The sequence below is a fragment of the Oenanthe melanoleuca genome, chromosome 4A (assembly GCF_029582105.1).
Source record: "Oenanthe melanoleuca isolate GR-GAL-2019-014 chromosome 4A, OMel1.0, whole genome shotgun sequence".
Classification (NCBI taxonomy): Eukaryota; Metazoa; Chordata; class Aves; order Passeriformes; family Muscicapidae; genus Oenanthe; species Oenanthe melanoleuca.
Window position 1 is genome coordinate 11,277,236 of NC_079338.1, and position 533,681 is coordinate 11,810,916.

At 42.1% G+C, this 533,681-nt stretch overlaps 2 protein-coding genes across 5 annotated transcripts; both read left to right on the forward strand.

Annotated features, from left to right (window-relative positions):
• The first annotated feature begins 48,211 nt into the window (after positions 1–48,211).
• On the forward strand, positions 48,212–415,727 carry IL1RAPL2 (interleukin 1 receptor accessory protein like 2). The gene is made up of 11 exons (XM_056491747.1): positions 48,212–48,466; positions 60,915–61,015; positions 238,280–238,553; positions 253,256–253,442; positions 259,573–259,726; positions 311,539–311,613; positions 387,608–387,737; positions 394,406–394,551; positions 399,648–399,791; positions 403,831–404,001; positions 412,471–415,727. The coding sequence occupies exons 2-11, from the start codon at positions 60,934–60,936 to the stop codon at positions 413,088–413,090; spliced, it is 1,983 nt and encodes a 660-aa protein (XP_056347722.1). The 5' UTR covers positions 48,212–48,466; positions 60,915–60,933; the 3' UTR covers positions 413,091–415,727.
• Positions 415,728–433,785: 18,058 nt separating this feature from the next.
• NRK (Nik related kinase) lies at positions 433,786–531,153 on the forward strand. 4 transcript variants are annotated; one of them, XM_056491318.1, is made up of 31 exons: positions 433,786–434,090; positions 439,057–439,122; positions 462,350–462,406; positions 468,186–468,311; positions 469,084–469,194; positions 470,988–471,078; positions 473,140–473,270; positions 475,682–475,736; positions 477,753–477,831; positions 485,162–485,337; positions 487,056–487,128; positions 487,503–487,698; positions 489,012–489,176; positions 489,914–490,072; positions 493,378–493,515; positions 499,446–499,577; positions 501,907–501,974; positions 503,101–503,216; positions 505,575–505,672; positions 506,027–506,154; positions 509,800–509,893; positions 511,953–512,126; positions 512,605–512,734; positions 513,213–513,371; positions 515,034–515,177; positions 516,376–516,510; positions 518,264–518,364; positions 518,940–519,089; positions 521,975–522,134; positions 526,463–526,602; positions 527,391–531,153. In XM_056491318.1, exons 1-31 carry the CDS (start codon positions 434,049–434,051, stop codon positions 527,472–527,474), a joined length of 3,678 nt encoding a protein of 1,225 aa, XP_056347293.1. In that variant the 5' UTR covers positions 433,786–434,048; the 3' UTR covers positions 527,475–531,153. The 4 variants fall into 4 exon arrangements, with proteins under 4 accessions (XP_056347293.1, XP_056347292.1, XP_056347295.1 ...); XM_056491317.1 differs by having other exon boundaries at positions 433,787–434,090; positions 489,911–490,072; XM_056491320.1 differs by having other exon boundaries at positions 433,787–434,090; positions 489,012–489,077; positions 489,911–490,072.
• The last annotated feature ends 2,528 nt before the right edge of the window (positions 531,154–533,681 follow it).

Consider the following 533,681-nt stretch of genomic DNA (forward strand, 5'->3'; position numbering starts at 1 on the left):
GAAGAACAGGGGCCATGAGAAAACTGGGTGCACACTTGTGATTCTGTGCCAGACTGACCCCTCTAAATGACTGCTAGTGCTGTGAGTATTTTCTCCAGCTTCCTTTGCTCCACATCTGCCTGGAGGTAGGAGTGTCTTGCCCAGTGCAGATTGGTAGCATGAACAGGCCTCTTTGTCAGCAGGGGAAAAGTGACATATTTAGTGATCAAACAAAATTGATGAAAATGTCTAAAGAGCTACTGAAACCTTCTGAACAGGCTCAGACATTTGTTTTCTCAGCAGCTTTTATTGACTGGCCTTATTGTAATGTCTTGCCTGAGCAAATGTAAAAAATATTTCATGATGGTGGTGAGTTAGAGCTTTTTTTTGGCTGAGTTGAGATTTCAATGATAAATTTCATTGCTTTGAAAACATTGCAGTGCAAGAACACACACACTGGTAGTTTTTCTTCTGATTACATGGCTTGCTTTGTGTTAATGTGGGTTTTCTAATCTCATGTAAGCAATTTTAATTGTGGACAACTTGTGCTCCATGGATCTTCATCTTTCCTCAATGAACAGAAGCAATGATGGGAATTGGGCTAAATCACTTGCTACAGCATCTTTTTCTGCTTGATAATAATGCTCCATCAATCATTGCCAAAAAAAAAGCTTATGAGATAGCTGACTACCTTTATGTGCATGTGAAGTTTGTCACCCCTTCATTACCTGGGTTATGTACATAATAGGAATTTGTTAAGTTATTCAACCAGAGAGAGGATTTCATAGCAAGCATAAGGACAGAAATACTGGAGCCCAGAGTGTGTAGGATCAGAATACACCTAAGTGTTATGCCAGTATGTAAGCCATTAATTTGACATTACTTAACACAAAAACTAAAAATGCATTTGATTTATAGAAGAGAAATCTGTGAGTTTGTTCTGAGGAAGAAGGATATTTTATTGAAAAGTCGGAATTTGCATACAAACATTAGGTTGCCTTTGGGGAGGCCAACAACATCTGTACTGTGGTTAGGCTCTAAGGCTGGAAATGTTTTTGGATATAGAATTTTAATCATTAAAAACTGTTAAGTGTGTAATGAGTAATACCTGCTTTTGGAGGATTTTTCACTGACTCTATTATAGAAATACAAACAGTTATGCTTAAATCATAACAAATGAGAAAATAAAGTTTGGAGATGACTGGTTTTTGTACTGTAATGAAGCTGTTGTTGTCTTAATTGATGTTGTCTTAATTGTCTTCAAGTCTATAGCAGAAGCAGAGGAGCTGGGTGGAAAGTAGATTAGTTTCTAACTCTGTTGAAATGATAGTGCAGTTACAGGAAATAGAGATTATTCCCAAAGAAGGATCAAAGGAGGAGACAAGGGAAGCCATCAGGATGCCACCTCTGGAGAGGAGTGTCTGGGAGAGGAGATTAGATTAGGAGTAGAAACAGCCTAACCAGAAGGAACTGCTCAGTACTCTTTCCATTTTTCTCCACTGCTCTTCCTTCCTATGGGAAAGTCTCATGGAAGGGTAAGATGATGCTGAAAGTAGCACTGCTGAGGAAGGAACATAACAAAAAGGAACGAGCAGGGAGTGTGCCCACCCCATGCACCCTGACTGACATATTGTGATGGGACTGGAATGGAGAGATGCCTCACAGCTGCTTCTTCCCTTCTGCTTGGCTCAGAACACCTCGAGCAGTCAGAGGCACTTGTTTCTCTCATCCTACTGTCTGCTTCTGTATTAATTAAATTAGTCCTCCTTGAGCTGAGACTGAGCTACAAAAAGCAGTTTGTAGCCCATAGTTCTAAGTCTTACTGACATGCATATTAATGAGGCCAGATGTTAAAGCTTTTCCTTTCCAACTAAGAAAATCTTTATATTAACTTAGTTTTTTACAAGTCTTTCTTGTAAGATATTTGATGACACTTTGCACATAGAAATGTTCTTGCATCACGAGTCTCTCATTTTATTCTTTCCCTTCTGGGTCTCTTGTTCTGTGGTAGATTAATCAGATTTGGATGGCAGATATTTCAATGTAACCTGAACATAATGATATTGAGCAACCTAACAAACTATCAGTAAATCAAAAAAACCTCAGAGAATGGAATCCCAGAAGAGTAAATGCTGTCCAGCTCAAAAGGAAATCTTGGTCTTCTTGGCTGTTCTTGCCCTGCTCCATAGATGTTCAGTCACTCAGGTGACTCCCTTATTTTCTCTTGTGCCAGAATATTCTATGAGCTCATGTGGAGTTGAAAAATGTTGCATTCAGATTTGTGAGCTTGCAGCATTTTTATCTGTGATCTTTTATGTTAAAGACAAATAGATCTGACAATAATTTAGGCATGTTCTTAGACTTGTTGGAGTAGGCTAGGCAGGGCCTAAGAAGAGTTCCTTGGATATGGAATGATGTAAGAAACAGGAGAAAATCTTTGAAATCAGAGCCACACACTGCAAAGCTAACTCCTGATGAGCTCAGAGAAGAGGTCTGTATTTCATAAATAGACCTAGTCTGCAAGATTTCAATCTCAATTGCTTTGGATTTTCAGGTCTAGTAGAACTGTGGTTTTACTCTGCATGTAATACCTGATTATTCACACATATCACAGGACTTGTCACAACAGCATCATTTTCCTGTAAGAGTTTGATTCTTCATGCCCCTAATCTGGTGAAAAACAACTTCCTTTTTCTACAGGGATGCAGGCATATGCAAAACATAAGTATCAAGTACAATAATAGCTGAAATACTTTTTTTTTACTATTATTCCCATGTGATTTAATGTCTCATAATGAGCATATTTAATCCTTTTTTACAAAAAGTATTTGTATTGCCCCTGTAGAATATATATATTAGTACATTCCCAAAAGAGGCTTAATTACAGGTTTTAAAAGATCAGTACAAAAGGTACATATATAAATATGTCTTTTAAAAAAGAAATTTTTAAATAGTATTAGCACTTAGGTCAATTTAGTGCATAATGTCAAAGGACACTGTGTATTATATAACAAAGTATGTACTTAGGTTACAGAAATATAGAAATAAGTTTTTAATTTGAAATTATGAAATCAATGAACATTAACTGTTTTCCCAGTTTTAGTTAGAGGTGGTAATAGCTTCATTTACATTTTGGGAAATCATTACATTAAAGTCTTCCTTAAGCAAATCTGTTTCTGTGGAGTTGCTAGAGTTTTCTGTTTAAGGGGAGAGAAACAGAATTTATAATGTATGGGAGCTGCTGTTAAAATTTTAAAATCTCTTCTAAAAGGGTGTGGGGTGTCAGCTCTCCCTAGAGGACAGGATGTTTTTCTCTGGAATGGGATGAGTCTATGTAAATGCTTTGATAGATAAGAGCCATCTGTGAAGGTGGTCAAAGAAAGAGTGGAAAGTAGAAAGACTTTGTGGAAGAAGCTTTTTCAATGGTGGGGGAAAGTGCTTCTCTATTTTTGTCAATGTTTTGAAAAATGTCATCAGCTCTCAAGGACTGTCAGCAGGTTTTTGAAGCTGGCACATTGGAGAGTGATAGAAAGGGAGCATTTGGCCTGTTCTTCTCACCTAGAAACCCTGCTCCTCTCGCCAACCTCTGACAGCTGAGATTTTACTTCTTCACAAGCCTTGAGGGAGGGGGAGCAAAACCAGACGTGGAAGGGGATGCTGATGGCTGCCCCTGGCATGGGCTCACGGGCTGGGCAGGGAGGGGCAGCAGCAGGAGCCACCCTGGCTGTTCTGCTGCTCCAGGTCCTGGTGGGCACCAGCCCAGGCAGCAAGGGAGCCCCTCCTGAGACCTCCAGAGCCCCTGGTCTGGGTTACAGCACACGAGGACTTCCATGACATCAGGAGGAAAGACTCCTCTGCAGGCACAGAGGGCAGAATTTGAGGCCTGACAGGGTTAGTGCCATGAGACAACAGAGTAATTAGACCTTTCATATGGGGCAGGCACACAGTGTCTGAGCTGGGAGGGGATGCTCAGAGATTTGGTCACTCTTGAGGCTGAGTTGAGGCTTCCCTAAAGCCAGGACTTGAGTGTGCTAAGCCCAGCTTAGCACATGGCCCAATGTCTTTTGGAGGAAATGTGGATGTGTGAGAGGTGGTGGAGGTCTTTGATCAGCTGAAATCCAGACATAAACTATAGATATTCCTGTTGAAAAGATGGCATGAGTGATGTGCTGGACAAGCATGTGTTATGAATTTGGGTGACTGTTGTTGATTTAAACTGAAGTTCAATCTCATGACTGGGATTTCCACTGAGTACAGCTTTTCAGGAATTTCATTGTGAAACAAGGGAGAATCCAACAAAACATGCGAGGAGAAAATTCTCTTGCTCTAAATTTATTAAGCTAATAAGATGCTGTAGGATGGCTCAAGGGCCCAAAGACAGGGGAGGAAGGAACAAGAACCCAGGTTTAAGCTATAGCCAAGGCAAAGAAAGCATGATAAATGAGGTGAAAGTACAATTGTGTTGCCTTGCCTGCTGCAAGGTGAAAGAATTGCAGAACAAGTTATCCCAGCTGGGGAGGATGAGGAGCAAACAGATTTGTGAGTGAGGTTGTGAGGTATGGAAGCCAAGTTATTTGGTGAAGAAGCAAAAGTTCCTCTCTTGGATTGTTAAAGCCTTTACTGATTGATGACTAGGTGAGAATCTGAACTTTAGAAAGACTTGGGGGAAAGACAAGGTGTTTGTGAATGTATTGCTGCCACTAGGAGATTTTTAACTTCTGAGGTAGGAGGGCTTCAAGGATGTGGCCATAGAGCTGGTTGGGTCCATTTCCATGAAATTATTTTCCTGAGCCCAGATCTGGTTGGGATATTGATGTGCCCTTTTTGCAGGGAAGTAAATGGGATCCTAAGCACTCTCAGGCAGTGTATATTCTTAGGCTCCATGGACATGAATTCTTACTGTTTTGGGCTTTTAATATCAGAGAGAATGAAACTTTTACTGTGGAAGTTATCTTTTCTAGGGGAAGGTCCTGGGTGGGACTGCTCATCAGTTGAGTATAAAAAAAGCCCAAGTCTAAATTTCAGAGTGAAGACAACTGTTCACTAGTAACCTTTTAGAGACATGTCCCAAATTTATGCCTGGCTCCTGATAAAATCAGTGAAGTGGAAAAGTAACCTATGCAGCTGTCCTCAGACTTGTGCCAAGGTTATTGTATTTTGCACATTATTTTTTAAAAAGTCTGTTAAACAAAAGCAGGGCATTTATTCCACTTGTCAATGCTGGATTCTTCTGGGGTGATACAAGTGTGTTTAGCTCTCTGGATATTGAGTTAATCACGTGCTCACTGTCACTCCACTGAAGTAATCAGAAATGAAGTTACCCTTTAATTATGGAAAGAGATGTGCCTTTTCAATGCTTCATTGAGCCTCACATTGCTGACATTGGCCCCTTAGGCAGTTGGGAATGTCTTATTCAGAATGCCTTGGGGAAGGATTCTGGTTATTTTTATAAATACCCTTCCTTTCTCATACTTTTGAAAGACTTCCTTTTACAAAAATACACCTTCTTTGCAAAAAATCACCAAGTGGCACACCAACAAAATTTCCAGCAGTTTCTGGTTTTTAGGAGATGTGGTTAGTATATCAGTGCCTAGGGGAGTGTCACAGGGGAGTGAGGCTGGTGTGCTAATTGCTGACCACATGGAAGACTGAGGGTGATGGCTTGAAAGAATATTAACTGGAGATTGCTGCTTACAGCCATCCAGATTTCCTCTTCTCTGTATCTGGTAATGAGCAATAAAGACTTTCATGCAGCTTTTTTTGTTTGAGCTGATTTGTGCACTGTACCAGGATTAACCTTATCTTCTGCCTTCTTATGGGGTATTGAAGTGTTCAGGTAGTTGCCAGAGTTTTGCTGCCTTGGAGAGTTTGGAGAAGGCTGTTAAATCACAGTGTTACTGCAGAAGAGCTGGAAACAGCGTTGTGGGGATGACATAAGATCTAGGAGAACAGAATTTATGGTATCAGTATGCAACTCCCACCTATGGCCCTGAACAACAGGCTTGTGATCCTGATTCTGGGTAAAGAAGGAGATTCCTTTGTTTGTCTTACAGCAAATCTATGTACTGTGATGGCAGTGGAACCATTTAAAAAGGCTGGGATTTCTATAGAGGTACTTTGCTTTGAATTAAGTTGAATTTAACTGCAGGGAATTTTCAAGCTGGTTAGAGTCAAGCACAGTTTTTCAAGTCTGTTTTTCACTTTAGATATGACAAAATACCTTGGATGGCTCGTGCTTGCCATGTGAGCACTTGAATCTCTATAAAGTCACTGCACATCTTGCCTAAGACATGTGTCAATATTTCATTAAAAAAAGAATAACTACATTAGGAGATTGCCTGATTTTTGTTTCAGAACAATTTTCCAGACTTCAGAATAAAGTCCAGTGTTGATTACAAAGTTAACTAATTTCTACAGAACTGAGTTGGTGCTTGGAAAATGATCCTGACAAACAGATTTGAAACCCTCTTTAGAGCTGAGAAGAAAAAGGATGTGTTTTCAGATTTTTCTTTTCTTCCTAGTTTTTTCTCTCTTTAGATGAGTTAGAAGATATGGTATCTTGCTGTTTTTGTGAAATTGTACAACAAGAAACTTCTGGTTTTCTATTATTTGGAATACTGCAAAGGGAGACAAAATCATTTAGGGTTGAAATTAGTAGTTCAAGCCAAAATAAATTGTTAATTTGTACTGAATGTATATACACAAGCACATTTATATATATGTAAAAATATACACTTTTTAAAAATAAATTGCATCTGGTCTACCTGAAGCATTTTTTTCCTTTTCCCCACTGAACCATTGATCTAAAAATTCCATTATTTACACTTCTCTATTAATAAGGGACATTTATTAGATCCTCAGGTTTGTAATGAAATTACATTATATTAAAATAACTTCTCCTCAGCAATTCCTCTTTTAGGCTTTTCTTTACCAGTTGTCTTATAAATCTGACTTTTTAAATGTAAAGATCCTGTGTTATCAACTTCACCCTGGATAAAAACTTTATTACATAGTTTAGCAAAAACTTAGATTCCAGAAAGTACCTCAGGGCAGCTGTCTGGCTTCCCCTTTAGGCATGTTTGGCTTTTCCTCCCACTCAAATCAGAATGAGGGAAATAATTTCCTCTTCACTTCTGTTTCAGTAACCTTTTCATCAAACATGAGGAATTACATATCTTTGGTCTTCAGATAGTGTTCTGCTTAGGCAATAAGGAGAAAAATGTGGTTCTGCCTTGAAAATTTTGTTACCTTGCTTTCAGATTTTTCACTTTTTTGTATTTGCCTGTCTGTGAATCCTTTGTGACTGGGCATGCACTGTAACAATATTATTTATGTAAAGCACAGGAAAGAGCTGTAGAATAGGAGTTCAAAGGTAGATAGTAATTCAAGATAAATCAGGCATTTATTTTCAGCTGCTATAAAAAAATGAAAATGAAACCCAGTAATTTTGAAAAATAGAATAATATTTATATTTTAGATATTGACTTTGCTTTGTTTTTAAACCTTAAAAATACACATAAATGAACATGGCTATTAGGAAGTGTTTTTTTAAATGTGTGCCTTCCAGTTAGTTTTCTATAAAAAGGATACTTGGGTATTGAGGCATCAGTGGGGAAAAGCAGGTTAAGAGCTCTTGCAGTACCAGAGACCTGTTCAGGCCCTAAGTAAAAGAGCAATCTTTACTTGGCTGCAGCTGGCTGCAGGGTCAGTCAGACTTGAGTGGCTTGAATGGAAACTATATTTATATTTCCTCTCCAACACGCCCTCTGAAAAGGTTTTCCTCCCCTGCTGGGGTCTGTCTGGCCTCCTGCACCATCTGTGCTTGTGGTGAGAAGCCTCCCCTGAGAGTGGCCAGAGGTTGCACATCTCTTGCTGTGCTCCTGTGAGTTTTGCCATTGGCTGATGCTGAGGGGCAATTTGTTTCTCCAAAACAGAGGTAAAATTTCTGCTTAGTAGGAAGGCACTAACAGGGATCCACAGTACCTGGCAATGCCTCACCACCGTGTGTCTTAAATTTGGGCATCTTCTGATACAGCTTAGCACATTACAGAGCAAGGTGACAGCTGAGTACATTCTGTACCTGGATTGTCATCGCTTCTTGCCCCCAAACGAAGGACTTGTGCCTGTGAATCTCAGAGCAATACTGAAATAAGAAATCATTTAGCACTGAGAGTCTCCTGCTGCCTCTGTTTCAGCATTCCTGTCCCAAAAGAAGAGTTATCCAAGAAGTGTGTGATGGTACCATGAAATATTGAATAGGGAGGCAGTATTAATGCTCCACCAGGTAAGGAGCACAGCAAAATGATTAATGAGACCTAGCCTTACCTCTGTCAAAACCAGATCTGTTGGGCTGCACAGTTTCTTCTTCTTTGGAATATTCTGCTCAGCAGCATGTTGCCACACAGAATCATCAGCAAATGAGTAGCAGATGGAGCAGTGACACATTTTATCTTGCAGCAGCAGGGACATTTTATGTGCTATGAGAATTCAGAGAAGTAAGTTTCATGCAAGTAGGTGATGAAAGAAAAGCTGCCGATAGCTTTTCCTTCTCTGCAGAATTGCAGATGGACAAACAGAAAGGAAAGTGGTTTTCTCAAGCAAGGAAGTAACAAAGAATGAAATGTTCAAGAAGTTAAAATTAAACCCTGCTATGGCAAAGATATACAACTCTGCTTCTTGTGCCCAACTGTTACACCATGCCTTTGTTTTTTGTTTCACTGAGTGTTCCTTCCATCAGGCATTTATGAACTGACAGGCAGAGCTGCTGTACTTCGAAAGTCAGATGTTGCTGTTCATGAGCCCATACCCTGGGCTTTGCATAAATATATTCCTCCACTCCTCATTTTATATAACAGATTAACATTGTCAAGGAAAATCTGAAAAGTAATACAAGCTGGGCCTTTTCAGGATTGTTTGGCTTCTGTGCTCTGCTCACATATGCCTTTCTCTCCTCTCAGCTCCATGTACCATAATGTTTACTAGAATACTTAGACTGGAAGTTGCTGACTGTGAATTTGAAGCCTGAGGCTGCATCCTGAAGCTAACTAGACTGCAAGAAAGAGTGAAGCAGACATTAAAAATCCAGGTCTGTGTTTGTCCATATAACATCTAACTAAAATGCAGTCATTGTCTGAGGTTTAACTTATGCTGAGCCTTGCAGTAAGATATCTTTTTTCCTCTAATAACAGACGTGTTGGGGGATGCTTTTGGCTTGGTTTGTGTGGGTAGTGCTTCCCTTCCATTTTCACCCTGACATTCATGCTGCATCCAGGGATCTGGCAGGTATGTTTTTTTCCCAATGGCTGTATTGATCTGTGTGGAGAAAGCATATGCAGTTGGCAGCATGCTGTGTGCCTTGCTGTTTACCAGGCACAAGGCTCATCCATAGCTGTCAATTTGCTGTGCAGTTCTGGTGCATTTGGGCCAATGAACCCCCAAAATATCTCAGCCCTCCCAGGGTCTGTTTATCTTGAGATAGAGCTTGTTCAGATGAAGAGACATCTGACAAGGTCCTGATAACAGCAGGGAATGGGTCACCAAAATCCAACTGTCCCTTTTATTCCTATATCCCAGTCCGTGCTGTGTCTTCTACAATAATTAATATCCTCTTTCAGTGCATGACAAAAGTCATAATTAAATAGTCTATTCTCCTTGCCTACCCTATCCTATGACATCCTTTATGCAAAAGAGGCTGTGATTTATAACAATAGATGTATTGGGAACTATGTGCTGGTGTGCAACCTATGTCATGCTGTGCAGAAGGAGATGCTGGCAGCTGAAGCCAGCCCTGACACTTCCTGAATGTAAAGGTGTGACTGCATTGCATCACCAGAGCCTGTTTGGAGCCTGGGGTGTGAAACATGGTGACTTACCAGGAGGGGACAGAAGGTAGCAGGAGTGGGAGTGCATGTCAGCTCTAAGGCTTCTCAGACAGTGAGGATGCCATGGAGAGAAAGTGCTTTTCTCTCTCCAGCCCAGTGTCACAAATATGGCCAAAGCAAATTCCCAATCCCATTTAGGGCTGAGGATCCTTAGCAATATCTTGATGATATTTGTGTTGATTTAGTCTAGTAAGAAATGGCTGGATTTTATTAAAAGTTCAGTTAAAGCACACAGAATATTGGCCAAAGTACCTACCAGACACACAACGCTGCTTATAACCATGAAACCTCAGAGTCCTGCTACAACTAGGCAGAGTGTAGACAGATGCATTTCAAAAATGCCTGCTCTTAGAAGCAAGTAGCAGAGACTTTGCTAGTGATGGGGTTTTGAGTGCTGGAATCTGATAAATTCTTATAGAAAAAGCTGGTGGAAAGGAAGAGACAGCCCTTTTTATCCAGAGAAGAATGACAAAATGGTAGCACATAGAGCTGTTACATCAGAGTAATGATGGTATGGGGGCAAAAGCTTAAACTTTCCTCTAAATCACCTAGCACATTTTGAGAGGGCATTTCTGAGGTTTTATTCTGACACAAACAGTGTGTGTGATCAGGGAATGTCTCACTCACTCCCATCAGTGGCTGGCCTTTCTGAGAATGATTGATACAGAGCCTCAAAGAGCAGGACAGTATGCCCAGTGTTTCCATAATGCTTTGTAGTGGACTTCATTCCTGCTTTACAGGTGGAGAATGAAAGTATTGAACAGCAAGGTGCTTTTCCTGGTCATCAGCCCAGTGAAGATTGCTGCCCACCCCACTGGCAGCACTGTTGAGCAGTGCCCAGTTCAGTTCTGAGTGCAGGAGATCCTCTCAGGGATCCCCCACTCTGGAATGTGAGGCTGCCCACAATGATCCTCAGTTCTCTGAGCAGACAGGGGCAGGCTCTGGCTGCTGCCAGGAACTCTCCAGCATTAACACACAGAGCCTTGGCCTCTCATCTTTTGGGAGTTACAACCTGGAAGGCCAACCACTGGAAACCCTCCTCTGATCAGTGTCATATATGCAAATATATGACAAAACTCTCACAAAAAAGCTTTCTTCCTTCCCTTTCTTTGTGCAGCCTGCCCCACCGTCTGCTGGGGAAAGAAAAGTTGGCAACTGATTTTAAAAAAATTGAAGAGATCCCTTTCTACTCCTTGTAACTCTCCTTCTGTGCTGTGGTGACTGGAATCCTCTGCAAAACCAAATCCTAACATTGTCATTTGTGTTTCTGGCATAGTGTGGAGGAATGAAGGATCAGCTTTAGCTGAACATTAATCTCAGAGTAGTCTGGTTTAGTGAAAAAAAAAGGCAATTGTACAATTTCTGAAAAGCAAAGGGAGACAGAAAAATGATTCATTTAGCTGCAAATTGCTTTAAAATGCTTGCTCTGGTTTGGAATTTAGTTGCTGTGAAATTTATCAGTGTAAAAATGAGGGACAGAGAGAAAGATGAGGGCACAGAATGCTATTGCAGGACTGTTTTCAGAACTCTCATAATCTTGTATATTTAGAATAAAGTGAAATCTTACTTTGTGATCCAACTGAACTTTTCTCTAAAGGAAGAGGAAGGAATGTTTGCCTTCCAGTGCTGTCTTTGAAATTCAGAGCTTATTAGAATCCTGAATCTATATTCAGTGCAATTTCATTACCAGTTGAGTGAATTTGGATTTTTTATTCAAAGTGATTATTTCCCTTCCTCTAGCATTCAGACATTATTAAATACCCTTTTCTTCCAGAGTCATCAAAATATTAGTGGAGGTTTATGAAGTTTGAACCTGCTGCTCAGCACCAAATTCATTAATGTTTTGGGTTTCTGATAGATGTTAACCAGAAGAAGCTGCATGTTAAAACATCCCCATGGTGATCAACACATGAAAGTATTGAATGGGGAGGAATAACACAGTCTATATGTGCTGTGAATGTGTAACTGAAACAGATAAAACAACTAGGAAATAAAATATTAAACTGCAGCTTGAGAAGATATGTTATAATGTTTGAAGAATATCTAACAATTTAACTTTTAAAAATTATTATAAGGGTTTGGTCTGAATTTTTCTAATAAATATGCAGAGATAATACAAAGTTTAGCATTTCATATACAAGCCTGGAATTAATTTGTACTAAATTCCTCAAATAGAAATAGATTTATTTTGTACTCCAGGCATAGATGCTGATGATTCTTTTGAAATTTCCACAGTTACCAAGAAAAATTGTGTATATTATGAGACAAGTCTAATAGGTCATAGAGTTAGTCAACTAAACCTGCAGGAAACACATTTATTAGGGTTTAATCTGTGCTATCAAATAATCATAGGGAATTTGCTAATTAAACATAAATCATTGTCAGTCATGATCTCTAAAAAGCAATGCATGATCACTGTGCTCTTTCAGTGTTCGTTGCAGTGGAACATAATCTCTAGATATGTGGGGGTTCAAAGTGAAGCTGCTTGGGAGCAGCCTGCACTGTCAGTGCTCAACCCTCTGCTCCCTTTTGGGGGAATTCTCAGCCTGCAGAAAGGCTGGGCCAAAGGCAGCACATGGGACCAGGGGGGCAGTGCTCTGCTGGGGCTGTGGCTGCAGTGGATCCCAGAGGATGCTCCTACACAGCTCAGCTCTTTGGAGATGCTGCAGTGGATAAAAGGGGGATGTTCCTACACAGCTCAGCTCTTTGGAGATCCTGCAGTGGATCCCAGAGGATGTTCCTACACAGCTCAGCTCTTTGGAGATGCTGCAGTGGATCCCAGAGGATGTTCCTACACAGCTCAGCTCTTTGGAGATGCTGCAGTGGATCCCAGAGGATGCTCCTACACAGCTCAGCTCTTTGGAGATCCTGCAGTGGATCCCAGAGGATGTTCCTACACAGCTCAGCTCTTTGGAGATGCTGCAGTGGATCCCAGAGGATGTTCCTACACAGCTCAGCTCTTTGGAGATGCTGCAGTGGATCCCAGAGGATGCTCCTACACAGCTCAGCTCTTTGGAGATCCTTCAGTGAATCAAAGGGGGATGTTCCTACACAGCTCAGCTCCCTGGAGATGCTGCAGTGGATCCCAGAGGGATGTTCCTACACAGCTTAGCTCTCTGGAGATGCTGCAGTGGATCCCAGAGGATGTTCCTACACAGCTCAGCTCTTTGGAGATGCTGCAGTGGATCCTAGAGGATGTTCCTACACAGCTCAGCTCTCTGGAGATGCTGCAGTGGATCCCAGAGGATGTTCCTACACAGCTCAGCTCTCTGGAGATGCTGCAGTGGATCCCAGAGGATGCTCCTACACAGCTCAGCTCTTTGGAGATGCTGCAGTGGATCCTAGAGGATGTTCCTACACAGCTCAGCTCTCTGGAGATGCTGCAGTGGATCCCAGAGGATGTTCCTACACAGCTCAGCTCTCTGGAGATGCTGCAGTGGATCCCAGAGGATGCTCCTACACAGCTCAGCTCTTTGGAGATCCTGCAGTGAATCAAAGGGGGATGTTCCTACACAGCTCAGCTCTTTGGAGATGCTGCAGTGGATCCCAGAGGATGTTCCTACACAGCTCAGCTCTTTGCAGATGCTGCAGTGGATCCCAGAGGGATGTTCCTACACAGCTCAGCTCTCTGGAGATCCTGCAGTGGATCCTAGAGGATGTTCCTACACAGCTCAGCTCTTTGGAGATGCTGCAGTGGATCCCACAAGGATGTTCCTACACAGCTCAGCTCTTTGCAGATGCTGCAGTGGTGTGATGCCTGTCCATGCAGGGATGGGCACCCCATAGCCCACCTGGAATGTGCCCCCAGCAATGACCAAGCACTGTTGGTCACTGTCCCTTGACAGTGTGACAGTGTCACTGGCAGGCTTTTGGTCATCTATTATGGGCTGGGGAAGGGTGCAGTTGTGAACTCTCTGAATACTGAAATACAACCTCTGGAGCCAGGGACTCAGGGCTGGCCTCACTTGCAACCTGTTGCATCTGTTTATCAGCCCTACAGCAGAGCCCCTCACAGGCAGGAGTTTTTGTGCTTCAGGCCTCATTCTGCATTATAAAGTAATTATTTCATTATTGGAAGGCTAGAGTCTCATTTCCATGAGATTTTTTGCTCTAAATAACCAATAATTTTCAACCTGTGTGTTAATGAAGTAATTTATGCCTTAATAAGTGATTTCTTTGGAGGCATACTAAGCTCTGGTCTTCCCTGTACTGCATGCTATAAGGAAGAAGTGATTTAAATTTGAGTATGAAGAAGGGTTTACAAGAGCAAGGAACTGGGCAGCACTAAGCAGTAAGTGGCAGTGTGAGCTAAGGACAAAATGCTTTGACCAGTGTGCCTTTTTTGACAGCCTTATTGGCATGAGTGGGATCCCATTTGACAGCTGTCAAGGGCAGCATAACAGGAAAAAGCCTTGAAATTCTGCTTGGGAACAAGCAGAAATCTTCAAGAGATTCAATATATGAATATCTTGCTGCTGGCCTGTCCTGAAAGATAGAAATTGGCATTCATGTAATGGCATTCAAACAACACCCTGAGTAATGTTTGAGTTCTGTCCCTCAGACATTTTATAAAATCAGAGGACCATAGAATTTTTTAAATAGGGAAAGATCTCTAAGAGTTTAAAGTCCAGCCATTATCACAACACTGCCAAGCCCACCACTAAACCCTGTCTGCAGGTACCACATCTCCACATCCCTTCAATCTCCAGGAATGGTGACTCAATCACTGCTTTGGACAGCCTGCTTCAGTGCTTGACCTACCTTCAGTGATGGATTTTTTTTCAAATATCCAAACTAAACCTCCACGTTTTATAGCTTGAGGCTATTTCCTCTTGTTTTATTTCTTGTTACCTGGGAAGAGAGACCGACCTCCCCCTGGCTGCACCCTTTTGTCAGGGAGTTTTAGAGAGCCATGAAGTCCCCCTGAGTCTCCTTTTTGCCAGGCAGAATACCCCCAGCTCTTTCAGTCTCTCCTCATCAAACCTGTGCTCCAGCCCCTTCCCCAGCTCCATTGCCCTTCTCTGGGCACACTCCAGCCCCTCAATGTCTTTGCTGTAGTGAAAATCCCAATGCTGAACTAGGATCTGAGATGAGCCTGCCCAGTGCCCAGCACTAGGGACAGTCACTGCCCTGCTCCCTCGGTTCACCAGATCCTCCTTCCAGCCCTTCTTGGAGATTTGCCAGCCTCTACCCAAAGCTCCTTGGCTAGCCAGAGTTGCTGGCAATTGAAGGAAAGTGGCTAGGACAGCTCAGCTGGCAGCTCCCTCTACCCATGGGTGGATTCCTCATAAGTCATTCTTCTGATAGCATTTTGATTTCATTCTTGTTTGTTTTAATACACTCTGAATTCAATTCTCAATTGCACTAAAGTATTTTCCCCTTCTTTGACAGCATGTCAGAGGCTACAAAGTATGATCATATTAAGTGCTCTTAGTGCTGTCAGAATGACATGAAATGTCTTAGGTTGAGTGAGGAGAAGGTCTTTTCTTGGGGGCAATTTGGTGCTCAGGATTCCACAGAAATAAAGTCTGTTGAAATAAATGTTTCTTTTCAACAGTGTCTGGATAATAAATATACAGTGTGATCATTTGACTGTGGCTGTAATTCACATTTAATTCTCCCATCAGATCTGGGGAATCAGAGACAGAGACTGAAAAGACTAACATGCAATCTTTCATCTACAATCTTTTCATTGACTAATAGCAGGATTAAAATCAGTCTGTTATTCTTCCTTTCTCTAGTTCCTTCAGTCTTATTAAATCTTTTAGATGGCTTTGTGCAAAAAGAATAGAATCTTTTTTTTGAATAAAAAAGAATGATTCAGAGTTAGAAAGTATAACACCATGTAATGTTGAAAGTAGATGCAGACCCCTGTGTTAGTCTGGTTCCTGGTTCAAAGTTGTGCTTTTACTCCTTCATCTTTCAGAAGAAACTTTTGGTTTAGCATGGTAGGGATGTTATATATTGACATCAGTAGCATGAGCATAACTGAGATGAATTTAATTCTGCTCCTTACACCACTTCTTTCTACAATCTATATTTCACTTGAGAAACTTGATTTGATGTCAGGCAGTGTTGCATGTGGTTAGGGGTTCTGGCATTTTATTACTCCTGCCTAGATGATATTACTAATGTTTCAAGGAGTGCTGTAAGGCATGAAAGCAAGACATAAATCTCTAAAAGTAGCCTAGATGCTGAAAAAAATAAATGCCAACCATTTGAATGTCCTGCAATGATGTTAGAAAATAACTTGACTAATTGGCTGCTAATTCTGCTGATTGAAAATGGGATTAGATTCATATTAGCCTGATGAAATCTAACAAGTAAGTTACTTTCTTGTTCTTGCAGTTGTGCAATGCAGCAAGGGAAATTCAGAAGGAAGAAACACATGCTTAATTTTCTGAGTTTACACTGGGCTATCAGTTGGAGCTGCCAAAAGGCAGATTTCCCATGTTGTAAAACAACTTTTTTTTTAAATTGTATTTTGTGTCAGTTTGAATCTGACTGCTACTAAATATTTTGACACTTCATATGAACTGGATATCCTGGCAAAATATCATTCTGTAAATGCTGAAATATGTCATGGCAAATTTACTCCCCTTGGCCCATGCTGCTTTTGGGCAGAACATGTTTCTCTTTCTCAGCATCAGCACTGCTGACACAAGCTGAGAGACAGGCAGGAGTGGCTGGGGGCTGCTCATGCAGTGCCTGTTCCTTGGGATGTCTGAGCCCTGGCAGGCTCCTGGGTCCCACCAGGCAGGTGCCAGGGCAGTGCCAGTGCTGGCTGAGCCTGCTGCATCTCCTGTGCCTCCCTTCCTCACTCTGCTGCTTCTGCTGGCTCTGCTCTTTGCCTGTTTGTCACTCAGGGCCCTTGTCTGAGACAAGGAGTCCTGGGTTGCTGATTCTAAGCCTGTCCTCTGCCTGCACACTCGGGGTCACCTTGGCTTGCAGTGGCCCCTGGTTTCTGTGGCCAGTCCACACTGAGCAAGTGCCTTTGCACTTCATTGCAGCCTAGGACCACAGAACCTCTTCTTGGGGTTGTTTAAAGTCAATCAAACCTGATTTGAAAAAGGTATTTTTTCATTGATGGAGAGTATTTTAAGTGAATTTTTTTTCTGCAGAATGTTTCTGTCTACATCGTGTGCCATTTCTAGGAGTTGTATTAGATTAGTATTGCTTTCAAACTTACTCTACTTTTGGGAAACTTTCTTTGCCATGGACCTTGTTACTTGAAATCCCATCTCATCTCAGCCTCAGGTTCATCTTCTTTGCTTTGCATTGTTCATTCACTCATTTCCAGTGACATTTTAGGCTCTGTCAAGAATGAAGGGCTGTGGAGCACTTAGTTGTTTTCATTAATGTAGGGACATTACTGCCTTGACCATGCTGGTGACCTGCAGATTTCCATGATGTTATAACTCCATTTATGCCCATTTGTATTGTGCAGTCTGGCCCATTGCAGCTGGAGCTAAAGGGAAGGTTGGAACCCTGCAACTGAGACTGAAATATCTGACAGGCAGTGCTACACTTCACTTTGACTGGTTCAAGTCAGAGGGATTGCTTCCTGAACATGCTTACCCAGCTAACTAAAAAAAAAATAAATACCAAACCAATAGAAAAACCCAGAAAACATCCTAGAGTGATGCCTGATTACTTTTGGCTCATGCAATGTTAATTACTTCAGCTGGTTAATTTGGAATATAAAAATTATTATCTTCAATCTTTGAGAAGAAATATCCTATCAATGACAAAAAGCAGAGAAACTTCACAGGTTGACAGATAGTGGCACATCCACTTGAATTCTCATAAGTTAAATTCTCATGAAGGTTTCCTGTGCCTACCTCAAGCCATGCTTCCAATCCCTAAAAGCCACCACACACCATCAGCTGCCTGACTTGCAGTGCATGCCAGAGGCACTAAAAAAAAATTCATTGAAAGGGATTTATAAGATATCATTGTGCAAATTATTCTGTTTTCCTTTTTCATTTTGTTTTATCTTAGACCATGTTGCCTGACACATTACTAATAGTAAATGCTAATGTTTCACTGATTCTGGCAGTCCTTCCCTTCCCAGGAGGAAACATTGTAATGTTGATAAGGTGACTCAAAATTGCTGTTGATAATTTAAGATTTGAAATCAAAATATTTCATTTACTATAATATGACAACTCATATATTGAAAATGATGGCTTTGTGAGCACTGTAAATTATATTAAACAGGGAATAAATATTTCCAGATAAAAAGGGAGATTTTTTTTCTTTTTTGTTTAGGTTGCTCCACCTGCAGTGATTGCTGTACTCTCTGCCTTGCCCTGAAAGCTAATTTCCCCTGCAGGTTTGGCTGAAAATATTAAAAAATAGTACAAATTGCTATCAACCCAGTCTGCTAGGACATACCAAAACTTTGGCTCAGGTGTGACCTGAAGGTAAGAGTGGGAGGCAGCAGAGCTAAGGATGCTTCAGAGCAGATGGATCTAACTTGCCACTTCCAGCAAAGATAAATACAGCTGCTAAGAAAGGAGAGCACTTAACACTGCTGGACAAAGCTGCCATTAGGTGATAAGATGCAAAGGCCAACAACAGCTATTTTGCTTATGCTACTTAATGAGCTGTACTCAAAATGGCACAGAGAAAAGGGGAAATTAAATGTATTCAACCAAGACAATGCAGCTGATTGCACACTGAATCTTTGATGTGGTGGAAAATGGAGTAGGCTGAAGGATTTCTATTAGTGGGAAGTGGGAAGGTATAGGTGGAAAAGGGATAAGGGGCAAGACCTGAAGACAAAGTGTGTCTTTCTAGCTAGTGTGTGTCTTTCCACAAGAGGGAAAAATAAGTGATTCCAATGTGGAAGAAGTGTGGGTCTGTGACACACTTGGCATTTTACATATGGAAGTGCTATTTCATAGCATTCCATGCCAGATTTGACCTAAGCTTTTTTCCTTTATTATTGGTAAAGTATTTTTAATTTGCCTGCTAGGCTTTAATCCAACTGTAGCACTTTTATAGCTAGATATAGAACACTGATGTGGACAGAAAAGTTCCACTAAAACAATATTTGTTCATGGGATAGTTTGCTGTGTGTAAGGTTAGCCATGCCCTCAGGGAATATTGGGAATCTGGAGCACAGGGGGTCAAACATGGGCATATTGAAATGAGTGAGAAACAGGGCAGGTGATGCACTGGCCTGGGAGCAGGGAAACTCCCCTCTGCTTTTCATCAGTGCTGGAACTCAGCAGCTCATTCCCCTCTGTATTATTGTCCCTCTCTCCTTGTTTTGTCTGTTCACATGGCAAGGGAGTGTTCACTGATGCACAACAAAACCATGACCTTCACTGCTACCACAGTGTGATCCCACTGGTGTAAATAATGCATTCAGTTTATAATAGCCCTACCTACAGCAGTCAGCAAAGACAGGCACTTTTTAAAACCCAAAGAATGCTAAGATACCTCCCTTTGGATGGGAAGCTTTTCAGAACAAGAGACTGATGTGCTTCTGGAGTAGGCTGCCCTTAAAGAGTAAAAGTGGATCCATATGAATTATTTCAGAACCATAATAGGACATTGCAGCTCTGTATCTGCTGCTTTGAACTTGAGCCCAGGGTCATTATATGTGGTTCTGTCATAAAATCTCCACAAAGAATCCCACATGCAGTATTAAATTGAGTAGCAAACCTGTATCATCATTGTTTTACCATGGTGACTTTGCACAGAGAACTGTTGAAACAGAGGTGTCAGTTTTCTTCAAAATTAAAACTAATTCCTTTAGGAGTGTGAGTCTGTATATGCACACACACATATTTATACATACATGTATATTAGTCCAAGGCAGAAATCTCATGGGTCAAGAAATTTAGAGAATAAAACCTTACTCATGTCAACTGGCTCAGCAGTCAAGCTGGGAAATCAACCTGTCTTTCCTAATACTTTCCAGAGCCATGTTTGGTTATTTCTGTGGCAAACTCTTGCAATTGAAGGGAAGGGAAAGGAAAGGAATGGCAATTCCATTTCAAACTTGATTTTCAACAAAAGGTCAAGGGCCATTTTCAGAGTGCCTGCACCTTCAGTGCCTTCAGGAGTTTGTGCTTCAGTCATTGGGCTGGTTCTTCAGCAGCTGGAGATGTAAACATACAGCAATCAATCTTTTAATTTAACTTTATGAGGCTGCATAACTTTGCAATTCAGAGGTAACTTGGCTGCCATTAAAGGGAAACACCAATTTTAAAATATACATTCATTCCAGCAAAAGGCTGGAGGAACTTTTTCATATTTATGGTGCAATAATTGATCTTTTACCACTGTCAAAAGCTGTTAAAGAATTATCATCTTGCTATTTCAGCACCATATGTTCTACACAAGTTTCTCACCATGTGTCTTTCCTGCACTTTAGAGGAGGAACATTTGTTGGACTATTAAAACAGACAATTGTCTCTTCAAACCATGGTGCCTATGTAGATGTGTGGGACTTCATCATAAACCCTCATTTGTATCGTGACCCCTTGAGTCACAGAGAAGTCAGGGGACTCACTGTTGAGTCTTTTAAAAGTAGTGTGGTAATAGCACGTCATCAGAAAAAAGATTGCGTTTGGATTCTCTTTAATATTGGCTACAATAACTTAAGCAGTGCTGTTGTGATGGTTCTGAGCAAAGCAAACACTTTTTTACTGGCAGATTCATTTCATTTATCTTGTATTGTCACTACTTCTGTCTTGATCTTGCATGTTGTTTCCACACTTTCTGGAGTTTTATCTTCCTCTTGCCTTTTATAAAGTGTTGTGTGATGATGGGGGCCCATGGGGCAGTAAAGAACAAGGTTTTCACAGACCACTGAATCCACCTCAAAGAAATCCTTTACTTCTTGTCCTGCTGCATGCAGATTGATACCCAGAGTAAGGGCTAAATATGAAAAATTGCATACTAGGTTAAGTCTTCAGAAGTGTTGTATGTGGGGGTTATTGTCAGTCTATTTCCTCCCCAACATTTGTACACCTGTAGAGCTCAGCCATTAGGCTTAACCAGTCAGAAATCTCCTCCAGGAGAGCTCATGTGTGGCACATCATCTACAGAAGCTCAGTGAGGAGAGAGTTTGTGCTCTGAAGGTCTCAGCCTGGAAATATCTGGAACATTTTTGCCTTCTAAAAAAGTGAGAGAGAAAAGAGTGAGAAAGAAGAAGTTGTGGAGAGAGAAGAAGAGTTAATTAAAATAAATTTCTACTTTTTTTATTGCACAGTGAATTTCTAGAGAAAGAGGGATGGAATGAGTTTCTGTAGTTCATTAAGATCCTGCCTAAAGTGTCAGCCATATTGTAGTCAGTAAAGAGAGGAAAAATCTGAGCATTTGATGAGTCTTATATCTGGTCATAAAATAATAATGCACTTTTTAGAAACCCTAAAGTATTGAAGAGTTACAGGACTACTTCAGTTGTGGCCCTATGGCATACCTACACCTGAGAGTTTGGTCTGTGTGCATTTTTTAAGGACTGTGATTTTGCTTTTGACTATGACTTGTGAACTTTGGGGCAGAAGAAAAATGCCTGTGGATTTTCAGAGCACCCACCACCAGCAAAGTCCTTGGAGCATTTGGACCAAGACACAATTTGTTGGGGCTCTTCATAGACTAAGACCAGAGGAACCTATTAGGGATGGCTAATTGGATTCCTCCCTCAGAGAAAGCTGGGAGTACTCAGTTTCTGTTGCTTTTCATCTGTGTGATTTGGTTTCCTCCCTGTTTCAAGCTCCTGTGAAAAATCCCTGCCATAACATTCCAGAAGGAGGATACTCTGACAACCTTACTCTTGGTTTCTTGCTGTGCTGCAGATATCATTGTGCCTTATTATGAGACAATCTTTGAAGATTGTGGAGCTTTTACAAATCTGCTCATTCTCCACAGGGAAGAAGAGAAGTTCTGATGGGTGGTAGTGTCTGCTCTCGCAGCTCCATCAAATTCAGAACTCTCCTTTTAGGTGAAATTATAGCCCTCCTTCATTCTGCTGATCTTTCATCAGGTTTTCTTCCTCTCCCTAACCTCTCAGTGACCTATTCTCTCAGAGAGCATCTAAGAGCATTTATAGACCTCCTGTAACTCAGCAGAGCCTTTAAAGTCTAGGATGTTAAACTGTGATTTCTTTTCCCTGCTGTTTTTCCTCTTAACCTTTCTGATTTCAGCCCTGTTCTCTGTATGTTGGTTTCCTCTTATGCACAGCCAGCTGCCAGAGACAAGAGACACTTTGGAATCAGCTTGGAAGTAGAAGTTAGTTAGGATAAGCTTCCTGACAACAGTGTGCTGACTGATTTTTCAGTCATGTTTTGCTGTGAGGACTCTTTTGAACTAAATTAGATTAGATTAGATTAGATTAGATTAGATTAGATTAGATTAGATTAGATTAGATTAGATTAGATGAGCCTTGATGGATATCCCAATGCTGTGAGGGATAGAAGTGATGTAACACTACCCAAAACTGTTATGTGTCTATGGTTTTACATTCACCTGTAAATGGTCAGTGATTATTTATATGCAGGAAAAGAAAATTATGTAAAAGCTCTAAGAAAAGGCACAAATAGAAATGCAAACCAGTGTTTGTGGTCTGCTTTCTAACACAACTGGAAAGGTTAGAAAAAGTACAGAAATCTAGGAGGAATTGCAATGACACATGTAAGTAGAGGTAACACCTGACATGAAGACTGATAGGCTTCAAACTGCAGCATCTGTGTGTCTGGCAGAGAGGTGTGGTGCTCTGAGCACAGGGCTGGAGCCAGGACACCTGGCTCTGTACCCAGCTCCTCACTGCAGCCCTAAGGACACTGCTTGTGCTGCTTTTGTCCTCAGAGTCTTGGCTGCTACATCTGCTGGGACTGCTGACCCCTGCACCTGACACAGTGGGGCTTTGCTTCCTCATAAAGGATTCCTGAAGTGCAGTAATGACATCTGATGCTGAAGAAATGCCACCCTTGGGTCACTTTGGTTTGGGGATGAGTCAATCTCTGTAATGCTCTATAGGATCACAGCAAAGCAGTTGGCCCCATCCCTGTTGCTGTGGAAGGAGTTTGGGAAAACAGAATTTTGTCAGGCACCACATTGTGGATCTAATGGCCTGCTTTTGACAAATGAATAGGTCTTTGGATTTCTTACAGATACTTGGATTATTTAGAACCACAACATGATTACGGAGGTCCATCCCTGAGAAGTCAGTGGATGTGTGGTACTTGGTGTGAGGATGGCAGGTTCAGGTCTGAATCCTTGCTGTGATGGACTTCAGGATGAGTTCCCAATGCTCCAAGCAGCATCTTGGATGTTGAACTGTTTCTTGTTTTTCCTAGCAAAAGGCAGAGCCATGGAGCAACTGCTGTGTAGGCACATTGTGTGTGTAGGGGAAATGTAACTCACTCACTCCTGGCTGATGGCTGGGATTCTTTCTTGTCTTTAGGGGCTTGTTTCCCTTTTCACTTTCAGAGAGTGGAGATTGAGGACAAAAAGGACCTGGGAAGACAGAAAACTTACCAGCAAAAATAGTCCAGTAATCATATTTCAGTGAAGGCTGAGCTCGTGATTTGGATTTCTCAGACTTAGTTTGGAATGTGATTGAAATCCTACAGACAAAGCCAGTGTTCCCTTGATCTTGATTTCCTTATGCAGGTCCAACACCTTTTAATGTCACAGGGAGATCTGGAAATCTATGAGAATTGCAGGATTGAGCCTTATGTCAGCACAAGTCCTTTCTGCTAATAATTTAAAATGTCAGGCAGCTGCATATTTATGTAGGTAATGAATCAATGTATGTTTCAATAACATAGTAATTTTACTGAACAATAGCAGTGCCAAGGGGGCATCAGCTCTGTGTCCTTTCATTAGCTTTGTTTCCTCATCAGGCTACACATTTTTTACATTATTGGAGGATTTTTTCCTCCAGAAATGAAGAAATTTTTGACAAATCTGTGAAAGTGCACTGGAATTAGGAGGTACTACACATAAGTCAAAGATCACAGACTTAATTAGCTGGCACTTTTGAATAAGTTAATTGATTCAAAGCCTCATTCATCAGGCAGACCTGGAGAAGGTTTATCCAGTGCAGTTCCCACTGCAGGCACTGCAGACAGGGAGGCACTAAATAAACTCAGCTCCTATGGAAATGACCAAAATACATTTTAACTTCTCACCTGGTCATTGATATTTGGCATTGCTGGCTGAAGCCAGTGACTGCTCACTCAAGGACACAGCAGCACAGAGCAAGGCAGGAGCCAGGCATTTGTGGCATGTGCATTTCCAGGGGTAGAAAAAGGTTTGTGACACTGCCTTGATCAGGGCATTTTTCTAGGTTATAAATTTGAGAGCATGAATCTTTCTAAACTTGCATTTTCTTTATTTTTTTACTAGGTACAAAGATGACTATAGTGGGAAAATGGTTGTGTTGGATTGACTGTTAATCTGAATTATATTAAGCAACAGAGATCAGCATAGGACAGGGAGAGGAATAATAGAGAGTTTGCCCCCCAAATATATTATCTTCTCTAATTAAAGTTTGCTTCTGTTTTTCCTTTGTTTACCTTAGTATGACCATGTCCTAGATGCCTTTACTTTTGCCAAACTTGTAGGAACTCAGTATCTTTTCAAATTACATTTTTTTTCTTCTGAATTTAAATAAAACTGGTCATAAAATTAAATAATTCCTAGGTTTGTGTGGACAGAGACCACAAAGAGTGCCTTCCTCTTCTTAAGAGATGAGACTAGTAAAAAATGTCATGTTTTATTTCCTGCTCTCAATTAATAATGTTGCTCACAAAATAAATCAACTTTCTTTGAAGTATTGTTTTAGAATTTAGAGCACATGGCAAGTGACTCCCTAAGGCAATTGTTTTCTTCTTATAACATCTTAAATACATGTTCCTATGTTTGAACTAAAATGAAGCAGAGAATTTACTCTAGACAAGTTATTAGATGATGTGCATAACATAATTACTATGGAAATTGCTATAACCAATACAGCTAAATATAAAGCTTGTTTCTTGCCTTTGGTAATTTAAATTTTTTTCCCACTAGACTTTATGATTCTGACTTAGAAGAATTAGATTCAGTTGAACAAAAAAACCAAACAACTCCAACACCCCACCCCCAACTTAACTGTATGCAGCTCTTTAAAAAAAAAAAAAAGACAATAAAAAAGATCCTTTTTTTTTCTTAAATGAGCTCTGTCATATTTGTTCAGTTTTGTAATATTTTTCAAAACTGCTAATCCTGTAAAGTCAGTCTGAGTTTAAAAAAACAAACCTGTTCTCCTGTGCCCAAAACATAACATTTAATTAGGAAAAACTAGTGGAAGTTTAAAGAAGTAGAATTTCCCCCACCACCACCCCTTTTTTTCTTCTTTTTCCAGAGTACAAGAGTAGATCCAGTTTCATTCAAAGTCTCTTGAGCCCATGGGATTGTCACTAATAGGGAGTGAAACCAGCACTGGCATTGTATCAGTAACTCTGCAATGAGCAGATTTACATCAGTATTAAATTCCTACTGGTGTCAAACCCAGAGTAATAATTTTCATTTATTCAGTACAGAGTCAAAGGCTTTCTTGGAATTGATGGTGAATTTATTAAGGCTCATAGCTGGCCTTTGTTTTTGCACCTGTATTCTAATTCCTAAAAATCTTGGCTTTGTCTTTTGATTGCAGAAAAGATTTACTTTAAAGGTTGGCAACTGATAAAATCTATTGTAGAGGAGAAAATAATATTCCTATCATTGTTTTGGGGAATAATTGGAGCAAAAAGTTGTCTGCTTTCTGTTGGGGAGCAGCAATCAGATTTATGGCATTTAATTTTGCTCACTGCATCTTTCAGAAATCCTGTTTAAAGCCCTTTCTGTTTAGACATCTGGCTTTGTCTCACTGACTTGATGAGTTTCGATGCTCCATTCATTCATTTCTCCCATAAACAGCTCAGTGTCTCATTTTCCTGCTGTCTCCTATTCATAGGATATCCATCTTTATCTTCAAATTCTACTCCTTCTTACCTTAAATCTCACATGAAAATTAATTTAGGATTGCCCACAATAGGAAAGTAGTAACAATCTTTGTCTTAGCTCTGCCTTTAATTTCCTTCTTTTATTTTGGATTAGATTCTCAACAGAGGAGGTCCAAGAATGGAAATGTTACTGTGTGGGAGAATCAGGAATGGGGGAGAGGGAATGGGGGAGACTTTAAAAGGCACTGTGGGGGTGCAAACACCTGGGCTGGCCCGAGCTGAGCTGCTGCAGGAGATGATGCAGGTAAGGTTAAGGTTACCCAGGTAAGGTTACCCACGTGTCCTGGTTTGGAGGACAGGTGTCTGCCAATTGAGGCAGAAGCTTCTCTTTGAAATGGAGAATGCAAACCCCCTTCCTCCAAATTATTATAATTTTGAAATTAAGGGACTCTCAGGCAAAGAGATGGGAATTAGGAATTACTTCTTTACTAGGAAAATTAAAATAGAAATACAGTATTACAAAGAACAATCCCAACCCTGACAGAGTCAGAATCCAACCTGACACCCTGTCAGTCAGTCAGGGTGTTGGCACAGTCCCATTCAATGGTGGCTGCATCCTCCTGCAGTGGCAGATGTGGTTCAGCTGGAGCAGTGCTCCTGGAGAAGGTGCAGTTTCCTCTGAAGGTGCAGGGATGATGTGGAAAGGTCTGGCTTTCCTCTGGAATCCAGTGGAAAGAAGGTGCCTTGGTGTCCAAAATCTCAGTTTTTATCTGGGTAGGAAAGGCTTGGCTCCTCCCCTGGCTGGAGCATCTCCCAGTGGGATGATGGAATTTTATCAGTCATGCACTGGGACTGAATGGGCCAGCAGCAGATGATATCTCCTGGAGGGAGGATGGGCTGTGGGAAAGATAAAGATGATTGCCCCAGCTGGTTTAAAGATGGCTCATCAGCAGATAATATGTGCCAGGAGATAAGGGTCACTGCCCCACCCAGCTTCAACAGATGGTGACAGAATTCACATTGCTGGTCACATCCTGTATTGCAGCCCAAGACACCAGGTGAGGTTTACCCTGGTGAGGTTACCCAGGAGGGCTGGAGCAGAGGCACAGAAATGCCATCCACTCATCCCCCCTGTGGCACAGTGACTCAGGGAATGAAGTCCCATGGTTTTGCACAGATGTTACTCTAGAGATGAACATTCACCTCCCAACAGATGCTGGACACAAAGCAAAGATCTGTCTGTGGTCTCCACAGGATGTGCTGCTTTAACTGAGCCCTTTGTGCCAAGTCAGACCTGGAAGTCTCCTCCTTTTGATTTTTATTGATGTTAAGTCATGCCCAAGGGGGATGTAAATCACATCAAGAAAAGCTCTGGGCTGAGTTCTTCCGGTGGCCTATCACTGCTAAATGATAAATCTGTTACATAAGCAGGAGAACACTGCAGGACAGAGAATGTTCAATGAAATTTGTACAGATAATCCATAAACACTGTCCTGCTGGGAAGCAGAACAGAAAGCACTGCTGCTTTGGCAGTGAAAGATCTGAGAACAACACACCAAATCCTGTAATTAAATGGCTTTTAGTGTTCCTAAATGTTATGTTTCATCTAGACTTCTTAAACAGAGTTAACTGGAAGCCAGTTAAAAAAGCCTCCTTCTTTCTTACAATGTATCTGTCTGGTACTGACCATAGAGAGTTTATCTATTCACAGAACAGCATGAATCACTCTCCTGTTTAAGAAAAAATTGATTGCTGTTCTAATACTTATTGAACACCTATAACAGATGTTTAAATCTCTACAAGCTTGAGATAATTAAAATAATAAATCTCTCCCCATTTGACAAGACTGCTAGCAGAAATCAAAGACATAAATAATCTAGTGGAGCCTTGAGACATTTTTCTGCCAAATATTGTGATCATGTACTCATGGAAATTTCAAGCCTAATTCTACCATCCTTGTTTAGGCAATGCTCCCATCAGGTCATGAATAGGGCAGTGCTCAGTAAAGATGCCAGAATTGGGGCTCAGGACAGGACAAAAGCAAGGACCTCAAGAGCCTGGCCTTCCCCACAGGATTAATGTCTCAGCACTCAGCTGTCCTTGCCTATATCTTCAAGAACTGGACACAGAACTCTTGTATCCTTTTCTTAGAGTTTGTTTTGCTTCAGTGAATTACTGTAGTAGTATGTGGGCACCTGGATTTGTACTCTGCAGTGCTTGGTTGCCTCACAGGCTGGGAAATGTCAGCTTACACCAGGCCAGGGGCAGAGATGTGAGAAGGGACTCAGCTTCCATCTCCCTCCCTTCCTTTGCAGCAACAAACACACACCTCCTGTTTCATCAGCAAAAGCTCCTGGGGTCTCCAGCCCTCCAGGAGGGGCTGGCACAGCCCCAGGCTGTGGTTCTGTGCAGAAGAATTCAGGACCCACTGAGTCCACACTCCTAAGGCTTGGTGTCCCAGGGCAGGGCAGTTGTGTGTCCTGACCCAAGGCTTTTCATCATTGACTGTTTTGTGACCAATATTTGAATGGTTCTTGAAACACAGACTGAAACCATCTCTTGCTTCTTCCAGCTGAGTACCTGAAGGAGACCCCAAACCAAGGGGTGCTACAAGGATTCTGAGAGTTCTTGATTGTGGTAAGGATGTTGTTGTATCTCCATGCTCTCCACTACTCTGGGAATTAATTTTTCTGAAATGAGTTTCTGAAAATGATCTAGGTGCCAAGGTCAGCAAAAAATACCAATAGGTTATCCTTGGGTAAATCATGGGGGGTGACTCTGACATGGTCTGGGTTTTGTTGGCTGCTGGGGAGCAGCAGTGGAGTTACATGCCATGGTTTATTCCCCAGTGCCATTACCAGAGGGATATCAATCACTGTCATTGCACCAACAAAATCAGTGAATTGTCCTGCTGGGCACTGGCAATGAAAGCACAAATGGGGCAGAACACTGCAAAGGCAGGAGACACTGTTTGGCACACCTGTGTACATGGGGAGGAGTTCCCCTTGCTGCATCTCTACCCAGGGTCTTGGAAGTAGATGGTTTCAAAAATTTTGTGTGAAGCCCATGAAAACAGCAGGGTAATAGAAATTATTCTTCCATCTACCCAACCCCTGATTATTGACCACATATAACAGAGCTGACAAAGGCTGGGAGAAATGGACATCCATAGGGAAAATGAAAAAAATGAAGAGTGATATTCCAAGAGAAACCTATAAAACTGCAACACTGTCTTTTTATAAAAAAGGACTAGAGGTCTGGATTCACATAACAGGACTTGTATGACAGTAACTAGACAAGGAAACCCCAGCATCTAAAGAAGAATCAGTGTTTGTTTTCATCTCATGACAGTGGTAGCTTTGTGATTAGTTGTGGCATTCTCTCGTTCTCAGAGTAATGAGCATGTAAAACTGTGCTTTGTATGTAATTTCTGGGCACCATATCAGCTTCTTAAGATCACTTGAAAGGGAGATCAGTGGGAAGGATGCCACAGCAGTGACTGGAAAATAACTTTCCAAGTCTTCCTTGTTTTCCCTCTCCTTCAACCTTCTCTCACTCCCCCCAGAATCCAGGCTGGCAGAGGAGGCTCAACTTTGTTAAACTCGAGGCAATGCCAGCCTGAGTGGTGTGAGATGCTCACCCCAGAGCCCAATCCCTGGCAGCTTCTCTGTGGTCCTGTGGCTCCTTGATTTCCTGTAGTATTTGTGCTTTCAGGTGCTCTAGTAACACTGCAATTTGGAGTTTGGTTTTTTTCTTTTCCCTTCCACTGTAGCTCTGTTAGCAAAAGAAAGCCACCAGCCTTTTGTTCATCACATTGTTTTTCCTTCCTTGGCAAATATTTATAAGTAAACCAATCAGTCATTGTCAAGGGAACCCTAATGGTATGCTCCTATGTGGATAATTATTACTTCCTTGTCAGCAAAAGGTTATAAAATTTTTTCTTTTGGGAAAATGCAGTAGAGACTTTTTTCCTGGCAGGCAAATATTGTACAAATGTTTTTCTCTGGATAATACAGCTGAAAAGCTCCTTGTAGGATTACCTGACATAAATGCTTCTGTTAGGCCAATTTCTGTGTCACTGAAGCACTGTTGACTCTTTTCCTACAAGGAAAAAGAGCTTTCTACGGTTTCTTCCTACTGGGAAAACATTTCTGAGGCACCTGGTTCTGTCAGAAAAATACAAATAAGAAAACCACCTGTTTTTTTTTCTTTTAGATACATCAGAATTTTTGTTCAGAAAAGCTATTAAATGCATTATTAACTATGTATTCCCAGGGACAGATTCTTGCCTGCTCATCCTTTGGATATCTGCTCATCAGGGATTGCTCACCTAACCAGGTTCTTTGGTGCTGTGAGTACTTATGAGTGAAGCTGAGAGGAATGATTTGCTGCCAAAGCCATGGTTCATCTGACACTGGCTGCACTTCCAGCTGGCTTGGCTGGGTGAACTTCTTCCTTGTCCTGCATTGAGCCATCCCAGGCAAGTTATCTGACAGAAACAGAGAATCACAGAGTTGTTTAGGTTGGAAAAGACCTTAAAGATCATTGAGTATAGCCAGTGAAAGAACCATGCCAAGCTCAGCACCTAATCATGCCCACAGGTGCCACATCTTTCAAATGCCTCCAGGGATGGTGATTCAGCCCCTGCCCTGGTCAGCCTGCTCCAGTGCTTGACCACCCTTTCAGCAATCTTTTTCTGTTATCCAACCTAAATCTCTCCTGGCACAGCTTGAGGCCATTTCCTCCTGTCCTGTTCCTTGTCATTTGGGAGAAGAGCCCAGCCCACACCTGGCTCCAGGGAATTGGGAGTGACAAGGTCTGTCTAGACATGAAGGATCCCTGGATACCTTGAGTCAGGACCAGTGGCAGCCAGGCAAAGAGGGGCCCAGATGCTGGTGAGGGCAGAAGTGCCTGTGCATGGTGGCTGCTGTCTCTGACACTTGTTTCTTGGCCTGGTTTTGTCTAAATTTGTAGAAATTTATTTTAGAAGGTGAGAGGGTTTGTTTTTTTTCCCTTTTAAACTCTTCCCTTTTTTTGCCAATGATGGTGGGGAATGTTTCTGGCATTTCAGCTACTTTTGACTATCAGCTGTCTAAGGAAAGTGCTTGAGAAAAAAGGGCAGACCTTCACTGCTGACATCAATCAAAGTGTGGTGCATGATGTGTGTACAGAGAAAGAGACTGACACACTCTGGAAAATTATTGCTTTTCACCCTCTTAATTACTGCTGCTCTGAGGTCTAGCTGTTCCTCAGCTGCTTTGTGTCCAGGACAGAGCAATATGGTTCTGAGAATTAAGAGGAAATGGAAAATGATTTGTGGTTCAGAAAGGTCTAATTCAGTCTCATTCCTCTGTCAGTCTGTCCCCTCCTGGTGCCCTGCCACACACACAGGTGGGTGGTGGCATCTCTGTGCTCCCAGCAGAGCTGAGCAGCAGGGCTGCTCTGGGGAGATTGCTGCACAGCTGAACTCACCAAACTTCACAGTGACAAAATCTTGGGTGGGACTTGGTGAAAACTGCAGTCAAAGGTGTTCTGCTGCAGCCTCACCTGGTGCTCAGCAAAGCTGGGGGCTGTCCCAGAGGAAGCTTAAAATTTGCTACTTGTTCTCTTTACCGTGGAGAAAGAACAGTGTGATGAAATGAGGCAAATGTTAAAGCCAGAGGAGCTCACCTAGGGCAAAAGTAACACACCCACTAGCTGAGCAATTTCCTGGAAATGCAGGAAAAAACAAAGAGTTGTTTAATGGAATTGGACCCTCATGTAATGAACATATTTCTCTGTCCTCTCATACAATTTTTTGTTAGTTGATTCAGAGAAGGGGAGGAAGTGCTGGAATGGTGATCTTGGAGGTGAACCATGAGCAGGGTGAAGCAGCACAATTAGAGGACATTGGGCTGAGCAGAGCCAGCAGGATTCCTGAGGGTGCTGAGCACATGCAGTGAGGACAATTTATATGCTTGAAAATTAAGTGGAAAAATTAGCCTTTAAAGAAGCAACACACTAGGGAGAGTGAGGAAGGTTGATGGAGTCATGATGCTCTCTTATGATTACAACAAAATAAAATCCCCAGAGGCACTGGTGCTGCAGGGACTGAGAGGCTGTTGAAGAAAATGTTTTTGAGGGAGAATACACTGTTGGTGCAAAACATTAGCATGGCTTTCAGAGTGACCATGAGATCAAAGGGCATCACAAGGACACCTGATGGGCAGAGGGACTGGGAAAAGGACATTGGAATTCTTGTTTGTGGATTCTTGCTTTATCCCCAAAACTTAGAATGAGTATAAACTTATTCCAGACTCTTAAACTCTCCCCATTCTAGGAGCTGTCCCCTCTCTCTGTCTTTCTCACTAGAAATACCTGCCTGCAAACCAGTATGAAATTTGTGTAGGAATCCCCGACAAAATAGCATCTTTCCTGGGTTAACCTCCTCCAGCCAGCAGTGACATCTGAGTAGTTATAAATGAGTAAACCTTAACCTGGAGGAGGGAGAAAATACCTACTAAATTTCAAGCAAATGGGGAATCCAAAGTAAAATATTTTCCCAGGGTTCAAGCCTCTATTCTGTTGATGGGAAATGTCTGTGTGTCACAACAGCCTGGCCCTGACAAGCTGCAGGGTCACATTCCCCTTGCTTGTGTGTGACAACCCCCCTTTTCAGAGCTAAGCAGCCACCTGAAATAAACTTTAAGGTACTTGCAGGTCCTTTCCAATTATTTTTGGAAGAGGCTTTCAGTTCTCACGTATTTCTTTCCAGCAGTAGATGGCAGCAATTTTCTTAGTCCTAATCTGATAAGATCTGTGTGCTAATTACTGTAAATAAGTACATTTCAAGAGGTGAAGTCTTCAGCTGCCCTTTTCAGCAGTCACTATTACCTAAGATACCTTCCCTGCTGTCAGTGCAGTGCTGGGCAAGGGCAGGAGCAGTGTCTGGCAGGGTCTCTGTGCTGGAGAGGCCAGGCTGGTCCCCAGGCTCTCAGACATTGCTGATGGTCCAGCAATGGGCAGATCAGCCCCAGCCATCTCTGGGGTTGTTACTGGGGACAAAAGAGATATGGGAAAATGTGGGCCCACATCCTCACCTTCATCTGGGAGGGGAAGTAAAAAGCTTGGCAAATAATGAAGTGTAAAAATGCTTTAATGATTGGCTAGTTGAAGTCTGAAGAAAATGAAAAAATCAGAGATGGTTTGGCTCAGAAAGAATCAATCTGTGTGTATTGCTCTAAGCTGAATTTTCTTCTTCATACAGGCTGTACATTTATTTCCAGAAAAGGGTCATTAGGAGACTCACTTTTAAATGAAATGTTTGTGATCAGTATAAAGGTTTGCAACAGGAGATAGAAAGTGTTAGAAATTAATTGAGAAACATTATTATATGAAGCTAAAATATGTAAGCATAGAATAATGTTGAAATTAGGGAAGCTTCATCAACTTTGAATGAATAAATGATCTCCAGTGGACAGAGAAAAAACTGATTTTAATGACTGTTTTAAACTAACATTTGGTGAAATAAATGTTTAATGCATTTGTTCTAAACCAGAATTAACTGCAGTGCCATGTCTTCTTCATAGCTCAAGCACTGTTTCTATTCAGCTGTTTCTCTCTCCTTTCCATCTCCCAGTCACAGGAAGCTGGGATTTTTAAAGCTTATTATCCATTTTGAAATGTCTGATAAATATACCCCTTACTAGTGCTTTTGATGATGTGTCTGATAAATTTGGCTGTGTCATGGGAAATGCAAGTACAAGATGAAGAATCTGACAAGTTTATGATGGGGTAATTGTGTTAAAACCATATTAAACCCTGTTCATCCTGAAACACTGTAGGAATTATTGTTACCTGTAGCTTTGCAGTCACCTGTGTTATATTTCTCACTGTGTGTTCAAACCCACCTGCTATTTCATAATTAAAAATATGACTGTGGTATAAAACAGGCAGATGAAGGAGACTGACATGCCCAAAAGCAGAAACAGAGTCAGAAAGGGCTGGGCATGGGGTAAGAGAAACATCCTTGAATAACCCGGGCATTGAAATCATTGGGAACTGCTGATCTATTTAGGAAGCAAGGTAAAACTTTTTCCTTAATCATCAAAGAAAATTTGGTGTAAGATGTGAGCTTGTTGGAACTGGTAAAATCCTTATTTCTTATTCTTGCCTGTACCTTGGGTAAGTGACTAGTTAATATTATACTTTTAATCAAAGACAAATAGTCAAGGTCTGACTACTGTCCTTTAATGCCTCAGGGAGCTCCCCCAGCTGTGTTTCTGCTCTTTTCCTCTGCCTGCTTTTGTGTTTCCCTAAGAATTCCAAGGGCAAGGGTGCTTGTGGGACTGGTGCTCATATACTCTTGAAGATGTTTGTCTACTTTTATGTGCTCCTTTTTGCCCTTGCCCTGTTTTCCCTGCTGAAAAGATCACATAGACACTGAGCAGAGCTGTTGTAGAACCACCTTATGCCTGTTTAGAAACACCCTGCCTTTTCCTGTGCTAACAGGGGCCTTTCCCACTGTCCCCGACAGAAAATGCAGGCAAGCAAACGTGCCTGTGCACTTGCAGACTCTGCAGCACAGAGCAGGGAGGTGAGCAGGAGCAGCCCCTGGCACAGGGCAAAAAGGGCTGGCACAGGAGGAGGGGGTGGGAAGATGCAAAGCTGCAACCCTCTGCCAGGTGGGAGGAGAGGGATGAGCTCAGGCACTGATGTGGCTTCTCCTGGCAGTCACAGCTGAAAGCAGAAAGCTGCAGAGGTTGTGAGCATCAGGTTTTGTGTCCAAGTCAATTAGGTGTTTCAATTTTAAAGTTATAATTGAGATTCAGATCTTCTATCTGCTTGTTGAATCTGATGTTTCTGAAATATTCTCTCCTTGATGACACTGCCAATATAAGCACTTAAATTTTCTGGGAACAGGCCATTTAACTCCTAATACATCCTCCCCAGGGCCTGGATTGGAATGGTTTTGGTCAGTGAAATGCTTCATGCTTTAAGTGATGGCTACCTGTGATCTGGGGTCTGTGCTTGTGTTCTCCATGGCTGCTCCCTGGAGCACTGAGCTTTTCTGTCCCTCCCTACTGCCAGCTCTGGCCTCCTCTGGTGTAGGATGGCATCATTTTTGACCATGTGCAGATGCTGTGAAGGGTTTGTTTGTAGCTTTGTGGCAAATGTTTCACAGGGATCTGTGACAGCAGGGACTAGCTCCCCACCTCCCTTTGCTGAGGATGAAATGAAAGTGTTCTCATCATCAAACACTCACTGAGTGCAGGCTGCATCTGCTGGCAAGTCAAAAGGTGCTGAGTTTGCATTAGACAAGTAAAGTTGCACTAGGAGTTCTCCCTTCTAAGATCCTGCATCCCTCACAATGCAATCCTTTCAGCAAGGACTGCCATGTACTACAAGGCTGTGTAACTGATCACAACAGGACTCTGGCTCAGCTGATGCCTCCAGATACCAGCATGAAATAAATATTAATAACATGGCAGCCTCCCTGTTTACTACATTCCTGTTTCCAGCCTTCTTCTAACTGATCATTTACAGCTGCAGAAATGGATGCAAAATCATCTTCTTTCAAATAAAGCTACGCTGAAAGTGGAAGGGGGCAAAAAAGGGCAACTGAAATAATTGCAGGCATAAGGGGGCTTTGATTTGAGACAATATTAGGCAAGATAAAACCCATTTAGCTCTCAGAGCAGACTAATAAACAAAAGTATGATGGAAAGATGTATAATAATGAATGACACAGAGAAGGTCAGCAGGGCTATTCTCACTGTGTTTGCAGAGTATGAAAGGAATGCCCAATGAAACTCAAAGGTGATAGGCTTGAAATAGATAAATGAGTTATTTTCATTCAGTGCAAAACTTAATCTGTAAATCTCAATTCCACAAGATGCTGTGTTGTTATGAGACACCCTTAAATACAGAACAGGTGAGTTTTTTATCTACCACTCTTATTAGAGCTATTCAGTTCATTTAAAAGGAATTGAACTTCATCTTTTAGCTGGAAATCAGAAGGGGCTGTGTTTCAGGAGCAAGCAATTTTCTTCAAAAATCTTATAAAACATGAACTGAAGACTATATCAAGAACAACATTTAATGTTCAGAACTATATGTTTTACCCTTACTTCTGCTAAGAAGTGCTAGGTAAGGTAAAGGTGGATGAGCCTTGTTGAACCATTTGCTCTGAAATGACTGTGCAGGCTCAGAAATACTGAATTCACAATTGATTTTTATACTTTCCTTGGAATCAGCTATCTTGAGAAAGCAAGCTCCCTGTTTTGTTATGAAATAGCAAGTGCTTTACTCAGAGGAGATTGTGCCTAAATAAACCTGGTTCCTAAATCTTCGTTCTAAGGGTCAAAACCTTTAACATATCTGGTGAATTTTTTCCTGGAGTGTTAGGTGTTTGGTACTAAATTATTTCCAGTCACACCTTGTCTTTGTGGCTGAGAAAATGCAAATAATGATCCAGTTATACTCACTGTAGTTTAACAGTTTATTTAACTTCATCCCATTAATATAATTAAATCTGAGGTGATGATCACTGCACAGCTTTACAAGATTACCTGGGCACTTAATAAGGCAAAAAGTTTGTTTTCTCAGACAGGTTTTGGATCGATGCAGTAAAACAGAATCTTTTCTCTCTCTGGAGATTTCTGATGCAGTCACTGAAATCCATGTTTAAACCAGTAAAGAACTTGGTCCTCTGGCTTATTTTGAGTGAAGAATCAAACTGCAATACTAGTGGAGTGCTTTCTTCTAAAGCTATTATAGAGAGATAAATTTTGGTCAATGACATGTCTTCAGTCCCATAGAGACCTTTGAATGGAAAGGTATTTTTTAAACTGTTTACTTTTTTTTTTTTTTTTTTTTTTTTTTTATTTTTTTTATTTTTTTTTTGGTAAGTTCCACAGGTGCTTAGGAAAAGGACCAGATGAAGAGGAGGAAGATAAAATGTCAGATATCTCAGCCAATCCTTCTCAGTACTGAACATGGGCATATATTGAATATAGAAGGCAGCAGAAATAACTCTGGTGTTTGTTTTACAAACAGCCAGTTTGCACAGGGGAGGAGCCAGGGAGTTCAATGTGCTGGTGTTTTTGGCCATTTAAATTTTCAAATGCAGCTGAACAGTGAATTTTGATAATTGCTCCCACTAACATTCTTATTAAATACAAATTAAGTTATTCAAAAGACTTGGGTTTGCACCTAATTATTAAAATCACTGAATTAGAAACCAGTTTTCACTTGCAGTTTTGAACCTTTTGCTACACATGAGTCATGTCACCCAGAAAAACCATCCCAGAGAGTTTTCATCTAGTCCATCTGGTAGTGCAAATAGTGGAGGGACTGAAAATAACAAGAAAATTGTTTACCTTTCTGAATAGGATATGAAATTACTTTCTTGCCTCTTTATAGCAGCTCAAACATTTACACAAACTTGTTAAGCTGCTTAGAGAGAGGATTATTTGTGCAGGTAATGCTTCTTTCAGTGAGTTAAGCTGCAAGGAAAGCAGATGCTTGACTTAACGAAATTTGGAGAAATTGCCTCAGGGAGAAATTTAAATAAATTAATAGAGAGCTTCTGCTTTCCTTCCTTCTCTGTCTCTATTTTAGACAAGTTGTTCCCTCTCTAAGAAGATGGGTTTCTGCAATACTCACAAGGAAGTTATTTAATTATGTTAAGCTGCACTAGGTAAATGTTATTTACAGATGACTAAAAAACTTTGTATTACACTCATTTGCCAAGAATAACCTCCCTCATTTCACAGCTGGTGGAGAGGTGTTTTAATTGTCATTAAGGTAAGCTGCAGATTGTATTCTCCTGCATTTTTTACCCATTTTGACTGTTATCTTTCTTCATGTTTTTTAATTGCAACCCTGCAGGCACTGTGCACATAATTGAAGTAACCAATCTGTTTTTGTTTATCTGTGTTTTCCATTAATTAGATATGTGCAATCTAAATTTCCTACTGCAAAACATGATGTGACATGCAAAGGGATCAAATCTGCTTTTCCTCACCAGGCTGGACTTCCAGTGTTGGAGGAGATATTTCCAGAGCAGGAGCACAGCAGTGTTTGTAGTCTGGGCTGGACAGCGGGTGCAGGGTGAGCAAGTGGCTCTGGAAAGGACTGGAGGAGGGATCTGAGAGGCTCCTACTTGGGAGTGAGGGTGAGCCTTCGTGTGCTGTGGGAATTTCACCTCATCAGCAGTGCTGATGTGGCTCCTGGATACTTTTCTGTAGTCACATTTCCTTTTTCCTACATTGACACAGCAGCTCAAAACTTCCTTTCATAAATAACCAAGGTGCATCCCCTAACCTGACCCATGGCAGCACAGGTAAGACCTAAAGGTGCTGCTGTTTGTTAGGGCATCTCAGTGGTTCCCAGAGAATTTTATTTAGAAATGGCCCACCTCTGCAGTACTCACATATTTAAAACAGGCTAGTGATCAGCTGTCAGGTTTAACTAAGAACTGAAGAATTTGCCAAGAGTGAAGTTCCTGGGAAGAATTGAAGTGATCTTCATGTAACAGGCAAAGGCAAACTATTTTCAGCCTGCCCACAAATGACCACTAATGAGAGGGAATAGCCTCAGTTCTGGGTGTGCAGAATGGCAGGTACATGGAGAATTCCATAAAGGAATGGGGCAGTAAAAATGAAACTCTAATATAAATCCATAGGCAATCATTAGGGAAAAATCTTTGGAACTAAAAGCAACTTACTGCTGCTTTTTCAGGTTTGTTTGGTGGGTTTTTTTTTTTTTTTTTTTTTTTTTTTTTTTTTTTTTTTTTTGTTATGGATCTACAACATTTTCCTATGTGCTTTGTGAGCTCAGGGTTTGTTGGTTTTTACTCAAAAGGATAAATAAGTGGTTCTTTGAAGCTAATGGCCTCTTTTGCCTGTATATATATATATATATATGCCATAATTCCACCCCACTCCTGTAACAGCCTCCCTGATGTCAGACTGGCCTTGTACACACATTAATGGGTTGTCAGGTACCAACTCCCTGCCCAGCCCACACCTTTTCCCTCTTGCTTTCCCTCTGCTGCTCACTCATTTTTCTTTGCTTGTTGCTTGCCTGCAGTGATGAGTGTGTGCCCTTTTCTTCACTCAGAGTCTGGCAGTAAATCACTTGTCTGCCTTTATTTTTTTCTTTTTACATTCTGGAGCAGCCGCTCTGATTATTTTGAAGCAGAAAAAGGACCCATAAATGGGGAGAATCCCGAAGGTAAGTACTTCAGTGAGGACTTAATGTCAAGGTACAGTACACATAGAAGCTTTTACAGGGACTATTTAAAAACTGTTATCCACTGTATACTTTAATGGCAGGACATAATTCAGACACCTGATTGACTGCCCTTGAACGTTGATTCTTGCTCTATAACTTTTATTTTTCAGAAACCTTGATTTAAGAACTTTTTGAAGGCATCATATATTGCATTCATCACCCTTAGTGGATTACTTCTGCTGCCTTAGCTGCACCAGGTTTGGTGACAGGGGACAATATGGCAGAAGGAAAATTAAGCTCTGTCAGAGGAGCAGTGGAAAAGTCACCCCTGTAAATTGAGGATTGCTTAAGAATTGTCTTCTCTCTTCACTGCAGAAAGTGTTATTTCTATTTTTTTTCCTGGTTCTGATTACTGTAGGAAGGACAGGGTTCAATGATCTCTAATCCCTCCAGAGACCACAACACACTCTGAGTCTCTCTCTCAGGAAAGGGGAAATGACCAGGGTGCCCTCAATAGGAAAAGTATTGACACTCTGGAGCACTCAGTCCAAGGATTTAGGAAGGGCACTGGGATTGAAATGTACTTCAGAAAACTGTCAATCAATCTGTAGCTTTCAAGTTAGGCTGGTGCTTTTGAATGCACGGTGGTGGTGGATTTTACACTGATATTCCTCAGAGCACCTCTAATAGTATGGTGCTTCCTGTGACCCTTTTCCTGCCCCTCTTCCCATTCCCCCCAGATGCACTCTGTGTTTTCCTTGGTGCTAGCAGAGTTGAGTGTTTGACCAGGTCTGTCTTCACCCCTCCAGGGAGGTGTTGTTGGGTTTATTGCCTGGGGTGGGGTGTTTGAGCAGCTCTTGCAGCCTGAGGGCTTTTAATGAACAACCTCTATGTGGCTCTCTAAGTATGCTGAACCCCCAGAATCTCCTAAAAAAGCATGATTTTCACTCATGTTACACCTAATCTGCTTCTACTCTCCCTGTCATGGTCATGAGAGATGCTGACCAGGTTTTCTCCACCAGGATGCAACCTATGCTTCATTTTTCAGTTGTTTTTGTCTTGTTTCTCTCACCCACCATTTCACACTGCTGTTCAACTCTTCTTCCTGTCATTCCCTAGCTCAGCAAGGAGCTCTGTTTACCAGCTCCTGCTCTTTCCTTAAGTCTTGGGTCCTCTCAGAAGGTTTCAGACTGTAGGTTTACACCTCAAAGGGGTTTCTTTGGAGCCTATGGAGTGCTTGAAGTCAATGCTGTGATTCTTCTACTCAGGCTGAGTCTGCCTCTGATCTGTCCACTCCAAGCTGAGGTTATTTGTATTCCAAGACAATGGACATGTCTGCTCTGCTTGGGCAGCTGTACAACTGTGCAACTGTCTCCATTGTTCTCCAAATTGTGGTTTGTTTATTTTGGAAGTACAAGAGGTGGCCCTGGCCCTGGGCAGTTGGATGGAAGCTGCACTCTGCAGGTTTGATGGAGCTGGAGGCTGCAGAGCACGAGCAATATGTGCCTGCATGGAGAGGAGATGTCTCTGTACTTGTCCTCCACTTGGTTTCTGACAGGGAATATTAATCCTCAAAACAGAAACTAAGCAAGTAGTTTCAGCATGCATGTTTTGTTTCCTTTAAGACAGGGTATAGCTGTAATGGGCTTTGTATTTCCAAGCACTGGCATTTTTCCATAGGTAAGAAATACTCAAGTCTGAAGTACATTTAACAGATTCTTACAGAAACTCAAGCCAATTTTAGAAAATTACCATATTATCACAAGCCAAAAGAATTGGCAATCAAAGGTGTTTTTAAAGCCATTAGCTTCAGTTGCATTCACTTGTTTTAGTTTTTTCTCTTAGATAACATGATGTTTTTGAGGAAATGTTATTTCCTCACTGACAGTTTGGAGGGCAGGACTGGCTCATGCATAGTGAGAAAAACCACAACACCACTGTTTAGTCTTTGAGTCTGAAATTAAATCAGACTTTTTTTCCATAAATTGGACTTTATTTCCATAAATGTTTCTCTTTGCAGATGTACTGGGAGAGAGAAATTCAGGGCCTTGAAATGTATGGACAACTAAGGATGACAAAACCTGAAAACAAATGTCCTGAAAAGAACTTATCACCAGGCATTAAAACAGGTAAGGCTGTAAAAAATATATTTTAGCCACCAAAAATGTATTTGGCTACCAATATATTGGACTCTTTTCTTTCCTTATTTTTAAAATCTCATCTTGTTTATAGGACATGCTCACTGATGCTTCAAGAGACATTGAAACATTGAACCAGAATTGAATTCCTGATGAGCTGAGCTGGAGGACCACTTGAACAGGTCATGCTAGAGCAGCCTGCCAGGTGAATGGGTGGATGTGCAGGTGTGCAAGTGCAGAGCATCTCTGTCTTGCCAAATGTATTTCTTGAATGTACCCCTAGAAAAACAAAGCAATGCCTTTGCTGCCAAACACTCTGCTGTGTAAAAGCTCAAGGATCTTTACCCTCACAGTGAAGAGAGGGCTTGAGAAGGGGTTTTGGCACCTGAGCCCCTTTCCATGGGCTCAGAGGGATGTGCTCAGAGGAGCCCAGCCAGGCTCCAGCCCTGCACACCTGGAGCTTGGCAGGGAGCTGGGAGCTGCGCTGGGCTCAGCACGGCTCATTGAACCTGCCTGGCCACCCAGCACTCCTGGCAGCCCTGTGCCTGTGCAGGGCCAGGGAGGAGCCCTGGGAGGCACAAGTGGAGCAGGAAATCCTCCTTTTCCACATGGCAGGCCAGCCTGGTGCTTCTGCTTGAGTCAAAACCCAGTCAATGTTTTGGAAGTGAAAGAATCAGGCTGCAGAATTGAACATTGAACTTTACATTTTAGTAATGGAGCTGGTCAACTTCAAAAAGAAACACCTGTTCATGAAGGGATTGAGGTATGTAGGATTAATACACAATTTATCTCCCTGTGAACAAGGATGTGAAACAACACTTAAAAGTTGATCATTATTATTTTTACCACATACTTCTCTTGCCCTGAAACTCCATTTCATTTTCATCTGAAACAACATTTTTCATCTCCTTTTGTCACATGACCTGGAAAATCCATTATTCAACCTAACATAAGCTATCCTAAATATGTGTAACTTCTGCCCAGAAAAGCAATTTAGGCTTTTGTGCCATCAGTCCAGAGATTCAGACTGTTTGTGGTACTCTTCCTTTCATACTTATGATTTGCTCTGTTCTGCATCCTGAAATATGAAAATCTGGGCAGTACAGAAATGCAAAATAAGACAATTTTTACAACCAAATTTAAAACTTCTGTTGTATGCTACAAACATGAAGTAAAAAAAAAAAAAGTGCTGTATTTATTTCTTCTTTTCTAGAAGAGCACCAGCAAAAAATGAAGAGGGGAAAAGAAAGCTGTAACAGAAAAACATAGCTCAACATCAATATTTCTTGATTTCTAGCTTTCATTTCCTTTTAATTTTTAAACTAGGATTTTCAAACCATCCACTTGGAGAAATTAGCATTTTATGAGAACAAAATGTGATGAGATTATTTCAGGTAACTTACCCCTTTTTTTTTCAGTTTGTGGCATCTAAAACCAACCATGCTTGTCTTCATCTCAGTAATTTTTTGTCATTGAAGTTAAAATATAATCTAAGTTTGCACCAAATGAGCTGTTCCAAGATGAGTTTGCCAAACTCTGTATTGCAGTGGGATTTCTGCAATTATGATTAGATATAAACAAAAATGATCTCTGGAATACCAGTGTATGCAACATCGATTAGCTTCTCTCAGTCCCACAAGAGGTTAGGAGAAGCACAACTTGCATTTTGTTTCTGTATCTTTGTCTCTGCAACCATAGTTGTGCTGGTGAATCAGCACAATGAAAAGGGGATGAAGGGAGGAGAAACAAGGAGCTGATGGAGGACTTTTATATTACTGGGTGCTGATGTGCTTTAGGATGCTGTTGGTACTCACCAGCAGTCTCAGAATTGCTGAATTGATGGTGTAGCTCCATCCCATCCAGAGGACAGAAGTCACCAGTGCAAGAGTTTGTGTGTGTTCATTATTTTTAGTCCTCCCCACATTTTTTTAGTTAATTATTGATTCTCCCACCACAATGTGAAATAAACAGGCAAAGGCAGCATTTGTCTTAGTCTTGCCTGAGAAATTCCCAACGGCAAACAGAAGAGTATTTCCACTAGATATTAGTGGATTTTACATTTCTGCTGCACAAACTATTCTGCATATGAAAAAAGGTTCCCCATTTGAGGAGCTTCCCTAGCAAGCTGTTTGCTGGATTAAGGCAAAGTTAGGATTTGTGTCTGATTTTAATTAATCCCAAACACTGATTCCCTTTCTGCTGTTGGCAAGGCAAGAGAAACAGGTAAATAGTCAATATGTTATATCTTTTTACTCTTTTACATACAGAAATATAATGCCTGCTGCAGGAAGATGTTACTTGTGCAGTAAAGCTGTCCTGTTATTCTTTGGGGAAGGAAATTCTTATTTTCCCATCCATATACCTATGCAGAGCAGTTACTCTTCTTACACTCTGTACATGCAAAATGCTTAATAATTTTATCTTCAGCTTTCAAGCATAAAAGTGAGAAAGTTCCCCTATTCCAAACTTAGCTACTTGTGTATGTTGTTGGTATCAAATAAGATTAGTGCTTGGAAGATACTGCATTCATCTTTCACTTGAAATAACCCAGGAGAATGTCAGATGCAAAATGAATTTTGAAATCTTGGCATTTACTGCTGTTTGATACTCTATGTGTGCAACTTCAGTCAACAGCAGTGAAGGGAATTGGCACTCTATTAATAATCCCTCTTTGCAGAGCTGAATGGGAAATGTGTTACCACTCAGCTCTGTGTTTGTCTCCTGAAAAGTGGTGATCAGAACCATGGCTGCTACCAGCCAGGCAGAATTCTTTCCTTGTCAGTTTATTCCTTCCTGTAGCTAACCCCCATCCAGTGTTACCCAGCTGTTAATGTCCTCCTCATTCCCTTCACAACAGGCACTCCTTGCTTTGGCTTTTGTCCCGTGGAAACACAGCCCTGCCAAGTCCCTCCTGTGATGAGCTCCCTCCCGTGCTCTGCTGCTGCAGATCAGCATCTTCCCTCCCCATGGCTCAGTGCTCCCACCTCTCCCTGCTCCAGGGACGTGGGTGCTGCTGGCAGAGCACAGGGCCCCAGGACACAGAGGGGCTGCAGATGGTGGAGGCAGCCTGGGTGATGCCCTGGAGCCCTGTACCTTTCTCCTGGCTGGGGCAGGCTGGATGCCTGTGCCCACCTGCAATGGGGTTATCATCAGCTTTGCATCACTGCTGAAATTAATGGCTGGGAAGAGTTGTGGTGTTTCCAGAGATAGACCTAGCTTCCAGCCTTATTTTGTCTTGCTTATGGTGGTCACCACAGGGTGTTTTCTGAGCAGGAGCACACACACACACACACACACAGACACACACACACACACACACACACACACACAAAGACTTTTCGTGTGTGCCCACATTTCCCAAAGATCAGACCTGAATCTGTGCTGCAATATACAAAAGACTAGACATAAAGTCAATAAATGTGACTTTACACAGCTATGAATCCTCTCATCCTGTCATCTTCCCATTCAGCCAAGAAAGATGTGGGAATTATGTAGACTCAGAAGCAGAGGTTCATGGCAAGGCTGGGGCTGTCCTGACCATAGGTCTGGAAGTAGCTGTGTTAGTGGAAGGCTCCATAAGGGCAACTCATGTTCCCTAAACTACCTTCTTCCTGCAGGAGGCTGCTCACTGCACCCCAGTGAGCTGCACATATGGAAGCTCTTTAATATCTGCTGTGTAAAGTCAAACCAAACCTTTCCTATTTGACTGCAGAGGAGTAGAGTGCAACACACTAAAGCAGCAGATCCATCAGTCCTTGGGAGGTGAGAAAAGAGCAGCTGGGAGAGCAGCCTCAGCTGGTGGCTGTCAGATGAGGATGTTTGGCTACAATCTAATTGTAATGGATGTTGGTGAGTCCACATATAGATTGATTAAGATTGATCAGGAAAGTCTACCTGACTCTTTCAAAGCTAAGTGAAGTCAGTGGGAAACAATCCTTTTCACAGAATTTTCTGGTATTGAATTAAGCCCCGGAATACTCTGTCATGAAATAATTTGGTTGGCAGAAAAAAATGAGAAATTTAGTAAATCAAGGATTGGAGAACTAAATGGGGTTTGAAATGATGCATTTGGTTGCTGACTCTTTACAGATTTACTGCCTGGCATTGCTCAAGTTCACTGGTATTTTTGGTCATCCCTTTCTAGTATGGACAGATATGGCAGTGGGAATAATTTTTCTCTCTCCCATTTTTTTTTAAGGTCAACTGTCTCTTCTTTCAGTGTGTCTACAACACAGTGCACCTGGGAGGTCTTAGCTGGGGTCCTTGACCTGCTTTACCACACATGAAAAAACAACAACAAAAAAAGAGGTCAGAAACAAAGGGCAAAGCAGGTCTCTTCACTTTAGTGGTACATCAGAAACAAGTGTAAGGCTTGGAGCATGGCAGGCTGTTCCTACAGCTCCTCTGAAGGCTCATCTCTTCTGCTCTGTATTCAACTCCATGAACACCACATTCCTCTTTGCCTTCCTACCTGAAAAGTGACAGCTGTATAGAATACTGTTCTTGTCTGCAAAATTGATTATTTTCCACAATAAGCTGAGAAAACATTAGAATATGGGAAACAAAGTTACTTTTAAAAATAAATTATCCATCAGTGATATGTTCCACTATTTTTTAATGAATAATAAACACATTCATATAGTGACCATAATAATTGGGTTTTTTTGCTTGGTATAAAATGCTGAAGAATGTCTAGTGATACCACTTTCTCTATGCATTTAATGTTCAAGTATAATTCCAAAATATTGTTAAATACAGCTTCACTTAACTGTATATTTCAAAGTTCATGGGGTGTTTTATTTCTATGCTTTAAGTATTTTAATTAAGCTAACCAGTTACTTTAGTAAGTGACTTCATAAATAATTTTAAAAATAGCACTCTTACACTATAGTCATGCCAGGAGAAGTGAGAGTAGCTGAAGTGTCAGAGGTTATGAATTGCAGCAAAGGTATCAGTGTCTTGGTGAAGTCTATGTCACCTGGGAAAGCAAGGCAACATTTGTCTCTTTCAAAATAGATAAAAGAATTATACAGGCATTAAAATGTTTATTGATCTCTGTCACAATCCTGCTCAACAATTATTTTGCTCATTTACTGTATGTAAAAATACCTTGGTGTGCCTGGGTCCTCCTTACATCTGGGACTGGGAAAAGTCACCATCATTGGTTGTTCTTGGCCTTGCAGGTCAACATTGTCTCTTTGAGCCTTTAAAGGATGGTTATACTCAGAGAAATGCCCAAAAATGCTGCTACTTTTGTTGTCCTTGTACAGTATCTAGTTCAGATTTGCTTTGTCTGTAGGTAATAAGACAATGTTTCTAATTGTCAGCTCTGCATATGAGATAAAGACCCAAAAGCAGAGCTGAATGTTTTCTTGACTTTGACATCAATAATTGTGAGATGCTGATGCATAGCTGAGGTGAGCAGTGTGTGACTGAGCAGCATCTGGCTTTTCTCATCTGCTCTGGCTTGAGGGCAGGGTGCTGAGGGACGCTGATCTCACTGTGAAGATCTCCTGAGGAGGATGCTTTCCTGTGGCTGGCTGGTGTTTAGGTTTTGAGCTTCTCACTGCTGTGTTGCAGCCTCTCAATGGTCACGTGCAAGAGTGAGATTGCACACCCTGTGACACAGCATCCACAGCTCAAGCCAAGCAGTGGCACTGTAAAGTCCTAAAGTGCACTTGCAGAAATTTGTCCCATGATTTCTCTGCCTGTATCCCAGTTGCCTGACAAAACTGTGTCCTCCTGTGAATCTGAGCAAAATGCAGTAGATTATAGTCTGCACGGAGCTATTCTAAGATATTTAAAAGTGAATAAAAAGCAGCACAGGGAAACTAAAAATAACACTACCATTCTGTGGAAAGCATGGATGTGCCACGACAGAAGCAGAGTTAGGGAGGAGAAGCTTAGTCTGGTCCAGTTCAAGGCAGTCTGGTTAAATTGATGCTAATGATGGTGCGAAAATGTGCAGCGGGTTTGAAAGCGGCTTCCCCATTCATCGCAGATGCTGCAGCCCCTGGGGCGAGCAGTCCGTCTGTCCGCAGTGAAACCGCTGAGAGGCAGCCCGAGGCCAGGGCAGCACTGCCGGGCGGGGCGGGAGGGCCCGGGTGATGCTCCCTCGGGGAGCCGCAGGCCTGGCTGGTGTGCGCTGGCACCGGCCCCTCATCCATCCATCCATCCATCCATCCATCCATCCATCCATCCATCCATCCATCCATCCATCCATCCATCCATCCATCCATCCATCCATCCGCCAAGTCTTCTGCCGAGACCGGAGCCACGTACGCGGCCGCACCGTCTCTGCCTGCCCGTTCCCCACGGACACGGCTCGGGGGTGTTTTACCGGCCCGTTCCCCACGGACGGGGCTCGGGGTGTTTTACCGGCCCGTTCCCCACGGACGGGGCTCGGGGTGTTTTACCGGCCCGTTCCCCACGGACACGGCTCGGGGGTGTTTTACCGGCCCGTTCCCCACGGACGCGGCTCGGGGTGTTTTACCGGCCCGTTCCCCACGGACGCGGCTCGGGGTGCTTTACCGGCCCGTTCCCCACGGACGGGGCTCGGGGTGTTTTACCGGCCCGTTCCCCACGGACGGGGCTCGGGGTGTTTTACCGGCCCGTTCCCCACGGACGGGGCTCGGGGTGTTTTACCGGCCCGTTCCCCACGGACGCGGCTCGGGGTGTTTTACCGGCCCGTTCCCCACGGACGCGGCTCGGGGTGTTTTACCGGCCGGTTCCCCACGGACACGGCTCGGGGATGTTTTACCGGCCCGTTCCCCACGGACATGGCTCGGGGTGTTTTACCGGCCCGTTCCCCACGGACGGGGCTCGGGGGTGTTTTACCGGCCCGTTCCCCACGGACACGGCTCGGGGGTGTTTTACCGGCCCGTTCCCCACGGACGCGGCTCGGGGTGTTTTACCGGCCCGTTCCCCACGGACACGGCTCGGGGTGCTTTACCCGGTCCCGGGGCCGCGGCGGTGCCGGCCGGGGCTGCAGGGCCGAGGCGCGGCCGCCAGGGGGCGCTGCTGCTCGCGCGGCGGGCGGGCGCACCTGGCGCGCGCGGGGCCGCGGGTCCCGGCCCGCCCCGCGCACACGGACCGGGACCGGGATCGGGACCGGGATCGGGACCGGGACCGGACACGGACCAGAACCGGGACCGCACACAGACGGGATCGGATACGGAGCGCACACACGAGCCGGACCGGGACCGCCCCGCCGCCGCGCTGCCGGCTGCGCTCTCGCAGTGCGTGCGCGGCGGGGGGCGCGCAGCCCGCAGCGATGGAGCCGTAGAGCGGAGCTGCTGTGGAGGTGAGTCCTGCGCGGCGCTTCTCGCCACAGTTCCCTTTTCTATTAAAAGAGGAAAAGAAAAAAAAAAATCCCTCCGAAAAAGAAAAGTTTGTCCCTTCCCGAGCCGCCGCACGGGACGGGGCTGAGCGGCGGGGCTGCCCCGCGGTCCCTCCCGCAGCCCCGGGGCGGAGCGGGGACCCCGCGCTCCCGGGCTCGGAGCTGATGCTCAGGGCCGGATCCGTCCCTGGCGGCGCGACCGCTCCGCCGCTCCCCGCATCGAGCCCTGCTGCTGTTGGGGGCGCTGGGAATGTTTTCTGTCACGAAGGGGAGGTCTCGGTTGGTACCGAGGGTTTCTCAACCTCGCGAACGCGTGTGGGGCTTCCCGGGAAAAGTGTTACTGCCGGCGATTTAAAATAAAAACACCAGAGCAGTTGCTTTTTTGGGATGTTGCAGCGCGATGGAGTCTGTTGAAGTGGTGCCGGTGCTTCGGAGGCTTGGCTGCTCTGAGTTACCGTGGTGGGTGTTGAACAGTGGGACTTGAAACCCCTGTTTGCCTCTGAAAGTTCCGTGACAATAAAGCTGTTCTGGTTTCCTTTGGAGTCTGATGGAAATCTGCTGAAGGGCACCAAAGATTTCTGAACTGGCGTGGATTCAGCGGCTGTTCAGAGAGCCTGTCCCTGGACTGCTGTCTCTGCTAGGATTCAAAGAATCAAAAGTTTCTGGTGGAAAATGCTGTAAGCTGCGGTTTCTCAAAGTTGTAGTAAGGTCTGTGTACTTTTGGCAATTCTGTGCCTGTTGGGTTAGCACCCAAACTTGGCTTTGTTCCGCGAGGGAGAACCCGTTGTAGCAGGAGCCAGCACATTGTAGTGCTCCTCAGTGTTTATACTCTCTTGTTTTTATCCTGATTATTTAAAAAACAAAACCAATATTTTAGCATCTGTGTAATGTTTGTGGATGTTACAGTATTACTCCCAGAGTTCTCAGGGAATTGCTGGCGGTGGGGGCAGGCGAGGTGAGCCGCGGGCAGGGGCAGTTTCGCGGTGCTGGGTGAGCGTGTGTGGCTGTCGCGCTCTCGCCCGGGACCGGCGCTCGTTCGCCCTAAACGCTTCCTGCCCGTGCCAAAAAGGGACCTTGATTCTCATCGGGGCTGAACCTCTGCAGCTGCAGGCTGTGGTGTCCGTAAGAGCAGGTGAATGCCTGCCCCGCTGCCCTGCGGAGGCAGGAGCGGGCCAGCCCGGATGGGGACACGGTGCCTGAAAAGCTTCGCTCACGCAGACCCGGGGCAGGAGGTGAGTCTGGGGTGGAAGCTGACAACGAGCGAGCGCTTGCTTTGCGATAGAGGGACTGCAGAGGAGACAGTGGGACACGCAGGGATTTGGGATTTTGGGCTCCCAAGCCAGCGGGGTGTAATGCATGTGCAGGGTGCGTGAGAAGTGGAGAGTTCTGGCAGTTCACCGGGCGCAGGCAGCGGTGCTCGGGAGCGAGTCCGTGATTCACCGGAGGCTGGAACTGGCGATGTGCAGGACGGCTGTCAGAGAAATCACTGAGGATCGCATCCTTCTGAGGAGGCTTCTCTGGGCACAGGAGACCTCTCGCAGTGGGAGGACGGGGCTTGGGCCGTCCCTGCAGAGTGCGGGTGTTGCTAGGCAGCAGCTCGCACCTCCAGCGTGCTCCAGATCCGAGCCTGCCGGGGGAGACCTTCCTCTCCTGAGCTAAAGCTTTCCAAGGGCAGAGAGCACATCTCCCGCGGCTGTGGGTGCAGGAGTGTCACGCACTTCTGGCTTGCTCCTGGGGGTTGGGGAGGGGTGGTCAGGGGGTCGTTAGCTGACACAAGACTTCTTTTACTCACCCACCTACTCGGGCTGCAGGCAAGCACAGGAGAGAGGGATGGATCTTTGATTGTTCCATTTGTAAGGCTTAAGAGTTGTCTACAGAATACTTTTTTTCTTTCACGATACCTGGAAGCTTGTAGGAGGTTTGTCTTCAACTTGTTTGGTGATTGATGCTTTAGCAGTTAAATGGGGGGGAGGGAAAGGGAGGATTTGCTGGGACAAGAGGTGGGATGGAAGGCCAGGTGTGCCACATTAATGCACTTAGCCAGCATGAGTGCATTTTAGTGGATGCCACACAATTGCTGGAGCCTCAGCGCACGAATGGCATCAGCCAGTGTTGTTTGAGCTGCTCTGTATCTTGCAGAGTGATGGAAAACCTTTTAATTTTCAGAGCTGCCAGGCTGGTGGCTGCACTTTGAAGCAGTGCAGTAGCTGAAGCTGTCAGAAACTAGGAGGGGGGGACTGACCACTCTCCAAACAAGTCAGATCAAAAAGGAGCCTGAAAGGGTCAGGAGGGATTCATAGACTGGTATGGTGAAGGTGAGCTCAGCAGAAGGGCTGTTCTTGTGGCACAGATCACTTCTGATCAGACAGGGATTGGTGGTGTGAGAAGAAGGAGAAAGATTCCCAGTTTGATTGAGGCTGGACGCTTTGATCTCAGAAGAATCTGGACTTGGCAGCCTTAAAGCTGGATGGGGCTGCAGAGCAGTGTGGAAGTGGAGGCAGGTAGGAGCACACTTGCTGGTCTCAGGATCTTGTGGGTGTTGTGCTGTGCTGTGCTGCTGCGGGATAAGCTTGACCATGGAGGGTTTAGAGTGGGTTTGTCTGGAGGTGTCAGGCAGCTGCTGGACGCAGTGTATGTGTGAGGAGCCCAGCAGAGATGCAAATAGGCTGCTGGAGAGCAAGGAGGAGGGAATGGGGACAGTATTGAGGCCTATACCCCTTGGGATGCTCTGCCTGCTTGGAGAGGACAGGAGCATCCAGGCTGTCTGGATGGGATGTTCTTGCAAGGGGATTTGGTTGGTTTGCATAGACAGAGTAATTTTTATCCATGACTGTTCTCAGCTGTTTCCTCGGGAGAGAAGAATGAATCCCATAAAGCTATGGAGAACAGTGTCTTCCATGTGGCATTTGGAAGGGAGAGGCTGTTTGAAACTTTCTATGCCTATGATGCCCTTGTGGGACCAGAGGTGGAGAAAAAGTTCCAAGGAGCATGTGCAGCCAGTCATCCCTGCTGGCTGGGGTGGGAAGCTGCCAGGGGTGGCTGGGGAATGTGGCCTTGATCCGTGTGTCAGAGGGAAAAGGCTGAGAAGTTGTACTCACTGTGAGAAGTACAAATAAAGCATTTATAGTGTATGGACTTTTCCTGCTCTCTGAAACATTCAGGCTCAGAGTAATCTCTCACTTCAAACTGAGGCTCAAGCTGAAAATACCAAGGGATGCTAAATTGTGAACAATTGTTAAACAGCCTTAAAGAGCTGTATGGGAAACTGTGTCTGCTCTTCATTTCTAAGCCTTCCTCAAACAATGAGAGTCTGAGCTATTTATCAGGAGCTCTTTTAGTGCTGGAAGGGAAAGTGAACATTTAAAGTGTATCACAATATAAAGAGGCACTTTAAGAGGAATTTGCTTTTCAGGATGTCCAACTGAAAATAAATCTTTCTTTAAACAGCCTTGGAAAGAAAACAGAGAGAAAAGATCTTGCCCTTGCTGAGAATAAGGCAAATCTTTTTGCTAGCTTTGATGGTGAGGGTTTCCTCTGGCATCTGGTACTAGATCCAGGTAAACCCTCTTGGAATTGGAGAACTGAGGGATGTGTTATATTCAGTAACAAAGCTGGTGAGAGACAGAGAGATAGAGTCTGTTAGAAACTTCTGTAGGGGCTTTGGCTAATCTTTTCCACCCCAAAAGCATTACAGAAAGTTCCTTCCAACCCTCTTTCTTTATGTAACAGTTAATTAACAAGGATGTCTTTTTGACAGAGCAATTTCAGAGCACATAAAATATGTATTTTAATTTTATTTTGGCTGCATCAGAGCAAAACTCTGTAATTTTCTAAAATGTGTCAAAGTAGCATTCTATAAGCAGTTTCTCATGGTTCTCAAATTCTGGGGGGGATGTTGTTTCTTTGCTTACTTAATTATATTCTTATTTTCACTCAGCCAAATCTGGCAATATACTTGTTTAAAGTCCAGTCTCTGGTTATGTAAGGGGGAAAACAAAATCCCCATCAAGAATCTGTTTATCACTTTAAGGAACAGAGATGATGCCGAGTTCAGTGAAAGCAACTTGCCTCTGCTGACAGCAAAGTGCCGTGCCTGGCTTCCCTGGGACTGTTTTCTGAGTGGGAAACTGTAGATGAGTGTTTTATGAGGAGCCTGACAGCTGGTATGTCATCTTTCCCTGTTAATTCTGTCTTCTTTGAGCATTATGTATTAGTTAGGAAAGCTTGTGGCCATGGATGAGATCAAGGAATGAATTTCTAAGCACATTGCATGCAGAGCTATTCTCACAGCCTGTTTCATTAATGTGCAGGAGTGAATTTGGACCAGATTTGCCACGAATAGTGCAAATATTGTTATTTTGTTAATATTGCAGAGCTCTGAGTGTATGGAAGAGCAGGGATAATGTCAATAGGGCTGACAGTTCCAGCTGTAGTCTCTCTGCTGTGTGGCTGTGGAAGGAGGCTTGTTTGAAAGGCTCTGTAAAAGCAGGGAACATTTCAGCATGCAGATGGCAGCCCAGTCTAAAATCTAGTTCTGTTTGTGCTGAGCACCTCCGTAATGAGCCTTGAGGAGCTCGAGGGGAACGGGAGAAGTGGTGTGGGGAAAAAGAGGAGGGATGTGCTATCTTTCAGGATGGAGACCTCCCTTTGAACTGTCTCTCTCCATTTTTAATAGCTTTTCTGCAAAAGCTGCTTGGAGAGCAGGGTTAGAATGGCTATGAAAGAAGCAGAGCATCTAATCTTTTGGCTTAATAATGCTCCTGGTGTAGTTAGCTGCTATTGGGACAGATTTCCTTATTGATATAAGAGCAGAGAGCAGTGAGTGAAATTGGTGTGGGTGAGGATGGCCTTTTCTCATCTCTTTTAATCTGAAATGTTTTCTCCTTTTGTAGTTGAGGCTCTGTGGAGAGAGCCTGTGATCTCTGGCAGGGCTGTCTGAAGCACTCAGGTGAGAACAGCCATGACCTGAGCAGTGGTGTTTGTTCTGGGTGTCAGCAGCTGGAGAGCTGGAGTCACATGCAGCCATGGTTTTTCTGGAATTTATGGGCTTTATCAGTGACTCTGACACCTAAGAGTTCTCATCAGCAACTTGCTTGTTTTGCTCAAGAGATCTGAGAAGCAGGGGTAGAGTCCTTTTTTCCTGTGCAGGGCTTCTCCACAGCGCAGGGCAGGCTGGCTGGGTTGGGTCTGAGAGCAGTCTGAGCTTGTCTCAGCACAGAAGAAATCTGCCATCCTGGGACAGTGCTCAGCAGCCTTGCCAGCTTTGAGAGGCATCTGTGGTCACCCATGGCTGGGGCTCCTCTGTCCCCTCACATGGCTGTGATTACTGCTGCACCTTGCTCTGCACTGGGAGCTTCCTGCTCGAACTCCATCAGTTCTAGGACTTAGGCTGGTTCAAGGTGATTCTTAAAATCTCTCCCCTTTCCTCAGTGCTAGTGTACATGTTCAGCTTTCCAAGTGTAGACTGTCTTCACATTTTCTTTCTTTGCCCCAGTGGGCTTTTCTGTAAGCTTTTAAGTACTTCTGCAAGGTGGTGAGAGGCTAAGCCCCACTCTGTAAACCTAAACTCTGAGGGTCTTTACATTTCCTACAGTACTTCATGTTGCCTGAAGTACTGTATTGATTAAACCACAATCTGCAGGAGTAAGTATATGTAGAATATTAATAGCTTCTACTCTAGGGAGAAAAAAAGGCTGTAAATTAATTGATCCATTATGTTGACCTCATAAACCATGAGGGCTTGCAGTACAGCTGTAATCCTCCTCCCACAACATGTATTTCACTTTGAATGTCTGTAAAAGGCCTGAAATTTAAAGCTGTGATACTGGACATGCATATCCATCAATCCTAGGATGTGTAGTTAGACTATTGCCATGTTAAGGCTGAACAATAGTTTTCTCTAGAATCCAGGGTAGTGCTGAATCAGTGCATCACTGATGGTGCAGCTGGCTAAAAACCAGTAGCTAACTTTCCCACTCCTCTGTCATTCTTGCTCCTCCTTACAGTTGCTTTCTGTGTTTCCAAGTGCAGGAGCTGCTGCAATGAGGGGTGAGTACAATTCAGGGATTTGAAATCTGGTTTGAAGATAAAATGAACTTGAATTCTGTGTGAGTTGCTTAGGGAATCGAGGTCAGTGTGTGGTGTGAGCTGATAGAACTCCCATCTGCTAATCAGTGCTGAGCAGTCCTAGTTCTTCTGGTTTACAAATCTGTTAAAATGGGCTTCTTAGATTTTTATCTAATTTTCTTAATAGCAATTTACATAACTGGGGTTGTATGCTTATCACTTTCTTTAATGTTCTGATGCTATAGATATTGTAATCTTTCTCTATATTTAGAATATTACAGGGGACTTTCCCATTTCCTGCTGTTTTTTTTCCCTTCCATAAATGAATGCTATTTTAGGCACCTATTGTATCAGAAAATTCTTATAAGAAAATGTTCTTGTGTTAATGCTCACAGGGTTTTCTCTACAGGGCAAGCCAGCAGTTTGCTCAGTGTTTAGTCTGATTGCCACTTTACCATAACTAAAATCACTTCTACACGCTGCAGCCAGACATGTTAATGGGGAATTAATGGGGTGTTGGCCATCCACAGAATTTTTCTTTTGTGCTTGGTGCTGAAACACATTTTTTTCTGTTTCTGTGTAAGATTTGTTTTGAGACTTTAAGACACTGCACTTCGTATCTTCTACAGTTCCATTTGGAAGATATTTAACCTTTGAGTGGAAGCATTAAAATGTTTTCAAACAAAACCTGAGAGTTCACACCAAAGGGGTGGTACTGTTTGTTCAGAAATAAATGGTAAGGTTCTGAGTTCATTCTTTTCCATCACAGAAGATCTGTGAGTTTTAGGTTTTTATTCCTTTTCTTTTGCACCCAGACATTCAGCCTTTAGGGGAGTCATTACAGATGAGTATTATAACCTTGTCAGTGTTTAGCTGTGGGTTCCTTTTGCTTTGTCAGGACCAGACCTTGCTTTTTCCTTGTTGTATTACTGTCATGCAGGTGATACACTGCTGAGCCAGTAATGATCCCAGACAGTTTAGACGTTGTTTCTTTGCTGCTGTTTAATTCCAGTCTGTATAACACAAGTACTGTGTTGAGCAGGCACACCATGTTTCCCTCATGCCTTGGCTTTGGAGACAAATTTTAGCACAAAACACTCTGGAATGGGTGTTTCCTCTAAAGAGAAAGGGCTTCAATCACTCCCTTGTGACAATGAGAGAAATGGATACCATGGGATGAAAGTGAAAAAAGTAAAACTGTTTATTAACAAAGCAAGATACCTGCAAGGCACAGGAAAAAAAAAAATAAATTGAACCTTACACATCATCTGCACCTCTCCACGTGGCTGAGAGGCAAAGATGGTGACTGTCCTTTGTTGCTGGAAAGGGAGGAGAAAAGAGCTTACAGGAGCTGGCAACCTGCTGGATTTCAGGTATGAGTCTCCTCCTCACAGCAGCCCAAGTTGGTGGATTTTAATTCCTTTCTCGTGTCGGTTCAGCTCCTCCAGGTGGTCCTGCTGGCTCCCAGGATGGGCCAAAAGGAAAAACAAGCCAAGCCAAAAACAGTTCAAGGGAAAAAAACCCAGCCCAAACCAAAAAGTCACCAAAAGGATTCCCAGTACAGACTGCAGGCTAGAGACAGGGAAGGGAAAAAGACTCTTGGCTTCAAACTAGCAAAAACTAATCTGACCAAAGGAACACTGTAGGGTCCCTGGGCCACGCTGTCCAGAGCCTGGGACAGAGATTCTGAGCAGAGCCCTGAGCTCCCAGGGTCCAGCCCCACAGCCTGGCTCTTCTTTAAGATACAGCAGCCATTTCTGGGCATAAACCAGATGATTAGGGAATGAAGTATTATCATAAAATCACCCTAGGACACCTCATTTTGAAAATTCTGTTTAAATTTCAGCTGAACAAGGAGAATTAGGCAGATGTGAGTTTAGTTAAGGACCCGAGTCCAGTGGAGAGTTAAATCCTGCAAGACAAGTGCTGAATGCACCCTGCCTTGTAGAATTAATGCTCCCTGTGTATTTAGACAACTTAAGTGGCTGGTTATGATGGTGAAGATGCACAATGAATTAGGCAAAATGAAATATTCTTTGATGCTCATTGAGCAGCAGAGCGCTGCATGACCCATAACAAGTGGAGCTGAAGAGACATTATTTGAGCTAGCATGCATCTCTGATCTTGAGTATTTTATCTCTGATCGTGAGTATTTTTGATATTTGAGGTATCAACAAAAAGGGAGTGGGCCCATTGTAGATTGCTTCCAACCAACATATTACATAGGCTGAAAATCTTTTTGGAATAAACAACTCAATGTGATATGTTGGCAAGAGAGAAGACCCGAGAGTGAGTTCATATTAAAATTTAAAGCCTTAAAAAGTGGGATGGGGAAATGGTTTGAAAAGAAGGGAACAGAGCTCACCATCAAGCCTACTGTAAAGACAATGAAAGAATTACTGTTGCCATTTCATCCTTTGTGTGTGGGGTGAAGATGGTAATTTATTTTTGTGAGATATCTGAGCAACAAAACCCGACAATTGGAAATCACTAAAGAGGTGGGTCGCTGTTTTTAATGAGTGCCTTCTGCATCACAGCTTCTGTGGAGGGACTAGAACCTCCAGAGCCTCGTGGTGTGTCAGCAAATCTCAGCCTGTGCACAGACATGTGCCTGAGTGCACAATCACTGCTTTTCTTGATTCCTTTTAAAAAGGAGCACTGCATAAGCAAAGTGTGTGGTGCAAATTAGAGCAAAGCTAAATTATATTTAAAGCATGAACTTGGGAATCTCTGGGCTGGATTTTGTGCAAAATATTAATGCTCTGAGTTTCTTCTAATTTCTAAGTGCCTCGTTCTAACCCTGTCACCTGAAGTTCCTTTGAGTCCCAGAAGCCATAGGAGCTGAAAAGCTGGAAAGACAGCAAGCAGTACATGATGGAAATGGGAACAGAGCAATTTCCAAAGCTCTGTTTTCTGAGGGTTTCAGTGGAAGAAATAAGTTTTTCAGAAGAGATGAAATGTGTTAGGCAGGATAAGGGAGTCAGGATGGTTTTTGTTAGAACACTGCAACCTGGCCCCCTTGTAGTTTTGTGTGGTTACAGGACACTGTGACAGATGCCTGAAGTCAGGTCTGTAGCACAAGTGGGATGAAGAGGGAAGGAGAGACCTTTTCTGGCAGTGCAATGATGAAGAATTAAGTTGTTGCACCTTGCTTCTCCTACATTTCTCCCTCTGATAGCAGCAACCTCCCTTTACTTACCTGGATTCAAATACAACCTGGCAGGTCACAACAAGGCTTGGATTGCTGATTTTTTCACCTCTGTCAATAAGCACTTTGTTCTGTGTCTCTCTTCCCTTCTCTCAGTGATTTTAGGCAAGTTGGCTGTAATTGGTGTTTCAATGTCCTTATTGAGTAAGATGTCTTTGGTCTTTTGGAAATGGTGTGAGCTTGGTTCCTCTCTGATGAGGCATTTCCAGTAGAGTATTACATTCTTGTTACAGCTGTGAGCCCCTACTCACACCTGCTTGGAGTTTGCAGCATCAGAGCAAGCAGCTCCTCAGGGAAATGCTGCTTAGTGCCTGTGAGGGGAAAGTTTTGTCAAAATCAGCTTCTGCTTGCAGGGAAATGGCATTGAACTCTGACTGGTTTATTCTACCTTGTGTCTCTTCAAGGTGGCAGAGTTTTGTTCATGTTCTTCATCAGACCATAAGCATCCACTACACCATTTATTGCATTGCTACATCCATTTATTGCCAGAAGCTAGCACAGGGCTGGTTTGAGTCTAGTCCATCCCACTGCCTGGTAGGTGAGTGAATGGCTCTGAGGAGGGAGCTGGGACCGTCCTCTTGGGAGACATGGTGACAGTCTTGGCACAATCAGCTCTAGAAATCTCCAGAGCAAATTTAGGAACTTAATCTTGAACTAATACAACCTTCCTTTTCTGGCTGCTGGACGTTCTTCTGAGGAAAAGACATTATTTTAAGACACATACATACATACATACATATATATATATAAAATGATACACACTATTTTGTATCTTGTGTTCTTTGCTAACCTGAGTATTTAAATACAGTCATTTCTGGTAGGGCAGTTTGAACAGCCTGATTGTTTGCAGGTTTCTCTCAGGACAGAAACCAGCTGACCCCCTGGTCACACTGATCCCACTTTGGTGGGATGTCTTCCATGGTGGAGGTGACAGCTCAGACTCTGATGTGTGTTTTCATGCCAGCCTCAGTGGAGCTGTGTCAGATATGACAAGCTGAGGCTTTGGGCTTGATTATGAATGACTGGGTGGTGCTGTGATTTCTTGCCCTTTTCCTGCTCTATTTTCCTGATTTGTGCAGGTACAGAGACTGACTGCCTTGCTGAGACCAGGGCTTCAAAAAGTAAAACTCCTATCAATGCTGACAGAACCAAGAATTTTCTGCTCTGCCTAGCATTAATATTGGTTGGCAGAATTTGCTTGGAATTTTTAAACTTATTTAATGCAGCCTAGCTTATTTGGGCTGGAGATGTACAGACCCCCATGAAAAAGGACCTAGGAATTCCCTATTTCAGCTGCAATTACTGAAGGTAGAGAAGTAGAGAAACTAATTTGCAAAGCTATACTTTGAAAACATTCTAGCATAACATCATCGTTACAATTATCTGTCAAAAGATTTAGTTCAATTACTTTTTTTAAACTCTCTTGTCAAGATGGCCTTACTGGTTTCAGGATTGTGTTACTCCAAAGAGAGGTCAAGGAAGAATGAATGCTAATTCTGTCATTAACCACTGGCAGACAGCCTTCAGTTCATATTATTTCTTGAAAATGCCTTAACATTGTTACTGTGATGAATCAATAGCCATAAAGTGCCATAGAATTCAGGGTGGAAGAAAATCCACTGCCTGTTTATAGATTGTAGTACAGTAAGGTAAGAGGAAGAGAACTTCTGTTTTAAGTGGTAATTTTGAAATAATTGAATAGCACACAATTCCTATCGTGTAAAAGATTACATGAGGTTACTTACATTTTCTTCACACAACGATAGGCCAGTAATAAAATTACAAGGGAAGAATATTTGATGTAATAAACTCGAATTAAACTGAATAACAATCAGTGAACAGCAGAACATTGCAACCTCTTGCTGCTTTGCCATGTTGGGTAAATGTGCAGAGCTGGAGGGGTCTGGGCTCCTCCCAGAGTTGGGGTTTGGGACCTCTGAGTGAGCTGGGCAGATGTGTTACAGCATTTATGGGAGGAGTCCATTCCTTTGGCCTCAGTTTTGACTACTGCTGGTAGTTTTGGGCATTTCTTTTCAATTGAAATGTTGTAAAATGTGTGCTGAATCTTTTGGTGCAAATAATAACTCCACAGTGATTTAGGTGACTGCCTGCTTTATCTGATAATGAGGGTCCTGGTCTAAAATCTGCATCTTATACAGAGATGAATTCCTGGAGTTTAAATATATCAGGCCACTTAAAGGTCCATGACTTTAAGCTAAGCATATATTTGAGGACTCTAGCTTATAATTAAGTATCTCTCTTTGAGAGAGATGGGCTTTGATGAATTCAAATTTGTTCTACTTGTTTTTAAGTGCAGAGAAAAAGCCTTAGCTTGCTCTTGCTATCTTTTCTTGGAAGGCCTGGTACTTGTAAATAAAAACAGAATTAGTTCCAATAATTATATAAAATTAGAAATAAAATTCTAAGCTAGATGTCTCCTTTTTCTTTTTTAATGTACATAATATAAAGTAAGTAGTAACTTTCACAGGTGAGACTCCTGAGACCTATGTTCATTGATTTCTGAATTTTGTTCACCTTTCTTTGCCTTATTGTATAAGAGAAATTTCTGGAACAGCATTAACTGTAGGCAATTGTGGGAGCTTTTACAAGGTCACCAGTGGGAAAGTAAGGTTGCTAAGAGAGATTGCATGAGTAACCTACTCTGTGTCTTTTCCTGAAAACACATTTGAATATCATTCAATAGCATGTCAATAATATATCAATATATTCAATATTATTTGAATAATATGAAATTTTTTAATTGTTGGACTCTTTGCATGAGACAAAGGTAATTATGACCATCAGGGTCTTCCCCTTAAATAACATACAAAAATCTGCCAGATTAGACCCATACTACTTCAAATAAACTGTTACATCTTGTGATTTTTTTCTTTGAGAGCGAAATGATATTTTTGAGGTGTCATTTAAAAAGCCCAACCCTTCTGTGTGATAGTAAGAGTAAATTGTTCATATATGGTTTCTTTGAACTGTTCTGTTTTCCTACTCCTACCTAAACTGAGATGATGTTACATTAAGCCATTGCCCTGTAATGGTTCTTTGAGAAATGTTTAACTGTAGCTGCTGCTTTGTTGTAGTGAAAAGCTGTGATTCAGACTTTGTACTATGTTTGCATTTCAGCTGTCACAGAAAGTGAAAGATGAAGCCTCTTGTTTTCTTGGTTCTTGTGATCTGTACTGTAGTCAGCATGAATTTGAAGCTCGTGTCAAAGAGAAATTCTGGTAAGTCACAGAAAATTATATTTACTTTTGGATCTGGACCTCATGCTCATGCAGTCAAGCATTTTAGATGGCTGCATTTTGCTTTGCATATATACTACTTTCTCTGGTCTGCCAAAAAAAAAAAAAAAAACGTAATAACTGGTATGGCTTGCTTAGTAAATGAAAGCTGTTTGAAAGTGTCCTTATATGTTTTTTTGGTTTAAAAAAAAAGAAAAAAAAAAAGAAAAAAAAAGAAAAAAAAAGAAAAAGTTGATTGGGTTGAAACCTCAACTTGGAGGTATTACAGAGGTAATAATTACTTTGGCATTGTGGCATTGTTCTACCATCCAGTCCTTTACTCATGCCAAGGGATTCTAAGTATGGATGGGGTCTGTGGTGTGATTTAGGACTGGATGATATTTTGTATGTTGAAAGGTCATCTTTGAAAATGTTATGCTGGCCAGACATGTGATCATAAGGTTAACTGGGAAGAGCTCTCCTGAGCAGATAATCTGATTATTCTGTCAGTGAAAGAGAGTGGAGTTGGTTCATGTTTACATCTGCTTTTGGAACCTTCTAGTAGTAACAGAGCCCTTCAAAGAAGCATTAGAATCTCTCCTTCCAGGGCAGACAGTTCATCTGGATAATGGTTCATCTCTTCTTGAGCCTACTCTGCAGCTTTGTCCTCTGAACTTTGTATTTCTCAAGTAAGCTGTGAGTTTAGAAGACATTGGGCAGACAAGTAGGTCAGCAGCAGTGCTACACAGTGGTGTCAATTTGTACAGCCTGCTGTGTGTGTGAGGGTAAAGGATGGACTTTCAAACTTTTGATGCCATGTTGTTTTTCCACACTTGTTTGTGTGCTGTCCTTACATGTGTGAGGGCTTCCCCTGACCCTGCTCTCCTCAAGGTCTCCAGTCCTTCCAACACTGCAGGTGCAAACAGAAATTACTGACTTCAGCTGGTGTGGCCTGTGTTAAGAATAATTTTTGCATTTCTTGAGAACAGAGAAGAAAATTATTGGGCCATCTGTTAAAAAGAATTACATGTCACATCCCAGGCTGAGGGGTGTCTCTCTGGGAACTGACAGATGCAGGGCTGAATTCTTTCTGCTGGGCTGGAAAGTGTAAGTGGAGATTACCAAACTGAACTAGTCTTTTGGTGTGGTTATTGTGTCCAGAGCCCAGCTGGGGCTGAGAGCAGTTGTGGATCTTGGGTTTGGCTACAGTGCATCTTGGTCTAAGCTCTGCTAAGGGTGGGGGGTTCCTGTTCTTCAGAAGTGCTGTCACTGCCTGGGTGGGAACCCTGTGGGATCCACAATCAGTGTGGCTGAGCAGCCTCTATTCACTGATGCCAGGCAGCAGCCCCTGCCTGCAAGCACAGCCCTGTGCAGCTCTTCTTGCCAGAAGTACACAACTGTAGAAGTGACATGCTGGTGGTTGTAGCATCGTTCAGCTGTTTACCTTTAATTAGATATATATTTTTAAAATCTGCTTTCTTTGGCTCTGCAGAATGTCTTGTGTTAATAACAGTTGTTGACAGTGTCAATTTAAGTTCAGTACTGGTGGGAAAAATGCTTTAATATGTTAGACTGCTTCTTGCTAAATATAACCCACTAGTGAATAGGTGGTTCTTTTTTAATTTCATTTGATTGTACTGGTATGTGTTGAGAATAAGATGAAGAGGAAAAATTGCACATAAAGTAAAATTATGGTTTCTTTGCAAGTACCTAATCATATAGTTGGCTTTCACCTTCAGTACTCATTCTGGTTGCTGCATGGAGTGAACTATTGATTTCTTTTTTTTTTTTTTTTTTTTTTTTGCTTTTTCTACTACATTGTGTGCAAAATAATTTTCTGTTTCTGTGATAACAGCACTTGGAGTAAAATTAATAACTTGACTCCTATTCCTAAAGGCCTTTAGGTTTGAAGGACTGTTGTTTGATTGCTTGGGGCTTCACTTAATATTGTATGTTGTGAAGGGAGAGATGCTCCAGCAACTTCTGAACTTTAACTGTTTGTACAGTTTTAGTGGAAGATGAGTGGGTGGATGCAGACAGTCAAATGCACAAAGAAACAATGTCAGCATATTTTACATAGGGTGACAGTAGCTGTAACATGCTGAGGATGCAGTTCAGAGTTTTGGGGTTTATTTACTTTTTTTTTCTTACACTGATGTTGGGGAGTGAAAGGGGGAAATTAATGTAATGGTTATTTGTGGGCAGCTGCACTGCAGCGTAAACTTCAGGATGTCTGGAAGCAGGAATAGTGTTTTAGCTGTAGATTAGAGCTGAGGTGGGGGAGTGCTTGAAGGACCCAAAGGATGCTTTGTGGACAGGATCTCTGCAGTCTGGGTGGGTGTTGTAGTCTTGGGTCTTGCTGGCTCTTGGTCCAGGGATGTCTGTGCTGGTGAGCATCCTTAAAAGGGGAAGGGAAATTGTGCAGACAGTTATGTAGAGCAGTGTGAAGCAGTGCATGGAAGGTGCTGACACTGATGATAAAGACAGATTTGGGCTACTAGAACAATAAACCAGGAAAATTGGTGTCTTTGCTGACTTATGTAGACTGGCATTTTTTCTAGGCATTGCATAGAATTATTGCATGCATTATTGCATGAATGGCCAGAAATTGTGTCAAGTACAAGAGCAATTATGAAGTTGAGTGGCATGTGTGTAATATCACATAATGGAATGTATCTTGTTTAAGGGATAGAGAGGATCTAAAGAGAGCTGACTTGAAGAGGAGCAAGGAGAAGGTGAGCTGGTGTTGTCAGGTAATAAAAAGACATCACTGAACCATAGGTAGTTAAAAGGGGGGAAGAATGTTCAGAAGGGCTTTATAGGTGAGATTGGAGTGGACTTAGAGAAGAAAGGTTTGGCTAGGAAAACATCTTCAGAGGCTGGTGCAGAAATTCTCCTTCAAAGTCATGGAATGGGCACCCAAGGGGGGAGAGTTGAGGATGAGAGCTGCAGGCAGTACAGAGGCTGGACAACAGGCAAGAGTCATTAAAGAGAGGTCAGGAGTGGAGGATCTAAGATGTTAAACACAAGGTGATGAAATGGTGCTCCAGCTGCAAGCATAGAACTGTAGTTTGAAGAAACAATCCTCATGGAAGGGAATAGAAAAGCAGAACTGAAAGATTTTTCTCATGTCCTTTACTTGCCCTTTGTTACAGATTTAGGCATCCATATTTCCCATTTGGAAAAGAGAAGCAGGGATGCATATGTCTGCAAATAGATTTAGAGTACCCTGCAAGGCTGCAAAAACGACACAGAAACTTGTAGCAAGACAAATTTGTTTGGCTGCTTCTCACTTGAGATGTGGTGCCAAAATAATTAAAATGGGTGAACTAATTTAATTATGCTCATCAGATTCTTCTTTGCAGGCAGCAACTTCCCAATGCTCCAGAAGAAATCTGTCATGTCTACAGAGTAACGATTCCTGTTTGTGGTGGGGACAGAATAGTTTGCCTCAAGCATCTGTGTGAGTGTAATGTTGACTTAAGTTTCACAGGCATTTCTTCGTATTAGGAAACATTTTTGAAAACTGCAGGTCATCTTTTTTGCTTGTTTAAGAAGTAAAACTGAGCAAACAGCTAATGTGGGGTCTGCAGCTTTGGCAATATCCTAGAAAGGGTATTTTACAGGTGGAGGTTATACAAATGAATTGAAGATGTGGGAGTTGCTAGGTTCCCAGCTGGTAGGTGATTGCCTTTTAATCGGATTAAGTGACTTCTTTTGCCAAAGCCTTTGTATATATAGTGCTTTGAATAATCATAGCAGGGACTATAATACCAATTAAAAATCATTGCATTTTTTAAGCAAAAGATTTTTCAGATTGTTTGACTTACTAGACATAATTCCATTAGTGAATAGTTGATGCCATTTATTGTTTCTCTATTATTTGCTGAGCTGAAATACCCTGTCTGAACATGCTGGAGTTCTGGAGGGCATGCCAGCCTTGTGTGGAGGAGCAGGGGCAGACATCCTCAAGGTCTCTGTGAGGCTGCTGCTTGCAGGACATTTAGGAGCCTTTCTGCAGGTTAACACAGCTTGATTGGCTCAGGCTTGGCACGGTGTGCCAGTGGGGAACAGACACACAGATCTCCTTCTTGCTTGCTCCAGAGACGATTGTTTATTGCAACAAACCAAGCATTTTCATGTTCTAAACCAAAATGAGCAGGCACTGGCTGCCACTGTGGTGTCCCTGTTCATGTGTCCCTTTACCCAGCTCTGATCACAGTGTCCCTGTTCATGTGTCCCTTTACTCTCTGATCACAGGGTCCCTGTTCATGTGTCCCTTTACTCTCTGATCACAGTGTCCCTGTTCATGTGTCCCTTTACTCTCTGATCACACCATGTCCATGTGTCTGAGCCCGTCACTGCCTCACACACAAGGTGACCACACACCAGCCATAGAACCTGTTCTCTGCTCACAGAACCCGTTCTCTGGTTGTAGAACCTGTCTTTCACCTCCCTGTTAGCTGAACCTTTCCCAGAGTGCTTTTTGGTGAGCAGGGATGGACAGAATTCAGCAGGATTTCTTATCTCCCACAGCATGGGTATGTCCCCGAAGCTACAGTCATGTCTTCTCCTCTCCTCTATCAGATGGATTTGCTGTGGGATCCCAGCCTTTCTTCTATTCCTATGTATCTTGGGAGCATCCAAAAGGCAGTCATGCCAGAGTAGCAAGTGTGTCTCTGATCCTCCACCCACCTTGTCACCCTCCACCTGCACCTGACTTTGTCACCAAAGGCTTGGGAGAGAGAGAGGGCTTGGCTTGGCACTGGGCCTTGCTGTGTATGGACATAGCCAAACTGCCTTAAATTCTCATTGATATTGCAGAGCCTTTTAACACATTAATTTAAAACCTGTTGGCTTGATATTTTGTGCCTTTTAAATATCATCAGCTGATGTGTGGTCTGCTAGAGATGTTTCAGAGACCTTCCCTTGTCACTGCTTGTGCCCACGATTTCCGTTTGCTCCCTTCTGTGAAGATTGCTGTGTTGTTGCCTGACCACTTTGGCCATGGAAACTATGCATACATAGAAGTGGAGGTGTTTGTACTTCAGACATGACTCATGGATTTGTGCCTGGAGTGGAATATTTTAAATGAGCTTAACTCTGAAGTCCACTGCTCCTGCTGGAGCGGGCCCAGAGGAGCTGCTGGATGCGTGCTCATACTTGCCATTTGCTTTAGTTTGCATCTGCCTGAAGAGATGACTTCTGACCCTGATGTAAAATTCATGGCCATGAGCCCTCCCTTGTTGAGATATGAGGGATGCAAAAGAGGCTTTTGACTTTTGCTGCCTGCAAATACTGTGCAGACAGAGGAGACGGGAGCTTGGCAGCGCTCATCAGCGCGTGTTGATCTCTTACTTTTCCCAGAAGATGTTAAGTTATTCACAGCTCCAGCAAACAAAGTCAGAATCACTGCTGTTCTAAGCTGGATCAGTGCAGGAAAGCACAGCCTCTGCTGCCCAAGCTGTGTGTGCTCAGGGGCTGGTGGCTGCTCTCCATCTGCTCTGTTGGGCAGCGAGGGCTGGGCTCCTGCACTCAGCCAGGCTCGGGGGCTGCAGCAATCCAGCTGTGAACTCTGCTCCTGCTGCCCCTCTTCACAGCAGCCTCAGCCTTCACTTCTCCAGACAGAAAGCAGCACTGCAGCTGGACACACCTGTCTGGAAAACAGCTGGCAGCGTTTATACATTCTGTGTGCAGGTGGGGAGGGAGGGATGTGTACACAGAAAAACAGGAGAGGAAAGAATCTGCTTGAAGTTAGTCACTTCAACCTGACAAGGTTTAAATTTTGAACTCAGTTAAGCCCTCAAATTTTTAGCTATTGCACACATTTAAAAGGAGTTCATATATAATTTAAGTAATTAAAATATGGAGTTGATACTTAATATTAAAGCTAGATTCCTTCCCAAAAGGGAAACCTTTTGTATTTGAATAAAATAAATGAACAAGTTAAATTGGTTCAAGCTGAAGTAAATCACAAAGGTAGTGTCTTCAGGGGATAGGTAGAAATAAGCAAAGCATGAAAGAAATGCAATTTCTTTACAGGTAAAAATCTGTAATTTTCCACTTGTGCAATGGGTGTCATCTCAACTGTTTGGGTATCTGTTCTATATCTAGATTCAGCATGTAGAAGTTCATTAATAATATCTGAAATGCTAAAATACATGTCATCATGATTGAGATTTTTTTCCCCCTTCTCCAAAATAGGGCTTTTCAAACAAAAAAAACCCTGATTTATCAAGCTGCCTGTGCTTTATTTTCTTTAAGATCCTAATTAGAAATTTTAGGAGAGTTCATTTCAGTATTTGCAGTGTGCTCACCTTGAGGGAGAGTGTCCTAGGTTCGTGTCCTTACTCTGAAACTGACTGTCCCGAGGGAGAAGGAAAGTTCTTCTGGCATGTTTTGTTTTCTGTCTTGTTCATGAAAATATTTTTGAAAGGTTTGTCTTACATAATGTTCAAATGAAAGTATGAATAATACAGCTGCAGACTTACCCAGAGCAGTCTTCAAGCTCAGCATGTTGGCCAGTCCTGGGGTGAATATCTGCTCCCCTGGGACATCTCCTTGTGCTGCAGGGGCTCAGGGTCACCTGGGGGACATGGACCTGCAGGAGCTTTAGGGAATCTGGGGTGTGATGGCTTCACTTTGGGTCAGCTCCTGACCACGAGCAGTTCTGAAGTGTGCTTGAGTTTTTGTAACTCAAATACATGATAAGGCAGGTTTTACACACTGCTGAATGTGTCTGGAGGAACATAAACAAGGTTCCTTAGATTGAATGAGTTATGAATATTAATACATGTTTTCATATCTTTGTCCACTGAATTTAAACTTTTTATTCTTCACTTTCAGAACCTTGCTGCTTGTTTGACTGATGTGCCTTTCAGTTTTGAGTTGCTAGCTCCTGTAGCACAATGTATCAGAAATTTTTAATTTTTTTACTTATTTTCTACTTGTTTTTGCCATGAGTGTAGCTGTCACAGTGTCGAGCAGAGAAATTGTGAGGTAGGAGATGTGGGGATCACTGTGGTGAACAGTGAGAAAAAGGAGAATTAAGATGCATTTGTGGGGGCTTTTATTGGCATTCAAGTTTTTGAAGAAGCTGGTTTTACAGTTAATAAAGGAAGCATTAGACTTTTGCCTTCTCAGAGGGTGCAGAGTTAAGTATTTCAAGTTGTTGACCTGTGGAGGAAGGAAGGGTTTTGGGCAGTGCTTGTATGTAAAAATGTTGATGCATAGACCTGTGTGAGATGGTTGTAAGCTGTTGTAATTCGCTCAAGTAGAAATGATTGCCCATCTATTAGTTGAAAGCAAAATTGATCTGAGCTGCAGTGTCACCTCTAGAGGGTACATTTATCACTTTATTAATCTCTAACCCTTTCAAATCCAATCGATTCTTCCCTACAAGAAGCATGATTAGTACTCATAATACATCCTGATATGCAAACATACAGTGCTCTGCCACTGAAGACAGACTTAGATTCAAGTTCATCTTCAGACCTGAGCACTTTGCTTTTCCAAGAGATGGTTACAGGCTGCCCATGTCCCCCAGCCTCTGCCATCAGTTCCTTCTTGCTTCCCTCACCCTGTGGCTCCTTATTCAGGCAGGAACAGAGACAGCATGAGGGTATTTCTGTTAGCTTGTTTCAAACCTCCTCCACTTTCTGGAGTTACAGAACTGTAGATCTGTTGTGCTGTGTATGACCTGAGGAAACTTACTCACTTTTAAATTTATTTTTTTTTTTAAGGAAGGTAGGTTTTTTGGTTGATGTGCATCTTTCAGAGATCAGGATTGTTTTAAAAAGGTGTCTGCTGAGATTTCTGCATCTGTTATCCCAGATGGAAAATTAAATAGTAACTGAATAAGTAGGAGACTGTATGATCCAGGAGCACTGCTCTGTTTTTTCATAAAGAAACTGGAGGCAGTGGCAGTACCTGCTGCACTTCTCTCCTCAGATGAGTGAATAGCCTAAAACACCTTTGTCCAAGGACACCTCAGTGTATAGTCTAACCAGATGTTCACGTTTATTGAAAGAAATTATGGTTCTTTCATCACACTGTACAAATACACATAAAATTTGAGGGCAAAATTGTTCCACAGATTTTGAAAAAAATTATTTTTTTTTTAGTATTTGAGATTTCTGGTATGTTGAAGATAGAATTGACTTATTATTTATGAAGACTGATGTCAAGCAGAGATTTTTCACAAGACAGCAGGAATTGTTTGTTCTTGGATTTGAGCACTATGATTTTGTTTCACTGGCACTCTTTTTATGCACTCTGTGATCCTTATTTAGATCAATGTGCAGAGCCACTTCATGCTGGCTGATGCTGTCTTACATGTAAAGAAAAAAATGTGTATGGGTAGGCTTAGAAGGGGAGGTGTAATTGATGTCCTTGAGTTATTGGTAAAATGCAGAAATATAATCACATTCTGCAGAATAGAGCTCATCAGAATTTCTTTTTCAGTGACACAATTTCATTTTGAACAATAAATTCCCTGAGAGGGATACATTTAATAATCAGTGGGAAAGTGCTGGAACATGAATCAAAGGCAGGGCTATTCCCAGGCTCTGTACCCCTGGAGCTGAACAGCAGTGGGTCTGTCATCCTTCAAATGGATGTCAGAAGCTGGAAGACCATGAGCACAGAGTGGCCAGGTCTCTACTCTTTGTGGGATTTGCCTGGTCAAATCTCTCAGGTTTACAGCAGAGGAGAAATGAGAACTGAGAAGGTGGGAGCACTTCAGTGGAGCCAGGTGATCCTGCAAGTTTCCTTGGCTTCGTGCTGGAGGTGGATCTGTGGCCATCAGCTCTCTGGCAATCCTCCCTGGTAAAGAACCACCTGTTGTTGCAGGCTCCTTTTGGACAGTGTGTTTTGCTGAGAAAATAAACTGACTTTCAGGTGTTTATAAAAAAATTGTTTGTTCTGGTACTTGTGGTCTAGAAAAGAAAGTTTGAAACTTAAGCCAAGAAAGTAATTTTGAAAAATTGGAGCTCTTGAATGTGTTTTTGTTTCTGTTGTGACCTTGAAAATCTTGCCCTATTATATAAAGCCAGAGAGGTGTGAATAATGGTGTGGATTTAGACATAAGGAAGAAAATTAGGATGTGTATCACTGATGACACACTGGATATAGTATTTCCATTCAAAATGACATCTATAATTTTAGGGAAATCGGGGACTAAAGTGGAAATGCACTTAGGAGTGGAGTTTTTCAGCTTTATTGGAGCAGATTGAAAGCTGAAGCTTTTTGGCTGGCTTCTGATATAGGTCAACATAATTCCTATTCACTGTGACTTTACATCATATTATTTACAGCATTATGATTTTTTCATCTGCATTGGATGATTAAATTTGCTCTTTATCACTCAGTGTTTATTGCAGAGGGTTTTGTTCCAACTCTACAACATCCCTCTGACTTACTTCATGGGAGATAAAACCTAAATCCCACGACCTGGGATGCCTGGATGCAACTGCTGTAGGCTTTACATGGGAGGCAGCTCTATTGAGGAAGAAAGGTTCATTATTAAATCCATTTTAGAAGTGTCAACAAATGAACTGTTCTATTTGCAGTCCTTCATAAAGAGCTGTAATTGATGGCTTGCTCTGAAGGATACAGATCCCATGTGAACAGTTGGTTATTCAGAATGCTCTTGTGTGAAGTCACTTGCAGACTGTGTCACCAACTTGCTTCATGTTGTAGTAAGGAACACTCCTGATGTGCTGTAGTAATTTGTTGTCTTTTGGAAAAATGTAATTTTTTTCCCCCAGAAGTGAAATGTTGGGTAACTTGGTCATGAGAAGTTAGATAATACAAATTCCACAACATGATTGTAGAATGGCTTGGTAATGTCACACACAGTTGAAATGTGACATTAAGTCTCTCATTGGTGTGTAACTATGATCATCCTCAAGAAAGGGAAGTGGTTTGTTTCTGCTGGGGGCTGCTGGGTGAAACTGTCCTCTAGAGTGTTTTCATGGCTACAATTGGCATGCTTTTCAGGTTTATGCAAGACAAGTGCATCCTTTCCTGCACACAGGGTTGTCCTTTCAGAATGATAATGTGTAATATACTTATGAAAATCGGATCTCCTCTAATAGTTTTATTCTACACATGAAAGGTGTGCATTATCAGTGTAGTTACTCAGATAATTTAATGCTCCTTCCATGCTTTACTACAGTGCTTTCCAACAGGGAGCTGTAAAAGGTAATTTTGAGCTCCTTAAACTTTGTATAGATTATTAAGAAATATTTTTTCAGTGGCAGAAGAGGGAATTCTATCTCTGCATAATCTAAAAGCCCCTTAGGACTTACCTTTTAAAATCACATCAAGCAGATAAGGGGAGGGATGGGAGCAGTCAGTCATCTTGGTAAGTGCTGAGAGATTCTTGAGCATCAGCATCCATGGGTGGTGATCCCCAGCTGAGGAGCTGTGCAGCATTTGGTGACTCAGTGTCAGGTGTTCCCAAAAGGCTGGGAGGTGAGAGGGAATGAAACCATCAGTGGTCTTGTGTAAGCATGGTGCAGGCTCCTCCAGTCTGTCCTTTGAGATGTTATTAAAGGTGTCTTAGTGCCCAAACACTTTGGAGGAGGGGAGGTGGCTGAGCTGTCTCCTTCTCAAGTCCTGCTCCCTGGCTCAGCTCACTGGGATGCTGCTCAGGGTGGTCTCAGCAGGTGCATCCCAAGTTTCTGTCCCACACACGGGGTTTGGGCTCTGCTCTAGGGAATTGGACTGGGCTGTGTCATGTTCCATGTTCCTGTCTTTTATTTGCTTCTTTAAGAAACTTTCTTTAGAGTAGGATATGCTCTAATATGCCAGGAGAATTAACCAGAGGAAGTGTCTCTGTAAAGTGAGAGAGGAGCTCATTAATTGCCTAAAAATTAGGCAGTTTCCATCTGAGTAATTGGTGTTGGCTGCCTGGCCAGCCTTCCTCAGTCTAAGAAGTAGCTCATTAGTAGAATACACACAGATGGTACTGTGCTCTGAGGTACCTAAAATACACAGGCAGAGAGCTGTGTTAATAAGGCAAACCTGTCCTTAGCCTCTGTGACTGAGTTTGCTACAAGCAGCAGAGGGAATGGTGTCATTTGGTAAATATTATTAGCTAAATGCATTTCCATAAATTTATTTAGTTTTCACTTTTTAATTTTTTTCTGCAGATAACAGATTATGATAAATACTCAGAGTAATTCACTGCTTCTGGAAAAATTCTACTGCAATAGTAGACTTAGCATAACTGCTTCATTTCTTCAGTAGCTGATTTACCCATGAAATTGCCTAGAGAGGGAGATGGATTCAGAGCCAAATTTTTATTTGGAATATATACACAGATTTTTTGCTCTCTGTTCTTTCTGTATGCAGTTTGTTAACAGTTAATTTGAAATAAGACTTTTTCTTAAGTTGAGTCCCTTCTACAGTGTTAATGGATGACAAATAGGGAACTGCCCTCCCAGGAAGATGGTAAATGCAGAGCCTGGAGGAGTCCCTGGCACAGCTGGGGGATGTGCAGGGGCTGAGCAGGACACTCCTGTTGGTTTGGTCTCCTCCCAAACCCAGGGAGCCCCTGGGGCTGCACAGCCCAGGGGAGGGGACAGCCCTGCTTCCCCTCACCCCAGAGCTCTGGGCTCAGTTTGGAGGTGATGATAATAAGCATGGCTTCATTTCTGAATGGTTGATAATCCTTCTGCTCCTCATCCCCTGGAGAACTGCTCCATCCCTACTCTGGGCAGTCTCTTTTTTTCCAGAACAGGGTCTGATCCCATCTTAAAATTAGTTGACTTGACTTGAGACACTTTCCTCACCCCATCTGCAAATTCCTAAGCATATTGACTTTTGTGTTTAAGAGGCTTTTACCATTAAGACTGGGCTGGGGAAGAAATGGGCTTCCTGGGATAACCATTCCTTCCCAAACAGTCTGACTTTGGTCTCCTATGTAGTTACATTTTGTTTAGAGGTGCTTTTTCCATCAGTGCTTGTGTGTCTTTGTCATGAACTGTGACAAATTCTTTCTGATGAAAGAATTTAATGTTTCCCTTGTTGATGCTCTGCAAGCACTTAGTTGCATTTTCAGAGGATGTAATTTATGTTGCTGCTTTGCTCTGTTTTTCATTTCTCATAGATTGAATGTCTGTTATTGGAATATGTGCTGGTGTTGAAAAGAATGGCTCCACCTCAGCTTGATTATTGCTGTGTGTGTCTGTAAGGTACAGAGCCACTTTGGTAGATCTTTTGGGGTTCGTGTTTGTTTTTGTGGGGTATATTTTAAAAATACTGACTGGCCAGGTAGCTCAGGAACACATTTAATTTGTAAAGAATAATTTAATAGTTGCATGCAAGTATTTTGCTTTATGCTGACCCTCCCTGAGGCAAAGTACTGTTCATTTTAAGTCCTGCTTTAGGCTTAGGTTAAATCCTTGGTAGCATGTGTGGTTTCCACAGCCTGCACTGGAGGGAGTAGACTGTAATGAAACAGGCTATTTTGTGAAACTCAAATATTTGAACCTGAAAACTTTGAAGAAACAATGAAATGTACTTATTGGGCCAGTGGGATTCAGTGTTTCCAAGGTCATTTAAAGGTGAGTTATGCTATTTAGGCTATGACTAAGCATTTAAGGCTATGAGTAGGAATGCAACTTAGAGATGTAGGGAGAGATGGGAGCATGGGATAGATGTCATACAGGGAGAAACTGGAAGGTTTTTGCAAGGATATGTGTAAAACAGTAAGGCTTTGGAAGAGAAACCTGTAACATATTTACTGGATTATAGATTTGGCTTGAATGGAGAAGTGGGGTTTACAAGGACAGGAAACCACTGAGTGACATGATTTCCTAGGAAATTTCAGGAGTTTGGCTGCAGTGGAATTCCATAAGCTGTTCAAAGGTGGCAGTGTATGCAGTTCTGGAAGCAAGAATGGGTTTTAATTGAATATGTTGAAAAAGGAAGAGCAGTATTCATTTTATCTTTCAAATTTCAAGGTAATTTGATAGGGTTTACTAGTAACCCTAGGCTGTGGGGCTTTTCTTCCTGCTGTAAAGCTATTGAGTTTGGTGGAATTAAACTAGAAATTAGAAAACACAACTGTGTAGCAATGTGGTTTCTTTCTTCTTTCTGTGTGCCAAGCTTCTGCTTATTTAGTGTGATTCTGCAAAAACATCCATTGATTTTGGTTATTCAGCAGCTAATTACCTCATAACCCACAGGATCAAGCAGCAGAGCTGCTTATTTAGCCTGTAACAACAATTCTGATGATGGTGCCCAGTTGTGCTGGCACTTGCTGCAGGGAACCTCCCATTCCCTGTCCTGAATGGTGGCAGCAGAAAGGTCCCTCTGGTCAGGGGCTGCTGTGTGTGCAAAGGGACAGCAGCTGCCATTCAAGTGATGAGTACCTGATGGCTGTGCTTATTCTGTAAATAGGAAGCTTTTTTTAAGCTGATTTTTTCCTGTTGGTGTAATTTGATGTGTGCCACAAGTTGCTGAGGTGAGAGCACGAGCTGGAGGAAGCCAAGGTATCAGAGAAGGCTCTGACAGGTCCCTCTCCTGCTTCCACCTCAGGCATTGCAATGGATAAGTGGAGAGAAATGTATAAATGTGCCAGAGTAAATCCCCAGGAAGAATCCTTGCCTTTTCTAGGTAGTACCATGATGAATATCATGCTGCATTACATTCTGTAGGGACCTGGCTCTTCATTAAAATAAAAGTCAAGCATGTCAATATGGTAGCATGTCAAGAGGTGTAGCAGCAGGAATTACCCCAGAATGACACCTTGGCTGTAGTTTGACTAAACAGACAACAAATTGTTTAGTGCAGGCTGAATTCAGACCTGCTGTGCAGATTCTTTCAGTGCATCCACTTGAAAAGCCCTTTAATTCTAATCCACTTGGATACCACATATTGTTTCCAAATACAAAATCTGAATTTTAATTGCAGTTTTGTGGTCCACAAGAGAAAAGTAATACATAACTACTGTTATTTCAAAGACAAATCCTTTGGGAGGATTGCAATTCCTCAAACATCTTTAAGATTCTCAGCAGCAAATCAATACATTTCTCAGCAACAATTATCCTTGGAAACCTTCCAATTAGATATGATATGAAGAAACAAAGCTGTGGTGGTCTCCAGCTGAGCATTGCCTGTGAAACTGCCTTTGCAACTTGAAACCTAAATGAAATTTTAAAACAGAACTTGTCTGTATCAGTAGGCAGCTATCTTTTGTCAAGTACATGTGGGGATAAAATAACCTCTGGGGCTGGAATTGTTGACTCATTTTAACTAAGTTCCCATGAATTGGCATTGTCTCTCTTCTGTCTTTGACTGGAGCTCTTTAGTGTTTCAGCTGTAGGAAGGATGAGCAATACTTTAATAGTGCTAATTGGAGGGCTATAGCCTGTCCTAGAGAGGTCTTTGAATATTGTGATAATGATAAAATGGTAATCTCTCAGGACATCAATTAAGATTATTTATAGACGTTGGGATCCCTTTGTACAGAGGAGCAGAAATACTGAAATTCCTGTCAGGGCTATTTAAAAAAAATTCAGAGGCAAAACTATATTACTGCTATTATTTGTGACTAACTTTTAGTGGGTTTGTGATGATTCAAGGGGCTAAGAGCTACACTGTGGGTCAGGATTGCTTGGTTATTCCACTGTGAGATAGACAGTGCTTGCCTGACTGAATGCACAAATTAACTTCATTCTGCAGGAAAATACATGGGAGTGCCTGGCCATGTCTTACTGGCCATGTCAGCTCTGGCCTGTTCAGTTTGCAGCAGCAAATTTATCTAAAATAGGTATGTTTAGAGACACCTCTAGGAGAAGAGTTTGTTGTGATGGAAGAGCCCAGTGCTGTGCAATGAGTGCTCATGCTTTAGTTTTTGGAGTAGTGTTGTTGGATGTTGCTAAAAGGGCAGCACTGTGTACATCTGCCCAGGTAAGGCAAATTATAAATAGCTAGGAAAAAATTGGTTTTATTTCAAATAAATTCACTGTGCTCAAACATGAGTGTGTGAAGGATGTCTCTGCCAAAAATGCTGTTAAGTCTGCATTGTTAGGAGGAATAAGAATGGAAATATCCAGTGTCTCCCATCATCACTGTGGCTGTGAAGAACCAGGGAAGGCCAATAACAGCTTTTTGCAAGATATATTCTTCAGGACAGTCTTGGAGACAGAGGTTGCAAAATGGTCTTCTAGAAGCTGGGTTCTGGTACCTTCTTCAAGGAGTTTTATGTGAACTAAATGGAATGAAATCACTTTTTAATAAGATGTGAGAAATTCAGGTTCATGCTTTCAGGAATCACAGAAAAATAATTTTCTCTTAATTTCTGTTACAAGTTTTCTTCCTGTGTTTAGTCATCTAGTCTGCCTTTGGTTTCAGCTTTCACAGTTTGACTTCAAGTCCATGTAGTTTGTGCTTCTAGCTGGCTAAATAAAATGTGGCAGCCTCCTACAGATATTAAAGGGCTTCTAAGTCAAAAAGGATTAATGAAGTCTCTGGGTGAGACTGTAAATTATACATACTTTCTTCCACAGTCAGATATTGCTGCTCCCAGGTGCTATTGCAAAACCATCACTGATGCTGTCCCTTGGTCTGTTGACTTTTATGTCCCTCCATGCTGACAACAGTCCTCCAAGCTGCATCTCTAAGCCAGAAAAAAAAGGATCAAAAGCCCATGCCTGTGTTTACTTCAGCTGATTTAAAAACATCAGAGTTGAATTTTCTGGTGGTGCACTGCACTGGAAAAGTGAATGAGAAAATGTTTTCTGCAGGAATCACAGAATGATGACAAAGCACTTGGGGTCTCCTTGGCCTTGGTGGGGTCTCTGACCTGTTACAGCTCAGCAATCCTTTACTCTGCTACCTCAGAAAGGGTTAAAGACTTTTGAGAGCTTTTGAATACTAGAGCAGTTATCTTCCTTGTGAACAGTGAAAGAATGACTATGCATAATCTAATTTTAACTTAATATAGTGTACCTCAGAGATTTTAATGTATAGAATAATGCCAGAAGCATTTAAAGAAGCTTTTCTTTTATTGAACCTGTATTAAAACTGACATCATCAGAGAAAATATATTGATTCAAAGAACTTTTCAAAAGCTCCCTTTTGACTTCTGCATTTGATGATCTAAAAACACATTATCATGATTAATTTGTTATTCTTGTTAAAATCTTAAGCCCTCCTTTCATAAGATTGTGCTGATAGCAAAGCTTCATATGCTGCTGTGATTTCTCTGTGTATTAGTTAAGAGCTACCTAATTAGAAATGTAAAAGTAATTCTCATTTTGTAAACAAATACACTAAAAAACCTCTTAATGGATAATGCAGTTTTGCTATTTAATTTCTGCAGTACAAACAGAGAGAGGACTTTATTGTGAGATCTCTCTAGCAGTACTAATACAGAGATCATTGCTAAACTGATTCTTGAAAGAGGGAATAAATTAGGGTTTCAAAATGGTGATGTGAGTTCCCCTGACCTGTGGGAAACAGAATCAAAGACATTCCAGAGAGACTGTGTGTTTTTCCTGTGTTTTGTACATTTTTGGATGCTCCCTGCACTACTTGTGTTTCTCTCCTATGACATACTTGGTTGTATCTTTTCTTTTTAATTTCTGTAATGAAATTAGGGGTTCCAGTGTTCCTGTCATCTTTTCTGAACCAGAAGGCAAAACATTAGGGAGAAAAGGAGAAAAAAAGTCACAGTGTGACTTCTGAGAAGTGCTGAAGGCCTTCCTACTTTTCAAAGAGCAGTAACTCCCAATTTTTGTTGACTGCAATACATTTTGAAATACCAACCCTTTAAAAAATGTGGCCTTGAGTACCTGTGACTTGCTCTGCAATTGATGAGAGCTGCAGAACCTAAGCAGCACTGAAAATCAAACTTATCAGTCATGCTCACTGGCTTCCTTTGATGGAAACAACAATGTGCCTTGGGGAGTTTAGGGAGCTTTGCTTAAAATTCCAGCACCTAAGTGGAGAGAAGTTTCTGTAGGTTTCTTTGCTTTTGGAGCTGAGGCTGTCCTGTGAGAGCAGGTGCCACAGGCTCACCTGGAAACCCTGAACCCACATGTGCCACCCCTCCTGTGGTGGGATGGGGAGCCTAGAAAGTGAGCCCTGCTTCTAATGCACTGAGATTTATTTACTGATTGCTGTGGCTTACTGTTAACAAGGGGGACAGCAAAGGTCCTGTTTTCTTCTGTGCAAGGAGAATTACCCAGGATGGAAGATCTTAAATTAGCACATTTTACCTCTTCTTTTACTGATCTGTCTTCATTAACCTTCAAACAGTATAAATGCATCTAGGGTATAGGGTTTTGTTAAACTTCAGTAGCTTCTCTGTGCTGGGGGATGCTGATACCTGAGGAATTGCATATTGGAGTAACTAAGTAAAAAAAACCAAAACCCAAACCGTAGAGTGATTTCTTTTAAAGAGTCAATGATATCAGTGCTCAGAATTAGAAGTTTAAACTTTGAATGAGGTGGAGGAAAAAACCCCAGCTAAGTGTGGAGTGTTATATCCTGATAGATATGGCACATGTTGAAGGGCTGGTCCTGTAACAAGTGGAATGTAAGAGCTTTGCACACCTGGAGCTGCCCCTGGCTCGTTCACAGCCTGGTCTCTCTGTGCTGGAATCTCTTGCTCAGGGTTTCCTTGGGCTTCTGCACACACTCACTGAGTTTGGGGGTGCAGGTTAACTTCACTGCAACCACTGAAAAGGTTAATAACTATAAACTGTATTAAAGGTTATAGCTATAAACTATATAAAAGAATGGAGCTGAGGCTCTCTGCAAAAGTGTGTTTGCTTCATGGGTGAGAAGGAAGGAGGAAGAGAAGAAAGTGAGAAGTTTTGACAAAAAAAGACAAAAGCTTCACCAGGACTTGGAAACTGCATAGAAGAGCACTTGTGGAGAGTGGGTTCTTCTTTGATGTGCTGTTCCTCACAGCCTGGCTTAGAACCTTGGGCTGTGTCCTCTCCATGCCTTGGGAGAAGAGGGGAACTTGCTTCTGGGAGCACAGGAGCTTTGGCTGAGCCCAGTGCCAGCCAAGGTAAACAAACAAAAGCAGCTCCCAGGTGGCCTGCAGCCTGGGCTGAGTGCTCCTTTTTTTTCCTCTCCTTGTGGAGAACTGCAGAACAAGGAAAATAAGTAAATTGGGCTCCAGTGGGACTTGTAAAGCACTAGTTCATCCAAACTCTGCCCAGGTGAGAGGCAGAGGAAAAATCTGAGCTGTCTGTGGACTGGAAAGGGGACTTAATCAATGAAGAGCAAAGAGGTACTGAGGAGATTAGAAGGGAAAATGTCAAGCAGTTGAGAAGTATAAAAGTATAAGTATAAAATGGGGCTGGGAAAGCAATTGAATTTTGCCTGACTTTATAGCTTCCATTCAGACCATTTAAATTTTTTTTCTTTTCTCTGCAGAAGCAGGAGCTTGGCTCAGTGTGTTCAAGGCAAAACCTTTAAGCCTTGCTTGTTGGCTGCAGGGGGCATCAGGGCACAATTCCTCCAGCTCAAAGACACTGTAGTGCCTGCAGAGCTTGAGATGCTCAGGAATCCCCACCTGTCTTCATGAGCATCGTTGTATGCCCCCCTCAGGCTGCCAGCAAACACCAATAAAGGGCAGATTCCAATTAAAAATGCACAGGGTCATTGTAATGGAGCTAAAAGGCTCTCTGGGCTGTGCTGCTGTCAGCCTAGAGCCAGCTCATCAGTGAGATGTGCTGAATCAAAAAGCAAAGCCCTGCTGGAGTGCAGCTTTGCTGGGCTTGGCTCTCTGTCGTTTTCAAAGCAAGGCTGGGCTCCTGAAGTTTGAGCTGGCAGCTCTGGGGCCGTGTTCATGCCCTGCCCTTCAGAGGGTCACTGTGCTGGGTGCCAGCTCTGCCTGATCATTGTCCTGCAGTGTGAGCTGGGCACAGCCTGGGCAGGGCATGACAGCACCTGGGAGCAGGAGTGTCCTCATGTCCCTCCAAAGGGCAGAACCTGAGAGCAGAGGAGTCATCACATCCCTCTTAGGGACAGCAGCTGAGAGCAGAGGTGTCCTTGTGTCCCTCCAAAGGGACAGCACCTGGGAACAGAGATGTCCTCAGGTCCCTCTCAGGGACAGCACCTGGGAGCAGAGGTGCTGCTATTGGGCCAGGAGTGTGGCAAAAAGAATACATCAACAATACTTCCTCCATGCAGAAGAGAAGCAGAAAGCCCATTTATTAAAGAAGCAACCCACACTTACATAGAGTAGATCATAGTAGCAAGGACAGGTAATTTCATTGGTGCCAGGCAGGTGACACCCCTGGTAAACATGTTTTCATGAAAACATCACGTCTCTCATGCATCCAGCAGGTGCTTAATCATTGTTATGATTCTTTCTCTTATGTTTTCCTTGAGCAGCCTGAGAAAATCCCAGCTTTTTTTTCTTTCCCTGGCTTTCACCAGTATCCCACACAGAGGTGTCCTCATGTCCCTCTCAGGGGCAGCTCTGCCAAGGATGAGGGACTGCTCTCAAGGTAAAGGGGATTTGCATCAGCAAAGCAAGGATGAGTGCTGGTTCTTTGCCTCAAGCAAGCTTTCCTCGTGTTTGAAGGGTTTGAGCCTGATGCTGGAAGGTCATTTGATTGACTTGCACATTTCTGCAATACCTGAGTGCTTGCTGGATTTCACTGTATAGCTGCTATTTGAGGCAGAAACCAAAACCAAAGTATAATTAATATATAAAAGCCTCTTTTCTTTGCCTCAGGCTTGTTTCTAGTTTGTTTGTTTCAGTACATTTCAATGTGAATTTCTCTTGGTTCGCTGACTCCAAACCAATGGCTGGCATCAAAACATAAAGCCTCACAATCACTTTTGCCTCTTTCATGTGTGACTGCCTCAGAAATGGTGGCTCAGAGCACTGGAAATGTCAGCTACAAGCAGTTCTGGGGACTACAGCTCTCCTTCATGGGGTGGAGTTGTAAAAAAGCCTTGGCAGAGGGATGAGCTGATTCTCCTGGGTGCAGGGGACTGTAGCAGTGACTGCTACTATATTGAAATATGGTTATCTCCTGGACCTGATGGTTTTGCTGTGCATCAGTCTAGTTTATTAAAAAGAGGTGTTTATTCCTTGAGGGTTTTGTGTACTTATATAAAATAAATAGAGGTTTCTTCACACAGGCTTGATTAAAAAGAAAAGTCAGAGAATCAGAGAGTTTATGTGTTTTTTTTTTTTTTTTTAGATATTTCACGTGAGTTCACAGTTGGTTAACCTAAATACATCCCAGTACCTTTAGATGTAAAAGGTCAGTGAGGTTCACTCTGATTTTCTTCTTGACTTGGTTAAATACATTACTGCAGCTTAAGGCCAGCAATCCTAAATAGAAACTCAGGAAATGAGATGGCAACGAGAGTGAATGGGGGATGCTGGTGATTCTGCTTTATGGAAGATGTGGAATCCCAGCAGGGCCAGTCCAAACTCAGGACTTTTGTTTAATAGGAAGCTTTTCACACTTTATATTTAGTTTAATTTTCAGTTCAGAACAAAACCTTACCTTTCCTCTAGTTAGAACAACATAAATCTTTCCAAGTTTTTACAAATGGGAAATATGGTTTTATTTTAAAGACTCGTATTACTAAAGGATTTCTAAATGTGGGATTTCCAAGTGCAGAATTTTTCTTTATGGCTTTTCTTTGTGTGCATTGTTTTTATATTATTTTAAAAAGAGGCCAAACAAACTACAAAATAATTTTTCGAACAAGAGGGAAGACCAAAAGTTAAAATTCTAAATTTAATGTGGAACTGAATAATTCTTTTTAAGAGCCAAAGATTTCCATAAGTAAGAGTCACTTGCAAGCACTTTTCTAAGTAGAATTAAGAAATTGTAATGGGTTGACTCCATCAGCAACTTCTACCAAAATCCATGTAGAAAAAGCCATCTGCCTGGTTTTTGAATTGCAGTCTGTCTGATGATGCTGTGTTTCAGCAGGGATCAGTGTCAGTGTGAGGAAGGGCTCCCAAGGGAAAGTGAAATGTGATATTAAGAATGTCAATATTTCACTTTCTAAACTGAAATTCTTGGTAGTGTTGAGGTAATCCATATGTCTTAATCAGCTCCTGGTGTTTGAGTGGGAGGAAGCTCACACAGTAACTAGTTGAGGAGGAGGAGCAGTTAGTCAAAATAACTGCTTTTCTCCCCGAGGACTTTTGGGTTCTGGAAATATTTAACAGATGAAATAGCAAGAGCAGCTGTCCCGAGGGAATTATCAGCGAGGCATTTGACACCATGGATCGTATAGATTGCTACATGAGTGTTCTGTCTGCAGGGGGCCCTGACAGCAGCAGTGGGTTTGGGGGGTTTTCTGCTGTTGGGTTTCCCACAGCAGCACGGCAGTGTGGGCTGTGCCTCTGCCCGGTGCTTGGAGGGGATTTGGGGATGGGAATCTGGTGGAGCCCAGCCTTTGGGAATGCCACTGAGCTGCAGAGCCAGGGGCAGGGATGCTGTCTGCAGCTGTGCCCCCGGGGGTGTTCGCTGCTGCTGGGACTGCAGGAGGGTGGCACAGCCCTGTGTCTGTTCAGCTGCCTCCCAAGGGCTGGGGCTGGCTGGGAATTCCAGAGTGTCCCAGCAGGTGTGGGGACAGGAGGAGTCCCTGCTGCAGCTCTGCCTTCTCCTAGGGCATGCATGCATCCCATGAATCCCATGCACCCCTGCATCCCGTGCATCCCGTGCATCCCATGAATCCCATGCATCCCAGCATCCCGTGCATCCCAGCATCCCGTGCATCCCATGCATCCCATGCATGCATCCCAGCATCCCGTGCATCCCGTGCATCCCAGCATCCCGTGCATCCCATGCATCCCATGCATGCATCCCAGCATCCCGTGCATCCCGTGCATCCCAGCATCCCGTGCATCCCATGCATCCCATGCATGCATCCCAGCATCCCGTGCATCCCGTGCATCCCAGCATCCCATGCATCCCATGCATCCCATGAATCCCAGCATCCCTTGCATCCCGTGCATCCCATGAATCCCAGAATCCCGTGCATCCCATGAATCCCATGCATCCGTGCATCCCATGAATCCCAGCATCCCGTGCATCCCATGCATCCCAGCATCCCGTGCATCCCGTGCATCCCATGAATCCCGTGTATCCCATGCATCCCGTGTATCCCGTGCATCCCATGCATCCCAGCATCCCATGAATCCCGTGCATCCCGTGCATCCCATGAATCCCATGCATCCCAGCATCCCATGCATCCCAGCATCCCGTGCATCCCATGCATCCCATGCATGCATCCCAGCATCCCGTGCATCCCAGCATCCCATGCATCCCGTGCATCCCATGCATCCCGTGTATCCCATGCATCCCATGAATACCAGCATCCCTTGCATCCCGTGCATCCCGTGTATCCCATGCATTTCATGCATTCCGTGCATCCCATGAATCCCATGCATCCCAGCATCCCGTGCATCCCATGAATCCCAGCATCCCGATGCATCCCATGAATCCCATGCATCCCGTGCATCCCGTGCATCCCAGCATCCCGTGCATCCCGTGCATCCCATAAATCCCAGCATCCCGTGCATCCCATGAATCCCATGCATCCCATGCATCCCGTGCATCCCGTGCATCCCATGCATGCATCCCAGCATCCCATGCATCCCGTGCATCCCATGCATCCCGTGCATCCCGTGCATCCCGTGAATCCCATGCATCCCATGCATCCCATGCATCCCAGCATCCCATGCATCCCAGCATCCCAGCATCCCTTGCATCCCGTGCATCCCGTGCATCCCGTGCATCCCATGCATCCCGTGTATCCCGTGCATCCCTCGCTCCTGCAGCACAGGGTCACTGGCTGCTGCTCTCCTGGGGCAGCTCCACTGCCACAGAGCTTCCCTGCATGCCTGAGAATGGGCTGCTGCCTCAGAATTAATAATTTAACTGATTATGAAGGCACCTTGGCAGGTACCATAGTACCTGTCAAATCTAGCTGCCTGTAAATTTAATTAGTGTGCAAAAACCAGCTTTGGAGTATACCAAAACTTAATTAGTCAGCAACTTCAGGTTGTTAGCACACTCTCCAGGGTAATAATATCCAAAAAAGGGTACATGTAGGCTGTGATAAAATAATTAAAAGTGTATGATCCTCATGGCATGTTTTCTTTAGAGCTCATCTCTGCTGTTTATGAATCAGTATGGAGGGATAAGAACAGCAGCACCTTGGGGCTGAGCTCTGATGTCTTCCCTCAGTGGTGGGGCAGCAGTTAATTAGCAGGTGTGGTGGCTCATGTCTGGTCAAGCACATGCAGAGTTGAGCCTGTTCTAGGGAGCATCCTGTGCCTTTCACCATCACATGTCTGCCTGCTGGTGGGAAACCCACATCTTTACAAAAGTATGGACTAGTAATTAACAATTTGGGAACCGTGGAATGGCTGGGCTAGACCCTTTCTAACTGGGCTGATGGAGAAGCCTGTAATTAATATAATAAGTCTTTTAAATGAGGTAATTTGGGAGAGAGAATAGAAACCCTTCAGGAGCATTATCAACAGCTTGAGTGGTGACTTGCTCCCAACACTTCAGGTGTCATTCTGGGTTACCACAGTGGCTTTGCAGAAGGGACAGTGGCTTCCTGCCTGGGAGGGAAGCAGGTGTGCAGTTTGTCTGCATGGTCCTGCTGTGCAGAGCTTCCATGGGGAGAGGGATGTGTGATTTGCAGCCAGTGTTACTCCAGGGAGGTTTTAACACTGATGGGAAGGCATGGTGTAACAGTGACTCACTGCAGGTTGTTTGAAAGGAAAGGAATGGGATCTAGTAACACTGAGCCTGCCCCATCTGTCACACCCCAGAGATGTACACACTTGTCTTCCTAATGTTCTGCTTCAGTCCTAAGCTGCTCTGAAATGTTTATCCCAATTATTAATTTTATTTTTATTATCCCAAGTATTTTTGTGGGAATAGCCTCTCCTATGAGTGAAGCATGGACTAAAATGAAAGCAACAACATTTTCTTCAAGCATCCCTGGGCCTGACTGTGGTTTGTTGCTAGATGCTTGCCCTCTGAGTACTCATGATCTCTCATTATCCCCATGCACCACGGAGAAAGAAGGAAACAATTAACTTTATGATCCCTGAAAGTGTATGTAAAAGTCAACAGTGTCTAAGAAATGTCTGGAGGCTGAAACCACTTATCCACTTACATTCAAAAAATGAAAGGATTAATAAAACATATTTTGGCTTCTGCATTCCCACTCCACATAGCAAGACAACAAATTCAGTTCCTGTGCCCTGCAGATCTGAGGGGGGAGGTATTTTGGAGGCACATGAGGCTCCCCTGCTGCCAGAGTCAAACACAGGTACTGGAGCCTCCCTAAATAATTGTGGCATTGATCTCACCTGGCCAGACTCTCCCAGGCAGGGCAGAATGGGGATAGTGAGTGAGTGCTCTGCTCTGGTGCTGGGAGGGAAAAACATTGCTGGGTTGTGGAATGATGTCTCCAGCATTGCCTGGAGACCCATTCCAGAGTATGGGATTAGTGGAATTATGTTCTGGAAAGGGACCTGGAACCATAGCAAAGAGCTTCTCTGGGCTGGTGTTTGATGGAGTGGGACCATCTCTCATAGAATAATTAACAGCCCAATGGAGCCTTGTAGAGTTTTCCTTGAAATCCTATATAATCATGGGGCAGTGGATCCACGTGAGCCAGGGTTTGGTTTTTGGAAAGTTGGCACAGGGATAAAACAAGAAGAAACAAGGCTGGGTGCTGTGTGTGTGCCTGCATGCACACATACTTCCCCTGGATTTAATATGTGTCTGTTGAAGTTCATTTCACTTTCTGTAGAACCTGAAAGCTCAAGGCTGATTTTTTTCTGCAAAAGCTCTGTACTACACACACAAGGTTCACTTACACCTCAGCCTGGACCAGCTGAATAAGATGATTTGTTGAATCCTCTGCCCAGTTGTGTTTAGCTCTTGGTTTTTGCTGTGACTGTCTCATGTAACATCCAGCCACCTTAAAGTCTGTGCAAATTTCAGGCTGACTTTGGTAAATCAGGATTTGAGGTGTTTTTTTTCTCACAAGCCTGTGACAAAGTGAAGAATGGCTGACTGGATTCAGTAAACCACCAAATTTCTGAGAGACAGACTGCACACTGCTGAGTGAGCTTAATTTAATGAACTGAGGGATGCCATGTAATCTAGCTGCTTATTATGTTAAGAGGCAGCAGATAATCTAATGATCCACAGGTGGCTATTTTGATTTTACTGTGTGAAGTTAAATATGTGCTTAACTCCACCCCACTGAGCAGTGTTTGTCCCTGTGCTGAAGTGGAGCAGAGGGGCTGGCAGGGAGCTGTGGGTGCCTGCCAGGATGGGGCAGCCTCAGGCTTCCAGGAATCTTTATTTCTCTGACTAGGAGCTCTCACTTTTAGCAAAAAATTCTAGTGATGATGTGCCCAGGAAAACTTACTGAAAGCCAGCAGATATTATTTTTATATTTTTAGGAGCACCTGGTAATTTTCTGCCTTGTTATGCATGTATAGGTGCTCTGGAGAAATGCACGTCATTGGTTATTTATATTTGTAGAATGCTTATGTATTTTAAAAAGTACCTATTCACAGCCTGTAATCAGGCTTTAATCATGGCCTGTAATCACAATCAATAAATTAATAGATTAATTAATAAATTAATGCCAATGAAATATGATTTTTCTATTGATTGTATGTTTATTGATTTTGGTGCCTGGAAGTGCCAGCCTTGTCCTTAGGTTTTTCTTCAGAGAAGCAAGCTGAGTTTTAATGAGATTTGTGCCTGGCACTTAGGAACACCACTCTTCAGTGTACCCTGCTCCCATTTTTGGGATCACTAATGTTGATGTAAAACTGCTTCTGACCTTTAATGTAAAAATCAACTTTACTTTTAATTGCTTTTGGTTCTGTTCAGGCTAACTGTAATAATTTCATTTTTTTGTTTAAAATTTCCATCATACTCGCCATATGGCAAGCATCATTTATACATAAAAGCTGCTTGCTGTTCTACCTTTGGAAATCATCAGGGCCTTCACAGTAAGAGCTTCCTAACCATCTGCTCCCCTCTCTGACCTCGTGTTAATGCAGACATCTGCAGTTGTGACTCCAGGGTTATTAAAGAGAGATGTCCAGTCAAATGCCCTTGTGCCTGGCTTTCCAAAAACCAGCCCTGCAGAAAGCTGCAACAAAAGCCCTTCAATGTGCAGCTGTGGTGGGCAGGCTCCTGTCCCCCACCCCCCTGCAGGTCCTGCTGCACACAGGGGCAGAACAAGTGGATTTGGCTGAGGGGACACAGCCACCCCAATTAGCCATGGCTTCAGATGATGTCCTGTAATCCTCTAATGCCAGCAATGCTCCAGCATCAGACCCCATGCTAATCCATTTTTAGAATGTGCTGCGTGCATAAAGAAGATTATGCCATTTTAAAATGAGCTAATTATTTGTAGTTAATCAGAGCATCCCTCACATTACAGAAGAAAGTGCTGCAGGTTGAAATCCTGTCCTCAGCTGAGGCAGCAGGGCTCTTGCTGGGTTCAGGGATGCAGCATGGGAGTGCTGCAGCTGCCTTGCCCTGCCACTTCAGCAGTGCTGGCTGCCTCACAGCACACCCTGCAAGGCAGCCCTTGGCCTGTTGTGTTCAATTTTGCTTTTTTTCTATCGAAATATTGTGTGCAAACGTTTGTCAATGAGGAGGAAGAGGTGGCTCCTAGTAGTCTGCTATCTTCCAGGGGCTGAAAACAATGGAGCTAATCACAAAATTTAAATGTCTAATGTTTCTAGTGTTCCAAGGCTTGGCACTCTTCTTCTGGGTTGTGTAAATTGCAGATTAAGACAAAACATCAATTTGAACACAAAAGTTTATTAAAAAAAAAAGGAAAAGCTAATTTCATTTTGTGGTTAATGTGCTTTTAATGATTATTTTTTTAAAGGCAAATATTGCTTACTAGAGCTGCTAAATTTTTTATATACATTTTTGGAATTGTATTCAGCTATAATAATGACAATTAGACTTAATGCATTTGTGTTAATACTGGTCTGTTTTCCCTAAAGCAGAATGCTTTTAAGCACATGCAATAATTTTGCTATTGAATAGTAAAAATCTTGGTAAATGATTCAGGTAATATCTTGGTCTAAAACAGATTCTTACACACATCAGTCCTTTTAAATGACACAGCAAGAAAGCTGTTCTAAAATATATCAGTTTAGTGGATTAAATATGGCAGTGAAATGCTGGGATTTCTGCTAAAAGCCCTCTGTTTTTGATGACTCATAAGCATAAAATACATCTTGGTGAGGTGGTGAAGGTCTGGGGGAAGAAACCCTGGGCTGGCAGTACAGCTGTGAAGGATTCTGTTTCCCCAGTCTGTCCCTGTCCCACCTGGGCAGGATGGAGTGTCAGACCTGTGGAAGGAGCAGAAACCCTGGCAGGGCTTCCCTGGAAAATCATCCCTTAGATATGAAATTGCTTACCTAGAATGATTACTAGAAATATTTCTTTGTGATTTAATTGGTCCATTTTTCCATCCCTTAGGTGACTGATCACTTTTTACCTAAAATCCTTAGTAGCTGGTTAGTTTTACAACCCCTTATACCATTGGTTTGTTTCTAAGGCACCCTGACCCTACAAAAGCCCCCTTAGTACTTTACACGTTTGGATTGCTGCCTGAACCCCTTCGTGGAAGAAATAAAGTGTCTGTGGAACCTCTGTGCAGCTTTCTTGGTCTCTTTCTCTGCTGGCCAAGAATTTGTGGCTGAAATGTGCCTGACACACCAGGAGAAGCTGCTCCTTATGGGACATCTCATCTGGGTGTTGTGGCAGCTCAGGGCAAACCCCAAGCCCTAAAAGTCAAGACCCACAGAAAAAGAAATGCATTTGAATTATTTGGTGGTGGTAATAGAGAGCATTCCCCCCCCTCCCCCCAAGTTTCTTTATTTTGCTTTAATAATCAGTCACATGGATTTGATTTCTGAAGTAGATTAATTACTTTATGCAAGCAGTTGGTAAGAAAATCACTGTAGGAAGTTGAACAAATTACCAGCTTGGGTTACCAATGTCTGTTCAGGTCTACAGAGACTGAAAAATGGGTTGAAAATGTGCATGCATTCTCTGAAAAAACATCAGTGATGAAAAGCATCAGAAAAGCTTTTTCATTTTTTATTCTTGGCCACGTTTCATAAATACTTTAATGTGAAGTATTTGGTTTCTGATTACCTCAATGTATGGATTTTTTAGGAAAGTTGGTGATGTTTGTGTTTTTTGAGAGGATGTGGGTAGGAGGGGGTGGCAGATGGGAAAGTCAGGAGAAGGTTAGGATATGCTTTTTAAAGGAAATGCAAATAGAAATGTAATTTAAAAATAAAATTGAAAGGATGAAAGGGTTTCTGAGGGATGTGTTGGCTGAAGTGGGGTGGCTGTGCTCTCAGACAGGGGTGGGGTGCAGCATTTGCTCTGTCCCAGGCCCAGGGCCCTCCTTGGTGGCAGGAAGGAGCTGTGGATGCTGGCTGGCAGCAGCAGGGATGGGAGCTGTGCTGCTCCCAGCCTGGCTGTGGCTGAGAGATCTCCAGGGAGCATCACTGACCTTGGAGTGTGCTGGGAGTGCACAGGACAAAGTCTCTCACACTTTAGGGAACTTGTTTATTGCCTGCTGCTTCTTGTTCCTCAGCCTTAATTTAATTCCTTTCAAATGCCTCTTTTCAAAATCCCTTGAGCAGCTCCGTGTGAATCAGAGGAAATTGCAGCTAAGGTGTTGAGAGATGGTGTCTGTGGGGAGGGCTGTAAGGGAGGGAGCCCTGTGAGCAGGGATGTCTGTGGGGCTTTGCCCCTCTGGGATGCTCTGTGGACCCAGTGCTGCTGCTTCTGGGGAGACTGGATCTTCAGGGACCTCTTTTCCTTTTCCCTTTTCCCTTTTCCTTTTTCCTTTTTCCTTTTTCCTTTTCCCTTTTCCCTTTTCCCTTTTCCCTTCCCTTTCCCTTTTCCCTTTTCCCTTTTCCCTGTCCCTTTCCCTTTCCCTTTTCCTTTTCCCTTTTCCCTTTGCCCTTGTCCCTTTCCCTTTCCCTTTCCCTTTCCCTTTCCCTTCCCCTTCCCCTTCCCCTTCCCCTTCCCCTTCCCCTTTCCCTTTCCCTTTCCCTTTCCCTTTCCCTTTCCCTTTCCCTTTCCCTTTCCCTTATGTTAATTTTGCTGTAGTTGTTTTACTAAAGCTTCTCTCCTGTTGATTTGGACTCGAAATCAGTGCAACCACTGTTTCTGTTTGTAGTGCACAATAGGAGATGAGCAGAGCACGTTTCCAAGATGCTTATACTGCTAAAAGTGTTTGTGAGTGTGAAGATGAGATTGGTGCATGATATTCTCTTACACTGTTCCAATGACCTGCATGTGATTCAGTGGCCAAATCCATCCAAGCCTTTGCTGCTTCTGCTGCAGCTGTTCAGGTGAATGCACTGCAGTTCCTGTATTCCAGCCCCATGGTAAATGACACAGATTTTGCAGATCCCAGTTTTCCTTTAGCTCCTGGGATAAGAAAAGAAGAATTTGCCTAAAGCTGTGAGGTGGCTGAATACAACCTGGTATCTGGGAGTGGGATGGGTGAGTGTTCCCTCCAGGAGCTCCTCAGGGGTTCTGTCAGTCTCCTTCCTCAGCCTCTGGCCTTGCCTGTGCAGAGGGGTGAGCTCCAGAGTTGATCAAGCTCCTGTTCAAGTTTAAGTCTGAAATTACTTGACATAAATTTTTAGCTGCTTGTCTCCATTATTACAATCTCACTGTAAGCCATAATCAGCACTGTTGCCTGTTTCAGGATGACATTTTCAAGTGGTTGTGTCTTTTACATTTTGCTTTTAAGAGCCCTCTTTGTCTCCACCTGCCAGCTTGTTTCTGGATTAGACCCACCCATTAGTACTGAGAAGTAATGCCAGTTTGTGCAGAATTATTTAATCACAGAGTTTCTTTTAAAATGGTTCAATACAGTTTCAGTAGTGGAAGGTGTGTGCTATATCTTGTTACTTTCAGAGTAAACTGCTTAATATTGCCTACCACTGGGTGATGTGACTGCTGGCAGTTTGGTTAAATGAACTGGTTTTCTGCCAGAGGTTCAGCTCCTCTCCTTTCAGCTACTCACCTTAAAACCAAATCCTACAAGAGCTGGAGAGGAAGTTTTTGCAAGGGTGTTTAGTGGCAGGACAAGGGGTCATGGCTTCAAATTGAGACTGTAGGTTTAGGTTAGATTTTAGTAAGAAATTCTTTACTGTGGGGGTTGTGAGCCACTGGAACAAGTTTCCCAGAGAAGCTGTGGGTGCCCCATCTCTGGAAGTGTCCACTTTGGGCAACCTGGACTGGAAGGCCCCATGGCAGGGGTTTAGAATTAGGTGGTTTTTAGGGTAACTTTCAATCCACACTGTTCTGTGCCTCTGTGATTCTGTGTGGTGCTCACTGCACAGCCAGAAAATTCAGGCACAGAGAAGCAGAGACTTGACCATTTCCATTCTGAGGAGGGATTTGGATCATCACATCTACTAAGCAGCAATTGGCTCTGCTAAAGTTTGGGAAAGGAGTTCTGTAGAAGTCCCTTCTGGGTCCATCCTGTGGTGGAAGCTTTGTTTAATCAGTGTGCAGCAGGCTGCAGTGGCATTTTGGGTGTGGCTGATCAGATTTTGACCATGAGGCTGGAGAGACTCACTCCTGGGAGCCCTCCTGAGTGGTTCCTGTTCCCAGGGGTCCCTGAGTGTGCCCGAGTGCACCTTTGTGCACAGTTGCTCCTTTTTCATTAGGTAGTGATTTGATTAGATAAAAATAAAAGTTGCTTGAGCATTCACTTTTGCAGTGATGCATATCAAATTTATGCAGATTCAAATAGGACTAATCTGCATGCAAAATATAAAATGTGATTACTAACCCGTATGCACCTGTACTGAAGTTTAATTGGGTACAAATATGAACAGGAAGAGAGAAACCTAACAAAATGTACAGCTTTGAATTTGGGTATGAATTAATGCAAAGAGATCCTTATAGTGTTAATGATGATTCAGGTGTTTCCGGAGCAAATTAAATCAGTAATTTAAGAACACTTATTCTTTAATTTACATTGACTTTATTTAAAAAAATGCAGTCTTGTTTTCTGCAGACTTTTCACTATTTACTTCCTTTAGCTATATTGTGCTAATGGCATTCAGTTCATGTCCAGGATCACCCTGAAAACACAGACGATTGATTCTGATCATGTGTAAATCAGTTGACAATGGTCGTAGTTCCCTTGACATAAAGGAAACGTTATCAGTGCTAACAGTGCATTGGGAGGTCAGGACTTAAAGTCAGGAGAGCTTTGAAGAACGTGTAATTACTCATTTTCATAATAATTTTGGTGGTGTTCAGTGGTTCGTTCATCTCACACTGCAGCTTATGTTCAAATACAGTATTAGAGCAAATCCCTTGCCTGTGAAGGTCTCCATGGTCCAGGGAGGTTGGATGACAGTGGAAGTGCATTTCAGCTGATGTTTCTTTCTTTCAGGATGCTCTGAGAAGGCTGTTAATGTTCCATGGTTAAGCAGAGGAGAGTGAATTCAGGTTGTAGAAGTGAATGAGTTATGAGAAGAAAAGCTGAGTCAGTTATCACCACTGGCTCAGGGCACAGATCCGAGGGGAGACTCACATCTTCAAAACCAGAACCCATGTAATTTCTGTAATGAAGTGAATGGAAAGTATTTGGACTGGTACCATTCCTGCACTGAAAAGCTGGCGTTTCTTGAGCCAGGTTTTGTCACTCACTGAGGCTGGTACAGGGTACAGTGCTGGGAAAGTAGCCCCTTGCCTGGCTGAGGAGCCCTGGGCAGCCAGGAGCATGGCTTGTGCATGGTGTGGGCACCCTGGTCATTAGAAAGCAATATTACTGTCTGGTACTTTCCTATTCCTAATAATGACTTTCATGTAAAAGTTTTGCTGAGTGGATTTCTTGGGGATCAGGCTCATTTCAATGAGGGAGAGGAAGAGCTATTCTCCCAAGTCAACATTGCACATTGTGAGCACCAGCAGCTGCAGCTGAGCCCTGCTGAGCCCTTTGGGTTAAGAACAGCCCTTGCTAAGAGATTTCTGACACATTTTGATGGAGACCAAATGTAAGTAGTGGGGATGCTTTAAGTAAACTGAGTTGACATCAAATGATCAAAACCACTTAACACTGTGACACAAAGTGACAGCATCACAGAATTTCAGAATTTAAGTTGACACTCTGTCCTGTGCATTAGTGGATACAAGAGCCAGCAGCACCATGGCATGGGATAGTGATGGAGTGTCAGGATTTCCTCTGTGTGGCTGTGGCACTGTGAGGCTGGCCTGTGACCCTGGTGTTCCATACAGAGGAGTGGTTCTGTGTACAAATGAGCAAGGCCATCAAAAGGTGTCTTGAGCAGCAGGCTCCCAGTGGAGCACTGTGTGGGAGAGTGGCTCTGGCTATTTGCTGGAATGGCCACTGTGCTTGCTGAAAGATGTGTGTGATGAGAGAGGGTTTGTGACTGGAGCCTTGCTATGCAAATCTATCCTTGTTTAATAAGAATATCCCCAAATGACTGCATGGGGAGTCATATGTTCAGATTTCTCTTGAAGTTATTCATCCAAGACCTCTCCATTTATACATATTTCCCAGAGGAAACAGCCTCTATTACTTCCTTTAAGCAGTTACCCAGGATATATGCTACCCACAACAGCTGCTGCTTGCAAGAACCTTCATTTTGTTAATATTACCTTTGCCAGAAAATATTCAAAACAGAAAATGAAGTATCTGTAGTGGTGTGTTCAACTCAGCAGGAAGCTGCACTGGTGCCAGAGCAGAGTGAGACAGAATAGTAGAATACCAAATAAATTATTAATGTTTAACATGCAAAAAGAGGAGCTATAGGAAGAAAGAATGTAATGATCTGGCAATGCTTGCAAGCACCTGTGAGTCTTGGGGCTGTACTGAGTTTCCAAGAAATATCCTTATGTTCTAGGCCATTAAGAAGATAGCACAGTGAGGGAGCCACCCAATCCATTTATCCACTGCCAAGCCAAGTGCTGGCTTTACCAAGCCCTGCCACTTCTTGGTTATCAACTGATCAGGCAGATGGGAAAGGGTTTTGTTCTGCACTACCATCTGCAAGGCTTCAGAGTTAATAGTGGACTGAAGACAAGAATAGGTTGTTCCACTGGAAGATCTGATAATTGCTTATCAACAGATGACTAAGTGACTTGAAAGCAGACAAATGAGAATGTGCAAGGGTTGTAGGTGAACAGGCTCTGAGAGGTCAATGCTAAGGGAGTGTTCTTGGGTCTCAGGTTCCTCTGACAGCACTGGCCCTTTCAGAAGGCATTTGCTAGTGTCAGAATGGTATTTGAGAGAGGTTAATGAGCCCTTGAGGAGAATGGAGGAATTTCTTAATGGAAAAGGGGGAGAAAATATACTGATGAGAAAAGGAAGTGAGAAGGCAGTGAGAAAGGCTTGTCATTTCTGTAGTTATTCTGTATTTAGGTGGACTCTGTGCTCTAGTATCTGCGAACAGTCTGTGAGTATAAATGCTCCAGGAAAAGGTTGTGTTTCAAGACAAAATACTCTGATATTCCTGGCTCAAGTGAGATCATGGTGTATATATAGCCAGATCCAGCTTTGGCTGTGTCACTGGCAGTGCCTGGGTGACGTGGCATCATCCGGCAGAGCTCTAGAACTCGCTCTGGCCATGGAGGTGTGGGCGTGGGCAGAACAGTGAATGCATATTTAGAGCTTGACTTTACATTTGGGTAGAGAAAAACTGAGTTTTCCAATTTGGTTTACCTAGGGTTTGGGTTTGCAGGGTGGTGTGGGAGTACCCTGAGCATTTACAAAAGGGAATCCAATGAAGTGCTGGAAAGTCACCATAGAAACATTAATGTGTGGAGAGTATGACAGGATTGTTTCTGTAGATACTTCCTGAGGTTTTAAAGGCTGATACTTTTCAAAAACAGTGGAGTGCATCCAATTACTTGAAATTGGAGGTTTCAGAATATTAGATTTGTGTAGGTGTGTGGAGGGATGGAAATGCTTTTGGAGCAAGTCTTCTGCTGTAGTGGGCAGATAGGTCACAAAATCCTTTCAATTTTATCAATATATCCTGTTCATAAGCAATTGGATCCAGGCTCCAGAACCACTGGGCTCTGCTGACTGGACACCTTCTCATACCCCAAAGGTTTCCATGGTTACATGGAGCAGTGTAAATAGCTTTTCTACCTCCCTGGTTCTTTCCCCTGTTATACTTATGAATCCATTATTTTGCTACCTTCATCTTGTAAAATTGCATCTCAGTTTGCCTGTTTTCCTAGATGATCTTAGCACTTCCTTCAGTGTGAATTTCTCAGTCAGGGGTGACTGGAAGTGTGCAGTTTCCCCATCAGCTTGTCCCATGGATGTGCAAACTCTGGCAGCAGACATGGCCAGGGACCAAGGGTGCGTTTCTTTTTGGCAAAAGCTTCGAGGTGGATTCATTTGAGTTCCTTGTAAAGTGAAATGAATTGTCCTTTACAAGAGGTCAGAATTGTTATTAGTTCACATGTCCAATGCTGTGAGGGAATATTAAACAGTAATTAACCATTACATCTGTTTAAAATTCCCATGCCAGTTCTTCCACAACAAATAACCTCTTGCTCACTGGCACTTTCTGTGGTTAAATGATACTTTGTCTGTCTTGTTTTGGAGGAGTAGAGAGCTCAAAGAGTCCTTGGAGGTCGTTTTTGCTTGACAATTGCTTTGTAAGTGCTGTTGGCTCTGCTCTGTAGGGTTGTCTCACCAGGACATCTGGAAGCTGTGGGACATTCGTGGGGAACAGTTGAGGAGATCAAAGCTTTCAAAAGTTCTTTGATGCAACCAAAAGTTGCTGAGGCAACTGGAAACATGCACAGGACAGTTGGTGAGAACTGGGCTAGGGAGACGCCCATTGAGATTTTGTATCTGACTTGGAATTTCATCCTGTGTTGCTTTTGTTTTGGTTTTTTAAGCTGATCACTGGAGGGTCCTGTAGGACCTTTGTTTGAGGTGTGTTAATTGCTCAAGTCAGTGGCCCTATCTTTGATAGAGCTGGCCACCTTCCAGGAATTTCTTTTATTATTTCACAATGAAAAATGTAAGTTCATAGAAAATTTCTCCAAAAAGCTACTTCTTGTCTTGGACAATCACACTAAATTATCCACCAGCCTCCTGGTTCTTTTCAGAAGTAATGGCTTGACCCAATTACACAGTTAATTCCTCATGATTTTTCTGAGTTTCTTGGATGGTCATTTATTTCCCATCTCATTGAATATCAAAATGACCAGTCCTATAATTTTCTAGTTATTTAGCTCCTGTTGGGTAATGGGAGTTTGTTGAGATTTGGCTTTCAGTACTAAACAGCCACGTTCCAGGGTCTTTTGTAAGTTCTCACAGGAACTGTTTGGTAATGGCTTTTGTGTTGTGCTGGACTGGTGCTAAATGATGCTGCACAGTTAGAAATCTTCATCAGATGCCTTGGTTTTAAGCAATCACTGAACAACATTCTGAAATTTGCTTGCACTGTATTTTTCCTCTTTCCCATTCCCAAATATTGCTAAATTATCTTGGTTATAACTAAATCTTGGTTTTTTTAGTCTTTAAAAATGACTCATTGAGAATTTGCAGCTATAATATCATGTTCTCTTATTCCTAATATTCACTGTAGATTGTATTTTTCTTTCCCAGTACTTGTCAAAACTGGAAGTGGGTGGGTTTTTTTGTGCCTTGATAAATCAGATCATTTCTAATGAATGGCAGTGGGCTCCCACTCTGCATGTCATCTTTGCTGTGAATTTTGAAATGACATGCATGGTTTTAATACAAATGTTGTCTATGCTTTTATTTTAGTGCTATTTTTTAATATAACATTTACAAAAACATTGGCAATCAAAGAACATGTTACCATTTGTGCTAATTTCAGGAGATGATCACAGGGCTATGTAATTAGCATTGATTAAACAAGGAGCTGAATGGAGAGAGGCTACTTGTGAGATGGAAGAGCAGGACATTTTCACTGCCAGACAAGGAACACTTTACAGTATGTTAATGAACCACGACAGCTGAAGAATTCATAAAGGCCAAATCAGAGATGATTGCTTTTGTTCCAAGGCAATAGGTAGGTCACTGGGCATTATAAGATACTTAGAATGGTATCCTCTTGTACTATGGGGAAAGTGAGAGATTTATGTAATGGAAATCCTGTTTCACAGCTCTAATAAGCTTGTTAATAACAATTCAGTGTGTCACGGCACTTAGTAAGGATTTCAGATTTTGAAATGTAGAATGAGGTGAAAGATTCAAGTGGAGAAGGAAGCAGGATGTTGCAGTGAACATTTTTTTGTGCAGCAGTGTGTGCTAGCAGCACCCTTTAAGAGGTTTTCATGGACTGCAATTTGAAGTCCTGTTGCACAGTGTGAAGACAGGGTGGTTCCACTCACATTGTCTCTGAGCCACCTGCCTGCCCTGGAAATGTGCCTGCAGGAGTAGAGAATTTGGAGGTGGGAATTAGGCAGGGCCAGTGTCCTTTTGTCAGTGTGTGACAAGCCGTTGCTTCATGAAATGGCACGTGCTGAAGCTTATCTGAGCTCTCATGGGAAAACCCTTGTGCAAATAACTCAAAAACTTGTGTGCTTCCTCCACCAGTCTGTAAACAGGCTGCTGTGGGTGGGATTTGATAGGTGCAGGCTGTTTTTCTCTCCTTGGCATTCACCCACCTGCAGATTGACGCTACCAAGTGGGAAAGGGGAAGAAATTTAGGGTGTTGAAATCTAGGCATGAGTTTAGTGAGTTCTGCATCCCCTTGCAGTGGAGTTCATGCTATGCAGGGATGTACCTAACTCATTCATGCAGTAGAAATGCCTGAGTCACTGTTTGGGTGAATCTACCCTGATGCAGCAGCCATGAACCCTTTCCAGAACTGTAGTTCATCACCCAAAGGAGCAGAGTGCTTACATCATTCCATGTCCCATCTAATCCTCTTCAGGCTTGACTGTCCCTATAAGTTCTTGGAAGGGCCATTCAATTCTGCCTTTCTGCTCAGACCCAAAATCCCAATGTCAGGGCAATTCCTGAAGTCAGTTTCCTCTCTGGCCATCAGAAGAACTTGTCCATGAGGATCAGTCCTTCTAATGGATGTTGCATCTGGAACTGATCACTTGTATATTCTACACCAGTGTGAAAGTATTACATTTTTACCATTTGGCATTTTCATGGGATGCAGCAGCATCTGCATGAATCTGCACAAAACCTGTCTGCAGAAGGTGCTTCTGTTTCAGCTCTTCACTCAAGTTTTGGATCATATGTATTGCCACAGTTCTGTCCATTCAAATGCTGGTTCAACACTGCAGTGGTGGTTACAGTGCTTTTGCTTGTTGGTCTGTCTGGAACATGATATGACATCTGTGAAACAGGAACCCTCTAATAAATGGAGAACAGCCTGGAGCAAAACCTTGCATGTCTGAACAGCAGCTCCACAGCTGCAGAAGAGAAAGGTTTGGAAGAGAAATGCAAGTCTTTTGGTCTAGGCTTTGTGTCTGATTCGTTTCTCCTAATTAACCCAGCTCTTGGAATCTCACAGCAATTTTGTGTGTCAGAAACCCTTTTCTAGGCTTGTCTACAGAGGGCAAGGGTTGTGGTTTTTTTTGTTAGACCTTGACCTCAGTGATGTAGCATAGCCTTCCTTTGCTCTTGCTTCCAGATCACCTGCTCATTTCTGGACTATGCAATGTATTGCTGGAAGTGAGCACATGTGAGCTTATCCCAGGTTGCTTGTGCATTGTTGTGCTGTATTTTTCTGCCTTGGATGCAATTAAATGAGGAAGTCTCAGGGCTGTGGAGGTTGTGCAGTTTTTGTTCTGTTGCCCATTCCAAGTAGTCTTTTCACTAGACAAAGTCATGCTGGTAAGTAGGTGCCAGCTGTCAGCTTCACCTTTTTCTTTCTTTAGCTCTTCTTTCCTTGTCTTTGTTCCCTTCCTTCTTGAAGGAGTATGATGACACAGGGTTGTTCCCTAATTGCAGAAGAAGCCTAGGTGGGGAATACATTAAAGCATGAACAAACAGGAATCTGCTAGATAAACATTTAATTTTTGCCTGTCTGCTTCAATTTTAAGTCCCAGAGGACCAACTTCCTACTATCACTGAACCTCATTATAGTTTTATCTCTGGTCCTATAATAAAATCAAAAGCATTAAGCAACTGGAGCTGTCCTGGGCTATTTAGGATCGATTCAGGTAACCACTAATTGCAGTTTGCCTCCCAAATGCTGTGCAAGTTGAAGGTCTTTTGCTATATGTTGTGGTCAGATATCTTTTTGAGACAGTGCACAAAGCAAAGTTAATAGCCACCAGGGTTATTTAATATCCTAAATAAGGATACAGAGGAGGAAGTGGAAAGCAATCTGGCAGTGTCTGCTGTAGCTGCTGGCATGGTTTTGTTACAAATTAACTGTATCAGAGTGAATTAGAAAGGAAAAAAAGGGTTGCAAATGTTCATAAGACTTGGACAGTGAATTTAGATTGCCTTGTATATGTGGCTATTTTCATGTTTTCTGTGGGACTAGTTCATGTGGTTTTGATTATTCATTTAAGTTCCATATTATTGTATGGAATTATTATATTATCTTCAGTTTCCTGAGTGCATGATTTATGTATCTAAGGCTATTAAAGCCAAATGTGCAAATTGAAATTCACTGCACATTGATTAAATTGGCTGTGTGCATTACTTAAGTTAAATAAATTACGTATGTTAAAAAATGACTCTAATAGTTAAATTTGCAATTCGAATGACCTATAAACTAAGGATTATTTGCCAACAAAATGTTTGAATAATGTTGAGTAACGAATATATTAGAGAATTTTATGAGTTCATCACAATCAATGAATAAGGCAAAAATCCTTATCAGATAATAGGTAAGTATTTGTTCAGTGGAAAATCAAATTCACAGCAGGTTATTTGGAAAATCCAGCTGAATGTCAAGGACACATGAATGAATGAGGTGTGATGAATGCACCTAATTGCACATAATACTGTTTTAAGAGGGTTGGCTTTCTGCAAATATGTGAAGAAAGATAAAAACTGAATACCATGGCTATGCTGCATCCACAGAAGGTTGTAGTGGTGAGGTTAAAGTCCTCATTGCTTTTTGGCTCCAGAGTACAGCATGATCCAGACTGAATCCTGTCGTGTTGGTGCTCCCCTCTTCTCTGCAAACCTGGTCATGGGCTGGAGACAAAATCGAGTTTGTCTCTCAAGTGTGGTGTGTCAGGGACTGCTTCACCTCCAGTGGGAATGTGGCTCTTCTGGGAGGGCAAAACTGCTGTGTTGAGGCTTTTTAAAAGGAGTTGATAGCTAAGGGACTTGGCCTCATTTTTTTCCTAAAAGTCTGTTTCTATCAAGGTATTTCTATTTTGGGTGCTGCAGTTCAAGTGGAGTATTGGAATGGGTAGGTCTGGCTTTATAAAACTCTTCTCTTATTGTTTGCTCTAGTCCTTTTGAAAACAAAATAGTACCCTAAAACCTGTGGGCAGCTGAGTTTTTAGTGTGATGGTAAAATTATATGACAAACAAATCCAAACAAGCACAGACTTCCCAATCAAGCCAAACTATTTTTTTCCAGTACCAGCTTCCAAATGCCAGCAATCCATCAATATCCAATCTCTCTTCTAGCCTTCTCCAAGAGGAACCCCTGTGTTTTATAAACCTTCCCAACTGTTCATGTATATAGCAATAACACTAATGAAAGGTATAGAGTTTTATATTAATGTATAGACAAAGCTGCTCTTTTTTTTCTTTACAAAAATTTTAAACTATGGGACACAAAAACAGGTACTTTAAGAGATGAAGTGCTCAGAAAAATTAACAACAGATTGTATGGGGATCTTGAAAGGTCACACCAGTAATGATTGTATTAAGAGGAAAAGGGCATGTTAGCAGGAAATGGGCAAAGCTGGATGTCAAATCTTGGATGCTAAAGGATTTCATTTTAGCCTGGTAGAGAAATCTCTGTGCATTACTGAAGATGTGGTGCTCCTTATCACCTTCCATCAGTCCTCATGAATTTCTGGGAAAATGCAAAAAGCAAGGTTACTTCCAGTTGACTGAGGGTTGGAACCTTTGGCATTTCTTTCCTACTTAATGCATGTTCATTTTGAAATTTATTTGGTCACAGTGGGAGACAGGCAAGTATGTTAGTGTCTGTTGTGTGGTGTTGACAAGACACACAAGACAAGTGTGTTGTTGGCCTTTGGTTTGTTGGGTTGGTTGGTCTGTTCCTTTTCTAAAACATCTCTGTATGTTTGTTTATCTTTTCCCACCTGGGAAAAGAAAATGAAAAGGGATTCTGAGCTGTTGCAGTCCTGGATTTTAGGTAGGATTGCCTAAGCAGCCTGGGCTTGTGCCAGGCCAGGAACAAAAGATGCCACAGTTGTGTTTCCCCCTGCTCTTCTCACTAATTGCAATGTTCTTTATTCCACACCATCACAGCCTCTACAAAGAGCATTGTGGCAGGCCTAAAAACTAGTTTATTTGTTGGAATAATACTTGGCAATATTACTGAGTTCTGAGCTCAACAAAGATCAGAGATGTGCATATAGAGAGCAGCAGCTGAAATACACAGTGCAATAAATTATGGGCAGCATTTTTATTTTCCATTTATTTCCATTATTTCTGTCAAGTAAAATTCTTGTGGAAGGAGTGGGTTAAATACTTATTTTTTAAGTTTTCTTTAGAACTATATTTCTGCTGACTCTGCAAATCAGGCATTTCTAAATGCAATTGCAGTCCTCTTACAGTGAAGGGAATTGTATTTCTGTCCTGTGAAGTAGCACATGCCTGGCTCTATTTGTTATCTTTCACCATTATGGAAGTGTACTTGAATAATAGAATCTGCAAATACAGTTTAGGTAAAAGAGAACAAAATATGAATATGAACAGTTCTGAAAAAGCCCTTGTAAAATAAATAGGTTTGACTGCATAGAAAGTGGGGGCCTGATATTATGTGGTGTTGAGCACCCTGAGGCTCAACAGTGCAGTGGCAGTCAGTCCCTCTCAATTTTAAATCATAAAGTGACTTGATAGTCAGCAGCTGGGCTGTGACAGGACTGCCAAAGGACCCTGTTCCCCCTATTGTATTTAAACTGTGCTACCCCAACAGTATGGGTGTGATGTGAAGATTAGGCAGGCTCAGCATTTAAATTTGAAATTAATTTTATTTTTTACATTTAATTAACTATTATAATCCATAAAATGTGCTGTGTAAAACACAAAATGAAAATGAGTAACCATCTGTGGCAATTTAGCACCTCTTCTGTGAATTAAAAAAAAAAAAAAAAAAAAAAAAAAGTGGTGGCTTTGTTTTGAAACATTAGTCTCGAGGTAAAAGGTAAAATCCCAAATCTGATAGGAAAGTGTGATCCTTTGTGCATGTGTCCTAGCTGGGGCTCTTTCTGTAATGTAGGACTGCTTTTACCAAGTTCTTAGGAGAAACCTATTAGTTTTGATGAAACTTTTTACACTAGGAAGTAAATAGATGTGCATGTATTGAGAAGTGCAAATGTGGTCTTTGTCAGAGCCTGCTGGACTCAGTGGAGAAGACTCTCTCTTGTTTTTTTGTTGCTTAGAACATATTCTGCAAAGTGTTCACAATATGGGTATGTCTGAGTTAACAGATGCATGCTTGGGGTGGCTCTTATTCCAGGTTGTTGTAGCACTGCTAGGAATCCATGTGGTGCTCATTAGAGAGAAAACTATTGCAGTTATTTCTGATCATAAGACGTGGGAACCATCCTGGCAGAAAAAGATCTGACTTGTGCTTGTGCTTGTTGGGCTAATTTTATAGCAAATGTTTTTGTTTAACGTAATGTAATTTCAGGTGCTGCAGGTTTTACAGCAGTCTCCAGCCTGATGCTGAATTGTTCACCTCCAGGAAAGTGTGAGAGAAAAGTCTGAGCTGTACAGGAGGTTCAGACTTAGGGGTGAAATGTCAAGACCAGGTCTCAGTGCTGGCAAAGAAATTGTGCTGAGGATGAGCCAAAATGTCCTGCTTGGTGAGCTCTGGGCTTGCTCTGTCAGGTCACCTCTTGTGTGGTGGGGTCAGTACCTTCAAGCCAGGCTCAGGACTTCAGTGCCTGTCTGACACAGAACTCATTGAAATAAACCTTTTCACTGCAGGCAATGGGCTGCCTCTTCTGTTTCTGTGTGCTCTGAAGATGTTATAATCTTTTAAGTCCTGTATCTGATTTAAGGGTAAAGATAAGGGATATTTAGGTCTGTTGGTTTCTATAAAATGCAATTTTACTTTAGTCACTCAGTTAATCTAAGTTGCTTGAGGCTGCTAAGGCTGGTTGGGAAGAGCAGGTAGCTGAAATTGCTGGAAGAACAAAACCCAACTTGATGTGGAAGTTACAGAATTCACTGCACTGTCCAAAAGTGGCACAGTAGTAGTGAAAAATTGCTTTGCATGTTGATGCTTTCTAAGCTCATCTGCTCTGCAAGTGTCCCTCTGTGATGACAGATTTGGGAAAAAAAAAAAGCTTTGCCTTTGGAGAACGTTGTAAGCGGGTGGAATATGTTGGGACCTGGCCCCTGTGAGCAGACAGCAGTGCTGGCACCTTGACTGGGCTGTCACATCCATTAGGGGTGTGTGAGCAGAGCAGTGCAGGAGTCTCTGCAAGCTGGAGCTTGAGAAAAACATTAACATTAATGTCAGCAGGACCAAATCTGCCCACCTATTAACTTGCCTGAGCTGAGAGGCTGAGCTGGATTTAGCTCCAAGGCCCTGTGCCTGTCACTCTGCAGGAGCTGAGTGCCTCTCTCTTGGCTGTCCCAGCCTCCCTCCCAGCACTGCTGGGGAAGTGTGCCCAAGGGCTGCTTGTCCTGTCAGGCTGGGGCCACTTTACATCTCTTGCCTTCCTCCTTTGGGTGTATTTTCTGAATCTGTGGTTGCTGTCTTGCACAGAGATTAACTTCTGTTGTGCTTGGCTCTTCACATGAATATTTCTAGATTTCCCTCCCTTTGCTAGCTCTCATAGATTTTATTTTGTATTTGTTCATCACTGGCAAGATCTTTTGTTTCTTTATTATTAAAAAATACAGATGGGTTTTATTGGAATAAATTAAAAGCAAGTGAACTGCAGTGCTTCTCATAAACATGATTTGTCCAAAGCCAAGCTGAATACTTCATTTTTCTCATCAAAATTAACTGTATTTCTTGACCTAAAGATGTTATAATATTTAAGCTCCTACTTGTGATAAATCCAGCTTCTGGCTGCTTTGCTCACACTATATTCAGAGCAATTATTTATAATTTTTTAGGAAGCCTATTAAAATACTGCTTTGAGAATATTTTTAACCTTACAAGAGATACCCTCTTGTTTTCTGTTCTGCCATGGAGAGGTGTTTCTGTGCCTCTCTTGAGTTGTGCTGGTTTTTGCAGTTCTGCCAGGCTGAGGTGTGAAAACAAGGCAGGAGGATGCTCAGGCAGGGGCAGTGCCAGCAGCTGCTGCTCTGTGTGTCCTGGGCATGGCAGAGCCCTGGGAGCCAGGCTGGCTCTGAGGGACAGGACAAGGCATATGTGTGAGCAGGAGGTGGCTTGGTCCCAGCATCAGCTGGTGTTGACTGCCCCATCCCCCGCAGCAGGAACAGCAAATCTGACTCCTCATGTGTCTCCCACAAGCTGCAACAACCCAGGCTTGATCCACGGGCAGCAAAATTCAATTTTGCCTGCACGACTGGAGACTCGTGTCAGGGCTGATGTGGCAGCTGCTGCCTGCCCTGGTGCTGGTGTGAGCTGGAGAAGGAGGTCTTCTACTAATGCTGCTGAATTCCTACATCTTGTGTAGAACAATCACAGTCAAAAGGGACCTTGCTAGAATGTGTGCAAGACTGCAATCACTTGTCCTCAATCTCTCCCTAAAGTATGCTGTTCCTCCAGTTTAGTTTTCTAGACACTTCCAGAAGAGGGATTGGGCTGAATACTGGGTGGCCAAATGGAAATCAGAGTGCTGTCAGCCACTGGAGCATGTGAAAAGCTTGTTCTCTCTTTTGGCTGTGCTTTAATGGGGTTGCTCTGGGAAAGTGCACATTCAGGCTGTGACTCAGAGTCCTTGAATGGGTTTGTGGTCTGCAGGGATAGGGAGTAGCTCAGGAAGAGACAATTTTCTTTTTCCTCTTGTGTATTTCTTAGAAAAGCATAACAAAACAACAACAACAATTTCCTGTCCTCAGCTGCAGAGTGTGATGAACTCTGGTTGAAATGCCAGCTGTATTCACTTGTGTTTTCCCTCCTGTGCCATCTCTCCAAGCAAACTTTTACAGCTGCTGATTGCACAAAGACAACAGACATAAGCTGATGTGCTGCTGGAGCTGCTGCCTAATGCTGATGGGTATTTTGGTGCTGCAGCCTGTTGAGTGTATGTGATAATTGGTTTCCCTTTTGGTCTTTGAGGACAGAAGATGCAATTAGCATGTCCGGCATATTTTCTTTCATACATTCTCAAAATTGCAATTCTTATTATGAACACTGAGAAGTCTTTAACTTGGGAATTGGTGCTTGCATTGTAAAGTACCTTTGCTTTCTGAGCATCAGAAGTTGTTTGCCCTAGCAGCTGTTCTCTTGGTGTGCTTGAATTCAGTCGTGGAGTCACAAGTGCAAGTACAAAATCCTACTGAAGCACACCACAAACATTAAAGGTACCCTGCAAAGCTCTTGAGACTTGGAACTTACACCAGAGGATAGGTGCCAGCCCTCAATTTGCCTTTCAGGAAAGGCTTGAGGAGCTTGTAGGTGGATGATGGGGAATATTTACATGTTAAACATCAGGTAGGGTTACACAGTGTACTGAAAACAACTTGTGTTGCACTTCCAAGTTTACCAACATCTGATTTCTAGCACCTTGCCTCTTCTGAGCGACAACACAGCCAGCCTACACTGCAATCTGTCCATTTGAAGGCTGCATCTGAGGAGAAAAGAACAAAATGTGAGGGATGTACGGGTTCAGGCTTGCACATATCTGTGTGCAGGTCTGTGACTGTACGAGACATTTTCCTTAGCAGAGAGGACTGGAGGTTTCCTGGGAAGCTGGTAAGATCAAAGCTGTGTGCCCATTTCCCACACATCCTGGATTTGGGAGGACACCCCAAAGCTTGCTCTTTTAGACCTTGGTCACTTCATTAACGTGCCTTTAAAATGACATCATTTAGCAAGAGCCACTTCAGGTTTGCTACAGTTACTGTTCTAATTACAGACAGAAACTGTTGTCGGAGAGAGAACTGTATGGAACCTGTCAAATGCTGACATTTCATGGCAACCATGGGAGCTGGAGATCTGTTTTGTAGGGGTTCCTAAAAATACTCCACAAAAAGTGAGTTTAAGATGTATTACTGCTATATGTTTTTAAAATCTTCTCCGTCAGTGAATTTAATATTTCATTAGAAACTACATGTCCTCTAATAAAATAAAAAAAGTGAAAAGTAGAAATAAAATACAGTGTTTGTGTTCATTTAGCTGTTTTTTTAGAGTTATTACTAGCAAAACAAATTTGGAACAAACACTATTAGGACTTCTCGTCCTCTCTGTAGAGCCCTAAGCCTGGCATATAGCCATTAATTTCCCAACTTTGAAAGGATTTTTATCTAATAAAAAGAGAGATGAGTAAGAGCCTGCACGTCATTGCAGGCACAAAGATGCAATTTTGAGGATGTTATCTGAAGCCCCTTTGATACAGCCTTGGTGCTGTGTGGAGAGGGAGAGGCACTGGGAGCTTTGCTCACTGAGATCCCAGCAGCTCCACCCTGCTGTGCCAGGGAGAGGATGAAGTGGAAGTTGGGGTCTGGCAGTGCTGGCTGGCAGGTTCTGTGCACAGCCCCTGATTGGGCTAACGAGAGCTTGGAATATCAGATGTGCTACTGACAAGGATGGGAAAGAATGAGGGAATGCCCTGGTTTGAAGGACAGGTGTCTGCCAATAGAGGCAGAAGCTTCTCTTTGAAATGGAGAATGTAAACCCCCTCCCTCCAAATTATTATAATTTTGAAATTAAGGGGCACTCAGGCAAAGAGATGGGAATTAGGAATAACAGTTCTTTACTAGGAAAATTAAAATAGAAATGCAGTATTACAAAGAACAATCCCAAAGCACTGCCAGAGTCAGAATCCAACACCCTGTCAGTCAGTCAGGGTGTTGGCACAGTCCCATTCAATGGTGGCTGCATCCTCCTGCAGGGGCAGATGTGGTTCAGCTGGAGCAGTGCTCCTGGAGAAGGTGCAGTTTCCTCTGAAGGTGCAGGGATGATGTGGAAAGGTCTGGTTTTCCTCTGGAATCCAGTGGAAAGAAGGTCCCTTGGTGTCCAAAATCTCAGTTTTTATCTGGGTAGGAAAGGCTTGGCTCCTCCCTTGGCTGGAGCATCTCCCAGTGGGATGATGGAATTTTATCAGTCATGCACTGGGACTGAATGGGCCAGCAGCAGATGATATCTCCTGGAGGGAGAATGGGCTGTGGGAAGATAAAGATGATTGCCCCAGCTGGTTTAAAGATGGCTCATCAGCAGATAATATGTGCCACAGAGGTAAGGAATCACTGCCCCACCTGGTTTAACAGATGGTGAGAGAACACACATTTCTGGCCACATCCTGTACTGCAGCCCAAGACAGGGAGCAAAGGGGAACATTTGCCTAATGCTTAGCAATGCACAACAGGCTGGAGTCAGTCACAGCTGGAGGTTGCTCATCTCTAGGTGCACATGAGGGTTGAAATCTGGCAGCAGTTAGCTGAGCTGGGCCTAAGTGTGCTCAGGAACTGTGGATTGACTCCAAGGGCTGCATTGCACAGGTCCCAGTGAGCTGATCCAGTGAAAATCCAGAGGAAGTGACATGGCTGGGCCCAGGAGGAGGGTGATGGTGATGCTGTGTGCAGGCTGCCTGTTTGGACACCATCTCTGTTTGCTGCTTCTCTTTGCAGTTAGTTTGGCTTGGAAGAAAAGGATTTAAGCAAGGCAGACACTGTGCATCAAATTGTGCTCTGGAGGTGTGTGGTGGTAGGCATGCAGAATCTGGGATTGCCTTGAGCCAGGAGGGGAGAGGATGGATCCCATTAGCTGGCAAAGCCAAGGTGCCTGTTGGGGAGCAGCATTTGGGTCTGAGAGGGTGGCTGGGAGAATCCTTCTCTGCCCTGGAAGATGTTGAGATAGTCAGGAAGAAGAAAACCACTATAATCCAATTTCCTCTATTTAGCAAGAGAAATGCTATTAAATGCAAGAGATGGGTAAAGCAGGGTAAATTATATCAGAAGAGTGGCTGGGGCTGCTGTTGTGCCCTGGATTTTGTGGCTGAGCAGGTTAGATGTGTGGGATGAGTCTCATCCTGCTGGGCACCCTGCAGGTTGTGTTTGTCACTTGGCCATATTCAGCCTAGTCTGGGGCTGGGGATGCAGCATGCTCGTTTTCCACCTGCAAGAAGAACATGTACATCCATGCTGGGCCATTTGTGAGAGGAGATCTCTCTTGCCTTGTGTGTTTTGTCACCTGGGAGCAGTGACATTGTCAGACATCAGTGTGTGCAGTGTGCATGCAGGTGCTTGGTGTTTGATGGCTGCACTCAAGTGTTGGTGCTTTTGAATAATCTCTTCTTGTCTTGAAGGTTTGATGAACCATGGGTCATGCACAGCAGGTGAATTGCCTTCTGCTTTTTGTAGCATCAGTGTTGTTGTTATGAACTGTGCTTCCTTGCCTTGCAGAGTGGTTGTTGCAGTGGCTTCTTCCTGTATCTCAACTACAAAAATTGGTTTGACCTTAGTTTAGTTGGCAGAGGGTTAGAATGTAGGTGAAGAGCTGGAAGGGAAAGGTGGATTGGAGAAACCAATTTTTGGATGAAAAGAAGAGTGGTAACTGCTGGTGCTAGTCTAGCAGTGCTCCAGCTGCATAAAATAGGATAAGGGTGAGAGGTAGATAGCATCTTGTAATCTTCCTTCAAAATTTGTCAGAATGGTGGGATTTAGTATAACAGTTCTTTCCTAATACGAAAGGACTGGGATTATTTATCTTTCATCAAGATTATTACATTGTTCAGACTTTTTCCTCCCCCCACCTTTTTTGTGCCTTAAAAAAAAAATATCTATCTGTGTAGTCTGGAATAGCTTTGAAATGCAGCCAACTGGCAGGCTGTAAACTAACTTAAAGCAGTAATTTTATAAATCTGAAATAGTAGAAATCCTGGGGAAAACTTGTGTTTTGCATGCACATGTTGAGATCTGTGTGTGTGTTTGTCAGAGCACACCTGGCTGTCCTCCAAATCAGGTTTGGTTTCCAGTGAGCTCCCTCTGTCCCCCATCCATTCCCAGCTGTGGGGCTGGCTCAGGGCTGCTGGCACAATGGGCACCACTGGCTTCTGTGGCTTTTCAGCTGGTACTGAGCCTTGTCCTGCCTCTGAGGTGGCTTCTGCCTCTGCACCATCCTCCCTGGCTGATCCCTTATTGCTGAGACCCTCAGCCTTTTCTCCTGGCACTTCAGATGTTGCTTGAAAACATCTCACCCTGTTTATCCTTGAGATGCATCTGAAGATCCTGCCACTTACATATATTCTATAAATTTCTTTGTTCTGACAAGAGCATGGCCTTTAAAGATGCTGTCCATTCTTGCCTTTATTGCAAAGCATCTTTTTTCCTTCTTTCCTTCAGTGTTTCTGAAGTTTTCTGTCTGTACTAATGACTTGACACCCAAACAGGTCAATGTCCTGCTGATTTGTTCTGATATGTGTATTCAGCAGGGACCAGCTTTTTCTAGTGCAGAGGTGTGGGGGGGAGGAAATCCTACAGCTCTTCAGAGGATTCTTGGCAGGTGTAATCACAGGATTTGTGATTCATGTCCAATATCTGTGAGAAGAGCTGACATCTCAGGGCAAGTTGCAGATATTAACAGGGCTGAGTAAAACCTGCTTTTGATGTTTGTGGATTTCTTCCAGCTTGATCAAAAGTGAAGTTGTTAATTCAGTTGATCAAAACTCCAGTCCCTTTCCACACTAGAGTTACTGGGTTAAATGCTGTCTTAATCAGCTCAGATCTTTTCCTTCTGCAAGGTACCACAGAAGTTAGATCAGTAACATTGGTTTGTTGCAGTTAATGCAGAACAGGATGGCACTGCTAGAGGAGTTAGAAAGCTTGAGGTAGTAATTACCTGTAGTCCATCACATTTAATGGTGAAGCCTGGCAGTAGGTTTTTGCATGTGGAAGGTTTTTTCAGGTCTGTGACTACTGTGCTCTGAAATTCTAGCCTTTTCCTGTGCTGGCATGTTGCATTTTCTGTCTGGTTCCTTCTGCTGATACTCACAGTGTGTCTATGCTGGTTGTTCTTTGCCTGAACTTGGAGGGAGCTGCAGGACTGGATCTGGTTCTGTATTACCATTCTTTGTGCTGGAATTAATCTATTCATTTCTGTTTCACTGATTTCTCTGGTTTAGAAATCTTCAGTACCATAAGCAGGTACCTTATGGTTAACATGATGGAAGGGTTTTGGAGTCTCTGTGCATTGCTGAAATTAAAATTACCACGGGGGTCCTTTCTCAGCAGTGTGAGAGTAGCAGGAGCCTTGCCTGCATGGAAGGTAGCAGGATCTGTCCCTGATCATCTGGGATATTCAGCTGCAGTGGTGGCACAAGGTCATGGGAGAGGAAGGGAAAACTTTCATGTGGAAATCACAGAAGCTGCTCAAATGTAGGGGTGTGTTCCTTTTTGGAAGGTTCAGCTTTGGGTGAAGCCAGCTTTTTTTGGCAGAGGAAACAGGGTGAAGGGTCCAGGAGCAGAGCCTGCTCCTGGGATGTCTTTTGCAGACTTACTGAAGCAGAAGAAAAGCCTGAAAAAATATAGGATTGAAGCAGTTCCTGTATCTTATTCAGCAGGAGCTGCAGCAGGAGGCAGCTCAGGGATGCAGGGCAGTGCCTGAGCCCCTCTCAGTGGGGGCTGTGTGGTCTTCCCTGGTGTGCCAGCAGCTGGAGCCTCTCCCTGAACTGCCAGGGCAATGTGTGCCAGAGCAGGGCCATGCTCAGGCTGTTCATTGCACATTAGAATTCTCAAACAAATTGACTATAGCATATTTTTGAAGAAGAAGCAGATAAAACATGCCAGTGCCTATTTACTTTAAAGCTTAAAGTAGGCTGTGATATGACTAATTTTGTTTTTTTTTTTACATTGGTTTAATTTAATTATTTTTTAAGCTATAATGCTGTCAGATGATGCATTATCTGTACCTAGAGGCCTGCTGCTCACTGTGCAGGTTATCTCCACTTTGACAGCTCTGTATCTTCAATGTCAGGTACACTGTTCTTGACCCAGAGCAGATTTACAGATTCTATTATACTTCTATTGAACAGCTCTTAATCTGGGTAGAGGAAAACATGCTGCAGCCAGCATGTTTTATCCCTTGCCTTTAGTGTTAGAGCACTCTTTGGCAGGGTTGGACATTGTATTATGAATAGTCCTCTACCACCTCAGTCTTCAACACTGGAAATCCCCATAATCCTGTAAATGCTTGAGGTAGTGGTTTCTGTCACTCCCAAGCATAAAAACTGAATAAAAACTAGCATGGGCATTAATTGGAGGTCTTTGTCTGTGTAGCCTGGATGTAGTACACAGGACACTTCATGTTGCTTTGTGCCCTTGTGCTGCATTCCTGTGTTACAATCTCCATGTAAAACAAGAGAGTTGTGAGTCTGAAAATAGAAGCTGTCTTCAGCCCCTCATTGTTTTGGCAGCTTTATTTTTGACATCACAGTTTCTTTAGTAATTGAAGATTACATGCATGAAGAAATGTAACTACTCTGTGCATGAAAGATGACATTGGTTTTGTTTGTGTGAATTTGCAGACAGTTACTGCATTATTTAGCCTCTTCTGAGCAGCATAACACAGGATGCTGCCCTTGGCCTGTAAGGAATAGCAATGGCATTGCTCTGTGTATGTAGACCTTGGTGTAATTAGCAATGTTTCTGTTCTCTTCTCGTTTTAAGCAGCACAGAATTATCAGTAAGTAAGCAGGAGCATACCAAATACTCAAGGAATGTTATGAATGTGAATAGTCCCTGGTGGGTTTTTTCTTTTTTTTCCTCACCCTTCTGCCTTTTAACTTTCTTCCAAAAGCTGCTTTAACCTTGTATCTACCTTGAGATTCGTGCTCCTTACTACCTTTTTTTTTTTCCAATTTCTCCCTGCTGTTAGTTCTTTGAATGCCATTGGCTCAATGCTGTGGTTATTCCTATAGCTCAGCAGTTCCACCTTGTTTCAGCTGCTGAAGTCTATCTCTCATCTTGCTCTGCTTTTTGTTCATTAAAGAGAAATAAAAGATGGTGAGTTTGAATCCATCACTGGGAGGTATAGAGTTTGATTTCATTCTGTCTGAGGAGGGAGAGGACTGTGGCTCTTCCTTATGTAGGTCATGAAAATAAATAATCAGCTTACACATGTATCCACATGCTGCCAGGAAGTAATCCTGCTTAGCATCACTTTGTGGGGTTTGGAGTCTTTCTGGATCTTCTAATCCTTAGTGATATTTAAATAACATGTTGTGATCACGGTTTGGCTTAATTCATGGAGAAAATATGTATTTACAGATGTACCAGAATGGAAATACACATGTGCCTAGACACATACACACACAGATGGAATGTATATATTCAGCATGCAGAATAATTGCCATTTGCAGACTCTGGGACATGCTAGGGCAGCTCTCTAGACAGGTGCTCTGGGGTGGCTGTGTGTCCAAGAAAGCAGAGATCCTACAGTGGTGATTTGCCACACTATTTTTAGATGGAAATTTTGTTCTAAAACTAGAAGAACGGCCATGACTGTCCCATTTTTTGCAAATAAAGCTCAGAAAGCATTTGCTAGTTCAGCACTCAGGATGAGACAGGTGCATTGTTTTTTCTCCCCAGTTAGCTGAGTTGCTAGCCAAAGGGGGTCTGCTTGCAGATTCATGGTTTGGAAATAGCTCTGCAGAGCTGCTCAGTGAGTCATGTGCAGAAGGCAACAGAAAACATCTCAAACTACAGAGTCCAACACCTACACAACCTCCTGCTGCCTCCCACCTGCAGAAACCTTTTCTGCAAAGCACTGAACCCCAGGGAGGTCTAGCAGTCCTGAGGGCACCCGTGGCCAGGTCTCTTTCTAGGAGGAGCTTTCTGTGGTTCCTCACCAGAGTCAGAGGGAGTGCTGCTGGCCAGAGTCCCTGCCTTGCTTGCCATCTCCAGTGGTGACCTGTGAATACAAATGCTCCTTCTCCAGCTCCCCTGTGTTTGGAACAATCTGTGTTTCCTCCATCATTGTGGAGTGGATAGAGGATGTGCCACTCTCTACCTTTGGCTTAATACTTCCTGAGGAATTTACTCAGCACGTGTTCCAAGCATGGCTCCAAAGTATCCAATGACTGTTCTGAATTAAGTTGTAGTCCTGTCCTGGCATGCTCCACTGCTCAGGCACACACCAGCAGCTGGAAGCAGTGTGCACTGGGGGTGCTGATTCTGACCCTGATAGAGCTGGTTGGCAGCCTGGTACATTTACTGCTCTATATTGTTCTTTAATGTAACTCCCAGAAAAGGTGATTGAGGGATGGACTTTAATGTAGCAAAGCACACAAATGAGTAAATACATCCACCTCTTAATGGAGCAAATGGAAGTGGTTGAGCTTCAACCCCTGCACCTTTGTACTTTTGTACCTTTGGCTCTGAAGCAGTGTGCAGCAACACTGCTGGGTGCCTTTGGAAGGCATGGCAGGAACAGGAGCAGTGGGAAACCAGGTTGTAACTCATGAACACCAATTTTGGATGAATGGCATGCTTTCCTGATTAGAATCAGGTCCATACTGAATTAAGGGTCTGAAAGAATTAAAAGGTTCAAGAGTTTAGCTAGAAAGATAGAAGCTGTATATATTGATTAAGAGTTTAGCAAGAAGAATAGAACCTGAGTAGAAGGGTTAATTTTTAGCAGATGGAGCTAGTTAGAGCTAAGACAATATATAATTTGCTTGACTTTGTGGTATTTGTAGAAGCAGGATGAGAGGATAGGGCATTTTAAAGACCATAACTGCACCTGGGCCCCAAAACCAGCCAGAACCAGGCTGGGGAGTTTGGACTACGGCCAAGGAACCAGAGACCCTGCCAACAAGGCAAAGGTGAAAAGTTGACCATGAGGAAGATGTCTCTGACTTCATCTTAGAAGACCACTGACCCATTTCAAAGGACTGTGCAAGTGTAAAAGGACTTTGAGCTCATTTTAATACAAAGCAGGGGTAGGCAGGGTTAGCTAATGCATATGTGTAGGCAGATTGGGTAATAATCACAGAATCACAGAATTGCTGGGTTGGAAGAAATCTCCAAGATCATAAAGCCCAACCCACACCCTAACACCTCAACTAAACCATGGTACCAAGTGCCACATCCAGTCTTTTTAAAATGCTTCCTGGGATGGTGACTCCACTACCTCCCCAGCCAAAGCATTCCAATACTTTACTATTTTTTCCATAAAGAACTTCTTCCTAATCTCCAGCCTGTATCTCCAGTGGCTTAGCTTAAGGCTGTGTCCTCTTGTTCTGTCACTTGCTGCCTGGTGAAAGAACCGAGCCCCACCTGGCTACAGCCACCTTTAAGGGAGTTGTAGAGAGTGATAAGGTCACCCCTGAGCCTCCTTTTCTCCAGGCTGAACAACCCCAGCTCCCTCAGCTGTTCCTCACAGGGTTTGTGTTCCAAGCCCCTCACCAGCCTTGTTATCTCCTCTGGATGTGCTCAAACATCTCAACGTCCTTCCTAAACTGAGGGGACAGAACTGGACACGGCACTCAAGGTGCAGCTTCACCAGGGCTGAGTACAGAGCGAGAATGACCTCCCTGCTGCTGCTGGCCACACTATTCCTGATCCAGGCCAGGGGCCATTGGCCTTCTGGGCCACCAGGGCACACTGCTGGCTCATGTTCAGTCAGCTGTCAGTCAGTACCCCCAGGTCCTTCCTGCCTGGGCACTGCCCAGCCACTCTGTCCCCAGCCTGTAGCACTGCAGGGGTTATTGTGGCCAAAATGCAGGACTCAGCACTTGGACTTACTAAACTTCATCCTGTTTAACTCTGCCCATGCATCCAACCATTCCAGGTCTCTCTGCAGAGCCCTCTTACCTTCCAACAGATTGACACATGCTCCCAGCTCAGTGTCGTCTGCAAATTCACTAATGAAGGACTCAGTACCCTCATCCATGTCATCAATAAAAATATTGAACAGGACTGGCCTCAGCACAGACTCCTGGGGGACATAATTATATGAATATGTAAGATTTTTGTGAATAAACTGAGAGCCAGAGCTCTGTGAATTTTGCACAGGTCTTTGGGAGGTTGCTCCCTGTGTGCCTGGAGCTGTCAATAAACCACTTTCTGACTTTCAGAGTTGGGGAGTTCTTTCCATGAATCAATACAATGGTGTAATTATGAATTTGTCCTTTCCTCTGGCATAAGAAATTGCTATTGCAGTAACACCCATTCTATTGTTAACATTAATTGAAGTGCTTGAAGTAAGAAAATACTAGCTGATATTTAAACTAATTATTATCAAATCAAAGTTCCTTAGATAAAAGCACTTAATTAATCTGCATTCTATTTCCTAAGCATCTAGATCAGTATTCAGTAGAGGTAAACAATACTCCTATGATTTCCAATACCAGCTAGCATATCCATTTCTTGAAACATTACTTCAATAAACCAGCATTTCAGGAAGCTGTGTCCTGTAGCCAGAAGCTGTTCTGCTGTGCAGTTGAAGAAGATTATTAATTTAAAGCAAATGTTCAGTTACACACAAAGTCTTTGAAAGCCTCCAAATACTGTTTTGTAAATCAAGGTTTTCCTTTACTTCTGAAGTTGGTTTTTTTTTTTTTTTTTTTTATTAATTGCTATAGATATTGATACTTGGAAGTCCAGATGATTTCTTTGACAAAGAAATCTTTACTGTGCACTTCATGTAAATTGACATTTCTCCTTCTTTTCCTCTTTTTTTCCCCATAAGATTCTTGTGACTCTTGTCTGGCTTTGCACTGAGAAGTATTCAGAGAGGTAACTCATGTCACCATGATAAGCACACTGCAGTCTCTGTCATTTTTCATTGTTGCCTGAAGGACATCTGGGGAGGGAGATGCTGTTAACATGCAGAATCTCTATCCTGAGGAAGTGTGATGATTCAGTGGTTGCCTTATTGAACTGTAATTCAGTCATAAATACAAAGAAATGGTGTTTAAAAGATCTTAAAACTCTGACACATATTGCTGAAAGAGAAGTTGATACTCTTGATTAGGAGTTGATCCTAAAAATCCTTGGTCCTGCAGGTACACTAAGAAATTGTGAATATTTCATTCTCAGCCCTGCAGTTCAAAGTGCATGGTTTGATTTCTGCACCTGCCCAGAAATTCACTGTACTATTTGGAGTAGCTGAAACTTGGAATGTTTCAGGTTATTAACTTGTTTCTTCTACATATGGAGAGATGAAAAAAATCTTTTCACAAGTGCAAGAGAGTTTTGTTGGGATGATTGCAGTGTTTTATGTGGTATCCCAATAATTAAAAGCCACAGTAATTGCATGAATTTAGTTTTGAAAAGAGAGTTAGGTTTCAAGCACTTAAATCCCAGTGATTTCCCAAAGATGAGGGTCTCACCAATGAAATTTTTGATTTTTTGTCACCTTTTCTATGCAGAATTGCTAATGGATTCAGTGCACATATATTGTCACCAGCTTTTAAAACCTATAATTAGGTCTGGTTCAAAACCAAACACATTTTTATTAGATGATTATGATCTTCTAGCAAATAATTATTTAAGAAAGCATAAAAAATGCAACCACTTATTAAAAGAGTGCTGTTGACAATGTAAGCACTTAGTGTGAGTACAGAACTGCTTAGTTTAGTCTGTGTTGAGCCCCTGTCAGGTGGTACCTACTCCTGGTAGTACCTTGTTGGCTTCTCATTTTAATTACTGAAATTTCTATTGAGATTGGTGAATACTGGGGGCAGAGAAGGAAGTAATTTGCATCAGATATTCCTTGTTTTACCGTATTTTGAGGCTTTTTTACTGATCAGTTTTGTTTTTTTGATAAAACAGATATAATTGGCATATTTTATGCTGAAGATGCTCTTAATTTTTGGCTTTTAAAGAAGGTGCTTAAGTGATCAGACTGATACATTTCATGCTAATGAAATTTTAATAGCTAATTAGAAAAAAAATTCGTTGTTAGAATAATTGTTCAGTGTCCTTCAGATCATGTCTGGCAATTTGCAGAACAGTAAAGAAGTTTAAAGGAGTAAGTTACATTTTCAGTGCAAGAATTGGCAGGGTGTAACATTTCCTGAAGAAGAAGTGTTCTCTCTGATGAAAACGATTTCTGATTTTTCTGGGCTCCTATAATTTTTCTGTCATTACTCCTAGACCTGGATCAGAGCAGAATTCTGTGATCCAAATGCTGGAAATTTGAGAGAATTTGGACTGTGATAAATATTTTGCAGCTGACTCACTCTGCTTATGAATGAACTCTGCTAGAAAATCTGGCTCCCACAATTAAGATTTAGAGAGCTAATTGCAAGGCAAAGGGGAATTATAAGCTCCTATTTTTGTGGCAACCAAGATTATTTTAGATCCTGGATCCAAATGGCAGAACATAAGGAAAGTATGGATTCAGATTTGGGCTTACAATGAACTTTTCAGGGCAGAAAGGCCCAAAAGCAGTGATGGAGAGAGCTGATCCCCAAGAGGTGGGAATGGCTGAAATGCCAGACACTGGTGTCAGCCAGGGCAATAATAAACTGTACAAGTGACAGGGAGCCAGGAGCAACAGGGTCACTTAATTTTATGCTGTTCTTCACTGCTCTCCTAAGTAATTAGTAATTATTCATTGGAGTAGTAGCCACAGGCTAGAGCTGAGATCAACTTGTTTCCTTGAGTTTGTACCAGACAGAGGTGATGGGAGAAAAATGTACTCCGTCTCAGTTGTAATTCTGTACGTGGCCACTTCTTAATTGTGTTGATTTTCCTGCACTGCACAGTTGTGTAACACTTCAGGGAGCACTGAAGGATGTGTAGGAGCAGGAAGGCTCCTGCCAGGAGCACAGATGGTTGGAGAACAGGCCACCCTCAGCAGCCACGCTGGGAATTTTGTATTGGTATCTTTTTCTTTTCTTTTCTTTCAAACCACAGTTTTAAACTGGGAGTAATTTAAGCAGAAATAATTGGTTCCCTCCCACTCCTTCCTGGGGTCTGTCTGTGTGTGTGCACTCTAGGCATGTGTGATGGCAGCAAAGCCAAGGGGTGCTGTCTTACAGGAGGGAAGGTCTGGTTTTTCCATGTATCCAGAGAACAGAGAGCAGCTCTGCCCTGAGCAGTGGCACATCAGTGCTAAGTGTAATGGCTGATGAGTAAGTACAATGAAAAGAGATGAATCTTTTCAGAAACTGGACAGACTCCCTCCCTCTCCAAACACTTTATCATGCACAAGGCTTTGGACTGTCGTGGGACAGCATTAAAAATACACAGCTCAAGGTTCCTCCCTATGGGAATTAGAAGGCAAGTTTGCTCTGGCAAGACCTGTGCTGGTCATGGGAAGAAATGGGAGGGAGGGAGAGGCAGTGGGTGTGTTCCTCTGCCAGTGCAGATGGGTGCATGCATTTGGATTGTCACTGCCTCCAGTGCTGACCCACAGAGGGTCTTTCCTAGAGGAAAGGAGTTGTATGTGTTCGTGGAAAGCCAAAGGGGATGTGATTATTGCTTCAAGGGATACAGTTTTTCCCTGTGTGTTGACAGATGTGTTTGTGCAGGTTATTCTTCCATTAGCACTTGGGTAGATGAAGGCAGCAGCACACTGCAGGTTTCCTCATGGAGGTGTTGGTACACAGCTGCTGTGTACATAAAATAACTTGGAATATGTATGATATATTCCTGAGTTAAGATGAAATGTGCTGATGGAAAATATACAGTGAAATATTTTATTTTTGTAGAGTAAACTGTATGTGCACATATGTGTGTATGTATATAAGTTGTGAAGATTTTTTTTATTTTCTTGGTGATGAATGTTTCCACATTGCATTTGTGTTGCTAGACTGAGTAATTAGGAGGTCTGATAATGAGCTGAGAGTCTTGGTTTTTTGTGTTTTATAGCTTTATTCTTGATCTCCAGCCCTTCTGCCTCACACCTGAGGACATGAGTGCTCTGCCCTGCCAGTGTGCTGCTCTGCACAGAAACCTCCTTGGACAGCTAGGGGAAGGCTTTGCCTTTGGATGTTGCCCTGTAGTGAGCTGCTGGTGGGATGGTTTTGTTTGTGAGTTTGGATGCCAGCAGATGGGAATGTCCTGTCCTGATGGCTGAGTGGGCAGTGGTGACTGTCATGTGTGTGCTGGGGAAGGCAGAGGCTGCAGGAGCCACGGGCCACCCTCTGGTGCCTCCATCCTGCAGCCCCCTGAAGGATCAGGAGGTGCCATCAGAGCTGCTGTGTCCCACACAGCCTCTGGAAAGGCTCCCAGTGCTGGTCTGATCAGCAGCTGCAGGAATTGGGGCTGGAGGTGCCCCAGGGTGGTGGAACCTCTGTTCCTCTCCTGGCATCACTTGGCTATTACACAGTGACTCTGAGAATAACTGAGAGTTTCTGGGGGGAGAGCTGGAAGTGCAACGTGTTGTGTTGGAGGGGGCAGAGCAGGGGCAGACAGTCCAGGCAGTGACTTCAGCCATGATGCACCCATTCAGGAGGGAGGACAGGGACCAGGCAGGGGGGAGGGCATTTGCCAACAAATATGCAGACATAACGACACTGTGGCTGGGTTGACAAATTAGTTCTGCATAGCATTCATTCCAGTGCTCTGTGACTTAATTTAAAAAAAAGAAAGCCTCATTGACCCTGGTTGTGGGATACAGAGTTCACAGCCAGCCCCAGGACTGGAGCAGGGCACAATGGTGGCATTGCTGAACTGGGCCTGGAAAATCTTACCATCCTCACAGTCTGGAGGAATTATCTGCAAATAATTTGGAGTTTGCACTTGCACCCTGGAAGTGTTCAAGGCCAGGTTGGATTGGGCTTTGGGCAAACTGGTTTAGTGGAAGGTGGCCCTGCCCCACCAGAGGGATTGGAACTAGATGATCTTTAAAGGTTCCTTCTAACCCAGATCATTCTGTGATTCTCCCCTGGGACTAGGGAATTCAACCAACACATTTTGAAGAGGAGGGAGGTAGAATCTCAGGAGTTGCTGTTCTAGAGAACTAGATGTGAGGGAAGGATATATCCATGCTCTTCCCCTAGTGAAATGTGGAGTGTCTTATTTCAGCTCCCAGAGACTTTGTCACTGCCAGAAGTCCTTCCTGGGCTCCAGGAAGAGACAAAGGGGCATACTGCAGTGGGAATAGGTGAATTTGCATTGCAGGGGAAAAACAAGTATAAAATGCTCCCCCTTTCCTACCTATGTTAGGAGGTTTCCATTTCAGGAAGGAAGTGTGGGTCTGTCCTGTCATATCTGGGGGTGGGAGTACCCAGTGGTGTAATTAATGCTGCACTCCTCTGCTCCACAGTTGTAGACTGTAAACAGAGCTGATCAAATGATTGTGTGGGAGAGGAATTGTTTAAAATAAATTTTAATAAATTATAAATAACGTGTGACTTGCTTCAAGTCTACCTAGCCAGGCAGTATTTCCAAGCTTATGAAACACAGCCTCATGCTCATGTGAGTGACTACCCTGGTGTCTGAATGCATCTCATCCATGTTGAATTTAACTCTTGTGTACAATAATAAGGTCTTATGTTCCAGGCAAAGATCAGGGGTTTATTTCTTGTAGCACTCAGCAGAGGATGGCTCTTATCTAGAATTCTACAAAAACAAAGTTCAATGGCCTTTCTGATTGATTGGATGGGAGGAAAGGAGATTTCAAGTCCTGCTTTGTTTGTCAGAGCCTTGTGGAGTAAAGCAAACTAGTTTAGAGATGGGCTCTATTGCTCCGAGTCACAATAAACTGTTAAAAAGATTCACAAGAAGAAATTAGAAGAGAGAAGAGTCAGAAGTCCTTTTGATGAGGACAGCTCTGCTGGGATTTGTGCTCCCTCCCTGGCTGACCCAGAGCAGAGCTGGGTTTGGGGCTCAGCAGGAAGGGCTGCAGTCAGCACAGCTGGGGTGCACGAACTCCTGTGCTGAAGGTAGGCTGCTGCTCTAGTACTGAGCTTAGGAATCCCATTCCCAGCTGCACAGACATTGCTTTCCTTTTGCTGCCAGACTGCAAATAGTTTTAAAAATGCACAGTTTGGCTAAAATGTCGGGATAGCTGGATTCAGAAAAAATGGGATGTTATTTAGCTATTATGGAAAGGAGCTAAATAGTGTGAGTCAGAAATTTGACTGTGGAAGTCAGACATCTAAAAATCTTTATGTCTCAGCTGTATGCCTCTACATTTCCTTCCAGCAGGAATAACAGCACTTCCCTATCCCCAGGGAAGTTGTGTGGGTAAGTATGCAGTGTGATGGAAGCTGTTTAGATGAGTAGACTTTCCCAGTGTGGATTTCCTTTATACTAACAAAGTCAGTACCAGATAGAGCACAGCACAGCTCACTGATGCTGGGAAAGCCAACAAGTACCTTTTTCATTCCTGTAGATGACAGAACCCCTGCTTATTTTTCTTTATTTAAAAGGTATTTGGGAGGCAGAACAAAGCTCTGCTCTCGCCTCCCAGCAAGTGACCTAAGCCATTTAAACTGAAACATATGACTCTGAGGAAGTATTTTGCAAAAACAGATGCACAGAAAGTCAATTTCCTATTCATATTTTGTTGTGGCAATTGGTACTTTAAAGAGATGGCAGACTTAAATTAGCTGGAAAAGTGACATCTTTAATTAGGAAAGCCTCTCTGCCAGCACATTGAACAGTTGCCAGTTTCTCAGCATTTAGGGACCATTGATTGCCAACAATGGCAGCTAAACTGCTTCTGGGTAGAAACTAATTGAATTTTCTCAAGTTAAAACGAGGATCTGAAGTTAAATCAAGACGAACTCCTTTGCTTGCTCTCATTTTCCTTACTGCTGTGATATTCTCAGCAGTCCAAGGGCTGTGTGATGTTGCTGATGTTGGTGGATGGAGCTGCCTGGGGCACAGCTCTGCAAATCCCTCCAGCCTCAGTAGTCCTGGACTCTGCTGTTGCACTCAAGCACAGATCCATGCCTGCCCTGTTGGTCCTGCCAAGCCTTTCTGCTGGTTGTGTTCTCTTCTGCAGGGCTCTTCCTGGGGCAGGTTGCTTTTACTTAGCCTTGTGCTTTTATTTAGTTGTGCTGGAGCTGTATCCTATTGCCTGAGCATCCCATCCAAGCCAGTGCTGCCTACTGACTTGGGATGGGTAAATAGCCTGTGGGTGACATGCACAAGCTGTGAAACTGGGGTGCAAATTTGTGTGGGACTTGCCAAGTAGACCTTCAGTGGCATGTGGCTGGTGCTGGTCCCAAGTCTCTCCCTTTCCTGTGAAAGCTGAGGGCTGAGCACACCCTGAGGTGAAGCCTCATGCCAGACTGGAAAAGACCTGGGCTCTGAAGGATTGCTGCCTTTCCTGGCTGCAGTGTGGATGCTTTAGCTGTATTTCTGTCCCTTCCCTGGTTATTTCCTCATCTCAGGTGTAGCTGCTCTGAAGCAATTTTAGCATATCCTGCACCTGTAAGCCCAGGAAGATTTATCCTCTCTCAGAGCAGTTCTCTCACTGTTCCTGTAATCATCCAGGCTGAGTTCTGCCACAAGGTCAGTTCTAACCCCATCCCATCCTTCCTCTGTTGCTGCTGTGTGATCTGAGGGATCAGTCCCTGAGCTCTTGTATAAATGCTGCTAAAACCTTTGGCTGCATGGAGAACCTGAGGGAGCTCTGCTGATAATAATGATAAATCTGAAAAGTTTAGGATTATCTGCCCAACTTGTGTGGAAGGGAATGCATAGACCTGAACTGTCTGCCTCAGGCCCATGCTTAGAAGAGGAATTCAGAGATATAATTACATATTTCCCAAAGGGCAACTCAGTTTCTTATTTCCTTTCTTACCTTCATCCTGATTTATCTCCATTTGCCCTCCTTTCCCTTTGCAGGGGTTTTGGAGCACAGTCTCTGCTTGCTTCTTTCATGGTTTGAAATATAACTCTAGCTGGTCTCAGGGGAAGGAGCCTGCTGGAAGATGATCTTGTTCTAACCATATGTGTATTTTTTAAAGCTATTCAGCTCTGGTAGACTGTGTTAGTGCTGTAAGAAAATGATTTGGGTTTTGGCATGTCTCTCATTTAGAATCAAATCAAAACTTAAACTTCAGGTTTTGGCCAAAATTGAAGTTTTTTTTTTTTTTTTTTTTTTCTACCAACCTGTTTTACCCCCAGGTATTTCAATAACTTTGTTTTTCTGTTAAAAAAAAAAAACAAAAAACAAACAAACAACAACAAAAAAAAAAAACCCCAAAAAAACCAGGAAGAATTTGGAGGAAGAACAATTCCTGCCTTGTTCTAAAGCCTTTTCTCCCTGGCAGAATAAAGCACAGGAGAAAGGAAAGGCTTCTTGGAAGCAGCTGCAAGGGAAGGGTTTATTTGGAATTCTCAAAAAAGGCAACTTTGTGAGACATCAGCTGAGTCTCTGGTGGACAATGGCTCCCAGCTGCTGTCTGGATTAGAAATGTGTATTTAAAATGTGCCCTAGAGTTGTGAGTTCTCCATCCACACACCCTGCCTTGTGTCACTATTAAAAAAAAGTTTGTTCAGGGTATCTCCTAATGAATTATGTATATTTGCTTTCTCTGTGAATCTCTTGGAGTGGAAGAGAATTTGAAACAAATTTGAAGATTGCATAGGAGCAATAATTCAATTAAATCTTTTGTTAGAATCCTTTTCTCAGCAGCTCAGGGTATTATCCAGCTTCTCCCATTACCTTCCAGCATTAATCCAGAACAGAAATATTTTGCTTATGAAGTGTTCATTCTTTCAGGTACTTCACAGGTGGTTTATTTCCATGACAAATACAGAGAAAGGAAAGATAATTGCCCCTTTGACAGACCCATTGCAAGGGAGCTGCTCCTTTTGCTTCTGTTTCTAGTGGCAGATGGGAAAAGTATGGAGACTGCTGAAACTATATAATCTCTGGAAATACTAAAGGAGATTTTCTCATCACTGTGTGAAATGGCAGCAAACACTGCCTGTATTTGGAAGTAAAGTTGAAAGGAAGAGACAGCAAGGATGTGATTGTTCACTTAGAGAAGTGTTCTGGGAGTCATCTGCACAGAAAGCAAAAGGGACAAATTGCTGGGAGTGCGTGAGGGCTTTAAATGAAGCCTGTGAAAAGTCTGCTCAGCTGTTACTGGGGAATGGCAGGAACAGATGAGTACCCTGAGGAAATTGAAATTTCCTGTGTTTCTGTCAGCCCAGACACCAGGATGTGGAAGCCACAAGAGTCTGATGCCATGTCCTGCAGTTGCACTGAAGGTGAAGAAGAGGATGGACAAATGGGTGGCTGCTGACATGGGGTCAGACTTGACATTGCTGACACTGAAAAGAGAGAAATTAATGCTATCAAAATGTTAGTATAATAATATATTCATTTATATAATAAAGGTATAAGATATATTTATATAAGATATATTTATATAAAATATCTATTTATATTATATATGAAATAACATATATTTATATACTATTTATAGTAAATACCACTAAAGAAATGAATACTAAGAAAAACATAATGAGGAAGAAATCCTGTAAAATGTTCCTTCAGGGGAATAGAGAGGTCCTGAAGCAGAAGATGGTGATACTCTGAGAGCCCCTACAATAACAAAGCCCTGGCCTGTGACATGGGTCTGAGGAGTTCCCCAGCAAGCAACAGGACTTCAGACTTCTGATTTGAGATTTTACTGTGAAAGAGGGACTCTTTTAACTGCTATAAAGCAGATTTCCAGTAGTCAAAGCAAGCAAAATGGCCACATTTTTGAAATAAATCTGAAAGACTGAGGAGATTAGTTTAACTGAGAAAGGGAAGTGTTTTCTCCCTCTCATAAAAACACAGAGGTTTGTTCAAAGAAGCTGTGAAACCCAGCAAAAAGGAGTAACAAAAAGCTTGTGGTGCACAGATAAAGCCTTCCCTCCTCCTGGCATGGGCTGTGCTTCTCCATTCTTTGATCTGCTTAATTCACTTGGGGTGTGTGGCATAATTCAGATTTCCACAAAGTATTGAAGTGATTTGGTGTAGCCAAAGAGGTTTGGAAATAACACAGAGCATGTAAGAAGTGGTTGGTAAGGGGTGTTTATGATAAATGTTCTTCTGTGCTCTGAAACTTTTGCAGTTCATTGTGTGGGGCCAGTGGGGAAGGGAAAAAAACTAATAAAACTAATAATTGAATGAAACATGAGCAGGGGTTTAAATGTGAAAAAGCTGAGAAGGCACCTGGGGATCTCTGTCCATAGAGCTGTCAAAGTTGGCTGGTGATGAGCTAAAGAGAGATCTTGTTGGTGTTTGCAGCCAAAACTGTTTTCCACAATGATGATGGAGATTTACCCATTTCTTTGCCAGCTGAGTTTTGCTGGCTGTAAATGTAGGATTGGTGCAGGTGTTTAAGAAGCTTGCTCAGATTTGAGGTGGGTAGTGCAAAGACATGACTGGTGTGGCCAGCCCTGTGTCTGTTCAGACCCTGCAGGTCTGTGTGTGATCCTGCCCAGCTGCCCCCTGAACAGTGTGTCTGTGCCCACCTCTGCCCTTTGGAGGGAGAGAAGCTGAGCTTTGCTGCCCTGCTAGGGGTCAGTGTAGCTCATCTCCAGCCTGGCAGCAGCTCTTTCACTGTTGGGACAAGACAGTTTGAACCAGTGAGTTTTTCCTTTTTTCCTGCACATGTGAGAGATGAGTAATCCAATGTCTAGTTGTAAGGGTGCAGGTTTCCATTATCCTGCCCAGTTTGATGCTCCTGTCAGGAACACACCTTGTGGATGCTCTTTTTGCCTCCTAAGGTTTGCTGCTAAGTGTGATGCTTTGTGAGGAGGTTTGCATCTAAGACATGCAAGAACCAGACCCTGTTTCAGTGCAAAGGCTTTTGGTATTTCTAATATTTTTCCTTGGAAAGCTACTGATTTGTATTGCAAGTGTGTTTGTATACTTCTTTAAAGTCTTTATTTTTCTCTACCAAATGGTATTCTTAAATTGTAAATGCAGTTGCCTCATCAAGGGAAGTTCAGCCATAGAAGGTCATAGAACTTACAGTCAAGAGCAAATTTTAATAAGATCCCAAGGTCCCCAATTAATTCTCCTTCTTTTTTATATATATATTCATAAATACTGGGCCACCAATTGCATTGAGTATCCTTTAAAAATAATTAATACTGCAATCCCTTGAGTACTTCCAAGGTAAATAAGTTTTAAAGTTAATCACAGTAATGGTAAAGAGATAGAAACTGCTTTTCTCTGTACTTTTATATAACTATAGGTCCATATAGATAATCAAACATTTCTAGGCAGATCTGGATCAATTTACAGATTACAGCTGAAGCAGGGGTTGAATTGCAGCTGGATGTTGTTGAAATTGTACAAGCTCTCTTCTTGAAATATTTTTTATATTCCAACTTCCTCTCTCTATTTTCCTCTTCCCTATAAAATCTTGTGTTTTCTGCAGGTTTTGAAGACTTCTTTTTCTAATCTGGGTTGCTTTTTTTGTTCTGCTCCTTAAATAGAGATTTGAGAAAATGTGAGAGTATTACTTGACAACCAAATTATGTTGAAATGAGTTGACTTTGTTGCGTGGAGCTGCATCAGCTGGTCTTCTGGCAAAGAACAGTTCAGGATAAAAGAGTAAAAAATGCTTTATATTTAAACTTCTGGGGAAACACTGGACATGGTCTGATTATTATAGGGAAGTTATCTTTAACACTAGTGTTTAATGGAAACACATTCTTTCTGCCATAATTTTAGTTTGGTTCAGGAATGTATTTTTACAGGAACCTTGCATGTCCCCAGTTCCCAGCCTTGGTGTGCTCTGTAGGATGGACTCAGTGCAGGGGCCAGGCTCCTTTCCAGTGGAGACAGATGTGAAGATGGGCTCCCATTATTTGCCTGTTCACCCTGCTCATTCAGGGTGTGGCACCAGATTGGTGCTGGTCTGACTGAAAAGGGCCAGAAGGCATCAGATGTGGGGTTTGGTCCTCAGCACCCTCTGCTCCCCTCCCCAGACCTGCCCTGTCACCCTGCACTGCTTGTGACAAAGCCCAAGCTGCAGATACTTGTTCCATTGAAGTCTTGGGCTTTTACCAGTGGGTTAAAGAGAGAACCAGGGTTTCAGTGTCTGCTGGAAATCCCACCCCAGTGTAGGCAGTGCTCTGCTGAGAGCAGCCTTCTCACCATTGCAGCATCCTTTTGGTTTGGGAAGTAGGAGTCTGGCTGTTAAAAGCAGCTGTTCCAAAGGTTTGAAAAGGTACCTTGTAAAAAAAAAAAAAAAAAAAAAAAAACAAACCAAAACAAAAAACAAAGTGCTGTAAATGTTTAACATCTTAATTACCTGTGTTGTTAATTTGTTCTGTTTCCTGCAAGGTCCAGTTTTGGTTCTTTTTTTTTCTGAAACTTTGATGTGTCTGGCTTTTAAAAGGGTCTTCTTACTCGTATATATGCTGCAACCTAGAAATACACACATGAGAAATTTGTGAATACATGAGCAAGACTGGATTTTTGTATTCTGCTGATCTAATCAAAGCTCATTTTAATAATGGAATTTGTCTTAGATTTTCTAATGGGTCTAAACCTTTAGACTTTTCAATCTGTTCTCCAGTCATTATAGTCAGATTTCTGTATGAATAATGCATAGTTTTGCTTTTAAAATCAGTCTACACAAATCCACTTTATTTTCACTTTTTATTGATTCCAACCTTGGTGGCTTGCATACATCACAAATTTCACAACTTAAAAATGTGTCTATCCCTACAAACGAGTCATTGATCAAAAAAGGTTAATTTGACTGACTCCTTTGAATTTTTCATTTTCTCTCTGTTTTGTTTCTATCTAAGTATTAAAAACAATTTCCATTTAGAAACTTCAGTTTTCAGAAGAGTAGGGTTTCACTTTCTCTGCTAAATGTATTGGCATACAGTGTATTCATTGAAATACAAATTCATAGAAAAAAATCACAAATACAATTCACAGAAATCTGAACCCACTGCAGTACTTTATTACTGTAAGAATGCTCAGGTTATGCTTCCATTCCAAAGAGATTCATCTGTTGCTGACTGCTAATATTTAATTCATCATAAAGTTAAGTACTACAGATTTCTGTTTTACATTGGCAGCAGCCACTTCAGACCAGGTTTTCCCACTCTCCTCGAAGGTGACTGACAAAATCTGCAGAGGAGCTTTGCTGGAGAGATGGAAGATTTGGGTTCATGTTTCCCTTCAGAGTCCTCAGTAGGAGGTGAAGGAGAGTTTCTGCTGTTATTTCAGGAAAGGTGATTTCTGTAAAACATCTGCCTTTCAACAGAGAGTTTGAACTTCTTACATGGAACACAGAATTTTACAGAGGATGTGCCAGTGCAGGAGCAGCCCCTTCCATGGAAAGGAGGGACCTGGTGGGCTCCATTTGGGAGCAGCTGGGCTCCCCTGGAGCAGTGCAGATGCTGCTGTGAGAGGAGACAATGTCCCCTTGCTGCTGCTGCTGCTTTTCACTTGCATTGGCTTAGACACTTTTTTGATCATTTTTTGACTAGAGAGGCATCAATCACATCTGAATTATTTGCTGCCTCAGAGGTTTTATTGTGCAACACCTGTTTTTTTCTAAAGCCAGGCACTGTGTGATCTGACCAAAGCCTGGAGGGAACCACATACTGCCATGCCACTTTTCTGTGCTGCCAAATCTCTTGCAGTGAAGTGCCTTTAAAGCAAGACTGTCAGTATGGTTGGCTGAGTGACAGAAGAGCTGTGCTGACCACTTGTTAGATGCTTGGTTAGTTGTGAAATGCCAAGGGGTTGTTATCCTCACCTGTAAGTTCCTTAACTCAAACATGTGCAGTAAGGACCCTAAGGTGGCTTTAATCCATACACAGATTCTTTCACTAGCAACAGGAGACTGAGCAACATCAAGCAAAGCTCAGGCAGAATTGGAGAAGCACAGTGGGGTGGGGAATGATGCTGTGGTACACAAGTGCTGAAGGGAAGATCAGCTTTCCCACCTCAGTCTCAGTCCATCTGGGGCTAGGACACTGTGATGGATTACCAACATGTTTGCAAGCAACAGGTGTGACAAAAACCTGTTTTCTGTGTGACAGGTTTTGTTTTCCCCATGAAGTGTGTGCTGGTTGGACACTGCTCTCGTGTGGCTCTGGCTGAGATGTCCCCATGCATGTGTTGATCCATGGATGTGCTACTGTGTGAGCAAGGGGTCAGGGAGCTGCTTTCCACAGCCACACAGCCCTGGCACTTCCCTGGCTGTTACTCCTCTCACTGTGCTTGATGCTTGCAGGGCTGGCACTCAGATATGCTCCATGCAGCCTGGGGCACTTTTCCCACTGATGAAGTGGGTGATTTAAACAAGACCAGAAATTGTTCCTGTCCTTCCTGTGGTAGGTTCAGCCTTTATCTTGTTTTTCCCTTAGCAGGTCAGTGGTTTTTTTGGAAACCCAGTAGACTCTCTGTGCTTTGAATGGTCTCAGCCCTCCCAGCTGCTGGGGCCCTGATTTCCTGCCATGTCTGCAGCAAGCTGCCTGCCTGGCACACAGCCTGCTGCCATGTCCTAGCAGTGCAGGCTCTCCCTGCTTCTCAATTTTGTACCCTCCCTGTGAAACAGAAATAGCAATGTGGATGTATTCATTCAAAGCATCAAGGGAAGAGGCCTTTAGCAGCCTGGCTGGCTGTGACATTTACCTTCTCATGTCTGTCAGGATTTTCATTGCTGAAAGGAGGCTTGTGAGCAGCTCCTCTCCAGACTGCTTCTTCAGCACAGGGCTGAAACACTGGGAATGCTGGAAAATAATCTACTGACTTCATTTTACACAGTGAGACAATGTCCTACATATTTGGGACACTTCTGTGGCTTGTTTGTCGTGATTCTTTGTCTCATGTCTTTTGGTCTTGTAATATTGACAAAAGAATTGCTTAACCATCTGATTTCATGTATTTTTTCCTTATGACAGCATTTGAATGAGAAGCTGATGTTTATATTAAGTCCAAAGCAAGGATTTTTTCCTCCCCTGAATTAGGCTATAAGAGCTGAATGTAACTGCGTGCAGACTTCAAAAGACAAAGTTGTCTCAGTACCTGGATTATTTATTTATTTATTTATTTATTTATTTATTTATTTATTTATTTATTTATTTATTTATTAATTCTGGGAAGGTCAGAAAGATGAAAACACAGGGCTGGATTAAAATCTTTGTGTTGTAAGTGAGAATTCATTAACTACTTAAGTGGACTCAGTCTGTAGGGAATGCTGGATTTGGGGCTTTCTAGAGGCTCTCCTGCCTGTGCCCATGTGGGTTGACCAGGACAGGCAGAGCTGGGCTCTCTGGGTGCCAGAGAAGAGATGCAGCTGGAGCACTCGGGGGTTTGTCCCAGCTGAAGGTGCTGGGATCAGGAAGCATGGGAAGTTTGGTGAGGCATGGGGCAGTCTGGGGTTTGGAAATGCCCTATGGTGCAACTTTGTGAAGGATGCTGCCTTATTTCTGTTCAATTTGAATGCAGAGGTGACAAGCACGACTGTAAAACTGGGGGCCAAGACAGAATGACTAGGAGGGTTTATTTACTTTTACTAACATAGAGGAGATTTCTGTGCTGGTTTTGTTTTGCTTGTTTGTTCTGGTTTTAATATGAATCTGCATCATCTCAGCACTTGAGAAGTCAGTGCCTTGGAGATGTGATCAGCAACTGCCTGATGTTTCATTTTCTTTCTGCTCTTCTAGAGACTACATGAATGTGCAACATCATACTTATTTTCTGAGGATAAGATTTCTTATGGTTTCTTCCTGCATATTGCTTCTAGCATTGAACAGGATTCCTAAACTGGAAAAGATATTAAAAAATGAATGTGGCAAAAAAAAAAACCAAATAAAAATAAGGAATAAGGCTTAGCACATAGATTTCATATAATTCTTGTACAAACTTAATTCTTTTCCTTGAGCACTGGAAAGTTTTTTTTCAGAGCAGGGAAACACTGCTAACATTTTATTAGCACCTTTGTTACCCTGGCCTTTTCAATCTAACAGCTGAGTGTAGCTTGGGGGAAGGTGTTACAGCTTATCTTCTACTCTTTTGACACCTTGTGCAAATTAATGACAAAGCCCCACATAATGTGCAAGTGAAAATGAGGTTTTATTGTACTTGAAAACCCTATGCTTAAACTCCAAAATGAAAATTCTCTTTTCTTGAGCCCCATGACCTAACCCCCTCCTCTGAGCAACTGGGGGAAGGTGGGAGAAGAAAAAAGGGAAGGGGGGAAAGAAAAAAATAATTTTGAGTTTTTTTGAGATTGTGACTCATTATTCTTTAGCTCTCTGGAATGCCACGAGACTTTTTTAAGCATCCACTATTTGTCACTTGGCAGAAAGAGGCTGATAGCTTGAGACTTGAATTGTCATTTTATACATAACACACTGACAGATCCATGCAAAAACAAACCTACCAAAATTGCATTTAAAAATGTATAAAGACACCAAATAAACTTAACAGAGAGCTTGCCCACAGTATTTTAAATGCTGTGATAAAAGACAGGAAAGAGGGAGCTGCTGGGGTTGTGCCTCTTACATTTGCACTGATTTTATGTGCCTGGTCCTATTGCTATCTAGTTGCTGACTCCAAAAAGGGAATGGGCTTTTCCTAACATCAGATGGAGGGAGGGAACTTGTGGCTCTTTGGAGGCAGAACAGGGAAGTGCTTGGAAGGGGGAGTGATCTCCCTCACTGAGCAGTGTTGTGTCAGTAATTTGCTGTCAATATGTCTGAATTTGAATATGAATTTGCTTTTGGGCATGCCAGCACTTTTTCTAGTCTGTGTCCACACACAGTTGGAGGACTGGCTTTTAATTGCATGAATGTCAGCTTGGATGTTTGGGCTCTCAGAAAGCTGCTTTCAAAATGATCTTTTTCTAACAGGAGCCAGCCAAGGTATTTTAGCTCAGAAGGAAGAAAGGTTTCCTCAACACTCCTTTCTCAAAGCTGGTGTTGCAATATAGGGCAAGATAAGGGCATTTCTTTGCCCAATGCTTGTATGAAAGTGTCAAAATGGTATTTTGTGTAGCCTACCTGTGCATTTTATTTTTGACCACTATTATAAGAAGCTTTACTTTGTTCTGTAGCTCTCCATGAAGTATCAGAGGCCTTTTTCATGCTCTTACTTGTGCAGATTTTTTCCTCTGTAATTCTCCAAAGTTTTCTTACTTGTTCTGGATGGCTTTTGCGATCATGTGATTGATTTCTTGGGAGTTGAACACTCCCATGAAAGTACTCAATCCACCAAATCTTAAAGTGAGGCTGTGCTTCAGTGGCAGTTAATTGGGAGTTATTTACGTTTTTCTACAGGCAATAGGTACTGTCACTGTTTTCCTTGGAGTAGCATTTAAAAGCTTCAGAGATTGAGTCCCTTCTACACTAAACAACATTTAAATATATTGAAAAAAGAGCTCCAGAAACTTTAGAGGAAAGTTATGTTTTTACCATGAAAAAGCAATCCTAAAAATAAATATTGAATAACTATTTCAGAGGAGCCAGAGAGAAAATTATTGGTCATTCCAACTACTTCTGAAGAATGCATTGCCTTGAATTTGAAGGGGAAGAACTTACCTGACCCTGTTACCAAGGGTGCACCAAACTGAATATTAAAAAAGGGATGCTTTGAAGTGAAGCTGCAGGTACACAGTAGTTGGCTGTATCCACTGACTTGACTTGTTGACCCTGACTGTTGAGATCCCATGGCAACTCTTGGAATATGTATGCATGTATATGAGAGGAATAAACAGAGCTCTCAAATTTCAAGAAGAGAAATCAGTGTATCCCTGCTTTCTCTCTGACCTTGGAAGGTCTTGAATTATTAAAGAGTCTCTTAAAAGTGCAACCTAGTTTCTAAGCCCTGTAACTTTAAAATGGCATAACAATTGTGAAATTTAGTTCTGGAACCATTTAAGCAATTTTTTTTTTTCTCCATTACTTTAATTACAAAAATTGGATGTTTCTATTGCTGTAGAATGTTTTATCATTTTAATTAAAATTGATAATTTTATGTACACTGCAGTGCTATGAATTCAGGATACCAAAAGTTTTAACAATTCCTAGTGCTCTTGCAAAAATACCCTTGAGTAGCTGAAATACTGGGGGAGTTTCTGATAGCTGAGTACCCCCTGAGTTACTCACATGCCAAAGTTCTAGAGGGGTTTAAGTAGTTTTTAAATATCACTGGGGCACAAAGGTATTGTTTGTGCTGCCTATGAGCAGAAAGCAGGCACCACTGGGAGAACTGAGGCTGGTCCAAACTTTGAGCTGCTTAACAAAAACACCTATATTTGGGCAGCTTTGACTTGAGCAGATTTTGAAATAATGGTCTAAGGATGGCACCTCCAACCTCTTCCTTGGGTTAGAAGTTTTCATGCAAGAAAAATTTCCCATGTTTTTATGTGATGCTGTTGGTGATGCCTTGACCTGGATTTTGATACAGTGGAGTGGAATCAGGACTACAGCTGTTTATAGCTTATTATTTTGTTTATTAATGTCCAAGAAGTGGCATGTCTCCCCGGTTCCTAGATTTGGGTTATTTCATGTTCTCTTGTGCTTGAGTGAGTTTTATATGCTGTAGGAGAAACTTGCAATGGAAAATTCATCCAACCCATCCTCACAGGTGTGAACCTGTGCCTGTGTTTCAGCAGGTACCAGAAAATGGCTCTGCTGCAGGAGCCACCTGCAGGCTGTGGGCAAAGCTGAGCCTTGGCTGTGGCACAGCTTTAGGTCTTGCAAAATCTCTTTGAGTTCCATCTAACAGGGAGGCTTTGAATCCTGGGTTATTGTCAATGTTTACAGCAATGTGATTAGAGCCAGACTTGTGCTTTGTGTGTGCTGTAATAGAGATGTTGTTTTCCCACTTTGCTAAATGGCACAAGGCAAAGAAACTTTCTCCTGACCCTGAGGAAGGAGCCTGTGCAAGACCCTCTGCATCAAATACCAATCTCTCCCTGCTGAGCAGGATATTCTGAGGAAAGCAGGAATGTCCAAGGGTGTGCTGAGGAGGAGCAGGGCAGCTCTTTGCCATGCACATGTGGGGTCTATCACTGCATGTTTATTGTGGTTCCACTGGAATAACAGTGCAGGGCAGTATTTGGTGGCTGTTGTGATTTGCTGTGTGTGAACACAGATGCACTTACTGCTCTATAATTCGTGTCCATGCAGAGCTGCTGGGGAAAGGGCAAGGGGTGGAAAGGAGCAATTAATTTTGGCCCTTCAGGAAAGCAACATCCTGTAGATTCTGCTATCATTACATCCAGTTTTTCTCCTTGTGCATTTGTCACAGATCAAGCCCTGCTACCCACTTTTAAATGTAATTACTGGAAATGAGGCACTCTTCACTTCCAGGCTCTTGCACCATGCCAGAGCTATGAAAAGGTTCTATACAGGAATCCATCCTCCATGTCTCAGGACAGAAATACTGCCAAGAAGCATGAACTTCATCTTAATACAACAGAGACATCTTTCAAAGTTAATTTCAGAATGTTCTTTGTTGTCAGAAGTAATTTGGTGGCCTCAAAGGGTTGAAAACCCCATATACTGGATAGTCAAATGCACTTTTGGATATTTGTAATGTGATTTGTGGTAAACAAAACCTGTAAGCAGACAGCTTCCAAACTCCATGCTCTCTTCATCTGGATCTGTAGACTAAAACCAGTGTGGTTTTAATTAGGAGATACAGTTAAAGCTGTTCAGAGATGAAAAATTGAAAATACACCTGCTTGCAAGATGCTTGTGCCTCCTTTTTCTGACACATGTTCATGGGCACAGCCTTGGTGAGCAGGAGCTCCAGCTCTGGCTCTGTCTGTGGGACTTGGGCTTGGTGGAGCTGCAGAGCCCCAGCACTGAGGGCTCAGCCTAAAGGTGCAGGATTCTTCCACTGAAGGATCCCCCTGTATCTCTGCTGATGCTGGGGACCAGGACACGGCTGTCCTTTGTTGGCAGAGATGGAGCTGGAGCAGGCAGCTCCACCACTGGGGTCTGTAATGAAAATTGCAGAGCTGAGGGCTGTGCCATGCAGAGCCCTCCCTGGGCAGGGCTGATGTGTGTGCAGCAGCTCCTGGGAGATGAGAGGCAATGCCATGTGGATCTGGACCTGTCCCTCCTAAAACTTGCACAGTAAGGGGAAATAGTAACAGTTGGTTTCTGCTCTGTGAGAGGAATTAAGCATAATAATGAGCTAGCCTAGACTGGTACCTGCCAGAGTTAGGCAGACTCAAGGCTGGGATAAAAAAAGATTGTCATCTGATTGTTCCATCTGGCTGGGGCTGCTCAGTGTGCCTGCAGCCCCTGTGTCCTGGGGCTGCTGCACTCCTGGCTGTGCAGGGGAGACGTGACCAGGGCCAGGCTCCTGCAGGAGCTCAGATCCCTTCTGGAGCTCACTGAGATGTACAGCCAAACATGCTGATGGAAAACAACCTGAAAATATACACACTGACCAACTGGTGCCTCTCCCTCAACTTGCTGCTCACAAAACTCAGGTGATTTCAGATGCTGGGTGGATTTATAGATGATGTTTTCATCCTGCTTGCCACCAGTTTAAAAACATATTAGAAACAAAATGAAGTGACAGTTATAAAGTATCCAGCATATTAATGCTAAAAGGATATGACCAGAATCCAGTAAGAAAAGAATTTCTGTTTCATATCTAGAAATTAAGCTGTCTGCAATTACTACAAGACCATTTAACCTTTGTCCAGTCTACCTGTCCCTATCTGTTCAGTCAAGCTTCCCTGAACAAATTGGTTTTATAGCAAAAACACAAGAAGGGATTAGCACCGAAGCAGTATTCTGATTATCCTTGAGTGACTAGACCATTGCAAGAGTTAAACCTCATTTGCATCCTTCAGCAGTGAGATGTGGCTGTAGAGAGCTGTGGTATTGCAAACAGCAAGGCTAATGTTGAGGGTGTGAGATATGTCAGCTTTCTGATCTGGCTGGTTAGGCTTATAATTTCCTGCCAGTTTATAACAGCTTCTGGCTGTTTGATTGTAAAGGGAAAGGCACTTTGGGGCTTAGGTAGCAGGGGAATTGACTTACCTGAATGTCTTTCATCTGAACGTGATTTGTTAATTTTAGATTTAAAGACTGTGCTGCTCTTTCATTTATCTGCTTCAGCCTATGGTTTGCTTACTTGTATGTTTTATTTTTAACTGCAAGGTTTTATGTCTACATTAATAAGTCATCCAAAAAGTGTTGTAGCTCTAAATAATCTGCACTTTCCAAGTGGAGTAATTGTCACAGTTTGCACAAATAGAACTGTCTGGTTTTCTACAAGTGACACAAATATAACAGAACATAGTCCAATGGAAGAGACAGTCTTCAGAATAGATTTTCAAGGATTCCTTTTTTGCTTTGCACTGCATTTTTTTGGTGAAACAGGCAAATGACTTCAACTTACAGCCCAACCTGAGTCATTTTTAGTCTCCAACTTCTCCTCTTCATAAGTAGCTTGTTGGATGGACAGTATGGAAGCTGCTAACTAAATTTCAGTTTTTAGGAAGGCCTTTAGTAATATAACTAAGGGTGATAAAAATCCTGTTTAATGGGGAATACGCCTTTGCCATGGGCTTGATCAATAAATTAAATGAATTAATTAAGTTGAGCTGTCAGGACCAAGGTCTGTCATGAATTCAGGCCAGCAGAGTTGGCCATTTATCAGAGGCAAAAGTTTGTCAAGAAAAAGCAGCCTTTAATGGCCTATTCTGGAGTGCATGCAAATGAGCAAATACATAAAAAATCCAACAAGGAGTGTCTGTCATCTGATCACAGGCAATATAAAAGGAGGTAGATATATCTGTGTGAAGTCATTACATTTGCTTATCAAACTTCTTACCGAGAATTTTTGAACTTCAAGTTCCGAGGAGATGAATTGGCTTCTGAGAAAGTCTTTGGTATTTCCATTTTTCACTCTTCACTGAGAAATTCAATTTGTTTTATGTTTTGAGATATATATACACACACAGACAAACATATACCTATATATCTATGAAGTAGTTTAAAATGCAAGCTTATTAAAAAAATAGGAAAGCTTTTATTGCCTTCAGAGCATTTGGAAGAATTATGCTCTGCAGGTAGAATTCAGTGCAGAAGTTGGAGGCAGACCAAAGCATTCCTGTCATTTCAGCACAGGAAGCTTCCAGTGTAATTTGTGCCTGTTTGCTGCCTACAGGAGAGTCCTGGTGAGCCTGGCCTGTGAGGGTCTCACAGCTGGCTGCATGGAGGATGCTGAGGAGTGACCCAAGCTGCCTTTGGGCATCACTGGAGAGGAACAGCCAGCAGAGTTTCAGTGCCCACTTAGAGGGTCAAGAGACAGAGAGCCATAGGTGCTCCATTGGGGAATACTAGGGAGAGTCAGGGAAAAAAGCATTTTGGGTTTTCCCAAGCTACTCAAAGAAAGGAAAGAATTAATCAGAAAGTTTCGCACCTGGTTGTGGACAGGAGGAGTGTGTGGGGAAGGTGATGTTTTGGTAAAAGCATGTTTACAAGAGGTGGTTCCTTCCTTGGACCAATGAGCTTAATTCTGTCCTTGGTTCTGGGAACCAGTCTATAAAGATGTGTCTACTCCTGCAATAAATCACTTCTGCTTTCTGGATGAAGCCTGTGGTGCTGAATTCTTTCACCACTTCCTGGCCCTACAGCAATTCTCCATATCTTTAGTTTTTCCCTGCAGGAAGGTGGTGGCAGTATTTCTGTGGCAGCCATGGGTGTGGTGGCTGGTGGAGGCAGGTGGAGCTGCTGCTGTCTGGCATGGTGTGAGCAGCAGAGCAGCAGCAGATCCTGGCTCCTGCTGCTTTGCCATGGAGCCTTTGGTGCCACGTGCTCCTCTGCGGATGTGGTGGGAGGGAGCTGCTCTGTGCTTCCCAGTGCAGAGAGCCAAGCAATGCATATCATTGCATCCAAGTTGCATCTCTGTTTTGGTACTTCCAGTTTAGCTCTTAAGCCCTGGCCATATGGATGCACTCCTACAGCCACTCTGGAGGCAAGCTGAGAATAAAATGAGCTGTGTGCAAGTGCTGCAAGCCTATGTAAATGAAACCTGCCTGACAAACCAGAAACATGCCTTTTTGATGTATAACAAAAATAAAATTCTATCAAGGCATAGAACTTTATGTGTGTTCAGTTCCTGTTGATTAAATAGTTCTCAGCTCAAAGCAGGAAAGGAGTGAGCCAGGGATGCTGGTACCAGGGCAGTGATTTATCAGGAGATAAGTGTAGATGACAGTGCTAGAAAAATGTGCCCAGCCATGTGGGCAAGGCCAAGGTCTTCTCTGATAGTGGTTTGGAGATGTCATGGTTTGACACTGGCCAAACACCAGGCACCCACAAAAGTCACTCACTCACCCTCCCCTGCCCCAGCTGGGCAGAGGAGAGAAAAAAATGAATGAAGGCTTCATGAGTTGACATAAGGACCAGGGGAAAACACTCCAAGGGCAAAACAGGCTCATCTTAAAGGTGCAAAGTGAATTTATTGCTAACAAAATCAGAGGAGGATAACGAGAAGTAAAATAAGCCTTTAAAACAATTTATTTTCCCTCAGCCTCTCATTCTTTCCCACTGGCAGTGCAGGGAGACAGATCCTGGGGTTTGGTCAGTTTGTCACTGCTCTGGAGAGGAGTCCTTCCCCTGTGGGACCGTGGGGTCCCTCCCACAGCAGACAGCTCTGGGTGAACTTCTCTGTGTGGCTCCACTCTCACTCTCAGTCCTGCCAAAACTGCTGCAGGTGATTCCCCCATGGGCACACAGCCCTCCCAAATCTGCTGTGACATGAGTCTCTCTTTGCACAGGGTGCAGTCCTCAAGGACAGGCTGCTCCTGCCTGGCAGCAAGGGCCCCTCTCTGCACCAGGTCTGCCTCTGGATCTCAGCATCCTCCAGGCATCCACCCACTCCAGCAGGGACACCTTCCCCAGGGCTGTGGGTGGATCTCTGCATCCCCATGGATCCCATGGGCTGTGGGTGGATCTCTGCATCCCCATGGATCCCATGGGCTGTGGGTGGATCTCTGCATCCCCCATGGATCCAGGGGCTGTGGGTGGATCTCTGCATCCCCATGGATCCCCAGGGGCTGTGGGTGGATCTCTGCATCCCCTATGGATCCCAGGGGCTGTGGGTGGATCTCTGCATCCCCATGGATCCCCATGGGCTGTGGGTGGATCTCTGTATCCCCATGGATCCCATGGGCTGCAGGGTCACAGCTGTCTCACCAGTTTTCTCACCAGAGCCTGCAGAGGAATCTCAGCTCTGGCACCTGGAGCACCTCCTGCCCCTCCTTCTGCACTGACCTTGGTGTCCCCATCTTGTTTCCCTCACATGTCCTCACCTCCTCCACTTCTCTGGCTAGAAGCAAAACCTGTGACCTGTCATCACAGAGGTGTTACCAGCCTCTCTAACTGGCCCAGTTTTGGCCAGCAGCACGTTCACTTTCAGAGCCATCAGGGATTGGCTCTGCTGGACATGGTGGAAGCTTCCAGCAGCTTCTCACAGGAGCCACCTCTGTGGCCTCCCCACTAACAAAAACCAGGCTGAGCAAAACAAACACAGGAGGGAAAACCCATCTTTGCAGCAAGGGTGGGAAGGTGCAAGAAGGAGACAGGACTTGCTCTTGCCTTGAGGTTGTTCAGGAAGGCTGGAGAACAGGGTGTGCCTGACCTTGGCTCACTGAAGTACCCCTGGCAAAATGATGAAGATGAGAGGCTGTGACTGGTGATAACTTCTGGATTGCTTCCCCTCCCTACTCTGTGGGGCAATGAGAGTCACTGTCCCATGCTGCAGTCTAGGGTTTTGTCTTGGGACTCGTGAGAAAAGTTGGAAATGTTCCCAAAAGCAGCCATGGTGTGAGCTGGGCTCCTTAGAGGGTAATTTCTTTGTGACACTGGTCTGTGGGGCCTTGATGAACATTTAAAAATGGCCCTGTTACTTCAGCTGTAGGAAAGCCAGGCTTTTTGTACCTTTTTTCCTTAAACTATTATCAGCAGCTGTGAAGTGATGCAATCCATATGCCGTATGGAGCACCTATATATAAAAATCTGACATATGGATGTTGTGAAGTTCTCAGAAGATTCCACATGCTTGAGATCACCCACGTGCTAAAAACATTCTGTTTGGGAATTAGTTGTTGAGATTTATGTTGAATTCCCAATGTGAAACCAGGCAAATTGTGCTGGGAATATTTGTAGCAGGGAGTCAGATCTGAATTATCTTTTTGGTCCCCAGTGGAATACCACAGGTTTTGGGAGAGATGTGTTTGGGTTGAATGTTTTCACAGTGTCTCTGCAGGTAAACTTATATTGGAGCTCTTCACCAATTGGTTCTGAGCTTTTTTCTAGCTCATGGTCCTTCACTGTCATCTCTTGCCTTCCCCTAGCTGGGGACCTCTGTCTCCATGGGCAATATGGGAGGGGTAGGTGAGGTACAACACTGCTGAACACCTGGTTTCTCAATTAAGTCTTCAGGACTTGCAACTCAGATATGTTGTTTTGCTGCATAGAAATTAAGGCAGCCTACTGGCTGCTGTTTCTGTGGGACTTGAAGAAGGTAAGGCATTCCAATGGATCCAGATGTTAGTGAAGCACACAATTTTCAAGAAGCTTCTGCCTTTGCTAACACTGATATTCTGTGCTGCTGTAGCTCATCATGTCAAAATGTTTATCTGGAACTTCTCCATGACTAGTTAGCATGAGTTTGCCAGAGGTTTTTTTTTGGTTTTTTTTTTGGTTTTTTTAAATCTTTTTTTATCCACTGAGATGGGAATCCACCCTTCTGCTGCTGATTTGGCTGGTGCAGCAGGGCTGGCTGCACTAACCTCCCTGGGGAATTTGCCATCAGAGCGTGTGACTGAGTGGCAAGGTGGGCATAAGGCATAGTGGGCACGTTGGCTCCACACAGATGGAGACTGAGGATTGAGTGAGCAAATGGTAAGGAGGAAGGTACACATAAACTGAAAAGACTTTTCAGTTTTACTCACTGTTTAAGAAGCACACAGCAAGTGCTATAAAAATACAGAGGAGTAATATGTAGTTGGTTGATCCTCCCCTGGCCTCAGCAGAGGCAAATGGAATTGGGCCCATTTATCTGCTGGTTTTGGGGCTTGTTCAGAGTGAGTGTGGACATAAACTCTGCTGCTGCACAAGGATCATGATCTAGGGAGGGATTATACCCTTGGACATGCTGTGCCCCCAGATGTTTGTACCAGTCCCTAAGGTTTTCATGCAAGATATCTCAAATTGCTGCTGCCCTCTCTGTTGATTTTGTTCCTGTGGAATGGCAGAGGATTGACAGTGATTTGGATCCTGCTTTCTAAAATGCTTAGTTCAGGGCTTTGGTGATGCAGTGATGTGGAGTAGCAGCAAGCAGCACACTCTGGAGCTTTTTTATTTAGGGGCCCATGTTACAGATGTATGTAAACCACTTTCTTCCCAAAGAGCTGTCAAGGTGGAGTCAATTCCACTACCAATAAATGTTTGTTGTAATGTGTGAAGCAATAGCAGGAGAGTGAGCCTACAGCATGTGCCTGTACATCACTTTAATTTGTAATCAACCTGGAATGATTTGTAGTTCATAGCTGTGTCTGAGTTTTTTGCACGTGCTGTGCCACAGTGGATTCCACTTGCTTAAAATGCTTGTCAGGGAAGAAAAATTTTTCTGGCTTTTATTTGCAATGAAAGCTGTTCCCTAGAGTCATGTCAGCTGCAGAAATCCAGACCCCAGCACTAGTGTCTGCATTAAAAACTGGGCTTTGGGCTCCATTAAAATACTGTGACTGCACATGTCACAAACAGAGACAGGCAGTGCAGTGGCACAGGCACTTGAAAGATCCTGCTTTGAAACCCAGGGGCTTTTGAAGCTGTGGGGCTTTTGAAACTGGGGTTGCAACCCCAGAGAAAAGAAACAGCTATCTCCTTTCTTTGCTTCTTCCAGCCCCTGTCAGCTTCTGGCTTTACATCTTCTCTGAATTTATGCACTTCTCTCATGGTAATCTTGCCCCATATATTAACTGGGGATGGCAGGTAAGGCATAAGGTCAAAGAACTGGAAATGACCTTGTGAAACTGAGACAGTGGAGCCAGAAAGATGGCCCTTCAGTTAAACCTGGCAATAGTAACTGCCAGATTTTTGGGAATGCTTGCAAACTCGTGATTAGACCAAGCAAAATTACATAAAACTTTTGACCTTTGAATATAAACAGGGCTGGAGGACTCTGAGAAGAGGATGGCAGGGCTCCAGTAAGAGAGATGAGTATCATGACAGTTTAGTCCACACTGTGTAGGCAGCAAGGCATTGCTGATGGGTTAATGCATCTTTTTCACATTTAAGAGAAAAGTACATGTCCTCTTCCTTTTTGTACAAAATGTTTCATGTGTTTATAGGTGTGTGTATGCACATCACTCCCATACACAGGTGGGGTCATCCCCTTCATTTCCTCTAAGACAAGGGCTGCCCTGCTCATTCTGTCCAGTTTTTACAGCTGGCACATTCCCATGATGTAGGAGTGCCTTTTATTTCTGTAGCAAGCACAGTGGCCACCACTTGTTTAATACTAAATCTGTTTTCCCTCAATTCCTTCCGGAGGAGGAGGATTGGAGAAGAATGTTTTAGCCAGTTTTGCTGCTCTGTTGTGGTGTGGCAGCAGGTGTATCTGTTATTAGGGGATGCTGGATCCAAGGGAACTTTTGAAGTGGAAGGGTTTAGGGTTAATGGTGAGGTCACAATTCCTGGGGGAAATAATTCATCAGATCAGCTGATGAGAAGTGCTGTCTTCTGTCCTAGCAGGTAAATGTGTGCTCTGCTTTTAAGCATGTGAGTAGTGTTGAACCTGGATTAGAAACTGAGATTGCTTTTTGACAGTGTCAAAATAGAGAGCAATAATAAATCCCAAATAAGAGATTAGGATTTAAAAATGAAGACTCTTACCTCTGCTCTTGTCCTGCTCTTTTTGACTATGGACCAAAAAGAAAAAAGTGCTGAAGGCTGTTCAGATTTTCAGTGCAAAAGCCTAATGCTTTGGTGAGATGCGCAGGAAATAATGGCCAGGGACTTGCAGAAGAGCATTGAGATTTGCATTGATTTTTGAATCCCTGCTTAGTACTGCAGGTCATCCAAGATCTAAACTACAACAAAGGGCATTTCAGAGACAGAAAAGCAGAGATCCCATAGGTGCAGAGTGCACTAATCTGGATGTAGCAAACAGGTTATGGTGTTATGGATTCTTACTGCTTGGTGTGGGACTGTGCATGCTGTTGGGTGTGTGCTCTTAGGCAGAATGAATGATTTTCTCAAAGATTTTCCGAGGTGTTAATCCCAGTAACTGGGTACTGCTGTGTAAGTGCCAATTACCTTCTTGTAGCTCTTTGGCAGCCTGAGAAAGCTGTTCTGCAATTCCCCCCTTCCCACCCTGATGGGGAAAGCAGAGGCTGAGGAGGTTGAGCCCCAGGGCTGCTGTTACATTCCTGCAGCTGGTGCTGATGGATCATTGGAGATGACAGATGGACCCTGCGGCTGCAAAGGGATCTTCTGCACTAGGGACACCCAGGAGGTGAGTGGGAGTCTCTGAAATTCGTGGTTTGAGGATCTTACACAGTGTCATAAAAAGACCCAGGGGCAAAGAAAAGGATGGAAGGCAGTTCTCCCGGGCCATGCTCAGCTGGTTCATAGGGGTGATCTCCTCATTTGTTGGTTCCATTCCCTGCTTCAGCACCAGGTTTTGGTTGTATTTTCTTTCAGCCCCTGAAGAACGTGAAACCAGGCTCATGCAGACAACTCTTTGGTATCTAGACCAGCTATGGGAGCAGAGATATGTCCTATAAGGAAATGTCTTTTTGGGTGTAAATAGTATATAAGGGCCAGCAGAAGCAATCCAGAAAGCAACATGGACTTGGACTTTCTGAAAGTCTGCATCCCTGTTTCAGTTCAGGACACCTCATTTTCAAAAGCATTAAGAATTTCCATACAGCTTTAGACTGTCTCCAGATTCCTACCCACTCAATCTCTAATTAAATTTCCACTTTATGATTAATCCTTCTTTTCAGGGTGAGCTGCAAAATAGTTGAAAAAGTAAGACTTATCTGTCTGCTGCTTTCCTCCTGCCTTTTTAGTTTGCAAATGAATGTAGGGTCATCTTATATCATTCGTCTTCTTAGAACTTTTGCCAGTTTTAATTCTGTAAAATGCAATAGTCATTCCTCATACTTATCTGTAAATTGCATTGAATCTTGTTGCAGTCATATTAGGTGGTAATGATTTATATGCCTTCTAATAATTTATTTGATTATGCCAGCTATGTTCCATTTCTAAAGAATTATCAAGTTAATGCTCTTGCGTAGGGAACAAAGAAATATTTTCCATAGTTCTTACTTTGCCTTTCTGCACTTTGGTACAGAGCTGCATGTTTGGTTTATTAATACAGTGGTGTGTAAGGATCAGGCTGACAATTTATTACAGGTATTGAATGTTGTTAGACCCCAGGTTGCACAGAAGCTGTACCCAGAGGTGGTTTCAGTGTGCTGAGTGTCAGCGCTTGGCTGTTTCTGCCTCCTGCACATCCCCAGATTCTGCAAGTCTCTGATGGGAGTATCTGTGCTGGGAACAGATGGGGCTGATGGCTCTGAGCTCAGTGGGAATGTGAAGGACAAATAACACTGTCAGAAATCTCAGTGTCAAAATGCATTGGGGTTTCCTTTCCTTTTCCTTCTGCCCCAGCAGTTCTGTGCCGAGCATGAGGAGCTCTCTCATCCCCCTCATCAACAAAGGGCAGGGTGCAGGGAAATAGCTAAGCACAGGTTTAACTTTAGGACTGGGATTACTCCCACACATTTCTGAGGCAATTGTTCTCTCAAAAAGAAGTAAACAGGAAATGGGGCTGCTGTGGGGTGGGAGTGGGGAACGGGGGAAAAAGCGCAGTAAGACTAAAGGAAAGTGGTTTTTCTATCTGGTGTGCTTCATACACTGGAAACTTTCAATATTTCCTTTCTTGATGGACTGTCTACCCTGTCTGTTTTCTCTCCCTTTTGGAAGTTTGCGCCCAACTCCTGGATAATATGCTTCCAACACCAGCTGACAAAACACAAAGAAGTAGGAAGAAGTTTCAGCTCTAGGGGAAAACTCTTCTCTCTTCTCCTCATGAAAAAATGATGCAGTTTTTCTTTCCTTTTCCTTGACTTGCATATTTGGAGAAGCACAGAATTGAACAAAGTACTGCAGAAGTGCAAATAATGTCCAACTTTTTTTTTTCCTCGCTAAAATTTCTTTTTGAAAACCAGTAAGTTTCTTTCTGAATTTGTTATTGTAGGAAATTCTAACTTCGTTGGCATAAAGTATAAATTTTTGGCAGTGTTTGAATGCTGCTTTTTTTGTCATTTAAAAGTACTATTCTGCTGAGACATTGCACTTTTGAACAGGATGAAATATGGTTAATTCTTAGGAACAATGCTTGTGATTACTCCAGAAGCCAGATTGTTGCCTTTTCCAGAGTTCCCAGTACAGGCTGGTACTGTGTGTGCATGAGAGAAGTAGTACACCTCAAAGAGACAGAAATGATAGGTGGGGAAACAGGAAGATACTTTACCCAGTGCACAAGCACCTGGAATCATGCAGAAAATCAAACATGAAATTACTTCCTAGCAAGAAATTAAAGCATCCAAGCAATGAAATGAATAATCAAAGAGACATATGATATCCTCTCGCTTTAAACCAGGTTTTTCTTCTCCTAAAGCACGTGAATTTTTTGAGAATTTGAGTCTGTAAACTGCCTTGCTCCCAGCACTGTTCTTGAGTAGATCAGCCTCTGTGACCCATTGAAACTGAGGAGGCAGATCCACAGCCTAGGTCACTGCATCTGCCCCCAGTTACAAAAGTGCACTCTGTGTCTCCTTGCCAAATTTTTTGTTTCTCTTCTCTTTACCATTTCTTGTTATTGCTCTGTATTGCTGTTATGGCATTAATTCTACCATGGGGTGTCACTGGGATTGGGAATGGGCCTCCTTAATGTCTCTGTTCATGTGCTTTTCAATATTATTTGCTTCTTAGCACTAGTGAAGACAGCTGTGTGCAAACAGAACATCTGGGGGCCTGCTGAACTGTAAAACCTCCTGACATTGATGTTTAATTTGCATTGATGTGTTTTCACTTCTACTTTATACCTGCTTGCAGCCTTGCATATCTTTTGGCTCTTTGCTGTTTTACAGATGTCAAGTAGCAGGGAGCTGAAACAGAGGAATAGCCTTAGTTTTCTGCAAAGCTGTGGTGTGTGAATAAGGAATTGTTTCCAAGATTGTTCCTGTGGCTGCTGAGGACTGCTTGTGTTTAAACAGTCACTTGTTGTTTGCTGATACTCTCTTTTCAAGTGTTATTGTTTCATAATGGTCATTTGCACTTGTACAACCTCCTTGTCGAGAGTGTGGTTGATGGTTTGCTAAGAGGCTGATTTCAAGCAGATCTTTTCACAGACATGGTTATTAGGGAATGCAGCAATCTTCTGACAGTTTTTCTACTCTATTAAGCAGCAACATCATCTCTGTGAATAAAAGTGCCTACTTTTACAAGAGTTGGCTTTGGTGTCTTGAGGCCATTTGGGTGTTTACAATCAGTGCTGAAAAGCAGCTGATCCTGCAGGTGCCAGTTCTCTGGCTGTCCCCAGATTATTTTTGGTGTATATCTGCAATTACCACGTGTGGTACCTTCTTTGTCTCCCTGTGCACAGGGGCAGTTCTGTTAAAAAGGCTCAGTAACCCCAACCATTCTATGATTCTATGCATCCCATGGTCTTCTCAGATTTGTGCAAGCAAGGGCTTGGTGCCCTGGGAGCACAGCTGGTTCCCCAGAGCACAGCTGGTTCCCCAGAGCACAGCTGTTCCCTGGGAGCACAGCTGGCTCTCTGCTTCCTTGGCTGCCCAGCAGGCTCTGCTTGGGCCCTTCCAGTGGGTGATTCTCTTTTGCACACAACCTCCTCCTGAACCATTGTCTTTGCCTGTTGACTAAATCCTTATTTTCTTGGGTCTGTAGTGACCCTTTAATGAAGTTAGGACTATTTTTCCCAGAGATGTGAAGTATTTGTTCCCACATATGTTGGCCTTTTGCTTATTCTTGAAGGCATGATGTAGCTAAATTGCTTCACTGTCTGTTTCTGTTCTGTTGTTGATTAATCTGTTTTTCCACTAGGGCTCTGATACGAGAGAAGATTAATATTACAGAGAAGATTCTTGTTTGTTTCAAATATTTTGTTTCCTTTCTCTGCTGGGAATACTAGTATAAACACCAGGCAATCTGAATTTAAATAGGTGAAGTATTAGTCTTGCTGTTCCAGTTGCTTGTCATTACACTTGAGGATAAGGTTACAGCTGATTATACAAAATACCTGAGCTATATGTTTTACATTCTCAATCAGCATATTATAGATGAACTATGAAAATCTGAGATAGCTTTTTGTGATTATTGAGAGAGATTTTCCTTGGAGCATGCAAGACTCTTGAGAGAAACTGAATTGCTTGTCTGTAATTCTGTTATAAGCTTTACTGTTATTTATTTAACATGCAGTTTATTGCTACTGAGTATTTTTCTTATGGTTTGCTGTCAAAAGAGTCAAAACATGCAGAAGGTTGCTCCCAGTTTTGATACCCTCTGTACAGAGGCTTGTTTGTTAGACCAGTCTGAAGCATCCTCCACGAGCCTGACTCATGTACAGGGCAGCAGTGCACTTAAGTGAAGAAAATATAAATTGTTATTGCCTGAGTGGGCCCCTTCAGCTCCCCATTTGACATCATGGGTAATCAGCCAGCCCAAAATGCAAACTGGCTTGGATTTCTCCAGCCCTTGTACTGAGCCCCTTGGGCCATCCCAGACCCAAACTGCCAAATTGCAGCAGATCCCTGGTCCTTGGCTTTGCAGATTTGAGGTTGGGAGCTCAGGCTTGAGTCACTTCTACTGCTCTGGGCTGTCATGTCCCCAGTGTCAGCAGCACTGGTGGATTGGATAGACCTGCTCTTGCCTTGGGGTGTCAGTACCTCCCAGGTGTTCCCCTATAAAGCTGTGTGGGGCAGCCCCAGGGTGCTCCCTTGTTGGGATGGGTGGAAGATTGACAAGAAAGTCTCACAGATATGTATGTTTAGCAGAAAGATCTTTGAATGTAGAATCTGAAGAAGGAATAGAAATGAAAGCAGGTTTTGATATAGCAGAAAAGAATTGCTGAGCCAGTCTTACTGGATAACTAAGAAGGCAAAGGGTATGGGAGTTGGAAAGGTTTTTTATGGCTCAGAGCAAAGGATAAACCCACCTCAAACAGAAGATGTTTTTACCAAGCAAAAAGATTCCACAGGAAAACAAGATTGCCAATGTTGCAAATAGAAAAAAGGTCTCAGAATTTTCCACTGCAGGAAAACCGAAAAACAACTTCTAGCTTAAACAATAACAGACTAATTTTTTTTTAGATTAGAATGTAGTAACATGAATATGGTAATGTTAATAGTTATGATAGGCTACAGGTAATAGTAAAGGTATTGATTGGTTGTTATGTATTCAGATCCTCAGCAAAGAAAAGTATATAATGCATTGTAACCAGAACTAGGGTGGCTTCAGACAAACCTCCAGCTGAGGCTGGCAGCTGTGGGCTGGGCTCCTGTCACCCACTGCCCCTGAATTGCTGCATTGCTGTATCATCTGGATACAATAAACAGCATCTTAAGAGCCAACTGAAGTCCCACAACTCTCCTTTCAGCTCTTACACTCCCTGGCAGAAGAGCAGCACTTCTGGCAGTTCAATGCTTTTTAACAGGATGAGGGAATGTCATGTGCTGGGACTGTGCAGACAAAGGCTGAAAGAGACTTTATATTTGACTGAGAGCCCCATCACTGCTGCAGGCCCTTCAGCTTGGAAACTGGCTGAGCCCACAGCTTGTTCCAGCACCAGGAGGCTGAGCCCTGCCAGGGATGGGGGCTCCTGCAAGCACCTGGATGGTGAGGTGGCTCTTTGGAGACCCAACTCCAGCCCCATCATCTGCAGAAACTGGACTTGACCAGAGATTCTGCTGCATTTTTACAGCCCGTTTCATGTCTTCCTCTTCAGGTCTTCCTTGCAATGATTGCAAATAAAAGTGAAGCCATGCTGATTACCCAGTTGAGATTCAGGTTAAATTCAGTTTCAGAAGAAAAATTAAATAATAAATTCTCTATTTAAATAAAGCAAGGGAAGCACTAATGCAGTAAGCAATAATTTTTGTGATTTTGCTATGGAAGGTTCAGTTTGTCCCTGAGTAGGTGAGATACAGACTGCAATACCAGACAAGAAATAAACATCTTTCTGCAGCAATAAGTGGAAAGTTGCAACTCATTTTTCTTTGCTGGCACCTGCAACAAGGATTGTTTTATGCTTGGCTGTGTTTGTTTGTCTAAACTCACAAGAGTTAGTTTCTCTATGGCTTTAGGGTAGATTCTCATTTTCATTAGCATGGGAGAGCGCTGCTGCTCCTGTCCCTCCCCTCAGTGTTTTAGCAGAGATTTTATGCAACTGGAGATTGCCAGGCAGGATGGGAGAACTGCCTGGGCCAAGGGAGTGTTGTGGGGCAGCAGGACACAGCTTATGCCTCAGTTTATCACCAGGATTCAGAGGCTGGAGAGCCCAGCTGAGAGCTGGTGTAGAGCCCTCAGCTCTGGTCTGGTTGGGTTGTGTTCACCACAGAGCGTTTCCATCCAGCCCACTCAGCTGTGCTCTCTGTTTGTTTTAGTGTTTGCAGAGTCAGCCTCTGGGGCATTAACTCCAGAGGAGATTTCTGCTTACCAAAATGGAAGTAGCCTAGTTTGGGGGTGGGCTGCAATCCCTTCAGAAAACTCATCTTTAATATATTTCCTGTAATCACAATTTAAAAACAAGCACACATTTCCAAAATGTTCTTCAGTTTTTCACCTTGGTAATTCTAACACAGGCATTAATCATCCACCTCTTTTAAGTACAGAGCTCAGTGTATTGCAGTGCAGAACTGTCTTCTCATGCCTGATGAAAAAGATGAGTGGATTTTACAGAGAAATTCTCATTGCTCTGGGGAGCAGTGATCATGCTGAAAAAATGTTCACTGACCTGTGTGACACAGGTGCCATCTGTGTAAGGATTTTGGTGGAGTTAACCCCTGCTGGTTCACTTTTGAACAACCTATCTTACACTGCAAAGCTACAATGCTGGCTTTAATGGTGTTAGAACCTAGCCTGGCTTGGTGATCATTAGATTATCAAGTGTATGCTGGGTTGTGCAGGGTATGACATGCTGGAATTTTGAGGTGCCTGTTTTTTGCCTGCTGTAGTTTGGGGCTTATCCCAGTGAGCCTTAGCACTGGGTATGTTTAGTCCAACTTGTGGTTATGAAATGCAGGTTTCTGCACTAATGGCTTAGCAGTGTATCAAAAAAGATGTCTAAATATTATTCCCCTCCCTCTGGAAGTTATTGGGTGGGTGGGTGGCTGGGTACTAATTCATTTCACATCACTGACACAAATTTTGTGCCGATTTTCCATCCTAAACACTTAATTTTTTATTTTTTTCTTTGACTGAACTGCTATCTTTTCTTCTGATTCTTCTACTGGCTTTTTGGAGGGAAAGAAGGTACTTACTAAATTCTGGTTCATTATTACAGCTATTCAGTCCTAGAGTGTGCCCAGGTAGTGACCCAGTGCCTCGTTCCATCATTTGTGCTGTTTGTTCTTCACTCACTTCACCCCTTCCACCATGATCTGCCTCTCTGAGCCATGGGCTGAGCCCGCAGCAGCAGCAGCAAGCTGGACCTGAACTTTGGCTTTCTGTGCTGGGCTCTGGCACAAGGGCTTGGAAAGGAGAGGTGGTTTCTGATGGGCATGAACTCTGTGGCTCAGCAGGCTGTGGAGGCAAGATCCAAAATCCTGAGGAGGCTGAAGCAGGATTTGTTTTCTGTACCTGATGTGTTGCCACAAGCAAGATCTGTTCTTTGGATTTTAACTTGCTCTGGTCAGCTCTAGCTACAGAGGGGTCAAGCACAGAATACAAAGGTGCCAGAGCACCTTTGTGCTCCTGGGCAGCCTCCCTGTGTTTCAGCTGGAAGCCTCAAGACAAACTTTGTTAAATAGAAACTTCAAGGTAGCAGATTTGTGATGGCAGTGGGGGGAAGGTAGAAGTGATCTTAAATTTAAATAAAAATAATAAATAAAATAAAAATCTTTGAGTGTAGCAAAGCTGTGTACCAGGGTGTTTAAAAATTTAACATGATAACAACAGGCCGGCAGCCTGCAGTATTACAAATGTAAAAATTAAAAAGCCACCATGTTTAATGGAGCTCCCAAAAGTAATGACAAAAATGTAATTACTTCTGATGAGACACATATTCTATTAACTAAAGAATGTGGAAACTTAATCGGCTTGAGTAACCTAGGTAATTTAAAATGAGTTATATTTCTTAAAGCCCAATATGCAAATGAATTGGAGATTATATACAGTTAATATCTGCAGGATAAACAGACAGTAATTTAAGTTGATTATGAACAACCCCAAATCCTTAGAGTGATTATTGCCATGCTGCTGTTTGGGGTCAGTTTAACTCAGGCTTGACATTGAGACCTCAGTTCCCAAAAGCACTTAGCAGTGAGGTGACTGGGCATAAGTGTTTATACAGTTTTTCATCTCTTGTGTGGCCCGAATACATTCACACTTTGACTCTATAGCTACTTAAGTACAGCAGGAACAGTTTATTTTCAGGTTTAACACAATTTAATGGACACAATAATAAAGTCCTTAATTTTCTACTGAATTTCAGACTGTTAATATTGAGAAGACACACATCTTTCAGAGCTACTTATTGAATTTGATGCTAAACTTCAGTCAGGAATAAACTAGGTTGTACAACAGAAACAGAATATTTCCAAATGACCAGTCAACTGCAATGATGGAAACAAAGAATAGTTTTCCATAATTTCTTTGACTAAGGAATCCACAATTTCCCCAAACTTTTCTCCTCTATGTGCATGGTTTAAAAAATCCCAACACCAAAGTGCTGAAAAACACAGAAAAAAAAAGTAAACGAACGACATTATTTTTGGCAGATCTTTTTAAAACCCAGAGAAGTCTGATGAGTGGTAAAGCAGGATCAGACACGCTAAGCAAATTTCAATTGACAAATGTAATTGGAATTGAATTCACTGAAGCTGTGTCTGTAACAGGAATGAACTTGGCCAGACGATTGCACTCCATTTTAATAGAAAATAATGAATATTGATTAAGTCTGAGGCAGGTGTCACTGCACCTTGCAGTGTGTAGAGGTGCAATGGGGTGTGCAGCAGGTGGTCCTGCCTTCCTGCTGTATTGGTCTCATGGTGCTGCTCTGCCTCAGGGCTCAAACCAGGCAAGCTGGGCTTGGTGTGAGTCTGGGGCTGTCTGTGCTGGGGCTCCCTGGAGTTTGGGCTGGGAAATGGACACACTGGGACCAGCTCTGTGTCTGAGGAGGGGGCTCAGTGTTAAAGGCTGGGTTTTGGTCTGAGTGTTAGAAATGGGGGCATTAATGTTTGAGCTGTCTGTATAAATGGGAAGAAATACCTTATGGAAAAACTAGAGTTCTTGTAGCTCGGTAGCTGTTGGACATCCTAACAGAGGTTGACTTTCTAATGGACTTAGGCATTAGTATGAGGAACCTATATGTGTGTGCTATGGAACTGCTGAGCATGGAATATTTATTGTTAGCTGAGCTATAATCAGAGCAATGGAGAGTTTAAAAATAGTATGGCCTGCTGGGAGAAAAAGGTAAAAGTATGTATTAATATATTGTATTTATACCCACAGCATGCTTTTCTTCTAGGAGGTGAGTTTTAATTATAGTACATTACACACATGGAACAGACTTTGGAGATGCCTACATGACTCTGAGGATGAGGGACAGAGTGCCATAGCTGACAGGATGCTTGGGAAGGTATGGGAGAGCCAGCAGCGGCTGTAGGCAAGGAAGGGGCAGTGGGGCCCTGCAAGACATTTCTTGTGCTTTAATGGAGTGGGATTTAAATTTAGAACTCGTATGTGACCCAATGTCAAGTCAGAAATGTGTGGTTGAAAGTGTATAATCAGCTCCAAGTGGCTGCCTTGTAAATCTCAGGAGTGGAAACTGGCCTCAGGCTAGCAGCCGTCTCTGCTGCATCTCTGCTTGAGTGAACTTTAATTTGACTCTTTATCAAGAAAAGCAGTGAGAGAAAGAGGGGAAGAAAGATGAACACAGCATGAGTTGCCCAAAATAGGCTTTGTATGGATAAAGATGATTTTACTGGAGACTTTGCAAAGAGTTCTGCGTGCCCTCAAAGAAAAGCCAAGTCCTGTTACAAAGTGTAGTGGGAGAGAAGGGCAAAGAGGAGCTCAGAGAAATGCTCTAGTTCTGACTTCATTGGGTTGAATGTGTGCACAGCACTTCCAAAAATGAGGTGATGTCAAACTGGAATTCTACAATCTGGGGCCAGTCTGCAAAGCACTCTGTGCAGGGCTTTGTTTGCTTAAGCTGCTGCCAAAACCAAGTCGAGCATCTCTGCCAGCATCCGCAGTGGCACTAATGACCAGCGTGCTGCGAGCATGCAGAGCTGTCCAGGGAAGGAGAAGGGGCATTAAACACTCTGAAATTTTGAACAGCTCCTGGCTAGGGAGTTTTTTTGTGATATTACAATGTGAAGTCTTCATTATGAAAAGAGGTTATCAATGTTGTGAAACTTGGAAAACCTCATCAACTCTGCCTTGATTATTTGTGGGTATATTGTAATCTGCCACGCTTGAGACCAGGAAATATTTTGAGCCAGCAGTTTTTCAGGAGTCTCAAGACAATGTAAAATAAGGAAAACTTTAGTGACAAATGGAAGTTTTATCTCAGGCCAGCTTAGAGTCCTGGGAACCATGTATTTTGGAGTAATGTGCTATTGATTTCAGAAGGAGATGCTTCATTTCATAGGTTCTAAGCATAGATTTATTCAAAGGAAAAAGTTCAGTGTCAGTGAACCAACCAAGATCTCAAAATCAATTTGCTCGTAAATTACTCTAGTTACTTTTTGTAGTTGTGGTCTGAAAATTTAGCTTTTTATCATTTTCATGGGTTTAATGTTTTAAATTCAGCAAACTACAAGTTTTGCACATGTTCATATGTTGACAGCAAACATAAACATTTATATGAAGCAACACTGAAAATCTGTGTTCTTCACACATTGGAAGGTGTCTGACTTAATTCTCTGTTCCCTGAAGGTATATCAAAATAACTTTTTTAAAAGGAATCTGGATATAAATATAGTGATTAGAGAGTATTCACTATATATAGATCTACTAGAAAAACTTCTGTTTCCAATTTTTCCAGGAAAATAAGGGTGACACAATCCCACTATTTCCACACATACAGTTGTCATGGTGTGACTTGGGTTTTGCCAATTTTAATATATTTAATTTCTTTTAGAGACAGGATTTAGGAGTAAAGACAACCCAGGCTGAAAACTTAAAAGGATAATAGAAGAAATTTATTAATAACACGAAAATAATTCAGAATAAGATTTCTAGATTATTTCCTCCTCACCCTCCTTTCATTCCACATTTCTTAACAACAACATACAGAAAACACTTCAGTCAGTTATTTACTTAGATAATATTTTCAGTTCACTCTAGAGAGAAAAGTCCTGTTTTTGCTTTAGGCTTAGAGGGTGTCTTCACCTTCACAGTCTGCATCTACCCGGGACCTACAGAACCATGAATTTTCCTCCCATTTTCACAGTCCTTCCAGAGCTGTGCTATGGGTTATGATGCACACATGGGGTACAACTTTTAAAGGCAGGCTGGTGCAAAAAGCAAAATTCTCTTCATCTCCTTCTCTATCAAATGTCTCTGTCCATATTCCAATCCCAAAACAGAGAGCTCCATTTCCCCGAGGCAAAAAGTCTTCTTCTCAAGCACTCAAACCTCCCTAAGTATATTTCACAGTTTAAATGAATTTTAGTGTAGTCACCATTCCCTTAGCCCACAAAAAGGGTTTTCAGCTACTTATCAGTTGCATCTTTTCAATCTCTTCCCATCAGGAACTTTATCTTCATTCTGCTGATTTCTGTAGACTCCATGCTTTATTTCTTCTCATTCAGGGGAGCTCAGGAGATTAAAAACAGTTAAAATTGTATCCAGATCATGAAGGAGCCGTGTGGGCAGCTGGAGGCCTCTTCCCACAGAACGGGAGGGGGGATAGGAGAGCTGCTGATGGCTCCCTGATCCCCCCCCGGCCATGCCACGTGGAAAGGGGAGCCGAGCTGGCGGCCACCAGGGCCTGGGCAGGGGCTGGGGCTGTGCCAGGGCCCTGCCGGGGCCATGTCAGAGCCCAGGCCTGGGGCCATGCAGGGCCATGCGGTCAGGGACCACGCGGCCGGGCTGGACCCCCACCAAGCCGGGGCCAGGATGCCGGGCTGAACCCCAGGCCGAGCCCGGAGCTGGGCCGGGGCCCCCGGCCAGAGACCACTGCACCTCCGGCGGCCGGAAGCCGAAACAGAGGACAGTTAACTTAATCCAATGTGATTTGTGAAAGTGAAATAGCTTTTTATTGGTTTCCTGAGCTGTCCATCACCAAATCAGCTCTCTGATTGGTGCCAGCAGCTCACAGGGGAAGCTCCCAGCGCCATGCCTTCCCTCAGGTGAATCCACCACTCCTCCCCCCCCCCACTCCATATGCAACCAGCACAACAGTGCTCGTGGCCTAGAACTCAAGCATGAAAATAAACAGAAATTCAAGTCTACTCAGTTTATTAGAGTGTCTCTTGTAATCCTCAAGAATTACAATCTCATCAGTGCTGTAGTCTCTTCCCATGTTTTTTTTTTTTACCTTACATAGTGTATAACTGTTTTTACTTCAAATCATCAAAGTGCTTGAGAAGGCAAAATGTACTGAGACTTTCTAAACAGTAGAAATAGTCTGTCTCCTTACCTTGCCTGGTAATTTCAGTTGAGTCGTGGCATGACCAATGTTGGTAGGAGAAACCTCTGTACTCCAGCCTGCCAGAGTTATAAACCTATACACAAGTTCTGTCATGTCTTTGCTGTGCATTTTCACACTCTTGAGAAGTAAAAGAAAACTGGCACGAAATCAACTATAAACTGCGAAACCCCAAAATATCAGGAAGGAATATGCATGAGTTATTTCTGAAGCATTTGACACCACCTCTTTTGTTAGGGGAAGGGTAGTTGTGAGCTTGTGAGAAGTGCTCTGATGGATGCTGAAGCCTTTCATAAAGCTCTTTGTTCAAAAAGAAATCTTAGCTAATGTAAACTATTGAAAGAAGTGTTTGCAAATAAAGAGAGCTTTAGCTGTCTTCTGATCTCAGAGGCCTTCCTTTCTCTCCAGCCCTGGCTATTTGCAAAATTTTCTTGTATTGAAACTAGGTGAGTGGATACAAAAAGTTTTTTTCCCTATTTGACATTCCTATTGGAGGAGAAAACTATTAAATTCCCTTTATTTTATAGCTAATTAGATCTAGTAATGACCTAGTAATGTTTATTCCTGTATGCTGTCTCTCTTGTAACTATGAAAATTACATAATTGTAGTGGCATCTGTCTGGGAGTTTTTCAGACTGAAAGACATGGCCTTAAAGTTGAGGTCTGCTGAAGCCATGGATGTAGTTGGATCTGTGCAACTCCAGTGCCAGAGCCAAACTGACCCCTAGCTCTTGGCTCACAAACAGGCAGGGTTTGGTGCCCACGGGAGGAACCAGCACTGTCACTGAATCCAAAATCATCAGCTGCCTCTGCATCAAGGGGTGAGCCATCTTCATTTCCAGGCCAAGCGTAAAGTGTAGGAAAAGGTTGCTCATATAATGAAAAAAGATTAGAAAAGTCTCCCAACTTACAGTGCTGCCCATTGCTGCTGGGCTCTTCACTCCTTTGGCTGCGTGGGGCTGCCTGAAGGTATACAGATACCTGAGCTCCTTGTGGGAGTGGGAGAAAAAAACCACATATATAGTGTAGTGGGGTGAATGTGTGTGACTTTAACAGACCGCCAGGCTTTGATCTTTGGAGTTCCATGATTATGAAGGTAGGCAGTGAATCTGAGAACTGTCTTGGTTTGAAAGACAAGTGTCTGTTAAGGAAGGCAGGAGCCTCCCTCGGAATGGAAAATATGACCCCCTCCCCTCTGAATTATTATAATTTTGAAATTAAGGGGGCTTTCAGGCAAAGATATGAGAAAAGGAATAACACTTCTTTACTACAATTGTTGCTACAACAAAGAACAGAAAACCCAATGAAGTCTCTTGGTGCTGTTTAAGCCCCTTCCCTGCGCTGCAGTTCCGGGCACGGCCAGCAGGGGCGCTGGGGGCTCCCGGCCGGGCAGGGGCCGTGATTCCCCCGCGCCTGCAGGGGGCGCTGTGGCGCGAGCGCGGCCGCCTTTCTCCACACGGAAATGGCGGCTGGAGCCAGCAGGGTGGGATGGGGAATCTGCTTCCTTCACGAACCCCCAGGGGCAGCTGATCCCGGTGGCCCCTCTGAGCAGGAGCCTCAGGAGGAGCAAGCTGGAGCAGCAGGGACTCCCTGCAGGCAGAGGGTGAAAAGGTACAGTGTAGCACAAGCCCAGAGCCATGGCAGAGGTACTGTGGGGTATCTGGGTCCAGAACGCTGTGTGGGGAAAGGTTCTTTGGGATTTTCTCACCGGCACTGGCTGCTCCCTGGTCTGGGCTGGGCAGAGGGAGGGAGCAGCCCCGGTGGGAAGCAAGGGCAGTCCCACAGCAGAGCAGCCAGAGGAGCCCAGCCTGCGAGCTCAGCCACAGTGCCAAAGCAAAAAAAAAAAAAAAAAATAAACCAACCAAAAAGAAGCAGCAAAACCTACAGAAACAGCAGGATCCCTGGTCAGAGATACCAGCCATGTGTGTCCGGCCAAATCACCTGCCAAAAGAGAGGGGCTGCCTTCGTGCTGCCCCCAGCTCCCCCCAGGGATCCCAGCCTGGCTCCTGGAGGGTAAGCCACCACCCCTGGGCACAAACAAAGCGGATCAAAAACCCCCAAAACAGATGGGATAATAAACCATCCCCAAGACAAGAACTCAGATACTTCTTTTACTCAGTCGATGGGAAATGAAGCTGCCACTTTGAGCAGGTTTATTTTAAAGCTGAAGGTCAGCCCAGTGGAGTGACATTTTAGCCAAGGGCAGGAGAGAAGAGATCATTCTGTGAGTGAAGTGGGGAGAGTTGTGACCTTAATGGAGTTGTAAAAGTTGAACAAGACACAATGAAAGTGGGTTCCCATATCCAAGAAAGGGATTTCTATTAAATCAAGGACAAAATGAGTGAAGAGAGAAGTGTGAATGCTTTCCTCCTTTTTCTTTATTTTTCAGAATTAGTTTCTCTTTTGTAACCATCATTAAAATAAGCTCTAACTCCAGGTACTCTGCATCCTACAATGTATTTTGATGTTGGCTGCTTCAGGTGTGCTGAAATTTCTCTGGAGGAGGGCAGTGAGGAAGTTCACATTTAAAACAGTGTGATAAGAGCAGCAATGCTCTGGCCAAAATTTCCAGAATTTCATTTTCTTTTAAAGGTGTTTTAGGTTTATTCCTTGGATATAGGACCTGCAGAGGACTGCTCATGTTAAATGCTCTGGATGGTATAATCTCATGGTGAAAATGCATTGCTTGAAACATCTTGATTGCTTGGGCACAGATAGAATCTCTCTTAATCCCACCTGCTTTACTGTAGTCAAATTTATTTAAGGTGTCTTACTTGCAATTTCTTTTCTATTAAGGAGATTGAAAAATTTCTTAACTCTTACTGAATTTAATTTTTGCTTCCAGCTGAAACATAAGCTTTCCAGATGCATGGCTTAGTGCTTCCAAAACACAGGTGGGTGTTTTTTCAGGCTCTAAAAAAATTCCAAATTGTTGTTTGTATTTCATTTCTTTAGTACAACCTCTCCATAGAGGGCCATGGGAGATATGAGAAACATGGATTATGATAAAAGATTTAAGACATCTCCCTAATGCAGATCAATGCACCATCTCTTGGTACTCCTACTGGTCTACAGGAAGAAGCAGAATGACTTTGAGAGACTGACCATTCCTCTTCATTCAGTTTAAACTGTGTTCCCTATGCCACATTTCTCTCACAAGCACTACTTGCTTTCAGGGCTCTGCCTGTTACCTCCATTGGTTTGTGTTGTCTCTGTGTGGAAATGGCACCTTCTAACAGGACCAACAAACCCTGTGCTATTTAATATGTGTGCTTGAGAATGTGACAAACTGCCTTCAAAGTAGCACCCACTACTTGGTTTTCCATAGCCATCTTTCTTTAAAAAGCAAAAGGCTGTTATTTTAATAGGAATATAAAAACATTGCAGAGAAGAGAGTAATGCTTTGTCTCTATTCAGAAGTAGGAGACTGCAATTCCAGGTATTCAGAGCATTCTAAGAGCCTCAGACAGTTAATAAAAACATCTGGGAAATGGGACAAGCTCAGGATCCAGTTGCAGGAATGTGAAGGGGTTGCATGTGAGATCTGGAATAGTTTTTTGTCCCAGTATTATGGGACCTCTGTGGAGGTGACTGAAGAAACTTGATGTTGGCAGACTGGATTCTGAGGATGGCAATGTCCTCCTATCTATGTCCAGCAAAGTCTGCTTGAGCACCAAAACAGGTGAAATGGTTGGTTCTATTTGCTGTTGTTATCTCTTGGCATAGTAAAACAGGTCATACAAAGTGATGTAGATCTTGGAAAGTACTTGCTTGTGCTTTATCATTTCAGGAGAAAGGTTTTGAGCCTTCTCATAATCAGGCTGTTTGAGAGTGAAAAAGATACCTTCAGTAGTCTACTAATAGCTTGTTTTGTTCTTAATAGTCCTTTAATCTTTGCTTCTTGTAGGATTAATGATTAAAACTCTATTCATGCTCCTGTCTCCAGCTGATACAAGGTATTGCCTTTGTGTTTCACCCAGTTACCGTGCACATCCTCCCACTCATACTCTGCTGCAAGTTGAAAGCAGCCTGTTTTTGGGAATTTTGGGCAGAAGGGGATAGCCACATGCTGTCTTTCCACTGCTTCCTTGCTGCCTGCTGAGACTCATTGCTTTCAGGGCTGTGGACAAGCCTGTTTTCACATGTTCTGCTCTGGCTGCAGCTTTCCATTGTCTAACAGCAAAGCAAGGGCAGCACAAGAGATTTTTTTATGCTGAGAAGAATTTTAATCTATTGTAATTGCAGAAGTAGAGGGCTTGGGGGATGAACTGAACCTGACATGAAGTTCCTGGAAAAACAGAAAAACGTGAGATGTGGGAAAAAACCTATCAGTGCTTTGGTGTGTTATGGGGAAGACCACTCACAAAATCATCTGGACTATGGAGAGTTGAGTTGCAAAATCAGATCCTGCCTTAGTGCAGCATTTTCAGGCTCAACATGTGAATCCCCATTCTTTTGAGAGCATCTGTGTGAATCTCCCTGGGAATGATGTAAATGTTCTGCTGGAACTGAGAGAGGTCATGTTTGCCTCTATGTGGGGGATTTGAAGATCTCTAGGAGGTAATTCCTCTCCTTTAGAACTGAGTGCTGCCCACATTAGTCTGTTCTGAGAGTGTTCTCATATGGTGTCTGCTTTGGGACATTGCAGGAGTTCAGACATCCCAAGATGTGCCTTGGGAAGAGCCTTAAACCCAACTGCTTGGTGCTTATGCATGTAACCTTGCACAAGAAAGGCTGATGGGGAAAGTCAAAGAACTTAAAGGGAAGTTATGTACCAGCTCAGCTTTAGAAGCATTAGACAGCTTTCTTCTTCTTTATCAAAGAGTGATAATCAACTTTCTTCTTAGTGACAGAAGTAGCTGTAAAATAGTTCTTTTCTCTCCCACCCTGCCTTTTTTCTTGTGAATTTCTTTAAAGTTTGTTTTCCTTGTATGTGAACAATTCCTTCACTGTGTGACTTGATGGAGAGGCTCTTTCCTAAAATAACCATTAAAAGATATGTAAAGGTTCTGTTGTCATACACAGAACTGCACTTGTTTATTATTTTAATATTTAGCTAAAATTCTGGGGTTTTTGTTTTGAAATACAAAATTAAGACATAGGATAAGGAAATGCAATGTCAAAAATATAATTCTGAGAGGTTTTTAATTCTTACAAAGAAACAAATTTAGTTTGAGTATAAATTTTTTCAGTGACTTTGGGAAGTGATACCAGAGAGAGAAGTATAGGGTGCAGCAGTTCCTTGTCTAGATCAAGCTTAGGTAATTTTCTTGGGACTGAGAACCAGCCTATAGATTTCTCCAAATAAAATGTTTTCCTTAAAGATATTGCCTGTGTCAGGTTAACAAAATCAAGTGCATTGCTTGATTTCTAAGAGCAGCATATGTGGGGAAATTTCTCAGATCTGTTCTGAGAACTATCTGGGTGTCTTAACACCCATTGAATTTTCAGTTCAATGGGAATTAGGCATCTGAAGAACTTCAGAAATCTGGCTTTTAATTGACTCTTTAGGCAGGGGAATGAGGAGCTGGTGCTGTTGGCTGGCTCCTTGCCTTTCAGTGTTCTAGCAGGTTCAGATTAGAGTGTGGGGATGAACCCTGCAGCTGCCTTTGGAGTTCAGTGTGTGTATGTGTTTGAAATAGTTATATTTTTTAATGTTGCTTTTGCATTTTCAAACAAGCCCCCTTACTGAAGAGTAAAAGAGTAAAACCATGCAGTAGGATATTCTGGATGAGGTGAGCGTGTCTAGTCTGTTTTGTGTTTATGAGAACAGGACCCAAATTAAGACACATCTTGGTAGCTGATTTTAGTCAAAGTCCAAATTGCTGTAAGGAATTTATTATTTTCTGATGGAACAGAGTTCTGCTGGTAGGAACTGACTGCTTACAGCTAATTACACTATGAAAATGAAAATATATCATCTCAAGCCTGGGCTTCAGCACTCACTGGTTTTTAGTATATTGGATGCTTACACCAGAAGTGGAGGGTCGCAGGCACAAAATAATCTGTATGAATTCTGATCTTTATAACATTTCCTTTTTATTAGTGGTAGGGAAACTGACCCAATTACTATTGCAAATAAGTAAAGAAAAAGTATGTGACTTGTTGGTACATTATGGGGCTGCTTCTTAATATGAATCAAATGTCTTCTCATGGTCCCAAATATGAGCTCCTTTGACAGTCTGCAACACTTCTGTACCTGTTTTGTTGCCACAAGTGCTATCTCTAACCAGATAAACAGAATGTCAAAATGGATGCATACAAGTCTTGTGTGTAAACAGATTTAAAATAAGTGAGGCAGAAGTAGTAGGTGGCCTTTTTTTCCCTGCCCCATAAGGTCATGTGAAGGAGATAATTTAAGATAAGCACACAATATAGCCTTTAGCAAGGAAGAATACAGCAAAACTCAGTTCTTCATTTTCTACAGTCTATTGCTCTCAGTGACCTGTACTGGATGATCTCTTCTGTACTCCTCTTTCTATAAAGGTACCTATTTATTTTGCCTATGTGACCTTTTTAGTTTACCTTTCTATTACATTGCTCCTAGCAAGGAGAGGGTGTTTTGCAGAAGTTTATCTGGAAAAAACCCAAATTTAATTTCTTAAAATGAGTAAAATGTTTGGATTGATCATCTCAGCTTTCAAAGCAGCCAGTATGGTTTCACCTGTTCACCAGAAGGAGAAACTTGTCACCCTCTGTATTTGGTTTTGTTTGAATAATAAACATGGGAGCTTCTTGTCTCTGATAGATGGGGAAAATGGGAATTTAAAATCATGCTAGAAGTGGTGGTTGTTTTAAATACTCCTGTGTGTGTTTTTCAGGAACCTAGCTTGTATAAAAATTCTCAATGTGTCATGGTAATTGGCCATCTTCCATCCATACTCATGCCTGTTGTTCATACTGCTCCATATCCCTTTAGTATCTCCCCTGAATTTTGGCCATGCAGAGAGTCAGTTTTGCTGTTAATTACACCCATGTGTCATTCTTTGTCTTAGTGTAATAGCAGACATGAGGGGCCATCTGGGTCCCATGCTGCAAATAAATAAAAATTACTTATTTCCATTGGTCTGGTATATAGAAGAACGAAACAGTTGTCTTAAGATTGGTGTTAGTGCCTTCATCTGCTGTTGATAGAAGGTGATGCAATAGGCAGGGTAGCACTCTTCTGCATCTGTCCATGTTTCAGGATGCAGTTGATAGCAGTTGCTGCCAACATAGTGGAAAAAGGTTCCCAAACCTTTATCAACCAATCTGCCCTTTCATTGCCACCTTCACAAGGAGAAAAGGTGTCTGAGGGAGAGCTTCAGTCACATCATTCAGCTTAATTCCCTTTGGTGGTTTATCATCCCTTTCCAGTAGTCTAATGTGACCAAATCTTCAGTGCAGAATCACAGACAATGGTTTTCTGCAGCCCTTCTTTGAGAGGTGACAGGGGACAAGTTGGGTATCCCAAGAAGAGTCAGTGTGGCCTTCTGTATCAGTCAGTTGTGACTGCTGATATTTTCTCAATCCAAAAATGGTTTTTGTACACCAGCCAAACATTTTGTATTACTGTTTTTATTGTTGACAGTGTTTTATCTATGTCTTTATCTGATATGACTTCAGGTAGTTTTGTTTGCTCTCGCACATTAACTGGTGTGAAATTTTGTGTAGCAGTTCTTCATCTGTTTTGACATGTGTATCTGTCATTTTTATCAATTTTTGCCAAGGCCAGACTGGTAGAATCTTCATCACAGTATTTGTTCTGGAATTGTCTGTGTGAACCCCTTCACATTAATTCTCTTTCTTGGTGGCTGAACAGCCCTGTGTTTTCTGAAAAGGAAGATTTCATTTATTTGTATGCTGATGGAACAATTTATTAAAATGCTGGCAATAATCAAGAACTTGTTAATTATTTATATTGCATTCCAGTGCAAAAACCCTGACTGATACCATAAGCTTGGGCAAGTGCAGGGCAAACTCAGAGAACCTCTGCTGCTGTCTGCAGGGCAAGTAGGAAAAGAGCAACCAAGACCCAGAGACCCAGAGAGGTGCAGCTGTTTTGCTCATGATGACATAGGAAGAGTATCTGAGCTGGGAGTGACATGGAGGTTTATAACTTAAAGCTCAAAGTACTGCTTTTGTACATTGCTCAACCCTCCTGATCTGAGACCAGCCCACACTCCCCCAAGACATCATCCTGATTTTGGTTATGAAAGGGTTTGTTAAATTTTTAAAACTGTTCTGGTGTTAACTATAAGCTTTTCTGCCTCAGCAAGCCCAAACCTTCCTGTCTTTGTTTCTGTTAAAGCCGACTGAAAAATATGTGTGGATGAGGAGCTGGCACAGCCCAGCCAGATTTGGTTTCAAGGGTACATTTCATTACTTACTCATTTTACTCCATTCAGAGTTTCTTTTATGTTCAGTCCCTACAAGACAACCAATATCTCTAATTTTTTGCATTCTCAGTGGAAGGAATTAAATAGTCTGAGGCTCTGGATTTACTGCTGGATTTGCTGGAAAATGTATTCTCTGTTTTTGCAGGTTTATAAAGATACCATTGGTATGATTTCTGTTAGGTCCTGGGCATTAATGATTTGGGTTCTGATGAAGCTGGACATTGACTTCACCCTTGTAATTTGCTTCCAGCATTTGTTGTGTCCTACTCAATCTTTGGCACTGGGAACAAACAGGCCAGTGATCCTGCTCTTGCCTTTGGGCTTCTCGATCATGTTGGAAGATTTTGTCCCACTGGCAACACCAACATTGCTGCTCTGCCTGCAGGAAGGCACCTGGCTGCTTCCTGAGTTGTGTTGCTCTTGGAAGGGCAGTAACAATGTGAGGCTTTCTTACCCTTGTACAGCCCACTGTGCTCCTTGTTCATGCCTCCATCACCTGCTTCCTTCATCCTCAGGTCTGGAGCTGCTTAGGTTTTGTTTCATGTCTGTGTTCCTCGGCTGCTTTTCCTCTGAGAGTGCACTGAAAGGATAATGGCAGTGTTGGAGAAATAAAAAGCAATCTGGGAACAGAGATTGGGGATAAAGGAAAGGTTGTAGATGAGAGAGGGGAGATGTAGCAGGACACAGAATAAACAGGTTCCAAAAGTTTATTTTTCTACTTAACCTGTGAAGTTTGCTACAACTCTAATCTCATTCAGGTACTTCAGTCATATGGACAAACTGTGAGTTAGTGTATGAAAAGTCTTTCTCTTTTTTGTTGTAAGTTATTATTTAGAGAATCCTAATGAGCCATGATTGTGCTGTAGGCTAATAGCTATCCAAGGGATTAAAAATTGGGGGGAACAATTATTTGAATGCAATACTGCTTTATCTTCATTACTGCCAAAATCTGAAGGGTACTATTACTGTAAGCTGACTATAATAAGTTGCATCTGATTTTCTTTTAATTAGTGCATTGTTACCTCCTGAAATACTGATTAATGCCAATTAAGAAACTGTTGTGTGATAGGTCTGATGTAGTTCTGGTGCAATTTCTCACTGTTGGAATGAAGGGAGGGGGGAAAAACCAGTAAGTTAGCAAGTTTTTTCTTAATGCTTTTTACTTCCTTACACACTTTTTTATTTAGTGTACAAAGGGATTCAAATGCCATGGCTGCTGTTGAAGGCTACTTTGGGATAGCTCTGTTCCCTATCCCTCAATAAATCTTCCTGTTGAAAAGAGTGTGGGGTTTATGAGTCTGACTGCTGCATTGAGCAAAGCTGTGGGTGATGTGGAACACTTCAATGTAGAGTTTCTATGTCAGTCCTGTTGACAGCCTTCAAAGCCCCAGAAAGTGATGAAGGGATACATCCTCATAGGGATTGGCTTCTTATGCTGAAAGAAAAATTCACATGTGTACTTGACACATCTGGTGAGATTTTTTTCAACACTGGATGTGGCATTTATGGTTGATGACCTCTTGGGTCAGTAAACAGGAGGTGAAAAGCAGGGCTTCTGGAGCTAAATACAGTAACTTCAGCAAGTTAAAATAAGATGCTTGACCCTAGCAGAGTGAGCTTTCTACTTCAGAAACAGCAGGCCTTCTAACACATTGCAGTGGCATATGTAATAATCAGTGAAAATAAGTAAAACATACATAAATTTAAAAAATTGACATGCCATTGTCATCATTTTTACATATAATTTGAAAGGCAAATTATGTTTCTATAGTAATTTCCTCTATTCTCTGCAGCTTTCATTCTTGGCTGTCAGCAAATGGCTCATTAAGAGCTAATATTAAATTCGCTAGTGTATAAAAGGAATGGGCCCCTGAGCCACTGATTAAAAAGCAAGGTAGAGAAGGCCAAAGCATTTAATTGGAAGCATGAGAGCTGTTAATCCTTTTGTTTTTTTCCAGTCAACAAATTGCTGTTAAAATGAAAGAGGGAGAAAGGCTGTGCTTTTTCAGAACTTAAAAGGTTTGTGAAGAAATCCTTCAGGCCCTCTTGTCTTGCCCCTGGTGAATGCAGAATAATTCACTGGGAGGGGACAGTTATGGCACACCAGAAATGTTTCAAGTATTGCAGAGTGTAAATATGAAGGTTTGAAAATGAGGAAATGACAGATAATGCACACTTGTGACTGTGTGTGCAAGTCCTAGCAATTTTTGGTAGTGACATTAATGTTTTGAGGAGCATTTAACAACATCTCTTGAACTGCTTTTTTGGGTAACTGACAGTCAGAAAAAATGGCAAGATGTTTTTCATCTCTTGATTCAGCCCTCCCTTGATGACATTGTGTTTTGTTGTGAAAGGATGAAAGTACCTTCCCAAATTAATGACTATGCAGGAGGAAAGTGCATTCACTCTGGTTACTCCAGAAAAAGCCTTTTGAGCATTACCTTTGATAAATGTTCAATGTGGCAAAAGGCTCCTGTAAGGCTAAGGCTTGTCCCCATCCTGGTTCAGCTGTGGCTTGCACCTTTCTTGACTGTGTTGTCTTGCCTTTTCTATGTGGTTGGGACAAAGGATTTCTACTCTGAGCACTACAGTCCAGTGTCTGGCAGAATGGTGTCAGCCATAGCTTGGCCTCTAAGCAATAAGTCTGTACAAATTTTAAGTACTAATGTGTAGTAGCATAAGCAATTGAACAAAAAATGATGTGTGGAGAGACAAAGAGAATTTGTTCTCAAGGGTTTTAACAAGGGACCCCCCAGGAAGCAAAGGGAGCATGGAAAGGGCATCCTTAAAACAATGATTGCAACAAATAAACTGCTAATATATGAAGTATTTGGCAAAAAATGAGCCTTGGAGCATGGCAGGGAGATCTATTGAGTAGTTCAACTCTGCAAACTCTTTTGATTTAAAAAAAACCAAAAAAAACAATGAGAGAGAAAAAACATATAAATATATAATGGCTATAAATCACTGGGTTTCTCAATTATTCATATCCATGCAAACCCCATGAATTTATTCTAAGAGAGAAAAAAACAAAAAGGATTATTTCTCTTAGTTGTTTTTTATTATAAGCAATAGAGAAACAGTGGTAAGTGATCTTTGTTCTTTCACAACATTTGTAGTCTTCATTTACTTTAAGAGCTTTACTGAGTCAGTTCACTGGCAAAATTTTTTAAACAGTAGCATTGACCTTTCAGCAGATGGCACAGAATAATGGTGGGAAATAATTTTGGTTTTCAGATCATGTATTACTGGTGGACAGGCACATGCTCTGTAACCTTGAGGACATGTCAGAAGTTCTCTTGCCCTTCTGTGGATGCCTTGCAGTAGTGTCATGGGCAGGGATTTTTCAGTGAATAACTACAAATAAAAGTAAGAGGAAGCCTGTTAGCATCCATGCTGAAAACTTGAGATTAATTAGCTAAATGTTTCAGTATTAATTATTTGCTTGAATCCTTGTAATGGAACAAAATTTCCTGCTGATGTAGTTTGATTGACCTCAGGGAAGGTGAGCCACTGCGGTGGAGAACTTAGCCTGTGATTTCTTTATAATACAGTATTGGCTCTAATTTAACAACCATTTTTTATCCTGTTAATCCCAAATTAAATGCTTGGCATTAGCCATTACGTGGCAGTGGATGACTTGCCAAGTTTGAGCGTGTGTACCCTGCCAGCTGTCGTGGTGCTGAGCTGACCCTGGTGCTCTCAGAGCATGCAGCCTTCAGCACTGGTGCCATCCTGCAGAGAGGAGTCTGCTGGGAAACCTCAAGATTTAATCCCTCCCCACCTGTAGCCAGCCAGATCCCCACAATGTTTAACTGTTACTGGTATCCCTCAGCTGATGATTCCTTGTCCTCCAGGCTTTGATGGAGCTCCTTGTCTCTCACGCTGGAGCAGCTGAGTAATGTTTGCCATGTTGAAATGCCTCTGCACTGGTGAGGGGAAGCAGGGCTTGGTATGTACCCTGGGCAGGAGAGCACCCATTCTGTGTGTCTTTGCTTTTGCATAAACAAGGTCTTTAATGCTATTTTGTGTGGCAATCTGTTTATGAATTATGTAGCTCCACATTTCACACACTCTGGTTATAGTGTTTGAATTTTAGTCAACCCTTTCTAACTGCTGCTGCAGATTTTGGTGCTGCAGCAAATACCTCCAGCTCCTTCTACAAGTAGGATCAAGTTGTCATCTAAATCTGGCATGCATTTTACCCTCTTTTTTCACTCATGGCAATACATGTTGACCTCTGCTAAGAGAATATCGTGCTGAGCTGAAATATTTCTGATTTTGAAATGGCATTTTGTTAAGAATTCCTTCTCTGGGTTCCTGGGGAAACAGCCTTTGTCATTACTATCACTTCAGTATCTTTATATGCCTACTTACAGCTTCATATATTTATTTTTGAGTAATCAACAACATGAGCTGTATCATTGGAGTATTCTTAACAGGCACTAAGGGGGCTGATTCAGAAATTTTTCAGGTCAGGTGGACTCTTTTAGTTGATCTTTGTGAGCCTTGTGTAAGATTGATAGAAGTGGAAGCACACTAAGTAACTCCCTGTCCACATTGCTATCAGTCTGAATGCTGAATCTCTTTGATTATGGTTGAATCCTGTCAAGTTTTCTAGGAGTAATTCCTGAAATGGCCCTTGCAGCTTGGGAGAAATAATTCAGAATTTGTAACTAAGCCATTACTCTTGGAAACCTGTGCAGCCCTTCCCTGATGCCATGAAACTGTCTCCAGTTGATACTTAGCTTGGGTTGCAAACTCTTATTCATTGCTCAGTGAAAACAGCCTAGAGACCAAATATTGGCGTTTTCTTCATTTTGTTGTTAGTTTATCTGTTTTGTTGTTGTTGTACATAAACTGTGTAGAAAACACTCTCTGAACAGGGACTGACTGCCCTCTTGAACCTCACAGGGTTTAGCTCTGAGAATACCAAAGGAGAGCTTAGTTTTTGAAGATGAGTGAGCAGCAATGCAGTCACTCACTAAGTATGCACATTATCCTGCACCATTGAAGTCTTCAGTCAGAATATTAAGCACTTAATTGAAATACACAAAGCGTTGGTAGCATTTTCATGGTGCTCAGCTAGTTCTTCAAGTCCTGATTATTCCTGCCAGCAATTGAGTAAACATGAAGAGTCTTACTTTCTTTCAGGTTAAATTGAAGAGTTGTCACATGAGTATACACAAACACAGCCCAGGGTACCCTTTGTATTTTGTTCCCCTCTTCTGTCCTGATACAACTGAAATAAAACATTTGGTACATACCTCTGTTGACTTCTGTCATTTATCCTGTCTCAGAGAATGCAGGCAATGTTGTTTAATTAGGCTAAGGAAGGATTTCTAGACTGCCCCTGTAATCATTACTAAAATTTTCAAAGCCATTTCCTCTAAAGTGCTTTGAACCCTGGTCTCAACACTCAAGTTAAATATGATGGAATTAATTTTGTAGATGGCCTCATGATGGAATGCATGATAACATCAGCTCTATGAAGAGTATTCCAGTTAGTGTGTTAATTTTAATTATATGGAGAAAAGATCTGTTTTACCCTGATAAGTTAGTGATTGTCATTGCTATAGATTTTTTGGATGTTCTCCAGAGCAGGTAGAAGGTTAGCTAATTTTAACATGTGAATATAGAAGGGAATATTATTCATACTCTCCCCCTAGACAAAACTATTTAACGCTGCTTGGAAGAGAAAATTATAGGCTGCAAACAAATGATACTGTTCACACCTAGACTTTAGATGGGTCTTTGAATACACAATGATAACTACTTTTTCCAGTATTCCCATAGCAACAGGAAAATAGTAACACAGATGTAAAGTGATATATTGGTGGCATTCCTCTTATCTTGTCCTTTGGGTAGACTTACTTTTCTTCTCTGCTTCAGCTGAGTACCTTCTCTCCTGTGCAGAGGCTCTCCAGCTCAGGGTACTCAGGTGTCTCTGTGTGCTGCTGCTTTCTGAAGTGTGTCCAAATCCTCCCTGGCTGAATGTGTCCTTCTGTCCAGGCAGGAGAGGAGCTCAGTCACTGCAGCATGAGGAGCCTCAGGCTGGGGTTGAGCCTTGCCCTGCCACCATGGGCATGAGGAGCCTTCTTTTCCTGGTGACAACTGGGCTGAACCCCTCAGTAAACAGAATAATGGGAGACAGGGAAAGTTTACTCCAGTACATTGTTTAAAATTGGCTTCTACCTTAAGGTGTATTTTGCTCCCTTACAAAATGAATGAATGAATGTGCAGTATCTTGTTCCTTATGGATGTCTTCCAGTTTGAGATATCTGATGATCTCATGGAAACTTTGTTAGCCCTGTAATAGGGATGCATTGCCAAACAGGTGCTGCTTGTATGCACCTCTTTGTTTTGTTGTTTGTGTTTGCAGTTAATTCATGTTTGATAGTATTTGGTTCTTGGCAATGTGGGCTGTTTTCCCTACTACACATTGAAAGTATTGATATTTACAATGTTTATGGAAAGGTGCTAGCTGAAATGGGAAGCTGAATTTCTGAAATTCTAGTATTTATAAATTTATTTTCCTCTACTGTAAACCACCAAGGCATTTAGAAGTTAAATATGTGATACAGATATTTTGTCATGAAATTATGAACACTAGTAAAATCAGAATGTTTTATTTCGGTTTCTTTAGTATTCTAATTTATGACTGTGGGAAAAGTTAAGCATTTTGGCCACCTGATGAACTGAAAATTAAGTATTCTTGACACTGTCACAATTACAGACCAGGAAATTTCCGTTCTAGAAAACTAAGGAAAGTACTTTATTTGGCCAGATCAGAACACTAATTAATAAAATTTTAAAATGCCTTTGGAACCTGTGCTTGCATAATGTGCCTGGGACTTCTATTCGACCTGAACCCTTGACATTGATAATATAATGCACTCTTGAAGTTCCACAGGTGGATAATGCATTCTGTCAATTTTGCAGTCTTCTGATAGTCTTGAATGTACCCTTGATCTTACTTTATGAAAGAGACTGAATGGTAGACCTTGATCTATCTTTGCTGTACCTTTTATCATATTGTCTTCTTTATTTTCATGTCGTCTCTATCTTTGCTTTTGCTTCTCTGATCTAAGAAGACCCAACATCTTCAGTCTCTGCTCATACAGAAGAATCAGCACGACTTTAATCAATTTTGTTGCCTATCTTTGGAACTTTTATAATCCTGCTACGTCCTTTCGGAAGTGGTGTGACCCGAATTAAATAGAACACCTCATTCTTTTTTATGTGCTCTCCTTCCCTTTGAAGTACATTTTGAGCATGACTATTTATTTTTATTCTTTCTTCTTCCTTTGGTTGCAAAAAACCAGATGCATTCAGCAGGGCAGAGACAGTATCTCTTTTGAATGGGAGATTTATTTTTCCTTGCAAAGACTTTGGGCATGTCACTTGAAATCAAGTGGAAGACAGTGCCAGTAGCTTGCAAGTATTGTACCCAATGTGAAAGTACTAGTTCCTTTTGAATAATGTATTATTTATCATGCATTAAACTATTAATAGAGTGAAGAGTCTAAGATGGCCTAAGACGAAAGTTGGGAATTCGGTTGGAAGGAAAAATGCTGTTGTTAAGTGAAACTTTTTAATGCATTTTCTTTGACCCATATTTTTGAGGATTCTGTTGTTTTGGAAATGGATTTTGGTTAATTTGGGGAATGAGCGAGGACTGTTCATAATTTCCGTATTTATCTTCAGAACCTAAATGTCCTTACTTACAGCAAGTGCGTACAAAGCGACTGGTTAAAATACTTTCCTACCTTCTTAATGAATGAAAGAATAAGTCAGAGGAAAAATTCTCATATTCTTTTGTGTTTTGAGGTTGGAACTGGCTATGGTTGGCAACTGATATGGTTTTTTACTTTTTCCAAAGCAAGAACCTCCCTTGCTTGAATTAAAAGGCTGAGTTCTATGCAGAATGCAAAACCTTGTAGAACCAGAGAATCAATGTCTTGCAAGATCAGTCTTGCAAAATGTGCCCAATTTTGCTGTTTTTCAAGTTACTTGCTTGCACTTCATGTTGAAGCACGTTCTGTGGAGGGCCTCAGTTTACCTTTTTTGAATGCTGGATAGCTGTTTGTGGAGATTTATCTGATCATTGAACTTAAAAGAGAAAAGTGAAGAAAAATAGATACTTAGAACTAAAAAGGTTGAAGTAAAGTTTTCCTAACACCAGCAACACTGATTTTGCCAGCCTGGAATGACTCCTTGTTCAGCAGGGAGGCTTTGTTGAAATGAGACCAAGGAGGAGATGAGGATCTGATCTCTGAGGAGTATCATAAAAGCCTGTGCTTACCCTGTGATTTATCTAGTCGAGTTTGAGAATGCTGCAAAGATGCTTTAATTTTCCTGTGTCACAATAGTGAGAAGGACAAATGATATAGTGCAGAAAATACCTATCCTTCCCATCTCATCTGTTTTAACAATGTGAACTTGTTTTTAAATGGAAAAAAGATAGAGAATTTTTTTTTCCCAACAAAGAGCTTTCAAGTGTAAAGAATTCATTGTGCATCCTTTGGTTTGCTTGTTTAAAATTTCCAGTAACTGGATCCAGGAACATGACTGATGCATCGTGTCCAACAGATCCATTGGACATGTTAACTGAAGAACTAGTCTGCACCACTGACTAACCTAATTCTGGGAGCTTTAACTGGTCTGAAAGGACAGGAATGGAACTGTGAAAACTGTCTTGACATTTGGTCACTTCTTTTTTGATGCTAATGGGGTTAGCATCCTCCTCTGCCATCATGAATTAAAAATTTTTATCAGTTGGTTTTTAGCCCACAGGGCTATTCAATGGAATCATCAAATATAAATGAAGCCCCTCAGTAAAGTATCTTGAAGTTTTTCTCTTAGTAAAATAATAACACAAATGTATAAATTGAAATGTAGATTACTGAAAGGCAGCAAGATCAGAAAGAGGAAATAGTATGAGTGATAAAAATAGTCGTGGTAGGGAAACAATCTGTTTTGTCCAGCAACATCAGCCTGGTATGGAGCTATCCCTCAAAAATGCTTGAATATTTAAGTACATGGTGTTAGGTACTACATTGCATTTAGGTTGGAAAAGACCCTGAAGATGATCAAGTCCAACCATTAACCCAACACTGCCAAGGCCACCCTCAATCCATGTGCCCAGGTGCCACATCAGCATGTCTTTAAACACCTCCAGGGATGGTGGCTTAATCACCCCACTGGGCAGCCTGTTCCAGAGTCTGACAGCCTTTTCAGTGAAGAAATTTCTCCTAATATCCAACTAAACCTTTCCTGTGCATATTCATACACCTACAGACAGTTTTTTGTGGTATGTGATTTAAATAAAGATCAACAATTCAATGTCCCAATCCTGGTTTGACAGGCAGGCCAGTATCTGGATTGTCTTCTAGTTCCAGCCCTATTTTATGTTTCTTTGAAAGTATCTTACATGCAATGAAAAAACAAGGTGAAACAATATACCAGCTTAAGTAATTCAGTCTTTCTCGCACAGGAATGACTTGTGGTTTTTTTTGTTTGTTTGTTTGGGTTTTTATTGAGGAAGGTGTGTCTGTGGGAGGCAATTTAATAACATGTCATGTGGAAACTAATCCTATTACCATCCTTTCCCATAGAAAACAGACTCAGGCATGTGGTGCTCTCATCACTGCAGGACTTCATCCAGCACAAAGGCATCTCCCAGTGCCTGTGGCCTGTGGGTAATCTCTCTCCTGTACTTCTGCCTCCAGGGCACTCTAAAGCATTTTGTACTCAGCATTGCAGTTTGATGAATGCTAATTTCCACACTGAAGATGGCCCTTGTGTGCTGATTGGGACGTGTCTTTATCCCCAGCCAAAGTAAGATTGCCTATCACTGTCAGAGCCTTTGAGCTGGTGAACTTGATTGATCATTCCAGCATGTCACTTGGTACTGTGCAGCATTTTAGTACACTGAAGCTGATGTAGATGACTGTAGAAACATGATGAGTAAGGCTGTATGAATCTTTCATAATGAAGCATGAAATAGGATAGAATTCTCCCCGACTCCAATCTTGCAGACACTGATTTAATGGAGCAATATCCCCTAGTAAAAGAATATTGAAGCCAGTAATAAGCATTGAAGCTGACTCAAAATTTGTTGTCAAAACTGGTTTTGAATTACTAAGGAAAAAAAAGAAAAAAAGAAGGAAGTGGTGTGAACTATATACATATAAGCATGTGTGTGTTTGTATTCAAATATAGTTGCATTTCCAAAACAGGAATTTTCTTCTGTGTTTTATGATTTAAAATAATTTTTTTGTGTTTTGCAGAAGTTATCACAGGAGGGGAAAAAATAGCAATTTTAAAAGAATTATATGGAATTTATTTGGGCAAAAACAACTGGTGAAAGGGAAACTAAAGTGTCCTTAATAGTAGGAGTTTTCTTGAAATTTGTAGACTTAGTCCAAAGTTTTCAAGCATAAAAGGACACATTTCAGTTTAGCTGAAATATAGTTATGCAAAACATCTCAATTTATAGCAAATTGACATTTTTTTTGAAGTAGAGAAGTCTGAGTGTCAAGTGAGTCAGCTTATGAACAGTGTGCCAGACTGTATTAATAAGTCAGAAAATGAAAATAATAATTGCAAATGATTCACAGTGTCTGTGGGTATCATATGTGCTTTCACTTGCCAGAGCCATCCTCCTTATGTAGGAAAACATGGAAATAAATGGTGAGATTAGGAGAAACATGACAGCTGAAGATACTCTGGTTTATGGCAGATCTGGAAAGTGACCTGTGCATTCTTCTCAAATGCAGATGGGGGAGTCAGGGGCATTGTGGGTGTCTCTGAACCCTTATCTGGGCACTCTCCTACCCACAGCTCACAGGTGTCCTTGTGGAGGGGAACCAACTTCCAGTGGAGGGGCTGGGACATCACAGCATGGAGATTGACCAGGGTGTATTTTTGTTTCACCTTCCTTTCCCTGCCTTTCCTATCCTTTGTTATTTATACAATAGATAAGCAAATCTGAGGCAGGAAGACATTCTTTTTTCCTGCTTGTATATCAGTCCTGCTAATAAATAGTGCTTCTCTTGTCAGTGGTTTTATTAACATCTGTAAATTTCTTGGGCTGTATTTGAAAAAAGGACAAAAATCTTGTTATGTTGTTTTTGCTGACCTTCCTCCTAAAAGTGATGTGACTGATGACATTACAGGTAATAGGGAGAGATTGGACATTAATATTTAATAGGGATAGATGGGTTTATTACTGGAACATGTAGAATGCCCTCACAGCTACCAGCTGTAATTACTGCCTCTGTCTAGAAGGTACATGTGCATTTGTGTGTTTATGGAATTAAGTTTAGAAAGTCAAGATGTTCAAAGTTAGGCACTTAAATAGCCTGTGTTTGTCAGAATTAGCTGTTATGATTGGAGGATTTGAAAAAAACAGAGCTTGTTTCAGAGCATTAGGAATTTAGGTTTTACCCTTATTAATCCATCTGGTTTCACATAGATGGAACTTCCTGCAGCTTTAAGGATTGATGCTGATTTTGAAGAAACAGCAGAGCCATCTCCAGGTTACTGAATATTGTGCATAGTTAGGAGACCCCACATTAACCATGGGCTTTATCTTCATGGGTGACTCTTCAGCTGGGGTTTTCATGCCCCCTGAGCATTGGATCCTCTTCATGCCTTGTTTTCAGGTTCTGGACTGCAAATTCCAGCTGTGCAGGGAGTCTGACACAACTTTGAGGTACTGCTGCTGTATTACTTGGCAGGTGCAGATTATTTGCATCTCCAAAGCAGAAAGGAGCTTATGAAGTGACTGAAACATAAAAGGCCTAAAACAGATATTATTGCAATTCACAATGGAAATAGATGGGATATTTCTATTGGCAGATTAAACAGATTTTATTTACATTTATTTGATGTTCAAGTGACAGATTTATCAGCCTAGGGGTTCTCTTCAAGTGTTTCCATTCCAACAGTCATACAGTAAAATCAAAACTTTCCAAGCTTTCTGTCACTTCTGCTTTCTGTCAACATATACACCATCCAAAATTGTATCCTGTTATTAAATGAGCGAGAACAGTGTGCTGGAAGCATGGTTGTTCTCATCCAGTGGGCAGTGATCTTATGAAAAAGTATGTCTCTCCACATAACAATGCTGGTTTTTTGTTTTTCTTTCCCTTGAAATCCCACCACATTGTTATAAAGTTAATTCAGTTGCTTATGATGCACATGTCACAGGAATGTATGATGCAGCTGAAGAAACAGTTTCTATGTTCTCAAAGATCAGTTCAGTCTTAAAATAGAAATTGTGTTTTGGGAGAAGGAATAGGAATTGTATTTCGGTGGCTGAAAAGTTTCTTTATTTTTTATCAGTGGTCAAAAGGACTCTCATATCAAATTCAGAGAATTTTCAGTGCCATCATGATGTCTGTTGCATGGCTGCTGTACACAGCAGGGTAAGGAGAAGTGTTCCTACTTCCCTTCTGTTTTCTTCTTGAAGTCAGGAGAGTTTTAATATGCACAGTCTGACAGCATTCACTGTAACAAGCACATCCCCAGGACTGTGCAAGTAAGGCAAGCTGTGCTTGTCAGCCTTGAGCAGCGCTCAGACATGCAGCTCTTGAGGAGCTCTCACTCAGACAAGTACTGCTGTGCATTCCCAAGGGATTTTTTTTTAAGGCCTTTAAAAGTGAGAATGAATTAGGCATCTGTTCCCTGGTTCCCACAGGTTTGTGGTCCCTGAGTTTCACATTTAAATGGGTCCCAAAAGCAAGCTGAGTGAAGTTTTACCTTTATAAAATTCCCCAATCCCCTATCTTAGCCTTTGTCATTTGGAATGCAGCCCAGATGTGCTATGGTGCTCATACACCTTGAATTTCTCCTAATTTTAAAGCAGTTGTCCTAGTTTTCGTAGGAAATCTTCACAGTCTTTGCTCTGTGCTGGAATATATTTTAGTCATAAAAGAGCAGACCTGGTGAATGCTTCTGAATAAAGGACTGATCTGGAAGGATATGAAGGGGTCAGTTCAAGAGTCGATCTTTGCTGATACTTTGTAAATATACAAATACATATTTGTATGTGTTGACAATATCTCTCTTGTGAAAATTCCCAGATGTGGAGGAAAGTCTCTATCTTCAAATGGGCCACATGCCATCGCAGCTGAATGGTGTATTCCAAAACACCTGGAAGAGCAGTACCTCTGCAGGTCCTGAGGAAGCACTAGAGGAGGGGATTCCTGTGCTTCCCACACCCATCCCTTCCCAGGCTCCATGGCAGATCCAGAGCCAACGTGCTGGCAGCAGGGGTGGGCTGTGGCAGCTGTAGTGTCAGAGTAATTGCTGCCTGTGTGAATTAATGTAATAATTGTGCAATTCTGCAGTCATGACAGTTGCGTGGCCGTATGGTCTGCATGTGTGGAAGTGATATGATGATTATGAAGTCATTATCCAGAGTAGCAGTGTGCCTGTGAAATCCAGTGCCTTCCCTGCACTGCTGATAGGTATCTGCACTCTGTACAAGGGATGGCTCCTCCTGGAAGGTTGGTTTTATCTGTTACCCTTTGCTGTGAAAAATTTAACCAATTTCCTCAATTCAGGCTTTAATGATTTTCTCTAACTATTGGCCATCTCTTGTACTGCAAAGAGATTTCCTACAGGGTTTCTATTTTAACATGGCTTTGCCATTGCTGCTGTATCAGTAGTGTTTTTGTGTCATCTTTCTGTTGTGATAAATGATTTCCAAATTGACAGCTGTCACGTAAGTGCTTAGGTAGCATTTGGGAAGATCCATTTATGGACTGTATCTGAATTCTTTCCCTTGGTCATGGCATCTTAAGAAAGGAGGAGCAGATAAAAGTTTTTCTGTGATGTTTTAAAATGAACTGTAGAATTTAATCTCATTTCTGTAACTTATCAAAATTAGTATATAGCAACATTTCTTGCTGTAAGAAGTCAAAGAGAATCACTGTAATTCACAATTGACCAGACATGGTCATGGCTGATTTTGTAGGCACAGAATTTCATTTATTTCAGTAGGACATAATTTACACATAAAATGATTGGTCATTTTATATAAAAAGTTTTCAAGATGTATTTTACTTGACAAATGGTAATTGCTTAATATTTTCCCATTTCCTGAATTAAGATTTTTCTGCTGATTTTACTGTAAACAAGCTGCTGCTGTTTGGAGCCCAGTGACTGTTTGGAGACTTCCAGATGCAAGTCCAGAATGAGAAAAATACAGTATGGGCTGAAAAGTAGTAAGTTTTTAAGAATGACAGCAATTCTGTGTTTAGAAGAGTGCAGAGACAACCTTGTGTATTACACTTAAGTGGGGAAAGAAGCTGGATGGGCATGGATGTACAGAGGGTTGATTTTATTTCATCCTTGGTGATGTTTTGGAGCTTAGTGCCTTTGGGGTTTGGTGCTGTCAGGTGGTGACATTGTTAGAGGATGTCTTCTGTCTGAAGTCCTTGCCTGGTGATTGTGCCCTGCTCAGGCTGTGTGCAGCCAGTGCCAAGCACAGCACGATGGAGAATGTGTGCATGTAGCATCAGGGAGTATGTGCTCCCTGGCCTGATTGTCTAAGCAAAGAGTTACTGTACAGGAGTGAGACCTGGTCTAGAGCAGACAGCTCTGTGACAGCCTGGGTGCTAGACTCAGGGGCAGGCAAAAAAGCAAACAGAATGTTATGGGTTATTAGGAGAGAAATAGGGAAAAGTGGAAAAACACTCTTGTGCCACTATATTTATGTTGCTCCAGCACCTTGAATATCTCATGGGGTTTTGGTGTCTTTTCAGCAGAAAGAGTAGGTTAGAGTAGGAAAAACTTATAGGAGGGCCAGCGAGTTTGGGGCAAGGATGCAAGAGCTGCAAAGACAGGTCCTAGGCAAGCAGGGAGAGAATTAGGAAAGCCAAAGCTCAGCTGTAACTGAACTGGGGAGATAGATTTCTTCCTGCCATTTTTGTCTGTACAGCTGTTGGGTTCCCCTCTTTTATTCCTGTCTGCTGCTCTACAAGGACACTGCTGACAATGTCACAGGAAACCAGACTGCTCTGTCTTCTGTTCTTTCCCTCCCTACGCTGGTTTGTCCCCAGCTCAAGACTCCCCTTTATTCAGTGCTGTGCACTTCCCAGACCATCCTCTATGAAGCTGCCATCCCAGTTGAGGTGCCTGACTGCAGAGCAGGTGCTTGGGGTCTGTGCAAACCCACCCAGGCAGCACAGAAAAGCCATGCAGGGCCACACACCACGTGTCTGCAATCAGTGGCAGTGGCAAGAGCAGGTCTTTGTTTCCAGACAGCACGGAGGGACTCAGAAACCTTCCCCAGCTGCCCTCAGTCAGACTCCTGCCACGCTCTGGGGGACAAATCAGACCCAAGTGGGCAATTTGGCATTTTGCAATGATGCATTTTTGTGGATGGTCAGATGTACTTTGGAGAAGAAAATGCTTGTGGAGAGCCGCGTTTTACCCAAGTTTTATAATTGAGTTATTACGGAAGTGTGTAAAAAATGGGGTTTAGAATAGAAGTGCTGACACTAGAACAGCATGAACACAGCTGTTATAATATAGTAAATTTGTAAGAAATTGTATAGCTAACAAAGTAGGTCAACAGCTTCAGAGGAAAAACTGTTTCAGATGGCAGGCTACTCTATCTCAGAAATCTTGATGTCTTTTCAGCATGAGAACAGAGATGTTTTCCCTTCTGTGCTAATTCCTGTCATTTTCGCTTTTAAAAATGTTCATGCTGGAAAGTAGGGCTGACCTCCAACTGTGTGTAAATACAAATCCAGCAAGCACAGGTACAGCACATGGATCTAGGAGGCAGAAGGATGACTATTCCATGCCAGATCTCAGGTCACACTTGCCTGCTGTCCCACTGTGACAGTGGCCAGTAGTGGCTGGGTGTTCACAGGTGAGAGGGCAGCTTGCATTTGCCGCAGTTTTACCTCCAGACAGGAGCGACTCTCGTTCCTAAATCAGAAGGGCTGCCTTTGTACCTAACAGTCCTTATGGCATCCATGGGTTTATCTGGTATCTTTGTGAACTTTTTCAGACTTACACTCCTGTGGAAAGCAGTATTAGACCTTGGGAAGGGACATGTGACTTGACTTACCTAATTTCTTGCCCACCTGCCATGGCAATGGTTCTGTGCTCGTTCTGGACAGCCAGTCCCTGCCCTGCCCTTGCTGGTTTTTGTTTTCCAGCTCAGTTTGGAGCTCTTTGTTCAGCCATGCTGGCTTCTGCACTTTGGGGTGGGCTGTTCTTGTCCTCTGCTAAAGTAATCCCTGAAGATCATCCTGCTCATGTGCTCCTATTTGCCCTTCAGAGAAGCTTCTGATAAGATCAGTTCTCCAAGATGCAATTAATGTATTTAGCACTGCATGTCATTTAAGCCTCTAAAGTGCTAGTAGGTTGAGTTTTCCTCAGGTATTCTCCTGTATTGTTGCTCCCTAAATATGCCTTTGCCTGTCTTGTATCACATGTTCCAGCTCTTGAGAAGATTGGTCCATCTCCCTTCAGCTGGGGAGTCCCCAGGTCCCCAGTGCCCTCTGAGGGAGATATCCCCCAGCACCAGTGATCAGAAGAGCAGGACACTCTGATAAATCAGAAGATGAAAAATCCACACTGATTTACAGCTCAGAGCAAATTATTCTTCCCGTTTCTCTCTCATTCTTGGAAGGGTTTACATCTTTGTGAGTGAACTACCCAACATGAGATTTTCATTAGCTCATAGGGAAGCTAACAACTTGAATACCTTGCTCAAACCCGTTTAGTGCACCTCTATTCCCTTGGGATCCCCCTCATGTCTTCACTTCCACTTTGCTCTCCTGTCCTGTTTGTCCATCTGACTTACAGCCCCACACAGGTACTTGAACTCATTGGGTTTGGTGAATGATAGTGTCAAACTCTTCTAGGGGATAAGGTTAATTCAAATACTAAGTGCAGCCATTAAACTTTCTGTAAGCTCTTTTTTGTGTTTGCCTTAACAAATATTGCTGCACAAAGGTGGCACTTCTCAGTCTCTTCTGTTTAAATTCCAGTGCCTTGATCTCATCTTCCTTGTCCTATTTTGCTTTCTTTAGTCTTCTTCTGGCAAAAAGGTTTTGAGGTGCTTTTCTTGCCCTCTTTCAACCTTCCTGTATATTTCCATTGCCAGCCAATTTGTTGTGCCATTGCTGCTGGGAAGGTTCAGCAGTGATTCCTGCCTGGCTCAGGACAGTTTTTTATAGGTACAGTTGTTCTTGGGAACCTCCAGTTCTGAACACACATAAATACCAGTGGTATTATTTATAATATGATTATATTTTATTTATATTTTTGTATTATATTATATTTTTGACTGACAAGTTTGTTGCTTAATGGCATAGTTTACATGGGAAGAAAGCCTTGAGTGCTGAAGTGGTAGCAAGATTGGGACCACTGGTAAGATTTTAAGAAATTGTGCCTTCCCTTCTCAAAAGTCATCTATTTAATGAGGAGGCAAAATTCAGCTATTTTTCATGGGTCAAAGACTCAATGTGACACTTAATTGACACAGTGACACTTAATTTCTCTGTGGAGCCTAGGATCTTATAATGATTTGGGGCTTTTTAAGCAGTGTCCTATTTCATTCAGACTTTTTATTTAAGCATTTCAAAACATCCAGTATTTTATGACAGAGGAAACAACCATGTTTACTGTCCTCTATATTGTGGCTTGAGTGTGTCATGCCATTTTGAAACAATTTCTTCTCAAAACAAATTAATTTCTATTAAAAATATATTGTAGGATTTTTAATTCTTGTTTCTTATGTTGGCAGTCCTTGGACTGCTTTCATAAATACACAGGGTTTTTTTTGTTTGTTTTTTGTTTGTTTGTTTGTTTTTTAATAAACTGTGAACTGCTGTAATTTTATATGCTACAAAAACTCTGTTCTCTTTGGATAATATTGCTGCTATTCTCATCTTGTATGATACTACAATCTGGGAGCTGAATAATTCAATGAAATGTATCTGTTCCTTGCAGAAGCTAATGCCAGTGGTTTGTGGTTTTTTTAGTTTTGTAATAAGTCTATGTTTTTTTGCACAGAAATGGACCCAGATGTGACTTGCAGTGCCAGTCTCGAAATCTGAATTATTCCATGTTTGAGTCATTTATTTTCATGCTGACTTGCAGTTAGATGTTCGCACTATTTTTTTCCTTGGCTTACATAATCCTTATTTAGGCAGCTGACATTGCAATCTAAGTTGCAGTGGTACTTAGCAAGGAGTGGAAAAATGATTGGAATGATATGTTTTAACATTTCAGAGTCACAGGATGTTCAGTTTATGCTTCTGACTGCTGAGTAACTTTATTAATAACAAGAGTGTTTCTGAAATACTGACTCTTTTTTTAATAATACAGCAAAGTTGTGCTATCATGTACCACCATGTTTTACCAGTAGAGAATTGGAAAAATTATTTACTCCTAGGTCTAGTCAATAGGTACTATTATTCAGAGAAAATCAAATAGCAAGAATTGAACCTCTTCCCTGCAATGAAATTAATGTTGCACTATCAGTTGTGTTTCAACTTAACGTTCTTTGCTTTGATTTTATATTTGCAAAGAAGTTTGTTCACAGGGGATGTAATTTTATCTACATGATGTACAACAGGTAATGAAAGACTAATATTCAATACATCTAGTACAAATAAAATACTAGAATTGACTCATCAACATGAGCAAGCAGTTTGGCTGCATATAAGTTTTAAAGACAGGCAAGCAGTGGCTGATAAAGAGCTTATTAGAAACCTTACCAAAGTTGTGAGTGAGTCAGTAAACTGGGACCCTTTGTGCCCAGACCATCTGGGTCAGGGACTATGAGCAAAATTAAACACTTGTTTTTGAACTGAACACTGCTATGCAATGTGTGGAGAATATACCCTTTCATGTGTGAAAGCCTTGAGCTCAGCCTTAATCATCCATCACTTCACACTGCCCAGCTGGAGAGCAGCTTTGCAGAAAAGGACCTGGTGGTCCTGGTGGGCACCAAGTTCATCATGAGCCAATAAATGTGCACTTGCCAGAAGGAAGTTCAGTTGTATCTTGGGCTGTATTTGGAAGCATTACCAGCAGGTTGCAGGTCATCCTTTCCTTCTATTCAGCACTTGTCAGGCTGCACCTGGAGTCCTGTGCCCAGTTCTGGGCTCCCAAGTGCAAGGGAGACGTGGACATGCTGGAAAGGAGCCACAGTGGAAGGGACTGGAGCATCTCCCATGAGGAAAAGCTGAGGGAGCTCAGACAGTTTAGCAAGGACAAGAAGAGGCTTAGGGAGATCTTACAGCATGTGTAAATACCTAAAGGGACTGGCTCGCTGCTGTAGAAGAGACAGAGCTCAAGAGTGGCTCAGAAAGGGTCAAAATTAATTTTGAAATTGTGAGTATCATGAACTCTATGAGAATAACGAACTCCAGTTGTTTGGAAACCTGTACATGTCATGTTAGAGCCTGTGTTTGAGGCTGGAGCGTGTGTTAATGCTGCAATGGGCACTCCACTCATTTTCTGAATCTCAGATGTTGTACTGAAGTGTGGAGTTTGAGTAGTACTTAATCAGTAATAATCACAATCAAGATTGAATTTTAATGAGGTTTAGGATAATTAGTCATTTATCAGCTTTGGTTTGGGCATGTAAAATGCCTGGCAGCACAAAGCCATATTCTTCTAAGTTTCATTCAAGAACATTTGGCAAATTATTTAAATGAGCAGTTTTTGGCCTGGAGCTCATTTAGAAATGGTTTTTGTGCAAGTCTGTGATGGGTCATGTGTAGGTTGGGAGGGGTTTGTGTTGTCAGTGTTTGTTACATTTCAGTCAGAGCTGGGTATAAGATGGGCAGGGCTCTGAATGATAATCTGCCAAAGTACCCACAGTTTGTGTCAGAGGGGTTGTATCCAGGTTCTTTGCATCCCTAGGATGCTGGGAGAAGATGCAGTAGAACAAAGCAGAGACCCACTGAGCATTTTTGAATAACCATTTGAATCTGCTAATTGCTGCTAAAATCAAATTTTGCAAATAAATTTTTGTGGGACTGATGAATTTGTGGAAATAATTCCATGAAATCAATTGAGAGTTCCACAAAGGACACTGTGGGATTTGGTAAAGTGTTCCAAGATGTTTGAACAGATGCCCAAATGTCACCCACGTTGGAGTTAAGGAAAATAGGTAGTGTATCTAACTAAGGATATGCAAAATAATCAAGTAAAAAAAAAAAAATCCTTATTTTTATAGCATAAACATTGATGTATTGCAATTGTAATGGGAGGTAAGTGTGTGCAAAAAGGTGGCCAGGGAAGTGCTGGTGCATTCCTGGTGTTGTGTTTGCAGTATCTGCTGGGGAATGGATCTGTTCCCTGGGTGAGATGTCACAGACAGCGCTGCCTGTGCTTGTTCTGAGAGAAAATGACACCATATTTCGGGGAAAAAAAAGTCTTCTAACAGGGACAGAGTGGCCTTCTGGTTTCAGTGCCTCAGAAATTGGATGATCTCCCATCTGGTCAGCTGCAATGCAATTTTGGGAGGTTTTCTACACTGGCTAGAATTTTAGCTGAAAGTGTGAAGTGAGCATTTACTGCAAACATGAACTTCTGGAATCCTCCTAGGTCAGGAAGAGGGTAGATAATGCTCTAAAGGAACAGGGGCTGAATGCCTCTGCATGGTCCACAACCCCTAAATTATTGCTGAATCAAGTACCTGGAAAAAAGAATTATATAGGGCATTAAGGAAGATGCAATAGCAAGATCAAGGAACAATGTGAATCAAGGGGTTGAAATTTGCTGGCCTGTTTTGAAGAGACAATTTTCTATTATGTGTAAATCAGTTTTTAAGGCTTTAAACTTTTTTTTGACCCTGCATAAGATTAAAAGCCACTAAGAACTTTCTTTGCTAAATAAATCTCTCTTATATTTTTCTGTTGGAATATTTGAGCAAACTCTCACTGTGTTCTTTAGATCTTTATTTCTCTCATTTTTCTTAAAATATTTCATTAAGAAGTTTAGTAGATTGAATAATGTCTACTTGAAATGAAAAATTGAAACCTGCTGCTTGATAAGTGTGGAGAAGCAGTGCTTTGTTTGCATTTTCCAGATATTTTCCATTTTTTCTAAATAAGAATGTGAAAACAGATCTGATACTGTCAAAATCAGATGAGCATTTGTTCATCTGATGGGAAATGCTACAGTGGAATTATTTTTGACCTGTTCTGAAGGAGGGGCGTGGAGGTCAGCACAGAGATCATTTAGAGCACGTGTGTTTCTGAGGCATCTGAAACTGGAGCCTCTCCCTGGGAACCAGCTCTTTGGTTGTGTATTTATATGTGCTTCAAAGGACCATAGTAGAAATGGTAAAGTTTTGAGGATTTTATATTTATTTTTAAGATCATCCTCAGTGTGATCCAATTTGTCTTGTCTGTCTTTGGATTAATATAGGGCAAAGGTGGTGATGTGGTTAAGGCAGGTGGATATTAACTCATGTCTCATTTAAAGGTAGGAATATCAAATGCACAGATGTTTTAAAATCACACACACAGCATCTTATCTAATTTTTATGGTTAGTTATTGCTGTAACTACCTCAACAGAAAGGAAAGAAACAATTGGTATGGCTTCTAAAACCAATGAGCCATTAAATAGGTGACAACAATCTTGATATAAACTTAGAATAGTTATTTGGCACACAGAATGCCTCTAGAGAGCATTTCAGGCAGTTCCCTAAATGCCAAGTGTTTATCCCTTGCCCATGAAGTTCAAGGGCAGCCAGCCCTGATGGGATCACCCCAGCCCTGCTCCAGTGGGACAAGGATCATGTCTCTTCCTGTGGGTTTTTGTGTGTGTCTGCGTTTGCTTTTGTGATTTTATGTCTTCACTTCTGTGTGACCAGGTGGGGGAATGACATTCTGCAAAATTATACCAACTGGTGTAAAGGCCCCCACTTTATTTTGCTGAGCAGGATTGGTTATTTCTTACATTTCATTTTCAGGTGTGACTTCACTGTCGTGCATGACATAAGGACAGGATTTCCACTGCACTCTGCCAGAAAAGCCTTTGTAGCCTGGCTGTGAGCAACAGCTTGGGTTTGGTTTTCTGGTTGGTTTGACTTTTCTAGCTGATGTTCTTCTTTGTCCCAAGTGCCACCTGTAATAATTTCTGGTTTTATAGCACTGGAGAGCATCTGTGCCCACAGAGGATGCTCAGCTGGCATCATTCTTTGGTTTACATTGTAAACTGCATTTCCATGTTGAGCTTGATGTTTCAGGGAAAAAACATCTAGACAAAGAAAAATAAGACAAAGTATTGAGATGGCAAATAGAAGCACTATGGCTTGCCCAGACAAATGGAGTTGGTGAAATTAAGAGTGGATCTCATGGTATCTGAACCACTATGAACTGGTGGCCAAGTGAGATTATGTTGACAGCAAGTGATGTCTGAGGTTGTTTTCTGTTCTTGATTTTTGCAGTATTGTCCCTGTTTTACTCCCAGTTTACAAATGAGTTTCATATTGATAGTAATTGTGGGGTTATGTTGTTCTCAGTTGAAGTGTTGAAACTGTACATTGTGCTCCCTGATCTTCTAGAAGTGAGACAAGACAGCATAACCAAGACTCAGAACTGAAATCACATGCAATTGAGATTGATCCTTTCCCCCCTCAGACAACAAGAATTTTAACCTCTCAAAATTGTTTACATGAAGATAGACAAAAATGCTTTATGCAAAAACCAGTCATATAAAGAAAACATTATATTTCATTCTCCTACAGTGCTAGATTTTCAAAGCCTCTCCCTCTTGCCCTGAAACCATTTTCTCATGTGTTTGTTGTACTCTTGTTGAAAATCTACCCTGGGAACATGCAGAACCCCTTTATTAAGTTGCCAAATTATTTTAGCAATCTTATTTTCCACATCTGGTTTTTAAACCTCTTTGAAAAGCAGCCAGGCCTGTGAAAAGAAGTCATGAATTGCAAATGTGTGTGTCCCTGAAAGTTACCTCACATTTAAAGGCTGGCACTGTTTGCACCGAGCCCGAGCAGTGCTGCCAGCAGCCCAGAGCTGGGGTGACTGGGCAACTGCAGAGCTCTGCAAGCAGTGTGGCTCAGGCAGGAAAACTCACTGCAAAGTGCATCTCTGGTTAAGTGCCTGTGTGCTGGAATAACCTTACAGACATGTTGCTTTTAGCATCTATTTCTCCTGCTGCTTCTAGTCACTCCCTGGTCTTCTCAGGGAGGATTTTCAACTATTTTTTCTTCAGATGCTGGGTTTAAAAATGATAAATGTTTAAAGTACCAGCTCAGCAATACTTTCCAGTATGATTCCTTCCAAGCAAAACCCTCACTTTCTTTCTGTGTCATGAGATGATACAATGATGTCCAGTCAGCCCCAACACACAGCCAGAGAAGACATGTATGCCCACAAGCCCTCTCTGCCACCATGGAGGAGCAAAGAGACAAGATGTAGGACCTGAAAATCCTAATTTGAGCTGAAGTGGCATATTGATCACCTTCACTGCCTGCCCAGAGCCCCATTCAGAGCTCAGAGAAGCACAAACCTCTCCTCTTGCAGAGTTGAATCTTGTTCCTTTTGGTATGTTGGAACAAAGAAATTGCTTCTCCACTTGCTGTGACTGCTGTGTGATATAAATCTGTGGGGTGGCTGGTAGATTAAGCTGCATTAAGCTGCAACCATAATAACCAAAACTCTTAAGGTCTGAAAGCAGCTTTGACCTCTTTATTACTGTACAGAGGTAACTAGTACTAGCACGTTCATTAGCAATTAGGAAGTCAGAAAAGGGGAGACTTGAACAATAGTCCAGCTGTTCAACAGAAATAACTCTTAAGATCAGTATGTATTTTGATGCTCTTTACTAGTTAAATTGCTCTAATGAATAATGTTTCTGTGGTAGAATTGCCTCATTAGCTAATGAAAATTCTTTGGGAAACCCCCAGGAAGAAGACTTGTGAAGTTCTAGGCAAAAATTAAATATTGATTATTTTTAATGCATCAAATTAAACTTAATCATACTTTAGAAAATACATAATGTTTCCCAGAAATAATTGAAATCCCAGAGCTGGTTTTTATGCAAGGTGGTTTCATTCTGAAATGAGTTGCAGTACAATAGAAGTTACTGCCAACGTATAATTTGTGAAATTCAAAGAAGTGTTAGCATATCATTTAGATAATGAAACCTTTACACCCATCTAGGTTTGTAAGTACCAACTAGAGTGAAGGAAATGCTATTTCAGTGCCATTATATTAAATTATATACATTTGTTGGGGGGTTTAGATGGCTGTATGTTTAATGTTTTTTAAAAAATTTACAAGCTTTTCATTCCAAGCTTTTCATTTTTTCTTAGCAGTTAAGTGGTTTTAAAGACTACTGATAGTAGTGTTAAAATCAATTGCATATTCACAAGGCTGACCAAAGTCTGAATGATCAAAGTAGTCAATAAAAATGAATCATTTCCTAGATATTTTTAATGGCTATTTTTTCTGAATGTTTTAATTGCACTTTCCTCCTTTGAGCTACCACCACTCTCCCCCTCTTCCCCATTTGATTTAGGAGCAGCAGCTGAATGTCTCACTGCAAGTGGAGGGGAGAGGGAGGAGTGAAGCACCCAGGAGTCTCTGGCTGTGGCAGTGCAGTGGGAGAGGTGCCAGCCAAGCCCTGCCACACGCTCCTCCATGGACAGATGAGCTGCTGGGTCCATTCAGCTCCGCCATCTGCTGAGGATGTCTGGTTGGGGGTTATCACAGACAGCTTCAGAGTCTGATTTAGCTATTCAGGTGTGTCTGGGAGCTGCTGCCCAGATGTTGCAGTGGGGCACATCTGGCTCCTGGAGGACCTGTGGGGCTGAGTCACAGCCACCTGTGGGGAACACACAATTCTTGTGCTGCCATCTGCTCTGCCCCAGCAGCTGGTCACCAAGCAGTCCTGCTGCATGGACTCATGGGGTCTCACACTCAGTAAACACAGGTTTCCAGGTATGCCTGACAACTGGTTTGGTCTGTTGTTTCCAGCACAGCCTGGTAGTCTGACAGGCAGCTTTGGAAAGGATCTGTGAGAAATGATACATTTTCATATATCATGTGTTGAAGCCTATGCTTGGAAAGTACTAGGAGCTCAGAACTAAAAAGGTAACTTGTTGAGTGTTTTCTGTAACTGTTGGATATTTAAATATCCTGGTGATAGATGCCTAAGAAGAAAAAAAAGCAAAACAAAGGGTTCAGGAGTTAGAGCCTGCAGAACTATTTGTAAAGTGCTGGGAGACTCTCACACAAGTGTGAAAATTTGCAGCAGGTTTTGTTTAATTGTAAGCAATCTCTTTATGGCTGAGTTTATTTTTATGGGCTTGCTGCATTGTTCACTTGCTGAAAATAGTTTCTGAAGGTAAAGCTGAGGCTTGTAGAGTGGTAGAAAATGTTCAGCCTAGGGAAGGAAGGAGGAAAGTTTCAGCAGTGCTCAACCCTCCAACTCCTTGGGCTTTTGAAGTGAATGGCCAGTATTGGGGGTCCTGGTGTCATTGCAGACTGGTTCTAAAAATGGTAAATATTTTTGAGATGCCTGCACCTGATTTAAAGGGTTTTGGCATGTTGAGTATGAGTAGTTTTTGGAGTGATTTATGATGATGGTCTATTCCATGATGCTCTGCTTAGTGCCCAAAAGTGGTTGCTGTATCTCAAGGCCTAGGTCCAGGTGTGTGTGGGGCTGGGACTGGGGAGATTTGGGCTTTCTGGCAGGAATTTCTGAAGCCTCTCTGCTTAAGTGCTCTGTGGTGCAGTTCAGTTCAGTTTTGCTTGTCCAGCTTGGTTTTGTTGACCCAAATAAAAAGCTTTTCCCTTGCCTGGCTTGGAGAAGCTGCAGTAGCAATCTTTCAGCTGCCTTGAGGTGAACAGAAGAGCTGCTGGAGGAGCAGCACTGGTGGGAGGGGGGCTGGCCTGTTCCAGCCCCAGTCCTTGGAAAGCTGAACCAGGGACAGAAAACACACCAAGAGGCTCCAGCCCAGCTGCTTTGTCTGCCCTGATGGAGGTTGATGCCAGAGAGCCACCAGGTTTTTGCCTCCTGCTGGAACTCTGTTGTGGAAGCTCCACTTCTTCAGAGTGAAAGCCAGCCCCATCTTGCTCTACCCTTGTGTAAGGAAGGGATATTTCTTCAGATTTTCCCCGTTCTTTAGGCATTTTTGGGCCTTTCTTCCTGTATGTGTGTGTATGGAGTGAGTTCTGATAGTTCAGTGTTCAGCAGTTATTTACATTTCCTCCTTGCCTTGTGGGCATTCTGTTGTTAATAAACCATGGGTTGGGTTTTTTTTTCCCACTTTCATCTATTAATCTTAATTTTCTTTTGGTGGAGTGGGATTGTTGAAGCCCTTTAGAGGCGAGTACATTGCAGAGGGTCTTCTCTTAAATTTGTCTTAAAACTGAGACAGTAGTGTTAATGTGTGTTCCAGCCCCCAAATAAAGAAACTTTGAAGAATGAATGCAATAAGTGTTCTTGCTCTTTTGGTACCAGAACCAGGTGCCTGTTCATATTCTGGTACTATCTTTGCCTTCCAATGCTGTTAGTAACCCAGCTTGGAGGTATCATGGCATTTTCAGAATCTTGAGTAGGAAATGGTCTATAAAATGAGAAGGCACTAATGGATACCGTGTATTTCCATAATCCTTGTGGATTGTCAATTTGAACACGGTTATTTCTGTTAGTATCATTGATGTGCTGTCAGCATTTTTTTAAGCCATCCCCCCTTCTAAGGAGGGATTTCCTTCTTTCTAAGAGCTAAACTAATTTTGAATCTTAGCATTAACCACAGCACTTTGTTTGAGGTCATTAATTTTTATTTTATTTGGAGAACCATAAGGTGGTCAAAAGATTGAATCATTAAAGGAAACAGAGTGCAGAGATATTTCTTGTTCCTGTAATTTCATGCTTTCAAGAGAAAAGGAGCGATTTGCAAGGATACACTTTCCTATTCATACTCAAAGTTAATGCATTGCAGTGTTCCATAGTCAGTCATCAGTGCTCAGTGTCTCATGGAGAGGTAAAAAAGTTGGAAAATAAATGTGGAGATGCAAAGTCATTTGTCCAAAGATGCACGGATTGAAAGAGCTTCTGGCGTGTAATCAGGCCATGGACCTCTGTGTGGTGTCTCTGAGCTGTGTACTCAGCTGTGAGCCCTGGGCTTGGTCCATCCCTTCCTCCTCCTCTTCTTCATCCACAGCTGCCAGTGTCCTGGTGCTTGAAGCCAAGTGTGGCTGCTGACACTGCAGGGGGGTAGAAGAGGGAGCTCAGGACAGGTCACCGTGGACTGGAAGAGAGAGCACGGAGATGCCAGGAGCAGGCAGGGCTCTGCCCTCATGGCTGTGGGGCAGAACCATCTCTGCTGTTCTGAGACATCTTGAGACTCACTGTCCTGATTTATCTATTTGATCTTTGTTTTGGTTTGGTTTTTAGGGGGCATTTGTGTGTGAGAATGAATTTGGAAATAAAACTGGCTCCTGCAGAGCACACTGAGTACATCCAGTCTGTCTGGGCAGAGCACCATTGGTGACTACCTTCAAAGAAGGTTATTTGACTTGCTTTTGAACCATCTCTATAGTTGGTCATAAAGAGTTTCTGACCTTATGTCAAAAATCCACCTACCAAGCTCCAGTGCTCCCAGAGCAACAATGAAAGAGAGGTGTAACAATACAAGAGGAGGAACTTAAAAAAGGTATTGAAAGGGTTTTGTGAAATACATTATAGTGGTTTGTTTGAAGCTGTTAGAACTGATCTTTAATAGTTGCACCCTTTAAAAGTTTCTGAAATCCATTCATGTTTACAAGATGAGACATAAATTTCAGAAGTCTTTTTTTTTCCTTTTCTTCATTTTAGTCCCTGTGTGAATAGTCATGGTTCCTGCAGAGAGATGAGCATTGCTGAGGTCAATAATGTACCTTTAATGGGAACTGTCAGGATAATCACCTGTGCTGAAATTCACCTTGACCAAGAGGGGTGTGGAAAGCCCTCAAATTAGGGTAGTCCAGTGCAAAAACCTCGATTTCTTTAGAATAAACCAGCACAAAATGCCTGGAATGGGCCAGGGAGGGACCTCTGCCAGGTTGTCAGGTTGGAGATTGATGGATTTGGGTAAATTACAAGGTAGTGCTGCTAAAAGAAATAATGAAGATCTCAGCAAATGGGATATTTAAGAGGTATCACACCTTTGGGCTGGGTTTCATAGAATAAAGGGAGCAGGTTGTGTAAGTTTAGGTTCATTTACTAAAACTTGGTGGGAAAAGAAATCAGCCTTTTATACGTAGAGTTGTAAGTACTTTTTCCAGTATTAGCTGAAGGTGGCTCATTTAGCTTGCTGGTGCAAGTAGCCCTTTGAGAAATGGGTTACCTCAACTGTAGGATAATTACTGGAAGTAAACTATTTACTGTTATAAAAATCCATTACAACTTTAATATGGAATTTTAAAACCACTTCAATAATCTTCAACTTTTGGCTTCAGGTATTTGGCAGACTGACTCAAACACATTTTTAAGCAAGTATTTTGCATGTTTTTGTTATTATCATCATTTGCAAATCAATAGTTGGAATTTTGTTTTGTGGTGGCATTGATTAATAAAACTTGTAGTACCCTGAGACAGCACTGACAGCTTTTAAGAAGGTAGGACATGGAACCAATATTGGAAGAGGAAAGCTAATTACTATTAATTAAAGGTAGGCAAAAATCATGGACTTCAGGTCATCATGGACTTCAGGTCACAATCTAACAATGTCCCCAAGGCTTATGTAGCTTTTTCATTAAAATGAAGTTTCAGTAAAGCAAAACTGATTCTGCAAAGAAATCTAGTAGTCTTTTCCATAGCTCCTCAAGCAAAATTCTCATTAGCTTCACTGTCATGAGCATGCAGACTGTAGTTCATAAGCTAAAAAGTGTAAATATTATTTGCTTTAAATTTTCGTCCTAGATCTATGACACTAGGAATAACTGATTTGAGACAGTGACTAGAGAGCAAATATTTATTGTTCCTCATTATAAAAAATCCAGAAGGCACTTGGTGAGGACTGAGACAGCAGATTTAAAATAAGTAAAAGCAGTATGTTTTAGACAAGAATGAAGTGAAATTGTGGTGCTCATTGCCACTGCGTGTTATGAAGATCAAATATATGGAGGGGTTAGAAGTTCATGTGCTGAGTTAATGGGGGATAGATGTGTCAAAATCTGTTAAACATGGTGCTCTGAGTCCAGCTCCTGCTTCAGGAGGTCCCAGGGCCAGTTTGTGTCCCAGCAGGGCACCTGCAGGAGGGCAGCACATCCCCGTGCATGGAGCTGAGCCTGCAGGGCTCAGGGCAGGGGTGCCAGAGGCTCCTGAGCAGCTCCAGGCTGGGTGCCAGCAGTGAGAACAAAGCTCCTGCTTACAGAGGATGGTTGGGAGGGAGTGTTTGATTTGAATTGGTTGTGAGAACTGATGTGTTCAGCTTCAGCTGAAACAGTGTGCATTTTTTAACTTCCACATGTCCTTACTAATGCTTTTCAAAGGTTTCACTTATGGAAAAGGTTGAAATTCTGGGGGAAATGCTGTTTGTACAGCGTACCACTTTAAATGTGTGTTCTGCAATAATTAACTTATTTAGGTGTAGGAACTTACCTCTTTGTACAAACACAAATATTCTGATAATTTGTTGGTAAAGAATATTTTGACAAGCTGGTTCAAGGATTTCAGCTATTTTAGATGTCTTCTATTTTGGTTGCTTCTGTCAAGAGATTTTTTTAACATGAACAAAATTCCATTAAATGGGGCAGATTTCTTCCCAGAAGATTATTTTAAATGTTTAGTTAGATGTAGTGGTTTTCCTCCAGCTGTCACTGCTTTCTTTTTCCTACATACCTAAGAGAAGATTTTAAAAATAATTAAGTATGAGTGTATCAGCCTTTCCTTGCAAGGGCTTTTGTTTATTTAAATTTGTCAGCTTCTCGTGTTTGTACTGCAGACTCTGCACCACATTGTTTCCCACAGGTCACAGACTGGAGGATTATTATTCAGTCCTTACCCTTGGAGTGTTTTTTTGCAGAGGCAAAGGAGAGGCCTGACAGAGATAAACCACAGAGTCATGCCACGTATGGGATTGTCAAATGAGTGGTGCAAACTACCTCCTTAGCTGCTTTGGAGAATAAGGATAAATCCTAACTTGGTGTCCATCAGCAAGACCATAGGGATGTCACCCAGAGCCCTGATAAATATCATGGATTTAGGCTGAAAATGCCTCTGATGGAGTAATGTCTCCATGGGCATGGAGCTCTAGGCAGGGAAGAGAACCTACAGCAGTAAAGCCAGGGCATAGTATTGAGTTGAATTCCTCAGCATTCTCTGCTTTGGAAAACAGGGAAGTCACCTTTGGGGCTAGGATGGAAGGAGCAGGGAAGGCAGAGCACTCACCCTCGGGTGCAGCAGGTTTGAACCGTGTGAGAGCAGTGCCCCTTCCTCACTCTGCAACAGAAAATATTTCCCTCCTGGTGCTTCTGGCACCACTTGGTGTTTGGGAGCTGGTGACCACTGTGCAGAGCACTTGGGGAATCATGCAGGCATGAACTATTAATCTTTTAAAAGGTCTGTTGCTTGGCAATGTGCCAGGAAAGCCAGTGTAGCCCCACTATATAATATCAATGTTTAATGATGAGAACTTTGCTAAATTCAGCCCTTGATATATCTTAGAGTTGGGTTTTCAAAGTTTAAAATCAAACATAACCCAATTATTTTAGTATTTGATTAAACTAAACTGCCACTTTGGAAAAGTGTTTAAATAAATCAGTATTAATTTACTTTTCTACAGTAAATAAAGTTATGTCTGTATAGTTCAGATATGAATATTCACACAGAGCACTTGGAAATGAAGCAGTGGAAGTTTGCACAGAACATATATTAACTTAAGGAAATAAATATTTTATTGATCTTTAAAGGGATTATGATCTTGGTGGTGATGACTGAAAATGTTGTTTTTAGAACAGTGAAACCACTAGCTGTAAATATGTTTTAGGAAATCTATTTTATTTTATTCTGTGAACTCTGAAGACCACCTGCTATAAATGCCTGAGGGCTGACAGGCTCTGGGAGGTGATGTCAATGGGCTTTTTTCAGGTTGCTCTGCTGGCATTGGCTGCCAGGTGGCACTGCCAGGAGACTTTAAAGTCAATTCTCAAACACAAAAGAGTTCTTCACCCAGTGAGGCTTCCTGGCTCCAGCTCCACCAGCACCCTGCCCCGTCTGTGTGCAGGCATATCCCCTCTCCAGTGGAGCCTCACCCAGAGCCCTTTTGCCCAGCAGGAACCTGCCAAGTTGCTGGGACAGCTTTGAAATTCATCTTTGTGAGAGAGAGCTGAGCACCAGAGCCTTAATATGCAGTAGAGTGCTTGTGCACACAGAAATAATTCCAAAGAGTGAGAACTGGGGACTGTGTGCCCCTCACCTGAGAATGTTTGAAACCTGCTCTGTCAGGAGCCATCAGCCAGAGGTGGCCCAAGGCCTGGGCAGTTTGACCTGGGCTGCCTGTGGAGTATAAAAGGGCACAACCAGCTGAGCTGTGTAAAAATTTCTGAGCTGTCAGGAATTCACTTGCTGACTTGCTTTCAGTTTCTCCCATCTTGTTTCAACAGGTCTTACTAGAGACATGATCTCATTAGGCAAATTATGGGCCTTCCAGAAATGCCATGAAAGGCAAATCTATCTATTTTTATGGATGATTTCATTTTTCCAGGCTCATAAGATTCAGGAAATTAGATCCTTAGTTCCACATCTCAGTTCTTCAGTTCATGATAATCTGAAGAAGTGGGCTTTGCTCACTACCTTCAGCTTGGCTCAATGAAGCCATTAGTAAAAATAGACAGCAAGAAGACATTTCCCCAAAATGTGAAGACTAGCACTACTTTTGGATCTGTCTGTGTTGGAGCCCTTGTCTTTACTGTCACAAAACATGTCTTTATTTCCAGGAGATTTACTTTGTGCTCCCAGGAGCAGCTTTCTGCCATCCCGAGGTTCTGAGTGTGTTGTGCTTGTTTGAAGCTTCAAAAGTATGTTTTGAAATCTTTCACATTTCAGCCTGTGCCTCTTTCAAGCTGCTTGACCTGGTATAACCTAGATCCAGGATACCACGGTATTCTGTCCTCTTTTAATTGTGTCTGAAGTTCCCAAGAGAAGTGTGAAAAACATCTATCTTATAAAGGTGGGCATGCTTCTCTCTTGCTGCCCATTAAAGGGACATCTTCATCTCAGGATACTGCTGAAACATTCTTTGAAAAAGAGACTAAAAGTTGGAGAATACCAAGAGATACTCAGTAGCCCACTAATTAGAGTTAACAAATGAAAATTGCAATCAAGTGAAACTACACAAATCAAAAAAACTGGGTCTTTCTCTGATTACTTTTATTGAAAGTGTGAGACAACTATTTCTCAGAGGGGGAGTTTGAGAGACTAATGTGTCATTATATTCAACTCAAGAGGTAAAACTTCTGGTTGCTTTTTATAACATTCAATATTTTTAGAATTATTTTATGATGAAAGAACATGTCCAGTCTCAGCTCTTTCCTTATGTAGACTTTTATGCTTAGTGCCTGTTTAAAGGCATTTTTTCCCTGCAGGTTTATACCATTTCTTTTACTTCCTCAGGGCATCACTGGTAGCTATGTTGGATGGGGTTTCTTACCTGGCCTCCTGTGCACATATGGATGAGAGATCTTTTACCTTAAAAACCAATTCACTCCTGCTTAACTTTGCAGGAGGGAGTAGAAAGTCCCAGAAGAGTAGAGCATGGAACTGCTGGCTTCCCAGGTGTGTTATGGAAAGGATCTCCTGAAGAAGTGTGTAACTTGGCTTTTTGTGGTTGATTTAGGAAATTACAGCATCTTATATTTCTGTAAGATTTCCCTTATTTCATAGCAGGGGATCTGGAGATATGTTTGATCCTTGAGATCAACTACATGTGCTTCCTTTCCTGTGTTGCTTCCTTTTCTGCACTACTATTTCTTCCCCCCATCCTCACAGTTGCATATTCTGGTGCTCCTTGTGATAAGTTTCAGCCTCATCCTGCTAGAGGAGCATGGCTATGCATTCAGGCTCCCAGCTGTGTAGCATCTGTGTGGCACTTCAGGGTCAGCTGGTACGGGGCTCTGAGCAGCCTGATTTCATTGGAGATGTCCCTGCCCACTGCAGGGGAGTCAGACTAGATGACCTCTGAAAGTGCCCTCCAGCCCAAACCAGCCTGAGATTCTGTGTGCTCTCATAGGAAAGCCAGTAGCTCTGTTTTGCTGGCTGCCATCCCCTGCCTGATCAGTCATGTGAAACTCCTCTTTTCTTCTCTCATGGCTCACAATTAGTTAAATTCATGGAAGAATGTTTAAAAGGAATACACAGCCCTGTAAGGCTAAGGTGTGGGGACAAATGGGAAGTCTCTGTCCATTGGGGGGTAAGAAAAAGGTGGAATTAAATCAATTCAAATGACGGCATTGATGTGTGGAAGTAAGTTTCAGTGTAAGGCTGACCATGGTCAGTGATGGCCTGTCAGATTTTAGAATAGAATTACAGTTACATAGATGAAGGCAGAAGACCATGTGAACAGTATTTCTGGCTAATTGCCACAAATATTAAAAGATACAGCCCTGGTCATGCATTTGGGTGTTTGGCAAGCAAGAGAAAAAAAATCTTTTTTTGTGCTGTGAGCCAGAGACCTATATGTTTCATAAGTAAACACAATTGATGTAGAACTTTGTTTCCTGAAGAGCAATGCAAATGTGGCTGTGCTTCCCAGCATTCCTAAATGTGCATTTTCTGGGCATTGTTCATTTTCATCTCTGGCAGAAATCACATCTTTTCAAAAGGAGCTTGTCAGTGTTTGCACCAACAAGATCTCTCTGCAGCTCTCAGGCATTGGCTTTAGAGGTTGAACTTCAGGCTTTGAATCTGACTTCAGTGTTACATGGGCAGCTACAAGAGTTCTTTGTGTTTCTCAATTTCATTGTGGGTTAAAGCAGATCAACACAGGATTTGAGCCAAAGCTCATTATGGTCAATGTAAGTTTTGTCCAGTTGATTTCTAAACAATGATTCTGTTCATGTAGCAAGAGCTGTATTCAGGGAAAAAATCAAATAGCATTGTGTAATCTGCAGAAGTGGAGGGTCCTGCTACTTTAGTAACATTAGTTGCATTTCTAATTAGTGTTTGCTGTCTTCCCAGGCTGTGAACAAGTTAGGGAATAACCAGTACTAGGCTTTTTTTTTCCATCTCTCTGCTATAATATAAAACAAAACAAAAAGGAGTAGGAGGATATTGCTATTATAATCATGCTTTATATCTCCATAAGTAATTTGCATGCCAGATAATTGTTTTGACAGGGTTAGAAATTTGCAGCAATGTATACCTGTGCTTATGAATCTGGTGCTCTGTGTGCTCCCAGGATTGATAATATTACATCAATACCTTCACAAGGGATCCTGCTCAATAAAAACACATTGATCTGGGTAGTCACTAATTTAAATGTAATGTGACATCTTTGCTGATGTGATGTCCTGCGTGAATGATTCTTTCTGTGGTTAATTTGCAAAGTTCAAATTAAAAGTTCTTCCAACTATGTTCTTTAGAGTAATGGAGGATTATGTCTCAGATCACAAGCTATGTGAAATTATTAGAGAGGAAAAAAGTACTAATGTTGTGCTTTTCTCAAAGGACCAAAAGGTAATGGGGAGTAGCAAGCAGCTGGGATGTTCTGCAAAAAACTCTGCTGGTCTTGCAAACACTTCTTTATCAGTGAAGTAAAATAAAAAATTCTTCTGATTAAGTTGGTAGAAGGATTAGATGTTGGCAAAGTGGTAAATAATGATTAATGTAAGCTACATCAACAGGGTAAGATTAGTTTCTTTTAAACTACTTTGAAGATACATCTAGGAATAAGAATGTAGCTTGTGCTTATGTGGGTGGAGAGCTGTGCCTGGAGAGCAGCAGCTCTGAACATGTGAGCTCACTTTGGAGAACCTATTGAAAATGCACCCAGATGTATAGTTGTGGTTAAGAGGAATAGCATGAACATGTAAGCACTGAAATACCAAGAGGGGAGAGAGAGGCAGCTTCTTTGTTATATACATTACTAGCAGTTGCTGCAGTATATTGCATTCTGGTGCTTGAAAATAACTGGGAAGAACTAGGAAAATATTTTCTAATTAATAAAGCTGCCTTATAAAGGGTTATTAAAGGATTGATGTAATTATCTAGCACAAGAAAAAAAAAACAAACAAAAAAATAGAGGTGATTACACATCAAGATACATCAGGATATATATTAATTTATTTGTTAAATTAAGTTATTTGGAGATATTATCTGATTTTTAGTCGACCTGAATCTGGTCCTTGAAAAGTATACTAGAAAGGATTTTGCTCTTCTATCACATTATCAATTTTCCACCTATCCCATCACTTAAGAATCAGACTGAATTAGTGTTAGTCATCACCAGCTGAGTATGAGAGCCTGATCATATTAGAGACTGTCACACTGTATTAGCCAAAATTAATACAGAAGGAATAAGATTTTAAAAAGTGCCAGTGTTTCAAATGCTGTATCTTATTAGCACAGGAAGCTTTCTGCTCATAAAGCCAGTGATTTCTGCTCAGTCCCTCTTGATGTGAGATGAAATGCCATGCTCCATTTGCAAGGATGCTAATGCTCTGCACAGAGGATTTACCAGGGGAGCTCAGGTGACAGGAGGCTTCGGGGCCCGGTCAGGGTTTGGACTGCTGCTGACCTTAACTTTATAAGGTGCAAGGTAGGAATGTAGTTATCATTTACAGTTCCTGACATGTCTGACTTGTTGATGTAGGGCAGCATCAGGTTTTTTCATGCTGTAGTAGAATGTAGTTTGCAGAGTTCAGCAGGTGTCACATGGGAACCTGGGGACAACTGGGATTAGTAAAACTTCCTCCATCCTGGGGAGAAAGAAGCCAGAGCTGAATTAAATGAGAAAACTGCTTGTGGTTATGTACATACAAGTGCCCAGCTTGTAGAAGGGAAGGCATGACTTTGCATGGAGGTGCTACCACCTGGCTGGAGAAGCCAGTTCCAGAAGGTGCCAGCTTTAGACATAGAAATCTCTTGCCTCTTTAGATGAAATTAATTAATTTTTTTCCCTCTAAACTTGAAATAGATTTTATGGTAATGACATAGTGTTAAGCTGTATTAGCTGCACAGAAAGATATCCTATCCTGTACCTGATGCACAGTTATTGTTTTAAAGCTATCAATATTAATGCAGTGACCTGAAGTCTTGTTCAGTTTTAGCTCAGAAGCTCTTTTCTCTGAGACACTTTGCATTAATAAAACTCATTTCAAAGCTAGACAAAAAGCTTAAAAGAAAAATCTAAAATTAATTGTGGGAGGGGGGAAGCCCTTAAAAATTAAGACAGAAAGATTTCTAGGCAAAAATTGGTTCCAGGCAAAGTGGAAAAGAATTTGCAAGCTGGTTTATCTGCTGCATGAAAGCTCCCACGAGCTGATCTTCATTTTCCCCTCTGGGGAACCAGTAACTCCCAACTTCCCTCAGCTGCTGCATGAGGCACTGGCTGGCCCTGCTCCTGCTCCAGCTGTCTCTGCTGTTACAGGAAAGCTGTTATCACAGGGGGTTTTTGTTTTGTTTTGCTTTTTTTCTGTAGGCAAGGGTGGTTTTGCAAATTGATGATTTCTTTTGGAATGCCCCAGTGAGGAGAGCTCTGCATCAGCCTAATATTCCCATCAACTGAGCTGTCATGCCCACAGTGAGCCTGTGGACAGGACTATGGGAATGAAGGAGGCTCCTCTTAAATCTCAGGCATGAGGGGATGCACTTGACTGAAGTGAGGATCTGGAAAGAGACTTGAAAAATTGAGACTTGAAAAACTGTTTCCAGGAGCTCTCTAAATAACTTATTAATACAGATGTGGATGTATTCATTTGAGGTGAGGCTGTATGTCAGAGACATGCCTGGTCTGTGGAGCTTTGCCAGTGAGTGCAGCTGGTTCCAGGAGCTGCAGGGACCTGTCGTGTCCCGGGCTCAGAGGGCTGGGCTGCTGTGCTGCTCTCGGCAGTGAATGGCTCTGAGCTCTGCTGGAAAGGGATCAGGAACAAAAAGACTCCTCAGTGCATCTTGTAAGGGGAGAACAACTCCCATCAAAAGCCTAATTCCTGTAGACATCACAGGAGCTGTTCCCTGCATCCTGCCTTTGCCTAGTTAAATTAAACAGTGAAGTGGCTTCATTTTCTGTGCTCTATTTCTGATACCATAGATACCATAGAAGTCTGGTTATGATTCAGCAACAACATCTGTTAAGATGAAGAAGGGTATTCCACCACCTATTTCCATGGGTTTATGTGGTTGGGTGCTTGACTGTGCTTGGACTACAATTTGCATTGTATGTCTTTTTAAAGTTCACTGCCTGTAACGTTTTGGGGACTGCTGAAATATGTACCTATGTTAATTCAGTGTACTGATACATCAGCCTTCTGTATGAACATCTGCCTGTGGGCTGGCTGCCTCCTCTGCTTAAACCTGTATGGACTGAGGCTGGGCCCTGTGTTTGTGCAGCCTGACCTGTGGGAAGGAATGTGGAGCCAGTAGGGTTTAAAGAACCAGAGCTGCCATGTGCAGGCCTCGTTGGATCTGTTGAAATATACAGTGGGATGAGAATTGTCTGATCTTTTATCACTCTGTAACCCTGAGGCTTATGTGTAAATTATCACAGGGACTGTTTTTCCATGTAATCCCTGCTGCATCTGTGACCAACACACTGAAACACCCCCATCAGTTCACAAACATGCATCAGTTCATTTTTAGGATATGTATGTCTGTGCTGAGGCTCAGAAAAGAGAAGAAAGTGCTGCAGCCAATCTTTAGTAGTTGCAGCACACGTAAGTAGATTATGCAAAACTGTTAATTTTTTATTACTAAATAGCACTTTAGGGAGTGGAAGGCCTTAATACTCTGGCTAAAGATGCTAGTCACAGCAGATTAATATTGTTGTACATTAATAATAAAAATAGCTGTGTCTGATTAGTGTCAGTTAAAGTTTCCTGAATGAGAGATATAACTCTTTGAATTAAATGGCTCGAATAGCAGCTAAGGATTCCTGAGGAATAATTTGTATTAAAAAGTTAAGACCTTCACTACTTTTCTAAAGCAGTATCTATCACCAGTGTGGGAATTGCATACCATTCACATAACAGCATGAAAAGAAAGGATCTGCACAGACCATAAAGTGTAATAAAGGAACATCCAAAATTGATTTTCATTTAAGTAGATTACTTATGTTTTCTTCTAGACCAGGGAAGGCACACTCTAATCTCCATTACTTTTCACAAGCAGACCTACTGGTTTGATTCAGATATCCACCATTAAATTAAATGCATTAAATGCACCAAGCCACTCTTCCCAAGTGCCTGCCTGTGACTTGGGACAGACCTGCCATTCTCTGCCAGACACCAGTTCTCCTGTCCCTCAGGGAAATCTGGAGGGAACTCTACATGGTGTGGGTTACTGGCACTTTTGAAGGTAGGATTACAGATCAGGGGCTAATCCTGATTTTGGGTTCTGTTAATGTTTTGTTGAATTGTTGCTGAGTCCAGTAAACAGATCCATGCTCAAAGCTATCCATTTGTAGATGCTTTACCTGGCTCAGTCATGTCTGTTTTTAAACCACAAAATTCAGTCCTTTTGTATGCTAACCCCTTTCTGAGGTTGTTCACACTCCCTCTTCAACAGGTTTTTTACTAGACAGAAACATCTTCAGAGGCTGCTTTTATCACTGTAATGATGATTGTACTGACTGTGCAGAGAGCTGGAAATGAGACCATCACTATTTCCCTGTGCACAAGCAAACAAGTTGCTGTCCACAAGAATTTTCCTTGATCTCTGTGACACATCTGCTGTAGGCGTGGCAGGAGAACAGTCAGTTTGCCTGTGATCATGCATTGCAAACAGGTTTTTTTACCCAACCAAAACACAACAAAGGAGACTAAAACCTTTGTAGTGAGGATGAATGCTTAGTACCCAGAAAATTCCAAAGAAAATCAACGACTTAAACGGAATATGTTCATACTGTTTTAGAGAGAACATATAAATTGCTTTCTCCTGATTGTTGTAATGGCAGGGTATTCTGGGGGTGATGAGAGTGGGACCTCTCCTAATCTTACAAATTCCCAGTTCAAGAATAGCTGTAAATGTTTATTTGATGTGAAAGAGCTAATTGTACAAATAATTATTTTCTGTCTGACGTGCCTCTGTTGTTTATTCTGTGGCAGTAATTAATTCTATAATTAGAAAATGTCCTATTAGATAATTTCTCTGGGAGCTCAAGCTGTTGTCCAGTGCAGGAAGCCTTCAAGAAGCTGAAGTGGTTTGGTTATGACCTTGGCAATCTGACTACTTTTATTGGCAAGGGCTGGTTTGCTTCAGTGGGAGATCATTACAGAAGAATTTAGCTTTTATGAGTGGGACTGGAGATGAGTCTCTTGGTGCTGAGATTTGGTGCTGTGGGTGAATGATTTTGCCCTGGCCTTGCCCATCTCTAGAAGGGGACAACTGACCTACCTGTGAATTTGTATCTGCTTTTGAGCTGTCAGCATCTGCCATTCTATAAGTTTGGATGAAATGAATGTACTTCATAAGGCATAAGTGAACACAAGAAAATCAATAAGCAATCTGTGTGATAATTAATTAGCATGCCAGGATGAATTACTGTTTCTTCCCCTCCTGATTTGGGTCACAGTCACATCTGATTTGGGAAGTTGTCAGTTTTTCAATTATAGCTTGGTCTTTGTTCTTGGTATGGCTTTTCACCTTTTTTATTTGATGTGCCCAGAATGAAGCACTGGCAGAGAGAAACTAACACTGTGCAAACTTGCTTGCAGTGGGAAGGAGACAGTGTTGAGCTCAGCCCCTAGCAGGACCTGTTGACACAGGTACTGTTTCACAGTACTGGATGCTGTGAAAGCTGCCCTGAGCCCGAGGATCTGAGCCCCCAGGAGCAGGGGCATTTGTTGGGGATCTGCCTCCTGCTCCAGCCTGCAGGCTCCATCTCTTCAGATTTCCCTGGGACTCAGATGCCATTCCTGGGGAGTAGAGCTCTCCAGCCCAGCTACTCCTAGAAATTCACCCTCTGCCATCCCAAAACACACAAGTGGGTTGGCCTACTCTCAACTAGGTTTAGCTAGGGAATTATTCCTCAGGGTCAGCACCAGGATTTTTACTGCCTTCTCAAGGAGGAGGGCTGGTACTGTGAGCTTTCCAGAGACTCTTGTGAAGGCAAAGCAACTACCAGCTTATTATCAAGCTTCAGGTATAAATTCCAGTCCTTGCTATCCTGTTTCCTTTCTGTGGTCACAAAAAAGACTAATTATATGTGATAGATTAATGAACTCATTTTGTAAATACACCAGTTAGTGAGATGCCTATTTAATTTTCTCAGTGAACTTCAAGAAGATTTCCCTTCTTAACAACAAATTGGTTTCTATCAACAGAATAAAGTCTTTCAAAGCATCTTTGCTGGATCTGTAATGATAACAAATAACTCTGCTTTTTGCTGGATAGTAGACAAAGCAGAAGCATTCTGCATCTGACACTCTGAGTGTTCAGAAAGAATACAAAATAAACTGGTGATAATCGCCTGGAGCTTGAGCTTTAGAAATTATAATTTGCAATGGAATGGTTGGGGATTTTATTTGGGTTTTTGTGTGTGTGGGTTTGACAACCAGTTCCTATGGTGTCTGAAAGAATTAATAGAAAATTAAATTATTCTGGCAATTTCACAAAACCTATTTCAAAATGCAGTTTTATTTTTCTTCTCCCTAATTCCTAAATTTTCAAGGATTTTTCAGTTTGCCTTCTCTTAAACATTTTTTTCTTTTTTTTCTTTTAGAAACACTGGAGAATATGGAATTTATTTCCTATTTGTGTCATTATTAAAATATTCTCAGTATAGCTTTCAGACCACATCAGGGGCTCATCTTTGTTAAGGGTCACATATTGAGAAACACTGATTACCTGAAATTTATGCTAGGGATGGTCACCAGTGTGGAGTAATTACATGAGAACAGTTTTGGTCTAAAACAGTTTGTTTGATGTGTAAGAAGTTAATGATATTTTGACAGGAATTTCAGGGTTTTATGACAACCTAGCCCTAACATGTAGCTGATGTTACTATTACTCCTGCTCTCAGTCTATCTGTACTATTTCATCTGATTGCCATCCTTGTGGTATTTTAATCACCTCTGCTTTAAATGGACCAAATGTGGTTTCAAAAGTATGAATAACATGTGAGGAAGGGAGATCTTATTTTTCTTTGTAATGCATGGTATAAAAAAGAACATCTTGTGCATACAGTAAATATTCTGAAAGACTTCTACACACATTCAGCACTTTCTAGTCATGCTAAGGTAGTTCTATAGCATCAAGTTTAAAATTTGCAGTTTTTCTTTGGATTGATTGAAATGCAGCTTTGGGAAGAACCCAGTGGAAGGTTTCTCCATCAGCAGAGCATAGTTGGTGGCCATCAGAATAATTTTAACATGGCTATAAACACATTCAGGGAGAAAAACCTCTAGCCCATTCATGCTCTGTGTCAGAATCAGAGGCATTACAAGAAGCTGAAGTTTGGCCCTTGGCACATTGTGGAGGCAGCAGCTTCTTACTCAACGTCTGTCTGTTATGTCTGTCACTTTTTCAGGAACTGAAAGCAGAGTCACATGCTGCCTACTCAAACCCAACTAAACTGCTGCTCCATTTGCAAGGAGTCATTTGGTTTTAATTAGCAGAACCTCTTGGCTGACTTCATTGATACAGTTATGGTTGTGATACTCCTCTGGTTATGTGGAGTCAGGTTTTCTCAGGTTCTTGTGTTAGACTCCTTTTTTTCTAAATGCAAGAGTACAATGCTTAATTATAAAGCAGCATTTGCCGCCGGTTTCTATCCAACCTCAGCTAGATAAGTTTAGGGTTTTAAGCAAATTGTATTTGGCATAAGTTTGCTGGAAGGCATCAGCTCAAATGTGATGTAACTTTTATTTTAGAATGAAGCCAAGGAATTACTTGATATCTTGATGTTAAGAAACAGAGGGTGAAAGCCCTTAATAAGAGTAAAGTGCAAAATTATGGTATAAGGTACTACTGTGTGCCAGCTTAACTGAAAGAAACACAGAAAACTTTCTAGTTTTTCCAAGCAATGATGGGCTAATTATCCTCCAGTTGCCAATAATTCAGGGTGAATGAAGGGATCTAAGCAGGAGCTGAAAATTGGAAGCAGTCCAGAGTGATGGAAGTGCACATCTGTAATGAGCCTCCCTGCCCTGAACTCTAACTGCTGTGGAGAAAAATTATTTTAGCTTCAGGCATTGTGTTCCCAACACAGTAGCAAAAGTAATGGATGTTGGGTAGCTTCTTAACTTCAGAATCTCTCCAAGATCAAATTATGCACTTTAAATCATGGCACTTAGTTGTGAAAACAAGTTCTCAGAACTCAATAGTTCAGACATAGCTAATTTTGAACTGAAATGGGGATGCTCTGAGTTGAGTTCTGACTGCAGTCCTCAAACTCTCCCTTCCACCTTGGCTTTACAACATTTTTAGGCCAAATTTTCCACCTGAAGTTTTACTCCCAACCCTTCACATCTTGCCATTACTCATCACCTCTCTATCAGCTAACTTCACCACTGTGAAGTCCTGCTTTTGTTCTGAGTATTTTCAAAACTCGAGCAAAATCTATGTTTACAAAAAGCCACAGAGCAGAGTTTTGATGGTGAAAAGGTGTGTAAAGACTCTAGGAGAGCCAGGCTCCTGGTCAAACTGGTAGATGTGTAATAACTGGGAGGTGCAGGCCATCCTTCATCCTCACCAGGCATATATCTGAACACTGAAACACATTAGAAAGACTGGATAAATGTTTCAGTCCAAAAACTCAAATTGCAAGACCTAAGTAGCATAATTAGATCTTCTGAGGGATCCAGCAATAAATTTTACAGGAAGCAGCACTGGTTATCCCCCCCCATCTCCCCAGCCTGTAAATGTTACTGGCTGCATCAAACTCTCAAACGTGAGTATTATCTCAATCTTCCTATTAACATGAGCTATTTCAAGTTTGCTTCAGAATTGTTTTCTTGGCGATTCTTTCATGATAATTATGCAATTAACGTTAATCTAATATTAATGCTGAAAATCAATACAAGTGAGTGAATTCCTCCAGTTAAACATGCTGACAGTTTTATTTGGCTGCACTGTGTTTTATGAAAACCTTGCACACTTGATTAGAGGCAGCAATAAATGAAAAGAAAATTTCAGGAAAGAAAATTGATAGAAAGTGCAGGTTTTTGCAGAGCAGTGCTCTTAATTATCCTAGAATCATAAAATCATTCAGGTTGAAAAAGACCCTTAAGATCATCGAGTTCAACCATTAACCCAGCACTACCAAGGCCACCACTAAACTGTGTCCCCAGGTGCCACATGTAAATGCCTTTTAAATACCTCCAGGATTGGTGACTTCACCACTGCCCTGGGGAGCCTGTTCCAGTGTTTAACAACTTTTCAGTGAAGAAATTTTTCATAATATGTAGTGTAAAGCTCCCTTCATCAGGAAAGTTTGAAATTCTGTGACTAGAGATCTTTAGTTAAGTGGAAAGAGTGGCAGAGTTTTTAACTGGTGATTCAGCCATCCTCAACCATCTCCTTATCTTCAAAGTAATATGACCAACCTAACCTCTGGACCAGATTGAGATGCAAATTTTCATCCCTCAATTCATGAGTAACAGGGAGAAGGGAAGATTTGTTGGATGATTTATTATGGAGAGAAATAATGTGTCGTGATTTCAGTTAGGATGGGTGCATAAATCTTTATTCATTTGAGATATCATGCTTTAAGATTTACACAGATTATAATTATAATGTAAAAACGGGGGAAACAAAATTTTATCAAAAATATTCACATAATACCAATGTATTTGTGGTGATTTTCTCCTAATAAATATCTCCAGCTGTGAAGGCTTTTTGCTAAAATTGTGTTAACCTCAGTTGTATTCTATCCTCTTTGCATCCTGCATAGCTTTCACAATGAGCTGAGAGTGAGTGTGTGCTGACAGCTCTCAAGCAGCTCCAGCATGGGGCAAGACTTGTCTTGGTGCTATAGCAAACCCCCATGGCTTCCAGGGGAGTAGAGTGGAAAATTAAGTGAGGGAGTTGATGGCTGACATTTAAATAGCTTATCTAGATACTTGCCTTTTTCACTAGGAGGTTTTGGCTGTGATTGTTTTTCTAAAGAGCAGCTGAGGGATTTATTAACTGTTTGTTCACTGGGAGCTGAATGAGGTGAGCTGATGGCACCTGTGTTCACATGTGTGTTCCTCAGTCAGGTCAAGTCAGCCCCAGCACGGTGCCTGTGTTTGGGATGAGTTGAACATTTGGGCTGTTGCTTTAACTAGCATTCATGGTGTTGTGCTGTTTGGAGTCTTCCTCTTCTCCCTGTGTGTGAAGCTCAGTGCTGCTTCACATACAACAATGTGGCCTGCTGTGAAGAGCTGACCCCAGTTCTTGGGTAAATATTTATTTTGAGCTAAAAGGATTTATGTTGCCTTTTGTATCAATAGCCAACTTCTTGTAGCCAATTTAATTTAGGCTGTGTGTAAGGATGTAGCAGGATCCAGGTCCTGCCTGTAGTAGTAAACCAGATAAACTCATCCTTTATATCCTGGATAACCTGTCTTCCTTGTTGTGAAGGATGCAGCACAAGCTGAATTCTGAATTTTGAAATGTCAAACTGAGTAATCTAAAGCATCATTTAAAACCTATGTGGGCATTTTTGCTCCATATATTTTTTTATATTTGTCAAGTTGAAACATTCCAAGTTTGCCTTGTAAGTTTGTTGTAGTGAAAATGCAATTTGGCTTCTAATCATAACAACTAGGTGTTAGATAGAAGCAACATATTTTTCTTGCTTAAACACCCCGAATAATTTCTATTTTAGGTTATCTAAAAGTCTGTCCTGTGTTGCCAAGATGAAGGAGGAATTATTTGTTTCTTGGGAGAGGTACCAGTGAGAAAAATTGCCTTTCACCTGTGCTTTTGTGCTGTGATTGGGAAGTACCTCTTAGGAGATCTCTTTCAAGTTTGCATTTGTCCTTGGGGAGTTGTGGGGGTGTGGGATCACTTCTGGAGGGTGTTTTTGACTTGCAGTGCTTGCAGCTGACTGCTATGTCTCATTAATTGGTGGCTCTTGCTTGTCTTTCAGACAAATGTATTTCATTGCACAAAGCCATTTGGATAGAAACAGGATGACTTTAAATCATTCCAAGACATGTTTGACAAGAGGTTTCACATACAAAACATCTAGGCATTGTATATGAAGGTTTATCAAAATTTCATGTGAACATTGCAGTTTTTTAATGTCAACAAGCATTACAGAATGAAGTAATTTTAAAATGCTAAATTGTGAATGTTCAAAATACAGCTAAAATATGCATGTAGTAAGGATTCTGAAATGTATGATTTTGTGAGGATGGAGTCCAGGTCTCTGTATGTAGTACTGGATTTTGTAGGCTCAGAATTTCCAATGACATTTAGTTGCCTAAGTCTTTTAAAAGCCCCAGCCTTAAGCATCTTAGCTTTTTTACTCTTGCTTTATTACACTTAAGTCAAGTAAGTCTTAGTGGAAACATGAAAAAATGGATCAAAGCTACAACACCCTCTAAAAGTAGTGCCCTCTACAGCCTCTCTTTAAGTCTTGAAACTTCAGTTCTTCTGTCAGGATGGAAGTCTGAGCTCCTGATGTTTGTGGCTGCCAGAGCAACTGTTACGACTAAGATCTTCACACTGAGACCCAATTGTGACTTTCTCTGAGTGGGATAGTTACTGCAGCATTATGCATGGATTCCGTGGATACCAAAGTAGATCCACAGGAGCAGCCAAAATTGACCTCTGCTTTGTCAGAAAAATTCAAAGGGGACATTTCTGTGGCTTTGAGTTATAAACATACAGGAGTTAGTTTCTTTTTTCTTACCAGGGTTGAAGGAAACATTAAGTTGCAGGTTTATGTGCATTTGAGACTGAGTGCAGCAAGAATGTAGGCAGACAGAGCACCTTGTGAGGAGCATTCCTTTATATTCTGTTGCACGTGTTCCTCATTTTCTTTCCTTGTTTGATATTCTTTTGCCAGAGATATTTGATGCTGGTTGTTCTTTGCAGCAGGGCTGTGCTTGCTGTGGATTCAAATCCCATCACTTGCCACACTGTCTGGTCTGCCCTGGGATGCAGAAGTGAGGAAAACACGGAGGAGTTGGGAGCATCCACTGGCAACTCTGAGCTTGTCCCTGCTTGCCACTTGATGAAATGGGGTCTGGTTCTTGCCCAGGAAACAAATGAAGAGCTATCACATACCATCCATCTATTTTCACTAGGATTATAAATTTAAGTAGTTAAACTGCAGGCTGGTAGTGATCATTTGTTAATGTGGCAGTGTGAGAAACCAGCCTCTTAAATCAGACATTTTAATGGTTTAGGCAGTGAAAATTTTTCAGAACTGATGCATTTTTGGTCCTGTGTTATTTTAGTTTTTCCACCCTTACTTTTTAATTTAGGTCGGATTTGTTTTTAAGGAAGGTAAAGTGAAGAACAAAAGGTTTCAAAGATGTTATGGGGTCTTTAGTAGATTTGGAAAGAAGTTCTCAATGGGAGATTTGAGAGTCTGTTTTGTCAGGTCAAGTGGCTGCATTCAGAGTCCTTTGTATTTCAGGAAAGAGCTGAGAGGTGGTTAAAAATTGCATAATCTGGTTCAAAACTTCGTTTTCAGAGGTGACATTTCTACAAGAAAATTTTTCTTTTCTATTTCACTGCATAATGAAATTTCAAAATTAAGCTTATTCCTGAAATTTCTATTTCTAAATCATAGAAACCAAACATCTTCATAGTTGATGGTGATAATTTTTCCCTCTTTCTCTAATTTCAAACTGCTGCTTGTCCCATTCCTGCTCAGCAGGAAAAAGCAGAAGGCAGTGGAAATGAACCACTTTCTCTTGCAATTTGACAGCTCAGTACTTTTTGCATTTCCTCTTTTTAGGAAAATAGGCAAAGAGTATTAAATAATGAAGTAGAAGCTGGGTTTTCTGGCTTCCTGTTTTTGATCCATTTGGCAGTGATTTGGGATTCTGTCAAAACACCCTCTGGACAGTAATAGACTATGGAGAAATTTTAGTGATGGTTTTGGGCCAGTTAAAGTCTGCCTTTCCATGATGGCAAATGGTTCTGTAACTTTTGTCAGCACCTCTGACATATCCTGACACCCGATCTGAACTGAACAGCTTAGCAGTGTTGCAAATGGAATGGTTGACATAGGTCACTGCTAGAAAAGCCTCCTGAACTGCAACTTCCAATTTCCTTTGGTGTTCACCTTTCCTAAAGGATTTGCAGCAGATGTTAAGTGCCAAGAATTTAAATCCCTTGCTGATAGGGAGTTACTTTGCAGGTGTGAACACTGCAGTCATTTCTATAAGCTGAGGATTTCAAGTGGAGCAGTGCTATGATCAGATGATAAACCCTCTATGCTTCCAGGCAGTGTTAGGGATTTTATGTGATCTGCTCTTCCTAGTGGACCTATTTCTGCTATATTTGCTAGCACAGTGGGTGTGTTGTGCATGTGCCATGAGATGATTCCTTGGGGTGTGCTAGTCTATATAATACAAAGCCTTTCTGTCACTAGACCAGTCTGGCATCTCTCATCTCTCACAGGATAACCTGAGGGCTCTGACATGATTAGTGCTGGAAACAGTGGATCAGTTTAAATACTAATGTTTTGGAAAAGATCTTGTATTTGATATAGAAGTGATTCTTTGAACATTATGTGGATGTGCAGCTCTTGGACTTGATAACAAAGTTTGGCCTAGTAATGCACAGGTAAAAAAAGAATACAATTCTAGTGAATATACATAGTGAAGATCAAGTCAAAGCAAATGAACCACAAATTAATTTGTGAGAAATAAAGTTATTGGATAAATTCTACAGTACATACCAACTCCATATGCTGTCTTAGTAGTGCTATAATTAAGCCAAAGAGTCATGTCAAATTGGCCTTTTCCATCTGTTCTGTGATCTGCTCAGGAAGCAATGGAAAGAATGACAGCTGACCTCAAAACCAACAAGTTCAGTTAATGTATGATCCACCAGAACTGATACTTAAACAGAGCTCGTCCACTTTCCTGTATGGGTGCAAATTGTCCTTTGTTTAACTGGGAAAATCAAAATAAGGCTTGCCTGATGCAGGCTTGTTCAAAATTTTTATTTCAGTAAATGCCTCTTGGTATTAGCTGAGCCATTTTATGGCTCATAAAAACATTCTTCCATTTTATTTGTAGCTATGTAAGCTGCAGTGTGGTGGTACAAGTTTAAAATAGCACTGTTGGGTTTTTCTGTTCATTTTTTATAGCTATTGCCAAAACAAACCTGTTAATAATAAAGTCTCAGAAGTTCATATGAGTAATCGACATGTGAGACTCAGCCTGTATTTATAATACTAATTGATTTCATTTATTTTGCATCCCCTGCGAATTTCTCACTGCCAGTCTTGTCATTATCTTAATGTTGTTGTTTCCAATAACACTCAGAAAAGTCGTTTTGAATGCAGGGGGTCTTTCAGCACAGATGCATCAGGTGTAAAGCTTCCTTTCCTCCGAGGTGATCAAACTGGCTAAAGGAAACCCTGTGGAATGGTACAGCATAAAAACCAGGGGCTGTCCATCTGTTTGAATCTGTGCTACCTTGTGAAAATCTGCTTAATGCTCGCTCCCACGAGTGTCTGTATTCAGATAATGCGGGCAGGGCTTTTTGTTGTGACAGGGAAGTGTGAATAATATTACTGCTGGAATCAGTGCAGTGTCTGGAAGGTCATTGTCAGGATATACAAACCCAAAGGACTTCCTCGTATGTTTGTTCTGCTGGCCTGGAATTAGAAAAGTACTCTGAATTATACTTTGATGGAAAAATCTAGTTTCCATTTCTATTTGATAAACAGAGTTAAAATGTAAATGTGGTTGAGAATACCCTCAGTTAATGGTGTTTTGCCTGTCTGGGCTCTGCCTTGGGGTCTGGTGGGCAGTGTCCTGGTGAGGTGCCATTCTCAGAGAAACAAACAGAGAACAAACAGAGTCATCCACAAGTTTTAGCACCTGCCATAATTCAAAGTAATCTTTAAAACAGAAGTTGTCTTTAGTCTGAGTTTTTCTGAGGCGTCCTTGCCTCCCCTCTCATCCCCTTCCTGCTTCTTTTTAGCAGTTCTTTGGCTTTGCCATTTACTCTATAGCCCAGTGCCAGGGATTATGCTGGAGAGAAGTGCAGCTGGCTCAGGGCTGCTGTCCTGGGACAGCTGCAGTGACTCACACTGTTCTCTACCTGCTGCTTCTCTTGGCATCTCAGAGAGGAATTTTCTGAAGTCTTCAGCAGCTTGACATTGAATGTTCCAAGTCACCACACACAGTGGGCTTTCACCAAGGGCTTTGTTCAAGGTGAAATTCAGGCAAAGAAATTTGAATGAAGCATGCTCATTTATTCTTCTTCTTCTTTTTTTTTTTTTTTTTTTTTTTTTTAATAGGTATCTGGTTTGATTTCTTGGACATGACTTTGGGAAATATTTTCCACTTGTGTTCTCTCTCCTTTTCCTGCCCCTTCTTCTAAAAGGTGAATGAACAGACATCACCTGCTGTATCCTGAAGTGTCTTAGAAGACACTAAGTAAGGAGCAGCAATAAAATCAGAGTTAGAAGTGAGGAATATCCTGACATATTCATGTTTTAAATACCAGATTGGGGTCTCCTTTTCCTTTGTCTGCATGCTAGTGTCACAGGCTGAAGGGAGCGGGAGGTGTGGCCCTCCTGCAGCAGAGGCACAGTAAACCTTGAACCCCATCAATATGTGTTTGATGCTGCCTTGTGGTGTGTGTTGAGAGGGGAAAGGCACTTCATGCCCACTGTAGTTACTCGGGAAGCCTCAGAGCTGCAGTGTCTCGGAGCAGCTGGAAATGTTTTCTCAGAACACAATTTCCCAGCTCTGCTCTTGGAAAAGCCATATTGAGCCTCACAGTGGAGACTGCATTAGTAGTGTAATCAGTAATGAGCTGCACCTTTTAAGTAACAAGGGCTGAAGCAGTGTGAGTGGGAGAGAGCCCAAGCACTTCTGGAGTGACCTGCTGAGGCTTTCTGGGGGTGCCACAGGCTGCTCATGGCCAGGCAGCAGCTGGCACCTCCGTGCAGTGTCCAGCTTCTTTGCTACAGCATTGGTGTGGAAAGGGAAGGGGTGGGTGTCTCAGCTTCAGGTAGATGTTACAGAGCTTTTAATTCACATTCTGTTAATTATGCTGCATTGAAGCTTTACCTGTTTGTGGTGGCAGGTTTGCACTGAAGACTGTTGTCGGGGGTATTATGCAATGGTCTGTTATTTCAATGAAGTATTAAATAAAATTGTTTCCACATCAGGAAATAGGGATATGACCTGCCAGAAAGCCTTAGATAAACTTTCAAATGTGCCTGAACCTACTGAGCTTCAAGATACAGTACAAGGCTCATCTTTTATTTTTCCTTCAGACCTTGACTAGATGGGATGGCTGGAGGCAGTGTATCAGTGCATGGGGAAAGGCCTCTTAGTGCTGTCACCATCATTTAAATATTGATCAGAGCATGCAGAAGGATGTGTTGGCTGTGGGAGGTGAGTGAGCACAGTCCCTGTAGGCTTTTCTCTGCTTCTGTGAGCAGGAGCCGTGTAAGCACTGTGTGCTCATGGGTCAGTGCTCAGCTGTGCATCACAGGCCCACAGGAGCACCATGGCTGTGCAGACAGGGAGGGGAAGCCTCAGGTGTCCCACGTGCTGGGTGGGCCTTGCTGAGGAGGTGTGTGGGGATGTGGTGCAGACAGGGACAGCCCCAGTGCCTTGGCAGTGCTGCCATGTCACAACCTTTACCTTGAGATCACCTCAGGAGGACATGCAGTGGTTTAAATCCTGGTTTTTTCCCAAAGCTGCCGATGAGAGATTGCAGGAGACGGTTTTCAAAGGCTTCAAGGATTGTTTATTGTTTCTTGTCTCAGGAACTCTTTGCCTGGCTAACAGCAATCTTCTCAGCCAGGCATCCAGGATGGAATCTGCCTGGTGAAGGCAGGGCTTATCATATATAGTCTAAATTACGTGCTAAATGTTTATAACAATTTTCCAATACAATACAGTCTTGTTAAACAGTCCAGCTCTAACCCCATCCAATCTGAAAGTGCCAGCGTGTCACCCAGCATGGATGACATGGAGAAGAAGGAGGAAGAGGTACCACACCCCAAATTCTCCATCTTGGCCACATGTCCCTTATCACAAACATTTCCAAAAGTCTATTTATCTATGTTCTAACAACCTAATTTACACTTTACTAATTTTGGTGGCGTTTCTATTCCCTCTGTGTTGGTAATTTCCCCCAGGGGTTGGAATTCAGCACCTGAGACACCAGGGTCTCACTCAGGGGTCTTTGGGACCCTCCCCAGGGAGGCCAGAGGACTACTCTGGACTCCCACAGTGCCAGGCCTGAGCACAGCACAGCTGTCAGGCCAGAGCTGCAGCAGCTTGCAGGCACATCTGAAAGGTGTGAGTGTGCTCTTTGTAAGGCTCAGTACCTGCATGTCTCCCTTGAGTCTGCTCCTTCCCTTGGGATGCTGCTCCAGGCTGTGCAGCCTCCTCAGTGCCCAGGGGCTGCCAGGGCTGTGCAGCAGGACTGGGGAGCTCAGCTAAGAGCAGCCTGTGTTTGTAGTGGTGATGATGCTTCAAGATCCTGCTGAGAGCCCTCCTACTCATACCTGCACTCTGCTGCTGGAAAGAAGACATTTAAAGGCAGGCTTGTCTGCATTGGTTGTTTGCCAGCACTGGTTCTCTGGAGTGCCCTTGGGGAGACTGAGTTCTCTAGGGGGGTTTTGCCCCATGGTGCCCATCTATGGCTGGGGCACTCTGTCAAGTGAGGTTCACCCCCTGCACGACTGGAAGATTCACACACCCACTAAACCCATTGCACAGCAGCTTGCCCAGGGCCTCCTGCTCCTCAGCTGCTTATCCTGGGAAGGTATGATCTCCCAGCTCTGCTCTTCAGTATGTTGTACAGGAAGCAAAAGAAAAACAATAAAGTGTGAAAAGTAGGAGTAAGAGTAAAGGTCTTGCCAGTTACTGCAATATTCTGGAATCTGGATTTTGTCTCTTTTTATTGGCTCCTGGTACTGCATGATCATTGTATGCTTCAAGTGAGCCAGGGTGAAAAAAAGGCAGTTAAGCTTTTCTAAGGGTCACAATTCACTTCAGGTATACATTTCCTTTTCAAAAATTATTTTTTCCATGCATGCTCTGAAGATCAGGTTAGGGCATTGCAGGTCAGAGTTGAGGAAATTATGGGAGGGCAGTGACAAACCTTCCAGATGTGACCAGGAGCTGCTGCCAGCCCAAACAAGCCACCACTTCAGGCTCATTGCTGCTCTGTTCTAAGGTTCAATGAGAGCATTTGGTGATGATTATAACGTTTCTCCTGCTCTCAGGAGAAAGCAAAACTTTGCAAATAGGTTGCTGTGACGTAGTGACCTGGCTGGCACCCTGAACTCCACCTGATAAATGTGGATATACAGCAGCCTGTTTGAAAAAAGCCACCCAGCATAGCCACAAGTATAATTTTTGGCAACCTTTGCCCAGAACCATAAACTTGACTCAGTGAGATCTGTGAATAGTTGTCTAGAGTCCTGCAAAGCATCCCAGCTCTGTGGAAGGTTTGTACCACTCATAAGCTGCATGAAATGTTGTTGTGGCTTGACACCAGCCAAGCACCAGGCACCCACAAGAGCTGCTCACTCACCCTCCCCTGCTCCAGCAGGCCAGCAGAGAGAGAAAAAAAAGAATGAAAACTTCATGGGTGAGATAAGGTCTGAGGGAAAACACTCCAAGGGGAAAACAGGCTCATCTTAAAGTTGAAAAGTGAATTTCTTACTAGCAGAATCAGAGGATAATGAAAAGTAAAATAAGCCTTTAAAACACCTTTTTTCCCTCAGCCTCTCATTCTTTCCCACTGGCAGTGCAGGGAGACAGATCCTGGGGTTTGGTCAGTTTGTCACTGCTCTGGAGAGGAGTCCTTCCCCTGTGGGACCGTGGGGTCCCTCCCACAGCAGACAGCTCTGGGTGAACTTCTCTGTGTGGCTCCACTCTCACTCTCAGCCCTGCCAAAACTGCTGCAGGTGATTCCCCCATGGGCACACAGCCCTCCCAAATCTGCTGTGACATGAGTCTCTCTTTGCACAGGGTGCAGTCCTCAAGGACAGGCTGCTCCTGCCTGGCAGCAAGGGCCCCTCTCTGCACCAGGTCTGCCTCTGGATCTCAGCATCCTCCAGGCATCCACCCACTCCAGCAGGGACACCTTCCCCAGGGCTGTGGGTGGATCTCTGCATCCCCATGGATCCCATGGGCTGTGGGTGGATCTCTGCATCCCCATGGATCCCATGGGCTGTGGGTGGATCTCTGCATCCCCATGGATCCCCAGGGGCTGTGGGTGGATCTCTGCATCCCCATGGATCCCATGGGCTGTGGGTGGATCTCTGCACCCCCATGGATCTCTGCATCCCCATGGATCTCAGGGGCTGTGGGTGGATCTCTGCACCCCCATGGATCTCTGCATCCCCATGGATCCCAGGGGCTGTGGGTGGATCTCTGCATCCCCCATGGATCCCCAGGGCTGTGGGTGGATCTCTGCATCCCCATGGATCTCAGGGGCTGTGGGTGGATCTCTGCACCCCCATGGATCTCTGCATCCCCATGGATCTCAGGGGCTGTGGGTGGATCTCTGCATCCCCATGGATCCCAGGGGCTGTGGGTGGATCTCTGCATCCCCATGGATCCCATGGTCTGTGGGTGGATCTCTGCATCCCCATGGATCCCAGGGGCTGTGGGTGGATCTCTGCATCCCCATGGATCCCATGGTCTGTGGGTGGATCTCTGCATCCCCATGGATCCCAGGGGCTGTGGGTGGATCTCTGCATCCCCCATGGATCCCATGGGCTGCAGGGTCACAGCTGTCTCACCACACTTCTCACCAGAGCCTGCAGAGGAATCTCATCTCCAGCACCTGGAGCACCTCCTGCCCCTCCTTCTGCACTGACCTTGGTGCCACCATGTTGTTTCCCTCACTGTTCTCACCTCCTCCTCTTTTCCAGATAGTAGAAAAACTGTACCTCCTTTGTTTTGATTTTCTTCTTAAATCTGTCATCACAGAGGTGTTACCAACCTCTCTAACTGGCCCAGTTTTGGCCAGCAATATGTCCACCTTCAGAGCCATCAGGGATTGTCTCTGCTGGACATGGTGGAAGCTTCCAGCAGCTTCTCACAGAAGGTAGAAGGGCCACTCTGTGGCCCCCCGCTGCTCCCAAAAACCAGGCCATGTAAAACCAATACAAATGTGCAGATCAGGGATTTTGCACTTTACCATGAAGGATCTTTTATAGTACTTGAGGAAAAAAACCACCTTTTTTGAACTATAATTTCGTGGATATAATGCACTGCAGGTACAGTTGGGTTTTTAAGGGACAGTTAATAGTTGGACTCAATGATCTTAAAGGTCTTTTCCCACCTTTATGATTCTGTGATTCTGTGATGCTTGGCCTTTGAAGTGATTTGGGGACGAAAGCTTCGCAGTGTGAAGAAATTGGCCAAATAAATAACTTTCTTTTCTATTGAACTGTCAGCCTGGAAATTTTAGGGCTTTGACTGTTCAGAGAATAAAAGCAAGTTCTGCACTGCTGCCTTAATGATCATCTCTCAATGTGATGCAGCCATGTGACACTAAACATTCCTCTCTGGCTTGTGGGTGACAGTGCTGTTACCTTGGAGTGGGCTGGCTCACCCTTGAAGTCCAGCCCACAGCAGTGTCCCTTCTGGTGGTGATTTAATGGACACCTGTCCTTGGCAGGGTGGTTTGGGGCCATGTGTTTGAGTCACGTTGCTTCCCTGCACAATCCTCACCTCATCTCCTTGCTCTTGGGCAGGTGTGGTACAGAAAGGGACAGAAAGGAAAGGAAGTTACAAGTCAAGAAAGAAACACCAGTTCTTCCCAGGGAGTTTGAGTACAATCAGGAATGGGTTTTTATAAATAAAAACTAAATTCAGAATCACAGTAGCTGTGAAAGTCATGTAGGCAAATGATGCAGAAGTGGTTTGCTTGGTGTGTTGTTTTGTTTTGTTTTAGTGTGTGTGTTTGTTTATTTAAAACAGTTCACATCAAGTCTTCAGCCAGATTCCATAATCTAAATGCTTCTCTCTTGGTTTGTATTTTAAAAATAGTTATAAATAGGCAGATTTGTGTAGCAGCTGTCTTCAGAAGCAGACTGAGATGCACGAAGTCCAGCTGGAGTATTCTTGCTCATAGTGTGAAAAGGAAAAGCTGGTTGGGAAAAACTGGGGAGGCAAGATGTAAAAACCCCCAACAACCCAACCCTGTAAGGGATCATCACAAGCACATCACACAGCAAACACAAAAGTTCAGAGAGCTTGCAAGTGGTGTGTGAGGGATGTTGATGGAGAGAGGAGCCCTGCAGCAGTTGCATGCAGCTCTGCTGAGGAGGGCTCTAGCAATGGACTCACAGTCTGGGGATCCTTCAGTGCTCAGGGCTTAGCTGAGGTGAAAATGTGGAAAGCTGATATTTTCATTCTAGGTTTGACTTTGATTACTATTGTTTTGTTAAGCCATGAGCAGGAAGCTCATGCAGTGAAAGCTGTGGACTAAAAATTTGTGTTCAGATCCCTTCACTGCAATTACCTTTGCCAGGAACTGCCTGAACAGTGTCTTTTTCTTAAGAGCTGCAGTGTATGAAAATATTTTCTTGCCTTGAAGCCTCTTGAAGCTTGCCTTGAAGTATTTCTGTTTTCTTTAGGAAATGGGGATAATTCCTTTTATCTGCTTTTTTAATCAAACATTTATATTCCTGTGATAAGCCTATTTCTGTCTGTTAGATAAATATCTTGGCATGACCTGTGATTTTTATTCATCACACTAAATAGAGAATGTTCATTACAATCACACACAGGAGATGACCAAGTGCTGTGTGCTGAACCTCAGTGACTGTGCAAGTACCAGTTTGCATGCTTGAATTGCAGAATTGATGCTCTTTGAAAACTCTTGTGCATTTTAAAAATCCTAGCTAGGAAAGGATGGCTATTTTGTCCCCTTACTAAATGTGGTTCCAGTGTCACAGCAAGATATTATAATTTAAGTGCCAGAGTTCCCCAAGTCTTCCCTCTTCAGCTTCATTTAGGTTTCTGAGTGAGGCTTACAGCTGCTCTGTGTGCTCAAGTGACTGCCAGGGCATATTTTATGTGAAAACATGGAGAAATGGCACATGTAGGATTGGTCTTAACCCAAATGGTTTTTCTAGAGTCTTAGTTTACAGTATAATAGCCATTTTTAGTGATAACCATTGCTTTAGTAAGCCAATAACAAGATTATTTGTCACATGGCACATTTAGTCAGGTTTAAAGTACAAGTGTATTCTAAATAAGTAAAAAATGACAATAAATTTGTGCAGTGAAAATAATTTTAAAAGTGACCTCCCACGTACTCACATGGCCAAATATTAGAGGTTGGGAGGGAATTGCTGTAGTTCATTGCTAAGTGGCATAAAATACAGAACAAATGGATGGGAAATGTCATATTTGCATAGTTGTTTTTCAAGTGTTAGTGTTAACAAAGCTCTTTTGACAAAGTCTGTAATACATAATTTTTCTTGCAAAAGAAATCAGAGTCGAAACTGCATCTTTAATGGCCAAGGGATTTTATTAGCATATTAATCTGCCTGGTGGGCAGACTTTGCCTCCTTGAGATGGCCGTCCTAAGACAGCCTCCACCATCTGGGTGGATGCAGGACCAGGGAATGCCTGGCCTTGGCAAAGCTGAAAGAAGTGATTTTCAGATGCTTTTTGTAGAAGGACTTCTTTCATTTGCAGCTGATGCCTAAAGAGCCCAGCTCTTGGTCTCAGATGACTGCGAAACTTTTGTTGAATCTCAAAAGAGACTTGGTAAAGTTACAGGCATAAAAAATGCTTGAATGATTCAGCCACCTCTTTGTGAGCACTGTCTTTCCATCCCCAAAGAAATGCCATCTCTCTTGTACATCACTCCACCAGGGAACCTTGGGTCTGTATGGCCAGGATATTTTTGTTGTTGTCTCCCTGCAATAAAAGCAGCAATCCTCCTGCTGGCAGAGAGGAAAGGTCAAGGTACTTGTAGGAATTCCCATGAGAATGTATAAAACAGAGCACTCACTCATCTAAGGGCCCTTGGGGAGGGAAGCAAACTTCAAATTCCAAGTCTTGAAGTTTTTATTATTGTAAAGACAGCATGTGAACCTGGTTAAACTCTGCAGATTGAAACATTGGGAAAAAAAACAACCTGTAGGAGATACAAGGGATAAACAAAGAAAAAAATCTTGTGGAAGCCTGTTACTTGTGAAAGTTTCAAAACTCAGAAGGAATGTGGCAAATTTTCTTCACTGAATGTGGGCAGTGGTAATTAAAATCAGGAGGATGTTAAGAAGTACAAGGCTGCCTACTGTCAGAGCAGCCTGAGCTGTGTACAAACTGGTTTTATGGGAAATAGGCTTTAAACTGGGAGTTCTTGAGCTGTGATCCATAATACACCAGAAAGTTATCCCTGCAGCAGGTGTAAAACAACAGAATAGAAGCTGTGTGGTATAAAGTGGAATCAAATAAAAGCAAGAGAAGCATTTTAAGTGTTAGGTTTACTTGGATGTGGAAATCACTATGGCAGCAGGGTGAGTAGCAGCTGTTTATTGCTCCCTCAGACCTAGCCCAGGTTTTTCAATTTAGGACTGTTCCAACTGCCAGCTGAGCCCTCAGCCCAGTAGTAATTCCAGTAGTAATTAGACAGAAGCCCTTTGGCTTAGGTCTAAACCCCAGCTGGGGTTACAGGAGTGGCTGTGTCCATCCCCACTGCTGATCCTGGTCCTGTGGTGCCTCTCACCAACAGTGTACAATGTACTCCAGCCACATTTGTGTGGGAAAGGAAGGACTGGCTTCTGTTCTCCAAAGAGTTTTATTGAACATTACTAAAACATACAGTTTAGAAAAACAAGCAATGATAGGTTAGATTCTATTAATTGTTTCCCTTAAGATCCATTCAGGGATGCAACTCCTGCAGTTTCAGTTGCTTTTGTCATGCCTTAGGCAATACCACAAACATAATGCTCATGTTTATTAATTTACTTTTTAATTAAAGAATGGGAAGAACAAAGCACAAAACCAACCTAGAATACCTGAGCTGCAATTTCCTTCTGTCCACCAAAATTCTTACATGTTTGAGAGCTGGCTGTGAGAGGCAATCCAGTTTGTGGATTGAACTAGGAAAGGTGAGGGAGGATCTTGGTAGGATTCGATTCCAAGCTGCACTACTTCTCTGAATCATGATGACAGTGTGAATAAGGTGACCACAGTCATGAGAAAGTGGCCACAGCAGGATGTTGAAGGTAGGGGAGGAGATCTGCCAGAGATCTGTAAATCAGCTCACAAAGAGGCAGATGTGGTTCTTAGTTCTGTGAAACAGATGGATTAAGTTTTATTCAGTTACTTGAAAGAATCTCTTCAATGCACAGTCTTGTGGCAGGTGAAATTAATGTGTATGAATGTTCTTTATTAAAAATAAATGCATCTCTTTGTAACTCTATCTTTTGCTTTAACAAAGCAAAGATGAAGTCCAACCATTCAAACATGCTTGGACAAGTATTATCTCCCCTGGGAAGTGCTGTCCCAGTGAATTGGATTGAAGGAGAAGTGCTGTGCTGGGATATTGGTATTTGTTGTACCATATGGGGCACCTTTACATGTTCTTTGTCATCTTGCTGTGCACAAGCTTAATTTGAGACATTTGTTGCTTGCTTCACTGAGAAACTGCAGTTACCTTTGTTCCTGGGTTGCTGTTGGAGAGGAATGCCATCTTTAGAGCTGGTGAGGAGTGAAACACCACTGTTGGTCATCAGTAGCAGGTGGAGGTCAGTCTGTGAGCAGGTGACACACTGACAGCCCTGGGAGGAGCTGCTGAGCAGCTGGATGGCTTCAACAGCCAATCTGAGCAGATCCTCCCAGGGTGGGAGCTGAGGAGCCAGGCAGGGGGCTTGGGGTTCCCCCAGGTGAGCTTGGTTTCAACATCTGTAGGGAATTCAGCAATTTATGGAGTTTAAAGTTTTAGCACTTTCAGGGATCTCAGCAAATGAACTGAATGTTCCTGTTCTGATGGGTTTTGTCTGGAGCTTTAATTAATTATGAGGTGAAATTCTGTTTGGACTGGGTCCAGGCATGCTTACTTTTTGTAGAAGTAGTTTGGTTTAAATGTCATTTGAAACTTGCTTGGGGAACCTTGCACTTCATCTGTTTTCTCAGCAGTTCTCAGAGAATAAACTGTGCATGGTCACCAGTGTTCCATATTTAAATGTCATAGGATCACAGTATTGTATTCCTGAATTTTACTGATTTGATGAAGTATCTTGTGATTCTATAAAATTATGTTTGAATGAAAATATATGAGAACCATCAGTTAGACAAATTTCCTACCTATTCAGGGAATTTACAAAAAGTCCATGTATTGCCTCTCCTGGCAATAATATTTTTTTGTTCATAGTTTATAAAAGCTGCAGAGCATTCATAGGAGGAGAATTTTTCCAATAATCATTTACTTAAACTGAAAATAGAAACATTTTTTAATAAAGAATAAAGTGAAACACTATGCATTTCCATTTTTCAAATGAAGAATAGATTATAAACCCAGAAACTGCATAGGTGTTTAACTCTTATAGGGAACTGGTACTTAATTAACTTTACAGTCTGGGCCTTAGAAATTGTAATTTCTTTACTACCATAAACAGTTCACCCAAAACTGTGATTAAGGGCTTAGGGAATGTGTAGTTAACTCATAAAAATATGTACATAAATTCTGCTGATTAATTGGACTGTAAAGCATATCCTTATTTATTATTACAAATGAAACTCTAATGTAGTTCATGCAAAGTCTTAAATGAGTGCCATTCTTTTTCATTAGGTAGCTCTTTAAAATCAATAATGTTTTCTTTAAGGGAAAGCTTTGGCTGTTACTAATTTAAATCTCATTAACTTTTGCCTTTTTTTTTTCCTAAGGTTCAATTGGAGCTCCATTTTTCATTTAGATTTGGAGCTGCAGGCTATATGTAATTCCATTTAAAAACCCAAGGTAGACAGGAATAATGTTGGGTTAACAGTTATTCAGAGAACCAAAAATTCAGAATATTTAGGATGCAGACTACACTTGTCATTTAGCAGTAAATGGTTTTCCCAGCACAAAGTTTAGAGATGCATGGGTGTTTGAGAAATCCTTTCCTAATTAGAGTTTTCAAAACCAGGTTGAAAGTCACTCTTCTTGCACCATATTTTTGTAACCCCAGTCCCCTTTGTCCATGCCTGTGTGTGCATGTCTGTTGGTCTGGGTCTGGTGAAACACTGCTGTCATCCCTCAATCCTTCCCGTTAGCCCTGCTCTCTGGAGTGCCAAGACTCTTTTAAATATATGCAAATAGAAGCAAAGAAGTGCAGGGTCCATGATTCCTGCTGAGTGGATTTGTCTCTTCTAAGCTGTTCAATAGCAATTGGGCTATTAGTGGTGCTTTTTGTTATCTAAAGTTTGTGGCACATTAATGAGGTTGTATTTGCTTATCTTTCTTACTGAAGACACACTAATCAGTCCCAGGGAAGAGGAAAAAAAATCCAACTCTTGTAATTTTCATTACATACTTTGGAATATTTAGCATTAAACAATAACAAAAAAAATTGTTGTAAAGGTTTATGCAGCCCTAGGCAGTCTGGACATGGAAAGCTTAGTACAGTTTTTCAAAACAGTGGTTGGCTAGAAGGGTTCTGGCACCGTGTTACTCACTGTACATCAAAATTAACACATTACAAGCAATAGTTATTTTCAATTATGTGAAAACTGACGAGTCTTTAAAATGGGATTTGTAATGGCTCAGGAGAATTCTTAAAATTGACAATTTGACACAGCATGATTTCAGATTATGTGAAATCTGGCATGGGGATATTTATATTTCTGTTTGCAAAGATTCTGTTCAAAGTCATCATGATGGAAATATTTACAATGAAGACATAATAATGTCTTTAATATGTAAATCATTCTAATTGTGTTTCCTACACTGTCAACCTCCCAATGAAATATCATCTATTTCACAAGTGACACATGAAAAAATATGATTGCGTTTGTGATAGTCTTATTTTTAACAGAAACACGGCAGACAGTCTTTATCTTTGAAGAAGTCCTCTTTATCAGCAGTTCCCTGTACACAGTTTGCATCTCTATTTCTGATTCATATGCCTGCTTCTAACAGAGGCTCTCTGTGTTGCTCTCCCTCCCCACTCACAGAGCGCTGCTGTGGGGACGTGCTCCCCAGAGTGTCGTCCCAGCGCTGCAGGATGCAGAGGCTGTGTGGGGTGCACTGATCCCCGTGGGAGCTGGACGCCATCCACACCTCTGAGGCTGGACCTTGTATCTTGAGAGAACAACAATGATTTGTTGCCAATAAATTTCTGCTTTAACCTTGATAAAAGCAGATTCAAAGTGGGGTTTTTTTTGTGCCCCAGTAACACGTGTTAGTCTGTCAGACACCTCTCACTTCACTTCCCTCTCTGTACCCAAAATCCCTGCCCTGAGGTCACATGCCTCCTGTGTGCTTTTTTCTCTCCAGCTGGGAACAGTCATTTTCCTCTTCCTTCAGATGTAGAGCTGGACAGATGACAGTTCTGTCATCTCAACTTAAGAAAAATCTATCATTGTGAGTAAAAAGAAAAACCAGACCAAAACAAAAAAAAAAACCAGTCAAAACAATAATAAAATTGGGTTGAATTAAATAGAGCATTTTTAATTGGAAATGCACCCACTCACAACACTTCGTGTCATAATTAATCCTCCCTCCCATCTCCAGCTTCCCCACTGGGAAACTTCCCCACTATTTGCTGAATTCTACTTGGGTTTAGCAGGGGCAGTGAGGGAAGGATCAGGGACAGGCAGACAGGGGATCCCCAGCCCTGATGAGAGAGATGAGCCCTCTGAGAGGAGCAGGGACAGCCCTGAGCAGGGATGGGAGCCCCCCAGGCACTGAGCATTTACAGCCTCAAACTTACTGAGACAGCTTCAGCCAGGCTTGGAAATGAGCCCCCTCTCTATGAAGAAGATGGAGGGAAAAAGAGGGGATCCAGCTTTGCATTTCTGTCCTGTCTTCCCTCCTCACTGTGATGTTATTTCTGTTTAAGAATTGAAGTACTGATTTTCCATGTTTCAAAGAAGGATTTCTGAAGTGGAAAACATAATGGTTTTCTCTGGGGTGATCCTTACAGTGGCCACTCCAGGTGTAGTCACCTCCATGACTTTGCTGTACTAATAATTTAAAAATTTTAATACAATTGTTGTCTTCAAGCTGTCGTGGCAGTCAATTCCCAAGCCTGGGACAGGAAATGATGAAATGTGGGTTAGGATAAGAAACTGGGAGTGAGTGAGCAAATGAGCAGTCTCCACATTGCTTACTGAGTATTGGGTAACCAGTGCAGAGACATGAATTAAACATGTTGCTCCAGTTATGCAGTTTTTTCTGGTTTCTCAGTAGCTCAGGTGGAGGTTTTTACTCGATTTAGTAACGATGTGCTGATGGATTATGGGTCCTACCTGGAGGACATGTTGACAGTCAAAGAAAGGTCTGAGGTGCCAAGAGCTCTCCAGCTCCCCTCCCATATTCTCAACTCCCACCTTTGCTCAGCCTTGGAGCTCAGATGTCTCCGTCTTCCCATCCCTTTTCAGTGGAACAGGCAGCAGCTGCATGTTTTGCAGTGAGTTGGGGCCATTGAGAATGACAGGAGGCCCATGAATAAAACACAGACTTGTTTGTTTTGTGCTGTTCTGAGCAAATGATGTATTAGTAATGAAGTATTTGCAGTTTGTTGCTTTTGCTTACTAATAAATGAAATCTTCTTGTTTCCAGTTTTGTTTGTGGCTTGTGAAGTTACAGGGAAATGTGAGGAGAAGGCTGTAAACTGGGCTGCTTTGGGGTCTCTCTGCTTCATGGTGGTTCTCATTTAAAGATAGTCACTGCTTTGTGTCAGCTTGAAGCAGGGCCAGCTTTTGTGGGATTTCAGTCAGTGCTCCCTCTGCTCTGAATCTCCTGAGTAAAGACTTTGGAAAATGATTTGAAACAGGATGAAGTCGGGAATGGGACCATATGGGGAGCTGCAGACCCGGTGATGATAAAATGGCCCCTCTACCCCAATAAGGGAGGATCACTGGGACAAGAGAGGAGCAAGGTCTCAGGAATGGGAGCTTGGGAGAAGACTGAGAGGAGCTGTGGCACTGGTGACTGTCCTGCACAGAGTCACTGCTCACAACTCATTGGAAGTGGGTGGGGATTTGGGGAACTGGCAGGCCATGATGGGGGGGCTGTGATGACAGTCCCCCACAGGGCTTTTTTTCAGAAAAGGAGGTGGATGTGGTCCCATCAGCATGGCCCTTGTTCTCATTGATGGTGAGGGGCTGCCAGTGGGTGCCATGCTGCAGGATGTTGCAAATAGAAAAAGGATATGTAAGTGTAAAGCTGTTCCTAAGCAAATGTGCAATGCTGTGCTCCAGAGCACAATGGCACTGCATTGCCACTTTACCTAGAGAGACATCTGCTACATCTGTAGCACAGGTAGCTCTTGTAATGGCTCATTTTTCAATCATCCTTCATTTTTTTTTTCTTACATGTAATTATAATGGCTTGCAATTAGAATAACCCTGTTTATTTCTTTTAAATAGAAACAAGACTAAAGAACAATGTTTACTGTTTAAAAATATCTTATTTTGAAAGCATTTCATAATTCATCACTTACAGAAATTTTAATCAAATAACCCACTAACACTTCCATTCATAGCTATCCTATAAAAGCAAATACTCTTTTGATTTGTGAATGTTCATTTTACTGAAATGGAATCTAGTGTGTTCTGCAGGCAGGAGAGTTCCCTATTTAAATTCTGCTGCATACGTGCAGATAATGAATTAAAATGAGAGGAGGAATTACAACCTAGGTTAGAGTGTGGGTCACAACCTTTTCAAACAGAGGTCCTCCTGTCATGCAAGTGGAAATGGTAATTGGCTCACTGCAGCTGAAATTATCTGTGCCAGATAACAGGAAGAATGGCACAGCAATTGTAAAATGTCAAGTGTGTCTAGATATCCAAAGGTAAATGTGTAGAGTCAAAGTAAATGACCAAAGCTAGTTAATTGTTGCAAGTAAATTAGATGAACTTGACTTGTTCCCTTCTATTCATGTGCATGTCGTGATTGAAAATTGGGTCTTTTTTTTCTCTCTTTCTCTCTTATTGCTATGTGTTCATCCAGTACTTTACAGATATCCAAGCCCCTAAACATTCATTCTACCCAGTGTTTTTATGATGGGGAACCAGTTTTGTAAAGCATTTGGTAATCTTCTGATGGATTGATTGCATCTTTGTAAGCTAGAAAAGAAATCATTAAAGAGTAGGATGGTGCAGGAGTGCACCTATATCTGGCTATTTGTGAGAAAGGCTCCCTTTACTTGTATGTGGACGTTGAAGGGCTGTGGGACAAGCTCTAGGGTCAGGTGGGTTGGAAGAGACCCCTGTAGGTCTGGGATCTGGCTCTGCTCCAGGGCCCAGGATGATGGACAGCTGGCTGTGAGACTGGCAGGAGCATTGGTCAGGCACCAGCTGCCCATGGTAAATGGGGAACTGTGGTTACCAGAAATGTCCCTGCAGAGGTGTCCCAGTGAGTGATTGCTTAGCCCTTGCACAAACACCATGGAGATCATCCCCAGGAATAACTCAGTCCTGCTTTCCTCTGCTGGTGGGGATGTCTCCTTGCTCTCTTTTCCTGTTGAGCACTCTGCCACAGATGAGGTGTGACAGGAGCTCTTACAGCAGGCCTCTGTCTCTCAAGGATTCTCCTCTGCAGACAGCAGCAGAAATTAATTTAGTCCTGTGTATTCAACAGGGAGCCCATCTTCCTACCTAATCCAAACTCAAAAGGATTCTCTGGTTCTCAAGAATGAGAGAATACAACTCAAACTGTCCACATACTTGAAAAATAGATGCCAGATAAAATAATCTTGTGTATGTATGCCAGTTATTCTACCCCACAGGGGCTACCAAGTTAATAGAGGTTCATTCTCTTTAATTTTAAATTCTTATTATTCACAATTCTTTCCTACTACTCCCTTCTGGGTATAACAACAGTGGATATAGTGTTTTCTAATTGTGTGATTACTTGAGACTGCAGCTGCCTGATCTGGGAGCTAGTTTTCATTTACTTTACCTTTAGTAACTTTATTCAAAGAAACTTATGAAGAGACTCATCAATTATTGAGATGAATTCAGCTTTGTTCCCAAGGTTTGCATGGTGCTAAAGACACGAAAACAGAACTGTGTGAAGTTTTATGTGGTTAATGTAGTTGGCTGGAGAATATTGAAACTGTCTTGGAGAGTGTCCTTAAAGAGCTCATGTGTAGTCAGCAGCACTTAAAATATTAAATGCACATACCTTCAGGTATAAAGTGTGTCTTCAGTGTGTTTCTCCTTACCCAAAATTGTGTTCAGATAAAACTTTTATTTATATATGCAAAGAAGTATTTTCAGTCTGTTTTGCTTGTTGTTGGTATCAGTTACTGTGTTCCCTTAGATACTGATTCTTCTTTCTATCTCCTTTGTCTGAATATAGTTCTGTGCACCAAAGAAGTATCAGAGATGCTGGGAAATCTTTTTTTGAGCTTTTCCATCATTCATTAATTCCCTCAGGAATCCAAAGAGCTAACAAAAATGGCAACATCCACTGTGCAACATGCTAGAAAAAAATTACTTTTTTCCCCATTTTGAAGCTTGGAAAAGGGAAATATTTTTATTTACTAGATTTTGTGGACAAGAAAAGAAAAACCCCTCTTCAGATGGGTTTCAGATCTCGATGAAAACTAATTTAGAGCCTTTCAGTTCATAGCAGTGTTTGCACTGACTTTTTGATTGTCTGGGTTGTTCATTTATATAATTTAAATGTTAGGATTTTAACAGGAAGGTTTTGTTATTTGTTCAGCCCAAGAAGCAGATCTAATGTCCTGCATCTGATCTGGCCACTTCAATCCAGAGCAACATAATTTCCTTTCTTAAGATAATGTTCCCAGGCTAGTTAGTGCTAATTTAATCGTGTTATTTCACGGCTGACTTTGAAGAAATAGGTATTAATTTACAGATACTCAAAGAAGAAAAGAAGAAGAAGAGAAGGCAAGACAGGCTGGGGCACATGCCTTGAACCCATGGCTGGGACTTCACAAAGTACGTGAAATCATGAAGCCATGGAGTATGATTTCTTCATTGCTCATGTCCTGGCTCTACTGCTGTTTATTTTCAAGGTGACTTTTGTGTTGTTTTCTAACATGGTGACAGCTGCAGAGAATCAAGGCATTACACTGAATATTTTAAACAAAACTGCTTTTATAAGTTCAAATTTCTGTACTGTTTACTTCAACACAGACTCTTTAAAAACCTGCCAGATATTGAAGTGATTAGGAGATCAAGGTCACCAAATACTCATTTTTAGGGTGAATATGCTGCATTTTAAAGAGTTGCTTTCGTGCCCTCCCCCTCTCTTTCTCTGTGCTCAGCAGAGTGATCAGCTGAACGCAAAGAGCACAGCTTTGGAAGGCACTTCAGGTTCCATCTGTCTCTGGGAACATCTGACTTGGAAGAGGTAGCAAAGAATATGATGAGAAGAGAGATTTCCTTTCCATCACAGAATGTGTCTCAGACCTCCCTGTCTCCAGCAAAATCTTAACCTGCCAGCTGTGATTTGCTCTTCTCTCCATCAGCAAGCGTTCCAGAAAACCCCTGTGCTAAGGTGCCAGCTGAAAAGCCAGCTCTGACAAGTGCTACAGGGTGAAATGCCCCTGTCCCCTCACTTCTACTGATGCTGCTGCAGCATTTTCATTCTTCAAGTATAATTCCTAAGCCTTGACCTCATTAATATGCCATTGCTCCTGGAAGCTGAGACTTTGTTCAGGGTTTTTTCTCTCCCTAGAGAATTTTGGTGATCTACCAGTATGTTCTTTCTTTTGCATTTTCAATACAAGGCTAAAATGCTCCTGGCTCCATATGCATACGTAATTCAGGGCAGAGCAATCTGTGGTTATTTGAACCCCTGGCAGTATATATTTACAGTGAGTTTGACCTCAAAGAAAATGATGAGTGTTCAGCTGGAATATTTGACATTTGAGTTGGGTTGTTGAGCTGTGGATCATAAGAAAAGCTGGTCAAAAAAAATAAAGCATACACAAGTCTTAAAAACCTTTTAGTCTATCCTACAGAAATGTGAAGCTTTGATCAAAATTAGGAAAAAATGTTAGGTAGTGCATAAGGATGTTTAAATGCATTTTTCCTTATTTCTGGCCCAGATTTGGAGAAACATTTGCATGTTGCTAAATTTAATGAAGATTTTTTGCAGTCATCATTACTTGACTTAGGAATTTTGGAATATTTGCACTTTTACATGCCTTGAAAGTCCCAAATATTTTCACCAGTAAGTTTGAATAGTGTAATTCTTGCTGGAAATTATTCAGAAAATGAGATCAGAGTAGAGAAATTACAAAGTCTGTGAGTGATCCTCTCCTTAGATGTTGTATTTCTATAGAAAAAAAATCTTGGTTTATTGCTGAAACAAGGTGTTACTGTCATAGAAAAAAATTAGTAAGAGCTGTTGACAGGGCTGTAAGGGAAGCATGGCAAAATTCACCTATCATGAACCACAATAAACTTGTTTTTTGCTCAAGATTTGTTATTTTTTATGTGATTTTATCTCCAACAGATGTATTTTTTTATTTTGTGTCCCTCAGGGGAAAACCATTTGAATTTTTTCCAAAATACACTTTAAAATAATGGACATAGAGTCAAAATCTAGACTCTACTTTATTCAGAGAAGGGTAAAACTCACAGAAAAGAGACATGACAGGCACTTTACCTGAACTTCCCCCTCCTCCCCTCCTGCCTGCTCTTGGAAATGCTCCTCTGCTGCTGGACAAGGCCACCCTCCACTCCCTGCTGGAGTATTGCCAGCATGGGCTTCTCCTTCTCTCCTGTAAAGTCAGGAAACTTGCTCTTCATATCAGAGATACCAGCTCAGATGTGCCTCAGTAGAATGAATTTTTATTAACAGTAAATGAGAATGTTCTTTCATCATCCAGTTTGGTCAGCTAAGATGAGGGAGCTCCACACACAGAGATCTCACCCTGCTTTGGAGGTAACATCTGTGGTTTTGAACAGTGCACAAAGTGGTCATGAGAGTGTTATTTGCAAAGTGTTCTCTGACCAGCAAATGTGTCTCTGAGCACTGGAGTATTTAAAGAATACTCAGAAAGGTGTGGTGGTTGCTGGCAGTTTTTAGGCAGCTCAGGTCCCCAGCAGCTCATGGTGTGAGGAGCAGGGAAGGGTGTGGGAGGAGACAGGGGACACGCACCGGGCTCTGCTGATGTCCAGGTCTCACATCACAGTGCCAGGCTGTGATGAGAAGCTGGCAGAGGTCTGCAAGAACTGCAGCAGCATTAGCACAGTGCAGCCAAAAATCCAAAAACGTGAAACCAATTACATATGGCGAGGCTGATCCAACACCTTGGCCCTTGAGGCAATCACGTCCAGCCAAAGCTGCTCAAGGTTTGTCATGTGTGCTCAAATGCAGGGCATGTTCCCTTTCCTCCAGAATCAAGATCTGAAAATACCGAGTTGCAAAAAATTCATAGGCTAAAAGTGATTTCTCCCCTTTAAGACTCTAAGAAATTTGCATCTCTCTTTGGACATTCTTAATGGAGGGCATCTATCATTGCTACATGTCTGCAAACCCCAGGCATGATGGATATCAGTTCCTGGACTCTCCTGTTCTACAGCTAGTGTATACATTAAAAAATAACTCTTGTACTAGAGGAATGGTGGTTTTATTTCTGACTATCTACCTACTGTCACAAGCATTGCCTGCTTTGCAGAGCAATAAATTTAATACATTAGGTAGTGTATTATTTTTTTAATGATTTATTTGTAGATTATTTAAATTTAAAATTAGATTTTCAGGTAACAAGGTAGGCAAACATGTTTAACAATGCCATGATATAAATTGCTGTAGGTGACAGATCCCTATAAAAATTATAACAGGCAGATGCGCAGTGCAAAAAAATTATTCATGTGACAGCAATCAGAAAGACAAATTACTTAGAGACGATGTACATGCTCCTCTATAATTGCTTATAAATTATTATGGTTCATGTTAAAATGCATCTAGACTCCCTAGACAACTAGATTTATTTAAAATAAGAGCAATGGGAAATTGCCAGGAAACGTTGGGGAAGAAGATGCAGTACATGCTTTGGGTGATTGCTAACATAAAAGTACAGTAACTTATTGTCACCCAACTCAATCTATATTTTCCTTAATAGTTTTTTAGCCTTCATTTTCAATTCTCTCTCTGCTCAGGTTGCAGTAGCCTGGGTAGGTAACTGGGATGGCCCCTTTGGGCTGCACTGTGGTTCACTGCTGCTGTGTTTCCAGCTCAAGTGGGACAGAATGGGATGCTGTTCTGCAGCCATGTAGGGGAGAGCACTCCTGGGCACTTTAATGTTCTATGCAATAGAGCTGACTTTAGTCAGCTGGGGTAGGAGTTATGCTAAGGGGGTGGGGAAGATTGACAGATAGACGGGCAGACCACTTTTCCTTAGGAACCTGGGATAAAAATGGGACAGTGTTTTTCATATTCTCTTAGTGTTCCAAATTAAAAAAAAAAAAATAAAAATCTGTCTTGGAAGTGTGTAAAGTACATCTGCAATAGATAGGATTTAATTTGAATGAGCTTTTACCAGGTGATTATAGGGTAGCAGACAAATTATGTATATACATTTATTATATAAGTGCCTCTCTAATACTATTATTTTTCTCACCAACCTGATTATATTACATATTGAGAGCCAGCCCAACAAAAATGACAGCAAACTTTGTTCTGGATAATGGAGTGCTGAACTCCACCTAAGCAGCTCCAGTCATTTGTAATGACAGCTTGGAGAATACTCCAAACGAATCTAACAATGCTCACGCTCCAGTGACTGACAGCACAGCAAGAGGAAAAATTCCACTTTCCATGTGAGTGCAGGGAGCCTGACCTAGATTTTATCCTCTACAGCTTCAGAAGAGGAAACATTCTTACCTGTGTATTTAACAAGAAAAGAGCGAGTCAAAAAAGTCATCTCCTGTTTGATTAGTCTTTCTTCAATAATTAAGATTTAGCCAAGGCACTCTGTGAGATTTCTCCCCTCTGCAGATGTCATCAACACTATAATGACTGGTTGCTCCATTCCCTGTGTGCTCTTCTCTCTGTAATTACCCCCTCCTGGCCTGCTGCAGGGAGAGCTGTCACAGGGGAGCTGCCTGCCTGCACCTTCCCCCTCCACCCCACTCCCTGCTGGGGTCAGCCTCCTGTGGGTTGCTCAAATTCTTTCATTCAGATACTGTTAGTAGGGGAAAAAATCTCTACTGTAAATTTCCTCTTCTTTCCTTTCTTCCTTGGGGTGCAGGTGCTGTGCTGGGCTCAGGTCACCGTGTCCAGTGCCTCCACTGAAGCTCTGGCAATGGCCAGCAGAACACTGGCCCCACCATTGTGCTGTCCTCTGGGGGCAGTGGGAGAGGGGTTTTAGCCACTCTGGTGACCTGGTTGTAAATTACTGTTCATCTATTCCACTGTGCTTCCTATATTTCAACAGTTCAAGTTCTGAAATTAGGATAGTAGGGACTTGCACACAAGAAGGGAAATTTTCAAATGAAAGTGGAGGATGAGCCAGATTGAATGACACTGAGGGTTCCTTAGTGTTAGTTTGAGCTGTGCTTTGACAAGTTGTTTGGTGTGGATATAGGAGAAATTTCATTTGAAGCAGGATATTTTCAGCTTCCCAATTTGGATTTCCATATTGGGTCAGTTCCTAACTACAGAACTACTAATTGTGAGTCTGCTCTGTGAAATAAATGAAAACCTGGCACTGCTGTCCTTGATCCACAAGCTTTCAGTGTGTGTCTCATTGTTAGTTATTCTTTGGTGTGGTTTAACTTTGTTGAACCAGCACAGGTTTGAAAGCGTTAGATGATGTGACAGGATTTGACTGACACAAGAGTGACAGAATTAATTAGATTGGCTGAATTAATTGGATTGGCTGAATTAGTTTGGATCTAAATTCCAGTTCTGGACACCTGTATTCATTTCAACTTGCTGCCCTACTTAGACTTCTGTGACTTTGCTAAATCACAAGAGAGAGGGTGCCTTTGAGAATACCTGTGTGTCCTGGAGAACAAGGGATGAGCCATCTGGAGAGCTCAGCATTGCCTTTCACATTCTTCACTGAGAGAAGGCAGCTGAGAGCTCTGCACTTTAATTGCACTGTTCTTTAATTGTAAATCACACCAGCCTAAAGAGCAGGACTTAAAAAAAGCACAGGGATTTTCTGAGGGGGCTCTATGTGGAGAAAAATGATACCTGCTCAGTGTAAAAGTCCTGTCACCTATATAAAATAATTAACAATGTCAGAACCAGGCATTTAATGTAAAAGTGGATTGGATGGGGTTGTAGGACTGGATGAACCAGGTTCTTTCTCCAGCTCTGCTGCAAGTTGACCATGTCTGTGCAGCAGCAGCACAGAGGTCAATGTGATGCTTCTTGAGGTCCTGGCAAGAGCATGTTCAAGTTACAATGTGCACCTTTGGTCATGGTGAAGGATGTTACAAACCTGGGAGGAGATGCACTAAGAACAAATGCTTCAGTGCAGGGTTTTCAAATAATGATTATCCAAACTTGTCCTATTGTGAGTAACACTAAGTGTTAGAGGAAGGACACAGCAGAAGCAGAGAGAAAATGGAACATCAGTAAATTGCTGCTGGCCTTTCAGTTGATGTCATTAACAGCAGCCTTTAAAAGCAAAGATTTTTAATTTAAATCAGTAGGATGTTGTCAGCAAAATGAGAACAAAAATCAAAATTGAAGTGAACTGGAACAGTGTGTACATAAATTCAGGTGAAGGCTTTGTTTGGGGGCTTTTTTGATGAAGAAAGAAGTCAGCTGGCACAAACAGCTGCTGCCTTTGCACCTCCTTGTGGGGTGGGGGACAGGAACAGGAACCTGGGAGTAAAGTGCTTTCCTCCTCTGCTGAGCTTATGTTAGTTTTTCTTTCTACAAGCTTGCTTTGCAGCAAGATGTTCCATGGAAGTTTATATACCAGAAAAGTATTAAAGTGGTCAGTTAACATGTGGTTCACGTGATCACAGTACACTTAAAGCTGATTTACTGTGATGGGAAAATTAAAACCTTACATTTGTCACAGTTACTTTTGAATGATTAAAGGGAAACCTGAAGTAGACATAATTTAAAGGCAGTAAAAATCACTAAAAGTAGGATCATACCTGATATTTCATGTACAGAAATTTTTGCTAGCTACCTTTGTTTAGGAAGCAAATTTAAAAAAATCACTTGATGACAGAATGCAATTGACAATGTGTATGAATTTAAGAATGTGTGAGGATATCCAACACTTATAGTTTGAGAATTGATACTGTAAATCCAGAACAGGCAACTTGAGTGTTACCTGGTTGAATGAGATGCTGCATTAAGGATAATGTTCCATTTACTTGTAGCTAAAAAGGATCAATAAATTCTAAAATCTACATATTTAATCAAGTCTATTAACTTTAGGGATTGTGTTTGCCTTTTGATGATCTGCCTTTAAAAGCATTTTCTTTGGTTTTATTCTTGGCTGATTCTCATGCTTATAGTTTTCCTAGCAATGAAAAAGATTGAATTGAAAGGTCTCTGATATGTGATATGTTGATATGTGTGCATGTGCTAGGACTGTATTGTAACTAAGATAATAGCAATGGGAGAAAAAATTGTAGGGAGAAGTGATCTTTTATTAAACTGTCTGATGTATGTTAATTTTAAAGTGAAGTATCAAGAAAATGGTTTCAAAAGTTTTTGCTGAACAGAACATCAAAAGAGGTCCTTTTTTATTTGCACGACTCCTGTATTAATTATGATTGCACAGGCAGCATGTTGTAATTGTATCCTGTTGTGTATAATACAGACCTCTACAGTTTGAGTAGGCTGTAGGGAAAAACCCAACTATGTGGAACTGCCTTGAAAAGAAAATTACAAATGCCACATCTGTTATTTGGGGATTTTTTTTGCATAACACAATTAACAGAAGTGGATGGAAAAGCTTTAAGGGATAAGATTTAGGCATCTATTTTAGGCATCAGATGCCAATGTACATTTTCCTTCAACAAAGAATTGGAAAATTCAAAACTGATTTACAGAGGCAAGTAGTTAAGGTGCAAAACATTTGGTTTATTTAATAAAGAATTAAATATTTTGGGGATGAAACTAATGCTATTCTAAAGAAGTGGAATTGAGCAAACTTAGTGTGTTTATTTATTGCCTGCACATTCACAGTTACATGTAATTAAAAAAGGTGTATGAAACCCCTTAGTTGCCAATAACTGCTTTAGATTTTTCATATTACCCTGAAACAATTCAGCACATGCCAAAAGCCATTTCTTTCAATGTACTGTATTGCCTTTCCCAAGCTGCTTTTCACTATATTGAAAAATGCATCTGTGTCTAATATTTCTTTATTATTGTTTTGCTTTCAGTTGATGGTTGCATTGACTGGTCAGTGGATCTCAAGACATACATGGCTTTGGCAGGTGAACCAGTCCGAGTGAAATGTGCCCTTTTCTACAGCTATATCAGAACTAATTATAGCATGGCCCAAAGCACAGGTCTTAGGCTTATGTGGTACAAAAACAAAGGAGATTTAGAAGAACCCATTATATTTTCCGAAGTTAGGATGAGCAAGGATGAAGATTCCATATGGTTTCACTCGGTTGAGCTGCAAGACAGTGGTTTCTACACATGTGTTCTAAGGTGAGTATTGTGTTAAAGTCTAAATAAGAATGTGGGGATTATTGGTTAATAATGTATGAAGTATTAGATATTGGTTTAAAAAATCATTTTAGCTATTAGAATTGAGGTATTCATCCACTTAATAAATTTTCATTTTTTTATTCTCATATATGTCACATAAGGCTTTTTCTCAAAATTAGTTTCCCTAGTAATTATAGTTCTCGTCCAGTAGCTATAATTAATGTGCTTTCACTTAATTACTTCTTTTTTTTTTAAGTACAACATTTGCAAATTCTCCATTTTCTGTAAACCTTCAGAACCTGATACTTCTTAAGTCATGAAGTATTTTGTTTAAGTACTATTCTTTTTCAAATTCTCAAAATTATTAGAGAGTTACAGTTTGAATTATTCTAACGGAATCAGGCTGTGGGGAGTTACAGTTCTGTCTGGTTTTGAACAAATGTTTATTTTAATATACTATTATGATTTATCATACATTTAAGCAGACCTCTTTGGGTAAGGTACCAAAATGCATTTCTCAGAAGTATCTTGGAACTGTTGGATGATCCTTAAATTAAACATGTGCTAGAGCTCGTGATTTCCATCATGTAGATGTTGATGTCATCTCTATGCCTAAAATGAGAAGATAAAAAATAGGAGGACTTTTAAAGAATGAATGAATAAATATTCCTTAAATGATCCTGCTTTGAATTCAAAGGAGTTTACAGATACTTTGTATGATTTGGTTTTAAGTTATTCAGTTTCAGATAATGTTTGTTTCATCCTTGTCTGCTGTTCCATACTGAAATTAGACATGTTTTATGAATTAAATAACAAGTATTGCAGCAAATAACAGCACTGTTCAGAACTCAGAATCTGCTCTCTGTCCAGCTCTGCTGAGTCTTGGTGCCTCAGCTGCCTCAGACCAATTTGATCCTGAGGAATGCTGCTGAAACAAAGATTGTGCCCTGGATTGTGGTGGTTTGTACTGGGCACCAATGTCTAGTTTAAATATTGGATATATCTGCCAAACTCAGCAATTGGATTGTGTTGCAGCCTTTGGAGTTATTATTTTATCAGCTCCTCTGTCAGAGGTTGGGTGTGATGTGAAGTCCCTGATTTTGAAATGTTACAGGATGATGGTGATTTATATGTTTCAAGGCAGTCGTGCTTATTTCATAAGAAGTCATTGTTGCGATAATCAAGTTACTAGTTTAATACTCTGCAACATCTTAATGCAAATTTTTTGTGAAAAATAAAGAATTGATCTTGGATCAAATTCTGGGTCATACTTCTTTCCGGGAAATTTCGAAACTCTGCTTATTTACATGACAAAGTAGTTTTGGTAACAAACGGGCAAGTTCTTGAATAATTCATGGCTTCCTCTCATTTTCAGCTACAAACTATATGACATGCTTATTGGAAGGCATTACACAGCAACAAGATCTTCCTTGTCAGTTATGCAGTTTCCTTGCTTTGACTAGAACTTTCTTATATAATTACAGATATTTTTGCCTTTTTCAGATTTATGTCAGGGTGCAGAATAATCTGCGTAGTGGTTACAGATAAAAGACTGTATTTCTTCCTTTGCTGAATTAATTTTTTCTTCCAAAAGCATGGCAATGTATTCTTGCTGTTACTGTTTATGAAACCATAGGAGGCTTAAAATAGCTGAGAATATAGCAAAGTAATTGATTTTAATTTCATTAAAATTGAGCTAGATGTAATGTTCTGAAATGTGAACATACTTTTGTGGGAGACTATCCACACCATTAACTGTGTAATTTCAGCTTTATTAATCCATTTTTTTTTGAGGGGGGATAAGCAGATGTTTGCGTTTTAGTCATTAACCAGGATCACCTGCTTTATGAGAGTTAAAGAGGTCACAAATGAAAGCAGTAATTTTAGAATATGATTTTATTTTCTAGAAGCATTAATAATCTCTGTTACAAGTGCTATCTTTTGTAGAATGAATTAGCAGAAACTGGTAGATATAACTTGATGCTGTGGAAATGAAGAGGTGACTGTCTCCATCAGTGTGCAACACTGGCTTTAGGGTTGCATGCATAGCTGAGTCTTTTGGTTTGGTAGATGATAGAAAACAAAATGGGGAGGAAAATGCTTTTGTTTCAAGATAAAGTTAAATTTTTTTCTCAACAAAGAATTTTTCATTCGGTTTCTTTACAAGAAAATCAGAAGTAATTCAATTCTAAATTGATGTTGTTCTGGCCACTCACGAGGGGTTTGTGAAACCCTAGTGCAACTCTCTGTGCTGTCCAAAGCTTGAAATCCCACATTTGCATGTCCCAGTAGTCAGTTACAAGGCCAAGTGGGATGAGGGGTCCTGGTCCCAAAAGTTCCTGGGTTGAAAGGAAGGACTCATTCTTGATCTGGGAAGGCAATAGTGAGAGCTTTAATTTACTCTCCTCCAATTTGTTACTTTTTTCCCAGTCAACACAAGATGACAGATAAAAAAACTGTATAGGAAATATCTCAACTGTACTTTTCCCTGAATTTCTTATTTGTTGAAGTGTTTCTTCTTGATTAAAAAAAAAAAAAAAAAAAAAAAGAAAAGAAAAGCAAACCTGTTTTTCAAGAAGCTGAATTTTCTGATTTCTCACTTGTGCTCATAGGATCAAGGCATGACTATCAGTAAAGCAATGTGAAGGAATTTTTCAGAAGCCACTTGAAAAGGGTGGGTATGAGCAGGTGAAGGATAGGCTGCTTATGACAGTGATTTGAAGATGGGTAAAAATTAAATGTGTCAGTGAATTCTTTCTTATACAGAACTGTCATTTCTGTTTTGTAAAATAACCTGTAATACTGCATAAAATTAAGGAGTATTAGATCAGCCCTTATAAATGAGGTTGCTTCCCTGGACTGAAGAGATTTGATATCATAATTTAAATGTTGCCTCTCCTTTATTAACCAATTAAACATTATTCCATAGACAGGTGTGGGGGTGTGTGTGTAATAGGCAGAACTTATTGTTGCATTCTCCCTTCTCACAATACATTTTGGCATTGAGCTCACACTCAAAAGCAAACTGAAGTGTGATATTTTCCCCCAGTATGCAAAAAGGTCCTGATTCTGAAAGAGTGCAGAGTTGAGCTGTGTTAGCTGAGCCATGTGAATTCCATGGATCTTTGTTCTTGGATGCCTTTTCTGTGTCAAATCAGGCATATTGCTGCTGCATCCAAAAGGGATCCTAGTTAATGGATAGCTGTGCATTTCATTGCAGTTCCCTGGTAAATTCTGTGACGTTTGTACCATGACTTTACTGCCCAGTGTGGAAATGCTGTGTTCCAGTACATACCCTGGATATGCTATTCATCTTCCAGCACCCAGCAGTGCTACTCTCAGATAAAGCTGTTGGCATTTCTGTTGTGGAAGTTTGATGTTCTGGGATTTTAACATCAGCACTCTGGATTGCAGCTTCTTCACTGAAGAATTCAGAGATGAGCTTCAAAATGAGGAAGCATCAAAACCAAACATGGAAATTACACTCAACCTAAATGCACAGGGTGGCCCTAAAGTTCTGGGTATGTAGGACAGTCTTTTACCAGATCATGATCTGCTTTTGCTCTCAGAACAAATACATCTGTTTTTCTGTGTTAAAAGCCTGTTTTTTAAAGATGGAGCAAGAACTGGGCCAACTTAGATCATCTTCACCTGGTAAAAGAAAAGAAGATGAGCTGGGGAAAAAGTCTCATCAAGATTTACCCTAAATTTGCCCTCATCTAGGGAACTTTCTTCTAACTAGGCTTAGCTCCAAAACAAATTGTAGTAAGCATTTAAAGAATAAAGCTAGTAAGAGTAAAACATGAGTAGATATTTGCTGTTCATTAACTGTTAGTGAAATAAAATAACTTTATTCCCATAATGTGAATCAGAAGGGTAGAAAATCTGGGCTTCAAGAGGGTGGAGGGAAGCAGGAGGTGAAAATTTGTGATCACCAAACTGCCTAATGAAGCTAAGCCTTGATTTTTGTACAGGATGCAGAATAACAAGGAAGTGGGGGCTTTGAATGCCTATGGGGAGATAAACTTGCAGATCTCTAATGCCAGCATTTGATGCCAGAGAACTGCTGACAAATCAGGTTAGGAAATCTGTGTATTTTTTTTCTCTTGCTGTATCTCTGTGAGCACAGTTCTTAATGGAAAGCAGTGTTGCTGTGGACATGCACAGAGGAATGGAGCCTTTGCTGAGCCATTGGTGAAGTATTGAGAGACCACTTTCTGAGCAGTAATAAAATACAGCAACTGTAGATTTCAAGCCTTCTGGCTTCTGAACGTCTGTGAAGCGCATGACCAGCAAATCAAATTCAGATTTAGAGAGCCTGGAGGGACTGGCAATAAAATCTTCAGCACACCCTGTGTGCTCTCACTTCAGAGGGTGTTAGGCAGGGCTTAGGAGCTTGTTGCAAGAGCCTACCTGGAGTGCAGAATACACCCATCAGCCCAGGAAAAACCCCTTCTCTTAGTGCTGAAAGTCTGGCTTCTGAGAAGCATGAAAAAGAGGTGTTTCCTGATCCAAACAGAAATGTTGGACTAAGTCATAATGTGAAATTATGTAGGAGTAAGGTTCCTTTCTCTGCAACCATCTCTTATGGTTCTTACAATATGTGTTTTAATGCAGTTCCTCATTTTGTTGATGGCAATACAGAATGCTTTGGCTTTGCTCAGCATTCAGCTGCTCATGACAAAGGTGATTTTGTATCTCAAACGCTGTCAGATGCAGTGTTGTAATTCCAGTGTAGCCATAGAATATTGTCTTCCATATCTGTTCCTGGCAAGTGCTTTTTTCCTCATAGACTTACCCTGGAAAGATCTAAAGATGATACTTTCTTGGGGGCTAGTGTCTTTAATTATTGGATATTCAAGAGGAGCACATCTAAGTAGCTGATGGATTACATACATCATAGTTACCTCTCAGCCTTGCACAGCTTGTGATCAGCTTTCCTGTACAGTCCCAGGCATGTCTGTAGAAGCAGCAACATCTCACATTTGGAGCAAGTGGATTCAGCATGGCACAGGCTTTCCAGACTCTGTATGACACTAACATTAAATGCCACACATTAAAAAGGGGTGGCATTTCCCACAATAAAATTGACTGATTCTGTATAAACAAATCAGTCTGAGATATAGTATTCAATGCTTGAATCCAGTGCTACAGCAGATACATTATAAAGTCAGTATGATTCATGATAAAATAAATTTTTTTGAGGTTTTATCACTGAGATATAATGTTTTGGCATTATCAAAATGCAGGGGAAAGTGGAATCAGAATGCTTCTACATTTTTATCTAAAATTGTGTAGAAACTGATGGTGCTCCTGCAAATCATTTTGATGACATTGTCTTTATTGAGAGAAATCCGTTCTATCTATTCTTTCCTAAAAACAAAGATTTGTTTCTCTTCCCTGGTGATATGTATATTTCTGCTCACTCACCCTCCTCCTCTAAAGCTTTAAAAGAGAAATTATTCATCCTCTGTCGCTCTGAAAAACAATGTTTACTGTTGATGAGAAGCTGCAAGAACAGTCAAGGCTTCAAGCAGAAATATCCATGTTGCTTTGTGGTTGGAGGGCATCCAGTGGCTTCCCTGTTGCAGTGGCATGGACAAGAATGAAAACATTGTGTATCCTTCAGTTTTCCTAATAGTGAAGTCCCATATTTAGACACTTTTAAAATGATTGACCTTACTTTGTAGTCTCTACAGGTTGTCATAACAAAGCTCCCTGTGCTGCAGTGCCTCAGTAATGTTTCAGCTCACTGTCACTGGTTGCTCCTGAAGTGCCTTCCCTGGTGGGCTTCAAACCTTGCCTAGAGCAGAGAAAGGATGAGGTGGGGCTGTTTCCTCACGCAGTCAGACTTTGCCTGCAGGAAAGCTGTTCCTGAGATGTTTCAGCCCTCCCCAGCCATCTCCTCTCCAACATGTCAGGGAGTTTTCATTTCCCTTTTGTTCTCCAAATAACAGTGACAGTGTGCTCACCCAAGTATCATTCCTGTTGGAATGCCCATGAAGCCAGCTGTAACTACAACACGTCAGTAGAAAGTGTTGTCTGTGTCCTGTGAGTGGACAGACACATGGAAAGCTTTCCTGAGGAAATACATCATGCCCAAAGTACAAGATGTCAGAACTATAGGGAGTTAAACTGATATTTGGTAAGTGATGCTGGAGGAAAATTTCTTCTTTTCTGGCCACCACTTTAAGGGAAGGCACAGCCAGGAGGGCTCAGCTGCAGGACTTAGTTCACATTACAAGGACATTCACTTCATGATTCTTTCATTCCTTGTATACCCTGTGAGACAATAACCGATCCACTGGTTTTCCTGCTTAATTGCCCGTGTACGAACAGAGCAGGACCTGCCTTTCAACATTGCATCTGCAGAACAGGACTTCTGTGCAGAATGAAGGATGTACTCCACAGGTTTTATTCCCCCAGGCAATAAAATCATTGAGGTTTAGCAATGCAGACAAGTCTGACGGGTGTCTTGAATGCAACTTTTGTTTTCTGCACTAGGTGTCTGATAAAAAATGAAAGTATAGAGGAGTAGATATGCTAATGTGCACATGAGCGTTTTGGAAGAAATAAAGGAGAAAGCAGTTAGTTCTCTCGTATTGCAAATGCAAAATTATTGGAAGGGGATTTCTTAAAACTGTCCTGGGAGCAGTTGTTCCTGTGCCTCAGATTTATGTCGTTTGTAATGGGACTTTTCAGTAAGACAATGTGATTCAACATTTATATCTAACTTCTAATAGGAAAGTATTAGGAAATAAATGAAAAGGGCTTAGTCATTTGCAGTAGCAAACTTTAAAGCAATTTGCTGCCTTGTAATTCTTAAGGACAAGGAAGGAATTTTCACCCAGAGAAAACCCAGCCAATTATAGGATTTCTTTTGCTGGAATTGGGTGCCTGAAGATGACAGAGACCACCTAGTTCATGAACTTAGGTGTGATATGCTGCAATAATTCAGTGTTCTTTTGGCTTCTGCATTTTTCTGTGTTCTGTATTATATTTTCATATATTTATATATTGAATATATTCAATTTTAAGATTTAATGACTAACATCAGTATAAAGTTAAAAAAACCCCCAAACCCAAGGAACACTGTTGGCCTGTGTGATTCAGCTTAAATGTTGGGAAATTTTCTTTGTCTCTGGGTAGTCCCTGTTGAAATGACTGACTGGTGATTTGCTTTTCAGTTGCATCTGTCACAAAGCAGAGGTCATCGGGACAGTGCATGTGTGTGTGAAGGCAGCCAGAAAAGAAATAGCTCCTCCTGACCCTTACCATGTATGAATCATCTTGCTGTCACTTCTTCTTTCTTAAGACACATTTAAGAAACATAATACTGGAGACTGACCATAGCCACATCAAATCATAGCCACAAATTTTTGAGTCATGAAAACCTTGCTGTTACTGGCTGTATCACTGGCTGTAGTAGGCACATCCTGACATTTTTATGTCACATTTCCCTCCTAAGATAATGTCCAAATAAAATTTAAACTTGGAGCTAAGCTTTGGTGAGAGAGACCCAACTGTGAGATGCTCTACCCAGCTGCCATAGCCAAACATCTTTTCTTCTTTGTCCCAGGATCAAGAAGGACAAAAATTCTCTGAAGATGGCTAAACTTATAGTGAGGAGTACAGGTCTTGCTTTTAAGTTCCTCTGGTGGGAGCTAGGTTGTTGACAGGTGACTTGAGGAGACATTCCTGGATATCTGTTTTTCAAGCTGTCATTAATGTGAGCCTTCTAAAATTACCTTTCAGTGACTTTGCTCAGAAGTTTTTTCTTTTGAATAGAGAGGGTATAGCCTTTGTTCACTGTAAAACATGGTCCTCTGGGACATCCACTATGTTTTAGTCAAGGTCAAATTGTCTTGTTTCTAGTGAGTCTTATGTAGAGATTGGATCTTAGAAGAAAAGAAGTGCATAAAGAATAAAAATTCTCGGTGAGTGTTCCACACAGATAATTTTTCTGCTTGAAGGGAATGGGGCCTTGAATGGTACCTCTGTCTGGATCCACCACCTCTTCCTCTGTTGGAGGAAACAGAGGTAAGAGCACTGGATTTGTAACATCATGCTGGTTTAGCACTTAATTTCTGAGATCATACTTTCCGTGATTTCCATGATTTTACTAAGGGGATCTTGAAAATGTGTCAGATGCTAAAGGAATGGTAACATGGAATTAGGATTTTTCCTTTTCAGGCATAGGAGTTGGTATCAGAATAACAGTTGTAATGGCAACAAGAAAAATAAAATACAGGACAGGAGTGTTTGGTACCTACCTTGGTACTAGGTACCACACACAAGCACAGAATCACTGCACCTCTTGGCCTTTGGTTAAGGGAGCAACTGCAGCACTGTCAGCCTGCTCCTCTTTGGGTGTTGCTCTCTCACTTGATAAATTTATGACAATTAAAAATAAAAAAAAAAAAAATTAAGGGTCTGTGATTTGTAACCTCTGGCTGTCACACCATGGGTGGGAAATCGATCTTTTCCAGGCAATGACCCCAAATATGTAGGAGTGAGTGGGAGTCACTGAGAAATAAGTTAACACTTGAGTGAAACCTTGGAAGAGTAAGTAATAATCTATTTGTTTTTAAGATGTTACATTTGTGTGATCTGAAAAAAATGATGATGATAAACAACTCATTTTTCTTTAAGCAGATCATCAAACCGTGACCTTGGTAACTATTGTGTGAACTGCAAAATTTGGACAGGAATAAATTTATTAAACTCTTGTGAAGTGAGAGGAAAACAATCAAATGCTCGATTAAGTCTAAGAGCTGATAAAACAGCACATTTATAGAGCAGCCAGTAGTGGATCTGGCTGTGCATTAATGCTTCAGATGGACAAAGATGGGCGGTGGTGTAGTTACTGCTTGTTGGAGGTTAGGATTTTTCTTTTTTTTTCCCCTTCTTTCTTTCAGGGAATTTTGTCACATTTTTTGCCTAAAAGATTATAATGACAGTACTTAAAAGACAAAAGTGGCCAAGGTAGGAGGAAGGTGCTGCTGGTTACTCTCTTACCTTTCTCTTTGGAAGGGCAGAGTCACCGTGAGATTTTGGCGGGGGGTGAGGGGCTGGGCTCAGCTCCTCTCCCTCTCAGATCACGGGGAGCAGTCAAGGTGCTGCTGCCGCAGGAGAAATATCTGCCACCGTGGAGCCCAGCCCTGTACTGCTTCTCCTGCTGAGTGAGCCTTTGCTTGAAGAACAGCCACTGAACTGGGACCCTATTAACACCTGGTCACACTGGAACGGACCCTCACCATCTATTTGGGTGCCTCAGGGGGAAAATCTGGGATCCCAAGGCCCTCCCCGTCCCTGCAGGGTGCATGTCCCCAAGGACTTCTGCTGCACTTTAAACTCAGCATCCCTTGGCCAGCATGACACCTCAGGGCTCCTGCTACAGCTATGGAGGTTCTGATACGTGACCTTTGCTGCTCTGGGGTGTGCCTGCCCCTGCCGTCCCAGCTCGGCTCGAGGTTCCCGCTGCAGCCCCTTTCAGCGCCCGCCCGCCATTGCCGTGAGGGAGAGCGGCCACAGCGCCCCCTGCAGGCGCGGGGGAATCACGGCCCCTGCCCGGCCGGGAGCCCCCAGCGCCCCTGCTGGCCGTGCCCGGAACTGCAGCGCAGGGAAGGTGCCGCAGCCAGAGAGGCTGTGCCTGGCTTTGTGTTCTGTTCCTGCTGCTGCTGCTGCTTGCCTTGCTCTGCACACACATACTATCCTGTGTCTTTGCCTGAAAGCCCTGTAATTTCAAAGTTATAATAATTTGGAGGGATGGGGGTCACATTTTCTCTTCCAGAGGAGGTTCCTGCCTTCTTTGGCAGACACCTGTCATTCAAACCAGGACATTGCTGTTGTTGCTCTAACTCAAAATGAGTGAAGATGAATATACAGTTTGATCTATCCAGTCCTGTAGACAGTGAGCCAATAAAAATGTCATTAACACAGCCTGAGTGTTCAGGGACATGGAGAGAGATCTAAGCCTGAGGTGTGCTGTTCCCTGAGCACTGCTTTGATAAATACACTTCCCAGCTTTTGGATCTACCGCTGAAGTCTTAGAATGTAATAAAAAACCCCAGTACAATGAAAAATGAATGTGTAAGGGAGAAAAGCCTAGTGTGAATCCTCCTGTATAAATATGCTATCCAAAATTAGGTGGGGTTTTTCAATCTAGTAGATATAAAATATTCAACCATATTTCTACCTCCTTCCTCTTTATAAGAAAATGAATAAATGTGGGTGACTGGGAGAGATTCTGAGCATATTAGAGAAAAAAATTTCTACTTGACTCTTCTAACTAACCACCCTCACCTAGCAAAAACACAAATGAAAAAAAAAAAAAGGCTTTTTCCTAAAGTATTGAATATTTATTTTAAATTTGAATTCAGCCTTAGGGCTGATTAATTGTCCTGAATCCAAAACAAGATGAAAAATAATTTTGGGATTGATACTTCAATTTCAAATGTCTTATCCATTTCTTTTTATCCTCCCATTTTGCCTTTTGTCCTTGCTTCGAAATCAAGCCAAACAGAGTTTTGCTTGCTTTTGTTTTGAGACCTGTTAAACTCCCTTAGTTCTCCCTCTGCTTTTCTATTGGGTTTGAAGTTGGCTCCAGTTTGTGGTTTAGAGCCAGCTCCAGGTGGCCTGGGGATTACAGATGCCTTGCCACCAGAACAAAGGAAACTGTTTTGTGAACCCTGGCAAAGCTAAGCCCTTCTTCCTATTTCCAGTCAAGAGAGTAGGCCCAGTGTATAACTATTCTCTTGAAATAGAGAATTACAGATCTTAGTTTCAGTGTGAAAATATAAGACAATTTTTCTTCTTTGCACTGTGGAGTGGTTCTTTCTTTTCTTCCTCTTCCTGTTCCCCATATGACCACTACTGCCTCTTATAGAATTAGAACCCACTAGAAATCAACTCCTGTGTAAAATGCATTGTTTGGAAATTCATTGTTCAGAAAAGACAAATTATCAGCAGACCCCCTTCCAGACCCATGGAATTATTTCTTCTACAGTTATATGGAAAATGTCACCTGACGGGTTCATGTGGGTTCCAACATTCTCTACTTAGATACAACTCTTCTTACCTGGTCTCACAATACTGTGATCACCACTGGAAGCCCTCCAGCATCTTCCTCATCCATCTGGAAGCTGCTTGCTTTTTATTCCTTTCGGCCACTGTTTCTGACAGCAAAGCCCGGGTTACCCGTAGCTTTGCTGTTGTTATCTGTTCTTGTGTCTGGCTTTCCTCGTTAAAAATGGCCATATAACCTTTCCTGCCAGCCAGAGACTGCTGGGAGCACTGACCTCCCCCACCAAGCCCTATGACCATGTGCTGAAAACAAAAGTGGATCCTTTTAATAATTCATGGGCCATCTGTTTAGCTTCTGAAAGAAGAAAAGCAAAAATGTGGTGTTTGTGCTAGTTTATCTACATACCTCTACAAAAAAAAAAAATACTTTTACCATGAACAACTTAAGTGCAGCTCATGAAGGAGAGCACTTGTGGACACAGAGTCCTGAAAACAATTGGGAAAAAAGAACGAGATTCCTTCCCAACACAGCAGCTCTAAGGGCTTCCTGAGAGAGCTTTTTAGATAAGCTCCCATCAGTGCCCTGCGTGGCCAGGACTATGCTGTTCCTGTCTGTTTGCCAGGTGGTAAAAACAAAGTGGTACCAGTCCTCTTTGTGATCCCTCTCCTGAGTTCTTCCTCAAGCTGTCAGCTTTAGGGAGCCCCTTTGTGCCCCCAGAACCCACAAGGCAGGGAAGACACCAAGAAAAAAATCAGCACGATGCATCAGCTGCTCTGAGAACTGAGAAATGAAATCTAACCCCCTGCCTTGGGGAACAGCTTGCCCAGCACAGGGAGGAATGGCTCACGAGGAGGAATGGCTCACGACTTCAGCAGACTTCAGCTCCCAGACTTCTTCAAAACTGAGAACAGTAAGGCTGATCAAAACTACTGATACCTTTTGCACATGACTTGAAATACCACTGTTTTCCAGAGCTGACTAGATTAAAGGAAGGCTCCTGCTTCAGTCACTGACATTCCTGCAGAAATTGCCCTTTTCTGGATTACCAGCAGAAGCAGTAATGTGAGTGGCTGGTGAAGAAACATCCATGAAGCTTTCAAGTCTATTGCTTTTGGCTTAGTGAAGGCTTTCTTCATCATGAGCCTGAATAGATTTATTGTCTTGGTCATGGAGTGTGAACAAAAGTGATAGTACTCACCAGGCACTTAGTTTCCTCAATCTCCTCAATTCTAATTGTAACTAATGAAAAGCATACTGCATTTTTAGGTTGTAGTTCCAGTAAGCGTTTTAAATAGAAGTAGCCTCCAGCACTGTTCAAAATGCAATCTAAATAATGCAAGATTGTTAGGAGAAAATACAGCACTATTAAATAACACCAAGTAATGGACAACTATTCAGAGACATTATTTTTATTAGCCTGGATCATTATTACGCATGTGACCTTACTTGCACTCAGTAATACTTATGTTTATTCAGGAAAGCCAAATAATCATTACTGATTAATTATTATTGATTGTACTGAGTGGTTGTATCCATATTTTGTGGATTTTCAGTGCTGTAAAAGCCCTCAAATATGTTTTCTTTTCTTCCTATAAGAAGGGTAACCCTTTTCAAAAGCTAATTTAGGAGAAAGTTGACTTATTTTCCCTAAATTATATAAGCCCACTCCAAGTGATGGATTGTTTTCAGTCCAGAGAAATTTTCTTTCAGTTAAAATAATATGTTTTGTGTAGTTTGTGAGAATGAGACTTTATTATAGACTCCCAACTGAAACATCACATCAGTGTGCAAAGTGAGCCTTTTCACTTAGAGGTGAGGGAATGGACAAAATGGACTGATTTTATTACAGGGATGTCCAGGTGACATTTTGAGGAGAAGTGAGTAGGAAGGACAAAGTCTGTGGTTTTGCTGAATGCATAACACTAATGATGCTGAAAATGGGATGTTTCTGAAGATTGCCTCCTGATTTGCCTGGCAAATGGCTCTGTCTGCCAATACCTGCTCATGCCACACCTTTGACAAGAACCCATTTGCACTGTTTTCCCAGCACTTGTTTAACATGAAGCTTTGACTTCTGGTGAGGTGTCCCTGTAGATCTTTGTATTTTCTTTTCAACTACAGGCTCATTTGACAGAAGGAAATGTAAGACAAGATTTGTCATGGAACTTGTTGAACTTTTTTTTAAATAAAAAACACTGTCCTGGGTCTAGCTGGTGGGAGTCAGCAGCCAGAATTTTTAGTGTTGGGGTGTGACTGATGGATCACTTTCCAGGTGCACAGGCCACCCTCTGGTCTTAGCTAAACCAGTTAGGGCAGAACTGTAATAGAGGAGGCAGGTTCAAAGCCAAGATAGCTGCCTTCAATGGGAGTACCCACCCAGCATGACTGGTTTGCTGCTGGCTTTCTTGGTAGTGGCACAATCAATTAAAATGACAGAATGATGCACAGTGGGAGGAAGAGCCCTGTTATAATGTGGCTTTTTCTCTGTGTCACAGGGAGAGGGGCAGAGCTGGCAGCCTGGGCTGCAGCTGCCCTGCCCAGAGTGCCAATGCCCCACAGTGCATCAGGGTATGTGCCTGGTAGCCCCATCAAAGCTGCTAGGCTGAAGGAATTTAATCCTGTTTCATGATCATGTGGAATGGGAACAGAGCTGGTTGTGTTTATCCTGCCCTAATAGTAAGAACAGCTCTCAGGATTCTTGGGGTTCTTTGGTACCCAAGGCCCCAGCAGTCACTGCCCTGTGGCCAGAGAGGGATCCTGGAGACCTGATTTTTGTGACAGGAGTTGCAGCCATGGACAGTCCATGCTGGAGCAGGGGAGCACATGAGGGGAAGGAGGTGAGGGGAAGATGTTATGGACAGCCTGACTCCTGTAACACCTGGGGAGGGAGAGGTAGAGGAGGAAAAAGAGGATGTGAGTGGAATGTGTTTTAGCTTCTTTATCTTTCTTACCATCAAACCCATTGTAATTTGCAATAAATTAAAATATTTCTTTTCCACATGAAGTCTGTTTTGCCTGTGACAGTGATGGGTGAGTTTGTCTTCTTGTCTTTTTCTTGATCCATTGTCCTTTTCATTTTATTATTTACTCCTCATCCCATTGAGAGGAGTGAAGGGTGCAGCTGGTGGAAGGCTGGCAGCTGATCCAGGTGACCCACCACAGTTACCATGTGCTGTAGGATTGGTACAGGGGTTTCTTCTCAGGGAGAAATCTTTCCTGTGTGATGTGCTTTAACATCCAGCACATAACCCTTCTTCTCAAACATCTAGCACTGCACACTGGAGTGAAATCTCCTGAAGGTGGGAGAGAACAAGGGTGAGGATAAGTATGGGGGTGATACAGCGGAAATGGGACACTGTGGACACCAACATTAGAGGTGCCAACAGATTCCTGTGTTCACAGACTTGCAAGCTCAAAAGAGCTGCTGTGCTGGGTTGGAGCACTTGTCAACAATATTTCTTCAAGGTTCTTCATAGTCTTCACAGTCAGTCAGAAGTGAGCCTTTATGTTTCCTAGTAATTCCTGTGTGCTGGAAATGCACAGCCTGGCTGTCACTATTTGAATGTGTCACTCAAGTGTTTGTGAAAATGAGATCTTAACCAACAAACTTATTGTGCCAAAACAAACGTGGTGAAAAGAAGGCAGGATAAATGAAACCATCTTTCTATCCCTGCAGAAACTCAACATATTGCATGAAGGTGTCCATGTCCTTGACAGTAGCTGAGAATGAATCTGGGCTTTGCTACAACAGCAAGATCAGATATCTGGAAAAATCAGAAGTCACTAAGAGAAAGACAATCTCCTGTCCTGATATTGAGGATTACAAAACAGCTGGTCAAGAGCCAGATGTGGTGTGGTACAAGGTAACTATTGTCTTATTGCTGTTATGCTGAAACTGTTCAAAACTTTCACTGTTTTCAGTCTGGGGCTTCGAGCTGACTTTCTCTGAGGTGTCAGTGGTTTGTGACTGGTCTGGGAGTGTTCTCCCAGTATGACAGTTTTGCAGGTAAAATTACCCAGCATAGTCATTGTCCAACAGAAACCAGTATGTTCTGTGAGAGAGCCCACAGGACTTCTCTATCAGCATTCCCAAACCACAGTGCCTCTGTACCAGTTTGTGCCTGGGTGTGGAGTCTCCCTGCATGATACTGCAGTAGAAACAGGGGAAGCACCTTCACTGGAGCCAAAGGTGTATCGGCAGCTTCAGTTGGGCTGCCCAATTAATTTTTATGGAGTCCATTGGGTAATTTCACCAAAATTGTAAATTTTTACCAAAGTCTCCTGGAGTCTGCACAGAAGTCTGCTGAGGTTCATTGAGTAACTGTTGTGAAGTCAGTTGATTTTAACTGAGGTCAGTTAGATACTTTTACTTCTTGCCAGGTAAGTCATGTGCCTGCACTTCCTCCAAGGCCTGTCAAGTGTCAAAACACCACTTTGATCAGCAGATGTATTGGGATGTGCTTCTGTAGCTCCCTAAGAAAGCAGGAGAATGAATAAACATGGCAAACATGAGGTAATGAGACTACAGCAAGGTATAGCAAATTTTGCCTGTTGTCTGGACTTGGGAGAAAGTCTGATGTTTGAAAAGCCCTCAGGTATTAGTTGAGGGCTAATACCCTCAACTGCAAGAAACAGTAGAGAAGAGTAAAGAGCTGAGAGTCAGAAGGAACCAGAAATAGTTGGGCAAGAGGAACAGTTCAGTGGGATCTGTGGAAAACAGAATTTGGATTGTAGGAGTTTAGGATAGGCTTGGTTCAGTTAATAAAAATAGAAACATACAAACTAGTCAAAACATAAATTTGGAGTGCTTGATTTGCCAACCTTAATGGCATTCTTTAAAGACAATTATTTTGTATGACATAAATAATATGGGGAGACTAGCAGATCTTTTTCTTCCTTAACAGGTTGCAGCTGAAAAGAGCAATTATAAAAGTTGTCATTTATTTGTTTTTTTACAAAAATCTCACATGTTATATCTTACAGTAACAAAGTGTGTGCCATAACCCACTGTTACTGTGAACAAAGTTTTTCTTCCAGCAGTTGATGCTCTTTCAGCATATGGGTTGATATTTTCAGTACTGTTCTTATATCAAATGTATTTAGTTAATCATAGAATATCTAGTGTTGGAAGGGGCTCACAAGGACATTGATTCCAATTCCTGGCTCTGCACATGAAGTCTGAAATCTCAAAGCAAAAAGGATACTGAAGAGAAGCTGCTTCTTGCCCTCTCTGCCTTGGTATCACTGAGCACCAGATCACTGAAGGTCTCACTTTTTTGCAAAAGCACACATAGTCTGGCAGAAAATATCTTCATCTATCATGGAGCAGAAATGAGTCTAAAGAAGATGCATGTGCAGCCCCACAGCAGCAATGCTTTGTACTGACCAAGGCAGGGAGTGGAAAGGTCTGTTCCATAATCCCACTGTGTTGTCTGGGTGTCACACAGGTTATGTGACACCAGGCTGGAGTGTGACAGCTGACTGACAAATCATCACTGAGGTGAAACTGAACAGAATTGATGTCACCAGATGATAACAGTGAGACAATGGAAGTTGACAACCTTTAGTCTGGCTTGAAAGTGAAAAGAGACATAAGTGAGATAAACTGCTACATACACCCCTTATCTATAATTAACAATAATGAGTTATCAGTTTGGCTCTTAGAGAAACATCTTTGCTACCTAGACCTGAGTCAGGAAGCTCAACAGTTTGCAATTACAATATTAATGCTGCACAGAAGGTGTGTGTGTCAGGTTATGCCTTGAAACTTATTCCTGAAATTAACTCATTCCTGATTATCTAGAGGCTATTATGTTACTTCTAATAAGAGTCTCCATATTCAAAAGAGCAGAAGTACAATTTCTAGAAAATATATAATTATATGGATTTCAAAATAATTTGGTGAATACTGGGGTAATCCCTACAAGCAGCAGTCTGGGACTTATAAGCATGCTGTGGGAGGCCATGTGAGTAACAAAAAGCAGGTCCCTTCTCCTGAAGAACAGTGTAAGGTGTTATCCTGCCTTAGGATCTGACCCTCACTTTCTAGAGAAGCCATCCATTTCTGGTCATAGCACAGTGGATCCTCAAGTTTTTCCCCTCTACCTTGGGTTTTAAGCTTGATGTGTACAAAAAGGCACCTTCTTGAGTAAATCTGCTCCAGAGGCACTGGTGGGAGCCAGGGGGGAGGAGGGGGGGTTATTCCTTTCCATTATGCTGGAATATTTAGAGATTTTCACCCAGGCAGGGAGCATAAGTTGTTCAAAATAGAATACTAGATAGATAAATAAATATGAGGAAGTCCTTGATATTTCCTCCTTTAACCCTTCTGCTGAAAAGATAAATCCTTGTGTTCATGAAAACCTGTTCACTGGTAGTCAGGGAGTTTGGACTTGTGACCTATGAAACACCATCAGACAGGACAGTGATGATACCAGCCCACTGTGTGCAGAACCTACTCTGCCTTCCACAAGGCTTCTCTGTGTTGAGGGATTAATGAATCTGAGCTAGTAATTGCATCAATTTACTGGGAGTTAACTGTAATTTAAACATGCTCTTAATTATGCCTGAATAGAATTCCATATGCACACTTGTGCATAATATAACATTTGCTGTGAGGATTTGTTTTAACAGTAGTATGAACTTCACTTCTGGCTAGAATTACACTGCATTAAATATTTATTTTTTAAAGATTTCCCCAATTAATGCCATTGATATATGCTCAGCTCAGTTATGCCTATTAGAACTGTTTTGACAAGACATATGGGATTTTTTTTTAAGTAAATGTGTGTGTCAAGGCATGATTGAATGAATGGGATTTAAGAGTAAGAGCAGTTTCATGAAAAATCAGCTGGCAGAAGGAAAAGGCATATTACATCTTGAGCGTGGAGTCTTAATCCATTTTCATCATGTCTTTTCTACTACTGGGTTGAAAGGAGGGCTAAGAGAACAATAAAATGTCAGGTGAAGGACAGATAGTTATTATCTAGCCAGAAAAACAGACTTTTCAGGTACTGCCACTCAGATTTCAAGGAAGAGAAAAAAAAAGGATAGTGGTGCATGCCTTAATTACTTGGAAAAAAACCAGCCCAAAACATTCAGATGTCTAAGGAAAGTAAATAGTCTAGGAAAAGAAACTTGCAGATTCCTCTAGCAGGTAAGCATATTGCAAAAGCAGGAAAGAGGAATTAATTGGTTAAAGCCTTTGTGGAGAACTTGGAGCACCTGCCAAGCCTGAAGGAGGCTTAAAAGATGACTGGAGAGGGAATTTTCACAAGGGCATGTACTGAAAGGGTGGGAGGGAATGGCCTTGGACTGAAGAAGGGTAGGTTTAGATTAGATACTAGATTTTTTCCTGTGAGAGTGGTGAGGCACTGGCACAGGTTGCCCAGAGAAGCTGTGGGCTCCCCATCTCTGGAAGGGTTCAACACCAGGTTGCATGGGGCTTGGAGCAACTTGTTTTACTGGAAGCTGCCCATGTAGGGGAGTTGGAATGAGGTGATCTGTAAGGTGCCTTCCAACCCAAACTATTCTGTGATTCCATGAAATGAGTCATACAACTGAGCACTTACCCTTTTAGGGAAAGTAGCAGACCTCCAACAGTAAAATCTAGATTTTTTTTTTTTTTTCACAATATAAAAACTAGTAATAATTTTGTTTCTCAGCCATTTTCCAGCTTCTCCCCTTTTTTGCTTTTAGTTTTGTGTATTAAATATATGAACAAGCCTTTTCAACATACATTTGTAAAGCCTGCAGAGTCAGCAGAATAAAAAAAAATCATTAGCTGAAATTTGGGAAAGAAAGCCTTATAAATAATCTTTAATAGGAAGTGTTTCAAGAAGATACAAAAAGAAATAGTTAGGAAATTAGTGGTACAATTCCACCAGAACAATTCCTCTATGTAAAACCACAATAGCACAAACATTGCTTTTTGCTAAATTGTTCATCTTTATAGTAGTAAAGATGTCATCCTTCTTATTGCAAACTTGTATATAAAAATCTAAAGCATATAGAAATGTATCTTCTATCTCTTTGTCCTCATACTTTTAAAAATAAAGTAGAGACTATAAAACTGGTTACATGGGTTATTTCAGTGCTGCACTAAAGGGTGTCTGAAATATGCTTACTTTGTGTGTTCTGGGAATTGTATTCCTTCTAAATTAGGATTGAATAGGACTGAATCGTATTCTTTGCCCAGTGTTCAGATTTAGTAACTCCAAGAAGGTGGCTGATGTACTTTTCAATAGAACTAAAATATTGAGTTCAAGTGAGAAAGGATTTAATGGCATTTCCTGGCTCAGATTTGTGTCCTGAGTGAGTCTCAGCACCGTGGATAGGATCTGGATTCTGGTCATTCTCTATCACCAGTGTTAAGTGAAGTTCACTTGCAAGACAAGATGTTGCTTCTCTTCCAGCTGTACTTAGGAAACAGAGAGAGGTGCTGATCACTCTGTTACCTGATACCTTCTGAATCTGAAATTTGATCACATTAGAACTGAATTTGGCCTCCAAGGGACAGGGAGAATTCTTCAGTGCTCCCTTTTCAAGTGCAAGGCCAGAAACTCTGAGTCTTGTCTTTTTTTTTTTTTTTCTCTGTTGTTGTTCTTTAATTTAGAATCTGACATGGATTCGGAATGCGTATGGAGTCCATGAAAAATTTATGTTTGTGTCATGCTGATCTCTTACTGTGGTACAATATATTTGCATGTTGACGTATTTTCTTGTTTGGTTGTTTTCTTAAGAGAAAGCTTTGTTCTATTTTGTTTTCTGTGTTTCTGACACTGCTGTTGCAGACGAGCAGGAAATGGGGCATAGGTGTGGGCATGTCACCAGTCTCTGAAGCTGCTGAGCCTGATGTAGCTGATGTGAGACAGCAGCAGTCTGAGGCTTATTCCAAGCTGCCACCTTGAGAGAGGGAGTAGGGGAGCATTGAAGGTGCTCAGGCCCATGTTGCTTTGTGTTTCCTGGGTACAGGATTAGCCAGAGCCTCTGGTACTGCTGGCACTACTCAGTGCTTTAGAGAACTCGAAAAGTATGATTTTGTTGCAGGCAGAACAGGCTTGATGTTAAAGGTATTTAGAGATAATAAATAGATAATTTTAAAGTGCCATTTTCAAGAGACAATGATTACATCTGGCCCATGCTTTTAGTTCAGGGTGTTCCAAGAACAATTCAGTCATGAGTGCTGTTCATGTGGAAGGAGACTGATCTTCCTGCAAGGATCCAGCATATTGGGAAAGGGAGAGCCTCTTCTTGCACTGTATCACACCCTATCCAGAAGGACTCAAACACTGCTCCAGTAGGACCACAGTTTGTAGCAATGAACCTAAATCTGCCAAACAACAGCTAAGGACCATGTGGGTGAGGTCTGAGAGAGTTGCAGGCTATCAGTACCATGTCCTGCATCACAGGGTGCATGGGAGGGTGATGTTGCAAGATGCCTGGTGATGGGAAAAGCTGGATCAAAGCTCATCAGGTGCTGGAGAAGCCAGTGATGAGAAATAAGGCTGTGAGGAAACTAGGCTTCTGAATTCTCTCAAAAAACTGCTACTCTTCCTGTTTTCTTCTCTTGGTACATGGTTCTGACCTGGGACTATGTGTAAAATTTGCCTTCAGGCTAACTCTTAAGAGATGTTGCCCTTATTCCCTTCAAATAGAGTATTTTGATGCTCCATCCTAAAGCAGAGGTCTTGGAAATTGTTATGAAGAAAAGGAAGATACTTAACCATTGCTTGAGGGCACCATGTATTAAGCACAGCCCATGTGATACCATAGGAATAACTGAACCTTCAACTCATTTTTTTTCTGTTTAATTTCAGTCTTCAAATTAATTCCAGTTTCAGATCTCTCTGCTTTCGGAAATTATATTTGAATTTTAATTGCAACATATACCAGGTGGTTGTTTCCTCGTGTATAATACTGAAAATCTGGTCAGGCAACACTGTCTGATTTCGTACAAGCCAGGTAATTTTGGCACTGGATTTTTTCCTGCAGGAATGTGAGCCAAAAATGTGGAGAAGTGTTGTAATTCAGAAGGGAAATACTCTCTTAATTCAAGAGGTCCAGGAAGAAGATGGAGGAAATTACACTTGTGAACTAAAGTTTGAAGGCAAGATTATACGAAGGACGGTTGAATTGAAGGTTACTGGTAAGAATCTTTTTTCTATGCCAAAAGCAAAAAAAAAATAAAGCTTTGAAATAATAATAAAAAAATTGTATTAACATGTCAGTGAAATCTGTCAGTGAATTTGTTTGATAGAAGTAAGTCCAAAGCAAATCCCAGTAGCTGAGCAGTCCCAGACTCAGGAAAGTTTATACCAAGATCTAAAATTCCACAGAGGAGTACTTCTACCTTTTGCTCTGTACAAAACCTGGAAATGCTCCGTATTTTTAAGCTTTCATTTAATTTATGATGATCAGCTTTTCTAGTCTAGGGATTGTCTTAAGTGAAGAGCATGGCACAACCTATTCCAAGAATGAAGTTAGCAATATTGGACTGTCAAAACAAACTAACCTGCTGGTAAGGAGGTCACACGCTCTGGTTCTGACTCCATGTAGTATTTACCAGACAACAGTATTTTCCTGTCTATTTTTGCCAGGTACCAAAAAATGAACAGCTAAAAAAAGTACTGTCTACCAATATATTCCTGCTCCCTTTTCATTCAGCTGTTCAGTATGACATCTATGATTATCATTCTGCCTTCTGTGTCTGTGGAACTTTGCAAGTACCTGAAAACAGTTGAGGTTTTCTTCAGCCTTTCACACAAAACCATATCAACAAATGGTTAGATATTTTTCCACATGCTGATTAAAACAGGGCCCTACTCAAAGCAGTGACTGGTAGAATTCCTCTTTCTTACATCAAACTGAGTTATTCCATATGATGTTTCTAATACGTTCATGAAAAAGAAGCCTTCTCTTTATTTTGAGTGGAATCTGTTTTATTATTCTTATCATTATTCCTCATTTTCAGTGAGTTTTTCCCCTGTGTGCCCTATGTCCCATGACCCTTCATTGTCCATTTTTGACCATGGACAGAACTCTAAAGCATTGATTTGACCTACCTGACCCTAGACCTGAGATCTGAATGAAGATATATTGAATGAAGATACAATACCTGCTTTGTGAATGGTCACTGCCCTAAGCTGGTCTTCGAACAGAATGTGAACTAAGTTTGACAGAGTGAAAATGAGATGCATTTAACTCAATTCTGTGCTCTCCCTCTCATCATGACCTTGCTAGAAGTCATGTATTCTCTGCATTATTAAAACACTGTGGTGTATTTGTACTCCACAATTAAGGAATTTGTCCTAAACTAAATATAGTATTTATTACAGTTATTTATCTTATTAAAAGGTTTATTATCTGAATTATTTAAAATGCAAGTGTGAAATATGTAAGTGTTCTCCTTTTTGCAAGATGCTTGAGAAGCAGAAGATTTTCCCCTTTTAATTTGGTGTGAATTCATGTTGCATTAAATATTGTTTAGTTTATAAAAGCACATATGTTAACACCTTTTCCAGATGAAAATGTTTGGGAGACATATCTGATATTATGTGTTAGCTGGTTGAATCTCTCTAGATATCTGAAAGAGGCTAATAAGTTTATGTAAATGAAAACCTAAAAATGCAGATAAGAACTACAGATGTAATAGAACTATGTAAGCATATTATCTCACAGCTTAGTTGAGCAAGTTTGTTTCTCCTGTTTTTGTTTTGTTTCAGTTTGTGAATTTTACATGTGTGTAGGTTTAGATCTTTGTGGGGGAGAGGTAAAGAAAACTTGTACAACAAAAGCAAAGGACTGCTTGTGTTGTGTGGCCGTCCAAAGTCCTGAGGTCAGATCACAGGCTAGGAACAGGTACATGACATCCTCAGAGACTTGGCTGCATAAAGTTTGTGGTTTTTCACAGACTCATCCCAGTATGTCCAGGTCTTTCTTGTAATGGAATTGGTGTTGCACTGGGCCCCATTTTTCCTCTGTCTGAAAGTGAATTCTCATCAAAATACTGTACCAGGAGAAGCCAGAGGGAGAACCAGAGCTCTGACTTCAGAACCTGGTAGTCTTTAAAATCACTGTTAGCAAATACTGCTGAAGACTGGGGTAGAATTGTCTCTGCTAGCCTGCAACACAGATGTGGAGAAAAGGATCTTGCCTGCTGCTTTCTTCTGAAGGAGCTTTGCAATGTTTCTATTACTGGTGCTTATTACCATGCCTGAATTGGCATTTATTGGCAAGCGTCTGAATTACTCTAACATAGAGATTTTGAACAGAAAGACTGTTGGGCACTGCTAGTAGCCATAGTAGCCTGAAATTGTTATTGAAGTTATTCTGAAAGTAAATAGGTAACCCCAAGTCTCCCTTGAGCAAGGAGAGATGCACTGCCATGGAGAGAAAGAAGCTGGCTTAGATTCCCTGTAGTCTTTTAGGCATTTTCTAAAGTACACAGTACAAAGTACACCAGTTAGGTGGATGAAGTTATTTATCTCTTGATTGTAAGACAAGGATCTTTTCTTCTTTGAAGTCACATCAAATATGGTACATGAGGTTTTTAGTCCTTTGTGAAGATTCTGGTAGTTATGTAAGTAGCAATATGAAATATTTGCTATTCATAGCTAAATGCAGAATGGGCATCTCAACAGTGAAACTTGAAATCAGAATAAATGCAGTGCTGTCATAACAGAAGTTACATCAAAAGCTTTAGGAAAATTTCAAGATGCAGGATCCAGATGCACCATTTTAACTTGCTGTTGGTAAAACTAATCAGAAAGTTAATGAGATTCCAGACAAATGCAGCAGTTTTGCTGAAGATGTGATCCCTCAAGCCAGCCTGATCAAAGTTAACAGCAGACAAGAGAGCAGTTGTGGGCTGTTTGGCATTTATATCAGTGCTGCCTAAGGATTTATTTCAAGCAGAGGCTTTCAGCTGGGGACACAACCCTGCTGTTATTACTTAGTTATCCAGCAAAGTCCAGTGATGTCATTAGGGCTATTAGAAGGTGTTGACTTAACTTCCTGTGCCAAAGTGTCAGCACAGCTGTCTAAGTGGCTGTGCCTGTGGCAGGGAGCTGCAAGGACAGTGTGTGCTTTCCTTGGATCCTGTCCTGCCTTCTGGCCTTTGCAGATCCAAATGGAAGATCTCTGTGGGCCAGTCAGAGGTGGGAGGAGAGTTCCTTCCTCCCTTTCTTCTGTGACTAAGTCATGATATGAGCAACTATGAGATAATTTGTAAGAAAGAAATCTCAGGAGTCTTAGATGGAAACTGAAAGCTATCAGTGTGTGATGCCTGGCCAGGGGAAGGCAGACAGAGGGACCTGAGTGGTGCTGGTAGGTGAGCAGAGCAGAAAGCAGGCAGGTCAGATGGCACTTGCAGGAAGGACAGCTGGACACAGGGCTGGCAGTGTCACCGTGTGCCTGCAGTGGGTGATGAGCAGCTCAGTGCGACTCAGTTGATAAAAGGCTTCAGTCGCTCTCAGGGTTTCAAGGGAAAGGCTTGCAGCCTAGAATATATTTGAAAAATATTTTGGCACAAAGTATTTATAGGGACAAAATCCTGAGCTTCAATACAGCACTAATGAGCAGTGCCTAAATCTTGGTGTTTGGGTGCATTTAACAATAATAGATTGTCAACAAACCAGCTTTTTCATCACTAGTTCTTCATGGGTTTGTTATATTATGCAGACAGATGTGAAACGAGTCTTGTCAGCCTTTTTTGCTGAAGAAACATGACAACAGTGTTATCTCTTAGCAAATAACAGATAACCCTTCAGTCTATGTAAAAAAAGTATATTGATACCATTTCACTTGGCTTCTTGGTAGTTTTGGTGTGACAAACAAGTGAGATTAGAAACTGTGATCTAGGGTTCTAAAGCATAAAAATGTAACAGAAACTCAGTTTTTAATTAGATAATAAAATAAAGTGCACCCATTTAGAAAAAAAGCTGAATACACTGATATAAAGTTACAGATAATCTACATTATTAGAATTTATTAAAATTACAGTTATTCAGGAATATCAATAATCAAAAGCATGTTAATGAGTATTACAAATGCCAATGTTTATTGAAGAACAGTTACACTATTCAGATTAAAAGGAAAAAAACACCCCAAACATAGAAAGTAATGTTGGTTTTAAAAGGCAATTTATGCATCTTCCTGTTTTCCCCAGCCATACCAGCAAGTTTACTCCATCTTGATGCACAGCAATGTTTCAATAGCTTTGAGGGTGAAAAGGTGCCACTGTGAAAAACACCTGCTGTGTCTATCTGCTCCTTCAGCACTCTTTATGCTTTAGAACATTTGGTTTGTGAGGGCACAGGCCGAGAAGAAGATGCAAGGAGATATATCTTGGAGGTTTGGGGAAGGATGATGCCTCTGAGAAGGGAGCAAGTCCTGCTCTCCTGGATGGCCCAGGTGCCCCTGGCAGATGAGGCTGCTTTGCAGGGATGTGTTTTTTCAGGAATAGCTGTGCCAGTGGGAGAGGTTGCCTTTTTCTTTCTGCTGCTTGTGGAAAGAGGTGATTTGTGAGCTTGTACTGGTGAATTATTTTCCAGTATGACAGCAGAAGGTGGCCATCTGACCAACTTCATAAACTGCAGGAGCCCTGTCCTCCAAGTTTCCTTCATCTCTACTCTGGCATATTCTTCACAGGCTGCTAAAATGCCTGGCTGTTCCTAAAAGTCATTTATGCAGCAGTATTTGTTTTGTCCATTGTAAATGACAAATTATTCCACATGGCTACTTGAGTTGAATGATTCTGACCGAATTCACTCTTTGATCATAGTTTTTTCAATTAAATTCTTTCAAGTCTCATTACATCTCTCACTTTTCAAATTACACCTGCTGCTGTTGCAGGATTTTGTTTGTGGGTTTGGGACTCCTTTATTAGCAAAAGTAGTTGATGGTGATTTGCTGTTGTTAAACCAAGGGGGTGAATTTGATTTAGAAGGGCAAACAATTAGTTGGACTTTCCAGCAGCTCTAGTGCAAAGAGAAGCTACCACAAAAGAAGTGAGGATATGAGCTAGAACTATGTCCACCATTTGGTAGTGGTTATTTTTCTGTGAACTGGATATGCTTCTTTACATTATTAGAAGTTGAGGCTAGTGACACACTGGCAGCATTTACTGGGTGCTGATCAGAATCAAATTTATAACTGCAGTAATCCTAAGTGCACTCTAGTCCATATCAGTTTATGGTGGATAAAGTGTTGTCATTAAAGTCATACAAATGATGTGTTGACTGACATCATTTTTGGCTACTGACAGTTTCCAGAACCATAGCACAAACTATTAAGATAAATTAAAAGCTTATTTAAATTGATCTGAAACATGGAAGTCCTTCCAAGTCCTTTGGAATTGAGGCTATTATGTGGGATTTACTTTTACATACTGTCAAGTATGAGTTGGTGTTTGTTTAAAAATCTGAAAACGTGTTATTGTGGTTCTCTCCCAAAGGCATGTTTTGGTATAAACAGTTTAGTAATCTGCAATGAATTTATGAAATGGTTCATTGCTGCTTAAGCAGTTACTTATCCAACAATCCAGTTTAGCTCTTAAAGGTCACTGAGCTCTGAATATGATTTGTAGATGTAAATACAAGCAGTGTAAGACTCAGGTTAAAAAAGCAGGTGGTTGAGGAGCAGAAGCTGAACTGAATATCCCCAGCAGTTTTGTGCTGTGACAGGACATGCCTGAGCTCTGGTGTGCAGGGATTCCTGTGAAGGAGCCTCTCCAGCACAGCCAGGTAACGTTTGCATGGCTTTTGGTACCCAGACGAGCTCTGACATCTCTGCCTGGCATTACACTCTGCAGAGAAAGCAGAGCCTCTGGATCCTGCAGGCTGGACATGCTCTCATTCTTCCACTGTTGCTTTATTTTCTGAGCTCCAGAGCCTTTTCTTTGGAGATGGGATGAAATAGCTATTTTTAGCACCATTTTATCATCAAATGAGGCAGTAACATCAATTAGAGAACTGTGTGAAAATAACAATAATTTCCATTTATGTAATTATAACATCAAAGGTCATATTGAAACACTGTATTTCTGATTTTTTTATGTCAAATTACTTCTTTGTTGTAAGCTGATATATTTTATTTTTCCTTGTGGTTGTACTATTTTAATTAACACATTACATTACATACATTACATAGCTACTAATGTATATTAGTGAAATTTTTCAGCATTTCTGAAATGAGGCGTTTTGAATGTTTCTATTAATCTTTTTAATAGATATTTTGCAGGAGATTTCTTGTGAAATATCAGAATTTTCCCCAAATGCAAGGTCTGGCTCCTGACAGCACTCAATATCTCAGCTAATCCCTGGGATCTGGGAGTTGCTTGAAGTGCAGTGGTGTTTTATTGTTGATTTTGGCCAGCAGCTCTGATGAGAGCTGTTAGCTCCCCTCTCCCTTATTTGTTTGCATTTTCAAGCATGGGTCAGAGAGTCTGTTGTCTCAAATAAAGCAGAAAACATTTCAAGGAAAGCCTAAAGCAGCCTGTGAGTTTTCCTGATGAAGCAGCCTGGAAAGCCCCAAGGTAAAACACGGTGACGTGTGGGTGGTGGTGCCTGGTCTGCCCTTCAGGGTTTGCTCCTCCTCACTTCTTGCATGGCCAGTGCTGGTGGGCATGGGAAGGGTTTGCTGTGCTTGGAGCTGTCTCCCTTTTCCTGGAAGCAGATGCTCCTTCTTGAGAGCTCTATTTGTTTAGCTCCACATATCCAAAAGCAAAATTTCCCGTTTAGTGTTCACCAGAATTCTAAAGTGATATTGAAGCTGTCAGCAGCTGTAGGACCCAGGGACATGGTTTTTATTCTTTCCCTCCTCTGCTGGCTTGGCAGCTTTAGCCTTTCTTTGCCTGCTGTGGGCAAGGCTCAGCTCACTCCCAGTGCTTGGCAGTGCCCTCCACTTCTGACATATGGCCCAGGATGCCTGTCCCCTCTTGTATCCCATGCAAATGCTCCAACCAGAGCTCCCTTTTGGCAGGAAATATGCTGCTTCCAGCTGAAAGCCCAACTCCTGCTCCCTGTAACTTCATGGGGAGCTGCTGGTTTACAGTCAGGGAGCACTTTCTACTTTAGAACTCATTTCTGTTCCTAACAAGCGATTTTATCTGTAAGTCAGAACTCCCTCCCATACTCTGTAATACAGACAGCAAATCCCCGTGCAGAAAGCTCCTGGAGCAAGGGGGTGATGGAAGTTTGCACCCCATTTCCCTGGCTGATATGAGGCTGGATCTCACACTTTGGCTTGGGAGAATGCAGCAGAAGGGGGCTCTCACTGTGGCTCTCCTGGCATCTGCCTGTGTGCCTTGGTGGCTTCGGGTATCACCCCCCAAACAGTGTCACAAAGAAGATACAAGGATTAACCAACCAGGTTAATCAACTCAAAATAAAGTGTGCATTTTCAGATTTACCTCAAATGTAATGTAAACAGTGAGGGGGGATAAAAGCTGGTGAGATTTTCGGTTTCTTTTTCAGTTCATAGTGTTAGTGCATTCCATTGACTAATGGACTGAATTTATAGTGGTAGATGCAGAAAGGCCTTCTTTCCTCCTGGAAAACACCCTTTAACATTTTTTTCATAACAGAACTTTTACCAATATTTGAGTCTGAAAGAGAATAAATGAAAAGAATCTGGGAAGATATTTACAAAACAAAAGGCAAAGAGAATAGCAGTTTGCTTGTGACTGTAGTTCTAACAACTGTGAAAATTAGATACTTGTTAATTTGGAAAAGAAATCTTAAAGTGAACAAGTTAAATCTGCAGAAGTTTTTTTACTTCTGGGAGGGATACTGAAGATTGTTTGGGAACAGAAAATCCTTCCTGTTCCCTTCTGATATTGACATGTTAAAATATATAACATGTACGTCATACCTCAAGTGACATTTACTTGCTCATATAAATTACACACTTCCACAGCAAGACTTCATCTCTTCTCCCTCTGCAATATCTTGACAGTCAGGGAATCACTTTTTCATTAAATGAAAGGGACAGCAAAAAGCCTGCCCAAATTAAGTTTTTACTGAATCCCAAGCTTTCAAAGATTTGCGGTAGGAGATACTGTTCTTAGCATTTCCTCTGCTGCACTTATAAATGATGCATTGCATCTTCTAGTATTTCTATTTTCTAAAGGAAACCTTCCTTTCTGTGAGAGAAAGCAAGGCGGAAATGGGTTAAGTGCTGACAAATACAGTACTTAAAGACCAGGAAATTAATTTCACAGCTGGGTTCTCAAACCATTGCCAAAATAACTGTCTATTTAAAGCTACATATAGGAAGTGCCAACAATTAGAGTTTTCTTTTGATGTGTTTTATGTGATTTGTATTAATTTTTACCAAGGTCTTTGTTTTGTAAATATTAGCTTTCTGTAATATAGTAAAGTATTTATCTTAAAACTTTAATTTCAATTCTGATTTTTTCCATGTCTGGCATCCTGTTAACTCCTGTAGACAGCTAAGCATTTTTCTGTGGTCAAAGCAGACTCAATTGCCACTGATTTCTGTAGTGACTTAAGTTTTGCTATTTACCTCGGGCAAAGCCCAGTATGATCCAGCAAAAGAAATATGTGCATTTGCTTTTGACCCCATTTGGAAAATGGAGCAATTTCCCTGCCTTTTTTTAGAGCATTTCTTGTTCAACCATGCAAAAACCCTGTTATAAATCTGCAGCAACTTCTGTATCTGCAAGGAGTTAACAGGAAAATTCAGTCAGAGGGTGGTACCGGTGCAATGAGGGTGCCCATTCACTTGGAAGAAGTGCCAGTCCTGTTCCATCTTTTCACATCTCTTTTTCACCTGACACCCAGCAAGGTCCTGATAAATTGGACCAACTCTTCTGGTTTCAAGAGCACCTCATCAGAGTCTGTAAGCTGAGGATCTGAACAGGATCTGAGGAGTGCATGTGCCCATTTGTGTCACTGTTGAAGTGACAACAAATATATCCACAAGGATAAAAGCTCTTTCATTTGCAGTCCTTCAAGTGATCCAGATTGATGACTTTTGTATTCACCAGAGTGACCTGTTAATACAGGGCTCATGAAAAATAAGTTTGGAAGATAAACATTAAGTATTACCTCCATATCTCCTGGAGAAACTGCAGGTTCTAAGGGCAGTGAGAAATGTAGCAATATGCTGCAGTCTATGAATTATATATAATGTCAGTACTCTTGGCACTTTACTTACAGCTCCACAGCCTGCCTTCCTGGCTCATGAACATGCAAAGTAATTAGAATGGCAAATAGCATTAGTTTTTATTGACCTATGTTGCCCCCTAGTTCTCTGTCATGTTCTTGAACATCATGGCTTTTCCCTTCCACCTTAAATCAGCAATTTGCAGTTTGTGGCATTGATTATTTGGTATTGTCTAATTTATTGATGTGGCCAGCCAAAGCTTCAACACATGTTATGGGTTGCTCATTTCTCCAATGATCTGTCTTTGTGCACAGCTACTGTAGCTCACTGAATCACTGGCTATATACTGTAAATGTCAGATATGAGCTCCCACTTTAAAAACTGCTGTTCATTCTGGGAGCTGCTGAGCCACATTCTCTAAATCTATTGTGCTTTCAGTAGTGGAGGTGACTTAGTATAAATGATAGGATTATTAGAATTTTGCCCACAACAGCAAGTTAAAGCAGACACACTGAAAGAAACTTGTATGTTTTCATTTTATGTGTTAGAGGAGGCTTCCTTCATCGTGCAAGTGTAGTCTGGATGCTCTTTTTTCTTTATTAATAATAGATAGGCAGATAGATGCTCAGACATGAAATAACACTGCCCCTGAAACCATTTTGCTAATGGTAAAATAGATACACATGAGTGAGCAGATTGCCTTGTCCACAGAAAATGCAGCTTTCCCTCCCAGAGAAACTGCAAATCTTGCCTAATGTATTGTCTCATAAGAAAATCTTGAGAACAGGAAGCAATGACTGGGGAAATTTTAATAGGTGAATAGCTCTGCTTTAACTTGAGTTGGAGATCAGGATTATATTTTCACAGCACAATGTTGACTCCTTTCAAAACTGGTTTGTGCTGCTTGGCACTTGTAGCTGTATATCTCAGATGGAAAGTTCTGCTGTAGAAGGAATAGTGCTCACTGCTGAATTGTCAGCATTATTTCTTGCTGCAGTGACGTGATTCTCAAAGGTGCCTTATTCAAGTGCTGGTTTGGCCTGACCTGTTTAGCTTATGAGATCTGACAGTAGTAGTATTGCTTCAGGCTCTGATGTTGCTCTTATGAAGTTCACCAGAAGACTGGAGCTAATAACTTACCGATGTTTGCTCTGTGCCTTGCAATTTTTAAATTGAAAGGACATACAAAAATATGCTGGGTGTTTTAAGTACCTTGTTTGTCTTCAATATCATGGAGCAGCAAGGAAAATATGTTCTTAATTTTCATCAGCACCAACCAAGCTATTTTTTCTCTTTGATTGCATTGATTGACCTTTTGTAAGCAAGAGAAAAATAAGCATTTAATTGGATTTGTATTTAGGTGTTTATTACTCCAGTCTGTTTCAAAGGGCTAGGTAGCTACTCTGTTACATTAGACTTATATGTACTGACTTATTTACTATGTGTGATGAGTGGTTTTTGCAATGCAAGCATGTTTCAGTAAATAAAATCAATTTGCAGCCAATGGGAATGCAAGAGTAAGTGATTTAACTTTTCATCTTTTTCTTTGGCTTAAAATGAAAAGCTCTCCAAGGTATTTTTTATGACAAGCCCTGTGGGCTGAAGTACTCTGAGAAAGTGCAGGAAATATAAAGTGCAGAATAGCAGACCAAAATGATTTAACCATAAAATTAATAAACAATATAGTAATAAATTTCTAAGGCAGCTTTGGGCTCTTATCCTCTGTTTCTTTCTGGCATAGCCCAGCAATGGACCTGAAGGCCTGTTGTTCCTCAGAAAGGGCAGTGTGGTCTGTGTGGTCTCTGATTTTATTTTATCTTGGCCGGTGCTGGTTCTCCTGTGTGGGTACCTGTCTGCCAGGAATTGGTCTGAGATAATTTCATAATCGATTGAGATGATAAAAGGGCTTTGGTTGTATTGAAGGAGGCTAGATCCAAGCACCAGATGGCTTTTCATCTTTATGCACTGCATATTGCATTAGCAATCCAGCTGTGGAGGGTCGAGCTGCCCATCCTGGGCCAGGAGTGGTTATAGTTTCTGGCAGGGAAGGAACCAATTTGCCATAAGCTGTGTATGCCCTCATAGCTTCTCTGGAATACACTGCCATGTGGCTTTTTCTTCCTTGATGTGAGATGAGATGCACCTGGAACAAGACCCTGCCAGGGCTGTGACAGCTCTGTAACCTCTAAGGGGCCATAGCAACTGTATTTAGGCAGATGTTTTTAAGGAGAGTATTATCTAAATATTGGTACATGTAACTGTGCAGTAAAGCAATCTGATTTAGAGATGCCATTTGTGCTTCTCTTGGGATATGCACAATATAAGGAATATAATTTGTAAATGAAATAAGAGGTGTGCAGTGGGTCCTTCAGCATGGTGTGGATGCCAATTTGAGAGGGACAGACCTCAGCAATGCGGTGAGAAGTGATGGGGAGAGAGGAAGGAAGACCTTTGTTACTTGGCTTTCTGATATAAAAGTCTGTTTAAAACTGGTGGGAAACCTAACCAAAGTGTTGGGCTGATGAAGAAATGTGGCTTTTCAGAATAAAACCATGAGTTTTGTCAGAGAGGAATGTTAGCATTTGCCCCCTTAAGAATTTTGTTTCCCTTAGTAGTAAGAATTCAATTCTGGGAAAAACTGCAGCTTTCCTGTGTTGTTCTCCAGAGGGAGAGAATTCACTGCTTTTCTAGCTAAAAGACTTTTTCTATCACTTGACAAAGAAGCTGCCCTAAAGCTTTGGGCAGTTTAGTACTCAGAGGAAATACTGTGATCACAGACTACTGCTGAGGAAGAGATGGTAAAGAGGTCAGTCTGGAAATGTGGAGTCCTCAGGGGTTAGAATTGTGGTTCCTACACCTCCTAGCAGTGACAAAGCCTGTTAACTTCTCACCTTTAACAGGTTTCATACATCTCACACAAAGAAATGTTCCATTGTTTACTCATATACTGAAGTTAATTCACTTGGGACTGTTTGTCTTAAACAAACTTATCCATGAGATATTTCTTTTCCGTTATCAATGCCTCCATTCCAGAAAAGCAGAGTCATGGAAACTGAGCACACCTATAATGTACATATTGAATAATTCTATTTGTGGGGTTAATAATAATTCTATCTTTTTTCGGTTTTATTTTTAATGTCTGCTTTTTCTCCACCTTCCAAAAGTGAATAATTGTGTTCCCCACTATCCACTGTTCTGGCATTGCAATGGGAATTGTGCATTTCATAAGCAAATACTGAGGCTTATTTCAGCTGGAGCTCATGATGTGGGGTAGAGGTTAATGGGACACGTCATACTCTGAAGATAAGGAGTGTGAATTATATATATTAGTTTAATGTAGAAGATATGGACTGGAAAGAAAGTTGGTTCCTTTCCATTAGGTTGTGGGAGGGTCAGAGAAACACTTTGAGCACCTCCAAAGTCTCTGGCTATCTGCCACCACATCTATATTCCCTGTCAGCCCAGACCTCATTTTAATATTTAAAATGGCACTTGCTTTCTTTTTCTAGCCCTCAAAAGGGCTTTAATTCTTTCCCTCGTTCTGTCAGTGCTCAAGCTGCTACAGCTGTTGCTGTCACATTTAATAAGGACTTTGCAGAGTTTAAATATTGTGTTGTGTTTTCTTCAGTGCAAGAGGAGAGCTTTGTTGTTAAGTTCAGGTGCTTCTCACTGCATGGCTGCTGACATGGGGTGTCAGCTGAGGGTGACAGGAACTTGTCACTTGCCCTGGTGCTTACATGGAGCTCCCTGTGGTGCCTGACAGCACAAGGCTGCCATGGATGGAGGTGCTGCAGACCCCATCCCACGTGGAGCCCTCCTGGCTTTTCCCAGGACTGTGGTATTTGGAAATGTATGTCTTTCAAATAAGAACATAAAATTGACCACACTGTAGTTCCTAACCTATAGCTCCACCATGACACTGACTTTGTGGTTGATTATTTCTCATTTGAAAATCACCAGTGATCCTGTGGTCGTTTTTAGGCAGTAAACATGTAACTTTGCCTTGCTTAGTTGTAGACAAGGTAGGAAACAAGGCAGCAATGTGGACAGGAGCTTGACATTTCAAAATGTCAGAAGGAGGAGGAAGTGAGACTAAAACTTGATGTCCTCATGCCTACAGTAACTTAGCTGCTTATTGAAATATTCTTCCAGCCTTGAGCTCTGTATGTGTCAATCCAGCTGAATATAATTGGGGCTGTTTACTGTGACAGACAGTCAAAATTCAAGAAAAACTTGGAAGAAAACACTCAGGCCCCAGTCTGCAGTGTCTTCTAGATATCCTCCTGTGTATGTTATATCTCTCCCTATTCTCCTTCCCCACAAATCCTCCATCTCTCTGCACAACCAGGCTAGATATTTACATGCATTCTCAATGTTAATCTGCATTAAAAAAGTCCATTTCCTTCCTGAAGCTATTCATCTTCTCTCTGGACCTTTGATGACATCCTCTTCCTTTGATTCCAAATCATTCTCATGTTTTCAGTGTGACAGAGACTGATTTTATTTTTTTTTTCCCCGTAACATTACAAAAAAAAAAATCAACCCCTCTTGTTAGGATTTCTTTTGAAGTATCCAGGGTGAAAAGAGCCAAGCTGCAGGATGGGAAAGTATTGCTAAAACATTACATTTAAAAAAATTGATAATAAAGTCTAGGTTAAAATAGAAGTTACTGTGCAATGCATATATTTTCATCTGAAGATTACAGGCTGTTCTTTTGTTTAAATTTTCTGGGTGATGGAGGAAAATAGATAAGTGCTCATTTTGGTAAAAATACTACATTTCAAGAATATTATCAGTTATATTTGGATACCTCATGGCATGTTTCTGTCCATTAAATAGGATTGATTTTGGCTTAGTGTGCTTTTACTGCTCTGATTCTGCCTCAATTCACAGACATTTGCATTTCTCTGCTTTCCCTGTTGGTGACATGCTTGGTGAGTAACAGCTTGCTGGGATTACATTATGAAAATAAGAATAGGAAATGAAACTGCAGATCCTTACCTTCAAGTAAAGATGCCTAAATTAGAGGAAATCTTTCTGTTGTTCTTGTGTTCACTAAATATAAGGGTGTAGTCAAATCCCAGAGGCTGATGTGAGAAACAGCTGCAAGTGTGGAAAATGGCAGTTTAAATTCCCAAATCCATGACATAGCCATGCCTGTTAACCCAGAACAAAGAAAAATTAAACCCAGAGATTTTTTCCATCTTTGAGGTTCTCTGTCCTTCTAAGGCATGCTTGAATGTCTGGCTGAGAACTTAGAACCAGACTGTGCTGTATCATCATGGAGAAAGAAAGAGAGAATCTCCAAAGAATGGGTGCAATCTGTGACCCAGCACCAATAATCCAAATTAGTCTAAATCAGTCCAAAGACCTGGTAGAGATATGGAAGGAGGCAGCTAAAATAGGTGCCTAAAAGAATCCAGAGCCTCAACCAGCTCAAATCAGCAGTAGAAATTAAGGAGACAGTGCTGTTTTGTACTGACCTTTATGTTTAATTCTCAGTTGGTTATTATGAAGATGGGTTAAAAAGATGGTTGATTTAGATTCAGCCTGCTCTAGTCATGTGTGCCAAGGACCTTGCCACTGGAGAGGGCATTGCAAGATAACACAAGTAACAGCAAGAGCAGTTGTTCTCCTCTCATCTGAAGCCCTGGAATGCCAATAAATATTTTAAATCATTATTTAAAGGGTTTATCATAAACCCTTTTATAGCAGGAGTAATGTTGAAGCACTAAATGCTATTTTCCTTTTAGCTGTAGCAAGGATGGGGGAGAAGGAGTCACTCGAGAGCATGTGCTGCAATTTCGTGTGTGAAGCTCATTTGTCAACGTAACAAATGTGGTGCTGCAGTGATGGGGTTGTTGTTGTGGGTGCTGTACATCACTCCTGGAGGCAAGATGCACATGTAATATAAAGCAGTGGAGGAATGTAGCTCTGTTCCATCTCTGTCAGAGGGTGTGATGGCTGTCCCAAGGGACAGGATAGATGCCACCACCCTGTCGTGGTGCTGTGTCCTTGCAGCACTGTGTGTTGGGCTGCCTGGCACAGTTCCCCTGTCCCAGCAGCCTTGGTTTTGAGTTTCTGACCTTCAAAAGAGAAAAAGGGCATCTAAACAGATATTTTCCTTGCAACAAAAATGGCAACAGCAACAGCAAAATCAACTCTAGTGTCTGTTCACGCCTGGGAAATTTCAGCCTGAAAGGGGAAGATTTGTAAGTCACTCACTTGTCATGAAAGGGGCAGCGTTGTAGCATATGTGTATGTACAGCTGTAACTATTGTAACAAGGGCTAATGTCTGCCAAAAGAGCCTCAAAGTGGCAAAACATGATGTGAGAAGTGTAGGTGATAGGAAAGTAACCAGCTGAGGAAATTGTACAGGGCTTACAAGAAATTCATTGCAGCATGAAACTGAAATCAGGGTACTTGCCAGCTTCCTGAGGTGAGGTGACTGGGCTCTGGACAGTCAACATCAGCAGGAAAATCCAGGATGCAAAAGCAAATGTATTAATCTGGTTTCATCTAGGGCAGTCCCTTTGGCCTGTCACAGTTAGATGGACTGAAGGGGCAAACACCTGCAGTGAACAGTGTGGCTTCTGTTGATGTTAATCAGAGGAACCTGTGTCACCCTCAGTAGGTTCCCACCAGAGGGCAGGTGAGTATTTGGTCTGTGGCAGGCATAGGTGCCAGTGCTGGAGAAGAGCTGCTCAAGTGCATAGGCTAAAGAGTTAGAAAAGTAAGATTTGAGGTGAGCTGGCAAGAAAAACCTTCCATTTTCATGGAAGAGAGTGGATTTTTGGTAGGTGTTAAATTCCCTTTGCCATGGAGAGTAAGCTTTTCAAGCCATTCTTTGTCCCCAGCAGAAGAGAAACATATGCAGTTCCAGCTGTGGAAATTATCATGCAGTAAACAAGTCTCAAATGACTTTGCTACTTCATTTTGTAGTTATAATTTTGGAAGGATATCACAGCAAAGGCCTTCATCCAGGGCTAAATTCAAAACGAGTTCTGAGTTTTGAAATTGAAGTCTGTTGTGAAATCCCCAACCATTTAAAAATAAATACCCCTGGAGAATTTAGCAGAAAAATAAAAAATGAAAATTTTATGTTAAGCAGTTTGTTCAAAAGATAACAAAGAATAGGGATGAAACAGTTGTTTCTTAACTACAAAACATTCTATTCACTTAGGTTTTGGATTATCTTCTCTGCAGAAAGATGTGAAGACTCTAAAACAAAAGCAGAGGTAGGAATGCAATTACACAAGGAGCAGGCATGCACATCCATCTTGGTGTGTATTGTTAAAATGATGCCACATATGTGAGCTTACTCAGAGCTCCTCATTCTCTGCTTGTGTAGACAAATGCTTTGGATCTGCTTGAGTTTTCCAGTGTCAACTCTGACTCTGAAGTTCCTTACTCAAGAATGTCAGGAGGTACTCAGGGGGTTTAACTGATTTCTGTGGGACCAAGTTGAAGCATGAAACTATTGCCCATCCCTCAACCAATGCAGCAAAACATAAACAAGTGTTTTATTCTGCTGGAAGAGGAGAAGTTTTAAGCACAATGCTTAAGGGCAATCTCAAGACTTGGGCAGAAGAGAAATGGAGTTTCAGAGAAGGGTACATGTGAAAACCTGTGCAGGGTTCTTCTGTCTCCCAGGGCTGCCTGTGGTCACCTCCAGCAGCACATGGCAGAGCACAGCTTTTCCAGCTGTCACAGCACCCCAGCTACAGCTGTTGTAAAACACCCAGTCCTTTTCCCTAGTGCCCTCTAATCCCAAACACTTGAAAGTATACAGGAAACTTATGCTGAATCAATACCTTATGAATAAGGAAGCTTTTCTTACAGAGCTCTTGTTAGACATGAGTGTTTGGCTCTTTTGTTGAACAAAGTGTACTTGTGCAGCAGCTTCATCTCTAAATGGCATTTTTAGCTGCAGCTACTTGAAACATAAATGGCAAAACCCCATGGTCTGTTGTCAAGACCATTTTGAAAATAAAACTTGTCTTGTGCTCGTGTACCAAGTAATAGTAATAATAAAAGCTGTTCAGAAAGTGCTACCACTTGAATTAGGCCTGTCTTCATCTTGTTAAAATAAATGTATTTATTAAGTATGCATATCTTTATCTCTTATGTAATGAGAAGAACAGAGGCGTATCACAGATCTGCAGTGTCTTTTGTGCTCTACAAATTTGATGCGACAGTCACCAGACAAAAAGTGATTTATTCTGTGTCTTGTAATGGGTGGAATAATTAGCAATGATGGCATCCATCACTTCTACAACAGCTTATCTCAGAACTTTTCCATTGATTCAAGAGAAAAGCAGGAACAGAACAATAAAAGTCAAGTTATGTACTCGGTCCTTTAACTTGGTGTGCCTGATTTGGACACCTGATTAATAGGTCTCTGTAGCTTGAACAAAATGTCACTTAGTAATGTGGACACAGTCTGGCTCCAGTTTGTCAGAAATTAATTCAGCAAGGCTGAGAACAAGAGAAAAATAAGCACCACAACTGTCCATGGGACGTTGGGCTGTCAAAGGATTTTCAATTCTTCTCTCTGCACAGACACTTTATTCACTGGGAGCATAAATAGCTAAAGATTTTGGAAAAGTTTCCTGTCATTGTGAAGCATGTGATCTTGGATTTGGAGGATGAGATGGTATCTTAACAAAATAGTACATGAGTAAATTGTTGCTCAATTCTGGTGTAACCTCTGATTTACAACACCTGTTCACTCCTCCAAAAGTTCAAGTCTTTAAAAGTGAGACCAATTGGGAATCTGACTCTGACTCCATGAACTTCTCTTCCATTATCCTGGCACAGACAGGCCTTTGATGTTACTGTATTTCTCTCTGCTTTTTTTCCTTTTTTTAATTTTTTTATTTTTTAAACAGCTGGTACAAAGCTGCTTGCCATCAAACTATGAAAGTGGCAATTCAGTGCAGTAGTATCCTCTGACTACAGTTTGGGAGCAAATGTGATGCTGCATTAGATACAGGGCATTCCCTGGTGTAGCCCACACTTCTGTGCATCTTCCTGCAGCTTTTGGCTTGTTTTCTGCCATCAATAATCTTCTGTTAAAAAGTAAAGTTTATTTACCAGCGTTGTTGGTTTTGAAAAATGGGGAAGCAATAACTAAGTACAAGACGTGGCCCTCAGAAAACAACTGTAGAAATCAAAATCAGTGGGATTAGTCTGTTTTATTTCATTGAAAGTAAAAGTCAACACCACATTAAAAGTATTGGAAATGTCTGGGAAGGATTAGGTACAAGATCCATGACGAGCCTAAGTGCAATATGAAATTGGCTGGCTAACAATAATTTCAAGGTTGAAATAGGGAATGAGATAATCTTCTGGCTAAAAATAAGGTTTGTAATTATGCAAAGTAAAGTTTGTATCTTTGGCTTCCTCACCTGAGATTGCTCCCTTAATACTGATGTCTTCCTCAGCACTGTTTGATGCTTTGTCATTTGGTGTGAGGTGAAGGAGGGAAGAGTTGGTCACCATAAGTAAATCACATCAGATCCACAGATTTTGAATATTTTCCACAAGTAGATCTCAGAATAAGGATGGGGCAGTTCCACACTTGCTCCCTAGGAAAGTAAAAGCCATTTTCAGGAGTACCTGTGAGAGCTCAGAGGAGGAAGTGGATTTATCTCCAAGCCCACCACCAGTTCTGTCCAAAGAATGCACTCAGAAGAGAAAGAAGCAATGGTACAGGTCACCTGGAAACCATTACATATTGCTATAAACCAGTACTGGAGAGCTGAGCCTGAAAAATCACAGTACCTGCTTGCAAAGGAAGGAACACAAGGAAAATATTTTGTTTGTTCCTATCAAAATTGTACAATTGCTTGTATGATTTGGGAGTTATTTCCATTATAATCCAAGCAGAACAAAAATTCCATTCAATCAAGAATCCTTCTGGCTGCTAAAACTCAAGTAACATTCAGATGAAGAAGGAAGAAAAATTTTAGTTCTGTTATCCTTGAAAAACAATGGCCTTTAATTAAAGAAGTATATTTTTGTGAAATACTAAATGGCTTAATAAAATATCATTGATCATTGAAATTCAAAGCACTCTGAATTCTGGCATTAGTGCAGAAGGAAGAGTAGTATAAATAAGTACATAATGTCTGTCACTGCTCTGGTGCCATGCTGGTTGTATTCTTAGACCATGGGCTGCTTTCTGTGAATCTGCTGACTACTAAATAATCACGTCTTTTGCTGAGTTCCTGTAACAGCAGACACATAATCATCTGTTCAAAATAATTATGTAAGATTCCATTTGATCTAAAGAGAGTCATATAGCTTTTCAGCCTATAATTAGCATGCATATTTTCCAGATTTGCTTTTTCAGATAGAAATATGAGCAGTTGTGTATTTTACTACTCTTTTCTCTGCTAGAAGTCTACATTTCAAACTCTTCTGAAAACTGTGAAGGTTTTACAGACTTGGTCCTGGAAACCAAGAGCTTAAACCCCAATAATTTCTGTGCAAGAACCAGAAGGGAAGGTAGGATCCCAGGTCGGTAAAAGAGCTTGCACTGCACCTACCTGGATTTTCTTTCAATAACTTAAAAAAAACAGAAAAAAGAAAATTCCCTTAGGGTGCAAGTGCCTCTGGTTTTAATGGACATAACTCTTTGTCTGTTACTCTGGTGCTTTCTGGTCCATGGATTAGAACATATGGAAGCCAAACTGGCAGAGAATGAGTCGTTGTTCCCCATGAGTGGTTGATCCAGCATGATAAAATTACATGTGGTTGGAAGTGGCAGCACTGCTTACCATGGCTACTGTCTGGCTGCATGGAGATCTAAAGCTGCCAAAAATTAAATCTTCAGGGTTCCAGATCTGCTGCTCACCCTGTTCAACTCATGGCTTTGAACAAGTTATCAAACTTGGAGTGTGTCCTTTCCCCTCCCAGAAAAAGCTTGAGCATACCTACTTTGTACACAGAATAGGATACCCAGTGAATTCTTGCTTCCAGGATTCTGTAGGTAGAAGGACAAAACTCAAAATAATAATTGTTATCTGCTGGTGCAGGAACTCTGAATTCTTCCTGTGCCTGGCTTTGGCTAAAAACTTTTCATGTTTGAATAAGCCATCATGAAATCTCAGAGGGGGTTTTAGCTAGGAATGTGGATCTGATTGTAAAAAAGTCCATGTCCCAGCAAATAATTCCTATATAATTGGTACTATTCCAGCAGGACAGCATTCCAGTATCTTAGATTCATGCCAGTAAAAAATGGAAGCTGGGGAAGAACAGCTGCTGTGTACTGCTGTACAGTGTTACAGTGTTTGTCCAAACACTTTTAAGACTAGTCATACAAAATTCAGGTCTGTCCTGCAATCAGAAAAGTGTTTATGGATTCAGAAATTTTAAATCCAGAGTGTGAGGAGGATTGGTGCAGAATTTCCAGTTCTGGCATGTTCCTGTGGGTTCAGAACTGAATGGTACCTTACTGAAAAGTACCTGATGCCAGGGTGCCCCAGCTTCTCAGGTGGTAACACAAAGCCCAGGACTGTACACAGTGATAAATAACAGCAAGGAGTCTATTCATCATGTAGCACTCTTGTGAAAAAGCTCTATTCATGTAGTTCCATATTAGCTATTTTTTTTTTCCATAGGGAATAAAAATATCTGGATGAGAACCATATGATTGAACCATATATTCAGAAGTTAGTCCCCACCACAGGAGCAAAAATTTGCTAGAGAGGCCTACTGGTATTAAATCTCTCTGCAGAGTGGTATCATTTTATTAGCAGACTAGATATGATGCTGAAAATTATATCTCTTACAGCCATCCCAGAGGCTTTCATTCAGAAGAGAGTAATGGAGCACAGCTAACAAAAGAGATTGGTCCATTTGGACATGCTGAAGGGCCTTGAGATAAGAAAGAATTCTCACATAAGCAGTTCCTGAGTTAAAATATTAATTTATAGGAAATACTTTTAAAAAGGTCTTTTGAGGAGATTTTACAAGGGTCAGGTTTCTCATTTTTGAAAGCTTTAGAGCTTACCTCACCTGGTAAGAATTTATAAATCCAATCCCAATCATTTGTGTGTCCACATTCACATTTGTGAAAGCACAGTAACTTCCTGAGCAAGGAGCATGCTTTGTTCAGGACATAGCCCTGCTGTGATGTTGGGATTAGTTCAGGGAGCTCATTATTCTGGTAGTTCAGTGCCAAAGCTTTGCCCTGATGGAGGCTCATGCACCTTCCCTGAATAGTGCAGTGGGGATGGATGGATGGATGGATGGATGGATGGATGGATGGATGGATGGATGGATGGATGGATGGGCATCACTGCATCCTGCCTGCTTTGCTTACTCCCTGAAAGCCCTCCCTGAGCAACTGGGTTGGAGGCAATTCTCTGATAGACTGAGTTGTTTTTAAAATTACTTGGAGACATAGGAAATACAAAATCAATGCAGCAACAACCCCACTTTTCTCTTTGGAGGAGCTTGGTTTCCCTGGTACTGTATGTCCCACTCCACCTATGGTCTCTCTAAGTGCTGTTCTTCCTCTGACAGGGGACAGTTTGTAACTCCCCTTTTACACCCAACTTAGCAGCCAGATTTCAGCTTACATGCAAATATGCATTTCCTGGGATGTCTATATACATTTTAATAACAAATTTATAAGGTGCACTATTGGGTACTTTGGTAGCATCTGAATTTCTGCCCTGTGTTGCTGCCTGCCTTTACTGTTACAATTCTGCCAAAGAGCAATCAGCTTGTCTAGGGTGGTTAATTCTGTGTGTACCATGCTGCCTGCTGCTTGTGTAGCCATTACCCAGTAGGTATTTGGAGAGTGCTACTTTGAGGGGTGGAGGAGAAGATGTGAGAATTATTTTGTTCTTGCAGCTTCCTAGAAACTGAAAAACCATGAAGGCTATGGGGCTTCTGTTGAGCTCAGATTTTAGTTATGTAGAGCTTGCCACTCCTCCACATGAGTCAGACATTACACATAATCCAACTACTAAACCCCTCTGGTCAGCAGTGTACAGGAGAGGAGTGCATTGTTTTGTCCTTTGTCTGTTTTTGTGATTATTTCCTGTTAACTTCAAGAAGTCTGGTTCAAACTAATAGAAAAGATATCAGGAATACAGCAGCTAGGAGAAATTGTCCCTTTTGAAGAATTGCTTTTATATCAGTAGGTTTTTTAGATGTTTGAAGACTTTTTAATGGAAGAGACAGTGTCAAAGGCCCATTTGTGCCTACTTGCTTCAGATTGCAGATTAAGAATTCTTTAAAAAAAATGTTGAAAAATGACATTTATAAGAAAAATACAAGGAAATTGGATTGTGTAAAAATAATGGACTTCATTAGAGAGCTTGGGGACAGGCATTGTAGCTGGCATCTTTCCTTATTTTGCTTTTGGGAGCATCTGAGGTTAATCTTGATTGCACAAGGTGAAAGAGAGCCATCCCAAATTTCAGGAGAGTCCCCTGCGCTTAGGGTTACTCTGGTAACAATTTCATTTCAGGAATTGGGAATAGTTTCTCAAAGGTGTTCACTAAAATGAAAGGTTTCTCTTTACTTTGACACATTTAAGAGGCCAGATCTCCTAAGCACTCAAAGCACTTGATGAAGTCATTTTTTTTCTCTGCACCTGATGAAAATGGTGTTGCATTTAGTGAGACTTTCCCAAGTAATATCTGCTGTTTACTCACTGTTATTTGCTGTCATCTAGGCAGAGTGTACTTACCTCTCCAACCTGCAAGAAATATGAAATTTGCCTCTGGCTCTTTAGATTTTATATTAAGCTATTTTTCAGTCTTTAGTGAAGAGAAATCTTTTTCCTGCTGTTCTCTCCTTAGTGCTGGAAGTGGCAGCAGTCTGGTCCTGCCATCTTGCAGCCTCACTTCCCCTCAGCACTTCTCTTTCTGCTGTGAGAGTTTTTTTGTTCCTCACCATGTAGCTCAAGCAGAGACTCCCAGCCAGTCCATGACCTGCAAGAAGTGGTGTTCTCCCCAGGGCCACATGATGAGTTTTGGGGTGAGTCTGTCTGCACAGAGGTGTTGTCTTCTGTCTGCTTCAAGATATGGTATCAAAGGTTGTGCAGGACTAAACTCTAAGACTTATTTTCTTGGGAATAAGACATGGAAGCCTCTTCTTCCTCTGTACACAGGCTGCCTAGAGCTGCTTCAAAGTTTTCCTGTGGCTGGGAGTGGGGTGAGGAACAGGAGAAATGTGGAAATAGGAGTGACACAGATTTTGGCAATAGCAGGAGAAAGCTTGCTTACCAAGCACATTAAGTTTGCTCCTAGTCCTGAAGTGAAAATCATGAGAAAATCTCAGGCAGGGTGACTTCACACAGCCCCAGATATGGAGAGGCAAAGCAAAGAGAAAGAGGAGGGCAGGTTTTCATTGTTGTCTTTATGAGTGATCTCCCCAGTATCATCCACCGTTGTTTTCTTTTTCCAGATTGTTTTCATCATTCTGGATTTTGTTTTGCCTTTTTCATTCCCCCAGATGCTCTCTGCAGTTAAGTGTCTGCAAGGAGAATGGATGCATAATTTCCTCCATTCTCAGTATTTACTCAGGGGGGAAGCTCCATGTGCATGCACAGACAGACACACAGACAGGTGTGTAAAAGCATGATGGTGAATTCTGCAGGCTCAGAAATGAACATCCACTACTTCCACAGAAACGAGCTGCCTACACCTTCTGCCACCTGCTTAAGTGTACTCAGCCTGAATACTTTATTATTTGCCATAAGGAGTGGAGGCTTTTGACACTTTCCCAAATGAGCTCTTTGTGCAGTGGCATGTCAGGAAAGGCTGCTGTGCTGTCTCACCTTGGCTACAGGTGTTTGAGTCTGTGAGTGGCTCTATGTTCCCGTTTGCTCTATGGTCTCTTTCAGGTGCTTTTGATCCTGAGTTTATTTTAATTGCCTTGCATTGTCCGTTGGCTATCTCTGTAGTTACAGAACTACTGAAGTGATCTCTCATTATGTGATTTGATATAGGCATAATTATGAAATTATAGTGTGTAATTTATTCACTTTGAGACTGGCGTATGATAAAATTCACAGCTGCTTCTTTCTTTAGAAAAATCCTTTTTCCTTTTTCATTTTCAAGGTTGAGTGGGAGGTTCCACTGTGGGGCTGTGTTTGCCTGGCAAGAGGGCAGGTGAGAGGTTGGCAGGGATGGGTTGTGGGCACAGAGGTGGGGGCAGTCCTGTGCAGGTGCAGCCCTGCCCCTGCAGTGTGGTTTATCTCAGATCTGACATACCCCTCCACACCTGAGTCTTAATGCAGGCTCAGCAAGTAGAATTCCTTCCAGAAGTTTTGTCACTGCCTTCAGGTTCTGATAGGGGAATGGAAAAGTGAAACATCTTTTCAGTGAAGCAAAGGAAGCTGATAAAGTATGTCCTGTGAGTTGAATGTTAATTCTATTACAGGGCAAGTATTTGACAGATTGAGATATCCTATTGAGAGCAGATCTGATCACAGGCCTGTAAGTGAATACAGAACCTTTTAACTCATATCTTATTTCCATTTAGAAGTAATTACATGACTTTCAGATTAAAGTGGGAATTATTTTGTGGTGATTTAGATCTTCGTACAGACAAGGTGTGAAAGTATCCCATTATTTATTTTATCTGTATTTTAGCTGAAATTTATAGTAATATTGAAATGTTGCTTTTTATAGAAGCATTAAGTTTTACTGAAGAAGTCAGTTGGGATTAGTTTAGTTCTACATTTTTTTTAACTTTATGAACTATATTTAAACTCAGCCTTATGCAATAACATGATTAAAATACAGAATTAATTTAAATAAAATACATTTCAAATTGGCAAAACCTTTCAAATACAAATTTTATTTTTTGTTTAGGAAATGCTGTCTCATCAATATGGACCTGCTCATGGAAATGCATGGATATTGGTGGAAATTCAAGGGTATTGGTAAAAGTGAGGGCATTATGGAAACAGCCAGGAGGCTGATTGTCCATGGAATCACCTTGTGGAAACTGAAATTCTCATCCCCAATTAACTGTTTGCCCTTTCTGCCAGACCACTGCTCCTTCTATTCTGTTTTCTCTTATTCTCATGTTTATTCAGTGTTTTGGAATAGAAGGATCAGGATTTGCTTATAGCTTAAAAGCAATATTGGGGACAAAAGTGTTCTCTGGCTTCACTGCCAGATTGAATTGTTGTTTTCTCATTATCCCTAAATCAGTGCAACTGTAAAGAGTGGAAAATGGACCAGAAATATGTTTGACCCAAACTTTCAATCTTGGCTTGCACAGTGAACACACATCAGCCCTTAGGGTGTCCCTGGTGTCACAGCCTAAATCATTTCAAGGTCTGAGAATGATTCCATCTAGTGCTGGTGTCACAGGTGACAAACATCACGAGTGTTTTCCCATGGCAGTTTCATTACCTGCTCTCAGCTCTGGAAGGGGAGTTGCTTTGTGCCACCCCTTTTTTTTTTGCACTGGGTGCATCTTTGAGCTGGGCACAGCTGAGCTGGCTGGTTCCTGACAGCTCAGAGACATGTGGAGGGGACAAACACCTTCTGCAGGGAATTCCAGTGTATCCCTTGGGTATTTAACTTCTGTACACCAGCATGCAGGGCTAGTGTATTAGCAACTCCCTACTGATGCTGGAAGACAACAGGTCAAAGATTTTACTAGAGCCCAGAAATCTCTGTAACTCAGAAAAATTCTCAATTACCAGGCAAATTTTGCCCTCTCTTCAACATTTTGAGGAAATATTTAAAGACATGAAGTAACCACTTCCCTAGGAAGAAGATTCCTCTTTGGCTGGATATTTCCTTTCTTGCAGCATATTTCTCTCTAGTCTTAGGCACTATTTTGTTGTCTTTAATACCCCTTGATTGCATCTTGTTATCATCTTGTCTTGATTGGCTTTGTGGCTCATTATACAAAAAGGGTGCTAATCTTTGTTAATTAGTTCCTTATTAGAGTCAGTTGAGATTTGTAGCACAATAAGTGAGCTGTATTTCTGATGATAAATAATTGGCTGCCAAGGAATCCTTAGCGTGAAATCGTGTCAGTATAACTGATGATACTTTAATATTTTATGTGGGTTTATATGTGTTTACTACAGTACTTGGTTTTCCAGCTGCAATTCCCAAGACATCTTTTTTTGTCCTGCAGTTCTGTTATTAGCTTGAACATTCCTTACTCCATGCTGCATTCTATGATTTCATTACTTCATTTCTAGACAACTATTTTGTTCAGAAAACTGTCACTTGTAAATGGCAGGAAGGACTTTTTTTCTATTGCTTTTCACACTTGTCTTTATTGTATCCTGGTTTTGCTGTGTCATAGCCCTGGATATTATAGGTCTTTGGAGAATATTAACACCTGCAATCTTTTCTGGAGAACTGGTAATAGGAAGTGGGATGTAAGGTTGCAGTGATACATTAAGTCAGTGGGATGCTCCTGTATTTCAGCAGAAATCTAAGTCATTGCTCTGTACCTGGCCCATTGATGATGGCCAAGGTTCCTTGCTGTGGTATCTCTCACAGGTTACCTGAGCTGCTGCTCAAGAGGGAGAACTGGGTGTAAGGAATAAGCACCCCTGTGCTTGCTGACCTCTGGGACTTACTCCAGGAGATGAGGCTGAACCAAACCCAAGCCTTTTCCCAACTTTCTGGTATGCCAGAGTTTCCCTGGGAGGCAAATGAAGATGTGCTTTACACCATTAATCCATATCCAAACAAACAAAACCTTGAGAGTCTAAGCATTTGAGACCTATGTTCCCACCCTGCTTGGCTACAGCTCTGCACTGACCTGTGTAGTGCTCCTTTCTCCTCTGTCAAATGAAATATAGACACCCCTGGGAGCACAGTGATGAGCTGGAGAGAAGGTGAGTTTGTTTCTTGGCTGGTGCTAGTGAAGGATTGTCTGAGGCCAGAGGGGGCACCTCTGCAGCAGAGCATCATCCCTGTTATGTTCCTGTAGAGAAAGGTGACTGTCAGTGTGTGCTGATTCAACCAAGCAACAGCAACAGAGTGGGAGAATGGAGGAGCAACCTCTAACTTAGTTTTCAGTCTATTTGTGGCCTTTACACTTCTGTCTATTTGTTTTGTTAACATGCAGGGCTCAGTGAGATGCCAAATGTCCCTGCTGGTGTGTCACAGTCAGCAGGGTTGTGTGGAAGAGTGGGATTTCCCTGCATGCATCCCTGATGGAGCCAGCACAGCCTCCCTGCAGTGTCTAGAGCACTCACTTCAGTAGGGATCCTCCTGGTTAAGTAGATTATTACTTTGCAGAAGGGTTGGGGATATTCCTGGTATGGGTGTCCTGATCTGAGAGATATTTGGTGAGAGCTTTGATCTACTGTGCTGCTTCCCCCAAGAAGCAGCAGAGACAGTGGTGTGTAATTGGTCTCATGCAGTAAGGGTGCTTTGCAGCATGGAAGAGAAGTGGAGCAAAAAGGCTAAAGAAGGTAAGAGAAGTGTCAGCTCGAGCAGTTGGTTGAGGATCCTTGGGTTATATGTTCCTCCCAAATACTGTAATGTTTTGAATATCATTAATATATATTTTACAGAGGAGAAAAGTAAGTCAATTATTTTAGTCCCAGTGATAAATTTTGAAGTAGTTTAGCTAGCTTGCTGCTTGTTTTCAATTTCCTTACATTATAGATGGAGCCTAGAGGTGACCCCCCAAATATAGATTTTATGATTTGTTTTTTATTGCCTAGTAACACTTCAATTTTATAAAACTACAAGAAAATTTCTTCTGTTCAAGTAACACACAGAGAAAAATTATTCTTGTGACTCTCCCCAGAACCACATTTATTTTGCAGGTGGCTTTGCAGTGTAGAGGGGCATTTTGGACCACATTACTTCTATTACAGGAAAGGTCTCTTGCTCAAATCCTATGGGAATTCCATTTTCAAGGAGCTACAGCTTCAGTTTTGCACATTGACACTTAGCTGCTTGTTCTGTAAATGACAGGATTTATACAAGTAAATAGTGTAATCCAAGGATGGGCATGTGTGAAACGGGCTTGGTGTCCATGGAGTGGGCTTGTCTCCTCAGACAGACACTGCAGAATTCCCATGCCATGCTGACTCCACTTGTTTTTCCAGTGCCTGCTCACATGAGGAGCAGCCAGGTTCTGCCACCCATTCCCAGTGTCAGCAGCACTGTGGGCTGGGCTGCAGCTTTGCTGTTAGTTCATATGGCAGATCATTTTTAAAAGAAACCACTGCACCTGCAGCTGATGTTGATCACGTGTACAAATCTGTAGAGGTTTGTGATACAAAATCCATCCTAACCTTAATCATAAAATTGTGTTCTTCCACTGCACAGTACCTAACCTGGTTTGTACAAATTTATCAGTATTTCAGCTTACATTTCTAGTCTCTAGCCTCTCTAATATACTGTGTGAACCATGGTGAAGTTTTATATCACAGTTCATGAATTTTACCATTTCTTCCAAGCCATGTAATTTCACAACAAACAAATTTTAAAAATAATAATATAAGGCATCAAATTCTTATAAACAGGCTAACCCCTGGGCATTCCATTTTACTGTCTGGTGGTTGGAACTCATCTGCAAAATAATGCTGGGTTATTTCTCAAGGATCTGTACCATAGTCTCAAATAGTTTTGGTATTTGAATTGCTAAAGGATCACAGTACATATCAAAATTATTTTACTGTTTGAGGAGCTGCATGTAAAGTGATGCAGATTTAAATAGTGCATAAGATATTTGAACAATGAGATATTTTTTCAGACATACACAGAATGTCTGTGAATTATGAGTTTTATCCTCAGTAGTCAGAACAATGTGTTTATTCCCATTAGTGAAAAAGTCATAAATCAGAGTGGCAAGATACCTTGCTCACAAATGCTTGTGTGTATGCAGATGTCTACTCTTCCCATTTTCAACTGAACAGTTGTGTTTATTTAATTATCCCAAACCATAGTGGTGAAAATCACTGTAGCTTGTATTACAATCCAGTGAGATAAGCTGCTTAGCTCCAGCTGACTCCTGTCCATAGCAAAAAATAAGTCAGGGATCTTATGGCATTGAATTCTATATTAATGGGACAATTTGTGGCAGTTTCTCAAAGATGATTTCTGTGCTACAAGTTGGAAGTCCCTAATTAAATGAAGATACAACCTGCTGTGGGCATTCTGACTGTTCCCAGTGCTCAGTATTCCAATTGTGTGTGCTCTAGTGAGTTGGGTTGCTGCTGGAACACAGAATTATATATTTAAAAAATCTGATTCTTGCTGCATGAGTAGAACACAATATGTCACCCAAAGGTCCTATTAACCCAGGAATGACTGCTAATTTGTAGGTGAACAAGCAAAATGGGCATACAGCTGGCCTACAGTATCCCTTCTGAGACTCTTTTTTGTTCTGGATGTGGAAGCATGTGCCCAAAATGTACATTTTAATCTAAGATTTGAAGCAACAGTGTCATTGTGGGAAGAATCCTGTCAAAGGAAGATGCTTCATTTTAATGATTGCCTATCTAATGAGTTAAGAATGTTTTTACAACAAAACTAAAGAAAGCACAATGCAGGACAAAGTCACAGTCTTGTAAAATAATAATAAAAAGAAAAGTGTAAAAGAATCCAGTAGCACGTAGCACCTGTTGTTTAAAAAATGATGATTCCAAAACTGAAGAGTGTCATGAATAAGGATGAATAAGGATGAAGCTCTCAAAGAAATACTTGAGGGAATTTCTTTTAATAAGACCTGAAAAGTATGCCTTGGGCATAATATCACAGGACAGAGGTTTGAAAGCCTCGAGCCAACTTTCTCTATTGCCATTGTAATTTGACCCAGCTATTGTAGTTAATCACTGAATATAAGGTAGCTACAAGTTCCATCCTTCAGGGAACCTAATAGAAGTTCAATAATTAGAAAAGTTTCAGCTATTTCCCATCATGGCTGAATGGTTGGAAAAGTAGTGTTAAAACCCTTTCTCAGGAATTTTAAAGAAGAAAGATACTTAATTGGGAACCTGCCTTCTCAGTTGTTCATTAGTGGCATGTGGAGGAGAAAACAAATCTCAAAGTGTTGAGACATTTCATTGAGGTGCCTGAGGGAAAGTAGGGAACACTTGACATGCAGTGAACCCAAAGTTCCAGGAATCCCATACCCTCATCTCACTAAACCTGGTAGTTTGTGCCTTGGGAGCTGGAAGTGCTTAGCCTTGTGTGAACAATCTCTGAGATTGCAATTTACTCCTGCACTCAGGGCTGCTGAAAAGAGCCTGGGGCTTACAGTGGATGCCAAGTTGAAAATGAGACAACAGTGTGTTCAATTGTAAATAAGGCAAAACATACACTGAGATGTGCTGTGAGGGGTAAAGTCAGAAGATAAGGGAAGAAGGCAATGCATATCCATTCTGACTTTGGTCTTTTTATGGGAAAATTGGTGATGAGCTCTTGGTTTTGATTAACAGCATTAACTATCTGATTCTGACTGTGTTTACTTGCACCGGCTTTTTTAATTTGGGCTAAAATCCTGAGCTCAGTTTGAGAATAATTGAGCTTTGTATAAAACATATGAAGTATCAAGGAGCCTGTTTCAGCCAGTGACTCCATGTCACCTTGAATATCTTCCTGAAACGTAGAAGAACTGTTTCTATCAACACTTGTCAGGAAGGCAGAGGTTGTAGAGGATTGTTGAAAGAGGAGCTGATCCTCCCTTGGGGTGAGGGAATGGCAGAATGGTCTCTGTAGGTGCCTTGCCTTTTTTTGTCAGGCCTCAGTAAAATGTAGCAATGATAATCTGTCTAGTTGCTTTTATTTTTCTGTCTGTCATCTCTTCTATTCCTGAGACCCTTTCGAGCACTACAGGTCCCTGAAGCAGGAGAACTCCACAATATATCTAAGTATGTATAAGTATGTATAATTATATATATGTAGATATAAGATTTGACAGGATGTCAGTGCATGTGAGTGTGCAATCTGTGATCACAGCAGTCTCACTTAATCCTTCCTAATACCTGGTATACTGAGTTGCCTGGTTATCTGGCATTTGAGTGTGACCAACAGCTGAACTATTGATTTATTCACATTTCTCAGAAATGTGAACACCCTGTTCATTGTTTACAGTGAGTTCTTTTGAAAGAGTTGCAGATTATTGTACTTTTTTGTTGTAAGAATCTTACTAACAGTAATAGCCTCCAAATGCAGAGTTTGTTTGAGAATCAATAATGTCATTCTCCATGGTGTCCTCAAGCAAGGAAATGACATTTTGAATGTCTGGACTTTAAAATGTATGAAAGACCCAGCACCCAAAGTATTGCAGTGAATCAAAAACATTGTCTTACATTAATGCCTTGATTCCAGACTCTGTGAAGCTACTTTATGAAATCTACAGCTGCAGTTCTCTTGCAGAAAATCATGATATATTAAAAGGTATATGGAAATAGACAGGCTCTGTGTGAACCTTCAAAACAAAACAAAACAGATTGTGAGTCCAAATTTGGCTGCATAGCACATCAGTCATCTTTTGGAAGTCATTGTTTAACAGCAGATGTGGGTAGTCTCTTAGAATTTAAGTCAGACATATTTTAAATGGGATTTATTTATTTGTTTGTTTGCAGTTTCACTAGAAAAGGCAGCATTTACAGAAAACACCTCTGAAATTGTGGATTTCATTCTGGGTTTTGTCCTGTGTCTGTGAGAGTTGGTTGGAGGGAGGAGAATGACACCTTCTGAATACTTTTAGTCTTATGCTGATTTGCACTATGGTATTCATAAAAACCATTGGAGAAGTCAGTTTATAAACTGGCATAAAGTTTCCCACTCTCACAGCCAACAGGAGAATTGTTGCTGGTTATTACATTTCTCCAGTCTTCCACCTACTCCATCATTCTAAAACAAAGCCAATGAGGGAATTCACTTTTGTCTTATGCTTTGAGTTAAAACACAGACATTTGAACAATGTGAGTTTCCTCAGTTCAGCAGGGTGAGCTCTACTTCTCAAAATCTTTTTTCATGGGGTAGCTTTACTCTGCCTTTTGTAGCTGCATTTCCTGTTGATCTGCAGGGCCATGAGCCCTTGTGCTGCAAAGTGCACTGAACTTTGTCATTTTAAGGGGCTTCAGAGAATGCCTCCCTCCCCAGCACTGTGTCTGTGCCTTCTCAGGATGGCAGGGAGGAGCCAGGATAAACAGACTGCCTTTGACACAGCACTTGAACAGAAATGAGAAGAAACAGGACATGCACTTTGGTTTTTCAGTTTTGCAGCCTTCCAATGTGAACAGTGCTGATTTTCCTCTCTATTGCATGTGCACTGCTTGAACTCAAGGAGATATGTTCATGTTTACAAGGACACTCCTTGTGATGTAGAAAAGATTTACAGAGAGCAGGATCAGTTGTCTTCTCTGATTTGGATGTGTCATGATTTTCTCACTCACTTTTGTGACACATCCTTGACACAAAAACTTGGTTCAGGCTTATACAGCTCCAGTGAAGATCTTGTCCTCCAGTTTGAGAAAACTTTTACCATTTGTATTTCTCAAGATTAACACCAGTGAATGCAGATACCTCCATTCCTGGAAAACAATGAAAATTGAGTGCAGTCCTCAGAAGAAATCCTTTCTCTTCTCATTTTGTTAGTCTCAGAATCAAAGTGAGCTTCTAAAGCAGACCTCATTGCAAATGAATTTAGGCTGTATTAGAGGCAAGTTTTGGATTTTGTGTAAATCTAAGAGTGTTGGAGGTTGCTGGCTGGACTGCTTAAAAAAACAAGTTTTCTCATGGCCTTGATGCAACTGCTCGTAAATGGAATTGGATTCCACTATCCGCTGACCAGTATGGATGCACAGTTCAGGGCTGTGCTGTGGAAATTGTTGGGGCCAGGATGTTCCCTCCTTTCACTTTTACCTTCTTCTATCCCGTGATGGTATTCAATTCTGAAACTCCCATTAAATTTGGAATATTGCTTCTGTGCACTTTGTAATTATGAATCTCATACTCCATGGCCTGACACTCATTATCCTGGAAACACTGTCCTTAGTCCAAATGGCAAGAAGGGACATGTGCTCAATGTAGATGAAGCTGTCTGTACAAAAGGATCTTCCAAGTCTGTCTCTGCACTGGGGAAGGATGAGGCCACTGGAGAGCCACAGCTGAATTTGGGCTAAGTTGAAATGTTCACTTGCTGCACGTTCCCCATATGCCAGTGAACAAACAGCAGCATAATCAAGCACAAAAGTCCCAATTCTCAGATGAAAGAGTGAAGGCAGATTTGCATGTATCACCCACATAAGTGTATAATTACAGAGTTTGATCCCTATCCCTGAGATTCTTCAGGATGGGCACAAAAGCTTCCTCAAGCCACTGTGCAGTGAGTCCTGTTCAGATGTTGAGGACTGCTCTGCAGGGACTGTGCAAATCAGCACAGGGACTGTGCAGTGCTCACTTTGCAGCATGGGGAGAGGGGAGTGACAAATTTTATTTAATTTTACAATATCCAAAAGGCAAGGCTCCCATGTGATGCACTTCCACTCAGGAGACATTAGCTTGTGCCACAGAATTTGTTTCTTAAAGCAAAACATCAGTCCATGACTGTCTCACATAAACAAATGCAGGTGTTAGAATTGTTCCCCACTTTGCTGTGAGAGGTTTTGTTTTCCCCCTGCTGTTTGTGTGAATTTTCTTTCTCTGTGGAAATCCCATTTAGCTTAAACTTGTGGCGTTTTTTTTCTCAAAGTAAAACCTCAAGCTAAACTCTTTTGCTTATGTTGCTATTTTTTACAATGGTTTAAGCTGAAGTTAACCTTCCTATTAGCATTTTAATGGAAAAGGAGATTCTAGCACTTAGCAAGACATTTTGTCTGCTTTCAAATGGCAACGTGGTAAAAGTATGAAATGCTGTTTTCCATTGTTTGCAAATTCTTTCTTCCCCTGCTGCAAGGCTCTTTTTCCTTTATTGATATAAATAAGAACAGCATTTGGCAGGGACAACCCAGGTCATCTGTTACAGTCATTCTCTTTATAATAACATCAAATACTCGACTTCATAAGCTAGTCAGTCCTGTTTTAAATGAAATTGAGGGGGTTTTGCTCATGCTTTCGAAGCCTATTCTGAATATTCACTTTACTGGTCATTAAAATACCTCTTCATAGCTTAAATGAATTCATGGTCAATTATAACCATTTGTTTCAATGCCAGGTGATGTCCTCAGGCTGAAATATTGTTCCTTTAAGTGAAGATGACTTTCCAAATACGGTTCTGTTGCCACAGTCCTTCCTTACCAATGTCCCCATTTGTGACACTGTATGGGAAGCCCTTTCCTTAGTGGGAATCTGAAAGTGGGTCAGGACACTGTGTGCCTAAGTAAATAATATTGAATGTACTGTCAGCTTTCCAGACTTTCTGCAGGGTCTTTCTAACACCCTCCCAAAATAGTGGAGGTTAAGCCATGTGAAAATTGAAGGGCAAGTAACAGATTTGTTTAGAATTATTTATTAAAAGTTCCCAAGACAATAGAGATTATAAGGTAGTGGTTACAATAATGGCTTTGTTACTGCCTTGCAAGGATTTCCATTAGATGTTAATTCTATTATTAAAAATTAAATTTGTTTTATTTATGTTCCTGTGTTCTAAGGAAACATCTATTGATCAAAACAGGCCTTGCTTTATCAAAAATTCAGAGCATTATCCAGATCACTTGTCGAGCTGGATATATTAAACCAGAAGATACAAAGTGATGTGTGTACCCCCAAAACCTGGAGCACCTTGAGGGTGCAGGGCTGAGAGCACAGGCTGGGGCTCTGCCAGTGGAGCACTGCAGCTCCTGGGTGCATGGCCAGGGCAGAGGCTGGCAGGATAAGGCTGTTGGTAACAGTCTGTTGAAAGGGTTTAATATTGAAAAAATGTAATCTCTGTACTGGTGTGAGTGCTGGGAAGGTGCTTTTGTCACTGTGTGGGTGGTGCTTTCACATTGAAGGGCTCGCTGACTGTCACTCAGAAACAGAAAACAGAAGCAGCAAGGTGCCAATGAAGCCAGACAGGTGCCCACAGGGCCCACGTGGTGGGGATGGTGCTGTCCCTGTCTCCTGGCCCTCCTGGAGGGACAGGGAGGACGTGCCAGCCCCGAGCTCTGGCAGGGATGGCACCTGCAATGTGCATTTACATGGGGACAGTAGGAGGAGGGTTGGCTTTTTCCTGTGCTGGCTGGAAGACCAGTTGACAGAAAGCTAAATTTTTCTTGTAAATTGGTGGAATAATGGTGTGTTTGGGGAGAATGTTGGACCTTGCACACAGGTACCTGATGAGGCTGTGTTAAAAGACAGAAACCTCCATCTGCTGTACAAGAGCAGCTCAGTGTAAGTGTCAGAACAGCAGGTCATTGGGGCTTGTGTGACTTACCTGTGCCAAGACTTATTTATATTCTTTTATTCAGAGCAAGGTCTACAAAGCTGCTGTCCTGAAGAATCAGAAATTCAAATATGGGAGGATTTCCAGCCAGAAGATGGACACTAGATCAGAAAATGAAATTTAGTTGTAAGAGGATAAACACACTCTGAGGCACTCCACCCTTCCTGTACCAGCTGGTTTGGGGTGGTGTGGGTTGGTGATGTTGCATTACATTAATATAAAAGACTTCTGTGAGGCTGGGTGACTGTACCTGAGATTATCCACTCTGCCAGCAGAGAAAGTACTTGTTAATTTAATGTATTTTCTGTTTTGGATAAACTGTTTTGTTTGGACAGAGTGCGGATTTTCCAAATTGCTTTTCCATCCTTTTAAGCAAGGAGTCATGAGGAGAATAAAACCACAGAAACATGCATTGGTCTTGAGACCATTTTTGCTGCAGAGTTAAATAGTTTGATGATGATGATGATAACAATAATAATAATAATAATAATAATAATAATAATAATAATAATAATAATAATAATAACTACTATTATTATAAATTTAAGTAATTTCATATTTAATATTAATAAAATAATTTTTAAAATTGTGATATCTTTACCTAATTTTTGTGCATTTTGTCCAGTTTTCAAAATTATTCATTTTAAGAAGCATTTACAGGTTGTTGGAGTTTAAATATGTTCTGTTCAAGGATTGTAACCACAGGCAGTTACCCCAAGTTTCCACATACAAAACTATCATTTGCATTTGAAATAGCTCAAAAGTACCATTTAAACCACTCAATTCCACCCAAGTTCATCATACTTGAGGTCAAAATTTTGACAGCAAAGCTTAAATTGTGTCTTAAATTATACTTGTTTGATTTGTCTGCATTCAGGAAGCAAAATTAGAGACACATAGCACAATTTAATTGTGGATTGTGTATGCAAGAGGAATGTTGTGAGCATGCAAGTGCAAAGGAACTGGTGTTTTCCAGCTGCTGCTGTGACTCTGCTCTGCTCACAGACTGTTGACTTTGTGTATATGTAATGATTTTCTCAAAGAATCAGTGATCATTGAGGCAGCAGTAATTGGCACTGGGGAAACCTTTTAGCAAGTCTTCCCTGGCAGTTAGTGATGTGTCGATTTCAGTGGCTTTTGAGTAGCTGGAAAGTGTGCTAATTTTCAGTTGTGTAGTAGCACTTAATTAAAAATGCTGTGGGGACTTGGAGGGGTGGGCTCAGCCTTGGGCAAAATCCTGCTAAGTGAGCAGTGTGCACTGGAGAGTCTGAGAATGAAGTGCAGCCTCAGACTAACTGAGCCCTGGATTAATGGAAGTGCATGTCCAGCCCTGCAAGGTTTTTTTCAGAACAGAGAACTGATTTATGCTCGTGCTAAGCATCAAACACAAGCAATGACTGCAGGTCTTACAGCTAAGGCTCAACCAAAGAATAAGCTTAGGGTTTGGATAAGGTTAGAACAGAGAGAAAACCTGATTTGTAGCTGTAATTTGATTTGACCAGGTACCAGTGTGGAGCAACCTTGTGCATGTGTTCAGAAGCAGAACTAAGCAGGAAGTGCTTCTCTTCATTTTATTTTCAAAACACTACTGCAGCTGTCCTTGCCCCTGCTCTCCTGGCCATAGCTTTAACACAGAGTAGAGCAGATCACCCTTTACCTTAAACATTGGTATAAAACAGGTTGCACATGTGGATGACTGGTTTATTAAAAAAGAAAAAGGCAACATGCTACCTGCTTCCTGCTACAGCTGTGAAAGAAGCTTTCAGAACTTTAAATGAGTTTAAATTAGGAAGTTTTATGTGCCTGAATCTGAAACCTGAAAATGTAAGAGTCATTGCAGTCAATTCAGTTGCTTAATGAAATAATGAAAGCATCACATGAAATTATGCAGAACCAAGGGAAATTCAATATCCTGAAATCCTACACGCAGATTAATCAAATTAATGGCAAGGTATAAAAGGACACATCTGGGAGATTATGAAGAAAGTCAGCTGTACAGAGTTTTAAGAGCCTTGGAAAAGGAAGTCAAGCCTTTGCTTCATGCTGTATGGAAATTTTCTCACTATAATAGTTAAATATAATATTTTGGAGGAAAAAGTAATATTTTGTTATTTGCTTTTTTTATGAAACCTCCACAGCACATTTGTTTTAGCTTGGATGAAGTTAAATAACCTTTAAAGACATTGTCTTAATTTTCTGAAGAAATGCAAAAGTATGTTTTATACAGCAAAATGTCAGACCAAGGGGCTTGTATTTGTGGAGATATTACTCTTCCTTTTTGTTGGGTTTTATTTTTGTTTATTTGTTCTTCTGTATTTGTTTTATTTTGTTGTCTAAAACTGAATTTGATATTAATGTACAAACAGTTTCAGGCAACCAATAACACATTTCTTTTCCTTCATAAACCATTTGTCTGAAAAAATTAATGGGGCTCCTCTCTTGAATATTTGAGAACTTCTCAGTGTTCAAACCGTGTGAAAATATAATTGGAGCCTCATAGTTTCTGCTTCTTCTCACTGTCATATTTTAAAAAGAATAAACAATATGAAGAAGTGAAAACGAATTAATTATTACCTGTGTAATATGTGAGATGTGTGACATTTGGGAAAAGATGTAATATATCCAAAACTTATAATAAAAGTTACAAATTAAAAAATGTGCTTACCAAGAGCACCAGCAAAAAAGAACTCCAAGAATCAGATACCTTACTGCCAAACTATTGCCCCCAAAATTTAGGAACTTGGAATCAGGTGCCAGGTTTACTCCCCTCAGTGACAGGCTGCTGTGCCAGCACTAAGAGCACAGAAAGCCAGGAGACAAAAACCATAAAGGATCAAGATAAATAGCAGCCTGAAGATAATCAGCCCAAAGATTCTGCTTGCCCTGTGTGCTCACATGAGACTGCAGCATCATCTCCCAAAGGAAACATCTCCTGACCAAATTTACTTCACTAGAGGGACTCAGACTGGACAGTTCCCCAGTCTGAGGGATTCTGCCTGCTTTTAAAGACCATTCTTCCCCTTCAGCAGTCCCAAACACATCAGTTAAGATGTGACCAGGGCTGTATGTGGGATCTGAGTAAAGCACTGCTTCACTCAGGGTAGAGAGCTTGTTCCCACCAGGGCACCTTGTCACAGCCCACATCTCATGTCTCTGCTCCCTGTAAAAGTCCCTCAGGGAAGTGCTCCATCCCCACATCCATGTGCCTGTGGCTTGAACTGGCACTGTACATGCCTCTCCTCTTCCCAGCTAGGATTGCTTCTTTCCCAAAGGAGACATTTCATCCTGTGACTGGTAACTCACAGTCCTGAGAGGCAGGGGAAATGCAAGGGAGGAGCAACAGGGCTTGTGCCATTAGAGGGATGGAAGGAGCTCACTCTGTGGTGCTGTTTCCTCTCACCACAGTGCAGATCTGCAGATTTTGAGCATTCCTGATGGATGCCACTCATTCTGATCCAGATTTTTCAAATACGTTGACAGAGCAGAGGTGAGCACCAGGGAGAAACCTGTGCTTCTCTGAAAACACTTCATCAAAGCCTGTTCGTTGTAACAGTGATCAGTGTACAAGAGAGACATCTCTTGAGTTAAGATGATAATGAAAGAAAAGAGGATAAGCAAATTTCCTCAGATGCAGCCAAAGCTCCTTCCAAGCCAATCTGCCTGCCCTGGCCAGCCCAGCTCAGTCACAAAGAGCATCTGCCTCAGCCACAGTGTCAAGGTGAGCACAGAGACTCCTCACCCTGAGCTCATGGCTCACATCTGACTAGGTTAAGTCAGGCTTTTTACCCTAAAAAATATGACTCCAGAACAATCCTTGTTGGTTCATTTCCATTCCAAGTAAGCATCAATACTCTTGCTAAGTCCTCACAGAGCTGTGGGTGTTGTGCTGCAGGGAACTTGGCTCTTAGGTAGAGCTCCCATTGCTTCAGTGGTAGTTCACTTATTATTAAAGAGAATATCAGACTGCCAGAGGTGGACAGATGGTGTTTTGGAATAGGCATGTTTGTAAAATCTGGGAGGAAAATAATGGGGAGGAAGATGGGGAAGGAAATACTCTGTTAGATATCTCTGTATTGAAAGTGACAACACCTAATACTCGTAGCAGGAAAATTTATCATGTGTTAAATTAATGTACTGTGTTATGGGATGCATTTATATAGCAATTTGGTTTTCTTGGTGAAGTTTTGTATTGAGAAGTAATAAAGAAAATTCTAGTGTAAAATATGCTACCTTCAACATTCATAAAACACACTGTACTTTAAAGGACCCAATCCTGTTCATATCCACAGAAATGGAAGCTTTGCCATTGACTTCTCTGGAAGCAAGGTCAGCTAGAAAATGATCGATTAAATGGGATTCCAAGTATGATTTATTGTCCTCATGATACTCATTTTCACCCCATTAGTGCTCCTTTTCCTTAGTGTGACCTTCAGTCTTGCATAGTGAAATGCTTATTGCTCCAAACCACGACCCAACAGGATGAGAATACAACTGATAAGGCAATGATCTGAGTCAAACAAGATAGTGCCCATGGGCAGGAGCTTCTTGTGCAGTACACTGGACCCCTGGCCTACACATTGGAATAATTTTGGACATCCTGCCAGTATAAAATTCTAATGAATCAGTGAATGTGTAGGTTTGAACACCTCCCTGCCCATGGAATATAATTCCTTTTTTTTAATTTCTTGTGAGCATGGCTTTTGCTTAATGTATGAAACTGTCTTTATCTCAGCCATAGTTTTCTTACTTTCACTCTCCTGATCCTCTCCCCAGTCCCACCAAGGGAGGAGTAAGCAAGTAGCTGTGTGGGTGTGAGTTTCCAGCTGGGGTTAAACTATGACACCAAACTATAGAATCCAGACAAATATTTCCTTGAGGGGTAAAATTAATGTTTGGTTCATTTTTTTTCAAATAAAAATATCAACTTTGGATCTATCAAATGGAAATCAAGCAAAGGACTAATCTCAGTGGAACAGGAATTCTGTTACAAACCACTTATATCACAGACCTGGGATACCTTGATTGCAGGTTCCACTGAAAGATGGAGATGTTTGATGGTGATGTAGTGACAGACAACACCTTGTACTGTATGTTCTTCTTCTATTGCTGTTGGAATTGTGTATTTAGTGAGTTAGTTGTGATTGAGTATAGTGTTCTAAGGACTTGCTAATTCTTCCTGGGAAAAGATGGCATATTTTAGCTATATTAATGGTTGGAGACTTAAGGATAGCAACATATTTTTGTAATCTTTCAGCAGCAAAGCCACAATTTATACAAATGGATTCACTCTGTCTTTAGCTCAAGCAACTCTGACAAAAGATGTCATTTGAATTAATGTTGCTCATCATTCATAGATGCAAAAGCTTAAGGCTCCATTGCTTTGATATGAAAGTGTGTTGCAGTTTTCTGCTTCTTTTAATATCAGTATATGATGTTAATGATACTCTAACTGTTTTAAAGCAGCTCCAGATGAGACTAAGAGAACAGAAAGGTGCTTATTTTCCAGTAGAAAGATATATACTAACTTGGGAGTATGCAGAAGGAGAAAAGCAGCATTCCAGCAACAACTCAGAATTCCCTAAATGTCATCTCTGCAGCAGTTAAAAAATAGTGCTACAATGTGTTCAGCCAAAATTGCCAATTGAGGGCACAGTACAGCATGTTAGATCCCTTTACAGCACCTTGGTAAGGAAGCACATCATTGCTGGATGATACCAAGGGCTGGGACAGGTCTCTGGCTTGCTCTGGTGAATTTGCTGAAGTGCACCCAGCCCTGCAGTCACACTTGAATGCTCCCTGTGGTTGTGATACCAGTAATGCATGCATGGGGACCCACCATGGGATGGGCAACAGACAACAAAGCATGGCACAAAAGGTGGTCTTTAGTCCCAGTCTGAGAGTAATAACAGATCAGGACAGAATTCTGCCCTAAAAGTCTCACAGTACTGCTGCACTGTGCTTTTGCTTTTGTGATCAGCCCTTTTATGATGCCACAATGCTTTTAATGATTAAAAAATAAAACCCAATGCAGCAACTAAACAAACAAAGGCCAGCTCTTCCTTTCTGTATTTAAACCACTGGTTCTCTAAATGCATTGATATCATATAATTTGGAGATAAGTAATAGATCCTTATATAGTGCCTTTATTAAAAGTGGGCTGTCACACAAAGATTTTCTTTATTTACTAATTGAAATCTGTGAGACAAAGTGCTAACATTTCCCATCTCTAATCCTGTATTTAGATTATCTCCATAGTGCCTGTTAAAATACTTTGTTCTGTAATTATTAATCCAGATATTGTTCACCTCTTGAGAAATTGTCATCCTCTTTATCTATGCATCTCACATCTTTCAGTTTAAGCCTTTGCCTTACAAGGCTAGAAAACAGACCTCAGAATTGAAGTAAAACACTTGCTGGCAACCTTTTTCTCTGTAATAAATAAAAAGGTGTTTGATAGGTGTTGTGCATCAGAAGGAGTTGATGGACATGTATGTGTTGATTAGAGAGAACTGAATGTGGTGGATAATCCATTTTGAAGCAGACAACAAAATGGAAAACAAATTTCAAATGGGAGTAGGTGGTAGGTAAAACAATCACATGTGCCTGGGCAGGGTTCAACACTCACTGCATGAAGAACAGGATAAGTAATGCAGCCTTTACTGTTTCCTGCCCTGCCACTGCTGAATTTGTGCTCAGCCAGCCTCTCCATCCACCAGTCTCCCCATCCTTAGGGACTGAAGTATGATAAGAAATTTATAGTTCTTATTTGGAAGGAATTTTTGGTGGTTTTTTTTTTTACTTTCTTAGATTTTTCTTTCATTTTACTTTGGAAAAAAACCAAAATTCTCAAAACTCCTGTAATAAAGGCATGTCTGACAAATGCTGTGTGGGAATGTTGTTTCAGAAAGAAATAGAAGTTTCAGGGTGGCCTGACTGGAAAATTGGAGGGAGTCTTCTTTAAATGTCTTTCTGGCTTTAAAATTGTTCCATGAGCTGGGGCAGTAACACTACATAATCATACAGAAGATATAAAATGGCAGCCAAAATAGTATGTTGACTTTCAGTTGAATTATGTATTTTAAATGTAATGGCAGTTACTACCCAGAGCAGATTGAATTGTCTTGTTCTCTTGTTGAAATGTCAAAGCAAAATCTTGAATTGCTTCAACACATGACAAACAGAAGACACTTTGAACAGGAAAATAAAGAGTCAAGCAGGTTCACTATGAAAAGCTGACACAATTTCGTGAGAAATTTCTCAGAAATTACATTCCTGGTACAAAACTTTAATCTGTCTGCTGGGTAAAAAGCAGCAGAAAACTTAAAAGATGGGTAAGGAATGTTCCTCTGAGAGCAGCAGAGCAGTGTAGAAACTGAGGAAAGAGATTTCTGTTTTGAGCTGCTTCACCAGCACTGTCCAGGTCCAGGTCTCTGTCCACAGACATCACTGGTGGAGGACTTAGAGGAGGATGGAAAACCCCTCTCAGGAACCTGTTTGTGTGCAAGTAGCTCAGGAGGAGGCAGGTGGAGTATCTGGGTGTTGGGGCAGCCCATTAGTGTCACATCCAAGCTCTGCTCACAGGGAGCTTGTGCTGCCTTTTTCACTAAGGCTGGGGGAGCAGCTTCCCCTTCCTGCAACTTTGGGTGTATAATCCTTGGCTGAGAGGATTTGTTAATAAAAATAGAGTTGGTTCCTCTCCTCCTTTTCCACTTGATGATTTTTGGCTCTTTCAATTTTTATTTTTTTTTCTATTTTTCTCTTGATTTAAAGATTATCTTCATCTTTTAATAAAGGATGGAGGAAATATACTGAAGGATTAAATCCTTATCTGCAGCCATTTGAAGGGCCTGTGGGGCTGTTTAATCTCACATTTCAGAGGATTTGGAAGCTGGGCCTCTCTGCAGTTTCTGCTGCAAACAGTATAGATGTGCTCAAACTGACCCATGGGACAGGTGCAATCCATGGCTCACTCTCTGACAAGTTTATTTTATACTCCTCTGATAAAATGTCTGGAGTGTTGACAACCTGCTTCACAATGGTGACATCAATTCAAAGCAAGTGCAGTCCCAAGGACCTTTTTTGGCCATGTTTTCACTGTTTTCCATTGCTTTTAGCATTGCCTTGAGGCCTTTGAGCAGTTTCTCTGGGAAGTTCATTTGTTCCTCTCAGCTGTGCTGGATGTCACTCACTGGGTTCTTAATGGGGCTGCCCAGAGATGCTCCAGTGGGCACTGGAATGAAAATCCTCAGAGTTTTTTATGAATGGATCTCTGTGCAGCCTTTAGTCACATTCCTCTTGGAGGTTTGCCTGCAATTCTTTGCATTCCCACTGACCAGTAAACATTTTCAAATTATGTGGTAGTCTTAAAATATCACATTTGCTGTTGAATACTTGCCTTCTGCAAACCTGATGCAGTGCTTTGCACATGTTTGGTGTATTTTTGTGGAAGAGAAATTGCATTCCTGGATCAGAGACACTTCCCTTTGTTTGACAGTAGCTGATACTGAAAGGTTCAGGGCCCAGGCTGATCACCAGGGGTTATTCTGCTTCCCATCAGCTGCCAGAAACTCTGATGTAAGTTGTAAAAGGCAGCAGAGCTGACTCTGAAAATGGGTTGCCCCGCCAGAGATTTCTATGGATGCTACTTTTTTGGTTAATTCTTTTAAATTCTTTGCCTCAAATAAAAAGACAAATTTCCTGGGATAACTATCTCCTTCATTTCTTAGAGCATTGTCTTTCATCAGAAGATTTACATTTTCTTGATGTTTGGTCATGAGGCAGGATAAACAATAGCAAGTGTATCTATGAGTTCATTATGTGCCTGTATTATGCTGGCTTTTATTAATTTTCCTGCTCATCCAACCCACAATGACATGATTCACCTCAATTTTTTTTATTAATGATCCTCCATGTGTTTAATGAGTATACAGTTCAAAACTTCTATAAAAAGTGGAAAAAAATGAAAATACAACAGACAAACCTGATAGAATATATTTTGCAGCTTTTGAAGGCAAGTTAGAGACAAAGAACCTACATAAATATTGCATAAACATTTTTTGAAAAGGTTTTTCTTGTCAAGTGCAGTAACATTTTTCATGATTGTAACAAGCTTAGGAAGCCAGGGTGCTAATCCAAAGAATGCATCAGAATTAACAGACTGGATAGGGCAGATGAAACCTTCTCATTAGCCCCCAACAGAGCAAAATCAATTGGCAAGAGATGACTTAACTGAAGTTTCATGTTTCTTACTTGTGACTACAATTAATCTAAAAGACTTACAGTTGAAATTCCATCTAAAAATTGTTTGTGGTGTGGCAGCTTTGCAATCCTAATGACCCTGCTGAAAATAGCAGGCTGAGCTGTTACCCTGTGCAACATCTAAAATTGTTCTGAGTACAAGTTCTAAATGGTTGCTACTGCCTTTGAGGCTAAGTGAAATGCATTTCTAATGTCATTCTTCAGTATTCTGTGCTTTTCTCTGAAAAGCTGCCCGGGGGTGTTTGGTCTGCAGCGAGGGCTTGGTCTGGGCTGTCTGGAGGTGAGCCATGAGATTGCCTGAAACAGCAAAGAGGAGAGGTGGCAGAATGGCACTGGCTCCTCCTTCAGCAGTCTGTGCTGAGCACTGGCTGAAAGCTGCTGGAGCTTGGAGATGGTTTTTCCTCACAAAGAGCACCCCTTGTTTTGCCTACATATGGTACCACAGGTGCTTAAAACTTGGTTTATCTGGTATTTGTCATCCACAATAATTCTCTATCAATACACTCTCTGTACCTAATACAAGTTCTTTAATTTTAGAGAATAATGGATTGCTTTGAGTGCATAAAATCCACTCCATGACAATTAATGTGTCTGGAGTTGTGCTGTGGTGCAGAGTGGTCAGATTGATCATGGAATATTAATGGGTTGTGGACTTCAGGCTTTTGGTAGCCTGGCTTCAGGTAGACAAGAATGATGGTTTTCATTTGCATGCAAAGACTTCAGCTGTTCCTTTAAGGTGGATGAAGGGATCTGGCTTCATCTGTCACCACTTCATTTTTTTATAAGACAGAAAGAAAAAAAACCTAAAACAGCCAAACCATAAAATGTCATAAAATGTCCTTTTCAGATCTCCTTGAAATAGAGGGTAATTTCAAGCCTCTTATTTCTGCCTAGAGTCCAAGAGAAACATTTTGAGTGCAGATGAAATTATGTGTCCTTTGTGCTAAATACACTCTGTTCATTAAATAAAGCACACTCCATTTGAGATTTTCATGAATTACATTGAAGGAAAATGTAATTTACATTTAGTAAGAATTTATTACACTTTTTCTCTACTTCATGCTTGATTCTTACAAGCAATCTGCATGATCCACATTTAGGAAAGGAATAAAATTATCACAGGAATCATATTGGTTGGGAAAGAACTTTGCATAATCTAACACAATCTGTGAAATTTAGAAATGCAGTGAAAAGAAAGGTGTGTTGGCAACTGTAGGAGTAAGGAAGCTTGATAACACCACACAGTGAAGGCCCTGCTAACACAGAATTCTTCCACTTTCAGCCCCCACCTTGCAATGGCTCTAGTAACAGCACCAATGGTAACCCTGCCATCAGTGCCACTGAATGTTTCACATCAGGAGATGCACAACAGTCAATGCCACAGGCATTTAACACTCATCCTGCAGTCGTGCTAAGTGTTCAGCCCTGTTGTAATTACTTTGTGATAGGCACCTTGTGGGATTTTGCCATCTGTGCTTCAGTAATGTGCAATCTGTGCTATTGTTTCTACTCCACTTCACCAGAGTCCTGAGCCACACTCTATTGCATAAGTTCCACCAATCTCACCAGCTTATTTTCTACAATCCTACATGACTTAATTGCCTTGTGAGAAGGTGGAAGAAGGTCCAGCACAAACCTGAAAAACAGAAGATCCCAACCCAAAGATCTAGTTAATCTCTACTTTTCTTAACATTTTCATGAATTCAACAGAATTCATCTAGTAGCTTCTCTCCAAAGACATGTGGCTCTCTCTGTGCACTCTGACAGCATCCCATGTGCAATAGATGGAGACAGATGAGGAGACTGGCAGCAAGACTCTTTATTCAGAAGTGATTTTGCCCATGGCATGTTTAACTGCTCTTACTAGTTCTGAATAGCCACCATGGTTACAGGGCCACACCTGCAGCAGAAGCTGTTGGAGCAGCTGGTAAGGACAGGACAGGCACAACCACTTGTTCAGCATTTTGACTGCTCTCTGAGTCAAGGGAGCTGCAGTCATGGCCAGCTTCTTCTTGCTGCCAGTAGCATGACCTGTGGAACACGGGTCTGTTCTGAGTCACTGAGGACTTAATGTGTGAAAATCAAACCACCAGTAACAAGCCAAGATCATCTGAGTGCCTCAAAATTCATTTCCCTTGGAGCTGCATTTCAGCACGGACACAGCATCTTCCTTAAAGCTGTGATTGTGTTGTCCTTCTTCCTACACCATAAAAAGAATTCATGTGATGAATTCCAATTATTTACTGCTAATATAAAAATGCTAAACTTCTTCTTGCAGAAAATTGTCCCATAGAGGCAGTCCTAACAGTGCATTAAGGCACTCTTGATCCTAGGTAGGGTTTTCAAAAAGTGGTGTTTGTGGGGAGAGGCATCCAGCTGCTGAATCATTCCACAGCATTTTCCCAAAAGAAGCATTTCCTGCTTGAATAGTAATAAATAGAAAAAAACACTTTGTAATTGGCTAATGACTCCTGACTTCCACACAAATTCTGAGTTTACTAAATTGGAGTTTTTTTGAGAGTAAGTGTTCAGTGTTTATTTTCAAAGACAGAGATATTTATCCTTAGACAACATCTCATTGCAGTACTTTTATTTCTGCTAGAGCCTATGACAAATGGAGGTGCAATTATTTTGTCAGCTTAAACAGAGAGGAAGGAAATAACACAATAGGCAACTGATGGAGAAGTGTGTTTTGACTGACTGTAGAGCACACTACAATAGAGATAATCAGGAACCAGGGTCCCTGGATAAATACCAGCCTCACAAAACTACATTTTTATGAATGAGTTGCTTCATGTGGTTTCCTACCACTTTTCACCTTGTGTGGTAATTTTCTGCTGTGCCAAGAAAATGAAAAGCAATGATTCTGATCTGGTAGCAGGACTTGCTGGTTATAGTGTGTTACAGGTTTGGTCCACAAAGTCCAGGTGAGAGCCCTTGGCTTTTTAAACAAGCATTTAACTCTTCAAGTGAACAGTTCTGTTCTCTTCAGCCAAACTACAGCTGTCACATTTACATTTACATTTACATCTGCACAACTGGCTTCATTGTAAGCAGCAACATGAAAGATAAAGCAGTAGCAGGTCAGGCCTGGAGCATTTTACTGCCAGCCACTGAGAAATTTCTTGGCACAAGCTGGGATTTCAGGTGAGACAAAGGGAGTTAGGTACACATCTTTTTAAAAGTTATAATGCTGAGCTTCTCTTAGCAACATGTGCCCTCTGGTTAGTATATTGATTGAGAGTTTTGTAAGTAGTTAGCTCCATTGTCATCTATGGTGTGCAAGTTGCAGTGTCACTGCCAAGATCTGTTTTTGCCAAAGTAGATCTAAGGCATGTCTGGAAGCATATGTATTTGAACTGAGAGTGAACAAAGCTTAACTTTGGGTATGAACTAGTTTCAGATAAGGATTTGGCATGCAGTTACTTGCTCCAGAGGATGCTATTCAAACAGATCTGTTCTGCTGTCAAAAGGTTAGCCAAATTATTGATTGAATGATACCAGAGGCTCTGTGTTAATTAATGGTGGGAAAATGCCAGATCCTTTGATTGAAGGAAGTAGGTTGGCATGCAATTGTCTCATAGAAGCTTTGAAACAATTTTGTTAGATTCCCTGCATTCTGTTTCATATTTAGATAATTTTTTCATTTCATCATTGCAAATTACATGAGCAAATGTCCAGGAGGCACATCAACAGCAAAATTACAGAACAGCAAATGAACTTTGGGTGCTTATCACAAGAGGAAAGTCATTATCCACCACAAGGAAGAAGAAAGCTGTTCCCCAGCATTTGACCAGTTCCTAGCCACATGGGACTTAACATTTTAGCTCCCTTCTGGCCTGGAAAACACTCCAGCTGTGCTGAGCCATAAGAAAGAGGCCCTTCAAATCAGCAGCTGGATTTCAGTGCATGACCCTGGTGCTGGCTGGCCTCACACTGGAGCAGGAGCACAGGTGATGCCTGTTGGCATGTGGCATGTCCTTTTGCATGGAACAGGGTGGGGGATCTGCATTCAATTCAGAGGTTGTGCTTAGCTGAGCTATTCAACATATGCAGTAAGAGACTTGAGTTCACTGTAGCAAGAGTTTGAACTCCCTGTCTGTCACTGTGGATGCTGTGTAAGTCTGACTGGAGTGGGGTGGGAATGTGAAGCTGCTTCTGAGGGAAGGCAGGAAACAGTGTGGGGAAATGGAGCTGTGTCAAATAACAAACTGTGAAGGAACTGGGGCTTACTGAGAAGCCTGATAGCTTTTCTAGCTGGTTATTACTGCCTTTCCCTAAGGCTGTTTGTTTTCAACTGGTTTGTGCTTTTTCAAGAGAACTCATTAGTGTGTATGAATATGGAATGACAAATTTTTGAAACTGTAGGGCTGTGGTGAGGAAAAAAAATAAGCCTCCAGGCTCTGAGGCTTCACCTGCACTTAAAAGCAGGAACCACTCCTTTAAGGCAGTTTTCTTCTTTAGTTGGTCCTGTGAGTAGCTAAACGTTGACCTGTGTGGCACATCATGCTCTGCTTTATCGGCCAAAGATCACTGTGTAACTAACTGGAGAGACCAAATCTTTCACAGGTCTCTTCTCTGCTTTTCTGCAGCATTTCTGGTGCAACAGCATACTTCTTGTGACTATGAAAAAGAGAGAATAAAAGCATCATGTGTGCTGGGAAAGAAAATACACTTGTATGAACAGCTGCAGAGGATCACATCAGAGTATTGATTTGTACAACACTGTCTCTTTAAAACTCTTATGGACAAACAGAGTGACAAGTGTTGTTGAAATCATAGCAATGTGATTATTATTCTAAAGTTGGTGTGACTTTTGAATGGGGTGGATACAAGCACAGGAGGAAACAGCACTTCAGACATTTCCTGAGCAGTCTGGCTGCTAAACAGCCTCTGGCCATGTTCACCAGTCTCTTTTGGGAGGCATCTGCACTGCCTCCCAAGGTGTGCACCAGGTGCCTCTGGGTCAAGAAATGTCTTTCCAGCTTGTCATCCAACACCTGTGCCTTCCAGCCATGGCCTGGGTGAGTGCTGTTCTCCTGGGACAAGGTACAGAAGGCTCCCCTCAGTCTCAGTTCTGAGCTCCATCTGTCTGACTGCACTTCCATGAACAAATCCAGCCAAGGCAGTCCCAGCCTGGTCACAGGATGAAATCCTGGGATGATGAGGAAAGGGAAAGCAGCCCCTTAGGCTGCTGCACTGTCAGAGCCAGTACCTTCCACAGGTGGGTCTGCCTAGGTGGCCACAGGAATTGCTGCCTTGGGAAGCTGATGTCATCCTTGTTCCAGTGGCTTCACCATGAAAATGTTGCTGCTCAGAGCAGCCCAGGGACATGCCACATTCCACAGCATTTGGAAGGGGAAAAAAATCACAGACAACTGTATCCTAGCTCTTCCCTTGAGAGCTCATGAAGTGGATTCAGTTTCATAGCACAATTACTGCCCCTTTGATAATAGGAAGAGCATTTACAGTACATTTAATTGTTTTAATTTCATGTAGCTTTGTGGGGTTTATACTTTTGGCTTTGTTAAATACATGTTGACACAGTAACAGCACTAACTTTTTGTTCTTTGCCTTGAGCAAGGCTGGAAATCAGTGCCACATGTCTATAAACTGTTCCTAGAATTAAAGAAACTTCTTGTAGAGGAATGGGAATTTGAATAAATGTTGTTTTTGCACTTCTGTCAAGTACAGAGGTCATACAAATCTAGAGCCCCTTGCAATTGAAAATACCTTGTATTGTCTGTTTAAGAAAGACCAAAAGTGAATTTCTTAAGGTGAATAAGTGATCTGATGTCTGACCTCTAAAATAAGAATACTCTTTGTTTTCAGTAAACACATCTGACATGGAAGACCCAGCAGTTTTCTGCCTTCTCATCTCAAAATCTCTTTGAGCCATTTTAGTTCCTATGGAAAGAGCTCTGCCAGTTCATTATGGTGATTACTTTCCAAGAAGAATATGGCAGAACACAACCATGTAAAATGTGACATGCAGGAGCACATTTAGGAAACTTCCAAATGCTGCAAGTAAAGCTGGAGAAAACAGGGGGAAACCCTGGTCAGATTGGGCTACAAAGGGTGTAGGTGGGAGTGGGACATGAAGAGAATATTAAGTAAGGAAAGCCTGAGCACACTGGCACAGCATGGATGAACCTGCTCCAGCAACCTTTTTCCATGTTCTACAATGAAAAAAGTACAATTTAGTACCAGAAATAAAAATAATGAGAAAAGAAAAGAATAAAGGTAGCAAAAAAAGATGGGAAAATTGAAGGAAAAATATTAGGAACAGAACTGTTGTAAGTGTACCAGGAACTGAAACTCTGAGGCCATTGTGGATATAAGATTGTTTTGTAGGTTGACAAGTTGTTGTTTATTTTACAAAGTCGGGTCAAATGATTTCAGGTGATGAGTTTGAACAGGAAAAGTTTGAAGCTAATTTTCAAATGTTTAATTTCATGTGATGCAAGATGCTGCACTTAATTAAATACACTTCTCCCCATTTTCAGGAATACACAGTCACTATTTCAAGCTAAGCCACATTTACAAAACCTACTTGCACAGTCTGGCCCTAAGTTTTCAAATAGAGGAGTGAAAGCTGTGCCTGTAGCTGTGCTTTGTGATAGCTGTGTTATCTGCTTGCTGGAGCAGTCCCCTGGCAGGACAAGGCTGGGGTATTGTTTCCTGCTCCCAGATGGAGCTATTTCTGCTCAGCAGGAGGCAGGGTCCCCAGTAAGGCTTTGAGGAGAGGGTCTGGGTACCCCCCTGCTGGGGCAGGAGTCTAAACCACTGTGGAGCTGCTGGGGTCCTTCAAGCACAGTTTTGTGCAAGTTTTCTATATATTGTTTTGGACAGGCATAAAGACATGTTGGGACTGGTCACACTGAGATAGATTTGTCTGGCACTTCAAATTCATTGTGTTAACTTTGCATTATGAGGGTCTGAACTTCTTGTTCTACTTATTACATGTAAGTTAAAAGTGTGAAATTGAATTGGTTTTGCTGGTTTGAGCTAAAAATGTAATTCTTGGAACAGGTACTTTCTGTTGAATCAGGGGATCACCATGGCCACAGGGTAGGTGGTAACACATTGGCTGTGTAACAGCTATAGTATGTAATAAATGTTTACACACCATCAAGTATACAAACATTTGATTGCTTACATGACAGAGCTTTTCTTTTGCAGTCATTGGTCTCAATTTTTCCATTACATTTTCTCATTTTCTTTTCTAGCTTTACTCACAGACAAACCTCCAAAGCCATTGTTCCCCATGGAGAACCAGCCAACTGTTATAGATGTCCAGCTGGGTAAGTCCCCTTCTGGGAATAATAGATCCTAAACTTCCACTCTAGTAGCAGATGGGATAAATTGAAAGTGGTAAGAAAGGTTTAGTGGTGTTATTACATGCAAATCAATTTGCAGCTTCTCATTTATAACCACAGAATTTTCTGCCATGGCAATATAAGGGAATGAACTTGTATAACATCAGGGGATGGCAATACTAATTGGTTACAATGGGTATTAAATATAAAGCACTAATGCTCTTCTTAATATATTACTGGTAGAGTAAAAAATATGTCTACATTGGTGCTGTATTGGTCAGTTGATGCTCACCCTAAGACAAATGTTCTCATAAAAGTAGTGCTGATTCCTTTAAAAGTTAGTGTAAAGCATTGCATTTTCATGATGTTGTGAATGTGCACCAGAGAGGGCTGTTGACTAAAATGCTTGTATGCTTTTCTCACTCTTGTTATACATTCTTCTGTGAATGCACATCTCTAAATCTCAGCTAGCAGCTCTATTTTCTGTCATGTTGGAAAATAATGTGAGAGAGTTAATGCTAACTTTGGGGAGCTGTAGGGCATTGTGATACTGAAAGAACTGCTCAGCATTGAGGTTCCAGAGGTTTTTTTCAGTGACTTGAAAATAGATTTCTAATTTTAAGAGGCAGAATTGGAGCTGCTGTTAAGGACTGTGGTGCCATGAACTTAAATCACAAGAGATGCATTGCATATGGGGATTGTTCACTCAGAAATGAAATTGTGGCTCTTGATTCTCCTCCTCCTTTATATCAAAGCTGTCTAGAATTCAGAGGTGGAATGGTGTTTAATGGCAAGCAGGGTCAGAGTGAAACATTTTAAGGCTGATGCCATTGTAGTAAAGCTGTTTGTATTTGTGAATTTCTGCGGGTTTCTACTTGAGATGAGTACAAAGACACATCCTTGTTCTTAAACCAGGTGCCAAACAATGTCAGAAAGCACTGTGGGTGCTATGAAGTATTTAAAAATGGGGCTTGAATTCTTGAATGTGAGAATATAAATTATTTGTGACCTTAGTGAATCTCTGAAAAGATTAGCTTTCTCTCATACACCTGAATTGACTCAGGAGTCTGTAAGGGCTTGCACAGGGAACACAGCAGTGGGTGTGGGAAGCAGCCAGTGCCAGATAAATTCTGCAGACAGGTGCATATCTGCATATTTAGGTTCCCCTCCTCATGGCTTGAATAATTGTAGCTGAACAGAAATTGCCCCTAAAAGAGGATATTAAATGAATCTGGAGCCATAGTTAAAACCCTGCTTAAGTAAACAGCAAAACAGAGTCACTGAAGTTTGGATGAGCCCAAAAGGCTGAATTCAGTCTTCTGGTCTAACTTTTAAAAAGTCAACTTTCTAATGATTTCCTCTGGGAGCACACTGTCCCTGTGTAATCTGTGTAACAAAGGCACTCAGAGTTCACATCTTTGCTTCCTGCTTTTTCATTTCATCTTCATTTTCTATTCCAAGTTCCCCTGTTCCAGCAGGACTCTGTTGGTTCTGCAAGGAACACCTCATTGTTGTTGTTGTTTGTGTGAAAACATTTTGTTCTGGCTGATTAAAATAAGGTTTGATTAAAAAAAATTAAAACAAACCCCCTCCTCCCCATGGAGATGTGGCTCAGTAATAGGATTTTGGAGTGTCTCTAAAGGGAAATACAAATCTTGCATCTTTATATGCTGGAATGGAATCCATTAGTTATCCCTTAAGATCAGGAAATTTACATATGGTGCTTTTTTTCTGATATGTTAATGGGTTTGGTTGTTGCCACTAAACCATATTCATATGATGGAACCTTAACTTCTTCTGCAGTGAAGTTCATTGATTTCCCTCATGATTTAACTTGGCAAATAGATAAAGCTTGAAGAGTCTCAGGGAGCACCTTCATCTTGTGGAGGCCTCCATCAGCTTGGGGCAGGAAGGCTGTGCTGGCCTCTGAAATGTGCCAGAGCCTTGAAGGACTGGAAATCATTTGATTGTACAGTGTAACATGGGAGAAAGTTTTATGTAAGGCCACCTGATAGAAAATTTAGTTGAAATCTTGTTAAGCTCCTAGGAATTTTGAACAATTGACATTCTTTGGTATTTTATTAGATATTAAAAGAAAATTTCTGTGTTTGACATGCCTTTTAGCCCATGGACTCAAATCACTCAGTATCCCTGATTTTTCAGTCGTTATTGCAAGTATGAATATGCCACTAAAGCTACAAAAAAAAATGGAGTTTAATCCATCTACTTGTTCTGCAGAGATTATTTTAGTTTTCTATTGGAAAGCTAATCTTTAAAGAAATAGCTGTCCTTCCTCTATAAATAGAGGAGATTAATAATTATCTACTGTCTTTATCCTTAATGATTAGTTATCCTTAACAATGTGATACAGACTCTCCCTAGGCCTCTAGGCAGTGGCCTAACTACTTAGCAGCTTATTTGGCCTTTCTGCAGACTTCAATATTCACCTTTTAGCTTTCAGATCTTATAAGAAGTTTTAGTAAAAACAGGTACACACAATTCTTATTGACAGTGGATAAAAGAACTTCAGGCTTCAAACATGGTCCAGAGTCTGCCTTGTTCTTCTTAAGGAGCAGGAATGTTATTTTGTGTTCTCTGTTTTTCTTTGTAATGTGACAAAGATCTAAAACCAATCCTGTCAAGATCAGAGAAAAGCAGAAACTGGAATTTGCTTTTTTGTTTGTTTTCTGTATTTTCTTGTGGTGGAGAAACAGAGCCAGAGATAGGGGAGGGTTGACAGGAGGACAAAGGAGCATCCCAGAGGACTGGAGAAATAGTCCAAAACAGTTTCACTCAGTTGTTTTACCAAGTCAGATAATCATTTCATCTCTGGGCTGACCTAGAAAATAATGACTGGTTTTTACTTTTTTTATTGTCCATTTAATGCTTCATTTTTGGAAAAACAAAACTAGGGAAAAAAAACCTTTTTATTTGTGTTTTAGTTTTTTTTTGCATTGAGATCAGTATAGAAATAGTTCTTGATTGCATGATAAGTGATACACTTAATCTTCCTCTGCCTTGGTATTAACAAATAATGTTTGTTCTTGCTATATAGTGCGTGTTTTGCAAATATATGGCATTACTCTGATAATAAAATGTTTTACCTGAAAAAAATATTCCTGAGTTGTCTTCATGATATATAAAATCAAATTTGATAGTACAGGCCAAAATACACACAGCTCTTGTGCCCAGGAGATGGGGTGGCTTTGGCAGAAGCCTTTAAGACCATCTCCCCATGAAGCTGTGACTGGGAATTTATTAAAGTGTATACCATTGTAACTCAAGCTTGAGTTGTTCAAAGACTCCTTTTTTAGGAGGTTGGTGTTACTTTAACCATATAAACTTATGTGTGTTGATGGCTTGTTCATGTCAAATTCCTGAGTTTAGAGGATTCCTTATGTGACTTAGAAGAGTAAAGATTGAGACCTCAGCCAGGTGTCTTGGGGCTGTGAGCAGTATGTTTTAAAGATCTCTCATCCACTTTCACATACAGCTGTCTGACAGCAAGTGGAGCATGCAGTGCTCTAAGTCTTAAGGTGACATGTTGGTATGTTGCTCTGCTGATTTCTTAATTCATTTTTTACATTCTTTTCCAGCTAACTTTGTTCACTCTTAGTGCTTTGAGAAGATGGAAAGAAGGAAAAACACTCCTTTGTGTTTTGATTACATGATTACAGAGTAGGTTTCTCCTGTGAATTTGCACAGTTTTAGTAGCATGAAGAAGCCAAAATGCCACTGATCCCTGGGACTGTTGTGCTGCCAGCTCTCAGCTGGTGCAAAAGCAAGTGGCAGAGGCATTTGTGGGAGAAAGGAAGCACATTGTGCTCTGCTGGTTTTTGCCTGGACACAGATCTGTAAAGATCTATATCTAGCCAATCTATGCATAAGCAGCTGCCAGAGTTCTCTAGCTTGCACCATGGCTGCTCTTTTTCACTTGTGTGGTCCACAGAGTATCAAAAAAGCTAAAAATACAATATCAAAATAGATGCTAAATCTGTTAATTCTCTACCATGTATTACAGTGACTGCAGTGTTAAGTTAATCTTCTTATGAATAACTTAGTTGAGTGGAATGAATTTTGCATGTTTGGGTCTATATTAATTGAATATATAATTTACATATCATTTGCTTTTCAGCTATGTCTTGGTTTTGTTTTCAGGTGTTTGCTTAAGAAATGTAGCAGGAGTCTTACAAAGCAAAGCAAGAATCCTGGGTGTTAATTAATTTACTGAACAGGAAGCATGTCAAGGGGTTTAACTTGCTTTTGTCATGGTAGTTTCTCTGTTTCTAAAGATGCTGAGGAAAGAAAGCACATAGTTTATGAGGATTGTCATTATTCCTAATAGCTGAACTGTTTGGAAAGATTTTGTTTCTAAAAGATTTAACAGCACAATTCCCTGGGACTCATTATTAGGCAGATCAATAGAGATCAATAGAGCTACTGTAAAACAAGTGCAGGGGAATATACAAAGTTACATCTGCTGACAGGTATAGCAATAGACTAAAAATAGTTAGGAATAAAAAGCCCTTTTGGTTTGCAGCAGTGGCTGGAAGGAATTATTTGAGAAGTGAAAATTCATCCATTTACTGACATTTTAAATATACCTCTTCACTTTCCACAGTCTTAATTTTCACTGAGATGCCACTTGTCTTCTTAAAGAATAATTGTTAACAAAAAAAAAACAACAAACCTGCAAGATGTTTGAGGCATTCATGTCATACCAAGCCTGTTTATTTAAGATAATCCAGCACTGTCTCATTACAGATTTGGTCATTAAATCTTGCATTCTTCATATCTAAAGATATAGGTATTTGATAAGCAGTTGAATAGAGTCATGGTCTTGGACAGAAAGCAATACAGAAATTTTGAAAATGCTTCAAATAGAACAAATGATTTGAAAGTGAACTTGGGAAGAAATTCTTATTTAGTGTGCTTGCAGTGTGGAAAGAGCACTGAGACCACCTTCTGTGGTCTTGAGTGTTGTGGACATGCCTTTTGATCTGGGATTTGACTAAAGGGTCGTGTGCCAGAACTGCTCAGCAATGTAGTGGGTGTGCATGAGGAACAGGGATCCTGGATGTTGGTTGCTCCATGCTGCCTTTCTTTCCTCCCTCAGCTCCTCCCAGGCATTCTCCAGCCTAGGGCTCAGCAGGGTTTCCCAGAGAGAGATCTGGGTTCCTGTGTCAGGGCAAACCAGAGCTTTGCACCTCCCAGCTCGTCTGGGACAGCACAGAACAGTCAAATGTTGAGGAATCAGAGGTGACCTGATCCAAATGGGTCTTGAGTCAGCAAAGAGGCTGACTCAAATGTATCTGTAGAGACTCATTGTTCCTTCCTTCTGCAAGGCCTGGGGCGGGTAAGTGACAGTCTTGCCCCAAATCATGTCCTGCTGCCTTATCCTGTCCGTGTGTAGTGACCCACATCACCTCACAAATTCAGGTCTGAGCGATCTGAATCACAGAGCAGAGGGAAGGTGGGACTAAAGGCAGAGAAGACCTGTGGGTAGTGTCCTCTCCTCCCTAAAACCAGCAAAAATTTGTTTCCCTCCATCCCCAGTTCTCCCCACGCCGCACCTTCATCGCACAGCCCTGTCTCCCTGTCTGGAGGAGCAAGCTGGTACCTTCACTGCTGTCTCCTCCACACCTTCTTCCAGTCATCCATGGCTCTTCAGTGCATCCACCTCCTCCCACAGATAAGCTGGATATCCCTGTTCTTCCCATGGGACCAAACCTCACACATTGCTCCCCTCCCTTCACCAGGCTACAGACTTGCTGTGTGAATCACCCCAGACCCACCACTAGAAAATCATCTCCTCCCAGCAGCTCATGTGCCAAAAGTACTGTATTTCTGCACAGAAATACATAAAGGAGCAATTTTCACCAGGAAATGAAGAGAAACTGAGAGGATGGTCTTTAGGACCTGCAGCTCCACAGCTATTTCAGCTGTACGTGCCTGTAGGAAAGGAGGCAGGATTTACATCTACTGCAATCATTCTGTACTAATCTGCAGGGAATATTAGAGACAAATTGTCTGACATTTAGGTTTAGAAGTAGTTCCCTAAATACCCAAAGTGTATTACTGCTAATGCTTTGATGCTAATTTGGTGTGTTGTTAATATCCCTGCTTCTCTCGGCGGTAATGGTGAAATGCTGCACTTCAGAGGCTTGGGCTGGGATCTGTGGTTCAGCTGGTGTCAATCCACAGTTCTTCTGCCTTTTGCATGGTTAATCCAGGTTTTCATCTGTGGAACAGTTCACTGGCATTCTTTCTTTTGTCTTACTGAACTTGCAAAGACAAGCCAAATTCTGACTGCTGATCCATGGTTTTTATACCCATTGGGATCCATGGGGTTGGCACAGTTATGTCAGAAATGAAGATTTAGCACTTTCAGACTTTTTTTCTTACTTCTATAAACTATTTATTGCTTATGTTGGGTTCAGTGGACGTTAGGTCAATATATACTCTTAGGGCAACATGAGTCTGTCTGTATACAAAATAAATTGATTAATTTGTGTCAGATAGACACCCTTGCAGTTAGTTTTGAAACAGCAATACTGTAGATCAATCTGTTGTCTTATTTTTGTTCCAAGAAAGTGGTTAAGAGGAAACACTCCAATATATCCTGACTTACAGTTGTCCCAAGGCATTAATCCAAAGGCATTAGCTAACTTATGATGATGGAAGAACGCTTCAAATCATCTTGCTCCAGTAAATCTTCCTCTGAAAGTAGTGACTGTAGTGTGGAGGTGTCCAGGACATGGACCCTTAGCATTTCACTAGGATTAAGCTGCCGTTAACCAGTGCAACCATCATTTCACACAGACATGCAGCTGTCTAAAGGCTTGGCTAAAGGATCTCTTGTTTGGCTTCTCAATTTACTTCATTGGACGTGTCTGGGAAATGGGCACAAATTTGTTTCTGCAAAAATGAAGTTCATGAGAAAGGAAGTTGAAAAATGTTCTTGGTGGAGAGAAGGGGCTCAAGGATATTGGTAAGAGTTGTGAGGCTTTTTTCTGCTATAACTCTCCTGACCTTGACCAGGGCTCCATCCTCATTTAAGGTGAGGATATTGCTTCTCTAGTTTTCAGGAATGTTGTGACAATAAAATCATCTGGTATTGGGGAAGTACTCCAAGAAGGGCAAAGGAGTACAGATAGAAAAAGCTTTGACCTGGATTTTTGCCTCAGGGACCTTGCCTTTTTGGGCTCTGAGCCTGACTGCAAACACAGAGACATTTAACTTCACAGTCCACAGACATATGCTATTGTGCATTGAAAGTCAGACAATATTAATGTTCCAGAAGAGAGAACCACAGGGCAAAGTTTGCACCATTTTCCATGCTTGTTGGAAACACTGTCACTGGCAGAAATTCATGTGCTGCCATTTTACATTCCCTCTACAGTGTTTGTCATGTGAATGAGTTATTAAGCTGTGAATGCCTCATATATTCTGTAAATTACAGAGTAGAAACATTCGGCACTACTATTTTGACCTTTTCAGCATTCTGTGATTTGCTGGGCATGCCATTCCACATCTTTTGTTTACAGCCTCACTAAAACTTAGGGATGGAGCTGAGTGGGCAAACAGTCAAAATATACGGGGCTGGGAAAGGTCAGGGTCGTGCATCACAGCACTGCTGTTCAGTGGGCAGGGAAGATTAAAATCTAGACTAAGCATTCTTCTGGTTTTTTCCTCCTTCACTGAAAAATAATAGAAAGTTGTATTTTGTAATCTGCTCCACAGGCAGCAATGCAGAAAATGAAGACTGATGGTATAATTTTTATTTCTTAAAATTTCAATACCGTAATGTCATGATCTTAGAGGCTGTGAAAATCAAAGCTGTCATAGTCCTTCAAAAGAAGTGAGATGGAATTCTACTCACCAAATCTTTGCTTCATTTAATCCATGTTTGATAAATGTTGCTCTTACCTTCATCCTCAATACCCTTGTGCTTGTCTCCATCCTACAGAAACAAATAGTTTGCATTAGGTAATTGAACTTCGACCATTAGAATGAGATTGAGCTACAATTTTCGTGTTAGATATTGCAATCCAATGAAGACCAAATGAAAGACAGTCAAAGCAAGATTTCTTTTGAAATTAAAAGATATTTTTATTACCTACAGAAGACACATGTTACGTGACTGCACAAAACCCCTAATCAGATGTAGAGGGAAAAACAGAGGAAGCAGTAATCTGAGGAAAGGCAGCAGAGGCAGTCTGACTTGTATTATACTTTTTAGTTTAAAACAAGCCACACAGTGAATAATGACTGTAACTTTCTACAACTGAGTAGGTTTTTATTATCTGCTTATACTATTTGAGAAACTTACTAATTTTAACATGCTTGGCTCTATTCCCATGAATAAGTGAATATAATTAGTCATGAAAACATCCATGGAGATCTCATTGATGCACAGTCAGGTGTGCAGGTACTTCAGCTCACAGGAGCCTAAACACTTACTTGAGCAATGTTTTATATTACTCAAATAGAAGTTTCACTGATGGTCGTGCACACTGCATTAATTAAAAGGCCTAAGAAAATTCTGTTTTATATCCAGCAGAGTTGCAAATTTAAGGGAGCTGAATATGCCACTGCTGCAATGATGAAGTTTGTAAATGGTGCTACGTGCTTTCTTGGCCAAATGTGATGTAACCATTTGCAAGCTCCAAATATTTTTCACATTTCTGTGATCAAAGTCAATTGTTTGAGTTGCAAATTTAAATACTTAGGATGCAGTAATTTTAGTTTTAACAAGGAAAATAACCGGTGTGTTAAGTGTGCTATTTCATTAATAGTGACACGATTAAATATTAGCAAACGCTCTATTTTCTGAACTTTCTCTCTTTAGGAAGGAAAAGATTGTCCATGTGGATGTTTCCTTGCATATATCCTCAAAATGCTTCTTCAGAACACTATTTTGTATAGTTTATTATCAAGTGCTGAATATGCAGAGTTTGAAAAATGAAACTGTTGTGATTGGGCAAGCTGATCAAATCAGGATTTCAGTTTCCAAATCACATTACTGTAAACTCTTTTTAATGATTTCCTCATCTGTTTTGATGAATTTGAAATCTATTTTATAGATAATATTCTGCAGCCTGTCATTCCAGTTGTTGATATTAAAAAACACTGCAGGCAGAAAATTGCTTTGCTGTAACATTTGAGCACTGCCCCAATGAAGTGGATGCATGCAGAGTAGGCAGAGAATTTCATTTGTAAGTGCAGTGGGTACTTGTGGTTTAGTTTTACCAGAATTCACCTGCCTTTCATGATTAACTCACTTTGGAAACTGAGTTGTAGAGGCTGCACTGTGTGCAATAAGGAATCTGCTTTACTAAGGATCATTGACCAAGTTTTTTTATTTAGGACTGTGGTTTAACTTTCCTAAATATCACCTGGCATAGTGATGGTGTGTGGATACCAAATTGTTATTCACCCTGTGGGCACACTGCCTCTGAGAGGGGATCTGTTGCATTTGAGCAGTTATTCAGAGGCAGGCAAGCATGCTGCTTCTGTCTCTGTGTCAGGATTTTAAACCCTGCCTCTCACAATTCAGCTCATACCTTCTCAGCCTGGCCTCTCTTGTGTGAAATACCTCCTCAGTCAGAAGACACTTCAACTTGTGATTCCAAACACCTAAATTTTTTAGTGGCACTTGAGGATTATCAGTTGTAGTTTTGCCTGTAAAACGCCAGGAAATCCACAAGTGAATCACAGCACTGCAGTGTGTAACAATGGCTGTGGCTGTCTCAGGTTATTAGAATAGCTTTTCAAGGAGGCATCAGGAAACCCTCCCTGGGAATTTGAAGTCTTGTTTTCTGTGCTAATTTTGTATCAGAACCTTGGTTCCCACCGGTCTTGTACAATATTCTGTGCCAGCTGTGTAGTGAGCAAAACTGACCATGCAGATTCATTTTCTTCTTTGTGATATAAGACTCTTCTGTAACTAACTTGTAAATATTGGTGTATCTGCCTCACTGTTTTGTTTCCTCTTCTGTAGTTATTTATCTTCCAGTCTCAAGCACTGAAATCCCTGTCAGAGCTTCCATTAATCTTATTTATCAGGCCTCATTAATTAAAATTACAAATGTCTTTTGATTGAGAGAGCTTTGACAAATTTCTGCTGCAAGTAGTATTTTTTATTGTGTTATCCTACATAACCATGTCAAAAGTACATCATGTTCAGAAGCATCACTTTAAGTATTTAGGGAGATATTATCAGAAGTTTGGTTTGTGGCAATTTTTGGCATAGCAAAAATTAGGTGACAAATGAGAGTAGTTGAGGGTCTAAATTATGAACAGAGATGCTAAAACAGCATTGATGCATCCAGGCTCAGTCTAGTTCACTGTGTTCTGTTACAGTATAAGCCAAAGGAACTTCTGTCTAGCAAGGCTATGTTCAGTCATGTGAAGAAGCACCCATCATTAATGTGTTACAAATGCAGAATAATTGTTGCCTTTTGCTGTGTCAAGAAAAAAAAAATTATCTGATATGTTTGGCATGGAATTATATGTCACTGCCAGCGTGGCATGCCTTTTAAAGAAATGATGCAATGATGTGAACTCCCAAAATGAAGCCTTCTGCCCATGGCATGCAAGTGATGACACTTCAGACACATCTAGAACTCTAGGATCAATGGGAATGATGTAGGAAAGGATGCATGGCCTCATAGTGACAGTGTAGTGTTCCTCCATCTGAGGTGACACTGCTCTCCTTGTGTTCCTGTTTCTCATGGTATGAATAGGACATATATTGTTTAGATCTTTGGGAATTTAGGAAATATGTGCAAGGAGATTGCTTGCTGGGTTTTGTTGTTCTTCTAATGGAAACCAGAGAAACATTTTTAAGCATGTTTGTTTTTGGTTTGTTTTTTTTGTTTGTTTTTTTTTTTTGGGGGGGGGGGTGTGACCAGACAATAATGAATGATTATGAGACCAAAAGTGGGCAGCAGAACAGAACAGCTGGCATGAGTAAAAACTTGTTGGAGTTTTTTGCTATATCTCTGATTGAAATCACCAGTTTTCAAAGCCGATGCTGACTCTGTTGGATCTAATTTAGTTCCTGCATCAACTCAGTTGAAGCGTAAGAGTATCTGGGAAGGGAAGCAATGTTCTCCAGCAGAATCCTCACATACTGCCACATCTGCAGTGTCAGACACGTGAGTCCCCACAAACACCTGTTTTAATAAACAGCCAATTTGCTAATTCTCAGTTATTCCCACAAATAGCATCTGTTTCTGGCCAGTTGTCTACCTGAATATAGCATCCTTCTTAATCAGTGAAAGCTTCTGTTGCATAACTAGTCTGACTCATTTTCAACCCAGAGAAGGGAATTACCCACTCTGCTCTCTGCCCTAAATATCCTTGAGGGAATTGGTGGAAAATAGAAAGTCTGCTGGAAAGGTTCCACCCTCCCTTCCAAGCAAATAAAGCTGTCAGGGCTTTGATATGTACATAAAAATAAATGCATTTTTAGAGCTGGCTGTTATTAAAATGCCACACTGGCTGAGCGATAATTAGTGATGGACCAGTGGAGCACCCAGGGCATTCCCACGGTGGATGTTGCTTTAATGATGGCTCAAAACAAATTTCCAGACAGTTATAGTGAGTTTGGATTCTGCTGAGAGAGAAATAGAAACACCTTCCTGACACCTAGAAGCCAGCTCCACGTTGTCAGCTGAAAGGAGCCTGGGCAGCTGTTCCAAGCTAACCTGGCATCACACACTTGCACTGTGCTAAAAATGTGCCTTGCACTCTGCATCCATGGACTTTGAAGAGAGCCTGGCATAAGGGCACAGGAAAGACTTACTGTTCTTCCTCAGGAAAATTTTGTATCTTTAAGATTGAAATTCTGGCTCTAGAAATAAATTCTCAGTACAAAGGCTGTGTGTACAGCTTTATGGTGCCAATAAAGGAGTAAATAAAACTATAACACTATATAATCTCTAAAAAATTTCCTGTCTTCTGCTTTGAAGGAAACAACCTCTTGGGAGGAATTGTGGTGATAGGGCTAATCCTTTTCTCTTCTTGCCATGCCCTATTACTAACTACAGAGATGCAGTAGAAATGCATTCAGGTCTTAAACTGTTTTGTTGCTTTTCTTATTTAAACATTCCTAATGGGATTACAACAGAAGCCATTGCACTTAGGAATTAAGCAACTTCTGACCTCTGCCTGTGCATGTAGGAAGTAATATACTGTCTGCTATGCAGTTATTACAAGTAGTAAATTGATGATACGAACTATCCAGCAGGCGTGAGGGACTAGAGACACAAAGCAATAACAAAGCAAGATTTTGGCAATTTTAACCTTTCAGGAGCAGCATAGCAGCTGATCATGTACCCAGTGCAATAACCTGAAACAGTATAATAATATAGCCAGGGAGAACTGACTCTCTAACCCAGCAAAATTGAAGCCATGACTTAGACCTTGACATAAATTTTTGTAAGCCAACTTGTTCTGCTTGTTAGCAAAAGACTAAATCTTTCATCCTCCATGGTAATTCTGCCCAGCAGATTGTATTTGATGGAAACTCAGCTCAGTGGAAGCCAATCCAAAACGCTTGTGGCTTGAATTATAGTTTATAGAAATCAAGCTGCCCAAAGTGCTATGAAAACAATGGGGTTCTGTGGCTCCTGATTAAAAAAATGTGATGGAACTGATTATTCACTTACATTTTCAAAAAGAAGTCTTCATGCAGTACAAGTTGTCTGATTAGTGAGAGATGAAGCAACCAGTCCCTTAAACCTCTCCTGTAACTGAGCATCCAGCAGTAGTAGATGTTTATATTTTGAGTCCATAATGCACCCTGGCAAGGGAGTTCACTGGATGGAGGTAGGCAGAAATAAAATTAAAATTTAAGAAAAACAACGGAAGCCCAGGGACGAAATTGCAACATTCTATTTTTATTTTTGAGACAAATGGGCTCACTGGGATTTTCTGAATGTCTCTCACTGAAGTTGCATATTAAGTACCTTGAAAGCAAACGATGCAGCACAGGAGGGAGTTGGCTACTTGCTGTGCACTGAGCAGAGATTTCTCATTTCATCCATCATTCACAATGTGCTGCAGTACTTCCAGAGCTGCTGAACTTATCTAACGTAGGGAATAAGACCAAGAGCTTGTTTGCAGTGTGTGCTCTGCTCTGAACTGGATGGGATGAGGTGGTTTGTAATTGCTGGGTTTAGTCCTACAGAATATTGTGTGGCTGTGCACTCTGCATTGTTAGGATACATGGAATTACCGGCTTTCAGAAATCAAGAATTGGTTATTTATAAAGACTGACTTACATATAAGACTCAAGGGGCTTTTTGCCTTTTGTTTCCTGTAAATGTAGATTGCACTCTACCTGTAAGTACATCATTAGATCTGCACTTTAAGAACTGCTATCCAGCTTCTCCATTTCCCACAGTGTATCCCATAGAGCTTATGTTAATGGATTTATGGCTTTCCAGGTCATCCCATATCTGACTATCCACACAACAGAGCAGGCTGTATAATAATTTACTCAGAGTAGCAGCAGAAAAATGGAGCTAAGTCTTGCTAGCTTACTAATAATTGGCCAGTCTTGGGAGCTAGGGATGGATGATCTTTCAAGATCCTTCCTGGTTCAGCATCCATTGTGTTATGATTTAAGAAGCTGGAGATTTTAAAAAGATTGAGGCTCTTGGTAAAATCCCAAGATGCTGATGAATTTGGCAGTGTACCTCTTCTCTCTTTCTGCTCACCACTTCATTGCAGTTAATTTAAATTCCATAATCAAATTATTAAAATAGCTTTCATTTGTCAGCTTCTTAAATACACTTCTGATCTTTGCTGTTGAAATGTATCAATGTGTGTGGTTGGAGAGGTACAATCATCTGTAGTGCCCAAAATTATGGAATTGTAGAATAGTTTGACTTGGAGGGGACCTTTAAATGTCATCTAGTCCATCAGCCCTCCAAGGGGGAGGGATGTCTTCAAACAGATCAGGTCACTCAGAGCCCTGTCCCAGCTGACTGTGAGCATTTCCAGGGATGAGGCCACGCTCAGCTGCAGCCTGGCAGCCACAGCAGGTTCTTACACCTGAAGCCATTCCTTCAGGCCCTGTAGTTTGCTTTCAGTCAGTGTGTGCCCAGTACCTGGATTGTTTAGGTTACTGACAGACAGAACTTTGGCTGCTTTGGTGGTTGAAGAAAGAATCTACAAACAGATTTTTTTGGGGGGATGAGGGGGTGGGGAAGGGAACTATGAGGACTACATAGAGCATATCCCCTTTTTGTTGCCTCTTCTTGGAGGCGACTTTGGGGACTATGTCACAGACTGGTTTCCACCACTGATGTCAAGTACCTTAAAAAATACCAACTTTGTAGCACTTACAGCCCATTGCAGCAGACACTGTGTTATGTTTCAGTGTCTGGCTGGCTCCAGCTGTCACATCAACCTGAGCTTTGAAAATCATTATTCCATGTGGATTTTGTGCTCCCCTATAAGGACAGTGTCTGTACAAACCCAAAGCACGTACAGCAAGGTTACTTCAAGATTTATTTTACAGCTAATTCATTTCTCTGGATGCCTCGTGAGATTAAAGTCAAACTTAAAAGAATCATTTTCCAAAAGAGAAAGCAAACAATGATTTAGCTAGTCCATACCCATCATTCACCATTCAGGCTTGGGACAATGGCAGCATTATGTCACTGTCCTAAGTGTGAATGTTGCCTCTAAATTTGTATTTTCTAAAGATGAAAAGTGAAGCAGCCATCCTGTGATAAAGGCTGGTTGTCTTTGATATCATAGATAAATGCTTTGATAGTTACTTTTTAATTGCTTTATTGCCAAAAATTTTCAATGAAGCCATAAAACAGAAAAAAAAAAAAAGATCTGCCTAATTGCCTCAAGATGGATATGTAATGCATAAATCTCTTGTTTAATGGATCTAGTAATAGACCACCTGTTTCAGTTGCCTTTTCCCATTCAGAATAAGAATGAATGATTCTCTCAGATGTTCACAAAGAGAAAACACAATTGAACCATCAAAAACTCAGTGATTTTTCTTTTTACTTTTTTTTCCTTGAGGTTTGTTCATTCTTGTTCTGTGTATCAGTCAACCTTGGTACATTTAACCTTGGGAAAACAAAACCCTTTGGTGTGATGTGTAAAGCTCCATATGTTTTTGTTTTCCAATTGTGTTTCAAATGAGAACAGAGAGTCATGCACATTAACAAAAACCTTGCCAGGTCCCCAGAGAGTCAGGCCTGAGTTGCAAGTATTGCTTCATGATGTGGTCCATGTGTGAATACCACCCCTCTTGCCCAGCTCTGTGTCTTTTGGTATTGGTATTCCTTGTCTATGATAGCATTTGGTTGTGTTGAGGGCATTGGAGCTCCACAGCCTGTCTTGTGATTTGATATGTTTTTAAAATAATAACTGCATAATAAATAATTTTTAAAAAAGGACTGCACAGCTTTGTGGATATGGGCTTTTCTTTTTTGGGGGCATGTGGAATTCCTGAGCCATTCTAAAGATATGGGGTTTTAGCAAGTAATCTCAGATTTCCTCTTGCAGTGTTGGTACTTTTCATTGTAACTTTTTGGGGGAAGAAGGTTTGGGTGTTTGGGTTGGGGATTTTTTTTTCCTATTAAGGATAGCTTAGAATACATTTCCAAAATGCTGAAAGGGCATATATTGTCAGTTACCACAACCCACTTGTCTGGTTAACTTTCTAAGACATGTTAACTTGTTGTCTTTTTAAATTAGGAGTAGTGCAGTTCTGAGGTAACATCCTCCTGTTCTAAGTCCTGGCATGATCACTTTAAGCACATCCAGAAAAGCTGCCTCTATGTGATTCTTCCATGTGATTCCTCCATGTTCCCTGTGGTAACTGTATTCCAAAGATGTGCATCTTCCTTATGAAAAATCTCTCTTCAAAGCTCAGCTCCACAACAGTGGAAATTTGAGACTCAGAGGGCTTCTCATATCCAGAGGCTTCATGAGCTCCAGTCAGAGATAAATGAATGAAGCAGTCTAGCAGGCATTAAAATGGCAACAAACAGGGAAGGTGGGATGGGAAGAAATGAGCAGTCATTTAGAAAAAAAAAATCAAGATGTCAAGAACAAAATTAATCAAGCCATCAGGGGATATAAAGATTATTTTTTAGTTTTTTTTTAAATTTCACAGAAATGAAAGGAACCTGGGTGATAAACAAGAAAGAGAATGGCACATTTATGGGCTTAAATTCAGCCTGGTTGATAGAAGAAAAATCTGGTGGGAATTATTTGCCTGATGGAAGCACTGAAATCCATGTTTATCACCTATTTAACAGCAGATGAGGGAAGGAGGAGCCATCTGTCAGAAGTCTGCAGCTTCTGAGAGAACCTGGAAGCAGTTTCTGATGGATGTGTATCCATCAGTGTTGTAGCCATGAAAGAGCAGGAAGGGGGATGGGATGGGATGGGATGGGATGGGATGGGATGGGATGGGATGGGATGGGATGGGATGGGATGGGATGGGATGGGATGGGATGGGATGGGATGGGATGGGATGGGATGGGATGGGATGGGATGGGATGGTGTCTCTGCAGACCATGGGTTTGCAGAAGGAAAGAAGGTGACCCATTGTGAATTATTTCACTGTTAGCTGAAGGCTGGGAGAGCTGTTCCATGGTGTTGTGTTTCATCCTCGTTGTGGCAGGCTGGAAATCAGGCTTTATCAGCTTCCCTCTGAAGTACTCTATCCCTAGCAGGGGGGAGCTTCATCTTGAGAAGCAGAGAAAAAGACCAGAGCACTAAAAGCTAGTTTAGTTTAACTAGATATAGAAGACCTATGATTTGGCAATCTTATTTCCACATGGTATATGTAAAATGAGTGAAAAAAAGTTAAATTTAAACCATCAGCAATATTGCTTGATATCAGCTTTATTTATCACTGATGATATCACAAAATTGTGCCTGTGTTTCATCTCTATGTCACAGTCTCTGCTGCCATATCCAGCCCTCTCCTGCCACTGCCAAGGAGCCTGATTTATGCTAAGTGTCCATAGTGTTTTTGGTCTGATTTTCATGCAACGCTGAGATGGTGCAGTCACCATCTCTGTTTCAGTAGCTCCTGCACTTCCTTGTGGATATCAGCTCCACAAAATCATCCAGTGGGATTTTGTGCTCTCTTTGCTAAGAGGAGTTAGATTACCAGGCATGGGAGTGCAAGACAGACAGGAGAGAGAACCCCTGGGCCCTGCTCTTTCCAAACTGGAGTCAACCAAAGGGTAATAGCACTGGGATGCTCTGTTGTATTGAGAAATTATTCTTTTTGTCTTCAATGCTGTTGAAAAGTTTCAGCTGTATTGCCTGTATTGACAAAATTCAGATCAAAAATTGCAGCTTTAAAGGAGCCACATTCAGTGTTGACAACAGTGCTTGTGGTAAATCAGCTTGCATGACATAAAAATTGAGGCTAAGAGCTGGGGAAAGTTAGAGAACACTTTAATAAAATCTCAGAAGCCAAGAGTCAGGAAGGCTTTGCTGTGGACTTACACTGAAATGGGGACAGTAGACAGTGACACAGACTAGGCAATAGGCACTTAAGTAAAGCAAAATCAGCATGTCCATCAGACTGTGAAAAGGCTGTAAAACAATGAGGGAGTCTGCTTTGGAAGCATTTTGGGAGAGCTGCTGTGACCAGGAGGGGTAATACAACCCCTAGGGAATGCACTCACGTGGGGCTGGATGTGGTGTGGTGATGGGGTCCTTGCAGCAGTCAGTCTCCCAGTCTGGCCAGCACTTCAGAAAGATCAGTGTGAGGAGGACAATTTGGGAGGCCCACAAGAAAGGATAAAGATCTGGGAACAGTTAAAGAATCTCTGCTGTGTTCAACACAGTGCCACATGGCTTGGTCTGTGAGTTCCATATAGAGGGAATTGGAATTGGTGATGGAGAGCTCTTGTGTCTGTTAAGCTGATGTAACAAGAAGAGATTTTGTTGTGTTGATGCTGTCAGTGTATCCCAGACTTACAGCATAGGCTTTTTCCAGGGGAGGTGATAAAGAAATGCAGCAGCTTGTGGCTCTCCATCAGTGTCAGTTCTTCAGTCAGGAAATGGACTTTGCCCAGTTCAAGATGTGCTGCTGTCTGACCTCCTCCTGTGGAATGAGAGCTCAAAGTGGGAGATCAGAGGGCCCTTCTGCCTCTGTCCTCTCCAAAAAGCTAAGTGTCCAGTGTTAAACTCTTGAACCTGGAGTTATAGAAATGACTTGATTTTGAAACCCTTTCAAAGTCAACAGGATCTGAGCCTAGGTACATAGCCAGAGTGAAATTTCTAGTCACTAATTGTTAATTTTGTGTAAATTCGCCTTTATTTATAAGGACACTCTGTGGAAGACAGTACATGAGAGAAAATAGCCTAGTTCAGGTTAAAATGTGCTGTTTCTAATAACTGGTCAAGGCAGAATGTGTTCAAGATGTAGACCCCAGAGTCCTGGAGATTGTCTTGCTCCAGAACAAAGCAAGGCTCATATATCATAGGGTTTACACCCCAAAATCTCTCCTGAACCTTCAGTTTTGTTTGCTGCAAGCTAACTTGTAATAGTGGGGAATGTGGCAGATACACCTGCATGGCAAAGGCATGATTTAATAAGTTTTGGGATTTTAAAAAAATTGAAATAGTTACACCAACGCACTCCCTGCTATATAGGTATGCTAATATAAAGATATCTTATACTGCAAAATATTTTCTTGTTCTTAGTGTTGATTGTCTGTGCCTGTACATGCAGATTCTGAGGTAACATATAGTTTTAATAAACCCCTTTGATAGTCTGAGTTTACACAAAACAAATATCAGATTATGCTTACTTTTTATGCAGCAACTCTATTTCTGGTTTTATTTCTCTATAAATAAAGAGCTAAGCTCTAGTTACATATGCCTAAATGCCTGAAAAGAGGGATTTGAGTCCAGAAGCTGTTGTTGTAATGCAGTTAGCTCTGATTTTTCTGCTAGAAAATTCCATTTGAAATCATGTCAATGTAGGAGAGTAAAATAGACTGTGAGAGTTAGCTGTTTCTGGTGTTCAGAAGAACCTGCTTTTTTTATCCATTCTCTATTTTATGAAGGAATAAGTCTAAACCCAAAGTTTATTTAGCTATTCCCAAGGAAATGGAAGTGCATAGTCTGTTTCTGTTTCTTACCAGAGAAAAGTAATATATAAAGCTTGTGGTTTGCCTAGGAGCCTGCAAAGACTTATCTGGTTGAGTAAATCTCAAGTTTGGACTGTATTACCTGAAAGATGAGTTTATGAATAGCTGTACCAGGAATGGACATGTTCATTGTACCTGATGGTTTTACCATCATCTACTTCAGGTGCTGAGATACCCTGATAAAATGAAAACAGATTCTCATAGGTATTTTATCTGTTCTTTCCCTGTTTAGTTCCTTGAATTTTAATTGTTGCATTTTAGGCTGTGGCTTTTTTTAACATAGTGTTACATGTATTCCATGTGTCTGGAGGCAATATGCTTTTCCCCAATTTCTCAGAGGTAAGGAGCCAAATTTTCAAAGGTATTGCAAATTGCCAGGGAAATAATAAATCTGGACATGGTATTTTATCCAGGGCTGCTAATGACCCAGTTTATTGGCTTCAAGTGAACTTTCCCCAAGGCAAGTTATGCTTTTTCAGCCAGTCCTCTCCTGCTTCCCAACGGTGCCATCTGTGGCAGAAAATGATGGAAACTGTAGCAGAGCCATTGCCTTATTCAAACATCTTGTCCCTCTACCTGCAATGTGCTGTCATTGGGTATTCAGACAAAAGGGCTATTTCATTATGACCAAGTTGTTGTTATTAAGAGTAAATTAGAGCAATAAGAATTATGAAGACCCAGAGCATCCATTGCTGTATTTACCATGAATTGTATGATTTAATGGCATTGTCTGCCCAAAAAAGGAAGAACCAGTAAGTGATGAGGAACTAAAGCTTAATAATTATGTACAATCAAATGTTTTACGGTTTTGAAAGGGATTTCATATAACCTGCAGCTCCAACCATAAAGACAATGACTACTCGGCCACATGCTCTTCATAGTTCTCATTCTGTTCACTTCTATTTCCACCACCCTGTTTACCTGGATTAGTTTCCATGTGCTACTCAGAGAAGATTCACACAAAGAATTCATAATGCTAGTGTTAATACTTCTAAATGTCTCCAAAAAATCATGTAGAAATTATGAAAATAGGGCTGGGGGATTTGTTATTTTCCAGGGACTCCTAGAAGGGTTCTGCACACAGGCTCTCCTATCACTTAACTATTCTGTTAACAGCCTGTGAAAGGCAGGGAAATGAGAATGATGGTTGCAGCAGCGGAAGAAAAAGGGAGAAATGTGAGGGAATACAATAGAAAATGGAGCAGAGGTTGAAGGGAAGGAAGGAAAAAGATGTCTGGGCGAAAAAGAAAGGAAATGTCAGAAAGGAGGAGGGAAACAGAAAGCTATCAGTAAGAAGAAAAGCAACATGAAATCATTCTGGTGGGGAAATAAAGGGATCTTTTTAAAAAGGATAAAAAAAAAAAAGTGAGAGACTTAAAAAGTGTCATCCAGCCTCAGGAGAGCTGCTCTAAAATTGAGGTGTGCAAATAGGATGCATCACTTCTCCTGGCCATTTACTTAGTAAAATCTGAATAATTTCCTCACATTCTCTTCAAACACTGGCATCTGTGCTTGCCACTCCCTGAAACCTGGCAGGATTGCCTGGATACTGACAACAGATCCTGACTCTACTCCTGTTACATATTTATGGTTAAGTGTGTGTGACTTTTGGTTAATCTGTACTGGCTGTATGTGAAGGGATAAGTGTGTACATCCACATGGATCTTCAGGACTACACAGCTGTGCCAAAGGCAGGGCAGAAAGTGTGTGTGTGATTGGATTATGTTCTTCCATAGGAGCACAGATTCTGTCTCCAGTTCTTCACACTGAATCATGCAATATTGGAGTTATCATTAATTATTGCCAGTGAAGTTGAGCATATGGGCTTAAAAGAGTTCTAAATGATTTTGTTTTCTCTTTTACTGTTGCCTGATACAAACAACCAGGCAGCATAAGGCACTTGATTCTCTTCACCAATCCCTTGTGTACAGTACTGAAAGAATTCAAAGCAATGCATATCTTAGCTGTCCTTTAGAGATGAATTACTGCTGTTTATGCTTCATGCAGACGCTTGAAAACAGATTTCTGCATATATATCATATTTTGCTTGCAAGTAAGTCTTTAAAGCCACAGTTACATGAGATTTAAATCTAATTTATTCTGCTTTTTTTTAAATCTGAGACGAGTTTTTAATTAGCTAACAATAGTAAATCAGTAAATCTATGAATGAGGGAGATACTATGAACTTAGCTTTTTAACAATTTCAAAATCCTATCTTAACTGGAGAAAAAAGTCAAGATTCAGTGAAATATCCTTCTAAGTGGATGTGCCCACAACCCTGTAAACAATTGGGTAAGAGTTCAGGTGTTCTTCTCACCCTTATTTAGACTGAGAATTCAGTGTTGAAAGTAAAGTATTGTCCCTGTAGAAGGGAAGGATAAAGCTAGTACTAATGGAATAAACATTTTATTTCTCTGTCTCTGTATCCATATGGACAACTGAGCAACAGAATTCTGCTTTTGGGCAGTGTAAGTCAGCATACACAGCCTCATCCCTGCATCATATTCATCTCTACATGCTGTGCCTTGGAAAGTTCTGCATTCATATATTGCAGTTCTACAGTGAGGCTATCAAATGTCTTTCCCCCCTCGTTTTCTTAAGTGTAGAAAGTGATTAAGGAAACTGTATGGATAAATCACCAAAAAAAATCTTCTGTCCCTCTGTCTTGATAGGGAAAGTAATTTTTTTTTCTTATGTACAGTATTGTGTAATCTGCATCTTTTCCTTACTGTAATCTCTTTTTCTGTGTCAGTTATTAAAAATTCTAACTTTCAAACATCTCCATAAATTTCTTTAAACATCTCCTGACTCAATAAAAATGCAAGGAAGGGATTAAATTGAGCACTCAAGCTTCATTCCATTGTCTCACAGAAGTGTTCAGATAAACTATGAAATAAATCTTTCTGTCCTGTCAAGTCATTTCAATAGCTCTGATATTATTTGTGGCCTCATCTATATAATCCTCATGCAGAAGTAATCAGAAAGTTCCCCTGTCAGTCATAATCTTTAGAAGTGGAAAGTGAAAAAGCTTTTGCTTAATTTCAGTTTAGATAAGGGACAGGGATCACAGTAGTTGGAGAGCATGGTTATTCTCAAACAATATTAATGGTCAATTAAATGAAAAATTCTGGGATGCTTCACCCCATTTCAGTTCTGTAGTAACACAGCTGGCAGTGAGCTGCTGCTGCATGAGCTTTTCTAGAAAAGGATTTTGATTTCCACTGTAATCGTGGTGCTCAGGGTAAAGAGGCCCATTGGGAATGTGTGGCTCCCAGCTTGCTTTGAGCTGTGAGATTTCAAAGGGCTTGGGGAAGGCAGAGTGGATTTGGTTGGCTTTTGCTGTATGAGCAAGTTTTTTTGAGGGAGAGGTATAATTCTGGAGCAGCTAAGAATCCAGAGGACGGCGTAAGGGAAAGGAGAAGAACAGCTTCAGAAACCTGGTTATTTTTGACCTTTACTGTTGGTGCCTCCTAACCCAGACTCACGTTTAACCAGAGGCCATTGTTTGATTTTCACCCAAAAGGTGACATCCATCCACACATCCCAGGGGAAGATTGTGCCAAAATCAGCTGCTCACTTCTCCATCCCCTGCAGGCTTCTCATCGGAGGCAGTGCTGGGCCAGGACACAACTCTCAGCTGCAAAAGGGGCTTTAAAAGTAAATGTCTGGCTATAAAGGAACCTCTGGAAAACTATTGGCACGGGATCTGTGTCACAACACATCAATATACCAAAAAAATGAGAGGAGTTTGCAAACATCATTGAGCTCTGCTCTGAGAGCTCTCTCTTTCCCTTCAAGGAGGCTTTGAATGGCTCCTGGTGGAAGAAAGAGATATTGGTTTTATTGATAGTCTGTAAAGGCTTGAGAAACATGGTTTAGGGAATAGGAGTATTATTCCTTAAAGTATGTGTACTAAGATTTTCTGAATTTCTAAATATAGGCTTCAGATTTTTGCAGTCTCCCATTACATAACTTGGCATCACTGAGTTCACTACTTTAGCAGCACAAAAATAATCATAGTCATAAAAATAAGGCTTTGCTACAGGTAATGTTTGGAAAATAGATATATTCTTATTCTGGACTAGTGAATACTCATAGCAAATACTTTCCTCCATGCCTAAGAGAATTATTATGGGCTGCTGCATGAAAGACTTTCATTTCATGTTTTTAAATGTAGATGTTGTTCCTGTGAATACTTTAAAAATTGAGTCTCATCACATCTGTTCCATGCGGTTTGGAACACTGTTAGGCAGCTTTTCTGCAGGTGTTTGCTGATTTTTTGCTTTTGTTTCAGCTGTCCCAGTTTGATTCTATCTGAAAATCTTTGGGTTTGGTGTCATCTCATACACTGTGTCGCTGTCATGGTTTTGGCTGGCTGAGATGCCATGGTGCCTAACCCTATTAAGCTCCATAAAGGCAGAAGTTAGAATTCCTCAGCATAATCTTAGCCCCTAACTCTTTTCTAAGCCATTTACAGACAGACAAAATGTCATTTGTCATGTATATTAAAATCAAGCTAATCAGGAAAGAGAGATATCTCTTGTACTGTCATAGTTTAAACTGCAGTTCTAAGTTACTTTTCTAGACAATGATAGGAAGGGTGTTGAACATATGGAAAGTGTATATGCTTGTGTTTAGTGGATTTGGTAACAGAGATTTATGAGGAGGATCTTGAGTGTTAGTTATTTGGTGATACCCTAGTTTGCACCATTCTATTTTAAACAGTGTAGTTCCCTACTTTGCCATGTAGTAAATCAGATCCTGCCACTGTAACTCTGGCAGAATCCCACAGTATTATGGTTTAAAAGATCATGGAAATACCAAAAACCCAGCTAGGTTTGGGGTGGATTTATGGCTCTGTGGAAGAGCTGTTAGTGATTCTGAGGGCATGGCAGTGCCTTGCCTGCTCAGACATGACGTGTTTCTCACTGAGCACCTCTCTACTTTTGGGCCCTGGCTGGAGAACAGTCCCTTTGGCAACACTGGGGCTCAGGTCAGCCCTTTGGTTATGGCAGTATGAATTTTGTACTATAAATAAAGGCTCATCTTTTATTTCAAAACTGAGTGGAAACTTAGAGTATGCCCAGCTGCCATCCCTCATTTAACTTCTCCCATTTACTTCACAGTGACTGTTAATTACATTGCTCCTGTCCTCTTGTCTGGCATCTGTTTCCCAGTGTTTCACATGAAAGTGGTAGATAATACAGTGAGCGTGAGTGATGATTTGGCACGGCCTGGTTTTGGTAGAGAGAGGGCCATGGAAGTGACTTCTGTGATGAGCTGCTGGAAGCTTCCACCATGTCCGACAGAGCCAATCTCTGGTGGCTCTGAAGATGGACGTGCTGCTGGCCCAACCAGAGAGGCTGGTAATGCCTCTGTGATGACACATTTAAGAAGAAAATCAAAGCAGCACACGGGCAGTTTTCCCAGGGGTGCGAGGCGCCGCTGCCGGGCCCATCCCGGCACAGCCGCGGCAACGCAGCAGCGGCACCTCGGGGCGGCTGCAGCGAGCCTCGCCTGCCGGGCCCGCCCGCCTAGCCAAGCCCGGCCCAGCCCAGCCCAGCCCAGCCAGCGCCGCTGCGGCACAAGGGCTGGGAGAGCAGGGCCAGGGAGAGCAGGGCCAGGGCCAGCAGCTCCTCGTTGCCGGTGCCCGCCCCAGGAGAGGCGTTAAGCGGCGCCAGCGCCGCGGCCGCCGCCTCTGCCCACACAGTGACAGCGGGGCCGCCCGGCCGGCAGCGAAAACGTGGCGGAGACTCCCCGAGGCTGAACCTAAATGAGATCAACCTCTCAGTGCTGAGGGATCCTGGGGGAATCTTTGAATTGGTGGAACTTGTTGGCAATGGTGCCTACAGGCAGCAGTTTCTCTTCAGTCAGAGAAGAGGAGGAGGTGAGGACATGTGGGAGAAAAGAACACGGCGGCACCAAGGTCAGTGCAGAAGGAGGGGCAGGAGGTGCTCCAAGAGCCGGAGCCGAGATTCCTCTGCAGGCCGTGGTGAAACAAACTGTCCCCCTGTGATGCATGGAGTGCACGGGGGATGCACAAATCCACCCACAGCCCGTGGCAGAAGCGCTCAGGCTGGAGCGGGTGGGTGCCAGAGAAAGCTGTGACCCAGTGAGACCCGAGAGAGAGAGAGAGCCCTGCTTCCGAACGAGAGCAGCCTGTCCTTAGAGCACTGCACCTGATGGGAACTGACCCACCCACAGCAGGTTTGGGACACTGTTTGCCCGTGGGAAGGACCCCACAGCACAGCAGGGGAAAGATTCTCTCCCTGAAGGAACAGAAGATCTCGAGAGATGAACTGACCAAACCCCCACTCCCTGTCTCCCTGCGCTATTGGTGGGAAGGAAGGAAGGGCTGGGGGGAAAAAGGTGCTTTAAAGATTTATTTTACTTCTCATTACACTCCCATGACTCTGTTAATAATAAATTTACTTTATACCTTTAAATTAGGACCTATTTTGGCCTTGGAGTGGTTTTCTCCCAGTCCTTTTCTCAACTCATGAACCCTTCATTAATTTTTTCCCCTCTCCTCTGCCCAACTGTAGCAGAAGAGAGTGAGTGGACGACTTTCATGGGTGCCTGGCTTTTGGGCAATATTCAACACAACAGTCTCCTTGGAGATTTGGCACTTCAGAGAGCATAGGTGCAAAGTGATTTGGTGATAATCCATATTATTTTGAATAGCTTATGATATTGGTGAAAATACGTGTTACACTTTTGTAGATAATTGCTGCGGGTTTCAAGCAAGTGTAGAAATTCACATCCCAGTGAGGTGGTTTCCTTTACTTGGCCACACTTTTGGTGCCTGTAAGGAGATGAGGAAACCTTTGGATCCATATCCAGAGCATTTTAATGGAACTAGGATTTCTGCTGAGGACCTGGCCCTCTTCTCTGACTTGGTACAGCTGGATCCACAGACAATGGAATTCCTTGGAGAAGGGAGTGGTGGATTCCTGAAACTGTCTTTGAACCATCTGAAATTTCTAACAATGGCTTCTTGAAAAAGGCACAAAAAGATCATGTGAATGTAAAAGTGCAGCCAACTCAAAGGATAATTATGACTGTGGCTTGGCTAGCACACTTTATTAGCCTGAAGGATCAAATGAGACTGATGAATGCTGAATGACTTTCAAGGAATCAAATATATCAATCACTAGCTACTGACACCATTGGTATTCCAGCAAGCTGATGTGACAAGTAACAGTCAGTTTTGGCTATAATGAGAAAAGACAAAGGCAAACTACTAATGTGTCACTTTGATCTTATTTTAACAAGGCACAAAATCTGTGCAGATTGGACCCACCATAATGTTTGTTAGTGCTTATATTAATGTAAAATTTATAGAAGCCATCAGTACCATTAGTTGAGAAAGCTAGGGATATCTGACTTGATTCAGAAAGAGATTTTGTGCAGCATAAAACCACCCCAGCCTCTTGAGCTATCCTCTTGTGTAAAACCTCTGCCTTCTCCTTAGAAGGGATTCTCCTACTTCTGTGCTTCTCATGGCTTTGTGGAGTGGACAGGTCTTGATTTTTGGTTTTCTGGTGGTGGTTATAACTGACACACCAAAGATCTGGGCTCCAACATCCCAACTTATGAAAGTGTTAATGAAAATTTATAGGGTGTATTAGTTTGAAAGCAAACCACAGGGAGATTCCAAGTCAGAACTACAGTTTAATAGGAAAATTAAAATAAAGGCAATGGTACAGAAACACTGGCTTAAACTGACAGAGTCAGAATATGACCTGACACCCTGTTGGTCAGGGTGGTGGTAGCAGTCTGATTAAATGGTGGCTGCAGTCTGGTTGGAGTGATGGGTGTGGTTCTGTCGAAGTGATGATCCTCTAGAAAGATCTGATCCTTCTCCAGTGGTGGTTGTCAAGCTCTTGTCCTCTGGGAATCCAGTGGTAGGTGCTGCCCCTGCTGTTCCAAACCTCAGATTATTTACAGGTGGGAATCCTTGGTTCCTCTCCTCGGGGCATCTCACAATGGGATGCTGTAATTCTGTGACACCTTGATGGTCCATTAGTGAAGGTGGCCCTCTCAGGGTGTTAGCTGCTTCCCCGGAGGGAGTGATCAGGGTTGACTCATGGAGAAGACAAGGAGCACTGCCCCACATGTGTTAGCAGTTTATGAGGATGAAAATAAAATACATACTTTTGGTTACATCTTATATTGTAACCTAAAACAGGGCTAGGGGATCTGTGGCAGATTCTGAGAACAAGAAACCTCACTTTGGAGACTGCCTTAGCCACAGCAGATGCTTAAGTATATTGCAGCCTGAATTGATATTACTGAGTTTTTGTGTTAAAGATAATTAGAAATATTAAAGCACTGCATAAAACTGGCATCATAATTCACTGTATTCCTTGCACCAAAATAGATTTCCTACAACATTAAAGTGCTAATCTCAGAGGTATTTGTTATTTCCAGAGGATTAATGATCATTTAGTCAGCTAACAGCCCAAGGCAAAGCAGAAGGGTTTAACATTGTGCCAAGTGGTAGCTTCTTGTAGAAACGACTGCTTTCAAAGAATTAGTGTTATGCAAAATGCTTTCAGGATGTGCCAATCAGTTCAGTGGTTTGTGGCACTAATAGTCTGCTTGTTTTTCAAATCATTTACCCATTGTGATTTAGATGCTGCAAGTTACATTTACAGATCTAATCACTATTTATAGACCAACCAGTAATTATCCAACCAGTAAGTATATGAGCTTACTCTCAATCAAAAAACCCCAGGGGTATGTGGGGTTGATGTTGGAAAACATGCCTGGGGACTGAGTCCTGTAGATAAATTGAGTCTCTTGGGTAGAATTTTTGGGAAGCTGATCTAAATTAAGAGTCCAGTGAAATCAGCATTTCTGCTTTCCCAGAGAGCTGCAGAAGTTACTCTTGTGCATCCTTGTGGGTAGTGGCAGGACTGGTGCAGAACACATTGATGTGCTTTATTCAGACAGAACTTTGAAAGCATAAAAGTGTTTAGAAATTTCATTTTGAAACACCTCCAAGCCACAGAGATGTATTATTTCCATATATTGCAGCATCACTGGAAACACTACAGCTGGAGAATACCTTCAGACCTTGAAAGTCTGACAAAAAGACTGTTCAGAAATACTGCAGCTGCCTGATCTAGAGCCCTATTTCTACTCACAGAACACCAGCTCAATTCACTTTCACATGAATATAGAGTTATATCACTTACTATCTGCCTTTATCTAAAAACTGCAAATGGAATATTGCTTGTGCTGTCAGGTAGCAGTTCAAAACATGACTTACCCAACTCAGAACTATTTCTTAGTGTCTGCTGAAGCCCAGATCTATGTGACTCCTGCAGCCCGGATTCACATTTTGTTAATAGAAATGACAATCTCTTCATAATTTTCCCTCATGTCCTGTGGTTTGGGTTTGTTGAGGTTTTTTTCTGGTCTCCCCAAATGTGCTACAGACTGTTGGTGTAAAATCAATGCCATCAACACGTTTGCACTGATAGTGAAGATGCTATATCATACATTCTTGGCTGTCTGAGTTGAAGTCCACTTTTGGCATTTGCAAACCAGGCCAAATTCATTACTTTAAATTTGTTAAATTTGTTTATGACCTGTGAGGGCAAAAGAACCATTTTTACAGAACATGGCTCATTTCCTCAGCTCTCAGCCTTGGGAGAAAAAGTATATCCTGGCTCATTTGACAGGACAAGGACTGTCTAGCATGACCTGTCAGTGATAAATAGGTTCCCATTCCCCAACGACAGGGCTGGAATGAGTCCTGGACTGGTTTTTTCCATATGTGACTGAACATGACATCTTACACTTTTGTTACTGGATCTTCCCAGCTGTAGCATTTTTGTCTTAGGCTTTGTGGTTCTCCACTTTCACCAAATGGTGCTAGAATGTGATAGTACACTTTCTATTTTATAAGCAGAGCTCATACTGTCATGTTATTAAGGTGGTTGTATATCCTCCACTATGAAATATTGGTTTTATTTGAAATTGGGTAAAATAAAACGTTTGAACTCAAATTTCCCATTCTGGGGGAATATGCCTTCAACAATTAATTTAAATTCAATCAACTCTCACATATCTAAGACCAATGCAAAATCAAACATTCTGTCTAACTAGGGCTTTGTAAACCAAAACTTGATAGTTTGGAGAGTTAGGTTAACACAGATTTCAGGAATGTGTTCTTTGGAATTTGGAATACCTGGGTAATTTGACCAAATTACAAACCTTCACAGTGCAGAACATCCAGCCTCTTGCAGGTGTTGTTTGTCATCATCTGGGGCTTTCCTCCATGGACACACACTTGGATCCATCTGGCAGGCTGTGCTCTGGGGCACAGACAGCTCTGTTTCTTCCAGGTGGTGTAGGGACTGGACAGAAAACAGGTTTAAACCTTTGCTTTCATGCTGTCTGTGGAAAACTTTTCATCTCATCATCTGAGCTATGGAGAGGATAGAAAATGAGCTGTGTGAGGTGACATTGGTCTCACCCACGGGCCTGTTGCCTGCAGCCAAATAGAGATCCCTCTAAAGACTTGGTGGTCCCAGATAAGGGCAAACTTGGGGATGTTGGCTTCTTTGCCAGCATGAATTTGCTGAACCCATAAGTATCTGGGATGTTTCTGGAGTCCTAAGAAAGTATGTGGAGCATTTCTGCTGGCCACATAAAGAAAATTTTTGTGATGAGGAAGTGGGCTTGTCTTCATTAAAGGGAAGATAAATCAGCTTAAAAATAGCCTTGAAGTGGAAAACAGCCAAAAGCCAAGAAATGTTTAAAAGTGGTATTGAAGGTAGACAGCCTTGTATTTATATAGTTGAACAAGTTCCACAGCAGTTGTTAATCCTGAGCTGGATTATCTTTTTTCAAAAACACTCCTTCTGTGGCTGCTGCTCATAGCTGTATCCTGACCCTGCCCTGCCCCAGCACAGGCATCACCTCTCCTGCTCCTCAAACACCTCAAACAGGAAGGAGCCCAGCCAGCAGCATGGGATGGAGGGAGTGGTCCATCCTCCCTTCCTGGCAAATGCTGATCATTACCCTGGGTCAGAGCTGCCTGTAAACTTCAGTCTGGTATTTGCTATGCAGTTATACTTCCTCCAGCTTTTTAAACTGAAATAGATTTCAAAACAGCTAAATATCAATTCAGTGGTTTGTATTTCAAACCTTTTTTCCATTGCTATGGGAAGAGCTGATGTCTTCATCATATTATTAATCTTAGATATTTCCTGTGTGCAAATGGATCATTTAATTTAAATGTCTAAGGTTTCATTCAGAAGCAATAGAATTTTATAAGGCATCAGTCTTTCCTTCATTTTTACCTTTGAAATATTAGTTGAATCCCATGTGAACATTTTTTTTTCTTTTTTTCTTTTTTTTTTTTTTAATTTCAAGCCAGGTAATAATCACTTTTGTGTTTTGTCTTTTCTTAAGTGGTACTTTTCATTTGAAGGAATCTGGGATGTGTAGAAAGGACTGTTTATTATCACACCATACCTATTGTGCATCTTACAGAGTCCAGCCTCCATTGTTCAAGAGAATAACAATAACAGCATGAAACAGCTCAGCAAAATGAGAAATGGAATTAAAAGGGAAAATAGCTGCAGACAACCAGGAGCTGATTCAGCTCGTGTATCAGAAGTCAACACTGCTACACTGCTCTGAAGGAACTGGTTTTAGCTAATGGTGGTAAAAGGAAACCCAGGAATTTTGAAGTGGGAAAAAGAATTACAGACTGTTATGGGAGAAACAGGCTGAGAGGGATGAGATTTTCGATGCTAATACAGTTGTTGTAGGAGTATGAATATCCCTGATTTTTCAGTGGAAACCAGAGAGCCTTCAGATCTGCATAGGTGCTTTTTAAAATCCTCTTATAAGGCATTTGAATGGAACACAATAACCTCATGTATATTGTGTTTAATAGCAATTGTGTTTATTTTTTATTTACTGCAATTTAATAATGTAAGAAAATGTTTTAAAGCAGAGCAACTCAACAGGGTGAGAGGTCAGGTCCCACATCTCCCCACCCAGCTGAAATGGGGCTCTGGGACTGCAGGGCCTCAAGAAAGCCCCTTATGCTGTAGTTCAGCATGCAGAGGTGAGCCTAACCCTGTAACTGTGTCACCAGACAGAGCTGCCTGAGCCCAGTGATGCTTCTGAGCAGTCTGGAAGGGTCACTGGATTTAGGAAGGAGCATCAGCTGCACAGCAGTGCCCGGAAAAGAAAGAGTTCACACACCTTTGGTTCAGTGAGGGCAACCTTCCCCCCTGTGCCCAGCAAGGTTCTAAGTCAAGGCCTTTTTGAATGTTTTTGCTACAGATAATCCTGGTGGTAGAGAGCTACAGATTAATTCTGCTATTAAGTTGATTTGATTTGTGTTGAAAGGTTGAAAAATATTTGGAGCAAGACTTCGTTTTTGCTCCTTTGTAGGCAACTTCTAGTGAGAACTAAGTAATCTCCTAATTATGGTATTTGTGCATGTGTATGTAGATTTGTACAGTGGTGACATCTGCTATTGCCTAATCAGCTTCTGAAAAATAGCAACAATAATCACAGGAAATGGATTTGGGAAATCTGTACTTTAATTAAATCTGCTAAGTGTCAAGTTTTGTTATAGAACTCCTTTCTGGCTATAGGTTTTGTCTTGTTCTTACAAGAAAGTTAATTATAAGCTGAGGCAGAATTATACCTTAAATTTGTTTTAGTCTGCTCAGACCTATTGACTGAGGAAGTGCTTTCATTCTGCTCAAAATTTAAATGCATTTTTTTACAGAGATTCATAAGCCTTCCTTTTGGAGTCTGTGTGCTGCTCTTCACCCACTGTCTCTGCCTCATTGTACAACTCGGGGGGAAATCTAGTGTAAACTTGTTGAATATTATTTTCCTTCTGAGGGAGAATTATATTACTACTTGCTTAAAAAGGGCATTTCTGTGTTAAACCCATATTCTCAATATTTAGCAGTTTCCCAGTGAGTTGGGATCTGTGAGCACTGCCATGGTGCAAAATAACTGTTCCAGTGCTTGCAATGTCCTGAAAACCTCTCACAGGGCTGGGATGCCACGTGCAGGGGACGCAGGCAGAGGAACTGCTGCCCTCTCCACTTTCTAGGAGAGACACAGAATTTTTTGATACAAGGCATAACTGGGCTCTACATCTGTTCTTCCCAAGCTCCTGCACTTTGAACAAGGCCTCCCCAGTTCTTGGTGTTACTGTGTGATGCTGCCTCTTCTACACTGGAGGAAGTTGAGTTTAAAAGCCTCGTTTTTAAAATATTTTCTGGACAGGCCTGACACTGGTGTCACCTAGCTCATTTGTCCCCAGGCGTTAAATCTGTGCATTGGGGGGAAAAAAAATTAAAACAAAATCAGAGTCTTTCTGAACTATAAATGTAACCAGCAAATAGATAAGAGTTCAGTGTCCTATAATAGGATGTCTTTTCGCTGACTAGCAGAAAGGGAGTGACTCAGCCTGACTGTGTACACACACTGAAATAGACTTTTTCAAGTTTGGAGACAAAGGCCTTTACATGCATTTATAAAATTGCCTTTAAAATGCTTGTGAATGAGTTAATCACACAGCCATCTGATTAGACATGAACAGCCTCCCTATTTTTTACACGATTAGGTCATCCCAAGAGAATTACAAAACAAAATAGACAAGGATGTGTCATCCAAGGGTGACTAATAAAATGTATTTGAAAACAGTGCAATTAGGAAAATAGTGCAAGTAGGAAATTTTCAAGCCAATTTCACAACTCTATGTCCTTCATCTTCCTTCCCAGAGCCTGCTCTTCAGGAAGTTGATAGAAACAGTTCCCCTTGGCTTTCACATGTCCAGACAGGTCTCTGCTTTTCTTGCTCCTTTTCTTTCCCTCCTTGGGGCTGCCTCCAGCTCTGCTGTAGCATTTTGAGCATCTGAGCCTCATAGAGTCTCTTCACTTTCACATGAAGATTGTACTTTCCCATGAGCTTGCTGAAGTGGGAACTGCTGCAGTGGAGATTTGGGAGAGATTGGATGGCACTTAAAATCTGGGGAAGAAGAGAAATGGCACAACTGGCACAGTCATAAATGTGTGTCTCAGTAGCAAGAGCAAGCACACAGCTGTACCCTTCCCATACCCTTGCAGAGGGAACATTTTGTAAAGTACAGTGGAGAAGGATCCTTCTCACTTGCAGACTTTCATCTTACCCTGAACTCCAGTGATGTGAAGCTTTTGATAAGCTGAGATCATTGTCTGGGTACTTGTAACTTACTAAATGGGCTTTCAATTACAAGCTCAGAGAGCGAGAGAGAGGTGTCAAAAGAAACACGATCTTTATAGTTTTCCTGCAGTTTTAATTGTGAGTGGCACCTAATCTCTAGCAGGCAGCTGTGAGATGCAGTCCTGGGAAAGGAAAAAGCCCCTAGACAGCTGAGAATTAAAAAGAAACATGCAACTCACTTGATTACTGCTGTAATCTTTGAGGTGTCTTTGCAGTCCTAAGAACCTTGTTTTACAGCTGTCAGCTTTAAAGAATGAATGTCATCTTTCCTAAGCCTCTTTTTCTAGCGGTGGCAGTTGTCTGGGGAGATAAAAACTACACAGGCTGACACAGTTGGTGATATAAAGAGGCTTTTGATGGCTCTCTCACCACTGCTGTAATAAAATGAAGAAGTACTGAGTCCAGGATATCTTGTAGCAGATTTCTAGTAAGTAAAAAATCTGCAAGAGTAAGTCAGGCAAGTTCTAAAAGTTTTCACAGTTTAAAAGATGTGGAGGAAGAGGTGACTGGCTGGTTGCTACATTGCAATATTGGAAGTCCTGAACTAGGTTTGCTCATTCTGAAAATGTGATGAATTCTATTATGGAAAAGTTAACTGGTTCTGCTGTGAAAGTGCTGGGTATTTCCACTACTGAGCACTTGTATGTGTTCATTCTAACATATCCAGAGGGACTCCCTGATGGGAAAGTGCTTCCCTGCTCAGCAAAGGTTGTTAGTATTTATTTAGCTTCTCTCCTCAAGGTGATTTAAAACTGGGCAGATTAAGTTGCTTGAATTGAAAGGACTAACTGGTATTTTATTCAGCGCTGGGGTGTGTCAGCCACATGGTGTTTGGCAATAAACATTACTGATTTAGACATCTGTGGGAAAAATCAATGGAACACCAAGTATTAATTCACTCAGGTTCTTTAACAAATGTGCCCTGGCATTGTTCAATATGCTCTGGTTTGCTATGATGATCTTAGAATTAGGCTGGCACAAACCTTTTAAGTGTTATTAATAGCACTGCATTAATATTGCATAGGTAATCAGGGGTTGCTTAATTTAAAGTCATGTTAGAATAATGTAAATGGATTCTTACCATGCTGGCTGACAGCATTCCACAATTCCAGTTTGTCCACGCTGTTTTACAAATTAGGGATTCTGGGATATTGAGTTTTGATGCTGCCAAAATTTACCTCAAAAATAATGAGATTCACTGTACTTAAATGAATAAGGAGAGGAGCATCCTTCCTGGCATTTTCTTATTTCCTAACATCTTTTCTACTTTTTGGAAGTTGGATTGAATTTTCACTTTTCAAAAGGTGATTATGAATTCTTGCCAGGAATGTAAAAGGAATGGGTTCAGTTCTTAAACATTTGTTCCCCTGTCAAAAACAGCTCCTCTAAAATCATTCCCCCTTGAGAAAAATATGAATAATCTTAAAGAAGAAATCTGTAGGTGGAAGAAAGCTGCTAAATAAGTAGTCCTAAGAAAGAGAAATGGTAAGCTGCAGCCTTCAACAGCTAGAAAAAGTATATCTTATATAGACACTAACTATGGTTTGCTATTCAAAGAGCTGGAGGGAGAAGAGAGCTAAGGCTATAGGAAAATTATTTCCTCTGAGAGAGAATCTGCAGGATATAGCCTATTGCTAGAGTTTAAGGGAAAACTGAAAAATCTCATGTTTGATTCAGAAGTTGCTGAAAAGAAGAAAAAAGAACAACTTTGCATGTAGGGTCTTTTCAAGAACTCATTTGTTAACATCTTTCTGTTCTTGGGAATAAGGCACTTGCCCCTCTTGACAGACCATGATGGGCTTGATCTGATCCTAAGGGCATTTAAATAAACCCTTTCCTTGGCTTTACCCAGAGAAGGACCATGTCTCAAAAGCCAGAGCAGTCAGTCATTCTGCATTTGCTTTTCTTGGCTGGAGAAGAACTCCAGTCCAATTTAACCCAGTTATTCTCTTGAGCCAGTTTGTGCTGTTCTGATGCCTCCATGTGTGTTCCAGGGCAGGGCATGTCAGAGCTGTGTGCTGAGCTTATGTGAACAGGGCTGAGGAGGTGAAGTCAGTGGCTGGGCAGTCTTCAACAAGAACAGGAATTCAGGTGCTGTTTGGGATTTTCTGCATGAACATGCTGTCTTAGCAGAGGACAAAGCCTCAGTAGCACTGGTATTTAATTAGAGAGGTGGTTCAGAAATGCCTCTGTACACTAATGACAAATCCTGTAATTGCTGAATTCATCCTTCTGGTCGACCAGTAAGGCAGTTTGAGATGGCACATTACAAGTAACCCCCCCAAAAACCAAGCTGTTAGTAAGAAAAAACATCTTGCAAAATGCCACAGACAATAATACCCTTATTTCAAAAGCAGAAAGAGGTTGGGAGTTGATGTGTTCACTTGGAAACTAACCCAGTGGGGATTTGCATGTTCAAATAAAAATAAATAAAATATAGCAGAGCATTTAAAAGAAGCTTACTTCTGTAATATTGCAAAATGTTAAGCACAGATTTACAAGCATAAATAAGAACTCAAGTCACAAAATAGGTAGAGACATTATACCAGCAACATTAAATAGATGAAATAGTAGTAGTCAATCTAATAGTTTTCCTTTGTTACCTCTGAAGCCAAAGAAATTATACTGCTTTAGGGACAAGTTCAAAAATAATTCAGAGAAATATCTGCTCTGCCTTCCTGCTGCTGCCAAAATGCACTGAGGTCACAGCACCAAACCACTTTTCACTGTTGCCCTGGCATTGCACACGTGGCAAAATTAAGCTTTTAAAGGGCAGCAAAAATGAAGAGGAAAATGTGATGGCAGCAACCAGGGAATTCATCCTGCTGAAATCAATGGCTGCTTGAATTATAGCTGCTAAATTTATCTGCCTACTCCAGGAATTTCTGAAACTTACTTTCTTTAGTCCAGCTTCTTTTTAACCATCTGGGTAATGGTTTGCCTCACTATTTCCTCCAGAGGAAAAATAACATCCCATCATTGCTCGGGGTGGTGGAAGCACCGATCCTTTTGTAGCTCTGTGGGGACATCTGTTGTTGCATCACTCAGTCTGTGAGTTAGTGCCACTAAAAGCTCGGGTCAAATCCTCTTGTTCTGTTCTGGTAAAACCAGCTGGGAATGATAGTTCTGATTATCACCTATTGTCAAACCAAATCCTTTCTTTTTTTTTTCATCCTCAAGTTACCTGGAAATCACTTCTTCATGTGAGTTTAGAGGGAGCACAGACAAGAGCTAAGGAGGGGTGAGGAGCAGAGTGCTGGTGGTGTGTGTAACACATTGGGCAATCTGTAAATGCTTTGCTGTAATGACTGTCAGTAAAACTTGAAATTCTAGGGCTCAGTTTGGCAAAGGTTGTGCTGAAGCCCATTGCTGAATGCTTGAGCATATGCTTGTATCCCCTGGTAGGCTACAAATCTGAGTCTTCTTCTAATCTGAGTTTTGTGCTTTTGCAAATGGAGCTGGAGAGCTCATTTGGGCTCAAAAAAAACCCATCTCCCTCTCCAGCCAGGGCTTTGAGGCACCATTTTATGGGACAGTTCATTAAATGAACTGCCAGTAAACCTCTTCTTTGTAAATCCATTTGTATGAAAACAAACAAACTTGGATATTTTTATTCTAATTTTTACAATTTCACTAGAAGTGTGTGTTTTAAATAGCCTCCTGCTTTGCAAGAGCTCATATGTTAAGGGTTTTTTTAACAGAGAGAATCTGCAGGTGCCTGCAGTACCTTGTATTAAAGGAGTACCTCTCCATTTAGAGGGCTCAGTCATGTTTGATGTGGAGTGCTGTTCATTTTATTTAAGTAAATGATAGCTTTGGATTCTGTAACAAAAGGCTAATTCTGCTCTGCTTGAGAGAGAGAGGAAGACATCTTAAATCAGTGCAAAGTACCATTGATCTGTCTCTTGTCACCTGATACACTGTTCCCAGAAGTCAGCAAGGGCCAGGATCACAAGAGTTTGTGCTGTGATGGCAAGTGTGTTGTGAGAGACCAAGCCCTGTCAGGTCCTGTGCTGGTGTCCTCAGTGTCACCCTTCCTGTGCACATAAGGTGTGAGGGATTTCCACCTGGCACCTGCTGTTGTTCTGCCAGAGCCTGTGCATCTCTGCATCACTGAAATTCAGTTTGGGGGGGTGGCAGGAGATATGTTGAGCTTTGTTCAGGCTCTTCAGCCAGGGGAATGAAAGCACCTCTCAGTGATCTCATGGCAGAGCACAGGCTTGCAGAAATCCTGGGATGGAGGAAGTATCTCATACCCTGTTGCTACAAGAATTCTGCTTGCCAGCAGCTGATGTGGGCAGAGTAGACAGAGAAAGGTCATGGGCATGTTTGAGCAGCTTTTATACATAATAATATGCAAAATGAGTAAGCAATTTTTTTCAGTTTTTTTACAGATCTCTTGTGCCAGCTTGCTACAGTTCTGGTTGTTTGTTTTTTTGGTTTGGTTTGGTTTGTTGTAGTGGGGTGGGGTGGGGTTTTGTTTGTTTATCTATTTGTTTGAGTCTTTTCCACTTGGAGCTAATTCAGGTGAAATCAGCCAACACCTTTGGAGACATGACCAGAGTTGTAACGTTAGAACATGTTTTATGTTGCAGAGACAATGCTGTTTTATTTAAATTATTTTCTCCTTTTGCAGTGCCTCATTTAAAAGGAGTGGATGTTTTCTGTTTCAAAGCCAGTTCCAAATTTTCTGGTTTTTTTTTTCTCTCATGTAAAATCACCTCTAAGTCCATGAGGGTTTCATTGGAGAAACTAAAATTGTTCAAGAGAGGTAATTTAAGGACATCCCTACTCATTTACAAAAGCAAAATGGGTATGAGTTTAAAGGCTCCCAGTGCAGTGAGGTGCTACATAATATATATACACAAGTTTTGGCTTTGGATATTTTATTATGTTTGCCCCAGGCTGGCTACTCAGGTATTCTGATGAAGAACTGAAGTAAGTTTTCCCAATATAATTTATTGAGCTTTTAGACTTGGGATTTCCTTCTTTTCTGCAGTGACATGCTGTGGATTTTGCCCACACTTGGCAGTAATGTGTCTGTTGCTTATTGACAATGGAGCCAATCTAGAGTAATACTGCAACTCATCTGGTGAGCTAAAAGTGAACTGAGCATCTTTGGGGAGCCCCTAAAGTGCTCCTAAGAGGAACTAGATCCTTTCTGGAGAAGTGTAAAATTTCCAATGAGAAATTATGGGAAGTATCATCAGGGAGGTACTAACAATACTGAATGAGCTGTCCTTCACATTGTAATATTGAAAGTTTGCTAATATAACCTGTCCCCTCAGCAGCAGTGGTGGCAGACATTTTCATTTCTAAGTGGTGTCACTGCCTGCTAGCAGCATATTTGTCACACTTTGCTGCACTGCAGTGTTTGATAATTAAAGGAAACTATTACATCTGTTTAACACTTGCAAAAAGTCCATGTATGTGGATAAATTTATTTACTTTAGGGTAAGAAAAAATAGAAGATCATTGCGTATTAAAGCTTATCCTGGCTCTCTCAGGCTGAGAACTTGTGCCTGTGCAATGCTTGCTCTCCAGAGGATCCCCCAACTGAAAAGTAAAGAAACACAGAACTCGATGCACTGCTTGGCTGAGTGTTCAAAAGCAGTGCCTTGTTTCTCAGATGAGTTTGTCTGGCTTCTGTACCCAGCCATCAGTTCTTCTTGTGGAATTTCTCTCTCTCTGCTGGACAAGAGAGTCTCTAAAGTACCCAGTGTTTGTTTTCTCCACAGGAAAGTGCTTATACTGTATAAACCAGTCACTTGTCAGTCCTCTTTTTTATCAGCTAAATGTCTTGAGAATTTTTCATATTGTCCATGTACTCAAGGTTTTGGGGCTGCTTTCTGTATTTTCTCCAGTTTGTTTTTTTTCTAAGGCAACACAATGCTGTGTACTAACAAGGTCTCACAAGTTCTATCTACACTTTCCTGCTTGTGTTTCCCTTTGATATTCAAATTTAAGGAATAAGTTTCCATTTTCATACAGCTGGGATAATACTGGCAGCTGGTAGGTATGTGTTGATATCTGTGTAATGTAATACAGATCCTTTCTGGTATCACTGGTATCTCCCTCCTGCAAGTAGATCTGTATTTCTTATTTCTAAACTCCTTGCACTTGGCTAATTAAAATTTAATTAATTTAACTAGGTATAGTTTCCCAATGATCCCTATCATTTTAACTGGCTTGTCCTCCTCATGACAAGTTATTCAGCCTCAACTTCTCACCTGCAAATGTGTCAGTACATGATCTTGTCTTTGCTTGCAGGTCATTGATGAAAACAGTAGCTCAAGTGTTGCTTTTTGTAAGCCCTCCTTTGGAAGCACCCACATCTCAGGCTCAGTCCTGGCTGACAGCATTCATGCCCATAACTGACATCCTCTTCCCTGTGATTTGTACAGCTCTGCCTACATGTTATAAACCATTACAGAGTTCTTTATAGTCAAGTTTTGCTCTTGACTTTTGCATTTTTACTAAAAGAGAGGAAATAGTGGAAGCCCAGATCTTCATGTCTCATGTATTTTGGGACAGAGATTCTTCACAGTAACTTGAGTAGACAGAGCTGTGCCATGGTTTTTGGAGATCTCTTGTATTCCTGTTGCAGGAGAATGAGTGGGTGACAGGTAAAGCAAAGCAGCTCACCAAACCTGCCATAACATAGCTGCTTGCCTAGCAAAAGTTACAGAATTTAAGAGTTTGGTTTCACAGCTGGGCTGTTAATCTCATTATTATATTCACTTGTCAAAGCATGTTAATATAACCAAGTGAAAAATGTTTCTAGACGCATCCTATTGAATATTTAAAATGAAGAATTAAATGTGACTTTCAAGACATCTAAAATAAATGACACTAAATCATGGTGATCTTTAAGGGGGGATTGGTTACCCTATATGTATTCTGAGAGTCCCCCTAAATATAGATCACAGAAAATTCAGTTAGAAGACAATTGAGTAATGAAAAAAATATTATTATCGTCTTCTAAATCTCCTTTTTTTGCTGGTATTCTTTTTGTTAAGGGTATTCCTTAGGGATTCAAGGATTCCTTAAGGATTGAAGTGGAATGGTAATTCTGCACATAAAAAATATAAGCTGAAAATTTGGTCAAGAGAACTATGCAGACAGGAGGAAATTCAGAGATGAAAAACTTTGTTTGTAAGACTATGCTGTGTTTCTGTGCTGTGTCCCTGCAGATTTAATCCCTGAAGTTAGGAGGAACTTTGTTGCTATGTTCTGTAAGTACTCACTTAGCACACTGAGGCCCTGCTCATCCATATGGTCATTTATTTTTCTCCATAAATACTTTGTTTGAAGTCTTTATAGATAGCAAGATCCAGGTGTTTTAACAACTTCTAAAGCCATTGGTAAAGCAAATACTCAAATGTACAAAGGCTCACTGGAGATTAATTTGTTGTGGTCAGCAAGTACAGTCCTTGAAGATTCTCTTTGCTTCCAGCTGAGCAACAACAGGCCAGGTCTCATCTGCTTATGGATTTCAGTGGGGCCACTGCTGTGGATGAGCTAGAAGGCTGTGACAGAAAGTATACAGTACTTGGGTTCTGAGACACTGAAAAAATGTTCCTTCCTCCAGTGGAATTATTCAAACCTATACATCTTCTCTCTGATGGCAGGAGGAGGTAAATAATGACACATTCAGTGCCATTTGTCTGTCTGGCAGGGAGTCAAGCCTTTGCCTGGGCAGGCTCCCTGCTTTTGAGCAGCTCAGAGCTGAGGCATCTGGTGAGCCAGCCTGGGGCAGGGTGAGACTGCAGTCCCTAAGCAAGGAGCCTGGCAAGTTCAGGGTGGACACAGTGAGTGCTTCTACTGGAGGCAGTGCAGATTTTGGGAAGGTTCATACAGAATTAGCCCATCTGGCTGTAAATGATTCTGTTCCACAGCTATCCAGGCTTCAGAAGAGCTTCCACCACTGTGTCTTGCTTTTATCCACTAGGCCGTGAGATGCATTGATAATTTTTCTGTGCTTTGCTTTTGTCCTTTCTTCAGTGGAAAACTGGAATTGCCAGTATTAGTGCACTGTGACTTTCCCAGCTAAAACATACATACATACATATATTTGTATCACTTACTGATATCTTACACAGGCAGAGCCATTTGAGATAAATCCTTTACCACTGATTTAATCCACAGTTCTACATTGGTGGTCCTTTAGGCAATTGGTTATAACTTTCATCATTGAGTTTCCCTTTCTTCCCCTGCCTCTTGAAGAACAGTGTGTATCCACATTATCTCTGTTTATGCAGGTAGCTCAGCACAATGTACACAATGTACACAATCTGTACAAAAAAACCCAAAGTTATAAATTAAAGGAAACATCAACCCTTTACTGCAGCTGCATTTACCAGGAAAGTAAATGCTGTGAAATAAATGGTTAATGAGGGATTTCTTCTAATTGGAAAGATGGTCATGGGAATATTTATTATAATTTTGTTGGAAGTTGCATGTCCAACTTGTTTTGGGGTACCCAGGTCCTCCTTTCATTCCATTTAATGTTTCTGGTAATCAGCCATTAATTAAAATGTCATGGCTTACCAGCAATAACACAGCAGTGGTTTGGTCCAGCCCCACTCTTGTGGGAATGTGCAAGATGGATCAGCCAAGTGTTTGGTTCAGGTCAGTGCTGGCCTGTCTGGCCCCATCCCAGCGTGTTGGGAGCAGCGTGAATAATTCAGGGCACCACAGGACTGTGGCGGGAGCTTTTCCGGACAGTGCCTGCACAGATGGAGAGCAGGGAGCCTGCGAGAGATCCCTGCCAAGGCTGGGACCTGGCTGCCAAATCTCATCCAAAGTGGGGCTGTGCAGCTGAAATAGAGACATGAATTATAGTTTTTTAATGTTCATTAAAACTTTTGGTGCTTGAAGTCCTGCTGAGGTGAAAAATTCCAGAGCAAATAGAAATCTCTAGGAACTCACCATGTTTTCTACAAAGGTCGCCTTCAGTCTCTGATTTTTTTGCCTTCATTCCCAAAAATGTTTAATTGCCACATGTGTGATGGCTTCAGGCTTCAGACTGTTAGGAAATTGAGACTGAGTCTTGAAGTGTAAACAAACCCCTCATGTCAGGAACAAATCCAGAATTATTTCGACTCATTCCACTTCATAGTGCTACAGCAGTTTTTAGTAGGTACAGGGTAGTTGGACAGATTGTGATAAAAACAATGAATGAATTTAATACTATTTATACTGACTAGATAAAACTGATTAGATAAAAAACCTAAAGCATTGTCCTAATCTGACTTTCAATATAGAAATCCTCTGTCCTTTAAGCCTCTTTTGGGGGGATTCTCGCTGGGAACAGAGCTCTGCTTTTGTAGGCAGCACTCACAACCCCCCCAGGCAGGGGCAGGGGCAGTGAGGGATGCAGGAGGACTCGTGGGAGCTGGTGGTTGGCAGAAGGGACAAAGCTCTCAAGAAGCTGGTGCTCAATGGAAAAGCCTCCAATATGCTGAAAGAAACTTTCCCTATCTGTTTTTTACCTTTGGGCTGTTGGTTGCACAACCTAAAACACACAGTTTTGCCCAAGGTGGGATTCCAGCACTCAGTGGTTTGGGGTGAAATCCAGACAGTTTGTTCCTTTAAGCTGAGTTCCTCAGCTTTAAGATACTTACAAAAAAAAAGGCAGGTTGGCCTTGGAGAACATTGAGACCCCAGCAGTGGTGCTCTGATCTAATGCAGAGAGATCCAGAAGCAGAAAAGTGATAAGGCTTGTAGAGTTTGTGCAGCCTCACAAAATGTACCCTGTGGCAGGTTTGGGGTGCAGAGGGAAAGTATAGTTTTCATTTTATTGATATTTCTTCAGGTAATCAACTTCTTTTGGTAGATAGTGATGGGGAAAGTTACCCAGGGAGCAATTCTTTACATACACCAGAAATTTTTGCTAGTAAACCACTGAATTTCTTTAAGGAGTGTGATGCTGAACCAGGAGGAATGATAATTTCCCAATTTGATTTGGGAACTCAGATGCACTGGTGATCATCTTTGGTGGCAGAGCTGCTTGTCACTTTTAGTAGCTTACAAAGCTAGATAGCTTTTCAGGCCACTGAGATGTGCTAGATTAAGAGAATTTTGTTTTACGCACAAAACCACTTTGGAAACGTGTACCATGTGTGGTGTTCAGGGATGACTTCAATCCCTTGCTATTTCTTTATTTGTTGCATATGTTATATGGCAGCAAGTGTAATTTGAAATTGGCTCTGCCTTTTTATCTTAAATGAATGAGTATTTCTTGGCTGCTAATGCTGGCATAGTTGTACTTCTTTGCAATTTGTACTAAGCACATTTCTGCAAAGTTTTTCCTAAGAGGTAATGTGAGTTTTGGGTTTGTTTTTGAAATCCACACACTGCTTTTCTGTTGTGCTTCTGAGCCTTCTTTTTTCTATGATTCAAGAACTCAATTCAACAGGAATGCTTCCTACCAAAGCAACAGAAATGAACAATTATCTAGCTACTGTGAGAAATATTTTACAGAGGCTTATATGTTCCAAATAGACGCTTGAATCCTGAGGGAAATCTACCCAGTAGAGTTCCATTTTCTGAAAATATTACCATTTTTATACAAAATAAGCTATTCTTTTGTATTGCTGCTCTGAAGAATTCCTTGGCAGGGAACAATTCTGTGTTCTGTAGGGATACTACAAATTGAAGCTTCAGGCCAGATTTTGAAGTACTTTGTGTTTACATTTTATAGAGGAAATGTGTTGACTTTGGGTTTTGACAGTATATTGGAAGACCCTCAGATACAGGGGATTGCAGTGAAATTTCCTCAAAATGAAAGCTGGACTTTGCTGCTTCAGATTGTATTATGTTCAGTAGTGAATTTTTTTTTTTAATTGCTAATTCTGCTGGAATTCACTGCTGAGACATTATTACAAATTGCTCTTAAAAATGCTTTATCAACTGCCTCTCTGCCCATACTAGCCAGCAGGAGAAACCATTGCCTATAGCTAGGTCTGCTAGGAAGACAACCTGCTGGTTTGGGGACAAAAATTTTCTATAATCTGTATCAGTCTCTCTAATTTACTGCCCTACTTCTGCCACCAGGACTAGGACACAACTTCCTTGACTCATGAGTGAGAATTAGAGCTCTGTAAGTCACAGGGAGAGGTTTGGTGTTGGTGCTGGGCCACTGAGGCTCCCCAGTGCAGGAGGTAAAGCCAAGGTGGGACAGAACAGCCCATGCAGTTCAGTCTTTATTGTCAAAATGGAGCTGGTATCAAGTGAAAGTTGAATCCCTGGAAAATGTGATGGAGAACCAGACTTGCCACTTACTCTGCCATCCCTCTTACCAGGGTGGCAGCATCTGCCTGGTGGCCAGGCAAACATTTAGGGAATGTACCCTCCTAAACTGCCAGGGAGTTGGGGATTTCAGGAGAACAGTTATGATTCTGGCCACAGCAAGATATTAAATATGTTTCTGCAGGGATAACTTTGTGCCTTTCTGAAATCAATAGCTGATTTCCTGTGGGATTCAATGTGACAAACAGAAACTTCCAGGGGCATTTGAATATACAAATATTTGCCTATGTGCAAACTGTAAATTGTTTGTTACAAAGAAGTTCCATTTGTTGTTACCTTAGGCTAAACCAGAATTGCAGAGGAGAGTAATTTATTACAAACATGATGTTTTGTGGCAATCAAACCCATTTACTAGTAAATATGGAAGGCAAAGTTCTGTAATTGCAAATGTCTTGGCATGGAAAATATTAAGAGCAAAACTAGTAAGGGCTGAGTAGTACTTGCTGTGAATAAATATGCATGATCAAATAATAAGTGAAGTTAAATTAGTGGGATCTGTCTAATTTAATCTCATCTTCCAGTAAAAAAAATACCTAACTATAACTTCAACTACCAGAACAAACTACTTTATACTGAGAAAAGACACTTAATACTCATTTAATCTGTGTTCAGATGAAAAGACACTTGCCTTATTATTTTTAATTCCTTCATAAATTTGGAATGATATTGCTTTCATGGCCTTGTTATAATTAGCAGTAGCTATTTCTTGTTAATGACCTGCAAATCTGTATAATTCATCTGACAAGCTGACAACCTGACTCATTAACAAGGTTTGGCCAGTATCTGAAGCCCTCTGCAAAAGATTTTCCCCTGACACTACAAAATGTTCTCTGAGGTACCATATATAAATACATCAAACACTGTAAATGGTTTCTGCAAAGAGGTTACAAACTCACTCTGCTGAGAAGTTTGTCTGTAACATTCATCTAGAATGGAGATTGTTACCTAGAAATTCTATTTTGCACCACATTAATCCTGTGACTAAAACTGTGCTGACACCCCTGATATTTATGCATCCCTGGCAATCAATAACATTATTTCTATGTGGTGTGCAAAAAATATTTTAAAACAGAGAACAAACACCAGACTGCCTAACATGAAGAAGCCTCTGGATCGCTCCACTACTGGAAAACACATTTTTGAAAAAAGTTTGTCTATTTTCAACAAAAGCTGTACTATCAGCTTTTAGGGCCTGATTAGTCAGTCCCCCATCTTCTCTTGCACTCCAGTGAAATCTGGCCCTGGTTCTTCCTGGCTGCACATTGTCACCTAATGTCTCTCTTTTGATTTTTCTGCACCCATGTAACTAACTGGAATTAGGTGTTCCATTTCTAGGAAGTATCTTTTAAATGGCATTAAAACAGGTTCAGTAATGTTCAGAAAGACACCCTGTAAAGTTACAGCTGCTCTGTGTGGGTTTATTGATACACGTGGCACCTTTACTGTGGAAAAGGCAAAGTCACTGCCTGAGGCAGTTTTCAATCCAGCATGATGTGATCTCCTGTATCATGTGGTAATTTTGTGGGGTCCAGATTCAGAGGACACACTTTGTCTCTCAGACTTGCTGTGAAAATTAAACATTTTTTATTGTTTGTAAAGCCATTAGAACTAGAGGGATTAACCCAATAGAAAAGAAGAGGAAATTACAAACTCAGTCATCAGTGTAGTGTTTGAGTGATGTGAAGTAAATAAAGCCTGGGAGCAGGCAGTGAACAAAGGGGCAAAACCAAAATACTGACTGGCTTTCCTTTAGCTGGAGAGCATTCTGTCCTTGGGAACATTCTGGCTCTCAGGAACAAGCACATTGTGTCTGTGTCTCTGGGCTGCTGATGCTGCAGGGGCACAAGGAGCCTGTAGGAAGGCTGCAGGGAATTCCAGCTCTCAAACACTTGGCATCACATCTTTTTTTTTTTTTTTTTTTTTTCTTTGTGATGCTTTCTGTGGCTGTGTTTAGGATGTGTTGTGGAAACCTCAAAACTTATCCATAAAGAAACAAGAGCCAATCACAAGAGGTGTTGTCCCTATACATAAGAAGATGCTGACCATCTCAACCAATTTTTTTTTTTCCCAAGGTTAATAGTCAAAGCAAAAGATAAAGGGAGCTACTTTCATCTCAGATTCAATGACTGCACTTTTTGGGAGGTTCAGGGAGAAGGGAAAAGGAAACCCTTGGAAGCTTTGTTTCACAGACAGCCATGTTAAAGCCTAAATGGCAGGTCTTATTTTGGTCACTAAGATATTGGTACACAGGGAAGGAAGACAGTCAGTAAACAGGACTGTCACAGAAGAGGCATTGGGGACAATGTGAGGGTGCAGGCACAGCTTCATTGGTGAGGCAGCCAGGATGGATGAGTGCAGCTTCAGGATCATGTGCCCATAAAGGCAACAGAGACCTCTGGGAGCATCCATGGCTCATTCCCACATTGATTTGCAGGGTGTATGAGGTTGTTCTTACTCAGATGCATTCTTTGCTTTTTGTTAAAATATACTTTCTTTTCTTCTACACAATTCCAATAAGAATGAAGTTTGTTTTATTTAGATTTCAAATGTTGACTAACTGGTACGTTGAGGTGTATTTTATGAGTAGTTTCAACTTTATTTTTCCTTTGGGGAAAATTCATCCATCTTTACCTGCAGTTCAAGGAAAGATTTTCATTTTGGCTATAAGGAAGGAGCTCTCAACTTTCTTACCCTGGTTTTTTTCCTTCTCACTGCTGTTTTGCTTTATATCTGTCTGTTATCCCATTGTGATACAGAGGAAAACTGTAAAATTCACTACTGATGTGATCTCTCATTTTTTATTTCTAGAGGAGAAGCTTTCTGACAAGCTTTTGATTGTGGCACATTCCTTTCCCTGTTAAAGCAGTGACAGACACTTTTAGCTGCTCAGTTTGCTTTCTCCAGTGGGAGCCTTCTCACCACAAAAAGCAATAAAGATACTGCTGCAGCTGGGGGCTGTGCTACTGGGAGAGTGTCCATGCAAACACCTTCCAGAGCTGATGCTGTATTTCTGTCAGTCCAGGGAGTTGCAGTGTAGCCCATGTCCAGAAATAATGTGAGCACAGTTCCTTACAGAAGTGCAGGTATTCCTGTGCTGTGTCTCCCAGCATCTGGCCTGGCACAGGAGGCTCAGTGGAGAGAGATCTGCTTTTGCACTGAGACGGAGCTCAAGGACTCTGCTTAGCAGGACTTTTAAGCATGCAAGTGCTTCATTGATGTTGACACTTAAATTTGCAGACTTTTAAGCACTCTGGTGAGCAAGGACTTGAGGAGAAGCTGTTCTAGTATAGAACAGAAATCATGTGAAACCCTGAAGAAAATGTAGAAACTAAAACATTCACAACTTTCAAGGCATTTCTTTTGGATTTTTCATTGGTTTTGGCTCTAGGAATGTTTTTGGCCCTGCAGAAGAATGTTTGAGCTTTTAGACTGAATAGCACTCTGACTTTGTGCAAATTGGGTGCCATCATTGCTGTCTGATGGTGGGTAGCCTTTGTTTTGGGACACTACATCATTTAAGAATTTTACTCCTTAGTGTAGACATAATAAATTGCCTGCATTTCAAGGAAGAAAATTAGGAGCAGCACCTGGGGCAGCACGGGCTCTCCACAGGTGCCAATTCAGTGCAGCAGTGCAGTGCAGCAGTGTGTCCTGTGCCAGGGGTGTGGAGCTGGATACCCAGCAGCTGCCAGCCTGCAGAGAGCAGTGGGAGTGTGTTCCACTGTGGGAGCTGCTGTTCCTCACTCCAGCTCTGCCTGCTGCAAACGCTCAGATTAACTCAACACGGCACTCTGATGGAGGAGAGACACAGCAAACCTTTCACTGGTGATTTCCAATGGTAGAGTGTGCTCTTAAAGCACCACCAGGTTAGCAGAATACATAGGGAGACAGATTTCCCTGAGGACAGGGGACAGCATGATGGATGAGAGACTCACACTGACAGCTACCAGGACACTTCTTGGATAAATATGTCATTTATCTTCTCACAAAGCACATCTCTGTTCTAGGGTATCAGCTGTGTCAGTATTAGGAATAGTACCAAAATCCAGGCAGTAAAATCTCTGAGAGACAGGCAGGCTTTGGGGCTGGCAGAGTTTCCACCTTTAGCTGCACCCACCTACTTGGTGAGTTATTGTTATTGTATTTGTAAGTAACTCTACGCAGACAATTTTTATCTTAACCAGTGCAGCATATCTGCTTTGTGACAGCTTTAGCACCTAGATTGCATACAATGTGTTCAGGCCATAGGGAAGAGCAGCTCCTCTTCCTGTCCCCCCCATCACTCAAATTCCTGCAGAGCAGGAGCAGGAGCAGGAGCAGGAGGGGAGGCAGGGGGAAGCAGCCCTCACTGTCCTTGCCCATGGCTCCTTAGGTCCTTCCCCAGTGCAAGGACAGTCTCTGGGCAGGTCCTTTGTGTGGCAGAGCTCCCAGCAAGGGACACTGTGTCCATCCCAACTATTCCTTCAGAGAGATGGGTTTTGTAGAGCACTGCTGTCTGTTCAGGCTGGTGACAAGCCTTGGCTTTAAAGCTATGTTTAGAGAGGACAAAGCCTGAGCAGCTTTTACCCAGCCCTGGGTTCCCACTGAGCCAGAGCTTAGGCAGCTCCAGCTCAGCACTGCAGGAACTCAGCAACCCCATCAGGGTAACAGTGCCACTGGTTTATCTCCATTTACCAAGTCCAGGAGAGATTAATTGTGCAATAGCACACAACTCCAGGAGTGCCTGTCCTGCAGAAGACTTCAGGTATCCACTTACAAAATACAGGAAAAATATGAAACAAAACATAATATTCTTTCAGCAAAATAAGTGTCAAAGATGCCTGGAGTTAAGCTCTGGAGAAAGTGTGGCTCTTAGTCTCTGTCCAAAGAATTACAATCTAATAAATTTTAGCACAATCAAATTATGATAACAAGGGAAATTAGTATGTAAATAAACTTTAAACCACAGGAAGTTTATTTCTGTCTTGTCACAAGCTGACTTTTGTGTATGATAAGACCTGAAATATTTTGGTAATTATTATGCATCTATCATATAAACAGGGAGAATGGTCATCATCAAAGCTAGTTTCATTTGTGTGCTAGCATATTGGCATTTCTGTGCAATTGATTAATTTTATCATCTGAGACTGTGACCACTCTGCCTCTAGACACTATCATAGAGAGGCTCAGCATGTCAGAAGGGCTTGGGGCAGAGGCTGACCACCAGCAGCTTTGAAATGTGACTCAGCCTGCAGCTCAGGAAGTCCTTACAATGCTGATTGCTGAAAGGATGAAGTGTGTGTCAGGGGAAGGGTGGTTGTTTTCCTTTGGCATTCATCCCAGCCACTGCCAGAGAAAAGATAGGAGGCTGGATGAACTTCTGGCCTGATCCGGTATGGCTGTTTTTATGTTGCAAGGATATTGTTTAATTATTCAAGAGCCAAGAAGAAAGTCTTTAGAATGGTATGGCATCAGTGAAAAATGGTATTGGACTGGGTAACTGCACAGGTTTTGACTGAGGTGTTGCTGATTTAATAAGCAGTTGAGACTTGATGGAGTTCACTGTCACTCCAAATGCGTTTTCAAAGCGTGTCTTTAATTTTTGGAGTAAGATCTCTCCTGGCTGAGAGCTGTGTGCATCATTTGTTAGCAAAGTGCCAGGTGTACTAGTAAGTATGTCTGTGAGGAAGTTGATGTGGAGGTGAAAGATGGGAAAGACTTTAACGGCATTAATGAGTTGGAAACAGGTCAACAGTAGAGTCCTGGCTCGTTAACGATGTCCCCTTGGTTCAGAATAATTGCCAGAGTAAGTTGGGCTGACATTCTCAGTGCCACAGACTGAGATGAACTGCAGAATTGGAAATAAATCACAAAGTGTCCACTACCTTATGCTGCTAGGAGGATGGAAAAATATCCATTTTTAGCATTACTGGCTAAAATGATGCTTTAATGCTTTCACAGCCTTTTGAAATGTAACCCTCCCTTTTAAGAATTGTTTCATCATTTTGAAATTATATTGGGCTAGACCCTCAGAGAGTGTAAGTCCCAGAGAATTGTCTATATACAGCAAATGAGAATCTGTCCCATTAATCTTATTGCTCTCCTAAGAATGCAGTCACATCATCTAGACCTTCCTTCAGGCCAAAGCTGCCAAGAGAACTTGGAAAAAAGACCAATTTACAGATAAGGAGGTTTTCAGTCAAACCTATGGACCATTTTTCTATTTGTTTGCTTCTCCTCTTGACCTAAAACTAATTTAAGGAATTTCATGTTTTGTATTTTGAATAGCTATTCTACTGCAGATAGATTGCTAAAATGACCTTTCCCTAAGTTCTGCTTAGTGACCCCTTACATTTAAGGGTAATATGTTTTGTTCCTATCTCTAAAACAGGAAAAAAATCAAACTATGTGTGCAGAGTCATGAGAAAGACGATTTCATTAGATTTGGGAAATTCTAAAGATGATGAAAAATGTGCTGAGATTAGATTGGGACAACTGCACTTCAGTAGTCAAGTTTGCAGAAAACAAAACAAGCCTGAGCAAGAAATTCTTTGGGAGAAAAAAACACCACAAACTTTTTCTAAAAATCTTCATAGGTCCCCTCAGTTTTACTGTTTCCCTCTAGATTAGGATACAGGTCATCTTGCTTCATTGTGATGGAGTATGTCAAATAGATGGTATCTGTTGGGAGAAATTTTCACTAGTCATGCAAGCTCTCATTTATTTGGGAATTTTTCATGCAAGTAATTCCATCAACATTAGTCTGTAAACTCTCAGAGCTTCAAGACACAGTTTGTTAGTTCACCTGATTTTATCTTGTGTGCATTATGAGGAATGAAATTTTCAGTCACCACCTGTGCTGAGCCCAGGACTGTGTTTTATAAAGATTATATAGTTCAGGGAGACTTGCCTTGATCTCAAGGTATGGAGAGCTGGAGGATTCACTGTTTCTCAGAGCCATCTCTTCCAATTGCTGTTTAGATTCACTGTTTCAGACTGGTATTTTGTTTGCAGTTAAAACTTTTCTGGGTACCCTTTTCAGCTCTCTAAATGCCTCTTCTGCTGTGCTAAGAAATCTTCCAGTGTCTTGCTTTTCTTGCCAGTGAAATCCTTGTACACTGTAGTGTAGGCACCTTCCAATTCTCTTACTAACAAACTGAACTTACAAGGCTTTGAATTCTTCTTCTGTTCTCTCCCTGGCCCTCTTAAGGTGTTCTGCCTGTCTGCCTTTCTCAGCTGGTTTCAAGCCCAACGTCTCAAGACTCAGTGGCTGTAACAGAATGAGCTGCATAATTAAGGAAATTTTCACAGAATCGTGACCAAAGCTGGTAAATCTTGATTTGGCTAAGTAGGTAAAATGTCATTGGCTGTGAGTCCCTGCTGGATACGATGGGAGCTGGGCTGTGCCTCTGCATGGGTGTAGCATTAGGAGAAGTGTGGTTCAGCACTGGATGCTGCCAAGAAGTTTAGTTAGATTTGCTGCAGTCAGCCAGTCTGCATTTGGCATACAAAGAAACTGCGTGCAACTTGCTAAAATGTAATCACTGAGTCACATCATTGACTGCTTAATCTCTAGGAAAGCTAACTTTTTCAGCACAGGGTAGGTCACATCAGCAGGATTCTTTCTTATTTATTCCCAGGTGCTGCTAATGCCTTCTGCTCCTCCTGCAGGAGAAATTGTGGGCAGTGCTGTGGGAGCTGCTTTGATGTCATTTCACGTTGCTTTTACACACACATCAAAAATGCAAAAGCACAGCTTGTTTACTATAGCTTGACAAAGGGACAAGCACATTTAAATCAAAGAACTTGGCAATACCAACATCTGAGTGTGTAACTTCATTATTAGACAGATCTTTGGGGGCTTTAGAACATGGTGCCGTGTAACAAAATCCTCAGTGAGGGCTATTGCCCTCACTGTACTTGGCAGGAATCTGTTAAATGAGAAGCTTTTCCTTTGGCAGCTGTGCCAGGAGGAATAAAATGAAATGAAAAGGGCGTGCCAGTATTTACTGACTGCACAGCTGCACTCACAGGCAGAGTTACAAAGTCATTTCTTGACATGCCTCCTGTGACAGGTTCCTGCTCAGCGTTTTAATTTCCTTGATGCCTTCTTCCCAATGTGTGATGTTCCTTTGAAACATCACTATTTATTCGGTTGACAGTTGCAATGTCAAAGACAAGGAAAAATAATAACCGTGTGTTGCTTTACAAAAATAAGTTAGAAGTGAAAAAGTCAAAGTCCTTGTTGAGTTTTGAATTGTCATCTCTCTGTTCTACTCCAGGAAGGTTTTCTCCATCTGATGACCCCCAGAGTGACTTTGTATATTCAGGTCATGTACATTAGATCATCTACTCTTCTTCAACATTAATGCTTTTCTGACAAATCAGCAAGGAAATGGGAAGACTCTGTAACCTGTAAGGCAACAGTGGTATTTTTGCTTCAGTCACTTGATTTGACATTTCTTTTTTAGAGAATCTGTCCAAAAAAAGCACCCCGTCTTCTCCACTGTATATATTCCCACCTGTAGTTCTGCTTTCTTTCTGTGATATTTCTAAAGCATCAAGTGAGAATGGGCCAATGGAAGAGTTTCTTGTCTTTGATTCTGCTTTGGATCTGAAAGGCAATAAAGAAGATTTTCTAAATCCCCTCTTATCTCTGTCACTTCAAGCCACTCTCAAACAAGCAGTGCAGAGCACTTGCAATTAAACCCCAGGCAGAATTTCTGACGACCTTCAGTGTCCACAAGCATTCAGTATCCTGCAAACCTTCTCCAGACTGTTCAGACTAAAATTGAAGTACTTACTTGGGAGAGGGAGAGGAAATGAGAGGACTGAGCAGGTGTGACACAACTGTAATTAATCATAGGAGACCTTACATCTTTTTCTTCACTCTTGGGACCTGTGAAGTTTTAACAACCAAAATGAGAGCAAGGGGCTCCAAACATAGTTGAGAGTTTTGTGCACCAGGTTTCTGTTCACCTGCAACTAGACAGTCATTATCTGCTTTCAAAACCTTGGCAGCTTAGCTAGCTCATGAATCTCTTTTTTGAGGAGAAGAAAAGGAAATCAAGCTGCATTTTCTGCATTCTTAAATCCGTCTTTTCAAAGTAGTGGCAGTTTTGACAGAGAAAAGCAGTTACTATCTTGCAGGTAGCCAAAAAGAAATACAGATAATTTCATGGACAGCTTTGTGCTTACTCAAACCCTTCCACCAGGGAAGCAACAGAAGTTTAAAATGACATTTGTAAATTATGTGACAAAACAACCATTTTCTTTCCTATAGGTTCTGATTACAAAGCTCAGTTCTGAAGACACAAGCACAATTGAATGAGAAATACTGTGCATTCCTAGACTCCTTTGTACTTTAGAAGAATTAGTTCAGGACACTAACAAAAACATATTTGATATTATTTTGTGTTTTGAAAGAACAACAATCCAGAATTCCCTTTTTCTTGTGTGCCCTAGTGACTAACTAGCTCAATTTTCTTCATAAATGGTCTCCTGGAGCACTTTTTAAGAAAGGAAAATGCTGAGTGCTGCTGGTGCAGCCCTGGGTATCCCAAAGAGAATGTGTACAAGATTATGATGGCACTGAGATAATAATAGTAATGCTGGGACAAAATCACAGAAGGGATGAGACTCTGGAGCAGCTGTTCAATTCAGTGGGAGCATCAAGCATCTGGTGAGGGTATGGATAGCCCATAGGTGTCAGGTGTGTAAGCACAGTATATGTTTCTGTGAGTACATAAATTCCCAGAGAATCTGTAAGAGTATCAGTGCCTTACTAATAGCCTGGTAATTATTTGCTGGGTTCTATTAATCTTTAAATTTCATAAAGTCAAAATCAATTTCCTAAGTAATGCCTCTGACATTTGTAAGTAGTACCCAATAAAATAATTGATCTTGGGCCATCTTGTCTGACAACATTATAAATGTCCACTGATCAATGCATTCCCAAAGAGTGCTTTAGTGATACTTCTTGGAAGCAGATATATGTTTCATAGAAGCAATATACACTGCAGGAGCTGTTTTGCAAGCACAGGAAGAAGGGCCCAATTTTCCTTCCCTAACCCTCAAGTGCCCATCTGGCCCCTGTAGAGTTGTGGTTTTTCCCTGGGCCTGTAAGAAGTACTACACCTGTATTTAAGAAGTAGAGTCTTTTTTTTGAAAACAGCTTAGTGGGCATTCTAATAAAGTATGTCCAAAAATTCCAGTTTGAATTAGACAGTAAATTCCATCACACTTCAGTGGAGGTGGTTTTGTCATAGTTTTTCCAACTAGTACTGCCTGTGCATGAGTCCTTCTAGGACTTCTCAGCTCAGAGCACCTGATCTGATTCCCTGCCAACTGTACTTACTTGAAGGGAACTGAAATGTGTGTTACTCTTTCCTTATCACTGACAACCCAAAGAGTTAAAATACAGAAGTCAGGCTCCAAAAATGCATGAGAGAGTTTTAATACATATCTAAATGCCAGAACAGTCTTCAGGCATTGTTGGGCACTTCATCATTCTTGAATTAGATCACTGAACTTCAGTTTTCTCTATAACCAACAGGATAAAGCCAAGAATCGGAGGCCAAGCATTAGAGCACTAGTCTATATAAAACATACAGTGAGGTCCCACAATGCCATCCCAAGAGTGGGCACTTTTCCATCTTCTGAAACTTCAGCATCACCAGCTTCTCAGCAGAGAATATGATTTAAAGCAAAATTTTTTCTGCCTTTCAGCTTGAGCCTGTCCCCCACTCTGGCTGGGTTGGTAAAGTGACAAGGATAAGGAACATGTCTGAGGTACCCAAGAGCATCAAGAGAGGGTCTAGGCACAGTGTTGTCCCAATCTGCCTCTTCCCCTTGTTCCCTGCTTTGGACACAATGGTTTGGTTTTCAACTTGAGAAGTTCAGTAAGACTTGCAAATGGAAAAATTACCCCAGCCTGTTCTGTGTGCTCTGTAAACTGTACTATAAACCCAGTCAGATTCTGTCACTGGAGCATGAAGTTGTTCTGGTTTGAGAGGGAAGCTTTGGAGTGCACTGAGGACAGGATCATGGCTCTTGGTCTTCACTAGAGCTTTTTAGTCCTCTTTGAAGTTCTACTGCCTTGTGTTTTTTCTTGCAGTAAACATCAAAAGCCGGTTCTGGCTGATATCATTAAGATAAGCAATAGGCAGTTGTGTGCTGAGCAGCTCCTGCTCCCTGAGGTCACAAAGCAACCTTAGCAGCAGCCTGCACTTCCACTGCCTGCTGCTATCCCTTTTAATCCCTTCTGTCATTTGGATACCCTTGCTGAAGCCAACACTTAAATCACATCAAGTTTACCTCAGTGTAGCACTTTCACTTATTCTCTTGGGGCCAGCACTGTGGACATTTGTGTCCAGAATGAATCCTGGAATACAGATGTTATTTTAATCTCTATATGCAAATTACCCCCACCCCTCCACCAGATGGAGGTTCCTGCTGATCAAAGTCTCTGTGGAAGTTTTGTACCAGCAATGCTCTGGCTCTCTGTTGAGCTGTCTGAAGAGGTGAAATAACACCCCTTGCTCATGATAGGAAGGTAAGACTAAAGTGGGTCAATACATTGCAATAGCTTGTTTTCCTCAGTCTCGTAAAGAGGAGGGTCTCTCAAAGCACTGGTAGTTGGCTCATAGGCCGTGCTCTCTCTGAATGAGAATACATTTTCTGCTTGCCATTTTAAGTTTTAGGTAAATCTCTGTTAGGTTTGTGCAGTCAGTACCCAGACACCAAATTGGAGCCTGGCATTCTGACCTCACAAAGACAGAAGCATTGCTGCCATAGGTAGCAAAAGGCACGGATGCATCAGGAAAGACAAAGCTATTGTTTCCTTGGATTTGAAGACCTACCTCTGTGAGAGGCTAGAGTGACAGAAATTAAGACATTCTGCAAAAGCAGTAAGATCTTTTTCTTCCTTCCTTAAAACCAAGTAAGTTTTCAGAAAACAAGGATCATTATAACTGGTCCCTGGCTGTCAATTTGACTGAACAGGCATAACTGCTTGCATTGCTGTGAAGAGCTCTGACAAACAGGGTAAGTGCAGGGAGAATTCCCCCAACAAGAGGTTGATGGATACTAACAATAACTATAAGAAGCAGTATGTCACTGGTGACAGGCTCTGTGCAGGGTTAGTTTCTCATTACTACAAGCCAAGTCATGTAGAACTTGTAGTTTGCCCTTTATCATAATTTATATCCACTGGGACTCTAAGCAGATTCATAAAAAATGGCAACCAATCCATATCTATAATGTTTTATGTTTGGGCAAAGAATATGGACATTACTTTTTTAAAGTTTCATGAAATATCTGCTCTTCTATTCATAGTGATAGATGACTCTGCCAAAGTTTTATTTTAAGGTGGGCTAGGGGCAGCTTACAGAAGGGGGGGGATGCTAAAGGAGAGAAGGATGTTGAGTACAATTTTTATTTTACTGAGGACAAAGAAGTCATAAAACCCTTCTTGCCTTCTTGCCTATGCAAAAGAATCCCTGGCATAGCCAGAGCTCCCTGTAACAAGATAATATTTTCTACAAGGCTTCTTAAATACATTTTGCCAAAGTAAATTGGTCCTGACAGAACATCACCATGATGTTCTCTCTTGATCAGGGCTTTACAGCTGTGCTGAGATTTGCCAGATTTACAGATCTCTCCTGGGAGCTGGACAAGGTCTTTTGATATTAGATGTCCAAGTATGTAGGTGTACCTATCTTTCAAAATACATTTACTATCAAATATAGGAACAGCAGATAGCTTCTACCTTCCTAACTCCTACATTAAAAATGCTTTCCTACGTAAGTATTTTCTCCAGGAGCAGATAAAATAAGGTAGAGGTTTCCATTTGCTTACCATATTAATCTGGTGTTCTCTTTCCTTCTTTAAATCATTCATTGTACAAATGACCAGCACTAAAAAAATCTACAAGCCCTGGGAAGGATGGTACTTGCAAGCTTCTGAAAATGAGGTGCTGGTTTCTGCTGTGGTGCCAAGGGGTGCACAAGGCTGTCAGCCAGCCCACAGAGAGGAGGGTAGATGGCTCAGGCTTCCAGACACTCAGCCTCTTTCCAAATGCACTGTAATCAAACACTAGGTGATGGGCACAGGGTAAGGGTCAGGAAGAACAGCTTTATGAGCAGGGGTAGGGAGAGATGATTTGATGAACTGTTCTAGCCTTAAAAATCTCTGATGCCTGCAGAGAGCCCAGCGCAGCTAGCAGAGGAGCAAACCAGCATTAGACAAGTGAACTCCTTGTTGTTAGTAAAACCAGACAGAATTAAATAGCAGGAAAGAGATTCAGTTTTCAGCCTGAATCATATTGGCTTAGAGGGGCTGCATGCTCTGTGGTAGACTCCAGCAAATTTCTGAGGCCTCTTTTTCCTGGATCAACCTGAGCATTATCATGTTCAATCTTTGTTTTCTGTCCATTGTGTAGTTTCACAGACTGTAGCTGCCATTCACCTTTTACACCTCAATGTGGTAAATTTGGGTCAGTGTCTCACAAAGCCCAGCAGTAACAGAGTTGCTCTATCTGCAGTTGTTTAAGGAAATAACAAGGCAACATGCAACACCAGTGAGTGTCCTTCACTACTGACATGGGGAATGTGCAGAATACCCCAATGTTGGCACAGATAAAGGTCGAATTTTTGCTTTCTTGCAAAATACAAGGTGAATAAATAAAAAAATTGCTAAGTGTTTTTTGAAAATTGTATAGCACTGTCATGCCTAACACCCTAATCTGGGAATTGCATGTCTTAGAAAGTAATCTTCAAATCTTCTGAAGCATGTAGCATCTACTTTGTGAGTATTAGCAGGAGTGAGACTTTTCTCATATAATATTATCCTTTCTAAGAAAATAAAATTCTGCAAGGCATCGTTTAAAGGATTGAGGGATTTACTAGCTAAATATTTTTTCTGTGTACTGCACTAGGATAAAAGCAGGAGTTTACTTGGGACAAGAAGTAAGGAACAGTGCATTGTTCTGCAAGACTAAGACAAAAGTATAAGACCAGGACCTCTGAGGCTGGACATCTTGGTCTAAGGAGAAATTGCATTTTGCAGAGTAGGTGGTTGCTCCTTAGGAAAGCAGCTGCAAAACCTCTCACAATGCAGCCAAGCATGCTTTTCCTCACTGCCTCCTAAAGCAGATGGTAGAAGCAGTCTGTGGTACAATGGAACCAGGCAATTGCTTCTGTCTTTGAAGCAAAGCCCATAGCTTTCCCCTTCTTTGCTCTTCTGCGTGAATGAGTGGTAAGGAGCAGCCTTTTGGCAGGAAAAGTAGAGACTGTCCCAAAAGAAAGCCTGCTTGCTTTTGTCTTCCTTCTCTGTCCCAGAGCCAAATGGCTCTAGGCATGAACTGGGCGTTGTGTGCTTTGGTGCTCTCAGAAGTGCCCTCAAACACAGGCTGTGTCTGTAGACTGACATCCTGAGATGCCATTTTTAACACACTAAAATTTTCAGTACTAGCAATCAGAACAAAATGGAGTTTTGGCTACCAACCCTCAATCCAAAGAGGCAGGGACCTCTATTTGGTCTGCCTGAGTCAGGACTGAGATTCTGAATCCCAGCACTAGTCACTACCTTTTAAAATTTAAGCATCACTTGTACTGACAAATTGCTTTCCAGAGTGAAAACCTGGTATGAGAACAGCTTGCTGGAGTTCCAGCAGGACAGAGGAAAGAGGTGCATCCTGTGTGCCTGTAACAGAGGGTTGAGGGGATGATTCATGTCTCCTAATCATTGCTTATTGTAAAACATATGTTGGGCCCCTGGCAGGGTGTGGAGATGTGCCTGTAGGTAAGCCTGGGGGACATCTTGGGGACAGAACCGCACTTCTGTGCTGTTCAGGAGCAGGGAGGGGGAGGCTTAGGTTGGAACCTGCCCCACTGCTTTTCCTCTCTTTGGAAACAGATTGTTCAGTGTAACAAACTCTGGAGGAAATGAAGAATAGCAGCAGCAGGTGAGTCTGTGCTTCTGTGAAGCAGCAGATTCAGGTGTTGAACCTAAAGAAACTGGCCAGCCCTGGGAGAGTGGTTCCCATGGTTAATTTTCTCTTTTCTGTGCTACTGATTTTTCTTTTAATTGTGTTTGAAATTGGGAACACTTTGTTCAACATTAGTAGCCAATGGCAATAAGCTATTGAGATGAGACTGCAGAGATACAGGGCAGGGGGAAAGAAGAAGTGTGAAAAATTGAAATGACAAGGTTGTATTGGTGACTAGTGATGTGGAGGATGGAAATTTTTACCTGGTGTGCTTTGGTGAGTAGTTAGAAGAGGGGAGTAGTAGGCAGGAAAATCTTTAGAGGCTGAGTTCACATGTCTGGAGCACATCTGGTGTAAAACAAACAAAAATTGAATAACTTCTGTTTTAAATGAGTCTCTGGGAGATTTTTATTATCCTCTCTTTCAAGTTGGAGACATCTGAGCACATTTTCACTTGGGAGAGACCCAGTGAACTGCCGACTGCATCCCTGTGTCTGTGCATGGGAAGGAAGCTACTAATATGAGTCACAGTGGTTCCATCTGTCACCTGTGATCACAGCAGATCTCACTACTCAGGTTTTTATGTGAAATTGAATTCCCTGAAAGAGGGATCATGTTTTTGAGATCTTACTATTCAAAGTCTGTTTGCAACCAAAAGCTTTATTGTGTGAACTGTCCTCGTAAGGCTTCTCTTCCCTTCTGTTCAACTGTGGTCCCAAAGTGTAAACAGTGTATTTTTCTGCTTGGGAGTACAGATATATTTTCATTTTTTTAAGAGAATACTGAAAACTAGACTTTTCTATAAATCTAGCATATTGAAAATGAAAATATTGTGGGGCTGTGGGGGAGTTAAGGTACTTCTGATTGGGCTAAAATGGGTCACATCGTGCTCTGGAATGACTTATAGTATCCTTGACTTCTGGTGTTTCTCTCAGTTACCCCAGCTCATATTTCATAGGTTGAGGGATGTGTTGGAACAACTGTGCAAAAAGTCACCTTCCCTTTATTCAGGGGTAGATAAGGAGAGAGACAGAGGGAGAGTCTGAGGATTGATGGATGGATGGATGGATGGATGGATGGATGGATGGATGGATGGATGGATACACACACACCACCAGTCCCTGATACAGCCCACCAACCCCTGGCAAAGCTGCTGGCCCAGCAGATAAATCCTGCTTACATCCTGCCAGACACTCATATTCCCCTGCCCTATGAACTGAGCTGGCTCACTAAAGACAAGTGACCATCAGCGTGGTGACTTGTTACCTGTGAAGTGCCTCAGGGTGGCCAGGAGCAGAGGAAGGAAAAGCACAGACAAAAGCAGGGCAGGCAGCAGCATTCTGCTGGACAAATCACACCTTTGATTGCTTTTGGGTTTGAGGTTACATAAACCTTGTCTTCATGTTGTCCAAAGTGAAATTTCTTTCTGTGAAACAGACTTTCCCCAGGCACTGGTGAGGCTCAGGGGCTCAGACTTGGTGGAAGTTCTACTCAGGCACAGTCTGCATGTCAGCCTGGCTTTCACTTCACTTCCATGTGAGCAAGCAAAGAGCACCATCACAGAGACTCTGAGCTGCTTGCAGATGACTTGACATGACAAAAGCAAAGTGCAGGGTGCCAGCAATCAGTATCTCCCATAAACTCCCTGTCATGTCTCCTCTCTTTTGCATTTAAAACCAACCACAAAAGTAGGGCAGGCAGTGTCAGGGGGCAAGGCTGCTTGGGACCCCTTCTCCTGGTCACACTTCAGCAGTGGTTGTGCACAGAAGGGCTGAAGTTTCTTTAAGCCCTTCAGAAATGATGTGTTAGCTCGAGTGCCTGTCCATGGTGGCAGCACAGGTGGCCCAGGGTCCATGGGCTGTGAAGAGGGGAGGCAGGATGTGGTGGCTGGAACCACCAGGGGCCATCCATTACCCCATGCTCTGCCCCAAGCCTGGGGCAGCAGGGACAAGCAGGCTGCTGCCATGGCATGGCTAATCCTGCCAGGCAGCAGTGGTGGGGTTCCCCTGCCTGTGTCTTCCCTTGCAAGCCCAGCTCAGAGCAAATTCACTGCCAGTCATGAGTTTGCTATTCCATTGGCATGTGAGGCAGAATTTCCTTCCTTGTCAAGGTTGACAGCAGCTGAAGAGCAACCAGCCCCTGCCAGCCTCTCTGGAGAAGTGTGGCCTTCACTAGCACTACCCCTTGCACTGTTGAAACTGAGCTTGAGACTATTCTAGTGAAGCACAGGCAAGGACCTCCACTGTGGCACCTTGAGGATGGCAGTGCTGCTCTCAGGGAGGGCAGGCACAGTGCCAGGGTGACTGTGCAAGCAGCATCCCTGGAATTTAGGGAAGCCACAACATGTCCCTTCTCTTCTCACAGTTGGGTGTTTCACTAATCCTTGCTCAGGGGTATGAAAGGCAGCTGAGCTCTACCTTTCTGTAGGTGGGGGCAGGAACTCTCTGAGAAGGTCAACAGCTTGAGCAGAAAATTTGTAGGGATCAGTAAATCTAATAGGGCTGAAAAACGAGTACTACAGGAGTCTATATAACAAGTAATTAATGTACTTTTTGTCTGTTGGGAAAACAAGAAACAATCAGCAACTCAGTGGGGAAAAAAAGGAAAAACTCAACTTATTTGCAAACAGAGCTGTGTTTCTGTGTGGAGCTGACTTTTAGAGAGGGTTTCATTAAAGGGACTGAAGCAGAGCAGGAGAGTCTGTGTAAATAATTTGTTTGGCACTTGGGAGTAGTGAGGGTTATTGGGTCTGTTTGGTTGATAACAACCCAAGGGATCCTGGTTTTTCAAAGTACAGTGTTCTGCAGGGGTCTGTGCTCATTCTCTGGGCTTGGCTGTGAGCTTATCCTTAGTGGGAAATGGGAAATGACACAGGTATAGATAGCACAGAGCACAAATCCATCCTAACTTTCCCAAAGGAGTGATGCTTTCAGACTCTTGCCTGGTATCTGCACAACTCAGTGGAGGAAATGGTTTCTGAGAAATACTGGAGCAGCTGTAGCATATAAGGCAAAATATTAAGAGGCCTTTAGTGAAATGCTGAGTACACAAACCATTCCTAAGACAGGAAGTTTTCTGTCTAGTCCCAAGTCAACATAGATGTAGTATTGGAGATTCAGGCTGTGGGAGGGCTGTCTCTGGAGCTAAGGGCTGAGGGGAGAGCAGTCAGTCAAGATGATTCCTGACAAGTGTAAGTTATTGTCTTTTTCTGAGCCCTAGCCCAAAGAAGAATGAATCACCTAAGTAAGTAGCTATGGTGTTGACAAAGAAATAAAAGAAATTACCTCAGACATATTAGTTCTCAACAAGGCAGTGCAGAAGACAATTATCCAAACAGAGGGGAAATTTTATTCTGCATTTTCTGTCTCAAATACTCAGCAGAGTCAGCAGAAGACCTAGAGAAAAACCTCTCTGACTTCAAAGAGCAACAACCCCCTCAGGGCAGCTATCAACTCTTCACAGGTATCACCCTGCCCTGGGAGCCCTCTGCCAGCATTCCCCTGGCTGCTGGAGTGGGAAATAACAGCAAAGAGCTGCCACGTTCATGTCACCCTGTGCTGGAGAAATAGTGTCTTTCCTGCATTTGAAAATACATTCTGGACTACAGCAGGTTGCTTCTATTGCATTTGTCTCTATTTGGTATTGCTACCTGAGCTTTTGAGAACATACACGGCATCCCTTTAAAAATCCTTAAAAGAAACATTGTCAGGACATTGGGGACAGGGTTTGCCTCAGCCTGTTGCAGCTGCAGGCACAGCTTTATTCAGTGCTCTGGGGGTGGCAGATGCACATCTCTAAGGGTCAGTCTTTGCTCTTGCTCCTGCCCATCTGTGTGCCTTTAGACCATCACACTTGCAGACAATTACAATTACCTGGGTCCTTGCTGCATTTTGAGTGGTAGCTGGAGCTTTCCCAGGGGAGAGAAGATTAAGCCTCTAACCTTCTCTAGTTAATGCAAAGGTGAAGGCCACATAAACGTTTCTGGCACTCGCACAAAAGCTCAAATAGCAATCTTGACACTGAAGGGGCCAAGGTTTCACATTAGACCTTGCAGGGAGCAGCTTAATTTCCTTCTTGGCGCTAGCACAGCTAAGAAAAGAGAAAAGCAATAAAGAAGAGCAAAGCTTTTCTCTCAGGAAGATTTTAAGGTCTCGCTCTGAGCTCCTGAGATAGTGCCAAACACCACTGTGGGCAAGATGGGGGGAGAGGGAGGGGCATTCTGAGGCTGTAGGGCTGTAAAATCAAAGCTGCTTTCTGTGGGATCCAGCTTTGTGTGCCCAGTGCTCTGGCACTGCTGCTCCAGGTGCTGGAGAAAAGGACAGGCTTGGATTCTTACTGGGCCAGACAGGAGGTCAGTGCTGTGCCTAGCAGGGCTGGCAGCACTGTCCCCATGGCAGGCAAAGGGCTCCTGCTCCCTGATCCCCCTTAGGGTTTGAAGAATAGATTATATTTTTGAGATCAACCACATAGGTTTACACTAAATTCTCAGGGGATTGCACTGAATAAACATGTGCTCATAACAAGGCTTTCACAGATGGAAAGTCACACTGAGATTTCAGACTCAAATCCGTAACATCTTCCTGCAAGTCTAGAGGAGGCATGACAGGCCTCTCCCCAACAGCTGCTAGGGGGATGTGGGTAGAGATGGAGGACATTATTTAATAGATTTAGGGGGGTTTATTCTTTCAAAAAAGGGTTACTTAAACCTGCATGTGCTTTGCATATCAGACTGAGGTGTGAGGATCTCTTGCTCTGAGCCCACTCCCACCTCACAGTGTGACCTGTTAGTTCCATTTGCCAAGGCCTTGGGGAATGCACAACCAGGAATGTGGCCAGCTGGCAAAGTGCAAGGCAGTGGGACCACCTTAGGGTGAATTTGTGTTCCCTTGTTTCCCAGTGTGGTCCCACAAGCACAGGAGATGTGGACTTTGCCTTATCCCATGCTGCTGGTGGGTAGGACAGGCTGGTGCCATCCAGACAGGTCTGGATCTGTAACTAGTCTGGTTTTAATTGCCCCCCTCAAAGCAGAGCTGGCTCCTGTTCCTCTGCTGCAGTGAGCCAAAGGCACTTTTATCCTCCTCCTACTGTCATCAGAAGGCCAATGTTAGTCCTTGCAGAGACATCCTTCCTTCTTTGTTTATTCAGCAAAATTTTGCAGTTTTTGAGTGATTTTCCTGCTAAGTCTTGGAATTTCCACTTTTTTTAATGCAAGCAGGTGGTGTCTCATCACCATGAATTTAAAGAGAGTTCCCTTTTGGAGAAGTTTCAGCTTGGGCCAGGAAGTGGGGTTGTTGTTTGTTTGTTTTAATTTTTGGAGTGTTCTGAATTATTGTCAATCAGCCATGTTGAGAATAGGGGTAAATTATGGGGGTAAAATATGGGAAAATTGAAATGGGTTTTGCCTTCACTGTGCAAAGATGCAGGGGAAAAAAGTTATTGGTTAGAATTTAGAAGTTCTGAGTTAAATACTTCATGGTTTGGCACTCATCTAGGGAAAAATGAGACTATTAGATTCCTGTGCAACTAAAATTACATTTAATATGTGATTGATGTCAATACCATCACTGAATGCAAGGCAAGAGGCTTAGGGTAAATCTGAGTCCTCAGTGCTAATAGGCTTAGGGCAATTAGTGCATTGACTTCTGTGAATCATATCTGTGACAGGAAAATAACAAGCTCCTTTTCAGTGTGGCACATGGCTGGTGGTAGATTGTGTCTCAAATTACTGAGCACAAGGAGATGTCACTGCATCTCTTTAAAAAAATAAAGTTTTAACTCTGAGAGTTAGTAGTTTTAACTCTGAGAAGTTGTCTGAATTTATAACATTTCTTATGACTGTTATATCCTTAAGTGCCTGTTGTAGGTCTTATGTCTTGGTTAAAAAATTCTGAAACTAAGATTTTGGGGAAAAAATCTCCAAACACCAAAAAACAACCAACCAACCAACCAGGAAAAACATTACATAAAACTCTTGGCATTTTTAAAAATACTGTCCACCTTCATGTTATTTCTTTGGGTTTTTATCATGACTTTTTTTTAACAATAAGGGCCAATAAAAATGTGCCCTTTAATTTTTACAAATTGTAAGACATTGAACTTCCATGTTACTTCTTTATTAGACAACTGATGAACAATATTGATCCACTCAAAGCAAAGTACAGGTTGTATTTATTGAACTGTTTTGCTTTCCTACTCTCCCTGAATGTTATTTCTAAATTTAAATAAATGAGAAATGGAAATTATTATTTACTGGAGTTAGCTTGGACAAAACATTGCTCAGTGGCTGCTGTTTTTCTTTTAAAATCTTTTTTTTTGTAAATATGATCTTTCTTTAGAACTCACTGTTGCCCTAGCTCAGCATGGCACTTTAAGATGTACTTAAATTTAATCAACAGGGAGCCCTCTCCCTATTCAGCAAAATGTTTGGGCATTTGCTGAGGTTTTAGCACATCAGGGAGCTGCAGATTCCTGTTTGGGGACAAGCTGACCTCGGTGGCAGTGTCCCTGCTGGTCCCATTGTGCAGGGAAGTGGGAACTGGGGTCACCTTGTCAGGAGCCATGGCCAGTCCTGTCCCCTATGGGTGAGAGTCCACCTGCACAACTGGGGCCAGCTGAGGGGCCAGTTGTGGTTAATTCATCATCAGAGGGGGTTGGCATCTGTCTCTCCATCCCCCTGACCAGGACCCAGCACTGCATTTGATTTATATTAGAAATGCTGGGAAAGCTGGAGAAATAAAAACTTTGCAGCAGTTGCTGCCTCTTGTTCTGCACCCTTTTCTTAGCCCTCCCATCCCTTTCTCCTGCACTGTCAGGACCATGGCAGGACTTGGCTAACATCAAAATACCTGCATCAAGGTGATATTCTGTTAACCACACTAATTTTTCTGGTCCTACATGCCTGCTGCAGGGCACTACAAAATACTAGTAAGCTATTCAGGGAGAACTAGGGGTTTTTATCAATATATTTATACAAAACTGATGTCAGAGTCTTTCAGACCTTCCAAATTTACAGAGCAACATACTCTATGATTTAAACTTTATCTCATAGGCTGCTTAGGAAATACAATAAACAAACATGACAAAAGGGCTCAATCCCCTTTTTGTCCAGACAAGTTTATTATGTAAATTCACTTACACAGAATTTATTACCCATAATTTGCAATGTCATGCACCTACCCTGCCTGACATGAGAGTGCTCATCCTTCCTCCTCTGTCAGGTTGTGGGTGTCCCCTGTGTACTCCTTGCAGGAAGGATGGAAGTGTCAGCAGTCTGGCTGCTCTTGGATCAGCTTCAAAAGCTGTCTGGGCAAACTGATGTTTTATACCCTCCAGCTTGGAGTTTTGGTCTATACCATTTCCATAAGTTAGTGGATTCTGAGGGAATTGCCAAACAAAGGACAGTGACAAAACAGAGACAGCAATTTGAGGTAATAATAATGAGATGGTAATAATACATGGTAGCCTCTGTTTGGCCACCTCTCCTGCTGTCTTTGATGTCATGGTGCTGCTCCCACCATATATCAGGCCTTAGCATGAGCTGTGGTAGCCAAAACCTGAGCAGAAGTTGAGTGAAGAGTGAAAGTACCCCAGCTGACTCTTTAGATCCAGGCATACAAAAGTGTCACTTTGTTATTAAGGCAGGGCATCCATAGAATGAACCAGAAGCTTCAGTGAAGAATTATCTATTCCACAGTCAATGTCTTGGGGGTGTTTATCATTTTTTTAAAAGTCAACACACAAGTTGGAAGAGGTTTAGTGTGATTTCTTCAGTCTGCTGCTGCCTGCAGCTGGTTTCCTTGGCAACCTTGATTGTACCCTCTACCTCCTGAGGCTGGATGTGTGGATGTGTGGCTGGATACCCAGTTCATACTCATGTGAGTTCAGATTTTGGCCACATTGGTGGCAACAGAACTCAGTCAGGATGGCCCCTCCATGTTCTTTCTTTACATTGAAACCAGGTTAATCTCTAGAAAGAGGTGCTGGATTTCATCCTCTTTTTCCCCAGATTATGATGTACTTGCTCAGTAAACAGAAATGCAACACCAGAATGTCCATAGAAAATTCAGTTCAGGGGTAAGCTGGAGAGTTGGAAACTCCTGAGGCTGGCAAGAAGCAGCAATGTGTGGGGTAGGATCCTCCTCTCCCTCCAGCCAGCAGGTTGATGTGAGGAGACAGGAGCATCTCTTTGTGGTCCATCTCTTTGTGGTCCATCTCTTTGTAGCTCAAAGAAAGAGTCAGCTGTTCCTCCTTATCACTGTGGGACAGTAATCTAAGGAAGCAAATGCTCCCTGAATAATTCTTGCTCTTCTCTCAGAGCAGAGGGAGGAATGATGTCTGTGATGGCATGAGTCCATGCCTGGGCCAGAGATGATTTGTTCCATTGCACTCTGCTTAGTTCACCTTATTCTGGATGTCATTGCTCTGCTGCCACTGGGCTGCCCCAGCCCTTGGAACTGCACCACCAAGGGGACATTTTCCAGGAGCCTGCAGGGCATTTCTCTTCAATAATGTTTCTGTGCCTCAAAATGTACAGAAATGAGATTTTCAGAAGGGCCTCAGCATTGAGCACAAATTAAAGCCAGCCCAAGGCAGCTGTCAAGCTGCTGCTGGAAATCCCACTAAGCATCTGTCTTCATTGTAGGTGTGTAACTGAAAAGCTCAAATCCTTGACTTTCAGTTACACCTGAGCTCTCAATGAGTAAGATTTTAAATTCTGACCCCAAGGCAGTTCTGAAAAGGAGATAAAGGGTTTTACAGGATTTAGGTGAGGTGAAGGTTTTTGGGAGGTGAGGGGGGAGAGGTGGCAGTTGGGATGTTTTTCTGGATGTTATTTTTTTTTAAAGAAAGCTGCTCTAGGTGATCTTGCTTTGATTGATTCATTTTTGGAACATCTGATAAATCTTTATCAGCAACATTTCAGCCTTGTGTGTGTTTTTCAGTTTTGTTTTTCTCTCTTTGTGGGAGCTACAGTCAATAGCCAAGCCTACAAGCAACCCTTGCAGTGGGTCATGATTGTGTGATTTAAATTAGCAGCAGTTGGGGCTGTATGGAATGACAGCAAATGCATGGACTTGTCTTCTTGGCAACAGACTGTCTAGAGGCTTAGTTGCTTTGTTTCATGTTTGGAGTTCTGCTTGCTGTTAGTGTTATTTTTATCCTACATTTTATATGTACTATTTGCTCACTTGAGTGAGACAGAAAAGCACAAATATCTCATGGCTGTGTGTTTTGTGATGTCTTAGGGCATAAGAAATAAGAGCAGAGCAAGAACGAAAGTTAAAATTAAGATTGTAAACTACAGAGGATAAAAAAAAAAGACCTAAAGATCTCTTGCATTTTATTTGTTAAGTTTTTGCCATCTCTTTTTCTTTTATTGCCAAAGACTTGCCTTTGTCAAAAAGTTCTTAGATGAGGAAAGAGCCAACTTTAAGTTATGTACTGCTGCCATTTTTTTTCCTTCACATCATTACAGCTGCCAGAATATTACTGTGGTGGCTGCATGTGCAGCTCAGAGCACAGGGCCTTGCTTAGGGGAAGAGCACCTCCTTTAGTCTTCTTTCAGGCTTCTTTTAAAAACCTGGAGACTAATAAAATATTTATATTATATGGGTGTGCTTTCAAATGTTCTTAAACTGCTATGAAATGAATGTCTGGAGGCTAGTTAGGTTTGATTTCACTATAAATTTATGTTATTAAGAAAATTATTATCACTATCCAAAGCAGGTTTCTTAATTTTCTGTAAAATGCTTTCAGTTCATTAATTCCTGGCTGAGCTTTAATTATGCAAATGTTTGGAAGGCTCATATCCAGTCATGAATCTACTGGCTGCTGGAATAGAATTTTGAAATATTATAGAATTTTCTGTAATTATGTTTTTTTATGAGGGAAAATAATTTGGTTTGAGTATGTTTTATTTTCACTGGATCCAGTAATTCTCAAACAAGTCACTGAACTTCATGAGATTTTTACCTAAATGGGATAACATGGTTTAGCACACAGCTAGGCCTGTATTCTGTAGAATATCCAGGTAAAAGAGGAGAGAAGAGGAGCCCAGGTACAGAAATTGGCACTGCCTTTATTGATCTTGTTGAACAAAACAAAGCATGGAACATCTTACCTAGTGGTGCTGGGGTGTGGCCAGGGAATAAGGGATAATATATCTGTGGTTTTAGTAGGGGTTTGTCCAAAATCAGCAGTGGGTAAATCTGAAGAATTTCAGTGCCACCTAAGCAGATGAGAGGAGCAGAGGCTGAAGCCCTGATGTGTGAGTGGTGCTGCAGGTCTGTGCTGAGAGGGGCTGGGCAGCAGGGGACCAGCTGTGCTGGGTGACACAAGCACAGCCCAAGCACAGCCTCAGCTGCCCCTGCCAGATGCTCCTGGCTGCTCTAGGACAGTGCAGAGCCCTGGGCACAGGTTTTGTGCTCAGCAGCTCAGCCTGGGGCTGGGCTCTGATTGCAAGGGTGACCTTGTGTGGGCACCCTTTGTGGCCACCCTCCTGTGCCCAGGAGCAGCTCAGCCTGGTGTCCAGCACCAGCCAGCCAAGCCAGGGCCACTCTGAAATTAATGAACTTACAGTAAATCATAGGCAGTCATCTCTGGTTCTAGCTGCAATCAGGATGTTATCTACCTACTGAAGAATAACTCCTTTTGGTTTCTGTCTTTTTTGTTCCTCCAATTATTTTGCTAGTTGGTTTTTGAATATGTTTGGGCTATTTTTGAAACCTTGGGGTAAAGCTGTCCAAGTAAGCTGACTTTTCCTCCCTGTCTCGGGATTTTCTCACTCCAAAGGAAAAAGCTCTTTGCTGGGCTGCACCCCCTCCATCTGCTGCTGGCTCTGCTGGCTCTGCCCAGCACAGGAGAGCAGCTCAGAGGATGTCATTGCAAGGCACTAGGAGAAAATTGACTCTGCTAACTGCATAGAAGCTACCACACACAGAGATTGTTTTTCATGAGTCAAGGTCTCTGTTGCCCCTGGCATTTGTTTTGTGGATAAATTGCAGGATAAGCTCTGTCTCCCATATCTTCTTATCCAAGATGTCCTTCTGAAAGAAAAGGAAATGTGTTCTTTATTTCAGAGTTGTATACGACCCAGCCTGCCTTGCCAGGCGAATTTAAATCACTCTGCTGCTCTTTGGACACTTTCTAGCACTTGTAAAGCACATTAGAACAATAATGTTCTTGTCAGTGACATGGTGATTTGCCTTGCAAACCTCACAGCCTGGAAAGTCAGCTTCAATTCTCCAGACAGCCTGCAGAATACACGTACTGAGAAGTGAGAAGTAACCTGTCCTCTGTCTCAGCAAATGAAAGAAACAAAGCCCATGAAGTGCCTGCAAAACACCTGCAGGTGTTGAGAGGGAAGCTGCTCCTTTGGCTGCACGCAGAGCTCTCTCCTAGTGTTACAGGGAAGGAGACACAAGCACCATTATCAGAGAGGAGCTCCAATATGCAAACACATCGATAAGAGGGACTTGGAGTGATGGAATGACCTGGTGGCAGCACTGCACACTCCTCTGCCCTTCCATGAGGTGCAGCACACAGCCCTGCAGCAGATGGAGCAGGGGATTTGCACCCCGATGGAGTGGGAGATGTAAATCCAGCTAACAACGTGGGCAGGTCTGATTTTGGTGTGGTTTAGTACAAAAGGAGGCATTTGGCACTTCCAGGCAGCTCTGCCACTAGTTGGGAAGGCTCATCTGCTTCAGTTCAGGCTTGTTGAGAGCAGTATTTTATCTGGGACAAAAATGCAAGAGAAAAGGAAAAACAATTCATATTTCAAGCCATAAGGAAAAAACATAGCACCCAGTGATTCAGAGATGACTTTGGCTTCTTGGTGGGGTTGCCCTGAGATGCTCCATGAGTGAAGGTCTAATTTGCTGGAAGCATATTCTCTGATGTGGGCTTCAAAGCCACAAAATACACCTGCCTGTGCAAAACAAGTGAAAAAGAACAAACTATCAACCTGTATTTAAAAAAAATAATCCAGGAAAAAGCCTTGGAATAAGCCAGATGTGAAGAGACTTTGTCTTTCATGCTGGTCCAGCATTAAGCATTAATCATCTTGGCATTTAAGAAGAACTTTTAGGTGCTTTAAGCTTCATTCACTTTATGCTTGAAGCATGTCTCATTTAAGAGAAACTGTGCTGCAGAATTTGTGGGTTTCTGTCAAAGCATGTTGGCCCTGCATTAAGCACATTCTGAGCCATTCCTGTCTAAATTCTTTTGCAGACCCTTTTTCCATCATTAGCTGTACTCCTATCACCATCAGGCAGCTCTTTTGCTTGAATAATTGCATTTATGTGGAATTCTCTTTGCCAGAAAAAAAAGGTGTTTGAATGTATGGTAGAGCTCACACAGATTTACTGTGAAAATGGACAGGTGAAAATTGTACAATAAGATTTAGCAATAATTCTTTTTACTGACTGGTTTTGTCTTATCAAAAAAGACTGGGAGTTTTGTCTTATCAAAAAAGACTTTTTTGATAAAAAAAGGAGTTTGCAACATGTCTGCTTGACTGACAAGGTAGGAAGAAAAGCTAAAGCAGAGATTTCTGCTGAACCTGGTCCTTTACTGTACCAAGGTGACCCCAGCAAAGCAGAAGACTCAGTGATGTCTGCAAACAAGCTTTTCTACTTTCTTTCCTTGTTTCTTCAAACACTCTCTTAACTGTTGATTCATTAGAAATTCACTAATGATTTTTCTCTGTTCTTCAGCAAATTATTTTATTAAGCAAAAAGGCATCTGAAATGTCTATCAACAGACTCCACCTGTAAATGGAAAACCTTTAGGATACTATTTATTCTAGGAATTTTGATGTTGTTAATTAAATGATGCAAGAGGAATATTTCCTAATAAGACCATTAGTAGTGGAATTACTGGAGGTCATGCAGAATATCAGTAATGATGTGCAAAAGTTTAGGCCTTACACAGGCTGAATTGTTGGAATCACAAATTGCCTGCTAGTTCCTTCTGCTGGAGCTGTGGCTCAGTGTAATATTGCATGGCTTGAAGCCAGCCCTAAAACCAGGACCTGAAAAGGGGCACTTCCCATGCTCAGTGCCTGTTCCTCCACATATTCAAGGATGCATTTAGGCACCACAGACTTCAGCCTCACTTTCAATATTGTGGTATTTGGGGGTGAATGTTGTGTGGATGCCATTTTCCTTTCTGGATGGGAATTCTTTGGAGTTCCCTGAAAACCAGTAGCAGCAGGTTGCTGCTGTAGCTGTGTGGTGATGCAGCAGGACAGGAGAAATTACCCTTACTTTTCCTTATGGAGGCTTATTTGGGAGATGAACTGGTTCTGCAAGGAAGTCAGTGTTACCTTTCTGATGGTGTCCCACTTCCAGAGGCAAAAGGAATTTTGATAACTCTCTCTGATGAGATTTATGAAGCAGAAGCTATTTCAGACAGCCATAGAAGAGTGAGATGTCCTTACCAGCTGCAAGAGTATCAGAACTGCAAGTGAGAATTTGAGGTTGGATGGGCCCTTGAAGTATCATCAATCCCCAAGTTCTTCCCACTCCAGGACAGATCAGGTCAACCTAGACCCACATCATTCTTCTACTGAGATAAAAATTAGTTGTTCCATGAGAAAAAGTTGTTTATTCCACTCTGATCAGCAATGGGTTTGCAGGTGAGATGGACTATGGGATTTTTCAGGTGCTGCTGGTACCAAACTTTGAGCTGAGAATATGAACTAACTCCAGATTTTCCTGTCCATGGTATTAGTTTATTTTGCTTGTTTCCCTGGTGGCAAAGCTAGGAAATAGATCTGCCCAGGCACATTCAGAGCATGCAGGTTGTCATGGTAAAGGTTCCTGGTGCTTTATATTGAGTTTGTTTATTACAGAAGCTGTCTACCAACAGCTGGGGTTTTTAAGTTTTCCTGTCTGTATAGAAAACTTCTTATTTCTTCAAGCCAGACATTATTACCTCAGGGTATTTACTCTGCATGTATAGAAATCTGAATCTCACCTTGGAATATTTTCATTTCTCAGGGCTTGTTTTTAAGTAAAAATCTGCTGGTTTGAGGAAAAGCACATTCTGTAAGATATTTTGCCTGTAACACTTCATGTCCGAGCATGGTGTGCCAGGAAAAGGGCAAATACTGTCAATGCTGATAGGCCTTGTCTGTCCCTTTTCTTTTTCACATTGCTTCAGTGTCTTTTTCCATTAATATCAAGCATGGACTGAGCAGCCACATTTTAGGAATCACCACGTGGTATTTAAAAAGATGTGTATGGTGACTCCAAGGCAAGCACAAAAAGATCTCTCACCATGCAGGCATTCAGCATGTTGGGAAAAGGTGAGGTGGATCCAGCCAGAGGCTCCAGGTGTCCCCTTTACCCAGGGATGACACACAGCACCTCACAGGGTTGGGTGAGCTTGGGGTGGAATTAAATATCTGCCTAGAAATGTTTCTGACTCTTCATTAGTTAGTGAAGTTTGGAACTTTCTCTGATGGTTGTCAGGGTTGTGGGATGTGCAGATAAATGAATATCCACCCCTTCTTCCCTTTTGTATGTCTGGTCTAGTTGTGTAATCTGCCAGCATCTCCACATGTTCAGGGGCCAGCTGTGGTGCCAGAGTTCATGGTGAATGTGGAGATAATGAAAAAGTCTGGAAAACATTTTCAGGATAAACATTTTCCATTTTTGTCTTTTGCTGTTTGAGAAACAGAAACTCAAGTGCAGCCTTTAAATCTTTTCTTGCTGTATCCCAATGTTTCAAAGGACTTGTAATTTTGGATCTTGACTTGGAAACAATTTAAAGGCTGCTGATTTTCCGTGGCTGGGAGTGCTGTGCTTCCTGACTAATCAGACTCTTTAGACATGTCTTAAATTGGGCACTGAAATAATAGATAGACAAGTGCAAGTAGTTGACTCAGCTCTATGGGGGTTTAGGCAAAGGCACTTTAACACACAGCTCTGATATGCCCTGAGTCTGCACACAGCAAGTTAATCACTCCTGGGCAGGCAAGAGGTGAATGGTTAAGGCACAGTAAGTCAGTCATGGGAAACCATTAGCCCATGCTCAGCCAGGTGGTGTGCTCCAAATGATTGGCCCCTCCTTGAAAAGTGTAGGCCTGTTCTGTTCAGCTGAGAGAGCCTCCTGCTGCCATGGAGAATACCTGACAGAATAAACATTTCTTTTGAATTCAGTAGAATACATTATTTAGGCTTTCTGTGCATGATCCTTGAAAGATTCAAGCAGGAGTCTCCAGTGACATTAAATGAGGTCTGTTCTCCAACCTAAGTTGCTGATTCTACACCTTCTCCATAACCCAGAGCACCTATGTGAAGTAAAATAGGCAAAGAAAAGTGGGGGCAGCAGCTGCATGTGCATCCTGAGGGAATGGGCATGGTTCTTCCAAATTTCCTGACTTGTTGAGGTGTTTCTGGGTTGTTTTTTTAATTGTTTGTTTGTGTTTGTGGTTTTGTTTCATTATTTTTTTGTTTGGTTGGTTGGTTTTTTTTTTCTTCTGCAGGCAGACAGCCATCTGTGCTGGCAGTGTAAGTCCTGGGCTACTAGAACAGTTAAAACTGTAGCCAAACAAAAACCCAGTTAAATGCTGAATTCTTGAAGAGAAATGAAATTTTACTCATTTCCAAGTTTTATTTTGGATTTTTGTGAAAGTATATTTGCAGGGGTGAAAGGGAGAATTCTTTATTCTATTGCTTGAATAATACTTTGAAGTTTGGTCCTCAGCCAGAAGCCTGTTGACAGTAGCATCAGTGTTGGGCTGACTGGCATCATGTATTTCTTGGGAATCTTTAAAAGCTCTCTGAGCAGCTCCAAGGCTTGATTAACATTTGATTTCTGTCTAAGTGAGGAAGGAACTATTCCTTTGTCTCTTTATGGCTGGATAAGGAGCAGTCATTCAGTGATTTACCTGCCTTTAAGGGACAAGTCTCTAGTCCTGGTAGAGATCCAAGGAGTCTGACAGGGAAGTCACCTCTTTCTTTTTAACAACCTTATGTTGCCACCATTTCCATACCTTCTCATTGTTCATGTACTTTTTTTCTCAGAAAAATTAAATTATGCATAATCTCTGGATATGGATAATTATGGAGTTTCATTTTACAGCTATTTCCTGTAGATACAAATCAACATCACTATTTTTCCCATGATTTATAGTTATTCTTTCTCCTTTTTCCCCCTCCAATTTTTCATAAGGAGGTTTATCTGAGGTGTTGATATTTCTTTTAATAATTTTCTCACTAGTAGCTCTGACAAAGTCTCTAATCTTCTCTCTTCCTTTTGTCCTCAGGAAATCCACTGACTGTGGCCTGCAAAGCTTTCTTTGGATTCAGTGGAGAATCAGGCCCCATGATCTACTGGATGAAAGGGGAAAAATTCATAGAAGAGTTAGAAGGTCACATTAGAGAAGGCGAAGTCAGGTACTTTTAGGATTATTTACTATTAAAAATACTGTATACCCCACAAGTCTGTTGGATTGCCAAGTTTTGAATTGAAAGTGGAAATTGTTTTCTGTCCAAAGAGCAATGGATGACTCGGAGCCATGTGAGTTGCTCTCTCTCCTTTGTAGCCAGTACACTCTGAAGACAGAGTAGCTTCTGTATGTGCCTGAAAATGTGTTACCAGATTCCCCTGATGGCTGGTAGCTGGAGCATCTCCTGAGTGTTCCAGGGGTTGACTTTAGCCCTGTGTGGGAATGGTGGGACCTGCCTTGGCAGGATAACATCCATTTCAGCACCTCTGTTAACCCTGAAGACAAATGGTCTGTCAAAGCCAGCACACTCTTTCTCTTCTCCAGAGCATGTTGTGCGTGTCTGATACAGCTTTCTGTGTGCCTTAGCCAGAGCCTTCAAGGAGCTGTGTTTGTTCCTCCAGACTTACCATACAAAGGAGAGGAAGGAGTGGCTGTGTCCAATATCAAACTTGTGCTTGGCTCTTTCCCAGGGCTGGTTATCACTTGATGTAAAGAAAACACACTTGTATCCCCATGAACTTTCATGGAATTTGCACCTAACAGCACTCTATTCTCTTCCTTAATAATTACCAGATTATTGTTCTTTGAGCAAAAACTAAGTCATGGTTATACTATGGACAAGGTGGTCCCAGCTCCTGTAGGTACAATGAATATAAATTATGATATAATAAATATGGATTATAAAGAAAGACAAGGTCTTTTCACTTTCTAGTGCATATTTTTTTAATCTCGTGTCTGAGTTATTTTTTTCTTGTAAAGATGATTTTGGAGAGCAAGCAGAGAGAGGTTCCTTTGCTTTATTACTTGATCAATAATATGCAGTTCAGCCATTTAGTCACAAGTTGTTAAGATATACTTAATTGCACACAGATGAAATTTATCTTACATTGCCATTGTACAGTCCTCTTTTGTGCTACTGATCACAAAAAGCAATTATTGGAAACTTTTGCCATTTTAAGTAATCAGCACTTAATGACATTGTGTTCTCTCTGGTGTGTATATATGTGAGCAGTGGTTTTGGTCATGTTCTGCATCGGGAGAATTTGAGGTTTGTATTCAAAGAGTGCTCCAGCTTTAGTGCAGTTCAAAACTTCTCCTTTATGTGCATTTATTAGTGAAACTGAGTTTGAAAAGGCTGTTACTTGTCCTTTGTTTTGCCATCTCATTGCACATTCATGTTTCAAGTTAATTTGTGACAAGTTGCTTTTCTCATTCTGCTAGTGCTTTGACTCAGTTTGCAGACCCTTCACAACTCAGTGAATCTTCTCTTCAGGAAAGCTACTTATCACATCCCTAATCTCCTGTGATGCTGCCAGCATTTTAAACAGCATTTTCCAAAACATACTGCATCATTACCAGCAGTGCCCCAGTCCATCCCTTTTTTATTTAGAGGTATCTGTGGCAACTGAAGTGGTAATTTTTGCAAATGTTTCTTTGCCCAAAACAGCTCTTGTTTTTGTGTTCCATTACAGGTATGCTGCTTCAGGGGAACTAAGCAGCACTAACTGTTCTGTCAGTGCCCTGAGGCAGCCCACATCTTCCACCCAGTTGTACTTATTGATGTATTTAAAAATTGTCATGTGTGTTTCAAATTTGATGAGCCATGGTGAACTTGCTGGTTAGATGCCTTTTTCATCAGTTTGCTTCCCTATGATGTTACCAGAGAAGCTAAGAGCTGTACAGAATTGTTACAACCCAGGCTGGTACTTTGGCACATTTTAACTCTGCATCCCCTATCTTGAATTAGTTCACGAATTTAGTAGCACTCTGAGTTTATGGTGCTGTCCTTACCCTGGACTGTGCCCATCCATTGTGTTGCTGGATTTTCTGTGTATGATGAGAGTTCAGGTTTGCAAATGGATGATGTGTGGGAGCACAAACCACCCATCCCCAGTGTGCATGGTTAACACTCCCTGTGCTGCCTTGAAAGCACTAAAAAAAGGATGCATGTAACCTGAACATTCCTATTCATATCATATCTGTGGAACTGGGTTTTGGTAAGCACACTTCACCAAGAGTAATATTTGTGTAGCTCTGGGCTTCTCAGTATTTATTAGACCTTTTTACAAAGCCTCATAATAAAAAGTAACTCATCAGCATTGCAGGACTTGGAGGCAGGGATGCCCTCTTGCCTTCCCTTAAATTAAGATCCCCAGGTGTTAGACATGCGTGGGGGAGAAGGAGGAAGAGACTTTGCTTGTCAGGTGGGTTTTTCACAGCAGTAATAAAAATGTCATGTAAATTGAACCAGAGTTATTAAAGAAGGAATCAGAGTCTTTAAGCGTGTCTGCAGAGTTGTCACTTGTACCTAATTATCAAAGCAGCCCACAGCAAATTTCAACACCAGCTCTCTGCCATGGCAAAGTATTTTCAGACATAAATATTGCTCTCTCAGCCACCTATGAGTTGCTTTTTTTCTTCTTCAGGCAACACTGCAGAGCAGTCATAATGCTCATCTTGTAAAGTGTGTTTGTCCTTGTTTTGTCTCTCTTGTTCATTTTTAAAGTAGAAATAGTTTAACTCATCTAGAGGCATGAAAAAAAGTGAATGAGGACATTTTGAATGACAGCCTTATTTCTTCTGGTTGATTTATCACCCACAGAAGTCAATGGATGGTTATGAAACAGACAAGATGAGGATGTTGTTTTCTATTAGCAGGGGGTGCTGGGGGCAGGAGGAGAGCTCCCATAGCTGCTTTGCTGATGTGCTGGGTACTTTGCAGAGAAGAATGGAAACAACAGCCCTCTCCTGAAAGCTTGTACTGCTCAAGTAGACAAGTTCAGGGCAGAGAACAAGAATCACAATGCAGGAAAGAGGGAGGGTCACTGTTGTCTGCCAGTTGAATGACTTTGCTTTGGAGAGGTGCTTGTGCACACACAGATCTGTCCTTGTTAAGGAGAAGAAGAAAGGGAGTAGACTTCATAACCCTGTTCAAGTCCAGATCTTCAGCTTTATAAAGAATGAAAGTTTCCTTTTTGCTAAGTCCCAGCTCTCATGCAGTTAGTAAAGGTTTGCAATTAATGCCTTGGTCTTGCAGAGAGACCAGAGTGAAGCTTTCTTATCATCTTGTTATCTGTGGTCATACAAAGACTGAAAATTTTAGGAAAATGTGGTCTCAAAGTAAAAGTGTTTCAAATTCAGATTCAACTTAGTGCAGACAGGCACTGGAAAAATATGACCAAGGATTTGAAAAATCCAAACCATTGCAGAATTTTCAAAGAAAACATTTCTATTCTGCAATGACATTTGCTTTTTAAAATTCATATTCTTACCTGAAAATTATTCACTAGACAAAATGTTTTGTTTCAGATCAGAAGAAATGCTTCAGCCTGAAGAAAAAGAAGGCACTGAGTGTTGTTTTTATATCACCCACCTTTTATTTCTCTCTTTCCATCCTGTTTGTTTTGAGTTGTCAAGCACCATTGATTTAGCTGTGCATTAAATGTTGTAATTACTTTTACAGTTTGTTCAGCAACCCAGAAAGAGTGAGTTATTATTTTCTCAGCTTGTGGGAGCTGGCATGTGTTGACAGTGATGCTGCTGAAGTTTCCCCCACCTCAGATAGGGACAGAGCTTCATCTTCTGGGTGTGCAGCAACACCTTTAAGGTTTTACTTGTTGACGCTGTATTCCTTTTCTAACCCAAAAATATTGTGCTCCATATTCTCTGAACCAACCACAACAATTAATTAATGCAATTAATTAAGGGCTGCATATATATTTTAAAAATGCAGATGACCAATTTCTGTGGCAATAATGTAAGTGTAGAGTAATGGTTAAGAGAAAAATGAAGAAAAAATGAAAAAGCAGGAATGAAAGGTTTTACACCACAAAGAGCTTTCTACACTTTGCTGCCAGCAAAATGCTTAAATGTTTGTCAGCATTTTCGTGATAGATCCCACTCTAAAGAGTTCCCTTGCTAAAAATTGCTATTAGAAGATATGTAGAAATCTCAGTCCAAATATATTGGATATTCCTTTCTCATGAAAGCTCTTCTTTAGCAGATCATGTATTATTTAAATGTAGGTTAAGGGTTAAATATTCTATCTTACATACATGTAGTTTATATATTGATAAAGATAACAGTTTTTTTTATCTTAACTATAACCTGTCTCCTTTCTTTTTTCTGTGTAAAGTACCCTGATTACAGAAAATCTGAACATTCACAGAATGCTCCAGATTAGTTTCCCAGATATCTTCTCAGTTAATGATTATATTATTCCTTGCAGCATGATTTGTAGACCAGAATTTGTTGGGCATGCTGTTTGCCAGCAGAGAAGAGTGGCTTTATATAGATATAGCAGAATAATCAGTAAATGAGAATTGATTTATCTCACTCCCAGTGATTTAGGCTGAGTATGCAAACAGACCAGGCTTTCTGAGGAGGTTTTTTCTGACCAGAAATTATGCAAAATCAACCTTTCTTCCATTACTCCAGCATTTGGACTCTGGACCAGAATTTTTAAAAAAAGAAACAAAAAAAAAAAAAAAGAAATAAGGAAAAAAAACATAATCAATGAGAGTGAATTTGAAGAAAAAAAAATGCAATCCAAGTTTCCAGATGCAACACACACACACACACACACACACACACACAGAGACAAGTTTTTAAACTGATGTTTTTCCACTTGCTTTTTTGCAAGTTATGCTGCCACAGTGAAAGAGGCTAAATTGTTGTGGATGCTCTGGTGCCTCTTCTGAGTTACTGCAGAGATGTGTTTATAGCAGTCAGACTTGCATTTTTGATTGTCTGGTGCAATGCCCTCATACTTCTCTTTTCACAGAACCACTGGGTTGGAAGAGACCTTCAAAATCACTGAGTCCAACCCACACCCTAACACCTCAACCAAACCACGGCACCAAGTGCCACATCCAGTCTTTTTTTAGACACATACAGGGATGGTGACTCCACCACCTTCCCAGGCAGACAACTCTAGTACTTGGTCATTCTTTCCATAAAAAAACATTTTCCTAATCTCCAGCCTGTATCTCCCTTGGCTCAGGTTGAGGCTGTGTCCTCTTGTTCTGTCTGAAAGAACCGAGCCCCACCTGGCTACAGCCACCTTTCAGGGAGTTGTAGAGAGTGATAAGGTCACCCCTGAGCCTCCTTTTCTCCAGGCTGAACAACCCCAGCTCCCTCAGCTGTTCCTCACAGGGTTTGTGTTCCAAGCCCCTCACCAGCCTTGTTATCTCCTCTGGATGTGCTCAAACATCTCAACGTCCTTCCTAAACTGAGGGGACAGAACTGGACACGGCACTCAAGGTGCAGCTTCACCAGTGCTGAGTACAGGGGGAGAATGACCTCCCTGCTGCTGCTGGCCACACTATTCCTGATCCAGGCCAGGGGCCATTGGCCTTCTGGGCCACCAGGGCACACTGCTGGCTCATGTTCAGTCAGCTGTTTACTGATTTTTTGTATTTCTTTTCAATTTGTTTGGAGTTCCATGTCATGTGAAATCTCATACATAGGGAAATGTGTGTACACAAAATGTCTTTGGTTTATAATAGAGAAGCTTGGGGTTTGCCATTGCTGACACATGTGAATGTCTCCAGCAGCAGTTTCTATCCAGAACAGGCAGCACTCTGGTTCATTACTTCTTGTCCAGTTTCCTCCTTTCAGTCTTGGGAGAAAATATTTCTTTTTTGGTGAACATGGGTTTTATTGATGCCTTTACCTCACAGTGCTGTACAGTCTTTCCAGAGAATAGACTCACTGAAGTACCATGTACAGTGGTGAGTTGACAGGTGGGTGGGAGAGCACCCCACATTTTCTGTTCACCCTCTTGTGAACATTACACAAACGGGATCAAATTAACCTGGTGGATTTTACTTGATGTTACATTCCCCTGTTCAAAGGAGCAGCAACATTTTCTTGAGCAAGTGATAAGCCTTTTGAGAGAATAGGGTATTGTATTTTTAGACTTGATGTCAGCAGCAGAAAACTTGCATTTACTTTGCATTTTTTTTAATGTTTACATGAGAACAATGACATGAAAAGGCTGTACCTCTGGCCTGAAAGTCTGCTAGAACTTTTATTCCATTTATGGGGATTTTGCACACCTTCTTTTTCCTCTCAAAGGAGCAGAGAGCTCTTGTTCTTGATGCTGTTCCCCTCAAAAGTCGGGATCTATCCCCAGAAAATAGAGGAAAATTTCAGAGAGTAGCACGGCTCTTTTTGTTGATTTTCCAGACTGAATTAAAATATATCACAATACCCAGCCTTTAAATTGCCCTGTAATTTGTTCACTGATGGCTTCGTAGCACATCCTGCTTCTGGAAGATGGATATTTGTCACTTATTTTAAAAGAAGCATTGTTTTTAGCAAGTAATCCTGATGGAGCCAATGTAAAGAAGCCACACATGACCATTGTGCATGGCCAGTCTTCCTGCACTTGGTTCAGCTCCTCACTAGACATGGCAAGAGAAAAAGCCTTCTGGTGGTCATGAAAAATGCCTCTGTGAAGCCTCTGTCAGCCAACATGAGTTTCCTTTTAAGTGCTTCTCCAGGAGTGAGGGAGGCCAAGGAACTTGTCTTGTGCTGGGAAATCATAGTGCTTTTGGCAATCTGCCATCTGTATTCATTCAGCTAAAGCAAAGACTGTATCCTTCCTTTCAGACTCCTCAGAGAACATCTTGGAGAAAAAGAAGTTGAGTTGACATTGATCTTTGATGCTGTAGAGGAGGCAGACCTGGCTAACTACACGTGTCACGTGGAGAACAGAAATGGACGGAAACATGCCAGTGTTCTCCTGCGTAAAAAAGGTAAATCACCCTTTTTAGTGACCTCTGATCTCCCTGCTGACCTCTGGGCCAGGCTGGATTCCTTGTGCCTGCTTGTGTACAGCTTCAGTTTGCCATTTGTGGGAGAAAAAGTCATGGATTGTTCCTTGGTGTCCTAGCAGATTGGCCTTGCAGGTGGTGCACGTGCCTGGAATACAGTCACCCATAAGACACCAATAATCAGGAGAAGTATTTTGGACTAAAAAACCTATAAATTTGATCCAGAATTGACTGACTAGGCCAGTTAAAATGTACATTTCTTAGATCATGTGCCCTGGCAGTGAAGTCAGATGTTCTCATGTTTCTCCATTTCCTGGCTTTGTGTTTTAAATTGAAAACTTTAAGCTGGCTCCATGCATCTTGATTTCTAACTGCATCAGGAATGAAAACATGCAGTGGGAGCTACAAATACATGGAGAGTTACTCCATCATGATTGTCTTGCTTTATGCTCTTCCTGAATGGGGAACACCACTAATGACAAATTATCTGTAGCAGAAAGGAATTCATTTGGATTTGATTGTGCCAAATTTAAAAGTGCTACTGTGTTCTGTGTTTGAAAAAGCCATTATCAAAGGGGTGTAACAGTATCTCATGGCAGTTCTTCTGTTGTTTGTTCAATCAGCTCTCCTATTCATAAGTAGGCTGACATTTAAATTGGATGCTGATCTCTCTGAGATACAATGTATTAGGAAATGCAAAAGCTGTACGACAGTAATTGTTGGGAAAGCAAAGGAAGGTTCCACCCTCGAGACAAAGCTGTTATGTGAAACCACAGAACATCAGCACAGGAGACTGACTAAAGAGTTGATACATTGTCCAGATCTCTGCCATCATTCTTGGATGCAAATTATTTTGCCAAAGCAGGAGAATGATTGTTTTTATGAAACTGAAAGGGCAATTCCAGTTCTTTGTGTGCTTTCACCGCAGCAAAGTTGGAATAAAGGAATGTCGATCTAGCAGATCATTCTGCTGTCTACTACAAACTTACAGGAGGGCAGGAAGGCTCTGCAGAGGGATCTGGACCAGCTGGATCCATGGGCAAATTGCATGAGGTTCCACAAGAACAAGTGCATGGTCCTGCTCTTGGGTCACAACAAGCTCCAGGCTGGGGCAGAGGGGCTGAAAAGCTGCCAGGTGACAAAGGATCCAGGGATGCTGCAGTCACCGTCCCTGAAGGGATTTGAAAGCCATGGAGGTGTGGACAGGGTTTAGTGGTGGGCTTGGCAGTGCTGGGTTAAGGGCTGGACTCAGATCATCTGGGAGGTATTTTCCAACCAAAGCAATTCTACAATTCTAAACTGACAGTTTGTCACAACTTTAATTAGGGAATCTGATCCTCATGATGAAGGATTAGTCTCTCTAGAACACAGAAAGAGTTCTACCTTTCCTTCCACTGAACCTCATAAATAAACAACTGATAGTAAGTAAGTATATCTCTGTTGGCACTGGTAAATATTCTGATGTGTGCATACAGTAGAATAACAAGCTAGGTTTATTTATAACAGAAAAAATGCAGATATTTCAGAGCTTTGCTGGAATTATGGAAGAAGCACTGCTGAATACAGAATTTGGAGGTGGAAAGGATCACTTTGCAGCTACTATTTCAGTTCTCTCTGCACTGGGGCTGTAGAAAACTTATATTCCCCTCAGGCACTCTCAGTAGTTGATTTTCAAGCTATTAAAGTGTCATTTAAAATAACCACTGTATTTTACTGTGTCCTTTGACTGCCTGTCCCATTGTCCTGTTTGTTATTTATTAAGTTCTCACAAATACTTGACCAAACTTTTCCTTTCTTCAACTTGATTTAATTGCTTCTTATCCTAACTTTCTCCAGCTTAGATTTTACTGTAGATATTCATGAGTCAGGAAATACTACTGTATTTACTGAGCTGGGACAAGATTTAGGGCAGAACTTGCAGAAAGCTGTTGACCAGCATCCTTTGTGTGTGTCAAAGAAGGGATTTCTGCTGCAATGTGTTGCAGCACAGACCTCTCAGTTAGAGAAATCCCCCTCCTTCCAAAGTCTTACCTGTTAAGGGCTGCATTATCCATGTTTGATAAGAGGCACTTGTAGTTGTTTTGTCTCTAGATCTGCCCTCTGTTCTGTTATTTTTTCTGGCTTGGATGAAAAAGAGGAATAAATCCAAAATCTAAATTGTAGATGTTGTATAAGATTTTCTTTAGTTCTTGTTTTGATATCAGATGGTTATTTTTAGCATATAATTTTCTTTGGAAAAGAAAAAAAAAAAAAAAAAAAAAAAGAAAAATTAGCTGTTCAGATGTTTCAGGGAAAATATATTAAAGTCTTCTGCTGTATTAGTAGTACAGTCCCCACAAACCTTCAGGAGAATACAGGAGTGCTGTTTGCACAGCTCCAGTGTAGCAGTAGCCCGAGAGCATGTGCCATCATTTAGGATTATTTTTATTGTTGGGGGTTTTCACCTAAAAAAGAACCAAATCTAGTTTAAAACCCAAAGCTGCCAATGCAAAGGCAGAATCAGACATTTTCCTAAGACCTGAACACTGTCACATTCTTCTTTACTGCCCTAATTCAAGACCACATTCTTACTTGCTTTCAAACTGTTCAGAAATAAGTTCTGGGCAATCCTGGGTTTGGTTTGCTTTTTTTTTTCCCCCATGCTGTCCTATCATATTTGGTGCTCAAATAACATGGAAATGCAATATACACCCAGCTGTCCCTTAGTTGTGGGAATAGTTCAGGACTCCCTTCAAAAGGGTTTGAAAACAGTCCAGCATTTCAGTGACTGAACTCTACATAGTCTATAATATAACTGTTCTGAAAGATAAATAACTTGTCAGAAACCACAGAATAAAGTCAGACCATGCTTTTAGTGGCAAGAAGTAGTGAATTGAGATATAAGTAAATATTATGATGACTTTTCCTCACTATTTTTTTTTCAAGGAGGCTGCCTTTAATCAAGACATGCAAGGAACTAATTTTAGGGAGTTGGGTTTGATGCTGATACATCACTAAATTATGAGGAACTTCTAAAACATAGTTGTCTCTCATTTATTGGTTATTTATGAGACTTTTGCTATTTTAAAGACCATGATCCTCTGTAATGTGTGTAATATGTTGTGGCAAGGTCCTTCTACATGATTTTACATTAGAAACTATCAATATTATTAGCTATTTTTCAGTCACTTTTATAGCACAGAGACCAGATTCAACTTCTTTTCTAGTGCTGGATATGCTGCTTCCTTATTTGTCTCAGTGAGGACCACTTGAGGAGGAAGGAATTAATCAGATGCCAAGACTAAGTAGAGTAGGCAAGAAAATTGAACATCCTGGGTTTTTCTCACTGCCTCCACTTTGGAATGGAAATAAGGAGACCTCAAAAATCTTGGCTTTCTGCCACCTTGTGTTTGTCCTCTAAGAGAGTTCATGGGGCAGAAGGACAAATACTGGACATACAAAAGCTGATCAATTTTGCCTTTTGAGCTGGATTTTGTGGGTTTGCTGAATACCCTGCCATTCCCCCCACCTTCTGTGTGGGCTGCAAGGCTCAGCATTTCCTTTCCTTCCAAGCTGGCAGCTTTGCCATCATCTAAATTTCCTAGTAAAAAAAGATTCAATACAATTTTTTAAAAAATCCCCTCAAAAGTGATTTTAACCAACTCTGTTCTCCATTTGCCTAGATTTATCCCCCCGAGCACATGCAGCTTTATCATGCAGTGTAGTAAAAGTCCCATGAATTCCCTGTGTTCTCAGAGAGATTAAATAGCTATTATAATAGACTTTTTCCATCTATTAGTCCATGACTTCTTGCCAGACAGACATCAGAGATACTGCAAACTGGGAATAGCTTGACATCTGATGTTAATTATTGAAATACAAGGCATGGAGAGGCAAGAATAAACCCCCAAAGATACACAGCTAATTTGCTTTTTATCTTGAAAGTGACACAAGTGACATACAAGTAATTTTTTCTGACCTAAGTTTTAGAAGCATAAAGATCACAAAAACTTTGTCCTGCCTGTATTAGTTTGGCAACTTCTCCCTGTGTTTGTCACAGCAGCAAATATCTTCATGACACCTTATCTGAACTAATACAGGCTGTGAGAGTCAAATTGTCATCCTCAGTCTTTTATGGCTTAGTAATGTGCCAGGTGGTGTTAGGAGCAATATTACTTTCAGAGGATATTCCAGGATAAAGAGCAATGCTGTTCAAGTTAGTCTCTTGCATCAGATGGAGATCTCCACTGGTATCCAAGGGGTTTTTTCCCATTTTCTCATTGATTTGCTGAATGACCTTGAACATGCTGCTTCTCTTTTCTAAGCCTGTTTCCCCAGCTGTAAAAGATGGATCACTGTGTCTGCATTTGTGAAGTTCTTTGAGTTCTTGTGATGTTTCCTAACAAAAGCACCTCAGTAGGAAATTTTAACTAACACTAGGTCCCATTAAAGTATAATGTGAACTCTACAAATATGTGAGAATGCAAATATATATTAAAGTATAATGTGAACTCTACAAATATGTATGCCTACAAAAATGACAAAGTGGCACTTTGCAGCCTGATGTGTGCTCCTGGATTCTTGTGTTATCTTGGCCTTCCTGCAAGCTCAACTCATTTTCCAGTGATCCAGCTGAAGCTGTGGCTTGGCAGCTCCCATCAGCTTGTCCACAGGCTTCACAAATATAAAACCAAAGCTGTCTAATTTGGTGGGGGAGGAATTAGATCCTGCCCAGTCTGTCCTCACATGCTGCATTCAGCATTTGATGCACTCTGCCAATGCAGAAGTTTCAAACTCCACCAGCTCATTAAAAGTTGGTTACTCCTCTGCATAAAATCACTATATAGTTCCTGTGTAGGAGACTTACATATATAGCCTTAAATGCATTCTGGATTTCAGATGGTTATTTCAGATGGGCAGTAGATGGATTAAATTAGTAAAATTAAGAAATAGGTAATGGACAGAATTATTAGGGATTTTTAATGTTACAGTGGTTATAATTGGAAGCTGCACAATTTTATGTGAAATTGTACAGTGGATTAGAGAAAATATAGCTTGGAAACATCATAACCCTTTTTCCCTTTCCTTGCTAATTTTAGATTTGATCTACAAAATAGAACTTGCTGGAGGACTGGGAGCCATTCTTCTTCTGCTTATTTTGCTTGTGACCATCTATAAGTGCTACAACATAGAGTTAATGCTGTTCTACAGACAGAACTTTGGAGGAGATGAAGCAGCTGATGGTAAGCAGTTGCACAGGAAACTCAATATATGCAATGGAAATATTTCAGATATCCAAAGTGGCAAGATTGAAATGAATCCTAAAAGGTACCTGCTGCTATTTCAAACTACTAAGCCCCCAGCAGAGTAAAGCCCTAAGACTTTCTCCCAAAGCCCACTGAGATCAATGAGTTTCATAGAAATGTCACTGGGCTCTGCCATGAGCAAAAAGGAGCCAGAAGAATTGTTCATGAGTCTGCTCCAGAGGCTCACATGTCACCTGTGAGCTCTTCAGGTTCATGTGTTCAGTGCCACATGTGCCCAGGGTCCCTTCTGAGATCCCCACTGTGTATCTGAGCAGCCTTTCACCAGGTGTTTCTCATTTTCACTGAATTGCCACCAGGCTTCCAGTGACCTCCTCTGACTGGTGAGAGGTGATTGTTATGGGGCTGACTGGTTACCTCAGTTAATTGGGAGACTAAACAACTCAGTGGGAATGTGCAGCTTGCCTGGGGAGTATCTTTAGCACTAAATTAGGCTGTTTTCCATTTTTCTTCCCCCACCTTCCCTCTCACTAGCATATATTCTGTTTGGTGCCTAAAGCTAAATTAGTAGTTTTAAATTGAAGCTTTAATTCTTCTGAATATAGAACATTCCTTCTCCTATGAAGTTGGAGTAAGGCCTGTAAACTAAATCCCAGTCTTTAAATCCTATTAGTATGTTCTTAACGCTTCTTTCATAATTAATATGATATTAATATGCATTTAAATAGTACCTGCTGAAGAGAGAAAGTGCAGTATTCAAGTACAGGTGCTTGCCATAGCCCACTGCAACACTTAGCAGTCACACAGGCTGTGGGATGCTACATTTAGTAACTCTAATGTATTTCAAATGAGAGAAGGGAACACATTTTCCATAGTGCCAAAACAATCTGCAGTTGCATAGGCATGTTGCTTTCTGCAGTTGGCACTTCTGTTATCACAGTAATAAGTGTTTCTGTTTCACAATGCTAGATATGGTGTGAAAAAGTTCCACTACAGTGAAATCCATAGGAGTTTTGGAGAATGGATGGAATGACATCTAGGGCATTTTAGAAAGAGAAAGGATGATCCTTGTGGGTCCCTTCCAGCTCAGAATTCTTTGTGATTCTGTAATGAATAGCAGGAATAGAGATCAGGAAACTTGCTCCTTCTTGATCCTCCTCTTGACTGGGAGAAAACTAAAATTATACTTTTTCCATACTCCACGATGCTGCACAATATTTATACTGGTACCTAGGACAAAGGAAAGGGTGAGATTATGTGGTTTGAGAAGTACCTTACCTCGTACACCTTGGGATTATACCAACATAATATCCCTGCTTCACACCAACCAAAAGTGATGACTTCTTCCAGCCTGCTTCAATTTGTTTATCCTGTGTTTTCAGTCTGAAGCTGCTGCATTTTTACTCATGGAACTTCCTTGGTTCAATCACTTTTTAATTTATGAAATAATATTATTTTCTGGTTGTTTGGGGGGAAGCCCCATGAGTACATAGTGAATTTTTTATGTCTATAAATTTTGAAAACAAGGTTTTATTTTTCCAGTGCAGAATTGTAGACCTTTCACAGCTTTGTGGCTTGTTCTGACCCTGCAGGATGAAAGATGGAGGCAGAATGTTTCAGAAGTCAAAGCATATATGGGGATGTTTGTTTCTTCCTTCTCATGTAGGCAGTGGTAGGAGCACACAGAGCTCCCTTGAGCACTCAGCTGTATGGATACAATCACAGGGTCATTTTCCACTCATATGTGTATTTCTTTAAAAAAGATTTGGAGCTCCACAGATCTGCTTTATTCCTATTTCTAAAAATACCCCACATAAGCAATGTTGGACACACTCACTTCCTGTGTTGTGTTGTAGCATTGCTTGTAGAGAAAATGGCACTGAGGATTAAAGGATCCATTTGGGAACAGTGCTGCTCCCAGAGCCCCAGAGCCAGCAGTGGGCAAACATGGGCAGCTCCTTCTGTGCCCAGTACAGAGCTTGTGGGGAGGAGCTGGGCTGTGGAGCTGGGACAGCACGAGCTGCCAGGAGCCCCAGGGCTGGTGCTGTCAGCATTGCTCCCTGGCACTGGGCTGGGTGCCTGGGCAGGGCAGGAGGGCACCTGTGCCCTGCAGGGGTGTCAGGGGTGTCAGGGATGTCGGGGTATCAGGGGTGTCAGGGGTGTCAGGGATTTCAGGGGTGTCAGGGATGTCAGGGGTGTCAGGGGTGTCAGGAGTGTCAGGGATGTCAGGGGTGTCAGGGGATGTCAGGGGTGTCAGGGGTGTCAGAGATTTCAGGGGTGTCAGGGATTTCAGGGATTTCAGGGGTGTCAGGGGTCTCAGGGATGTCAGGGGTGTCAGGGGTGTCAGAGATTTCAGGGGTGTCAGAGATTTCAGGGGTGTCAGGGGTGTCAGAGATTTCAGGGATGTCAGGGGTGTCAGGGATTTCAGGGGTGTCAGAGATTTCAGGGATTTCAGGGGTGTCAGGGATTTCAGGGGTGTCAGGGGTGTCAGAGATTTCAGGGATTTCAGGGGATTTCAGGGGTGTCAGGGGTCTCAGGGGTGTCAGAGATTTCAGAGATTTCAGGGGTGTCAGGGGTGTCAGAGATTTCAGGAGTGTCAGGGATTTCAGGGATTTCAGGGGCTGTCAGGGGTGTCAGGGCTCTGCTGCCCTCACACACCTCTCAGACCTCTGCAGCGGTGCTGCCTCCAGGATCATGGGCATCTCTTAAAAGGTTTTGGCAGGCTTCCTTATGGACAGGGCAGCAGGTTTTGGATAGGTTTCCAAAGCTGGAAATTCAGAGGAATGTCAGCAAGCCAGGTGGACACCTTCCATCCTTCCCTACAGCCATGGTGACATTAGGCAAATTGCCTTTTACAAATATGTCATTATTCACATGCTTTGACTACAGCTCTGACCCTCACGGGTCTGGCTTTGTGTCAGGAATTATAAGTAACCACCAGTTCAAGGTCATAAAGAGATATATTTTATTATGATTAGGTATTTGTTCTTTTTATCACAATATTTTGAGGAATTTTAACTGCTTTAATTATCTTTCATGTGTGCTATTCTTTACAGATAATTGGTACTCAGAAACCCTCCATTCATGCAGTTTTCTTCTCACAACATTAACTGTTTGATTTTTCATTTTCTGTAAATAATGGCAGCTGTGCTCTTCCCTGGAGGCTGAATTGCTGAAGGTTGACTTTTTCAATATACTGTTTTCTATTAGTGCAGAGGAATACAAAGAGAAATGTCACTAAGACAGTCTGATCCCAGCATGGATCCCCAGCTCTGTGGTGGCACCACTTCTGTTCCTGGCACATTCATGAGCTCTTAGCTCCATGTTTCAGAAGCAGAGCTGGAGACAAGCCCCTAGTGCTGGGCAGGAGGAGGAGGAGGTGGTGGAGGAGGAGGAGGAGGAGGAGTGTTGCCCTTTATGGCAGTTATTTGTCTCTGTTACAATGTGATCTCCAAATATTTCAAATCTCCTGGATCGAGTAGATTGTGATCTAAAATTATGATATTGATTTTTAAAACAGTGAGATTTTCTGAAAAAAAAATTATTTGAACTGTTTGTATTTGACATTGTTTTCTGAAAAGCCAGAATTCATTTGAATTAAATCATGTCTTTTCTCACAATTACTTATAGAAGGAAATTTTCCTTACTCAAAACTTTCCAAGCTCAAAACTTTACCATACTCCTAGAAATCCTGAGGAATAGAAGTTGAAAGAATTGTATTACAAATATGTAAAGGCTTAAAATAAAAGTTTCCACTTTAGCATTTGTTTGAAATTTTTACTCATGATCTTTTCAGCTGTGACACATGGAGCAGAGTTACTGCTCAGCATGCAGAAGAAAACTGAAAAGATCCATGTAATTTCTGTCTGGAAGCCAGATTATATGTTCCTGTGAAAAGTCCCCATTTTGTTGGGCAATGTTTGGTGTTTTCAAGGAATAATACAATTTCCAGTATTCTCCAGTGTTCCTTATGGTGTTCTTGCAAACAACAGGCTGAACATGATTTGTTTTCTTACAGACAACAAAGAATATGATGCTTATCTTTCATACACCAAAGTGGATCCTGATGCATTAGATCGTGATAATAATGAAGAGGAGCAGTTTGCACTTGAAATTCTGCCAGATGTTCTAGAAAAGCACTATGGATATAAGCTCTTCATTCCAGATAGGGATCTGATCCCTAGTGGAAGTAAGTATTTCTGACCTTTCAGTTTTATTTCTGTCTCATCTGTCACAAAGGCCTGGACTGTGCCATAAGTACTAGATATGGAAAACCTTGGGAAGTGGTTGCAAAGACTGGAAAAGTTTCCTCAGCATTGCAAATTTGAGTTCTCTTAGAGCTTTTCCTGCACTGCTGAAATCAGAGGGAACTGCCATTGTTTGCAGTGGGGGCAGGAGCTGGACCTTCCTCCAGGGAAGGCTGCAGCACTGCAAGCAATATCAAATTCAAAATGTCTTCATCAAATACAGGTAACTAAGCAGGAAATTCCTAAAAGGATTTTGTCATCTCTGTTACATGATTGAAAATGGGATTATTGGGTTTTTTTCAATGATTAGTTGTTTTCTCTACAGCAGCTTTACAACTAAAAGTCATCTTTTCTATTATGTTTTGGGCTTTTCCTCAACTTGGAAGTCTCATAAGATTCAGCAGCACCTTTGGATGTCTCCACCAGAGGTCAATGCTTTCCTAGTGGTAGTTACGGCATTTCTTCTACCAGACTCATTTTTGAGCAAGTCAAAAAGACCACAAACCATACCCATTGTGTTGATGAATTTTGAATGCACAGTATGTTTGCTGTAATATCACATTTATTTGAAGTGCTACCCTTGTGAAAAATCAGCTTTTCTTTTTTTTTTTTTTTTTTTCAAATTCCATCTCCAAATCACTTTCATAAAAACAACAGAAGAGAACAAGAACTTCTCTCTGTATGTGCTACTGTGTAAGAAATATGAACAAGAGAACAAAGCAGTGGCTGTAGTGGAGCAGATGTCCCCAAACATGGAATAGCTCGAGCATGGCTGCATTACAACCTGCCTGCCAAAAGACTTGGAGCTGCTGCCTCACTGTGCCAAGTGCCTGACCCAGAAGTCAGAGCCTGTTTCTTCTCTGACCTTTGAGAGCTCTGGAAACAGAGCTCTGAGCCCTTTACCACTGGGAAAGAGGAGTCAGAGCCTTACCAGAGATCATGAAAGGCCTGTGCAGGGGGTTTGAATTTATCACAAGCATTTTCAGCTCCTAGCTTAGAGCTGATTCACTTTTTCTTTTTGCCCCTGCAAGGTGTAATTTTTTCTCCCATAGTGACAAATTCCAGAGAGGGGACTTGGCTCATAGCTTTCTTATTTCTTACAATACAAGCAAATTATATACAATTTTTAGATATTATTAAGAGAAAATGCATCTTTTTGTGGTAAAAACCACAGAATTGTTGTAACTAGTTGTTTCCTATCCAACAATATAGCAGAGTTATACATAGCAGTTATGCAAGTGAACTAAGAAGTTTAAAGTTAACCCTTCAATAATAACAATACCGAAGCACAGATTAATCTGAAATGAGATTCTTTTTTCCAGTTGTTGTTCCAGCCAGCATGGTATTTTATTTTTGTCAGCAAGGCACTCAGCAAATACTTGCCATCACTTTGGGTATTCATTAAACCTCTCCTGAAAATGCAGGGTACCTGAAAATGTCAGTTCTCATTTATGAACATTCACGGATTTAATCCTTCTTCTTCCCTCTCAAACTCACTTCTTCAGTATTATGAAAAGGCCTGATTCTAACACATGGAGCTTCAAGAACGCCTAATCAGACATAATGACAAGGCAGAATAAAATGTGGAGCTGAAATGAGTGTGATTTGCATGCTTTAGCTGTGAAGAAGATATGGGGGAGAGCACTTTATTTCAAGAGTGGCTAGAGGGAGGGTGATGGGATGGGGAAGGAGGGAAGACTCAGCCTCCTGCATTTGTGAGCTCTCTGTGTGCCCTGGAGTAGTGGCTGTGTTCTGCCTCATACTCACCACTCTCACAAGGACTTGCAGTGCTTAGTGAAGGCAGTGTGATTGGAATGGGCCTGCTAGAAAGTTCAGAGGAAAACACAGCATATTGTGAGTGACTGTCTCAAAAAGTGGCAGATGTGACAAAATACTCTTCCAGGGTAGATTTCCATAGAAAAACGGGGGTTTGATCACAGCTGTAATTTTATTTTAGGAAATACCAGTTCTCACATGTGCTTCATTTCCTCATCTCTCAGCGAAAATCACTTTAATCAATGTAATCATTTGCCAGTCTCTGCTCTGATGTGTGTCCTCCTCCATGCTGTGTGCCTTGGTGTGTGTCACCCAGCAGCGCAGCCAGGAGCTGTGTCCAGCTGCTGCTTCCTGCAGTCCCTGCAGTTGTGAGGAGCTGCCACGGGAGGGTGTGCACCATTCACTTCCTTCTTGGCATGCAGCAGCTCCTACAGCTGCTCCCTGCATCTGAGAGCAGGCAAAAAATAGATTTGTTAAATAGTATTTCATTAATTTTCTTGCGCGGTTCTGCAAACAACCTAAAAAGCTGACTTTGGGAAAATTCAGGGACAAGTTTGATTGTGTTTTTGTCCAGCTGGCTCATGGCTAACCTCTGGGGGAAAGCTGTGATGGGCTCTGCATGTCCCTGCACAGCCAAGGGGGAGATTACAGCCAGATGTGCTGTGGCTGGGGCACACCCACAGCCACCTCCTCCAAGGGCACTTGGAGCTCTGCTTTCAGCTCTGTGTCTGGGTCAGGGATGTCCCAGGTCAGCAGGACTGAGTGCTGCCTGGGGGGACTGGGGCCACCTCTTCACCATTGGGAAGCAGATCCCAGGGTTCAGGTCAGTTTGGGGCTGAGTCATGTTTTGCAGTAGGTTTTGGTTTCTGAGCCCTGCTGGGACACAGATTTTATCCCAGTGGAACATTTTGTCCTAGTGGGAGGGAGGACCACCGTGGAGGATGCCAACAGCCTCGGTGATGCCCATCACACCATGCCCAGCAAGGACCTTTGTGATGACTCTTGGTGCTGCCTGAGAGCAGTGTGGGTGGATTCAACTCCCTGAGCTGGCAAGACAGAGAAGAATCCGACCCAGCTGTGCTGGCTGGGAGACAAGACTGGCAACCCAGCAGGGAGCATGGCAGTGTAGAGTTTGTAACCCAGGAACTGAGTACCATGTTATAGGAAATACTGAAGCAGCTATTTTTTCTTAAAGAATATTCTTTGGTCTTAACAGAATGAATGTTCTTCATTCTGTCAAAGCTGACAGCACACACTCCTCCCTGCCCAGGTAACTAGGGCATAATTGGACAAGTTCACCTGCATAAGGAGACTGAGATCCCTGAGATGCACTTGCACTTGTTACTGAATTCCTTAGCAGTTCTGATTGTTTTCACCCTATTTATCTTCAGGGCTCTTTTAACAAACCCTTTCCCACAACAAACACTCTCAAGTTCTGTGAGGTTTTTTTTAAATTCAGTGTTAGGAGACGTGAGGAGATTGAATAGTTGGTGGGCGGTTAACAGGATGAGTTATGTTTTCACCTGAGCCATTTTTTGTCTTGCCAAGGATGAGATCTGCAGAGAAAAATATTTATTTGCACTTCACTCTTCTAAAATCAGGACTACATCAGAGGAAGGTACTTTTCTCCATGGTTTCTGCAAATTATTTTAAACCTGAAAGTGAAGAGGTAAAAAGTGTCAAGTTAGATTTTTAATACCAGCAGTATATATCTATTAGAGCACCATCTACTTATTCTTCAAGCATATGTGCATTTGTTCTTGACAGGATTGCAAAAAAACCAGCAGATCACTCCAGCTCAGCCCAGGGTATGAAGATCAGGCAGTGAAAAGAATAATGGTGATGGAATAAAAATATTTGTTTACCTGAAAAATTAGAAGTTCTCAGCACAAGGGGAGAGTGTCTAAGGCATGTGATAACAAGCACACGACAGTCAACAATTGTAGTTCTGGTATTGTATTCTGTAGTTCAATATTGTAGTTCTTAAAAATATTGTAGTCAATATTGTAAACCTGGTAGTTTTGTCTGCCCATCTGTGTGGTTTTTGCCTGGTGAATTCCAGCTCCCTGGGTTCCTGCATGAAGAAAACCCAGTTGGACCAAGTGTCTGGGGCTCCTAAGGAGCCTTAGTTGGTTATAGGATACCATTTCTTTGGAACAGGAATACAGTATCCAGCTCCACAAACTCCTTTCAGAAGTCCCTGGTTGTCTGCTTTGTATGAATCTTATTTTTAATGTCAGGCATGGGTGAGGGTAACAAAGATGACACATGGAATTCAGCTGAAAGAGAAATAAATATGAACAAAAGGCAGATGGGCTGCCTGTCCCAGAGTGCACTACTCTGCATTATTTGTTTATTTAAGTTGAACTCATCAGCTATCCCTCTGCTCATCCTGGGACTGGGCTCTCTCTGGGAAGGGGCCATGACTCTGCTCTGTGTTTCAGCTGTTCTGGTCCAAGCTAAGAGAAGCAAAACATATTTAATAAATAGGAAAAGACACGAAATCATTGGTGTTATAATAAAGTAATCAGACTTGGGGTTTGGGAACTATTCAGCTAGGAAACCAGGACTGAATTACTCTTCTATAAATGACTTTCTCCAGTGATGGTCACACTGCCAAACACAGACAGGCTGGTTATTTTCAGAGTGCCAGGAACCAACCAGCATGGGTTTGATGGTAGATACTCTTTGGTTCTTGTAGTGCTGCAAACCATGTTTCCCAAAAATATCTGTAGGATTTTATATGATTTCTAGTGTCTTTTCCTTCTCCCTCAACTCCCTCTGCAAATCATCTGAATCTGGCTAGTCGGTCATTTCTTTGAACAACTCTGTGCCCATAGTGTTCATTAATTTCTTTGCTCCTATTCTGCTTGCATATTAGGTTTCCTTCCAGCCTGTGCTTAATGTAGCTCATTAAGGATTCCATAGGCAGTTACACATGATTGAATTGCAAACAGGCTGCATTTCTTGAAATTCTCTTCTTCAGTGCTTCAAACCACAGCTCAGCATCCATCGTGTAGATGGTGTTTGGTGAGCACATAATTGCTGTCAGGACAAATTTGCTTGCCATGTGCTGGCAAGACTAAAATGATTTTTGGGTTTGGATATAACACTTCTTGCTGTCCCTTCCTCCTTGGGCATTGCATTGAATGTGACTGAGCCACTCAAAATGAATATTTTATTTTTTTACCTATGGGAATTGCTAATATTTTGAGAGGAGTTTTGTACCATATTGCAAAATGATGTTTCAAGGTGGGGGGAAACAGTCAAAATTTGAAATGTGTTTTTTCAGTAAAAACAAGTGGGTTCAATCTAACACTGACATCTTATTTTAACATTCTAATTTATGATAAAATACAATCCCTGGGACTTAAAACTGAATAATTCCATACTGACTTTGTCAAGACAATTTTTCTTCTCCCGTTATAATGAAATATCATTGAAGTTGACACCTCCTGCAGCAAAAGTGAAGTTACAGTGAAGTTATATTTATCTGATGGAAATATGTTGCTCTGGAACTTTACAGTTGATACTAATTGGTGACATTATTCCTGAAGTCCTTATTTGTTTTTTTTTCTTGTAAATGAAACAGCCATTTCTGACAATAATTTCTTAGCTCACTGGAAAGATGAAAGCAACCCTTTCTCCATCCCACATTGCAATATAGATTACTTGGATTTAGTGTCTTCTAGTGGAACACTTGAGACAGACAACTGAACTTGCAGTATTTTGGGAAGTCTCTGATTCTGAGGTAAAAGGAGAGCGGATGATTTAGCAACTCAAAGGTTCATGCAGTCAGACTGGTATCACTAGGAAAAGTAAACCTCTGGAATTTCCAGAGTCAGGAATCTGTCTCCCCATGCTTTTCTTCACAGAAGTGTTCAAGTTGTGCAAATCTGACATATTGTAGAATACACCAAATGGAGCCACAGGCTCCAGAAAAATTTCACCTGCCTTCAGTAGTAGTCTCAGGCTGGGTTTAGTGGGAGTACTAAGTACTTCTGGACCAGGCAGCTGGAAATTTGGGGTTCCAGTTTCTTATGACTCAGTGTACTTTATCCTCAGTGCATCAGCAAGTCACCTGTTCATTGGCCATGTTTACAAGTGACCAGCTCCAAATGTGGAATTTGAGGGATCACCTCCTGACCATTTGTGCAGATGTTCACTAGTCAGATGAGGACAGAGTCTAACATGTAGTAATACCTAGTAAGGAAGGTGAGCATCCAAAAGAGACATGAGAAGCACAGATGAGAGAAATGCCCACCCAAGAAAACAGGGAATTTCTCCCATCTTCTTTCCACCCTGTTTGCCCAGGGCAAAGGCTGCCAGCTTTTGGATTGAGTTGGTATGAAGGATTATTGCTGGGGTGTTGCTATTGAAATGATTGGTGCTGGATATTTGAAGAGATGAAAGTGGAGTGATTTTTTTTGTTTGTTTTGTTGGTTTGTGTTTTTTCTCAATTGGATGCATTTGGATATGCATGGCCATGCTCAGCACTACCCTGGACATATGGCACTGCTCAATATTTTGTCCTGCAGAGAATTGTCTTGTGCAAAGCAGTGTTCTGAGATGTTTGGAGGAGGGATGAATATGTCTCAGGAAAGATGCATGATAGTTTGTTGTTTTACTGTATCTTGCAGATTCAACCTCTAATGATGAAGCTTCCCACCTAAATTCTTTCTTTTTGGGAGCAGAAAGAAAGGAAGAAAATGAAGAGTCTGAGCTGTTGATACATTGGGATAATATCTTTCCATTGTATTGAACATTTCTACCTTTCCTTAAGTTTTGTTTCACCAGTTCTGCTTATCATTTTCTCATTGTTGCTGATTCTCTCCCCGCTCCACTGCCTCTCCCATGGATTTTAATGCTGAATTTTTTTCATTAATGAGTAACTATTTTACACAGAACAATGGGGGGTTTCCTCATAAAGTATTTCAAGAAAAAAAAAGAAAAAAAAACCAACTGTAAATGCTGCATGATTAAAAAGTCATAAACGATTTACTCAAAGTCAGGACTGTTGCATAGACATTTGTAATGTATGTGTATGTCTTAAATTTTTGTGTGTCTGTGGGATGTTTGCAATTGCCTCTTTTTTCCATTTGTGAAAGAAATTCTTCTTGCTGCTAAGTGGTGAAATAAAACATTGGTAAAGGCAGATTTGATGCTAACTATGCCTTCAGTCTCATGAAAATAAGCTATTTTAGAATGTTCCTGTTGGCCTATTTTGTAGCTATTTACTTTACTGGAAGTGGTGTGAATAAGCATGCTGTGGTATGGTGCCTGGGACTATAAAATGAGTCTTGCAGTAACAGATGTTGATTAATTATGTTATTTGTAATTATTGTTCCTGCTAGAGGGCAGATGTGTAAGAGAGGTCCTGCCCTGTTCTAGTAAAGATCTGTTCTGTGCAGCTCTTGTGTCCAAGTCTTCATTTCTACCACGTGCTTCTCCTCTCTTGTTAGGCAGCACATTCCCAGTAGCATGGTCAAGAGGTTCATGTAGTTTTAAAAACACAAAGATATCCTGTCTCAAAGCTTGCAGTTGTAATGCTGTGCAACCAATGAACGTTTTCTGCCCTTAGTGGTTTTGTTCAAGGGATTGAATTTTTCTGGTCTTGACCCAAAACCCATTAAAGTTTGTTGAATGAAGTCTGTTCATTTGAATGGGTTTTGGATCAGGTCTGTAAGTAGATCTCTTTCTCATCCTGTTCCATGTCAGACCAGTGTATTTGGCTTCTCTTCCCTACCATCCCTGGGATGAGTGAACCTTAGGGATCAAAGTCCAACTCACTAATATTTGAAGTTCAATAAACTGGTGTCATGGAGCTGCTGATGGGGCTGATGGTTCTGCTTACATTGATCATTTGCAACTACTTGGCATGCATGAATAAAAGATTTCTACTCTTTTCTTTGTCACTGATGTCTCAACAAATAAATACTTCGAATGTGTTTAAATTTTCCATTTGTTCTGTCACTTGTGAAGTCTCTGTTAATACCTTGGGGTACATAGAAGCACAGGTTTGTGATATTAAAACAGACCACTGAGCCACAAAGAATCTTCTTATGCTTTTGTGGTCAAAGGTAAAGAAGAAAAAGCTACCATGATGCTTCTATGCAATAGCACAAGTACTGCATGTGATGAGGGTTCATTTCCTTTTGAGCTTTTGCAAGTTATGGTTCATACACCCTGCAGCACTCTCATGTCTTTGCATCTGAACACGAGAAGCACTTCCCAGAGCTTGCTTCCCCCAGCACGGTGATAATCATAACCAATGTTAATGTTAGAATTTACACAAACATTACATTGATCTTGACCTACATTTTTTTCACTAAGTGAACTGTGTGTTTTATTCACTAATGCACATACACAGCAAGGGTGTTATGTAAATGTCATTCTGCTGCAATGAACAGGGAGAAAAATAGCAAAGGATGCAGGGTGTTATTAAGGAGTTTTCTATGTGTAGATATTTTGTGATACAGAATCCTATTTTTATTGGAGTATATTGAAATGCCCATTGTTTTAAATTGTGTGGATCAGTAAAATGCAGAGTTTTGTTAAGCTTGATTACAAGCCTGATGTTTTAATACAATAGACTTCTTTATTCTTTACTCTTTCTCTCTTTCTATAATTTGTAGCCTACATTGAAGATCTCACAAGATGTGTTGAGCAAAGCAGAAGACTCATTATCGTGTTAACTCCAGACTATGTTCTCAGGAGAGGATGGAGTATTTTTGAGATGGAAAACAGACTCCATAACATGCTAGTCAGTGGAGAAATCAAAGTTATTTTGATTGAGTGTACTGAATTAAAAGGGAAGGTGAATTATCATGAAGTGGAATCATTAAAGCACACCATCAAACTTCTCTCAGTGGTCAAGTGGAAAGGACCAAAAAGCAGCAAACTGAATTCTAAGTTTTGGAAGCGCCTGGTCTTTGAGATGCCAGGGAAGAAGAAGGAGGTGGTGTCTCGGCATCAGGTGCTGGATTCTGCGGAGCAGGGTCTCTTTGGGGACCTGCAGACCGTGCCCTCCCTGGCCGTGTCTGGCCACCTGTGCCGGGGCTTCGAGCGCGACGGGCCCGCAGCCGCGCTGCCCCTGCCCTCCGTCAGCCAGCACACGTACTGTAACATCCCCCTGAGCCTCCTCAACGGACAGCTACCTCTCAGCAGCGCCAGGGAGCCCCAGCAGCTCCCCAGGAACGCCCCGCTGCTCCCCTTGTCGGCCAAGGAGCTCAGCTTCACCAGTGATATCTGGTAGTGAGACGCTTCGTCTGTACAGAGCTTTGCCCTGCCCGCACGGGGTGAGAAAACTTACTCAAAGCAGCAGCACACTTGTTTGCTTTTCTACTTGAACTTTTTTGTTTACGTTTACAAATTATTGACGAAGGGGGCATTCTTTTGTAACTCAGTAATGTCCTTCCTGTATTTTAAGGTACAGTTTTATTGCTTCTTTAAAAAGGAGGGGGGAGAGAAAAAACACATCCCGCCACTTCACAGTAGGTTTACAGTCTGGGATGGATAAAAGGTCACTGTACACGATCTCCAACATCCATACATATTTCAGTAACAGTATTTGGAATGCACAGAAGTTGTTGGGTTTTTCATATAGACTACAGTACAGTTTGAAATTCTAATCATGCTACAAAAATTATTGTCTCCTGCACAGACCACAAGGGGTGAATCATCTTGAAAAGGAAGGAGAAGGAAACCTTCCTGGTAACATTGTCTTGCAAATACTTCTTAGAAGATGCCCAGCTGAAACAATGCAGACAAAGCTTTATCAATAAAGTGCATAGTAACAGTTACTACAAAATAAATCACCTGCTCCCATCGGCATCTCTTCATTTTATTATTGAGGCATGTTGTATTCCTAGTCAATGTTTAGCAATGTGGTTTTATTAAACAACTTACTAGAATATTGGAAGATACTTAGGAGGATTTTAAACAATTTTTCTGTCAGCTATAGATTATTTCACAGTTTTTTGCAGATTTTTAATGACTTTTCCTAACAGTTTAAGTATAAACTTAGCTGTCTATTGGCCAATTCATTAATCTGAAATTTCTTAAGATCTAAGATTTGTAGAAAAGTAATTTTATGTAGGATTTTTTTTTTCCAAAATCAGTAGTTACAATTTGAAATTAACCTTTTTTTGTGAGAACATCAGCAATAGAAAAGAAGTACTACAGCAATATTCAGAGATTAAGTGCTAAATTATTCATTATTCAGGTTTACTATTAAGTCTGACTTACTACAGTGATAATCACCTGAAGCAGTTTTCTCTCTTGTTCATCTACCTGCCAATTGATGCACCTTTTCAATATGGCAGAAGCAGGAATATTTCTGCTGACTGTGCAACTAGTGAAAAATGATATTTTTAAGCAACTGGCAAGGTCTTGCATTTCACGTTTGTGTGACTGATCCCATCAGTCAAATAGGATCCTGTCATTTAGCTCTCATGAATGGCATTCCTGCTGCTGGTGGGTGAGGATTGTTACACAGGTGCTCAGCATCAGGTGTTGCTGCTCAGCAAGTACCAGAGTGTTTCATGAGATTTCCACACTCAGCTGGGTAAGAGTTGCAGAGTCAGGCTATGGAGACAACCATAATAAAGGAAAAAAAAGCTCTAAATAATGAAGGCAAAAGCCAGTTTTGCAGGTTTTGACATGGCTCTAATGAAAACACAGCAGACATGAGAGTTTTGTCTCAGTAAGATCTGCAAGTTCCCAAAACTATTTTTATAAGGCAGGCAACTTTGCCTGTGCTTCAGTATGTCTTTAGCATTGTTCTCTTTGATTGCATGAATAAAAGTTAGCACTCTGCACTCAGCTGCCTGTGGTTTCATCAGCAAACAAGTTCAGTAAATCCTTGACATTTTGCTGTGGTTCCTAAATTGTACCCTACAGTCAAATGGAAACAAACACTGACCTAAGACTTAAAAGTATCCAGAACTGGCCCAAAGGCCATGAAAATGATCTCAAATGTGCAATAATTCATAGAGGTCAGTATTTTTCCATTCCTTCTTTCCCCCATTCTTTATTCTGTGCCCTCCTTCACCAGTCATTGTCTGTAAGATTTTTCATTAGGTTCTAAATAATACTTGTTTCTCTCATTTTTTTCTAACATTATTATGCATTTGACACTAACACTGAAAATGGAAATCTAGAAAATATATTAATTTATTACACAGTATAGAACTATAACTTGCTCTTTTGTGAAGTTAAGTTCCAAACATAGGTGTTTAATAGACGTATTTTTCTACTGAGAAAGAAAGCAATTTTACCTCCATTATAAATATATGTATTTCAACTTCCTCCCAAAAATTTACAAAATTTGCACTGTTTTATAAGTGTTACAGACTGTGTTTACACTGGCTATGTTCTTTAATGCAAAGTGTAATTAAAAAAAAAGCAGAAAAAAATCCTAAATGAAAACCCTGCATGAAAAGAGCTGCATATGTTTAAATGAAAAGCTGTACTTTTCATTATTTTCCTTCCCACATTACTCTAGAATCTGATTAATTCACATAGAATGTTCAGTGAGATTTTAAACCTGCTAGTTCTGTATTAAGCATGCAAACTCAAACAAAAAAAAGAAAAGAAAAAAAAAACATGCAGGTTGGTCTGCTTCTTTTATTTACCAGGATTTCATATTGGTAACAAGTTCATTTACCTGATGATAATATGTCTCAGAGCAGTAGTTATTCTAAAGCAAAATGCAGTCATGTTTGTATTGAGGAAACATGAAAAGAACAGGTTTTCAGTCATTTTGCAAAAGAACATTGAGTGTCTGTGTATTGACATCTTTTAGTTATAGATGCCAAGTCACAATCTGCTTTAAGGCTTCTGAGTGTGTATTGAGAACTATGACAATATATACATGAACCAGACCTGCCTGTACCCCTCTGCTTTTAGTGTGGGGATGGGGACCTGAGCTCAGTGGCCTCTTGCTGGCTCAGATTTGTGATACAGTACAGAATCCTAAAGTTGTTTAGGTTGGGAAGGATCTCTGTAATGGTCAACTCCAGCCATTAACCCTGGCAAGCCCACCACTGACCCATGTCCCCACGTGCCACAGCCACGTGTTTTTATACAGCTGCAGGGATGGTGACTCCACACCAGCCTGGGCAGCCTGTGCCACTGCATGACAGCCCTTTCAGTGAGTGATTTTTCCTGATCCAATCTAACCCTCCCGTGGCACAGCTTGAGGCCATTTCTTCATGTCCTGTTGCTTATTACATGGCAGAAGAGACTGAGCCACCCCTGGCTATGCCCTCCTTTCATGGAGTTGTAGAGAGTGAGAAGTCCCCTCTGAGCCTCCTTTTCTCCAGGCTGAGCCCCCCAGCTCCCTCAGCTGCTCCTCACCAGACCCGTGCTCCAGACCCTTCCACAGCTCTGTGTCCTTCTCTGGACACACTCGAGCCCCTCTCTGACATGCAAGATGCCAAGTGTTCCATAGGTAGCACTTAAGGGTCTGGAAAATCACTGTCCAACAGTGAAATGCATCCATCTGTGGGACTTGGGTGGCACAGGAGCCATGAGCTGGTCCCACTGTGGGCATCACCTCCACAGCAGTGACAGCCTGCTGTGGCAAAAATGTCCTAGCTCATTCATCTGAAATTCATCAGCTGAAGTAGAAGGGCATAGGGGCATTCTGTGTTTGCCCTGTCTCACCAAAGCCATGGTGGCTTTATCAACTGAGTTTATCAGGGGAGAGGCCAGGACACCACCCTGACTGTGCAGCCCCACCACCAGCACTGCTCAGGCTGTGCCTTACTCAGTGACAAAAATCAGCAGCAGCAAACATCCTCATTGCAACCATGGGGACTTCTGGTTTGGGGCACATTCACCTTAAGGATGGTTCATGGTAATGTTTGGAAAATACTGTTTATACCTTTGTGTGTGGTGTACTTCAGAGGCAATTGTGGTTTAAAGACTGTCTATAAAATGAGCCAGAGGTTGGGAGCCTATCCACTGCTACAGATTGGATGCTTCTAAAGAATGTTCAGCAAGAAAATAGAGCAATTTTAAATTAAGTAACACAGTGAATATTGAAATTTCTTGGGGGCTGTGTGCTGGGCTGGTATTTTAATAATATTCCTTTTTCTAGGCAGTAGATGAGAAGCCTCTATAAAGATATTGCCATACTCTCTCACCAGATCTGCTTCAAAATCCATTCAAGTGAAGAGAAAGGGTTCCATCAAGTCCAGCAGACTTTGGATAAGGCCATAATACCTTATGCTTACTGTGTACAGAGGAATACAGAAAAAGAGAGACAGAAGGCAAGAGACTAAGAAGCATTTGCTTATTTATTCTGTCTAAAATGAAGCTTATTTTTGTCCCTGTTTGGTGTGGATATGCTCCAGGATCATCCAGCCTTGGGAAAGGAATTTTGTTCATTCTTTGTAATAAACAAGATAAGAACTTGGGAATAAATAACAGATACTTTAACAAGGAAAAAAAAAAATCATTATTTTTAAGAGCCTCTGCTCTCAGTAGTTCCTTTGAACAACAGGCTCTCTCTGTTCATCGAAATGCATAAGCACATACTTAAATTCCCCTTAATTCAGTGAGAAATGGTTTACTGAGCAGGGCCTGGGAGGGAGTTCAGTGCCAGAAATCTCAGCATTCAGCAGCCCTTAGAGTGAGCCCTGCTGGAGGCTCCCAGCAGCTTTCCCAGAGTCTGTCTGAGCAGAGGTGAGAGGAGCTGTCAGGTCTCACAGGAGGGAAAGCCTTCAGCCCCCTAGCCTGGCAGTGACAGCACCTGGGAGCTCCTGTGGATGGGGACAGGGGGGTTTGCATTGTGGCCCAGCTGGGAGCTCATCCCTTGGGAATGCTTGGTTAGAAATTCTGTCTGCAGGACGCCTCCACATCTGGGCAGCAGCTTGTGCATCCTCCCCTGTGCACCCTTTGAGGTTCATGCTGGGCCTGCAGAGTATCTCAGGGACTCTAAGAAAAAAGTGGAGAATGTGAAGAAGGCAGAGGAAGAGGACAGCAGTCAGAATCCAGGGGTTTTTCCAGGCAGAAACACTGAGTGAAAAAGGGGAATGGCAGCTCTTGGATGAATGCATCTGTTTGTCCACCCGTCAGTGGATGCAAAGTTCCCCAGAAAGATGTCATTTCTTGCCAGCTCACTTGTTCAGAACCCTTGTCTTGGTAATTTTAAAATTAAAATTTCAGTTTTGTTTGGACAGCAAGTTATTGGTTTCAACCACAGGGAAAAAAAAAAAGTAAAAATAAAAAAAAAGAAAAAGAAAAAGAAAAAGAAAAAGAAAAAGAAAAAGAAAAAGAAAAAGAAAAAGAAAAAGAAAAAGAAAAAGAAAAAGAAAAAGAAAAAGAAAAAGAAAAAGAAAAAGAAAAAAAATCTGCTTCTTTATGTGTGCGAAAATTCCCCACAAAATAAACCCTCACATTTTCTACAGTCTCACAGGTTTTCAACTTTCATGTAAGACCAGAAATGTTTCCTTGCCCAGGCCCAAAGGAAAACTGGTATGTGAACAGTACAATAATATTGATTTAACATAATCAGTATTGTTCTATTTGTTTATAAAATAATGAAAAATAGAGAAATGTACCTTCTCTACTATCTTGGAATTACTTAAGATTTTGAAATTTCATAAATAACCTTGATTGAAACAGTTCCAATTTAGCAGCAGTTAACCCAGCAAATGTTAAAGTATATGACATTTTAGAATATTTTGTTATAGGAAGCAAGCAGAATTTGAAAATTGAAAGTAATGGCATGATACATTCTTGCAAACACAAAGAGCAGTGTTCTGAAATATATTTTGCTTCCCTAAAGAAAGGACCTGCAGTGTTTGTGGTGCTGAGGGAAGGACAGCTTTGCAATGCTTACCACAAGAGCCCTTTTGATCATTTCAGTGCCCCTGGAGAAATTCAGAGGTTAATAAGGCTGCTCCAAAGAGGTAGAAAACAATGTCGAAAAAAAAGGAAACAAAGTAAAAGTTACCAAGCTTTGCCAGGATATTTGTCATATAAATATAAAACATCAGCACTGCCAATAGAAGCAGAACATGACCTGTCAGCATTTTCTCTTCTTTGCAATATTATTGTATAGCTACAGACTAAGCAGTAGAGCAAATAAATAATAACAAAAATGCAGTTTGTCAAGCTGAGCCAGATTCTCACGGTAGGTATTCTGTAAACTCTTCTAATTCATTTTGATAGAGTGTAATTGGCTTTGCAAGGTTTTAAGGGCTTTCTTCTCTTCAGGACAAACACAAAGAACAATGTATTTTGTGTTAGATGAGTTTTGCAGTTTCTAAGACTGTCAAGTAATTCCTTTGTACACAGCAGTGGGTGGCAAATGTTTGTGTGGCAGTGAGTATCCACTGTGGAAATTCAAAGTGGTTTGCTGGAGTGGGAGCACCAACAGCTGCTGCTGCACCTGTCAGAGCTGGTGGAGCAGCAGGGCTGAATTTGAGGGCAGTGGGCAAGGTGGGCTCAAGAATTTGGCTGGAGAATAGAGCACCAGTTCAGTCTGTGCTCACACTGGATAGAGGGATTTGGAAATCTCTGGTGCCCTCTTGTAATGGAGAAATACAGTCAAGCCAAGGCAGGAAAGGAAATTGTTGAAGGAAGAATGTGCACCTAATTTCTTTCTAAATCAGCCTTACTTGGGATTCAGAGCATGCCTTGGGATTTATGATGTGGAGGAGAGAATTAATGATTCTTATGCAGAGAGCACAAGGGGTTTTGCTTTTACTACCAAGACATAAGAGAAATCCAGACCCTAGCTTGGCCTAGACTTGATGTAAATTAGGCTCTTATGAGATGACTCGAGAAGAGAGGGTCTAATGAGAAGTGAAGAAGCTTTCAAAGCACACTGTGCTCTAATCAGCTCGTGTGTGAGGCTGAAAGGTAACTCCTGTCAGCATCTTGAAGGGAGTGTTTAATACTCAGTCCCCAAATAACATTAGAGACTCCATGTTCTGTATGGGCTGCACACAGAGAATTAACATCTCTTCCACAGATTATAACAACCTTTAAAACCCTTAACAACTCTTTGATTAAAGGATATCAAAGGCTTTGTGATCATGAAACAATCAATCTAACACCTAGCTCCTCTGGGGAAGTATTTTCATACACCCTTTAGCAAATGAAAAAACAGGGTTTAGAACCATTTTACCCAAGATCCTACCAAAAAGCCAAAGGCAGAGTTTGGGCTGTGCTCACAGTCTCCCAGTCTGGAGTTCTGACCAGTAGATAATATCCCTTCACTGGACTGGTAACTCCAGGGCAAATTGCCTCATCCTGACATCATCTCAACCAACAGAAAAAGTTTGTGAGAAAAACTCCCAAACTCACACAGGTTGCAGCCTGTGTGAGCATCCTCTGACCCCAGGGGGTCAGAGCAGGGCTGGTTTGGGGGTACAGCAGAGATGAACCAGAGGGAATCGTGATGCTGCTGTGTGGGATCAGCATCTCTCTGCAGAGAGGGGAAAAGACAGAAACTGAGAAGTGACTTTGGAAGGATGCAGGCTGATGGGATGGCAGGAATTCTGTGCCCTATAGAAAATTATTGGCAAGAGAAGACAGCAGGGAAAAACTCTGAACTGACACGTAATTTCTACCTAACAACCAGCCTGAGCCCATATTAGAGCTCTTATGCTGCCAAGCTCAGGGAAAATTTGAACCGGGTTCAAACTTCATTGCTTTCACCCATCAACACAATGAGCAGAAGAAGCATCTGGGATGTGACAGTGACTTGCAGGGAAGGCTTTAACCCAGGGCCAGAAATTTCAGTTCCCCTCAAACTGCCCAGACCAATGCAGGTGTGGGTACAGGTAATTCAAAGCAGCCCCTTTACTGTGGAACAAAAATGAGGAGCCTGAGACAACAAAACAAAGGAAGATGTTCATGAACTTGCTGGACCTGGCCTGTCCTTGGCAGACTGCCCAGATGTGAAATGCAAGCAGGGGTGCTCTGTGAGGAGAGTGGCATGGCAGGAGCAGCCAGGCTGGGTGAGTGCACCCAAGAGATGCTACCAAAGAGCAATTCAGGGCAGAGAGGGGCAGAGCTGATGCATGGGGGGAAGGAGCCACCACCACTGCCCAGGGGACCTGCCCATGCTGGCAGCTTGTGTGGGGCATGGGCTCTGCTTGGACACATGGCAGCAGCTTCTTCTGATCATTGCAGCCTGCTCTAAAAAACACCAAAAGGTTTCTAAAGCTATTTATACCAAATTTCTGAGCTCCTCAGGGTCTAAAGAGAGGCAATCCTAGCTCTGCCCTCGGGAAACAGGCTAATAAGGGGATAATAAAGGAAACGATAACAATAGCCATTAATTCAGCAATTTGTTTTAAATCCCTTTCTTAAACCATTAGCTATATCTTAAACACTCATCATCTTGCATGTTATAAACATACTGAAGTCTAGGGAGAGGGTGTGGGATAGCATTGCACAGAGCAGGAAGTGTTTTATGTGCCATGTGAAGCTGGTCACATTCAGATTAGGAGGAAGATGAGACATTAGGTCTGGGATGGCACTTGCAAGGGCTGGGTACCACTTGTGATGTCTGGGAGCTGCTGCCCACGGGAGGAGGGGAGGGTGAGGAGGCCCTGCAGGGCAGCAGGGCAGAGCTGCACCACAGGCACTGGCAGGGGCAGAGCTGGGCAGCACAGCCCAGGGGCACAGAACCCTCTGCCCTGTGGGCAGCTGAGCATCACAGCTCACTGCCACAGTCAGCAAAACAGAGGCAGCCCATGACAAGGGCTTCTCTTGCAAAATACAGCAACATAACCTTTGAGCTGCTAATCATTTTTCCTTTCTGGCAGCCAAACAAATGTTACGAAAGAGTCATTCTCAGCATCCATTGTACCCTGAGGGTTAAACATGTGTAAGAAGAGATCCAGATAGAGAGCTGGCAGCATCTGCTTCTCCTTTACTGTGTGGAGAGCTCTTCTGAGACTTGAGGGATGATGGGAGTTGTCTTTTTTTTTTTTTTTTTTTTTTTTTTTTTTTTTTGAGAAATAAGGTCATGGAAATTGTCAGAGGAGCATATGGAGTGATTATAGCAAGAGCACAGAAGTCTCTTAGAGAAACTTCCTGATTTTAAAAGCCTGATTCTTGTTATTTTACAGTAAGACTGTAAATTCTCTCCAAGAGAGCCAGGGAAGGTGCAGTGGCTTGTGCAGGGGGTGCAGAAGTTGAGATGGGAGTGGGCAGAAGGGCACAGTGTGTGAGGGGTGGCACAGGGGTGCCTGTCTGGGGCCAGCACCCAGGGCACAGGGCTTCAGGAGCTGTCCCTGTCCCTTCCACAGAAGGAGAAGCAACTGCATTTCAGTAAACCTCGTGAGAGAGTCTGACTTCTAATAGTCACTCCCCCTAAGCCAGCAAAAAGCCACAGGAATAGCACAGGAGGCAAAGCTACAATCTAAGATTGGCTGAAGTATCACCAGGTAACATAGCCAGGGCCAATTTAACTTAAGGTTTTACTTTCTTTAATAGTACTTACAAACTGTGGTGTGGGAGCAGTGTTTTCCCAAAGCAGCTGAAGCAGAACAACCTCACATAATCATCAGCCTCAGTGTGTCCCCATGGCTTTGCCTGGCACCACTGGGAATGGGACTTTCCCCTGGGCTGGCCTCCCTGCCCACCCCACTGTGCTTTTTCCCAGGTTCTCCAAGTGCTGGGGTATCCCTGCTGATCCCCCACCCTGCACTGGCAAAACATTTCCATGTTTAACCAGTCCTTTGCACTGAGCCACATGAGCAATTCCCTGGCTCTGGGAAGGGAAAAGTTCCTCACAGGCAACTTGAAATGCAGCTCTTGGGCAGTGAGGCTGACTGTAGCACCCAGAATTACATTTTATGGTACTTGGCTGATTCAGAAGCTTACCAAGTAACATCAAGAAATCAGTCTTTACTGACCAGCCCTTGGCCTCAGCCTGGGTGGTTTCCTTATGGAATGAAATTAGTTCAGTGTCCATGTGAACAGTGAGACACCAAGAATAAGTTTTGTTAGAAATGAACATTTCTTTAACTTTGCTGTCTTACCTACAGGCCATGGAGGAAGTGACTAAGTCCTGAGCAGGCAGCCATGGACCTGGTGAGAGATTTCAGGTATGTGCTGGAAGGTAAAAAATGTGCTGGTGCCTGTTAGTCAAGCACTAATCAGCACTACATCTAAGAAAGACATCCCCAGGGAAATCATGGACTGCTAATTTGGAGGGAGGAAACTGTGCAGATTTTTTTCTACCAAGATGATAAAATAAAGGTCTCCAGCTGAGATACCCATTTGGGGAGATGAATGATAATTTGCCAGGACAGGGGGTAGCTGAAATTAATAATGATATTCTGCTGTAATTTATACTGCTCAAAAGAAAGAGTCAAATCTGTGTAGTCACTAGGGATCTGTACCTGATTTCTCTGAATGAGAATTTGTTCCATTAATCTGGGTGGCTTAAGAGGAAGACTGTAATAACACTGAGCACTGGGCTTCTGTTGGTCTGGTGGTCTCTATCAAGGACAAAACAAGTGAGTTACAGGGACTGTGTTTTTGTGACTGGATTAGTTACTGTGATGTGGCTTGGCAGAAGTTGTGATTCCCTCTGACATGGAGGGAAGTTACCAGCAGTATTTTCAGTTTGCCAGCTGCAGTACAAATAAAACCACACTCACCCTCTTCCCCCAGTTTTACATGGGTAGGACATTCCTTTTAAGAAGTGAGCTTCCCACTCAAACCAACCAAATCTCCCCAGAGTCAGCTGTGAGTAAAAGACCACAAAAGTCACAGAGGCCAGAACTGTCCCTCCTGACCTTAGGAGCAGCCAGGTCTCACTTACCTTTCTCTTAGCTTGTGCCTCTGCAAAGAGCCTCAGCACATCTGACTGCAGAGCCACCCCTGGGAGCCCTCCCTGCCACCCTCAGCTCCTGTCTCAGGGCTGGAAAGGCAAAACTGCAGAAAATGCTCTCAAAAGGTTAAAAATAAAAATGCAATAGAAATTCTGGCCAAGGAAGGATCAGCCCTGGAAGCTTTCTTATTCTCAGTTTGAGCTTGGACATGTGGAAAAAATAACAGTCATGAAAAGACTCACAGGCTGTCTCAGCACAGATGAACAATAAACAATACAAAGGCAAAGAGAAAAATAATAGATAAATTTTTATTATCCTCTGAGCAGTTGTAACATGGAAATTAGGACAGGATTACAGGCAATTTAGTGCCAGCATATGCATTGGAAAATTGGAGGTGGCCACAAAGGGGATTAAATAGGACTGGAGAAGCAGCCAGCATTGGTATGGGAGAATAATCAAAATAAGCAAAAAGGAGAAAGGGAGTGAGGATAAACACTACCAACCTTTGCTGCACTGTTCACAGAAATGACAAGGGAAAACCCAAACCCATACAGCCACCACAAGTAAAGCAAATTATCAGCCTGAGCAGCAGAACATGCCTGGACAAGAAAGAAAACAATTGATCTCTGTGGGGTGACCGAAATCCAGCAAAAAGAACAAAAGGGTTCAAATATTGCAGAGTTAAACTGAAAGTTTTCTGGGTTTTTTTTTTCCTGTAGGTTTAAATTTTTTTTTCAATATTGATCAGAGAAAAAAAAAAAAAAAAAGAATAGAAGTGGTACTGCTGCTTCAAAGCAAGAGGTGGTACAAAGCTCAGAGGAGGTGAGAGCACCCACAGTGTGTGCAAGTGCTCACAGCCAGCCTGAGGAGTCAGGCTTGGCAGAACAGATTGAAGAGGAGAAGGGGCTGAGCAATGGGTGTTAATGCACCCCAGGAAGCCCCCAGGACAGGCTGCAGAGACAGCCCCCTGTGTCCCAAGGGGGAGCACTGTGGGGTGGATAAACCACCCCAAAACCCCGAGGCACAGCCCTGAAACCTGAGGGGTGGAAGCCCTGGAGGAAGAGGGGTGGCCATGGTGGTGGCATCACTCCTTCTTGCTCAGCACAGCAAACTGCAAGGGACAGCTGCAGGTCACCAAGGCATTGCTGGGTGGGTCTCAGGTAATGAAAACACAAAAATGCTTTTCTGGGACAGGGCTCATCCTGGAAAGCCCATTGCACATCCTCACATCTGCTTCAGGGTCCAGGGGCTGCACCTCGGTGCCACATCCTTCTTGGGGGAACCTGTGGAGAGGGCACTACCTGAGAGAGCTTTTTGGGATGGTTAGAGGAGGCAGAGATTGTGACCTTGAGCTGTGGGTTTGCCCTTCACAGAGCACTCATGGAAATGTTCCTTTTCAGGCATAAGCACGACTGACCTCAAGTATGTGGGCAAACTGTATATTTATTGCTATAAAATGACAGCAAGTTCACTGACAAAAGCAGATTGGGCAGCTGGTGGGGATTTTTAATCACAGAGAAGATTCAGTGGTCACTGAATGTTAATCCACAACTGTTTACAGAATCACATTGTTACTGCAGCATGTAGATTTTTGTTTGAAGGAGTTAAAATTGTATTCTGACAACATAATGACATATGGTTATTAACTAACTTAAAAAGAGCATTTAGGGAATATACAATGATTTTTTAAAATATATATATGTAATGTAAATCTATATACTTTATATATAAACATATCTAGCTATGCAGGATATGTCTTACAGGAAACAAAGGGGGCTGGTGATAGTTTCTCATAAAATTTTATGTTGTGGTTTTCTGGCTTTTGAGATGTTGCTGATTTGTTCATTTAAAAACAAACAGAAAGAAACCCTAAGAAAAAGGCCTGGAACAGTACTTCAGAGAGTTGGTTCCAAGCTTTCATATTCTAATATCAAAGGACTGTACTACTGCTCTCCTACTTGTAGTGTTAACTGATCCAAGGGAAAAAAGAGGAAGGAGAGACAAGGCACTGGGATGGACCCGAGGGGATGACTCCAGCCTGCACTTCCACAGTGGATGTGTAAATGGGGATAAAAACTGCTTTACTCTCAGTGTGTAAAGTTTTATGAGCACATGGGCTTTCCATTACTTTATAACCTAGAGCTGGGGCTCCTGGAGACCAAAGGAATAAAGGTGGAGTTGGTCTTTTCCAAACCTGCAAGGATTTGCTCTCAGCACTCTGAGGCTGGTCTGCAGAGGATTCCAGACTTGCTGACTCTGCCTGGGATTGCTTGGCCTGTGGCCTCATAAGATGCTCAAGTCCTGGCTGGATGAAATCAGCTTTGAGCCCCTAAAGCCATGTAAGCATGCAAACTGCTGGGGAAGGTAGGAGAGCTCGAGGACTGAAAGATCTTTAATTGGCTTATGGAGCTAAACTCCTTAAAGAACTTAAGCTGCTGTGAAAAGGGAAGCTGGTTTAAATCCCCAAATCTCCCTGCTGGAAGGGAAGCCCAAGTGTGCTGTAGGGAGGCAGGATGGGCCTGGCTGTGGCTCAGCTCCTGCTCAGCAGCAGAGGGGACAGCACTCCTGGCTGGCACAGGGCTGCTGTGGCCAGCACATCCGGCTCCCAGTAACTTTGGACCAGTGAAGCTCTCTCAGAGGCTGCTGAAAGCAGCTCTCATTCAGGGAGGTCTGAGCACTCCTTCACACCCTAGGAACCAGAAAGTGAGAGACCTGTGAGAAATGGAAACCAGGATGTCTGTGAACATGTGGTGTCTTTGTTTCTACTTCTTTGAAGGTTTTTTAGTTTTGAGGGGGATGTTTTTGTTTTTATTGTTTGGTTTCTGCTTCAGCTACTGGCTCTCATTATGTCTCATGTGATTAAAATCCCACTATTTTCTCCTTAGGAGAAAAGAAAAAATCACATCTCTTTTTAATAAGGTCAGAGCTTTAGCTACTCCAAGTGGGCACGTTAAGAATTTTGTCCTCAGTATTAATTTTTATGCCCCCTCCTTCCACTGAATCCAAGTCTTCATTTCTGCTCTGTGCATTACTAGAAAGGTGCTGGAGCTGCTGCCCCAGCAAAGCAGTGCTGGAGGGAAGGTCCCTTCCCTTGTCTTTCCCTGCCATGATCCCATCAGGCTGCACTGAGCTGCTCCCACAGCCTGGGCACAGTCTGGGCTCTGGGGCTCTGGGCAGTGTCCAGGCAATGGGAGGAGGGTCTGTGCCCCAGCCCTTCACCCCACTGTGTGCAGGCTGGGCTTGCACACCACTGGCACGAGCTGCTGCTCAGGTCACTATTGTTCCAATGGTTTATTTAGCAGTTGTTTCCAAGTCATCAATAAACACAATGAATACACCCAGCCTCAGACCTGTGCAAACACATTTCTTTCCCACAAAACTTCCATGACTAAATATCAGTGAATGACTGGCAGATGTACAGAGCCTTCCCATTCTTCCCAAACCACTGAACAACTTGTCAGGTTTAATTTTTGAAACGTTTGCAGTCTCAGCTGAAGCTGCACTGTGCAGCAGCAGCACCAAGGGGACTGCACCTACTCAGTGCTCTGCCCAAGGGGCTGGGGAGTGCAGGGAGAAGCTGGCAGAGCCCCACCAGGGCAGTGCTGCCTCTTCCCAGGCTGAGCATGGTGTTACAGGCACAAGTGAAACTTGGCTGGAAGCTATAAGCAGGTTATTAATATACAAAGATAGAGAATGTTTAGATAGGACTGGCACAGATCTACAGGAAAAGACACAGACTTATTCATTAGTTAATGCTGGAAGAGGACACTGTTGCTCAATGCCTAAATGAGCTTCCCTTTGCCTTTCCCATCCAGAAGACACACACACACAAATTAGGCAGCCTCCCAAATACAGGATACATTTCCCTTGAGGAAAAGAGGAGAATTTAAAAGACTCAGGCACTGCACTGGAGCACCCAAGTGTGTTTGAAATGGTTGGAGTTGGCAAAATACTGAGATGAAAAGCAGCTTGGAATTAAATGGAAGTTGGAGCGAGAATAGAGGAGACTTCCCCAAGATGTTTAATAGGTCACAGAGGGCAGGTTTTGTTCCAGAGGGCTGGATAGAGGTTTATAAATTACAGTTCCTCTTTTGCTTTTTTTTTCCTCCTCTAAGAAAAGGAGAAGCAGAGAGCCTGGGAAATGCAGATGTGTAAGAGGGACTTGAGCAATGAGTTGGCCTTTTTTTGTAGCTAAGGCAAGGTTAAAATTGTGTAATTTTGTGAGGCACAGGTTAGGCTTGCAACAGGACCAAAAAAATCTCTTTAATTTTCTGAGAATGTGCCCGAATTGACACACACCATTGAGAAGGCTAAAAAGATAGGATAAAGTTAATTTTTTAAAAAATAACTTTCTGAGTAATAAAGGTGTTCCCACATTTAAAAATATTGATTTTTGTTTTCTTTTCTTTGGGAAAGAAGGGAACAGAAACCAAACCAACGCCCTGCCCCCAAAACCCGGTGCCCAAGACTTTAATCTGACAATTCCTCCCAACTAATGGTGATTCAGATACCAGTTCCTTTTTAGCTGACCACCAAACTTCAGTGGCTTGGATAAAAGGGAACCATGATCTGAGTCACCCAGAGTTAGTATTTGGTTGGCAAAGCTTTGCCTGCAGGATTTTCTAAAGTCAAAAAACCCCTGCTTGGCTGCCAGAATTACCACAACTTGTCTTGCTTTCAGAAAAAGACTGTCTGCCATGTGATATTTTGACTGATAAATTTAATGTGGTAGTGATTAAACTGTGCATTGTCCGTTTTCTTCGTGTTTTGTTTTGGTTTTGGTTTTTTTGGGTTTTTTGGGGTTTTTTTACTGAGAGAGCTGCCTGTGAAGAGGCAGCAGCTATTTTTTCCCATAATTGCATCTGTTTCAGAGAGCAGACAGATGTTGGGCTGAAATTCATTATGGTATTCATAAACCCCGTTGGGATCTGATGACCTAGTAACATATAGCTACTGTTCCTTGCAAAGTGTTTCAAAGTGTTCTTACTTTGAATGCAGAAATAAATTTGCAGACGATGGGAGGGAAGGGGAAAACCTCTAGCAAGGCAGATGGCTGCACAACAGCAAGATACAATAGTTACACAAAATCTGAGAGTTCAATTTATTTCAATTCATTATCTTTATTTTGCAAAATTGCCAGCCAGCCTTTGTGCACTGGTATCATTGTAGCAGGCAGATACTGACTTGGAATTCTGGTATGAGGCAGAGTCACAGTGAAATACTCAGTGGCACAGGAAAGAAAAGAAAATCAGAGTAGGAAAAATTCTCATGGAGATACAAAATAATAGAAATAGCTTCCACACAGGGAAGCAGTTTTCTATATAATTCATATATTACTGCAGAAAATCACTGTTGAGGATTCAGCTGGTGCTGGAACAGAGTCCAAAGACAGGAGTGCAAAACACCATCGTTGTTCCTCTCCCTGGAAGTTGTGTGGCTGTTTCCAGGGAGAGCAGGGCTGTGTGCTGGGCTGATGGGAAACTGCAAACTTCCAGGGGCAGCATTTGTTTCCTGGAGCAGCTTGAAGGGCTGAGCTGGAGCAATGCTGTGAGTGCTGGTCAGGGATGTCAGTGCTGGGGACAGAGCTCCTGCTGCTGCCTGTGCCTGCCAGGCTGCCCTGTCTGCAACCACTGGGAGGAAATAAACTCCTGCTAAAGTCCCAGTGAGCGGCATTTGGAGTAATGCACATTCTGGGAGACCTGTATATCAAGTTTTAGCCTTGGGAAATGAGGTGGACATCCTGGCTGGGATTACAGTAGTCAGAGGCACTTTTTCCAGCTTGCCTGTCCACTCAGGAATCCTTTGGGAAGGAAGCTGTTTGGTCTCATTTTGGATATCCTGTGAAACTGAACTAGTGTGGCTGCCAGGAACTGGAAAGAGTTATTTAATTTTTAAAGAGCTGAAAACTACTGTATGTGCTACTGAGTACTGTACGGGAAATTACTGCTTTGGTTTGTTTGTCTGGATTTCTGGTATTTCCAGTTTACTCAGGATAGCAACCCTGCCTCTTGATCCTAATGCAGCAGTGCAAAGTAGAAATCTGAAGACAGATTCAGGTTTAAATACGACTTTCTGGCCCAGCCTTAATGTGTTTGGAATGAAGTGGGAATTTTCTTCAGTTCAAATAGGAGAAAGCATGAGAAATATTCAGAGCACAATCCAACAGTGCATTGAAAATGACATTTTACTGTGATTTCCAAGCACTGTAGGGATGGGTCCCAGGAATGCTGAAGATATGAAGTGAATTGTGTTGGTAGGGTTTTTTTGCCTCTTTTAACTAAACTGGAATGCAAGTGGATGTCCATGGCCTGAAACTTAAATCTTCCCTTCACAGTCCAAAAACCATTTTGCAGCAGCTGCAGTAAGTTATCCTGGTAATTTCCAAGGTGTGACCTGATAAAAGTATTCTCTGCTTTTCTGTGGTCATGGAATAGAACTCCTGGCATTTTCTGTCTGCTACCAAGCTAGCATCCAGACATATCCAGGCTGTATACAAGCCTATAAAGACTTTTAATGTGTAACCTTAGCCAGCCAAGGGCTGTTCCCTAAAGAAATACTAAGGAGATGTCTAAAATATCTAGTTCATATAAAAGCCAAAAGTAATGCAGAATTTTGTGAAATATTTTTATTCTGGAAGAAAAGTGCTGATGTTGGAGCATCAGTATCAATGTGATCAGGGGCCTCAGGCATGGGCATAGCACAGGTTCCTTACAGAAGGTAAGAAAGCTTCCAGCAAAATAAGTCTCCCAGGGAGGGTTTCAGTGCCAAGAAAAGCTGGTGCTGATAGAAATCCTGTCTAAGGCTGGTGCACGTGCTGGGGAGCTGCTGCAGAGAGAGTCCTGGCAAAGGGACACTAGGGTGGCTCTCAGCTGGGAGCAGGGAACCCACAAGCTTGGACAGGGATTTGTCTCCTACCTGTACTGCAGAGAGCCCAACTTGAGCTTTGGGGTTTCTGAGCTTTATGTTGGATTTGTATCCTGTAAATGCTGGGAAATATCTGCAGAGGGTTGGCTCTGGAGTCTCAGGTGTGGCACGAGCTGCTGAGCCTGGCTGTTCCCACAGCCATGGCAGTGGCAGGGATGTCCATTCCCTGAGCATCATCTGGCTGATGGTTTCAATAAAATGATCATGTGTGTTGGAGTTTTTCTGAATGATAATTTTTCTGAATTTACAGTTCAGAGAACTGAGAAATGCTGAAAAGAGTCAGTTTGTCCTCTTCAGGCTAAGCCCTTGGTTTAAGAAGCTGTTTGTTTCCTGTAGACCAGAAATCTTGTTCTCTTATGAGTTATCTTCTTGTTTATTCCTCTGCCAGCTTCACACCTGTAGCTGAGACCCAATGTAAACAAAGCTAGAGGAAACAAGCCAGCATGTCAATTTGAGCCTCAGCTTTAAACACTCTCTTCCTTTACTGACTGTTACATCTGGCAGGGGCAATTACTCTTGGTAGGATTATTATGGGCCCAAATCTGTGTTGGGATGATGACAGAGGAGCTCAGAATTAGCCCAGTACTTCTGGGGTACAATGGCATTTCCTTTGCTGAAACAAAGGAAGTTCTTTCCCCTTCATTCTTGCACTTCCCTTTTAATACAAAACATCCTTTGCATGCACATAGACATTTAAAAGGTTTTTGTGTTAGGGTCTGTGGTTGCTGAATTTGGCTTCAGGGTTTTGAGTATGGCTGTTGGAGAGGAAAGCTGTACAGAGAGCATTTAATTGTCTCTTGTCTTTGTTATGCTTTGGTTGTTTGGTATTTTTTAAACTGAATTTATTATTAAGGGAACCTGTTCACTTTTTATTACTGGTAAGGTGAATGTGGGTTTATTAACAATTGCACTAATGCATCCAAATTCTGATTCCTGGGAGTTACTCTGCCACACAGTTTCCTGCAGAAGAGCAAGGTGGGAAAGGTCAGCAGCAGCACCAGCACCCTGTTTGGTCAGGGCTTTGGGAAGGATTTGCCAGGAGCAGGTCATGAGGCTTGGGGGGACACCTGGAGCACATTTCTGTGTCTGGAGAACCAGTCAGCAAGCTGGTGAAGAGCTCAGGCCTTGTAAATCTGGTTCTATATGTGAAGTAGCCTCGTCCTTGTGGCATTTGTAGCCTCAACAGATCTGCTGTGAATATCAGTGGCAAAAGCAGCTGATGCTTCTGTCAGACCTGCAGGGCCTTTATGGGGAAAGGATGCTCTGCCTTTCAGCAGCAAGGAAAGAATTGCTCAGAGCTCTGCCTGCACTGGTGTGAGTGGGACTGAGCACCCACAGAAACTCCCGCAGGGTGCAGGGGGAAGGCAAGGAAATGTGGTGGTAAAAGCAGGGATAGTGAGATCTGCCTGCAAAAATACTACAAGCCATGTTCTGCTTGTAAACACTTTTATACTTCTCATTTTTGAGTAGAGCTTTCTGTCAAGTGGAAATTAATCCTCAAGTTGGGAGCACTCACCAGAGGTGAGCAAGGCAGGCAGGATTAATTTCAGCAAAGGATCTCTTAAAGAGATGGAGAGGGTGAGAGGGCATTGGGCAGACATCAGTTAGGAGTTTCACACCAGTTCTCACCAGGGAGGCAGGAAGGAAGTGGAAAGTGGCAGGAGACTAAGGACAGCCTGAAGGTTAGAGAGAAGAGATAAATAGGGATTGTGAGAAATAACACAAGCAAAAAGGCTAATGATGTATTTATGTAAGGCAGGAAGGCTCAAATGGGGAGCAAAGCTCTGTTTTAGCTTTGACAAAGGTGACAGAGGGCCAGAATTTTCTAAATGCTACCCAGGGGACAGCAGGGGGCTGGGCTGTTGCTGTGTGTGGATTTCTGCTGCACTGCACGTCCTGCATTACATGTTCAGCTCTTCAACAAACTTACGCTTTAATGCAGTGATTGGCCCCAAAACTGTAGCAGTGCCTCCACGTGCTGGCCTGCAGGCAGGCACAAACACACATTCAGGGTCACATTAGCAATGAGGTACCCAACGTGGGCTGCTGTACAAGAACACTTTGAAGCTGAGTGATCAGCACTTCTTTCAAGGAAATTGCCAAATGCCTTTATTACAACACTGCCCCTCGCTGCTGGCATTGCAGCCGCCCTGGTGTGCTAATGGGCACCAAAGACACTTGGACCGCTTTGTTTTGATTTATGTCTGCGACTGTGAAAGTACTGATTGAGAATTTCGGTCCCTCTGCTTGCTCTCTGCCAGGGGACAACGCCCTGAACATCCTTCGAGAATATTTAAGGACTTTGTCTCAGAAATGTGCATTTCCACTGATACTTGTCTCTAAATGCGAGCCCCCAGAATACCCCAAGCCCTTCCAGCACTAGGGCTGCACGGCGTGTTCCTCCTGCGGTCCCAATGCCGGAACGGAGCAGCGCTGGTTCTGCTCGGGCCGGGCTGGCGGAGGGGCCGCTGCCGAACCGCCCCGCGGGCACGGGCACAGCCTCGGGAACAGCCTCGGGCACAGCATCGGGCACAGCCACGGGCACAGCCTCGGGCACAGCATCGGGCACAGCCACGGGCACAGCCACGGGCACGGGCACAGCCACGGGCACGGGCACGGGCACAGCCTCGGGCACGGGCACGGGCATAGCCTCGGGCACAGCCACGGGCACGGGCACAGCCTCGGGCACAGCCACGGGCACGGGCACAGCCACGGGCACGGGCACAGCCTCGGGCACAGCCTCGGGCACAGCCTCAGCAGCGGGGCTGAGCCGGAGCGGGAGCAGCGCTGGAGCATCGCCGGGAGCAGCGCTGCCTCACCCCCGGGCTCGTGTTCGCAGCTCCTGTTACCTGAGGGAAAGGGGCTGGCGGTGTCTCAGCTGTGCGTGCATAAAATCCTCTTGGCTGGACGCCGTCACTGCAGTTTTGGGGGGTTTCAGGAGTTTGGTTAGTGGCAGGGCCCCGTGCGGGAGCGCAGCGCCGGGCCGGGAGCGCGGGGCGGGTGGCGCCGGAGGGTCCGCGTGGGGCGGTGCGTGCAGGGAACCTCCCATATCCCACATCCCATATTCCATACCCCATATCCCATATCCCATACCTCACATTCCATAGCCCATACCCCGTATTTCATACCCCACATCCATATCCCATACCCCATATCCCACATCCCATACCCCATAATCCATATCCCATACCCCATATTCCATATCCCATATCCCACACCCCACATCCCATACCCCACATCCCACAGGCGATCCCCCGCCCGTGGGGGCAGAGCGCGGCCGCCCCCGCCCCGCTGGAGGCAGGTGGCCCCGACCCCCGCCGGCTCCGCACGTCACTTCCTCGCAAACTTTTCCCCGAGCTGCTCTCTCCGCCGAAGTTGCCGGCGGCGGCCGCCCGGGCCGGGGAGGGCGTTGCGGCGGCCGGGCATGCCCGGCTCCCTGCGCCCGCCGGGGCACGGCCGGGCCCCGTTAGCGCGGAGCCATGGCCCGCAGCCTGGGCGGCATCGACCTGGCGGCGCTGCGGGTAAGGACGGCGGGGGGACCCTGACCCCCACCCGGGCTCGGGCTGCCGGCCCCGCTGCTCGGCTCCGCGGCGGCTGCGAGGCTCGCCCGCCTGTCCGCTGCCCGGAGCGCTCCGCTCTGCGCTCGGGGAGCAGCGCCGAGGTGCGGGGGCGCTGCGGGGACCGTGGGACGCGGTGGCGGTGGCGGGGACGGCGAGGCGATGCTGCCCGTGCCCGCACAGGCAGCGCAGATGCTCGGGTGCTCGGGGCTGCAGCCCCGGTTCTCTCCTGGCCGTGCAGTCCCGGGGCTGTCCCGGCCCCGCAGCCTCTAAGCTGTCCCGGTCCCGCAGCCCCGGGGGTCTCCCGGCCCCGCAGTCCCCGGTTCTCTCCCGGCCTCGCAGCCCCGATTCTCTCCCGGTCCCGCAGCCCCGGTTCTGTCCCGGTCCCGCAGCCCCGGTTCTCTCCCGGCCCCGCGGCCCCGATTCTCTCCCGGTCCCGCAGCCCCGGTTCTGTCCCGGCCCCGCGGCCCCTGAGCTGTCCCTGCCCCGTATCCCCGGTGCTGTCCCGGCCTCGCAGCCCCGGTTCTGTCCCTGCCCCGCAGCCCCGGTTCTGTCCCGGCCCCGGAGCCCCGGTTCTGTCCCGGCCCCGCAGCCCCGGTTCTGTCCCGGCCCCGCAGCCCCGGTGCTGTCCCGGCCCCGCAGCCCCGGTTCTGTCCCGGCCCCGCAGCCCCGGTCCTGTCCCGGCCCCGCAGCCCCGGTTCTGTCCCTGCCCCGCAGCCCCGGTGCTGTCCCGGCCCCGCAGCCCCGGTTCTGTCCCGGCCCCGCGGCTCCCCGGGTCGCGCTCCCTCGGCCGGAGCGAGGGTCCCGCGGGAGCGCTGCTACGCCGCGGAACCTCCTTCCCTGCCGGGATAATAAATTATTCCTACCCACAGCCCTGAAGGTGTTCTGAGTGCTGTGGAGAGAAAACAAATGGGAAATTAGGATCTTCTGGAATAAAACATCGATGTGCGTGGGGGTTTGGCTTTTGTGGCCTTTTTGTTGATTTTGAAGTTTGGATTCTTTTATCCCCCCCTCCTTTCCCCAAGCTAGTAAAGTGAGCATTCACCTGGTTTGCTGTGAATTTTTATTGTTATCCTCTTATGTTTCTAACGTAAGCCAAACTTCGGCCACATTAAAGGCTGTGCTGTCGGTGTTTCACATCCACAAAGCAGCAGCAGGGCTGTGTGTGATGCCCCGAGTTCCACTTGCCCTTTTTTCACAGGGGCTGAGCCCCGAGCAGCCCGTCCAAGCCAGGCAGGGCTTTTGTGGAGCGCTCTCGACAGAAGAAGAGGGAAGAGTTCAATTGTGGCAAAAAGCAGTCATCCCCAGACAGTGAAACCAAAGAAAGCCACTTTCTAAAAATATCAGGGAAAAAAGAAAGAGGGCTGGGACAAGCCTTTGCAATATCCACATGGCGAGGAGGGTGTTCCTGACTGGAGGCAGAAAGAGGAAAAGCAGCAGGGACAGTAAAGTTAGGAAGGATGGCAAAAGGCTTCTGGCTAAGCAAGCAGAAGTTTAATCTGGCTCTGCTGTGAGGTTAAGGCAAAATAATGGAAGCTCTTCTTTAGCAGATGAATCTCATCTCCTTAAATAAATAAGGAAATAGTGTGAGTTTGAAAAGGAGTCATTCTGTGAAGCAGACAGCAAGCTTTGTGACAGAGCCATCTGATTCACAGCCTGCAAAGGCTGGGAGCACTCTGAGTTTCAGCCTCAACAGGGAAGGGATAAATGTCTCATTTTGGAAGAAACACCTTTGCACATGTCAGCAGACTTAGTTTGGAGTTTGTTCTAAGTAGGAAATGGAAGGCAGGTGAGGCTGAGCTGTGGGAATTATTTGAAGACAGGTGACTTGCCTTTGCTATGTCTGGGATGTTCCTGGGGTCTGTGGGAGCTGTGCTCCAGCATCCCACAGTTGTGAGTGGGGTCATTTTCAAACTGAGGTTGCCCTACTCCCCTCCAAGTGGGTGTTTGCCAGGGCTCTCCCCTTTCCCTGGAGGAAAAGGGACCTGTGGTTTCCTGTGGTTGCTGGGTTCACCAGGGCAGCTAGAGGCTAGAAAGCCCCTGCACTCTGCATCAGGTGTTGAGGTCCAGAGCCCTGTAGAAGAACTTGTGCTTCAGACACCTGTATCTTCTTTAGCTGCAGGGATGGGAAAAGTACATTTTGGTCACACTCTTGCTGTGGCTGTTGCTTTTCATTCTGCCCTGCAGAGGAGATGGATGTGGCCAGGGTGCCTCTGGGTCAGCAGCCTTGCTCTTGCTTTCTGAGTGCACTGCAGACAACTCAAGGCAAGCCAAGGTGCTCACCCTATGGTAGAATGTATGGTGGTAATTAACCTTAGAGTGATGAATGCTCAGGCCAGGATTTTGGCATCTCTCAAAGGGAATCTAGCATTTGGTAGGTGCTGGCTGGTGAAGGGTTAGCTGGACTATGGGCTTAAGTGGTAGCTGAGAGGAAGCACTACATCAACTCCAAGATAATGTAACTCCAAGATAATTAAGAAGGTGGCCCATTGTGAAGAATGCCAGCAAATAATGCAGTGCTGACATCCAAGCAAACAAAGGCAATCCAAGGACCAGAGCCCAGATTAATATCCTTTATGACTCTTAACAAGGCTTGGTTCACTGTGGTGTCCTGATTAAAAAAAGAGAGATGGCCAGGTATTTGGTTGCACTCAGATTTGTGTAGCCTTGAGATGTTAATGCTCAATTTGCTAGCAAGGACAGGATAAGATTTCCACTATATTAACTTTAATGCTAATGTTTATTTAAAGAATTGTTAGGATCTTTCCTAGAGGGTCAGAAGCCTTTAGAAGCAAACTATTAGGATGCTAAATCAGAGTTAAATTTATTGAAAGAGGAAAGAGAAGCTAATTTAGGGACACTTAAATTACTGTATTTGCATAGTAAATAAACTTAGAGAAGAAGGGTGAAGGCAGCACACACTTAAGTGAGAGAGGCAAAGTCCAAGTTGAAAATGCAGTTTAGGTTCCCCTGGGTTTCTGTGCACTGTGGGCACTTCTTAATTCAGCAATGCTGCTTTCTGCAGGAGAGGTGGGGAGTCAGGGTGCTGCTTGTGCTTCCATGTAGATGTTATCCATGGAAACCCTTTACTGGGAGAGTTCCTCAGAGCTGCTGGAGTTTCACTGCCTGGACCATGAGCTGCCCACAGCAGAGTTCTGTGCAGAAATTGCACATGAAGCAGAGGTTTTGTGCCACCCACCAGTTGCTTTAGCAGTAGCAATGGTTTATTTGCTGACTTTAGCCCCACTAAAGTAAAGCTTTTGTTTATATTTGGACGAGTCAAAACATAAAATGAGGAAATGAGAAGAAAGCAAAGAAAACTTTAGTGAGATCCAGTCTTGTGGGCATTTTTTTGCTTCTGCTGAAGTCCATATGTGAGTGTTCCCAGTGATTTCCTTTTCATTGAGGGCTTTGGGAGGTGGGGTTTAAATCTAGAAGGCTTACTGACTTGTTTTAAAATAAGAGACACAGACTGACCAGCATGGGTCAAAAGTAAGCTGTCTTGATCTGACTTATGCATTCCTTTTTTTAAAAAAGAAAAAGTCTTATAAGGTTGTCAGTCCAGGAAGTTTTAGATTAAAACTCATTTAACTTCAAACCAAATGAACTCATTAGTTCTTTCAGTTATGGAAGTCTGGGCTGTGTTGCTCTGGAAGCTCTTGCCATTTATCATGCCAGTTGTGCCAATAAAGGTAGAATCTGCTCAGAAAAAAAACTTGTGTGTTTCCACTGGAATTTTGCCAAGGTAAATATTTCCATATCAGATATGAAGAAAGAATTACTTATATTAGAGGATTAACATATAAGTGGAATGGAGAGTAACTTGATCCCTCTAAAAAAAGGATGTTTTGCAACCAAGGGAATAGAAATTGTTCTTCTGAGATAATGTTTTTCTGTATCACATCCCTCAGCAGTACCAATAGGCATTAGCTGACATGACAGATTGCTGAAACAGATGTGGTAAAACTGACACATGGAGTTAATAATATTTTATATAAAACTCTCAGTGATACCATGGCAAGAAATGAGCAGTGATAAATGGCTTAGCCAGAAACCAAGAAACTGATCTCTTGAGTTCTTAATGGTTTTAAATAAATCACTCAAGTGAGTTTGAACTGAAGCACCAGATTTTTGATGTGCTCAGTCACTCAGGGCAGGCATTGCCCATGCTTGCAGCAGGATGGGCTGCCTGCACCTGAGGGGCTCAGCAGTGCTGCAGGGGAGCCTCTGCTGCAGTGGTTGGTGTTGGAGCACCTGGTGCTACAGCACCAGGGTAGAACTTGGTTCTTGTGGAATGGCTGACTGATCACCTGACTCATTAATATTTTCTGTAAAATAACAGCAATCTAGTTTGGGTTCAAAGCCAAGAGTTCAATACCTCAGTCAAATTCACTTTGTTGTGTTTGCAGAGCAGGAGAGTTGAGTGTTCCCAGCCTGCCTGTAAGTTAAGGTTACCTGGTTTGGTACATTTCCCTTCACTCAGGTGACTGCCCTCAGGTGCTTTATATTGTAAATTTTTCAGTTCTGCTCTTTAGGTTTTTTTTCTTTATTGCACTGCTCATACCAAGTGTTTCACAGCACAGAACAGCGGCTCAGTGTGCTAAGGCTTAGGAACCTGGAGCTTCTTCTCATTCTATTGTAAGCTGAGTCAGCAGTTGAATTTTAGTGTCTTTCACATACCTTCATTTATTTGTTGTATTTGCTGTAGTACCTTTCTGCCAATCTTCACTGAGCTATTTTGTATATAGAATTTTGCAAAACTTGACTGAAAATCTAAGCATTAATGCATTTCTACCCTGTGATTTGGCAATTTCCCCTTTAGTGTTTAACACAGATCATTAGGAGATTTCATTTTGATGGTGTACAATTAGTTTCTGTTATGAAGTGGTTGCTTTAATCCAAATAATTTAATTTCTTCTGCTTTTTGCAGGACCCTGCAGGAATATTTGAACTGGTGCAGGTTGTTGGAAATGGGACATATGGACAAGTCTATAAGGTTTGGATGCCTCTTTAATTTAGGATGTTGTTCTGTACTACCTAAAGCAGAAGTGAGCACCAGCTAAGAAGGTGGACAATTGTTCCAGTAACAGGCTGGTTTATCTTGCTCTCTTTCCTGCATAATGCAAAATGTATACCTGTGAAATTCCTGGTCCTTCCTTCATGTCTCTTTGCTGCCACAGGTCACATAAATGGCTTCTGTACTGACTTCCCTCTGCTCTGCGCTTGCTTTCTCTTTTTCAAAATTATTTAAAAGGTGTCTGGCAGAAATTTGCATCAGTGTTGGCTGATTTTGGCCTGGATTGGGTGAGGTTTAAATCTCAGACAGCAGTGCTCTTCAAGACAGGGGTGTCAATTAGCCCTGCTCTGCAGGCAGGCAGTGAAATCTGATTTCTGTCATTACCTTTGTCACTGTGGTATCACCAAACAAGAAATGACACCAATTAACATTGTTTGCCACAACATAGCTCTCTGTACATGTATGCAGTGCACAGCTTACTTTAGTTATATCAACAAGCCTAGAAAAGTGTTCTTTCACTATGAAGCCTTCCCTGAAAGTGATTTAAGAAGAGGAAATAGTTGTGATTAAATAGAGAACCAAGTTTTGAGAGCAAAGGCAGAGAAAGGAGGAGGCTGTGCTGCTGAGCCCTTGGGGGTGCATCAGAAGAGCAGTGGCACTGGAATCTGTCTGAAATCTGCTTCTCCCTCAGGTCCCACTGCTGACAAGCCCCTGCTTGGCAAGTCCTGTGTGTGTTCAGGCTCTTTGTGCATTGATCCCTCTGTGGAAAAATGCACAAGGGCCCTGGTGTAGCAGTGCAGGGCTGTTCCTTCTCCAGTGCACTGAATCCATGCTACATTTTGGTGTCCATCCTCTGGTGGCAGATCTGCTGTAATCACATTTTGCTTTCTCTTGGAAGCTATAGGTTGTGGAAAATGCTTTACAGGAGCAATTCTGGGAAGTCCCTCTTTTCCCATGCAGCCATTTAAAAATTATTTTTTTATGTCAGAAGCAGGATCTTTCTCATGTAACTCTTTGTGATGTCTGTGTTGTTTCTGAGATTGTCATTCAGATACTCCTCTAATACTGCTGAGTTAAAAATACATGCTCAGGGGTTCACATGGACAGATTAGAAGCCAAGAAAGATTTAGAGGTGCTGTTGTGTTCCACCTGTAAAAAGATCCCAAACCTCCTGAATGTTCTGTGAAATAGTTGACTTTCTTTTTGTGTCTGGATTTGTTTTATATTGGGAAATAAAAATTTCAATCTAGTCATCTTTTATGAATGTTGAGTATGAATCAGCTGCTTAATCATGGCAGAAGCAGGAAGGAGAAACACAGTTTGCTTCTCTGCTGCACAAGAAAATGTTTTGAGCTGTCATGTAGCTCACTAGAATGTTAGTTGCCAAAATGTGCAAGAAATATTGACAGTGACAATTTAAAATTGTACCAAAGGCTGCTCTCCACTGAGGGTCTGACAGCTCTGGGAATGATTTGAGTCTCTGCTCATTCTGGGACTGGCTGGAGCATCTGAGGAAGGCACTGCACCCAGAGCAAATGTCTCAGAAGGAGGGAGCTGCAATGGAACTGCTGCTTCTGCAGTGGCCATGAGAAATTAATTTTCTTTTTAATATCTGTGTAGTGTGTCCTCTCATCTGTAAAATGCTACAACTGATAGAGTGAATGAATGGAATTCTGGAGTAATTTTGCATTTTTGTGCAATCAAAGTGCATTTTGTGCTTTGTCTTGGGATTGTGATAATAAATATTTAAGTTATAAATTAGTATCTGTTATCCATATACTTTGCTCACATCAATACAGCATGTTTTTATTCTCCTGAGATGTTAGATTCTTCATATATTCAGAAACTACACAAAGTAATTTGCACATAATCAGAGAAAAACTTATTCCAGGCTAAATAAATTATATTCAGGATTACTAAATTGCTTTGTTGGCTGTGAAGATGATTCGTATTTTAATATATGCAACTCTATAAAAATGAAAATAAAATTTTGAGGATTCATCATTAGATTTGGAAGACCATGTTTAACAGATTTATTGAAAGAGAGTATTATTCATACTGAATTATTTCAGTTCCAGTTCAGGGTCTTTTAAAATGAAATGGAAGAGGTATGAATTGTACACATAACAGTGCTAGAGCTGAGTAGGAATGTTATAAAGATTTGTATATAATAACTGACTAAAAGCCAGCAGGTTTTTTTGACAACTTATGAAGTAGCAGGGCATAAGTACAGCAGTACTGGCAACTTCAACCTTTGGAAAGTGTGAATTAGATGTGAAAAAAATCCAATGGTACCCAGAGTTCATGAGACTTAGGCTTCATTACCTCTTGAAATGACAGATGAGTTTTTCTGGTAATTCCTGGTTTCCATGTGCAGGAATCCAAAGAACAGTCCTGGGTAGGAGGTGATTCAGAATAATGCCATGGGAGGTGGTAGCACAGTCTTCCCTGATACTAAGTAGCTGGAAACATTTGCTGATGGTTGGGAAGGATGAGTATTGACTCTTTTGTGCCTTTGTCTGCTCAGCTGAGGAGCTGAAGGTCAGATTGTGCCCAGTCTCTGCACCATCTCCATTGAGTGTGTATGGAAAATAAAAGTTTCTGAACATCCCATGCGCTTCTTCTGGCAAGATCTGCCTGTGTTCCTGCCTACTCTTGAGGCCAGGGATGAAAATGAGTGTGCAGGGCATGAGTGAGGGCATCTCCAAAGGATGAGGACCAGCATTTTTGAGGGTGCTGATCTTTAAGGACCTTCAGACATCAGAGCAATGTTTTGTATCACATAACTTATCAGTATCTGGGGGAAGTGAGCAGGCTGAATCCTTGGGATCTGTTGAGACATGGCTCTGTTCTGGGTTCTTTGCCTGCTCCCATTAGCTCCAGGAGTTCAGTGTGTGGGCTCTGAAGTGCTCCACTTGGTCCATCACCCTTGGTGCAGAACAGCTGTGTGCTGCTCTGTGCTTGTGTGTTCAGGAATAACTAAACTGTAAGCTCAGGGGAAGTGAAATTTCTTTTTTTTCAAAGACTTCTGCTGTTAGTTTTATAATCTTTGATGGGAGGTGTTTCTTCTGTAGAAGCCTGTTAAGCATTTTCTGTGTTCCAGTTTTCAATGCAGGGTCATATTTCTGTTGAGTAAGTGGGGAAAGGGAGATATGGGGGCAGCTGAAGGGGTTGCCATTTTTGAAGTGTTTGGGTCACACAATTTTTCCTGAGCTCTGGAAGAGGATGTGAGACTCTGAGTTTATAGCTGCTCTGGTTTTTCAGTTGTCAAAATGAAGAGGAATTGTTCCTAATCCTTCTCATTCAGCCATACTCTGACAGTCCTCATCCTTCTGCAGTTTTCATGGGCCAAATGAGGTCAGCAGTGGTGTTTTCTGATGTCAAGAGGCACCTGATTGGGGTATTTGTCTTCCTTATTTTCAGTGATGTGGATTAGTCTTCTCCTGGGCTTGCCATTTGTCAGTGGCCCAGGGAAAGAGAGGCAGTGTCTTTGGGTAGTTCCAGGGGCTGATGTGTTTCAGCACATGATCTTGGAGGCTGGTGATAAGCCCTGACAGATTTGCAGCTGCTGTGTGTGCAGAATGGTTGTGTGTTTAATGGAGTCTGAGGGCACAGGGAGCTTGGGAGAGGTGCTGTGGTTTGGGGCTGTGAGAGGGAAGATGTCATTCCCAGTGATGCAGCTGATGGAGGAGCAGCAGTGCTGCTGCTGGGGCTTAGCAGGGATGGTAGCAGCCCTGCCTTCCTGCAGTGACCCTGCATGGCTAATATTTTTATTTCTCTGTGGTCACACAGGGCTCAGGATGCAGAAAGGAAGCAGGTCTGAGTAAGGAGGTGTATGGGGGTTTGCTTGTTCAGTTTTTTTAACACAGTTGATTCTTGGCACTGAATGTTGTTTGGTTGCTGACATGAGTTATGAGTTACTTTGCTGTTGATGTAGAGTGGCAGCAAAACACAAATACAATATTTCAGTTTTCTTAATTTGAAAGTTTGTAAAGTTTTTTATATTTCATTTTGCTGGCTGATGTAATTGAATTGGGAGTGGTGGGGGGAAGGAACATGGGGTTTTTTGAGACTGGGTGGTGTGTGGAAAGAATCACCCAACTATGCTAAATTATGGAGTGTTGCAATCTGTGGAGTGTATTGAAAACCCTAATTAATGGTAGCACCTGGAAGGTTAAATGTAAGAAACATTACAATTATGTTCAGTATAATCCAGATGGTGAATGTGTCTAAGCTGAAAACTTTAAAACCATCCCTTCTGTGGGTGGGTCAGAAATAGCCACTTTCCAAAGATTGTGTCCTGGGGCTGAAATGCAATTTCAGTCTCCTTAGTGCAGCAGAGACGTTAAAAATGACACATAATCTCAGGTTGTTTTGTTGTCATTTGTGGTGAGTTACAGTTTTCAAGCTAATCTTAGTCTTCAAGATTATGATGAGTCAAGGAGTGAAATCAGTTTACAGAAATGACCAAGTGCTACTCTGTTTCATTAGCACTTGGTAAAAGTGCTTGTTTGTCTGTCTGTTTGCTTTATTTCAGTTTTTGGTAGTGATGCCTTTTTCTTGGTCCTAAAATTAAGAGCCAGACACTGTTAAGGGATAAAGGGTTTTTACTTAAGTGTTTCATAAAGATCCTTACAGTGCAATACGCTGAAATGCACACACACAGTAATCACATATACAATTTTATAGACCTTGCAAATTAACATATCTAACAAAGATGTCCAATGAGAGGCTTGAATGAGTGGTGTGACGTGTCCCTGTTCTAAAGTATTCTCCCCAGATGGGCCAATCCTGGTTTACAGGATGTGTTCTAGAGGGGGCTTGGTTTCTCCAGATAGCATAGGGCTTTCCAGCTCTGAATCCTTTGGGATGTTTGCTCTCCTGGCCTGGCAGAATACCAGGACTGTGCTAAGATACCAGGCTTAAAGAATTAAAAGTATGCTAAGGGTATGAAAATACATGGAAGTTATAGAAAAAGGCAAAAATCATCATGGCATCAGTAGAGGAGCTGATTAGCTTGTCCCCATGAAAAAGTAGTTAATTACAGCAGGCAGCAGTGTGGTTGGTGCAGGAGGGGCAGTACAGGGATGCACAGGGGTTGCTCAGGAAAAGTTCAGTTTGGATGTAAGAAAATAATTCTGTACCATGAGAATGAGTCATCAGTGGAATTGGTTTCTCATTGTGGTTGTGGAGTCACCCTAGCTGGAAATATCCAAGGCTGTTTGACTCTGTCCTGGTTAATATAACCGAAGTCCCTGCTTTTAAAAGGTGGCACCATGTGTTCCAGAGGCCTTTTCCAATTTCAGTTTGAGTTCAAGACATGCCTACTATCAACCCAGCCAATTAGAATGTGAATTACTAACTTACAAAAAAACTCCACTTTCATTTGAAATGCATGTATGTAGAATAGGTAGTTTATGGTGTGTATTCAGCTATCAGGGTCAGAAGCAGTTTTGTGCTGGGATTTTTTGGGGATTTGGCATTGTGTTTGGTTTGGTTTTTTTTACTCTTGGCTTCCCTGCCTATTAGCATGGCAGTGCCAGACTGTACTCAGCACTGGATTTTAAAATAATGGATCAAACATGTGAAATTAATTAGCAAATTGTGAAGTTCTGGTTCTAGTTAGTGAATATTTCAGAGGAACTATGTTAAGGTTCTTAGGAGCCAAACTAGTTTATCAAAAATAGAGTAAGGATATGAAAAAACCTCTCAGCTGTGGAGTGCCTCTATACAATACAGGCTCTGACTGAACAGAGCAATGTACAATAATTAGATGTGCCATTAGAGAGTAGTAAAACCCTTGCAAATAATTTGTTGACAGGCCTGCTGCTTTCAGGTCCTCCATGTTTTGGAGCTAAAGGTCCATGTGGGAGAGTACAATGCATTTCATCCTAAACTTGTTGGCATTTTGAGCTCATGTTGCATAACACTTCAGATTTTGTCACTGGGTCATGCTATTTTGAAGGTAAGAGAACATGCTAAAAATGCACTGGTGGTAATATGAGCAGAGTAGGAAGTAGTGCAAGCTCTTAATTCCCTGCTCAAGCACTTTGCTGTGCTTTAAGCACCTCACTAGTGACATTGATTTCAGTAATCCTGACTGCTCAGCAGCATCCAGATTCACACCAGCGTGCAGATGCACATCAGTGAGAGCTCCTGGGTCTGAGTTCTGACCCACTCAGAAATATTGTCATTGTATATGATATAGAAATTAATAGAACTTGGAGAAAACTCATAATGGTCTCTTTGCAGTCCAGAACACCATAGCTGTGACAGTTTATGAATGAATGACGTGATATTACTCAATTTTCAACAGCAGAAAATCTAGGGTGTTGTGTATAGATGTTTGAGCTGGTTCCCATGGCAGGTTAGCTTTAGTAACTACTTTTTTCACAGAACCTGGTGAGGACACATCACCTTATCTCTGTGTCTCTGATTCTTTCTTAGAGCTCCTAATGAATTTTACTTTCCAAGTCTGCTTTAATGTCCTGAAAAGTGCGTGTATGTTTTTTTGAAAGTCCTTCTTTGGTACCTCTGGGCTGTAGCTAAGAAAGCATAATGAAAGGAAGAACAAATCAGTTGGTTGCCTAAAATTGAAGAGGAAACTATTTTTCAGCTGTTTGTAGTACACTTTTTGTTTTTCAGTCCTTGCATATTTTGTCTGCCCTTGTACCCTTCTGACCTTGTGCAATTCCTGAAAGGTTTTCAAGATTTGCTTTAGAAGCACCTTCTCAAAGGCCAGTTTTTCCACATCCCCTACTTTCTACCCCTGAAAATATAGTTTAATAACTTCTGAGATGTTTAAATTGAGCAGTCCAGCAGACACACTTTGTGTTAAACTGTGACCTTTTCAGTGTCCTGCATGAATGAAGGTTTTAGCTCCTGGGTACAGCTGGGGTGGGGCAGTGCCTTTAGGAGCTCTGAGTGTGTGAAAAATGCACTTTTTCATAGAGGCAGGAGAGGGGCTGATGTGGGCAGCTGTGGCTCAGGAAATCTTGCTTCTCTTCTTGCCTCTGCTTCCCATCATAGCTAAAACCCATGAATTTTTTGGAAACAGAGCTCTTCATGTGAGTGAGCTGTTAAAATGAAGGCAGCCTTTGTTTTTGTGCAGCATCTTGGCTTTGTGGCTAGAAGGAATTAGTGTGCTTATGAAGGTGATTTGTGAAAATTGGTTAGCAGCCACTTACTGAGCAATGTGCTGTTTGAAATTCAAATCCAAACCCATTCACTTGAATCCAAACGTGGGTTCAAGAGAAGCCAGAGTGGGAAAATTTCAAGAAATGAGTTGGCTTTTATTTTCAAACTTTGCTTCAGAAATGTCAAAACATTACATTTAATTTGCTTCATTTGAACATACATTTATATTCAGCAGGATGTTTAATAGATTGGGGAAAAAAGGTATAGTCATACTGAAATAATCTGGCATGACAAAAAGAAATGTGAATATTAATGTGAATTATCCTGACTTTCTATTCTGAGAGGAGTGTTTGCAACCAAAAGCAAGACCAGTTGGCAAAATACTGACTTTTTTTTGTTGGTGTTTACTGAAACTGGAATTTACTAAACTCTGTTTTCTGACTGTGCAGTTGCTACATCTGATATGAGCTTTTTAATGCAACTTATTATTGTATCTCTATTTTAAAAATGGAAACATTTAGAGGAAAAGGACAAATGTGTGATGGCCTTCTGAAAAGAAAATTCCTCAAGTTCAGTAAAATGTAGATATCTTTCTTATTTGATATGCTGAATTTAGCAAGGCATTTCCACTTGTATTTATAAATAACAAAAGAGTAACCAGTTTACTAATTATTTCTGTTGCAGTAGATTTGTCTACTTCTGTTTTACTCTTGGCTTTAAACCTGTGGACAATTATACTAAAATATGCAACAATACCATCATGAAATAAATATGCATATGACTAAGATAATGGATTCTCCAATGTATTATTTACACAGATTGTTCATGATGTTGTCTTGTTATATGGAAAAAAGAAAGGGCTAGAAAAAATAATATTTGTTTTTTGCAGTCTGACATGAAATATTTATGGTAACAGGCTTCTTGCAAACATTCTGCCCCCAGAAGCCAAATGGTAGCAGTGGATATCTGATGGCCTTTTATTATTATCAGAGGGTAAAGTTAGGAGTTGCTCGTGCTTTGAAAATCAAGTTACTGTGGTGGGTCTCCCAGTTTGGCAGCACCAGGGCAAGGCTGGGGCAGCTCTGGGATCCTGGGAGATGAAGGTGGTTTGTCCCCACAGACACTGGGCTGGGCTCTGCTGTCCCTCCCAGTGGAAGGTGGCCAAGGAGAGGGGAAGGGGTGAGCCCAGCAGAGCCTGGCGTGGCTGGGATGCCATGGGGGGGTTTGAGCAGTGGATGTGGTGCACTGAGGGCACACTGGGCTTTTTGTGCATGTGCAGATCAGCCTAAGCAGGTCTGACATTTCCCAAAGGCCTTTTTGCTGCTGGCTCACCCTGGTGAGGGAGCATGCAGATTGCTGGGTCCCAGCTGGAACAGCTTTCCTGGCAGAAAAAGGGCTTGGTGGGGAGAGGATGCATCTATGGTAGCCTGCTCTCCAAAAATGTGCCTGAAAATGAAAGATGAATGGGTAGAGAGATGCACTAACCTTCTTTTGGACACTTGGAAAAAGTCAGTCAGAACTCTTTTTGAGTAGAGGCAGATACAAAACAGAGACTGAAAACTCAGCTCTCTGATAACACACGTTGGAGAGTAAAGAACAGAGAGGATTTTGGCTCATCTTTTCCTATGTTCCCCTCTTCCTTTCTTTACATTATGTTTGTTTTTAGGTACCCAGCTGTTGGAAGACTTTGCAGGGCCTTCCCTGGCTTGCATGATGGAGATACAGTATTTTCATACTGGTGGGGGAATCAGCACACACAGACATTGTGGGAGTGCTCAGGTTTCTGCCCAATTTGCAAAGCACCTACTGCATTCATGGGGCTGTTCAGAGTCACAGCAAGCTCCTGTAATGTCATTTGGCTTCCTACATCTGCCAAAGTCACAGTCCTCTGACCAGGAATGAAGGAAATGATCGTGCCAGAGCTGGGTGATGGTGGAGCCTTGTCTGTCACACAGATGGGTGTTGAATGTCATAGTGAGCATGTGAATATCTGGCTGGCTAAGCTTTTGTGGTTGCTGTATCCTGCATTGTTTACATTGTTCTGGCAGACCTCTCCCTTTCAAAGTTATTAATATTAAAATAGAGCAGTTATTTATCACATGGAGATATCCTTCTAGCCCAGCTCTGTTAGGAGTGGCTGGGAGGCTTCAGGCACCTGTGCTGGGGTGGAGGCAGTGCTGAGCCACACCAGGGCTGGGCAGGGGCTGAGGTGCCAGTGGAGTTTGGGCTGGAGATGACACTGTGGTCTGTAAATTGTGGTTCTTAATGGGGAGCCTGTCTGGTTGAATCCCCTGCTGTGTAAATGCTGGGTGGTTTTCTGGAGGGGTTGTACCTTAAGATTAGGTGAGCATATGCCAGCAGTGGGTTTTCTTTCCTTTCTGGCTTCCTTTATTGCCAGGCCAGTAGCATGGATGTCATTGTACAGTGCCCTGTTTTCTGAGCTGTCAGAAGCCACTGTGTGATGTGAGAAGTCCCCAGACATTGCCTGATGCATTTTGATTTCTCCTTATAGAATTGGGAGCACAATCAGAAAGAGAAATGGGGAAGCTGACTCTGCAGTTCTCTAGGTGTATTCCAGGAGTTGGTTGTGATATGAGAAGCCACATCTGTCCTGCCTGCCAAGGTGCAATCCATGTTTGTGAAGGACCCTTTATTAGCAACGTTTGCAGTACAGGAGGTGACCCAGAGGGCTTTGCAGTTTAGTTTTCTTTGTTATTCCCACCCATCCTGTGTTTGCCTGGGGTGCAGCTGTGCATCTCTGCAGATGTGCTGCTGAGGTTTGTGGTCCCAGCCGAGTCCTTCAGGTGCTGCTGGGCTGGCTCTGTCACAGGGCGTGTGCCTGGACCTGCTGCTGAAGCACAACAGCTCTCTTGAGGTTTGCAGAAAATAGTTTCTTACTTTTTTTTTTTTTTCCTTGGTGAAAACAAGAGGAAGCTTTAGCAGGTAGGAGGTTGATGCTTTGCCACAAAATCATGTTCTCACATATCAGTGCAGTGAGGGTAAAACCACTAGCTGGACCCAGCCCTGGCTGTGGGCAGCATTTACTGTCCCAGTTAGTGATAAAACCCATGTTCTCTCTCATTGGATCATGAGACATATGAATATTAAAGTACTCCAGTTCATTGCTGACTTTTCTATAACAAATTCTCTTTTAAAAAGAAGAAAGAGCTGGTAACAGAAGTAAACAGAAATTTTCAAACTGAGCAGTAATCTCCTTCTATTAAAGCCACTGTGAAAGTGGACAGAAAGGGAGTTATGCAAAAAATGAGCATTTTGATGACTGGTGTGGCTGGATCAGTGAAAGGGAAATGACAAACCTGATTCAGGCCACTGAGCATGTCCATGCTTAACAAAATTGAGCTGAAAATAACATTTCTAATTAAACTGGGTCAAACTATGTATGCAAACCAGGTCTTTAAAAATAATTATGTGAAACCTTGGTTTTTTTCTAGTCCTTTGCACATGATGTCATTGTTTGACCTATTCAGAGAGGATGTTAAGTGCTAACAGTGGCATGATGGTGCTTTGTGCTCACCTTGCACTCCCTTGATTACAGAGTAAATGGCAAAGCAGAATCAGTGCCAGTCCCTAAAGGTGGCTCAGTGACTAATTTCTGAACCCCTTCTTGTTAGGTATTTGTTTTTCTGTAACTTCAGTTGCTGAATGTATTAGGTTATTTTGTTGTGCAAACATGTCAAAAGTAGATATTTTCTGTAAGCCTCAGTGGTGCAGGGAGCAAAGGAGGTTATGTCCTATAATTTGCAAAGCATGCAGGAATTGAATCATCTTGGAGATTTCAGATTTGGTTGGAATGGGCGGACTGGTTAGAACATGATTGGATGCAAGACCAGTGCAATCCCATACACTCTGTTTTCTTAAAGAAAACAAAACTGGCTTAGCTTCTGTCTTTGGTAGTGCAAGTTCTTGCAATCTCATGTGCTCTCCTGAACCTGAAGGTTCAGAAGGTGGAAGGCAATGCAGAGCACTTGGGAGATGGCTTTTCTGCTGTGGGGTTTTTAAATGCATTTTGATTTTTTTTTTAATGACACTTTTGTTGTAAATAGACACTTAATTATTTAAATTTCTGTTATTTAAGTATGTGCATTGGCAATGCTGTAGAGTTTTAGTTTCTTGTGCAAAATTTTCCTCTGGCACATATTACCATATTTATCCAAGGCAGCAGTGAGCTCTTGGTGGTGGATTTTGGCATCTGGATGTAGATGACAGAATATGCAAAGGAGCTGCAAAAGGAAGCTTTTTTGGAAACTTGTGGATAGTTAAACTTTTAAAGTACATTTTTAAAGTGAGCACAACTGGATGTTAAAGCAGAAACACTGGTTTTTAAAATTTATATTATACTTGTAAGCCAGCAAGTAGCTGGCATTAGCTGGATGCCTTGTGGAATGTTGAGGTTGTTTTGCTGTTTTGTTTTTGTCTTTCTTGACAGCTGCTTTAGATGTGATGCAGCTGGTTGGGCAGGCTGTTGCTGTTGCAAGGTAAAGGAAGCACGTTGGGTTCAGAGCTTGGAAAATGAGAAGTGGCTTTGAGACTCAGCCATGAGAAGGTTCTGGTGCAGCCTCACTGACATCTGAGATGCCTTGGGCTGGGCCAGGGGATCTCAGCGTTTCAGTTCTGTTTCCACCTGAGCATGGCCTTCAGCCTGCACAGCTGCCCTGCTGTGGTGTGGCAGCAGTGCAGTTTCCCTGCTGCCTGTGCCGCGCCCCGAGCGGGGCGATGCCGTCGGTCCTGTTTGAACGTGGATGTGCCGTGGCTCAGAGTGAGCTCTGCTCCCACCTGGCCTTCATCCCTGGGGTTATGGACAGCCCCATCTCCCAGCACCTGTGACCTTTGGTGGCAGCCCTGCTGTTGCCTGTCATCATTACTTCTACAGGAGTGGGCACACTGCAGCAGTGGCTTGGGTTTATCTCCTGTGTCACAAGCTGGCTCAAACCTGTGAGAGGATCTGTGCAATCACACCTTTTCCAACAGGGAAACCATTGAAAAGACATGATTTTTCATTGTAAAGTAAGGTTTGTTTTGTTTGAGAAATTTAGTCCTTTATGAGGCAATTTCAGACGTGATAAACTCAATAGCAGGAACTCCTTAGGCCATAGGATCATTGAGGTTGTCTGGTTGACTGAGACAATCCATGATCAGCTGTTGGTGGGAGGTGCTGCAGGGCACCTTTGGGAGGTGTAACCAGCAGTGCTTGGGAGGAGGGCACTTCCCCAGCCCTGGTTTTACCCACACACAGCTCCCTGTGCAGCTCACTGCACCTTCTTGCCCTCTGCAAAATTAATTTGGCTTGTTTAAACAGGGCAAGACGAAGAAATGAGAGTTTCAAAAACCAGCAGGGCTGTTCAGTAGTTAATTTCAGGAAACTGCTGGTACCTCTTGTGACCAGTTCTTGCCATGATTCACTGCTGCTTTTGCTTCATGTGTGCTCATAATTACACCGAGCTGCATTGCTTAGGGCTCTGTGGTTCTTCAGCTGTAATGTGTTTAGCCATTTTCTTGAAATTATTCTGCAGGGGTATTTATTTCTTTCTTCCTTCCTCTCAAGACCTCAGTGTTCATTTCTGTCCTGCTGTGATTGACTTCAATCCCTACAAGTAATACAGAAATTGAGAAGATACAGCATTGAACAGTAACTGCTTTAGCTGTTCAGGAATATTGCTGCTCATCTGACCTGTGGTTTTCTTGAGAGGGGAACCTTTGTCAGCCAGGTTTCTGCTGTACAAAGCTGATTAGATCAGTTCAGAATAAAATAACACCAGTGCTCCTCAGGAATTCAGATTTTTTTTTTTTTTTTTTGCTTTGTTTTGAACTTGGAATCTCCTCTCTGTTTTAAATTCATTAGAAAAGCGAGCTATACTTCATTTGTAAGACTAATTAGAAGGGTAGTCTGGTTTAATTTTGGAGACTAACTTAACACTGAAAGCCTTTCCAAACATTTAAGTAATTTTCCCTCGAGTTTTCTGGACCATCTGGCCAATAGGATTTTGGAAGGAAATGGGAATTGACTGCTGCTGTGAGATCAGTGCCATGTAGCTCATCTCTTACAGAAATCATTCAGAAATCTGGAGGCTTGTGTGCTTTTTTGCAGACTAATTGTGTTCATTAACTCCCTTTTAATTTTTGGAGAGGATTCACCAGATAGAGCCAAAAGAAAAGGCATGATTAGATGCTCTTTTTTTCCCTCAGTTAAATGCTCAGTGGAGACTTTGGTTTGTGTGTAAAGAACACGACCTTTCCCTGGGCAAACCTCAGATCTTCTGAACTTGACAGTATTAGTCAGCAGAGTTTTTGATTTCAGGATTCACCTCAGGTGAACACTCCTGGGGAGGGTGTTGGCCAAGAAACACTGAAGGCAAACTCAGAGACTGTAGGAGAAACCCTTTAAATGCCAGTGGTTAGTACTGGGCTGTCCTGTGCTGTGTGTGCCATCTGCAGAGTTCCTGTGTGGAACTGTGATCTGTGTGAGAAAAACACCAGCAGAACTGGAAAGGGAAAGGAAATCACCCTTAAGGTTCTTGTAGCTCTGTCATTATTTAGGCTGGGACTTGCAGCTGTGTACCCTGCTTGCCTCAAAGCCTTTTTTTTTTTAGGAAAAAACCAACAGCACAATTTTAACCTATGCAGAGCCGTGGCCATGCTGTTTATTAAATGCAAGAGAAAATTCAACTGTGTTACAGTTGCTGTTCACGAGAATGCTGAAGGATCTTTAAAAATTCAGTGGTATAAATGCTAAGAGATTAATGTGCACACAAGGTTGTGTTTATGTGGGATAGAAGGCTAATAAAGCCACATTATTTAAAAAGTTAAAAGTTGACTCTGCTAACATGAGGTTTGTAATTGCTGTGTGCAGCTTAACCTTTGTAGCTTAGTAGCAATGGTGAGCCAAAAAACCTTCCTTTGAGGGATTCTTGCTCCAAAATTCTGGCCACCCATCAGCTGACCTCCTGCAGTCCAGCCCTGACTTCCTTTCAGCAGGATGGGGCTGGCAGGACACACTTAACTGCTTGTGACCTTATCCAGCAGAGATGTGCTCTGGGCAGGTTTTCTCCAGCCCTGGATTTCTGCAAACGGATGTGTGTGAGTCAGGCAGCAAAAATTCACTGGGGTGGAGGGATTTGTACCTCACCCCAGACTCAGCTTCTCTGCAACCCCTGTTCTGCAGAGTGAGAGCCTTCCAAAGGCTGAGGCTTTTCCAAAATTGTTTATTTTTCTGGATGAGTAGACTGCTGGTGCAGCAGACCTTTGCTGTTGTAAATCACCTCTGGGCTCCCAAGTGCTGTGGGACTGGCTCTGTGCCATCCTGCTCACAGCAAGAGGGGCCCTGGGACTTCAAATGCCCCAAATCCCCACGGTCCTGTGCTGTCCTGAGCACCCCACCAGTGTCCCCAAGCCAGAGCTCCCATGGGAAGAGGAAATCTGCTGTGTCCACAGAGCCTCTGATGGGGGACGGGGGCTGGCAATCTGAGTCTTTCAACAGATGTGAAGAGATGTGACAAATTCTAAAGCCCAGGATGAATACCAAGGCTGTTGAAGCTGATACTTGTGCAAATAGTGATATTTAGGCTCAACTAAATCAGTTTTTATGTCCCAATAAATGGAGTGTAAGGAAAATGGGATAACTGCACAACCTGCTTCTTGGTCCTCTCCTGTTCACTGTGCTGCTGTCTGAGTTACTCAGCCCACCTGTGGCCCCAAAATGTTGCTTTTCTTTCCTTGTTGGCAGCAGTTCCCACTCAGGTACATTGCAGTTTCCTCTAAACTCAAGCACCTGGATGACCTTTGAGCAGAGGGGAGCTGGAGCTCCAGTGTTTGCCATCCCCTCAGATGCTACTGAAGTATCACCAGAAGGATCCAAAGTCAGTGGGAGTCTGGTCCTTCAGCAGGAGCAGCTCTGCCTCCTGTGACCCCCAGGCAGGCTGGCCCCAATGTGGCAGGTGAAGGCTGTTCCTCCAAGGTGCTCTGTGTGCTGCAGCTCTCCATCTCCACTCACACCCATCACAGGCCACCCTGGTTTTACCTGCCCCAGCAGAAGAGTTCCTGCTCCTTCCTGCTCTCTGTCTTGCACATTGTTCAGAACTTCAAGTTGCAGTCTGCAAGTTAGCTGGGCAAGGAGAAGCCACAGGAATGGGTACTTCCCTCCAAATAACATGGAGCTGTAGAAGATTACATGGGATATTCTTCTGCAGACACCACCCACTTAAATAAGTAAGGGCAAACCTCTTGGTATTATGGCTAGAATGGCATTTTCTAGAGAGCTTGGTGCTTTGATCACAGTGAGAATGACCCATTTGAGAGCAGGTCTCAGTATCCCAGAACATCAGTCCCTAGTCCATTCTCATGCAAGTATGCAGAAGCCTTGGGTGGCTCATGTTTTGGATGAGGATGGTAATCTGATCAAGTGAACATACTGATATTGCAAAAAAATGTAGATATTGAAATATGTGTTTGTCAGGGAGCTTGAATTTGTTCCTTTGTTTCATTTTCTTTTCCCACTGGTCTGCAGTCAGACACAGACAAACATTAGGTAAAGCAAACAATCTGTGTTTCCACTCATACAATGGGAGGAAATAGGAACTGAAAGGATAAAAAAAAAACCTGGACAGAAAAACTGCTTCTGGTGCCTCTTGGGTTTTACAGTTCATGAGGGTTGTGGTACAGACATTTACAGTGGGGATGAAAAACTGTCCTTTTCCTCCAGAGATCAAGGTGACTTGATCTGGTACTTTTGAAATGACCCTGATCCATCCATCCCTCCCTTCTAGACAATGTGGACATGGGTAGAATTTTAAATGACTGCTGGAGGTTATCTTTTCTAATCTCTTCTCTAGGCTAATGTGTTGCTATTTTAGTATATAGGAAGTTCTCCTATACCACTGCCAACTTAGTTATCTTCAGTGGTATTGTGATTTACAGTGATAATTTTGTTTGTTTCTTTAAGCATGTGACACAAGTAGGGGCCCTGAGAGAAATTCCTGATTTTCTTTTTTTATATCTTACCCCTGAAACATCTAAAACTTCATTTAGAAAAATTCATAAAACTAATATTTTCACTTTGAGTGAGTGCAAATACATTTCCACTCCTGACATGAGGGAGAAGGGAAAAGCAATAGGAGGGATAAAATGGCATGTTCTGCACATAAATAGGGTGGTGATGTTTGCAAGGAAAAGAATTTGTTTTTCACTGAATATTCAATCCATTTTTACTACATAAATGTGATAAACTTTAAAAAATCATATTTTTAAAATTTTGAATGCAGTGCAACATTTTAGGGTTTTAAAAATAAATTTAAATCCCTTTATAAATCATATATATCCCTAATATTTCTTCATTAATGTAGAAACTTTTGTCTTAAAGAGCACTGAATGTTATTAATTAACTTTCATTCTTTATGTATCTACATGCAGCCTTTTTAGGGTTTAGCAGTGATATTTTGCAATCCAAGTTCTGGGATATGTGAAATAACATTTGACTTACTGGTGTGATCTATATCTACAGTGATCCATTTTAGCTGACTTCTCAGAACATGACTGATCATTGGGTGGGGTTTAGCATATAGGAAAAAAAAAAAAAACCAGTATGAAATAAGCCTTGAAGAGCATGTCTTGATTATCTGCAGTGTGTTGCTATTTCTGTTGTTCACCACTGACAAGGGTGATGCTCTGTAGGGTTTAGGTGATGTGCTTTGCTTTCCCTGGCAGGAAACATTTAGGGTTGGCTCTGAAGGCAGTGTTGGGCTGGAGTCTGCCAGGCTCCAGTCCTGTTCCAAGGTGGGGGCTGTGCCTGGTGGTGCCTGGTGTTGAATTGTCTGAGAGCAGCAAAGGAACTTTGTGCTAGTCTCAGGAGCTGCTGCTGAGTCTGCTGTGTGCTCTCCCTCTCTTCAGCACAGTCAATGGCAGCAGAGCTATCCACAGTGTGTTAAAGGAGCACAGAGAAGAGGAAATGCAATATTTGGCTGTGCCCAGGTGGTGTTGGTGGGACCTGGAACTGTCTGGAAATTGTGTGGCAGATGTAGGGCTGAAAGGGCAAATGTGGTGTGATTTTATGGCAGTCCCTGCATCCTGCACTGCTGGCATGAAGGCAGTCACAATGAAGAAAAGGTGTGTTCCAGCTGGGAGATGGAGCTGAGAGCTACCCTAGAGGTGGCCTGCAACAGCTGCCAAAATCTCAGCATCTCCCAGTATGACAAAGAAGAAAAGAAATGCTCTAGTGGAATACGATATGTCAGTCAGAGGAGGCTTTCTGCAGCCTGAGTTGTGTGATTAAAAGGATGAAGCTGTAATCAAAATGATAGCTGTGTTCCCACCTGGCTGGTGTCCTGAGCTCTTTGTGGATGGTTGAAAAAAAACCCAAAAACTGGTGCCCATCTGTCCAAGGCATTTGTGGTTTGGGAGGTTTCATGTGGCTCTTTGTGTCTGTGTTTTTGGGGTTTTTTGAGCTATCAGACTTAACATGGATTACATGTCATAGCCTAAGATGTTCCTGGAATCCAGTGCTGGTATTCAGTGCATGGCTTACTCTGAACTTTGCCTTGGGCCATTAACTAACAGAAACAAGCTATAAGCTCTTAATTACTTCTTCCTCGAAATATATTCCTGTCCTTTCAAGTTTTGCATTACTGCTTTATTTCTGGCTGAAGAGTTCCAACCATGACTTCAGTGCGTTGTCTCACATGGTCGCAGTTGCTGGATTGACACATGACTGCTCCTGCTGATAGAGCTCACCTGAAATCTGTCTTCTCAGGTCTCACAGCCCCAGGTGTGCAAGCCCTCACCTCTTGTCTACATTGTAAAGACCCTGAGGGACAGGGATGCTCCTATGGGCAGCCTTCTGCTGCAGAGCAGTGGCTGTGTCCAAGCTGCAGAGCAGGAGCAGCATGTCTGCAGGTTTAATAGTTTTGGGGTTCCCCTCCCAGCCATGCTGACCATGGGGAGCACACTGCAGCTGCATGGGAGGCTGCAGTGTGAACAGGCAGAGCTCGTGTTCCCACTGGCCCTGGGGCTGGGTTAGCAAACATCACTCGTCCCTTCTGAAGAACTGGTCCGAGTAGAAAAGCCCTGTGCAGGTGGAAAGGGAAACAGAAGGATCATGACTTCATTAAGGTCACATGCAATAGGACACAGGGTTTCCTGGATCCCTCTGCAGAGCATTGTTCACTCTGTGCATAATCTCTTACAGGCTTTTCTTGTCTCAGCAGGATGGAAAGGGTGGGGAGGAGAGGGGCGAAGGGCGGGGCCCAGTCCCACAGGGACTGCGGGACAGTCTGGGCTGGCAGCAGCTGCAGGGCCGCAGAGTTACCCGAGGTGGGCTCAGACTTCGGAGTTCATCAGTGCATTTAGAGCAGGAAATCTGCTTGCTGGAGCTCACTCTTGTGAGAGTGGCAGGGACCCAGCTGTGCCTTCCCTGCTCCCTAAGGGCGGTGCCACCAGCTGCATCTGTCATCCCATAAGGAATGCTTCTGGTTGAGGAAGACCTTGACCTCCAAAGTCCCACAACAGCCACATTTCACTTTACAAGGCAAATGTTAAACATCCAGAGAAGGTCCCTGGAGTTGAAGCTGTGGTATGTGCCAGGTTTTGGGATTGCACAGCAGGCAGCCTGTGGCTCACCAGCAGTCCCCCACCCTGGCTGATGCTGGGAGCTGATGGGTCTGTGCCTGACAGCAGAGTGTGTTTGCTATGAAAGGCCCTCCGTGCATGCACAGAGGTGCAGACTGGGAAGTGTCCAGGTCTCCTGGTTTCTGGGAGGTGTCCCTGCACACAGGCCCCTCTGAAACCCCTTCTTTTTAAGGGGGACACCAGGGGGGTGGTGCTCCTGGCTGCAGACAAGGCAAGGCATGGAGAAGGCCAAGGACAGGCACAGCAGCTCTGTGTGCCGTGTGTCCTGCACACAGCTCCATCAGGCAGGCCCAGGAGCACTGAGCATTAGCCAGGGACTGCTGCCAGAAAGGAAGCCTGTGGTGGGACTGCCCTGGGCTGCCTTGGCACCTGTGCAGCACTGGACTGGACAGCTGGCTTCTGCTGCCTGGACTTGCAATTGTCCCTCCAAATCTGTCCTGAGTGGGGAGAGAAGCTGATGGAAGCTGTTTCCACCCCCAGGAAGAGAGAGACGTGCAGGATCTGGGAGGGAAGCTGTCACACTGAGCGCTCTGCAAATGACTTGCAACCTTATAATCTCATTGGGACCTTGGGTCTCTTGTGATCATGGCCCAAGCCAGGGACTGTCCAAAATTTTTATTGGAACCCAACAGGAAAAGGTGTTGTACGTGACTGGATGCATCACTTTGTAAATATACTTAATTCATGTGAAGCCCCTTTATCAGCTAATAGCTGGCTGCTAATGTTGACACTCTTGTTTGCTGTAAATAGAAAAGTACATGTCTTGACCCTTAGTAGAGGGCATAGATAAGCAGTTCCTTTATCTGAGGTGAGAAGATAAGTACACATCCAGCAGAAATAGCACTGAGCAGTCTGCCCTATTCCATGTATCTCTCCCTGCAGAGATAATGCAGGGTTGGAGCTCATCAGAACCAGATCTTTGGCATAAAGCATCTCCCACAAGTCTGGCTGCAATGAGCAGTCTGTAGATGTGAAAAATGTGTGTGCTGGCTTCAGGTTTGCTGAATGTTACTGTAGTGACTAGCTGGCAACTACAGCAGACTTTACACGGAAATATTTTCTGGAGGAGACCAGGAATTCAGCTGGACTCAATACTAGAGGGAGAGTTTTTTCCAGCTTGGATACCTCATCAAAATGAAGGGTGGAACTTCAATTTTAGAAAGCTGTTGAGCCTCAGAATTTTTGGTGTCTAAGCTCTGTATGGCAGAATGTGGCTGTTGCAAATGGCTGTTGGATGTTCTGACTGCTGTCTCCACAGCTCTCATACAGAGCATTTGGGTGAGAGACGAAACGTTTTGTTATTAGGGAAACCAGCCCACAGACCATCCTGCCCTCTGCCCAGTTTCTGGGGAAATGTGCAGTGGAGGATCTTGAATCCCAGCAGGCTGGCTCCAATGGTCTGGAGAGGATGAGCAGTGGCAGACTGGGAGGACAATGCTTCTCATTCTTCCCATTTTGGATTAAATCAGTAAGGATGAACTTCAGCATGTCCTGTCACTGGAAGTAAGTGAATCAGGTGATCTCATTTGGTTGGGAAACAGTTAAAACAGCCAGTTTGCTCCTAGAAGCTTTAAACAAAAATCAAAACACCCCTTTTCTCAAAACAATTCACACATGCTCGACTTAGTGGCTTCAGCAGAAGCAGCAATGTGAGAGTTCCCATGAACTCTGGCTAACCTCTGAGATTTATTGATAAATGAAAAAAATAAGGGACCAGCCCTGAAATCTTTCCTTGCTAAGGTATTACTCTGTATCTCTTAGTAAGAAGTCCAGGGCTGGTTCAGGATGTTTACTGCTTTAAGAGATGTTAAGGAAAACTAACTCCAAACAGTTTAAAAGACCAGTGTTGAGAAATCTGTGATTTTTGTTCTGAACTGCCAGCACAGTCTGTGCCTTAATGCAGGAGCAGGATTGAGTTGTGCATCTTAGTTAACAGGGACCCATTTTTTGAGCAAAGGTGAATCACAACCCACAAAATAAAAGGACTTGCTGTTTTCTTTTTCATAAGTACTGATTTTCCAAACTTCTTTTTTTCTTTTTTCTTTTTTTTGGGGGGGGGCGGGATTAGTATTATTTAGAGTGGTAAGTGAGAACAGAAAGTTTTGCATACCGTGAAAATAAATGGCATCTGCTATAATAAATAATTGTATATTGTTATCTGCTATAAATAAATGTATCTGCTATACAGAGGGACAATTTGACCAGGAGTTATGCTTCAAAACCAGGACTGAATGCTTAGCCTTTTCCTCTTCCTTATTCTGATGAATATTCAAGTGCTGCATTCACCTAGTCCTGATTGTTTATTTTTTCAATAGAAAAACAGGTTTCCATGCTTCACTAGAGTTATGAAAATCAATGTTAGTTCTTGCAGAATCTGCAGCAGTCCAGGGAGGCTCCTGTTTTCCATGGTTCCCTGGTGTGTGGTGTGCAGAGAGATGGAGCCCCCAGTGTGTTTGTCTGCTGACAAACTGGGGTGAAGACAGTGGCTGTGCTTTGGGGAAAGCCCTCTCCCTGTGTTGCCAAGACATCCATGGAAATGGGAACATTTACAGACAGTGGCTCCAGGAGAGGGGCTGTGGCTGTGCAGAGGAAACTTGCTGACCAGCGTTGGCATTAGCAGGGATGGACACTGACCCAACACCAGCATCCTTTGGGCTGGCACTGGTCACTGCCCATCCACACTCACCCACCCAGGCCTGTGTGCCCTGGGGAGAGTGTGCCCAATTTGTCTTCCTCCTGAGGTCTGTGCTGATATCACTTCATGAGAAAATGCTTTGCAATCCCAGGAGTGCTTCCGTGGAAAGAGGACACTTAAAAATATACAGAAAACTCAGCAGGGTTTAGTATTTTGTGAAAGAAAACATGACTGTGACATATTGCCTGAGAATGAGGAATCATTTTTCTTTGATGCAAAATTGCTTAGTCTTAGAAACAACATTTGTGTGCACTTTTGTGCAGATAGAACCTGGGTTTTTAAATTACATCAACCCAGCTTTTAATGTTGTGGGTGTAAATTGCACCTGCAAATAATTTTATCTGCAAACTGCAGCATTTCATATTCAATTTCCTGATTTCCAGTGGCTTCCTTAACTTGTGTCAGTTAATTATTTTGATATACAGCTTTGCAGGCACTACTATTTCAGGAATAAAATTGTGGTCTCAAAGATTCAAACCCATTTCTGAGCATCTGATGGAAGTGAGGAACTAGGATGTGTAGCAAACCCACTGTATATTCAAATCTTTTGATGCTATCTTCCAGTGTGAGGTCAGTGCTGGTTATCATGGTGAAAGATTTCATCTGTGGTATCTGTTGAGCAACTTGACCTAACCAAAGCAAGAAACTGCAACTGACTGCAAGATTTAGGGTTGTGTTCGTGATGTGTGCTCTTGTGAATCTCAATTTGCCAGTCTCAGTAGCAAGTGTTCTCTTTTAATAACTTTATTTCCTATTAACCTCCCTTTACCTAGCTGTATTTTCAGAACCAAGACTATTACCTAGTCTGAAGTTACCAGTTGTCTGCTGTTTAAAAGTAACTATGGGGTGTGAGATTTCATAATGAACTGTGTACATGTGTAGGCACCCACACACTCAAAGTCCTGGTAAGTTCCTCCCCACCACCACAGAAGATGACATTTTTAAATTCAAAGCTCTTGCATGCTTTTAGGGAAGTAGCTGAGATACTAGCTTAGCAGTAGCTGAGATATAGTTAAATCAGCTGAAGTAAGAATTATAAAAACTAAGCATTTTGAAGTAAAATGCATTTAATTTTTTTTTTTTCAAGGCAAAAACACATATACAAAGCTTTAGTCTCCCAGAGTTTTGTCTTTGCCCTGAGGTGTGCCAGGACATGTCAGGGGTCAGGGTGGTGGCAGATCCAACTGCCCAGTGGCTTCCCCAGCACACTCAGCCATGGATGAGCACAGGGACGTGGCTCGTGTTCAGCCCTTCTGACACTGTGCACTGTGCTCAGATTTCCTAGAAGAGGAGCTGGGGGGCTGGCATCACCTGTTGAACAGAAATTAGGTGGAGACCCATAAGCTTGTGCCATGTTGTGCTGTGAAAACACAGTCTGCCAGCATTGCTGCTTCCTTTGTGCTAAAGGGAAATTCAGCCCCATAGAGGTAACTCTGTTAAATTCAGAGCATGGCAAGGGTGTGGCTCTGGTAACACATCATCAAACTTCACCTTGGTAGTTCTGTGTTCACTGGAAGGTTGTTTGGGACATAGAATCATAGGGTAGTTTGGGTTGGAAGGGATTTTTTAAAGATCACCTAGTCCAGCCCCCTTGCAAGGAGCAGGGACACCTTCAACTGGAACACTGCCTTGAACTTGATTGAAAGCAATTAGTCAAACCTAGTTGTTAAAGACCTAATTTGTTGATGTTTTCGTAGTTTGCCTACATGTTTTACTTAGTGTCATCTGTATTTTTAACAGGGTCGCCATGTTAAGACTGGGCAGCTGGCAGCAATCAAAGTGATGAATGTTACTGAGGTGAGTGCAAAACCAAAAATAATAAGGTCATTGTTAAACAGCAAGGAAAGATAAATAATCAGATCATGAGAAGGGGGACAGCTCATGAAAGAAGATCCACTGGTGTAGATCATGGTTCCTGAGCACTGTTTTGTGTTTTATAAAGTACTGAGTGGTTTTAACACAATCATGTTTTTAAAGTGTGGCTGACCAGTGATGACAAATTGATAAGGGAGTGCATTGCCATATATTTTGGTGTTCAATAATATCAAAGACACAAAGTCCCTTCCTGCTTATTTCTAGTTGATTATCTGCTTTCAGAGATAGCAATTAAAAGATTTCCTGTATCTCTGCACTGCCTCTGCTGTGTTTCATCACATCCTATCCCCTTGCATGCCAGCTGTTCCTCAGAGTAGTGCCCTGACAGCCAGCAAGCAGGAGCACGTTAGAAATGCAAATGCAGTGCTTTTTTATTGTGATTTGACAGATGAGGGAAGGAGACAGTTTAATTGGCACTGTCCCTACTCACATTTATAAATGGGCATCAGTGCTGAAACAGGGTGTTGAAAATGTTGCTAAATATTGGGTTTTGTCTGTCCTTTTAAGAGCACAGGCAGTGGTGGAGCAGCTTGCCTCCTTGAGACCACATGAGCCTGAGCCCCAGGAAGGCTGGGGAGACTCCCTGCTTCTTCCTCTTGAGTTTCCTGGAAGTCTGGTTTGGTAGGATGCACTCAGACTCAGACCAGCTCCCTGTCCTGTCACTCTGGCATTGTGGATATGGAGAACAGAAATCCAGCACCTCTTGCAATATGATGGAAGGGTTGTTATCTAAAATAAATTTTAAAAAAGCAAACCAAAACAGGCCAAATCCTCTGGGCCAGGTCTGCCAGTGGTTCACATGGTGTTTGGACAAGCACAAGCAAGCCTTGCCTGAGTTTTCATGTGTCTTTTCATTGTCTTGAAAGGCAGCAGACCAAGCTGGTGTCTGTGTTGGCCCTGCCATGTAGAGCAGGTCCAGGACAGTTCTCTGTGTTGATGGTGTGGGAATCCAGCCCTGAGCAGCAAGTGGTGTGAACTTGGATGTTACTGTGATGTACAAAGCACATCTAAGGGCAGGTGTGTCCGTGGCTGCTGTTTGTACAATAGGTGTGTGCAGCTGAATTGCCAGTTTTGTACTGAGGAGGGTGGTTTTTATTTAAATCAGTGCTATATTAGATTGGTGGGGTTTCTGCTTTTAGGTCAGTAGGTACATATATCATCAGGTGCTTTGGCTTTAAAAAATGGCAGTCAGCAGACATGAGGCTGCTGGATTTTGAAAGGAAGGGCAGATATGGATTGGATGGCAGATTCCTGAGATGAGAGCACCTCCCTGCCTTGACAGAGGAGCTGGCAGAACAGATCCTGGCACAGGCTCAGAAGTTATGCAGATCTGCTTTGCTGGGTCAGTCAGCAGTGTGTGAGGACTGGTTAAGGTTGTAACTTGTGGGTTGTCAAGTTAACACCAGTGACAGTCCCTTCCTTGATGAAACAATTGAAGAAAATACTGCAGGAAGGGAACCTTGGAAAGATTTCTTTTCCTATGCCATACATAAGATAGTCTCCTTTGTATGCAAGCAACAAGCTGTAGCATCCAGTAATGCCTACTTACTTGGAAACAAAATTTAAATAGAGGACAGATACATGATCTTGTTTCAGGAGTCACCTTAGTAGACTTGCAGGATTCTGAGAATAAAGCAAAGCTGTTTGGGTCTGATTTGCTGCAGGTGACAGAGCATCATGCTGGGGAATCTGTCCTGTTGTTTGAGGGGCAGTGATAGCAGGTCATGCTGTTTTCACATCGAGACCCTTCATGGGAAGGTGAGGAGCAGCTTCCCAAAGGGGTTTTTCCTGGTGCCCTTCCCCCACTAAACTCTGAACAATTCCAGCTCAGCTGTGCTCAAGTGCTCCTGCTTTCTGGCCTTGGCACAGGGTGAGTGCAGGGCTTTCTGCTCTTATTTCCACTTTTCTAATGCAGAGTTGGCTGTAATCCTGCTGCTAGGGCACATGCTGGCATGTCTGGATGCAGTCACTTCTGCTACTTCTGCCACTTTTGTTCATCAAAAGATTCGATTCTTTCACCAAATCTACAGGGCTTCTTTTTCCAGTAAGAAGCCATTTCATCAGAAATTGCTCCAGCTGTGATTGCTCAGATCTAGGGCACTCCAAGAGCTCAGCAAATCTGCCCTTTGCTGTCATGAGCTGCAGCCCCAGACTGGGTTCTTAAGAGCAGCAGGATGCTGTGGTCATTGTGGGATCCTCTGGACATCTGTCAGGAAGTGCTGCTGTGTTGAGCTCACGGGGGGGTGGAGGGGGCCCTTTGAAATGGTTAAAGGGGAGCTGATGGTAACGTGTGCTCATGTGCCTCTCCATGCAGACTCTGCTTCCTGTTTTTAGACAGCCAAACAAGCAGAGTGCTTGCAGAGAGTCTGGATTCTTGCTGCTTGTCTCTTCAGCTATCGGTGCAGGTGATCAAAGAGCTTTTCTCCAGCACATCATTCTCCATCTGTCTTTGCTTTCAATCTTTCTAGAGAGCAAAATAACATGTAAATGTGAAATTTGTTGTTCGACCTGCCCCAGTACTAAGGGTCTCTTAGTGCAGGATTTATCAGCTGAGGATCTCATTTCCATTTGTGGTCAGAGGAGTGTGTTTTCTAGTCCTAATGCCACTGCAGAGAGGCCCACATCTTCAAAAACAGCCTTTGATCATGAGCCTGTCATCTCTGTGCACGCAGCCATCTGTGCCCAGGAGCACATTGGTTTGTGAGAGCAAACAGCTTTTTGCACCTGCACATCTGCAAGCCTGGTTGCTTTCCTTGAGCACATTATTTATGAGCAGGTTTGTGGACCCCTGAGACATGGGGCTGCTGGTAATGCTGGCCAGAGGAGTGGTGGAAAGTGGAAATTGTGAGTGTGGGCGTGCACTGAGGAGCTGAGGGTGTTTTTGTCCCCAGTCACTGTGCTTGAAGGATGTACAGAGCACTGAGCAAGTCTGGGTTCAGCTCCTGGGTGAGCCTCAGACACGACCCATGGGGCACAATCACTCATGTTTACCCTTCTGCCTTGGTTTTTCCATGGCATAGAGTATTTTTTCCAAAACTCCCTGAGGCACTGGAAGCCAGAGTGCATTTGTCTGTGAAATGCCCAGCTGCTGTCCTGTGTAGCCCTTTGCCTTGCAGGCTGACCAGCGCCTGAGGCTCAGCCTGCTGCCTGCTCCAAGCAGGGTCTCCCTGGGGCATTCAGCTCTACTGGGCCAGGATGGGCAAGGGAAGGACAAACAGGTGCAGGGAGGGAGCAGGTTCTGGCCTTCAGGGTAAATAAAGACACAAGGGAAAGCAGGAATGGCATCTTGCTGGTTGTAGGAAAGGAGCATTACCCATGTGCAGCTCCTCTTGCTCTTGCCAGTGGGTGTGGAAGAGCCCGTGGGGGATCCCAGTTGTGTTCATGGACAGCCACATGCTTGGTTTTGTTTTAAAAACACAGAGCCCAGATTGCAGAGGATTAGAAAGTACTTGGATAATAGCTTTGCCAGCATGGTTCCAACATCCAGAAAATTAATTGGGTAAAGGAAGAAGAGAAAGAGGCAGCAGCTATGAGGAAGTGGCTGGGATCTGCCAGCTCCCCAAGGGGAACTTTGTGAAAGCTCCAGGCTGGTCCTGAGGGCACAGGAGGGAGCTGGCCTCCACCAGGGCAAGTCTCATGCTGATGGGCAGAGTTTAAAAATCCCAAACCTTTCACATCTGTAAATATTTTAAGTAATTTGGAGGAGGCCTTTACCAAAGATGAGAGTTGTCCCTCCACACATTTGCAGGAGTGGGCAGAATGCAGGAGAAACAGCAGAGGAAGAAATTAGTCCTCCCTGTTTGTTTCTGCCCCTCTTCCCTAAAGATCCAGAAGCTTGTGCAGATGACAGAGATGTTGTGGTCAGGTCCAGGATGACACTGCCCATGTCCTTATTTCCTGCCTCCTCCTTACCTGCTTGTGTCCATCCTTTCATGTGCCCTGGATTCCAAAGGCAGCAGAGCCTTCAGCACAAGCTCTCACCTCCCTTTGACTGTGCCCTGTCCCTGTGCAGAGAATCCTACCCTGGAGGATTTCCTGCATCTGTCTGGAGTCAGCTCCCATTTCTCCTGGACACTCCAGCTGCTGCACTGGGCTCTTCTTTAGCCTCACTAATTCAGTCATACAATATCCATGGCTGTATCAAGCCAAGGATTAAATTATTCCTTTCTCCCTAAGTGCAAACAAAAGATAAATTAACTGTTTTCTATAAGGTGTGCAGCTTGAGAGCCTGTGTTCAACAAAGATTTTTAGGAAACCTGAAATAGCTCATTTAGCTTCAACTGGAGTTATTTTACATCTCTGAAGACTTAATACAGTTAGGCTTTGGTCTGGTAATGTGTCTCCTGGGTATTGATGTTACTGGGGAAAACTTGCTGGTCCTTCTGTTGGGAATGATTTTTGTGTGGTCAGGTTTAATAAGACACATCATATGCATATTTCTGAGGGAACTTGGCTTTAGCCTGTCAGGCTTTAATGTGTTGCTCCAGGTAGAAGGGTCAACGTGTCTGGCTTTGTAAGCAGTCCATTATGGTGGTTAAAAGAATGCTTCAATGGCAAAACTACTGGAAAATTGAGGAAAAGCACAGAAATATGTCCTTTGGGGCTGAGTTGTTCTTGCTGCTGCTTCTTTTTTTTTTTTTTTTTTTTTTTTTTTTTTTTTTTTTTTGTCCCTTCAGCTAGTAAGTGCTGACTGGGATGTTTTGCAGCAAGGTAAAGTTATTTAATTGTCAGGTTTGTCATGTTCCTTTTAACTGACACAAGTATTCCTTGCAGCACCACTCATTTCCTATTAAAGTGAGTGAGATGGCAAAACCTGGTGTGCACCACAGCAAACTGGCTCTGAGGGGGCCTTTCCAAATCAGGCAGTTCTCTCTGGAAAAGGGCATTTCCTTCTAACACAATTATTAAAACTTGTGTTCCCATTAGTTTTCTTATTGTGCACAATGTTGTATGGGCAGGAGAGAATGTGTGCCCTGGTGAGACTGAAACAAAGGGGAAGGAGGCAGCTGGTGCCTGGAGGATGATGATGTCTGGGGGTCTCAAGCCCCCAGCATGCCAGGGGCTTCATGGATGGCTTGGTGCTGGGAAGAGAGAAAGCCCATGGTCTGGACAGGGCAGCCTCACAGCTGTAAGGAGGAGCAGATCCCAACCCTGGCTTGCACTGGAGTTTGATTTGTGGCAAGTCACCTCCTTCTTGGCTTTGGTTTCCTCCCAGCAGGACCCTCCACAGGACTGGGAAGACAAACTGTCTGATGTGTGCACTCAGTGCTTTTCCAAGTATTTAAGTAATGGAGTGTTAGCAATAATTTTATTTTTGTTTGAATCTGGTTAGTTTCTCTGAGACTAAAATGCTGAATGCAGAAACCATAAATGGGGGAGTAATAGGTCCTGTCTAAGCTCCCTGAGGAGACAATATACAATTTTTATGTCCAAGTGGGGACATTTTGATTCTTTAGGTCAAAGCCTAGCAATTCATTGGTTTGTACTCATGGGTCAGGGTGATTCAGTTGTCAATTTAGGAGCCATCTGTCAGCAGCAGTCTCATAATCCAGGGTAACTCTGGTCCCAACCTCCTGCTGAAAGCAGCATCAGCCATGGGATCAGAGCAGGTTGCTCGTGGTGGTTCCAGCTGGGTGTTGAAGCCTCCAAAGACAGAGGTTGCTCTGCAGCCCTGGGAGCCTCCTGCTTTCTTTTGTTACAGAATGAAGAGGAGGAAATCAAGCTGGAGATAAATATGCTGAAAAAGTACTCCCATCACCGGAATATTGCTACATATTATGGGGCTTTTGTAAAGAAAAGTCCTGCAGGCCAAGATGATCAGCTCTGGGTAAGTGTTTAGTGTCATTTCTGCTCATCAGATTTACAGCTCCTTCTTTAGAGCTCCAGCATGCTTGGCTTGGACTCTGTCTCAGTGAAGCTCTGGAGTCATTGTTCTGAAGAATAACATATAAAAGAGAAAAATTACTTCTCCCTAGACATCTTCCATCCCTATGATATCCTTTGAGGATGAGCATAAAGTATGTTGTGATTCTTGTGACTCGTGCTGTCATTCTGATTTGTTGCTTGAACCCTTTTTTTTCCAAATTAAATTCTTCTCTATTTTTTTTTACTGAAGTGAAAAAGCTTGTCCTTTTTGCCTTCTCTCGTTCTTGTTGCTTTCCTCTCCTTTTTTTTCAGATGGAAAATAAAAAAAAGGAAGCAGAGGAATTGGCAGTAAAGAAAAGAAGAATAATGAATCCTCCTCCAATTTATTGGCTGCAAGATTTTTGAAGCTCTGCAGCAAAATGAGAAATTTCAAATTTTAAAAATATTCCCATCTTTTTCAGTGCTGTTAGCTCTTGCTTTTCCAATTTTGTCTATACTAAAAATAAAAAAATAATCTGCCTAAAACCTGCAACAGGAGAGGAGCACTAGTGAGGTTTTTTATTTATTTAGCAGCGTGTGTGATTCAGGAAATGAGATTTGAAGTCACTTGGCGTCCAAGAAGGCTGTGTGTAGTCTGCCATGGCTGGGTGGTGGTGGGAGTGGGTGTTTGCAGGTGTTCTCTGTGCTGGCCCTGCAGGGTGGTGAAGGTGCCTGTGTGTGTTTGTTCCCTGCAGCTGGTGATGGAGTACTGCGGTGCAGGCTCTGTCACTGACTTGGTAAAGAAGACAAAAGGGAACTGTTTCAAGGAAGACTGGATTGCTTACATCTGCAGAGAGGTTCTCAGGGTGAGTCCTGCCAGCAGAGCTTCGCTGCTCATTTGCAACAAAAAGGCCTTTCCAAGCCTTTGGTTGCTAAAATAGGTCACTAATGAGCATTATTGTTTAAAGGTTGTGATCCGTGGGGTTCATGGGCTGTGGTCCTTGAGCTCAGAAGAGCCCTGAGAGCCAGCATGATGGCTGCTTGACATCCCATATTGTTGCAGTTAATCCCATTTTCTGTATGAAGAACAGAAAATTCCTCTTTCCTATGGCAAATAGCCATCTTCTGAAACTCCAGACACTGAGCACCTAGAAAAGTAAATAAATTTTCTGTTTTCAGTATGTCTGCCCTCCACATTAGGAGATCTTTCTCCTCAGTGCTTCAGCTGTTTATGCTTGTAAGATCTTTCTGTCCATAATTCCTTTACCTGCACACACTCAGGGACTCTTTTCCACACTATTAGAGGCAATGTTGACTAAACAGCACTCCAAAATCTTAAAGGGGGCCCTGCTGGGACAGTATTCCCCCAGACAGATCTTGGGGCTATATTTCATTCTCTGCAGGCTCAGGGCTGTTTTCTTTTTTTGTTTTTTTCCTGGAAAGTACAGAGGATAAAACAATTCCCAAGTGTAATCTAGTGAACTAGCCTGGAAAAAAAATATGATGTTGGAGCCAGTCATTCTAAATTCAAAACCCATTACAGAGTCACTGATCTGTCTTCCCTGTAATAGAGTTTTACATCTTTTCTAAATAGTGGTAAGATAAATGTGTATTCTGGGAGTTGGAATTTAGATGGCATGCTGAAGTAATGCTTGAGTAGGGGCAAAACTCTGTTTCTGGGGCATAGGAGTTGAGAAATATGCTCAGCAGAGAATATTGGCTTTCTTACAGGGGTTTGGCACTAGCCTGCAGATTATGATCAGTATATCTGGAAAGCATGGGGAGTTCTTCTGCAAAAGAAAAAAAACCTAATGGTGTGATCAGGTTGTACCTCATTGGTGTGGCTGTAATGGCTCTGTTAAAGCAATTGATGTTAAAATATTTGGTTTATGCTCATGCAACTGGAAACAGTAACAGCATATTGGTAAAAGCCAGGGATTGGATTTAATCATGCTTGTTTCAAGACAAAATGGCCCAGTTGCACATGGATTGACAGTGTTTCCTTCTGGAAAATTTACAGGATGGAAGTTCTGTTTGAAGCCATTAATGTTAGAGAGGCCAAATGCTGTGAGTGAAGCATCCCTGGATTACTATAATGGATAATTTCAGTGTGTTCCTTTATGTCTATGCTAGTTCAACCATAGGCAATTTTGAAATGCAGGAGGAGACAGCAAATATTAGCTGACTGAAAACAATATTTGCTGTATTCAAAAAGAGGTCTGACATGGTATTTTTAACTTTCTCTAGTCCATTTACCACTGAGTTTCTCATTTTATTGAATGCAAAATTGCAGCCACTACAACCAGCCAGCTGTTGTCTCTGGTCCTCATACAGAGCATTCTGCTTTGCTCTTTTTAGTTTGCTTTTAGCATAGAGTGTAAGAAGCATCCCTTGATTCTGAGACAGAAGTTTAAAATATTGCCACCTCCTTCTCTTCACACGAGTCAAGAGATGCTCCACCACTGTCAGGCCTGTGGTGAAGAAGACAATCAAACTTATGGCTGCTGTCCTCTCTCCTCCCTGGAAATGTTGCTAGTAACATCTAAAGGACTTTCCTTATGCATAAAGACTGAAAAGGGTGAAAGTGTAAAAAGGCAACAGTGCCATAGTCAGGGTAGTGTTAGGAAGAAAGGATAAGGCAAATCTGGTTTTCTTTTAGGGATTGGCACATCTTCATGCTCACCATGTCATCCATCGAGATATCAAAGGACAGAATGTTCTTCTCACAGAAAATGCAGAAGTAAAATTGGGTAAGTTTCCTTAAATGTGTGCTAGAAACCTGTTCTAGAATTTAAGATTTAAGAATTTAAGATTTCCATCTTGACTCAGAAAGAACTTCCAGTAGCCTATTGAAGCAGTGTGCCAAGTATCATAAATGCTTGTGGTTACAAGGTGTCAGTAATGTAGAAAGAGTTGAAAAGGTGAAGTGTTCTGCAAGGGCATGAGGGCAATACAGGCAGTCACTCACAGAACCAGCCCAGTAAGTCACAGCACCATCAGACTTTCACAGAACATCTTGGCATGCAAAAGACTTCCAAAGTAAAAAATGGGGGAACAAATTTTGCTAATCCATTTCTCTAAAGGAAGTGGTCTCAGAGATTTGCATCAATCTGACAGTAGGTGGAATTACTCATGGGTAAGGGCTACCACTCAATAACAGTCATCTCTCAAAAAAGTTGGAGGATTTACTCATTTCCTTTTATTTCTGTGACATGTCAGTGTTGACAACTTCTGACTTGGTAAAACTGAACTCAAGTACGTTATCCCTCTTGAGGAGGGCATGTCTTTCATGTTTTGAAAAGACATCACAGGGAAGTGTTTTAAAGGAGAAATCTCAAGAGGAGCACTTCTTATTTGTGGTATCTTTACAGTCCCTCTCTTTCAGCTGAACAAAGTCACTGTAGCATTGGAAAACAGCAAATAATAAACATGGCTTCTGGATGTGGGGTAGGATGTTTGGTTGGAGGAAGTAAAAATAAGTACTTTAAATCTCATGGCTTAACTCTGTGGCAAAAACCTGGCTTCACTGAAGTCAAAGGGAGTTTTGCTCTCAAATTAAATGAAGGCAGGATTTTGCTTATAGTATCTAAATCATTTGTACTAATTGTCAGGTGTTCCCTCTTGAAACAGGTAAGATGGGAATACTGTGTGTTTTTACAGTCTTTTATGGTTACTACTTCCACCATTCTTCACATGGTTGACAAAACAGTTAAACCTCTCTAACTCTGGGTAAAGACGAAACAGATTTACTAAGTATAATGATTTTTAAAAAGAAGAAATAAAAGTTGTTTCTAGAGAGATTTAGCTCATGTGTCTTAAGGCAAAGAAGCTAGAAAGCCAAGAGTTCTCAATTCAGTTCTATTCCACCTTAGTGTGAGTGTTCACTTCCCATCAGAAGCACAGAATGATCCCAAAGGTCACGTCCACCTTCTTCTTGAAGAAGGTTTGCTAAGCAGGCATATGAAATTATAGCACTACAAGTGATTTTGGTTTGCAGATAATCTGCAGTGAGGCAGCATCAATGAGAAAATGTGCTCCTTGATGGTAACCACAGGGCTGTCTCCTTTCAGCCCTTCTCTTTCCCCTTCCTTTGTCTCCTCTGTGAATACCATTCCAGTGCTATCCCAGTGGATCCAATTAGTGTAGCTTGGGGTTTTGTTCAAAGAAAAATACAATCACATAATTGTTGGTTGTGTAGACCCTTTTCATATTGGAACAAAACTATTTTGCTGTACAGTTCTTATGAAAGTTTTACCCTTTTCAACATAAAGAGGACTACACAATTCATTCAATTATAATGATTTAAGATGAGAATAAAGTAGTAGATTCTCCAGTTTGTTCTAAGGTAGTGTATCAACATAGGGAAAGATTTTTTCCAGACACCTCAAAATGAAGTGATATGGTGGTTCTTTCCAGCTTTCATGAGTGGCTATATCAGACACATCCAAATTTGCCCCATCTGTAGATACTATTTTTTCTTTCACTTTAGCTGAAGACCTTGAGTCCTACTCAATGTAGCATTTAAATTAAGCATAAATTATTCCATAATATCTTGGTAGAGCAGTTCCTTGTGCTGTAACCCACCAGGCAGATTTAGCATGTTTATTTAATTATTCTGGCAAAAAGAATGGAAGAAGAAAGAGTCAGTTAAATTTCAACTATTGGATAATACATGCTGGAGGAACTGGGATTTCGTATATATTGTAGCCCAAAGTAACAGTGTAAAAACAGTATGAAAGTGATCAAGCACACACTCTGCCACATGGATACAACTTTTTTTCTAATTTCTCTACTTCCTCTTGGTTTTTCAGTTGACTTTGGTGTAAGTGCTCAGCTGGACAGGACTATTGGGAGAAGGAACACATTTATTGGCACCCCATATTGGATGGCACCCGAGGTCATTGCTTGTGAGGAGAACCCAGACTCTACATATGATTACAGAGTAAGTGACAAACACTCCATAAGGTAAGAAAACATGTGGGTTATTGCTGAAATCCTGCTCATTTGAAAAGTTCAAACTTCCTGCCTTTTAAACCACAATAGTGCTAGAACTGTACAAACAGAGGTATTTGTAATATGTGGGTGGAGGCTCTTTTTAAGAGTGAAGTTTCACTGTAAGTATTTTTTCTGAATTTTTAATACATGAACTACACTGTCATGAACTTCCCTGTAATAAAAAAGTACTAAGAAGGTTGCAGGTCTGTATAGAAAAGAAAGGAAGAGACAGTTCCAAAGGAATACTTGAAGTAGTGTAATATTAATATGGCAAGTTACTGCACACTGTGGTAGAGCTGCTTTGCCCTGTACTCAGCTGTGAATCCTGAGTTAATTGGCAGTAATTAATATCCCTTTGCTCATTCATGAGTATGTGACTGCAAGTGGTTTCCCATCCCAGAATGATTTCTGGTCAGTGGCAGGGTGAGAAGGCACAGAATTTCCTGTATTTCAGTTTGTGAGCATTGCCTCTTGTCCTTACCATGCAGCATGTTCTCCAGGGATGGCTTTTTGAGCAGGTGTCTTCTGGGTGACCCTGCAGTCACTCCTTCAGTTCAAGTGCTCTCTCCATTGCCGCTTTGTACCTCTCCTTCCAATTGTGGCTTCAGATATATTTGTGAGAAGAAGCTGTTATTGCTTCCATTTCCTAGTGGTTCAGAGGCTGTGATTCTCCCTTGCTGAGACCTGTGCTGCACTGGCCCAGTGAGGTCATGTTGTGTGTGTCAGTCATGACTAAAGAATTTTATATTTTTATCCATATCATACCAATTTTCTACTGAAACTTCAAGAAGTTAATCTCTTGTCTTCATTCCCTGTCCCCAGTTGATTTGCTTCTCCAAATGTGTACTTAGCAGAGGATATAATCACAAAGAATGTGCATCCCTAATACTTGAGCTTTCTTTGCCTTCAGTAATAATCCTGGTTTGTCTGCTTCCAAATAGATACTACAGATGGTAGTTTAAAACTGATGAGCAGAAGGTTTTGGAAGTACTTTTGCAAACAGTGCTGTGACTCAGAAGGTGGCACAGAGCTGGTCTTTCCCACAGACTTATACCTGATAGAATGGGCTAAGTAGCAGGAAGCTACTCTTCAAGAATCCAGAACAAACAAACAAGACAAAATGAGTACAAACATATCCACATAAATAAATATGTGTGTGTACACACTGAGCTCTACAAACTGCTGCCATCCTCCCTTACACCTGTCTGCCTCTCATGCTTTGGAACTCCAAACCAAAATTCCTTGTAGCCTGGATGTTTCTCTCACTGTCCTCAAAACCTGCAGTACTACCCCTTGAAGACTTAATTTTTAATCATTTACTTCATAACGAGTCAGGATCATGGAGCTGTGAAATCCCCACCAGTTTTGTTGCTGAATCCCTCCACACACTGGGATGTGAACTGGCTTTCAGCTTGTGTGAAGAGTTCAGAGCAGTTGGACTGAGAGGATTCTGTTGATAAAATTAGATTTAGAATGCTGGGCTGGGTATGAGCTGCTATTCATATAATGGTTTATTCCTTCTAATATTTGAAGGTTTTCTGTCAGTCTTTTTTTTAAAGATAAGTTTTAGAGAAGCTCTGCAAGTTGGTTTGGCCACATGCCTCTCATTTGGCTACATTTAGAGCCAAAAAATAGTGAAATCATGCTCATGATTAATCAAGTGGAAACATGTGAAGTTTTTACAGCCACTGATGGTGGTTGCAATTTACCTTCCATGATCAAAACCTACACTTGGCATCCAGATCAGCTGATTAAGAGAGCTCCACTCTGTTTACTGAGCTGAACATGCACTGTGGCATAAATCTGACTGCATGATGTACTCTTTTCTCATGTGCCCAAAAATGTGTGACTGGGGATTTTGTACAGAAAAAGTCAGACCCCAAGGCCTGACAACCATTCCTCTTTCATTGGTGTAGAAACTCAGCAATGACTGCTCTGAAATAAGCATTAAGACCAAGAATTATTTTTGGCCAGAAGGAGAAGGGTGAGGCACTGCTGTGTCTTGCTGCTTCATGAAAACAGATTTAAGACACATATTTAAACAATGCCTGCTATATTCTGTATGATTCTTGTGTTTTGAATGTAGAAGGCCTGCATTTTGGGGCTGGCTGCTTAAATGATGGATCAGCTGTTCAGAGTTGCATGTGAAATAGGAAGTTTCTGGCTTATTAGCATGTTTCCTAAAAGCTCAGTAGGGAGTGGGAGGGAGCAGAATATTTGTCACTCCAAGTAAAACAACATGATCCAGGAGAGATCTAGGGAAACAGTAAAAAAAAACCAAAAAACCAAACAAACAAATGAAACAAGCAAGCTTGAATGCTGCAAGCTGCAATGTGCATAATGTTTCTTTTCCTGCAGAGTGACCTGTGGTCTCTGGGAATCACTGCTATTGAAATGGCTGAAGGAGCTCCTCGTAAGTGATCTGGTATAAAAGTGGGGGTGTCTGTTAAAATAACTCATGCTTGGCTAATGCACTGATGCACAGAGGTCTGGTTCTCTCTGTAACTTTAAAAACACTTTATGACTTTTTCTCATTTGGACTCTATTGTGTTCTTCTTCCTTTTAGACTCTTTCAGTCTGTGTTTTGATTCCTTGCCTTTATCTCCTGGGATAAAGCTTTTCTTAAAGCTCTTGTTAGCATCAGTTTGTTGATTGCTGCCTGTGGATACAACTAAGCACAAGTGTTAGCAGAAAATATTGGCTGGAGTGGCTTTGGGTTTAGGTCACTAGAAGAAATCATGGCATTGGAAGAAGGCAGGCCTAAAGGTTGTATTTTTGCTCTGAAACTGATTTGTTTCTCACAGATTTTGGGACTAATATGACATTTACTGACATGCAATGGCTTTGATTCCTGACCACACTTTCAGGCTGACAGAGATTGCCACAGGTTTGCAGCCTGGTGCCCAGAGAGCCTCTTGCAGGTCAGGCAGAGATGTGTGGGTGCCAAGTCCTCATGCATTTTTGTTTGCATGGAGGGCTGGTGGCTTTGCCCAGCTCCTGCAGAGCAGATGGGATGTGTGGGGTATCTGGTCACTGCTGAGAGCATGGGAGGTGAAATCCATCATCCTCTGGCCTGAGAGCACGTAGGCTGTTTTTAAACAACCCACTTGGCTGTTCTCCCATCAGACTTGGTTTTTAGCAGGAGCCAGCTGGAGTTCAGGAGCATTTTCAGACCCTGTGCTTTAGCCTGACTGAAGCTTAGTCCCGAGACATGAGTCCATGGGGAGTTTTCTTTGGGAGACACTTTGTAATTTTGTGTGCCAGTTCCTCATGTATTTGATGTTTTCCCTAGTTTGACAGGGGAATGCTGTGTATTATATTCTGTTGCCTTGTGTTCTGTTTACTGTAGTACAACAGTGTGTGGCATTCAGAGCTAGAAACCAGACTTCTGCCCCTCATTTCCACTGTATCATGTACTATTGAACATACCAAGGAAAAATTTTCTCACCAAATGTGAGAAACTGTGGCAGGTGGAGGCAGACAGAGAAATAAATAGAAGGTAGGGAAAGCTTTACCAGAGCATAGTCTTCTCAATTCTATTGGTTCTATAATGCTTTAAGTCCATTTCTGTTAGAAGCATCACTGCTGAACACCTAAATATGATAAGGAATCAGCCTCCATGCAGTTCCTATCAGTTGTCATTCAGTAGCTCTGTTTGGTGAAGGAAACCTTTTAGCTTCAACATTTCTCCCTGCCAGAATTGAACACACTCAAAATTCCATACAGAGTTTCTGGGATGGATGAGATGTGATGGTATTTGCTTTCTGCTGAGTTCCTTGTAGCTTCAGCTTTCCACAACAGTAACCCTAAAGAGAAGTACTGTGGGCTGGAGAGAAGGTAGCCTCAGAATGCAGGAGTGGAACCTGTAGCAGGTTGCTGATAATGGTGCTGCCATTCCTAGAGCACAGGATGGATGAAATATGTGCTCAGTCATTCTGCTCCATGCCACGGTGCAGGTTATGAGCTCTGTGCTTTGTATCAGCTCTTCTTCATCCTGGGTTTTCTCATATGCCATGGACAATGTGGCAAAGAGTTTGGAGCCTATACTTTACCTGAAACCAGAAGCCAGTAATTATCTAGAATAACTAGATAAATATTTCAATCTCAGCTTTAACTTCTGTTTATGTGCAAACATGCTTTTGTGTATGGGAAAGGTGAGCTTTTTTATGTCCTTCCAAAGCTATATATATATATAAAATATGAAGAAAGTTGTACTTGTTCTTGCCTTGCAGCCTTTCTTTTGAATCTCTTTTAGCTAGAAATCTCTATGTACTCAGAGACTTGATTTCTTGGCTGTAGTGTGAATTTGGTTGGCTCCTGGCGGGGTTCTGGGGCAGGTACTGTGATGTTGGAAGTGGAGGTGTTTGGAAGGGAAATGAGGTCACAGGGGGTACATGCATCCTTCCATAATTTGTGGTTTCCTTTGCAGCCTTGTGTGACATGCATCCCATGAGAGCACTCTTCCTCATCCCAAGGAACCCACCCCCAAAGCTGAAATCCAGAAAATGGTAAAGAGATGTGTAAAAAAAACCAACCTGTCTTTTTGCTGCAGTGGGCTTAGGAGGGCTTTTAGCTGTTGTCCTAGTTTGGACAAACTTAGGGGAAAAAAAAACCCAGAAGAGCTCCCCAGGGAATAAACCCCCAATTCTTTATCCCACTAGACTTAAGAAAAAAATACTTCACTCAGGGGGAAAAGTGGAAAAAACCTATTTATTAACACATACAAGGGAAACACTTCCCAGCACAGATCCAGATGCAAAAAAAAAAAAAATTTCACCGAGGGAGAAAAAAAAGAGACGTGGACGATTCGATCTTCACCAGAAGGACGAGATGCTTCTCTGGCCGGTGTCCAGAGGCAGCCGCAGGGTTCCTCCGGAGCGAGCTGGTGCTGATCCTCGGGAGGTGAGGGGGGGGGGGAAAGGAGAGGGGGAGAGAGAGAAAGGGAGAGAGAAAAAGGAAAGAAAAAACAGCCAGCAAGCCTTAAACAACAGCGAGCAGGCAACGAACTACTACCACAGCAGCGAAAAGCCAGCAGCAGCAGCAGCAGCAGCAGCCAGAGCCAAGCGAGCCACCGCAAGAAAAAGAAAAAAAAACCAAGGCCAGTCCACAGAGCCGAGCCCAGGCGGCCCCTCCCCCGGGAGCAGACAGCTTCATGGCCAAGGGGGGCAGGGTGAGGAGTCAGTCAAAACACCAACCCAGGACATTCCACCCCTTATCCCATATCGTGATCATTGACACACGATTGGGATATACACTCATTAAACACAATATGAACACTTCCTCTGACTTGCTCAAACCTTCAACATTTACATATTCCTTCTGTCTCATCCCACAGTCAGATCTCCCTGAGGTACACAGCGGGTTGTTCCATCTTTCTGCATTATCCACCAAGTACATCCAGGTCCTTGAGCAAAGGCAATCCCCCGAATGGGTTTGCCTGTACTCGAGGTAGGATTAATCCATACTGTCTTCCCTAGCAATCCTCTGACATGGGCCGCTGGGACTTTGTCTCCATCTACTGTATTAAGGCACTCAGATTGGGCAGGACCTGCTCGGTTGGTGGAACCTCGAGTGTTGACTAACCAAGTGGCCTTTGCCAAATGCTGCTCCCAATTCTTAAAGGATCCCCCACCCAATGCCTTTAAGGTGGTCTTTAACAATCCATTGTACCTCTCCACTTTACCTGCAGCTGGTGCATGGTAAGGGATGTGGTACACCCACTCAATACCGTGTTCCCTAGCCCAGGTGTTGACAAGGTTATTCTTAAAATGAGTCCCATTGTCTGATTCGATCCTCTCAGGAGTACCATGCCTCCAAAGGACCTGTTTTTCCAGGCCCAGGATGGTGTTGCGGGCAGTGGCATGAGATACAGGGTAAGTTTCCAACCATCCGGTGGTGGCTTCCACCATGGTCAGCACATAACGTTTACCCTGGCGGGTCTGAGGCAGTGCGATGTAATCAATCTGCCAAACCTCCCCATACCTGTACTTGGACCACCGTCCTCCATACCAGAGGGGCTTCACCCGCTTGGCCTGCTTGATGGCAGCGCAAGTGTCACAATCATGAATAACTTGAGTAATGCTGTCCATGGTTAGATCCACCCCTCGGTCTCGTGCCCACTTGTAGGTAGCATCCCTCCCCTGATGGCCTGAGGCATCATGGGCCCATCGAGCCAGGAACAACTCTCCCTTATGTTTCCAATCTAAATCTATTTCCAACCCCCCTATTTTTGCTGCTTGATCTACTTGATGGTTATTTTGCTGTTCTTCGTTAGCTCTACTTCTGGGGACATGGGCGTCCACATGGCGAACCTTCACGGGTAGCTTGTCTAACCGAGTAGCTATGTCTTTCCACTCTTCTGCAGCCCAGATTGGTCTTCCTCTGCGCTGCCAGTTCGTCTCTTTCCATCTCTGCAGCCATCCCCACAAAGCGTTGGCTACCATCCAGGAATCAGTGTAAAGATAGAGCTTTGGCCACCTTTCTCTTTCGGCAATATTCAAAGCCAGTTGGACAGCTTTGAGTTCAGCGAATTGACTAGACCCTCCTTCTCCTTCAGTAGCTTCTGCAACTCGTCGCGTAGGGCTCCATACAGCTGCTTTCCATTTCCGTTTTGTCCCTACAATGCGACAGGAACCGTCGGTGAACAGGGCATAACGGATTTCCTCTGCCGGTAGCTGGTTGTAAGGTGGTGCTTCTTCAGCCCGGGTCACTGGTTCTTGTTCCTCGTCTGTCACACCAAAACTTTCTCCCTCTGGCCAGTTGGTAATTATTTCTAAGATCCCTGGGCGATTTAATTTCCCGATCCGGGCGCGCTGCGTAATGAGGGCTATCCACTTGCTCCATGTGGCACTGGTGGCATGGTGGGTGGAGGGAACCTTCCCACTGAACATCCACCCCAGCACTGGCAACCGGGGTGCCAGAAAGAGTTGTGCTTCTGTGCCAATCACCTCTGAAGCAGCTTGGACTCCCTCATAAGCAGCCAGGATTTCCTTTTCTGTCGGGGTATAATTACCTTCAGACCCTCTGTAACTTCTGCTCCAGAATCCCAGGGGCCTCGGGTCTCACCTGACACCTTCTGCCACAGACTCCAAGACAGACCGTGGTTTCCAGCTGCAGAATACAGCACATTCTTCACATCTGGCCCCGTCCTGACGGGACCAAGAGCTACTGCATGGGCGATCTCTTGTTTAATCTGGATGAAGGCTTGTTGTTGTTCTGGGCCCCAATGAAAATCATTCTTCTTCCGAGTAACCTGGTAAAGAGGGCTCACAATCTGACTGTACTCGGGGATGTGCATTCTCCAAAAGCCTATAGCACCCAAGAAAGCTTGTGTCTCCTTCTTGTTAGTAGGTGGAGACATAGCTGTGATTTTATTAATAACATCAGTAGGAATCTGACGTCTTCCATCTTGCCACTTCACTCCTAGGAACTGGATCTCACGAGCAGGTCCCTTAACTTTATTCTTTTTGATGGCAAAACCGGCTTCCAGGAGAATTTGGATAATTTCCTTTCCTTTCTCAAACACTTCTTCTGCTGTGTTTCCCCACACAATGATGTCATCGATGTACTGCAAATGTTCTGGAGCCTCACCCTTTTCCAGTGCAGCCTGGATCAGCCCATGGCAGATGGTGGGGCTGTGTTTCCACCCCTGGGGCAGTCGGTTCCAGGTGTACTGCACGCCCCTCCAGGTGAAAGCAAACTGCGGCCTGCACTCTGCTGCCAAAGGAATGGAGAAAAACGCATTGGCGATGTCAATGGTGGCATACCACCTTGCTGCCTTGGACTCCAGCTCGTACTGCAGCTCCAGCATGTCCGGCACGGCAGCGCTCAGCGGTGGGGTGACTTCATTCAATGCACGGTAGTCTACTGTCAATCTCCATTCTCCTTCAGACTTGCGCACAGGCCAGATGGGACTGTTGAAGGGTGAGTGGGTTTTGCTCACCACCCCTTGGCGCTCCAGCTCCCGGATCATCTCATGGATCGGGATCACAGCATCCCGAGTTGTCCTATATTGCCGGCGATGTACTATTGAAGTGGCAATCGGTACTCTCTGCTCCTCTACCCTCAGGAGTCCCACGGCAATTGGATTCTCACATAGTCCGGGCAGGGTGTTCAATTGCTGGATTCTCTCTGCCATCACAGCCGCTATCCCAAATGCCCACTTGAAGCCTTTTGGGTCCTTAAAATACCCGCTTCGAAGGAAATCTATTCCCAAAATACACGGGGCCTCTGGGCCAGTCACAATCGAGTATCTCTTCCACTCTCCTCCAGTTAGACTCACTTCCGCTTCCACTATGGTAAAGTCCTGTGATCCACCTGTTACACCAGCAATAGAAACGGTCTCTTTTCCGACACATTTTGATGGAAATATAGTACATTGCGATCCAGTGTCCACTAAAGCTTTATACTTCTGTGGTTTCAATGTGCCAGGCCACCGAATCCACACGGTCCAAAACACTCGGTTTTCCCTGGCCTCACCCTGGCTAGAGGCAGGGTCTCCCTAAGCCTGTTTATCCTTTTTGACGGGGGCATAGGTCTTAGAAGTTCCTTCAAGTGAATCAGACATGTCGTCATCATCCTCCTCATACGTGGCACTGTGATTCCGGGCGACTGGAGCTGCTCTCTTTCTGATGGAACCTTCTTGTTGAGCCTTGTCTTCCTTCAAATCACGCACTCGTCGTGCCAGAACGGCTGTGGGCTTTCCATCCCACCTCTTCATGTTTTCTCCGCAGTCACGCAAGAAAAACCACAACTCCGCACGTGGGGTGTACCTTCTCTCCTCAGCAGAGGAGCGTCTGCGTTGACTGCCAGGACGTCCGATTTGCACAGCTGAGATTTGGAGGAGATCCTCCTTGATTTCCTCTCTCAGCTTCTTATGGTTTTCCTCCAACTTATCCTCCAAGTTCTGTAAACGTGTTTCTACGGCTGCAATCCTGGCATGCGTTGGGCCATGCACAGCATCAGCGTACGCCCGAAGCTTCTTTGCCATATCAAGCACTGTCTCGTATATGTCTTCTCGTTTCATGATTGCAAGAGCTGAGGCATATTCAGATGGTCCAAGCCTCACAAGCTTCCTCCACATAATCGGTGTGCATGGTACCAGATCTGGATTTCTAGTTGTTACGTCATCTGAGAAAATAATTTCTGTCACCGCCATCTCTCTCAAACGTTGGACTCCCTGCTCGATGGTTTTCCATTTGGTCTGCTGCATGTACAGGTCATCAGCGCAGAGATATCTTTGTGCCACACTGTCCAATACACGTGACCAGAGGCTCTGAGGATTAGCTCCCCTCATCATACCTTGATCGATGACTGGATCTTGAGACAGGGATCCCAAATGTCTCGCTTCCGTGCCATCCAGGATGGTTGCCTCACCAGCCGCATCCCAAAGCCGAACTAGCCAACTAATTATGGATTCATCAGGTCGCCTTGTATAGTCTTTTCTTAGACCACGAAGATCTTTCAGAGAAAGGGACTCATTATTAGTTTCTGATCTCCCATCAGTCACTTTAGCTTCAGATTTTACATCAGGGGGAGTTGAAGGTCCTTCTCCTGCATCCTCCTCATCCTCATCCTCCCCCGGCCGATCTGTTTTCTTTGTGCACTTTCTACTCCTGGTACTGGTAGCCACAGCCATAGGTTGAGGCTTGCTGTCTAATTTTGCCCCTGTCCTGGAGCCTGAGGAGTTAACTGCAGTCTGAGTAACTGGAATAGTGGCTACGTTATCTCCCTGTTCCCTCTCCTTTGTTTGTTGTCCTGCACTATCTAACAGGGTTCGATAAGCGTACGCCAGAGCCCAGCTCACTGCAGTGATTTTCTTTTTCTTAGAATTGTCCTGACACTTTTCTTTTAAGTACTTTGCAATCTTGACTGGGTCTTGAATTTGTTCAGATGAAAAATCCCAGATTATAGGTTCAGAAAACTCTTTTAGAATTTGGCCCAGTTCCTCCCATTTGCCACACCACTCAGAATTCTTCCCACTCTGCTTTGCTACCAAATCAGGGGTTGTAACACCTGCATCCCTAGAAATCTCAGCTTTCATTCTGTATAAACTGCAGACAGTATAGAAAAAACTTACTAAATTAAATACCAGAAAGATGGTTTCCTTTACACTCAGGGAGAGCTGAACATTTTCTAACAGAGATGTAAATAATTCAGGGGAGAAGAAGGAAAATAAAGGCAAGAAATCCTCTTTGCTTGCTTCTCCTCTAATGAATTGAGTGCACAACACAAACCACGACTTGTACATCCCTGAAGTGGATTCTAACACCTTCATAAACTTCTGGCAGATCATAACAACCAAGCCTAGCCCAATGAGTATTTTGGTTAATACCCCTTTCATGAAAAAACTACGTGCTAGAGACAACACTGGGGCTATCTCTGAGTAAGAGAACAGGCCCAAAGACCACAGGGGTATTAAGATTTCAAAAAACTCTAAAGAGCAAACATACAGACAGGCTTCCAATCCAAAAGACATCATGGCTTCAAAAAACATACTGATATCAATACAAGCAAATTAAAAACAAGATGTTATTAAAGTTTTTTCCACTTTCTCCTTCCCCGTACGGGCCACCAAATAAGAAATGTCCTAGTTTGGACAAACTTAGGGGAAAAAAAAACCCAGAAGAGCTCCCCAGGGAATAAACCCCCAATTCTTTATCCCACTAGACTTAAGAAAAAAATACTTCACTCAGAGGGAAAAGTGGAAAAAACCTATTTATTAACACATACAAGGGAAACACTTCCCAGCACAGATCCAGATGCAAAAAAAAAAAAAATTTCACCGAGGGAGAAAAAAAAGAGACGTGGACGATTCGATCTTCACCAGAAGGACGAGATGCTTCTCTGGCCGGTGTCCAGAGGCAGCCGCAGGGTTCCTCCGGAGCGAGCTGGTGCTGATCCTCGGGAGGTGAGGGGGGGGGGGAAAGGAGAGGGGGAGAGAGAGAAAGGGAGAGAGAAAAAGGAAAGAAAAAACAGCCAGCAAGCCTTAAACAACAGCGAGCAGGCAACGAACTACTACCACAGCAGCGAAAAGCCAGCAGCAGCAGCAGCAGCAGCAGCCAGAGCCAAGCGAGCCACCGCAAGAAAAAGAAAAAAAAACCAAGGCCAGTCCACAGAGCCGAGCCCAGGCGGCCCCTCCCCCGGGAGCAGACAGCTTCATGGCCAAGGGGGGCAGGGTGAGGAGTCAGTCAAAACACCAACCCAGGACAGCTGTCTTGCCCAGAGACAATGATTTTGTTAAATCATGTGGTTATCTAGGAGGTGATTCTTAAGGTGTTTCTAAGAGCTGAATTGAGCCAGAGGGAAGATATAGTTTACCTTTGGGAAGCAAGACCTTTCTTTTGAACTCTGCCTAAACTGTTGCAGTTGTTTCATTTTGGTGTCTGTGGAAATTGCAGGATAAGCAAGGAAGGCTCAGATGTGCTGCATGGGGTCAGGGCTTTATCAGAAGATTGCTTGGACATTGTGGGGCTAATGGCAGTCACCTGCCCTACAGAGAATTACTTTTTATTTTAAATTAAGTGTATAAAGAAATTCTTCACCTTATCAAAAGGTCGAGGACATTTTTGAAAGGTTTGTGTTGGCCAGATTGTGGTTTTGTTGATCAGGATGTAAATTCAAGGTAGCAGCTCCTCTGAGAGGGTGTTGAGGTGGAGTTCACCTTCAGCACTCTGCTGGTCTCAGGAGTCTCACTGTGTCAGAACTCAAATTGTGTCTCTCGCTTCCATTGTAGAAGGAAACCTTGCAAAGTTGGTGCTTTCCACCACTCAGGGGTAGTTCTTGGTCCACAAGTTGAAAAGGTTTATTGGTCTTTCTCCACTGTTGTGTCTTTTTTAGGTCAAAGAAGTTCCTGAATTTTGTTGAAAGCTGCCTTGTAAAGCATTATTTGCATCGTCCATCCACGGAGACCCTGCTGAAGCATTCCTTCATCCGGGACATGCAGAACGAGCGGCAAGTGCGCATCATGCTGAAGGATCACCTGGACAGGACGAGGAAGAAAAAAGGAGAAAAGGGTAACATGGCAAAAGCAAAATAAAGGACACTTCAGAGAGCATGTCTCTTCAGATTTTGGCAGCAGAGCACAAGGCAGATGCAGCTGAAACACTAGAACCAGGAAAAGTGAGAAATAGTGGGGCCATTGAAGATTTCTTTGTCCTAGCCTGGATCCTTAGTGGTGTTTTAGTGCTAAAGTCACTGGAACCTTGAGCTACTGAGAGCAGCCCTGATGCTAGCAGGGAGCAAGGACTCCAAGTAAAGTCTGGGTCTCTGCTTTCTCGAGCAGTGTTTCCTGGTCTCTCACTTTATATTTCTGTCCCAAGTCCAGTTGATATACCTGTTGGATCACCATGTAATTCTGTCTTGTGAGTTCTTTGGGGGCAGCAGGACCCTTTAGGTGTTTTGCAATGGAGTGCACAAAAGAGACCTTGAGAAGACCTCCAAGCTCCAATGAAATACTGTTGTTATAATAAATCATTTCCTTCACAGTGTGTATGACGAAAAAGAGAGTTCAGATTTGTTCCAAATGCAGCCTTACCCTTCAGAGCAAAAGCTGGAAGAAGCAGTGTAGGAATGGGGGTGATTCTTGTGAAAATGACTGTGCATGGCAAACTAAGGGCTGTGCAAAGGGGACAGAGACATGTAGCCTGTTGACCAATGACCCTGCCCTCTCCCCTGTTGCCCTTCAGTATGTTTTATACTGCCAGAAGCACTGTGAGGATCAGGGAGTGTGAGAGCAAACTTAGAAAGCACCATGGTATTGCAAGGTGTCTTAAAAATGCTCTGATTTGACAGCAGGACTATTTGCACCTAAAATGAAATTGCTGTTGCAAAGTAGATTTACTGACTCCAGTAGTAGTTACAAATTCTGTTGCCTCTTTCAGCTATGAATCTCAAAGCACACTGAAATGGAAAGATAGTGAGTTAGAATTTCTCACAAATGCCCTTGAGAGGGGTGGAGGAGTGCAAAGATAACAGTCACTTCTTCATAAATAGTTATATTTTGACCTGAAAATGCTATTTTTAATCAAAACTCCCCTGAAAAGGAGAATAGTGGGGAATTGCCAGACTACACACTTCAAAATAGTAACTTTAAAAAAAATGAAGTCCCAATTTAGCATGTAATACAGTCAACAATGCAGGGTAGGACCAGTTTGAAATTATCTTGTAAAAACTGCCTTCATGTCAGTCTTGAAGAGATCTTCAAAACTATGAGTCGGTGTTTGAAACTTTGTGCTAAAACTAGTATTGGTTTTTGTTTCCTTTTTTGCTTATTTAATTATTCCCTTTGATACAAAAAGAAACCTGGACTTACTAGTGGCCACAGCAGAGCCATGACACAGGTACAGGGCAGCCCGTGCAGGCTTTTATGTCCTATCTAAATGTCTTTTTGAAGAACCCCTCTGCTGGTGGTGCTGTGGGTGTTGGGTTTCTCTGTGGGTTTAGCCTACTTTGTTTCAGATTATGGAAGTAGGTTAATTTTGCAAAACCAATACAGTCAGTCACGGGAGAAGGTGGGTGTGTGTAAAGGGGGTGCCCTGAATCATTATCTGAACTAGATTTTGAATTATGTACATGGATATTTTGCCTCCCCTCAGCCTCCCAGTACAACATGTGACTTAAATTCCAATTCCTCCTTAGCCTGTAGTTCAGGCTGAGTGCTCAGAAACAAAGTTCAAGATCATGTCTTAAATAACAGCATCCTCCTCTGGTGTTTGTTTATTCTCTTCTTTAGAAGAAACGGACTATGATTACAGTGGAAGTGAGGAGGAAGATGATGAGCTGAATGAAGATGAAGGAGAACCAAGGTTAATTTTATTACTGAAATAGAAAATTTGACTGCCCAAGCTATTCTCATTGAAGGCAGCTCTCCTCTGCCAGAACAGCCTTCTTAACTTGTTCTGAATCCCTAATCTCCTGGGTCCCCTTTGGTAGCTTTACCTGTTTTGTAGTTATCAAACATAAAGCTGCTGCTTTAGTTTCGTTGCAGTATGGGGGAAACTCAAATTAAGGACCCAGTAATCAGCTTCAGGCTGCTTTGTAGCACACCAAGTGTGGCTGTAGAGTCAGCTGCTGGAGATATATCATGATTTGCTAACACAGAACAACAAACACTCCCAAAGCACCTCCTATTCTCTTTAATGCTATGTTTTGTCATGTAGAAACCTCCTCTTTGTTTCAGCTCCATCGTTAATCTCCCGGGGGAGTCAACTCTCCGCCGTGAATTTCTGAGGCTGCAGCAGGAGAACAAAAATCGTTCTGACCCTCATCGGCAGCAGCAGCAGCTGAAGGACCAGGAGAAGTACAAGAAGCAGCTGCTGGCAGAGCGGCAGAAGCGCATCGAGCAGCAGAAGGAGCAGAGGAGGAGGCTGGAGGATGTAGGGGGCTGCCTTGTGTTGTTATTCCATGTCTCACCATAAATGAAAAATGCACCTGTAGGCAGTAGGCTTTGCAAGGCCACGCTGTGTGAAATTGTCAGCTCAGCCTGGATTGTAGTCTTGCACCTTGGGAGAGCTGTGTCACTTTTGAACACAATGGTTTTAGATGGGCTCTGTCATTTTCCTGCTGGTAACCTGCCCTGAACTCTTTGAGCAGAAGAGGAAGGGCATTTTGCTTGAGTAGGTTTGGTGGAGGTAGCCCTGGCAGATGGGGTCAGAGATTCCCATTTCTTCCTCATATGCATTTCCCAGTTCGCAGTCTGTTGGTCTGGTCCAGAGTCTTGGCCCTGCTTTTGTTTAAGGTATTAAAACACAGCTGGTTTCCTTTTCAGCTGCCTGACACACTGTTGTCTTAGAGGCAGAGCTAAATCATAAAATCACAGAACCTTTAAGGTTGGAAAAGACCTCTAGGATCCAGTCCAGCCATTAACCCAGCACTGACATGACCACCACTATATCTTGGTCCTAAGTGCCACATCCACATACTTTTATTAACACCTGCAGGAGAGGTGGTTCCATCGCTTCCCTGGGCAATCTGTTCCAATGCTTGACCAGCCTTTCAGTAAACAAATCTTTCCTAATATCCAATCTAAACCTCCCATGGCACAACTTGTTTGTTACCTGGGAGAAGAGACTGACCCCACCTGACTACAAGCACCTTTCAGGGAGTTGTGCAGAGCAATAAGGTCCCCCGTGAGCCTCCTTTTCTCCAGGCTGAACACCCTCAGCTCCCTCATCAAACCTGGGCTCCAGGCTCCCCACAACTCTGCTGCCCCTCTCTGGAAACACTCCAGCTCCTCAATGCCTTTCTTGCAGTGGCACAACACAAAAACCACCAACGCCTCTTCTCTTGAGAATCTGACAAAACTCAAGCATTGTATGAGCACTTCGGAGATCACATTTGTGAAGCACAGTGCTCCTCCAGCAAAATGGGAACTTTCTGGGAAAAAAACCCTTCCTTCTTGAAATGTTGGGAAGACATTTGTCATTAGGTTAGTTGCCAGCTGTCAGGGAGATCTCTCAAAAGTGACAGATCTGCCCTGGGCTGCCAAAAGGGCAGAGGTTTCACTTCAGGTTTGGCACTCACGGTGGTGGCAGCTTCTCCCTGCCCACTTCTGCCCTGTGGTGTGTCAGGTGTCCCCCCTTCAGTGACAGCAGGGCAGGAAATGGGCCTTGTGATTTATGAGCATCAGTAATTGGTGAGTACTAAAGTAAAGTAAAATAAACAGTGTTATTCCCTGGCTTTCTTCCAGCACCAGAGGCGAGAGCAGGAGCTACGAAGGCAGCAGGAGAGTGAGCAGAGATGGCCAGAAGTGAAGGTCAGTCAGAGGAAAGAGGAAAGGGGTAAAGAAGATAAAAGGGCTGTGGAAGATGAATACTTCATTGTAGATGGACAGAGGAAATTAGAAAAGAAGCAGGTATGAAGAGGATGTTCCCTGACAGCAGTTTGCAGCTCTATCTGATCTATTCTCTATCTGATGTCTTTCTCAGATCCGTGAGGGTGTTCCCATCCTCTGAGTCATGGACCAAGGAGGGACTTCACTAATGCATTTACTGCCTCTTGTTCTCAGATTCAGCCTTCCTTTGAGTTAACTTAGATGTTACTGAGTCACCCTCCTTATCTACAGCAAGAACATTGCCTTCTCCCACTTTTGTCTCTGAAATGGTCTGGTTAAAATTCCTTTACCCTGAAAGCTTCTAGCATCAGCTAAACCTAAGCTTAAATCTCCAGTCCCCATTTTGCATTCATGTTGTAACCAGGACCATTTCTTTTTCACAAAAACAATGGAGCAAAGGTTAATTTTAACGCTGAACTGTCATTACCAAGTCTGTCACCTTGGCCACAATGTTTTTCTAATGTTTCAGTGGCAAATTGATTTGTCATCAAACAGAAGCATGCAGTCTTTGATTAAAGACCTCTGGTTTTAGTAAAAGTACAAAGAACAAATATGATTTTCTGACCTGCTGTCTAAAAAGCCAAACAATGTTTGGTGCCACTTTATTCTTTCTGTTGCTCAGGGTTCTAACTCTTCTGCCAGCCCTGCTGGAATTGTGGTCACTTTGTTCTTTGAAAAGCCACTATTTCCAGCAGGCAACTTGGTTGTCCTCCAAGGCATCATTGTCTCTGAGGTTCATCGCTCTCTGCTTTCAGAAGATGGAAGATGTGCAGCACAACAGGAAGATGCACCGAACTCTCCCCAAAGATCAGACACAGCTGCTGTCTCTCCAGCATGACCACAAGCAGAAGAAGAAGGAGCCTTCCAATAGTTCAAATGCAGGACTGCATCCTCCATCAAGCAGCACAAGCAAAGAGGTACTGTCTTGGCCAGGGCAGCATTTTGGTGCTTTGTAGTTTATGATGCTGTAGGAATGCTGAAGCAGAGAGCACACTGATCTTTAAACCCACATCTGGAGCTTGACCTGTCTTACTACACACTTATGCTACAGTCTTCAGTTTCCAGTAATGTTCAGAGGATAAGGGAAAGGAAGAATTGCTCTGTCACTTCTGCTTGAGTTGAGAGAAGGGTTTGATTGGTGAGTGGAGAAACGAGGTTCATCTGGTCAAGTAGGTGTCATTCCCTTGTCTTTCAAAGAGGCATGAAATAAAGTAATACCAGCTGAGGTTTAACAGGGGTCTTTGCCTGCTGTTAGGGTTCACAGAACTGACCCAGGCACAGAACAGCATCCTGCCTTGTGAGCACAGATCTCTGTGCCCTGTGCAGGCTGTGATAAATTTTCTTGGTTTTTACGTTCCAGGATAAGGTTTGATGGATCAGGGGTAGCTACATATAGTCAGCCTGTACCATAATCAGTTTTCCTCCTTTGCTAACTCTGGCAAAATTTCTACCCACCAACTCATTCTGATCACTGTCACCATATCATGGAAAGCTCTGGGTCCATTTCCATACATTATCTCCTCGTTCTTAGCATGCTATTTTATATAATCCCAACTGGTTAAACCCAGTTCTACAGCTGGTGTGTGATTTGTTGTGTCACTAAAGTTTGGGTCAAAAATCTCAGCAGCTCACAGGTGCCTCCTCAGTAGAAGATGTTCTCTGCAGTCCTGGCAAAGTATCTTCCCTAAATGCCCAAACAGAGGCATAAGGAGAGCTCATGCACATGTAAATAGGAGAAATGCATGCAGCTTCTTAACACCTTGCCGCTGTCTTTAAGCATGTGCCATCTTAGTCATCTTTTGTGTGTGTGCTGCAACTATTCCCTGAGTTGAAATGTCCTGTATTGATAAATAGTTAAATGTAAATGCTAGGATTGGTGAAATGATGAATTTCAGTAACTGTAAAGAACGTGCAAACAGCCAGGCAGCATCATGAAGTCAGGAAAACAAAAGATACTAAGTTCCTTGTTGGAGGAGCAGTTTGTGAAAACGAGAGTAATTCTGTTTGAAGTACAACCTAACTGTCAAAACCACAAGTGCCCTGGCTCTAAAGGCTTTATTGTACGGAGTGATTAAACAAATCGTTACTGAAATTTGAATGAACTGCTCAAATCAAAAATCAGTATTTGTTTGATGATGGAAGGCTGGGTCTTATTCCAGCTGAAAAGCAAATTGAGTGCGGATAGAGAAGTAAGCTGCTTTTTCTAAATCAAAGTCAATAGAAAAGCTTTGCCTTTGCTAGGCCTTTAATGGGTGAAAATGGAACTCAGATGATAATTTATTTTTCTACTTTATTGTAGTTAGAAGACAAAAAAACCACTAGAATACTCTTTTAGATACTAATCTCTGGTTTTGGCATATGTTTTGTAAATAACTCCTTGATAGCAAAATGAAATGTGTTACAGAATTTAGTATGCAGCCACTGTTAACTTTTACTTTAGTGGTGAAATACAGTATAATTAATTGCAGATTAGTTGCTTTTTGGGTTCACAACATGAGGCTTTTGTCATTATTGCTACAATAATATATTCTAGTTTTAAGGATATTGTACAATATTATTTACTTAACCTCAGAACTTCTTGGAAGTCACAGATCCTTCCTACTATATTGATAATTGGTGGTACAGGGCTGCATTTTGGGGTTGAGACTTTTTTGTCAGCAGTTCTGACCATTTGCAACAATCTAAAAATGCTTTAAAGTTGTAACTGTTTTTAACAGGGATAAGTCAGTGATCTTACTCCCGTTGATACTGATCTTTTCCTGTTCATTAGCCAGAGAGAGATTAGTTCCTCTGTTGAGAGGGACCTGCATGGGGACAGGGGTGGCTTACTCATGGGTTTGTTTGTACTCTTTAGGGGTCCTATTTCTAGGACCAATCATCGATACACAGAAGCTCTTGAGAATTATTGTTTTATTGAGAAATTGAAACAAACAGTACTAAAGCCCTGCAAGGCCTCAAATTTAATGTTTGGAGCTGCAGAACCATCTCTTGGAAGTCCCTTGTCTTTGCTCCTGTCCCCAGCAGATCAGGACAATTTTCCCCTGCACACTGTGCCCAGGTGTGAGCTCACTCCATGCTGGATCTGGTCCCACCAGCACCAGAGTGAAGGAGCTGGGAACTGGGCTGACACTGCACTCAGTGCCTAAGTGGGGGTTGACATCAGTTCTGGAAGCCCAAAGTGTCACCTGCATGAGTTTGCATATGGATCATAAAACCTTTCATGCCAGATCCCCCTGGGCACAGAGCTGGGGGTGAATTATCATATCTGGCTTTTACATTTTCTTCCTCATTTTTGGTAAAATTTGCCTTTCATTATTATGTGTTGCAGGTAATGAAAATGTGTCCTCAAGAGCGTGTTTACTGGGGCTAGAATTTCATGGTGTTTGGCTGTGGTTGCTTTTTTTAATAAGGGTTGTTTTTCTTTTAAGGTTTTGGTCTTCTTTTTTTCCACAGTGGGGATCTGTGAGACTAAGTGGAATCATTTTCCATGTCCTCAGCATTTCTAGGCTGTGCTAAGAATATGCTTACCTTTCTGATACAGGCACAAACATCCAGATATAGTGAGAGATACCATTAAGAATGCCCACCCCCACACAGATAACAGTGTATTTTTGTGGCATTAATCTCTAGTTTACTGTGTAGAGCTGTTTCCAGGCTGCTGAATCAGAGGATATGCTAAAGATTTACACTGGAGAATGAGAATTAGTCATGTTGAAGAGAATTGAGAAGAGTAGTGGGGTCAAAACCACAGGATAAAGACTTCTGTAGTGAGCAATGCCCTCAGGAAATTTATTCCTTCTAGATCATGTTCCTCAGTCTTTCTCACAGTACAAGCAACATACCAAAAGACAGAGTGTTGGAAGTGTTTTAAGGTAGAAAGCAGCATGCAATAATCTCAATGCTGTGGAAGGGGGTAATCAATGCACAGCAAAACAGGCTGAGTGTTGTCAAAGATAAGTAAGTATAAACAGATGATTCCTCCCAGCTAAAATCTCAGCCCACAGCCAAAGGAATGGCCTAGAGTACAGCAGATGGAAACTCAGGCCCTTCTCCCTGCTGCAGGTTGGAAACTTGATGGAAAAGGAAGGGTTGCAAATGGAGAGGAAATAGTGGTTTGTGCTGTGCCAGGACTGTCCGCGGTGGGAAGGTCCATCAGTGTGGGACAGCATCCAGCCCAAAAGCTGGGGCTCTGTGCAATGTGCTGTGCTTTTGTCCTTCCCAGGCCGAGGACCGAGCCAAGAAGAGTGAGAGCAGGCAGCCCTCGGCGCTGGGACACGAGGCGGCCGCGCAGCCCAGGCTGGGATCCGGGAGCAGCTCCAGCCCCTGCACCCCCGCGCCACAGAGAGCCCTGCTGCTGCAGGTACCGCAGCCTGCCGGGGCAGGGGCAGGGGCTGGGGTGGGAGCCCTAGGACCAGCAGAATCCCACGGTCAGAAACACAGTGCCCTTCTGGCACAAGTGGCTGAGGCCTGTGCAAACCAGCTCCCACGTTCTGTGGTGCTGCCTCTGCTGCTGAGTTCTATGTGGAATTGTACTGAAGCACTGCAGATCAGGGTTAGATAAGAGTTATTTTTTATGCTTGATGCCTGATTGTTGATTCCATGAAGCTCCTCTCAGATGTTTCACAGAAAGTCTGAGTGACAGGGCTGTTGCAGTCCCTGGATGATGTATTATTTATGTGGTGCCATAAATTTATATGGCACTTTACAAAACAAGTCCAAACCCAAAATTTTTATGAGTGAAACCATGTAAACAATCAAGATTTTTATTGATCGCATGAAATAATCTGTAAGTATGTGGAGATACAATAAGGAACAATGCAGAATCAAATTTTACCTGTGGATATAGCCTAGAAAGTCTGAGTCTTTTAAAACTTCAGTACTAGAGGTAGAAATGGGATCTAAACAGTACCTATGTGGTGAAAACATTCTGATTAAGTTCTGCATTGGAATCCTTCTCTCAAAACATTTTAGCTCCTGATATTTTTACCAATTCTGGAAGAGATGATTCATGGTTGTCACAATGTGCCCAAAACTTGGGCCTCCTTTCAACATCCTACTCGCAGTGTACGAAGGAAGTAGCTTGGACTGCAGGGTTTTTTTCTCCAGTCTCTTATAAAAAGACTGTAAGCATATATGAACAAAAGAAAAACAAGTAAAAGAAAAGCAAGTAAAAATGGAATAAACTACTGTAAGTGTGAGCACAACTCGTTTAGCCTGGGTATCTCCACTTGTTCTGAAGGTGTGCAGTGGCCAGAATAACCTTATTGCTGGTACATTTTACATAGTATTTCATTTTTGCATTCATTCATCCCCTGAGAGAGGACATACAGTCAGAGAACTAGTTTTATTCTTGGCAGCTCTCAGTTCTGGATGGATGGATGGATGGATGGATGGATGGATGGATGGATGGATGGACGGATGGACAGTTTTTGTATGCGTCTTTCCAATTGCTTCTGTGGGATTTAGCTAGTGGTACTCACAGGAGAGGGACATTCAGATCAGGCTTAGGCATTGTTTGTGTGCTGCTGTGGCATCTTGTGACCTCATTCTGTGCTGGGTCATGGAGTCAAAGGGGAAGGTCAGACTGCAGAGGAGGATGGGTTTTTGGTTGCAGGTCAGCTGCTTTCAGAGCATGTCATGCTGTCTCACCAAAGCAGCAGCGTGGGCCTGTATGCTTCTTTGAGCATACCTGCAATTCTGGGTTATTACTAGGAGATCAAGTTGTATTATCCTAAATGTTTCTTAAACTCATTGTTGATTTTGCTTGGCATGAGCTTCAGGTGAACATCCTGCATGAAAGGTTAGTCATAGGTTGGTTTGGGTTAGAAGAGACCTCTAAGAGTCACTTAGTCCAACCTCCCTGCCAAGAGCAGGGACATTTTCAACTAGACCAGGTTGCTCAGAGCCCCATCCAGCCTGGTCTTGAATGTTTCCAGAGATGGGGCATCTGCAGCCTTTCTGGGCAATCTTCTCTGGTGTTGCACCACCCTCATCTTAAGAATTTTTTTCCTTATTTTACTAAAATTCAGGGATCTGACTTCACCCTTTGCCTGAGCCATATCCCTCAGGATTATGAACTCCACCAGTATGTGATCACTGCAGGCCCATCTGCCTCCAACCTTGAATTCACTGATTAGCTCCCCTCTGTTGGTGGCCCTCAGGACCAGTATTGCATCCCCCCTGGCAGGGCTGCCTATCTGAAAAAGTTATCCTCTGTGCATTCCAGGACTCTGCTGGATTGCCTACAGCTCACTGTGCTGCCTTCCCAGCAGATACCAGAGTAGCTGAAATTCCCCAGCAGGACATGGGGAAGCAGTTCTCCCCTCTCCTGCTTTGGTTTGTGCCCTGGAGTGAGTCTCAGAGTCTGGGAGGTGGATAATAGCTGGCTCTTAGTGTCTCTGAGTCAAAGCCTCCCTGTGCCTTTCCTCTTCAGGTTGCTTTGCTGTTTGGTGATGATGGAAAAATCACCAGAGACAGATGTTGTGAGCAGAAAGGCCTCATTTCACCTGATGGCTTTTACCTGGAAAAATATTTATGTGTGTCTTCTCACATCCCTCTTTTCCAGGGCCTGTTTTTTGTTTCAAGTCACGAGTATTGTAAGTGGGCTGAGTTGATGGCCTGGCTTGCAGCATCAAATCACTGGAGAGCTATTGCAAGGTCTACAAGAAGGACATTTGTATCTTAGCCTTGGGCAGAGGCTGGCAGCTTCCCTGAGGCAAATATTTCACCCTGTAATAGCAGTGGGAGCATCCATAGTTTATGGCATGCATTTGGGATTCTGCAGGAGTACAGTGGCTGTACAAAGGATAGTCTTGCCATGCTTAGGTTGCACTCCTGGGGTGAGAGGCTGCTTCACCTGGGACAGATGATCATTGCTCTGCACCCTGTCAGTGCTTTGTAGCACCTCTCTGAGCTGCTGAGGGGAGTGGTGAGGAATGAAGCAGTATTTACCAATTTTTTTCACATTTCTTGATGGAAACTATATTACAAAAAATTTATGCTGTTTAGAGGGATTGTGTTACTTAAGGATAATAGCAGCAAGTGATGCACAGTGGTTGCTGTGTGATTTCAGTCCCTGCTGGGAGTGCCCTGGTACCCCTCACAAGGCAGAGCTCCAGCTGGCAGTGCATGTGGACAGGGAGAAGCCAATCTGTGCTGCTGCCTGCTGTGTTCACATGGAGACCACATGAACTTCAATGGGTAATTTATAAATCCCCTGAAGGGTTATTTTTCCCTTTGCTGGTTGGGAGCAGCTGTTGATGCTAATGGCAGAATGTTTGGACATGCTGCCTGCATTAACTGGATGAGGTGTTTAGGCAATACAAGTGATGGGTCAGGTAGTCATCTGGAGATTAAAAGACAAAATAACACACTTGTGAAGTTCAGTATGTGGGTGCCTAGTTGATTTAAAATAAAAGTCAACTGTGGAGTTAAAATGCAAGCTGAATTCATCACAGATGCTGCATTGAAGAACATCCAGCCAGGTTTGTCAGAGAAGGATCATCTGCCAGCACTGCTCTGCTCATACAAAAATGAATTCTTATCAACAGTCATATTCTGAAAGATCTTGTGGCACATCCTGGATGCCCAATTCTCTCTCAGAATTATTTCACTGGAAAACTTAACACAGCTGGTAAAGTGCAAAGAGCATGAGTTCTCAATGCCTTACACCTATCTCTCTGCTGAGGGAAATGTGAGATACCACCTGCTCAGAGTGTACCAATTCCACCTGCTTTGTACCAGGTTTGTGTTGCTACAGTACAGCAGCTGATCTGGCTCTCTGGTTGTGGTGGTGTGGGATGAGCTGCTCTGGACTGCTTGCAGAATTCCACAGAGGCTTCTTGAACAAAGTCACTGAGTTTGATCTTCTGCCCAGCATCTCCTGCTGCCTGACTAGTGGAAAAATTTAGCTCACATGTGAAATTAACTCCATTTTTAATTAACTCTTGTCATTTTCCTATAGGATTTGCTAGGTAGATCCTCTCTATTGTGTGGGGTGATGTGACTGAATCAGAACAAGACTAACAATATTACAAGAGCTAGCTATGTGTAAAGCCATGGACACAGAAGTTTAAGAAATTCCTTTTCCTTACCCTGTATCCTAACAACACTAGCACTTAATCTATCTCCTCTATGTAGATTCAGTTCAAATTAGTAACTTGAGCATCCTCCAAAAAGCAGTGCAACCTGTCTTTTTAAAACTTCGTGCTTTTAAATGGTTTTAAACTAACTCTAGTAATGAGTCCTTTGTGCTGTATCACCTTATGTTATAATTTTGTGGCTCAAAGTGTTCTTTTCCTTAGCTCAGTTACATGTTTATGGTTTGAAGACACACAGTAGGTAGCACTTTCTCTGTCAATGCTTTCTGTGCATGAGGAGAGCTACTATTTTTTAGATATTACTTACAAGAAAAACAATTTAAGGTTCAAATCTCACTAGTTTTGAATCATTGTTAAGTTGGGGGGATTAAATTTTTTTCCCTATACAAAACTAAGGAGAATATCAAACACTGATTTTGGGAGTTATCTGGGATGGTTTTGGCTTGCTTGTGGAAGCAGGTGTCTGTTCCTGGCTTTACACAGAACTGGTGTACTGGGCAGAGTCTGGATTCACTCAGTCACTTACATCATGACTCAGCAAGGCTTATTTATCCATGCTTTTAAGCCCAAATAGTTTTCTGGTAATCAGCAGGACTCAAAGGCTGGAATTTAAAAAGAAATATATGTATCTTGATGAAAAAATGGCAAGGAAAAGAAAATCCTCCTATATTCTGATAATAATACACCTGCTACAAAACCTGTTTAATACCCACAGTGGATCACTCAGGTGAAGACTTTGCTGCTCAAATAATCCTGGTTAACTAAAAACTATTATTAGAGACAATCATGTTGGGGAAAAAAGGTATTTTGAAAGGACATAGATTATGAGATGTTACAACTGCTGAAAAAGCTGTTTTCTGTAAACAGAGTCAACAGAACATATTGTCCCAAAAGAGCAGGAAAAGCACCTGAATAACTAAGTGAACTTCTCAGGACTGGTTTTAGCAGTAGATTTTGCCAGACTGGTCTGGGAGGTTGCAATGAGACATCTTTGGCATCTGTATCTAGTTTTTAAATTATTGTTTGTCAATATTTAATTGATGTTGAACATTGTTCCCATGAAATTTAGTCTTGTACAGTTACAGAGAGTTCATAATCCTATTATCTTATTGAGAGCTCTGTGAAGTTCTTGTTACTGTGGCTTACTTTTTAGGATGGAGAAACTGGAGAATTTCATAGACTTATCTGATAAATCAATAAAATACTCATCTGAGTCATTCTTTGGGGAAAGTGTACAGCAAGTGCCTCTGGTCTAAATTGCAGTAACTCAGTTGAGATACAGGAGTTGGAACTCTGACTCAGACAAAAGTTGCAGACTTCATCCTTAGGCCTCCAAGTGTTGGAGGTGCTGATCTTGCCATGTGCAAGATCATGTGAAGAGGCACCTCCCAGAGAGCCCTGGCCCAGCATTGCATGGGAGAACAGATGAGGTGACACAGAGTGGTACAGCTTCAGGCACTTCTCTAATGCTTCTTCTATTTCTGTAAAATGAAACTGGTTCTAGCATAGCAATCCCTGCAGACAGGTCCAGCTCAGACAGAGTTTCTGCATGTTGTCTTGGTCTTGTGTCCAGGAGGATTTCTCGTTTCAGGGAGGCAACACTCTCAGCTGACACATTCAACTCTTGAGTTTCTTCCTCTTTGGAAGACACGGGTGTAGCAGATCATCAGTGTGTAAATTTCTTCTTTTACATACAGAAAGAATCACAGGACCAAATGTTGAATATTTTAGCTTGAGTTTTGCACCGCTTACTTCTTGTTCCCTTCAAGTTAAGATTTTAATGAAGTAACTTGATTCCTTCCTCTTCCCATGCTGTGATTGGGGTTTTTGCTATTCTAGTGCTCTAATTAGACATCTTTAGAGATGTTTTAAACACAGGCAGCTTCAATTGGATCACCTGGACTTGACCACCCATGAGGGTGTAGTCTGAGCATAAATATACATACACAGAATAGATTTGTTTACTATCTTTTTATTGCACCCTTCACCTTGGGATATTTGTGCCTAACATGCTGGAAATGAATAGCTCACTGCACAGTGAACAAGGTGAGTAGGGCTCTATCCAGACAATATTCCTGTTACCCATAGTAAATATTTAATCTCCCAAGCAGAACCATTGATCTCTGTTGAGACTGCAACCTGTTACCTGGGCAGGGAAGTGCAATTCAACATGTGTTTTGCTTGTTTCAAGTGTGAGAATTTCCGGGCTAGTAAGGACGTGTACCACAGCAGCTCCCTGTCAGACATGGTGACAGCTCCGCTCAGCCCCGGGCAGGACGACGTGTTCTGGAGCACGAGCCACAGCAAAGAGCAGCCCCCAAAGGTGGGTCAAACTCGGGGTGTCCAGCACCTTTGGGTGCTGAACTCCACTGCACTGTGGAGTATACACCCCCTGCACCTCATGAAACTCTGCGCATCTCGTTGCTTGTGTTTGAGCTGGGTCACACTCATCTAGAAAAAGGGATGCAAATTTACAGGCAGGTTGGTGGTGTGGGTTTATGTGTATGTCGTGGTTTGACACTAGCCACAAGCCAGGCACCCACAAAAGCCATTGGCTCACCTTCTTCTGGTCTCAGCTGGGCAGAGGAGAGGGGAAAAAAAATAACAAAGGGCTCATGAGTTAAGATGAGGACTGGGAGAAAAGCACTCAAAAGGCAAAACAGGTTCAAATTTAAAGGTATAAAGTAAACATTATTAACAGAGTCAGAGAAGGATAATGAGAAATAAAATAAGCCTTTAAAACACCTTTTTCCCCTCAGCCCCTCCCACCAACAGTGCAGGGAGACAAGGCATGGGGGTTTTGGTCAGTTTGTCACCTGAAATCTTCTGTTTGTTCAGGGAGAGGAGTCGTTCCTCTGCTGTGCTGTGGGGTCCCTCCCACAGGAGACAGTTCTCTGTGAACTTGTCTGCTTGGCTCCACTCTCACGAGCAGCACTTCTGCCAAAACTGCTGCAAAACTGCTGCTCCCACCGGCAAACAGTGTTCCTAGAACTGCTGTGGGTGGGTCAGTTCCCATCAGGTGCAGTGCTCTAAGGACAGGCTGCTCTCGTTCGGAAGCAGGGCTCTCTCTCTCTCGGGTGTCACTGGGTCACAGCTTTCTCTGGCACCCACCCGCTCCAGCCTGAGCGCTTCTCCCACGGGCTGTGGGTGGATTTGTGCATCCCCCGTGCACTCCATGCATCACAGGGGGACAGTTTGTTTCACCACGGCCTGCAGAGGAATCTCGGCTCCGGTTCTTGGAGCACCTCCTGCCCCTCCTTCTGCACTGACCTTGGTGCCGCCGTGTTCTTTTCTCTCATATGTCCTCACCTCCTCCTCTTCTCTGACTGAGGAGAAACTGCTGCCTGTAGGCACCACTGCCAACAAGTTCCACCAATTCAAAGATTCCCCCAGGATCCCTCAGCACTGAGAGGTTGATCTCATTTAGGTTCAGCCTCGGGGAGTCTCCGCCACGTTTTCGCTGCCGGCCGGGCGGCCCCGCTGTCACTGTGTGGGCAGAGGCGGCGGCCGCGGCGCTGGCGCCGCTTAACGCCTCTCCTGGGGCGGGCACCGGCAACGAGGAGCTGCTGGCCCTGGCCCTGCTCTCCCTGGCCCTGCTCTCCCTGGCCCTGCTCTCCCAGCCCTTGTGCCGCAGCGGCGCTGGCTGGGCTGGGCCGGGCTGGGCTGAGCTGAGCTGGCCTGGGCCGGGCTTGGCTAGGCGGGCGGGCCCGGCAGGCGAGGCTCGCTGCAGCCGCCCCGAGGTGCCGCTGCTGCGTTGCCGCGGCTGTGCCGGGATGGGCCCGGCAGCGGCGCCTCGCACCCCTGGGAAAACTGCCCGTGTGCTGCTTTGATTTTCTTCTTAAATGTGTCATCACAGAGGCATTACCAACCTCTCTGGTTGGGCCAGCAGCACGTCCATCTTCAGAGCCACCAGAGATTGGCTCTGTCGGGCATGGTGGAAGCTTCCAGCAACTCATCACAGAATTCACTTCCATGGCCCTCTCACTACCAAAACCAGGCCGTGCCAAATCAACACAATGTATAATACCTGCACACATAAAATATCTGCAGTATCTGTGATTGAAGACACACCTCTTTTGTTAGAGCAGGTATTTGTAGCAGCCTGTTTGGTGAAAAAGTGTAGCTTGTTGTGGAAAAGCTTGTTAGTTTCTGTAATCCAGGTGATGGTGTATTTATCTTAATAATAGAATTTCTAAAACTAGTCCAAGACTATTTGAGCAGGAATTCCCGTGTGTATATTTATTTTATTACTTTGCAGTTGGGGAGTGTGTATGTCTCACTTCCCAGCCTGTGGTAACAACATAAGGTAATCCACTGGCTGGGGAAAGCTGCATTCAGTGACTGCACAATGCCTTTCACTGTCTGCTTCAAATATTGACCAAGAGTGATACTGGCTCTGGGGAAAGATGCAAACCTCTTTCTGTCTGCTTCCTGATAGACTGCACAGGTTTGGAGCAAACTGGAAGCACCTGCTGCTGACTTGCAGCTTCTAGTGCTAATATCTTGGAATACCTCCCCACAGGTCCCACTGAACTATTGTTAATTTCTGTTGGTTAATTTTATTTTTTTACTGATACAGAATAAGCATTAGATTTATTGACTGAATCTAAAATATCAATAGCAACCTTGAAATGTTTTATTAAACCCTTAAGGTTCCTGAAAGGACAACCTCAAAATTTTACAGCAGGGATCAGCCTGGCCATCAGAGATGCCTTTCAAGGTAAGCTCTAAAGTGTTTCAAGCTTATACTAAAAGTAAACTTACACTGTATACTTTATATAAGTACACTGTGCTTATACTGTGTTTTGTGCTCAAACTAATTTTTTAATGCTGCTTTATTGTCAAGCATTTATTGTCAATAAATTAAATGTCAATAGGAAAACTGAAGTATCTGGCAGATGCTCTACCTCAGTGTCAGTGGCATTGGTTTCAAAGGAGAGTCAAGTGTCCAGATGCTTTGACAAGGGGGTCTGGCCTCAACTCCTTGTACAGGCACTTTTAGTTACAGGTTTTTTTGCTTATTTTGCCTGATAGTAGCTTGAACAGGCAGCTTGTAGATGTATTTTGACAGTTTTGGCAGTCTGCCCTTAAGGCTGGTGTACTTTTTTCATATCCCAGGAGAAAAGACCATGGATGTCTAGAGCTCAGCAGTAAAGGGCAGCCCCCACTGGATGTCTAATCAGGGAACAGAATGGGTTGGAGAGACTGGAAAGTGAAGTAGATTTAGCTGAAATAACAGTGATGTGCAGCGTTTCTGATGAGTCAAAGTCAGAAACATTGTCTGAAATAACTTTCAAGTGAAATCAAGCCCTAAATGCTCTCCACTTGGGAATTACAGGAGGCAAAGCAGAAAAGAAACATATAAGTAATTGTCAGTGTTACAAATGAGTGACTTTCTGGGACTGGGTTTCTGATTGAGCCACTGGCTTGGCAACTTATTTTACTGTCCAATGCATTCCTTTCTCCATTGATAAGTGGCTGCTGATGTATCTTCTAGGAAGGTAGTGGAGCAGTTCTCTTAAGTTATAAAGCCATGAGATTCTGGAATCAGGACTGACACAGGTCTGAAGAGTCCAAGGGAGATGTAATACAGAAGGATATTTTGTAATGACTTGGGAGTCTCTGTAATTGCCCAGGATGACTGCCAGAGGATACTGTCCCCTCCATCATCATCTCTCACTCCTGGGTAGCCCTGCTTGGAGCAGCAGTGAAGAAAACCTTTTCATTATCCAGAGTATGATTTCAGACTGTAACAGCAGGGAGCTCAATCTGGTGGCCCAGGAGCTCTGTTCCAGCCTCTGTTCCTGCACACGAGAGTCTCATCTGCTTGTTGTCTTTCTGTTTAGTAACACTCATCAGGCATCTCCTGGGGGACATGCTCTGAAGCTGAGCAGTAGCAGCAGCACTCCTGGCACCAAGCAGTGGGAGATGGGATCTCACCAGAGCAGCTGGTCAACCTCAGGTGATTCCTAAGTCAAAGATCCATCAGTCAAAATGTACTAAACTCCTGTCACATGAAATGGTCTTCTGCAGAGTGTCAAGTTCTGCATTGAAAATGGGATATGTCCTTTTAATGACATCCTCTGGTGAGAAGCTTTTGAAAGCCCTCTGGATTTTATGGTCCCATGTTCCTAAAATCTAAGAACTTCCTCTTTTGAGTCAGAAAAGTGACTATGAATATATTTTCATCTGGAAAATTTGAATTGCCTCACTTAAAAATCTTTTCTGTTGCACTTAGTGACACAATTGAAACTCAGCAGAGCCAACATTCCAGACACACAGATGTAATTTGATACAGATGTTCACCCATTGGCAAATTCTGCTATTTGCCCTGCCCACTGATAAGATGATACAGTTGAGCAGTAGATGTACACTAATATTTCTGCACTCTAATAATGTACTGGCAAAAGTAAGCATAAGTCTCTCTATACAGCACATTATGAAATATTTCTCCAGTATTCTTTCATGTGCAGAAAGATAGAGGAATAGGGAAAAAAAAAAAAAAAAAAAAAAAAGGTCAAAAGAAGTTAAAAGGAAGAGAAAGCTATCTGATTTAGGCAAAGTACAGCTGAGTAAGCTCCTTTGCTGTCACTGGTAGTGATGTAGGAATGCAGCAGCTTGCTTGTGGTTGTGGAGTTTCTTGCACAGCACAGATTCTGGTTCCTGAGGTTCTGGCAGATGGACACATGGAGAAGTGGACAGCTTTTTTCCTCTCTTGCACTCCTGTGGGTATTTCCTGTGGGTCAGCTGCAGGGCAGTTCTTGTGTAGCCCCTCACAAAGCTCTGGTGTGTCACAAGGCCTTGCATCCAGGTTGGCCACTAAAGTTTGCAAACATGGGGAATCACAAGTGCCCAAGTGAAACAGGGTGGATGCAAAAAATGTTCTGAAACCACCCCAGTGAGCTTATGAGATCATTTATTTTTATATTGAGGTTTACATTGTTAATTTAAAAGCCCTTGATAAATGAGAACAAATTGCTTATTTATTACACTTACACAATTTGCTTTTACTAGCTACACAGAATAGGAAGCTTTTCTTCAAGAAAAATCTAAAGCACACTTTAAATTACTTGGGTTTTGTTTCTTTTTGCTCTTATGTCATTTTGTGTTTGAATAACAGAGTTGAAAAACATGCAAGAGCCCAGCTCAACTTTGCAAAGTCCATGTGATGTGTAACTCTTGTGCTATTTTGGCATGGGGAAACAAAAATCTCACCAGCAATAGAAAGAATAGAAAACCTCCCTTGTGGTTTAAACTGTCTCCATGAGTTCTTAAGTGTCATTAAATTACAGCTAGTTCTGACATATGGCATTTCAGATAGAGTTTGTTGCTTTCCCAAACCCACAGGGATAATGAGTTGGAGGGAAGGGCTATAAATACTTAAAAGCTGATAGTTCTGCTCAGTTGCTTAGGTGCTTGTTGACCAGTAAGGAATTCTGAGTTTTGAAAGCTTTGCAAAATGGATGAAGACATGAAACTGTTGTGACAAAACTAAATTAACAAATATGAATCCTAATTTGTGTGAGCTTGCAAGGAGTCCTGTTGGTAACAGTGGGGTAGTCATGGGTGAAACTGCTGAAAAGGCAAGTGTTGAGCTGGGCTGTGTGTCCCAGGGCAGGGCAAGGGCACCGTGGGTTTCCCTCCTTTCCCTTGTGTCAGAAATTGTGTGCAGAGCATCCCTTCAAGGCTCCTTTTGCTTTTCCCAGTGCTTGCAGGCAATGGAGGGCCCACATTTCACAGGTAGATTTGCAGTTTAGCACAACTGTTTGCCCTCAGCCCAGCTGGGTTTAGATAATCAGACTCTTTGGACTGTTCTTGTGTAACAGTTTTATGAAGGCCAGATCTTGGCAGCACTCTGTTTCCTCCCAGAGGTGTGGGGAGGGGCTTGAGCTCCTGAGCTTTCTTGCTGACCCCCATGTCTGCTGTTCAGGAAATAGCTGCATGGCCCTTTGGTGCTGGAATATCTCCAGCAGTTGCTGATGTGATGAAGAGGGTCAGAGGAAGGGATTGGGATGCCCTGATCTTTTCCCATGCTCCCTTTCCTTAGAAGTGTGGCTGATGTGCAGTGGGAGGGTGTTGCCAAGGGTTTGGTTTGCTTGTCTTACTCTTGTAGCATTAAGGTGCACCAGTCTCAATTTATGTACATAATATTGTGGCATCCAGAACCACAGGGAAACAAGTAGTGAGATTTTCCTTTGCAACAGAGAAAAGTTTGCCAGCACACACTGGTATCTGGGTCATAGCTATATGTGCTTGTCTTGCTCTCTCACCGACTGCATGTACACTTAAAAAAGAAACTTTTGTGGTTTTTTATCCCCAGGGAATCCAGGACTGGCCAAGGCAGAGAATGTTTTGTCCCAGAACCATGTGCTGTTGCATCAGAAGCCTGAAAAAGTTTCTCATCCAGGCCAGATTGCAGTAGGTTCTTTTAAATCCACTGAAATTTTTGATTTGTCTGTGCAGACAGTTCTTTTGGTATGGGAGTTTGCTGTCACTGATGAGTCAGCCTTAGGGGTGTGTGGGGTTGGCTCAAGCTCACTACTCTCAGTCCAGGTCTGACTTGTGTCCAGCTCAGGTCCTCAGCAGAGTGTCCAGTTTTGGCTCAAGTCACTTTCCTATGTGAGATATCCACCTGTGATGGACCAACAGAAGCATCAGCATCCTAGTAAAGCTTTTTTTGATGTTGAAGTGACCATAGCTGTATATGCTTGGACAGTAAAATATGGCACATGCTGTTTAAATGGGTTCTTCAACTGAGTTTTCTTTGCTCAGAGTCCAGGCTCCTTTCCCAAGGTGAAGGACAGTGCCAACTCCTTGTTAAAAGCAGCAGACTATTCCTCCTCAAGTGATGAAGTCAGCAGCAGCAGCAGCAGTGATGAAGATGACACAAACCACACAAGGTTGGCTTGATTATTATTATTAATAATAATAATATTTTGTTACACACTTATAAATATCTAAAAAAAGCTGGCATGCATAAATACCTCCCCTCCTTTGAAGTTACTATCACTCACTTGTGTCAGTTGTAATTAAACGAGTTAATTGCATTTTAATGAACTCCTGGGGGTAAATGTTTGCTCCATCAGATGTGCACAGTGTAATAATATGCTGTGATGACTTGCTGTCCTGGGACAATGAGAAAATGTCTTGTTTTAACTGGATATACTGGGTAGTGCTTTTATAGGGATTACTTCACATTGATCTACATTTACATGGAATTTTTGAAAAAAAAACTGAGAGGGAAACAACACTGTAAAAACTCTATGCCTTCATGACAAATACAGGTTACAGTGGAGAAGACAAGGCAAAAATGACCCTTGAGTTCACATAGTCTGTTCACCTTGGAAGAAATAATTGCCACTGAAAAGTTGATTCTTTCACCAGGGCTGTTCATAAAAAGGAGGGATAGTTTTGTAAAATGTGTTGTATTTTTAATACTGACATTCTGCACAACTGCTGTGGTTTCCAGCTGATGCTTGGCTTGTCCCACAGCTGATCCCACCTGAGCTGTGTCTCTCTAGCTTTCCAGTTTATCTTGCTGGTTTTGTGACTGACATCTTGTAGCGTTCTACCTGCCAGGTAAAATGTGTATTCTGCTGAGAGATAATGGAGCAAGAATAGCATGGTACTCCAAGAGAAGGGAGTCAGGGGGTCACTTGTCCACCCCTGCTGTTAGGAACAGCAAGCAGAAACATTTTTTTAGTATTGTTGGATGAAACTTCTGGTTTTCTTTCAAAGAGACTTCAGTTTAATTCAAGTTCTGGGATTTACTCTGAAGTGCATCCCAAGGCCACAGAGCTCTCTGGGATGGGCTCTTGCTCTTCTGACAGAATAACACATGCAGTTTTGTCAGGTGTCAGGCAGAGATCCCCAGATTTGGAGCATTGTTGGCAGGTTATTGTATTGGGCTGGTACCAGTCCTTTCTCCTGTGCTGCTCTGAAGAGGTAGAATTTTTGTGCCTGCATATGCTCCTCATTTGCATTTCTGAAATTCATTTTCAAAGCTGAGATGAGGAGAAAGTGTGTTAAAAATCTTCTATCTTACTTAGTGCACCTGAAATAGTGGACTTTTACTGTATTGCCTTTGTTTTCCTACTGATCCTCTTCCAAATCACCTTATTCTGATCTGTAAAAAGTTTTATTCACTCTAGGTCGTAGAATTCATCCTAGACCTCAGAAAGACTCTACATAAAAATATGGATTTGCCCTGTAGCAATGACTTTGCTGTGTAAGTGTCAGATTGCTGTGATCCTTGCATGCTGTAATGATTTGAAGAAGTGGTATAACTGCCTTTGGACTCTGCTTTTGTTATTTGCATCTCCTCTGTGTCTGAGATCCACCCATCTTCTGGAGAGGTGCAATTAGCAGGATGCTCCCTGTCACATTTACCTTGTTGTGCACACATCCACTGCAAGAGCCCCTGTAAAATCATAGGTATAATCTTGCTATTAACAAAGTCCCTTCACCTTGGCTGAACATCATTTTATATTAAAAGATACTTCAGGAAGTATATCCTGATTGCTGCCAAGTAAATAGCAAAAAGGATAGTAATCTGACTGAAAGGAGCAGCCAGGGCTGGTACTGCATATTCTGGATGAAGTGAAGGGTTTGGGGATATTTTGCTCTTTAAAGCATATACTGTAGGATCTGAATCCCCTTGCACTCTGGAGTGTTTCTTTGGAGCTCTGACTGGAGCACCTTGGGCCAAGTTTTAGTGGGTTACTGAAACCAACCTGTGCTTTCCTGTTCTTTCCTGGTCTGTGGAGCAGCACCTGATGTCCCTCTCCAGCTTTCCTGGAGGTGTTTAGTAGGACTGCACTTGGGACATACGCAAGAGAAGGAGCTTCCTATGTTTTTGGATGAATCCTGGTAACCACCCTGAGAAGGCTCATTTTTGAGCATGCTGGACTAAGGGCTGTGTGTTTCCCCAGTAAAGCAAATTCTGGTCTTGTTTTTATTTACAGTGAATGAGCCAGAATTCTTCCTCACACACTCCAGTTTTTTGTTTTAGCAGAGTGTCAGTGTATATGATCCAGTGTCTTACCTCCTTATTTAACACATCTATTCCATTGATGTTAATTTGTCCTACCTTATGGAGAGTGCTTTCTCCTCCAGTGCCTGCAGTATATCCCTAAAACACTGACTATTCTGGGACTCATTTGTATAGTTCAGTTTCCTCTCTTTGCTCTTTAATTGCTGTTTCCTACCAGCATTTGGACGAGGTGGATGCAGGTGTGTGCTTGGCTAGAAATTACTTTCTCCCTCTCCTAAGTTGGAGGTTGACATTATTTAAGATCAGCTGCTGTTTGCATTCCTGATAAGAACAGGTACTGGCATTCACCATTGATCCTAATCCACATCTTGTCATTCCTTCCAAGTTTAGTATGCAAATATTGAGCAATTCACATAGAATGGGGAGACAATCCAAAACCAAAAACTAAACAAACAAAAGTACCACAAAAACTTCTACTCCTACACACCCATCTTAAATCAGTAGGTCTCTCACCAAACCTTCTTTGTTATCGTATGGGGCATCATTTAAAATGAAAAAAAAATGTATTACAGTCTGCTGTCAGTTGGCATGTAACACTGTAGAGCCCTTCACCCTGGCTGAATCCAGTCAGTTTTATAATTACTGGAAAGGAGGCAAAAATGTAATAGGCTTAAATGGATTGCAGTAAAAAAGATATGAGTATAAATAAGTAAATGGGATAAATAAATCATTTGAGGTGGAAGTGTGCAGAAATGGGGCCAAGACATGTTTGAAGTAGTTCCACTTGGGTGAAAAAGTTTAAAATGCAAAGTTACCTCAGGCAGTGCAGGAAGCAGTGATGTACTGGGAATTCACAACAGACACTTGCCTTGTTCTCACTCTTGTTTTTGGTATCAGCTTTTGATTGTTGTTGAGGACAGGATGCTGTGCTAGGAGCTCTCTTGGCCCCAGCCAGTCCAGCAGCTCCTACTTTCTTCTGTCTCTCTGTGCACTGGGCAATTCTGTGTTGCCTTTTAAGGTGAGGATGTCCATGTTTCAGGGACTGATTCACAGGATGAAATTCCAGTGTAGCCCATCCCCGTAGGCACTTGCAGAGAGGTCTCTGACAGCAGCACATGGCAGAGCAGCTGCTGCTCTCTCTGGAGTGCAGGGTGGCTCATAATTATACTCTACAGGGGAATGTGGAGTGATGGGAGACAGAAGTTTTGAAGTAGGCACTTCTCAAATGAGAGCTTGAGGGACTTGCCTGAGCTATGCAGTGTCTGAAAGATGATGGATGAAATGCAGGGAGGTGAAGAGATGTTCTCTGTCGAGGTGGGGAGAGCTTCCTGCTGTGTGTGAGTGGTCCTCAGGCACAAGTCCATTCAGTCAGATCCACAGACTAATCAGCTTGCTTTTGTACAAGAACCTTTGAGTGTAACTATTGAATGTTAATTATGTTCACTTTTGAACATGGTTATGTGTAGTTTTTTTCTTTTTTTTTTTTTTTTTTTTTTTTTTTCTTTTTTTTCCCCTGAAGTAGTTCTATTCATTAATTGGAGTTTGTTACCAGGCAACTGCTAAGCGGCAGAATTGCAGATCTCTCAAGGACAAGGGTACCAGATGGAATTGAGCTGAAACCCCAAAGCACCGTGGCAGAACAGAAGGTAATGTGGCCATTTGTAAGGGGTGGTACCATGAGGGGGAGGCAGGTCCTTAACATGCATGATAAACACCATATCCATTACTGCCTGGGAGCATGCTCACACTGGATTCTGCTCTGCCACTGCAAATTACAGCTGTAAACCTTGGAAAAGAGAGTGTAGTTTCAGGTTTTGTGCTTCCTGTAGAAATGCATACATTTAGGTACAAAATTACAGTTCTTTATTTGTCCTTCTTATTGACCTGTAGTAGTTTCTGATGTCAAGGTATTTTGGGAAGGCACTGGGCTAAAAGCACTGTTGATTATTATTAGTGTGCATTGTTGCTATTTTTAAGAATCTTGACTTCTTTATATTCAAGTTTAAAGTGAACTACCTCCTACTGTTTAAAATATTACCAGAACAGGGGAAAACCACTTCATCACTCCCTACTGGCCTAGCAAAAATTCTTATCTTCTCATATGTCATGTTGTGGTTCCTTCAAGCTGTAGTTTCTAGTAGAGGCTTCCAGTCATGTGGATTTTCCCCTGTGATAAATATTAGCACAGAAAAGATGAAGAGAGACAAAGCAGAACAATGTTCTTTGTGGTTGAAAACAAGAAAAAAATTACTGTAATAAGACTTGTACTTGATGTCAGGGCCCTTTTCAGATATTACTGAGTGTATTCTTGCTTCACAGATAGGGAAAATAAATCACTGTGAAACTGGTGTTTTCTCCTGAGCTGTGGCTGGGTAGAAAGAAAAGGGAGTTTTCTTTACCTCTGTTGTCTCTAAACTTCAGACCAGAGTGGCGACTCTTCTGCCTGGGGAGGGAGTTCCACTTGGCCTTCATCCCACTATCCTTGAGTAGATGAGACTCTGCTTTGGAGAAAGAGCTATAAATGGGGCATAAACCAATATTTCTCCTATGGCAAAACCAGCCCAGAGTTTCCCCTTTCCCTTGATATCCAGGTATTGGAAATAGGCTGCTTGAGGGAAGGGAGAGTGTTGGAGTCTTTGAGGCCCACTCTGAGGATGAGGGAGGATGATGAAGAGTTGAGGTTATGTGTTTTGGTGGGTTTGAAGAAAAGAGTGTGGGAGGAAAAACAGGCAGATGGCTGACACTTTTCATATATTTCTCTGCTGCCTTCTAGCCTTCTCCCATCTTCCCATGGAGCCTCCTATCCCTTCCTCAAACCCTTTTTCACCCAGCAGCCACTTCCACCATGAGTCTTCACATCATCTCCAATATCTCTTTCCTTGTCCCATCAGCATGACCTGCTTTGAAGTGGTTAGGGTGTACCAAACTGCCTGAGTGATTCAAATGGGGATTTGGTTTGCCTTAGTTTGGTTGACTGTGACTGAAAACTGAACTAAAAAGCCCCACACTGGTTTGATTCCTCGATCTCAAATACTGACTTGAATATTTTGGGTTCAGTTTTTCCATCTAAATGAAAACATAAAATGTATTCCAAGAAACCAACCTCTGACTCCATAGATAGTGCTGTCAGGGAAAGAGGTTGTGTGGTACCTCACAAAGTTCACAAGTATTTCCATGGGATGCTGTAAGGAGGTCTGCAGAACCAAATGTTACTGTACTGGAAATGCTGGTGCTGGGTCCTATTAAATGTCCTCTTTCTGGAGTAAGGTTTCCTAATTCAGTAAATGGAAAGTAGCAATGAAATGAATGGTGAAGGGCTTCAAACTAAATGCAGGTCCAGAACCAAGAAGTGTCTTCTTCTGTCTGCAGTATGCAGAAGTCAGGTCTGAAACTTGTTAGCAAATCATTTGACTTGACAGCCTCTCTGAAGCTGAAGTTCTTTTTCAGTGATTGAGGTAATACAGATGGAAGAATATTTGTGGAGCACTTCAGGAGTAAACCCTGGATTTGTCATCTTGGATGTTTGCCATACACTTTGGTATTTAATTTCTGGTTTTTACCTTGCTGTAGGGTTTGTCTTTAAATGACGCATCAGGGAGTGCACTCCTCCCCATGCGCTCATTATTTATCATCCTAATTAACTGGAGTTGCAGAGTGCATTGGAAATAATCTAAATGTGGTGTTTAACTGTGTGTTCTCATGCAGGATCAGATTTTAGGGAAACAAATTCCAAACACCCAAGAAGGCCTTTGGAGCATAAACAACCAGAACTATCTCCTGCCTGATCTCCTCCAGCAAAGCCAAATTACAGAGTCCTCTGTGAACCCGCCACAAGTGCCACTGACTTGCCAGGAACCTCAGAACAAACCTCTGACTAAGGTAAGAGATAAATTACAGATTGACTAGATTGAACACCAGCCTTTTTAAGTTCCTCTATCCTATCACTTTTTACAATGAGTTTTTTTCACTACATCCCTTCTTTAGTTTAGAAGTTTTATCTGGGGGAAAGATAGGAAATCTTGAGCTGCCTACCAGATTTCATTGTTCCACTTATTTTCCTTCTTTTCTCCTTCTCTGCTTTCTTTCTTGACCTTTTGCATAAGCTCTCACACCCTCTGCTTCTTGCCATGGCAGCATTCTGGTGTGCCTCTGCTCATTGTCCCTGGCTTTCTCCCACCCATGCATCATATGAGGGAAGGAGCACAGGGGCCAGGGCAGCCCCAGAGGGCTCTGGCACTGCTGTGAGCATGGGCCTGTGGGGAGAGGTGTCACTAGAGGCAGGTAACAGCTCTGTCAGGGCACTACAGAGTGTGTGCCCCAGCACTGCCTGCTGAGCAGCTCTTGTTTCTCATTGCAGAGCCCATGTGCTGAAAGCCCACCTGCCAAGAGCAGCACATCCTCCACAACATCCTTCACATCATTCATAGATCCAAGACTTCTGCCAATCACCCCTCCCACCAGTCCAGTAGGACCTTCCTGTAGTTCTCGTGAGTATGCTTTGCTTTTGCATTAAAGTGTTCTTCCTGGGTTTTTCTTTTTTATTTTAATTTCTTTTTTTTCTCTCTTTTTTGGTTTGGTTTTATTTTGGTTTTGTTTTGGTTTTTTGTTTTTTTTTTTGTTTGTTTTTGGCTGATGTGGAGAGGGCTTATTTCTTGGAAATGAAAACTCTGAGTAAAATATCCTGAAACTGGAACTTCACATTACTGTGAATTTTCATTGTGCTGCTTCTGCCCTTCTTGTAGATGTGGTTTGCTGTACTCTGCTGCTGTGTTACCACCATGCTTTCTCAGAAATGCTTGAGGAATTTTCCAGATTTTTTTTTTTTTTTTCTTGCTTTACAAAGCTCTCAGGGTGTTTTCTCACCCCTCTGAGTTTTCTTTCATTCTACCATGAACAAGGTGGTTCAAATACAAGCTGTAGCCAAACACTCACATTTTCCACAATTGTGTGTGTCTTTCATTCCAGCATCCAGTGCCAAACCTGAGCCTGTGAGGAGGGAAAATGCAAGGAAGGGCTCCGTTGTCAATGTCAATCCAACCAATATCCGCCCACAAAGTGACAGCCCGGAAATCCGTAAATACAAGAAGAAATTCAACTCTGAGGTCCTGTGTGCTGCTCTGTGGGGTAAGTTGGGAGTCCTTGGGCAGGTGTGTGGAGGGAAGGCACAGCAGGAGAGGCTGGCAGTGTCTGCTAGGCAGATTTCACAGTTGTATTGCTGCTGTCCTGGCAGAGAGTGCTGGAGTGGATCCCTAAGCTGATACCTGTGTCACTTACATGGCCCTGCCTTCCCAGGGATGAGATGGCAAGCACGTGAATTACAGCTGCAAAGGACTTTGTGTGTCAGAATGAGAAAATGTTTTGATCAAGCACCAAGTTGAAACCATGCTCATTGGTAGAGTCCAAAGTTGCAAATGTTTCAGCAGCTTTTGTGGCTCGTGAGACTCATCTGTGCTGCACATGGGTACAGTTGGTCACAGAGACTGACCCAGTGGAAATAATCTAAACACAAAGCCTTTTGCTCTCGTGTGTTAGGCACTCCAAGGATCCAGAGCAGGTCAGGTCTTTCCAAAAGCTTGTCTTGCTTAGTTCCTGCTTTCACTGCTTATTCTGAACACCACTGAACCATTGTTTAAATTTACATGCTTTTTACAGGGTCAGCTTCACATGGTGTGAAACCAAGATATAGCAGTCAGACCACTCTCAACAGCTGTAGACTTCATCCCAGTTGCATGTTAGCTGAATTCTTAAGTTATTTTAGCCATCTTTCTGCTTCATAAGATCAGATGTATTCTGTGGGACTTACCCAGCTTCTTACTCCTCACTTTTTGAGCCTGGAATGGCAAGTGAATGAAGTAGATGGAACATGTAGATTCCAAAGCAAATGCAGATTTCCAGTTTATAGCTTTACAGATTTTACATAATGTGGGTCTGTAGGAATCCAGAATTTTAAATTAAGTACAGAGCTGTGTGGCAAGGTGTGTAATTAAATGTGCATTGAGGCTGAAGAGCACCAGGTACTTGTCAGAGCATTGCCAGTGGAGAAGGATGCTCATTACAGCAGGATACCTTATGTTGTGTCTTTAGAATCTGCTGATTAGAAACATAGGTGCCATTCCAGCCAAACACAATTTCTGACATTCTCTGATGTCAGCAACCCAATGGAGCCTTCTCTTCCTTAACAGCAGTTGGATTTCAGATGGATTCACTCCTTAATTTGGCATTTGAAGGCATTTTCCAAACCAGAGACTGCCCTCAAACAAACCCTGCACCTCTTTGTAACACAGTACTTCTTCCCACAGGTTTGATGCCCCCATGATTTGAATGTTGTGTTTAGAAAAACACTGTTGGGGGGCAAGTTTTTGGTTGTTTTTCTCTTTTTTCATTAATTGGTAGAGACCCTTGGAACACTTAATTGGTCTCCTGTGTCACTACTGTAATGGTGCTGAGCTGGGACTTCAGCACTGGTCACAGGTACTTTCTAAGGTCACCTAAGAAGTTCAGATTCACAGAATATTTTCCGTTTTTTTAAAATCAACATTAACTTCAGCAAAACTACTCATCCTTCAAGTTCCATAGGTATACAGGTGTCCTGCTGAGTAAAAATTCTAATAGTGAGATTTTTTTTTTTTTTTTTTTTTTTTCTGGGAAGTCATCCACAGAGCAACAAAGAAATTATCAGGTACCATTAAGTGAGATGAAGTAAAAATTGGTTCTTAAAACAATGAACCCTCGGTGACCTCTGAATCATTAGGTGATTTATGCAGTATTTTTTTCATTTATTGACAGGAGTAAATTTATTGGTGGGAACAGAGAATGGATTGTGGCTGCTGGACAGAAGTGGGCAAGGAAGAGTTTATACACTGATTACAAGGAGACGGTTCCAGCAAATGGATGTTCTGGAAGGACTCAATGTCCTAATTACTATATCAGGTTGGTTCAATGACTAAAAGTATCTGACCCACGTTGGGGTTAGAAGCAATTAAAAAGAGGAATTAGGTTATAAACTAGGTTGAGGAATTTCCTCTTTCAGAAAATCACAGGACAGTTATTCTTGTTAACAGGAAAGCTCTCCTGAATTTTTAACATTTACACTCCCATTCCAGAGTGGCTTTGGGAGAATTCATTGCCTGGTTAATATGTAAAATGGTTTGTGGGAAGTACAGAGTGTTTCATATCCAAAAATGGACTGATTCTCTGCAGGCTATAGTGTGTCACTTTTCTTGTTTCTGTGATGGGTGAGCATCTATCTAAGTGCAGTTCTATTAATGTATCATGATACAACCTCATCCTGTGCTCAACAAGAGGTATGAATAGTAACAGAGAGTGATCTGTATTGTGAAAGCATCATTAACATTGAGTGCAGGTCTTCAACCTCTGCTGGGAAACAGTTTGGATTCTGGTCTTATTCCCCATGGCTGAGAGTGGCCTCAAAGGATGCACAATACATACCAAGGTCAGGTGTGGGTCCAACAAGGAATAATAGCTCATCTCCAGTCCAGACTCATGATGGTGGGCAATGGCAACAGCTGCTTGTCCCATACTGCCAAATCCAGTTGTTGCTGGGACATGACAAAGTCCTTCTCTTCAGAGTAATCTGTGTAAAGAGTGTTGTTGACCATAAATGCTTATGAACTAATACAACAAAAAGAGTGATTGAGATGAAAGATGACAAAATAATTCTCACCTGGGAAGGCATCCAAAAGAAAAATAGCTACTTTTAATGAAAATTGACAGTTAATTATGAATGAGTATGAATGAGTAGCTTATCCAAAGTGGCCATTGTAGGACATGCCTGTGTTCCAGGACAAACGGTTAGTGTGATGGTTTCTGATAATACCTGTATCTGTAGAAACCTGTTCTTTCACCCAAGGGAAGGATTTTAGTCAGGTGTGAAAATCTAGCATGAAGTTTGAGTCACAAGGTAAGTGCACATGTGCCCAGTGCCATAGAATTGCTCCTGTGCCAGTTCCCCATGTCCCCCTCACCCCAGGCACTCCTTTCGTGCCCTTGCTATGTTCTCTCACCCTGGCAAGGCACAAGGACCCGCTGTACTCAAGGTCACAAAACTCTGGCTTTTTGCAAGTGAGGCAGAGTTCAGGGAGTTAAAGTCTCTTTTTGCCAATCCCAGGGAAGAAGAATAAGTTGAGGGTGTATTACTTGTCCTGGTTGAGAAATAAAATTTTGCGCAATGATCCGGAGGTGGAGAAGCGGCAAGGCTGGGTGTCCGTGGGCGACCTGGAAGGCTGTGTGCACTACAAAGTCGGTAAGGATTTCCTGCTTTTTCCTTGGAGAAATGCTTAATCATCCTCCTTTTGTATCTTGTGACAGCAGCATTCTTCAGCTTTGTTTCAGGATTGTGTTGGGTGAATACCTCATGAGTTCTTTCAAGACTGGCTGTTTTACATGGCAGATGCCTTGCTCCCTGTCATTGCAGGCAGCATCTCTTCTTGCAGCAATTACCAGGTGATGTTATGGCTGTTCCCTGTAATGGCTGGAAGAGGAGAGTGCCAGCCATGGTCTGTGCTCAGTCAGTTGTTCAGTTTTTCTGTAGTTAAGGTTTTAATTCAACTGATGTTTTCCACCTCCTCCCTTCCCTCTTGGCCCTAGGTGACTGCTAAGACTTTGGACCTAGTTCAAGTCCTAGTGAATCATATTTGTAGGATGTTCTTAGGTAGATCAGCTCATCCCTTGCTCTCTCAGGAAAGACCCAGATATCCCTTTGTTTAAACACCCTGGAAATGACCATCTGCCTTTTCTTTGGCTCTTAGGCAGCTCATTCTTGAAGGTGAATGTGAGGATTGTGATAATTTCTGTCATTTAATTTTGGGGGTGGATGTAAGGCACAAGTTTTCTTTGGTGAAAGATGGATGTGTGAAAGTGGCACTTTCTTTGAAGCCAAACAAAGCCATGATGCGGAGGAGTGCAGGAAATGTGAGGTGGCTGCTTGTTATTAGTACCTTGCTTGACATTTTGCCTTTTGGCTTTAAAAGTGGCAGGGGTTAAACTCAAGAAAAAATGTGAAACAGATGTGTGCTGTTACTTCAGCTGTGATTACAGCTAAGCACCCACATATTCCACTTCAGTTGCTCATCTTTGGGTTTGATGCATAACAAGAAAAAAAGCCAAACCAATGACAAAATACTTATCCTAAAATTAGGCAAATATTATTCAGGGCTTCTGTTTACATGTGACAAGCCACTTCTGCATTTTTGACAGCACAGCTGCTGCTGTTATTCTCTAGGTGAATCTTCTTGTATCTTGACCTTTGGTTGTACAGCTGTTTTTCCAGGTAGAAAAGGATGTACTGTTCTGCCTTGTGGTGGAGTTTGCTGCATTTTCTTGTTCTCTGCCTATGTGAGATAGCATCCTGTTTCCAAAAGCTTGTCTCTGGTGGAGTGAAAACACAATGCACAAAGAAATCTTAATTTTCAATGCACGATTCTTCATTTATTCTCAATGGGCCCAGCATGACCTTAATTGTCTTGGAGAAATTGCTCATCTCTTAAATGCTTACTCATCTCAGAAAGATGGGAGTCCTTCACCCACACAGCACCTGGGGATTTAACCCACAGATGAGCAGTGAAATGAAAATTCATTCTGCCAAGTCTGACAGAATTGTTCAGCCAACAATCACCAGTCCTCCAACAGTAGCATATTCATAACCAGTAGTGGTGGGGTATGTTCATACTTTAAAAATCAAGTAGGTTTGTTTAGCTGTAGGGTTAAGACTCTTTTTTCTGAGTAGTGAGATTTTTTTTTTTCATTGCTATATGAAAAAGAATATATAAATATTGGTAGCAGTCATTTGGCTTTACTGAAAATAAACTAATTGTAGGTTTCCAGGCCAGGTACTGTCACTGGTAATATTAAACATTGATGTCCAGAGTGCATTAGTCTCCTTTGCTGGATAATGTCTCCCTCTACAAGTAATCCATTGAAATTATTTCATGTGATGAGACAATCTTTGATTTTAGTAACAGCCTGGTACCTAAGGAATTGTTCTTCTTGTATTACAGTAAAATATGAGAGAATCAAATTCCTTGTAATCGCTTTGAAAAACTCAGTGGAGGTTTATGCTTGGGCTCCAAAGCCTTATCACAAATTCATGGCTTTTAAGGTAAGTGAAACATCACTTTGGTTCAGATGTGTCACTGTCTCTCACTGTTTCTCACTGTTTTTCATCTACTCTCTGCTTTTACTTTTGTTGTTTTGTATAACATTTATTCAGCTGAAGATAAACTGAGTATTCTTTAAAAGAAAATGTAGCACATTTGATGTAGTTGGGAGATGGCAAGGATGAAACTGTCACAGTTGTGAGTGTTAGATGTGAATAACTAGTTTCTCTCTGCCCCAGCCAAACACAACAGGCCCTGTGCCAAAATGTGCATTTGAATTGGCAAAGCTGATGTTGATTTCCCTCAAAAGGGGAGGAAATTAAACACAATGGTAGTCAGCCTACTTGTTTCCTAGTCCATTTCTAGAATCTTGATTTCTTTTTCAAACCACAAATGAATTATCCAACTGTCCTTGCAACTCAGTGGATGATGGATACTTAGCTCCTTAAATGTAACCTACTATTTAACAAAAATAGCTATCTGACTTTTGAATTTTGAGAATTCTTAGGATCTTAAATGTAGTTCTGCAAACCAACAATTTTACTGTGTTACAATACTGCATTTTTCTTTTTCCCAGTCCTTTACCTCACTTCATCATAAACCACTGTCAGTTGACCTGACTGTTGAAAATGGGCAAAGACTAAAGGTCATATATGGCTCAGTTGTGGGATTTCATGCCATTGATGTGGACTCTGGATCTGTGTATGACTTGTACCTTCCAACACACGTAAGAGAATCCAAAAATCTACATTAATGCCTTTGTTCTTTGAGCTGTGTATTGATGATGATCAGGTTAAGAGTTGTGCTATTTTTCAAAAGAATGATCAGTGACAGCTAATACAAAACCACTTTTCACATAGTTTTATAACACTGAAGTCCTGTTTACATGCTTTTACTGCATTTAGAATATAAATTTTAGTGGTTTAATGTCAGAGAGCCTATTGTATATACGGTACTATTTTTAGTTGATTTATCCTGGAAATTTAGAACTTAAACAGTCAAAGACACAATAATATCTACATGAATTTATATGACTTTTACAATCTGCCACTGTGCAGACAGCAGAAACTAACTTCAGACTAAATAAATTTGCTGATCTTGCCATTCAGTTGTCCATGAAACCACTCTAAATTCAGAAGAATTTTTGCATTTTCCTTGGGACTTTCTCATTAGATTGTCAGTAAGTTAGCATGAAGGTGTTGATTTCAGGGGTATGTGTACATCCAGCATTGTGTCTCTGTTTGAGGTGATGGTGATCATTAAATTCCTGCTTAAGCTCAGATAACAGCAAATTGCCTTGCAGAAGTGAATGGCTGGCATGGGGCTGTCCAGTGCTGTGGTGTTAATATTTTTGGATTTTTGTTTGTTCGCTTATTTTTTAGCTATTCTAGATAGTTCTTTTCAAAGCTGTGTGTCCCAAAAGCCAGACAATCTTGGGGGCTTAGGTTCAGCAAACTGGCAAGTTCCAGACTGGCTCCAGATGGGAGGCTCCTGGCAGAGAAACTTCTGTGCACCCTTGAACCCTCCCTGAAGTCAACAGTGCTCCACAGGGGCTGGGGGTGACATGGCCTCCTTGCATTCCCAGACCATGTGTCCCAAAGTTATGCTTGGGAGGTCTGAAGAAATCTCATCCCAGATCTGCATGTTGTAGCCTGTGCAGTGAATCCATTTATTTTTTAACTTTTCTCCACTCTCAGCCCCTTGTTTTCAACCCAAATGAAAACCCACTCCTCCTGTGCAAGCCACTTGATCACTCTGCTGCCCCTGCAAGCCACAGCCTCCATGTTCTGTCTGACCTGTGTTCCTGATGGACACGGTGTGCAAGATTGGCTGTTCGATTTATAGACTTCTCTTAACTGAAAAATGACTTTTCTATCTGTTCTAACTTGAATCACCTGCTAAAGTCTTGTACTGTTTATTTCTGTGTCGGTTTTTTTTAAAGGTACTTAGTATTTGTCTTGTTAGAAGGTTTATTTAATCTGACAGTAGCTTTGTTAACTGTGCAGCTAGGATGAATTCACGTCAGTTTGTAAATTGAAGCATAGTACCCACATGCCTTTCTGGAAGTGGGTTGCTGAGCAAGGTGAACAGTGACTTGTCAAAAGGATCATTAGCATAATTGCCCAAGAGAAGAAAGGCAAAGAACAGAAGTGAACTTTCTTAGAGGCTTTACTCTTTCAACAGGCTGCAAATACAATTAGGTACCTGATGAGAGAGATTTCCCAGGTGACTGCCCTGAATATGTGGGGCACCTGAGACTGACTGTGTTTGTGTGAGCTCTTCAGCCACAAGTTAGCACAGACTAAAAATACATTTTCTCTTCAGAGTCTTAGACCTGAAATAAATCAGCTGCAACAGCAGCTCTATCTTTTTTGATATTCTATTATTTGAAAAGAGCTAGAACTGGTTAATTATCTCAAGGAGCTTTGTGGTGGCAATAGCCCAGACTGTAACAGGCTGACTTGAGATACTCTTGCTTTCTGGTAGCCTCTTTTCCTGGTTCCCCACCTCTTTCTTCATCTCTTACCTGCTCCGGTCGCTCATGCGAGTACCAAGGCAACGCATTAAAATTGCTCTGCGGCTCTGGATCCCCGTTCTAGTGTTACGGATAGTTGTTGCGGAGGCACGGAGTCAAGTGGGTGGCCTGAGTGTATTCAGTTTGGCAAGTACAGCTTCAGTGCTTCTTTTACTGTTCATTAATGTCTGTGCTTGAGGAGGAAAAGACCTGTGTGTGGCTGGCTTGTGAGAGTGATGTAAAGCTCCAGTCATAAGCTTCCTATAAAAATATTAATTATGGTGGTTTAATTTACTATTTAACATCCTGTTTTGAGTAGTGCTTTAAACAAGGAAATGTTTTGTTACTGTTTTTTTAAGGCTGTCCTCTTTTTCTTTCAAAAATGCTTTCATAAAACCCCACCTTCATGGTTTATACTTCACCTTTGTTTTCTTTTTTCTTTTCTTGTGATATGTTGGCTTCTAGGAGAGATTTGTGTGAGTGAAATGCACTGTTCCTGTGGCATGCAGAGGTGTGCCCAACAGCAGTCAAACGGGCAGCTATTTGTAGTGAAGGATGTGGGAAGGGAAGGACAATGAAAAGGTCCAGGGAACCTTTTACAGCAAGATAAATATTGATTAAACTTGTGAGTAGGGATAAGGAAATATCATGGAAAGTGAAAGCACTGATCTCCTGCAATATGGAAGTTTCTGTCCTTCCTCTGTCTTCTGCAAAAGTTGTGAATTCAAGTTTATTTCACCTTTCTCCTATTTATATAATGCAAGTATTTTGTGAGTGACTAAGTAAATATTATTGTGTCTCAATGGCTCCATGGCTTCTTGAAACCAATGAACTGGTAAATTTAAAGTGAACTATTGAACACTGATTTATTTGCAAACCTACCGTCATATTCAAAGGGGGGTGAAGGGGAGAAAGTCTGTTTCAGAGGCTTACTAGCAAACAATACAGCCTCTGAGAACAGGCATTTCTTTCACTTTCCATGAGCCATGAGCCATGAGCTAGTTCTTTTTATTTCTCTGCCAAGCTAGTTAGATCGATGTAATAGCTAAAATTGCAGTCCATGTTCTGATATAAATCTTAGCAAAATACGATTCTAGATCCAGGGGACAATTCGTCCACATGCCATTATCATCCTCCCAAACACCAGTGGCATGGAGCTCCTGCTCACCTATGAAGATGAAGGCATCTACATTGATATATATGGGCATTTCACAAAGGAGACTGTTCTGCAGTGGGGAGAAATGCCAGCATCCGTAGGTATGTATGAAAAATAGCTCTTTATTAAATATAAGATTCTGCTGCATGAAGCCTGACTTCTTTATGAGGTTTGTATCTATGTGAAAATGGTTGTATGACTCATAAAGCAGCTTCTGAGCAAACCAGATGTGTAAAAGAGTAAACAGATTTATGGGTGTTTGTGTTAATGCAGCCAATGATTGCAATAGGAGCTTCCCATTTGGACCACATTCTGTATTCTTGTCACACTGTTTATTGCATCACACATTGACTATACAGACAGACTTCACCAAGGATGCAGCTTACAACCAGTTTCCACAGGGTGAATTATGTGAATTACAGAGGGAGGAAAGTGTTTTTGTTGTTCATAGCTCACAGCGTTTTATGTAGAAATTCACAGCTACTGAGGGGTCAGTTACTGAAGAGATCCGTAACTGCTGTCAAATGGCCCCTCCATTTTATCACTTTTAAATTCACAGGGCTGCCAGCCCAGGGTATTTGTGATAGATTCTTAATCTCTCTGCTTGCAGTTGGCTGTGTAGGAGATGATTCTGGTTGTACTGGAGCCAGGACAGCTGTTTGTTTCACCTTGCCCATAGGGCTTCAGGCTAACAGTATGGGGAAAATGAAGAACAACACAGGCAGATTTTTAGGTTTATTGCTTGTTACTTTTAATTTCTGTCTCACTGCTGTTCTTTATTTTAAAACAAACATACCAACAAAACAAGCTGCAGACAATTAGACTGCACAGAAGCCTGTTATTAGCTTGGAGGAAACAGGATACCACAGTGAAAAATCAAGGATGTTCACCTTTTTCCTTTCACTTCTACCTGAGTGGTTTTAGGAAAAGCCCATCTTTGGGATGTGCTACAAACCAAATTTGACTTCTGATTGAAATCTCATTTCCACTAAAAATTAACCTCACCTATAAACACACAACTCAAACTTCACATAAGGGCTTCTGTTAACTGTTCTTTCAGTAGTTTTACGTCTAACTCCTATTAATTTTCTTAATCTTTTGATACCCTTGGCTTCAGACAAAAACATTATGAGAGAAGTGTGAATAACTGTTATTTGAATGGCCCTGCTTAGGGGCATCTTGACAGTTTCCTAAAAGATCCTGTTTTCTTGGGATTTCTATACCCATTTCAAACCTCCTGAAGTCTGTACAAGTGTATCTCAATTTTCACTCTCTGATGCAGAGATGGAAGTGTCTTGTGTTACCTTCAGGGTGCTCTCTAGTCACCCTTTGCTCATTTCTTGATTTCTTTAAACAAGTATTTTGAAAGAAAAGTTTATAGTTGATGAGAGTATTTTGATACAAAAAATAAAAAATAGTTTGTATTATAATCGATGGATTTAGGGCAGGGAATCTAAATATATCTTATTCATAGTTTTAAATTGGGACCTCTGTGACCAATCTGTTAATAAGAAATCGGAGAGAGGAAGCTCAAATCCCATGGGAAATTAAAACTGTAGAAGTATTCTATGTTTAATCTGAAAGATGTACACATATGTAGGGCTAAATACAAATATAAGTGTAATATTTTCTATAAAACATGATGTTTCTTAATGGCTTTTTAAAATAAGTTAATAAGATTTGGGAGCACTCTTGCCCTTTTGTGTGAGTAATGAATTATTTACAGTATGTAGCCATAGAGGGTTGACACAAATCTGGATATCCCAGAGGAGCTAGTAGAAGTCTTTATTTCCTTTTCCCTGTAAATTTTAGAAGCAAGAAGACTATTCTGTAGAGAAACAGACAGTGTTACCAAAGGGTGGTTAAATTACTGCCTCAATGCTCTACAACATACCAGCTGGAAGCAAGGGATATTTTTATCTAAAGCTGCAGTGGAAAGTGGACTTCAAGTAACTATTCCCAAGGTGCTCGTAGTATAGGAGCTATTGTTCCAAAATAAGACAACTTTATTCTGAGTATCTGCTCTCAGTTTATCTCACTTGAAACACCTCTAAGAGCTCCCATGTGCGAGGATTATCATGGCTCAGTACTGACCTTTGGATTCATAGCCTGCTATCCTTCAAATTAATATCCATGTATAGATAAGTCCTTATTACTGGACAACTGTGCAAATGGTGTAATGAGACTATTTTGTTTGCATGCTGTTTCACAGATGAAATTTGGGAAAGAATTTTTTGATTCTGCTACAAAACTGAGATTTTATGCTACTTGTACTTAAACCTGCCATTGTCTGTTGACAGTTGGTATATTGGCCAGACAGCAGAGCATCAGGGCTTAACTTGGCATATCTGGTTTATTCTGCTCCTGTTTTAAATACTGTCTGGAGGTCAGATCTCTTCAGAACACATCAGAAGTAGTCCAGCAGATAACCTAGAGGCTGCAGCAGAGACTAATGAAGTGGTTACTGGGAGGTGCAAGGAAGCCATCAAATTGAAATCTGCCAAAGGCACAGATACAGACACAGCATAGTGGCACCTGGAGTGTAAATTCCATGTCGTGGAAAAGATCAAGAGACTTATTAGTTCTTTGTTGCTAGGCTTATATGACCCATACTAAATGCTGTAGCCACAGGATGGTTTCATGCTGCTTATATATATGCACCTGCCTTACTTCCTACCCCCCAGAACCATAGAGTGCCTCCCTCTCTGTTGTGTTCAAAAGTGAAGTTTGAAAAGGTTAATATGATGCTGTGTGGTACAAAAAAATAGCAAAAGTTTCAGTCTTGTATCATTTTGATATTTCTCACTTTGTGTGTGGTCTGGGCTTACTTTGCAGATACTGTAGACTGCACAGAAGCTGCCCTGGGCTCATCCTGCTAGTGCTGCACTGTTCAGAAATGTTAATGAGCTTTCTTCACAGCCTGCAGCAATGGTGCCCTGTTGTACAGCCTGAAGCATAAAGAAAAGATTTTAAAATACATTCATTTCATGTGTTTGAGTTTTAGAAAATACTCTTCCTCTTTTACCACTCATCCTCAGTTGCTCACTGCTGCTTTGCTTTTAAAACAGGTTAATTTCTTCCTATTTCCTCATGACTGGGATACTGGGAAAGAATTATCTTGCTCTCAGCACTAGTGGCAGGGAAGCCTTCAGTGTGCACAAATAATAACTGAAAGTCTTCTGAACAGATTTAGGGGAAATTTATAGTCTCTGAGGAAAGTAAAATCACAACACTGTAACCAAACCATATGTGTTTCCAAGGAGGTATGATTTTCATACATTTGTTCTAACAACAATTATAAAGCAAGGATTCCAAGTTAATATTAAGTCAACCCTGCTAGAAGTATATACAGTCATGTGGGCCTTTATTTTCTGCTGTCCTTCTCAAGCAGGATAAATCAACATGGAAGGTTTTAAGAATCAGACCTTGCTCACACTAATAATGTAGGGCAGACATTCACTGTCCAATGAAGCTAAAACCCAGTCCAGTGCCCACATTCCCTTTACATCGTTTTAGAGCACTAGAATTCTCAGACTAATGAAATAAGAGTTGATAGTTGAGCAAGAGGAACAATTTCTGAGCATTGACTACCAATAGAGCATAACTAATGTGATTTTACCTTGGAAGCCCATACAAGTACCAATCGGAGGGCTTGCACTGAAACTGTGCCTAATTTGAGATCTGTGATGTTAACTCCTTCATCACTATTCCAATTTCTCATTGCCAGATTTAAAGGGAGTATTGTAGTAAGCTTCCACAGTGCTAGAATATCTTCTTTTGGTTTTGGAAATATTGCACATAATCAGTGATGGGAAGACACCAAATTAGTCATGCCATAGTCTCAGATTCTGAAATATTTAGATTTCAGGTTAAGCTGAACTCCATAGTAAATACAAACCCAGTTTCCTAATAGGAACAGAGTACAGTGGGTACAAAGAAGACAGTCAGTACTTCTCTTTAATATGAACAATTAAAGGATGAGAGGCAAAGATGGGCACAAGTTGCACCAAGATATTAGGAAGAAATGTTCAGCCTTGAAAGTAATGATGCATTGCAGCAGAATCTTGGAAAGGTTGTGAAATATCCATCAAACATATCTGTACAAGGTCCTGAGTAACCCTGTCTATTTTGGCCCCAAAGTGGGGCCAGTAGTTAAACAAGATGCCCTTCAGAGGTTTCCTCTAAGCTTTTGTGAATCTAAAATATACTGTAGTAGTTAAGATTTATGTCTGGAGTTCAAAATAAGTCTCAGAGGACAAACTGAAATTTGAAAGTTACTATTCCTAAACTTAAAATATAAATAATTCAGAATATATTGTTATCAAAGAGAAATGCATCAGTTCCATACTTAACATAAATGAGGCAAAAATCAATCTTTCAGCTGTTAAATAGTACCAATTGTTTTTTTTCTCTTTTTTTTTTCTTTTAGCTTACCTTCAGTCCAATCAGGTCATGGGCTGGGGAGAAAAAGCAATTGAACTGCGCTCTGTGGAAACAGGAAATCTGGAAGGAGTATTTATGCACAAGAAAGCACAGAAGCTAAAATTTCTATGTGAAAGAAATGACAAGGTACAGAGATGACTAGAGTGTGGTGACTTAGCAAAAATGAGTAATAGCTATGACTATGACAGACCAGTTCATTTTGAAAACTTTGTTATGGGTTATTTCCTACCTTTGTGTAACTTCCCTGTTCAAAGCCAGTGTAGTCACTGATCCCACAAAGCACCCATTGTGGATGTTCATTATGGATGTTGCACACATGCCCACCACCAGCTGTTAGAACTCTCTATTCTACCCAGCCTTCACTGCTATCAGTGACAACATACAGGCATTGTGAACTGCACAGCACTGCAGGTGTAGTGGGGAGGGTTAGTGAGTGAGCCCCAAAAATTCCCAGCTGCAAGACTGCCTCTCCTGGGCTACTGAAATTACAGAGCAGTCATCATGGGGAAAAAAAACCAAACCAACACTCTTAATTGCAGACACCAAGGTATGGATAATCAGGTATGATTTCTTGCATATAGCAATTTTGGTAAACATTCTCTGAAATCTCTTTAGTCCCACTATTTCATATTTAGAAAACTGAAACCCTAAAACTTTAGATTAATTATTTTTAAATGTTCTCCTATGTCTTTTCAAATAGGGAAAGAAATACATTGAAAAAATGCATTTGTTCCACAAGTACAGTTTCACTTTAAAAGTTTCTCATGGGATTAAAATTCAATTGTGATATATGTATATCCTTGTATTTGGGACTGTGGCATTCTATCACCTTTCCTATATGAGTAAAAATATTTTCATAAATATAAACTGACAGGAGCATCTTTTTTTTTTCTTCTTTTTTTTTCCCTTTCAAGGTGTTCTTTGCATCTGTGCAGTCAGGAGGCAGCAGTCAAATATACTTTATGACTCTTGGTCAAAATGTACTATTCAACTGGTAAAGTACATCAAAATGAAGAAAATGAAAAATTCCCTTTAGGTAGCAGTGTAAAATTCTCAGAGGTAATGCACACAAATTTGCACTTCTTACCTACAAAAATGTTGTCATTATTGACTTATCAAAATTCATATTCTTTCAGTCTGGAAAGAATTCCATTTTCCTGTTGAAGTATTGCAAACATGTTTAGTTTGTCTTTCAAAGTATGTTGCAAAGATTGTATTTGGAGACTTTAGTGAAGAATGTAGCCAATATAAGAAGCTCCTGTACTCCGAAAAATGGTCAGTTTCACTTTCACAGGTGATGTAATTTGATATCTTGAACTGAAGTAACTTTTTATGGGCAGCGACAGCTGTAGGTAGATACAAAAACAGTTGGAATCTATTTTGAATTGGGTTGGGGCTCATCTTGCAGTTTAAGCAAGCTGATACTGTGTCACCAAAATGAACTTGAATGACTTGTCCAAGTCTTACAACAGTGAAAGACTTTGTGTTGTGTCCCAGCACAGACCAGAAGGCTTGAGGGATGCTCCCTCCTTGGAGAGGTCATCCACTGTGCTGGGTGGACAGGTGTGTTTCAGTACCAAATTGTAAAACTAGTTAATTCTGAACATGTGCCCTGTCTGGGAGATTTCTACAAATGCAGGAGGGGACAGATTTTGTGTTTCTCTCAGGGCTGGATGCCTGAGCCCATAGACACAGTTACTGTAGGATGTATTTGTAAAAAGAGTTTAAATAGTCTGTCAAAATCACAGATGCATAAAGCATTATGAAACAGAACCTGTAACTTTTATTCACACCTGGAACCCACACTCATATGAATTGATTTAAAAGCACTACCCATGTATATAAGGGCACAAGAGCAGGCACTTTCTTTTCTTCCTTCTTGCTCTTTCACATCAAGTCTTTATGTATTTGTATGTAAATATAATCTTTCCACAATGGATGTTAAGATTAATAAATGTATTCTTAATATAGTTAAGAAAATATCCAAAGAGTTAATCTATTATAAATAGAAAATATAAATAATTCCAGGTGCTTTTTGTGCTAATTACATCTAAATAAAGCCTCATATTCTAGTGTTATTGGTGCCAGTGTTTCTGCATAAACTCTGTTCTCAGGGGCTTATAAATTGGCCATAAAACTATAGAGATATAATATATAAATATATATATACACACACAATATATATAATCATATACTATGATTCAATTGTAGGGTTTGATGTAATCCTGTAGCTGATTTTTGGATGTGCTTTGAAAATGTAAAGCATCAATGTAATACAAAAGGGCTCATTCCAGACATGATACAATAGGGATAATGCTGTGGACAAAAGTGAAATCACTAGTTCCAGTGCTTGAAAATAGGTATTTTTTACTTGAAATATTTGATACTGAAAGGTGCAGGGAAAGCATGTTGGAATATCTGGTCGTCTACCTCAAGGCTGGTGATTCTCTGTTGACTAATAGGGCAGAAATAGAGTTGCTGGAACTGGTAGCTGTGCTGTCCAGTACATCAGTTCGGGTGCTGGCAGTGATGCTCTGACTGACAGGTGCTCAGAACTGCTGTCCCTGTCTGTCAACAGGGAATCAAACTAGGGGCTAATCACCCTCCCCTTGTTCCCTGTGCTGGCACCTCACTGCTGCAGGCAGGTCAGAGGTGCCTGCACTGTTGCTGTTATGTTTTGGGCTATATGGAGGACTGCACTTTCCAAAGTTACTAACCTAGCACTTTTCAGAGGCACTAGCTTATCTCAAATGTGTAGTGTTTTTTAATGAAGCATTTTCCTTTTAAGTGTTTAACTAACAGAAAAATAAGCCTAAAGCCATGCTAAAAAAAATACAGTTAAATACTCAAAGTGGTTCTTAATGTATGTGAGTAATTAGCTTGTGTGCAGACTTGAAACCTGAATGGAAACTGCTTGGGCAGAGCTGTGTGACATCAAGGGCTCTGTCTGGTCATAGTGATGTTCCTGCTTGTTGCCAGGGCCAGGGCTGGGGCAGATGACAGAGCCTTGCTTGGCTCCCTGTGTTGCTGAACACTTGGGCATTCGACTCACAGAACAAAAACAACAAACAAAGAACAGGAAAAAAAGAAAACAAACAAAAAACCAACAACAAAACCAAACAAGCCCAAACCTATATAACAGAACCAGAGGTCAAAGTTACAATTACTGGCAAAAAGTAAGTCGCAGACAATCAATTTATAAGCAACTTACTTGCTTTTGACTTAGAAGTCTAAAGAGACTGTGAAGGAAGAAGAGCTTTCATTTTGCACACAGTAGGTGTGCAAAAAACTTGCAAAGCTGCTCATGCTCTAAGTAGTCAGTGATCCAGGCTGCCCTGTAATATTTTGTAAGTGTACTTATCTCAGCAGCCTCTGCATTACAGAGGATGCCTGTGATTTTTTTCCCTCCCCTGTTCTGGTGTCAACAGGTTGGAGGCAGATATTTTCCTGATGCTAAGGACTGGTTGAAAAGAATTTAGCAAAGAACAGTGGGAATTTATAACAACAACCCATATCAACATATTAAACAAGCAAATGTGATAAAACTTACTTAAGTTTACTGTAGCAGAAAAGTGTGACAGTAAGTTGACTGTTTAACACCATGCTAAAAGGGAAAAAACCCAAGCAACCCCAAGTTCAAGAGAGGCAATATGCACTATCACATTGGGACTTTAATTATTCATTCTGTTTCCCTCTATTAGCTCTCATTACTAGCTACAATTCAAGGCAGTGAGTTAGATTTTCATCTTCTGTTCTCTATAAAAAAACATTGGAAACTTTCCATGTATAATTATGGAAAGCATGAGGCACCTAGAGGTGAATGCTTTTGAAGGATTTAGAAGTGGTATTGCATATAGCAATAGCAACTGGATGCAACAAGGAGAAACCTGTGGCATTGTCTATCAGGAGATAGTCAGTATGCTTGAAGATGAGAAAGAGCCCAGAGATGTTGAAAAGAGTAACAGAAGAAAGGGGAAGTGACTGAAGAGGAGGGAAAAGCTGAAGAAAATAAACAGGAATAGCCAAAGAGGAAGGAGTAGATGTCTGGCACAGCATATTGCTGTGGAAGGAATACGAAAGGTTAAAAGATGTTGAGAAAGCAGCCAAAGAAATGGGAAGGTATCTGAAGTGACTGGAGGGCACTGAATGAGGGAGTGTTCTGAATAACTGTTCAGTTCAAAGCAAAAGTACAAAGGCCAGAAGAAAAAAATCCAGTAACCAAGGTTATGCAGACATGATTTTAACTATGCAAAATGTATATCAGATTTGTAATTTCATTTTGTGAGGTGTTCTCAATAACTTTTAAAACCAAGAAGTGAACTGCTTAATGTTTTTTTCTAGTGATGTCACTTTGACATGAAAAAATGCTACAGGGGCAGAATGTTGGGGATCCATGTCATTAACCCTTTGGTACATGCAGTCTCCTAATGGCAGGTGGTGCTTATAATGTTGCATTTGCCACACAAGATTGTGCTAATGCTGCAGCAATGTAGAACTGTGTGTACGTGCCTGCTTTCATTTTAGGCATGGTGAACTCTCTTTTGCAGCCTGAACCTTGGCACATGACTTTAAAACCTGGGAACCATGTAAGTTATGTACTGTACACTATGTATTTTCCTCTAATGTTGAAATTGTACAATTAAAACGGTAATAAAAATACTCTGAAAATCAAAACTAGTATCACACTTGTAATGATTCTGTTTATATTGTTTTCCAAATTCAGCCACTGTCCTTAAGGGAACATCCATATTGTATGGGCAAAACAAATATGTATCCTGAATGGATAAAGATGTCCAAGTGACTGTGAGAGTTCAGACTGGACAGAGTTTTCCTGAGGGTGACAGCCAGTGCTGTGCTGTGTGTGCTGCTAATGAGCCTCATGGAATTTCTGTGTGTCCCCCCTTCTCTTTGCACAAACTCCCAGTGGGATGAGGGCAGTGGAACTACAGCAAACTGACAGCTTGCAGTCATTGATGCTACAAGAACTGGCTTCTGAGCACATTAGCCTAGTGCCAGCTTAGCCCAAGTCATCTTTTCTCAGATAAGCTCATGTAGTCTTTATTGCCACTGGAATTGTTTTTCCAAAGACCATCATAAAAGCTGCCTTACAAGTTCAGTTCCATATTTAAACAGTTGTGTTTAAGTTAAATGAAGCATAAGGAAATCTGCAGTCTATACAAAAGACTTCTATAGATTTTAAAACCTGTGCAGTAAGTCAAAGTTCCACACACCAAAAGTGGAAGAAATTTCCCTGCTGGTGATCCACCACTTTCTTAAGCTGCCTTTCAAAGAGCTGATTAAAGGCAAGAGGATGTCACCTGGGTAATCACCCAAAATTATATTTTAGCATTACTTAACCACTTCTGTAATTTTCTAAGATTTAACAAAAGCACCTAGGAAATAATGGTGAAATGTATCAGAAAAATTTTTCTATTTTTGTCCTCAAAACACTTTGTGGTCAACTTTTACACTAATCTTTATGATCTTGCACCCCAGCTAATTTTCTTTAATCTAGAGTATTACCTTTTATTCTTTTGTGCCTTTTACTTCTCCAACGTATTTTAAATGAAATATTTAATAGAATGTAATAACATCCTCCTATTCAGCATAGCTCATTCTTCATTGTCACTGCTACAAAGTCTTACTACTCTTTTCTTAAGGTGTGTTGTGTATAAAAACCAAGATGTTTGACTGCTAATTGTCTCTGAGAATTTGAGACTATTGATTGACCAGAGGTGAACACAAGTATTGCTTAGCACACTTGGTCGTAGGCATATAAAAGTCATATTGTCCTCAACGAGCTGCTTACATGGCCTGCTGGAGCAGGCTCAGCAAACACAAAGCCCTCAGTTCCTGTGATGTGATACAGCCATCTGCTGGTGGCTCCCATCCAGTCATTACTGATTCTCTGAGTGTTTCTCAACTTCCAGTTTCTAATACAATCATGTCAGTCCCACTGCTCAGGTATGGTAGGGAAGTCACATCTAGATGAACTATCAGACATAATCAGTCTTTAAAACATGTTGTTGACATGCTGGCAGCAAGAGATTTACCCTTGTTCCAGTTTTGAAATTGGTGTTAGCTGGACCTCTGCTGGTAGAAGGAAGGCAGCAGGAGCAAGTTCCTAAGAGAAGGCACTATCTTGTACCTGAACCTGCAATGCATACAGACTTAGCCAGTATAAAGTATTAACTCTGCTATCAGTCCCCATCAGTCCATTACCACTCCACAAAAGCTTCAGCTTCAGTGAATGAAACCACAGTGCCTCACAATAACAAAATCTGGCAACAAATGCACATATAACAATAACCTGCATATAAATAAGTTTCTTCTGCAAATTACATCATGAGCACAGACAAAAGTGGAGATAAGCTGGGAGCAGTCTGCAGATTTCCTCATTATACCCACAGGTTATTTAATAGCTAAAATAATGTACATTGTAGTTCTCCAGGTAAGGCTTGTATGTGATGTGAAATCACATCCTGTGCAAGCTCATTGAAAAGGTTTTTGAGTCATGTTCATTTTTTAAAACTGTAAATGTCATTTTATCAGTTCACACAACAAGTCATGTTTACTGGGGAAGAAAGACCATGTGGAAGTTTTACCCAATACTTGGCTTCAAGATAACACAAATGACTGATTTGTTTTGAATTTTCTCACTAAGGAATGCACTGTGACTTAAAATACATAATCTCATATAATTCCTAGAGAATTTTAAAGGCCAGCAAAAGCTTGTTCTTTATAGCCATTTGTCTAGTTTTTTCAGTCTGTTTTAAATGACACAGGCAACAGGTTTTCCAATTCCCCCATAGCAAATGGGCAAATACTTCTCAGTAACAAAGGCAGTAGACTAAGAATACAACTGTGCTCAAGCTGGAAGAACTGCTCTGACCTAGCACCAGAGCTCTGCCTAAGCTGCAGTCACACTTCTGGATTTCCAAAAACTATCTGGACCAGTGACACTGTAAAGACTGGGAAGCTGCTGCTCCTCCTAGAAATTTTTTGCCACTCTCTCCTCAGTCTGTCCTGCTGGAGTTGCTGGGATGAGTGGGGATCTCTGGAAAACATTGTCTAACCCCCCTGCTAAAGTTGCCCAGGATCTCATCCAGACAACTTTTGAGTATCTCCACAGAAGGAGACCACAACCTCCCTGGGCAGCCTGTTCCATTGCTCTTCTGCCCTCAAAGAAAATTTTCCTCCTATTC

Excerpts from the sequence above, each read along its gene's own strand:
- NRK (XM_056491317.1), top strand. The coding sequence starts at position 434,049 with ATGGCCCGCAGCCTGGGCGGCATCGACCTGGCGGCGCTGCGG. Across the intron at positions 499,578-501,906 it reads GCAAAGAGCAGCCCCCAAAG|GTTCCTGAAAGGACAACCTC; the intron begins GTGGGTCAAACT and ends TAAACCCTTAAG. Across the intron at positions 506,155-509,799 it reads GATGACACAAACCACACAAG|GCAACTGCTAAGCGGCAGAA; the intron begins GTTGGCTTGATT and ends GTTTGTTACCAG.
- IL1RAPL2 (XM_056491747.1), top strand. The coding sequence starts at position 60,934 with ATGAAGCCTCTTGTTTTCTTGGTTCTTGTGATCTGTACTGTAGTCAGC. Across the intron at positions 311,614-387,607 it reads TGTTATAGATGTCCAGCTGG|GAAATCCACTGACTGTGGCC; the intron begins GTAAGTCCCCTT and ends TTTTGTCCTCAG. Across the intron at positions 394,552-399,647 it reads TGTTCTCCTGCGTAAAAAAG|ATTTGATCTACAAAATAGAA; the intron begins GTAAATCACCCT and ends TGCTAATTTTAG.